General features: G+C 45.9%; 1 protein-coding gene and 1 non-coding gene across 4 annotated transcripts; one reads left to right on the top strand and one right to left on the bottom strand.

Moving 5' to 3' along the window:
* Positions 1 to 22,919: 22,919 nt before the first annotated feature.
* On the top strand, positions 22,920 to 23,043 carry LOC135054292 (U6atac minor spliceosomal RNA). The gene has a single exon (XR_010243489.1). It is a non-coding gene; the product is annotated as a U6atac minor spliceosomal RNA (small nuclear RNA).
* An 85,006-nt stretch (positions 23,044 to 108,049) lies between these two features.
* Positions 108,050 to 485,043, bottom strand: SMS (spermine synthase). Of its 3 annotated transcripts, none has more exons than XM_063955770.1 (11): positions 484,812 to 485,042; positions 413,345 to 413,465; positions 324,589 to 324,679; positions 308,010 to 308,074; positions 298,383 to 298,558; positions 272,317 to 272,471; positions 260,513 to 260,602; positions 258,161 to 258,275; positions 246,400 to 246,479; positions 150,743 to 150,858; positions 108,050 to 112,252 (listed from the first exon to the last, which is right to left on the bottom strand). In XM_063955770.1, exons 1-11 carry the CDS (start codon positions 484,858 to 484,860, stop codon positions 112,213 to 112,215), a joined length of 1,098 nt encoding a protein of 365 aa, XP_063811840.1. In that variant the 5' UTR covers positions 484,861 to 485,042; the 3' UTR covers positions 108,050 to 112,212. The 3 variants fall into 3 exon arrangements, with proteins under 3 accessions (XP_063811840.1, XP_063811841.1, XP_063811842.1); XM_063955771.1 differs by lacking the exon at positions 108,050 to 112,252 and adding an exon at positions 147,068 to 147,208 and having other exon boundaries at positions 484,812 to 485,043; XM_063955772.1 differs by lacking the exon at positions 108,050 to 112,252 and adding an exon at positions 147,069 to 147,205 and having other exon boundaries at positions 484,812 to 485,043.
* Positions 485,044 to 489,642: the final 4,599 nt, after the last annotated feature.

Genomic DNA, 489,642 nt, shown 5'->3' with positions numbered 1-489,642 from the left:
TTTACCCTCTTCAACATTTATTCAATGCAGAATCATTGTACCCATCCCACATTGCCATGGGGGGCTTCTGGCAGCTTTGCCAGTTGGGGGAGGATAGCTAATTAAAAAGAAAAAGTTTGCTTTGTGGTTTTTTTTTTAATGCTGTTACGATTTCACAGAGCAGTATATATTGTACATGCACAGTACATTGCTGCCTACTGTATCACAGTACAGTCTATGAAACTGAGAATGCATCTTTTCATTTTATGGGACAAGCATAACATTGACTTATTCCGCCTGAAGTCAATTTACATCATAGTAGTCATCTCATATGCCTTTGCTACAGTAGTTACGCCCTTGCATGCCCAAAAGTGTATATCCCCCGGAAACGTGTATTTCAGCACAACTCTGTGCTTTTTCTGTCTTAGCTAATACTTGGCTAATGTCTTCCATTTAACTCTAAATGATGTTTAGAGTAAAAATACTGTATTGGCTGGCAATTTAAATCCCACCTAAACACTGAGGTTCTTTCAATGTGGGGAGCCCTCAGCCCACATACACTCTATACACGGAAAACCACATAAAGTCCTGTAGTGTTGTGTAATTGAGACCAAATGTTTGCCTTTTTCAACACTAGACAGACAAACTTATAATTAAAGTACTAAATATAATGGTTTCAGTAAACTAAATTACTATGTTCTTCCCTACTCCTAACCTTAACTTCTCAACCTGAATGTTTTTTTTCCAAGCAAATAGTTATATTCTATGTCAGTCACAGTTACAAACAGAAAGGTCATGATCCTAAGGGATGACAATCTGAGAATGGAGAGAAAAACAAATACAGCAACTAAATAAAGTGCCATAGACCACCAATGGAGAGTACAATTTCAGTGTATTGCAGAGCCATGGCCCTGTATACCACATCCGTGTCACCATAGATCACGTACCACACAATTTATTATCAGTGCCCTAAGCAGTCAATGGTGAAAGCCCAAAGTGAGAGCAGAGCAGGGACTTCTAAAGCTTATAGTCTGGCATCATTAACACACACACCCTCCATCCCCCTCCCACACACACTCCCTGTCTTTATTTCTTTTTGTCTGCTGTTTAAGCTGTAATATTCTTTTAATTCTTTTTTCTATGCAAACCTGATGGTTTACATACAAATACGATGTTTGAGAGTCTGCACAAGACCTGTTCTGCGCATGTGCAGAAAGGGGTCTTGTGGAGTAGCTTGCAGTCCCCTGTCAGCCGCAGGGAAGCAGTCATGGCATACCTCCCAACTGTCCCGATTTTCACGTTCGGGACTGTCCCGCTACCCCACTAGCAGACCGCAGTGTCCCGCGGTGGAGGGGGACAGTTGGGAGGCTCCTGTCATCGCTGCCCTGCTTCAGTGAAGACAGGGAGACAGGGCATGCAAGCAACTCACAGATATTGGGAGGTATACGTTATGGTAACCTTGCACCTTCGTCAAAACGAGGTCATGTCGACCCCATTTTGAAGGTGTGATGGGTCCAAGGTCTGCATTGGCGAACGCAGACTTCCTGGACCCCGTTGGCAGGATCCTACAGCCAGCCTGAGTAAGTTTCAGCTTACACAGGCTGGCCAGTGCCTGTAATCATCATGAATAATTAGCGATGGTCGCAATTGTCTCTACAGATGCCTCCTGCTGCATTAGATTAATGACACAGAACTGCACAGTTACTTCCTTGTGGCTGTGCAATTCCATACAAACATGAATCAGGCCTTATGTAGGAACCCATCCACAGAATATATTTAAGTCCCTAACATATGCCCTCTCTCCTACCTAGATCATTGGTGAATCTCAGGCATGAGGAGTCATGCAGCATGACCATACTTACAACAGTGTAAGAAATCAACCTTCACAAGGCATCTGTGTCATTTAATATTTGATAATGATTTTTTTCACACCCACTAACAAGCATGTCTGGCCCATCATGGAACCCCAAGCTGTTGGGAAGTGATAAATCAGTTGTCAGGGCAATACTAATACTATTACCATTAAAGAATCCATGAGAACTTTGAAAGGTGAGTGCAATATATAAATGTTTGGTTATGTGTATGCATAGCATTGCAGCCAAGATTAGCGCTGATCTAAACCACTTTTGTAGGTACAATCTCTATTTCCATTTTTCAAGAACAACATTAAAAATATATATTTAAAGATATAATAAAATGGTGTATTAGTGGTAGTGTGACAAGGACTCTGAGTTGGTAATGGCTGGGATGTGCTGGCACATATAGAGTCTAAGCATTGGGTTACAGGGACTGGAAATATGAAGGTACTCAAAGCACTTGCCTAAGACACTGATGGGCCACAGGTAGCCCTGGGCCCACATGCAGTCCTCCAAGCCTTCACTAGCAGCCTCAGGATTCTTACTGCTTTGCTGTTATAACTCATAATGCTTGTTTAGAAGACCAACTAACAGCTGGTTGTCTCTTACAGTGATTAAGGGGCCGACTTCGCACCATTGGCCATGCGGATGTCATGTGATAAAATCGCACAAACTTACATTGTATACATTGCATGGATACCCCGTGCGTGCTGAGACTGCTTCCACACGGTAATTATACTTACGAGTCACAGGAGCTGGTGATCGGTTCACCACAAGGGCTGCCAGGCATTGGCTCCTGTACGCTGCTGTGACCACCAGAGCTGTAAAGTGAGCTGCCATTTTGCAGCATCTCTTCACTGTACCGGGGGTCACAGCAGCGTACAGGAGGAGGCAGTCTTCACCGGAGCACTGGTAAGTATTTTTTGTTTTTTTAAATGTTTTATTTTTTGTTAACTGTGATCAGCTTGTGTGGACACACCATCGGACACACATAGCTGATCACCGAAGCCAGGACACTGCACAGCTTTATCACTCTTTTAGTAAATATAATGTTAATAAATAAATATAATGTTAATAAATAAGCCAATAATGTATTAATGAGATTAAGAGTAATGTGTTGCCCATATGAAGGTTAGGGTGACCAGCTATCGAGTTACCTATCAGTGGACCCTGGCACTATTCTCTATTGGTCAGCACTTCCACTGTTTCTGAGCTAGGCAGTTTTCTTTATTTTTTAATATTGTTTTTTTTTTTTTTTTTGGGAGGGGGGATTTAATTGTTTTCCCCAGTGGCTATGTTACCATATAGGTAGTTATTTAAATAAAATATACTGTAGCAAATGTCAGAATTACAGGAAAGTTGTTTGAATTAAAATATCATAGGTAATAGTAAAGATGATTTTAACCATAGTCACTGAATTGTTTGTATATGTATATCTATATATATATATCTATATATATATATATATATATATAATATATTGTAGTAAAGAGTAAATTAAATAGTTTTCAATATATAAGTTATATGTTTAGATAATTTAGTAAACTAGATTTGTCTGCCGTGTATATGTGTACATTTGTTTTTGAGCCATTGTAGTACCATTTGTATATTTTTTTTGAGCCAGACCATTGTGTATTGTCTTTGCGTAGACTAGTAGGTATTGAGATTTGGAACTAAATTCAGAATAGGAATGCTAATCAGAACTGGTTTTCCTTTGTTCCACATTGGGGTCAAGCAATAGATTAATTGCCAACAAAATGTACTTTTTATCAAGTCACCTAGATATGTGGAAGTACAAATATGCTAAGGCTTTGGTAAGGCCTCATTACAATGGGGGTTAAACTCCACATTTTTTGCAAGACCAAAACACAAGACATTCATACCTATGTAACAAAACAAGATAAACACCTTCCTAAAAGAGAATGCTCCATTGTTCACGAACTAATTAAAATTAGCCTGGAAAGAAATAAAACTCACTTGAGGGAGCTTGAATAGGTCAATTAAAATATACCAGTTAATGATTAAGTTAGGGAGTTGTTAGGCTAGAGAAAAAGATATGTTGGAGGAAGAAAGTCAGAACAGATGAATATATACAAATAGATGGATCCTATGATAAAGGTAGCTATGAATGTACCCTCATATATTCTTGCAAGTGTATGTCTCTTAATTGTTGTCTGTAGTATTTCTGTTTGTGTTTATGTTATGTAAGTAGCTAAGGAAGCAAAAATATAATTAGTATATATACTGTGTGTGTGTGTATATATATATATATATATATATATATATGTATATCTTACAACTGTGTAATATCTATTCTGTCTAATTAGATTTGCTTGTAAATAACTGATTGGATAATAAATTAAGACTTACAAAAGGGAGAGAACAGAAGGCTCTTGTGTGGGCGCACTCTTAGGAAAAAAGGTTGATAATTTGTAACAATTCCGAAAGTTTTAAGACATAACTTTTATTGACATTGGTAAAACGAAGATACCCTTCCCAACGATCTATGCGACAAATAATACATTTGAGAAAATATTAAAAATGTTCTGGTCTCTTTATTTCAAAGAGTATGTGGAAAGGTTGTAGACATTGGATAGTCATACCCCCATTTCCCCTGACCAGTACAGGGTTTCTGTATTGATGGAACCAGGGATTGGTCAAGACACAGTTTCTATAAACTGCAGTGGTGATACTGCTGTTGGTGTTTTTTATCACACAAAGGCGACTACCTGCGAATACCTGGTGTTGTAGATCAGGAATTAATTTCCTCCCTTGTGTGATAAAAAACACCAACAGCAGTATCACCACTAATTCTAATCTGTAACGCTTCATCATAGTGTTTTCAATAATTAACAGTTTTTTGACTGACTTGTGATGTCTACAAAAAAATATTTTGCCTGAAAATATGGCTTTTGTATACAATGCAGGTGTACAATCTTTAGAGTGGTGACAGATGATTACCACTCTAGTTACTTACAGCCTATTTAGACTTTCTTTATAGAAACTGTGTCTTGACCAATCCCTGGTTCCATCAATACAGAAACCCTGTACTGGTCAGGGGAAATGGGGGTATGACTATCCAATGTCTACAACCTTTCCACATACTCTTTGAAATAAAGAGACCAGAACATTTTTAATATTTTCTCAAATGTATTATTTGTCGCATAGATCGTTGGGAAGGGTATCTTCGTTTTACCAATGTCAATAAAAGTTATGTCTTAAAACTTTCGGAATTGTTACAAATTATCAACCTTTTTTCCTAAGAGTGCGCCCACACAAGAGCCTTCTGTTCTCTCCCTTTTGTAAGTTTACGTACTTTCTGGCTCTGGGTGCACCACCAACCAGGACAGCATACCTAATGAAAAAACGACAACATACGCCGTTTGCTCCCTATTAAGGGCAATACACTGTCCAATTTTGGTCCTTTTTCTCTGAATTTCTAAACTATCATATTTATATAAACCCTGTGCCAGATCGCCCTTTGTCTTTCTGGATAATAAATTAAGACAGATCATCATGTCTGAACTTACTTTAAGGACTCAAACTTCCACGCTCTCTATGTACCCCATCTGTGTCACTCCTGTCTGTCTACCCCTCCCCTTGGAATGTAAGCTCTCACGAGTAGGGCCCTCTTCCCTCATGTGTTTATCCTTTACTTACTTTAATAATCCTCAACTGCCCAAATCCCGCAGTTTTTTGGCCACCTTGGAACTTATCTCTATGTCGTTTACTGGTGTAGTTATGCTTAGTTACCCTGTACTTGTCCTATATTGTCTTCAACTGTAAGTCTCTGTTTTCCAGTTTTGATTATGTGCATATGTACTCTGTAATTGGGCGCTGCGGAACTCTTGTGGCGCCATATAAATAAAGGATAATAATAATAATGTGTATGAGAACTGCATTTATGTTTAGAGATGTGCAGCGGGCAACTTTTCGTGTTTTGTGTTTTGGTTCTAATTTCCCGCTCGTGTTTTGGTTTTGGATTGGTTTTGCCAAAACCACCCTTTTGGTTTTGGTTTTAGTTTTGTATCTGGATGATTTTTGGAAAAAAAAACATAAAAACAGCTAAAATCACAGAATTTGTGGTTAATTTTGCTCCTACGGTATTATTAATCTCAATAACATTAATTTCCACTAATTTCCAGTCTGTTCTGAACACCTCACACCACACAGTATTGTTTTTAGGCCAAAAGGTTGCACCAAGGTGGCTGTATGACTTAGCTAAGCGACACAAGTGGGCGACACAAACACCTGGCCCATCTAGGAGTGGCACTGCAGTGGCAAACAGGATGGCAGATTTAAAAAATAGGCCCCAAACAGCACATGATGCAAAGAATAAAAAGAGGTGCAATGAGGTAGCTGTATGACTAAGCTACGCGACACAAGTGTGCGGCACAAACACCTGGCCCATCTAGGAGTGGCACTGCAGTTGCAGACAGGATGGCACTTAAAAAAACTAGGCCCCAAACAGCACATGATGCAAAGAAGAAAAAGAGGTGTAAGATGGAATTGTCCTTGTGCCCTCCCACCCACCCTTATGTTGTATAAACAGGACATGCACACTTTAACAAACCAATCATTTTAGCGACAGGGTCTGCCACACGACTGTGGCTGAAATGACTGGTTTGTTTGGGCCCCCACCAAAAAAGAAGCAATCAATCTCTCCTTGCACAAACTGGCTCTACAGAGGCAAGATGTCGATCTCATCCTCATCCTCCGATTCCTCCCCCCCTTTAGTGTGTACATCCTCCTCCTCACAGAGTATTAATTCATCCCCACTGGAATCCAATTGCTGGAGGCAATTGCTGGTAAATGTCTCCATGGAGGAATTTATAATTCATTTTGATGAACGTCATCTTCTCCACATTTTGTGGAAGTAACATCTTACGCTGATCGCTGACAAGGTTACCAGCTGCACTAAACACTCTTTTGGAGTACGTACTGGAGGGGGGGCAACTTTGATAAAATAAAGCCAGTTTGTGCAAGGGCATCCAAATTGCCTCTTTTTCCTGCCAGTATACTGTATGTACGGACTGTCTGACATGCCTACTTTGATGCTGTCACTCATATAAGCCTCCACCATTCTGTCAATGGTGACGGAATCATGTGCAGTGACAGTAGAGATGTCAGTAATCGTTGGCAGGTCCTTCAGTCCGGACAAGATTTCAGCAATCGCTCCTGACTGCCCTGCATAACCGTCAGCGGGTGGGCTAGGAAATCTTATCCTTTTCATCACAGCCCCAGTTGCGTGAGAAAATGAAGGAGAAGCTGTTGACGGGTCACGTTCCGCTTCAGTTGACAATTTACTTACCAGCAGGTCTTTGAACCTCTGCAGACTTGTGACTGCCAGAAATAGAGATATAACGTAGGCTTTAAACCTAGGATCGAGCACGGTGGCCAAAATGTAGTGCTCTGATTTCAACATATTGACCACCCTTGAATCCTGGCAAAGCGAATGAAGGGCTCCATCCACAAGTCCCACAAACTGTGCGGAATCGCTCCGTCTTAGCTCCTCCTTCAATTTCTCCAGCTGCTTCTGCAAAAGCCTGATGAGGGGAATGATATGACTCAAGCTGGCAGTGTCTGAACTGACTTCACGTGTGGTAAGTTCAAAGGGTTGGAGAACCTTGCACAAAACGGAAATCATTCTCCACTGCACTTGAGTCAGGTGCATTCCCCCTGCTTTGCCTATATTGTAGGTGGATGTATAGGCTTGAATGGCCTTTTGCTGCTCCTACATCCTCTGAAGCATATAGAGTGTTGAATTCCACCTCGTTAGCACCTCTTGCTTCAGGTGATGGCAGGGCAGGTTCAGAAGTGTTTGATGGCGCTCCAGTCTTCGGCACGTGGTGGCTGAATGCCGAAAGTGGCCCACAATTTCTCAGGCCACTGACAGTATCTCCTGCACGCCCCTGTCATTTTAAAAAAAATTCTGCACCACCAAATGAATTGTATGTGCAAAACATGGGACGTGCTGGAATTTGCCTAGATGTAATGCACGCACAATATTGGTTGCATTGTCCGATATCACAAATCCCCAGGAGAGTCTAATTAGGGCAAGCCATTGGGCAATGATGTCCCTCAGTTTCCATAAGAGGTTGTCAGCGGTGTGCCTCTTACAGAAAGCGGTGATATATAGCGTAGCCTGCCTGGGAACGAGTTGGCGTTTGTGAGATGCTGCTACTGGTGCCGCTGCAGTTGTTTCTGCGGGAGGCCATACATCTACCCAGTGGGCTGTCACAGTCATATAGTCCTTAGTCTGCCCTGTTCCACTTGTCCACATGTCGGTAGTTAAGTGGACAGTGGGTACAACTGCATTTTGTAGGACACCGAGGACACTTTTTCTGACGTCTCTGTACATTCTTGGTATCGCCTGCCAAGTGAATTGAAACCTAGATGGAATTTGATACCGGGGACACAGTACCTCAAACAATTCTCTAAGTCCCACTGAACTAATGGCGGATACCGGACGCACGTCTAACACCAACATAGCTGTCAAGGCCTCAGTTATCCGCTTTGCAAAAAATGACTGCTGTCATATTTCATCTTCCTCACAAAGGACTGTTGGAGAGTCAATTGCTTAGTTGAAGTAGTACAAGTGGTCTTCCGACTTGCCCTCTGGGATGATGATCGACTTCCAGCGGAAACAACAGCAGTGGCAGCAACAGCAGCAGTAGGCATTCCACTCAAGAATCCTCTGGAGCAGAGGCGTCACTAGGGTTGGTGTCACCCGGTGTGGTAACTCATGGTGTCACCCCCCCATGAACCTCCTCCCATATCACACCACACACATCCTTAGTAATGTTTTTGTACTAGTTTTACTTGTAAATCATAATTCCTGTATATCACTGAATGCGATGGCAATAGTAGTGACATAGGACCCTAATCAGGTTGGTTTGCATATTCTGCTAAAAAGCAGTATCTGCAATCGTTTCTGCAGCATGCTGGGGGCTGTCCAGCATGCTAATTGGCATCCAGCGATGCGATCGCAAATTAATTGAGATCCCATCGCTGAAGCAGAAACTAAGGATGACCCCCTGCAGACGTAGCTAGGCTGCGTATTCAGGCAGCCAATTTTTGGGTTGTAGTGGGCGCGTGTGATGTCACGTAGCCGCCTCAAAAAAGCTCTGACCCCCTTTCGCAGCTACGCCTGCCCCCAATGCCCGCCGCCAGTGGCGTAATTAGACATTTTAGTGCTGTGTGCAAAATAGGGCATTGGTGCCAACCTGCATGCAAAACAGTGACAGGGCGCGCCGTAGGCGCGTGCAAAAAATATAGGGGCGTGGCTTCATGGGAAGGGGTGTGGCCACAAAATAATAACGATTCATATTACACGGCACAGTAGTCTCCATTATTCAAATTACGCCGCACAGTAGCGCCACTACACCAGGTAGAGACCCTTTTTACACATTACGGCAGACAGAATAGATTATACTTACCATTTCTCCGCTGGCTCAGTCAGGCTCCTCGTTGCTGGCAGCTCCGGGTGCAGGGGAGAAGGAAGAGGAGGGAGGGGGAGGAGGGAGGGAGCCGCAGCAGTGCACTGTAATTGCTGGCGGTGCCGCTGCAGCTGTCCCTATCCTTCCGCATTGGCTGGCCGCCACTGCTGTGCATGCTGGGATGAGGGAAGCGCATCCCAACATTCACAGCAGCGGCAGCCAGCCTATGTGGAATGAGAGGGACAGCTGCAGCAGCGCTGCCACCAATTACATAGCGCTGCTGCGGCTCCTTCCCTCCACCCCCTCCCTCCTCTTCCTTCTCCGCTGCTCCCGCTGCTGCTCCTCTCCTCCTCAGGCACAGGCGGCTTGTAATGAGTCAACTTGACTCATTACAAGCTGCTGACTTTAGGGAATCGGGGCCGTTGCGCCCTCAGGGCGACTGCGCTGTGTGCCAGGCACACCTGACACACACATAGTTACGGCACTGCCCGCCGCTGTCAATGAAAGTGCAGTCGCATCCTTCAGGGATGCAAACGCGCTTTGATTGCATGCACACTGTTACCGTGGCATATTTTTGCAAAAATCACTCTATTGCGATTATTGCTAAAATGAAATGCGACCAGAATTAGGTCCATAAACAGCTAATGGGCCCTACACATTAGGCGATATAACTGCACGATATGAACGTTCTCGTACGTAGGCACCAGCGATGAACGATGTGCGGCCCCGCACTCGTTCATCATTGGTGCTGGGTCACTTATGCATGCAGGCCAATATGGACAATCTCGTCCATATTAGCATGCACTGCTATGGAGACGGGTGACGTTATACCACACAGTATGAGCCGAAAATCACATGATAGCACACGGTATGAGCAGAAATTCACATTATAGCACACAGAATGAGCCGAAATTCACATTATAGCACACGGTATGAGCAGAAATTCACATTATAGCACACAGAATGAGCCGAAATTCACATTATAGCACACGGTATGAGCAGAAATTCACATTATAGCACACAGAATGAGCCGAAAATCACATGATAGCACACAGAATGAGCCGAAATTCACATTATAGCACACGGTATGAGCCGAAATTCACATTATACAACATACAGTAGATTTAGACAAAATTCACATATGCCACACAGTATGATCCACAACTCAGGGCCAGGGAGATTGGCAGCAGGGACAGTGACAGGGAGAGGGACACAGGGAAGCAGGGTAAGAGTACCTAAGATGAGCAGCGGAGGACGTGGGCGGCGGCAGTGTGCAAAATGTGGCTGGCGCGGGTGAGGAGAATAGCAAGCCGCAAGAGCATCCTCACACTTCTCCCTCCTAGAATCCCGGCGGCGTGATGACGTTCAGACCCGGCCGCGGCGGAGTCCTCCTCTTCCAGCAGGGGGGGGGGGGGGGATGGGATGCGATCAAAACTGAGCCGCAGCGGAGTCTTCTTGTTGCAGGCGGGGGTATATGATTTTGAGTCGGCGGGGGTGCGATCGTAATGCAAATAGAGCACTGCAGTTACGATCGCACCCTCGCCGAATCAAAATCATATACCCCCGCCTGCAACAAAAAGACTCCGCCGCGGCTCAGTTTTGATCGCATCCCCCCCTAGCAGGTGCGAGTGCGGCTCTTGTTTGGTGTCACCCCATTGAAGGGTGACACCGGGGTGCGGGCGGCACCCCCCGCACCCGCCACTGCCGGTAGCAGAGGTACAGATGGGGAAAGGAGCAGAGACAGACAGGCACACATGGAGGGGGAGAGGAGCACACGGCGCATGGGGGCAGAGTCACAGAGGGGGGGAAGGGGGGGGGAGTATCAGAGACACAGATGGGGAAAGTACCAAAGATATACAGACTGTACAGATATAGGAAAGTGAGCGAGGCACTTATGGGAAAGGGAACTGCGGCATAGAAGGGTTGAGGGGCAGAGGCACAGACGGAGGGGTGACAAAAACACAGCTGATATAGGTGAAAGGTTCACTTGGGTAAGTAGGAGCAGAGGCACACATGGGGATATAGGGAAAGAGTAACACATGGGTATACAGGGGAAGGAGGCACACATGGGGATACAGGGGAAAGAGGCACACATGGAGATACAGGGGAAAGAGGCACACTTGGAGATACAGGGGAACACCTGGGGATTCAGGGGAAAGAGGCACACCTGGGGATACAGGGGAAAGAGGCACACATGTGGATACAGGGGAAAGAGGCACACCTGCGGATACAGGGGAAAGAGGCACACCTGGGAATGTAGGGGAAGGAAGCATACCTGGGAAACTTGTGAGAGCTAGAAGAAGCAGGAGAAGGAGGAGAACAGAGGAGCAGCAGGAGACCTGGGGGCGGGGCAACATGCAGTGCAGTAAATATAACTGAAGAGAGGAAACTACTGAGCTAGTCGGGACTCAGGAGAGATTTAAGTGAATGCCCTGAGAGGCTGCTGCGACTGGAGAGCGGGGGAGGGGGGCACACAACCCCCATGCTGGTAACTACAACCTGCATGTAAAGATAAAATGCTGCCAGTGGGGGCCACTGGCACTGATGATCCCAGCCCTGGGCTGCTTCCTCCTCACAGACATCTGCCTGCCTGCAGCTGCGATCATCAGCACCAGCATGGCCCCTGTACACAGTGACACTGTACTTCCTGTAACCCCCACACTTCTCAGCTGTACCTGCCGCCGGCCACTTCAATCAATCCTGCCCCTCAGCAATGCCAGCATTCGCCAGCTTGTAAATAGCTGTCCTCCGCCTTGCCTCACATAGCGCTGATGGGAGCCGCGCCTCTGAGGGGAGGGGACTCGGAGTGAAGAGTCTGAAGTTCCGGCCAGGGGGATCGTGCTGACAGTCAGTGCCCCGTCCTGTGCTGTCATCTAGCTTGCCGCTGCCTGTCAGCTGTTGAGAGGCGCAGAAAGCAGCGGAGCGCGGGGTGAGCTCCTATTGAGCCTGCAGCGCTTAGTGCCGGGGAAGAGGAGGTGTGGACATCGCTGCTGACATGTCTATGTCAGTTCTTTTGATGGGATTAGGGTGCGGCTGGGAGTGCAGGGCTCTATTTGGTGTCACCCTATTGAAGGGTTACACCCGGGTGCGGGCCGCACCCCCCGCACCCCCCTCATGATGCCACTGCTCTGGAGGAATCCTGGTTAGGAGAGGACTCCTCAGTCTTGCGATTGACATGGCCTGCAGGACTACTGACATTCCTCACTGTGGAGTAAGTTGACGTTGAGGGAGTTGGTGGTGTGGAATGCAGGAGCTTGGGTGCAAGAGGAAGAATGGATTCAGGTGTCAGTGGACTGCTTATGCTCTTACCCAAAGTTTTACGACTTGACACTGACTTCCGATGAATGCGCAGCAGGTGACGTATAAGGGAGGATGTTCCTAGGTGCTTAACATCCTTACCCCTACTTATTACAGATTGACAGAGGCAACACATGGCTTGCCACCTGTTGTCCGGATTTGTGGAGAAATTATTATTATTATTATTATTATTATTATCCTTTATTTATATGGTGCCACAAGGGTTCCACATCGCCCAAATACAGAGTACATAAACAAATAATCAAAAACAGGAAAACCAACTTACAGTTGATGACAATATAGGACAAGTACAGGGTAAATAAACATAGCTACATTAGCAGATGACACTGGAATAATTCTCAGGTGGCAGAAGACTGCTGGACTTGGTGCCGTTGAAGATTATTAAAGTAAGAAAAAGGATAAGCACGTGAGGGAATAATTCCACACGAAGAGGTGGCTTTTTTGGTATTTTGCCCAGGCATCACAATGGGTTTATTAATCCCACGGACAACAGGTGTCTCCCCCGGTGCCCGATTTAAACAAACAACATCACCATCAGAATCCTCATTGTCAACTTCCTCCTCAGCACCAGAAACACCCATATCCTCATCCTGGTGTACTTCAACAGTAACATATTCAATTTTAATATCAGAAACTGGACTGTGGGTGCTACTTCCGGCACTTGCAGGGGGCGTGCAAATGGTGGAAGGAGCCACCTCTTCCCGTCCAGTGTTGGGAAGATCAGGTATCGAAACCGCGACACACTTGGATGCTCTTTGGGGATTTGTGATACCATATTAGAATGCACAGTTCTTTGCTGTGCTTTTTCCAGCTTAACTCTTATCATTTTTCTAGCAGGAGGATGAGGGCTTCCATCGTCATGTGAAGCTGAACCATTAGTCATAAACATACAGCTGATGTCTGATGCATGCCCCAAAATGGCCATGACACACCTGCATTTTCCCAACAGTTCCCCAAAATGCCATGTTGCCTCCCACAAACGGTCACTTCCTGTCAATCACTTTGCGGTCACATTTCACTGGGACTGCAATTGCAAAATGATAGCACTTTGGTCTTTGCGCATGTGCAATGCGTTTGCAGTGCATGCACAGTCTGACAATAATCGCTCAATTTGCGATTTTGCAATGTAGCGATCCTTACTGACTTAGGCCGTGAGCTTTAGGGATGGCCATCGACCTTCAAGGATTAAAAATCAAAAATGTTTTTTGGTCGATGTCGAATACATTTGGCTTCAATGGGGGAGAACCAAATGGTTTTCTTCCATCAATGCTACAGAATCACCTGATGGTTCTCTTTTCTCTTACGTCCTAGAGGATACTGGGGTTCCATTTATTACCCTGGGGTATAGACGGGTCCACTAGGAGCCATGGGCACTTTAAGGATTTGATAGTGTGGGCTGGCTCCTCCCTCTTTGCCCCTCCTACCAGACTCAGTTTAGAAAATGTGCTCGGAGGAGCCGGTCACGCTGAAGGAAGCTCCTGAAGAGTTTTCTGCATTTATTTTCTCTGTTTGTTGTTTTCAGGCAGGGCTGGTTGGCATCAGCCTGCCTGCTTGGTGGGACATGGGGGGGGGGGGGGGATGGCCCAACCTCTTGAAGGGTTAATGGTCCCATTTCCCGCTGACAGGACACTGAGCTCCTGAGGGAACTACTCGCAAGCCCCACCACGGCGAGCGTACATTCCTGCAGCATGCTGCCACCCCTAACAGAGCCAGAAGAATGAAGAGTGGTGAGTACTGAGCCGGCGTTCCGGTTAGCGGGGCGCCGTTTATTATGGTGTCACGAGGGTACGGAGACGCATGGCTTCTAAACGGGGTGGAATGCGTCTCCAGACACAGTACACAACTGCGTCTCAGTACACAGTACCCAGACTGGCAACACAGCCTTAAAACGGTTTCTCTCCATTTTAAGCACCAGATTTCTCAGCCAGTATAAAAAAAGCGGGAAGACCGTGCACCATTGAAGCTGCTGGATCCTCTCAACCACTATGAGAGGATCCAGCAGCTCACCAGCGCCCTTTTCCCTCTGCAGTGGACACAGACGCTGACAGAACAGGGGCACGCAGCTCCTCCGGTGTGACTCCAGATTACCTCAGCGGTACCAGGGGTTCATAGCACGGGGGGAGCGACTATTTGTGTACTAAGTCCCCTATCAGGGTACTTAGTCTGCAACCCGGCTAAGCTTGGCATTAGCGATAATGGGCGCGGTGGGGACAGGCTCCAAACAACTCTGTGTCTCCCTGAAGGGCTCTTTGTGGATTAATTGTGCTTATCCTTTTCCTGTGTGTGAGTGTGTGTGTGTGTGTGTGTGTGTGTCACATTTACATTATGTCAGGCAAAGAGTGTGTTTCTTGTACAGTGGAGTGTTCCTCTTCACCAGGGGCCTCACTGCTGGGTAATCAGGGTTCAAAAGCTATTGAGGCTGAACCGGAGTGGGTTAATTCTCTCAGAGGAATGCTTTCCACTCTTTCTACAAAATTATCCCACAATGAGAAAGCGACGCAATACTTAAAACAAATTGTTGATGAGATTATGAACAGAGACTCAGTCCCCAAAACTGCATCTCAGTACCCTCCCATTTGTAAGCAAAAGCGATCTCTGTCCCATATCCTACAATCTGACTCTGACGCTGATGGGTCAGACTGGATCACTAAAGCCATTGCTAAATGGTAACCTAATGGAGGGGTTAGATTCCTTATCTAGGGGGGATGTTGTATTACTCCTGCAGCATATACAGGACTCTGCAAACTTTATGGTGGAGGCCATAAAGGAAATAGGCGTGCTTAATGCACGCACCACCACTATGGCAGTGTCGGCACGCAGGGGCTTGTGGCTATGCCAGTGGACTGCGGACTCCAGGAAAGGTGTGGAAGGCCTACCATTCACAGGAGAGGCCTTGTTTGGAGATGAAATAGACAAATGGATCTCCACAGCTACTGCAGGTAAGTCTACGTATCTTTCTTCCGCAGCCCCCCCGACCAAGTAGACTTATTCAGCCTCTCAGATACAGTGCTTTCGGACGGCCAAGTTCAAGGGCAAATCCAGAGGTGCTTCTACGTCCTTCAGCGGAGCAAGAGGTAGACCACGCAAACCAGCAACTGCAGGTGCTCAGTACCAGAGCTCAGGCTCTGCTTCCTCAAAAACTTCAGCATGACGGAGGACCGCAATGCCTGGAAGGCTGTCAGGTGGGAGCCCGTCTACAATTCTTCAATCAGATCTGGTCAAATTCGTGCCAGGATCCCTGGGTCATAGATCTTATTTCCCAGGGTTACAGACTGGAGTTCCAAGAGCTTCCACCTCACAGATTCTTCAAATCAGGCTTGCCAGTTTCACAAGAGGCAAGTATAACTTTACAGCATGCCATCCAAAAATTGGTACAGACTCAGGTCATTGTTCCATTTCCACCTCATCTACTAAACAAGGGGTACTATTCCAACTTGTTCGTAGTACCAAAGCCAGACGGTTCGGTAAGATCAATTCTGAACCTCAACTCTTTGAACCCGTATTTACGAGTGTTCAAATTCAAGATGGAGTCTCTGAGAGCGGTGATCTCAGGTCTGGAGGAGGGGGAATTCCTAGTGTCTCATTAAGGATGCGTACCTTCATATTCCGATCTGGCCACCTCATCAGGCTTATCTATGGTTTGCACTGCAGGACTGTCACTACCAGTTTCAGGCCCTGCCATTTGGTCTCTCCACGGCACCAAGGTGATGGCAGAGATGATGTTTCTACTCTGCAAACAGGGAGTGAACATAATTCCGTACCTGGACGATCTCCTGATAAAAGCACCATCCAGGGAGATGTTGCTGGACAGCATTGGTCTCTCAACCAAACTCCTCCAGGATCACGGGTGGAATCTGAACCTTCTGAAATCTCACCTAGAGCCAACATGGAGGCTCCCATTCCTGGGAATGATGCTGGACACGGAGTCACAAAAGGTGTTCCTTTCGTTGGAAAAGGCATTGGTAATCCAGTCGATGGTTCGGGATGTCCTGAAGCCAACCCGGGTGTCGGTGCATCTGTGCATTCGCCTTCTGGGGAAAATGGTTGCCTCTTACGAGGCACTTCAATACGGAAGGTTTCACGCAAGACCCTTCCAGCTCGATCTGTTGGACAAATGGTCTGGATCGCATCTTCACATGCACCAGAGGATCCGTCTGTTACCAAAGGCCAGGATCTCCCTTCTGTGGTGGCTACAGCCTTCTCACCTCATCGCAGGACAGAGGTTCGAAATTCAGAACTGGATTCTGTTAAACACAGACGCAAGCCTCAAAGGTTGGGGAGCAGTCACTCAGGGGGTGCAGTTTCAGGGAAGATGGTCAAGTCAGGAAGTCATCCTTCCAATTAACATTCTGGAACTCAGGGCCATATACAATGCCCTTCTGCAGGCCTCAAATCTTCTTCAAGATAGGGCAATTCAAGTCCAGTCGAACATTGTGACGGCAGTAACGTACATAAACCGACAGGGCGGAATGAAAAGGAGAGCAGCAATGTCAGAGGTGTCAGAAATTCTCCTCTGGGCAGAAAAAAATGCTGTGGGGTTGTCAGCGGTCTTCATTCCGGGAGTATACAACTGGGAAGCAGACTTCCTCAGCAGACACGACCTGCACCCGGGGGAGTGGGGCCTTTATCTGGAAGTGTTCAAGTGCTTGATAAGTCGATGGGGATATCCACAGATCGACATGATGGCCTCTCGTCTCAAAAAGAAGCTCAGGCAGTATTGTTCCAGGTCGAGAGACCCACAGGCAGTGGTGATAGACGCCCTGACGACTCCATTGGTCTATCAGATGGTGTACGTGTTTCCTCCACTTCCTCTGATCCCAAGAATTCTAAAGCGAATAAAAAGGGAAAAGGTTCAAGCAATACTCTTTGCTCCAGACTGGCCAAGAAGGGCCTGGTATGCAGACCTTATGGAGATGCTCTTCGAAGATCTGTGGCCTCTACCTCTTCGCGAGGATCTTCTGCAACAGGACCCGTTCATCTATCAGGCTATGTTTGACGGCATGGAAGTTGAACGGCTGATTCTAGCCAGGAGTGGGATCCCTAAAAAGGTTATCCCAACTATGATCCAAGCCAGGAAGGGGGTAACGTCTAAGCATTACCATTGTATTTGGAAGAAATACGTCTCTGGTGTGAGAGCAGAAATTATTCTGCAGTGGAATTTCACCTGGGACGTTTCCTGCTTTTTCTGCAGGCAGGCATGGATGTGGGCCTGCGTCTGGGCTCCATAAAAGTCCAGATTTCGGCCTTGTTCATTTTCTTTCAGAAACAATTGGCTTCTCTGCCTGAGGTCCAGACGTTCTTGAAAGGTGTTCTGCACATCCAACCTCCCTTTGTGCCTCCCACGGCACCTTGGGATCTCAATGTGGTGCTGCAGTTCCTCCCGTCGGACTGGTTTGAACCGTTACAGGAGGTGGACGTAAAATATCTTATGTGGAAGACTGTCATACTGTTGGCCTTGGCTTCAGCAAGACGTATGTCGGAGCTGGGGGCTTTGCCTCACAAAAGTCCCTATTTAATTTTCCACGAGTACAGAGCTGAACTCAAAACTCATCAGCAATTTCTTCCTAAAGTGGTGTCCGCATTTCATATCAACCAACCTATTGTGGTTCCGGTTGTCAGAGTCTTTGGATGTTGTGAGGGCTTTGAAGTCTATGTGAAGAGAACAGCTCATCACAGAAAAATGGACTCGCTGTTTGTTCTTTATGATCCCAATAAGATTGCTTGTCCTGCTTCAAAGCAGACAATTGCACACTGGATCAGACTTACTATCCAGCATGCTAATTCCACGGCAGGTTTGCCATGTCCAAAATCTGTACAGGCCCACTCTACTAGGTCGGTGGGTTCTTCCTGGGTGGCTGCCCGGTGTGTCTCAGCTTTACAGCTCTGCAGAGCAGCTACTTGGTCAGGTTCGAACACTAAGTTCTACAAGTTTGATACTTTGGCCTCTGAGGACCTTAAATTTGGTCAGTCAGTTCTGTAGGAACCTCAGCACTCTCCCACCCAGTTTGGGAGCTTTAGTACATTCCCATGGTACTAAATGGAACTCCAGTATCCTCTAGGACAGGGGTCAGGGAACTTTTTTACCTTTTACCAGACAAATATATTTAGATATACGCCGACGTTACCCCCTTGATTTGAAAGGAACGAAATCATATATTATTGTGCATATACACTGGTTATCACTGTTTATATGGCATTTCTGAGATAGTGTGTGTGTGTGTGTGTGTGTGTGTGTGTGTGTGTGTGTGTGTGTGTGTGTGTGTGTGTGTGTGTGTGTGTGTGTGTGTGTGTATATATATATATTTATATATATATTTCTTTTTATTATTATCCCCAGTTATTTTTTGGCAATGAATGGGTTAATTAACACTTTCTTGCCAAAACACCAGAATGAATGTAAGAAAGATGCATGAGGGGGGACACACAAGTTTTAGAAGACAGATGGTCACATCCTCACCTCAGTAATGTCAGTGGGAATTTCCCAGTTATGTGGGCCACTGTCTGATCCTGCGGAACTCCATCAGCGGTCTGCCACAGAACACTTCAAGTTCTGTGTGTGGGTTGGTGGGCCGCAGGCGGGAGAACAGGACAGTGCAGGATGGGAGGGCGGGCGTGAGGGAGCGCGGTGTGACGTCAGCACATCACGCCGTGGCCAGGAACGCAGCACAGGATGGCCAGGAGCACAACGCAGGGCGGGCAGGAGGGAGTGCGGTGTAACGTCACCACATCACATCATGAGCCGGACGGGGCTGTGTCTCGGCAGCGCGACCGTCCATTACCCCCAGGAATTTAATTTTTACCCCATTTGGGGTAATTTACCCCTGTTCCCTGACCACTGCTCTAGGACGTAAGAGAAAATAGGATTTTAATTACCTACCGGTAAATCCTTTTCTCGTAGTCAATAGAGGATACTGGGCGCCCGCCCAGTGCTTCGTTCTTCCTGCACTGTTACTTGGTTAAGTAATGTTTGTCCAGCCATTGCTGTTCCTGTTTCAAGTTAGGTTAGCTCGGCTTTCCTCTTGTTGTGTGTGCTGGTTTGGAATCTCGCCACTATCCTTATCTATCCTCTCAATGTATGTCAGTCTCCTCGGGCACAGTTTCCTAGACTGAGTCTGGTAGGAGGGGCATAGAGGGAGGAGCCAGCCCACACTATCAAATTCTTAAAGTACCCATGGCTGCTAGTGGACTCGTCTATACCCTATGGTACTAAATGGAACCCCAGTATCATCTACGGACTACAAGAAAAGGATTTACTGGTAGGTAACTAAAATCCTATTTTTTTTAAACAAGGTGTTGGTACACAGAGCATAGCTCCGCCTCTGAGACCCATGAAGCCCCACCCCCTGGTTCTGATTGGCGCACGGACCAGTCATTGAAGGAATAAGGATGACCATCGGTTAGTGTAACCATCGATGGTCATCCATTAAATCGTTTGCTACCATCGATGGTTACTTACCATTTTGCCATCAATGGAGAACACACCGATAGCCATTCCTACTGAGATCTGACCATAGAGCACTTGCTGGTCACATGACACATAAAAGTGTCCATCAGTGCACAAGACACACCCCACACTCAGAGGCATGCCTTTATTAGCTCCCTTCTGTGCAGCCTTACTGCCCATGGTGTAGCATTTCCCCTTGCTCTGCAAAGCAGTGTCTGACTGTAGAACCAAGGCAGACCTCCTACTGCATCATCTCTCTTCTCCCTGCAGCTCATGGGATCTCCATAAAGCTGGTGAGTGTTAGCTATAAAAAGGATTATAATAAACAAAGAAGATGTTTATGTTATAAATATCTTCTTTTGATTATTCTAATTGTTTTTATATAAAATGTCAGGAGTTTGACAGGGAGTATGACTGGGGAGGTTCTGCCCTCCCCTGCCTACTCTGACTGCATGTCCCTGGTAATAACCATCAGACATGAGAGCAAAGCTATAGTGCTAGAGACTCTAACCTACTACTCTGGCAGCTACTGTATTTCCCCACAGAGAGGCTTAAATAGGCTGGCTTGATAGACGTTCTGACAGTCACATGAGCACCTGACCTAAAAGAGCGTGGCCACAGAATAGTACCAATTCACATTACACAACACAATAGTGTCCATTAGTCACATTACACCACACAGTAGTGTCTTATTCACATTACACCACATAGTAGTACCCCTTGTACAGATTATGCCACACAGTAGTACCCCTTGTTCATGTTACACCACACAACAGAGTCCCTTAAACACTTTGAGCCACAGCAGAGCTGCTTTATACATGTTACGCCACAGTAGTGCCCCTTATACATGTTACACTACAGCAGAGCTGATTATACATGTTGCACCACATCAGAGCTGCTTATAACATGTTATGCCACAGTTGAGCTGTTTATGTACATTATGCCATGGTGGAACTACTTATACACATTATTCCACAGTAGAGCCCCATGTACACATTGTGATCCGGTAGAGCACCTTATACACATTATGCCATGGTAGACCCCTCCTCATTTCTCCACTCCCCCCCCCCCCCGTCGCCTGGGAGCAGATGTGCTGCTTAACTTTGCTGTTATGCCCAGCAGCAGCCATAAAACAGCTCCATGGACAGGGAACCGGAACATTTCTCCCTTTCTTCCCTTCCTTACATATGTTATAATGTATGACTCATGGGAACACCACCAACTGAGCTATGCTAATGAACAAATTCTGATATTCTTCATATATCTTTGTCTAGTATAGTACTACCGGTTGGGTATGGTATGCCGGCGCCGGGACTTTGGCGGTTAGCATACCAATGCCAGGACCCCGGATGCCAGAATGCCAGTGGGGGGGCGAGCGCAATGAAGCACCTTGCACACTCCGTGGCTCGCCACAGGTTTTATCAGTCAGCCGGCTTTCAGCATTTCTAGAGGTCTGGATTCCGATGTATGAATGTCTCCACCCCCCTACAGTCACCAGTGTGTACTGTATGTCTCCAGCCTCCCCTGTCACCAGTGTGTATGTGTCCAGTCCCCCCTGTCACCAGTGTATATGTCCCCACTAGCCCCATTGTCTATGTCTCCATGTGCCCTCTCCGGTCGCAGTGTGTATGTCTCCATATGTCCCCATTCACTCCAGTCACCAGTGTGTACTGTATGTCTCCAGCCCCCCCATCTCAAGTGTGTATGTCTAGAGCCCCCCCATCACCAGTGTGTCTCCAGCCCCCCCATCTCCAGTGTGTATGTCTAGAGCCTCCCCATCACCAGTGTGTCTCCAGCCCCCCATCTCCAGTGTGTATGCCTAGAGACCCCCCATCACCAGTGTGTATGTCTCCAGTCCACCCTGTCACCAGTCCCCAGTGTGTACAGTATGTCTCCATGTGCCCTCTCTGGCCGCAGTGCATATGTCTCCATATGTCCCCCTCCCACCAGTCATCAATGTGTATGTCTCCAGCCCCTTGGTCACCACTGTATATGTTCCCCAAAGCCCCAGTTTGCATTTCTCCATATGTCCCCCTCCCCCCAGTCACCAGTGTATATGTCTCCAGCCCCTCTGTCACCAGTGTATATGTCCCCACAGGCCCCAGTGTATATGTCTCCATGTGCCCTCTCGGACTGAAAAGTGTATGTCTCATGTCCCCCTCCCAAGTGTGTATGCCTCCATGTCCCCCCTCTGATCAGTATGCATGTCACCATAACCCCCTCTCCCCAGTCACTAGTGATCTGAGCTGAGTCATGTTCCCTTCCCACATCTGTGCCAGCCTCTCTGCCCATCTTTCAGTGCCAGCCTTTCTGCCCATTCTTTCTGTGCCAACCTCTCTTCCCTTCTTCTTAAGTGCATCTCTGCCAATCCTGTCTGCTCCAGCCTTTCTGCCCATCCTGTGTGACAATCCCTCTGTCCAGCCACTGTCTGCACCAGCCTTTCTGCTAATCCTGTCTGTGCCAGCCTCTCTGCCTATCTTCTTTCTGCGCCAGCCTCTCTTCCCTTCCTCTTAACCAGCCATTTTGCTCATCCTCTGTCTGCGCCACCCTCTATACCCATCCTCTATCTGGGCCAGCCACTCTGCTCATTCTCTGTATGTGCCCCTGTCCCTGCCTGTGCTGGGTTATAAATGATCCCGATGTGATCACATTATTGCAAATGTGATTACTGGTGAATGGACTCCTTTATCTCCCTGGGCATCAAAGCTCACTACTGTTATGTCACAACTGTCTGTGGAGCTGTAAGCCTCTTCGTGAGGTTTCCAGATTTCAGAAATCTGACCCCTCAGCAGACCCAGAACTGGCCTGGCCCTAGCAAGGCTAGTGGAAGGGCTAACTAGGGCCATGGTCCCATCCCCGTCTGTGACGCAAGTCTCCAAAAAGGTGTTGTATGAAAGAGAGAAGGTTAGCACTCCCCTTGACAAGGATGGAAGAGGTCCTAGTGGCCTTTACAACACATATATATGGTTGAGGCACTGCCACCTACTTAGTGGCATCAGATAGTTGCCGCCCAGGGGGAATGAAAATTCGCTCCATGCAAGTGTGCGATTGCATGTGTACACTGCAAAAATTCCCATCAGTCAGCGGATAGCTGCAAAACTGTTCGCATCACACTCACCATCTAATGTTTTTTTCCCATTCTGTGTAGTGTGTACAGTGTGTGCGTAGCTCAATACTTACTCCTCCAGTGCAAAGAAATCAGGCTGATCGGGGCCCGAGCTGATGTCACACACCCTCCCTGAAAACGCTTAGGAATGCCTGCGTTTTTCCACACTCCCAGAAAACGGGCAGTTACCACCCACAAACGTCCTGTTCCTGTTAATCAACTTGTGAATGTCCGTGCAATCAAAATTTTGGCACCATCCTCTTGCTGTTTGGTGATGCACCTGTGCATTGTGGTGCATACGCACATAGTTCGATAATCGCCCGCTGTGCGAAAATGCACAGCTGCGGTCAGGTCTGAATCAGGCTCTAAGTTTTTAAGACCGTTACCCTCTGTCCTGCAGTCAGACGACTCAAAGGACGAGGATATGTCCCCATTAGTGGGGGTGAGTATCCACACACATGGAAGGAACATTGAGGCATTGATTGTAGCAATACGCCAAGTTTAAAGATGCACAACAGAGCGACCAGGAAACATCCGGATAAAATATTCCAGGTGCACTGTCGACTTTTGACTACATAGCCTTCCATGCTGACAACAAGAAGTTATGCAAGACTCCCCCTACAGTGTTTCGTCTGTCTAAAGAGACAGTGATGCCGGTCCCTACTTAAAGGAGGCATCGGACAGGAAATTTCAAATTAATGTCCATTAACACCGAAGCAGGCATAACACTGCATCCTGCACTGGTAGGCAGCCGGGTCAACAGGGCCATTGAAACCTGGGCGAAACAACTAGCTGAGGGTCTGTGAGCAGGACCCCCAGAGGAGGATCTTATCACCTATGCATAGCACAGTGAGGAGTCAGCCTTATCTAGGTGAGGCATCTAAGGAGGCATGTAATCTCATTTCTAGGTCCTCCGCCTTAGCGGTGTCGGCCACAGAGCTCTATGGTAGTAACAGTTGCAAGCAGACACAGAATCAAAGAGGGAGGTGGAAGCGTTACCATTTACTGGCGACGTCCTGTTCGGGCCCAACCTGGACAAATGGATTTCCCAGGTGACTGAGGGTAGTCTACTTTTCTCCCTTCAGCTGTTCTGGACACATGAATCTTATTCCAGACCTTCCTTTCAGTCCTTTCTGGCCTCTGGAAACTTCAGAGGTCATCCCAGAGGAGGATCAGCACTTTCTCGTGGTTCCAGAGAATGTGGCAGAGCCACGGCGACCTCTTCCCTCTTGGACACCATATCAAACATGAAACCCAGTGTATGACGGGTTTCTCTCTCACCTGAGGGACCCCAAGGTGGGAGCTCGTCTGCAGGACTTCGGAATGTCTGGGTAGAGGACCTCTTCACTTAAGTGTACAAGCTAGATTTCCGGTTTCAGCCTCCTAATCAGTTTTTCACCCCCGGGTTGCCAACTTCAGATGACAGGCATGTCGTTTTACAAGAGGCTATAGACAAACTCCTGACAGCACGCTCTCCACACATAAGCTAAAACTAGAGGTTCTACTCCAGTTTAATAGTGGTTTCAAAGCCGGACAACTTGGTCAGACCTATTCTGAACTTAAAGGATCTCTATCCTTTTTCTGACAGTTTTTCAAGTTCAGGATAGAATCCTTTCATTTAGTCATTGAGGGATTAGAGGACAAAGTGTTCCTAGTGTCCTTGGACATCAAGGACGCTAACCTGCACATACCCATCAGGCCCCCTCCCCAGATGTATTGGAGATTCACATATTCAGTTCCAGGCCTTAACCTTCAGCCTGCCATGGCCCCCAAGGGGGTTCACGAAGGTCATGGCGATAATGATGGCACTCCTAAGGACAAGGGGGATCACGGTAATTCCCTATCTAGAAGGCTTCTTCCAGAAACCAATTATTCCAGAACATAGGAGTGACTCGCAGGCTCCTCATATGACATGGGAGGATCCTGACTTTTCCAAAGTTCCATCCTCAACTGATACAGCGACTTCAGTTTCTGGGTATGATCCGGGACACAGTGAGACCTGATCTTCATCCCTCAGGACAAGGTGAAAGCCATTCAGGTTTGGTCCTACAACACAGGCGAGTGTTTGTGCATTTATGCATATGACTACTCTGGAGGATGGTGGTGGCATTAGATGCAATTCCTAACAACCGTTTCCACTCAAGACCTTTTGAGCTGGAACTCCTATCTCAGTGGTCGAGATCCCACTTGTACCTTCACCAGAGAGTGACATCGGCCCCCAGATCTTGGATATCTCTACTCTGGTGGTTAACCTAATCTCACCTACGGGACTAGAGGTTCGGAGTGTGGGATAGAACTCTCCTCACCACAGACGCAAGCCTGCGAGGGTGGGGGGAAGTGACTCAGTACTCCCACGTCCAAGGCCGCTGGACTCCACATGAAGTGTTACTGCCTATAAACAGATAGCACATCACCAGATACAAATTTTGAGTATGATTTTTAATGTAGAGGAAGCAGAATTTGGGTATGTGTTATTTAATTAGAGAGATGTTCAGATCTGTGGTATTATCTTTTCAATGAGGGAGGTGGATGTGTTTGGGGGGGCATGGTTTTGGTATGATTTTTATTAAAGTAGGTGGGAAATCTGATTTAAAAAAAAGGGGAGACAGATCTGTTATCTGATTTTTAATGAGTAAGGAAGGGCAGTCAGTTTTTGGCTCTGATTTTCAGTCTAATTACAGTATTGTATAGAGATCACTTTTGTGGTCTCTGTTTCTAGCTCTTTATAACAACTTTTTCTATATTTCTATGACTATATAAACCATCCACATTAGAAAAACAACTTTTCCGAAATATTTGTTATGCTAATTTTTCCAATGCAGTTATTTGGTAGAAAAGTTGTGTTCGCCCCCTAGGCAGAAAGTTGCCAGTCAGCCCCTCTCTGTGACCACCTCCTCCCATCATACTACCATCTTCCGTATCTGGCTGTTAGACTCTTGGTCTCCTCTGTGGTGGTGCATCCTCCTCTCGTAGCCCCTCCCCAGTGCTCCACCCCAAGGACTCCGTGAGGACTCCTCACAAGCCAGGCACCATAGTTTACAAGTCATAAAAAATTAGCAGCCCGTCTTAGGTGGCCAAAAACTAGGGGCGTCAAACTGAGATTATATCTTGGACCCCAACCTAAAAACATTCTGACGCCCCTGATGGAGACAAATACTGTATACTGGTGACTGGGGGAGACAGATATACAGTATGAAGTAAAGGGAGCAGGACAGGGGCAAACGTGCCCAGACAAGAACTGAGCACAGAGGGGAGGAGGAGCACAGGTCAGGTGTAATCTACTCTATCTAGCGTAGCGAGTTGTGGGGTCCAACTCTTTAATATGGAGGAGTCTCTTTATACTCCCCTGTCATGCCATCAGCACTGGTCCCTCTGCCGAAGCTGAGCCCCAACGGAGGTGCCCTAATTGAGTTGTTAAAAAAAATCTAGCTTCCTCTCTTGATGGACTGCTGCATGGATGGCGCCATACACTGCCACTTACTTGGCACAATGGTTGAGCTGGCCCTGAGTGCGGCAGCAGTATTTCACCTGACCACCCGCTGCTCTTCTGCTGCTCCAGTATTGGCAGCTCTCGCATGGAGGGAGCGAGCTTCCCCCTTGTCCCCCGCCATTCATTCCGATGTCCCTGGATGTTTATGTGAATCTTGTATTGCAGTCCTGACTATAAAAAAGGTGTGTTACACCAGAACAAATTTGTGAGTAAAAATTGAGAGGTGCAGGTGTCGCAATATATATTTACTGTATATTATAAAAATCAAACTCTTGTGTAAGACTTTACAATATTTTTTTACTAGTATATTGCTGATTTCTTAAAACAGGAATGTGTCTATTTAAAGCTAATATTCAGGGGCATACTGTGTTGGGTGAAGAACAAATACTTCTTTTGATTACTACAAGTTGTTATTAGAGTATAAAATGTTTTTCAAGTAATTAGGCAATCCAACCTAGAGGAACTCCAAACAAATGATCAATCAAATAAAACACTTGTAAAAACAGATGACTTATTTTATTACTTTTTGTAGTGGACATTTCAAAGTATCACAAAAACAGATGGCATAGAAAAGTTTTAAGTTTAACCAGCTATATAAGTAAGTGCTGCATAAGTCAGCACAGTGGTTAGCATTGCTCCGCCGCAGAGCTGGGATTATGGATAAAATTTCAACCTGGGCTTTTGTTTCTGTGGAGTTTATATGTTTTCCCAATGATAGTCCAGGTGTTCCAGTTTTCGCCTAAAATCCAAAGATATACTTGTAGGTTAAATTGGTTTCTGACAAAATCCAACTAGTGTGTGTCTGTGTGTGCAAAGCCTATGTAAAACATAGCAATGTTTTATCACTCACAATTCCCTGCCCAAGTAGATATTACAATGTTTATTGTCTAGAACAGTGGTTCCCAAACTAATCCTCAAGGCACCATAACAGTACAGGTTTTAAAGATACCAATGGTTCAGCAAAGATGGTTAAATCAAATTGACTGAGGCTCTAATTAAGTCACCTGTGCTCAAGCATGGATACCCCTAAAACCTGGACTGTGGGCCTAATTCAGCTTCAGTAGCAGTTTTGTATCGGGTGCATTTTCATGCAACTTTTTGAATCCATGGCCCTCATTCCGAGTTGTTCGCTCTGTATTTTTCATCGCATCGCAATGAAAATCCGCTTAGTACGCATGCGCAATGTTCGCACTGCGACTGCGCCAAGTAACTTTGCTATGTAGAAAGTAATTTTACTCACGGCTTTTTCATCGCTCCGGCGAACGTAATGTGATTGACAGGAAATGGGTGTTACTGGGCGGAAACACGGCGTTTCAGGGGCGTGTGGCTGAAAACGCTACCGTTTCCGGAAAAAACGCAGGAGTGGCCGGAGAAACGGTGGGAGTGCCTGGGCGAACGCTGGGTGTGTTTGTGACGTCAACCAGGAACGACAAGCACTGAACTGATCGCACAGGCAGAGTAAGTCTGAAGCTACTCTGAAACTGCTAAGTAGTTAGTAATCGCAATATTGCGAATACATCGGTCGCAATTTTAAGAAGCTAAGATTCACTCCCAGTAGGCGGCGGCTTAGCGTGTGTAACTCTGCTAAATTCGCCTTGCGACCGATCAACTCGGAATGAGGGCCCATATACGCCAAGTTACTAAGCATTCGAATTTATTGTTTTCGTGTTTTCCGATGTCGATGCCAGTCGGGTTTTTTTGGCACATTTGCGGCCGTCATTGTCGTTTGCGTACGTGTTTTTGTTGTTTTTGCTGGGTTCTTTTCTAAGTTAAACGCGGCAGGGTTTTTTTTTTCCCCGCGCCCGCATTTTTACTTTTAGTTTCGATTTTCATCCCCGTTCGTGATTGGTTGTGTTTCAGATGGTAGGAGTGTCTGTGCGCAACCATATAAATACGCCCCAAACCGTCCGCACCTCGTGGGTTTAGTTAGTGGTGAGGAGGGAGATTGTGCTGTGGAGGTTGGTGAGTAGTTGGTTTGGTGAGGAGTTTTTTGGGCGATTTCTGAGTGTAGTATTGTGTTTGAAAGTAGTCTTGTCATTCTTGTAGTCTTGTATTTTGTGGTTTTGTCTAATTTTTGGTCCAAGTAATTTTTTTATAGTCCCTTGTCACTGTGTGTGTGTGTGTGTGTGTGTGTGTGTGTGTGTGTGTGTGTGTGTGTGTGTGTGTGTGTGTGTGTGTGTGATTTGTGCAGTGGTAGTGGAGGAGTGTGTTGTTTGTCTTTTTCTTTTTCAGTGTTAAGTGTTTAGACACACAATTATGTGTGACTCAGAGGTGGGTGAGGTGGAGGATGTGAGTGAGGGGGAGGAGGTCGGTCAGGTGGAGGAGGTGAGTGTGAGTGAGGTTAGTGAGGTGGAGGAGGTGGGTGAGGTTGCTGCAGCAGCCTCAAGTGACAGTGATAGTGACAGTCAGAGAGCTCCGCAGCCACGCACCACTACTAAGACTGGGCGGAATGTAAAGTTTAGTTATGCAGAAAATGTGGCATTGGTGCGGGAGCTGATGAAGTATCAGCACCAGCTATTTGGGCCTGAGTCAGCCAAGGTGCCAACACGGAGGAAGACGGTGTTGTGGGCGAAAGTAGTTGCTGCTGTAAATAGTGAGGGGGTGGTCAAGCGGACGGAGGACACGTGCCGAAAACGGTACTATGACATAAAGCGACGTGTCAAGTCCAAAATGGCCAAGGAGGCGAAGTCGGCTCGCAAAACCGGTGGTGGTCCGCCCTTTATTGCCACATATCTGGACTATGAGGAGCCCATGCGGACTATAATCCCTCCAGAAGTAGTGTCTGCAACCCATGTCCGAGATTCCGATCGCCCCAGGAAGGATGGTGAGCATGTGTATTTGCCTTAACATTCTATGACATTACTTCTGGCTTACTGTATGTTTTAAATGTGTGTCATGTGACGTTGCATATTACTCCCATCTTCAAGTGTGCGTCATCAAATACATTGTTTTGGGTCATGTTTTATACAAAAGTCAATGTAACGTCTTACTTGCTTGTATGTCATGTGGTTTTTGGACAGTACATTTTCCATGTGTAGTTTGGACTTGGTGTGTCATTGAATTGTCCCGAAATAATGTTTTCCTTTTGCACATTGTACATTTTGAAAGTTGGAATATGTTTTTTATTTCAGTTATCCATGTGCAATGTTTCCAAATCAGTGGTTGATATGTTAGAGGCTGGAGTAGTGCAAAGTGTCTTTGAAGGCAGTACCATGTGTAATTTCATTAGTACTCAATGTAATATTGTTTAAGTCAAGGCCACTATTTGCTGGTTCATTTTGAGTCTGTATTTGTACACTGACACAACAACTGCAGGTTTTTTTGTTGTTGTTGTTGTTGTTGTTGGCCTCATATTGTGGTAATGTGTGTTTGGAGTGCCACATCACAGACCTATTTCTATATTGCATCTGTAATTTCTTTCCTTTTATTAGAAAATGAAGCTGTGTGTGTTTTGACTTGTTAGTGTATGTTTTTGGAATTGTGTCCTATGTCTGTGTCCTGTATATGATTCCCTGTGTTGCACTTTCCATAGTGCATATGGCTATTGGACGTTGTTTTGGGTTTGATGTTGTGCTTTTTGTGTTTAATGTCCTTATGTTTAAATTCATAATAAAACATCCATTTTTTAAAGATGTAATGTTTATAAGCATAATGGGTGGATGTATTAACAATAGCATGATTTTTTATTTTTTTGGATTTACAGTGTTGAAAAAAAGCAGTACTGGTCGTCCTACAGTCACTCCCATCACATCTGATGATGATGATGATGATGATGCTGCGGAAGCAGGTAAAGTGTCCATTGTAGTATAGGTTAGGTTTGTAAATGAATGGCCATAACAAAATGTCACTTTCAATACTAGGTCCATCCAAAGAAGTCTTAAGCAGCAGAAGGCGCACTTCTGGAACACACCACAAAAAACATCTGCCAGCAAAGAAAGCAAGGTCTGATGTCCAGGGCCAACCACAGCAGGTTACCCCGCCACGAAGATTATCTACTGTTTGTTCGGTGCCCCCACTCCAAATTTTGGACACACCTCCAAGACGCCAACCACACTCCCCTCATCTTGATTGTGAGTAACAAACTGTGATAACAATTAAAAATGTCAGATCTTTAAAAAACCATTTACTTAAACTCATTAAGTAAATACCCATCAAAATCTGCTATACTTACCCAAGTCAGTAAAACATGAAATGGAAACCTAACAAAATGGCCTTCACAACATCCAGTAAAGATATGTATGTCCACATCAGCCAAACAGTAGCACAATGTGTGGAAGATGCTGCAACAGAAACTCATGTGTAAGCTTTGCAAATAGTAAGGTTGTTAGAATCATTTACACATGTGTGTTTGTCCTAACATTGCCAACTGCATACAAAAACATTACTATGTTTTGGTTGGAGACACTAGAAGGCAACACATTATGGATTACAATGTGTTTTTAGTCAGGAATATGTCTGATGTACCATACAACTCATGTGTTTGCTTTCAGAATGAAGTAACCAGACACATTTGCCACAAACAGGCATACAGATGTGTCCACATACATCTTTGCTATATCCGGCCATGTATGGCTTGGTTTAACATACTATAGACTCAGAGATTTAGCCATGCCTTGTGATTTTTCTTAACTTGCTTCTTTAATATGTTACTTTATACATATTCTATTATGGAAAACATAAATTTAAAAATCCATCCACTCGTTACTCATGCAAAACACCTTAGCCGTGTTTTGCATGTTGTGCCAAATTTAGCAAATTAGCAAAGATGTAAGTGGACACATCTGTATGTATGTATTTAAGTAATGAGTGATGATGTTGCTAGGCCGGATATCTGAAAGCACCAGACCATTACATGTGTTCCATGTTTAGTGCTTTGTACCAATGTATTAAACATATGGATAAGTAACGGATAAATGTTTTTAATTTCAGCTTCTAGTCCTGGTACCAGCATCCCTCCGCAACAACAGCAACACAGTGACATGGATGACACACTCATGTTAGAAATGCATCCAGTAATCGAAGGAATCAGCCCCCCAGCACCTGTGAGTACTCCACCACAGCAAAGCACACCACCACCCCAACACAGCCCAACAACACCAGTAACACAAGGCCCTGATCAAGTGATCTGGACCATTTGGGCGTAGGCAGACCCAAATGTTTGCAAGCCTACCATCTCACCTCAGACGAATCAGCAGAAATCTGAGTAGACAAAATGAAACACAAGAATTGCAAATACCATAGAAATCATGCGTGCAGACATTACACATGTCATGGGCAACTTACAGCGCATAATGGAAGAACAGCACAGACAACAGCAAAGCTATATCAACATTTTAGAAAGCAATCAAATGATCAATGAATCCATGTCCAGAATTGTAGACAATCAAAATGCTGCAACACGTGAACTCAATGCCACCCTCACTAACCTCAATGAAACACTCAGATCCCTGCAGCAACAGCAAACAAGCAGCAGTTCTGGTACGACTACTCCAAATGTAACGCCAGTGTCATCACCACCAAGGCACTCCACCAGAGCACGCCAACACGACAGTGGTAAAGGCAAAGGCCAGGACAAGCAACCACCCAAATAAACATTAAAAAAAAACCACACCCATTTCTTTAAAGAGAAGAGAAACAAAACACTTACCAAGTGTATGATTAACAGAATATATATAACACTTAGCTCCTTGACAATTTGTACAACATCATTAATTATAACTGGTACAAACAGGAATTTTGTTTGCAAATTTCTTCTTTATCATCTTTGTATTTTTTGTTAGCAGGAAACTGTTGTTTGAGCTGCACATAGATGTTAGCATGCAGAAAGCAGACCACTTGATTTTTTTCTAATCATTACTCTTTCTAGATTCTAATCATTCTTTGAGCCAGAAGACAGACTAATTGGCAGCCAGGCAGATTGTCTTAAGCAGGCAAAAAGCAGACCACTTGATTTTTTTCTAATCATTACTCTTTCTAGATTCTAATCATTCTTTGAGCCAGTAGACAGACTAATTGGCAGCAAGGCAGATTGTCTTAAGCATGCAGAAAGCAGACCACTTGATTTTTTTCTAATCATTACTCTTTCTAGATTCTAATCACTCTTTGAGCCAGAAGACAGACTAATTGGCAGCCAGGCAGATTGTCTTAAGCAGGCAAAAAGCAGACCACTTGATTTTTTTCTAATCATTACTCTTTCTAGATTCTAATCATTCTTTGAGCCAGAAGACAGACTAATTGGCAGCCAGGCAGATTCATCCATGACCAATACAATTTACAATGTGAATTGTAACTGTTTAACATTTCTTCTCTAGATGAATTGACAAAAAAAACACAATTGAGTTGGCTAAAAGTGTCCTAATATGTTGGGGATAATATTTAGATAATTCAGTCCGAAAATGACTGACATTATTGTTGTGCCATGTTTGTGTGTGTTAAAAATAAGTAATCAGATTTAAAAACATGATGCAGAAACAACAACATTTGAAATATTTGAAGGTTGAACACAAATGTGTGTAATATCAATCGACAATCACTCGTAAGAAATCACAGTTCCTGTCAAATGAGATCACAGCAGCAAACAATAGGCCAGCTCAACTTTTCCGCACAGTGGAGATGCTTTGCAAGCCACCATGCCTGCAGACTGATGAGACCCTTTCCCAGGCAAGATGCAACGAGTTTGCAAACTTCTTTGCAGATAAAATATCCACCATCCGGGCTGGAATCTCCACAGTGCCATCAAAGGAGTGCCAAACTACAAAGCCTGCCAATATAAGCTACCTGCCTTCATGGACCAGCTTTGACCCAGTGGATGTAAAGGACACTGCTGAAATTGCTCGGATTTTGCGTCCCACCACCTGTGGTCTGGACCCAGCCTCAACAAAGCTTCTAATAGGTTGTATGGATATAATTGGTCCTGTCTTTGCAAAAATTGTTCAATGCTCTTTGCAGACAGGCATTTTTCCTGGACCCCTAAAGGAAGCAATTGTTAGACCGCTTCTTAAAAAACCTAATTTAGATCCCGACTGCATGACCAACTACAGACCGGTATCAAACCTTCCTTTCCTAGGAAAGGTTATTGAGAAAGTGGTGGCAAATCAACTGGAAACCCGCCTGACAACCCATGATATTTATGATCCATTTCAATCAGGATTCAGGAGAAGACATAGCACTGAAACAGCCCTGGTGTGTGTGTTAAATGATCTTCTGATGGCAAAAGACAGAGGTGACTGTTCAATATTAATCCTTCTGGATCTCTCGGCAGCATTTGATACCGTGGACCATGGGCTTCTGATTGAGCGACTGATACATTTCTGTGGTTTGGATGGCACAGTCCTAAGCTGGTTCAAATCATTTCTCACAGGCAGGTCACAAAGAGTATCATCTGGATTATACTCATCACCACCAGTGCCATTGCCATGTGGTGTCCCACAAGGTTCTATACTATCCCCCATGCTTTTTGCAGTATACATGCTCCCATTGGGCGAAATAATCAGGCGCCATGGCCTGGTCTACCACTGCTATGCAGATGATACACAATTGTACTTGTCCTTTGCTCCGGGCACTGATAACCCAATAGCAACCCTAAATGGCTGTCTAGCTGAACTACAGGAGTGGATGAGCGCCAGCTGGCTACGACTGAACCCGGATAAAACAGAGGTCCTTATAATACGACCGCAACATCAAAGGACAGGACTGCAGCATAGCCAACCAACTGGACTTACACTCGGGGATTCAGAATTACAGACCAGTGATCGTGTGCGGAATCTTGGCGTTGTCCTGGATGGTGGCTTGACACTTAAACATCAGATATCAGCCACAATCAAATCCTCATTCTTTCACCTGAGGAACATAGCCAGAATCAAGCACTTAATTCCCTCAGATGATCTGCCAAAAGTCATACATGCATTTGTATCATCTCGATTAGACTACTGTAATGCCCTCTACCTTGGTCTACCAGCAAAAGAATTGCAACGCTTACAGCTGGTGCAAAACACAGCTGCCAGGCTGTTAACCAACCAGCCCCGTTCTAGCCACATAACACCCATCCTCTACTCCCTTCACTGGCTGCCTGTAAGATGGCGAATCATCTTCAAGATTGGCTTACTGAGTTTCAAAGCATTACATGACCAAGGCCCAAGGTACCTGAAACAGCTTCTGACCCCATACTGCCCCACTCGATTACTGCGATCTGTAGATGAAGGACTTTTAGCTGTACCTAGAATCTACCGTAATTCATCTGGGGGTCGAGCTTTTAGTCATGCGGCTCCGACTCTATGGAACTCACTTCCCCGCACAGTGCGAGAGGCCCCAACTATAGAATCCTTCAAAAGTAGACTCAAGACTTTCCTGTTTACTCAAGCATTTCCATAGTGTCCCTTTTAGTATCTTCGTGCTTCTGTATTTTATGAAAATGTACTTCATTATTTTCTGCATTATATCATGCTATATATCTGTTAAGCGCCTTGAGTCCTATTGGAGAAAGAGCGCTATATAAATAAAATTATTATTATTATTATTATTATTAATAATGGATATATGTTGAAAAATGTGTATTGCCTTACAAATCTACAAGTTTTGGGCTGCAAACATAAGGAAATAAATAATTTTGCATGAGAGAAGTTTGTGTCCATTTTATAAGCATCCTAATTCAGGTTAGAATGATTTGTAAGTGTCAACACATGTAAACACGGATGAAAAAAGCAGGTCTATTTTTTTGCCGCTTTTTTTACCGATTCGCAAAAAAATCCGACCGCAATTGAGCACTCAGAAACTAACACCCAAATACGAATGAATAGTGAATTCCCGTATTCTATGAAATAACAGCCGTGTTTGACCGATGGTCTATTCATTCGTATTTCTGAACGTTGTCATTCAAACCATTACGAATAGTCCAAACACTGCCGAGATTGTTGCTTCGTGAATTCCCGGATTGGGACTTAGAAAAAAAAACACAAATCGGACAAACTCGAATTTTTAGTAAATACTGGCACTGATCGCAGCACCAAATTTGTTAGCTAATGGGCAAAACCATGGGGGTAATTCTGAGTTGATCGCAGCAGGATCTTTGGCCCTCATTCCGAGTTGTTCGCTTGTTATTTTCCTTCGCATCGGTGTGATTTTCCGCTAACTGCGCATGCGCAATGTTCGCACTGCGGCTGCTCCAAGTAAATTTGCTAAGAAGTTAGGTATTTTACTCACGGCATTACGAGGTTTTTTCATCGTTCTGGTGATCGGAGTGTGATTGACAGGAAGTGGGTGTTTCTGGGCGGAAACTGTCCGTTTTATGTATGTGTGTGAAAAAACGCTGCCGTTTCAGGGAAAAACGCGGGAGTGGCTGGAGAAACGGGGGCGAACGCTGGGTGTGTTTGTGACGTCAAACCAGGAACGACAAGCACTGAACTGATCGCACTGGAAGAGTAAGTCTCGAGCTACTCAGAAACTGCAAAGAAAAGTCTTTTCGCAATATTGCGAATCTTTCGTTCGCAATTCTGCTAAGCTAAGATTCACTCCCAGAGGGCGGCGGCTTAGCGTGTGCACTGCTGCGAAAAGCGGCTAGCGAGCGAACAACTCGGAATGAGGGCCTTTGTTAGCAGTTGGGCAAAACCATGTGCACTGCAGGGGAGGCAGATATAACATATGCAGAGAGAGTTAGATTTGGGTGTAGTGAGTTCAATCTGCAATCTAAATTGCAGTGTAAAAATAAAGCAGCCAGTATTTACCCTGCATAGAAACAAAATAACCCACCCACATCTAACTCTCTCTGCAAATGTTATATCTGTCCCCGTGCAGTGCACATGGTTTTTCCCAACTGCTAAAAAATTTCCTGCTGCGATAAACTTGGAATTACCCCCCATGTGCACTGCAGGGGTGGCAGATGTAACATGTGCAGAGAGAGTTAGATTTGGGTGGGGTCTGTTCAAACTGAATCTAAATTGCAGTGTAAAAATAAGGCAGTCAGTATTTACCCTGCACAGAAACAATATAGCCCACCCAAATCTAACTCTCTCTGCCCATGTCACATCTGCCCCCCCCCCCCCTACAATGCACATGGTTTTGCCCATTAGCTAACAAATTTGCTGCTGTGATCAGGTCTGAATTAGGCCCCAAGCTCAATAATAATTCTACTGCCTACAATCGCATGCTGGAGGCCGCTCGGCACAAGGCATAGCCACCCGGCATGTTAAGTGCCGCCCAGCAATGCGTGGATGTCCAGGACACCATTGCCACAGCATGGCGAGCGCAGCGAGCCCGCAAGGGGCTTTCTAGCGCTCACCCTGATGCCGGCATACTGGTGGGCGGGATCCCGCTGTCGGTCTACTGACGGCCGGGATCTCACCCACCGGGATCTCATACTGATTCCCTCAATATGACTCTTGCAGTACTGCTACTGTATTTGGAGCAAGAAAATCTAATTTTCCACGGCTCTATTTTGCAAATAATCCAGTAAAATATTTGTCTTTAGAGTAAAACACAAATATGTGTGTGATGGAACTTGTTGTACACATTTGAAATAAAAATACATATTATGAAACAAAATGCCTATTGTTGTTTCATAAACTTAGTGAGAGGAGGCATTGTAGACAATCTCAAGGAACATTTAAACTAAATGATGAATAAACAACACAGCCATTTACTAGTTCTAAAGAAATGTATAAAATGTGCACATGATACAAGTTAAGCAATTTTTTTTTAAATTGGCAAGAAATATCCCTTAACTAAGCAGTTAAATGAAACAGTTTATGACCTGACTGAAAGCTACAAAGTGTATTGTGGGATTGCTGTCTCAGAGGCTGGCTCCTGGCGGTCAGTAAGAGTCATATATGAACACAGGGAATGGTGGAGGTGCATCACATACGTTTTTACTGAACTGCATTTTAAAGGGGATGCATTTGGCATCCCGCTGGCCTGGATGCCGGTGTTCATTTGACCGACGCCTAAGAATCACAGTGCTACTCATAAGACCTAAACCGGAAACACCAACAGCAGACTTCCCAAAGGTGAGTATTGGGGTACAAGTTAGGGTTAGGATCCGTGAAGGGGGAGGGTTAGGCACTAGGTGGGTTAGACACTCTGGGGTGGTTAGCCGTAGCCACCACACCCGGAGGGTTAGAGGTAGAGGACGGGGAGTAGTAGAATACTTACCCTGTCCGGTGTTGAGATCGTCGGTTTCGGTATACCGCTGTCGGTCATGTGACCGTAAGCATACCCAGGCTTTTAAAGTGCTCCTCTCAGATAATTAGATTGACAAAATGTTGGAATGGGATGTGACATAGAAATGTGCTCATTGGTCCCCACCTTAATAACAGGTTTTCCTCTAATGATTTAAGTACAATCTACTGGTTGGGTATCACTTGACTATTAGAAGTGCCTAGATAGTGCTACCGACACAGAATTATAACCATTATCTTTGGGTATTGTTACACCTGCCTCAGTAGCGGATCTTGCCACGGGCAAGCAGGGCTTTTGCCCGGGGCGCCGCCATCCGGAGGGCGCCGCACCATGGCAAGATCCGCTGCTGCTGTGGTGCCCCCCGCTGCCGCTGCCCGCTGTCCTGTGAAGGGAAACTAGACGCTACGCATCTAGTTTCCCTTCCTGGAGAGGACCTTAACTGTAATGATGTGCGGTGTGCGTTGACGTCATCGCGCACCGCACAGCAAAGGTCCTCTCCACGAAGGGAACTAGACTCTTAGCGTCTAGTTTTCCTTCGTGGAGAGGAGCTTTGCTGTGCGGTGCGCGATGACGTCATCGCGCACTGCACATCCTACTACAATACAGGGGGCGTAAACGACCACGCCCCCTGTATGAAGCCATGCCCCCTAATGCCGCCCGGGGCGCAAGAAGCCCCGGAACCGGCCCTGACCTGCCTCCATACTTGCCTACCTGACCCTCTCCATGAGGGAGAAAATGCTCTGTTCCTGGACTTTCCTGGTAATGTATGATTGCCATCACCTGTGGGGAAACACCTTTCTTATCAATTAACTAGCTCACCACAGGTGATGGCAATCATACATTACCAGGAAAGTCCAGGAACAGAGCATTTTCTCCCTCATGGAGAGGGTCAGGTAGGCAAGTATGCCTGCCTCCAGCCGCCACAAGAGATATGCCCCCCATATTGCATCCATATCTCATTGTGGCAGAATTATATGGACACACAGTTGTCATATTCATTATATAGTTAAACCTCTGTTATATACATTAGCATGCCAGGAAAGGCTCTGCTTCACCTTACCGCACCTCACTGGTATATATATATATATATACAGAAGATCTGGCACTCGCCTCATACTTTGTGGAGCAGGAAAAGGAAACTTGTTCGCATTGACAATAATCAATATTTTATCCTTTACCAATATTGACCAGTTCCCCCAATCTTGGTCACCTATTGGTCTCCTGGTTTGAAAATATTCTTAAAACTAGGAGACCCGACCATCAACCAGCAGTGTGTAGGCTGCTAAGGACGGAACTTGCGACTTGTCTCTGATCCCAGTAGCTCTGCACACTAATAGTATGGCAACATTGCCAGATCAAGAGGGATCCCAACACCCTCTGCAGATGCAGCGGCACCCAGCAGTGGCAGGACATGGATAGCCAATGGGAGGCAGCGGGTATCATTCCAAATGCGGAGGAGCAAGCAAGAGCTGCCGAAGATGTCTGAAGCCCTGGGGAGATGGCGGCCATGCAACAGACCTTAAAGTCCACCACACCCCAGGTGTAGGTGCTGTTCAAAAAATTATTTACAATATTCGGTTTCCTTGTTTTATTTTAATATTTTCTTTACAGGCAGACTACAGATGCCAGCAGGTCCTTAATGTCTGGGCATGCTGGCACTTGTGGTTCTCCAAGTGCCGGCATGCTGGGGCTGTCCTGCTGGGACCTGTAGGCCACCTGCAAAGAACAATGTTAACATACTGTACCATGAACCTTGCTCCCATTTATATTTTGGGGTCCCCATTTTCTGAGGAATTCCGGCCCTGGTCTGACCAGTTTTGCGGCTGGTTAATGTGATAGCAGTGGGTCCCCAAACTGAGTGTCCTCCTGCTATGGCATTATTCCCCTGAATTTGAGCCTAGTACTTGTTGTTGGAAATTAGTAGGAACCCCATGTTGGTTTTTCCCCCTAGTTTCCATTATCAGATCAGGCTCATGGGTCCAGGGCTTCAACAAACATTTGGGCTAATTCAGACCTGATCGCTGCTGTGCATTTTCGCACAGCGGGCGATTAGGTCTGAACTGCACATGCGCAGGCGCTGCAGTGCACCTGCGCATGCCAGAGATGCTATGAGCATCTCAGCCCAGCGATCACCTCTGCCTGATTGAGAGGCAGAGGCGTTCGCTGGGCAGGCCGGCGGCGTTGTACTGCCGTTTTGGGGGCGCACCCCGGGCAATGCAGGGGTGCCCGGACCGCGCAGGGGAGCGGGCAGCGGTGGCTGCATGACATCACACGCAACTGATGAGACCTGGAGAGTGATGGGTAGCTCCCTGCCAGCGTGCAGGAGCTGCGCTGGCAGGGAGCTACTCTTCAGTTACAAAAGCATCGCCGGCGTGTGATGCTTTTGTACATGTGCGGCGGTGGAAGGGCCAGACATGCGGGGCGGATTAGCCCTGTGCTGGGCGTCCCCCCACATGTCAGGGTGACTGATTGTAGCCGTGCAAAGTTTTGCACGGCTACGATCAGGTCTGAATTAGGCCCATTGTTAATATAATATATTCCTCCCTTTCCCCATACTTGCAATAAAGTTGTAATGATTGTATCTGTATGTAGAAATTTATTTGGAGAAATTTACTCCTTGGGATTGTGTATGTACTATGGAGACAAAAACTTTTTTTTTTTTTTTTGTTTGTTTGTCTGTTCATTACGGCATCCCGCAAAAAACTTTGTGACGAATTTGGATTGTGTTTTCAGTATTGTATAGCTTAGTCGCCTAGAAAGAAACTGAGGTATGTATTATCTCAAAGGGACATCAGGGAGAAGATCAATAATGGAAAATAATGAATGCTTGACACTCGGCATGTGCAGTGGAGTTTGGTATGAAATCCAAGTGTTCGGGATGCATGACCGACAGCGGCATCCCAACACTGAAGATTCAGACATCAGAGGGGGTAAGTATTTATACCCTCCCCTCCCCCTCTAGGGGTGGCAGCTAGGGCTAACCCTCAGGAGGAGGTGGCTAGGGCTAAACCCCCCCCCCTCTGGTGTCGATCACATCACTGCCGGCACCTCGACCACCGGGATGCCTAACGCATCCTGTCCAATATGCAAGCTCCTCAAGCCAAAAATTACTATATGTTTATAAATATCATTTTTTGGGACAAATACAGTATACTTATAGGGACTTTTTATGAACCATGGAGACAACAAAAAAAAATATTGTAATTTGCACAGGCTCCTCAAGTCCAAAATGACTATATCAATATACAGTAAATATTACTCATATATACAATATATACATAAAATATATTGCACACTCCAAATGCAAACAGTTGTATATGCACAGTATGCATATATGTGCAGTCAGATAATTCTAGGTTCCCTGCTTAAAATCAATCAGTGACAGGTGGTGAGGGGTGCTACTCTAGGCTGAAGGAGCTCAAACCGTCAAGTGTACATACACCCTAACTACAAGTAATGAGAGGTGCTGCCTTGCTGAGACCTGTACTGCCACACACAAAGAGAAAGAATATAAGTGCACTATTTAAACGTTACTAATTAGACTTGTAATACATTTTGCAATACATTTTGCAATATATTAAAGGTTTTTGGTATAATCCTAGCCAAATTATGGGCTAACCAACCAGGTCACATTAACCTCATAGCCGGGTAAGTCTTTAACATTCTAGGGGTTCAAGTCTAGTATGTGGGAAACACCCAAAACCAGCCCAGCCAAAATCACCCCAAGGCTTCACACTAGTGAGTAAAGTAAAGTGTGTAAGAAAGGGTTATGGATCAATGGGTCGACAAGGATTAAGTTGACAGTCAATAGGTCAACCACTATTTGTAGACATTGACATGGTCGACATAAGAAAAAGGATGGCACAGAAAAATGGTTGACAAGGAACAGGGCGACACATAAAGAGAAAAAACATGTCATTATTAGACTTTTTTGTGTCTTTTTTTGTGTAACATGACCAGGAACCCCAATTAGTGCACTGCATCCTCTTGCATGGCTTGCACTGCTGGAAAGGTTACTATTACCAGTCGTAAACCAGGCGGATGGTAAAGTATGAAAAAGTTAAACATCCAAATTAAAAAAAAAAGGTCATGTGTACATGTGTCGACCTATCCTGTGTCAACCATTTGAATGTGTCAATCTTTCCTGTGCCGACTATGGGGTTCATTCAGATCTGATCGTAGATGTGCTAAATTTAGCCCATCTATGATCAGTTACTCAGACATGTCTGGCCCTACCCCCCATGCACGGGTGCAAAAGCATCACACAGAGGCGATGCTTTTTGCACCCACCGAGTAGCTCCCTGCCTGCGCAGCCTAGTCGCCATGTCTCGGGTCGCAGACATCACCCCACCAACAGCGTTCTAACACCATTGGCACGCCCCGCGACCGCCTCTGCCTGCCAAACAGGCAGAGGCGATCGCAGCCCTGAGATGCGCACTCCACAAAAGGCATCAGCACTCCACAAAGGGCATCAGACTGCAATCGCAGCTGATCCAGTTTGAATTAGGCCCTATGTCAATGTCAACCAATAGTAGTCGACAGGCCCAGTGCTACTCGCTCAGCAAAGGGATGCAAAGCAGGTAGGCACCTGACTGGAGAGACGCTCTCCCTGCTCTGCATCCTCGCTGCTGCGCCTGCGCCCCATGCTGTTGCTGCCGGCTGCTGTGCCTGTCACACCGTTTGACAGGCAGTGGCGCCGGCAGCTTGAACCTGCCTACCCCCCTGCAGTGTCTGTCAGTGTCCTGGGCTCTGGCCAAAAAAGGGACCAGGCGGAAGAGGACAGGAATTGATACAAATCTAGCCAGCCAGATGGTATGTTGAAGGAGCGTGAGTGAGAAGTGTGTGTGTGTGTATATATGTTTGTGTATCTATCTTTGTGTATGTTTATCTACAGTATGTGTGTGTGTGTGTGTGTGTGTGTGTGTGTGTGTGTGTGTGTGTGTGTGTGTGTGTGTGTGTGTGTGTGTGTGTGTGTGTGTGTAAGGCATCGTATATGGCACTGTGGGGCAATGTGTATCTGGCACTGTAGGGTACTGTGTCTCTGGTACTGTGGGGCACTGTATATCTGGCACTGTGGGGCACTGTGTATCTGGCACTGTGGGGCACTGTGTATCTGGCACTGTGGAGCATATGTGTATCTGCCACAGTGGGGGCATATCTGGCGCTGTGGGGGCATATATGGCACTGCTGGGAGCATTTGTGTATCTGGCACTGTGGTGCATTTGTGTTTCTGGCACTGTGGGGCATTTGTTTATCTGGCACTGTGGGGCATTCATATATCTGGCACTGTGGGGGCATATCAGGCACTGTAGGAGCATACTGTATCTGGCACGGTGGGGGCATAAGTGTCTCTGGCACTATTGGGGTCATATGTGTATCTGGCCCCCCAAATGTGTATCAGGCCCCATTTTCACTGGCCACACCCATTTTTTGGCACGCGCGCCTGAGGGCATTATATATAACTGGCGCTACTACAGGGGCTATTATGTGTATAACTGGCGCCACTACAGGGGCTATTATGTGTACAACTGGTGCTACCACAGGGGCTATTATGTGTACAACTGGTGCTACCACAGGGGCTATTATGTGTATAACCAGCGCTACTACAGGGGCTATTATGTGTATAACCGGTACCACTACTGGGGACATTATGTGTATAAACAGCACTACTATGCGCAGGGTAATGTGAATAACATTGTGCTACTGTGTGGCGTAACTTGAAATGGGTGTACTATTGTGTGACCATGCCCCTTCCTTGTGAGACCACACCCCTTTCTGCCACACGCTGTCCCTTTGTAAAATATGGGAGGGAGCAAATGTATCGTTTGCAGGTGGGCGCCGAACGCACTAGCATCGGCCCTGGTGGTCGACCAATTGACTGTTGATCTAATCAATGTTGACCTACCATCTAGATACAGTAAGAAAGTTAAATAGTAATTGCATATGTTAAGAGTGTTACAGGGGTGAAAAATAAATGTTTAAAAATTGTTACATATATAAAAAACAAACAATAAAAGTGCTATAGAGTGCTAAAGTAAGTATTATATTGAGATGCCCTGGAGCAGCCCAGTTAAAGCAATTCAGGGGCTCCACGCCTCAAAACTCACCCCACAACCTTTCAGTATTACTGTAGTTTACAGGTGAAACTCAGAAAATTAGAATATCGTGCACAAGTTCATTTATATTTCAGTAATTCAACTTAATAGGTCAAACTAATATATTATATGGACTCATTACATGCAAAGTGGGATATTCCAAGCCTTTATTTGTTATAAGTTTGATGCTTACAGTTTTTTTTTTTCCAAACAATTTTTATTGAGACATCATGGATTTTACATTTCAAGAAAATGCAAGGACAATAAGATTAGCAATGAAGAGAAGTCACAATTGTGCATTTTACAGTAAATTCACATATGCATAGTAATAAAGAATTATACATGGTGTGTAGTCACTCATTTGGGTCACTCATGGTACTGTGAACTATACAGGTAACCCTGAGGGGAGCCGCCACAGTCGTCTGTCCTCAGACCAAAGATACAGGTTGGTCTTGTGCTGCTAATCTAGTTTGGTACCATGTGGTATTCTTTAGACTATTATGAATTTACAGCCGCGTGGTGAGGGGTAGAGTGGAAATATAATATTCCCAAAGATTGAAAAAACAATCTACTTGTTTACCTTTATCCACAATGGCTTCCACCCAGTCCATCCTGAATATGTGGTGCAGTTTATTCAAAAATAAAGGTATCTGTGGAGGCGTGCTGTCTATCCACCCCTGTAGTATCGTCTTTTCCCCCGCTGCACTGAGTAGATTTTTGCATTCCGATGGCATTCGGAGAGTGGGATCAATGATACCCAAAATTGACCATTCGGGGGTAAATGGTACATAAGTTATTAGTTTAGCCTCTGCATATCTCCTAATAAGGTGCCAGAAATATTGCACAATAGGACATGCCCATAAACAATGATAGGTATCTGCCTCACTCTGGTGGCATTTTGGACAGGAGTGTATTTCCGACATTCCCATATGGAAACGCCGTGGCGGGGATAAATAAGTATTATGATATACATTAAGAAATAATTCGGTATACATACTCGCTGACAGGACCTTTCAGGAATAAGATAATGCTTTTTCCATCACAGGTATAGTCAGACCAGGAAAGTGAGTCAACCATTTGGACATGCCGCCTGCTACAGTAGCATGATCTAATATTGTCCTTAAAAATGTATAGTGTATAGATATGGCTTTGTGACTTGGTACAGGGTGCAATAAGTGGCTGTATAGGGAGTTAGTCCAATCCCCTTCCGCAAAATGTGTAAGAACATGTCTAACATAAAATAGTGTTTGCAAAAATGGAAGGGGAGACGAAGCGACCACAACATGTCTCGTTGAAACCTCGGAGAAAGTGAGCAAACGGTGGTCTTCCACCAATACCAATGATTGAATCGATGCTATACCAGCCTCCCTCCACACTGTAAAGGGGCGAGCAGCCATGCCGTCCAAGAATTCTGGGTTTTTAATTAGGGGCAAGTGTAAAGAATGATATTGACTCAATTTCGCATTGTGGCGCTATATGTGCCATATTCTCCTGGTAGACCACAAAAGCGGGTTTGACTTAACATGATCTGGTATTTCCTGATCATGTTGGTGGAGAAAATACGTCAAATCTATGTTTGTTAGAAAATTTTGTTCTAGATAGGTATTCGTATATACAGAGCTATTTTGTAGCCAATCTCTCAAGTGTCACAAAAGTGCGGCCTGGTTATAAACTACCACATCTGGGAAATTGATTCCTCCATTGGACTTAGGTTGGACAAGTTTACGCAAAGCGATACGTGCACGGCCCCCCTTCCATATAAAAGTTCTGATAAGTTTGTTAATCATTTGCACGTCCTGTTTAGTCAGCAGTACAGGAAGCGTTTGTAATGGGTATAATATGAGTGGTATAGCCACCATTTTAAGCAGGTTAGCCCTGCCTAAATATGACAGCGGAAGACGTTCCCATCCCTTAATATCACCAGTTAGAGTACGTATGGCCTTGCTTACATTGAGTTTGTATAGTTCAGACATATACCGTGGCACCATAATTCCCAAATATGAGATGTACGTCGACACCCAGTGCAATGGGAAGTGTGAGGTCCAATGCGGACATGTCACATTACCATACAACAATAATGCTTTAGATTTGTCCATGTTAATACTAAAACCCGAAATGTGGATAACTTTACATTCACTGTACTTGGTACTCCTGGAACTGGGCGGATGAGCCCCAAGTACAGGAACGTAATGCTGGAGTGGGAATTGAGTTCAGCAGCAACCCCTACAGAACCCTGACTCAGTTGTTCCACCCGCGTGGTCAGTCTACGCGTGCGAGACTATGTTTGCTTGGGCCCACGGCAGCCGTGTTTGAAGGGCGGATTATGTCTGCCCAACTCCGATGCCCCCCAGTCTTAGTTGGAGACAAGGCGTAAACTGAGACGGGGCAAGAACAAGGGGAACCTCTAACTAAACAGAAACCCGAAATAGGGGCAACTACAGAACTCAAACAAAAGTATGTGCGGCTCAGCCGCCAAGACAAACAACAACAAAGGAAATGCTGTCCACACGCCGACACAATACTGTTGTGTACCCTCTGCAGAAAATACCAAAGGAAAATAACGGACAGATACGGCCAAGGCCGTAAGGTGCAGCAAAGCACTACTCACAACACCGGTGCTAATACAGGCAGGTGAATGGGAACCCCGAGACCGCAGGCACAGGCTCACAGGAATGGAAAGCTGGAAGAATTCCAACAACAGGACACAGGACACCAGGACTCAGGATTACAGGATCAAAGGTAGACTGTAACTCAGGATTCCAGGACAGGAAGCAGCTCACAAGAAGCTCCGGACTCTGACAGAGCTGAGTACACAGGATTCCAGTATCAGACAGAACACAGATGCAATACTGGACAAGACACTAGTCAGGAACATACAGGTATCTTAACAGAACGTCTATAACCAGCACAGAACTGCAGAGTTAGCTAGGTAATAAGGGAACACGCCCCAGTCAGGATGGCTGGAAGCCAGGCACAAGGTAATTGCACAAACACCTGCAGGTGGGAATTAACCCATAGAAAACAGGCTGCAATTACACAGACTCACCACCGGCGGCCAACAAGAGTCTTCTAAACAGGTACAGGGAAAATCCTGGCATGTAAAACAGAACTATAATACAAAATACATGAACAGAAAGTAACAGGAATGAACCACTGCTTGTGGTTCATAACAGTACCCTCTCTTTAAGGGTAAAACTCCGGACACCCCGTAAAAGCCAAGGGGAACAGAAACAGAAGAATAACATAAAATACATAACCAAAATGCAAAACAAGAATGAGCCACTACCGTGGCTCATAACAGCCAAATTATCTGATTTTTTCTAGAATCAGAGTAAGGGAATGCTCGGGGTCAGATATATAAAGAAGGATATTATCAGCAAAGGCTGATAATTTAATTTCCTGTCCACCCACTCTTAAACCCCGAAAGGCTGGCCAATCCTGTAATGTCCGAAGCAGTGGATCAAGAGCTAGATTAAATAATAGCGGTGATAAAGGGCATCCTTGACGGGTGCCCCTTTCTAAAAAGAACCGTTGACCCCTGATCCCGTTTATCAAAAGAGAAGCAGATGGTTTGTTGTAGATATAACGAATATAGTTAATAAAGTCCATGTCAAAGCCTCTTTTTTCCAACACAGTAAACAAATGTGTCCACAAGACCATATCAAAAGCCTTATTGGTGTCGAGGCTAAGAAGCATATTCGAGTCTGTACATGGAGATTAGGATGCTGCTACTGCCGCCAGTGCCATGCGAATTGCCTTAACCGCATTCCTGCCAGTCACAAAACCCATTTGTGTCGTGGTGAGGATATCTGGGAGGATGGATTGGAGCCGTAACGCCATTATTTTAGCCAATAATTTATAGTCGACATTTAATAGACTGAGTGGTCTGTTAGAAGAGAGAAAATTGGTGTCCCTACCGGGTTTAGGGATAAGGGTAATAAACGCTTCATTAAACAATGGGGATGGAGAACTTCTTTCATGTTTAGCTTGAAACAATTCTAATAAAGCAGGAACAATATGGGCTTGTAATTTGCGGTAATAATCTCCAGACAGGCCATCAGGACCCAGAGATTTACCATGGGGCAAGTTGGAAATGGCTATGTTAATTTCCTCCGCCGTTATATTACCCACAAGGGCTTCTCTCTGGTTACAAGTCAAAGGGGGCAGTACCTCATCTGTAAGCAATTGTGTTTGTATATCGGTATCTACTTGTGCAGAACTAAACAAGGACTGAAAGTAGGTTTGGAATTGTGCCACTAATTCCTGATATTTAGTAATAATACGACCTGACATGGGGTGGTGTATAGCAGTTATGGTATGTCGTTTTTTGGGAGGTCGGGAAATGACCACCAGTAACCTACCAGCCTTATTGCCCCATCTATAGAATTTATTTTTGGTAAAACCTAATGAGTGTTTCGCCTGGGTCGCTCAGTAAGTTTCAAGCAGGCGTCTGGCTTGTTTGTATTCAGTGAGAGCGGCATCCGTGGGCATGGAAATATAGGTTCGGAAAGCCATAGACATTGCTGCTTTTAGTGCAGTATATTCCATTTTGGATTCCCTTTTTTTCCGGGTGACATAGCTAATGATATGACCCCTCATCACTGCCTTAGAGGCATTCCAGAAAATGTCGGGTCTATCCCAGTAATCTATATTTTCATCAACATAGCTAGTCCAATGGTACGTGAGATATAATTTAAAGTCTTCCGAGTCAGCCAGGTATTGCAGGAATCGCCAGATATGGTCTGTTGAATGCATATGAGGATGGGTTAGAGCCAACGTGACAGGGGCATGATCAGAGATTAATATATCGAGTATATCCACCCCAGCAACCTGAGACATCAAGTCATCAGCAATTAGGAACTTGTCAATACGAGACAATGTCCCGTGGGCCAGTGACAGATGGGTGTGTGTTTTGTCGGTAGGGTGCAGCAATCTCCATGGATCAGAAAGGTTTAATGAGTCTCGAAATGCCAACAAGTGTTTACTATGGGGGTCAGTAGTTCTCAGTATAATCGGTGATCTATCAACTGTGGGATCGTCTACCATGTTATAATCCCCACCCACTATCAAGGAATAGTTAGTTCTACCTTGGAGAATGTGACTAAGGTCCTGAATAAATATGTGCGTGTTAACATTCGGGGCATAGAGGTTGACAAGGGTAAATTTAGAATGAAAAAGCTCTATATCCAATACTATATATCTGCCTTCGGGATCAATAACTTCTGCCAAAACAGTAACAGGAAGATTTTTTCGAAAAAGTATGGCTACCCCTCTGGCTTTCGTGCGAAAAGGAGCAGAGATACAGGAGCCAAGCCAAGGAGCCTTTAATATATTTTCTTCGCCTATCAGCCAATGAGTTTCCTGTAAGAAAATCACATCTGGGTGAGAGCGTTTGAGGTGCGTGGCCACACGGCGTCATTTGACTGGGGAGTTAAGACCTCCAGCATTCCAAGAAACAAATTGTATAGGTTTCGGGGGCAGTACCTCAGACGAGTAAGAAACTACAGACGGCATGGCTACCCAACCTCCATGGGGCAGTGAAATGTCTGACAGATAATCAGTAAATTCAAGTACACAATGGCGGCTCCCCCCCTAACCCAAGGTCTCCATTTCAGCATAGATTTTAACAGCATGAACACCAATGTGACATAAAATACAGTGCACAATTGTATTATTTGAAATGTTAGTAGTAAACCATAATGACTCATAACTCCATTTTCTAATATTTTCCTAACAACCATAACCATGGTGGGCACCAACTAGGTCTAGTGGTGCGCACACTGAACACTAACAAAAATAACTACAGAATTATCAAGAAGGGATGCTATATTTAAAGAGAAAAATAACAAAAAAATAAAAGGAACAAGAAATATAAGGTAGATTAACATAAATCCGCCCGAGGCGAAGGTACATGAACTGCTCAACCCATGGCGGTCCTACAACCGATACCCTAACTAATGGGCGATCTTGATGGGGATCTGAGTTAGAAAATGTGACCTCGCTATCTCTGGGTCTGTATAAAATACCTGATTTCCATTTTCTAAGACCCGCAATTTAGCTGGGTATAGCAGGGCAAATCGGATGTTTTTATTATGTAAGTAGGAACAAATGTCAGAGAATTCTTTTCTCTTCTGAGCCACGGCTACCGAGAAATCCTGGAATATCAAGATTTTGTGGCCCTTGACTAACAATTCCCTGGTTTTACGGTACGCAGCAAGAATTTGTTTATTAGCCCTATAATCTAAATAACGGGCAATGACTGGTCGAGAACGCTTCCGCGTTCCGTCCCGCACCGCGCCCAACCTATGGGCTCTTTCGATGTGTGGGACCTCAATGTCATCTTTGATTCCCAACGAGGTGGGGAGGTCTGTGCTAAGATAGGAGGAAAGGGCTGGGCCCGTCAAAGACTCTGGTATACCTATAAACCTAAGGTTGTTCCTACGGGATCTATTTTCCAGGTCCTCTACTTTGTCCTGCAGCTGTTGTATATATTTACCCTGGGTTGATACCTCCTCCTGACAAGACTGGACCAGGTCCTCAGTATCACTCATTCTTGTTTCTAACATGGAGATATGCATCGCATGTGAGTCTATGCGAGCCAATCCCGCGCCTAAGCAGGCTTGTAGATCATCAAATCGTTTGTCAAGCAAGGGCATAAGAAAATCTGAAATTTCTTTAGCTGTCGAGGGGGAGGTTTTATCACTAGATAAGCTAGATGATTCCGCCCCAGGACCAGCTGGGGAGGGCGGACCCAACTTAGTGGGAGTGTACTTCCCCTTCCCCGCTTTATAGGAGGTGTTTGATTGTTTTGGAGGCATGTTTTTGTCGAGGTATCTGTCCATACCCTAGGGAATGAGGTATAGAGCAATCAGTGTCTCCTAAAGGCACTGATCTAACAGTCATAAGCAGCAGTGTTAAAAAAGAATTAGATATACATGAGGCTCGGGCAGTAGTGCGAAATTAAACCAAATTATTCAGAACATATTTCAATTAATCAGCATCCCCACTAGGAGAAAAAGAAAGCTGCAGCTATATACACAGTGATATTACAGCTAGAGTTACGGAAAAGCCGCAGAGTAAATCAGCTCAGTGGTAGCCTATAGCCACTGAAAGAACACTCGGGAACGACTCCAGCAAGAAGCCACGGCAAACAGAGGCGGGGACAGAAACACGTGCTATAGAACAATTTGAAGTGTCAAGCAATATAGAATAGAAGTATCGGGTAAAAATAACAAACGTCACATATAATCCTCAGCAAGAGAAAAGTTAAAAAAATAACAAAATCCTTAGTGCGAGAAAAATAACAAACGTCATATAGAATTCTCAGCGAGAGAAAAATAAGAAATATCACATTCAATCCTTAGTGTGAGAAAAATAACAAACGTCACAGATAGCCTTCAGTGGGAACCAGCAGAGTGGAAGACATGGTTAAAATAATCAGAGCAATATGGAATGAATATATAACCACTCTGTGACTCTTCAACTAGAGAGCCACTAGATGGCACTGCTCCGTCAGTTTCAGCTCTAATTTAATCAGTGAAACCACTAACATTACCTCAAAGTGTAAGGAGATTATGTATTTAGATTACCTGGACCTAGATCTAGGAGCCCAAAAATAAATATAGCAATATTGCACACTGAGAGGTATAAACCCAAATATCCGGACAACAAAATATTTTAGAAAACTTCAAGAAACAATAAATAAGGTTTGAGCCCGGTAATCGAGCAGTTGATATATAAAATCCTCTTCTGATAGTGGGGCGTCCCGGTATAGCACTAGCCGGTGCTATGCGTTGCCTGCTGGTACGGTGGACACCCAAACAGGAGTAGGTGGGGGACTGCAGCAGGGGGCAGTGACACAGTCTATAAGGGGTGTTGATACACCCCTATTGTAACATAACGGATGAGTGGGGCCCTGTAAAAGTCCAAAGAAGGGGCCAATATGTCCCATATATTTATAAAGGCTCCCAAACACACTTTCGGTGCACAAAGAAAGTGTATAGTAGGGGGAGAGAAAGAGGGGAGTAAGCAAGGGTATCTTCGATCAGGGAGGGGAGGAATATACTGCAAGGGGGGGAAAGGATCACACAAGAGGGGGGACGGTACCAAGTATGGGGTAGTGTAAAAGAGGAAAAGGGGAGATTGTTAGTAAAAAGTGGTGGGGGAGACAGTGTTAGTACCTGGAGCGTTGGTAAGATCATAGAGTGTCAGCTAATCACCCAGCACACCAATCATCAGGCTCTCCTGCAGCTTGACTCTGCCCAAAGGAAAGTAGCAGCCGTAGCACCCTGCATGCAGAGAGTGGCGACAGGTATCAGAGTTTTCCCAGGATCACCAGCCAGCAAAAGGTCCCGGAAACTGCAACCTCGAGATCCCCTGGATGTCAGCAGCAGAGACGGGTGCACAGCTGCACCAGCCCCAGCGGTCACCCTCAGCGGCACGAATAGGGATGGGTCACTGTGATCCTAGGAGATCCAGCTGTCCCAGCGGGGAGGATGCCAGCGGCAGAGACGGGCGCTGTGCGCATCAAGTTCATAGCCTCGCTAGCTCCAGCGGTCACTCACAAAGGCACAGGTAGGGGCGGATCACAGCGGTTCCAGTGGATTCAGTAGTCTCTGCAGGGAAGGTGCCAGCAGCAGGGGTGGGCACACAACTGCGAGGAACATGCAGATCGGCAGCTCCAACAAGCAACAGGGACATCCCGCGCTACGCTCCAGCCTCCGTCGGAGAGAAGTGGTAAGGATTCTCACAGGGGGACTCCTCCGTCCGGCAAGCAGCAGCTCCGTAGACAGCAGTACATCCTGCTGTGGTATCGCAGTGGGGGGATCCTCCACCCGACAGCCTCCAGAGCACAACCCCGGGAACCCGCGAGCAGCGACTCGGGCACCCACGGCGGGGACATCGCCCCCTGAGATACTCAGAAAGGCACCCCGTACTCCGGTCACCCAGAGAGAATGGGTCAGTAGTGGGGGGGACAAGGGGAGACGTAGGGAGCCAGTTGTTCGGCGCTCCGTAGCTTCAGGTGCGTCCCTCCTGAGATTCACGCCAAAAGCAGGCGGCCATCCACGCCATCAGTATAAACGGCTTGACTTAGGTGGAGAATAGGTCCACAGGGGCGAGTAAAGTATCAAACAGTTCCTCTACACACGGGGGACACACTCCCATGAAGCATGTATCCCCATGGAGGCAGGAATAGGAGGATTGGGATGGATTACTCTAGCCCCTGTGCAGACAGAGATTAAAAAGCGGCCATGCTAGATGCCCCGCCCATCGGAAGTCCTGATGCTTACAGTTTAAGATAACCCCAAATCCAAAATCTCAGAAAATTACATAAAATCATTTTTAAAAAAAAGGATTTTAAATACAGAAATGTCGACTCTCTGAAAAGTATAATCATGCATATGTACTCAGTACTTGGTTTGGCCCCCTTTTGCATGAATTACTGCCTCAATACGGTGTGTCATGGATTCTATCAGCCTGTGGCACTGTTGAGGTGTTATGGAAGACCAGGATGCTTCAATAGCGGCCTTCAGCTCTTCTGCATTGTTCGGTCTCATGTCTGGCAACAAGAATTGAGGAAAAAATCTGCACTCTCTAATTTATAGACTAATCAAGTGAAATAAATCACTCACATAGACCCCAATATCATTTTGATTTAATATACATAAATTATTGGGGGTGCTACCTAAGACAACCAATTAGTAACACGTGTTAAAGAAAGAAGAGAATGGGGTTGTACTGGTAAGGTGCACAAAGGAGAATTATAATTAAAATATAACTTTTATTATATCATTAGGAGCCGTGAATCGGTCAGCAAGGCGAAATATATGGTTAAAATGACAGATAGAATTTAGAAAGATCAAGTGCTCTAAGATAGAAAAGTGATAAGATTTAAAATGTGTCCACTCCGATGAATACAGAAACTACCAATTAAATTTAATTAAAATACCATTGACAGATGAATCTGTTGTATGTACCTATAAATAGATAGTAGAGCCCCAGTTAGTGGCTAACTGCTAACTTTCAGCTCCCAGTGTCCTCTATAATGTAGATGTTATTATGTGATTCTTATACTGAGTCAAATACTCAACCATATGCTAACTTTCAGCTCCCAGTGTCCTCTATGCTGTAGATGTTGTTATAGAATTCTTATTCTGAGTCAAATACTCTAACGTACACAGCTTACATGTGTCCAAAAGAACATTTAGAGTACAAATTTATCTGGGTATTCACTCCCAGTGTCTAACCAGATATGTCAACAGCCACATAGAATCACCTAAAACATTTTAATCAATTAGTAATATTTATTTTTATTTTATTTATTTATTGTAACAGTCTCCTCAATTATAGGAACCAAATTTGCAGGGGATATCTTTAATGCATATTTGTCACTTGTTTAAAAAATACTATGTATACAGCTATTGCTGCCGCTACCCCACCTTATCAGAAATGGATTGTATCTGGATGGGGTTGATTAAGCCTATCTACTGATATTACAATATGAAAGCAAGAATGGGCACCTTCATTTGTGTCAAAAAATGGGATAATCTTTATTCCCTGACACAGATTATCGGTGATTCTGGAACAATGTCTAGTGTGCCTCACTTTGAAAAAATAATAAATTCACATATCACACTTGCTATATGTAACAATAGTGTATCCACTGGAATTCATTGATAGACTCCGGTCAACTAGTACGTTCTTGGGATTGAATATAACTGTCAATGGAGGGAGTGTTTGGTGTAGGTAGGCTTATTGTGCAGTTCTATTGAACATCATATTTTTGCTATCTAATACAGTACCCTCAATGTAACAGCCTCCCATGAACACCAATCAATGAATGGATGGAAACAGAGGACCCCTCAAGCTCTTATAGCAGCATGTGTTGATGTGATCTTGATCTAATTGTCAAGTATATTATCACTTGATGGTATAATCTCATTTGCTGTTATGGGTACATAAATAGTTAAATGATTCTAAAGGCATTAATGGCTTCTGAAATATAAAGTTAAATGGCACACATTCAATTTGCATTTATGTGTTTGTTGAAAAATGTGGAGCTGTGAGACACAATGGTAAGTGTGCTATGCCGGCATATATTAGCATCAATTCGGGTATTCCCGTGTTTGCCGTATAGCAAGATATCAACCTTCTGTGTATGTACTGGCAAGAAAATAATTCGGACACCAGAGACTATGAGAGTGAATATACTGCAGCGGCACCTAGTGAATCAGCATTTGTCCGATTAACGGGCATTCCCGTTTGCCGTGCAGTATTCCAACCCCCATACTCACTGAGAGGAAATGGGCTATGAGACACAGAGGTACATATGCTGCCACGGTATATGTTCAATTTGCATACATCAAGTCAGGCATTCCCGTATTGCCGTGTAGTAAGGTATCAACCTTCTGTGCATATGCTCAGAGAGAGAATAGTTCAGACACTGGAGACTATGAAGGTGAACATGCTGTAGCGGCACCTAGTGAATCGGCATTTGTCCGATTAACGGGCATTCCCATTTGCCGTGCAGCAGTCCAACCCCCGTGCCAATATCAAATAGGTAGTTAATGTAAGAACATCAGAGCGGAGAAGAAAGCCGATGCGCGCATTTCGCGTATAGCTTTGTTGAGATTCTAGATAAAGTGAGCTGTCTCTTCCCTGTTAAGGGTGCTACCCTCAGGGATTCTGCGCTTTACTATGCAGTTCATAATATGCTAGGATGATATGTGGTATGATATAGCATTATTCGTTGTTCCAGAATCCTGTACAGGGTAGTTTTTAGTCTTATTCATGTATTTGTATGGTTATCTTTATTTGTATGTTTATGCACTGAGCACTTTTGTACAATTATAATTCATGTTGATATGCACTGTCTAGCATGTAACATTAGTTATAGCATTGTTTTTTATTAAGTTTATGTATAATGCACTGCCAGTAGAGTTTTTGCTTTGATGTTGCTGTTTGGCGATTGCCATGGTAACTAGCCCTGTGTTTCCCCCTCCCAGCCCGTCAGCGACGCTGCTACGTGGATGACGCCGCATCTGGTACACGTGATAGGAAGATTGGCATGGCCCGTAGGCGGTTGGCGGTACTGTGCAGAGGACTACGTCACTTCCGTCAGACATCACCGGAAGTGCGGCGGAGTCCAGGAACGGCGTGCGGCAGCGGGCAGGTGTAGGCGGGAGTTTGTAAGTATAAATGTATTTACTGTTTTACACTTGTGTTATCCTGATGATGGGGTGTCATGCCCCGAAACGTTGACAACATGCACTGATTTTGTGCACTAAAAATTCACCTACGTAAAAGCCTTGTAGTGCCGCCTGTCTTTTCTTTGGTTGCATTTGGGGTTGCCATACCCCAGGAGGGCACACAAGCAAGTTGTACAAGTGGGGGTTGTTGCTGCCCTGCAGGAGTGCCAGGTTGAACATTTGTTTTATATATATATATATATATATATATATATATACATACATATGGGATGTAGTTGGCACGGAAATCCCAACACTGATACGAAAACTGGCACCAGAATCCCAACACCACTCAAAATGCTGATGCCTTTATACCGACTGTTGTCATCCCGCCCGTAAGTATGATGGTTAGGGTTAGGCTGTGGGGAGGGGGAGAGGTTAGGGGTAGGCATTGGGGGGTGGGTTAGGATTAGGCTGTGTGGTAAGGGAGAGTTACAATTGGGAACTAAGAAGAAACTGAATGCACATAATTTTTGGAGTAAAAAACCAACATAAATGTTAAGTCTCATCCAATTGTTTTGCATGGCCAACAACACCACTTCTAAACATAGGGCACCTTAAAACTTTTTCACCCATTGTTAATGTGTACATTTTCGGCCACTATATTTGTTAACGTTTTTTCCAGACCACTGACTGCCTTGAACAATGTATGAGTGTATTGGTCAACACATTTATTGTATTGTGTGTGTTGTTCCAAAGGAACCTTCATACCCAATATGTAAATGTAGTACTTTGTATTTGTTAGAGTTCTTCGTGTTTAATCAGTAATTATGGCTCTGAATCCTACTATTCCCAAAAATTATAAACAACTGAGTAGTGAACCTTAGAAGCCACATATTTTTACAAAAAGGTGAGCAGCATAGTTAAGTTTAGCCCACAATCTATATAGCAATTACAGCATTAATATTAAGAAGTAAGGCATGTTGACGTAAAGCTATAGTAAGACCAATGCTACATATTTACTAAATAGTGGCTGTCTTCAACCCCATACAGACCCAGCCATCATCACAGAGGATGACCAGCAGGAATGTGACCAGGAGACCTTCACACTCCACCTGCAGCCCATCGATCCGACTCAGCCAACCACGCCGCAGGACATACCCCAACCACCCCAAACATCCCACAGCCCCCAATTGAGCACAACACAAGGAGACACACAAATGGGCCCTGAGTTTTGGAGCCGTTGGTCGTCACAACAGGCGCAACACTACGCGTGCCTCACCACCCACAGCCAATACCTGTCAAGTCTGCCCCATCATTTGCCTAGACTGAGTCGCAACTCAGGCAGACTTATAGTGCAGGTGGGCCGAATCGCTAACTCCATGGAGCAGATGAGGGCAGACAACACCCAAATGCAGTCAAACCTCCAACGCATCTTGGATGAACAGCAGCGGCAGCAACAAACACTCATCCAGATCATCCAACATAATCAAATGATAAATGATAACCTATCAAGAATTATCTCAAACAACACTGCCGCTAATACGCAGCTCACAGCAAGCTTGAACAATCTTAGTCAAAGCCTAAGTGTGTTGGCATCACACCATGTGACATCGAGCTCGGGGACAACTACACCAAGCACCCCAGTTCAATCCCCAGTTCGACGCTCAAGTCGAACCCGCACCAATGAGCCTGCACAATCCTCGGCACCCAGCACACAAAGAAAAAAATAATAATAATGCATGCACAGAATATGGTGACCATTAATTTTTTTTCTGTTTTTTTGGGCATAAATTGGTGTGTTAAAAAAAAAAAATAGTTAACACGGAATATGTGTATTGCTTATTTCGCTACACAAACAACCTCCACATTAGTGTCTAGGGCCAGATGTGTATTGCTATAAATATATTGCCTACCCCTAGGTGTCCTCAGCTCAACGTGTGTCTAATCTATGGCACCCAGCACATTGGCCATGGCCGAAAGATCACATAAAGCTACCCTGACTGCATGCCACTGCGACTTCTGGGTAGGGAAGCAGAGAGAGGCATCTATGTAGCCATCCAAGACATCCAAAACTTGAGTGGCCATTCAAAAATTAAAGGTGAGTGTCATGACCTGTAATCAATACAATACTGTGTTCTATTACATTACAGAAGCACCACTTATACATAGACGTGTATGTATGTTTTAACTCACCTGAATTACATATTTTTAAAAGGTGGCCTGTGAGATACTAATTACATCGCCAGTCACAGCCTGGAAGCTGCCAGTAGCCATAAAGTGCAACACAGGCAGGAGTTTGTGCAGGCCTGAGACAGAGCGAGAGCGTACTGTCTCAGGGTCTAGGTTCAGTTTGACAAGGTCATACAGAGGGAAAATATTATTTACATTTAGTCTGAGCATCTGTACAACATGGTCATCAGCAAATTTGTTATCGTTTAAACGCCCACTAAAAAAACAAGCTATGGCCAGCCTACGCGGAACATGTACAACCTGCTGACCCTGTTGATTTTCATGGCCTGGGTTTATTGTAGCCTCATGGAGCAGTGTCAGGTATCCCCCAGCAAACAAGACAGCAGTACTACACACAGTAGCAGCCATTTCAGATTGAGAGTGGTGAAAAATGTGTTTGGGCCCCTTTTAAAGGTCCAAAAAGTCAGGTGTGACTAATGTAGAATTGACAACACATGTAAACACGCTTCTCAAAAGCAGCTTTACTTTTTTTTAGGCTTTTTGTACGATTAGTAATTTTTTGCGGCCGCAATTCCATTTTCATGGTAGAAATTTCAAATACGAATGCTTAGTAAATGACCGAGTTCTATATCTAAACAGCCGCGTTTGACCGATGGTGAATTCATTCGTATTTTTACTACACAGCCGTAATAAAAATACGAATGCCCTCATCACTGCCGAGATTTGTGCTTAGTAAATTCCCGAGATGACACTTTGAAGAAAAAACACCAAATCGGTCAAAATCGGGAGCTTAGTAAATATACCCCTCTGTGTCCAGTATCATTCCCAGGAAAGGAAGGATCTGCGTCGGTTCCAGGTGAGATTTTGGTAAGTTCAGAATTCACCCGTGATTCAGGAGTAGTCTGGTTGAAAAGCCAATGCTGTCTAACAACTGCTCCCTGGATGGTGCCTTTATAAGAAGATCATCTAGGTACGGAATTATGTTCACTCCCTGTTTGCGGAGTAGAAACATCATCTCTGCCATCACTTTGGTGAACACTCTCGGTGCCGTGGAGAGACCAAATGGCAGGGCCTGGAACTGGTAGTGACAGTCTTGCAGTGCAAACCGTGCCTGATGAGGCGGCCAGATCGGAATGTGAAGGTACGCATCCTTGACATCCAGAGATAGTAGGAATTCCCCCTCCTCCAGACCTGAGATCACCGCTCTCAGAGGCTCCATCTTGAATGTGAACACTCGTAAGTAAAGGTTCAACGACTTGAGGTTCAAAATCGGTCTTACCGAACCGTACGGTTTCGGCACTACAAATGAGTTGGAATAATACCCCTTGTTTTGCAGATGAGGTGGAACTGGAACAATGACCTGAGTCTGTGCCAGTTTGTGAATGGAGTCCTGTAAGGTCATACTTGCCTTTTGCGATACTGGTAAGCCTGATTTGAAGAATCTGTGAGGTGGGAGCTCCTGAAACTCCAGTCTGTAGCCCTGGGAAATAAGATCTATGACCAAGGGATCCTGGCACAAACCTGTCCAGATGTGACTGAAAAATTTTAGTCAGGTTCCCACCTGCCATCGTGATACACATCATGCTGAAGGCTTTGAGGAAGCAGAGCTTGAGCTCTGTTCTTGAGAACCGGCAGTTGCTGGTTTGCATGGTTTACCTCTAGTGCCTCTGGTGGCTGTAGAAGAACCTCTGGTTTTGCCCTTAAACTTGGCAGTCCGAAAGGACTGTAGATTAGGTCCTGAGTAGGCCTTCCTGTCTGGGGAGCTGCAGAAGGAAGATATGTGGACTTACCCGCAGTAGCTTTGGAGATACATTTGTCTAGTTCATCTCCAAATAAGGCCTCTTCTGTGAAGGGTATGCCTTACACGCCTTTCCTAGAGTCCACGTCAGCAGTCCACTGGCGTAGCCATAAGCCTCTGCGTGCTAACACTGCCATAACAGTGCTGCGTGCATTAAGCAAGCCTATTTCTTTTATGGCTTCCACCATAAAGTTTGCAGAGTCCTGTATATGTTACAGGAGTAAAATAATCTCCCCCTGAGGCAAGGTATCTAACCCCTCAAGTAGGTTACCCGACCATTTGGCGATGGCCTTAGTAATCCACCCACATGCTATAGTGGGTCTCTAGGCCACCCCAGCAGATGCATACAAGGATTTGAGTGTAGTCTCAATTCTACGATCAGCCATGTCTTCTAGGGAGGCTGCACCTGGGACAGGCAATACAATTTTCCGTGACAGCCTTGATACTGATGCATCCACTGTCAGTGGATTTTCCCATTTTTTCCTATCCTCAGGAGGAAACGGAAAAGATGATAGCAAGCTTTTAGGGATTTGAAATTTACTATCAGGATTAACCCACAGTTCTTCAAACAGGGTATTTAGTTCCTTTGACACAGGAAAAGTGGCTGAGAATTTATTTTTTATGTTAAAATAAGATTCTTCAGTCTCTTCAGTCACGTATCAGGAATATGCAGAACTTCTATGATAGCTTATATGAGAGCCTCTATTCCCTGTGAGCCTCCCCCACCTCTGTGTCCACCTCCGCCTCCTCCATGTCTGATCCTTCATCATCAGAGTCAGACTGCAGGATATGGGCCAAAGTACGTTTTTGCGGACAAATGGCGGGGGACTGACTGACTTGAGTCTCTTTTCATAAACTCAGTCATCGATTGTCTTAAATATTGCGTCTCTTTCTCATTGCGGGAAAATTTAGTAGAAATATTGGAAATCATTCCCTTAATGGAGTCCAGCCAAGCTGTCTCTGCCCCTCTAGCCTGGGAAGGTCCACTGCACTGAGTACACAGTAGTGAACCCCCTGGAGAAGAAGAACACTGTGCCTTACATGAAACACACTCTTTGTCTGGCATATTGTGAGTTACAGAACACACACACACACACACAGAAACAGGCTAAATGCACAATTAACCCACAAAGAGCTATTCCAGGGAGTCACAGAGATAATATGGAGCAAGCACACGGCACCCTTACTGCTAATGTCAAGCTTAGCCGGATCGCAGACTAAGTACAGTACATAGAGTAGGGATTCAGGCCCTCATTCCGAGTTGATCGCAGAGATTCATCGCATTGCAAACGGCCCGAAAACAAGTAAACGCGCATGCGCAAAAGCGTAAATACGCATGCGCGAGCAGACCGATACGACACTTGTGCAGAAATACAACAAAGAAAACTACTCGTAACACAGAAACGAAAACGGGGAGTGGCGAAGGCGTGACAGAGGCGCGACTTCGCATTCTGACAACATGGGCGTGAAAGTGGGCGTCTAGTGTGGGAGTATGCAACTAGCAGTAGGCGTGTTTTTCGCAAAAATGCTTTTTCGCAGTGAAACTTAACATAGCAAATCCTCGCTATCTTGCTGCAGCAGCCGAGTAGGTCTGCAGTTACTCTGCATTTGCGAACTAGTGTTACAAGTGTGTATGCACTAATTAGCAGTTAATTGGAGAGCACATTAATCTGTTGTCCAATTACTTGCTAAACACTGTTCTGCTGAAGTACTTCAAACAGCAATTCTAAGCACCTATAAATCTGTCACGCAGCCAAATATGGCTTTTATTTTTGTGCAAGTTTTGTTTGTTAAAAATGATGTTAAGTGCATTCTTTAATGTTTGAAATACTACCAAATGCAAACAAGTGAAATTAACCAAACTTCTAAACTACATCAGCAACATCTAAACTACATAAAATGTTACCTTTGTATATCCCAAATATCAGGACCAACATAATGCAGCATAGACTTAACATAAAACTTGTATCTTTGTTTTGAATATCTGTCAAGGTTTAAATTTCTGTCCTGTTGCCTATAGTAATACCAAACCTGAGTTGTGTCTTTTTTTGTAATATGGCAATTAAAGTGTGGTACAAGTCAGACCTGTTGCATTTTTCAAGATGCAATGCTTGTTTTTTGTAAAAAAAATTTCCCTTGTTCCCCAAGTGTCTATATGCTTTGATAAACTTTCAAGGACTAAGATTAACATAATGCATTAAATTAAATAAAGGACACACATTTTTGTTTTTAAAAAAATTATTACTACTGTAATATATTTCGTGATCAAAACAACATGGCTACAGGTGAGTATCACAGGCAAAGATGGACCAAGCAGCAAGCAGATGGCATTGACACAAATGACATAGCAGAACTCAGTACTAGGGAAACTCCAGCTTCTGACAAAATAATATTTTTTAAAAAATTAAATAATATGGTGTAAACACCCTGCCAGACAAATATATTTGGGGAACTGAGAAAGATTCATGAGCCACCACACACACACAACAATACACAGCACACTAGGAAGAGGAAGATGGCTCTGGTGTACTTGGAAAAAAGCTCACAGGCTACAAATATCTCAAAAAAGAAATAATACATTTCACTAAGAGGGAGTTAGCCATTCTGGCCACACAAGCCTACACAAAAAATACATAGAGACAACATGTAAAACATGGGTGCTGCCCATCTGGAGAGACATCACTTTCTTCTTTTTTTCCCCGCCTGATGCTGTTCTTCTTGGCTTGGTCTGCGGAACGACCTTCGTGGGCCCTGCCCAGTGGGATCTTCTTCCTGGGCAGGGGCAGGGGAGGGAGCCGATGTGGCTGGCTCTCTGCCACTGTGGGCAAGGGAGACAGCATTGGCCTGGAGCCCTTGCAAGATGTTATTTGCAAGGCTTTGGAATGAGGAGGCAAGTTGATCTTGTCCCTGCCTGATCTCTGCCAGACCTTGGCAGAGTTGAGCAACACCTTGCTCAACACTGATTCGGTGCTCAGTGAGCCGGACAGCTATCTGGCTTACCTCCCGGATGACCCCGTCTTGAAAAGCATTTAGGCTCTCACCATACCTAGCTATTTCAAGCAGGATCTCCGGGATAGCAGAGGGTTGGGTGGGGGGGCCAGTTGGAACCTGGATAGGTGGGATTTGTGGTCCCACACTGGCAGACCCACTAGGTCCCTCCACCTCAGCCACATAACCCTCCTGTGACTCTACCTGCTCACCCCCCTGTGCTGTGTTATGTGGAAAGCAAATAGAAGAATGTGTGGAAAAAGTGAAGAAAAAAACAATATATGAGACTTTTGTTACCAAAAAAAAAAGGAACTAAAAAATATGTGTGTAAACTTACCTGGCAAGTCATGTCCCGTCAGTATTTCAGGCAGGTCAGTGTCCATATGAGACACCCCTGTCCCCTCCTCATAACTGACACAGTCCATCGCTATCTCCTCCAACTCGGTATACTCCACAGCGACAGATGGTTCTCCCCCTGTAGCCCTTGAGGCATTCCACTCCGCAGCCCTCTTGCCCTTCAGGCGGGATTTGAAATCGGCCCAACTACATATGTTAGGGTAAATAGGGGCAAGGTATATTTTTAGTTAAAAATCTTGCTTTAATATATAGGACACATGTTCTGCATTTGGTTGCTATAGACAACATCACATGTAACTAGCTTTTTAACAATACTTTGCACAGATAATGGACTGCCAATATACACTTACCGTCGTCTAACTTCCTGGGATGTTCGGCCTATAGAGCCAACTTCATTCACAGAATGAGTGATGTCCCTCCAGATTCGATCTTTCGTAGCAGCCCCCATGTTTTTGGGTCCTCTATGTATTTTTGACATGGCCTGTGTGACCAAAACACGCAACTCCCTCTTAGTGAATGCGGGCTGCCTTTTTTTGCGCCTTGAAGTAGCCTGTGAGCTTTGTTCGCGTTCCTCATCACCATCTTCCTCATCACTAGCTGCTTGTGTATGTTGTGGTTGTGCGGCTAATGCTGAATCTTCCTCAGTTTCCCCAGTCTGTCTGTCTGTCAGGGTAACCCCTCCTAACTGCTGGGTTTCAGAAGCTGTATTTTCTCTAGTACTGAGTCCTGCTTTTCCAATGCGAATTGTCTTTGCGTCAATGCGACCTGCTGCAGCCGCACGCGCTCCATCTCTGCCGACAATTCCTCACGAGTAGCCATGTTGCTAATGACATGTCTGTACGCCCAGGTGTGTAGCTATTTATAGGTACGTGCGCAGCGAAAAGTCACACAGGTGTAAATTATGCAAATTGTGTGAATGATTGTACTGCTTATATAAGAGCCTTGTTTGCAGCCTGTCAGTGGGTGTATGATGTTAACAACTGCTGTGTTCTCATCGAAGGTGGTCGTCTTTGTTGCTTTGCAGAGTGAATAATTTTAGCATTAACTTGCAGACAGATGTCCGTTTATCCGTTTATGATTTTTTTGGACTAAGTGTATTTTGTGAGTATTCCTACATTAGTCAATTATCAAGCAAAGTATGTATGGTGGTGCAATGGAACTGGCTTTATGTTTTTTTGAGAATATCTGTTTTTTTTTTTTTTTAAATTTGAATTTTTTAAAAATTGTAGCTGTACTTTACAGTCTGTATGTTATATTGTTCACACAGTTATTTGTTTTTCTCTTGTAGGTGTCTCTTTTTTTGTGGGGCCAAGGGCCAGTTTCTTTTCTGCCAAGTGGGCTTATTTTGTGTTTATTATATTTGGCCAATTTCCACCACATTTATTGAGCAGGTAAGTAGCCTATACCTGTGTGTCCTGCTGTTTTTTGTATTTGTCTATATGATCTTAGACTCCTTTGTTTTTCTCTTGTAGGTGTCTCTTTTTTGTGGGGCCAAGGGCCAGTTTCTTTTCTGCCAAGTGGGCTTATTTTGTGTTTATTATATTTGGCCAATTTCCACAACATTTATTGAGCAGGTAAGTAGCCTATACCTGTGTGTCCTGCTGTTTTTTGTATTTGTCTATATGATCTCTTAGACTCCTTTGTTTTTCTCTTGTAGGTGTCTCTTTTTTGTGGGGCCAAGGGCCAGTTTCTTTTTTGCCAAGTGGGCTTATTTTGTGTTTATTATATTTGGCCAATTTCCACCACATTTATTGAGCAGGTAAGTAGCCTATACCTGTGTGTCCTGCTGTTTTTTGTATTTGTCTATATGATCTCTTAGACTCCTTTGTTTTTCTCTTGTAGGTGTCTCTTTTTTGTGGGGTCAAGGGCCAGTTTCTTTTCTGCCAAGTGGTCTTATTTTGTGTTTATTATATTTGGCCAATTTTCAACACATTTATTGAGCAGGTAAGTAGCCTATACCTGTGTGTACTGGAGTGTATTTTTTGTTTTTTGTTTTAATTTTTGAGCGATTAATCGATGTAGTAGGTTTTTTGTTGGGTTTACTACGCATTTTTTATAATCTAAGTAATGCTGTTATTTGCTGTATTAGGTTTGAAAGTTTTTTTATTTTTGTTAAGATTTTGAAAAGGCTTTTACATTATTCATACTTAGTTGTTTGAATGTATTTTGGGGGTAATTCCAAGTTGATCGCAGCAGGATTTTTGATAGCAATTGGGCAAAGCCATGTGCACTGCAGGGGGGGCAGATGTAACATGTGCAGAAAGAGTTAGATTTGGGTGGGTTATATTGTTTCTGTGCAGGCTAAATACTGGCTGCTTTATTTTTACACTGCAAATTAGATTGCAGATTGAACACACCCCACCCAAATCTAACTCTCTCTGCACATGTTATACCTGCCTCCCCTGCACTGCACATGGTTTTGCCCAGTTGCTATCAAAAATCCTGCTGCGATCAACTTGGAATTACCCCCTTTGTGTCAGTTATTATATGGGTATGTTTGAAATTTCAAAAAAAATTAGATTTGTGATGTTAACCTATGTTCGAAATAATTAGCCAAAGTGTTTTTTTTTTGTTTTTTTTTCCCCTTTTTTTGTCTTTTATCTCTTATTTTATTCGTGAAGAAATGTCGTATGCTCCTGCAGTAAGTTAACACCCATACACTTTGAATTTGATTATGGCTGACAATGTGTGTTTCTATTTTAATTATTTAATTACATATTCTTACCTTCATTTTAAGTTGGTGATGTCCATTTATGTGGCTGCTGAAGCCCTCCCACCCCAACCCACGGAACCACTCCCACCCCAACCGCTGCATGCCCTCCAACCGCAACCGGCTCCTCATCAACCAAGGCAACGGAGGCGTGCTAGGCCACCAATTTACCGTACCCGTGTCCTCCTTTTTGGGATGCCTGATGATGTGGTTTTGCGAAGATACAGGCTGCCACCTCATCTAATCCTAGACACTCTCTCCATAATAGAGAGTGATCTAGAACATTCCATTCGGTATCCTACAGCAATACCAGCATTGACACAATTCCTTGCTGTGTTTCATTTTGTTGCCACAGGTTCATACCAGCATGTTGTGGGAGATCTGGTTGGCATGTCGCAGGGCCAGTTCAGTAAGGTCCTGCGGCGTGTCAGCCAGGCTTTCATCAAGCGTGTGAAGCAATTTATTGCTATGCCTTTGGATGTTGGTGCCCTAGATGTGGTGAAGCGACAATTTGAGGAAGGTGGTAGTCGCTTCCCACATGTTATTGGGGTTGTGGATGGCACACATGTAGCTATTGTACCACCAAGACATAATGAAGAAATTTATAGAAACAGGAAACTGTTTCATTCTCTGAATGTAATGCTTGTTTGTGGGCCATCCCTCCAGATCCTGTCCCTGAATGCGAAGTTCCCTGGGAACTCCCATGATGCCTATGTAATTAGACAATCAGGGATATGGCAGAGATTAAGATCGAGGCAAGGACAAGACATGTGGTTATTGGGGAAGTGTTTTTATTTATTTACTTACAATAACATTTATAATATTTACATTCTAATGATTTTCTTGTCTTCTCATCAAACAGGAGACCGTGGATATCCTTGCACCCCCTGGCTCATGACTCCTTACAGTAAGCCCAGGCCAGGACCACAGACGGCATTTAACTCCGCGCTTACTGCCACTAGACAGCTGGTGGAGCGCACAATTGGTGTCCTTAAAGGACGCTTTCGTGTGCTCCACCGCACTGGTGGCGACATCATGTAGTCGCCGGAGATGGTAAGTAAAATAGTGGTCCTGTGCGCTATCCTACATAACATCGCTGTAAGGAGTCGCGTGGAGCTTCCTCAAACAGAGGAATTGCCTGATGAGGAGCCAGGGGTTGGGCGGAGATACGGTGGGGGGAGTGTTTCCCGGAGGGGCAGCGAAGTAAGGGCACGCATTGTGCAAGAATATTTCAGGTATAGTTTTTTTTATATATTTTTTGTTACAGTTAGAAAACACACTTTCAGTTTATGTTAATTTTGCTATGATGTCATTAAGGTAGCTATTTAAAGGTCATTGTGTAATTGTTTTTGTGTGTGTGAATATATTATTATTTGTTTATGTAAATATTCAAACATGTTAACCTTACAATGTTTGTTTTAATTGAAAATTGAAATTAAGTTGCAAATTTTTTTAATTTTTTTTTCCTATTCCTGTTTTCTTTAAATTACTAAACAACATATGAGACTAAATGTTGTACACTTTGTGACTGTGCAGCTGATTGTTCATACAAAATGTGGTGAGTACACAGATTTATAATTATTTGAAAGTAAAAGTGTGTGTGTGTGTGTGTGGAATTGTGCGAATCGGTTCGTTTATTATCATACACTTCCGCGACTGCGTATTTCCGCTATCGCGAACACCCCTCTACTCTTCACAGCACTGCAGCCAGCAATAAAGTTTCTGCAATGCACACATCAATAAAGTTTATTTAGATGACAGCATAGATTTTAGACCAATCACATGCCAACACACACACACTATAAATATATGCCCAAATATTGAAAACGCCATTACCATGATGCGTGCAGCACCCTTCACCCGGCGTGAGCTCCGCATGCTGGTGGCGGTAATGGACCACCGCGTAGGCCGCTTTGTCCCAAATAGGGTAAAGCGCGAGGTCTACGCGGAGGTCCGCCGCCTGCTAAGGATCCGCATCCGTAGCCGGAGGACAATAATCCAGCTCGAAAGGCGCTGGAGCGACCTTAGAAGGCGTACGCCTGACTTGTTGGTGGAGTTACGCCAACAGATCCGGACCCTACGTGCCCGCAGTAAGTTACATTTTGGTATCTGACGGATTTTACACATAACCTTTGCATACTTTCACTTAAGGGGGAAATTCCAAGTTGATCGCAGCAGGACATTTTTTAACAGTTGGCCAAAACCATCTGCACTGCACTGCAGGGGAGGCAGATATAACATGTGCAGAGAGAGATAGATTTGGGTGTGGTGAGTTCAATTTGCAATCTATATTGCAGTGTTAAAAAAAACAGACAGTATTTACCTTGCACAGAAACAAAATAACCCACCCAAATCTAACTCTCTTGGCAAATGTTATATCTGCCCCCCCTGTAGTGCACATGGTTTTGCCCAACTGCTAAAAAATGTCCTGCTGCGATCAACTTGGAATAAGAATGGGTAAGTGACAGTGTGACAATGACAGTGTGAAAATTAGCACACTTACAATAAGCATGAGTGTGTGTGGGTAGGGCAAGCAGTACTGCATACCTCCCAACATGACCCTCTCCAGGAGGGACAGAATAGTCTGCTTCTGGACTTGTCACTTTATTTTTTTTAAAAAGGTGTTTCAGCACAGGTGATGGGAAACATACATTAAGAGGGAAGTGACGGAGCACAACATTCTGTCCCTCCTAGAGAGGGTCATGTTGGGAGGTATGGTACTGACTGTATGTTGTTGTGCATAATTACAACACAGGCTCACAACTGAACACAATAACCTGCTCAGTGGTTTATTATTAAAAATGTTGGTGGTTTTGAGAACTGGTGATGTTGGCTATAACAAACATTCTGATTATATATATTATCGGATAGATGGTGCTGCAGAAAGTGACATTATGTTATGATTGGTTGCTAAGGACAATATCACCAGTATAAACATTTTACTAACTTAGTAATGTTACCCCTGTCTCTTTAACATGGGACAGAACAGAGTAATATGAATATGCTGATGTTCTAAATGTATAAGATTACACACTAAAAATTACATATGTCATTCTAGGGCGAGCACAACGGCAAGGTGCATATGCTGCTGCAGGGAGGCCACAACAGGCTCACCAACAACTTCCATCCCCTTCTGGCTCCCCCTCCACCTCTCCTGCACAATCCCCCTCTCCTGCCCAATCCCACTCTCAAGCCACCTCACCCTCTCCTGCCCAATCCCCCTCTCCTGCCCAATCCAACTCTCCTGCCCAATCCCACTCTCAAGCCACCTCACCCTCTCCTGCCCAATCCCCCTCTCCTGCCCAATCCCCCTCTACTGCCCAATCCCACTCTCCTGCCCAATCCCCCTCTCCTGCCCAATCCCCCTCTCCTGCCCAAACCCACTCTCCAGCCACCTCACCCTCTCCAGCCAACTCAGCCTCATTTTCCCACTCACCCTCTCCAGCCCAAGGCCACTCTCTGACCAAATTCCCCTCTCTGCCACCCTCCCCCTCTGTGTCCCCCAAAAAAACACCACCACCCTCACCCTATCATTCCCAAACCCCCTCTGAAATTACCTCCCCCTTCCATTCTCTCACCCAATTGGACCCTCCTTCCCCCATCCTGCCTCCTTCCCCCATCCAGTACTCATCCCCCATCCAACCAACCTCACCCATCCAGCCTACATCCCCCAGCCAGCACCCATCCCCATCCAGCCTCCATCCCCCAGCCAGCCGACGTCGCTGACAGAATGGGCAGCAGAGGCCCCGGAGCCACTAGAGGGAAGTGGCCTAGTGGCAGAGGATAGTAAGTTCGCACCCATTAATTATTTATAAATTTAAAAAAAAAAAACATTTTTAAAAATGCACTGTTGTACTGTGGCCAATCTTTTGTCTAGGTTAAATGCTTGTCTTCTTCATCATGGTATGGATGATGCATTCACATTTGTGTGCGGGACATTATATGTACAGTGTGTACATCTGGTTGTTAATCACTATGTTGACAGGTTTGCCTGCACAACAAGGTTTGTATGTGAAACATTTTAGGCAACACATTTAGACCTGAGTGTTTTTTTTTGTTGTGTTTTTACTTTTACAATTGAGCTTGGGTATTGCAATATTTTAATACAAAAGTCGCAGGAGTCACTTTGTTAGCCAGCCTAACGACACAATGATTTGTGTTGTGAAAGTTACACACACAAAATACTTATTTGATTTTTCAAAACCTGTTTGACCTTATTTTTGTTGTAAGGCAGGCTTACAGGGAGTGTGGGCATGCTAGGATATGTTGTCCTTCTGAAGATGTTGATATGCAGTGTGATGATGCAGATGAAAACTGAAAATAAAAAAAAAAACTGCTTCACTACAGATGTGAATGAAGACCAGTATGAGGTTATATGTACTAATTTGGGGGTCTGATTCAAGATTGGATGTTTAACATAGCAAACAAACAATAACAAAATTACTGTAATTTTCCACCTTCTAGAAGAGAAGTTTAATGTGATTGGTTGCTATGGGCAACATCACATCTTAAATATAACTCCCATCTTATGAAATGTACATCATGGTGTGTTAAACTTTTACACATTGTCATTTTGGAATGACAAACATTGCTGAGTATGCTTGTGTGTTGGTATGCTACTGTTTTGTCACTTATACATCCATGATGTATATAATTTTATATTAAAGTGTGCTTTGTGGAATTGTGATGTAATAGGTAATGTGAGTTATTTTTAACATAACATTTATACTCTGCATTTCAGATGTTGCCATTGGAGATCCCTCAAGCCTGGCAGGCATCATTGGGCGAATGCAACAAAATTTGGAGGCCATGTTGGGCGAAATCCAAAATTTAAAAGATTGTATTTTGTACCAATAATTATTTTTATTTGAAAAACTTTACAAAAAAAAAAAAATACAAAACCTGTTTCCAAAATAAAAAACACATTTGAACCGTTATGCGCTTGTGATGTTTTGATTGTCCAAAAATTATAGCATATAGCAAATCAGAAATAGGTTAACTACCAAAACCCCCCCCCCCCCCCCCAAAAAAAAAAGAGTATTAGTCTTATTTATTACATTCAAATTAGGTTACTTAGTAGCTTATTTATTTTAAAAACATGTAAACACATACATTCACACACTAAACATCCACACCAAATTAAACTATTTACATTTCGGCCAGGCACAGTTTACACATCTCTTGCACTTCTTTAAAAAAAAACATGGTAATGTCCAATTATGCCTACAAAGTGTTCTTGAGGTATTCTTTGCAGACTTAATTGGTCATGCACACAATCAATTATTACACTAATTGGAATTTTAATTGAGGGACGCTTGCTGAGTTTGAATTGCAATGTGTCATCTAAATTAGGGGAAAAAACCCATTGCTGTGCGTTTGTCTGCACAAACCTTAGCATATTTAAGATGAATGCGTAAATCTACGATGACATCGTATTTTTGCAAAGATGTTTGTGCGTATGCGTTGGATTCGCAATAATGCGATGTATTTTGGCATACGCCTACCATGTTTAGTACTGCGTGCGAAATTGCGCAATTTTACAACATAATCGCAATTGTGCGATTATGTTGTGCGAACGAAAAATATAGCGAACAACTCGGAATGACCCCCTCAGTACACCAATAATCGCTCCCCCACTGCTATGACCCCCTGGTACCGCTGAGCTAATATGGAGTCTCTCCGGAGGAGCTGCGTGTCCCTGTCAGCGTCTGTGTCCACTGCAGAGGGAAAATGGCGCCGGTGAGCTGCTGGATCTGCTCATAGTGAAGCCCCACCCCTTCCATGGTGCGCGGAATTCCCGCTCTTTTTAATACTGGCTGAAGTAATTTTGTGCCTAAAAAGGAGTCAGCCCCCTTTTAAGTCTGTAATGCCAGTCTGGGTACTGTGTACACATATAGTGTACTGAGACTCAGTTCGCCCCCTCAGAAGCTGTGCATCTCCACTGTGTACTAAGTCTGGAGACCCAGCTGCCCCATGTAGTAGCCATGCGTCTCCGTACCCTCATGCCGCCATAATGGCTGGCGACCCACTAACCGGGACGCCGGCTTAGTATTCGCCACTCTTCTTTCTTCTGGCTCTGTTAGGGGTGGCGGCGTGCTGCGGGAATATATGCTTGCCGTGGTGGGGCTTGTGAATAAGTCCCTCAGTGTCCTGTCAGCGGGGAACAGGACCATTAACCCTTCAAGAGGTTTGGCCGTTCCCCCCCTAAGTCCAACAAAGCAGGCAGGCTGGTGCCATCCAGTCCTGCCTGAAAATAACAAACAGATAAAATAAATGCAGAAAACTCTTCAGGAGCTTCCAGCGACGTGACCGGCTCCTCCAGGCACATTTTCTAAACTGAGTCTGGTAGGAGGGGCATAGAGGGAGGAGCCAGCGCACACTAACAAATTCTTAAAGTACCCAAGGCTCCTATTGGACCCATCTATACCTCATGGTACTGAATGGATTCCCAGTATCCCCAAGGACGTAAGAGAAATATAATACACAAAACAGTAGCCTTAGAATATATGTGGCTATGGTAAAAATATTCTAAATATGATCTATGCGCATAGAATAAAATATCCACTAGTTTAGTGGTAAGTATAAAATTGCAAATTGCTCTCTGTTAAAGCTTATGGATGTGACTAAAGTAATAAAGTCAGGCCGTAGACATAGCTTATCTAGAATTTAGCAAGGCTTTTGACACTGTTCCACATCGCAGACTACTAAATAAACTTGGAAGCTTGGGATTGGATACTAAGATGGTTAAATGGATAAGATTTGGTTGCGAGATAGAAAATAGAGAGTTGTAGTAAATGGAGTGCATTCACAGGCAGGAAATGTTACCAGTGGAGTACCCATAGGGATCTGTACTTGGACCAGTGCTTTTTAATATCTTTATTTGTGACATTTCAAATGATATTAAAGGGAAAGTATGCCTTTTTGCAGATGACACAAAGGTATGTAACGGGGTAGACACACCAGGACGGATAAAACAAATGATTGATCTAGGTAGCCTAGAGGAATGGTCAAGAGTGTGGAAATTACAGTTTAATGCCAAAAAATGCAAATTCATGCACTTGGGTCTCAAAAATTCAAACGCTAAATATAGTAGTAAGGACACTATACTGGAAACTACTGAGGAAGAAAGGGTTCTAGGAGTCACTATTTCAGGTGAATTAAAGACAGGTAAGCAATGTAACAAAGCGATGAGGAAGGCTAGTCAGATGCTTGACTGTATTGGGAGAGAAATCAGCAGCAGAAAGAAAGTAGTAATAAGGCTACTGTATAGGTCATTGGTACAGCCTCATCTAGAATACTGTGTTCAATTCTGGAAGCCATACAGTATCTTCAGAAGAATATTAATACATTAGAGACTGTACAAACAAGGTAAACTAAAATGGTGCATGACTTACATCACAAAACGTACCCGGAAAGACTAAAAAATCTCAATATGTATAGTTTGGAGCCGAGAAGGGAAAGGGGGGAGATGATAGAAACTTTCAAGGGTTTTAACAAAGTCCTGTAGGGAAACAGTCTTCAAATGAAGAGAAGTATTAGAACACAAGGACATGCGGTGAGACTGGAGGAAGGTAGGTAGGTTCAAGGGGAATTTGAGGAAAAATTACTTCACAGAAAGGGTAGTGGACAAGTGTAATAGCCTCCCATCAGAGGTGGTAGAGGGTAAGACAGTAGAGCAATCGAAAAATGCATGATATAGACATAAGGATATCCTTATAAGGAAAACAGGATCAAATAAGGTTTGATGTCAAAATATGGTAAAAACGGTGCAGTTTCTAAGTAGCTGCAGATCCATACATCCAAATTTGTATCTGGCATTGCTATTGCTACTAGTAAAAAATAAAGAAAACCAGCGCAGCATTCACTCAATTACGCTGAACTAAAAAAAAGAGATAATGCTTTGACCATATATAATTAACAATTAATTACATCTATATATATATATATATATATATATATATAAATGCGAAAGCCCTCACTCACTGACTCATCACTAATTCTCTTACTTCCCAATATGTTAGGAAGCTGAAATTTAACATAGGTATTCTGCAGGTAGGGAATAGGAAAACTATGTAATTAGAATTTTAAAAAAAACCTCCCCTAAGAGAATGAAAAGGGTGTTGACATAATGACGTCATTACCGATGCGTGGCTTGCATTGCGGGAACGATAATGCCCAAACGGACAATCGGATCAAAATTTGGATTGCACCTTCAGTGTGTAGAATTTAATAAAATACAAAAATAGTCCTGTCACTTTCTACCGTATCTGCTACGGGTGCTCCTCAGGTAATGCCAAGAACCATGGATTAATATTTACTTACATTAAGATGTCTCAAATTGACAGCTCTATAGATTTGCCAAATTTTTAACAATCATTTATATTTACAACCGTGAAAATCAGAAACTCCCGTGTAAAGAATGGGTAGAACAGCTAGTATGCAATAAGTACACAATAATAGGAATAATACATACAAAAAGTAAAAATACAATTTTCAAGCAGCTCTCAACAGGAAAAATGTATATAAAAGAATTCTCGCTTAGTAAGAGACAGGTACCAGCGTCCCTTTAATCCCCCGCATGCTAGTACTTGTGGTTTGACAAGTACCAGCATGCGAGGGAGGCTTGCTGGGAACTATAATTCCACTGCAAAAGACAATATTTTATCTGAATGTAACTTAATGGCTATCAGCCCATCTCCCGCCGGCAATGGGTGCTGGGGACAGCCCCAGCCCTTGGGTGCCTGGAGGGACAGACTGCCTTATTGGGGGCTCCCCATTCTCCCTGGGATCCATCGCCAGGGCTGACTAGTTGGTGGGGTAATGCCATGGTCGCAGGGACCTGTATAAGTGTCCCACGGCTGTAGCATTACCTTCTTGACTAGTGGAGCCCAGTGTTGGTTTTGAAAATACGGGGGACCCCTACTCCTCCCCCCCCCATAATTTTGGAACCAGGACCGGTCCAAGAGCCCTATGCTGGCTATTAAAATACTGGGGGACCTTTACGCATTTTCCCTCCGGAACCCCAAGCAATTCTTTTTCTGATTTTTAACTCTTTCACACACTTTATGCAATTGGCAGTGTTTTGCAAATCTCCCCCGTAAAATACTGCTCTGGACTACGAATGACATCGACATCGGAAAACTCGAATTGAACAAACATGGTAGTTTAGTAAATTACAGAATTTGTTTTCAAAAACTTGCAATTTTAAATGGCTGATGTCAGCCGAGATTGATCTTGGCAGAAATTGGCTCAAAATTGAATATTAGTAAATTTACACCAATGTCTGCAAAATGTCAACATGTTCACAATGTTGACATGTGAAATGTACACATTCTGCCTGGACTAGTGGGTTAGGCTGTGCCAGTGGAAGGTGAGGATTAGACCGGGGGAGGGAAGTTTACTGTAGTAATAGACATTAGGGGAGGGTTAGCGATACTAAATGCTGGAACCCAGTGACGTGCGGTGGGGTGAGGCAGAGCCTTTCCTGTCATACTAAAGTTTAAACCAGAGTTTTGACTGAATAAAATATATGAAAAAAAAATGATAATTTGTTTTAAATATCTTCTTTGCATTATTCTAATAATTTTTATAGCCCAAACAGTAAAAAGTCTATGGCAGGTGAGGCAGTGTCTCACCTGTGTATCCTTTCCACACATCTCTAATCAAAACTCACCAGATTTCCAGGAGTTTATAATGCTGCACCTGTGTATAATGCCCAGATGTACCCTTTGGCTCATATATTGCATGTAAATCTGGCTCTGGGGTTAGCCAGTGCCTCCAGAGCCATTTAGCTCACCGCACGTCCCTGATGGAACCGCTACATGAACAGCCAAAAGTCACTGTCAGCAGACACAGAGGACAGTCCATGAGCCGCTGGACAACATAAGCCAAAGCAAGACCACCTAAAAAGAGTATAATATGAATCGAGAGCACTGTGACTCTAAAGCTGCCATAAGTGTCAACATGAATGTCGATGTGATTAATTTCAACATGTTGACATTACAACCATATTTATATTTTCATGTTGCCACTATGAATTTGCGGAAAACGTACAGAGCATTTGATGCATGAGTATAATAGGATTTTAATACCTACCGGTAAATCCTTTTCTTAGTCCGTAGAGGATGCTGGGGACACTTAAAGAACCATGGGGTATAGATGGGATCCGCAGGAGACATGGGCACTTTAAGACTTTCAAATGGTGTGACCTGGCTCCTCCCTCTATACACCTCCTCCAGACTCCAGTTTAAGGAACTGTGCCCAGGAAGACGGACATTTCGAGGAAAGGATTTATTGTTAAACTACGGTGAGCATTTTACCAGCTCACACCTTAAGCATGCCGCAGAACGTGGCATTCAACAGAACACAAGCCAACAGCATGAAGAATATGCAGCAATATGCTGACAAAAATCGTAACACAACCTGTGTGTAACCACAACCCATAACTGCAGATACAGTACGCACTGGGACGGGCGCCCAGCATCCTCTACGGACTAAGAGAAAAGGATTTACCGGTAGGTATTAAAATCCTATTTTCTCATACGTCCTAGAGGATGCTGGGGACACGTCAAGAACCATGGGGATATACTAAAGCTCTAAAATGGGCGGGAGAGTGCGGATGACTCTGCAGAACCGAATGACCAACGTGAGGTCAATCTCGGCCAAGGTATTAAAACTGCAAAACTTAGCCCAATTGTTTGCTAAATAGCTGCTCGGCAAAGATGCATTGCCGAAACTCTCCGGTCAACCGCCCCGGACAAGCCCACCTTTCTAGTAGAATGGGCCTTCGTAACGGCAATCCTGCCGTGAGATGAGCATGCTGAATCGTACCTCAGATCCAACGCGCAACGGTCTGCTTGGAAGCAGGACACCCAATCTTGGGGGTCATTCCGAGTTGGTCGCTATGTGTTTTGTTCGCACAACATATTCGCAGTATTGCGATCATGATGTAAAATTGCGAACGTACACCCCCAACGTATTTCTGCTATTTCGTATGCAGTATTACACAAGGTAGGCGTATGCCATATTACAACGCAATTATGCGAATCCAACGCATACGCACAAACCTCATCGCAAAAATACGATGTCATCATAGATTTACACATTCCTCTTAAATGTGCTAAGGCTTTAGCAAACAAACGCACACCAATGGTATTTATCTACTAATTTAGATGATACCTTGCAATTCTAACTCAGCAAGCGTCCCTCAATTAAAATTCCAATTAGTGTAATTGATTGTGCGCATGACCAATTAAGTCTGCAAAGAATACCTCAAGAACACTTTGTATGCATATTTGGACATTACCATGTTTATTTTTAAAGAAGTGCAAGAGATGTGTAAGCCGTGCCTGGCCGAAATGTAAATAGTTTAATTTGTTGTGGATGTTTAGTGTGTGAATGTATGTGCTTACATGTTTTTAAAATAAATTAGCTACTAACTAACCTAATTGGTATGTATTAAATATGCCTTTTTCTGGTTTGTTTTTTTGTTAGTTAACCAATTTCTGAATTGTAATATGCTCTTTTTTTTGGCCAATCAAAACATCACAAGCGCATAATGGCACAAAATATGTTTTTATTTTTAAAACAAATGTTTTTTTTTTATATTCTAAAAATTATTTTTAAACAATTTTAAAAACAAATCTTTTTTTTGTTTTTTTACACCATTTCTTTTAAATTTTTTTAGTTCAGCAAACATGGCCTCCAAATTCGCCTGCATTCTAGAAATGATGGCTGCCAGGCTTGAGGGATCTCCAATGGCAACATCTGAAATGCAGAGTAAAAATGTTTTTTTTTTTTTTTAAATCATTACCAATTACATTACAATTCCACAAAGCACACTTTAAGATAAAATGATATGCATCATGGATGTATAAATTTCAAAACAGTAGCATAGCAACACACAAGCATACTCAGCAATGTTTTTAAAAAAAAAAATGTCTATGTGTAAAAGTTTAACACACCATGATGTACATTTCCTAAGATGGGAGTTATATTTAAGATGTGATGTTGCCATAGCAACCAATCACATTAAACTTATCTTCTAGAAGGTGGTAAATTACAGAGAAGTTGTTATTGTTTGTTTGCTATGGTAAACATACAAGCTACAATCACACCCCCAAATTAGTACATGTAACCCCATACTGGTCAGCAGTCACATCTGTAGTGAAGCAGACATTTTTTTGTGCTGTTTTCACCTGCATCATCATACTGCATATTATCATCTTCAGAAGGACAACATATCCTAGCATGCCCACACTCCCTGTAAGGTTGCCTTACATCAAATATCAGGTCAAACATGTTTTGAAAATGCAAATAAGTATTTTGTGAGTGTAACTTTCATAACACATATCATTGTGTCGTTAGTCTGGCTAACCAAGTGACTCCTGCGACTTTTGTTTGTAAATTTTGCAATAGCCAAGCTCAATTGTAAAAGTAAAAACACACCCAATAAATAACTCGGGTCTAAATGTGTAGCATAAAATTTTTCACATACAAACCTTGTTGTGCAGGCAAACCTGTCAACATAGTGATTAACAACCAGATGTACACACTGTACATATAATGTCACGCACACAAATGTGAATGCATCATCCATACCATGCTGAAGAAGACAAGCATTTAACCTAGACAAAAGATTGGCCACAGTACAACACTGCATTTTTAATAATGTTTATATATATATTTTTTTTTTTAAAATAAGGAATGTGTGGGAACTTACTCTCCTCTGCCACTTGCCCACTTCCCTGTAGTGGCTCCGGGGCCTCTGCTGCCCATTAGGTCAGCAACGTTGGCTGGCTGGGTGATGGAGGCTGGATGGGGGGTGGTTGCTGGCTGGGGGATGGAGGCTGGAGGGGTGAGGTTGGCTGGATGGGGGATGGGTGCTGGATGGGGGAAGGAGGCAGGATGGGGGAAGGAGGGTCAAATTGTGTGAGAGGATGGAAGGGGGAGGTAGTTTCAGAGTGGGTTTTTGAATTATAGGGTGAGGGTGTGGTTGAGTTATTTTGGGACACAGCGGGTGAGGGGGGCAGAGAGGGGAATTTATCCAAACAGTGGGCTTGGGCTGGAGAGGGGGTGTGGGCTGCAGAGGGGGTTTGTGCAGGAGAGGCAGAGGTGGCAGGAGAGGGGGATTGGGCAGGAGAGGGGGATTGGGCCGGAGAGGGGGATTGGGCAGGAGAGGGAGAGGTGGCAGCAGAGGGGGTTTGGGCCGGAGAGGGGGATTGGGTCGGAGAGGGGGATTGGGCCGGAGAGGGGGATTGGGCCGGAGAGGGGGTGGTGGCAGGAGAGGGGGATTGGGCAGGAGAGGGAGAGGTGGCAGCAGAGGGGGATTGGGCCGGAGAGGGGGTGGTGGCAGGAGAGGGGGATTGGGCAGGAGAGGGAGAGGTGGCAGCAGAGGGGGTTTGGGCCGGAGAGGGGGATTGGGCCGGAGAGGGGGTGTGGGCAGGAGAGGGGGATTGGTCCGGAGAGGGGGAGGGTGATGGTGAAGGGGATGGGGAAACTTACTGGTGTTGCCTTCCAGCACCAGCACCTTGCCGTTGTGCTCGCCCTATAATGACATATGTTTAATTTTACCACAAACATAATTATTTTGAACCACAGCATATTCCTATTACTCTGTTCTGTACCATGTTAAAGAGACAGGGTTAACATTACTAAGTTATTAAAATATATGTTATGGTGATGTTGGCCTTATCAAACAAACCTATTCTAAGGAAACTATATTAAATACCTTCTATCCATTATAAACTATATTCACATTTTTCAAACTAAACAACATCCCCAGTGTATTAAAAAAGCCACATTTTGTTAAATTGGAGAACCACTGGGCAGTTTATTTTGTTCGGTTTTCTGCCTGTGTAGTAATTATGCACAACAACATACAGTCAGTACCATACCTCCCAACAGGAGTCTCTCCAGGAGGGACAGAATGTTCTGCTCCGTCACTTCACTCTTAATGTATGATTGCCATCACTTGTGCAGAGAAAACTTGACACTAAAAATTAAGTGACAAATCCCTAAGCAGAGTATTCTGTTCCTCTTGCAAAAGGTCATATTGGGAGGTATGCATCACTGCATAACCTACCTACACACACTCATGCTAATTTTATTTGTGCACATTTTTGCACTGACACTTAACGAAAGTATGCAAAGGTTATGCGTAAAACCCGTCAGGGCACGAAATGTTACTTACTGCGGACACGTAAGGTCCTGATGTGTTGGCGGAGCTCCGCCAAGAGGTCTGGCGTGCGCCTCCGCAGGTCGCTCCAGCGCCTCTCTAACTGGATTATGCTCCTGTGGCTGCGGAGGCGGCTCCGTAGCAGGCGGCGGACCTCCGCGTAGGCCTCGCGTTTAACCCTATTTGGGACAAAACGCCCTACGCGACCTACACGTCGGTCCATCACCGCCACTAGTAAGCGGAGTTCCCGCCGTGTGAATGGTGCTGCACGCATCATGGCAATGGCGTTTTCCTTATTTGGGCATATATTTATAGTGTGTGTTAGCATGTGATTGGTCTAAAATCTATGCTGTCATTAACATAAACTTTATTGATGTCTGCAATGCTGTGAAGAGCAGAGGGGTTAGTTCGCTAGAGCGGAAATACGCAGTCGCGGAAGAGCATGCAAAAAAAAAATATTTTCACAAAACCCCCAACACAAACACCCAAACAAACACGCACACACACACACACACACACACACACACACACACACACACACACACACACACACACACACACACACACACACTTTGTATTAAATTAACACAAAACTCTGTGTACTCACCACATTTTGTGTGATAAATCAGCTGCACAGTCACAAAGTGGCCAACATTTAGTAACATTTGTTGGTGTTTAATTTATTAAAAAACAGGATTAGATAAAAAAAAGAACACTATTTAGCAACGTCACATTATTATATTCAATGAAAAAACATTGTAAGCTTAACATGTTTTTTGATATTTTTAAACAACATAATAAGATATTCCCACATACCCTAACAATTACACAATGACCTTACACTAGCAACCTAAATGACATCTGAGCAAAATGAGCATAAGCATACAGTGTTTTTTAGTAATTTATAAAAGTAAATCCAAATACACTATACCTGAAATATTCTTGCACAATGCTTGCCCTTACTTCTCTTCCCCTCCGTGAAACACTCCCCCCACCGAATCTACGGCCAACCCCTGGCTCCTCATCTGACAATTCCTCTGTGTCAGGAAGCTCAACGCGACTCCTTACCGCGATGTTATGGAGTATAGCGCACAGGACCACTATTTTACTTGCCATCTCCGGCGAAAACATGATGTCGCCACCAGTGCGGTGGAGCACACGAAAACGTCCTTTAAGGACCCCAATTGTGCGCTCCACCAGCTGTCTAGTGGCAGTAAGCGCGGAGTTAAATGCCGTCTGTGGTCCTGGCCTGGGCTTACGGTAAGGAGTCATGAGCCAGGGGGTGCAAGGATATCCACGGTCTCCTGTTTGATGAGAAGATCAAATTAGAATGAGAATATTCTTTATTTAATAACAATTTGCACAAAATTATGTTTGCCAACTCACCCAATAACCACATGTCTTGTCGTTGACTTGATCTTAATCTCTGCCATATCCCTGATTGTCTAATGACATACGCATCATGTGAGTTTCCGGGAAACTTGGCATTCAGGGAAAGGATCTGGAGGGATGGCCCACAAACAACCATTACATTCAGAGAATGAAACAGTTTCCTGTTTCTATAAATTTCTTCATTATGTCTTGGTGGCACAATAGCTACATGTGTGCCATCCACAAACCCAATAACATGTGGGAAGCGACTACCACCTTCCTCAAATTTCCGCTTCACCACATCTAGGGCACCAGCATCCAAAGGCATAGCAATAAATTGCTTCACACGCTTTATGAAAGCCTGGCTGACACGCCGCAGGACCTTACTGAACTGGCCCTGCGACATGCCAACCAGGTCTCCCACAACATGTTGGAATGACCCTGTGGCCACAAAATGTAACACAGCAAGGAATTGTGTCAATGGTGGTATTGCTGTAGGATACCGAATTGAAGACTCCAGATCACTCTCTATTATGGAGAGAGTGTCTAGGATTAGATGTGGTGGCAGCCTGTAGCTTTGCACAACCACATCATCTGGCATCCCAAAAAGGAGGACACGGGTGCGGAAAATTGGTGGCCTAGCACGCCTCCGTTGCCTTGGTTGATGAAGAGCCGGTTGTGGTTGGCGGGCTGGCGGTTGGGGTGGGAGTGCTTCCGTGGGTTGGGGTGGGAGGGCTTCAGCAGCCACAAATACCGACATCACCAACTTAAAATTAAGGGAATAATATTGAGAATAAGACAATTTTAAAACACACATTGACAACCATAATCAAAGTAACATTGTCTGGGTGTTAACTTACTGCTGGAGCATACGACATTTATTCTGGATTCAATTACGGACCAAGTATAAATTGTGTAAAAAAAGGGAAAGCACAAATTTTAATTTTTGAACAAGCATAGGTTAACCAAACAAATTCACAATGTGTAAACAAACCAAACATACAAATATAATAAGAGCATAAAAAATAAATAAAACAACTAAGTATAACTAATGAAAATTATGTAAAAACTTTAAAATACATTCTAGACAAAATGGATCCCTTTAGTAGCTATTACAGGCAAGAACAGCACTACTTTGCAGATCAATCCTGAAAACAAAAAAAACAAAAAAAAATTGTGATGACAAACATAATCTAAACACTTTGAACACACACATACTCCACAACACACAGGCCTAGGGGACTTACCTGCTCCAGAAAGCTACAGAGATGACTTTCTGCTTCAGCACGGACAAAGAAAAATGGCTAACTTGCCTTCAAAATAAAGTAGGATAAAGTCTCCTCCACAAAAATACTACAAGAGACACAAAATGAGGGTAAGAGCACATATAGACAATTAGCACAAACAGACACAAACACAGGCCTAGGGGACTTACCTGCTCCAGAAAGCTACAGAGATGACTTTCTGCTTCAGCACGGACAAAGAAAAATGGCTAACTTGCCTTCAAAATAAAGTAGGATAAAGTCTCCTCCACAAAAATACTACAAGAGACACAAAATGAGGGTAAGAGCACATATAGACAATTAGCACAAACAGACACAAACACAGGCCTAGGGGACTTACCTGCTCCAGAAAGCTACAGAGATGACTTTCTGCTTCAGCACCGACAAAGAAAAATGGCTAACTTGCCTTCAAAATAAATTAGGATAAAGTCTCCTCCACAAAAATACTACAACAAGGGTAAGAGCAACATTAAAAAAACAAACAAATATAACAGAAACAGTAAAGTACAGGTTAGGCAAAATAAAAATAAAATAAATAAGAAAAACATAAATTACAAACAGATATTCTACCAAATTCATAAACACACCTGCATTGCACCTACAAACATACTTGCATTTAACAAAAAGACTATTGCAGGAATACACACAAACGAAACTTTGCAAAAAATCCGCAATACGGTGTACATACTATAAGCTAATAAACGGACAACTGTATGCTTGACAATGCTAAAATTACTCACTCTGCTAAGTACAAAAGAGCACCTTATCGCACGACACAGAAACTCCATTCATCACCCACACACTCGCAGCGTGCAAACCAGGCCCTTAAATAAGCAGTACAATCAGTAACAGTATTAGCATACTGTACACCTGTGTGAATGAACGCGGCGCACGTAGGTATAAATAGCCACACACCTGGGCGTACAGACATCTCCAACATGGCTACTCGTGAGGAATTAGCAGCAGAGATGGACTGCATTATGCAGCAGCAGATCGCTTTGACAAAGAAACGCATACAATGCCAGAAACGAATGCTGGAATCCGCCTCTGCGGATTTGGAAGAGGCAGGACCCAGTGCTCAGGAAATTCCAGCTTCTGAGCCCCAACAATTAAGTGGGGATACCCTGGCAGACACAGATACTGGGCAAACTGAGGGAGAATCATCATTAGCCACACAAGCACAACATACAGAAACTGCTAGTGACGAGGAAGGTGGTGAGGAGCAACAGGAGCAAAGCTCACAGGCTACCTCCAGACGTAAAAAAAGACAGCCAGCATTCACTAAGAGGGAGTTGCGTGTTTTGGTCACGCAGGCCATGTCCAAAATACATAGAGGACCGAAAAACATGGGTGCTGCTACGAAAGATCGCATCTGGAGGGACATCACACATTCTGTGAATGAAGTCGGCTCTATCGTCAGAACATCACAGGAAGTTAGACGACGGTAAGTGCATCTTGGCAGTCCATTCTCTGTGCTAAGTAGTCTTCAAAATGTAGTTACATGTGATGTTGTGTATAGCAAACAAAAGCAGAACATGTGTCCTATATATTTATTACCTTAAATAATAATACTCTACCTTGCCCCTATTTTACCAAACATATGTAGTTGGGCCGACTTCAAATCCCGCCTGAAGGCCAAGAGGTCTGCGGAGTGGAATGCCTCAAGGGCTACAGGTGGAGGACCAGCTGTCGCTGTGGAGTTTACAGACTTGGAGGAGATGGCGATGGACTGTGTCAGTTATGAGGAGGGCCAAGGGGTGTCTCATATGGACACGGACCTGCCTGAGATCCTGACGGAACATGACTTGCCAGGTAAGTTTACACACTTATTTGTGTGGTATTTAAACTGTATTTCTAAAACAATACCTAATTCTTTTTTGTACTCTTTTCCCACACATTCTTCTATTTGCTTGCAACATAACACAGCACAGGGGGGTGAGCAGTTGGAGTCACAGGAGGGTTATGTGGCTGAGGCTGAGGTGGAGGGACCTAGTGGGTCTGGCAGTGTGGGACGACAAATCCCACCTCTCCAGGTTCCAACTGGCCCCCCCACCCAACCCTCTGCTATCCCGGAGATCCTGCTTGAAATAGCTAGGTATGGTGAGAGCCTAAATGCTTTTCAAGACGGGGTCATCCGGGAGGTAAGCCAGATAGCGGTCCGGCTCAGTGAGCACCGAACCAGTGTTGAGCAAGGTGTTGCTCAACTCTGCCAAGGTCTGGCAGAGATCAGGCAGGGACAAGAACAACTTGCCTCCTCATTCCAAAGCCTTGCAACTAACATCTTGCAAGGCCTCCAGGCCATCGCTGTCTCCCTTGCCCACAGTGGCAAGGAGCCACCCACATCGGCTCCCTCCCCTGCCCCTGCCCAGGAAGAACAGCCCACTGGGCAGGGCCAACGAAGGTCGCTCCGCAGACCAAGCAAAGAAGAACAGCCTCAGGCGGGGAGAAAAAGAAGAAAGTGATGTCTCTCCAGATGTGCAGCACCCATGTTTTTCATGTTGTCTCTATGTTATTTTGGAGTTGGCTTGTGTGGCCAGAATGGCTAACTCCCTCTTAGTGAAATGTATGAATAATGTTTGGAGGTATTGTAGCCTGTGAGCTTTTTTTCTGAAACACCAGAGCCATCTTCCTCTTACTAGTGTGCTATGTATTACTGTGTTTGTGTGGTGGATCCTAATTCTTTCTCAGTTGGCCCAATATTGTTGTCTGGCAGGGTTTTTTTTTTATTTTCTTTACTTCAAATTATCATTTGGTCAGAAGCTGGAGTTTTCCGAGTACTGAGTTCTGCTATATCATTTTTGTCAGTGCCATCTGCTTGCTGCTTGGTCCATCTCTGCCTGTGAGACTCACCTGTAGCCATGTTGTTTTGATGTAAAAATATATTACTACAGTAATAAATTTTTTTTTTTTTTAACAAACTGTGTACTTTATTCAAGGTAATGCATTAGGTAAATCTTAGTGCCAGGAAGATTAGGTAAGCATATAGACACTTGGGAAACAAGGGAACAATCTGCAAATTCCTAAAACAATTGCATCTTTTAAAATCCTACAGGTATGCCTTGCACCACACTTTAAGGTCCATGTTAATAAAAATGACACAACTCGTTTTATTATTTACTATGGGCAACAGGACATCATTTAAAACATTGACAGATATTAAAAACAAAGATTAAAGTATCATTTATGCAGAAATGTAAGCGTATGCTGCATTATGGTGGTGTCTGTTTATTTATGTAAAATGTTGCAGCTTTTAAATTACATTTTGGATAATTTTACTTGTTTGGATTTGGTAGTCTTACACACATTAAAACCTGCCCTTTAAAAAAATGTTTACACACCAACTTGAACACAAATAACAACCTTATTAGGCAGTGTGACAGATTTATATGTGATTAGAATAAACATGTAATGTGGGTTCAGACAAATGCTGTTTGCTGACTTTCATCTGAGCAGTATTTAACAAGTAATTGGCCAACAGATGAATGTGCTCTCCAATTAACTGCTAATTAGTGCATACACACTTGTAACAGTACTTCGCAAATGCAGAGTAACTTCAGACCTACTCGGCTGCTGTGTGAAGATTGCAACGGATTCCTATGTTAGTTTTAACAGCGACAATGTTTTTATGCGAAAAACACGCCTATTGCCAGTTGCATACTCCCACACTGTACGCCCACTTTCACGCCCATGTCGGACCATTGCGAAGTCTCGCCTCCGCCACTCCCCGTTTTCGTTTGTGAGTAACGTGTGTTTTTTTTTAAGTATTTTTGCACATTTGTCGTATCGTTGTGCTCGCGCATGCGTATTTACGCTTTTGCGCATGCGCGGTTAGTTAGGTTTTGTACATTTGCGATGCGATGAATCTCTGCGAACAACTCGGAATGAGGGCCCTTGTTGGGAAAAAACAGAACAAACAGAGCCTGTGTTCCTAAACGGAGCCGTCCTGGCGACATAAATTTTCAAAACTCTGACCACATGCAGAGACTTCGATTCAACGAAGGCGATCGTAGCCACCGGCACCACAAAATTTTGGTACATGTGGAAAGAAGAAACCACCTTTGGTAGAAAATGTTGACCTGCTTCCAACTCTGCTCTATCTTCATGAAAGATCAAATAAGGTCTCTTGTGAGACCAGACCGCTCAGACACTCGCCTTGCGTATGCCAAGGCCAACCTGACAACCACTTTACAAGTGAGGAATTTCACTCTGCTCTTACATAAAGGTTCAAACCAACGTGATTGAAGGAACTGCAACACCCCATTAGATTACCTGGTGCCACTGGGGCACAAAAAGAGGTTGGATGTGCAACACTCCCTTCACGACAGTCTGAACTTCTGACAAGGAGTCCAATTGATTCCGAAAGAAAACCGATAAGGCCGTTTTTAATAGATGAAAACTCTGCCGTAGGAATCTTCTTGGATTCACACCAAGAAACCTATTTTCTCCAAAACCGGTAGTAATGTTTAGACATTATCCCTTTTCTAGTCCGAATAAGTGTGGGAACTACTTCCGTGGGAATACCCTTACGGACTAGGATCAGGCGTTGTCATCAAACGTAGCCGCGGTAAGTCCTAATACACGCATGGCCCCTGTCGCAACAGGTCCTCGCGCAAAGGAAAAGGCCAAGGATCTCCTATGAGTAATTCCTGAGCTCTGGATACCAAGCTCTCCTTGGCCAGTCTGGGACCATGAGGCTCGCCGAATTTTCTTTGTATGAACCCAGAACTTTTGGAACGAGAAAAACTGTAGGGAATACATATACCGACTGAAAACACAGTGTCACCAGTGTATTTACTGTTCCTGTTTGAGGGTCCCTTGACCTGGAACTCTGAAGCATCTTGCTGAGACGAGATGCCATCATTCCTACTTGAGGAAATCCCAACGACATGTCACCCCTTCGAAGACTACTTGAAGGAGGTCTCACCACTACTGGATGGAAAACGTCTGCTGAGGAGGTCTGCTTCTCAGTTGTCCACTCCCGGAATGAACATCGCTGACAAAGCGCTTGTATGTTTCTCCGTTCAGCGGAAAATCCTTGTGGCTTTTGCCATTGCTGTTCTGCTTTTCGTTTGTAGAAAATCGTTGTAAACAGCCTTTTTAATTCTAGACCGGTTATGTGGTGACAAGTTTCCTAACTTGACCAACTTCCTTGGAAGTTTTCCCCTTGAGTGACCGCCCTCCAGCCTCGGATGCTTGCATCCGTGGTCACCAGGATCCAGTCCTGTATCTCGAACCTGCGCCCGTCTAGGTGAGAACTGCGCAGCCACCACAGCAGTGAGATTCCGGTCTTGGAACACAGGATTATTCTCCGGTGTATGTGTAGGTGGAAACCGGACCACCTGTCCAACCATTCCCTCTGGAACACCCTGGCATGGAAACTGCCCAATCGAGTGGCCTCGTAGGCTGCCACCATCTTTTCCAGCAACTGAATGTATTGATGAAATGACACTCTTGCTGGACTCGGAATTTGTTTGACCAGACTTTGGATCTCCAGAGCCTTTTCCACTGGAAGAAAACAAAAATTCTTTCTCGATTATTATTCCCAAAACAGACAACCGCGTCGTTGGGACCAACAGTGATTCTGGCAAGTTTAGGAGCTAACCCTGTTGTTGAAGAACTGACAGGTAGAGTGCAATGTTTTGCACCAACTGGTTCCTTGAACACGCCGTTATCAGGGGATCGTCCCAGTACGGGATAATATAACCATCATTACCACTATCACCCTGGTGAAAACCTTTGGAGCCGTGGACAGCCCAACGGCAACGTCAATTGGTAATGACACCCCTGAATTGCAAACTTCAGGCAAGCCTAATGCGGAGGAAAATGTAATTAGGCCTTCTTTGTGTCTACTGAGACCATGAAAAAAAAACTCCTTTTCCAGATTGGAGATCACTGCCCTGAGAGATTCCATCTTGGATTTTGAATTTCTTTAAGTAGAAAATGAGGGATTTCAGATTTAGGATCGGCCTGACCGAGCCGTCTGGCTTCGGGACCACGAAGAGGCTTGAATAAAAACCTTCTCCCTGTTGTGCCAGGGGAAAACCAGGTCAATGACCTGATCCTGATACAACCTTTGTATTGTGTCGCATACTACCTCCCCGTCCGCAGGAGAATCGGTAATTTGAAAAATTTTGTGAGGGGAAACATCTGGAAACTCCAATATGCACCCTTGGAACACTATTCGGAAAACTCACGGATCCAGGTCCGTTCCAGGACTTACCGAAGAGTTTTTAGACGTAGTCCCAACCGGTGTGGGCTCCCGCAAGAGAGTCCCAGCGTCATGCGGTGGATGTGACAGAACAGAGGATGATGTCTGCTCCTGTAATCTTGAAGAGGCTGCTGACCTCTTCCCTTTCCTCCTTCCTCTACCTGCAAAGAAAAGGGGGATCTGTATCTATTATGCCGAAATGACTGCATCTGACAATGATGCGTCATCATCCGTTGTGATGGAACATATGGCAAGAAGGTAGACTTACCAGCGTCATCTGCCGAGATCAACCTACTGAGGCCACCACCAAACCAGGCTTTACCTTCATAGGAAAGAAAACTAAATTTCTTCTCGGAGTCAGCACCAGCATTCCATTGGTGACTCCACAACGCCCTCCTAGCTGAGACCTCCATGGAATTGGCCCGAAAACCCAAGAGTCCTATATCCCTTGTAGTCGCACGGCAGTACGCTGCAGTGTCCTAGATATGACCCAACTTAAGGAGTATCCCATCTCTCCCCAGGGTATCTATATCGGATGACAAGGTAACCGACCATTTCTGACTACTACTCCCCCATGCACACATAACTGGAATATAACGTAGCTTCCTGCATATGACCCTTTGTGACAGGGCCCCCTGCAGAACAGGGGGTAACACCCATTTTATCCTCTCCACGGCGGGAAAAGAATAAACACTCAGAATTTTTTTGAGGATTTGAAACTATCTTGTCAGGGCTGACCCCGACTTTTTTCAACAGAGCGGTCAGCACCTGAGAAGGAGGAACTTAACCTCAGCATTCATTATAAATTTCTATAAATATATATATATATATATATCCAAACCCTTACACACATATACATATATCCATATACACATATATATATATTTTTGTCAGGGACAGCAGGGTCCCTAGTGACGTTAATACGTTCTTAATGTGTATGAAACATGTACTGAATGCTGTATAGTATTTTGTGGATCTAATCAGGAAACATTACGGTCGACAGAAGAACAATATTCGTGTCGATATCCGAGAGTAGTAACTGGACAAAACAACCATTTTTGCGACCCCAAGAGGTCTGAGGGAAATATATTCTATGAATATGACACCCTCCATAAATGTTACTACTTCTGTGTCTGGTTCACAGCTTTATGCAACCTTACTATACATATATACATATAGGTATAGTCCCTTTTTCCTTTTCAGTCAGATATTGATGGTCCCGACAGGCCCGCGCTTCAGCCCCGCTAGTTCTTTAATATATTTACACTGGCAGTGGTTGGATATAGTGCCTAGGCACTCATATTAGTGTTTGCCAGTCTTTATTTGAGGATTTTTATGCTGCCCAGGGCACCCTGCAGTGCCTCTGTATGTGGGAGCATGACGCGCAGCGCGGCCGCTGTATGGTACCTCAAAAGCTGTCACTGAAGTCTTCTGATCTTCTTCTACTCACCTGTCTTCTGGCTCTGCAAGGGGGGTGACGGCGGGCTCTGGAAGTGAACCCCTAGGCGTACCTAGTGTTCCAAACCCTCAGGAGCTAATGGTGTCCTGTAGCCAAGAAGCAGAGCCTTTAAACTCATCAGAAGTAGGTCTGACTTCTCTCCCATAAGTCCCACGATGCAGGGAGACTGTTGTCAGCAGTTCTCCCTGAAAATAACAAACCTAACATAAGTCTTTTCGGAGTAACTCAGTAGAGCTCCTCAGTGTGCATCCAGTCTGCCTGGGCACAGATCTAAACTGGAGTCTGGAGGAGGGGCATAGAGGGAGGAGCCAGGTCACACCATTTGAAAGTCTTAAAGTGCCAATGTCTCCTGCGGATCCTGTCTATACCCCATGGTTCTTGAAGTGTCCCCAGCATCCTCTAGGACGTATGAGAAAAGGGTATGAGCATGAGAATACGTTGCAAATCCGTCCAACCAGATTGCAGACGATCTTGGTGGACACAGTAATGTCAGCCTAGAGTCATTGGAGTGTGCGTGTAGAAAGAGAAAATCTGAAAACTTATGTGTGGACTGTGTAGGGAGGGGAGGGGGGTTAGCAGAACATTTTAAAGAGGTTATGTGGGTGGTTCTAGAATGTGCTACGCTTGCATGCAGGGGTGAGTTGGATGTATGCTTCACTTTATATACCTTTTAGCAATAGTTGTGGTAGAAATGGTCAAACACACTATTTAGAAAGGGTATTTAATATTTATATACATTAGGCCATTTAGTGTTTGAATGTTTTATACATTTGTCTGTATAGTATTTGAAGATCGCATTTTAACTTGTGTATACTCGTTTATTATACTGTTACAGTTTAAGTTTCTGCACTAGTGCTTGTTCATTTTACACAGACTGGCGTCTTTGGTGTTTTATGATTTTATTGAATATAAAGCTCTGATTCAGCATGAGTGGAATTAATCCTGATCATTGATCCCACACACTCCCGAAGGTTTCATATATATTAGCATCGATTTCTCCTGCTGTTCATTCTGAGGTAATTTTGTTAACCACAATAAAGAAGCCAATACTTTACATCAACATATTTATTGATTATATTCTGAGCAGCAGTATTTCACACCTTTATTCTCATAACTGCCCTTTTAATATGTTTATAAATGTATCTCTAGGTTAGTTATAAGCACAAATTCACAGTGATTCTGAAATGTGCTTTCCTTTCAAATATTGGCAGTATTGCATATGCTTATAGGTAGGGATAGCAGGGAGAGTTAGTTCGGGACTCTTTTATGAAGAGAAAATAACCACCTAAACCCGGACAACATTATTGGAACCCTCACACTCAAAAAAGAGCTGTAGACATTTCATTTAACTTTTTTTTTATTACAGGTATGAGCGGCTAATATCAATTAAAGCGCTTCTATATTAGACACAAAAAGCTGCTGAAATGCTGTTTTCTGCCATTAGCATGGTGCAAGCAGCATAGCGGCAGGCTCTTAAGTTGGAGAACGGCCATTCTTGCGACTAAACACTCGATTAAGGTGCAAGTAATGACATTCTCTGACAAAACAGTATGCTGAATTGAATAGCATTGGGACCTCCTTCCCTGTGCTATTCACATAGCGTTTCATTGAAACAATCTCAATTGGCTGGAGTTCAATAACATTATAACCAGCCAAAACATAACAAGAGCTGTGAGTAATTACTCAGAATGAACCCATCACCACAAAATCTAGCTCAGGTTCCAGCAAGTCAAATCTAGAATACAACTCAGAAATTGCAGGAGCTATCTTTCCGAGTTTCCTCTCAGGAAGAGAGCAATAGGTTGGCCTTTTTGGTCAGGGGTCCGCAAAGGAACCTAAGAACAACCTTCCAGATGGGTTCTCAGGAGAATGAAAGAAGTTGTTTAACTTTTGTGAAAGTTGCAAACCGTATTTCAAACTCAGGCCGCAGTCTAGGGTTCTGATATCCAGCGAGTGGGGACTGTCATCTATCTCCTGCAAGGAGACTCACAGACCTGGGACTTTGGCCTGAAGCCTGACCATCCAGCTTTACAGTCAATTTACACCTTATTTGCTGCTCTGGGAATACTGTACAACTACCCTGATATGGCAGCATCAGCAGAGCCCATTTGTGCTCCCTCAGGCAAGGGGAGAACTCAGCCAAAGTTTAATGTACTGAGTTTAGATGATGGACCAATGATAGTGGCTGGAACAATCCTGCATTTTGGAGCCAATTCCATTTGGCCATCACAGAGAAGATTAAAGTATTTGTTCTTCAATATCCTTCCCCTGGAGTCCTTAGACAGCCTTAGGCTATTCAGATGGATTGGCAGAAGCATCAGAGAGTAAAGAATGGAAAGGGAGATACTGACATTGGCCCTCCGGGAAGTAGCATCCAAACCTGCTGAGGACCTGGTTGAGCCCATGCAGATAGGGGCATTTCAGTTGCAAACCGAGGAGAAAATCAGGAGATGAACTCTCGGGTTATGCCTCTACTGCGGTGGCAAGGGATCACCTGGCTAACTCTCATCCTCAGAAAGCAGGACGACAACGACAAGTCCTGAATGAAAAAGGAGGGATCCATTTGGGCTTAGCTACAATCTGTCCCAGCAATTCAGTTTTGTTTATAATAAGGAGGTTCAGGAAAAGACAAGTCCTGAATGAAAAAGGAGGGATCCATTTGGGCTTAGCTACAATCTGTCCCAGCAATTCAGTTTTGTTTATAATAAGGAGGTTCAAGCTTCGGCCTTCTTGGACAGAAGAGCAGCTGGAAACTTCTCTTTGTATTCCAGCAGAGGAGTTGCAGTGGAATATTTCTGGTCTTGGCGGAGGCCCTTTTTTGAATGGACAAGTGAACTCTCTGATACCGCCTCTTCAGTTGGCTATAGGCGCATTATATTCAGAGGTCCTGTCTTTCTTTTTGGTCCAATATGCCATGTCCCAAATAGTTCTGAGTCTACCATGGCTTAGAAGCCACAATCCAATCCTGAATTAGAAGACTGGCGAAGCTGCTCGTTGAGCAGCTGAATGTTCTGCCAAATGTCTATCTCTGACGGTTTGGGTCCTACAGTCTTTTCCAGAGAAACTACTGCATCTATTTCAGGCCTATTTGGATGTTTTCTCTAAGTAGAAAGTGGACTCTCTCCCACTACATCATCAATACGATTGCACCATCAAGCTTATCCCAGGTGCCAAGCTTCCCAAAGGGAGATTATATGCTATATTCTTGCCAGAGACTAAGGCTATGGAGGAGTACATCCACGAAAACCTATGTAAAGGCTTTATTCTTAATTCCAAGCCTCCCGTAGGAGCGTCATTTTTCTTTGTGGCGATGAAGGATGACTCGCTTAAGCCTTGCATAGACTATACCTGTTTGACCAATTTAGAGAAGCAACCATAGTCTCAAAAATCGATTTACGGGGAGCAAATAAACAAATACAGATTACAGGAGACAAGTGGAAGATGGCTTTCAACACTCTGTGTGGGCACTATGAATATGTAGTCATGCCCTTTGAGTTATCCAATACCCCTGAAGTCTTTTAAGACCTTATTAATGATGTCCTCCAGGAAATTTATGAGAAAACTCGTGGTCGTGTGTCTTGATGATATCTTGATTTATTTGCAGTCCCTGGAGCTGCACATCAATCACATTAGACAGGTACTATAAAAGCTTCGGAAACACCATCTTTATGGGAAATTAGAGAAATGCGAATTCGAAATAGAGAACATTTCTTTCGTGGGCTATATCATTACCCCTCAGGGATTTACCATTGACCCGGGTAAACTGCAAGCTGTTCTGGACTGGGTACATACAACTACTTTGAAAGGGGCTGATACCTCCCACTGGTCATTTCAGGCTGTTCAGGCTTTTGAAGCTCGTCTTTGTGTCTGCGCCAGTCCATAGCCATCCTAATCCAGATCTGCCAGTTGTCGTGGAAGTTCATGCAATCCTTTCCCAGAGGAATCCCATGGACAACAAATTACAACCATGTGCCTTCTTTTCTCGGAAGTTCTTTCCTGTGGAGGTCAATTATGATGTTGGAAATCTGGACTGTCTGGCCTTTGAGGACTGGAGACACTGGTTGGAAGGGGAAAGCATGCCATTACAGGCTAAATTGACCATAAGAAAAGTATCACAAATGTATCATACAGTAACTCCGCTAAAAGGTTAAACTCAAGACAGGCATGGTGGGCATTGTTCTTTACTTGCTTTAATTTCAAAATCACTTATAGGCCTGGTTCCAAGAATGTGAAGGCTGATGCCCTTTCTCATAGTTTCCTACCGGTAGAAGAGTCCATATCCCCAAAAAGTTCTGATTATTCCAGCTACATGTATTAATGCCATTCTTGCTCAGGACTTCGCTGTCCAGATTCAGACCCTGCAGGCACAAGCACCTCCAGGACTTCTGTTTGTTGCTGAAAATTTAGAGGGGCAGTACTGACCAACTTTCATACCAATAAAGTCTCTGGGCATCCAGGCATCTCCAGAACTCTTGAAATGTTATCTGGCTTGTTTGGTGGCCTTCCATTTCTCAATATGTTCAGGTCTTCATACAGGCGTGTGAGACCTGTGCCAAGAACAAGACACCTCGGGTATCACCAACCGGACATCTGTTAGTTACTAGTGCCTTCCAAACCATGGTATTATATCTCAATGGATCGGGGACCTTCCATTAGCCTCCTATGGTGTTACTAAAAAATGGCTGATAAAATCGCATACTGGGAGCCGCCCAGCACAGGGCAAGGCCTCCCAGTATGTGTAGCATTGCCCAGCTACTGTATGTGATTGCAATTCAATTGCAATCGCAGAAAGCGGCAAATAGAGGTCGACCCTTGTATATGCAGCCATGCTGCATATGCAAGCGCACCGCCACCATGTTTCCTGTCGCAGGAAACATCATACGGCCATCCTGAAAATGGCTATGACACACCTGCGTTTCCTGTACCACTCCCCCAAATACCACATTGCCGCCCCCGACTGCCTGTCAATAACTAGGCAATCGCCTTCTGGGGTGCGCTATGCAAGCGATGTGCATGCGCAGACGTCTGAAATGCAGCCATTTGAGATTTGCTTCATTATGATAAACTCTAAATATCCCCCCAAACGCTGTACAATCTGTGTGGTAGTTGACCGTTTTAGCAAGATGGCTCATTTTGTCCTTCTAACTAAACTTCCCCGTGCGAAGGATCAGGTGACATTTATTCAACTCATCTTCAGACTGCAGTCTACCACAGGACATTGTTTCTGATGTGGGTACACAATTCACCACTCGATTCTGCAGATCCTTCTGCTCAAAGTTGGGTATCAATCTCAGTCTTTCCTCTGGTTACCACCCACAATCAAACGGGCAGACTGAATGTGCTAATATCTGAACAGGTTAATATCTCTGCTGCTACGTCTCCAAATTTTCTTAACGATTGTTAAGAACATCTGCCTTTAGCGGAATCTGCCTAGAATAAATCCTGTCACTCGTATGCTATGTCTCCTTTTATTATTATTTATTCTTTATATGACGCCACAAGGGATCCGCTGCGCCCATTACAGAGAACAAATGAGATAAACAAGAAAACAGCACTTACATTTCAAGACAAAATAGGACAAGTACGGAAAACCAAGGGTTAGGTGCCATCAAAGCGAGTATGGAGTATTAGGTAGTGTAAGCAGGAGCAGGGACCTGTCCGATGAGGTCACCGTGACAATGGTGGACATCTGCTCTCTTGTTCCTATATTATAGTACTAAGTCCCAGCAAGGTAGCACATCCCATTATAAGAAGCTAGGGTGTGCAGTCCAGGCCCCCTCCCCCCAATATATGGAAAAGGCATATAGCGTGGACTAAAAAAGTACATAATGTAAGGGACAATTCTGGGGGTATGAGTAGCTAGAGGGTAGTAGGACCCCAACACCACCACCATGGCGACCCTTGGGTTGGGGTGTGAATGCTAGTTCCCCAGCTAGCATGAAAATGCTAGTTCCCCAGCAGAGAGCAGTGGAGAATCTGTGTCAGAGGAGGTAATCCTGGTTTCAGTGATGACTAGGAGATGCAGGAATAGGAGATGAAAGTCATGGATGGGGACCAGTTTATTACAGACAGATCTGGCATTCCAGAGGCCACAGGAGAGAGGGAGAGTTTGAGAGAGTGATGCGAATGAGATGATCAGGGTTGCTGTAGTGATGACTTGAGATGAATTTAGAAGGCATGGATACAGAGGGTGTAGTGACGGTGCTGGCACCTGAGCTAGGAAGGGACATTGCAGGAGTTGAGCATGGAGGGAGTTAAGTGTAATACTGAGGAAGGTGAGGTTGCACGGAGAAGAGTGAGGAAGCAGGGCTGAGCTGTGGAGTGGGCCAAAGGTGGGGTAGAGGTGAATGACAGTGGGGTGACAGAGGAGGAGTGAAAGGGATGCAGTGGGGTGGACGGGAGACAGGAGATGTAGGAGACTAGGAGAGGATAGAGGTGGGAAAAGGGGACAGAATAGAGTATACGGCAGACAAGAAGTCTTGGGGGACATTAGCGACAGGTTGGACATACTGTAGTGTAGGTAAGGTAAATAGGAGTGGTGGATGTATGATAAACAGAGCAGTAGAATTGCATAAATGCAGGTGAAACTACAGTGTTGGAAGCGTTCAGTGGCAGTAATTTGGTTTCAAGCTGAAAGTTTATGCAGTTGCAGGGATTGAAGTTGAAGGAGGTGTTAGAAATAAGACAATATGAGGGTATGAAAAAAAAGAAAAAGAAAAATAAGACTGGATTTGCAAGTGTAAAAAGACAAAATTACATAGGTTCAGCATGCGCATGAAGATGTTTGTGAATACTGAAAACAAACATACAGTACAAGTTATTGGAAAGCTGTTATTGGAAAGTTGTACTGTAGCTGCGTCAAAAACAGGGAAATACAGTGCTGATTGTCCAGGTTACAAAGACAGGAGTTTTTTTTTGGTGTGGTGAGAAGGAGAATTCACAATTGTGTCAAAAAAATAAGAATTTACTTACCGATAATTCTATTTCTCATAGTCCGTAGTGGATGCTGGGGACTCCGAAAGGACCATGGGGAATAGCGGCTCCACAGGAGACTGGGCACAAAAGTAAAAAGCTTTAGGACTACCTGGTGTGCACTGGCTCCTCCCCCTATGACCCTCCTCCAAGCCTCAGTTAGGATACTGTGCCCGGACGAGCGTACACAATAAGGAAGGATTTTGAATCCCGGGTAAGACTCTTACCAGCCACACCAATCACACCGTACAACTTGTGATCTGAACCCAGTTAACAGCATGATAACAGAAGGAGCCTCTGAAAAGATGGCTCACAACAACAATAACCCGATTTTTGTAACAATAACTAAGTAATGCAGACAATCCGCACTTGGGATGGGCGCCCAGCATCCACTACGGACTATGAGAAATAGAATTATCGGTAAGTAAATTCTTATTTTCTCTAACGTCCTAGTGGATGCTGGGGACTCCGAAAGGACCATGGGGATTATACCAAAGCTCCCAAACGGGCGGGAGAGTGCGGATGACTCTGCAGCACCGAATGAGAGAACTCCAGGTCCTCCTCAGCCAGGGTATCAAATTTGTAGAATTTAGCAAATGTGTTTGCCCCTGACCAAGTAGCTGCTCGGCAAAGTTGTAAAGCCGAGACCCCTCGGGCAGCCGCCCAAGATGAGCCCACTTTCCTTGTGGAATGGGCTTTTACAGATTTTGGCTGTGGCAGGCCTGCCGCAGAATGTGCAAGCTGAATTGTACTACAAATCCAACGAGCAATAGTCTGCTTAGAAGCAGGAGCACCCAACTTGTTGGGTGCATACAGGATAAACAGCGAGTCAGATTTTCTGACTCCAGCCGTCCTGGAAACATATATTTTCAGGGCCCTGACTACGTCCAGTAACTTGGAATCCTCCAAGTCCCTAGTAGCCGCAGGCACCACAATAGGCTGGTTTAAGTGAAATGCTGAAACCACCTTAGGGAGAAATTGAGGACGAGTCCTCAATTCTGCCCTGTCCGTATGAAAAATTAGGTAAGGGCTTTTATAGGATAAAGCCGCCAATTCTGAAACACGCCTGGCTGAAGCCAGGGCTAACAGCATTACCACTTTCCATGTGAGATATTTTAAGTCCACAGTGGTGAGTGGTTCAAACCAATGTGATTTTAGGAACCCCAAAACTACATTGAGATCCCAAGGTGCCACTGGAGGCACAAAAGGAGGCTGTATATGCAGTACTCCCTTGACAAACGTCTGAACTTCAGGAACAGAAGCTAGTTCTTTTTGGAAGAATATTGACAGGGCCGAAATTTGAACCTTAATGGACCCTAATTTTAGGCCCATAGACAGTCCTGTTTGCAGGAAATGCAGGAATCGACCCAGTTGAAATTCCTCTGTAGGGGCCTTCCTGGCCTCGCACCACGCAACATATTTTCGCCAAATACGGTGATAATGTTGTACGGTCACATCCTTCCTGGCTTTGATCAGGGTAGGGATGACTTCATCCGGAATGCCTTTTTCCTTCAGGATCCGGCGTTCAACCGCCATGCCGTCAAACGCAGCCGCGGTAAGTCTTGGAACAGACATGGTCCCTGCTGGAGCAGGTCCTTTCTTAGAGGTAGAGGCCACGGGTCTTCCGTGAGCATCTCTTGAATTTCCGGGTACCAAGTCCTTCTTGGCCAATCCGGAGCCACGAGTATAGTCTTTACTCCTCTCCTTCTTATGATTCTCAGTACTTTTGGTATGAGAGGAAGAGGAGGGAACACATACACTGACTGGTACACCCACGGTGTTACCAGAGCGTCCACAGCTATTGCCTGAGGGTCCCTTGACCTGGCGCAATATCTGTCCAGTTTTTTGTTGAGGCGGGACGCCATCATGTCCACCTTTGGTTTTTCCCAACGGTTCACAATCATGTGGAAGACTTCTGGGTGAAGTCCCCACTCCTCCGGGTGAAGATCGTGTCTGCTGAGGAAGTCTGCTTCCCAGTTGTCCACTCCCGGAATGAACACTGCTGACAGTGCTATCACATGATTTTCCGCCCAGCGAAGAATCCTTGCCACTTCCGTCATTGCCCTCCTGCTTCTTGTGCCGCCCTGTCTGTTTACGTGGGCGACTGCCGTGATGTTGTCCGACTGGATCAACACCGGCTGACCCTGAAGCAGAGGTCTTGCCTGACTTAGGGCATTGTAAATGGCCCTGAGTTCCAGGATATTTATGTGAAGTGACGTTTCCATGCTTGACCACAAGCCCTGGAAATTTCTTCCCTGTGTGACTGCTCCCCAGCCCCTCAGGCTGGCATCCGTGGTCACCAGGACCCAATCCTGAATGCCGAATCTGCGGCCCTCTAGGAGATGAGCACTCTGTAACCACCACAGGAGAGACACCCTTGTCCTTGGAGACAGGGTTATCCGCTGATGCATTTGAAGATGCGATCCGGACCATTTGTCCAGCAGATCCCACTGAAAAGTTCTTGCGTGGAATCTGCCGAATGGAATCGCTTCGTAAGAAGCCACCATCTTTCCCAGGACCCTTGTGTATTGATGTAATTTGGCCTGGTCTTAGGAGGTTCCTGACTAGGTCGGATAACTCCCTGGCTTTCTCTTCCGGGAGAAACACCTTTTTCTGTACTGTGTCCAGAATCATTCCTAGGAACAGCACACGTGTCGTCGGAATCAGCTGCGATTTTGGAATATTTAGAATCCATCCGTGCTGTCGTAGTACTACTTGAGATAGTGCTACTCCGACCTCTAACTGTTCTCTGGACCTTGCCCTTATCAGGAGATCGTCCAAGTAAGGGATAATTAAGACGCCTTTTCTTCGAAGAAGAATCATCATTTCGGCCATTACCTTGGTAAAGACCCGGGGTGCCGTGGACAATCCAAACGGCAGCGTCTGAAACTGATAGTGACAGTTCTGTACCACAAACCTGAGGTACCCTTGGTGAGAAGGGCAAATTGGGACATGGAGGTAAGCATCCTTGATGTCCAGAGACACCATATAGTCCCCTTCTTCCAGGTTCGCTATCACTGCTCTGAGTGACTCCATCTTGAACTTGAACCTTTTTATGTAAGTGTTCAAGGATTTCAGATTTAAAATGGGTCTCACCGAGCCGTCCGGCTTCGGTACCACAAACAGCGTGGAATAATACCCCTTTCCCTGTTGTAGGAAGGGTACCTTGATTATCACTTGCTGGGAATACAGCTTGTGAATGGCTTCCAATACCGCCTCCCTTTCGGGGGGAGACGTTGGTAAAGCAGACTTCAGGAACCGGCGAGGGGGAGACGTCTCGAATTCCAATTTGTACCCCTGAGATACTACCTGCAGGATCCAGGGGTCCACTTGCGAGTGAGCCCACTGCGCGCTGAAATTCTTGAGACGGGCCCCCACCGTCTTGCCTGAGTCCGCTTGTAAGGCCCCAGCGTCATGCTGAGGACTTGGCAGAAGCGGGGGAGGGCTTCTGTTCGTGGGAAGAGGCTGTCTGCTGCAGTCTTTTTCCCCTTCCTCTGCCCCGGGGCAGATATGAGTGGCCTTTTGCCCGCTTGCCCTTATGGGGACGAAAGGACTGAGCCTGAAAAGACGGTATCTTTTTCTGCTGTGAGGTGACTTGGGGTAAAAAGGTGGATTTCCCAGCCGTTGCCGTGGCCACCAGGTCCGATAGACCGACCCCAAATAACTCCTCCCCTTTATACGGCAATACTTCCATATGCCGTTTGGAATCCGCATCACCTGACCACTGTCGCGTCCATAACCCTCTTCTGGCAGAAATGGACATCGCACTTACTCTTGATGCCAGAGTGTAAATATCCCTCTGTGCATCACGCATATATAGAAATGCATCCTTTAAATGCTCTATAGTCAATAATATATTGTCCCTGTCCAGGGTATCAATATTTTCAGTCAGGGAATCCGACCAAGCCACCCCAGCACTGCACATCCAGGCTGAGGCGATTGCTGGTCGCAGTATAATACCAGTATGTGTGTATATACTTTTTAGGATATTTTCCAACTTCCTATCAGCTGGTTCCTTGAGGGCGGCCGTTTCAGGAGACGGTAACGCCACTTGTTTTGATAAGCGTGTGAGCGCCTTATCCACTCTAGGGGGTGTTTCCCAACGCGCCCTAACCTCTGGCGGGAAAGGGTATAATGCCAATAATTTTTTAGAAATTAGCAGTTTTTTATCGGGGGAAACCCACGCTTCACCACACACCTCATTTAATTCATCTGATTCAGGAAAAACTACGGGTAGTTTTTTCACACCCCACATAATACCCTTTTTTGTGGTACTTGTAGTATCAGAAATGTTCAAAACCTCCTTCATTGCCGTGATCATGTAACGTGTGGCCCTACTGGAAAATACGTTTGTTTCCTCACCGTCGACACTGGAGTCAGTGTCCGTGTCAGTGTCTGTATCGACCTGAGGTAACGGGCGTTTTATAGCCCCTGACGGTGTTTGAGACGCCTGTACAGGTATTAACTGATTTGCCGGCTGTCTCATGTCGTCAACAGTCTTTTGTAAAGTGCCGACACTATCACGTAATTCTTTCCATAAGACCATCCAGTCAGGTGTCGACTCCCTAGGGGGTGACATCACTAACACAGGCAATTGCTCCACCTCCACACCATTTTCCTCCTCATACATGTCGACACAGCGTACCGACACAGCACACACAGGGAATGCTCTGATAGAGGACAGGACCCCACTAGCCCTTTGGGGAGACAGAGGGAGAGTTTGCCAGCACACACCAGAGCGCTATTTATATACAGGGATAACCTTATATAAGTGTTTTTCCCTAATATAGCTGCTGTATATATTAATATGCCAATTTAGTGCCCCCCCTCTCTTGTTTTACCCTGTTTCTGTAGTGCAGGACTGCAGGGGAGAGTCAGGGAGCCTTCCTCCAACGGAGCTGTGAGGAAAAAATGGCGCCAGTGTGCTGAGGAGATAGGCTCCGCCCCCTTCACGGCGGCCTTTCTCCCGCTTTTTAATGGAAAATTTGGCAGGGGTTAAATGCATCCATATAGCCCAGGAGCTATATGTGATGTATTTTTTGCCAAAAAAAAGGTTTTTTATTGCGTCTCAGGGCGCCCCCCCCCCAGCGCCCTGCACCCTCAGTGACCGGAGTGTGAAGTGTGCTGAGAGCAATGGCGCACAGCTGCGGTGCTGTGCGCTACCTTATTGAAGACAGGACGTCTTCTGCCGCCGATTTTCCGGACCTCTTCACTCTTCTGGCTCTGTAAGGGGGCCGGCGGCGCGGCTCCGGGACCCATCCATGGCTGGGCCTGTGATCGTCCCTCTGGAGCTAATGTCCAGTAGCCTAAGAAGCCCAATCCACTCTGCACGCAGGTGAGTTCGCTTCTTCTCCCCTTAGTCCCTCGGTGCAGTGAGCCTGTTGCCAGCAGGTCTCACTGAAAATAAAAAACCTACTTTAAACTTTTACACTAAGCAGCTCAGGAGAGCCCCTTAGCCTGCACCCGTCTCGTTCGGGCACAAAAATCTAACTGAGGCTTGGAGGAGGGTCATAGGGGGAGGAGCCAGTGCACACCAGGTAGTCCTAAAGCTTTTTACTTTTGTGCCCAGTCTCCTGCGGAGCCGCTATTCCCCATGGTCCTTTCGGAGTCCCCAGCATCCACTAGGACGTTAGAGAAAGATCTTTTAGGATCCTGGACGGGGGTGTTTTCAGGGTGGCTGCGAGACACCATATGCAGCTGCTCCGAGGGTAAAAATGGCGGCTGACCGCCTGCATATGCAGCCTAACTGCGGCTGCAGGAGGTTGTTTACAATTGCTGCAACCGCAATGTAAATTGCGGCAGCAGCTGGTGGCCGCAAGTTAGCATACTGGGCGGCTTTGCCCTGCAATGGACGGCCCCTAGCAAGCTACAGAAGGGACTGCAAATTCAGCTTTTTAGCAGAATCTGCAATCTGTGCTGAATAACCCCCAGAATCTTGATCTTACAAAATGCTCCCTAGTGCATATGTGTTGCATTGTATTCACAGAGTGAGAATTTCAGGGTGATAAATATGTACATGCAATTGAAGTTGTAAAGAAGTATGAGTTTTGTATATTTTTTTATATTTTCAGTTTGAGTCTAGTTTAAGTCCATGCTAAGTCCAGCTTTGGTAATACATTTTAAATCTACACCTTTAGAATTCTCACAGCCTACTAACCTCTAATAAGAACTACAAACATTCGTAAGTTGTAAGTTAACTGATTTAAACCTCATCCCATTGCCGAACAACCACTACGGAGGTGAGCAATAAAATCTAAAAAAAAGAGTGAGAGGGGAGGATGCCATCACAGATTCCCAAAATCTCCAACAATAAAACAGGCTTAAGGCTGTTGATAAAAATAATTAAACATTGTCTAATGCAAGCAGCTATGTTATTCAAAGCTGTGCTAATGTAACAAATGCAATAAAGTCTGCTGGGTTCAGTAAATCCACATTACTTATGCATTAAAGACAGCGCTATGCAATAGTATCCTAGTTCACTGTGCAGCTGATGGTAATAGTAGTTCAGTTTACCTGTAGGTGAAAGAACAATATGACATTAGGGTAACATTGCAGTAATTTGTATTTATTTCTCATCCCGGTTAAGTCCAACTTTGGTATTAAATTTGAAATCTTTAAAATTTTAAATGTTTACTTATTTCTCTATATCCGGATATCATCTCCGGGTGAATGCTTTTGACTCCATACAAGGTGCTCTTACTTCTAGCCCTGATTCTCGTCTTAGGGTGATCTGGAAAAAGGTGCACCATGCTCTTAACAAGGTCTCGTTTCACTGAAAAATTTTGCTGACCAGTGTCATAGAACTTCTACATTCAAAATTGGTAACATGATATGGCTGTCTGCTTGGAATATTATGTGTTGGGAGAAGAGGGTGTGATTCTATACAGGACTTAACTACATGGGTAAGTATCTCAGAAAAATATTAATACCATATTTTGAAAACCAACCATACGGAATGCATATTTTGTTATATTTCAACAGTATCACTTTTGTTGGTGTTGCTCCTCTAAGTCCAAAATGTACAGTTTTGTATGTGGTAGGTTTCTCTTACCTAGGTAGTAGAAAAACCTAAAGAGTAAGATTCTTTTGGGGGGCACACTTTGTTTCAATATAGACATTTTAAAATTGAGCGTTTATTATGAATGAAGACTAAAATATGAACAAGTCTCAATAGCCACTGACTCGTCGTTATTCAAATACCTAAATAGAAAACGTGTTCTTCGTCAAGTGTATGTTAAATAAATAAAATTCATATGGATAGGTACATAAAGAGAACCATCATAGCCCTATACATCAGCTATGAGTCACTTCCACATATAACACAAATTGTTAGAGGGTGAAAAAAATAATAATAATAATAATATATATATATATATATATATATTTCAATCCTAACCCAAGCATTATTTTTTAGCAGAATTTGCTGTGGTGTGTATATATTATTTGAAAAATTCTTAAGACACAGTTTCATAAATCACCTGTCAAGGAAAAAAAGAGTACAGTACCACTGTTAAAATACAGAAAAGGCATCTATCGTCTCCCAAGATAAGAATATCTATAATGGTGTTGGCACTTCCTTCAAATTTAGTAATTACTCTGAAAAAATTATTAATCTTACTTTTGATGGGTCAGGAAATATGCCAAAAAAAAAGGTCTAAGATTATCCCGTACAAATGCAAACAAATGTTTTCCCAAAGTTTGCTCAAGCAACACCAAGCAAAAAACAGAAGACAAAATTGGCAATGTAAGTTTCTCTGCTAGCATATATCTCTGTATAACCTAATTGTTGCAATATACATGTCAAATGAAAAGGATTTAGAGAAATGGTAACATCAAACAGTGCACATTCACAATGTTACTCTAAACACTTGTGCAGATTATGATATAGTAGCAATACCAAGAGGTAACATTGAAAAACCGCCAACAATTTTGCCTGTACAGTTGTATAGAGTTATTATTCTGGTGTGTACTCCAATAGTATTAACACCTATAATGAAAACTGGAAATGCCAGTATGAGTTGATCTCTATTCCATATATTGTTGAAGAAAACACATTTTCTTAAAAATAATAAATACTTTAATCAAGTGAAAATGTAGATCCAGAGAGGGGCACTTTGGCATCTGACCACTTCTGCTGTCCACCGTCGTCCTAAGAATTGGACAGAGGATGAGAGAATGGAGAGAAAGTGTCCCTGAAATAAGGTAAGTGAATGATCACTGGTCGAACCTACAGGGATCAAATGACCCGATACCATTTCGGGGATTGCAGGAGTACACTTATTACCCTGGTCTCCTATGCCCCACTCTGAAAACAGAACAGAGGGGGGGAAGGGGGGTGTTAACTTAAAGTACAGACTTTTTATTTATTACCCAAGATACATAAGAAAGGTACAATACCACCAGGACATCCAATAGTATCTAGGATCAATGGGCTGTGATTAAAACCTAGTATCTTTATTGATGCACATCTAAGAAAAAAACGTCACCAGGACACTACTGATGTCCTTAGAAAAATAAATTAGATGCAATTGGAAGAAACACTCCTAGTAAGCCTAGATGTTGAATCACTGTACGCAAGTATACAACATGAGCTAGGAATAAAGGCTGAGGATTTTGGTTTTGCTTTAAAATACAATTCTTCATCTGGTTCTGCCTCCGTATCAGGTATGTTGAGAACCTCCCTCACAGCATAAATGAGGGCCTCCACCCCGGGGGACAGAGAGCTGTCCTCCTCCATATCATCTGTTTGATCTAAATCAGGAAGCTCAGAATCAGACTGGAGCACCTGTGGAAGTGAGCGTTTATGTGAAACTAACAGAGGGGGCTGAAGAGCCTTCCTGTTGTCTGCAGTCTTAGCCATACAATCAACAGACTGTCTTAACACCTGTCGTTCTTTTCTAGCTCCAGCCAGTTCTGTATTAACATTATGAATCATGCTCTTAAAGAGTCTAACCAGTCAGGTGCCTGTGTACAGTTTCCCTGTGAGGATAATGAACACTGTTCACACATGAGAAAACCCTTAGAAGAAGGAGAAAAATTACAAGTACACATAACTCTGTCAGCAGACATGTTTGCACAGTGTGACACAATGATAATGTAGTGAAAACCAACTTAACACCCCCACACAGACCCTAGAGAGCCCTTGGAATGACACAGAGATAGTGGAGACCAGCACACAAACACAGCAGCGCTCCACTGTGTATACAGATTACACTTGTTACGCCTTGGAGCAGCGGCGCTACCGCTGATATGCTCCCCCCCGCTATAAACCCCCTGGTACCAGTACAGAGTCTGAACAGCCTGGGTCCGTGGGGGAGCAACGCGTATGCAGCCTTGTGATCCGCAGCAGCAGGAAATGGCGCTTTTCCCGCCTCTGGTCCCGGTCTCTGGGAAGCCCCGCCCCTGTAATGGCGCGTGGTCCCTAATGAGATTATACTGGCGTTAAGTTACAGATTACCCTTGTTAAACAAACGTCTTTTTAAAGATGCTGTGCACCTATGTGGAGTATAATACACCTGTATATCCAGTGTGGTCCGCGGCGGGCACCGCAGCTCGTGGCCCGTGACATGCCGCCAATCGTCACCGGGGACCCGCTAATCGGGACCCCGGTGTTAACATTCACCGCACCTGCGTCTCTTCGGCATCTGTTAGAGGGTGGCGGCGTGCTGCTGGCGTGTGCACACACAGTGTGGTATGTGAAACAGCGCCTCAGGAGCTAAGTGTGCTGTCAGCCGGGATAGCGAACCATTAACCCTCAGGAGGTATGTTCGGTCCCCCCTCTAAGTCCCATGAGGCAAGTAGATGGTTGCCAACCAGTACTACCTGAAAATAATAAACTAAAATAAAAATTTAAGAAAAACTTTCTGGAGCTCCAGAGGAATGTACCCGGCTCCTTGGGCACATGTATCTAAACTGAGTCTGGTAGGAGGGGCATAGAGGGAGGAGCCAGCACACACATACACACACTAAAGGTTTTAAAGTGCCAGGCTACAGTGGACCTGATCTATACCCCACGGTACTAAAGTACAGTTCCCCAGTATCCACTAGGATGTAAGAGAAATTTTGATTAGCATTTACCATGCCTTTTTTTGTTAACCTTTAAAATCTGGAAAGTTTTTTACCTCACCCTGTAAAATGCACGTAATTTAGAGGCATGAAGTGCACATAACCTATAGATTGTAAGCTTGCGAGCAGGGCCCGCCTATCTCTATGACTGTTTGTTTTTACCCAGTTTTGTCTTCTAATTGTGTTAAGTTGTGAAGCACAATGGAATTTGCTGCGCTATATAAGAAACTGTTAATAAGTAAATAATAATAACCCATTTCTGCAGATGTGCACTGTACACACTAACTTATACTACTTGTTCTATGCTTATATATGTTGCCAAGTTTTATTGAGGTTTAACAATAATTTTAGACACAGGAGCAATAAGATGACAAGGACGCAAGTAATAAGTGTGTACCTTTATTTAAACATAGGTACTACATGGTGCAGCAGATGCAAGGCAAGCAATCTTCTTGCAAAAGTTAAATAATTAACAATCAAGTTTTCTGAATGCATCACATTTTCCAGATGGAGCAGGGTAGTAGTGCAAACAATGAAAGAAAGCATATCAGTCAGTATTGTAGATCAGTTTGTGCACAAGGTGATCTAATATGCCCTGCATAACCTAACAAAGGTTTGTGAATAGATCCCAGTGTAAATGGATTATAAAATCCCCTATCCATGCATCTGTAATTTATATTGAATAAAATATCTACGCTCATAAATTAGACTGTTGTTCTCCTCTACAACAGTGACTTATTGTGACAGAAAGTGTGGACTCCCAAAGTTCTATCGAAGGAATGATTTCACACAAAACCAATATCCAATGACTAGTGTGTCGATTAAAAAGGTTCCCGTGTTTGGATAAGGTGCACATCTGCATTACACTAGTTCATCCAGAGATGTTACAGGTTTTGTGGAACCACACTTAAAAAAAAAAAATCTACAACTAATTCTAAAAGCAAATCAGTAACTTTTGAAAATATAAAACAAAAACAAAATACAGTGACACACGCTAAACAAACAGGACGCTTGAATTTTCTAGATCTGTCTTCTTTAAACACACAACTGGTAGTTCATATACTGTTGCTGCATTCCCTTCACTTTCAGGAGCATCTAAACAAATTATAGCCTGCCTCACCCAATTGGTATAAGACTGAACTGAAATGCTCAAGTATGCGATTTGGGATACTTAAGATTTTTTAATTAGAAACACTCGCTTAGTGACTTAATTAAAAATATACTTCCAGTGTGCTTTTCTCACCAGTAGTTTATAACAACTAAAATTTACACTTCAGGATAAATTTTTTTACTTCAGTAAAATCTTAGTTTGCAACAAAAAATAAAAATGATTGTATTAATGAAATTCATCTTAATTTCAAAGTCAATTTAGTGCAAAATAAAAGTAAAATTATCACTACATCTAATGAACACTTTAGGTCACATGTTCAACTGCCAGTATATTTTTTAAGCAAAATGCATTGCTGCTACTATGCTTCTAGAATGTGGAAATGGACAGTACAATATATACAGTATATTTTGCAATAAACCATGGTTCTAGTGTAAGCAACTGTTTTTCCATGGTTTCAGGCACAGACTCATGCCTGCAAGGAAGCACTACATTATAAGAACATTTGGTAACTATTTTAACAGCATATGTCTTGGATGTTGTTGAATCAATACTAAAGGGAACATACGCATTTCATACATAAATAATTTTACATTTTTCAAAATAACAAAATGAAGGAAATAGCAAAAATGTGTTGTAACCAATGGCAACCAACCAAATACAAGCTTTGATCAGTCTAGTGCAAGTCAGACTAAATACAGAAAATGTCTGATTGATTGCAGCATAATTGTGCTTTTAGCTCCATTTTAGAAAATAAACATGTAAGGGAAGAAAAAGGCACACAGCACAAAATGTACCTTCCTGATAGCAGAGCTGTAGTGACAAGACTATTGACTCTTAAAGGTATATATGTCTGAACAAGACTGCACATACTGTACTTCTAGTAGCCCAGTATACTGAAATGTCCCCAAAGATTACACTGCAAGCAATCAGGAGCTGCTCTTATAACCTAAATTTGGTCTGGCCATCAAAAGCCCTCGGTCAGCATCAATCTTCGTGAACACTGACTTTTTGCAGAAACTCAGTGTGTTCTAGTATCGGCTGTCATTAAAGAACCTTTTCTTAAATCTGAAATGGAAGCACTGAATGATAAGACATTTATAGAGCCAAACAATACAATGAAGATGGAAATATAAGCGATAGAAGAATGTAAAGAATTTTGCATTTGTTTCACTACAGATAAATAACACAATTACTGTGAATTATTGCTTAGAACTGTATACAGATTGTAGCATAAAATGAACTCTTAAAAGAATCACCCCATCACACACACACACATTAAATGTCCACTTTTATATATTTGTTTCTACATGTCATTTTACTTTTGTTATTTTTTTTTTTCTTACTGAGGACTACATATATTATTTAGTCAGAGATTGCTTCTTTCATTACTCTGGGATATGCCAAAAACTGCTTTATGTATACAGTTGTAATCAAAGCACACAGTAGTGCTGAACTGTGCCATATGCAAAGGTAACAAAATATTGAGACCTTGGTCAAATATAGAGAAGGAATCAAGTACAGTAAAAAGTTATACAGATCTATGGGCCTTCTTTTGTTGGCTCGTGTTAATTTCAAAACATGTGCACCCTCTAACTTAATATAAATGTAAAACATTGGCTGTTCCCACAATTTGTATAGCAGTCCAAATTTTTCCATATGTCTGACTGTTTACTGTATGAATTTATTTCCTTCATATTTGGAAAGAGTTAAAGCACACCCCTTTTTGTTGTATGTAACCATTTTTAAATGTCTATACAGGTTGAGGCTTCCATATACAAAATGCTTGGGACCAGAAGTATTTTAAATATGAGATATTTGGGTATTTTAGAATATTTGCATACCATAATGAGATATCTTGGGGATGAAACCCAAGTCTAAACATAGAGGGGCAGATGTATTAACCCCGGAGATGTGATAAAGAAGTGATAAGTGGAAGGTGATAATGAACCAGCCAATCAGCTCCTGTAATTATTCAAACCTGTAATGATTGGCTGATGCGTTATCACCTACCAATTATCACTTCTTTCCACTGCTTTATCACTTCTCCAGGTTTAATACATCTGCCCCACCATGCTTTTATGTTTCATATACACCTTGTACACACAGCCTGAAGGTAATATACAATATTTTTAATAATTTTGTGCATGAAACAAAAATTGTGTATATACTGTACACAACATTTATTTATACTCAAAGCCTAAAAGTAATTTTATATAATATTTTTAAATAATTTTGTGCATTTTAAACAAAATCTGTGTACACTGAATCATCAAAAAGAAAAGGTGTCACTTTCTCAGTCACGCTGATAAAAAATCTGTATTTAAGTTTTGGATTTAGAAAACTCAACCTGTATACTATGCATTTACCCATCGATCTGAATTCTTTATGACTTTCCAAAAAATTAATAAATGGAAGGGGTTGTAGAAAGCAGTAAGATTTGGGGGGTACCAGATACACATTACACTGCTAATTAAACATCTGGTCACTTCATTTTTGACTTACCACAAATACACTGACACTGTTCACATGATATTTTAAAATGTAAGGGCTATGAACCAAGTTCCTAGAGAGAATTTGAGTGAGAGTGGGTACAGAGAACTTAAATATGTTTGTTCAGTATATGTATCTATCGAATATATATATTTATATATATTTTTTAAAGACCCGCTGAAAATTCTATCTATTAACACATAAATCATAACAATAAATCACATTCTTTAGGTTCAGTGCATTGAGCAGCTTATAGCATGCTGACAATCTCCATGTTGACTTTCAAAAAGAAGGGATCCGGTCTATAGGTCGACAGTAACTAGGTCGACACTATGTAGGTTGACCACTATTGGTCGACAGTAACTAGGTCGACAGGGTCTCTAGGTCGACAGGGTCTCTAGGTCGACATGTTCTAGGTCGACAGGTCAAAAGGTCGGCATGAGTTTTTCACAATTTTTTTCTTTTTTTTTACCGTTTTATACTTAACAATCCACGTGGACTACAATTGGGAGCGATAACTGAGCGAAGCGGTCACTCTACGAAGAAAACGACACAAACCCCCCATAAAAAACTCATGTCGACCGTTTGACCTGTCGACCTAGAACATGTCGACCTAGAAACCCTGTCGGCCTAGTATCCCTTTCGACCTAGTTACTGTCGACCAATAGTGGTTGACCTAGACACTGTCAACCTAGTTACTATCTACCTTCCATACCACACCCCAAAAAGAAAAGGAAAAATTAAATAACATGGAACAAAATACAATATTAAAGTAACAACATACTAGTTCATTAAAAAAAACCTCAATTCACTCTTTTTATGTCAAACTTAAATAATATCATAAACCACCACTTACACTTCTACTAATCTTTTTTAAGATTATCTATAGAATTTAAGGTTTTCAAAATGCCGACATGCAGAGTGGAAGAGTATGATGTTTTGGATGCTCAGGAACAATTTTTCTTCCATATTCTGTAAAACACCCATCTGGAGAAGAACATTCATTAAGGACAATAAGAGGAGTATATTGAACAGACACAGAAAGCTTGCTCAGGATCGTGTGTTCTACTGCAGCCACATTCCAATGGATAATAATAGACATTTTTGGTTAACATATAAAGGAAATTGCCTACTCAACTACAGTTAAGAAAATGACTTGTATTTATTAACTTTTTGTACATGACCCTGGAAATCCCATTATGCAGACGTCTATGGATAAAACCGACTGCCGTGTATCCGCCAGACTGAGCGTTAAACTTAGGGAGAATTTGATGAAAAGCAGAACATATAAAAAAATATTTTAAAAAACTACAAACATACCTAATATGTGCTGTTGTATTTCATAGGTCTATGGCAGTGCTGCTAGTCATTATTAAAAATATTATAAAGGCCATTTAGATACAGGAGGCAATAGCATGAAAAAAGTGTATCTTGTACTATTTTTTTCAAAATGGAAATTGGATTTGTCTAGAACCCTCACTGAGACCATAATGTGTACATGTGTTACCTTATCTAAGTTTATCTCCCATAGTGAAATGCTGTATAAACTCATTCATCAAATGTATTTGACTCCCCATTAGGTTAACACAATACGGTCATCAGTCTCCAGTCAATGCTGGTGCAACTGTGGTCAGGTTCATATATTTTGGGCATGTCCAAACATTCGCCCTTTGTGTCATCAGGACTTTGTATTAATATACAAGGCACCAGGGATAGCTGCACCCCCAATCGCCTTATAGCTTTCATCTCTATTATGGGCTGAACACCACCATCTCTAATGTGGCATATACTTTTTTTTTTACATGGGCGATGGGAGTGGAACAGAACCTCACAAAAACAACACTATACATTTTTATGATAAATGATTTATATAATTTTAATAATATTTGGAACTTTTTGGAAAGACAGTATTAATAGGAGAGCGTATGGTGATATTTTTGGGGTGGGTGACACAGCTTTGCCCTGAACTGACAAGCACCGGTGTGAAGGGTAAAATTAGCTGCGCCGAGCTGCGTATAGTCGCACCTGCGATTATACACCTACAAAGTCCTATCATCACAAAGTACATCTCTCCCAACAAGAGCTGTCCTTTACGACATTAATAAATGCAGTTATTCTTGCAGAGTGGCGGGATGCATCGCAAAGCTAAATGTGATGTTTATGCATCCCATCTTGTTTGAGAATAATGTTCGTAATAAAAAAAATGGTGTTTCTCATTTTCCATAGTAAATATTTGTACAACTGGAACACATGGCCTTGATGTGGACTGTAAATAAATATTACAAAGAGAACAGCACAAACATGTATGAAGGAACAAGGCTCTTATAAGAGATAAGAAAGGCTTGTGTCTATCACAATCACAAGAAAATAGACATGATGAACAGGCTACGTCCTTGACATTCAATATTATCTATTTCCCTGTCACTCTGCACTACTTACTGTCTAGTCAGGGTCATTTGTTTTCATGCTGAACAGGATTAGTCTAATGTTACAATTTCTTAATACTAGGTGAGCAAGTCCTTCAAATATAAACATTAAACCTTGCAGATCCGGGAGGGGAAAGCAAAGTAAAATGAAAACAAACAAGCAATAGAATTCTGCTGGAGTAGACTTATCACCAATAATTCTTAATTCTGAATAGGTATTTGAAAAGTTTAATAGTAGCTAAGTCAACCAAATGGTTGGTGTCTATGGCTTTGGGCACAACTTTATACATGTGCGCTGGAGCATATTAAGCCTGCTAGAGACAGACATTGTAGAAGTCAAATAGAAGAGGACAACTATATATTTTGCATGTAGCCCATGCAGATTTTGAAAAGCATAACAATGCTAAAATATTACACCATTGCTGTAAGACAGAAAGATGTAAAATGTTGTTACTAGTTCACCCCAAGCATACCAAACTGCTCGATTTCTGTTGCAAACATATGACAGAGCTCTTGATTTGTGAGTGTGGTCATCCATGGATTTGGCATGTAGGACTTGCATAAAGTGTTACAATATAGTACTTTGTATTGGGAAGTATGTCTAAAGTTCTAATACTGTATGTCCAGTAACCAGTTCATCTAGCTCTCTAAGTCCAACAATTTGGCACTATCCTTCCAGACTAACACAGGAGAAGGAATCAACCAAAATAGTCACTGTTTGCATAATTGTGGAGTCTATTTTTTGGAGATGTCAACAGAAGTCAAGGACAACAATTGCTAAAGACTCTAATTAAGTATCCTTGCAAAATTGTGCATAATTGTATATGTTTAAAAAGAGGCCGCGACATTTAGTGAGAACCATTAAACCTGGTAAGATTCTCCACTTGCCATTTACAGTACAAGTTTTCTCTTACATCCTAGAGGATACTGGGGTTCCATTTAATACCATGGGGTATAGACAGGTCCACTAGGAGCCATGGGCACTTTAAGAGTTTAATAGTGTGGGCTGGCTCCTCCCTTCTACCAGACTCAGTTTAAAAAAATGTGCCCGGAGGAGCCGGTCACAGCTAAGGTTGCTCTTGAGGAGTTTTCTTAGGTTTTTTTTTTTTAATTTGTTATTTTACAGGAGGCTGTTTGGCAACAGTCTGCCTGCTTCGTGGGACTTAGGGGGGAGAACGACCCAACTTCCTAAAGAGTTAATGGTCCCGTTGCTCCGCTGACAGGACACTGAGCTCCTGAGGGAGTCATTTGCAAGCCCCACCATGGCGAGCGTACCCTCCTGCAGCATGCCGCCACCCCTAGCAGAGCTAGAAGATATGAAGAGTGGTGAGTACAGTGCCAGCGTCCCGGTTAGCGGGTCGCCGGCGGGTATGGCAGCACAAGGGTAGGAGAGCAGCTCTAGATGCAGGCTGTGCTCCAGGAGGCTCAGACAGCATATATATGTGTATGTGGACGCTGCTGAGGGGCGCGCTGAGCCACCGCTGAACCCTGCACTGGAATACAAAGTCTGACAGGGGTTCTAACCCACTGTCAGACATAAATCACCTCAGGCCAGTATAATGAAAGTGCGGGAAGCTGCGCGCCATTACGGGGGATGGGGCTTCACTCAGAGCGGACCCAGCGGCTCACCAGCGCCATTTTCTCCCTGCAGATCTCTACTACAGGACGCTGACAGGGAAGCGATGCCCCTCCAGACAAATCCAGCATACCTCTGCGGTACCTGGGGTTTACATGGGGGGGGGGGGAGCAAGTAAATGGTACTGAATACCCTATTAAGGGTAGTTAGTCTGCGCCTGGCTTTTATTACTATATTAGCTATATAAGGCGCTGTGTGGCTGGTTTCCTCATACTCTGTGGCTCTCTGAAGGACTCTGTGGGACATTTTCCTGTGTGTGTGTGTGTGTGTGTGTGTATGTGCATATATCTCAAATGACCATGTCAAAGGACTGTGTGTCTTGTACAGCGGAGTGTTTCTCTTTACCTGGAGAGTCTATACAATGTACTCAGAACAGTACACATTCTCAGGCTTCTGGGTCCGAACCCCATTGGGTGGACTCCATAAGGGGGATGATTTGAAAATACCAAATTATTCCATACTGAGAAGGAGACGCAGTTTTAAAGAAAATCTGTGGAGGATCTGATGAATAAAGATTCAGCTCTCACAACTGCGCCTCTCACCCCACCCACGTATGTACAGAAGCGTACACTGGCCCAGAAATTGCAGGCTGACACTGATGACAATGCTTCAGATACAGGGGATGGTGAGGTGGATCTGGGGGGGGGGAGGGGGGACACAGCTCTCGCCCAAGGGGCGTAAGCTATGATTGAGGCCATTAGGGATGTATTGCAAATCACAGAGAATGTACCTGTTGAAGACGAGGAGTCTTATTTTAATGTAAAAATGAATTCCTTGGTTACTTTTCCTGCATCAAAGGAGTTAAACTCCTTACTTGAAGGAACCTGGGAAAATCCAGAGAAAAAATTCCAGATCCCTAAAAGATTACTCGTTTCCTTCCCTTTCCCTCAGGAAGATAGGAAGAAGTGAGAAAACCCACCTATTGTGGATGCCTCTGTGTCTAGATTATCTAAAAAGGTTGTTCTACTTGTTCCTGGCACAGCCTCCTTAAAGGATACGTCTGACCGCAAAATTGAGACTACGCTCATTTCACTGTACACAGCTGCAGGCGTGGCCCAGAGGCCTACTATTGCTTGTGCGTGGATCTCTAGGGCCCTTGTAAAGTGGTCAGGCACCTTAATTGATGATTTAGATTCCATTATTAGGAGTGAAATTGACTTGCTTTTGCGTCACATACAGGATTCTGCAAGCTTCATGGTGGAGGCCATGAAGGAAATTGGCCTGCTTAATGCACGGGTTACAGCTATGGCAGTTTCGTCACGCAGAGGACTGTGGCTACGCCAATGGACTGCGGATGCAGACTCCAGGAGAAGCGTGGAGAGCCTGCCCTTCACAGGTGAGGCCCTGTTTGGGGACGCACTGGATACGTGGATATCCAAGGCAATTGCGGGTAAGTTGACATATCCTCCTTCCGCAGCTACACCGGCTAGGAAATCATATCCTGCACCTACACCGCAGTTCTTTCGGTTTGAAAAATGTAAAAACAAATCCAAAGGTCCCTCCACTTCCTTTAGAGGAGGTCGAGGGAAATCCAGAAAACCTGCAGCGACAGGTTCCTGGGAACATAGCTCAGGTTCTGCTTCCTCAAAACCTTCGGCATGACGGTGGACCACACTGCCTGAGAGTCAGGCAGATGGGAGCAAGATTAAAAGATTTAAGTCACATCTGGGCGATATCATGCCTAGACCCCTGGGTCAAAGATATTATTGCCCAGGGGTATAGACTGGAATTTCGAGAACTCCCACCTCACAGATTTTTCAAATCAGGCTTACCAGCTTCTCAGGAAGATAGTACAATCCTGCAGGAGGCTATTAAAAAATTGGTTCTGACACAGGTTATTGTTCCAGTTCCACCTCAACTACAGAACAAGAGTTATTACTCCAACCTGTTCGTGGTACCGAAACCGGACAGTTCGGTAAGACCGATATTGAACCTAAAATCCTTGAACCCCTACTTGCGGGTATTCAAGTTCAAGATGGAGTCTCTGAGAGACTCAGGTCTGGAAGAGGGGGAATTCCTGGTATCTCTGCATATCAAAGATACGTACCTTCACATTCCGTTCTGGCCGCCTCACCAGGCCTATCTAATGTTTGCACTACAGGACTGTCACTATCAGTTCCAGGCACTACCATTTGGCCTTTCCACTGCACTGAGGGTGTTCACCAAGGTCATGGAAGAGATTATGCTCCTCCTCCGCAACCAGGGAGTGAATATAATTCCATACCTGGACGATCTACTGATAAAGGCATCTTCCAGGGAGAGGTTGTTGCAGAGTATTGCTCTCTCAACTTAACTACTACAGGATCATGGATGGATTCTGAATCTTCCAAAATCACATTTGGAAATGACAAGGAGACTTTCCTTCTTGGAGATGATACTCGACACGGAGAAACAGAGGGTGTTTCTCCAACTGGAAAAAGCGTTGATCCAGTCAATGGTCCGGGATGTCCTGAAGCCAGCCCGGGTATCGGTTCATTAGTGCTTTCGACTTCTGGGGAAGATGGTAGCCTCCCACAAGGCACTGCAGTATGGAAGATTCCATGCAAGATTCTTCCAGCTGGATCTCCTGGACAAGTTGTCCGGATCACATCTTCACATGCACCAGCGGATACGCCTGTCGCCGAAAGCCGGAATTTCGCTTCTCTGGTGGCTGCAGACTTCTCACCTGATCGAAGGCCACAGGTTCGGGTTTCAAAATTGGATTCTTCTAACCACAGATGCAAGCCTCAGAGTTTGGGGAGCAGTCACCCCAGGGATTCCAAGGAAAGCGGTCAAGTCAGGAAGCCATCCTTCTAATAAATATTCTGGAACTAAGGACCATATACAATGCCCTTCTAAAAGTGGCACATCTTCTGTCAGTGTACGTGTTTCCTCCACTTCCACTCATCCCAGGGATTCTCAAAACAATCAAAAGAACAAGGGTTCAGGCGATCCTCATTGCTCCAGACTGGCCAAGAAGGGCTTGGTACGCGGATCTTCTGGAATTACTGATAGAGGATCCGAGGCCTTTTCCTCTTCGCGAGGACCTTCTACAGCAGGGGCCGTTTGTCTATCAAGACTTACCATGGCTACGTTTGACGGCATGGAAGTTGAGCGTCAGATTTTAGCTCGGAAGGGGATTCTGAACGGGATGATTCCTACTCTGATGCAAACTAGGAAGGGAGTAACGTCTAAGCATTACCATCGTATTTGGAAAAAATATGTATCTTGGTGTGAGGCCAAGAAGTTTCCTCCTCTTTCTGCAAGCAGGTGTGGATGTGGGCATACGCCTGGGATCCATAAAGGTCCAGATTTCGGAATTGTCCATTTTCTTCCAGAAACAATTGGCTGCCCTCCCTGAGGTTCAGACTTTCTTGAAGGGGGTTCTGCACATTCAACCGCCCTTTGTGCCTCCTACAGCTACTTGGGACCTTAACGTGGTGTTGCAGTTCCTGCAATCGGATTGGTTTGAGCCCTTACAGGAGGTAGATGTAAAGTTTATAACGTGGAAGGCTATCACACTGTTGGCCTAGGCATCAGCAAGACGTGTGTCAGAGTTGGGGGCGTGGTCTCACAAGAGCCCATATCTAATGTTCCATGAGGATCAGAATGCGTCAGCAATTTCTTCCTAAGGTTGTCGGCTTTTCATATCAACCAACCTATTGTGGTGCCAGTGGCTACTGACACCTCGGCTACTTCGAAGTCCTTGGATATTGTGAGGGCCTTGAAGGTATATGTGAAGCGGACAGCTCGCCACAGGAAATCGGACGCGCTGTTTGTGCTTTTTGATTCCAACAAGATTGGGTGTCCTGCTTCAAAGTAGACAATTGCTTGCTGTATCAGGCTAACTATCCAGCACGCTTATTCCACGGCAGGATTACCGAATACAAGATCTGTACAGGCACACTCTACTAGTTCAGTGGGTTCTTCCTGGGCGGCTGCCTGGGGTGTCTCGGCTTTACAGCTTTGCCGAGCGCCTATTGGTCTGGTTCGAACACGTTTGGTAAGTTCTACAAGTTCGATACTTTGGCCACTGGGGACCTAAAGTTTGGTAAATCAGTTCTGAAGGAACCTCAGCACTCTCCCTCCCGTATTGGGAGCTTTGGTACGTCCCCAAATACTAAACGGAACCCCAATATCCTCTAGGACGTAAGAGAAAATAGGATTTTAACTACCTACAGGTAAATCCTTTTCTCATAGTCCGTAGAGGATACTGGTACTTTGTGTTTCCTGCATAGTTACTTGGTTAAGTATTGGTTCAGCTGTTGCTGTTAATGTTTCTTGTTTGGTTAGTATGGTTTTCCTTTGGTTATGTGTGTGCTAGTTCGAATTTCACCACTGTCTGTGTATATCCTTCTCTCGAAGTATGTCCGTCTCCTCGGGCACAGTTTCTAGACTGAGTCTGGTAGCAGGGGCATAGAGGGAGGAGCCAGCCCACACTATTAAACTCTTAAAGTGCCCATGGCTCCTAGTGGACCTGTCTATACCCCATGGTACTAAATGTAACCCCAGTATCCTCTACGGACTACGAGAAAAGGATTTTTCCAGTAGGTAATTAAAAATAAGAATTTACTTACCGATAATTCTATTTCTCGGAGTCCGTAGTGGATGCTGGGGTTCCTGAAAGGACCATGGGGAATAGCGGCTCCGCAGGAGACAGGGCACAAAAGTAAAGCTTTTACAGGTCAGGTGGTGTGTACTGGCTCCTCCCCCTATGACCCTCCTCCAGACTCCAGTTAGGTACTGTGCCCGGACGAGCGTACACAATAAGGGAGGATTTTGAATCCCGGGTAAGACTCATACCAGCCACACCAATCACACCGTACAACTTGTGATCTAAACCCAGTTAACAGTATGATAACAGAGGAGCCTCTGAAAGATGGCTTCCTAAACAATAACCCGAATTAGTTAACAATAACTATGTACAAGTATTGCAGATAATCCGCACTTGGGATGGGCGCCCAGCATCCACTACGGACTCCGAGAAATAGAATTATCGGTAAGTAAATTCTTATTTTCTCTATCGTCCTAAGTGGATGCTGGGGTTCCTGAAAGGACCATGGGGATTATACCAAAGCTCCCAAACGGGCGGGAGAGTGCGGATGACTCTGCAGCACCGAATGAGAGAACTCCAGGTCCTCCTTTGCCAGGGTATCAAATTTGTAAAAATTTACAAACGTGTTCTCCCCTGACCACGTAGCTGCTCGGCAGAGTTGTAATGCCGAGACCCCTCGGGCAGCCGCCCAAGATGAGCCCACCTTCCTTGCGGAATGGGCCTTAACAGATTTAGGCTGTGGCAGGCCTGCCACAGAATGTACAAGTTGAATTTTGTTACAAAACCAACGAGCAATCGACTGCTTAGAAGCAGGTGCACCCAACTTGTTGGGTGCATACAGTATAAACAGCGAGTCAGATTTTCTGACTCCAGCCGTCCTTTAAATGTATATTTTTAAGGCTCTGACAACGTCCAACAACTTGGAGTCCTTCAAGTCGTCTGTAGCCGCAGGCACTACAATAGGCTGGTTCAGGTGAAACGCTGATACCACCTTAGGGAGAAAATGCGGACGCGTCCGCAGCTCTGCCCTATGTCGAATGGAAAATTAAATAAGGGCTTTTATAAGACAAAGCCGCCAGTTCAGATACTCTCCCGGCCGAAGCCAGGGCCAGTAACATAGTCACTTTCCATGTGAGATATTTCAAATCCACATTCTTTAGTGGTTCAAACCAATTGGATTTGAGGAAATCTAAAACTACATTTAGATCCCACGGTGCCACCTTAGGCACCACAGGAGGCTGTATATGCAGTACTCCTTTGATAAAAATCTGGACCTCAGGGACTGAGGCCAATTCTTTTTGGAAGAATATTGATAGGGCCGAAATTTGAACCTTAATAGATCCCAATTTGAGACCCATAGACAATCCTGATTGCAGGAAATGTAGGAAAACGACCCAGTTGAAATTCCTCCATCGGAGCACTCCGCTGCTCGCACCACGCAACATATTTTCGCCAAATACGGCGATAATGCTTCGCGGTGACTTCCTTCCTTGCCTTTATCAAGGTAGGAATGACTTCTTCTGGAATGCCTTTTCCTTTTAGGATCTGGCATTCAACGCCATGCCGTCAAACGCAGCCGCGGTAAGTCTTGAAAAAGACAAGGACCCTGCTGAAGCAGGTCCCTTCTCAGAAGTAGAGGCCACGGATCGTCCGTGACCATCTCTTGAAGTTCCGGGTACCAAGTCCTTCTTGGCCAATCCGGAGCCACTAGTCTTACTCCTCTTTGCCGTATAATCCTCAATACCTTTGGTATGAGAGGCAGAGGAGGAAACACATATACCGACTGGTACACCCAAGGTGTTACCAGCGCGTCCACAGCTATTGCCTGCGGATCTCTTGACCTGGCGCAATACCTGTCCAGTGTTTTGTTGAGGCGAGACGCCATCATGTCCACCATTGGTTTTACCCAACGGTTTAATAGCATGTGGAAAACTTCTGGATGAAGTCCCCACTCTCCCGGGTGAAGGTCGTGTCTGCTGAGGAAGTCTGCTTCCCAGTTGTCCACGCCCGGGATGAATACTGCTGACAGTGCTATCACGTGATTCTCCGCCCAGCGAAGGATCCTGGCAGCTTCTGCCATTGCCCTCCTGCTTCTTGTGCCGCCCTGTCTGTTTACATGGGCGACTGCCGTGATGTTGTCCGACTGGATCAACACCGGTCTTCCTTGAAGCAGAGGTTCCGCCTGGCTTAGAGCATTGTAGATTGCTCTTAGTTCCAGAATGCTTATGTGAAGAGACTTTTTCAGGCTCGACCACACTCCCTGGAAATTTCTTCCCTGTGTGACTGCTCCCCAGCCTCTCAGGCTGGCATCCGTGGTCACCAGGATCCAATCCTGTATGCCGAATCTGCGGCCCTCCAATAGATGAGCCTCCTGCAACCACCACAGAAGGGATACCCTTGTCCTCGGCGACAGGGTTATCCGCAGGTGCATCTGAAGATGCGACCCTGACCATTTGTCCAACAGATCCCTTTGCATGGAATCTGCCGAAAGGGATTGCTTCGTAAGAAGCTACCATTTTTTCCCAGGACTCTTGTGCATTGATGTACAGACACCTTTCCTGGTTTTAGGAGGTTCCTGACCAGGTCAGATAACTCCTTGGCTTTTTCTTCGGGAAGAAAAACCTTTTTCTGAACTGTTCCAGAATCATCCCCAGGAACAGCAGACGAGTTGTCGGCATTAATTGGGATTTTGGAATATTCAGAATCCATCCGTGCTGCTTTAGCACCTCTTGAGATAGTGCTAAACCCATCTCTAGCTGTTCTCTGGACCTTGCCCTTATTAGGAGATCGTCCAAGTATGGGATAATTAATACGCCTTTTCTTCGAAGAAGAAATATTATCTCGGCCATTACCTTTGTAAAGACCCGAGGTGCCGTGGACAAACCAAACGGCAGCGTCTGAAACTGATAGTGACAGTTTTGTACAACGAACCTGAGGTACCCCTGGTGTGAGGGGTAATTGGAACGTGGAGATACGCATCCTTGATGTCCAAGGATACCATAAAGTCCCCTTCTTCCAGGTTCGCTATCACTGCTCTGAGTGACTCCATCTTGAACTTGAACTTCTTTATGTATAGGTTCAAGGACTTCAGATTTAGAATAGGCCTTACCGAGCCATCCGGCTTCGGTACCACAAATAGAGTGGAATAATACCCCTTCCCTTGTTGTAGAAGAGGTACCTTGACTATCACCTGCTGAGAATACAGCTTGTGAATGGCTTCCAAAACCGTCTCCCTTTCTGAGGGGGACGTTGGTAAAGCAGACTTCAGGAAACGGCGAGGTGGCTCTGTCTCTAATTTCAACCTGTACCCCTGAGATATTATCTGCAGGATCCAGGGATTTACCTGCGAGTGAGCCCACTGCGCGCTGTAATTTTTGAGACGACCGCCTACCGCCCCCGAGTCCGCTTGCGAAGCCCCAGCGTCATGCTGAGGCTTTTGTAGAAACCGGGGAGGGCTTCTGTTCCTGGGAAGGAGCTGCCTGTTGCTGTCTCTTCCCTCGTCCTCTGCCTCGTGGCAGATATGAATAGCCCTTTGCTCTCTTATTTTTAAAGGAACGAAAGGGCTGCGGTTGAAAGGTCGGTGCCTTTTTCTGTTGGGGAGTGACTTGAGGTAGAAAGGTGGATTTCCCGGCCGTAGCCGTGGCCACCAAATCCGATAGACCGACCTCAAATAACTCCTCTACGCATCGCCTGTCCACTGTCGTGTCCATAAAGCTCTTCTGGCCGAAATGGACATAGCACTTACCCGTGATGCCAGTGTGCAGATATCTCTCTGTGCATCACGCATATAAAGAAATGCATCCTTTATTTGTTCTAACGACAGTAAAATATTGTCCCTGTCCAGGGTATCAATATTTTCGATCAGGGACTCTGACCAAACTACCCCAGCACTGCACATCCAGGCAGTCGCAATAGCTGGTCGTAGTATAACACCTGCATGTGTGTATATACCTTTTTGGATATTTTCCATCCTCCTATCTGATGGATCTTTAAGTGCGTCCGTCTCAGGAGAGGGTAACGCCACTTGTTTTGATAAGCGTGTTAGCGCTTTGTCCACCCTAGGAGGTGTTTCCCAGCGCTCCCTAACCTCTGGCGGGAAAGGGTATAAAGCCAATAACTTCTTTGAAATTAGCAGTTTTTTATCGGGGCACCCCAAGCTTCATCACACACGTCATTTAATTCTTCTGATTCGGTAAAAACTACTGGTAGTTTTTTCACACCCCACATAATACCCTGTTTAGTGGTACCTGTAGTATCAGCTAAATGTAACATCTCCTTTATTGCCAAAATCATATAACGTGTGGCCCTACTGGAAAATACGGTTGATTCGTCACCTTCACCACCGGAATCAGTGCCTGTGTCTGGGTCTGTGTCGACCGACTGAGGCAAGGGACGTTTTACAGCCCCTGACGGTGTTTGAGGCGCCTGGACAGACACTAATTGAGTGTCCGGCCGCCTCATGTCGGCAAACGACTGCTTAAGCGAGTTGACGCTATCCCGTAATTCCACAAATAAAGGCATCCATTCTGGTGTCGACCCCCTAGGAGGTGACATCCTCATATTTGGCAATTGCTCCGCCTCCACACCAATAACGTCCTCATACATGTCGACACACACGTACCGACACACAGCAGACACACAGGGAATGCTCTATACGAAGACAGGACCCACTAGCCCTTTGGGGAGACAGAGGGAGAGTCTGCCAGCACACACCAAAAAGCGCTATATATGACAGGGATAGCCTTATGATTAAGTGCTCCCTTATAGCTGCTTTTATATTAATATATTGCCATTTATTCTGCCCCCCCTCTCTGTTATACCCTGTTTCTGTAGTGCAGTGCAGGGGAGAGACCTGGGAGCCTTCCTGACCAGCGGAGCTGTGACAGAAAATGGCGCCGTGTGCTGAGGAGATAGGCCCCGCCCCTTTTTCGGCGGGCTCGTCTCCCGCTATTTAGTACATTTAGGCAGGGGTAAATATCTCCATATAGCCTCTGGGGCTATATGTGAGGTATTTTTAGCCTTTTTAAAGGTTTTCATTTGCCTCCCAGGGCGCCCCCCCCCAGCGCCCTGCACCCTCAGTGACTGCCGTGTGAAGTGTGCTGAGAGGAAAATGGCGCACAGCTGCAGTGCTGTGCGCTACCTTAAGAAGACTGCAGGAGTCTTCAGCCGCCGATTCTGGACCTCTTCTTGCTTCAGCATCTGTGAGGGGGCCGGCGGCGTGGCTCCGGTGACCATCCAGGCTGTACCTGTGATCGTCCCTCTGGAGCTTCATGTCCAGTAGCCAAGAAGCCAATCCATCCTGCACGCAGGTGAGTTCACTTCTTCTCCCCTCTGTCCCTCGTTGCAGTGATCCTGTTGCCAGCAGGAATCACTGTAAAATAAAAAACCTAAGCTAAACTCTCTAAGCAGCTCTTTATGAGAGCCACCTAGAATTGCACCCTTCTCGGCCGGGCACAAAAATCTAACTGGAGTCTGGAGGAGGGTCATAGGGGGAGGAGCCAGTACACACCACCTGACCTGTAAAAGCTTTACTTTTGTGCCCTGTCTCCTGCGGAGCCGCTATTCCCCATGGTCCTTTCAGGAACCCCAGCATCCACTTAGGACGATAGAGAAATCCTATTATCAAAGCTAGTGTCACACATTTGACCACAATAGAAATATATTATTGGACTATCCTTCGTCCATTAAAAGCATATTATGTGCATAGAGCTGAAACAAAAATAGCTATGACAACAGTTACAGATAGAGCCGCGCTCATCTGAGGCGGCTCCATCGCAAGGCATGCACTCCCGGCGTGACTAGGCGATCCGACCGCCTAGTCAGGCTGGGAGTGCACAAAGACGCTCCCATTCTGAGCGTCTCCGTCCGGACGCGCAACGGAAACGCTCTGCCATTCTAGTGAATGGGGTGCGTCTCTGTCACCAATGCGCGCCCCCGGGTGGGTGGAGACACTCTCGGCGTTAGGCGCGCCCAGGCACAGATGGAGCCACGACTAGCCTGGCTCCATCTGTAGTTACGCTGGATACACTCTATAAGGGGTAAATTTACTAAGATGGGAGTTCTATTTAGGATGGGATGTTGCCCAAAGCAACCAAATTCCAGATATCTTCTAGAAGGTGCTATATAAATGAGAAGTAGAATCTGATTGGTTGCTATGGGCAACATCTCATCTTAAATAGAACTCCCATCTTAGTAAATTTACCCCTAAGACTTGCCCAACAATGTCAACTACTAAAATGATTCAGACAGACCAAAATGATCCAGAAAATTGCAGATATTCACTGTACACACCATCATTAAGTTCAAACAATCAGGAGGCGATCTAACAGGTTTTAGATCGACCAGTGGGCCCTTGTGCTGCATACACTACACAATTATAGACCCTATCTGGCATATATAGTCATATCAGGCAGATCTTTATTGCTAAATCTGCAAGATAAATCCAGACTGTCCTTACCAGCAGGTCTACAGTGAGATCTATGTGATCAGTGAGATCTGTACAATGTTTCTGTGTTCAAATGTGTAAAAAAAGGTTAAAAATAGAAAAGAAAAGCATGGGATACCCACCCATACGCATAACCAGCCCTGGTCTCTTTGAAGCAGTCCTGGTTCTAAAAATACAGGGGGGAAATGTGTGAGGTCCCCCTGTATTTAAAGAACAAGTACAGGGCTCTCGAACTGGTCCTGGTTCCAAAAATACGAGGAAGGGGGGGGGGAAACCTAGGGGTGCTCCGTATTTTTGAAACCAGCACCAGGCTCCACTAGCCAGGGAGGTAATGCCACAGCCGGGGCACATGTTTATTAGAAATGAGCGGGTTCGGTTCGTCGAGATCCGAACCCCCCCGAACTTTACGTGGCCTCGGTTATTCCCGCCTAACATGCAAAACCCAAACGGGGGAAAACTTCATCATCCCGCTGTCGGATTCTCGCGAGATTCGGATTCCATATAAAGAGCCGCGCGTCACCGCCATTTTCACTTGTGATTGTTGATTGAGCAGAGAGGACGTGGCTACGTTCTATGCCTGAAAAGCTCAATATCTGTGTTCAGTGTGCTGCATTGTGGGGACCAGTAATACTATATAGTAGTACAGTGCTGCATTGTGGTGACCACCAGTATATAGTAGTACAGTAGTTATCCATTGCTGTATCTTGCAGCTCCGTGTCAGACTCCGTTCTATTCTCCAGATCAGTGCTCAATATCTGTGCTGCATTGTGGGGACCAGCATTATATAGTAGTACAGTGCTGCATTGTGACCACCAGTATATAGCAGTACAGTAGTTGTCCATTGCTGTATCTTGCAGCTCTGTGTCAGACTCCGTTCTATTCTCCAGATCAGTGCTCAATATCTGTGCTACATTGTGGGGACCAGTATATAGAAGTACAGTGCTGCATTGTGGTGACCACCAGTATACAGTAGTACAGTACAGTAGGCCATAGCGTTATCTTGCAGCTCCGTATCAGACTCAGTTCTATTCTCCGGATCAGTGCTCAATATCTGTGCTGCATTGTGGGGACCAGCATTATATAGTAGTACAGTGCAGCATTGTGACAACCAGTATATAGTAGTACAGTACAGTTGTCCATTGCTGTATCTTGCAGCTCCGTGTCAGACTCCGTTCTATTCTCCAGATCAGTGCTCAATATCTGTGCTGCATTGTGGGGACCAGTATATAGTAGTAAGTGCTGCACTGTGGTGACCACCAGTATATAGTAGTACAGTACAGAAGGCCATAGCGTTATCTTGCAGCTCCGTGTCAGACTCAGTTCTATTCTCCGGATCAGTGCTCAAAATCTGTGCTGCATTGTGGGAACCAGTATATAGTAGTACAGTGCTGCACTGTGGTGATCACCAGTATATAGTAGTACAGTATAGTAGGCCATAGCGTTATCTTGCAGCTCCGTGTCAGACTCAGTTCTATTCTCCGGATCAGTGCTCAATATCTTTGCTGCATTGTGGGGACCAGTATACTACAGTACAATAGCCTAGTGCTGTTCTCACTGCTCAGTGTCAGTTCTCCGTAGTATCCTCAGGGATCAGTATAATCTGTGCGCTGTTAGACGTGCGCCTGTTTTCCGCCATTAGTGCATTGGGATTTAGAGAATTTATGAAGTTATTGTGTCCTCGGTACAAAATCCCATCTAGATTCCACTTCGCTAGGCAGGCGATAGTGAGATTTTACCAATTAATATCAGTGATTTATAATTATTACAGTGATCTTGCCAAACAATTCCAGTGATTTTGTCATTTTCTTCCAGTGATTTGGACCAATAATACCATTGATTAGAACGAATAATTCCTGTGATTTTGTAATTTTCTTCCAGTGATATGGACCAATAATACCATTGATTAGAACGAATAATTCCTGTGATTTTGTCATTTTCTTCCAGTGATTTGGACCAATAATACCATTGATTAGAACGAATAATTCCTGTGATTTTGTCACTTTCTTCCAGTGATTTGGACCAATAATACCATTGAATAGAACAAATAATTCCTGTGATATTGAGGTGTTTGCGTCGCTTAGCTTAGCCATCCAGCGACCACAGTGCACCTCTTTTTCTCTTTTCTTTGCATCATGTGCTGTTAGGGGACTATTTTTTTAAGTGCCATCCTGTCTGACACTTCCGTATATGTCCAGTGGTACTGCCATTTGATATAATTCCCGACAAGACTGCCATTTAATTACAGTGATTTTGTCATATTCTTCCAGTGATTTGGACCAATAATACCATTGATTAGAACGAATAATTCCTGTGATTTTGTCATTTTCTTCCAGTAATTTGGACCAATAATACCATTGATTAGAACAAATAATTCCTGTGATATTGAGGTGTTTGTGTCGCTTAGCTTAGCCATCCAGTGACCACAGTGCACCTCTTTTTCTCTTTTCTTTGCATCATGTGTTGTTTGGGGCCAATTTTTTTTAAGTGCCATCCTGTCTGACACTGCATTGCCACTCCTAGATGGGCCAGGTGTTTGTGCCGGCCACTTGGGTCGCTTAGCTTAGTCATCCAGCGACCTCGGAACAAATTTTAGGACTAAAAATAAGATTTTACTCACCGGTAAATCTATTTCTCGTAGTCCGTAGTGGATGCTGGGTACTCCGTAAGGACCATGGGGAATAGCGGCTCCGCAGGAGACTGGGCACAACTAAAGAAAGCTTTAGGACTACCTGGTGTGCACTGGCTCCTCCCTCTATGACCCTCCTCCAGACCTCAGTTAGGATACTGTGCCCGGAAGAGCTGACACAATAAGGAAAGGATTTGGAATCCCGGGTAAGACTCATACCAGCCACACCAATCACACCGTATAACTCGTGATAGTATACCCAGTTAACAGTATGAAATATAACTGAGCCTCTCAACAGATGGCTCAACAATAACCCTTTAGTTAAACAATAACTATATACAAGTATTGCAGACAATCCGCACTTGGGACGGGCGCCCAGCATCCACTACGGACTACGAGAAATAGATTTACCGGTGAGTAAAATCTTATTTTCTCTAACGTCCTAAGTGGATGCTGGGAACTCCGTAAGGACCATGGGGATTATACCAAAGCTCCCAAACGGGCGGGAGAGTGCGGATGACTCTGCAGCACCGAATGAGCGAACTCTAGGTCCTCCTCAGCCAGGGTATCAAACTTGTAGACTTTAGCAAATGTGTTTGACCCCGACCAAGTAGCTGCTCGGCAAAGTTGTAAAGCCGAGACCCCTCGGGCAGCCGCCCAAGAAGAGCCCACCTTCCTCGTGGAATGGGCTTTTACAGATTTAGGAAGCGGCAGTCCAGCCGCAGAATGTGCAAGTTGAATCGTGCTACAGATCAAGCGAGCAATAGTCTGCTTTGAAGCAGGCGCACCCAACTTGTTGGGTGCATGCAGGATAAATAGCGAGTCAGTCTTTCTGACTCCAGCTGTCCTGGAAACATAGATTTTTAGGGCCCGGACTACGTCCAGCAACTTGGAATCCTCCAAGTCACGAGTAGCAGCAGGCACCACAATAGGCTGGTTCAAATGAAAAGCTGAAACCACCTTTGGGAGAAATTGGGAACGAGTCCTCAATTCCGCCCTATCCTTCTGAAAAATCAGATAAGGGCATTTGCATGACAAAGCCGAATATTCTGATACACGCCTGGCCGACGCCAAGGCCAACAGCATGACCACTGTCCACGTGAGGTATTTTAGCTCCACGGATTTAAGTGGTTCAAACCAATGCGACTTCAGGAAATCCAACACCACGTTGTGATCCCACTGTGCCACTGGAGGCACAAACGGGGCTGAATATGCAGCCCTCCCTTAACAAAAGTCTGAACTTCAGGCAATGAAGCCAGTTCTTTTTGGAAGAAAATGGACAGAGCCGAAAACTGGACCTTAATGGAACCCAATTTTAGGCCCATAGTCACTCCTGACTGTAGGTGCAGAAATCGACCCAGTTGAAATTCCTCCGTTGGGGCCTTCCTGGCCTCACACCAAGCAACATATTTTCGCCATATGCGGTGATAATATTTTGCGGTCACATCTTTCCTAGCCTTAATCAGCGTAGGAATGACTTTATCCGGAATGCCCTTTTCTTTTAGGATCCGGTGTTCAACCGCCATGCCGTCAACGCAGCGGCGGTAAGTCTTGGAACAGACAGGGCCCCTGCTGCAGCAGGTCCTGTCTGAGCGGCAGAGGCCATGGGTCCTCTGAGATCATTTCTTGAAGTTCTGGGTACCAAGATCTTCTTGGCCAATCCGGAACCACGAGTATAGCTCTTACTCCTCTCCTTCTTATTATTCTCAGTACCTTGGGTATGAGAGGCAGAGGAAGGAACACATACACCGACTGGTACACCCACGGTGTTACCAGAGCGTCCACAGCTATCGCCTGCGGGTCCCTTGACCTGGCGCAATAACATTTTAGCTTTTTGTTGAGGCGGGACGCCATCATGTCCACCTGTGGCCCTTCCCAATGGTGTACAATCATTTGGAAAACTTCTGGATGAAGTCCCCACTCTCCCGGGTGGAGGTTGTCCACTCCGGGAATGAACACTGCTGACAGTGCTAACACATGATTTTCCGCCCATCGGAGAATCCTTGTGGCTTCTGCCATTGCCATCCTGCTTCTTGTGCCGCCCTGTCGGTTTACATGGGCGACCGCCGTGATGTTGTCTGACTAGATCAGCACCGGCTGGTTTTGAAGCAGGGGTCTTGCCTGACTTAGGGCATTGCAAATGGCCCTTAGTTCCAGAATATTTATGTGTAGGGAAGTCTCCTGACTTGATCATTGTCCTTGGGAGTTTCTTCCCTGTGTGACTGCCCCCCAACCTCGAAGGCTGGCGTCCGTGGTCACCAGGACCCAGTCCTGTATGCCGAATCTGCGGCCCCCTGGAAGATGAGCACTCTGCAGCCATCACAACAGCGACACCCTGGCCCTTGGAGACAGGGTTATCAGCCGATGCATCTGAAAATGCGATCCGGACCACTTGTCCAACAGATCCCACTGAAAGATCCTTGCATGGAACCCTCCGAATGGAATTGCTTCGTAAGAAGCCACCATCTTTCCCAGGACTCGCGTGCAATGGTGCACCGACACCTGTTTTGGTTTTAGGAGGTCTCTGACTAGAGATGACAACTCCTTGGCCTTCTCCTCCGGGAGAAACACTTTTTTCTGTTCTGTGTCGAGAACCATCCCCAGGAACAGTAGACGCGTTGTAGGAACCAGCTGCGACTTCGGAATGTTCAGGATCCAGCCGTGCTGTTGTAGCACTGCCCCAGCTAGTGCTACTCCGATCAACAACTGTTCCCTGGACCTCGCCTTTATAAGGAGATCGTCCAAGTACGGGATAATTATAAATCCCTTCCTTCGAAGGAGTATCATCATCTCTGCCATTACCTTGGTAAATACCCTCGGTGCCATGGACAGACCAAACGGCAACGTCTGGAATTGGTAATGACAGTCCTGTACCCCAAATCTGAGGTACTCCTGGTGAGGAGGGTAAATGGGGACATGCAGGTAAGCATCCTTGATGTCCAGTGATACCATGTAATCCCCTTCGTCCAGGCTTGCAATAACCGCCCTGAGCGATTCCATTTTGAACTTGAACCTTCGTATATAAGTGTTCAAGGATTTCAAATTTAAAATGGGTCTCACCGAACCGTCCGGTTTCGGTACCACAAACATTGTGGAATAGTAACCCCGTCCCTGTTGAAGAAGGGGTACCATGACTATCACCTGCTGCGAATACAGCTTGTGAATTGCCTCCAGCACTGCCTCCCTGTCTGAGGGAGCTGTCGGCAAGGCAGATTTGAGGAAACGGCGAGGGGGAGACGTCTCGAATTCCAGCTTGTACCCCTGAGATACTACCTGTAGAATCCAGGGATCCACCCGTGAGCAAGCCCACTGGTCGCTGAAATTCTTGAGACGGGCCCCCACCGTACCTGGCTCCGCCTGTGGAGCCCCAGCGTCATGCGGTGGACTTAGAGGAAGCGGGGGAGGACTTTTGTTCCTGGGAACTGGCTGTATGCTGCAGCTTTTTCCCTCTACCTCTGCCTATGGGCAGAAAGGACGCGCCTTTAACCCGCTTGCCTTTCTGGGGCCGAAAGGACTGTACCTGATAATACGGTGCTTTCTTTGGCTGTGAGGGAACATGGGGCAAAATGTTGATTTCCCAGCTGTAGCTGTGGAAACGAGGTCCGAAAGACCATCCCCAAACAACTCCTCACCCTTGTAAGGCAAAACTTCCATGTGCCTTTTAGAATCAGCATCACCTGTCCACTGCCGAGTTCCTGGCGGAAATGGACATTGCGTTTATTTTAGATGCCAGTCGGCAATTATCCCTCTGTGCATCTCTCATGTATAAGACTGCGTCTTTAATATGCTCTATGGTTAGCCATATAGTGTCCCTGTCTAAGATACAGAGAATCTGACCACGCAGCTGCAGCACTGCACATTCATGCTGAAGCAATTGCTGGTCTCAGTATAATGCCTGAGTGTGTATATACAGACTTCAGGATAGCCTCCTGCATTCTATCTGCAGGCTCCTTTAGGGCGGCCGTGTCCTGAGACGGTAGTGCCACCTTCTTTGACAGACGTGTGAGCGCTTTATCCACCCTAGGGGATGTCTCCCAACGTGACCTATCCTCTGGCGGGAAAGGGTACGCCATTAGTAACCTTTTAGAAATTACCAGTTTCTTATCGGGGGAAACTCACGCTTCTTCACACATTTAGTTCATCTAATGGGGGAAAAACCACTGGAAGCTTTTTTCTCCCCAAACATAATACCCTTTTTTGTGGTACCTGGGGTAATATCAGAAATGTGCAACACATTTTTCATTGCCGTAATCATGTAACGGGTGGCTCTATTGGAATGTACAGTAGTCTCATCGTCTTCGACACTGGAGTCAGTATCCGTGTCGACATCTGTGTCTGCCATCTGAGGTAGTGGGCGTTTTAGGGCCCCTGATGGCTTTTGAGACGCCTGGGCAGGCACGGGCTGAGAAGCCGGCTGTCCCACATCTGCTATGTCGTCAAACCTTTTATGTAAGGAGTTGACACTGTCACGTAATTCCTTCCACATGTCCATCCACTCAGGTGTCGACCCCGCAGGGGGTGACATCACATTTATCGGCATCTGCTCCGCCTCCACATAAGCCTCATCAAACATGTCGACACAGCCGTACCGACACACCGCACACAGACAGGGAATGCTCTGACTGAGGACAGGACCCCACAAAGTCCTTTGGGGAGACAGAGAGAGAGTATGCCAGCACACACCAGAGCGCTATATAATGCAGGGATTCACACTACCCACAGTGATTTTTCCCTTATAGCTGCTATAATACACAGATTTGCGCCTAAATTTAGTGCCCCCCCTCTCTTTTTAACCCTTTGAGCCTGAAAACTACAGGGGAGAGCCTGGGGAGCTGTCTTCCAGCTGCACTGTGAAGAGAAAATGGCGCCAGTGTGCTGAGGGAGACAGCCCCGCCCCTTTTTCGGCGGACTTCTCCCGCTCTTATAATCATAATGTGGCAGGGGTATTTTACACATATATAGCTTATTAGGCTATATTATGTGTGATTTGCCACTCTTAAGGTACTCTAATTGCTGCCCAGGGCGCCCCCCCCCCCCCCCCCCCCAGCGCCCTGCACCCATCAGTGACCGGAGTATGTGGTGTGCACAGGGAGCAATGGCGCACAGCTGCAGTGCTGTGCGCTACCTTAATGAAGACCGGAGTCTTCTGCCGCCGATTTCCTGGACGTTCTTCTTGCTTCTGGCTCTGCAAGGGGGACGGCGGCGCGGCTCCGGGACCGGACGACCGAGGCTGGGCCTGTGTTCGATCCCTCTGGAGCTAATGGTGTCCAGTAGCCTGAGAAGCCCAAGCTAGCTGCAAGCAGGTAGGTCCGCTTCTCTCCCCTAAGTCCCTCGTAGCAGTGAGTCTGTCGGCCGGGCACAAAATTCTAACTGAGGTCTGGAGGAGGGTCATAGAGGGAGGAGCCAGTGCACACCAGGTAGTCCTAAAGCTTTCTTTAGTTGTGCCCAGTCTCCTGCGGAGCCGCTATTCCCCATGGTCCTTACGGAGTTCCCAGCATCCACTTAGGACGTTAGAGAAAATAATATTGTGAGGTGTTTAGAATAGACTGGAAATGAGTGGAAATTATGGTTATTGAGGTTAATAATACTATAGGATCAAAATTACCCCCAAATTCTATGATTTAAGCTGTTTTTGAGGGGGTTTTGAAAAAAAAAAAACCCCACCCGAATCCGACAAAAAATTTTCAGGGAGGTTTTGCCAAAACGCGACCGAATCCAAAACACGGCCGCGGAACCGAATCCAAAACCAAAACACAAAACCCGAAAAATTTCTGCTACACATCACTATTGTTTATATTGGCCCTGGCGGCTGTAGCATTACCCCAAAACCAGTCTGCCCTGGCCGCTGTACTGAGGATAGTCTCGGGCTTCATCTCTGGCCTTGTGTGCCCCCTTTTTCTCTGACGTCCTAGTGGATGCTGGGAACTCCGTAAGGACCATGGGGAATAGCGGGCTCCGAAGGAGGCTGGGCACTCTAGAAAGATTTATGACTACCTGGTGTGCACTGGCTCCTCCCACTATGACCCTCCTCCAAGCCTCAGTTAGATCTTGTGCCCGGCCGAGGTTGGATGCACACTAGGGGCTCTCCTGAGCCCTTAGAAAGAAAGTATAGATTTAGGTTTTTTATTTTCAGTGAGACCTGCTGGCAACAGGCTCACTGCAGCGAGGGATTAAGGGGAGAAGAAGCGAACTCGCCTGCTTGCAGCCGGATTGGGCTTCTTAGGCTACTGGACACCATTAGCTCCAAAGGGATCGACCGCAGGCCCAGTCCTTGGTGTTCGGTCCCGGAGCCGCCCCGCCGTCCCCCTTACAGAGCCAGAAGCAAGAAGAGGTCCGGAAAAACGGCGGCAGAAGACATCAGTCTTCACCAAGGTAGCGCACAGCACTGCAGCTGTGCGCCATTGCTCCTCATACACACTTCACACTCCGGTCACTGAGGGTGCAGGGCGCTTGGGGGGGGCGCCCTGAGCAGCAATAAAAACACCTTGGCTGGCAAAAATACCACAATATATAGCCCCAGAGGCTATATATGTGGTAAATACCCCTGCCAGAATCCAGAAAAAAGCGGGAGAATAGGCCGCGGAAAAGGGGCGGAGCTATCTCCCTCAGACACACTGGCGCCATTTTCTCTTCACAGTGCAACTGGAAGAAAGCTCCCCAGGCTCTCCCCTGTAGTTTTCAGGCTCAAAGGGTAAAAAAGAGAGGGGGGGCACTAAATTTAGGCGCAATATGGTATATACAAGCAGCTATTGGGGAAAATTCACTCAGTTATAGTGTTAATCCCCTCATTATATAGCGCTCTGGTGTGTGCTGGCATACTCTCTCTCTGTCTCCCCAAAGGGCTTTGTGGGTCCTGTCCTCAGTCAGAGCATTCCCTGTGTGTGTGCGGTGTGTCGGTACAGCTGTGTCGACATGTTTGAGGAGGAGGCTTATATAGTGACAGAGCAGATGCCGATAAATGTGATGTCGCCCCCTGTGGGGCCGACACCAGAGTGGATGGTTAGGTAAAAGGTATTAACCGACAGTGTCAACTCCTTACATAAAAGGGTGGATGACGTAACAGCTGTGGGACAGCCGGCTTCTCAGCCCGTGCCTACCCAGGTGTCTCAAAGGCCATCAGGGGCTCAAAAACGCCCGCTCATTCAGATGGCAGACACAGATGTCGACACGGAGTCTGACTCCAGTGTCGACAAGGTTGAGACATATACACAATCCACTAGGAACATCCGTGACTTGATCCCGGCAATAAAAATAATGTGTTACACATTTCTGACATTAACCTCTAAAAATGGGGTTTTTATGTTTGGGGAGAAAAAGCAGGCAGTGTTTTGTTCCCCCATCAGATGAATGAATGAAGTGTGTGAAAAGCGTGGGTTCCCCCTGATAAGAAACTGGTAATTTCTAAAAAGTTACTGATGGCGTACCTTTTCCCGCCAGAGGATAAGTTACGCTGGGAGATATCCCCTAAGGTGGATAAGGCGCTCACACGGTTGTCAAAATAGGTGGCACTGCCGTTTTAGGAACGGCCACTTTGAAGGTACCTGTTGATAAAAAGCAGGAGGCTATCCTGAAGTCTGTATTTACACACTCAGGTACTAGACTGAAACCTGCAGAGCGTGCTGCTGCAGCGTGGTCGGTGATCCTGTCAAACATACTAGTGTGCTAACATGAGAACATATTAAAGACGTCGTCTTATATATGAGGGATGCACAGAGGGATATTTTGCCGGCTGGCATCCAAAATGAATGTAATGTCCATTCTGTCAGGAGGGTATTAGAGACCTGTCACTGGACAGGTGATGCTGACCTTAAAAGGCCCATAGAGATTCTGCCTTATAAGGGTGAGGAATTATTTGGGGATGGTCTCTGGGACCTCGTATCCGCAGCAACAGCTGGGAAGAAATATTTTTACCTCAGTTTTCCTCACAGACTAAGAAAGCACTGTATTATCAGGTACAGTCCTTTCGGCTTCAGAAAAGCAAGCGGGTCAAAGGCGCTTCCTTTCTGTACAAAGACAAGGGAAGAGGGAAAAAGCTGCACCAGTCAGCCTGTTCCCAGAATCATAATTCTTCTCTCGCTTCCTCTGAGTCCACAGCATGACGCGGGGGCTCCACAGGTGTAGCCAGGTACGGTGGGGGGCCGTCTCAAAAGTTTCAGCGATCAGTGGGCTCGCTCACAGGTGGATCCCTGTTTCATTCAAGTAGTATTTCAGGGGTACAAGCTGGAATTCGAGATGTCTTCCCCCCGCCGTTTCCTCAAATATGCCTTGCCGACAACTCCCTCAGGCAGGGAGGCTGTGCTAGAGGCAATTAATAAGCTGTATTCCCAGCAGGTAATACTTAAGGTGCCCCTACTTCAACAAGGACGGGGTTACTATTCCACACGGTTGGGGTACCGAAACCGCATGGTTCGGTGTGACCCTTCTTTATATTTAAAATCCTTGAACACATGCATAAAAAATTCAAGTTCAAGATGGAATCGCTCAGGGCGGTTATTGCAAGCCTGGACGAGGGGGATTACATGGTATCCCGGGACATCAAGGATGCTTACCTGCATGTCCCTATTTACTATCCTCGTCAGGAGTACCTCAGATTTGTGGTACAGGATTACCATTACCAAGTCCAGACTCTGCCGTTTGGACTGTACATGGCACAGAGGGTGTTACCAAGGTAATGGCCGGAATGATGATACTCCTTCGAAAAAGGGGAGTTTTAATTATCCCGTACTTGGACAATCTCCTTATAAGGGCGAGGTCCAAGGAGCAGTTGCTAGTCGGGGTAGCACTATTTTGGAAAGTGCTACAACAGCACGGTTGGATTCTAAACAGTCCAGAGTCACAGCTGGTTCCTACGACACGTCTACTGTTCCTGGGGATGGTTCTGGACACAGACCAGAAATAAGTGTTTCTCCCGATGGAGAAAGCCAAGGAGCTGTCATCTCTAGTCAGAGACCTCCTGAAGCCAAAACAGTTATCGGTGCATCATTGCACGCGAGTCCTGGGAAAAATGTTAGCTTCCTAAGAAGCAATCCCATTCGGCAGGTTCCATGCAAGAACTTTTCAGGGGGACCTGTTGGACAAGTGGTCCAGGTCGCATCTTCAGATGCATTAGGCTGATAACCCTGTCTCCAAGGACCAGGGTATCTCTACTGTAGTGGCTGCAGAGTGCCCATCTTTAAGAGGGCCGCAGGTTTGACATACAGGACTAGGTCCTAGTGACCATGGATGCCAGCCTTTGAGGCTGGAGGGCAGTCACACAGGGAAGAAACTTCCAGGGACTTTGGTCAAGTCAGGTGACTTCCCTACATAAATATTCTGGAACAGAGGGCCATTTACAATGCCCTGAGTCAGGCAAGGCCTCTGCTTCAAAACCAGCCGGTCCTGATCCAATCAGGCAACATCACGGCAGTCGCCCATGTAAACCAACAGGGCGGCACAGGAAGCAGGATGGCGATGGCAGAAGCCACAAGGATTCTCCGATGGGCGGAAAATCATGTGTTAGCACTGTCAGCAGTGTTCATTCCCGGAGTGGACAACTGGGAAGCAGATCTTCTCAGCAGACACGACTTCCACCCGAGAGTGTGGGGACTTCATCCAGAAGTCTTCCAAAGAATTGTACACCATTGGGAAAGGCCACAGGTGGACATGAAGGCGTCCCGCCTCAACAAAAAGCTATAAAAGATATTGCGCCAGGTCAAGGGACCTTCAGGCGATAGCTGTGGACGCTCTGGTAACACCGTGGGTGTACCAGTTGTTTTATGTGTTCCCCCCTCTGCCTCTCATACCAAAGGTACTGAGAATAATAAGAAGGCGAGGAGTAAGAACGATACTCGTGGTTCCGGATTGGCCAAGAAGAGCCTGGTACCCAGAACTTCAAGAAAATGTATCAGAGGACCCATGGCCTCTGCCGCTCAGACAGGACCTGCTGCAGCAGGGGCCCTGTCTGTTCCAAGACTTACCGCGGCTACGTTTTGATGGCATGGCGGTTGAACGCCGGATCCTAAAGGAAAAGGGCATTCCGGAGGAAGTCATTCCTACGCTGATTCAAGCCAGGAAAGATGTAACTGCAAAACATTATCACCGCATATGGCGGAAATATGTTTGCTTGGTGTGAGGCCAAAAAAGGCCCCAACAGAGGAATTTCAACTAGGTCGATTTCTGCATTTCCTACAAGCAGGAGTGTCTATGGGCCTAAAATTAGGCTCCATTAAGATACAGATCTCGGCTCTGTCGATTTTCTTCCAGAAAGCATTAGCTTCAGTACCTGAAGTTCAGACATTGTAAAAGGAGTGCTGCATATTCAGCCCCCGGTTGTGCCTCCAGTGGCACCTTGGGATCTCAACGTGGTGTTGAGTTTCTTAAAATCACATTGGTTTGAACCACTAAAAACCGTGGATCTAAAATATCTCACGTTGAAAGTGGTCATGTTATTGGCCTTGGTTTCGGCCAGGCGTGTATCAGAATTGGCGGCTTTGTCATATAAAAGTCCTTATCTGATTTTCCATATGGATAGGGCAGAATTGAGGACCTGTCCCCAGTTTCTCCCTAAGGTGGTATCAGCTTTTCACTTGAACCAACCTATTGTGGTGCCTGCGGCTACTAGGGACTTGGAGGATTCCAAGTTACTGGACGTAGTCAGGGCCTTGAAAAATTATGTTTCCAGGACGGCTAGAGTCAGAAAAATTGACTCGCTATTTATCCTGTATGCACCCAACAGGCTGGGTGCTCCTGCTTCTAAGCAGACTATCGCTCGCTGGATCTGTGACACGATTCAGCAGGCGCATTCTGCGGCTGGACTGCCGCATCTTAAATCAGTGAAAGCCCATTCCACAGGGAAGGTGGGCTCATCTTGGGCGGCTGCCCGAGGGGTCTCGGCTTTACAACTTTGCCGAGCTGTTACTTGGTCAGGGGCAAACACATTTGCAAAATTCTACAAAATTGATACCCTGGCTGAGGAGGACCTGGAGTTCTCTCATTCGGTGCTGCAGAGTCACCCGCACTCTCCCGCCCGTTTGGGAGCTTTGGTATAATCCCCATGGTCCTTACGGAGTTCCCAGCATCCACTAGGACGTCAGAGAAAATAAGATTTTACTCACCGGTAAATCTATTTCTCGTAGTCCGTAGTGGATGCTGGGCGCCCATCCCAAGTGCGGATTGTCTGCAATACTTGTATATAGTTATTGCCTAACTAAAGGGTTATTGTTGAGCCATCTGTTGAGAGGCTCAGTTATATTCATACTGTTAACTGGGTATAGTATCACGAGTTATACGGTGTGACTGGTGTGGCTGGTATGAGTCTTACCCGGGATTCAAAATCCTTCCTTATTATGTCAGCTCGTCCGGGCACAGTGTCCTAACTGAGGCTTGGAGGAGGGTCATAGTGGGAGGAGCCAGTGCACACCAGGTAGTCATAAATCTTTCTAGAGTGCCCAGCCTCCTTCGGAGCCCGCTATTCCCCATGGTCCTTACGGAGTTCCCAGCATCCACTACGGACTACGAGAAATACATTTACCGGTGAGTAAAATCTTATTATTGCCAGGAATCCCTGGCCAGGGCTGACTAATAAGCGTGGGGTGGGGAGGGGGTGTAATGCTATGGTCGCTGGGATCAACATGACCCTGGCTGTGGACGGTGCTGGTTTCAAAAATACAGAGAAACCCTACGTCTTTTCCCCCACATATTTTTGGAACCAGGACCAGTCCCAGAGCCCGGTGCTGGTTCTTTGAATACAGGGGCACCTCACGCATTTTATCCCCTGTATTTTTAGAACCAGGACCGGCTCAAAAAGACAGTCCTGCTTATGGAAGGGACCCCATACATTTTCTTTCTCTATTTGTTAACGATTTCAACACATTTTAACAAAGAAGCACTGCACAGATCTCACTGAGATGGGCAGGCTTCGCTAAACATGCTGCTGAGAGGGATGTCTATTTGAAAAATGCATCTGAATCCGAGTTTGCTCAATTCATGGGTGTGCTTTCAGAAACAATTCTAGGTAAATTCCTGTGTTTCAGTGTTGTCTCTGGAAGTTACATCCAAGTTTGGCAGATGGTGTATTTGGTCGTTTGTACCTGTCATAAATTCTATTTCACCTACCACTCCAGTATTTGGATTTTGGTAAGTAAGCTGCTAGGATGGCGTAGATAAGGCAATTTCTCCCCCACATCCCATAGGAGTACACCAGTGGCAGGCTGGGCCGTGGTGGGTGGGAGGGGGGGGGGGGGGGGGGGGCAGGGTGCCATGTGCACTCTGGCCCAGAACAATTCTGCAGCATTAGGGCAGCTGCAGCGCTGTGCGTGCATATACCTGACAGCTGGGAAGGATTCTCTGCTTGCCAGTGTCAGGCTGTGGCTGCTGCACACTGCTAACTGCTGTGTCTCGCTCATCCACGGGCATCTAGCATGATTGAGAAGGGGCTCTGTGAGGGGGTGTGGCTTACTGTGACTCAAACGAGAGGGGGGGGGGGGGGTCGAACAGGGATTGCGCTGCTCAGCATGATTTCGATCACTGTCTGGCTGTTGGATACAAGCAGCAGCCTTAGCGCAGTTCACTTCCCTCTCCTCCCCTTCCTTCCCACTCAGTCATAACTCATGCAGAGATAAGCTCTGCCCCCACCAGACGAGGAGCAAATTAAGTTAATGCCGTTTAACAATGCTGCAGCTGCCCTGGAGAGGAGCTTTCAGCGACAAGGAGAGCATGCAGCTGTACACCTGCAGCTGCTACCCATGGTAAGCTATTTTTATTTTCCATTTAAAGTTCCAAATACTATATAATAAGGTTGGGAACTAGTCCTGGTATAAGTACATAAGGATTCCCTATATACTACAGTATATATACTTTATAAGGGGTCCTTTTACAATAAAAATAGTATATTAAGTATATAGGGAACCCACCTTATAATCTTATGTTTTTGAATTTTATTATATCTTTTTTTGAATGGGGGGTTGTATGGAAAGGGGGGTGGGGGGGGGGGGGGTGATGAGGTCTTGGTCAGGGGGTGCCTATAAAAGTGTAGGGAGCCTAAACTAATTTGGAATGGTCCTCACAATTTCGACGGACAGTCCTGGGGCTCAAACAGTCTTTTAGATTAACTAAAGCTCGACCTGGCAGTTGCCAACACTAGGGGGTCATTCAAGTGTTGTTGCACTTGAAACCATCGGTGCAAAGTACCGATGCTCGGTACTTTGTGCATGCGCAGAACCCATTTTGCATGTACTCGAACAGGTCCTGCTGCATAGGATGCAGGACATCATCAGACTGTCATAAATTGACAGTCTGATGCCGTTTTGGGTGCGGGGATGGGCTCCGTTTGGAAAAATGGAGGCCTATCGCGGACGTTTAAGGGGTGGAAAGAGGCCAGGAATCTCCGTCGGCCTCTGGCCACTGTGACGGGCGGCTTGCGCAGCTAAGATCACTAGTGCAGCAAAAGGCATCATGTAATAGACGCCTCCTACTGCATTAACTTACAGTGATATCACTGCTCCTTCAAAGGAAGCAGAAGTGATAGCACCTTCAACTGCACCTGACTCACCCCCCACATGATGCCACTTCTCAGTGGTGCAGACCTTCTCCCTATTTAAATTGATGGGGCAAGAACTCGCCCACCCCAGCATTGGAGACTGCCCTTCTGACCCCTCAGTACAAGACCAAATTATGGTCCTGACTCTGAATTGGGCACAGTGGCAATGTCAGATTCAGGGAGAAATGTTTTTTGTGTGTGTATACGTCTGATTCGCACTGCGCATGTGCCGCATTTTTTCTTGTACAGAGCCACAATATGAATTTAGAAACACAGTAGCAGAAATGTATGGGGCATCCCTGGGTGCTGACTGGGAGGTAATATGGTGGTGGCTATATAGACGTACGGAGATGTGCGTTATGGGAGTGTCGCTGATAGTGGTTGTATTCAGAAACACTGTTCACATAGGAGGTTATATTCAGATGGATAAACGGCATCTGCCATACTGTAGTTCTGGTGAAAGTTTTGATAGTGTGACGATGGTGCATCCAAATGTGCCATACTATATTATCACCCTGACTACATAAACCTTTATATTTGAAGTTCCCACCAGGACCATTGACCCATTTCAGGTTTTATATTGTGATCATATATTCTACTTTGAAGGTTAAATATCTTTGTTGCTATAGCTGAAATGTTACTGATATTAGTAAAAGTTATGCTTTTAATTTCTCTTCACTGTTATGAAAATGTATTATTTAAGAGTGCCCCCACAAAGGAATCTTTTCATCTGCACTCTTGCAGAGAACCCCCAGTGTATAGCTGTTCAGTATTGTTGGTATATACTGTATTATATATATACTGTATATAGTATGCGGTTAGCATACCGCTCGTCGGGATCCCAGCTGTCACAATACCGATGCCGGTTTCCTGACGGGGCACCATACTGCCGGCGAGGTAGGTGATTCCCCCTCTATGGGTGTTCACAAAACCCATAGAGGGAGAATAGAACTTGTGGCGACTGTAGCTCGCCAACGAACCTGCAAGGGGCTTCATTGCACTCGCCCCCTTGTCGGCATTCTACCACTTAGGATGCCGATATACTGACATTCAGCATCCCGTGTGGCTGTAAATCATACCAAACCCATATACGTGACGTTCGGTGGGATGAGGCAGGTAAGGCAGAGTCTTTCATGTCATACTAACGTTTGTGCCAGAGTTTTTACCAGATAAAGTATATAAAAAATACAAAGAATATGTTCGAAATATCTTATTTGTATTATTCTAATCATTTCTATAGCAGAGGTGTGGAGTAAAAAAGTCTATGACAGTGCCTATCTTTTCCGCACTTCTCTGATCAAAACTCACCAAATTTCCAGGAGTTTATTCCTCTGCACCTTTTCATAAAGCCCACATGAACCCTTTGGCTCATATATTATGTGTAAATTTTGCTCTAGTACTAGCCAGTGCCTTCTGAACCAATTACAGTGCATCCGGAAAGTATTCACAGCGCTTCACTTTTTCCACATTTTGTTATGTTACAGCCTTATTCCAAAATGGAATAAATTAATTTTTGCCCTCAAAATTCTACACACTTAATTAGAGTCCACCTGTGGTAAATTCAGTTGATTTGACACGATTTGGAAAGGCACACACCTGTCTATATATGGTCCCACACTTGACAGTGCATGTCTGAGCCCAAACCAAGCATGAAGTCAAATTGTCTGTAGACCTCCGAGACAGAATTGTCTCGAGGCACAAATCTGGGGAAGTGGACATAAAAATATCTGCTGATTTGAAGGTCCCAATGAGCACAGTGGCATCCATCATCTGTAAATGGAAAAAGTTCGGAACCACCAGGGCTCTTCCTAGAGCTCGCTGGCCGTCTAAACTGAGCAATCGGGGGAGAAAGGCCCTAGTCAGGGAGGTGACCAAGAACCCGATGGTCTCTCTGTCAGAGCTACAGCATTCCTCTGTGGAAAGAGGAGAACTTTCCAGAAGGACAACCATCTCTGCAGCAATCCACCAATCAGGCCTGTATGGTAGTGTGGCCAGACGGAAGCCACTCCTTAGTATAAATCACAAGGCAGCCTGCCTGGAGTTTGCCAAAATGCACCTGAAGGACTCTCAGACCATGAGAAACAGAATTCTCTGGTCTGTTCATACAAAGATTGAACTCTTTGGCGTGAATGCCAGGCGTCATGTATGGAGGAAACCAAGCACCGCTCATCACCAGGCCAATACCATCCCTGCAGTGAAGCAGGGTGGTGGCAGCATCATGCTGTGGGGATGTTTTTCAGTGGCAGAACTGGGAGACTAGTCAGGATAGAGGGAAAGATGAATGCAGCAATGTACATAGACATCTTTGATGAAAACCTGCTCCAGAGCGTTCTTGACCTCAGACTGGGGCGACGGTTCATCTTTCAACAGGATAACGGACCCAAGCACACAGCCAAGATATCAAAAGAGTGGCTTCAGGACAACTCTGTGAATGTCCTTGAGTGGCCCAGCCAGAGCCAAGACTTGAATCCGACTGAACATCTCTGGAGAGATCTGAAGATGGATGTGCACCGATGCTTCCCATCCAACCTGATAGAGCTTGAGAGGTGCTGCAAAGAGGAATGAGCGAAACTGCCCAAAGATAGGTGTGCCAAGCTTGTGGCATCATATTCAAAAAGACTTGAGGCTGTAATTGCTGCCAAACGTGCATCAACAAAGTACTGAGCAAAGGCTGTGAATACTTATGTACATGTGATTTCTTCGTTTTTTATTTTTAATACATTTGCAAAAATCTCAAAAAAAACTTTTTTAACGTTGTCATTATGGGGTATCATGTGTAGAATTTTGAGGAAAAAAATGAATTTATTCCAGTTTGGAATAAGGCTGTAACATAACAAAGTTTGGAAAAAGTTAAGCGCTGTGAATACTTTCCGGATGCACTATATACCATAATAATGATGAGTCCCAGTTTTTCTTGCCAGAAGTATGTTACTCTGAATTCCATCTTTCTAGATTGCAGAATACAATTCCTGGGAATATGTACCCATTACTATGTCTTTTTTACAGCCAAAATGGGGGTGACTTTTGTTACTAAATCCACAGGTCAGAAGAGTGTTTGGTTTAAATAAATCATGGGAGCTCAAAAGTATTAGATCCTTTAATACAACTACATAGACTCTGAAGGCAGGGTGAAAGCACATTATTTATCATGAACTGTATCTCTAAGCGATGCATTGCCAGACACATGTTAATCAGGCTGCAGCTGTATGTAGGGCACTGGCAATTTGATAAACTTACAGTTAATGATCATTTTAAGGAAATGTTCTCAGTAAGATGGATGTGGATTTGTTTTCTCTGACTGCAGGGAAAGGATTATATAAATTTCCTTTAGCTAAATGTGTTTAATCCCATGTGTGTGTATGCTTGTGCGGTACAGAATTTAGACTGTAAGCTCCACTGGGGGAGGGACTGATGCGGATGATTAAACTTTCTCTGTAAAGTGCTGAGTAATATGCTGGTGCTATATAAATAAATAAAGAAATAGGGATGTTGTGTAAAAACATAATTGATTAATTATTTCACTGATACATTATTTTCCTTTCAAGTTAGTTATATTTGTCTATTGCCTTTTATATAACCACACAAAGAAGATGATACATTTTCCCATTTCTCTAATTACTTATGTGCATTCACCCTCTGTGTGGGACTATGATTTGTGTACAGTTTTCCACAAATGTACCATGTCTACTACTGGTGCCTGTACCATACTCTTCTTGTACACATGAGCTGGTTTGTTGGTAATTTATGTGTAAATACAGATCACACAGTTAAGGCTACTTTGATTAATACAAATGAATCTATAAACTGGCAATGACTTTATACAGCACTAACATTGGGGGTAATTCCAAGTTGTTTGCAGCAGGAATTTAGTTAGCAATTGGGCAAAACCATGTGCACTGCAGGGGAGGCAGATTTAACATGTGCAGAGAGAGTTAGATTTGGGTGGGTTATTTTATTTATGTGCAGGGTAAATACTGGCTGCTTTATTTTTACACTGCAAATTAGATTGCAGATTGAACACACCCCACCCAAATCTAACTCTCTCTGCACATGTTAAATCTGCCTCCCCTGCAGTGCACATGGTTTTGCCCAATTGCTAACTAAATTCCTGCTGCGATCAACTTGGAATTACCCCCATTACACACTTGTAGTGTTACTCATAAACCCTTGGCACTGCTGCTGTAATATGCTAATAGCTTAGGGCATTGTTATTACAGATTTTTATGAGCTGCAGTAAACTATAAATGTGATTTTAATGAGTATTTAAAAAAAACATGAAAACTTATTCAGTGCACCCCTTTATTTAGTGGGAACGTATGTGGCATTTCCTGAGGAAAATGTGTAAGTGGTCTAATAAGGTCATCCCCCCTCCTGAAAATGTAAAAAATGTCAGGTGTTGATCTGCAGTTAATGCATATACTGTATGTGAATGGTTCCAAAATCAACAATGGTGGGAAACAAAATGGTTCTGCAAACCAAAGTCTAAAACACTACCCAGTGCCGTTATGAGAAGCTGGATGGGCAGAGGAGACCCGTGAAGGAGAATTGGGAGCAAAGGCTGTTTTTTAATTTATATTTCACTCTCTTTATTTTAAGATTTGTTTTTTTAATTAACATTATGTTGAAACAATAACAGAATATGAGAAGAAAAGGCTCTGACTCTTGCTTGTACAGCAGGACTGGCCTACCAAGGGTCCAGGGAAATATTCAGTTGAACAACGGCTCTGTCTTCTTCTTACCATATTCTCCCCATTTATCTGCTGGAGATGGTCAGAAAATCAGTCAAAAACGTGTGATCTGCTCCCTGACTCCACGTCCACTGATGCCGTGTCTGAGATGAAGCTCACTTCTTTCCGCAACATTTGGATCGTGTACTCAAAAACAAACAAGTCTCCCGGTCCCTTTTTCTTCCATTCTCCCCTGTCTGTGACAATCTGCTCTTCTTCTGTCAGTGGCATAGACTCTGCCCTGCATCTGCCTGCACCAGCCTCTTTGTCTTTCCCGTCTGTGCCAGCCTCTCTCCTTACTCAGTCTGTGACAGTCTCATGCCTTCCCTGTCAGCGCCAGCCTCTATGCCCTTCGTCTGCCTAAATCAACCTCAATGCCTTCCGGGGCAACACTGCAATAGAGCCCTATCATTACATTCTCCTTGTGATCCCTTTATACCCCAGTCAGACACTGCGCTTACATAACCTTGTCCCAACAGACAAGAACTTGTCAGTTTCAAATGAAAAGGTTTTAACGGATATATGGGTCGTCTTAATTGGCTGGGTGGTACATATTGTGGGTTCAATTCGAAGTATGATCAACAGCTTGACTGGCTAATATAGAAACTGGTTAATTAATCAAATTATAAAAACTGCTAATTCTATTCTATTATTATTTTTAAATGCAATAACTTTTCTTTTTGTGCAGTATCACAGCATTAAGCTCCATATTGATTTACTCTTTTTCAGCAGTATACACCTTCACTGTGAGGGTATGGGATCTTCACTGTTAGGCCACTTAGGGTGAGCGCAGTTAATAAAAACAAATCGTTATGGTAGACTTACTATAGTTAACTCTTTTTCTTTGAGGTCCATAGAATCCGCAGGGAAGACACTGGGGTGTAGATGGTTGGAGAGGACCGGGCACCAAACAGATAAAGCTTTTGAAGTCCCAGGATGCGCTGGTCCTTCCTCCAATATACCCCGCCACCAGCCAAAACAAGCCAGTTTTGTGAACAAGTCCAAGGCAGGAGCAGGATAAGAGAGAAGGAAAACTGGTACACACAAGAAGCACTCTCTCACCCAACAGAGAAAGGAACCGGTGACCAAAAGGAAAAACCCAGAGGTGCATCAGGGTGGGCGCCCTGTGGATCCTAAAGACCTCAAAGAAAAAGAGATAACTATGGTAAGGCTACCATAACTCTCATTTTCTCCCACAGAGCCACCAGAGGATAAATGGAGGTTGAATGTGAAGGACTCCCTGAAGGAAAGTTCAAACATTAGGCAGGGGAGCGATTCTATGCTGGAACCAGACTGACAGAGCAGAGACATGCACTTTGAGGGATGCCAGGCGGAGTCCGAGATCTAACCAAGCTTGGAGAAAGGCAAGCACTCTGGAAACTCCAGAGGGTCATAGTGTCTTGCATCACACCACTGAAAGCATGACAAACATGTCAATATGCAGGCTGAGGCAGGCTTCCATGCCTTGATCATTGTTTTAATCAGAGAGTGGAAGAAACCCTTGGATCTTAGAAGGGATGACTCAAGAGCCACACCGTCAAAGACAGATGAGCTAGGTTTGGATGCAGACAAGGGCCTTGAGACAACAGGTCTGGTCGCAGAGGAAGTGGTAAGGGCGTGTGTACGGATAGACTCTGTAGATCAGTGAACCAATGGCACCTGGGCCAGACCAGAGCTATCAACAGCACGGTGCCTCGTTCCTGCTTGAATTTGTGAAAAACCCTGGAAAGGAAGGAGACTGGACCCGTATACGGGAACTTTGTGGTTGTGTTATGCGGCCATGAGGCCCACGCCGGTAGGCCCCATTTGTCCACCAGGAGCTGGAAAACTTATGGGTGTGGAGCCCACACTCCGGATTGTATGTCATGACGGCTGGGGAAGTCCACCTCCCAGTTGAGGATTCCCAGGATGAACACCATTGAGATGGCCGGCAGATGACGTTAGGCCCATATGAGAATATGTGCCACTTCCTGCGAGTGCTCCCCTGATGACTGAGGTAAGCTACTGCAGTGGCGTTGTCGGACTGGACTTGGACAGGCCTGTCCTGGAGAATGTTCCATGCCAGAGTGAGCGCTCTGTATACAGCTCAAAGCTCCACGATGTTGATTGGTAGGCAACTCTTGATGGGAGTCCAACAGCCCTGAAAGGAGTGTTGACCAGTTACTGCGCCCCATCTACAGAGGCTGGCATCCGTGGAGAGGAGCACCCAATCCAGAATCCAGAAGGGGCGACCCTTCTCCAAGTGATACGTCTGTAACCACAAGCAGAGGGACAGGCAAACCTGTCATTCCACTTGGAGAGGATCAGATGTTGAAGGGGCCTGAAGTGGAATTTAGCGTATTCCATCATGTCGAAGGTGGAAACCAGGGACCCCAGGGCCTGCCTTTCTGAGTGAACAGACACATGGCGACTGTGAAGTAACTTGCATACTTGCGTTTGCAGTGCAGAAATTTTGTCTGCTGGCAGGAAAATGCCCTGGTGGACTAGTGGGGTCGCAGATGGACAGAGGCCCACATCAACGCCTCCTGTCTGTCCCCACGACCTGAGGAAAGGCTGCACAAAGACGCGGTTCCCGGCGAGTGTTGAACTGCCTTACCTGTCCCCCCTATTCTCTGACTGCAGCCTGGGTCCCCATGGAGCTTGCTAGCTGGGCTACGTGGTGCTCACTGAAATCACTGGTCCACTCACCAGTTTTGCAGCACCGGCAGGAGGTTGGAGAAACAGCAGCACTGGCATCCTTAGGACTGCCTAGCGCTGACTGCTCTGAGTAGTAAATAAGAAAATAAAAGAAAACAGAAAAGAAAAAGCTTGCGGCTGCTTAAAAATCAACTATTAAAAGGTGCATCTGGCTCGTGCCGGCACCAAAGCGAAACTGGCTTGCCTTGGCTGGGGGCTGGGTATAGGGCATACCTCCCAACTGAGGAGGGACAATAACTTCGGCGTGCAACCAAAACTGTGGACGTGGCACCATGGTAATGGGGCGTGGCCTTGTGACAAGCGGTTTTGTGACTATGGGGGCATGGACAGAGCTCAGTGAGCTGCTGGCCATGCCCCCTGTCCCTCTCTTGTCTGGGAATAGCGCTGTGCGCATAGCATTTACTCACCGCTGCTCTGCTCAGAGCAGCGAGAGACAGAGTGGGTCTCTGGGACAACTAGACTGACCGTGAAAAAAGGGACTGTCCCACCGAAATCAGGACAGTTGGGAGGAGGGACTGGAGCATCCTGGGACTTCAAAGGCTTTAACTATTTAGTGCCCGATCCTCTCCTACACCGCAATGTCTTCCCTGTGGATGCCTATGGATCCTGAAGAAGAAATACAAAGAACTGAACTACTGGAGTAGTACTTTAAATGCACAGTACATTTTACAAGGAAAAGCTGCATATTTAATTGTGTGCATTTCTGTGCCATTTCTATTTTATCTTAGAGTAGACAATGTTTATAATATTACTTATGTTTTTAACCATAAAAACAGAAAAGAAAACAAAAACGTACATTTTTATCTAATAAGTATTTTCAAAGAACGTGTCTGTGTGGAGTATTCATAAAGCTGAGTGTACAAAGGATACAGCTCCATGTAGGAGGGAACGCACACTATCTCCTTTGAGAATTCCACAGGGCAATAAAGCATGTTCAGCTGTTCTTCATAGAGTGTCAGAGTCTCAGTCAGGTTTACACAGTTTCCCTGTGGGAGGAAGTAGAAGAGGAAAGTAAAGGTGAATTATAAGCTTATTGACAGGTATTATAAATAATTGTCTTGCAAAGGTTTCTAAAGCAAAACTGAGGCTTGCCATTTATCACAAGAACTGTCTGGAAGTCTAGGTAAGTAATAAACAAATTGCTCCGATGGCAATATTATTACTGTAAGACCGGAAAGTAAGCACAGTTAACCCATGCTGCATAATGACAGTGACAGGCACAGAAACATATTTTCCTTTCCTGGTCACTCAGACTTGAGTACAGTCAATGGCATGCCTCCCATAATTATTTGTTTGTGTATGTCATTAATCTGTCCTGAAATCTCTCCTTTTTTTTTATAAATAGCTATTTCCTTAGATTTTTCAATAATTTCTCTGTAGACAGATGACAAACTGTACACTATCCACGCAGTGGCGGAACTAGCGAGCGGTGGGCCCAGGTGCAACAAAATGCTTTGGGCCCCCATCCCATCCAAGTCCACCCCCTCACCCCTGGAGAGGATCTGGTGAGGGGGACCTGCTCAGGGCCAGAGAAATGGATACCTAGCAACAGTGCCGTAACTAGACATTTTAGCACTGTGTGCAAGAAACGGCATCAGAGCCCCACCCCTGCATGCAAAACAGGGGCAGTGCGCGCCGTAGGCGCGTGCAAAAATACATAGTGGCGTGGCTTTGTGGGGAAGGGGTGTGGCCACAAAATAATACCAATTCATAAAACGGTGCACAGTAGTCTCCATTATTCAAATTACGCCGCACAGTAGCACCACTACACCAGGTAGAGACCCTTTTACACCTTACGGCGGACAGATTCCTCTTTTTACACATTACAGCAGACAGCGTCCCCTTTTTACACATTACGGCAGACAGCGTCCCCCTTTTTACACATAACGGCAGACAGCGTGCCCTTTTTACACATAGCGGCAGACAGTGTGCACTTTTTACACATGACGGCAGACAGCGTCCCCTTTTTACACATAACGGCAGACAGCGTGCACTTTTTACACATAACGGCAGACAGCCTCCCCTTTTTACACATAACGGCAGACAGCGTGCCCTTGTCACACATAGCGGCAGACAGCGTACACTTTTTACACATAACAGCAGACAGCGTGCCCTTGTTAAACATAGCGGCAGACAGCGTACGCTTTTTACACATAACGGCAGACAGCGTGCCCTTTTTACACATTACGGCAGACAGCGTGCCCTTGTTACACATTACGGCAGACAGCATCCCCCTTTTTACACATTACGGCAGGCAGATTCCCCCTTTTTACACATTGCGTCAGGCAGATTCCCCCTTTTTACACATTACGGCAGACAGCATCCCCCTTTTTACACATTACGGCATACAGATTCCCCCTTTTTACACATCACGTCAGGCAGATTCCACCTTTTTACACATCACGTCAGGCAGATTCCCCCTTTTTACACATTGCGGCAAAGATTCCCCCTTTTTACACATTACGGCAGGCAGATTCCCCCTTTTTACACATTGCGGCAAAGATTCCCCCTTTTTACACATTACGGCAGGCAGATTCCCCATTTTTACACATTGCGGCAGGCAGATTCCCCCTTTTTACACATTACGGCAGGCAGATTCCCCCTTTTTACACATTGCGTCAGGCAGATTCACCCTTTTTACACATTACGGCAGGCAGATTCCCCCTTTTAACACATTGCGGCAGACAGTCCCCCTTTTTGTACATGGAAAGAAAGAAAGAAAGAAAGAAAGAAAGAAAGAAAGAAAGAAAGAAAGAAAGAAAGAAAGAATAAAAGAAAGAAAGAAATAATTATACTTACCCTCTCCGCTGGCTCAGGCTCCTCGGTGCAGCTTCTGGTCACGATTCCCGGGCAGGAGAGAAGGAGGAGGAGGGAGGTGGAGGAGGGAGCCGCAGCAGCGCTGTGTTCTTGGTGGAGGCGCTGCAGCTGCTGCCCCTCTGCTTCACTATAGGCTGTTCTCGGAAGACAGCCTATAGTGAAGCAGAGGGACAGCAGCAGCAGCGCCTCAACCAGTAGTAAAGCGCTGCTGCGGCTCCCTCTTCCACCTCCCTCCTCCTCCTTCTCCCCCGTACCGCTCCTCTCCTCTCTGTCCGGGCGGCTGTGTGCTGCGGGCAGCAGTTGCCCGCAGCACACAGCGGCATGTAATGAGTCAGTTTGACTTATTACATGCTTTGGGCCCCTGGATAGTGGCGGGCCCCAGTGCAACGCACTGGTTGCACTGGCGGTAGTTCCACCTCTGTAACCACGCCCACTGTAACATAGTGTCATATTTCCCATTAAAAGGTCTTGACCCATTTTTTTCATTATACCCCTAGTTTGTGATTTGCTAACCAATTATATTATTTTATAGTTCAAAAACATATCATCAGGTGTAGACCTTTGTCCTGTTTAGCCAGTTTCCATTTGGTAATGAACATAATGCAAAGTTTGGATAAGCAACTAAACTTACAGGCCCTACACACTGGCCGATATTCCTCAAGATATGAACGATCTCGTTCATTATTGAACGAGATAACGTTCATATCTTTGAGTGTGGAGTCACCAGCGAAGAACGATGCGCGGCCCCGCGCTCGTTCATCGCTGGTGCCCCGTCGGCTGTACATGCAGGCCAATATGGACGATCTCGTCCATATTTGCCTGCACTTCAATGGAGCCGGGTGACGGGTAAATCCTTTTCTCGTAGTCCGTAGGGGATACTGGGAATCCATTTAGTACCATGGGGTATAGGGGGTCATTCCGAGTTGATCGCTCGCTGACGATTTTCGCAGCGCAGCGATCAGGTGAAAAAACGTAATTTCTGCGCATGCGTATGCCCCGCAATGCGCACGCGCGACGTACGGGTACAAAGGTCCTCATTCCGAGTTGATCGCTCGCTAGCTGCTTTTAGCAGCAGTGCACACGCTAAGCCGCCGCCCTCTGGGAGTGTATCTTAGCTTAGCAGAAGTGCGAACGAAAGATTAGCAGAATTGCTCGAAAATCTTTTCCTGCAGTTTCTGAGTAGCTCCAGACCTACTCCTAGATTGCGATCACTGCAGACTGTTTAGTTCCTAGTTTGACGTCACAAACACGCCCTGCGTTCGGCCAGTCACTCCCCCGTTTCTCCAGCCACTCCTGCGTTTTAGCATGACATGCCTGCGTTTTTTAGCACACTCCCGGAAAACGTTCAGGTTCCGCCCAGAAACACCCACTTCCTGTCAATCACTCACCGATCAGCAGAGCGACTGAAAAGCGTCGCTCGGCCCTGTGTAAAATTGCATAGTTTTGTGTGAAATTACTTCGCACGTGCGCCCTGTGGCCCATACGCATGCGCAGCTCAGCCGATTTATAGCCTGATCACTGTGCTGCGAAAAACGGCAGCGAGCGATCAACTCGGAATGAGGGTCAAAGCTCTTTGTGGTTGTGCTCAGGTTCTAGCGAAGTTTCCCTTCGTACTGGCTGCAAGAAGATTGACAGGAAAGGGGCGTTTCTGGGTGTCAACTGACCGTTATCAGGGAGTGTTTGCAAAAACGCAGTCGTGTCTGAAAAAACGCAGGCGTGGCTGGGCGTTCGCTGGGCGGGTGTATGACGTCAAATCCGGACATGAATAGGCTGAAGTGATCGCAAGCGCTGAGTAGGTTCAGAGCTACTCTGAAACTTCACAAACTGTTTTTGCACAGCTCGGCTGCACATGGGTTCGCACTTCTGCTAAGCTAAAATACACTCCCCAGTGGGCGGCAGCATAGCGTTTGCACGGCTGCTAAAACTAGCTAGCGAGCGATCAACTCGGAATGACCCTCCATAGACGGGTCCACTAGGAGCCATGGGCACTATAGAAGTTTGATTAGGTGTGCTGGCTCCTCCCTCTATGCCCCTCCTACCAGACAGTCTAGGAAACTGTGCCCGAGGAGACAGACATACTTTGAGAGAAGGTTATAGAAAAGGAAAGAGGTGAGATTTCGAACCAGCACAGCCATAACAAGAGAAAAGACATGCTAACCAAAACTTGTAAACAGGAACAGCAACAGCTGAACCAAACAACATAACTAAATCAAGTAACAGTGCAGGAAGAACGAAGCACCGGGCGGGCGCCCAGTATCCCCTACGGACAACGAGAAAAGGATTTACCGGTAGGTAATTAAAATCCTATTTTCTCTTGCAACCTAGGGGATACTGTGAGTCAATTTAGTGCCATGGGGAAGTACCAAAGCTCCCAAACCGGGTGGGAGAGTGCTGAGGTTCATGCAGAACTGACTGACCAAACTGAAGGTCCTCAGAGGACAAGGTATCGAACTTGTAAAATTTTGCAAACTTGTTCGAACCCGACCAAGTAGCTGCTCGGCAGAGCTGTAATGCCGAGACACCCCGGGTAGCCGCCCAAGAGGAACCCAATGACCTAGTAGAGTGGGCTTGTACAGATTTTGGAATTGGCAAGCCTGTTGTGGAATAAGCATGCTGGATAAGGAGCCTGATCCAGCAAGCAATTGACTGCTTTGAAGCAGGACACCCAATCTTGTTGGCATAATATAAAACGACCAGCGAGTCCGATTTCCTGTGACGAGCAGTTCGCTTTACATATACCTTCAAAGCCCTTACAACGTCCAAGAACTTTGAAATAGCAGAGGCGTCTGTAACAACCGGAACCACAATAGGTTGGTTGATGTGAAACGCGGACACCACCTTAAGAAGAAATTGCTGACGAGTCCTGAGTTCAGCTCTGTCCTCATGGAAAATCAAGTAGGGGCTCTTGTAAGACAACACCCCCAGTTCAGACACACGTCTTGCTGAAGCCAAGGCCAATAATGTGACGGTCTTCCACGTAAGGTACTTTACGTCTACCTCCTGTAATGGTTCAAACCAGTCTGATTGGAGGAACTGCAGCACCAAATCGAGATCCCAAGGTGCCGTGGGAGGCACAAAGGGAGGTTGGATGTGCAGAACACCTTTTAAAAATGGTCTGGACCTCCGGGAGAGAAGCCAAGTGTTTCTGAAAGAAAATAGACAAGGCCAAAATCTCGACTTTTATGGAGCCTAGACGTAGGCAGAAAAAGCAGGAAATATCCCAAACGAAATTCCACCGCAGAATATTGCCAGCTCTCACATCAAGAGACATATTTCTTCAAGATATGATGGTAATGTTTAGACGTTACCCCCTTTCTGGCTTGGATCATAGGGTGTCATTCCAACCCGTTCGCACGCTGCTGGTTGTCGCAGCGGTGCGAACAAGTCAGGACTGCGCCTGTGTGGCATCCGCAATGCACACGCGTGTCGTTGCCCAGCGACAGCCGTCGCCGGGCAACGACCAGAATAAAAGAAGAAAGTGATCGCTAGCGCGATCACAAGAAAATTGACAACTGGGAGGCGTTCCAGGGCGGATACTCACCGTTTTCTGGGAGTGGTGAGTCCAACGCAGGCGTGTCCAGGCGTTTGGAGGGCAGATGTCTGATGTCAATTCCGGGACCTGCATCGCTGGATCGATCGCACAGGGTAAGTAACTCTTACCCTGGTCTTGTTTTATAGGAATCTTTTTTTGCATAGCTGGGCTGCACAAGCGTTCGCAGCCCTGTTATGCAGAAATACACTCCCCCCATAGCCGGTGTCTAGTTGATTGCATGGGCATCAAAAAGTTGTTACGTGCGATCAACTCGGAATGACCCTCATAGTCAGAAATGATGAAGCCGCTGAACCCGGAGGGAGGCGGGGAAACACGTTAAAGGACTCACGTATCTTTGCTCCATACAGCTGTCAACTGCACTGCCTACCGCCAGCAGTAGCTTCAGATCTACACGGATGTTATCCTCCAGAGAAGACTGCCTTTAAAGGTTGAAAGCACCAGCAGCCGGGAGGAGTTCACTGTAATCTTAATGCTGGAAGGTAGCGGTGAGCGCATATATAATCTGTCTGGCCAGACGTTCTAAAGAATTAACTCCTTCAGCTTTAACGGATCCTAATTGCTGAATGGACTATCTGTCACTTTGTTGCTACTGAAATATAAAATTGCAGCTATTAGTGACTCTCGTTAGCTGGATTAATCAGCGTGCAGCGTGTTACGTTGCCACACAATTTTTACAGTGATACAGTGTTTCTAAGTATTTGAATGGACTGTTACATTGTTAAATGGACTGTTTTATCCAGTATAGCAGTTAAGACATACACTGTAGAGAATAATTGTTGAATGAGCTTTTACTTATTTTGTCTGTTTATATTAGATGGGAGTATCTTTTCAGAATAGTTTATAACAGTGTCCAGACAGAAAAGAGCATATTTTATGTTTTTAAAATAATATATTGATGTATTTAAATCACCGGCCGGTGGCTATGGATGTTTGATTTATTAAATTTTATTGTTATTTTTATTGGAATGAAGTAATAAATCTTTGCCCAATCTATATGCGCTGCAATATTTTTGCTTTATATCTGATTTTTTCTTCTGATAAGGTTGAGTAGCCTTATTTTTCTGGCAGCACATAGATTGGTGTGTATCGAGCGCTTGGCTATATTTAATTGTTTTTGTCTTGTCTACTGCCACCGCCTGTGGGTCTCTCGACCTGGAACAATACTGCTTGAGCTTTTTGTAGAGTCGAGAGGCCATCATGTTGATTTGTGGATATCCCCACTGACACGTCAACCACCGGAACACCTCCATGTGAAGGCCCCATTCCCCCGGGTGCAGGTCGTGTCTGCTGAGGAAGTCTGCTTCCCAGTTGTTTACTCCCGGAATGAAGACTGCTGACAACGCCACGGCGTGTTTTTCCGCCCAGAGGAGAATTCTTGACACCTCTGACATTGTTGCTCTGCTTTTCGTTCCGCCCTGTTGGTTTATGTACGTTACCGCCGTTACATTGTCCGACTGGACTTGAATGGCCTGATTCCGAAGCAGAGATGAGGCCTGCAGAAGGGCGTTGTATATAGCCCTGAATTCCATGATGTTTATTGGAAGGATGACTTCCTGACTTGACCATCTTCCCTGAAACTGAACCCCCTGGGTGACTGCGTCCCAACCTCTGAGGCTTGCGTCTGTGGTTAGCAGAATCCAATTCTGAATCCTGAACCTTCAACCCTCGACTAGGTGAGAAGTTTGTAGCCACCACAGGAGGGAGATCCTAGCTTTTGGGGACGACGAATCCTCTAGTGCATGTGAAGATGCGGTTTCCGGTCCATTTGTCCAACAGATCCAGCTGGAAGGGCCTCGCATGAAACCTTCCATACTTAATCGCCTCTTAAGAGGCCACCATTTTCCCCAGAAGGCGTATACAGAGATGCACTGAGATCCTGGCTGGCTTTAGGACAGCCCAACCATCGACTGGATTATAATTGCCTTTTCCAAGGGAAGGAATACTTTCTGAGACTCTGTGTCCAGTATCATTCCCAGGAAATGAAGCCTCTGCGTTGGTTCTACGTGAGATTTTGGTAGGTTCAGAATCCACCCATGATCCAGGATTAGTCTGGTTGAGAGACCAATGTTCTCCAACAACTGCTCCCTGGACGGTGCCTTTATCAGAAGATCATCCAGGTACGGAATTATGTTCACTCCCTGTTTGTGGAGCAGTAACATCATCTCTGCCACCACCTTGGTGAAAACCCTCAGTGCCGTGGAGAGACCAAATGGCAGGGCCTGGAACTGGTAGTGACAGTTCTGCAGTGCAAACCATAGATAAGCCTGATGAGGTGGCCAGATCGGAATATGAAGGTATGCATCCTTGATATCCAGAGACACTAGGAATTCCCCCTCCTCCAGACCTGAGACTCCATCTTCAATATGAACACTCGTAAGTACGGGTTCAATGACTTGAGGTTCAGAATTGGTCTTGCCGAACCATCCGGCTTAGGTACTACAAACAAGCTGGAATATTAACCTTTGTTTTGTAGATGAGGTGGAACTGGAACAATGACCTGGGTCTGTAACAGTTTTTGAATGGCATCCTGTAAGGTTATTCTTCCCTCTTGTGGAACTGGTAAGCCTGATTTGAAGAATCTGTGAGGTGAGAGCTCCTGGAACTCCAGTCTGTAGCCCTGGGATATAAGGTCTATAACCCAGGGATCCTGGCACGATCTTGTCCAGATGTGACTGAAGGATTTTAGCCGGGCTCCCACCTGCCTGTCTTCCAGGCACCGCGGCCCACCATCATGCAGAAGGTTTCGAGGAAGCAGAGCCTGAGCGCTGTTCCTGTGATCCGGCAGTAGCTGGTTTTTGTGGTTTACCTCTAGCACCTCTGGTGGCGGTAGAAGAACCTCTGGTCTTGACCCTAAACTTGGCAGTCCGAAAGGACTATAAATTGGAGCCTGAATAGGCCTTTCTAGCTGGGGGAGCTGCAGAAGGTAGGTATGTGGACTTACCCACAGTAGCTTTGGAGATCCATTTGTCTAGTTCATCTCCAAATAAGGCCTCACCTGTGAAAGGTAGGCCCTCCACGCCTTTTCTGGAGTCCGCATCCGCAGTCCACTGGCATAGCCATAAGCCCCTGCGTGCCAACACTGCCATAGCTGTAGTGCGTGCATTAAGCAAGCCTACCTCTTTTATGGCTTCCACCATAAAGTTCGCAGAGTCCTTTATATGTTGCAGGAGCAAAATAATCTCCTCTTGAGGTAAGGTGACTAACCCTTTAATTAGGTTACCCGACCATTTAGCAATGGTTCGCGTAATATACCCACATGCTATAGTGGGTCTCTGGGCCACCCCAGCAACTGTATACAAAGATTTGAGCATAGTCTCAATTTTGCGATCAGCCGAGTCTTTTGGAGAGGCTGCACCCGGGACAGGCAATACAATTTTCTGTGAGAGCCTGGAGACTGATGCATTCACTATCGGTGGATTTCCCCATTTTTTCCTATCCTCAGGAGGAAAAGGAAAAGATGATAACAACCTTTTAGGGATTTGAAATTTCTTATCTGGATTAACCCACGGTTCTTCAAACAGGGTATTGAGTTCCTTTGACACAGGTAAAGTGGCTGAGGATTTTTCTTTATATTAAAGTAAGATTCCTCACCTTATCAGGGATATTGAGGGCTTCCCTGATAGCATCTATGAGAGCCTCTATTCCCAGCGACAGAGTACCCTCCCCACCTCACCCTCCTCCATTTCTGACTCCTCATTATCAGAGTTAGAGTGCAGGATACGGGCCAAAGAACATTTTGCGTACAATTGGCAGGGGACTGAGACGCTGGTCTGGGTACGGAGTCCTTTTTCATAAACTCAGCCACAGACTGTCTTAAGTATTGTGTCTCTTTCTCAGTCTGAGATAATTTAGTAGAAATGGTGGAAATCATTCCCCTAATGGAGTCCAGCCACACTGGTTCTGCACCACTAGCCTGGGAAGGGATACTACACTGAGTACACACCAGTGAACCCCCTGGAGAAGAGGTACACTGTGCCTTACATGAAACTCACTCTTTGCCTGACATACTGTAGCAGTGACAGCACACACACACACACACACACAGGAATAGGTTAAATACACAATTAACCCACAAAGAGCCCTTCCATGGAGACACAGAGAGATTATGGAACCAGCACACGGCGCCCTTATCGCTAATGCCAAGCTTAGCCGGGTCACAGACTAAGTACCTAGATTAGGGACTTAGAGCACTAATAAGTCGCTATACCCCCCCCCCCCCCCCAATATGACACCCTGGTACCGCTGAGGTAATCTGGAGTATCTCTGTCAGTCAGTGTCTGTGTCAGCTGCAGTAGGGAAAATGGCGCTTGTGAGCTGCTGGATCCGCTCATAGTGAAGCCCCGCCCCTTCCGTGACGCGCGGTCTTCCAGCTCTTCCTTATACTGGCTGTGTGTGTCTATGTGCATAAAATGGAGTAAATCTCCTTTTATGGCTGTTGTGCCAGTCTGGGTACTGTGTACGCTGCAGTGTAAACAGTCAGGAGACTCAGTCCGCCCTGTTTAGAAGCCATGCGTCTCTGTACCCTCATGCCGTCATAATGGCCAGCGACCCGCTAACCAGGACGCTGGCTTAGTACTCACCACTCTTCATTCTTCTGGCTCTGTTAGGGGTGGCGGCATGCCGCGGGAATGTACGCTCGCCGTGGTGGGGCTTGCGAATAGTGTCCTGTCAGCGGGGGAACGGGACCATTAAGCCTGAGAGAGGTTGGGCCGTTCCCCTCCCCCCCCCCCCCCCCCTAAGTCCAACAAAGTAGGCAGGCTGGTGCCATCCAGTCCTGCCTGAAAATAACAAACTTAGAAAATAAATGCAGAAAACTCTTCAGGCGCTTCCAGAGACGTGATCGGCTCCTCCAGGCACATTTTCTAAACTGAGTCTGGTAGGAGGGACATAGGGGGAAATTTACTAAGCTCCCGATTTTGACCGAGATGCCGTTTTTTCATCAAAGTGTCATCTCGGTAATTTACTAAGCACTAATCACGGCAGTGATGAGGGTATTCGTAATTTTTTGCAAGTTCAGGTAAAAAATTACGAATGAATACACCATCGGTCAAAACGCGGCTGTTTAAGTATGAATCTCGGTCATTTACTAAGAAGTGCAAAGCAAAAAAAGAACAAACACTGCCGTGAAAAATTACAACTCGTAAAAAAGTGCTAAAAAAAAACAGACCTTTTTTTTTTATTCGTGATTGGATAGGCATGCACGGATCCATGAGATCCGTGCATGTATATCAGTGGGAAGGGGTGGGAAAGTGCTTATTTTGTCAAAAAAAATTGCGTGGGGTCCCCCCTCCTAAGCATAACCAGCCTCGGGCTCTTTGAGCCGATCCTGGTTGCAGAAATATGGGGAAAAAAATGACAGGGGTTCCCCCATATTTAAGCAACCAGCATCGGGCTCTGCGCCTGGTCCTGGTCCCAAAAATACGGGGGACAAAAAGAGTAGGGGTCCCCCGTATTTTTAAAACCAGCACCGGGCTCCACTAGCTGGACAGATAATGCCACAGCCGGGGGTCACTTTTATATAGTGCCCTGCGGCCGTGGCATCAAAAATCCAACTAGTCACTCCTGGCCGGGGTACCCTGGGGGAGTGGGGACCCCTTCAATCAAGGGGTCCCCCCCCCCCCAGCCACCCAAGGGCCAGGGGTGAAGCCCGAGGCTGTCCCCCCCCCATCCAATGGGCTGCGGATGGGGAGGCTGATAGCCTTTGTTGTAAAAGAAAAGATATTGTTTTTAGTAGCAGTACTACAAGGCCCAGCAAGCCTCCCCCGCATGCTGGTACTTGGAGAACCACAAGTACCAGCATGCGACGGAAAAACGGGCCCGCTGGTACCTGTAGTACTGCTACTAAAAAAATACCCAAAAAAAGACAAGACACACACACCGTGAAAGTATAATTTTATTACATACATACACACATACATACATACTTACCTTAAGTTCCCACGCAGGTCGGTCCTCTTCTCCAGTAGAATCCAAGGGGTACCTGTTGAAGAAATTATACTCACGAGATCCAGGGGTCCAGGCTCCTCGGGAAATCCAGGGGTAATCCACGTACTTGACAAAAAAAACAAAACGGTGTCCCGACCACGAACTGAAAGGGGACCCATGTTTGCACATGGGTCACCTTTCCACGAATGCCAGAAAGCCACTCTGACTTCTGTCTAAGTGGGTTTCTTCAGCCAATCAGGGAGCGCCACGTTGTAGCACTCTCCTGATCAGCTGTGTGGTCCTGTCCTCACTGACAGGCAGCACACGGCAGTGTTACAATGTAGCGCCTATGCGCTACATTGTAACCAATGATGGGAACTTTCTGCCCTGCGGTTGACCTAAAGTGACGTCACCGCTGAGCAGAAAGTTCCCATCATTGGTTACAATGTAGCGCATAGGCGCTACATTGTAACACTGCCGTGTGCTGCCTGTCAGTGAGGACAGGACCACACAGCTGATCAGGAGAGTGCTACAACGTGGCGCTCCCTGATTGGCTGAAGAAACCCACTTAGACAGAAGTCAGAGTGGCTTTCTGGCATTCGTGGAAAGGTGACCCATGTGCAAACATGGGTCCCCTTTCAGTTCGTGGTCGGGACACCGTTTTTTTTTTTTTGTCAAGTACGTGGATTACCCCTGGATTTCCCGAGGAGCCTGGACCCCTGGATCTCGTGAGTATAATTTCTTCAACAGGTACCCCTTGGATTCTACTGGAGAAGAGGACCGACCTGCGTGGGAACTTAAGGTAAGTATGTATGTATGTGTGTATGTATGTAATAAAATTATACTTTCACGGTGTGTGTGTCTTGTCTTTTTTTGGGTATTTTTTTAGTAGCAGTACTACAGGTACCAGCGGGCCCGTTTTTCCGTCGCATGCTGGTACTTGTGGTTCTCCAAGTACCAGCATGCGGGGGAGGCTTGCTGGGCCTTGTAGTACTGCTACTAAAAACAATATCTTTTCTTTTACAACAAAGGCTATCAGCCTCCCCATCCGCAGCCCATTGGATGGGGGGGGACAGCCTCGGGCTTCACCCCTGGCCCTTGGGTGGCTGGGGGGGGGGGACCCCTTGATTGAAGGGGTCCCCACTCCCCCAGGGTACCCCGGCCAGGAGTGACTAGTTGGATTTTTGATGCCACGGCCGCAGGGCACTATATAAAAGTGACCCCCGGCTGTGGCATTATCTGTCCAGCTAGTGGAGCCCGGTGCTGGTTTTAAAAATACGGGGGACCCCTACTCTTTTTGTCCCCCGTATTTTTGGGACCAGGACCAGGCGCAGAGCCCGATGCTGGTTGCTTAAATATGGGGGAACCCCTGTCATTTTTTTCCCCATATTTTTGCAACCAGGATCGGCTCAAAGAGCCCGAGGCTGGTTATGCTTAGGAGGGGGGACCCCACGCATTTTTTTTTATTATTTTACAGTGTTTAATTAAAAAAAATAAAAAAAATAAACCCCAGCACGGATCACACAGATCCGGCCGAGATTGATTGTAAAAAAAGTCGGCAGTGTTTTGCTAATCACTGCCGTAAAAATAGAAAAAAAACCACGAATGACATCGACATCAGAACAAAAGAAAAACCCGAATACGACAGCTTAGTAAATTAGTCGTAATCAATTCAAAAAGTTGCAGTTTTACACTTTCGATGTCATTCGTGATTGAACTTTGACTTGAAACGGGAAAATACGAATCTTAGTAAATTTACCCCACAGAGAGAGGAGCCAGCACACCTAATCAAACTTCTATAGTGCCCATGGCTCCTAGTGGACTCGTCTATACCCCATGGTTCTAAATAGATTCCCAGTATCCCCTAGGACGTAAGAGAAATGGTTGTTTCTGGGTGCTAATGGGGTGTATGCAAACAGAACCATCTAGTGGAAGTATCATGGATGTGTAGCCCAAGTAACACCATATTCTGCCGAGAGGACACCTATGTCTGCTGTAACTATTGTACCTAGTTTGGGTAGGTATAAGTAGCAACAGTAATAATGACTGCTGCTCTTGTGTAAGGTAACAGTGTGATGGCGCAATGTGTACGCATTTGGGCATACATATAGTGCATTAGCATTCTTTAGTATAGTCTACAGTCAGTGCTCAGTCTTCCTAGTTAGTACATATAATAATGAATGGTGTAAAAAGTAGGAGGACACAGTGAAACATATGGATGCTGGATAATCAAAACAAGTTTTCTCTAGCATCCATAAGGGATATTGGGGAGACTTATATACCCTACACACTGGCCGATTTGTTAGAAAGATATGAACGATCTCGTTCATAAATGAACGAGAACTCGTTCATATCTTTCAGTGTGGAGGCTCCAGCGATGAACGATGCGCGGCCCCGCGCTCGTTCATCGCTGGTCCCCCGTCGGCTGTGCATGCAGGCCAATATGGACGATCTCGTCCATATTTGCCTGCACTTCAATGTAGCCGGGTGACGGGGGGAGTGAAGAAACTTCACTCCCCCCATCACTGCCCCCCCGCCGCCGGGTCGCTCGTCGGCCGTATCCGCCGTCGAGCAGCTTGGCGGCGGGTCGGCCAGTGTGTAGGGCCCATTAGTATGATGGGTTATAGAGCCGGTGCACTTTAAATTTCTTCACTGGGTGTGCTGGCTCCTCCCCTCTATGCCCCCTTCCAGAAAAAAGTGCCCTCAGGAGAGGATGCACATCTCTGCAGCTCCAGAGAGTTTTCTTCAATTTCTTTTAAACTTTTATTATTTTCGGTATGCTGTTTGGGCAACAGCATACCAGCACCGTGGGAGTTAGGGGATGGGGTGGTCACCAGCCTTGCGAGGTGTCAGAGCCACTTCCCTGCTGCAGGACCACCGTTCTGAGAGGTTGTATGTTCAGCGGGGCACTGCGCCTTAGCTGTCGCAATCGCAGCATGCCGCATACCCCTAACATATGCCTGAAGGTGACGACTGTGGTGAGTACCGCTAGGGGGGTCCCCTGGTTCACGGTATGGAAAAAAGTGGGCGCGGTATACAGGACCCTCCTGGGGGGGACCCGCTAGAGCCCCCGTGTAAACTGGCTAGTGGTGGCTTAAACTAGCACTTGTGTGATGCTTTTAAGCAACATAGGAGACATGACCAGTATAAAAATCTATGTAGCTCCGGTGCCATTGGGGGGCGGAGCTACCTCAGAGCGGGACCAGCGGCATTTTGGCGCCTTCCTCTGCTTAATGCAGCAGCAGCAAGCACACACAGCTCCTACTGACTCACAAGACACGCTGGAAAACTGGTACAGGGTGTGGCAAAAGGGGGAGAGCCGCTATTGTACACAATCTGTGTCCTCTAAGGACAAAAATCATTAGTGTTTCACTGTGATTTAGTAAGCTGACAGCCTCACTGGAGCTGTATAGCTGGGGTGTGCTGGTCTGTCTCTCTGTGTCTCCTCTCACATACAGTAAGGGCAGGCTTGATCAGTGTTACTGTCTGTGTTTATGTGTATGTCATTGTGATTACTGTACACATGGGTAAACACAAACTATGCAGTGTCTGCCACACCAGATTCTCTCCCTTATCATCCGATTCTGTTTCATGTGAACAATGCAGCTTATCTTCACAACTCAGTGAGTGGGCTGGGGGAGAGGGTCCAGAGCACTCCTGGTTAGGGGCTCTTAAGATTATATGTCATCACAACTCATTGCTAATGTTCAGAAAACTCAGCTCCTACAACAGGCTGATGCAGAATTAGCTGCTAGGTCAGGTTACACCAGGGCCGTAACTAGGTGTGTGCCGATGGTGCCTTGTCCACAGCGCACATGCGCTGAAGGCGCACCATCGGCAGCACACCCCCACCCATACACGGCCGCAGCCACTGTTCTCACTATAGAGTCCAGCGCTGCCGCCTGTCTCCCGCCGCGCGTCAGAGCCTCCGCCTCTGCAGGGACTCTGAGCGCGGCATTCCCCCACACTGCCGCCTGTCTTCCACCGCCCGGAGCCGCCCGCTCTGCATGCACTCAGAGCGCGGCATTCCCCCGCACTGCTGCCTGTCTCCCGCCGCCTGGAGCCGCCCGCTCTGCACGGACACAGAGCGCGGCATTCACCTGCACTGCTGCCTGTCTCCCGCCGCCTGGAGCCGCCCGCTCTGCACGGACACAGAGCGCGGCATTCCCCCGCACTGCTGCCTGTCTCCCGCCGCCCCCTCTGCATGGACTCAGAGCGCGGCATTCCCCCGCACTGCCGCCTGTCTCCCGCTGCCCAGAGCCACAGCCTCTGAAGGTACCAGGGGACAGCCTGGAGGAGGATGCCATTAGGGTTATCAGATAGGGTTAGTGATATCTGATAGGGTTAGTGATATCTGATAGGGTCAGTGATAGGGTTAGTGATATCTGATAGGGTTAGTGATAGGGTTAGTGATATCTGATAGGGTTAGTGATATCTGATAGGGTTAGTGATATCTGCCTGACAAAGAGGAGGTGAGGGCAGAGCCATAACTAGGGGGCTCTGTCTGCCGTAATGTGTAAAAATGGGGACGCTGTCTGCTGTAATGTGTAAAAAAAAGGGGGCGCTGTCTGCCGTAATGTGTAAAAAAGGGGGGCGCTGTCTGCCGCAACGTGTAAAAAGGGGACGCTGTCTGCCGCAATGTGTATAAAGGGGGCTCTGTCTGCCGTAATGTGTAAAAAGGGGGACTGTCTGCCGTAATGTGGAAGGGACGCTGTCTGCCGTAATGTGTAAAAAAGGGGGACGCTGTCTGCCGTAATATGTAAAAAAGAAGGACGCTGTCTGCCGTAATGTGTAAAAAAGGGGGGCGCTGTCTGCCGCAATGTGTAAAAAGGGGACGCTGTCTGCCGCAATGTGTATAAAGGGGGCTCTGTCTGCCGTAATGTGTAAAAAGGGGGACTGTCTGCCGTAATGTGGAAGGGACGCTGTCTGCCATAATGTGTAAAAAAGGGGGACGCTGTCTGCCGTAATATGTAAAAAAGAAGGACGCTGTCTGCCGTAATGTGTAAAAAGGGGACGCTGTCTGCCGCAATGTGTATCAAGGGGGCTCTGTCTGCCGTAATGTGTAAAAAGGGGGACTGTCTGCCGTAATGTGTAAAAAAGGGGATTCTGTCTGCCGTAATGTGTAAAAAGGGGATGCTGTCTGCCGCAATGTGTATAAAGGGGGCTCTGTCTGCCGTAATGTGTAAAAAGGGGGACTGTCTGAAGTAATGTGTAAAAAAAGGGGACGCTGTCTGCCGTAATATGTAAAAAAGAAGGACGCTGTCTGCCGTAATGTGTAAAAAGAGGACGCTGTCTGCCGTAAGGTGTAAAAGGGGCTCTGCCTGGTGTAGTGGTGCTATTGTGCGGCGTAATCTGAATAATGGAGACTACTGTGCACCATTATATGAATTGGTATTATTTTGTGGCCACACCCCTTTCCCGTGAAGCCACGCCCCTATATTTCTTGCACACAGCGCTAAAATGTCTAGTTACGGCACTGTGTTACACAGCCCCCCTCTCTAGCTCAGGACCACAAAAGCGTGGTTTATCTGCTCTACTCTCTGATTCAGATGAGGAAATACAGGAGGATGGGGATGACTTGGATCCCGATAGTGGGGATTCCGCTTCTGCTCAGGGTATTGAACCCCTCATTCTGGCTATACGAGACGTGTTAAAGCTCCCTCTAGAGGATGCTGCGTCAAAGCATTCGTTTTTCTTTACATAAAACAAGCCTAATGTCACTTTTCCTGACTCTGCAGAGTTAGATGACCTGTTTACGTTAGCCTGGAAAAATCCAGACAAAAAATACCAAGTGTCAAAAAGATTTTTGCACACTTTCCCATTTGCTCCTGAAGGTAGAAAATTCTGGGAATAACCCCCGGGTGCTGACGTATCAGTCTCTCGACTGTCAAAAAAGGCGGTGCTGCCTGCCCCAGGTTTCTTTGCCATAAAGGACCTTGGGGACGGAAAAAATAAGATTTTAAACCTACCGGTAAATCTTTTTCTCCTAGTCCGTAGAGGATGCTGGGGACTCCATAAAGACCATGGGGTATAGACGGGCTCCGCAGGAGACATGGGCACTCTAAAGACTTTAGATGGGTGTGCACTGGCTCCTCCCTCTATGCCCCTCCTCCAGACCTCAGTTAAAGAACTGTGCCCAGAGGAGACGGACAGTACGAGGAAAGGATTTTTGTTAATCTAACGGCAAGATACATACCAGCCCACACCATCCACACCGTACAACATGGAATATACGAACCAGTTAACAGTATGAACAAAACAGCATCAGCCAAAGACTGATCTAAGCTGTAACATAACCCTTATGTAAGCAACAACTATATACAAGCCTTGCAGAAAATTAGTCCGCACTGGGACGGGCGCCCAGCATCCTCTACGGACTAGGAGAAAAAGATTTACCAGTAGGTTTGAAATCTTATTTTCTCTTATGTCCTAGAGGATACTGGGGACTCCGTAAGGACCATGGGGATTATACAAAAGCTCCAGATCGGGCGGGAGAGTGCGGATGACTCTGCAGCACCGATTGAGCAAACATGAGGTCCTCATCAGCTAGGGTATCAAACTTGTAGAATTTTGCAAAAGTGTTTGAACCCGACCAAGTAGCTGCTCGGCAAAGCTGTAAAGCCGAGACGCCTCGGGCAGCCGCCCAAGAAGAGCCCACCTTCCTATTGGAATGGGCCGTTACCGAATTAGGTAACGGCAATCCAGCCGTAGAATGAGCCTGCTGAATTGTGTTACAGATCCAGCGAGCAATTGTCTGCTTAGAAGCAGAAGCGCCAACTTTGTTGGCCGCATACAGGACAAACAGTGCCTCTGTTTTTCGAACTCGAGCCGTCCTGGCTACATACATTTTTAAGGCCCTGACTACATCAAGGGACTTGGAATCCTCCAAGTCCCCCGTAGCCACCGGTACCACAATAGGTTGGTTCATATGAAACAACGAAACCACCTTAGGCAGAAATTGAGGACATTGAAAATCAGATAGGGGCTCTTGTGAGACAAAGCCGCTAATTCGGACACCCGCCTTGCAGATGCCAAGGCCAGCAACATGACTACTTTCCAAGTGAGAAACTTTAATTCAACCGTTTGAAGAGGTTCAAATCAGTGTGATTTAAGGAACTGTAACACCACGTTAAGGTCCCATGGTGCCACTGGGGGCAGAAAAGGAGGCTGGATGTGCAGCACTCCCTTTAAAAAAGTCTGGACTTCTGGGAGAGAAGCCAATTCCTTCTGAAAGAATATTGATAGGGCCGAAATCTGCACCTTAATGGAGCCTAACTTTAGGCCCATATCCACTCCTGTCTGTAAAAAGTGGAGAAAACGGACCAGGTGGAAATCTTCCATAGGAGCATTCTTGGCATCACACCAAGATACATATTTCCTCCAGATACGGTGATAGTGTTTCGCCGTTACCTCCTTCCTAGCTTTGATTAGAGTAGGGATGACTTCTCCCGGAATACCTTTCCTAGCTAGGATTTGGTGTTCAACCGCCATGCCGGCAAACGTAACCGCAGTCCTGGAACACGCAGGGCCCCTGCTGCAACAGGTCCTCCCTGAGAGGAAGAGGCCACGGATCTTCTGTGAGCATTTCCTGAAGATCTGAATACCAGGCCCTTCGGGGCCAATCCAGAACAATGAGTATTGTCTGCACTCTTTTTCGTCTTATGATTCTCAATATTTTTGAGATGAGCGGAAGAGTAGGGAACACATAGACCGACTGAAACACCCATGGTGTCACCAGGGCGTCCATCGCTACTGCCTGAGGGTCCCTTGACCTGGAACAATACCTCCGAAGCTTCTTGATGAGGCGTGACGCCATCATGTTTATTTGAGGAAGTCCCCAACGACTTGTTATCTCTGCAAAAACTTCTTGATGAAGACCCCACTCTCCTGGATGGAGAGCGTGTCTGCTGAGGAAGTCTGCTTCCCAGTTGTCCAATCCCGGAATGAAGACTGCTGACAGAGCGCTTACATGATTTTCCGCCCAGCGAAGAATCCTGGTGTCTTCCGCCATCGCCACTCTGCTCCTTGTCCCGCCTTGGCGGTTTACATGAGCCACGGCTGTGACGTTGTCTGACTGAATCAGAACGGGTAGGTCGCGAAGAAGATTCTCCGCTTGTCGGAGGCCGTTGTATATGGCCCTTAATTCCAGCAAATTGATGCGTAGACAAGCCTCCTGGCTTGACCACAGGCCCTGAAAATTTCTTCCTTGTGTGACTACTCCCCATCCTCGGAGGCTCGCGTCTGTGTTCACTAGAACCCAGTCTTGAATGCCGAACCTGCGACCCTCTAGAAGGTGAGCACTCTGCAACCACCACAGGAGAGACACCCTGGCCCTTGGGGACAGGCTTATTTTCTGATGCATTTGTAGATGTGACCCCGACCACTTGTCCAGAAGGTCCCACTGAAATGTCCTCGTATGGAACTTGCCGAAGGGGATAGCCTCGTAGGCCGCCACCATTTTTCCCAGTACACGAGTGCATTCATGAACGGACACTCTTTCTGGCTTTAGCAGGTCTCTGACCATGTTCTGGAGTTCCTGGGCTTTCCCTCTTCTTTTCCGTGTCCAGAATCATGCTTAAAAATGATAGCTGAGTCGTTGGAATCAACTGCGACTTTGGTAGATTTAGAATCCAGCCGTGTTGCTGCAGCACTCTCAGGGATAGCGACACGCTTTTCAGCAATTGATCTCTCGATCTCGCTTTTATCAGGAGATCGTCCAAGTATGGGATAATTGTGACTCCTTGCCTGCGCAGGAGCACCATCATTTCCACCAATACCTTGGTGAAAATCCTCGGGGCCGTGGAAAGCCCAAACGGTAACGTCTGAAACTGGTAATGACAGTCCTGTACAGCGAATCTCAGGTACACCTGATGAGGGGGATAAATGGGGACATGAAGGTATGCATCCTTTATGTCTAGTGATACCATAAAATTCCCCCCTTCCAGGCTGGAGACCACTGCCCGGAGAGATTCCATCTTGAATTTGAACTTTTTTAAATACAGGTTCAGGGATTTTAGATTCAGAATGGGTCTTACCGAGCCATCCGGCTTCGGGACCACAAATAGGGTTGACTAGTACCCTTTCCCCTGTTGCATCAGGGGAACCCTGATAATCACTTGTTGTTGACACAGCTTTTGTATGGCAGCTGAAACTATTTCCCTCTCTGGGGGAGAAGCTGGCAAAGCCGATTTGAAAAATCGTCGAGGAGGCACTTCTTCGAATTCCAGTTTTTAGCCTTGGGACACAATTTCGATCGCCCAAGGATCCACATCCGACTGAACCCAGACCTGGCTGAAGAGTCGAAGACGTGCCCCCACCGGCGCGGACTCCCTCAGTGGAGCCCCAGCGTCATGCGGTGGATTTTGTAGAAGCCGGAGAGGACTTTTGTTCCTGGGAACTAGCCGTAGCAGGCGTTCTTTTCCCTCTACCCTTACCTCTGGCGAGGAAGGAAGAGCCCGACCCCTTCTGGACTTATGCGACCGAAAGGACTGCATCTGATATTGAGGTGTTTTCTTTTGCTGTGGGGGAACATAAGGCCAAAAAGAAGACTTACCCGCGGTAGCTTTGGAAACCAGGTCCGCGAGGCCCTCCCCAAATAAAACCTCACCCTTGTAAGGTAAAGTTTCCATATGTCTCTTTGAATCGGCATCATCCGTCCATTGGCGGGTCCACAGGGACCGCCTAGCAGAAATTGCCATGGCATTGGCTCTTGAACCTAACAGCCCAATGTCTCTCGCAGCCTCTCTCATATATAACGCTGCGTCTTTAATGTGACCCAAGGTCAATAAAATGCTATCCTTATCTAGGGTGTCAATGTCAGATGACAAGTTATCTGCCCATGCTGCAATTGCGCTACCCACCCATGCCGACGCTACTGCCGGTCTGAGCAAGGCACCCGTATGTGTATAAATCGATTTCAAGGTAGTTTCCTGTCTGCGATCAGCAGGATCCTTGAGGGCTGCCGTGTCTGGAGACGGTAGCACCACCTTTTTGGACAAGCGCGTCAAAGCCTTGTCCACCGTGGGCGAGGATTGCCACCGTAACCTGTCCTGTGGGAATCTGCAGTTTCTTGTCTGGAGTTTCCCAAGCTTTTTCAAATAAGGCGTCCAGCTCATGAGATGGGGGAAACGTTACCTCAGGTTTCTTTTCCTTAAACATGCATACCCTCGTGTCAGGCACAGAGGGGTCCTCTGTGATATGCAAAACATATTTTATAGCCATAATCATATAATGAATACTCTTGGCCACCCGTGGGTGTAACCGTGCATCCTCATAGTCGACACGAGTCCGAATCTGTGTCGGTATCAGTGTCTGCTACCTGGGAAAGGGGACGTTTTTGAGACCCCGAAGGGCCTTGTGACACAGTCAAAGCCATGGATTGACTCCCTGCTTTTTCCCTGGACTCTGCTTTGTCCAATCTTTTATGTAATAAAGTCACATTTGCATTTAAAACATTCCACATATCCAACCAATCAGGTGTCGGCGGTGCCGACGGAGACACCACAATCATCTGCTCCACCTCCTCCCTAGACGAGCCTTCCGCTTCAGACATGCCGACACACATGTACCGACACCCCCACACACACTGGGATAAATAAATATGGGGATAGTCCCCCAATAAGGCCCTTTGGAGAGACAGAGTGTTAGGCACCGGGGTCCGCTTGTCTGCGCGGCCCGGCGCCTAGCAACTAGAGACGCCGTGCGCGTACAGCCGCCGGCTCCCTAGCAACGCTAGACGCCGGGCGCGCTGAGCCGCACGGACCCTAGCAACGGGGACGCCACTGGCGGACCGCGTTCCCCGTTGCTAGGCTTTAGGAAATTAAGATATTCACCTGCTCTCTGGCCGTGCAGCAAGGCAGCTGCACGGCATTTATTCTAATCAGCCTTTAGCAGCTGATTGGAGGACTCCTTGTTAAATACACTCCCAGGGCTTCTCACAGACGCCGGTAATAGCTTCCTGCATGCTGCCTTTGTTTGCTGAGAGTCTGTTTCCAGTCCTGCTGTATCCGGTCATTCCAGTCCTCAGAAGTCCGGTATTCGGGAGTTGTCATCTCATCCCAAGAGGTCGTTTGGTTCCATGGAGTCCTGACTGATCACCGTTTTATATCCAGTGGTGTTCGTGAGTTGCGGCTCTGCCGTGTGTTGCGGCTCAGCCGCTTTACCTTTTATATTTTGTGTTTGGAGCATTTGCGGAGGGTTCCGCTTCCACAAGTCCTCTCTGGTACTCGGCGGTGCCGGGTAGGAGAATTGGACAAGTGGATATTTTGGTTGTCCTTTTCCCTGGCGGTTTCTCCGCACATATTATAGTTTTGAGTTTGCTTAGCCCCTGGCCTGGTTGTTTAGTTAGAGGGCCTCTTGTTATCACCCTGACTCGGGTTTCCCTTTGTCTCTCATTAAGACCGGGGGGCATCGAAGTTGGGCAGACATAATCCGTCCTTCAAACGCGGCTGCCAAGGGCTCAAGAAACCATAGTCTCGCAGGGGATTTCTGACAACACGGGTGAGACAACAGAGTTAGGGCGCCAGGGGCTATTTTCCTGTCCTGCTCCCTTCCCCAGCATTCCGTTCCAGTGCTCCGGTCCTTGCCATAAGATCTCCTCTGACCAGAGTGCTGGAATCATAACACAGAGAGGGAGTATGCCAGCACACACCCAGCGCCACTGGACACTGGAACAAAATCCCAGTCTGTACAGTGCTTTTATAGATCAATAATACACTCACTGCGCCAATTAAATGTGCCCCCCCCCCCTCGTTTTTGCCCTCTGTACTTGCTCAGCAGGGGAGAGTCCGGGGAGCAGCTTCTCTGCAGCGTGCTGTGGAGAAAATGTCGCTGGTTAGTGCTGGAGGATCAAGCTCCGCCCCCTCAACGGCGGACTTCGGTCCCGCTCAAATTCTTTATACTGGCGGGGTTTTTTAATATACTGCCTCCGCAGTATATAATGTCAGCCAGTGTCCCTTGAGGTTATTCTTGCTGCCCAGGGCGCCCCCCCTGCGCCCTGCACCATTACAGTGCCGTCAGTGTGTGTGAATGTGGGAGCAATGGCGCGCAGCGTTACTGCTGCGCGGTACCTCAGTGAAGATCTGAAGTCTTCTGCCGCCTGTGATGTCTTCTTTCTTCTTATACTCACCCGGCTTCTATCTTCCGACTCTGTGAGGAGGACGGCGGCGCGGCTCCGGGACGAACAGCGAGGATGAGACCTGTGTTCCGACCCTCTGGAGCTAATGGTGTCCAGTTAAGTAGGTCTGCTTCTCTCCCCTCAGTCCCACGATGCAGGGAGCCTGTTGCCAGCAGTGCTCCCTGAAAATAAAAAACCTAACAAAAGTCTTTTCAGAGAAACTCAGTAGAGCTCCCCTGCAGTGCATCCAGTCTCCTCTGGGCACAGGATCTAACTGAGGTCTGGAGGAGGGGCATAGAGGGAGGAGCCAGTGCACACCCATCTAAAGTCTTTAGAGTGCCCACGTCTCCTGCGGAGCCTGTCTATACCCCATGGTCCTTACAGAGTCCCCAGCATCCTCTAGGACATAAGAGAAACAGAGACTACACTAAAGTCTATCTACACGGCAGCTGGTGTATCGCAGATCATAGCAGGACATAGCAGGTTGCTGGATGACCCATGCCATTCACACGTGGGCATCTCAAATTCAGGAGGGCCTCTCCGGGGATATGCCTCTGGTCACTACGGTGACTCTCCTGAAGCATATTCAGGACACTGCACACGTTCTGTGTGACTCGCTCAAGGAGATGGGCAAAATTAATGCTAGGACTTCTGCCATGGCAGTGTCGGCGCGCAGGGCTTTGTGGTTGCGTCAGTGGATAGCGGATGCAGAATCCAAGCGCAGTGTGGAATCTCTCCCCTTTTCTGGGGAATGGCTCTTTGGGGTAGAGTTGGATGCGTGGATTTCCAAAGTCCCTGCTGTGAAATCCACGTTTCTCCCCCCTGGGGCCCTGCCGGCTAGGCGTCATCCAGCGTATGGATGCTGGATAATCAAAACAAGGTATTTTATCATCTAGGAGTTGCTTCTATTGTATATGCAGTATTCTCAGGAAACATGAAATGAAAACAGTGGTGTATTTGAGGGAAATTGAATCACCAACATCTGCGCATACTGTATAAAGGCATAAATTTTGTTCTTAGAATCTCCTAAACTCCAGAGAGGGGTACTCCCCCAAGAAATGGAATAGTCAAAATAGTGAAGCCAGTATATCAACATGATGGTTACATCAAATAGCAAGGGTTCGGTATATAAAGGTCTCTTTCATCACCCCCCCCCCCCATCTGGAGGCTCATATAAATGATAATTCCAGAAACCTGGTTATTAGGTACCCCAGATAGCCTTGGAATGCTATGATGATTCCAGGTACCCCAGATAGCCTGGAAAAACCTGGCTATCAGGTACCCCAGATAGCTTGGGAATCGTATTGGTACGCCATTCCTGTCACTAACCACGCAGGAGAAGAGGCTGGGGGACTGCTTTCAAGATGGAGCCGTCAACAGTCCCAATATGTTCTGCTTAGTATAATCCACACTTAAAGCATGATTCAGAGCAAAGTGTAAAATTGCAACTTTTGCATTGATGCAAAACTGCATCTGTGTACTTCCATCTCTGCAACATTTATGTAGCATGTACTGTTTACTCTGATTTTCAGTTACAGCAGGTATCTTAACAAAAGATATGTACAAATAATGAAGCGCTGTCCAAATCAATGTGTATTTAAAACATATAACATTTATTTAACAAATACATGACAAACATAGATCACACGGCCGGTGTTATTCTATTATCACTTAAAACATATATAATATATATATAATGTAGCCACTCCGGGGTTAATAAGCTTAATTAGTGCACTAGATGTTAGTAGCCATTAATCATGCCATAATGGAAAACTTAGAATCATCAAGGAAAATTCAAAGCATGAAACTCTTTCAGCTGATGAAGATTTTGATTAAAATTCAAAGCATGGAATTTGTTAGTAACAAGCGTATTAATGCAGGAATCCCTTTGCTCCAATGTATCCACTGCAAACAGCTTTTGGTAATAATTAAGTACTTATCAATCCAGCGTGGCCACGCTTAGCAAGCAGCAACTCGGCGTGTCTTCAGACCTGGATGGTGATTATCCGGGGTGACGTCTCACTCCTTATGCTCCTAGCCGGTCCTCACGCTTGTGGTGCTGGTTGTGAAAGACAATTGATCCCAGCCGAGGATAGCACTCCTCTAACGCATTTCCCCGCCTATGTGCGACTCGGCGGCTTCCTCAGAGAGAATGAATGAATGGTGTTGTCTTACACCGCTCTGTATTTAACGGAAACCGTTAGAGGAGTGCTATCCTCGGCTGGGATCAATTGTCTTTCACAACCAGCACCACAAGCGTCATCAATTTTCCTTGATGATTCTAAGTTTTCCATTATGGCATGATTAATGGCTACTAACATCTAGTGCACTAATTAAGCTTATTAACCCCGGAGTGGCTACATTATATATATTATATATGTTTTAAGTGATAATAGAATAACACCGGCCGTGTGATCTATGTTTGTCATGTATTTGTTAAATAAATGTTATATGTTTTAAATACACATTGATTTGGACAGCGCTTCATTATTTGTACATATCTTTTGGAACTTTTTGTGAGGTTGGCAGTGACCTCTTGGTGAAGCAGCAGTCTCAAATCAGTGATATTCAATATCATATTAATTATTGTCAGCGCCCAGTTATTTGTTATATTAGGTATCTTAACAGACATGAAAATTTAAATCTAGCGTAATAATGTAAGGCAAAACCAAAACATACATTTGACAACATCATCATTAACTTTGAAAGTTACACCAGGCCTATGGATGTGTAATGTATAACTTCCTGCAAAATATTATCTTTTATATACTGCATGTGTAACTTAAAACAGGTCACATCTCTAAGAGACGTGAATATATATCTCCTACATTTCCAAACACATTTGGTGCAAGTATATGATCAGTATGGCAAATTATACAGTGGTCATATTTTTATGTGATGCAAGTCCAACTCTATCTAAAACAGTGCTCTAATATTAAGCAGATGGTTATGGTGGTGTTCTAGTACAGTATTTGTTTTTGCAAACACAAGGTTGCATACACATCATTACTCTGGATTAAAAATGACTGGACCCAGTCCTTTAATTGCAACACTGGTTTCTGCCTAGGATAATCACATGTTTACTTTAGAATACAGCATTGAACTATGCAAAGCATTTCCCATACAATCACGTAAAAGGTTGGTATTCCTGAGTAAGCATTTAAAAGCACTTTACTGAATATGAAAGAACAACAAGCCCATTAACTAGGATGTAAGTACTGTAAATAAAAGGAATTAGGTTTTCTTACAGAAATAAACCAAGCAATGGTATTGCGCAAGTGTCTGATGTGGCATTTAAGTACAAATATAGCAGAATAATGTTGACAATTGTTTGGTAATTCTAGCTAATGTATATATTTGCTGGATTGTTTTCTGTTTGTATCCAGAATGTTTGTAAAATCTCATAAACAATCTGTGCTGCACTGCTTCAGTAATGACATCCATTGATAGCGTCATGGAAACTAGATGAAACAGTTATAATTTATATTGTGTCACCGAAGATCATATGGAGCCAATTATGCAGCATGCACAGTCTACTCTTATTGAGAATCTAACTGTACTACAGTTCAACCTGAAGCACTTTAAACACATGGCAAGAATCACTTTTTAATTGTATAAGAGCAAAAAATTTAGCAAAAAGACATTTAGGGGGTCATTCCGAGTTGATCGCTCGCTAGCTAGTTTAAGCAGCCGTGCAAACGCTATGCCGCCGCCCACTGGGGAGCGTATTTTAGCTTAGCAGAAGTGCGAACGCATGTGCAGCCGACCTCTGCAAAAACAGTTTGTGCAGTTTCTTAGTAGCTCTGAACCTACTCAGCGCTTGCGATCACCTCTTCCTGTCAATTTTCTTACGGCCGTCAGTGCGACTGAAAACTTCGCTAGAATCTGTGCAAAACAACAAATGCCTTTGTACCCGTACATCGCACGTGCGCATTGCGGTGCATATGCATGCGCAGTAATGCCGATTTTTAGCCTGATCGCTGTGCTGTGAACAACCGCAGCTAGCGATCAACTTGGAATGACCCCCTTAGTTCTCATGATATTAAGTACAAGGACCAGTGCCTTATAGCAGATACATTCAGCATCGGGGTCGGGGTGCCGGCGGTCTTGTGACCGACTCCGGAATCCTGACACCACTCAGGAGACCAGCTCCAGATTACAGACAGCCGGCATCCCGAAGGGGAGTATCGGGGTTCAGGGTTAGGGCTGGGATCAGGGGAGAGGGTTAGGCACTAGGGGGGGGGGGGGGGGGGGGTTAGCCATAGCTGCCACCCCCAAGGGTTAGGGTAGGGGACAGGGTAGGGTAATAATACTTACCCTGTCCTATGTTGGGATTTTCTGTGTCGCGATGCCGCTGTTTGTCATGTGACCACCGGCATCCCAACCGCCGGTATTTAGTATGTATTCCCCTTATAGATGTAGTTACATTACACCTAGGAGCTGATTCTGAGTAGCAGTGATCTCTCTTTTTGGATGCAAATGGCAAGTTTTTTGCATACAGCGCATGCGCAGAGTTTACTTTGCATATTTCTGCATCTATTCGTCCTATTCTCATGCTACTCGGACAGATTTGTCTTTTCTTGAAAGAGGGTGTTTTGGGGTATGAAATGAGTGGTGGCAAAGCAATTGCACAGAACCACCATGTCTTCTGGCAGTGTCAAGGAGTGTCGTGGGCATATTTATACGAACTTCCATGTAATTCTAAATTTTACATACGGTGAAGGGAGGCCTGTTTCTGGTGGATCTGTTGTACCTAGCATGGGGCGATGACACAACAAACAGGATGAGATATTGGTTGGCTGTACACACTGCATGAATGTGCACTATATTGTTCATAGCCACATTCAGCAGCATAATGTCAGCCGTTGGGTCGTTCCACCTGCCATGCAACACAGCAGACGGGACAACCGACATGTCAGCTAGCGGGAGCGCGGTAGTGGGTACACACTACCCAATGTGCACAATATGTCATAACATATCGCCTAGTGTGTACCCAGCCTAACTCTGGATATTGCAATTGGTACTTACAAACTACAACGTTCCTAAGGAGCTTTGAATCTAGGGGTATCTGGATAGTAGGTTGACAGTACTTAGCAGTGACGTGCGGTGTGATGAGGCACAGCCTTTCCTGACATATTTACCTTTAAACCAGAGTTTTGACTGAATAAAACATATGAATAATACTGATAATTTGTTTGAAATATCTTCTTTGCATTATTCTTATAATTTTTATAGCCCAAACTCTGGAGTAAAAAGTCTATGGCAGATGAGGCAGTGCCTCACCTATGTATCCTTTCCACACATCTCTAATCAAAACTCACCAGATTTCCGGGAGTTTATACTGCTACACCTGTGTATAATGCCCAGATGTACCCTTTAGCTCATATATTGCATGTAAATCTGTCTTTGGGATTAGCCAGTGTCTCCTGAGCCATTTAGCTCACCACACGTCCCTGGTACTTAGGTTGACAGTCAATAGGTCGACCACTATTGGTTGACTTGGACATGGTCTACATGGGTAGATGTCACACATAAATGGTCGACACAGGACAGATTGAGGCATGAAAAGGTCGACATGACTTTCTTACTTTTATCTTTTTCATACCATCCACGTGGACTACAATCGGGAATAGTAATATGCAAGGGGATGCGGGGCACAAATTTGGGTTCCTAGTCATGTTATGCAAAAAACTACACCAAAAACATTCCAAAAATCTCATGCCGACCTTTTCATGTGTTGACCTTTTGCCCAGGCTGACTATGTTACTGTTGACCAATCCTTTTGGGGAAAGCCGAAGAATCCGTTACTCAGGGGGAAGCTTCGGCCAAGCCTGAGCCTTGAGGCAGAGGGAAGCCTGAAAACCCTTGCCTCTAAGGGGCCTTTTGGCCCTTGGGATTCAATGTGTCCCTCTGACCTTTGGCAAGATTCTTTCCCCCCCCTCATTGGATTTGGCTCTGAGGGGATGAGGAGTAACAGGGCCCTTCTCTTTTTGAAGAGGGTCCCATGTCCCATGCCCTCAGCATGGTTTTTGCACTGCACTGGGTGTTTTGTAGCACACACACATTGGGCTTCATATAAAAAAAAAATCAATTTGTACTGTACTAGCCTACAAAATAAGCTGCACACACCTGAAGGGCAGAATGAGGGAGAGAAGTGGTGGACTGACCTACAGTAGGCCGAGTTTAGCAAGGTAATCTTCATGTAAATGTGTACAAATGCAGGTCCGCACTGAGAAGCAGATATGCTGTCAGTAGCCATATCTATTGAAGGTGACTGAGAACTTGATACTTGCCAGCACAAGCTTGCTACCTGATTGGATTATTGCAAATTTACTTCGGAAGCTGATAGGTGCTTCTGCATTGATTATAGGATTCATTGGTGATCTTGTGTATCTATTTCTTGCATTCTGTAGCGCAGTATTAATTCTTGATTATTATTTAAATAAATATAGTAAACCTGATAGAAATTACCAGAAAATCAAGAGATGAAGACAATATTTTATATAATAACATGCATTACATTAACAGCAAGGGATGCGGTCAAGATCCCACCGGACGGAATCCCGGCAGTCGAAATACCGACACCGGTATCCCAACCGGCACAATCCCGACATATTCTCCCTCTGTGGGTGTCCACGATACCCATAGAGGGAGAATAAATTAGTGTGCCGAGCGTAGCGAGGCACCATGCCCGCAGCATGGCGAGCGCAGCGAGCACGCAAGGGGCTGCGTTGCGCTTGCCCCCCTGTCGGGATTGTGCCAGTCGGGATCCCGGTGTCGGTATTCCGACCGCCGTAATTCCGTCCGGCGGTATTACGTACTGATCCCCCCAGCAAATAGGTTCAAGAAATGCACAAACTACATGACTCAGCAGGTGAAATATTTCTACTATGAACTACAATCTACATATATTGCTCAGTATGAAGGAACTGCTAAAGTACAGCTTTCCTGCAAACCTCAAAACACAAACTTGGCATGTTTTCAGCTGCCAGTAATGTGTACTATTTCAATAGCATTTTATTTCTGGACAGTTTGTTTTTCTTGTACAGCTCGATATAGAGCATGTGTTAAACGTAGACCTATTATGCAGCTTCCGTGCATCAAAGTGGGCAAAAAACATTTTCTGTAGGATGCTACCGGTTCCGGATGAGGCATAGATGTTTATTCAGGTATTTTTTTCCATAAAAAGCATAAGGGGAAGAAGCATATAATTTACTAAAACACAGTAGAACATGAAAAATCTATATTGCTATTCATCATTGTATCATCATTTCATTCACACTAGTGTACAGTAGTTACCCGCCAGCATTAAAGAAATGCAAGCAGGGCTGCTTTATCACAGGTGAACAGTGCTGGACTCAGGCTAGTGGGGGCCCCCACCAATAAAATTGAAACTGCACCCCGCTGCTGTTACTATTATGCCCAATAACAGAGTAGGAGAAAGAGTGAGGGGAGTGAGAGACACAGAGGGTGTAAGTGAGAGAGGGAGAGTGAGGGAGACAGAGAGGGAAGTACGAGAGGAGGGGTCAGGAAGAGAGAGGGCGTCGGAGTGAGAGTCAGGGAAAGAGAGAGAATGAGAGAAAGGAACAAGAGAAAGAGAGAGAGAGATGGTTGTCAGGAACAGAGAGGGTGTCAGGGAGAGAGAGGGGAGTAAGAGATAGCGTGTCAGGGAAAGAGAGGGGGGAGAGACAGAGAGAGGGCGTGTCAGTGAGAGAAACAAAGGGAGAGAGACAGAGAGGGGAGAGAGTGAGAGAGGGTGTCAGGGAGGGAGAGACAATAGCGAGAGAGGGGAGCAAGGGAGAGAGGGTGTCAGGGAGGGAAAGAGACAGAGGGGGGGAAAGAGGGAGAGAATGTCAGGGAGTGAGAAAGAGAAGGGTGCAAGAGAGAGAGGGAGAGAAAGAGGATGTCAAGGAAAGAGAGGGGGGCCAAGCGGGAGAGAGAGAGAGAGAGAGGGGGGGGGAGAGGAATAGAGTAGAAGAAACGCTACCTGTTGGTCTACAGCAGCATCAGGTCTCTGATGGAAGCGGGCACTTCATGGCATTAGGCCATGCCCTCTTCCCCATACACCCTCAAATTGTGGCATCATGGCTGTGAGAGGGAGAGAAAAGTGTTTTTTGTCTCAAAAATAAAAACAATCCTGTGCTGCCGGGATTCGGTGCCAGCCAGGATGGGTGGAGGAGGGCTGGACGGGGTACTGTTAGCTGGAGTGTGGGGGCCCCTGGACGACCGCCAACTTTTGCACTGCCTATAATCTGGCTCTGCAGGTGAATGTTTAACATGTGCTTTATAACTAACTGAGACACTACATTCAGGCGATCAAACAAAACAGGAAGTTATCAAAATACAGAACCTCAGGAGCTCATGACCCAAGGAGCAACAGAAGTGGGTAACGGGGAGCACTGATACTTGTAGGCTCTATCCCAATACCCATTTACATTATTAAGGTCCTTTATAAGCATATTTTTAATGTTCGAGAGTAACTCTTAAATCTAATGATTTCCTAATAAAAGAGGGATTATCTGCTTTTTTATAAATCCTTTTCTTTTAGTCAATTAGGGACACTGGGAACATGCTGGAGTACAGTAGGTGCAGGAGTTCAAGTAGTTTAAATTTATAACACTAATCTGTAGATCTTCTGCCCTATTTCTCATGCCTGCCAGGAGCACTACCGTGGCTTTTATTTACAAAGTGACAGCTTTTGCAAGTTACCACTTCCCGGCAGGCTGGGTGTGAAAATTTTATATGACAATCAGTGTAAAGCCCAGCGTATTGTGATTGCCGTTTTAAATTTTCACCTCCAACCTTCTGGGAAGTTGCTGCTTACAAATGTCACAGCTTTTTAAATAAAGACCAGTACATCAAAATTAACAAAGAACAAGGGTATATTTACTAAAGTGAGGGTTTATAGAAGTGGAGATGTTGCCCACAGTAACCAATCAGATTCTACTTATTTATCTAGCACCTTCTAGAAGTTAATAGGTAAAATCGGATTGGTTGCTATGGGTAACATCTCCACTTCTATAAACCTGCACTTCAGTAAATACTGTATACACCCAATTCCTCTTTTCTTATTCCTCCAACTGCGGGGCACTGGAAACATGCTAAAGAATCACAGCTGTTTCTAAGGGGGAGTATGAACAGTGGAAGCTGTGCAAAGCACCTTACTCCAATACTGACCTGCCTAGGAGACACTCATCCAACTGGTAGGATGTGAATTTGAGAATTTCAGGAAGAGGCTGTCCAATTGTAAGTCTGACAAATGGTCAAAGTAACCCAGCTAACAATGGACTACATGGAGGCAGACAAGACCCTTTTCTGAGCATTTTAGAGGATCCTTTGCTTTATGGATACCACTCATTCTCCAAACATAAGATAGCAAAGCTCTAACCACATTTAATGAACATGATATACCTCTTCATCTATAGACCTCTGATGGTCCATACCCAGAATGACAATGTTAAACCGGGAGACCACTGTTGGCTGAAAAGAAGGATTGATCTAAAGTACACCCAGGTCCTAATGGAAAATGGGAAAGGTAAATCGACATTACTGAACTGGCTGATGAAATAGCCAAAAGGAAAACTGTCTTACAGGTGAGGAACTTTAAGGCCACTGAAATTATCAGCTCAAAAAGAGGATGCAGTAAGGAAATCAACACCAGATCAAGATCCCACAGCATTATAGAGGCAGTATATGCAATGTGTCCTGTAACAATATCTAAAAAAAATAAAACTAAAAATAGCAGGATAATGAATTCAAATGTCAAAGCACCCTCTTCATTGACATGCTAATAATGTACATTAAAGTACAATGTTCAAGAAATATTGAATTAACCATTTGCCTGGCATGGTCGCATCAGATGCGGCCACACCAGGCAGTGCTTTAACTGACCTGCTCTCACAGGATGCGACCAGTCAGATAGAGAGTGTTAGCAGCAGCAGGGAAGAGAAACTTCCCTCCACTGCTGCTCTCAGAGGTACCGGAAAGTCCCTCTGCCTCCCTGCATCCTCCGCTCAGTCAGCACGGCAGGACCCCCCACCCAGCGGCTGCAGACAATGGCAGCCGCTGGGAAAGTGTAAAACAACCCCTCCACAGGAGGGCTGTGTACCTGGCAGCTGTTTTGGGAGTAAAAAGTAACATTGCGATGGTCACGATGTTACTGATGTTACCGATCTTCCTGACCGATGTTCCGATGTTTGAGAAAAATTATTTTCTTTTTTCTTTCTTTCTTTTTTTTTATAAAAACATTTTGGATAAGGTTAAATTCATGTTCTTTACCTAATTCACTAATTTAAAAAAACAACAACAATTTCGGAGCGGTTTTTGGGGAAAAAAATTGTCAGTTAAGTGGTTAAGTAACTAAATGTAGAATACTAAAATATTTTATTTATCATTAGGTAAAAACCCCAGCATCATGGCAATACACAGTAGTTGACAAACCATCTAAAGGTGTCTTGTTAATTAAAAACACTGATACTGTAGATTACTGTGACATATCTCTATTGTTTAAAATAAAACTTCCAAATGCAAATATCAAAATAATCCATATTCCAAAAAGTTAATATTTACCCACAACCTTATCTAAATTTTTTTGCAAACTTAACTACAGCTATGTTTTTAAAGCATACATACGGGATGTATATGAATAAACCTACTTAAGCCATTATAAACTATGATTGATGGAGCAACAGCTTAACTAAATAAAGAGCTACCTGTACCTGTGGCCAGAGACCCATCCCACATGATAAACTCGTGGACAATGGAGAAATCAGCGATAGGCGCCATATACTGTAAATGTATAGGTAGTAATGTGTTTTAACACAGTTGTAGAATTGCATGTATAGATTATGCACTTAAAAGAAATGTAGAAGGTGCACTGTTTCCAAAAGGCTTTGGCATTTGGAAACAAATTGCCCTTTGGACATTCTCATATAGGAATTGATATGTTAATAACCCTGACACCAGAAAAGGGGTCTCTGGACAAGCAATTTTATTTGAGGTGCAGTACAGAGAAGTATTTTTGTGTGTCTCTATGTAAAACAGAGACACAAAGGTGAGAAGACAGTATTGTTGGATTTCAGAGTATCATGTTGTTCCTGAGAAGGCGTTAAGATTCTGAATAAGCCAAACTGATTTTAGTCTAGATATGTGAAAGGAGGGGTGCAATTGATATTCGAGTTATATTTACATTTGAAAGAAACAGGTATATGTTGGGGGCAGTACGGATGGTGTAATGGTTAGCATTACTGCCTCACAGCACTGAGGTCATGGGTTCGATTCCCACCATGGCCCAACTGTGTGGAGTTTGTATATTCTCCCCGTACTTGCGTGGGTTTCCTCCGGGTACTCCGGTTTCCTCCCACAATCCAAAAATATACTGGTAGGTTAATTGGATCCCAACAAAAATTAACCCTAGCGTGAAAGTGTGTGTGTGTACATGTGATATAGATTGTAAGCTCCACTGGGGCAGGGACTGATGTGAATGTCCAAAATATTCTCTGGAAAGCGCTGCGGAATATGTGTGCGCTATATAAATAACTGGTAATAAATAATAAATAAATAAATAATGTTAAACAGGTTGCGCTTGGGAAAGCAAACTGGTTTGGGTTAAATACATACTGTATAAGGAGCAGAAAATTGTTTTATCCAGTTATTTAACTCAAAAGAAAAAAACAAAAAAACAGCACTTCAAATCAATAGTGCAGCAATCAAGTCTTGAGATGGTCACCCCCACCTCCAAAAGTCCACAATTTCAATCCACAATTAGACTCTGTGCGCACCCTCTACGGTATCAGGGATTTAATAATGTCTTCTCAAAGTCCCAAAAAAGCCTTTCACAGGTAACTTTAATTCATCCGACGACTTTGGATATAAACCTAATTTCTCCCGTACTCCCTCTAGCGGTGATGGAAATCTCTGTTCCTTCGTGGGAGCTCACCAAAACAAAAGGAGAATGTATATAGTGTAACACTATTTATTTATTCAACAAGACTTAAAACATTTAATCAGCACCAGGCTGAACCAGCCAGGGGGGATAATGCCATAGCAAGGGGACACTCAGTGTGGGGTCCCCCTGCCATCACATTAAACACCCCCCCAAACCAGTCAGCCCAGGGCGGGAATTCCTCAGAAAGTGGGGGGCCCAAAAATATAAAAATGGGATACCCCCTCCCGAGCAACAGCCAGCCGCTATGCCCCGCACCCCTGGTGGTAGTAGGTGCGGGGTTTATGGTATGATATTGTTTTTTATAGGCAGCTTACAGGTTCCAGAGATTTTCCAGCGTGTTCCTGTAGTTGGCATGCGAGTACAAGCAGAGAGATACTGAACGCCTGCTGAGTACAAAGCATGTTTCCTGAAACCAGATAAAAGTAAGACTTGTTCTGCTCATTCGTAAAAGTATAAAATACTGAACATCAGCTGATCAGTGAGTGAATGCATTGATTATAATAACATGCAGCCTTCTATATGAAGATACATCCAACCATAGCTTGAGGCTGGAGCTGTCACACACTGCAATATAATCACAGATTCCTAGAACAGAAATAATGATGGATTTGTCATTGAAGCAGTCTACATTTTCACAGCCAAATGAATTCATAAGATGGAGCTGAGCCACAAGCATGCGTGCAAAATAATTTACAAAGATTTTCCTGTTTGATTCTGCTATGCAAATGTATGAAATATGTATTGTTTCAATGTTTATCTGTATTCATTTCAACATTAGGGGCTAGATTTAATTAGTTGTGATAATTTACTGCACAGGGGAAAAGGTGGTATCCTTGAATGTTATTATTATTATTATTATTAACAGTTTCTTATATAGCGCAGCACATTCCATTGCGCTTTACAATTGGGGCAACAGTATTAGAACAAAACTGGGTAATAACAGACAGACATAGAGGTAGGAAGGCCCTGTTTGCAAGTTTACAATCTATAGGGTGATAAAGATGGAAGCCATCTTTGCTCAGACTCCATGCTTTAATATGTTCCATTGACATTTGATAAGCTGTTTAACATTGTTTTTCAGCTCAGAGCTGATATTGGAACAAGTGGAAGGTTTTGTACTTTGTATGACCTTTTATGTGAAAAACACAGTTGTGTGTTTTGGTACTTTTTTGCTTGAAATGTAACTCTCAGCAGCTAGACATGTAGGATTCACAAAGGTATCTGTCCCGATAGTGGTATAGCAGGTGTGAAAACGTAACTAGACAAATGTATGTCTCGAATTATAGACGTTAGATATATGACGTATAAGATAGAGTTTTATTAGCCAATAAGATTGAGATTTGTGTCAGAAAACTATGACATTGTATGCAGATTTGAACTACTTTATAATGTACTGTTTTTTTAAATTAAACGCTCCGCTACTTCCTTCATCGCACACGTGGCTAGTTATTACAAAGATTTCATTGTTTTCTGGTCACTGGCTGCAACCATTAATGAACCTGATGCTGACTGATTGAGTGTGTACCTGAACTGGGATCAGCAAGGGTTTCCCTTTCCAGGGGTAGCCTTTATCAAGGGAATTAGGCATTGATACACAAGGATAGGTGCTATCTATTGCATAATGGTACTGCCAGATTGCAAAGGTTCTTAATGGGCTGTATGATAGGATCACCCAGCAATGTTGGCCAAGGGTTAGGAGGATGTGAAAGTGATGAAAGAAAAAATATGTGAGGTTCTGTGTGGACTGTACACAGAGGATGTAATTAGATAGGAGACATTGAAGGTTACATGGGTGGACCCGGAATTTGATAAGCTTGTCTGAATCGGTGAGTTTTCAGGGAACGCTTGAACGTGAGTCTTACTGTGTGTGGGAGGGCATTCCACAGAGTAATTTTGAGTACGAGCAAGTAATGCATGTGGATGAGAGACATAGAACTTGTGCAGAGCGGAGAGATCGGGTAGGGAGATATGCTGAGATGAGTGGAGAGATGTATGTAGGGGCAGTTTGGTCAATAGCCTTGTATGTAAGTAAAAGTACTTTTTATTGAATACGGTAAAATACCGGTAACCAATGGAGGGACTGACAGAGTGGATCTGCAGTAGATCAACGTCTAGCGAGGAAGATCAGCCTCGCAGCTGCATTCAAAATGGATTGTAGCGGTGAGAGCCAATTTTTGGGAAGACCAGTAAGGAGCCTATTACAATAATCAATGCAGGAGGTAATGAGTGTGTGGATTAGAGGTTTTGCAGTGTCTTGTGTAAGATATGATCGCATTTTAGATATATTTCTTAGATGTATGTAACATGATTTTTGAGACAGATTGAATGTGGGGAACAAAGGACAGTTTACAGTCAAGAATGACACCTAGGCAGCGAGCTTGTGGGGTAGGGTTGATTGTTGATTTTCTAACAGTGATAGAGATATCAGGTCAGTAACTTTTATTTGCCGGTGGAAATATAATTAATCTGTTTTAGAAATATTAAGTTTTAGGTGGGAAATTATATCCAAGTTGAAATGGCAGAAAGGCATTCAGTGACACAGCCCAATACAGATGGTGACAAATCTGGGGAGGATAGATAGATTTGATATCATCTGCATACAGATGATACTGAAAACCGAAAGGGTTGAATAGTTTGTAGAGATGTTGTATAGATTGAGAAAAGGGGAGGATCTAAGACTGAGAATTGCGGTACTCCAACTGATAGAGGTACCGAAGAGGTGGAATCAGAAAAACTAACACTGAAAGAGCGATTAGATAGGTATGTTGAGAACCAAGAAAGGGTTGTGCCATGGAGACCTAGGGATTGTAGTGTTTGTATGAGAAGAGAGTGGTCAACAGTGTCAAAGACAGCAGAGAGATCAAGGAGAATAAGTAGTGAGTAATGGCCTTAAGATTTAGCAATGACCAAATCATTCACTACCTTAGTCAGTGCTGTTTCTGTGGAATGTAAATTGGGCCCTATACATTGATAGATCCGCTGCCGAGCTGCCCGACGGCGGATACGGCCGAGGGGCAACCCGGCGGCGGGCGGCAGTGATGGGGGGAGTGAAGTTTCTTCACTCCTTCCGTCACCCGGCTCCATAGCAGTGCAGGCAAATATGGACGATCTCGTCCATATTGGCCTGCATGCACAAGCGACGGGGCACCAGCGATGAACGAGCCCGGGGCCGCGCATCGTTCATCGCTGGTGCCTCCACACTGAAAGATATGAACGAGGTCGTTCATATCTTTCAGTATTATCTGCCAGTGTGTAGAGTTCATTACACATGAAAGCCTGATGGAAGTTGCGTGAGTTAAGAAAGTGTGTGAGGCAAGTGTAGGCAAGTTTCTCAAGTAGCTTGGAGAGACATAGGAGCTGAGAAATGGGATGGTACTTTGAGAGATAAAGTCAGAATTTAGTTTTTTTTCAGAATGGGAGTTATCACTGCATGTTTGAACATGGATGGAAAGATACCAGTAGACAGAGAGAGATTACAGACTTTAGTTAAGATGGAGATGAGTACAGGAGACAGAGCTTTACCTATTTGTAAGTGTAAAGGATCAAGAGGAGAGGTAGTACAGTAGGCAGATGAGAAGAGTGTAGATACTTCGGAGGATATCCATTATCCCCGGTAATACATCGGGTCATTTTTCTGACTTTTTCCGATGTTTCCCCGATTTTTTTTTTTACAGGCTATCCAGATGGATCGCCTGTAAAAAAAAAAAAAAAAAAAAAACCCCTTCTCCCAAAACACACAGGTTCAGTGAAACCTGTGTGTTTTCGTCTGAAACAGCCCTGTTTTCGGACAAAAACTGGGCTGTTTACGGGGATTCTGCTTCACCTGCTGGAGGCAGGTGAAACAAAATCCCCGATAAGCTGGCGCGTGCCGCGGCTTACCGGGGATAATTGGATATCCCCCTTCATCTTCATTTGTGGGATCAAATTAAGAGAAGGTGCCAGAGGGTTCAGGAAGGGAATTGAGCAGGTCACTGGCTGTGGAAGAGCATACCATTTCATTTCAATTTGATAAATCTTGTCCTTAAAATAGGAAGCAAGGTCTTGTGCACTAATAGTAGCTAGTGGGATTGGTGAGGGAGGGATAAGAAGTGAATTAAATGAATTGAAAAGTTGCTTGGGGTTAGAGGCTGGAGCAGAGATGAGAGACTGGAAATATGTTTGTTTGGGAGTGTCCAGGGCATTACAATAAGAGTGGTAAATGGTAAGTGGTTCAATTACAGCCCAACTGTCTTGTGCAGTATGATGCGAACACACATTAAGCCAGGGGTTCCGGGAAAAGTACCCAGAGCTGTGGGTTATCGCACCTGAGATAAGGGCACTTACTGCAGATTTCGATGTTAAATGAAGCCTCCAAGCTCAACACGGGCTGTAATTGAATAGACCCGGCAGACCAATTAGCTGCAGCTAATTGACCCTTTATTATTTTCTATGTATTTACCAAATGAAGAGCTTTGGCATTTGTCCACACTAAAAAAGAATTTAGGTTCATCCATGTACTTATGCTCCTTGGTGCAGTGATCTCTGTTACATCTTATAAAAACAAGATTTTAGTATTTAGGACAATTGGCTTAATTTAAATATGAAAATTATGGTAAAGATTTAGGGCCTAATTCAGACCTGATCGCAGCAGAAAAATTTCTCTCTAATGGGCAAAACCATGTGCACTGCAGGGTGGGCAAATATAACATGTGCAGAAAAAGTTATAGGCCCTACACACTGGCCGACATCAGTCAAAGATATGAACAATCTCGTTCATAAATGAACGAGATACCGTTCATATCTTTGAGTGTGGAGGCTTCAGCGATGAACGATGCGCGGCCCCGCGTTCGTTCATCGCTGATTCCCCGTCGGCTGTACATGCAGGCCAATATGGACGATTTCGTCCATATTTGCCTGCACTTCAATGCAGCCGGGTGACGGGGGGAGTGAAGAAACTTCACTCCCCCCGTCACTGCCCCTCCACCGCCGGGTCGCCCGTCGGCCGTATCCGCCGTCGGGCAGCTCGGCGGCGGATCGGCCAATGTGTAGGGCCCTTTAGATTTGGGTGGGGTGTGTTCAAACTGAAATCTAAATTGCTGTGTAAAAATAAAGGAGCCAGTATTTACCCTTCACAGAAATAAAATAACCCACCCAAATCTAACTCTCTGCACATGTTATATCTGCCCCACCTGCAGTGCACATGGTTTTGCCCATTAGAGAAAGATTTTGCTGCTACGATCAGGTCTGAATTAGGCCCTTAGTTCATTATTTGTCGGAATCTCTTACCAGATAATACTGCATCAGTCACTTCAATCCAATGCCCTTTTGGAGGTTAAAGTTTAAATATGCTTTTTGTTGTATTTGGACTGTGGGAGGAAACCTGATAACGCAATAAAACATAGCAATAACATACAAACGTGACACGTGTAGACGCCAAGGTCACAGTGTTATGAGACAGCAAAGCTAACCACTATGAGGTCCAAGTTAAAGGACAGCAGCAATGGATATCAAGTTTCAGATCTTACCACAGATTTTTGATAAGATTAAAGTCAGGACTTTCATTGAGCCACTCAAGGAAATCTGTTTCCATTACTTTCGGAAGATACAGTGCCCTGTTTGAAAAACATCTCCCTTACAACTATCTGAGCTGTTCAGCAAAGAGTAGCAAGTTTTTGTCTGGGATATTTCTGTAATGTGCACTGTTTTCTCTCTAAAAGTGTATAGTGTCATCAGACCACAAGACTTTCTACCACATTTCTGCAAAATACTGTCTAAATGACACTGCAGGCAATAGGCAGAGGATGTTCCCTGACTGTTACTATTGTTTTGTTAGCAGCCTTCCATTTCTCAGAAAACAGTGAGTGATCAGCTTTGAAAATCAGATGCATTCTAATAAAAACTAATGTGTAGTGTCTTTAGGGTTTGTAAATATTATTTAAACACGTTTTTATGTTGGCTGTGAACAAGGTATCCGCGATGCGTTTAGCATTCCGGCTGCCAATGTGACCGACGCCAGAATCCCAACATCACTCGGGGACCAGAGGCGGATTTATACCTCATGGGGACATAAGCGAGACACCAATTTGGGGCCCTCTTCCTCAGAGTGCCTCCCCTCCCCCCACCAATTGTAGAAGACAGGTCCCTGCTCATTTTGCCACCTCCCAGTCAGTGTAGTCTCCCCCACCTGCTCCCAGACGATTATAGCAGGCGGATGGTAGTGTGCTAGTGTATTATTGTTTATTACGTTATTTATGTAGCGCACACATATTCTGCAGTGCTTTACAGAGAACATTTGGCCATTCACATCAGTCCCTTCCCCAGTGGAGCTTACAATCTATATTCCCTACCACATGTACACATTCACGCTAGGGTTAATTTTGTTGGGAGCCAATTAACCTAATCACAGTTAGGGCCATGGTGGGAATTGAACCCATGACCTGAGTATTGTGAGGCAGTAATGCTAACCATTACACCACCTGTGCTGCCCTTAAAATCGCACCTGCCAGCTATCTAGTCACAGACAGCCTGCTGGGAGTATTCAGCCAGCACAGCACTTGCGACATTTTCGGCAGAAATCAGAAATGCCCTCCCGACTCCATGATCTGTCGGCAAGCTCCCTGCAACCCGCCAGGCCCTTGTGGCTGCTTTGGTTGCAGTGGTAAATCCACTACTGCATGGTGGAGAGTTAGCTAACTAATAGGCCCTACACACTGGGCGATTTTTTGAAAGATATGAACGATCTCGTTCATAAATGAACCAGAACTCGTTCATATCTTTCAGTGTGGAGACTCCAGCGATGAACGATGCACGTCCCCGCGCTCGTTCATCGCTGGTCTCCCGTCGGCTGTGCATGCAGGCCAATATGGACGATCTCGTCCATATTTGCCTGCACTTCAATGCAGCCGCGTGACGGGGGGAGTGAAGAAACTTCACTCCCCCCGTCACTGCCCCCCCGCCACCGGGTCGCTCGTCGGTCGTATCCGCCGTCGGGCAGCTCGGCGGCGGGTCGGCCAGTGAGTAGGGTCCTTTAATTGTCAGACCTCATATAATAGAGTCACACTAAAGGCACAGATATATAGTCAATGCAGTCACTGAGGGGTGCAGTAATGGATGTTATAAGGGACGGGGGACCTGCTAATAGGGGACAGGGTTGGACTGGCCCACAGGGGTACAGGGGAAACCACCGGTGGGCCCCAATGCCTGGGGTCCACCTCCTCCTCTATGGATCAGGTCCCGACTGTGCACTTGAATTGTACATTATACATATTATCTACAGTTATTAATCTGGTACATTATCATGCATGCACTATATTTATCATGGGTCCCATACCATGTTCGCCAAGCCGCTGTGGCAGCTGGCCACACCCCTAAGCATGGGCCTTTACCTCGGCATTCCCCCGGTGGGCCCTCCATGCCTCAGTCCGACACTGATAGGGGATAGGCGATGTGTTACAATCAGTGCGTATGTGTGTGTGTGGGAAAGGGGGGGGGGGGGGGGGCGCTGATATATAATGCAGGCACCCATACCTTATAATACTTATTATTACACTCAATTATATTAGTGTTGACTACATTATATATGAGTTCCTCTCCTCTCCTGCGTGTAGGAGCCTAGCAGGTCCACAATCCCTTATAATACCCATTACTCCACCCCACAGTTAGTGTGACTGTATTGATTTTATATCAGCGTCCCACTGATTGTAGCAGGCAACTCCCATACACGGTAGTACTTAAAATAGAGTATTATAGCATATTGGTATATCACCAGTCAGTGTGTGCATCACCCCAGCCATGATTGTAGCAGGCAGATGCTAGAGACTATACTTAAAATAACACTGTCCACCGCCCCCATCTCCCACTCCCGCCTGAATGGAAACTGAAGTAGGTGGATGTTATATAAATTAAAAAAATACTGCAATAAAGTACACTGGAACATGTATGTCATGACTGGTCACACGCACAGTACTGCAGGACTGGAGACACAGGCATGTGCTGGAGCAGGCATTAAAACAGCTGTCTCATCACTGACAGCCTGCTAGGAGTATTCAGCCAGCCAAGCTTTTAGACAATTTCGGTGAAGCTCGTGGTCCACCAAAAATGCCCTTTATACAGCCTTGTTGGCGGGTCCCCTGGGACCAGCAGGGCACCCCGAGACATATAGGGCCCTAAGCAGGCGCTTTGGTTGCCTTGTGGTAAATCCTTCTCTGCTCAGGACACCGGATCACCAAAAGCTAGGGCATGGAGGGGGGAGAAATGCAAGAAATATTTACCTATTTACCCCCTCCGATGTCGGGATCTTCACTGTTGGGATGCCATGGTCGGTCATGCGACAGCCGGCATGCCAACAGCCGGGATAAAGTACTACACGTATTCAAGGTAACCAACCTTTGGCAGGGCTCTAGCCTTATAGTCATGAATAGTTATTGCTTGCCCTATGCCTGGTTCAACAATAGGTGAATGAAATGTTTGCAGGCTTCAGTCCCATTTTTGCATATTTTAAAGGTACACTAATGTTGTGTGTGTAGACTAACCCAGACAACAGTAGAATCTTTAGGCTACCTTTTCACAGGCAGCTATAATCTTACCATATACTGTATTACTGTACATCTGATTTTAATTGTCAGAAAAATGAGAGATGCTGATGCACTATGGATGGCAATACAGAAATGTCCTCATACTTTGCTGCAGTCCAGCCAAATAGCCCACCTTGGCACGCCAGGTCGCGTGAGAACTTTCTAGCATCAGTCATTCTTTTTTTGCTGAAAACAATGCAACTAAGATGCACAAGGAGACTGTGCTGATTAATTTAATATACAATACTTGTATATCTGTGTGGCGGAACTTGTGAGTGGTAGGCCCAGGTTTAAAAATATAATTAGGGCAGCAGTGGGCCCTTAGTCTTCAGGGTCCCCGGTAAAATGCACTTGCTACACCAATGGTAGTTTGGCCTCTGGTGCGACTGAGTTTCAGAATCTGTACATGAAGTATCCCCACTCTCCTTCCCTCCTACCAACTCTGACATCTTTCTTCCCTATATCTGGAGAGGAAGTCATGTTCCTTTATCCAGTCCTCACCCCCCTCCACCTCTCCACTTGACCCTATTTCCTCCCGCCTTTTCCGCTTCCTCTCTTCTTCTGCCTGTTCCCATCTTGCCCATCTACTCAATCTCTCACTCTCATCAGGCACTGTCCCTTCTGCCTTCAAGCATGCACTTGTCTCCCCTAGTCTTAAAAAACCTACCCTTGATCCAACCAATCTCTCCAACTACCGACCCATCTCTCTTCTCCCTTTTACCTCCAAACTTCTTGAGCGTATTGTCTACAACCGCCTCATTGTCTTTCTTTCTTCCCACTCGCTGCTTTCCAGTCTGGTTTCCATCCTGAGCACTCCAATAAAACTGCCCTCACGAAAGTCTGCAATGACCTCCTTGCTGTGAAATCCAGAGGCCACCACTCTCTGCTTATTCTCCTTGGCCTCTCTGCTGCTTTTGACACTGTAGACCACCCTCTCCTCCTGCAAATCCTTTACTCCCTTGGTTTGCATGATACTGATCTCTCCTGGCTGTCCTCCTACCTTTCTGACCGTTCCTTCTCTGTCTCCTCCCATGACTCCACCTCCCACCCACTTCCTGTACCAGTAGGTGTCCCCCAAGGTTCTGTTCTTGGGTCTCTCCTTTTCTCTCTCTCTACACATCCTCATTAGGTGAGCTCATTAGCTCTTTTGACTTAAAATATCATCTCTACGCTGATGATACTCAAATCTATTTTTCCTCCCGACCTCTCCCCTGCTCTCCTCACTCGTATCTCCAACTGTCTCTCTGCTATCTCCTCCCGGATGTACCAGTGCTTTCTTAAACTTAACATGTCTTAGACTGAGCTGATCATCTTCCCTCCCTCCCGCATAACCTCACCTCCCACAATTTAATTATCCATGGATAGCACAACTAACTCCTCTAGCCCCCAAGTGTGATGTCTTGGAGTAATCCTTGACTCCGCCCTCTCCTTCAACCACACATTCAGTACCTCTCAAAAACCTGCCATTTCCACCTCAAAAACACCTCCAGGATCAGACCCTTTCTCACCCAGGATGCTACTAAGACCCTCATTCTCTCACTGGTCATCTCCAGATTAGACCACTGCAGTCTCCTCCTATCTGGCCTCCCTCAAAAATGCCTCTCTCCACTTCAATCTATACTCAATGCTGCTGCCCATCTCATCTTCCTCACCAAACGTACTACATCCACATCCCCTCTCTTGCAGGACCTTCACTGGCTACCCTTCCCATTCAGAATCCAATTCAAGCTTCCCACACTCACCTACAAGGCCCTCACCCACTCTTCTCCCTCTTACATCTCTGACCTTATCTCTCTTTACATTCCCACCCGTCATCTTCGGTCTGCTAATGCACGCTGTCTCTCCTGCCAACTAATCCTCCCACTCCTACCTACAAGATTTTGCACGTGCTGCTCCCTATCTTTGGAATGCTCTACCTCTCCGCATCCGACTCTCCACCTCTCTACAAAACTTCAAACGGGCTCTCAAGACCCACTTCTTCACTAAACCCAGTCAACTCTCCTCCTAACCCTCTTGTCTGTGCTCACTGTCTACCCCGTCTGTGTCACTCTGGTCTGTTAGCCCCTTACCTTTTAGATTGTAAGCTCGCAAGAGCAGGGACTTCTTTCCTCATGTGCCTTTCATTTTCTTACTTACACTATCTTATACTCCATACTCCCTTTGATGGCACCTAACCCCGGGTTTTCTATACCTGCCCTATTTTGTCCTGTACTGTAAGTGCAGTTTTCTTGGTTGCTCATTTTATTATGTACTGTGTAATGGGCGCTGCGGATCCCTTGTGGCGCCATATAAATAAAGGAAAATAATAAATAATAATAATAAGTGCAACAATGTAGCAGTCACAGCTATTTTCCAATACAAGTTTGTTTTGCTCCGTATACAGACTCAGTCACACACAATATGTAAGTGTCATATATCAAAATAATCTATTCCAGCTTTTACCAACTCCAGTCCTCCGGAACCCCTAACAATGCATGTTTTACAGATCTCCTAGTTGGTGCACCAGTGTATTTATTGCTGGCTGACACATTTTAAAAGATCCACAGGTGGAGCTAATTATTTCAGTTGCGATACTGAGTAGATCTGTAAAACGTGTACTCTTCGAGGTCCCTGAGGACTGGAGTTGGGAAACACTGATTTACTCCCTTGTATATCAGTTTGTTAAATCTCTTATTTCTGTATATCCTCTGAACTACCAGTATGTGCTACCTATACACAGTGTCGGACTGGGACATAAAGGGCCCACCAGGGAAATGCAGTGGTAGGGGTCATGCTTAGGGGTTTGGGCAGCCTCCAGGGGGATGTGGCCAGCCAACACAGAGGATTGGCTAACCACTTAAGCATGCATGGTTTGGACCCCTTGATAAATATAGTCCATGAATTATAACATGGTTTGGACCCCTTGATACATGTAGTCCATGAATTATAAAGTACCGGATTGATAACAAAGTAAGGTAGAAAATATACCATGTAGTCCTGTGCAGTATATTGTAACATATGTATAATTCAAGTGCATAGTCTGGAACCTGATCCCCAGAGGAGGGGGTGGGCTCTCAAGCAATGGGGCCGACCAGGGGGTTTCCCCTGTACTCCGGTTGGCCAGTCCAACCCTGCCTATACACTATAATTTGACTAATACAGTAAAAACTTCAATAGTAGGGGCACAGATCAGCCCGAAGTCCATTTTATATTGCAAAAGGTCCACAAGGATTCCCTCCAGAAATGTTACACGTAATACCACATACAAATGTTAAAAACTCCTATACAAAGCAATACATAAATGACAGGCCATTGAGCACACAACCAGATTTCTTTGTACCACACAATGACAAAGCTCAGGTACGCACTGCAATGTAGAAACACAGATTGGATACCAAGATAGAACAAGAGGATTTACAAAATATTCTTTCCAAAATACTGTATCTTTATTGTAGGGATCAGAATGGGTATGGATCGTTGGGTCGACACAACTTAGGTCGACAGTCATTAGGTCAACATGGGCATTAGGTCGACATGTACTAGGTCGACAGGTGAAAAGGTCGACATGAGTTTTTGGACTTTTTTTGGTGTCGTTTTCTCCATAAAGTGACCGGGAACCCCAATTAGTGCACCGCGTCCACTTGCATGGCTCGCATAACGCTGCGCTCGGCACAGGATACCGTTCCTAATCATAGTCTACGTTGATCGTAAAAATAGGATTTTAATTACCTACCGGTAAATCCTTTTCTCGTAGTCCGTAGAGGATACTGGGGTCCATTTAGTACCATGGGGTATAGACGGGTCAACTAGGAGCCATGGGCACTTTAAGAATTTGATAATGTGGGCTCCTACCAGACTCAGTCTAGGAAACTGTGCCCGAGGAGACGGACATACTTCGAGAAAGGATAGATAAGGATAGTGGTGAGATTCCGAACCAGCACACACAACAAGAGAAAAGCCAAGCTAACCAAACTTGAAACAGGAACAGCAACGGCTGAACCAACATTACTTAACCAAGTAACAGTGCAGGAAGAACGAAGCACTGGGCGGGCGCCCAAGTATCCTCTACGGACTACGAGAAAAGGATTTACCGGTAGGTAATTAAAATCCTATTTTCTCTTACGTCCTAGAGGATACTGGGGTCCATTTAGTACCATGGGGATGTACCAAAGCTCCCAAACAGGGTGGGAGAGTGCTGAGGTTCCTGCAGAACTGATTGACCAAACTGAAGGTCCTCAGAGGCCATAGTATCGAACTTGTAGAACTTAGCAAACGTGTTCGAACCTGACCAAGTAGCTGCTCGGCAGAGATGTAAAGCCGAGACACCCCGGGCAGCCGCCTAAGAAGAACCCACCGACCTAATAGAGTGGGCCTGTACAGATTTTGGACATGGCAAACTTGCCATGGAATAAGCATGCTGGATAGTAAGTCTGATCCAGGGTGCAATAGTCTGCTTTGAAGCAGGACACCCAATCTTATTGGATCATACAGCACAAACAGTGAGTCCGTCTTTTTGTGACGAGCTGTTCATTTCAGATACACCTTCAAAGCCTTCACAACATCCAAAGACTTTGAAGTAGCAGAGGTGTCGATGACAACCGTGACCACAATAAGTTGGTTGATGTGAAACGCAGACACCACCTTTGGAAGAAATTGCCGACGAGTTCTGAGTTCAGCTCTGTCCTCATGAAAAATTAAATAGGAACTTTTGGGAGATAAAGCCTCCAATTCCGACACACGTCTTGCTGAAGCCAAGGCAAACAGTGTGACGGTCTTCCACGTAAGATATTTTATGTCCACCTCCTGTAATGGCTCAAACCAGTCCGATTGGGGGAAATGCAGCACCACATCGAGATCCCAAGGTGCCGTTGGAGGCACAAAGGGAGGTTGGATGTGCAGAACACCTTTTAATAACGTCTGGACCTCAGAGAGAGAAGCCAGTTGTTTCTGAAAGAAAATGGACAAGGCCGAAATCTGGACTTTTATGGAGCCCAGACGTAGGCCCACATCTACTCCTGCTTGTAGAAAAAGCAGGAAACGTACTGGATGGAATTCCACCGCATAAAATTTTCTGCTTTCACACCAAGAGACGTATTTCTTCCACATATGATGGTAATGTTTAAACGTTACCCCCTTCCTGGCTTGGATCATAGTCGGGATAACCTTGTTAGGGATCCCTCTCCTGGCTAGAATCAGCTGTTCAACTTCCATGTCGTCAAACGTAGCCGCGGTAAGTCCTGATAGACGAACGGGCCCTGTTACAGAAGATCCTTGCGAAGAGGTAGAGGCCACGGATCTTCGAGGAGCATCTCCAGAAGGTCCACGTACCAGGCCCTTCTTGGCCAGTACAGAGCGATAAGGATTGCTTGAACCTTTTCCCTTTTTATTCTCTTTAGAATTATTGGGATCAGAGGAAGTGGAGGAAACACGTACACCATCTGATAGACCCATGGAGTCGTCAGGGCGTCTACCGCCACTGCCTGTGGGTCTCTCGACCTGGAACAATACTGCTTGAGCTTCTTGTTGAGACGAGAGGCCATAATGTCGATTTGTGGACATCCCCATCGACTTGTCAAGCACCTGAACACTTCCGAGTGAAGTCCCCACTCCCCCAGGTGCCAGTTGTCTACCCCCGGAATGAAGACCGCTGACAACGCCACAGCGTTTCTCTCTGCCCAGAGGAGAATTCTTGACACCTCTGACATTGCTGCTCTGCTTTTTGTTCCGCCCTGTCGGTTTATGTATGTCACTGGCGTCACATTGTCCGACTGGACCTGAATGGCCCGATCTTGAAGATGTGAGGCCTGCACAAAGGCATTGTATATGGCCCTGAGTTCCAGAATGTTGATTGGAAGAATGACTTCCTGACTTGACCATCTTCCTTGAAACTGCACCCCCAGGGTAACTGCTCCCCAACCTCTGAGGCTTGCATCTGTGGTTAGCAGAATCCAGTTCTGAATTCCGAACTGCCGACCCTCGACGAGGTGAGAAGTCTGTAGCCACCACAGAAGGGAGATCCTGGCTTTTGGCGACAGACGGATCCTCTGGTGCATGTGAAGATGCGATCCGGACCATTAGTCCAACTGATCGAGCTGGAAGGGTCTTGCGTGAAACCTTCCGTATTGAAGTGCCTTGTAAGAGACTCACCATTTTCCCCAGAAGGCGAATACATAGATGCACCGATATACGGGTTGGTTTCAGGACATCCCGAACCATCAACTGGATTACTAATGCTTTTTCCAATGGAAGGAGCACCTTCCCAGGAATGGGAGCACCTTCCCAGGAATAGGAGCCTCCGTGTTGGCTCTAGGTGAAATTTCGGAATATTCAGAATCCGCCGATGATCCTGGAGAAGTTTGGTTAAGAGAGCAATGCTATCCAGCAACCTTTCCCTGGACGGTGCTTTTATCAGGATATCGTCCAGGTACGGAATTATGTTCACTACGTTTGCAGAGTAGAAACATCATCTCTGCCATCACCTTGGTGAACACCCTCGGTGCCGTGGAGAGGCCAAATGGCAGGGCCTGGAACTGGTAGTGACAGTCCTGCAGTGCAAACCGTAGATAAGCCTGATGAGGCGGCCAGATCGGGATGTGAAGGTACGAATCCTTGAAATCCAGAGGCACTAGGCATTCCCCCTCCTCCAGACCTGAGATCACTGCTCAAGAGACTCCATCTTGAATTTGAACACTCGCAAGTATGGGTTCAATGACTTAAGGTTCAAAATTGGTCTTACGGATCCATCTGGTTTCGGTACCACAAACAAGTTGCAATAGTACCCCTTGTTTTGCTGATGAGGTGGAACTGGAACAATGACGTCAGTTTGTACCAGTTTGTGGATGGCATGTTGTAAAGTAATACTTGCCTCTTGTGATACTGGCAAGCCTGATTTGAAGAACCTGTGAGGTGGGAGCTCTTGGAACTTCAGTCTGTAGCCCTGGGAAACAAGATTTATGACCAAGGGATCCTGGCACGAATTTGACCAGATTGGACTGAAGAATTGTAGGCGAGCTCCCACCTGACAGCCTTCCAGGCATTGCGGTCCACCGTCATGCTGAAGTCTTTGAGGAAGCAGAGCCTGAGCTCTGTTCCTGAGCACCTGCAGTTGCTAGTTTGCGTGGTTTACCTCTTGTGCCACTGGAGGACGTAGAAGCACCTCTGGATTTGCCCTTGAACTTGGCCGTCCGCAAGGACTGTAACTTAGAAGCTGAATAAGTCTTCTTGGTTCGGGAAGCTGCGGAAGGAAGATACGTAGACTTACCTGCAGTAGCTGTGGAGATCGATTTCTCTAATTAATCTCCGAACAAGGCCTCTCCTGTGAATGGTAGTCCTTCCACGCCTTTCCTGGAATCCTCATCAGCAGTCCACTTGGGTAGCCACAAGCCTCTGCATGCCGACACTGCCATAGCGGTGGTGCGTGCATTAAGCACTCCTATTTCCTTTATGGCTTCCACCATAAAGTTCGCAGAGTCCTGTATATGCTGTAGGAGTAAGACAACATCCCCCCTGGATAAGGAATCTAACCCCTCAATTAGGTTACCTGACCATTTTGCAATGGCTTTAGTGATCCACGCACATGCAATAGTGGGTCTCTGGGCCACCCCAGCAGCTGTGTACACTGATTTGAGTGTAGTCTCAATTTTACGATCAGCCTTGTCTTTCAGGGAGGCTGCACCAGGAACAGGCAATACGATTTTATGTGACAGCCTAGAGACTGATGCGTCCACTATTGTTGGATTTTCCCATTTTTTCTTATCCTCCAGAGGAAAAGGAAAAGATGTGATCAACCTTTTAGGGATCTAAAACTTCTTATCAGGATTAACCCAAGGTTCTTCAAACAGGGTATTCAATTCCTTTGACGCAGGAAATTTACATTAAAATAAGATTCCTCACACTCCTCTGACACCTTATCAGGAATATGCAGAACAACTCTGATAGTCTCTATAAGAGCCTCTATTCCCTGTGACAGAGCTGCACCCCCCCCCCCCCTTCCTCCCTCTGAGTCCACCTCTCCCTCCTCCATGTCTGACCTGTCAGAGTCAGACTGCAGGATATGGGCCAGAGATCGCTTTTGCGGACAAATGGGAGGGGATTGAGACGCTGTCTCGGGGACTGAGTCTCTGTTCATAAACTCATCCACAGTCTGTTTTAAGTATTGCGTCTCTTTCTCATTGCGGGACAATTTTGTAGAAAGATTTGAAATCATTCTCTTTAGAGAATTAACCCATTCTGGTTTAGCCCCGCCAGTCTGTGAACCCTGAGTACCCAGTAGTGAGCCCCCTGGTGAAGAGGAGCACTCTGCGGTACAAGACACACACTCTTTGCCTGACATAATGTTATGTGACAGCACACACACAGAGGAAAGGTTAAGCACAATTAACCCACAAAGAGCCCTTCAGGGAGACAAGAGATGTTTGGAGCCAGCCCACACCGCATCCTTATCGCTAATGCCAAGCTTAGCCGGGTCGCAGATTAAGTACCCTGATAGGGGACTTAGAACACTAGTAATCGCTCCCCCACTGCTAATACCCCCTGGTACCGCTGAGGTTGTTTGGAGTCACACTGGAGGAGCTGCGCGTCCCTGTCCTGTCAGCGTCTGTGTCCACTGCAGAGGAACAATGGCGCTGGTGAGCTGCTGGATCCTCTCACAGTGAAGCCCCGCCCCTTCAATGGCGCGCGGTCTTCCGGCTTTTTTTATACTGGCTGAGGAATCTGGTACTTAAAATGGGGAGAACCGTTTTAAGGCTGTTGTGCCAGTATGGGTACTGTGTACAGTGTACGGGGACGCAGTTTTGTACTGTGTCCGGAGACACACTCCGACCCGTTTAGAAGCCGTGTGTCTCCATACCCTCATGCCGCCATAATGGCCGGCGTCCCGCTAGCCGAGACTCCGGCTCAGTACTCACCACTGTTCATTCTTCTGGCTCTGTTAGGGATGGCTGCGTGCTGCGGGACTGTATGCTCGCCGCGATGGGCTTGCGAATAGTTCCCTCAGGAGCTCAGTGTCCTGTTAGCGGGGAGCGGGACCATTAACCCTTTAAGAGGTTGGGCCTTTCCCCCCCCTAAGTCCCACGAAGCAGGCAGTCTGGTGCCATCCAGCCCTGCCTGAAAACAACAAACATATAAAACAAATGTAGAAAACTCTTCAGGAGCTTCCTTCTGTGAGACCGGCTCCTCCGGGCACATTTTTTAAACTGAGTCTGGTAGGAGGGGCATAGAGGGAGGAGTCAGCCCACAGTATCAAATTCTTAAAGTGCCCATGGCTCCTAGTGGACCCGTCTATACCCCATGGTACTAAATGGACCCCAGTATCCCCTAGGACGTAAGTGACATATGAGAAAGTAAAGAAAAAACCTTTAAAGACCCAAGTCGACCTTTATGTCGACATTGTTCATGTCAACCTAATGGGCGTGTCAACCTATTTCTAGTGGCGACCTAGCCACTGTCGACCAATGGGTGTCGACCCTGGGTCTGGATCCCATTTCTAATACAACACAGCTGCAGCAGTACATACTGAAATGCTGTAATCTAACACCCTGTAGTTTAGAAATGTATCTAATCTGATATAATTTTAAAAAGCAATTTACTACTAGTCATATGCAAACCATCTGGTTTGCGTACGACACAGATTCAGACCCTATGTACTATAAATTTAGTTGCACAAACGCAAGGAAAGAAGTGATTAAATGGTGCTGTTTGGAATGACAGAGGGCCTGATTCAGAGATAGACGGAAATTCAATGCTGCATGAATTTCTGTCTGATCTCTAGGAGGGGCACGCAGGTGACTCCTCCTGCATGTAACTGCGATCCCAGCATCGCGACCGACATCGCTAGTATACTAATATATCACTTTATAAAGAAGACCAAGGAAGCTACTGGAATTATTTACTTTCAGTGTTCTCTAATAAAGGGGAACATTCCATGATGTGCTAAATAAAAGGCCACACACATTAATTGTAATAAAGTAAATGAAAACAAAAATAATATTATAAAGCCTGGTGTTATTTTATTTATATTTTTATCTTTGGTTTAATATCGGTGTCCTTTCCATGATTCATTGTGAAAAGCACATACAGCTTTTCTTCTACAGATTTTTCATTACATTGCAAACTTTCCATTAGCTGGAATGCGTCTAGTAGCAAAGAAACTCCAGACTCCCACAAAGTGGCTGTAAATCCATGAAGCCTTCTCTGCTGCAGTGACATACAAAATTGCCAAAGCAATTAATATGACTTATTTTATGATGCAATTGATTAAACACTGTTGTCCGCTATAGTATAGCTATTAAAGGGGAAAACTCTCCAGAGATTGCATTGTTTCCTGGCTGCCAATGTGTAATAGATTTTGCTAAACTAAATTACGGTTGTGATCTATAATCCTGGTTACAAGCTCATCTAGACTGCTGGAATCATTACCTGCCCATATTCTAGAAATGTCAGTAATTATCTTGGTTGAGAATATGCTAGCAATCATGTACAAAAATATGTAAAACACAGTGTTATATTTATGGACTACAAAGGAACAAGTTCTTGTGTCTAATGCTCTCGAGTAATACCCCTTTCACATTCGCAGTCCCGGGTCGTACCCAGGATTGTGTTCCCAGAATCACCAGGGATACTCCTGGACATAACCTGGGAAATGTCCCCATTTATGCTGTCCTCAGACCCTGGATCTTCCTGGAACAGCCCCGTTTACATTAAACCCGGGTCATCCCTGCAAGATAATATTAGATTGACTTTTCCAGGCTCACAAAGATGAGGTCACAATAGGGGAGCACAGGAAGGGGTGGGGCCTGCTCACAGCATTGCAGCAGTCATGGCCGACAGAGTACCAGTGTGTAGCCCGGAGATTGTGACTGTTTGTGCTTTACTGCTGATACAGCCAGTGATAGTTATTTCTTCTTCCCCCATATGGTGAGGAGTTCTCTGACAGTCATGCTGCCTGTCTCCTCTATGTTCTCCCGGGTTCAGTAATGCAGGGTAGGGGCCGTACACATTGCAGTGCATGCCGGGTCGATTCCGGCTTCAACCCAGGTCACGACATGGGACGAAATGCTGGGGCGCTCGACCCAGGATATTCCTTCAGGACCCTTTCAAACTAAGCAAAATCCCGGGTTGATGCACGTTCTTGTGCAATAACCCGGGAAATGTATGCAATCTGAAAGGGGTATTATTTGTATTTGTACACAGCACCCAGCTTGGAAACCACTGCTATATACGTATTGTAGTGAGTAAGGCATAAATGTATGAATTGGGACTTTTTATGTAGAATTATACATTGGGAACTAGGAAAGGTCAGAAAACATGACAATGCCAGACAAAGAACTGCTCACAGCCCTCTCTGTTTTCTTACAATTTTCCAATATGTTTATGTCAACAAATAATTATCAACTGTGCTTTAAAATGTGCAGAAACATGTCATGTTTAAATTTGTACTCTAATGGGCCCTACACACTGGCAGATCTGCCGCCGAGCTGCCCGACGGTGGATACGGCCGACTGGCGACCCGGCGGTGGGGGGAGTGAAGTCTCTTCACTCCCCCCGTCACCCGGCTCCATAGCAGTGCATGCCAATATGGACGAGATCGTCCATATTGGCCTGCATGCACAAGCGACGGGCACCAATGATGAATGAGCGCGGGGCCGCACATCGTTCCATCGTTGCTGCCTCCACACTGAAAGATATGAATGGTATCTCGTTCATTAATGAACGAGATGGTTCATATCTTTCAATAATATAGCTCAGTGTGTAGGGCCCTTAAGGTTAAGTTTTATCGTATTTTCCGCTAAGGACGCAGGCAGCCACGCAATTTCTCCAGGGGTGACCATCTTTTGCATACAACTGTCTGTACAGTAAAATGTTAACTTCATGGGAGAAAAAACATAACTTATATTTATACAAGCACAGATATGCAGTTGTGTATGTTATTTTGCATTATAAGACAAATTACTGTAGCGAACACTAAACGCCAAATTCAATTAGCAGCGGTAATTTACCACACCAGTAAAAGGAGCAGTAGCCTTGGCCTTTTTATGTCTGGACCTATTCAATTACAGCCCCTTTTCCTCACACGGTAAATTACCTGCTAACATGTGTTAAACCATAGACTCTGGGATTAGTTCCAGAGCTATGGGTTAACAGGTCTGCAGCACCCACAATCAGGGCATTTAACGTGGATTTCTGGTAGAGTCTTCTCAGACTCAAAATAGAAATCTGCGTTACCTGGCTGATCGTTGGCTATAGTTGAATAGCCCGGCAGATCAATTAGACTGTGGTAATTAAGCGCTGCTATTTAAATTCGGGCCTAAAACACACACACAAAAAAAATAAAAATGTTGAACTGCATAATATCACAATACAGGATTTGGATAAACCTAGTAGCACGTAATACCATATATGGTAATTTAAAATATTGGAAATGAACACAAAGAAATGTATAAGGCAATGAGGGGAAAAAAGGTGCTCATTCTGGGAAAACGTCAAAGCTTCTCTACAAAGGAGCTTCACTCAATCATTCCATTAGGACCAGATTCACTGAGTTTACAAATCTACATCTACTTGCTGTGTGATTAACACCCATTCTTATTAGGCCAGGTTTCCCATAATTTTACATTATGAAGCTAACTCAGTCCTGCTCGTATCATTAACCCCATTAAAATCAATTCATACAAAATATGGAAATATGTCACTTTAGTTGGTGCTATGGTAATTAATCACAGACATAAGTCCATGCACTGAAGACAGAAATGATTCCTCATTGAAGCTCTGTTTCAGCAAAGTCCTCTTTTTTTCATTAATGGAATAAGTAAAGACATTAATCAGCGGTAGCTTTACAGGACTCTAGAGAGACTACAGGTATGGGAGACTTAACAAAATAATTCAGAAGTAACCAACAACTGCTGGTACCTGGACCTGTGCAATTAATGTAATGGTTCGACTCAATTATTAGTGAATTACTTGTGGCCCCGAGTAAATGCGGCTATATGCCATACTTACAGTACAGTCAGATTATTTTTTTCAATCTGTCACACGTTATTTCTGAGACTGCAGATTCTACTCGAATAAGCAAAGCCACTGTATACTCTGATTAATTAAAGGAAAACAAAACGGCTACAGTGTTGGTGGTGGGCCGGCCCCCTCAACGTCACTAATAGGGGCGTGCCCCAGCCGATGGCGCTACTGATGGGGGAGTGTCCAGCTGGGCTTCCCCCAAGTTCTCCATTTAATGAGAATAGATGATGTGCATGTGAGCATGGCATCTATTCATGTGGTGGTAGCACGGAGCAGACAGGCTGTTTTAGCAGGGCCCTGTTAAAGTGGCAAGTCGCATTTTGCCCTTTAAAAATCTGGTAGGGTGTGGCACCCAGCTAGAACAGCATAGCGTGAACACTATGATGTACTTCACTTCATAAAATATGTTAAAGGCAACAGAAGCTTTCATTTAAAAAAAAATAAAAAAAATCCTGCAATGGCTATGATAGAGCAGTGAAAGATCAACTGTAGAATTTATCACAAGAATAAAAGCTTTAGCCTATGCGAGAAATGTTCTTTGTTTTATGATATTTCAGATTGGTTGAGACTATGGTTGGTCATGCTGTGCCGCCATCCTGGGTGAAGGACATGCAGGGGGGAGGGGTCCCGTTGCCACCCGGACCATCCTTGGTATGCTGCGGATGCTCAGCCACTCTTTAACCCGAATTAAGGACATTCCGGGCATTCTCATGGTGTCATCTACTAGGGGGCAGGGCCGGAGCAGTGTGCATTACAACCATGCTACAGCCCTAGGACATGGATGTAAGAGAGGCAGATATTTGCCAAATGATGGCTTAGCACAGAGGTTCCCAAACGCAGTCCTCAAGGCACCCCAATGGTCCAGGTTTTAAGTAAAGCCATGCTTGGACACAGGTGACTTAATTATTACTGCAAACAATTTGATTTAACAGTCTCTGCTGAGTCATTGATATACTGTCCTTAAAAGCTAGACCGCTATGGTGCCTTGAGGACCGTGTTTGGGAACATCTGACTTAGCAGTAACTATCTAAAGAGTGGCACACAAAACAATGGAGCTTATTCCCTGGTCTTGAGCGTCCAAATGTGCAAGGAGTGAGACACCCACTCTCCAAAGACGGTAAAATACCTCTTGGTGCATCTTAAGAAGCACCACTGAAATTTAAACCAGCCCTGTGACAGGTGCAGTTAGGACTCCTATGTGACTGGTGAGTGCCTTTGTACACAGCACCATTCACTGATATGCACGCAACACGCATCTGACACTCCCATAAAACCTCTCCATATGTCTTTCTAGCCACTTCCGTTACCTCCTAATCAACATCCACGAGCACCCCCCAGATTTCTGCTCCCGTGCATTAAAACTCGATGAAAAGATGAAAGCATTGCTAAGCTACAGTGCATCCGGAAAGAATTCACAGCGCTTTACTTTTTTGCACATTTTGTTATGTTACAGCCTTATTCCAAAATGGAATAAATTCATTTTTTTCCTCAAAATACTACACACAATTCCCCATAATGACAATGTGAAAAAAGTTTTTTTGAGATTTTTGCAAATTTATTGAAAATAAAAAGCTAAGAAATCACAATACATAAGTATTCACAGCCTTTGCCAAAATTGAGCTCAGGTGCATCCTGTTTCCACTGATCATCCTTGAGATGTTCCTACAGCTTAATTGGAGTCCACCTGTGGTAAATCCAGTTGATTGGACATGATTTGGAAGGGCACACACCTGTCTATATAAGGTCCCACACTTGACAGTGCATGTCTGAGCACAAAACAAGGATGAAATCAAAGGAATTGTCTGTAGACCTCCAAAACAGGTTTGTCTCGAGGCACAAATCTGGGGAAGGGTACAAAAAAATATCTGCTGCTTTGAAGGTCCAAATGAGCACAGCAGTCATCATCATCCGTAAATGGAAGAAGTTTGGAACCACCAGGACTCTTCCTAGAGCTGGCCGGCCATCTAAACTGAGCGATCAGCAAAGAAGGGCCCTAGTCAGGGAGGTGACCAAGAACCCGATAGTCACTCTGTCAGAGCTACGGGTGTGGTATGGAAGGTAGATAGTAACTAGGTCGACAGTGTCTAGGTTGACCACTATTGGTCGACAGTAACTAGGTCGACAGGGTGTTAAGGTCGACAGGGTGTAGGTCGACAGGTCAAAAGGTCGACATGAGTTTTTTAATGTTTTTTTTATTGTCGTTTTTCTTCGTAGAGTGACCGGGAACCCCAATTAGTGCACCGTGTTCGCTCGCCATGCTTCGAGCAAGGGCAATTGTATTCCACGTGGATCGTTACGTATGAAAAGGTTCAAAAAAGAAAAAAATTGTGAAAAACTCATGTCAACCTTTTGACCTGTCAACCTAGAGACCCTGTCGACCTAGAAACCCTGTCAATCTATTTACTGTCAACCAATAGTGGGCAACCTAGATAGTGTCGACCTAGTTACTGTCGACCTATAAACTGGATCCCCAGAACTACAGCATTCCTCTGTTGAGAGAGGAGAACCTTCCAAAAGGACAGCCATCTCTCTAGCAATCCACCAATCAGGCCTGTATGGTAGAGTGGCCAGACGGAAGTCAATCCTTAGTAAACAGCACATGGCAGCCCACCTGGAGTTTGCCAAAATGCACCTGAAGGACTCTCAGACCACGCAAAACAAAATTCTCTGGTCTGATGAGACAAAGATTGAACTCTTTGGCGTGAATGCCAGGTGTCATGTTTGGAGGAAACAAGGCAACGCTCATCACCAGGCCAATACCATCCCTACAGTGAAGCATGGTTGTGGCAGTGTCATGCTGTGGGGATGTTTTCCAGCGGCAGGAACTGGGAGACTAGTCAGGATAGAGATAAGATGAATGCAACAATGTACAGACATATCTTTGATGAAAACCTGCTCCAGAGCGCTCTTGACCTCAGACTGGGGTGACGGTTCATCTTTTAGCAGGACAACGGACCTAAGCACACAGCCAAGATATCAAAGGAGTGGCTTCAGGAAAACTCTGTGAATGTCCTTGAGTGGCCTAGCCAGAGCCCAACCTTGATTCCTATTGAACATCTCTGGAGAGATCTGAAAATGGCTGTGCACCGACGCTTCACATCCAACCTGATACAGCATGAGGTGCTGCAAAGAGGAATGGGCGAAACTGCCCAAAGATAGGAGTGCCAAGCTTGTGGCATCATATTCAAAAAGACTTGATGCTGTAATTGCTGCCAAAGGTGCATCAACAAAGTATTGAGCAAAGGTTGTGAATACTTATCTACATGTGAATTCTTCGTTTTTATTTTTAATAAATTTGCTAAAATCTCAATAAAAACTTTTTTTCACGTTGTCATTATGGGGTATTGTGTGTAGAATTTTGAGGGAAAAAATGTATTTATGCCATGTTGGAATAAGGATGTAACATAACAAAATGTGGAAAAAGTGAAGCGATGTGAACACTTTTTGGAGGCACTGTAAGTCTGATATCGCTGCTGTGTCAGCCTCAGAATCAGTCCCAATTACACACAAAAGAGGTCATAATTTGTATTTGCCAGCAATATACTGTATGGCAGTAAGGCCTGATATGGAGTTCAAAGCAACTGGGCCATAGATGTACCTGCATTGCATGTATCTCTGTGAGCGGACGGCTCATACCCATACACTTGGTTCGATACAGGCCACTATTGCCAGTTCCAATATGCACCACCCTGTACTTGCAAACTTGCATATTTATGCTCCTGGTTAACTCTGCTTAGTCGAAATGATGCATCAACCTCGGACCCCCAAACACACATCCCCTCCCCCCGCCACCCCACCCCTGTGCTCTGCCTATATAAAATCATCCAGTTACATCTATTCTAGTAATTGTGTATACTTGGTTTCAGAGCATGAGCAACAAGGAAAGTTAAAAGATACACTCTGCAAATGGGCGTATGTTCCACTCTGCTTTAGTCCCAAATTCGCTACTAGGCAACAATCAGACATACATGAAATATGTTCCAGGAATCCCAAGAAAAATGTACTTAGACTTGAGCTGTTTAGCATGCCAACCTTCCTAATGTAAAGGAGTTACAGATTTTATGTTTAGCATGCCAACCTTCCTAATGTAAAGGAGTTACAGATTTTATGTTTAGCATGCCAACCTTCCTAATGTAAAGGAGTTACAGATTTTATGTTTAGCATGCCAACCTTCCTAATGTAAAGGAGTTACAGATTTTATGTTTAGCATGCCAACCTTCCTAATGTAATGGAATCACAGATTTTATGTTTTGCATGCCAACCTTCCTAATGTAAAGCAGTTACAGATTTTATGTTTAGCATGCCAACCTTCCTAATGTAAAGGAGTTACAGATTTTATGTTTAGCATGCCAACCTTCCTAATGTAAAGGAGTTACAGATTTTATGTTTAGCATGCCAACCTTCCTAATGTAAAGGAATCACAGATTTTATGTTTAGCATGCCAACCTTCCTAATGTAAAGCAGTTACAGATTTTATTTTTAGCATGCCAACCTTCCTAATGTAAAGGAGTTACAGATTTTATGTTTAGCATGCCAACCTTCCTAATGTAATGGAATCACAGATTTTATGTTTAGCATGCCAACCTTCCTAATGTAAAGGAGTTACAGATTTTATGTTTAGCATGCCAACCTTCCTAATGTAAAGGAGTTACAGATTTTATGTTTAGCATGCCAACCTTCCTAATGTAAAGGAGTTACAGATTTTATGTTTAGCATGCCAACCTTCCTAATGTAAAGGAGTTACAGATTTTATGTTTAGCATGCCAACCTTCCTAATGTAAAGGAGTTACAGATTTTATGTTTAGCATGCCAACCTTCCTAATGTAAAGCAGTTACAGATTTTCTGTTGAGCATGCCAACCTTCCTAATGTAAAGGAGTTACAGATTTTATGTTTAGCATGCCAACCTTCCTAATGTAAAGGAGTTACAGATTTTATGTTTAGCATGCCAACCTTCCTAATGTAAAGGAGTTACAGATTTTATGTTTAGCATGCCAACCTTCCTAATGTAAAGCAGTTACAGATTTTCTGTTTAGCATGCCAACCTTCCTAATGTAAAGGAATCACAGATTTTGCTTAGCATGCCAACCTTCCTAATGCAAAGGAGTTACAGATGTTATGTTTAGCATGCCAACCTTCCTAATGTAAAGGAGTTACATCCCCTGAATGCATTCCACACTTGGATGACAATGTCCCCAACCCAAACAGGTCTTGCTATATACCTCCTTACAGTTTAAATGTCTCGGCCAAAAGCACACTTCATACAACCTAAAATGTATCTACCTACAAACCCACATTTATTCAATTATGAATGTGTCCCAGCTGTATTATGAATGTGTCCTACCCAGGTGTATTTTGATGGGTGCCCCAGCCGGCATTTATCTCATACTGCCCAGGGTCTGCCTGGCTAGCAGAGTGCGCTGGCCAGTCGGGGCTGCCCCCTCAACCTCGGCCCACCGTGTACTGGACAAGGGCTGCAGACAATGGGTGGATGCCGGGTAAGAGGGTGCGTGTCTGTATATGTTTATGCTGGCTGCTCCCTTTAAGATATCAGGAGTCTAATGCCACTGATGATCACACTCACTTAGGCTGCTTTCTACCCCCAGAAGTCCCTTCAGGAAAATCCTTAACTTGTATGTGCCAAGCATATTCTAAGTGAAAGTGTAATGCTGAGGAATGTAAACACAGCTGTGAAGCCTGTTATTATTTTATATATTAGTGTGCTTGAAGAAGTATTACTTGGAATGTTGTAACAGCGTTTCAAGCTGATTGTGTTGGTTAATTGATACAATTTGGCAAATAACTAATGAGCAAGTCTGATTATGTATTCACAAACAAGTGTACTGTACACCAAGTGTAAGAAATGTGGCAAACGCTCATTCAAACAAGTGGGTGCAGATTCCAGACAAATAAATAGCTTTAGAAAGATGAAGACTTGGCTCCTTTATCACAGCATCTTTTGGTCATTAGCTTTGTTAATTTGCACACATCACTCGGTATATTCTGTGTCTTATCTTTCTGGGTGACTTTACATCTCCCTGGGGTATAGCCTCGATTCAGGGAACAAAGCAGAAGGTAACTGGTGGGTGGATTACTGTGAGCTCTAATGTGCAAACTGTTCTATCTCTGATCAGAACTTGTATCTATCAGCCTGTATCTCCTGGGCAGACCTGTCTGTGCTTGTTGGAAATTACAGAAAAAGCCACAAGCAACATGCCCTTTTGATGCTATACTCATGTGCTTTGAATCTGTATGAGCAATGTGCCAATGTGTGCAATGTGAGATGAGATGGGTTCGTATTAAAGACAGATGCCCTGGTAATAAGCCTTATCTAATCCCCTGGCATGATGGAAGGTGATCGGCTGTAATAGAGGGTGGTGTTGCACTCAGACTTAAGTCCTCAGCCATCTTCCAGTCTTTTCTCATTCATGACAAAGATAAATAATTATTCTAGAGATATGTAGGTCATGATCTTTTTCTGCTGTAGGTGGGATACCTATTTCCTGCTGGAAGTGGGTCGGTGTACAGCAGTATGATGTACAGATGTGTCATTATACACCTAGATCAGTGGTTCTCAAACTGTGTGCCATGGAACCCTGAGGTGCCTCGGGACACTTACAGGAGCGCCCAGGGGCGGATTGGGAGCAAAAAGCGGCCCCGGAAAAATTTGTACTTGTGACCCCACATGGGCAGCACCAGAGGTGTAAGATCTAGACATGGGCCATGGCAGCAGCACCCTCCCCCCAAGACTTTCCAGATAGTGGGCATGTCCAGCATCAGGGGAAAGTTAAAAGGAAATAAAATGAAATGTTATGAGCACATTATATGGTACACCTTTAGAATTTAGGAAACTATATAATTCTTTAGAAAGATATATTTTCTTGCTTATTACACCAACCGTATCCCAATCACTATTCCCTTAATCTTATATGTCAGCCAAGCAGGCAGATAGAGCATACACTAGATCATCTGCAATCACAGGCTAAGTGGCAAAGTAATTTTCATATGTGCAAATTGTTTGGCATCTTATTCATTAAGTCTATAAATAGGACCACATGTCCTCAAACAAAACAGGCCCCACGGGTTTGTCGGCCCACCGGGAATCTTCCCTGTAGACCCTATGCCCAATCCGCCTCTGGGAGTGCCCTAGGTTGGTGGTCCTAGACCAATTAAAATTATTTCTGGTCAGTATAATAGGAAAAACTACTGCTGGTGGCTGCCAGTCATAACATATGTGGACAAACAGAAGCCAATCGTGTCCCTCGCTACACAATTGACCCTAAGGATAACATAAAAACCCAATTTACTTAATTTTAGATTTCTTTCTAAATTTCTCAGTAAGAAACCTTTGGTCTAGGGGTGCTGTGAAAAAAATTCTGATACTCTCGGCCCCGTGACTCAAAAAAGTTTTGGAACCACTGACCTAGACTCAATATGCCATACGGCACAAGGCTCTTGGTGCGAGTGAGCTGCTCTGAGAGATATAGCATAACATGTTTTTTTTTCTTTAAATTTAGCATCTTATTCGCATTGCAGATACAGCAATGCGACTTTATTAGTTTTAAACATTTACAAAGTCGCAGATGAAGCATAATGAAACTTGGTTGCCAATTGCCAGAATGAAGGGTCAGGGAATCGGGAATATTAACCATGTTTAAATATCCTTATTCTTTAAATCAGGGATTTTTAAAATGTATAATTTCAGCGATTCCCTAACAGATGACCAGTCATCGATGGACGCCGATCAGCAGAACTGGTCGGCAGATCAGGGAATCAGGGCTGCTGATGTATGAGGGCCATAAGAAGCACATTTTGAGCGAAAAAGATGAATATGGTGGAATGTTCTCAGCTTTTCTGTGTGTGTATAGGTTGTCACTCAGGGTGGAAGACTGTGGTGAATGATCGTCGTGAGTAAGGAAAAGTGCCGGGGTTTAGTTAGAGACTGGGAGTAGGTCTGGGATCTGTTGTTGGCTGGAGCCCCAATCAATGGCACTAATGTGGATAGAATAACAGCACTACACCAGCAATCCTATTATCGGGCAGCCCTGCTTTACCCTCTAGAAAGCTGGAGTCTTTCAGTAAACAGCTGTACTATGGGGGTAATTCCAAGTTGATCGCAGCAGGAAATTTTTTAGCAGTTGGGCAAAACCATGTGCACTGCAGGTGGGGCAGATATAACATGTGCAGAGAGAGTTAGATTTGGGTGTGGTGAGTTCAATCTGCAATCTAAATTGCAGTGTAAAAATAAAGCAGCCAGTATTTACCCTGCACAGAAACAAAATAACCCACCCAAATCTAACTCTCTCTGCAAATGTTATATCTGCCCCCCCCCCCCCCCCCTGCAGTGCACATGGTTTTGCCCAACTGCTAAAAAATTTCCTGCTGCGATCAACTTGGAATTACCCCCTATATTCTCTAATACAAACGGGATCTCCATCTCCATTCAGCAATGCATTGGTGGACATTCCACCAAAGGTACTATTAATACACAAGAGATTCTCCAACAACATGATTTTGTTCCCAGTTATACAGAAGTTAGCATTTTTACTGCGTATTTATGCTGACTGAATAGAATAAATATAAAAAAACTGATACAGGTATTCCATTTATTTTTTTCTTTTTCCATCTATCAAATTACCAAAGCTTTAAGGTCCTAGGTGGTGCCCTGACCCCCAGCTGTTCATTTGAACTTTCTGTAACCCTACTATCTAAATTTCCACTTAGTTATAACTAGATAAATGCAGTCTTAGGGACACGTTTTTATTTTTGCCAAAAAACAATTATTGCATCTGCAAGTATTTTACAACATATATGTAGTATGGGAGGTTTCTTTGGTAGAAGGATTTCAGTCCTTGCCGCACTGAACCTGCAATTCCTTTGCAGCTTGCGCACAGTCACCTGGGCCAGGCCTGACGTGGAATGCTGCAGCAACAGAGCTACTGTACAAACTGGGCTGTTACAGCCAAAGCTCAAGAAGGCTAGTCAGGAGAAGTGTGTGAGAGAGAGGACCGAGGACCGTTTTCTCTTCATGGGACAGCCTCTTCATCACTACTGGTCTGAAAAATCTACTGATAACAAAGTGTGCCGCAGACACTTCCTACTAGATGGACTCTCACTCTCTCTCTTACTCTTCAGTAGCCAAAATATACACAGTAGAGTCACATTATTATGACCATCTGCTAATAGCCCAAGTAACTGCTGCGTGCAGCATGGACTGCAGCTAGATGGGCTGGGAGTGACTTAATAAGGTGTTGGTAGGTTGGCACAGGTATCTGAAGCCATGCTGACTGCAGTGAATTCCACAGCTACTGGAGGGTGCATCAAGGAGGATCCATAAAGCAAACACAGCAATCGAGGTGGTCCCACAGATGCTGGATTGGGCTCAAGTCTGGTAAATTAGGGGGCCAAATCAGTTGAGAGTGCTTTCCACGTGATTGAGTGGGTCCAGAGAATGCCACAAAAACTTTCCCCATACCATAACGCTGCCACCACCAGCTTGTGTTCTTCAGCAATGGCTGCAGGGTCATTGTTCACTGATGTTTCTTGCCTGACATACCAACTATGGTCGGTATTCAATTACCCACGATCATTGATGACTGTCCACAAATTGTAAGTGCTGAGAGTAATTGATTAGATGGATCCATCGTCACAAAGTCCTGATCAAATTCTGGCTAACCAGATCCAGAATTTAATCCAGAAAGTGCAGTACATACTCTATGGGTCTCCTCTCAGGAAGAGAGTCATAGACCTGTTCGTGGAGCCTTAAAGGAACCTAAACTCAACCTTCCAGATCGGTTCTCCGGTAATCGCAAAATGTTTTTTAACTTCTGTGAATGTTGCAAATTGTACTTTAAACTCAGGTCTCAATGATCTGGGTCAGAGGCTCAGCACGTGGGAGTTGCCATCTCTCTTCAGATTAAGGCCTGACCACGCAGTTCTACAATCCGTCAACGCCTTTTTCTTTGCCCTCAGAATTCTGTACGATGACTCTGACAGGGCTGCGTTAGCAGAGGCTCTTTAGCAATCACTCAAGCAAGGATGGAACTCTGCCGACGTATACTGCACTGAGTTCAGACGATAGGCTAATGATAGTGGCTGGAGTGATCCTGCTCTATGGAAACAATTCTGTAGAGGGCTCTCAAAACTGATAAAGGACTTCCTTATCCAATATCCTGCTCCACAGACCCTGGATAGCTTAATCCAACTAGCCACCAAGATCGATAGGCGATTTCGGGAGCGGAGGATGGAGAGGGAGCTACTGCCATTGCCCTAGTGTGCAGTAGTTTCAGAATCAGTGGAAGATCCTGTAGTGCTGTAGTGCCTATGAAGATAGGTGCATTTCAACTTCCAGCCGAAGAGAAAACTAGGAGGCAGACTCTAGGGTCGTGTCTCTATTGTAGTGGCTACGGTCACCTTGCTAATTCATGTACCTTGAAAGCAGCAAAAGACAAGGCCTAAATGGAAAGGAAGAGATTCATTTTGGCCTATTTCTATATTAATTCCAGTTCAACTTGTTGTCAACAATCAACAAACTGAGACTCCGTACTTCTTGGATAGCGGAGCAGCCGGGAACTTTATGGACATAGTTTTTGCTCAATCCCTGGGTATACTGGCAGAAAAATTGGAATCGACAATTACTATTTGTGGCCTTGATGGAATATTCAGACACCACCTCTCCGTCTTGCCATTGGTGCCTTCATTCAGAGGTTCTGACTTTTTATTTGATCCACTGTCCAGTGGCCTCTATTATGCTTGACCTACTGTGGTTAAGAAATCCCAACCCAGTTATAGACTGTAAGACTGGTGAAATTACCCGATGGGGAGCCGAGTGTACCACCAAGTGTCTTTCTTTGTCAGTCCGGATCCTGCAGTCTGTTCTAGAGGGGTTACCACCTCAATAAAACGTGTTTCTATATGTTTTTTATTTGTTTGTTTTTTAAAAGGGAGATTATACTCTCTGTCCATCCCTTGAAACCAAGGTCATAGAAGAATACAATCAAGAAAACCTCAGTAAAGGTTTCATTCATCTTTGGAAGTCACCTGTATGGGCAGGGTTTTTCTTTGAGGCCAAAAAGATGGGTCACTCTGACACTGCATTGATTACAGGAGTCTTAATAAAGTCACTGTCTAGAATACATACCCACTACCCATGATTAACATCCTTTTTGATCAGCTCAGAGAAGCAACCATTTTTTTTAAATTGATCTGCGGGGTGGATATAATCTTAAACGAATAAAGGAGGGAGATGAGTGAAATACTGCATGTAACACCCTTTCTGGGCATTTACGAGTATCTGGTCATGCCCTTTGGTTTGACTTATGCCCTCGTGGTGTTCCAAGAGTTGCTCAATGATGTCCTTCGAGAATATCTGGGAAAGTTTATGGTGGGTATCTTGATAACATCTTTATTTACTCGCAATCATTAGAAATGCATCACCATCATGTCAGACAGATTCTTCAAAAACCTAGTGATTATAATCTTTATGCCAAATTGATGAAGTGCAAATTTGAAGTGAAGATATCTTTTTTAGGATATATCACCCCAAATGGAGTTCTCCATGGATCCCAGTATACTCCAGACCATCCATGACTGGGTTTGTCCTATCAGCCTTAAAGCCATAAAACATTTCTCAGGCTTCACAAATTATTATTGTAGGTTCATCCGCTCATTCTCTGCTAAAGTCGCACCATTCATCGGATTGCCAAAAACAGGGTCTGACACTTCTTACTGGTCACCTCAAGCAGTTTAGGCCTTTAAAGCTTTGAAGAAAGTCTGTGTGTCTGCTTCAGTTCTTAGCCATCCTAACTCAGATCTGCCTTTTTTACTTGTGGAAGTGGATACCTCTGAGGCGTGTGTGGGGGCAATACTTTTTCTCAGAAACATCCCAATGACTATAAAATACATCCATGTGCCTTCTTGTCTCTGAAGTTTTCTTCTGCGCAAGTCAACTATGATGTTGGAAATTGGGACATTCTTGCCATCAAGTTGGACTTTAAAGATTGGAGACACTGGTTGGAGGGAGCAAAGCATACTATCACAGTATTCACTGACCATACACCAAGTCAGCCAAAAGGCTGAACTCTAGACAGGCATGCTGGGCATTATTCTTCATCATTTGTATTAATTTTAGTATCACTTATAGGTCTGGTTTCAAGAACATTGAGGCCGATGTCTAATCTTTTCACTTCCTGCATGTTCAAGATTCCTTGACCCCGAAAATACCTATTATTCCAGCCACTTATACCTATGCTGGTCTTGCTCAAGATCTTGCTTCCACAGTATGGTCCATACAGGCACAAGAACCTCCGGAAACCTGTCCAGTACTCATTCCTGAAAAACTCAAGGTTAGTTTTGGCCGATTTCTATGCCAGTAATGCTTCAGGTCATCCAGGCATCTCCAGAACTCTCAAGTTACTCCTTTACTCAGGATGTCTGAGAGTTCATGCAATCCTGCGAAATCCGTGCCAAAAATAAAATTCCTTGTGTGTCACCTACTAGACATCTCTTACCTTTTCCTGTGCATTCTAAACCATGATCATATATCTCCATGGATTTTATTGTGGCTCTTCTATTATCTTCCAATGTAACACTAGCTGGGTAGTAACTGGTCGTTTTAGTAAGATGGCTCATTTTATTCCTTTGACCTAACTCACCAGTGCTAAAGATTTGGCATTATTGTTCATCTAACATGTCCTTAGAATGCATGGTTTGCCACAGGATAAAGCCTCAGATAGAGGCACCCAGTTCATTACGGTTCTGGAGGTCATTCTGCTCCGCTTTAGGTATCAACTTCAGTCTTTCTTCAGGATATCATTCGCAATTTAATGGTCAGACTGAACATGTCAACCAATCTGTTGAACAATATCTCCATTGCTGCATCTGTAAGTGTCACAATAACTGGGCTGAATATTTACCCTTAGCAGAATTCGCTTATAACAATTCTTGTCACTCATCTACTATGATGTCTTCTTTTGTTTGCATATTTGGATATAACCCCAGAGCTAATTCATTTGATCCCTTGCAAAATATGCCTCCTACGCCAAACCCAGTCTCTCAAGTCAAGATGATCTGAATAAAAGTACACCATATGCTCATTATAGCTTAACTCTGCTTAAACATTTTTGGCAGTATGAATTGAAGACCCTGCAAATTCAAAGTGGGTGACAAGGTGTGGTTGTCCGCCCAGAATAATAAACTTCGCCAGCCTTCACAGAAGTTAGGACCAAGATAGTGGTGGTGGTGGTGGTACTGTTACAAGCTACAGGATTGTCTCCGCAATGGGTCCTAGTTGCTGCTGGGCAACCAGGTCTCAACTTCATCCAGGCACAATTCCCAACAATCCTACTGGTTGCTAAGCAACCGGGACACCGGACAGATAACGCACCTTTGGTTGTCTAGTGCTCAGGACAGCAGAAGTACATGCTGCACTGCAGCTGCAATACATTATTAATTGTTGTGGGCCTTCCCGTTCCTGCCACTCTGATTGGTTCCATACCCTGTTATAAGGCAGTCAGGCCTGTTCCACCCTGCCGGTTATAGCAGATGCTTCAGAGTAAGTTGCTGGTTTGTGTCCTGGATTCCTGCTCTCTGTACTATTCTTGTGGATACTCTGTCCATTCTTGTGGATACTCTGCCTGTCAGAACTCCAGTCTGCCAGTCCTGCCTGAATTTTGAACATTGAACCTGTCACTAGTTACTCCTGGCCTTGTTTCCTATCATTCTCTCCTACAGCTCAGCCTGCAATTGTATTTACCAACTGCACTGTGTTCTGTATTACCAACTCACACACATAGGCGTGCGCACGGGGGTTGCCTGGTGCGCACAGGTACCCCCTAATGTCCGGCACCCCCCACACGCCACGCTTACTGTAGCACAGTGATCGCTCATCGCTCATCATTCCCGTTCCTCCCCTCACTGCTGTGCCCAGCCCCCGCTGCCTGCTGATAATACTGTATGCTGAGTGCACTTTACTGGTCGGCGCTGGCGGCCTCACATCACCTTGCGATGTGACGTGATGATGTCTGCTTGCACTCAACCCCCGCCCACCCGCGTTTAGCTTCAGCCGAGGTCTCTTTCTCAGTCCTAGTGTGCCGCCGCACCACGGGCAGCGTTCCTCTAGGGGGGACTGGGAGCCGCCACCATTCTGCTGAGATTTACTTATGGGCAGACTGGGAGCAGGTGTCACAAGGAGTGTGCGGGTAATACTTCCGCTCAACGTGGTGCTGCTGGTCCTTCATCTCCCGTGTCTCTTCACCAGGCGGGCGGAGGCCCGGGGATTGAGTGATGTTTGATGCAGCAGTCAGTGTGAAGTAACTCTGTAAGTAACACTGGTGGTGCTGCTGCTGCAGAATCAAGCAATTGAATCACAAATACAGTATAATGTACCCTATCAGTGTATTATATATACATGTACATATACATACATGTATTTGTGTGTGTGTGTGTGTGCATGTATATATATATATATATATATATAATATTTATCTATCCCTTCCCATATATATTTTTCTGTCGATCTGTGATTGTCACGATCCGGGTATCTGGACGCCATTTCTTACCCATCAGATGCCTCCTAAGGCTGGCTCAGCGCTCCAGGACCGGATCCCATCTGTTATCCTGATGTGTACATTCCTGTATCCTCTCCTGTCACTCTGGGACGCTGTCACAGTAAACGCCATATTACACCTGGCATGGCGTCTCCCGCGGCCTCCGCCGCCGTCCCTGAACTTCTGCATGCAGAGTGTCTGAGTGGCGATTACGTCAGCCGCGGCCTCCGCTGTGTCCGCGTGGTTGGATGTGCATCTGTCAGCCTGGCGCCTCCTGTCTCCGGTGGCCGGCGCCGCCATTACTGTTTTCATTACCACATGGATTACAAACCAAACTTCCCTCCAAGTGTCTGCATGGGCGCAGCCATCTTGGATTCTGTCAGCTGATCATTTCCACCAATCTGTTCTCAGTATTGATAATCTGCATAATTGCCTAGCCAATCCCTTCCTTGCTGCAGGTATAAATACACTGTGCCTGAGCAAGGAAGGCGTCAGTGCTTTGGTTGTCAAACCTAGTTCCTGTTTGTCTCTCTCCTGTGATTGTCTTCCAGGTTCCAGCTCCTGTCTCGAGACTTCCACCATAGAGACCCGCACCAGCATTCCACCTGCGGTGTAGCCTGACTCTCCAATCCATTGTGGATTCATCTGTTTCCAGCTACAACATTACCTGCTTCCAGCTCAGCTTCCAGCAGAGTACAGCTTCCCTTAAAGGGCCGGTGTCCTTTCTACACTTTACCACTCTCCACCGGTATTATTATTTCTCCACTCTCAAGTTCTACATTTCAGTTCATATTTCATCGCTCCCAAGTTCATTTATTATTTAACTGGTTCCAGCCAGTATCCACTCCGTGCTAACAACAGTCTGGTTCCAGCCAGTATCCACAGCAGCTGTTTTATCTTCAGCAACCCAGCTTTTCCTGGAACACCAGCTGGCACAATCCTGGGTTATCTCCATTGCTACAGTCGGGCCTGGTAAGGACTTTCCATCTAGAAGATCATAAGAACTATCTCACACTACCAGTGCCCTGTGGCTCCTGCCATCCTGTAGTACCCAGGAACTGTATTTATTCTTTGCTGACTTTTACGTTTTCTTTTACTGCTGCTGTGTTGCGGAGTTGTCATAATAAACATCATTGACTTTTATCCAAGTTGTCGTGGTCACGCCTTCGGGCAGTTATTATTTATGTTACTTACATGTCCAGGGGTCTGATACAACCTCCCAGGTTCCGGTACATCTCAGCCCCTACAACTGAGGCTGCCTCCCGTCAGCTCAGGCCCTCAGTTGTGACAGTAAGCACTGACCTAATGAATCCAGCCGGAGACCAGGATCAAGCGGCCAGGCCGATGCAAGAACTGGCAGCCCGACTAGAACATCAGGAGGCTGCACAGGGCCACATCATCCGCTGTCTCCAGGATCTCTCTACTCGGCTGGATGGGATTCAGACAACTCTCCGTGGATCAGGCGCGTCTGGTGCGTCAACCACAGTGACTCCAGCTATAACCCCACCCACCTTACCCATTTCTGCTCCACGTCTTCATCTTCCAACGCCAGCAAAATTTGACGGATCTCCAAGATTCTGCAGGGGATTTCTCAACCAGTGTGAGATTCAGTTTGAGCTACAACCTGGCAATTTTCCCAGTGACCGTACAAAAATTGCCTACATTATTTCTCTTCTCAGTGGCTCAGCCCTTGATTGGGCATCACCGTTATGGGAGAGGTCCGACACCCTGCTATCTTCCTACACTGCCTTCGTGTCAACATTCAGGCGCATCTTCGACGAGCCAGGCCGGGTAACCTCAGCTTCATCCGAGATTCTCCGTTTACGCCAGGGGTCACGTACTGTAGGACAATATCTGATACAGTTCCAGATCCTGGCGTCCGAACTGGCATGGAACGACGAGGCCCTGTATGCTGCATTCTGGCATGGCTTATCTGAGTGTATTAAAGATGAGTTAGCTACCAGAGACTTACCTTCTAAGTTAGATGAGCTAATCTCACTCTGCACGAAAGTTGATTTACGTTTCAGAGAGAGAGCAACTGAGCGTGGAAGATCATCTGCTCCAAAATCTTCTGCTCCTCCTCCTCGTCAACTGTCACCATCTAAAGATGAGCCCATGCAACTTGGCCGTTCCCGTTTAACTCCTGCTGAGCGCCGAAGACGTCTCTCCGAGTTTCTCTGTCTCTATTGTGCAGCTCCGTCTCACACCATTAATGCCTGTCCCAAACGTCCGGGAAACTCCAAATCCTAGCTCGCCAAGGAGAGGGCCGGCTAGGAGTAATGATCTCCTCTCCATCTTCTCAAGATTGTAATCTCCCAGTCTCGCTTCAAGTTGCTCAACGTTATCGGAACGTCATTGCCCTCCTTGATTCCGGAGCAGCTGGGAACTTTATTACCGAAGCCTATGTTAAACGGTGGTCCCTACCCACCGAGAGACTTCCTTCGTCCATTTCTTTAACTGCCGTGGATGGCAGCAAAATTTTTGATGCAGTTATTTCTTTAAGGACTCTACCAGTTCGTCTGAGAGTGGGAGTTCTTCATTCCGAACTTATTTCTTTTTTAGTGATTCCAAGAGCCACACATCCTGTGGTCCTGGGCCTTCCATGGCTCCGTCTTCACAATCCTACAATTGATTGGACGACTACGCAAATCCTGGCATGGGGTTCCTCCTGTGCTGAGACATGTTTGTTTAAAGTATTGCCTGTCTGTTCTTCCTCCCCCAGGTCGTCTGATGTTCCACCTCCTCCATATCAAGATTTCACGGATGTGTTCAGTAAAGCTTCTGCTGATATCCTTCCTCCTCATAGAGAATGGGACTGTCCGATTGATCTCGTTCCAGGGAAGGTTCCACCTCGAGGCCGAACTTATCCGTTGTCTCTGCCTGAGACGCATTCTATGGAGGAATATATTAAAGAGAACCTAGCAAAGGGGTTCATTCGACCTTCTTCTTCTCCAGCCGGCGCAGGCTTCTTTTTTGTAAAAAAGAAAGATGGTGGTCTGCGGCCGTGCATCGACTACAGAGGTTTGAACGACATTACCATCAAGAACCGTTATCCTTTACCCCTGATTACTGAGCTCTTTGACAGAGTTAGCGGAGCTACCATCTTTACAAAGCTGGACTTGCGAGGTGCATACAATCTCATCCGGATCCGTGAGGGTGACGAGTGGAAGACCGCATTTAACACCCGTGACGGACATTATGAGTACCTCGTCATGCCCTTCGGATTGAGCAATGCTCCAGCTGTCTTCCAGCATTTCGTCAATGAGATCTTCAGAGACATTCTATACCGTCATGTCGTGGTCTATCTAGATGATATCCTCATTTTTGCCAACAATTTAGAGGAACATCGTTTTTGGGTAAAGGAGGTTCTGTCCCGTCTCCGTGTCAATCATCTCTATTGCAAATTAGAGAAATGCGTCTTTGAAGTCAAGTCCATTCCGTTTCTAGGGTACATTGTGTCCGGTTCCGGACTAGAGATGGATCCTGAGAAACTACAAGCAATTCAGAATTGGCCGGTACCCTTAACCCTCAAAGGGGTCCAGAGGTTCTTAGGGTTCGCCAATTATTACCGAAAGTTTATACGAGACTTTTCCACCATTGTGGCGCCTATTACTGCTTTCACCAAGAAGGGTGCTAACCCGTCCAAGTGGTCTGAAGAAGCCATGCAAGCTTTTCATCTTTTAAAACAGAGGTTCATCTCTGCGCCTGTCCTGAAACAGCCTGACATCGACTCTCCTTTCATCCTAGAGGTGGATGCCTCCTCCGTTGGAGTAGGAGCGGTTATCTCAGAGGGCTAAAGATGGCCATTTACATCCTTGCAGTTTCTTCTCACGGAAGTTCTCCCCAGCGGAGCGCAACTATGCCATTGGCGACCAGGAGTTGCTAGCCATCAAGCTCGCTCTAGAGGAGTGGAGATATCTGTTGGAGGGAGCTTCTCATTCAATCACCATCCTTACAGACCACAAGAACCTTCTATATTTGAAAGGCGCACAATGTCTCAACCCTCGTCAGGCCAGATGGGCACTTTTCTTTTCCAGGTTCGACTTTAAACTCCAGTTCTGTCCGGGCTCTCAGAATCGCAAGGCCGATGCCCTTTCCCGCTCATGGGAGCAAGAAAATGAGTCAGAGTCTTCAGACAAGCATCCTATTATAAGTCCGTTGGCATTCTCCACGGTAGGGATGGACTCTACGCCCCCATCTGGGAAAAGTTTTGTGAAGCCGATGCTAAGGAAGAAGCTCATGCATTGGGCCCATGCTTCCCGTTTTGCCGGACATACAGGTATCCAAAAAACCCTGGAGTTTATCTCTAGGTCCTATTGGTGGCCAACTCTGAAAAAGGACGTCTTGGAGTTTATTGCATCTTGCCCAAAGTGTGCCCAACATAAAGTATCCCGCCAGTCGCCTGCGGGGCAACTGGTTCCACTATCCGTTCCCCGTCGACCATGGACCCACTTGTCGGACCCACTTGTCGATGGATTTCATTACAGACTTACCCATGTGCAACAAGTTCAATACCATCTGGGTGGTAGTTGACCGGTTCACCAAGATGGCACACTTCATTCCTCTCACCGGTCTTCCGTCAGCTTCCAAGTTGGCTCAAGTATTCATACAAGAGATCTTCCGACTCCACGGTCTTCCTGAAGAAATTATCTCTGATCGAGGAGTTCAATTCACAGCCAAATTCTGGCGAAGTTTATGTCAAGTCCTCCAAGTCAAGCTAAAGTTTTCCACGGCTTACCATCCTCAGACCAATGGTCAAACCGAGAGGGTGAATCAGGACTTGGAGGCCTTCCTCCGCATCTATGTGTCCTCCTCTCAAGATGACTGGGTTCAATTACTTCCCTGGGCCGAGTTCTGTCATAACAACCAGTATCATTCTTCATCTGCTTCAACACCATTCTTCACTAACTTTGGATTCCACCCTAAAGTCCCTGAGTTCCAACCGCTTCCAGCAACTTCTGTTCCCGCAGTGGATATCACCTTGCATCAGTTTGCCAATATCTGGAAGAGCGTACGATCAGCTCTGCTCAAGGCATCGTTCAGGTACAAGAAGTTTGCGGATAAGAAGCGTCGAGCAGTTCCTGCTCTCAAGGTGGGTGATCGGGTATGGTTATCCACGAAGAATTTGAGGTTAAGAGTTCCCAGTATGAAGTTTGCACCTCGCTATATCGGTCCTTTCAAGATTGAACAAGTCATCAATCCTGTTGCTTACAGACTCCAGTTGCCTCCCTTCTTAAAAATACCCAGGACATTCCATGTTTCCCTGTTGAAACCGCTGATCTTGAATCGGTTTCATTCCTCACTTCCTCCAACTCCGAAAGTCCAAACTCAACGAGGCGTTGAGTATGAAGTGGCCAAGATCCTGGACTCACGTCACCGTTACGGTCAACTACAATATCTTATTGACTGGAAGGGTTATGGTCCTGAGGAACGTTCATGGACCAATGCTTCTGATGTCCATGCTCCTGCCTTGGTCCGGAGATTCCATTCCAAGTTTCCTCAAAAGCCAAAGAAGTGTCCTGGGGCCACTCCTAAAGGGGGGGGTGCAGTCACGATCCGGGTATCTGGACGCCATTTCTTACCCATCAGATGCCTCCTAAGGCTGGCTCAGCGCTCCAGGACCGGATCCCATCTGTTATCCTGATGTGTACATTCCTGTATCCTCTCCTGTCACTCTGGGACGCTGTCACAGTAAACGCCATATTACACCTGGCATGGCGTCTCCCGCGGCCTCCGCCGCCGTCCCTGAACTTCTGCATGCAGAGTGTCTGAGTGGCGATTACGTCAGCCGCGGCCTCCGCTGTGTCCGCGTGGTTGGATGTGCATCTGTCAGCCTGGCGCCTCCTGTCTCCGGTGGCCGGCGCCGCCATTACTGTTTTCATTACCACATGGATTACAAACCAAACTTCCCTCCAAGTGTCTGCATGGGCGCAGCCATCTTGGATTCTGTCAGCTGATCATTTCCACCAATCTGTTCTCAGTATTGATAATCTGCATAATTGCCTAGCCAATCCCTTCCTTGCTGCAGGTATAAATACACTGTGCCTGAGCAAGGAAGGCGTCAGTGCTTTGGTTGTCAAACCTAGTTCCTGTTTGTCTCTCTCCTTTGATTGTCTTCCAGGTTCCAGCTCCTGTCTCAAGACTTCCACCATAGAGACCCGCACCAGCATTCCACCTGCGGTGTAGCCTGACTCTCCAATCCATTGTGGATTCATCTGTTTCCAGCTACAACATTACCTGCTTCCAGCTCAGCTTCCAGCAGAGTACAGCTTCCCTTAAAGGGCCGGTGTCCTTTCTACACTTTACCACTCTCCACCGGTATTATTATTTCTCCGCTCTCAAGTTCTACATTTCAGTTCATATTTCATCGCTCCCAAGTTCATTTATTATTTAACTGGTCCCAGCCAGTATCCACTCCGTGCTAACAACAGTCTGGTTCCAGCCAGTATCCACAGCAGCTGTTTTATCTTCAGCAACCCAGCTTTTCCTGGAACACCAGCTGGCACAATCCTGGGTTATCTCCATTGCTACAGTCGGGCCTGGTAAGGACTTTCCATCTAGAAGATCATAAGAACTATCTCACACTACCAGTGCCCTGTGGCTCCTGCCATCCTGTAGTACCCAGGAACTGTATTTATTCTTTGCTGACTTTTACGTTTTCTTTTACTGCTGCTGTGTTGCGGAGTTGTCATAATAAACATCATTGACTTTTATCCAAGTTGTCGTGGTCACGCCTTCGGGCAGTTATTATTTATGTTACTTACATGTCCAGGGGTCTGATACAACCTCCCAGGTTCCGGTACATCTCAGCCCCTACAACTGAGGCTGCCTCCCGTCAGCTCAGGCCCTCAGTTGTGACAGTGATATACACAGTATATATATATTTATACTGTATATACTGTGTACGTGTGTGTGTATTATAAATAAAAATATATGTGCCTTTCAATCTATTAATTTTTATGTATAGCAGTGAACCGCATATGTACAGCACATATTGTCCAGTAGGTATTGTATAATTACACAATTGGTGACTATGGATTATGGAAGGTGCTTGCTTGCACAGTGATCACAGAGCTTCGGATTTGCAGCTTGTCTAAGATGATAATACTTATAGGGTCACTTAAGGGTCTATTCATGTACAGAACGTACTGTGTGGCGTAATGTGAATTTCGGCTCTTACTGTGTGGCGTAATGTGAATTTCGGCTCATACTCTGTGGCATAATATGAGTTTGGCTCATACTGTGTGGTGTAATATGAATTCGGCTCATACTGTGTGGCGTAATGTGAATTTGACTCATACTGTGTGGGGCAGTGTGAATGTGGCTTATACTGTGTTGCGTAATGTGAATTTGACTCATACTGTGTGTCGTAATGTGAATTTGACTCATACCGCGTGGCGTAATGTGAATTTCGGCTCATACTGTGTGGCATCATGTGAATTTGCCTTAAACTGTGTGGCATAATGTGAATTCGGCTCATACTGTGGCATAATGTAAATGTGGCTCATACTGTGTGTTGTAATGTGACTTTGGCTCATACTGTGTGGCGTAATGTGAAAGTGGCTCATACTGTGTGGTGTAATGTGAATTTGGCTCACTATGTGTGGCATAATGTGAATGTGGCTCATACTGTGTGGCATAATGTAAATATTGTCTTATACAGTGTGGCACAATGTGAATAAGGGGCACTACTGTCAGTAGCTGGTGAGCATGGGGACATGTGTGACAACTGCTGGTGTCCTGCAGAGGAGGGGTCTGATGGCATAGAAAGAGGCAAATGTGGCTCTGACACGTGTCAATTTGAAACTTTATGTTATGTTAAAACTGAAATGTTCGTCCCCCTAAATCTCCTGTATTTTTCAGAGTGGTCTACTCAAAATCAGGGTGTAGGTGTCGGGAGGGTGCAAAGTGTGTGGGGGGGGGGGGGGGGGAATGCATATGCAATTAGGTCCACCACTCTCTAGTTCCGCCACTGGGTCAGGGATAGGTTGCGGAAGTGTAAGCAGCGATACGGTACAGCGGCAGCTAGGACTCAGGGATATGCCGTAGTGAAAACTCAGTACAGGCCGGTGGTCACAGCATAATGTTTCATTTTATTTCTCTGGGGTGTATTATATCTATTTGTATTATTAGGAATTAGGGAGAAAATAAGAATTTACTTACCGATAATTCTATTTCTCATAGTCCGTAGTGGATGCTGGGGACTCCGAAAGGACCATGGGGAATAGCGGCTCCGCAGGAGACTGGGCACAAAGTAAAAGCTTTAGGACTAGCTGGTGTGCACTGGCTCCTCCCCCTATGACCCTCCTCCAAGCCTCAGTTAGGATACTGTGCCCGGACGAGCGTACACAATAAGGAAGGATTTTGAATCCCGGGTAAGACTCATTACCAGCCACACCAATCACACCATACAACTTGTGATCTGAACCCAGTTAACAGCATGATAACAGAAGGAGCCTCTGAAAAGATGGCTCACAACAACAATAACCCGATTTTTGTAACAATAACTATGTACAAGTAATGCAGACAATCCGCACTTGGGATGGGCGCCCAGCATCCACTACGGACTATAAGAAATAGAATTATCGGTAAGTAAATTCTTATTTTCTCTAACGTCCTAGTGGATGCTGGGGACTCCGAAAGGACCATGGGGATTATACCAAAGCTCCCAAACGGGCGGGAGAGTGCGGATGACTCTGCAGCACCGAATGAGAGAACTCCAGGTCCTCCTCAGCCAGGGTATCAAATTTGTAGAATTTAGCAAACGTGTTTGCCCCTGACCAAGTAGCTGCTCGGCAAAGTTGTAAAGCCGAGACCCCTCGGGCAGCCGCCCAAGATGAGCCCGCTTTCCGTGTGGAATGGGCTTTTACAGATTTTGGCTGTGGCAGGCCTGCCACAGAATGTGCAAGCTGAATTGTACTGCAAATCCAACGAGCAATCGTCTGCTTAGAAGCAGGAGCACCCAGCTTGTTGGGTGCATACAGGATAAACAGCGAGTCAGATTTTCTGACTCCAGCCGTCCTGGAAACATATATTTTCAGGGCCCTGACTACGTCCAGCAACTTGGAATCCTCCAAGTCCCTAGTAGCCGCAGGCACCACAATAGGTTGGTTTAAGTTAAATGCTGAAAACACCTTAGGGAGAAATTGAGGACGAGTCCTCAATTCCGCCCTGTCCGAATGGAAAATCAGATAAGGGCTTTTACAGGATAAAGCCGCCAATTCTGACACGCGCCTGGCCCAGGCCAGGGCCAACAGCATGACCACTTTCCCTGTGAGATATTTTAACTCCACAGATTTAAGTGGTTCAAACCAATGTGACTTTTGGAATCCAAAAAAAAAAAACTACATTGAGATCCCAAGTGCCACTGGAGGCACAAAAGGAGGCTGTATATGCAGTACCCCTTTTACAAACGTCTGAACTTCAGGGACTGAAGCTAGTTCTTTTTGGAAGAAAATTGACAGGGCCGAAATTTGAACCTTAATGGACCCCAATTTCAGGCCCATAGACACTCCTGTTTGCAGGAAATGTAGGAATCGACCCAGTCGAATTTCCACCGTCGGGCCTTACTGGCCTCGCACCACGCAACATATTTTCGCCAATTGCGGTGATAATGTTTTTGCGGTTACATCCTTCCTGGCTTTGATCAGGATAGGGATGACTTCATCCGGAATGCCCTTTTTCCTTCAGGATCCGGCGTTCAACCGCCATGCCGTCAAACGCAGCCGCGGTAAGTCTTGGAACAGACAGGGTCCTTGCTGGAGCAGGTCCCTTCTTAGAGGTAGAGGCCACGGATCCTCCGTGAGCATCTCTTGAAGTTCCGGTTACCAAGTCCTTCTTGGCCAATCCGGAGCCACGAATATAGTGCTTACTCCTCACCATCTTATCAATCTCAGTACCTTGGGTATGAGAGGCAGAGGAGGAAACACATACCCTGACTGGTACACCCACGGTGTTACCAGATCGTCTACAGCTATTGCCTGAGGGTCCCTGGACCTGGCGCAATACCTGTCGAGTTTTTCCCAACGGTTTATAATCCTGTGGAAGACTTCTGGGTGAAGTCCCCACTCTGCCCGGGTGGAGGTCGTGCTGAGGAAGTCTGCTTCCCAGTTGTCCACTCCCGGAATGAATACTGCTGACAGTGCTATCCCATGATTTTCCGCCCAGCGAAGAATCCTTGCAGCTTCTGTCATTGCCCTTCTGCTTCTTGTGCCACCCTGTCTGTTTACGTGGGTGACTGCCGTGATGTTGTCCGACTGGATCAACACCGGCTGTCCTTGAAGCAAAGGTCTTGCTAAGCTTAGAGCATTGTAAATGTCCCTTAGCTTCAGGATATTTATGTGAAGTGATGTCTCCAGGCTTGACCATAAGTCCTGGATATTCCTTCCCTGTGTGACTGCTCCCCAGCCTCGCAGGCTGGCATCCGTGGTTACCAGGACCCAGTCCTGAATGCCGAATCTGCGGCCCTCTAGAAGATGAGAACTCTGCAACCACCACAGGAGGGACACCCTTGTCCTTGGTGACAGGGTTATCCGCTGATGCATCTGAAGATGCGACCCGGACCATTTGTCCAGCAGGTCCCACTGGAAAGTTCTTGCGTGGAATCTGCCAAATGGGATTGCTTCGTAGGAAGCCCCCATTTTACCCAGAACCCTTGTGCATTGATGCACTGAGACTTGGCTCGGTTTGAGGAGGTTCCTGACTAGCTCGGATAACTCCCTGGCTTTCTCCTCCGGGAGAAACACCTTTTTCTGGACTGTGTCCAGGATCATCCCTAGGAACAGAAGACACGTCGACGGAACCAGCTGCGATTTTGGAATATTGAGAATCCAATCGTGCTGCCGCAACACTATCTGAGATAGTGCTACACCGACCTCCAACTGTTCCCTGGATCTTACCCTTATCAGGGAATCGTCCAAGTAAGGGATAACTAAAATTCCCTTCCTTCGAAGGAACATCATCATTTCGGCCATTACCTTGGTAAAGACCCGGGGTGCCGTGGACCATCCCTACGGCAGCGTCTGAACTGATAGTGACAGTTCTGTACCATAAACCTGAGGTACCCTTGGTGAGAAGGGTAAATTTTGACATGAAGGTAAGCATCCTTGATGTCCCGAGACATCATGTAGTCCCCTTCTTCCAGGTTCGCAATCACTGCTCTGAGTGACTCAATCTTGAATTTGAACCTCTGTATGTAAGTGTTCAAAGATTTTAGATTTTAGAATCGGTCTCACCGAGCCGTCTGGCTTCGGTACCACAATAGTGTGGAATAATACCCCGTTCCCTGTTGCAGGAGGGGTACCTTGATTATCACCTGCTGGGAATACAGCTTGTGAATGGCTTCCAAAACTGCCTCCCTGTCCGAGGGAGACGTCGGTAAAGTCGACTTTTGGAAGCGGCGAGGGTGAGACGTCTCGAATTCCAATATGTACCCCTGAGATATTACCTGAAGGATCCAGGGGTCTACTTGCGAGTGAGCCCACTGCGCACTGAAATTCATTGAGAACGGGCCCCCACCGTGCCCGAGCTTGTAAAGCCCTAGCGTCATACTGAGGGCTTGGCAGAGGCTGGAAAGGGTTTCTGTTCCTGGGAACTGGCTGATCTCTGCAGCCTTTTTCCTCTCCCTCTGTCACGAGCAGAAAAGAGGAACCTTTTGTCCGCTTGCCAACAAAGGACTGCGCCTGATAATACGGCGTCTTATTTTGAGAGGCGACCTGGGGTACAAACGTGGAATTCCCAGCTGTTGCCGTGGCCACCAGGTCTAAAAGACCGACCCCAAATGTCCCCTTTCAAAGGCAATACTTCCAAATGACGTTTGGAATCCGCATCACCTGACCATTTTACTGGTAGAATTGGACAACGCACTTATACTTGATGCCAGTCGGCAATTATTCCGCTGTGCATCATGCATATATAGAAATGCATCTTTTAAATGCTCTATAGGCAATAATATACTATCCTTATCTAGGATATCAATATTTCCAGTCAGGGAATCCGACCATGCCAACCCAGCACTGCACCTCCAGGCTGAGGCGATAGCTGGTCGCAGTATAACACCAGTATGTGTGTAAATACCTTTTTTTGGATACCCTCCTGCTTTCTATCAGCAGGATCCTTAAGGGCGGCCATCTCATGAGAGGGTAGAGCCCTTGTTCTTACAAGCGTGTGAGCGCCTTATCCCCCCTAGGGGGTGTTTCCCAATGCATCCTAACCTCTGGCGGGAAAGGGTATGCAGCCAATACTTTTTAAGAAATTATTAATTGTTATCGGGGGGAAACCCACGCATCATCACACATTTTATTTCTCAGATTCAGGAAAACTACAGGTAGTTTTTCCCTCACCGAACATAATACCCCTTTTTTGGTGGTACTCGTATTATCAGAAATGTATAAAACATTTTCCATTGTCTCAATCATGTAACGTGTGGCCCTACTGGAAATCACGGTTGTCTCTTCACCGTCGACACAGGAGTCAGTATCCGTGTCGGTGTCTGTATCTGCCATCTGCCTGACGGCCTATGAGACGTCTGGACAGGCACAAGCTGAGTAGCCGGCTGTCTCATGTCAACCACTGTTTTTTTATATAGAGCTGACACTGTCACGTAATTTTCAACAGTACATCCACTCAGGTGTCGACCCCCTAGGGGGTGACATCACTGTTACAGACACTCTGCTCCGCCTCCACATCATTTTCCTCCTCATACATGTCGACACACACGTACCGACACCCAGCACACACACAGGGAATGCTCTGATAGAGGACAGGACCCACTTAGCCCTTTGGGGAGACAGAGGGAGAGTTTGCCAGCACACACCAGAGCACTATATATGTATAGGGACAACCTTACAATAAGTGTCTATCCCTTATAGCTGCTTATATCTGTTATTTTGCCAAATAAGTGCCCCCCTCTCTTTTTTACCCTGTTTCTGTAGTTGCAGGATGCAGGGGAGATTCTGGGAGCCTTCCTACCAGCGGAGCTGTGTGGGAAAAATGGCGCTGTGTGCTGAGGAGATAGGCCCCGCCCCCTTCACGGCGGGCTCTTCTCCCGCTTTTTACTGGAAAACTGGCAGGGGTTAAATACATCCATATAGCCCAGGAGCTATATGTGATGTATTTTTCGCCAACTAAGGTAAATTCATTGCTTCCCAGGACGCCCCCCCCCAGCGTCCTGCACCCTCAGTGACCGGAGTGTGAAGTGTGCTGAGAGCAATGGCGCACAGCTGCAGTGCTGTGCGCTACCTTATGAAGACAGGAAAGTCTTCTGCCGCCGATTTATGGACCTCTTCTTGCTTCAGCATCTGTAAGGGGGCCGGCGGCGCGGCTCCGGGACCCATCCATGGCTGGGCCTGTGATCGTCCCTCTGGAGCTAATGTCCAGTAGCCTAAGAAACCAAATCCACTCTGCACGCAGGTGAGTTCGTTTCTCTCCCCTAAGTCCCTCGATGCAGTGAGCCTGTTGCCAGCAGGTCTCACTGAAAATAAAAAACCTATTTAAACTTTTACTCTAAGCAGCTCAGGAGAGCCACCTAGATTGCACCCTTCTCGTTCGGGCACAAAATCTAACTGAGGCTTGGAGGAGGGTCATAGGGGGAGGAGCCAGTGCACACCAGCTAGTCCTAAAGCTTTTACTTTGTGCCCAGTCTCCTGTGGAGCCGCTATTCCCCATGGTCCTTTCGGAGTCCCCAGCATCCACTAGGACGTTAGAGAAATTAGAATTAAGCCATGTGATTTTACTGAGAGAATGTAAAATAGTGCTAGACATATTCCTGGGTGGTGCTAGACACGCCCAAAAGGCGGTGCTAAACACACCCTTCCGGTGGTGCACCCCCTAATAAAATGAGCTGCGCACGCCTATGCTCACACAGAGTCCCTTTTGCTCCTGCTGAGATCTGACCCTGCCCTGCCTGCTAACCTTCTGTGCTCCAGATCTTGTCTGTATTGTTTGTTGTATATTACTCCAGCCAATTATCCTGCAGTCTCCAGTCAATTATGTAAGTCTCTACTGCTGGAGGTTTAAGACCCTGTGGCACCCTAAGAACTAGTGTATGCATAATACACTAAGGGAACAACGGGTGGCTGTTGTAGGCAGAAGACCCTCTCTGTGGCTCTAGAGATTTTACACAGTTGTGCTGGAGTTCCATAACACTATGCTATGCAGTACATTGAAAACATCTCAAGATGATATATCCTCATAAAAGAACATTTTATCTACCTTAACTTCACTTTGATCCTATCTACCTACTTCTTTTTTGCACTTTATATTTTCTATATATATTTTTAGTTTTAAGTTTTATTTTATACAAAGTAGTATATATTTAGATTCCTGTATTACTATTGACACTCCAGAAGACCTTTTTGTTCATTTAATAAGGCCATCATTAAACAGCTAATGGGAGGTGTGGTGGTGGTGGTAACACTCCCCCTGCTGTCCATTCTGTGATGCTTTTTCATTATTATTCTGGTTTAAGACATGGCCATAAAACAAGATTCCCTTAACAAGATTTACTTAATTTAATGAACACCCAACATATACACATACATGCATTTACAAAGTTTGGTATTTCTATGTATAAACAACAGTTTGTGAAAACATGATAGTGTTCATTCAGGTGCAAAGCAAGATAATCAAGAGCCCCCTTTATTGCCAATATGTCTACAGCAGTGGTTCCCAAACTGTGTGCATTGGCACGCTGGGGTGCCTCGGGACACTTGTAGGGGTGCCTTGGATTGGTGGTCCAGGACCAATTAAAATTATTTATGGTCAATGTAATAGGCAAAACCAGTGCGGGTGGATGCTAATCATAAAATATGTGGACAAACAGAAGCAAATCCTGTCCGTCACCACACAATTAAACTTATGGATGACAAAAACACAATTTACTTTATTTCATATTTCCTTCTAAATGTCTCAATAAGATGCTTTTGTCCTGGAGGTGCTGTGAAAAAAATTCTGATGCTCTAGGGCACCGTGATTCCAAAAAGTTTGGGAACCACTGGTCTAGAGTAAGATTATAAAAATTAGATAAAAGAGAGTGCAGAGGACACATTTTGGAAAGGTGTTGCTTGTTATGCGCAGGGTTACACAGCTATTTCAACTCTGCAAACTTCATTCTTGCAAAAGCTTTGAGCTAGTGGAGTCTCATCATGTACAATCCAATATATAGCCAGTTTAATTTTGAGAAGTGCATTAGGCAGAAAGTATCACGTGATAAACGGGATCCGGTCTTTAGGTCGACAAGACTTAGGCAGACACTGTCTAGGTCGACCAATATTGGTCGACATGGTTTCTAGGTCGACTGGGACTCTAGGTCGACATGTACTAGGTCGACATGACAAAAGGTCGACATGAGTTTTTTCTAAAATTTTTAACTTTTTCATACTTTACGATCCATCTGTGCCGAGCGCAGCAGCAGTGGACCTTGTCCGCAGCATGGCGAATGAGCCATGCGAGGGGACACGGTGCACTAATTGGGGTTCCCGGTCACTCTACGAAGAAAACAACACCAAAAACTATTAAAAACCTCATGTCAACCTTTTTTCATATCGACCTAGTACATGTCGACCTAGAGTCCTTCTCGACCTAGAAACCATGTCGACCTACTTACTGTTGACCAATAGTGGTCGACCTAGACACTGTCGACCTACGTGTAGTCTATCTAACATACCACACCCTTGATAAACACAGTCCTTGTGTCCCCTCATTCTCATGCAGAGTTTAAGCTGCAGTACTAAAGCTAAACCAATGGAAGGGGTGGTTCTTGTGGAAGGAGATTGGACTTTTCATGCAACATTTCCACTATGACACAGTGCACCTCTCCAGATTTTGCCGCCTGTGCACATAGTTACACCTTGAAAATTCTGAGATATCTTTTAAAACTTGTGTGCCATGCAGTCCATTTAGGAACACAGATGGAAATCAAAGCCTTTGGGCTGTGCATCCAGTGCACGTTGTAAATGAGGCACAGTGTGTTGTTACCTATATACAGGAAAGCTGGTATGTTCCATTCCATGTCATGAACTGTTAAATATTGTTGAAACTATTACATGTTATTGTGTTGCAATCCTAATGTTATTGTTTGTTTGTTTGTTTGTTTGTTTTTATTATCTTGTTTTATTAGTGTTTAAAAAATATGTGAAAAAGGAAATGAAGATGAAACAAGCTAGCTTGGTTTGGAAACAATATGACGCACTTTCCAGGCCAACAATTCTGTTTATTGTGGAATGCATATTGTTTTGATTTAATTGCTGTTTACAAACACTGTGGCTGTTTTCCTTACCGAAAATCAGTCCTTAGTGTGGTTACTGTGGATTAAGTCTGTAATTATCACTCTGTCTATAGGAATAGAAGAGTAAAGCAGACTTACTGTGCATGTATAAATGAGAGCAAACTACTATTTCCCTTGGGGCTTGCTAAGGCTGACATCTAAAAACTAGACATCATTTGGGATGCTGTACAGGACAGCACGTATGTGGAAATAGCAATCAATTGATATATACTAACTTGCTCACTAAAGGTAATACTACATTACCACCATGGAATAATTCATTCAAACATTCAGAGAAAACAAAAAAATGTTCTTTGTGCAGAATGAACTATGGGCCTTATTCAGGTTTCTTAGCAAACCACAAGAGCACACTAATGGGCAAAACCATGTGCACTGCAGAGGGGCAGATATAACATGTGCAGAGAGAGACAGATTTGGGTGGGGTATGTTTAAACTGAAATCTAAATTGCAGTGTAAAAATAAAGCAGCCAGTATTTACCATGCACAGAAACAATATAACATACCCAACTCTAGGGACCAACAGATTCGGCGACCCGTCACTGAGCTGTCTGACCGCCGATATGGCAGGCGGGCGACCCGGCGGGGGGGGGGGGGGGGGGGGCTAGTGAAGTTTCTTCACTCCCCTCGTCACCCGGCTCCATAGCAATGCATGCTAATATGGAGCACATTGTCCATATTCGCCTGCATGTTTAAACGAGCTGGCACCAGCGATGAATGAGCGCCGGGCCGGGCATCGTTCAGCGCTGGTGCCTATACACTGAAAGATATGAACGGTATCATTCATATCTTTCACTTGTATCGACCAGTGTGTAGGGCTCTTAACTCTCTCTGCACGTTACATCTGCCCCACCGGCAGTGCAACATGGTTTTGCCCATTAGTGTGCTTTTTAATTTGCTAACAAACTTGAATAACCCCCTAGGCCCATATATCTGACTAAGGAGTAACAGAAACATAATGAGCCAGAGTTATCAGCTATCGGGTAAGGATGACATTAAGAGAAAGGAAGCATAAACAAGGACAACCATTTACAGGGTATTTGTACAGCTCAAAATTCAGTCCTATACATAAAAACAATCGAAAAGAAAAGTCAGAAACATTAAGGCCAAACTTTAATTAAAATAAAAAGATATGTTACACTTTTTTTTATTGTTTTTATCTACGGATGCACGTCTCCAGGATGAGCTAATGCTGGCATGCCCCTGTCTTGGTTAGTAAAATATTCTTTAGGATCAGATCTATCAAGCAGCTAGTTTTATCATGGCCATGTCATGCTATAGTGTGTGCAGTCATTGTCCCACTGGATTTTACAACCATCCAGATTGTCATCTGAATAATCCCATCCAAAAAACTGATTATAAACCAGGAGAATGACTTTCCTAGCTGTTACACTTGCAATTTAGCTCTATCTCTGAAGTTGTACAAAGGTAAAGGGGAAGATAAAGGGTCAGTTTCCAGCTAATATCTACCTGAGAACAATACATTTTTGCCTGATCTTATGATCAAAGAGATGTTTTGCCACTGCTACATTTAAACTTGACATCCCACCACCTCCTGATCGCATTTTACCCATTGTCAGTGATATCACCTGTTCGTAGCTCAGCCACACAAAATGACTGCCTCAACCGCCTATAGGTAACAGGTGCACTTCCAAATTTATTGTAATTTTAAAACCATAATGACCATAATAATTTGTGATACCTATTCTGTTTCTTTAGCATATCTATGACTGCAAACAGTGATTTCTACCCGGTAGAACAATTCCGACACAATAGACCTCAGGACGAGAGCTCCTGAATTTCAACTCTTCCTTTTCTGTTTTGATTAGGGATTTGATGGAAAAAATGCCAAGTAAATGTCAGTGGAAGCCGCAGAGTGCATAGGAACAATTTGTCATCTGAGCGGTGGGTGCAGGCAGCAGGGAATCCTTTGTAGAAAGCCAAGTTATCTACATGGCAACTGTCCCTGCAGCTGTGATATCCTGGATCTGCAATCTAATTGGGTTCACAGAACCATTTGAAAATAAATGTATTATTAGAAGACTTTACAGGTAACTGTAAAACTGCTGTGATAAATATAATGCACTAGTTATTTCAGCAATAAAAGGACCTTTGATCCACACAAACCTCATCAACGCCTGTCTATTACATATTATGCCAGAAATAAATGACACTTTTCTGAATAGATCTGGCTCTCACGGGCATTGGTATTCCCAAGGCAGTCCTGAATTTTGCTACTGGAAACTGTTATTTGAAAATGCTTACTTTCATGCAGTGAACATTTCTGGGGCTACATAGATATAGCTGGGTTACTGAATTAAGCACTGAGAAGAAAGACATTTATAAACTGAGGAGACTCCATGGCTATTACATCTTTCTAGATGATGTCAATCCTATATGTAGCAGTGTCCTGGATCACCTAAGGAGGACAATTACATATGGAACTATGGAGGTGATTCAGAGACGGACACAGTTGCATCTTTGAACGCAGAGACAATGTGAAAATGTTAATGCTACAGAAAGTGTCTGAAGAAAAAAAAAAGACGCCTCCTACCAGCATTGCAGATCCAGGTGTTGGACCTGAAGACACAGCATCGGATAACCATCACGACCACTGGCGGTCGCACCAATCAGTCATCTTAGTACGCCTAAGCTTACTCAGAATGACTGCTGTAACTCCTCTGCAGGAACCAGGAAATCTGCATAGAAAGACGCAGACCCCGGCCTCGGCACGCTTACAAAATGGGGTAGCCTTCCACTCTCCGCCACCCCAACGGCCGCAGCATGTAAATCATGCTGCAGCTTGGGGGCACTGTGAGTTCTACGCATGCACAAGCCACCTACCATCGGAGTAGTATGAAAATCATTGGGTTTGCATAATAATCTGAAACACGTCCTATATGTGTTCTTACATACTAACATTTCAAGTAAGGGTTATTTGGACAAACGCGAACAAGAGAATCGGGTGTGGTCAAGCACCTCCGAAATGTGGGCCTTAGCCAGTCCCTTTCCCTTCTCCTAAAACCACCTTCTGAATGTTGTGCACACAATAGCAGGACCTGCTCACCACTGATCTGCCCATTCAGGACAAAGCGGAGCCCCCACATAGAAACTGATCTACCTATAGCATGACAATGGGAGGAATATGTGTTCTATATGATTGATCATTATTGGTTGAAAAAAGGTATATGAGAAACTATTATAATGAAATCACCAAACCAATGATGTGAAATATAACTAGTTGTGCAAAGCCTTCCACTCTCAAACATATGTCATTACCTACCATCATAATGTAAATAAACATCCTTTAGCAACTACCAGAACTACTATAGATATTTCAGATACATTGATTTGCGATGGAAGCAAATTTTACATAGGAAACAAAACTATATATATTAAGGCCCAATTAAAGCACATTTCCATTTACACTAAGAAAATTTCTATATTTAATTTAAATTGTGATCGTCATGTGTGCCATATTGTAAAACCATGTCGAGAAAACATATAAAACGCACCAAAATATTATTTTTGTAAAGAATCTTTATGCTGGGTATCTTTCTAAATCAATTCTCTACTGTGACTCCTATCAAGACATGGCACAATGCACAAAAACCTACCCTATATCATCAATGACTAACTGTAACACTGACACATTTCTCTTCTGAGCGGCATATTTTATTCAAAGCAAACATGCCAATCAGTAATATTTGCTGTCGCCCAAAGCTATTAAAATGGTTGATTTGGTACCCACCGAATACATGATTTCCTAAAAATGCTTACTGCATGTTAAATCCTTCAGTAACATAGAATGCATTTTAAGTATCTCTAGGTATTTGAATGTGGAAAGTATGGTAATGTCATAAATGTAAACAATTATCTAGGAACTTTACTAAATCCTTACATGATTAAAAGAATATATAACTGATGTGTAACCAAGCAGGCCTAGCTCGTAATTACTATAAATGAGGGCTTAAAAACACATCATTTACTTTGCTTCTAAGACCCAACACACTGTGCTTACACTGCCACCTGGTGGATAAGGTAAGGATCATACAGTTTGGTTTCTTCACCTCAAGTCTCACTGAACAGAATATTATATTTATTATATATACATGCACCATTTGTATTATAAAGGGATACATTTTGATTTTAAGAAACACATTTCCCTGAGTACAGTATTTTTTTTTTTTTTATTAATGAAAAAACTGTACGCCTGCACTGATAAGGATGGTTTTTATTTTTATTTTTTCACTCAAGATTTAATTTTATTATATAAATGTTTCTTTTGTTTTATATGTAATATCTTGAGCAGATGTTTTACAAACTGAAACAAAATAATCCAATTTAGGCAGCTGCCAGTTACTTTGTGTGTGTGGGGTTTGGGTGTTTTTTTTTTTTTTGCAACAATTTTTCCTGGTACTTGATAGATCACAGATTTATTTCAACTGACCTTCACGTCATCTAACAAAAAATAAACAAATCTCCTAGAATTATAGACAAGCCATTTGCACAGTTGCCCTTACACAGGATGCCTTGTATTTCTGCATATCCCAAGGCAAGGATATTTCACTGGGTTAATATGAAGTGATGCTGCCCTTTTAAAGAGAAGAGAAATACAGTCTGATATATGTACATACCAGGAGAAGCTGGTGACCTTTTATTTCCAGGCTGCAGAGGCACATTGTAAGTCATCACTGTGAGAAGGACTCTGCTATCAACCATCCTATTGTCTAGAACTGCACTTGTCATATCATAGGACAGAAATATACCAATCATTACATTCACACTGGTAAAAACAAGAAACTATTCAAGTTCACAATTGTTGTGACCATTGAGGAAAACTGACCCACTGGCCTATAGACCTGATTCAGAGATGTATGATATTACACAGCCGCAAGGAAGCTGCTGTGCAATACCGTACAGCTAATATGCTAATGCAGCAGGAGGCATCTGGTGTAAATAGACGCCTCTTGCCTGTTTCCGTGATCCGCTGTTGCGTCCCAAGACGCACCATGGGATCACTCTGCCATTACTCAGATTTCCATCTGAGATCCACAGCCAAGGTCAGTAAATCTGCATTGCAAGACGCAGACACTGACTTCAGCACTCCCACAAAATGGAGGTGACACGTCTCCGTTTTAAGTAATGGACGTGGTCACTGCCTTGTCCTGCATATACGCAGTGTTCCCATCATCGGACTTGTACACTAACCACCAGGTTAGTGTGGAAGTCTGAATCAGGCCCTGTATTCCATATTTACTGTAGTTGGTTAATTAAGATGAGTGCCATATGCAAAAGATGCAAATCCTATGTAGTTCAATGCTGTGGTCATATATCAATAAGAAAATGTCTGTAAATTGAAGGCACCATTTTGCTTATTCTCTCTGCTGGTGCAATTCAAGGTAAGCAGCATAACCAAAGATCAGTATGGTCCTTGTCAAAAACTCTGGATATTTACTGCATAGTGCAAATGTACTGTAACCAATAGCAACCAGTCCACAACTGGATTTGCTCTCTATAGTGTTAGATTGGATAGGTAATAAAAGTAAATATTCAATTCATTGACCCAGATTAGTGCACAAGTTTAGTGTATTTGCTATAAACAACCACTGCCCCCTTACTTGTTTCAGTAAGTCATAAACAAAAGATGATTTAAATGTTTAATCAGCGAAAAACCCAATCTCTGCCAATCATGCCACAAACCTGAGAAACACATTGTGTATTCATCAGAAAATTTTCCATAGCATAATCCATTTAACAAATTATAAAGGCGATCTATTAGGAAAATTTATAGCACAATCTTAACAGTGCAACTGGCAAAAGAAATAAACAAGCTGGCAAAATAATTATACAGGTTGAGTATCCCTTATCCAAAATGCTTGGTACCAGAGGTATTTTGGATATCGGATTTTTCCGTATTTTGGAATAATTACATACCATAATGAGATATCATGGCGATGAGACCCAAGTCTAAGCACAGAATGCATTTATGTTACATATACACCTTATACACACAGCCTGAATGTCATTTTAGCCAATATTTTTTGTGACTTTGTGCATTAAACAAAGTGTATCTACATTCACACAATTCATTTATGTTTCATATACACCTTATACACACAGCCTGAAGGTCATTTAATACAATATTTGTAATAACTTTGTGTATTAAACAAAGTTTGTGTACATTGAGCCATCAAAAAACAAAGGTTTCACTATCTCACTCTCACTCAAAAAAGTCTGTATTTCGGAATATTCCGTATTTCGGAATATTTGGATATGGGATACTCAACCTGCAATAGAAGATTATAGGCAAACTAAAACACGTTGGATATGTGGATTCCATTTGATAGAGGTGTATTCGACACCCAAGTTTTCCTGCACCAGTTTGATAGGAACCTCACATCACTAATCTGTGCTCTTAAGTTAATTGGCTCCGTCAATTATCACCCCCCCCCCCCCCCCACTTCATATTCTAATGCTTATTAACACAGTGAACTGGTCACTGCCTCTAACAAGATCAGCACTTATTACCAGTTGCTGTGATCATTCTGCACAATGAGCCCATACCACAAGAACAGTTGATAGTGATACTTGGGAAGGCTGGGTTGGGCCGCTCATTGCCAACTTCTGTTCTGTCATGACCAACTTCAAAAGTGAAGACATTGGGGACTAGCAGCAGATAGAGAATGAATGCACTAAGGTGCTCGGTCTGCCTTATTCTGACACACAAAGCAGCATTTGTCATTTCTAGACAATAAAGAAGTTTTTCTAGTACTTTATTGTTTTTCTCATGCCCCAAGTGAAAGAAAAGGATGGCAAAACAAACTAACGTGAAGTGCAGACACGGACAGTTTCCTATCGGCCCTCCTGCTCCCACCTATCTCAGCAGACATTTTAAAACATTGACCAATAAACTTTTTCTAGTGCTACTGTATATAACAAACGCTTCAAAGATACCTACCATGCGCCACTAAGGACAGACAGCTTGCTTACAACAGCATTGCTTAATTCTCTGCCTACAGTCTTCCTTACACTGTTCTTTATTCCTGTGTCACAGACAGGTATAAGAATCAATTGAGAGAGTAAGGTGAGGAAGCCTGTTGTGGGGAGTCGGGTAGGGGGGGGGGGGGATTGAGCAGCTCTGCGGCCTTAACAGAAATATAGCAGCTGCTGTATCCAGTGAGATAGTGGGAAGCTGTAAAGTAACATTACGTTCTAGCATTTCTTGAGCACTGATGCCAATGATGGATTTAAATAAATGCCAATGCATTGTTATTTCAGTTGTATCTTGAAGTAGTGCTTAGGAGATCATTTTAAATAAAAATGGGGCTAGAAACAGAGAAAACATGGTGGGGGATGGCAGACAATAAAGAATAATAGAGCGGGTAACAATAATGGGACAAAGGACAGTGAAAACATCAGTACTAGAGGGTCTGATTATTGGGAGGTTTATTTATTCACGATATATGTCAAATCAGCATTAACTTTTATATCCCTCACTGCCTGTCAGCACTGATTGTCAGGATATCCCTTGTGGCTCGAGCTGGAGTACAAGGTGAGAGCTTTCACTGGTCCTAGGCAGTGAGCAATGTTCATTTGTAACTTTTGAATAATCAAAATAGATTGGGAATTAGATTATTCATACACAACTTTAGAATTATGGAACTCCATAGCACTCCACCCCCAGTTAATTTTTTTTAGGGAATCTTTTTTAATACAGATGTAGTTATCATAATCAGTTTGACAGTTGAAGCATTATGGAATATCTGGTACAAAACCACAATGAAATTTCCAAATTTACCTGAGTAAAGTATATTCCATCCTGTTTCAAAACTTTCATGCAAAGGTCCAAAATTAACCGCAAAAATTCCCAAGTAGACTCTAGATCACAAAGAAACAATGACAATATGATTAGCGACACAGGAAAGTCAACTTGCTATGATGGTCACTGCTAACACTCATTTGCTGGGATTCATTCATTATTGTGAAATATACAAATGTGTTTTACACATGTGGAGAATCTATGTAATATGCATCAGAGTCACATTAGAAAGCAAGTTGTGCAATATAGTATGCAAGTGTACATATTGGGATGATATCCACACAATAAACACAAGAACAGTTTGAACATTTTTAATCATTTATTCATGCATGTATATGTTATATGTTTTAAATGAGGACAACCTCATATATAGTAATAAAGGAACCAAACCATAAAGTCAGCAAGGTCTGAATACTCGCATTATACATTTCATTGTTGGAAGTGTTGTAACATAATAGGGAACAATGGCACACACATTTAAAACAATACATATAAATAGTGTGGAAAGTAATGTGCTTTTAGTAATAAGGTTATTAATAAGGCACAGTCTACTGCCACATGAATGTTGAGTGAGTTACAGAATGACATCCATGGACCCCAAATAAGAATTGTTAGAGATTGAATTCACTGCATCAGCAATTTATTTACTTCCTTCTACACTACAGTGCAGTCTGCCAAGGGGATCAGTATGATTTACCGACAGCAGCATCCTGGTCGCCAGTATGCCGGCAACGGGGCGAGTGCAAAGAGTCCCCTTGCAGGTTCTATTCACACTCTATGGGTGTCGTGGACAACCACGAGTGGGAATAGCCCCTGTGTGCCGGGATTTCGGCGTCGGTATCCTGACCGCCGGGATCCCGACAGCCGACAAATTAATTGCGTCCCCTGCCAACATAGATCAGGAATGAACAACAGGTGGCCTGCAAGCCTATATCTTATGGTTGAAGCTCTGGAACACGAAGTCTCCCTCCACGCTGACTCACAAATGCTTTATTAATTCCAAGTTAAGGAAATGTAATCATTTATTATACGCATCCAGAGGGATTTAGTAATTAGAACAGTACTTGTTGGTCACTGCTACTCTAAGTAAGGGGTGAGTGAAAGCATGTGCAGAGTCTGTGGCATGTGGGCATACTGTAAATAGGGGATTGGAGTAATATGTAAGAAGTCTAAAAGGGTTTTTTTTAGAAAACATGTGTGATCTGAGGGCATGTGCAGCATTCTGAGTTTAGTTTATGCAATTTACTACTGTTATTAAGGGTTGTGAGAGGCCCTTGAAGTGTACCAGGTTGGCCATAACTAAAATCTTGTGATTGGCAGTGGATAAACTTGATTGGTTTGTTTATTGACTCCAAGATGTTCTGATGCTTGCAAGAGGCACTAAACCCATGTTGTGCTACTGCTCCTGGACCAACAAGTATAATCTTTTGGACTACCCACGTTCCTAGGGATTGAAACCCTATTTTATGCATTCACTCAGGGAGATGGTCTACACGTTCCTGGCTATAGGTAGCTATTGGTGATGTCACTTGTCAAGTTGAGCGAAGCTTTGCTAAACTGTTTGGAAGCCCAAGTTTGTCACTCACCAATCTGGTAGCGGGAAGATGGTATTACATATGGTAAGCTCTCCTCTTAGAAAACAATTACAATACGATTAGAGTTTTTATATTTTTAATACAGGTTGAGTATCCCATATCCAAATATTCTGAAATACTAAGGGGTATATGTAATTAGCGGCGAATCGCGGCAAATTATCGCCGTTTTTAAATTCGACACAATTCGACCGTCCAATTTCGGCAAGTGGTTGCCGAAATTCACCATATTCAATGGAAAACGGATTCGACAGTCCCGCGGGCGAAAAACGGCCGATTTGACGGATTTTGCCGCGATATAAAAAAAACGTGAAGAAACGGGAAAAACCCGAAAAAAAATGGCGTGGGGTCCCCCCTCCAAAGCATAACCAGCCTCGGGCTCTTCGAGCTGGTCCTGGTTCTAAAAATCCGGGGAAAAATTGGACAGGGGATCCCCCGTATTTTTAAAACCAGCACCGGGCTCTGCGCCTGGTGCTGGTGCAAAAAAAACGGGGGACAAAAAGAGTAGGGGTCCCCCGTTTTTTTACACCAGCATCGGGCTCCACTAGCTGGACAGATAATGCCACAGCCGGGGGTCACTTTTATACAGTGCCTTGCGGCCGTGGCATTAAATATCCAACTAGTCACCCCTGGCCGGGGTACCCTGGGGGAGTGGGGACCCCTTCAATCAAGGGGTCCCCCCCCCCAGCCACTCAAGGGCCAGGGGTGAAGCCCGAGGCTGTCCCCCCCATCCAAGGGCTGCGGATGGGGGGCTGATAGCCTTGTCAAAATTGAAAGAATATTGTTTTTTCCAGTAGTACTACAAGTCCCAGCAAGCCTCCCCAGCAAGCTGGTACTTGGAGAACCACAAGTACCAGCATGCAGGAGAGAAAAAACGGGCCCGCTGGTACCTGTAGTACTACAGGAAAAAAATACCCAAATAAAAACAGGAGACACACACCGTGACAAGTACAACTTTATTACACACTGCCGACACACACATACTTACCTATGTTGACACGCCGACTGCCACGTCTCGACTCCGACGATCCGGGGTACCTGTGAAAAAAAAACCACTCACCTGATCCAGTGTCCAGAGATAAATCCACGTCCAGAGATAAAATCCTCGTACTTGGCAAAAAAAAACACGACCACCGGACCGAAAGGGGTCCCATGTTGACACATGAGACCCCTTTCCCCGAATGCCGGGACCCCACGTGACTGCTGTCACTGAGGTCCCTTCAGCCAATCAGGAAGTGCCACGTCGTAGCGCTCACCTGATTGGCTGTGCGCGTCTGAGCTCAGACAGCGCATCGCACAGCTTCCTCCATTACTTTCAATGGTGGGAACTTTGCCGTCAGCGGCGGGGTTACCCGCGGTCAGCCGCTGACCGCGGGTGACCCCACCACTAACCGCAAAGTTCCCACCATTGAATATAATGGAGAGGCTTTGCGATGCGCTGTCTGACAGCTCAGACGCGCACAGAGCCAATCAGCAGAGTGCAAGGACGTTGCACTCGCTGATTGGCTGAAGAGACACTTCTGTGACAGCTGTCACGGGGGTGACTGCATTCGTGGAAAGGGGTCTCATGTGTCAACATGGGACCCCTTTCAGTCCGCTGGTCGGGTGTTCGTTTTGTTGTTTTGACAAGTACGAGGATTTATCTCTGGACCCTGGATCAGGTGAGTATAATTATCTTTTATTTTCAGGTACCCGTGGATTCTACTTGGAGAAGAGGACCGACTGCTTCGTGTCAACATAGGTAAGTATGTGTGTGTCGGCAGATGTGCAATAAAGTTTTACTATCAAGGTGTGTGTCTCCTGTTTTTATTTGGGTATTTTTTCCCCAGTAGTACTACAGGTACCAGCGGGCCCGTTTTTCTCCCGCATGCTGGTACTTGTGGTTCTCCAAGTACCAGCTTGCGGGGGAGGCTTGCTGGGACTTGTAGTACTACTGGGAAAAACAATATTCATGTCATTTTCTCAAGGCTATCAGCCCCCCATCCGCAGCCCTTGGATGGGGGGGACAGCCTCGGGTTTCACCCCTGGCCCTTGGGCGGCTGGGGGGGGACCCCTTGATTGAAGGGGTCCCCACTCCCCCAGGGTACCCCGGCCAGGGGTGACTAGTTGGATATTTAATGCCACGGCCGCAGGGCACTGTATAAAAGTGACCACCGGCTGTGGCATTATCTGTCCAGCTAGTGGAGCCCGATGCTGGTGTATAAAATACGGGGGACCCCTACTCTTTTTGTCCCCTGTATTTTTTGCACCAGCACCAGGCGCAGAGCCCGGTGCTGGTTTTAAAAATACGGGGGATCCCCTGTCCATTTTTCCCCCGGATTTTTAGAACCAGGACCGGCTCGAAAAGCCCGAGGCTGGTTATGCTTTGGAGGGGGGACCCCACGCCATTTTTTTCTGGGATTTTACCATTCCATCTAAAAAAATAAAAAAAATAAAAAATATTATTTTTAAAAATATATAAATAATACTTGTGCCTCCAAAAAAGACAAACCAAGTACCTAATCCCTTCTAATATAAATAGATATGCTATTACCAAGAAAAAAACCACAAAAAAAACATGTTTTAAATTTTTTTTATTAGTTTCACCCACCAAAGTGTGGCGGATTGAAAATGACGAATTTACTGTCTAAAAGCACTGTTGTCGAATTTCCAAACTTCAATTGAATATACTTTGGTCGAATTGCAGCACTTGTATCATTGCAGAAAAGTCGAATTTGACAAAAGTCGAATTTCAAAAAGTCGAATTTTGAAAGTCAATTTTTTTGACGGAAAGTACTGAATTGCATTGTCGATTTTTTTTTTTTGGCGAAAAAGTCAGAAATTCGACAATTTCGGAAATTCGACCGCAATTGCATATACCCCTAAATATTCCGAAAATAAGATTTTACTTACCGATAAATCTATTTCTCGTAGTCCGTAGTGGATGCTGGGACTCCGTCAGGACCATGGGGAATAGCGGCTCCGCAGGAGACAGGGCACAAAATTTAAAAGTTTGACCACTAGGTGGTGTGTACTGGCTCCTCCCCCTATGACCCTCCTCCAAGCCTCAGTTAGGATACTGTGCCCGGACGAGCGTACACAATAAGGAAGGATTTTGAATCCCGGGTAAGACTCATACCAGCCACACCAATCACACCGTACAACTTGTGATCTGAACCCAGTTAACAGTATGACAAACGTAGGAGCCTCTGAACAGACGGCTCACAACAATAACAACCCAATTTTTTTGTAACAATAACTATGTACAAGTATTGCAGACAATCCGCACTTGGGATGGGCGCCCAGCATCCACTACGGACTACGAGAAATAGATTTATCGGTAAGTAAAATCTTATTTTCTCTGACGTCCTAGTGGATGCTGGGACTCCGTCAGGACCATGGGGATTATACCAAAGCTCCCAAACGGGCGGGAGAGTGCGGATGACTCTGCAGCACCGAATGAGAGAACTCCAGGTCCTCCTTAGCCAGGGTATCAAATTTGTAGAATTTTACAAACGTGTTCTCCCCTGACCACGTAGCTGCTCGGCAGAGTTGTAATGCTGAGACCCCTCGGGCAGCCGCCCAAGATGAGCCCACCTTCCTTGTGGAATGGGCCTTGACAGATTTAGGCTGTGGCAGGCCTGCCACAGAATGTGCAAGTTGAATTGTGCTACAAATCCAACGAGCAATCGTCTGCTTAGAAGCAGGAGCACCCAGCTTGTTGGGTGCATACAGTATAAACAGCGAGTCAGATTTTCTGACTCCAGCCGTCCTTGAAATATATATTTTCAATGCTCTGACAACGTCCAGCAACTTGGAATCCTCCAAATCGCTAGTAGCCGCAGGCACCCCAATAGGCTGGTACAGGTGAAACGCTGAAACCACCTTAGGCAGAAAGTGAGGACGCGTCCGCAGTTCTGCCCTGTCCGAATGGAAAATCAGATATGGGCTTTTATACGATAAAGCCGCCAATTCTGACACTCTCCTGGCTGAAGCCAGGGCCAGTAGCATGGTTACTTTCCATGTAAGGTATTTCAAATCCACCGATTTGAGTGGCTCAAACCAATGGGATTTGATAAAATCCAAAACTACATTAAGATCCCACGGTGCCACTGGGGGCACAACCGGGGGCTGTATATGTAGTACTCCTTTTACAAAAGTCTGGACTTCAGGAACTGAAGCCAATTCTTTCTGGAAGAAAATCGACAGGGCCGAAATTTGAACCTTAATGGACCCTAATTTGAGGCCCATAGACAATCCTGTTTGCAGGAAATGTAGGAATCGACCCAGTTGAAATTCCTCCGTCGGGGCCTTCCTGGCCTCACACCACGCAACATATTTTCTCCAAATGCGGTGATAATGTTGTGCAGTCACCTCCTTCCTGGCTTTTACCAGGGTAGGGATGACCTCTTCCGGAATGCCTTTTTCCCTTAGGATTCGGCGTTCAACCGCCATGCCGTCAAACGCAGCCGCGGTAAGTCTTGGAATAGACACGGTCCCTGCTGAAGCAGGTCCCGTCTTAGAGGTAGAGGCCACGGATCTTCCGTGAGCATCTCCTGAAGTTCCGGGTACCAAGTTCTTCTTGGCCAATCCGGAGCCACGAGTATCGTTCTTACTCCCCTTTGCCGTATAATTCTCAGTACTTTTGGTATGAGAGGCAGAGGAGGAAACACATACACTGACTGGTACACCCATGGTGTTACCAGAGCGTCTACAGCTATTGCCTGAGGGTCTCTTGACCTGGCGCAATACCTGTCCAGTTTTTTGTTGAGGCGGGACGCCATCATGTCCACCATTGGTCTTTCCCAATGGACCACAATCATATGGAAGACTTCTGGATGAAGTCCCCACTCTCCCGGGTGCAGATCGTGTCTGCTGAGGAAGTCTGCTTCCCAGTTGTCCACTCCCGGGATGAACACAGCTGACAGTGCTAACACATGATTTTCTGCCCAGCGGAGAATCCTTGCAGCTTCTGCCATTGCCCTCCTGCTTCTTGTGCCGCCCTGTCTGTTTACGTGGGCGACTGCCGTGATGTTGTCCGACTGAATCAACACCGGCTGACCCTGAAGCAGAGGTTTTGCCAGTCTTAGAGCATTGTAGATTGCTCTTAGCTCCAGTATATTTATGTGAAGAGACGTCTCCAGGCTTGACCACACGCCCTGGAAGTTTCTTCCCTGTGTGACCGCTCCCCAGCCTCTCAGGCTGGCATCCGTGGTCACTAGGACCCAGTTCTGTATGCCGAATCTGCGGCCCTCTAACAGATGAGCACTCTGCAACCACCATAGCAGAGACACTCTTGTCCTTGTGGACAATTTTATCCGCTGATGCATCTGCAGATGCGATCCGGACCATTTGTCCAGCAGATCCCACTGAAAAGTTCGTGCATGGAATCTGCCGAATGGAATCGCTTCGTAAGAAGCTACCATTTTTCCCAGGACTCTTGTGCATTGATGCACAGATACTTTTCCTGGTTTTAGGAGGTTCCTGACTAGATCGGATAACTCCCTGGCTTTCTCCTCCGGAAGAAATACCTTTTTCTGAACAGTGTCCAGAATCATCCCTAGGAACAACAGACGTGTCGTCGGGATCAGTTGGGATTTTGGAAAATTCAGAATCCACCCGTGTTGTTGGAGCACTACTTGGGTTAGTGCTACTCCGACCTCCAGCTGTTCTCTGGATCTTGCCCTTATCAGGAGATCGTCCAAGTAAGGGATAATTAAGACGCCTTCTCTTCGAAGAAGGATCATCATTTCGGCCATTACCTTGGTAAAGACCCGGGGTGCCGTGGACAATCCAAACGGCAGCGTCTGAAACTGATAATTACAGTTTTGGACCACGAACCTGAGGTACCCTTGGTGTGAAGGACAAATTGGAACATGAAGGTAAGCATCCTTGATGTCCAAGGACACCATAAAATCCCCTTCTTCCAGATTCGCTATCACTGCTCTGAGTGACTCCATCTTGAACTTGAATTTTTGTATGTACAGGTTCAGAGATTTTTAGATTTAGAATCGGTCTTACCGAGCCGTCCGGCTTCGGTACCACAAATAGCGTGGAGTAATACCCCTGTCCCTGTTGTAGGAGGGGTACCTTGACTATCACCTGCTGAGAATACAGCTTGTGAATGGCCTCCAATACCGTCGCCCTGTCGGAGGGAGACGTTGGCAAAGCAGACTTTAGGAAACGGCGAGGAGGGGACTTCTCGAATTCCAACCTGTAACCCTGAGATACTACCTGCAGGATCCAGGGGTCCACCTGCGAGTGAGCCCACTGTGCGCTGAAATGTTTGAGGCGACCCCCCACCGCCCCTGAGTCTGCTTGTAAGGTCCCAGCGTCATGCTGACGCCTTTGTAGAAGCCGGGGAGGGCTTCTGCTCCTGGGAAGGAGCTGCTTGTTGCAGTCTCTTACCCTTTCCTTTGCCTCGGGGCAAATAGGAATGTCCTTTTGCTTGTTTGTTCTTATAGGAACGAAAGGACTGCGGCTGAAAAGCCTGCGGCTTTTTCTGCTGGGAGGTGACCTGGGGTAAAAAGGTGGATTTTCCGGCCGTTGCCGTGGCCACCCGATCCGATAGACCGACCCCAAATAATTCCTCCCCCTTATACGGCAATACTTCCATATGTCGTTTGGAATCCGCATCACCTGACCACTGGCGCGTCCATAAACTTCTTCTGGCAGATATGGACATCGCACTTACTCTTGATGCCAGAGTGCAAATATCTCTCTGTGCATCTCGCATATAAAGAAATGCATCCTTTAACTGCTCTATAGTCAGTAAAATACTGTCCCTATCCAGGGTATCAATATTTTCAGACAGTGACTCCGACCAAGCCGCGCCAGCACTGCACATCCAGGCTGAGGCGATTGCTGGTCTCAGTATAACACCCGTATGTGTGTATATACTTTTTAATGTATTCTCCAGCCTCCTATCAGCTGGATCCTTGAGGGCGGCCGTATCAGGAGACGGTAACGCCACTTGCTTTGATAAGCGTGTGAGCGCCTTATCCACCCTAGGAGGTGTTTCCCAGCGCGCCCTAACCTCTGGCGGGAAAGAGTATAATGCCAATAACTTCTTTGAAATTAGCAGTTTTCTATCTGGGGTAACCCACGCTTCATCACACACTTCATTCAGTTCCTCTGATTCAGGAAAAACTATCGGTAGTTTTTTCACACCCCACATAATACCCCTTTTTGTGGTACTTGCAGTATCAGAGATATGCAAAGCCTCCTTCATTGCCGTGATCATATAACGTGTGGCCCTACTGGAAAATACGTTTGTTTCTTCACCGTCGACACTGGATTCAGTGTCAGTGTCTGGGTCTGTGTCGACCGACTGAGGTAAAGGGCGTTTTACAGCCCCTGACGGTGTCTGAGACGCCTGGACAGGTACTAACTGGTTTGCCGGCTGTCTCATGTCGTCAACCGACTTTTGTAGCGTGCTGACACTATCCCGTAATTCCATAAACAAAGCCATCCATTCTGGTGTCGACTCCCTAGGGGGTGACATCACCATTACAGGCAATTGCTCCGCCTCCACGCCAACATCGTCCTCATACATGTCGACACACACGTACCGACACACAGCAGACACACAGGGAATGCTCTGATAGAAGACAGGACCCCACTAGCCCTTTGGGGAGACAGAGGGAGAGTTTGCCAGCACACACCCAAGCGCTATAAATATATATAGGGACAACCTTAATAAGTGTGTTCCCTTTATAGCAGCTCAAATATTATAAATATCGCCAATAAGTGCCCCCCTCTCTGTTTTTACCCTGTTTCTGTAGTGCAGTGCAGGGGAGAGTCCTGGGAGCCTTCCTCGCAGCGGAGCTGGGCAGGAAAATGGCGCTGTGTGCTGAGGAGAATAGGCCCCGCCCCCTTTTCGGCGGGCTTCTTCTCCCGGTTTTTTTGGAACCTGGCAGGGGTTAAATACATCCATATAGCCCCAGGGGCTATATGTGATATATTTTAGCCAGAATAGGTATATTACATTGCTGCCCAGGGCGCCCCCCCCCAGCGCCCTGCACCCTCAGTGACCGCTGGTGTGAAGTGTGCGGAGAGCAATGGCGCACAGCTGCAGTGCTGTGCGCTACCTCATGAAGACTGAGACGTCTTCTGCCGCCGGTTTCTGAACCTCTTCTCTATTCGGCATCTGCAAGGGGGTCGGCGGCGCGGCTCCGGTGACCCATCCAGGCTGTACCTGTGATCGTCCCTCTGGAGCTAGTGTCCAGTAGCCTAAGAAGCAAATCCATCCTGCACGCAGGTGAGTTCACTTCTTCTCCCCTAAGTCCCTCGTTGCAGTGAGCCTGTTGCCAGCAGGACTCACTGAAAATAAAAAACCTAACAAACTTTTTCTAAGCAGCTCTTTAGGAGAGCCACCTAGATTGCACCCTGCTCGGACGGGCACAAAAACCTAACTGAGGCTTGGAGGAGGGCCATAGGGGGAGGAGCCAGTACACACCACCTAGTGGTCAAACTTTTAAATTTTGTGCCCTGTCTCCTGCGGAGCCGCTATTCCCCATGGTCCTGACGGAGTCCCAGCATCCACTAGGACGTCAGAGAAATACGGAATTTTTGTAGTAGGACTGAGATAGTGAAAACTTTGTTTTATGATGGCTCATTGTACACACACTTTGTTTAATACACAAAGTTATTAAAAATATTGTATTAAATGACCTTCAGGCTGTGTGTATAAGGTGTATATGAAACTTAAATGAATTGCGTGAATGTACACACACTTTGTTTAATACACAAAGTTATTAAAAATATTGGCTAAAATGACCTTCAGGCTGTGTGTATAAGGTGTATATGAAACTTAAATGAATTGCGTGAATGTAGACACACTTTGTTTAATACACAAAGTTATTAAAAATATTGACTAAAATGACCTTCAGGCTGTGTGTATAAGGTGTACATGAAATATAAATGCATTCTATGCTTAGACTTAGGTCCCATCACCATGATATCTCATTATGGTATGCAATTATTACAAAATACGAAAAAATCCGATATCCAAAATACGTCTGGTCCCAAGCATTCTGGATATGGGATACTCAACCTGTATACTGTAATATATAAAATAATGAACATATAGTTGTGTCCTCATACATTGTTGTTGCAGTCTCGTCAAACAGCCCTTCTCCATGTGCCAGTTCCCATGCAGCTCGGCTTGTGCCGAGAGTCTTTTTGCTCAAATGTGTGTTTTAGCCACAATGTAATGTGACAATACTGCTTCACGAGAATGCACTGATTCGTTTTATATGCAACACTTGTTCATCTGTGTGCGAATGAGTTGTGCTGCAGCGGCGACCTTGTGCACATTTAAAACAAATTCTTTTTTTGCAGTAAGAATGGCCGCCCGGTGTCTCTGGTACAGATTAAGGGTGTTTTGCTGCATCTGCTTTGCATTCAAATTTAAAGAAAAAGCTGCCACGCTATCCCGCTCAGTGTGGCTCAGTCGTGACAGGCTAGGTGTATTAGGACACATCTGTATGTAGCTCTAGAACGTACAGGGGCTCAGGCAGAGCTGGAAGTAAAATAGACTTACATTATTTCAAATAACAGTGCAAAGAAAAATAGCATATCTCCGCACATATACTGATCTAATGATGCATATATCTCTGCATGGGCAGCATATGCATCTGGTTTACATCTGTATGCACTTCTTGCACCTTCTGTATACTACTGCAGTGCAAGAGATATGCATCTTAACAGGGAAATATGTATGCTTACATACTGGTCTTACATACTGGTCTTGCATGTATGCGCCCATACTGAATTTTGGCTTTGTGAGAACACTCCCTGTTCCACCTCTCTAGTCATAAATACAGGTACATCTCAAAGGTATTCAACTCTGCATTCTCACATTTGTATGCACTCATTTTTGGAGCATGCAACAAAAGAGCTACCAATTAATGATTTTTTTTTCTTCAAAGTATGTAATAGTTATAAATCAGAAACATGGGGGTAAAATTACTAAGGTGGGAGATTTTTAGAACTGGTGATGTTGCCCATGGCAACCAATCAGATACTACTTACCATTTATCTAGCTGCTTCTAGCAGATAATAGATATAATCTGATTAGTTGCTATGGGCAACATCACTAGTTCTAAAAATCTCCCACCTTAGTAAATTTCCCCCGTGGTATCAAACAAAAATAATAATAAAACCACCTTCTTCTGGAGATGTGGAGATTGGGACTGCAGTGAGGTCATTAATCACGTAGTCAAACATTCGTCCTTCTTTGGCATACATCTTCAATACAGGAATACAATCTTCAACCAACACCTGATGAAGGCACACAGACACAACCATGATTATTCTAGGCCTGGTAACATAAACACACTGTAAGGGAATATGATAAACACCATAATGAGATTTCTCCTAGCAGCCACTTAGCAGCCACTTTATTAACCACTTGCATGGCTTAGTCGCAGGTGAGGCGACCGGAGCCAGAAGTATGTTACCTGGCCAGGTCGCGTCACATGTGAAACGCAACCCCGCTGTGTCCCCTGTCTTGTAGATGAAGAGATCCATTCTGCACAAGTCGGTATCTGACTACAGGCGCATCTTAGCACTGGCGCCTGTGCTGTACATCGCGCTGCCGGTAAGAGACTATAAATATAGAATCTAGCAAAAAAGCCTTAAAAGTACGGACACTGTGAACTTGCACACCGCCATTATGCCCCACCCGCTCTAGATAAACGTAAGCCTGTTTATCATTTACACAGAATTCTCTATATTTAACTAGAACTTTCAACTCTACAAACTTTTATTCTCTACATCAACTGCGAGTGAAACATACTGACTCATTCACATTAAGCACCAAAAGGAGGTGCTATAAAGGAACTGGTCATCTCTATGATTTTATTCTATATACTGTAAGTTTACTGCACATGCCACCATAGGAAAACGTATGTTTTACCAGCAGCCGGGATCCTGGCTGTTGTGATCCCAACAGCGGGATACTGGCCACCAATATGCCGGCAGCGGGGCGAGCGCTAGAAAGAGCAGCTGCACAGGTGGACGCGCATTGTGTCCACCTGTGCAGCTGCTCCCACTGTCTGATCCAGAGAGGTTTCCCGACGAGTCACAGCTACACCTTAGCCAGCGGCGCGGTGTGTGGTCCCAGATGGCGGCCAGCGGGTATGCAGTTTGTGCCAGTGGAATTTTCTTGAATCGTGTGGTAACCAGCCCACAGCGTGTGCTATATGGTACGAGTCCTTTATAATTTGTCCGTGGACCTGTTACTGTTTTCAAATTGAATAAACAGTCTGCACTAAGGGGGTAATTCCAAGTTGATCGCAGCAGGAATTTTTTTTAGCAGTTGGGCAAAACCATGTGCACTGCAGGGGAGGCAGATATAACGTGCAGAGAGAGTTAGATTTGGGTGTGGTGTGTTCAATCTGCAATCTAATTTGCAGTGTAAAAATAAAGCAGCCAGTATTTACCCTGCACAGAAATAAAATAACCCACCCAAATCTAACTCTCTCTGCACGGTGCTGCAGGTGTTTGTTGTTGCATCCTTTCTCAGATTCTGTATATGTTTTTTAATATTACTGATTTAGTTGCATGTTTTGTTATGTATCTATGCACTGTTGTATAGAGGCATAGTAGTTGCACTGTTGTCTGATGCGGGCGCCTCCGATCCCTTTTTTCTCCCCTCGCAGATCCCTCCCTGACTGAGCTCCCCACGCCTGCTAGCCGTGGAACGCAGCGCTGGCCTGTGGTGGAACGCATGCCCGCGTTCCCCTGGTAACCGCTAGCCCTGTGCACGGAAATGACGCGGCGGATGCAGCAGGGTGAAGGAGACGCGACGGCGGAAGTGAAGGATTGCGACGCCGGCTGTGTGGGGTTCTATTTAAATGGGTAAGTATATGCACTTGTTTTTCTGCTGTGTTCATTCTGAGGACGGGGCTTGCTGCCCCGAAACGTTAATGACGTGAAATAAATTTTCCACTTTTCATGGTCTCCGAGTGCCGTTCCATCTGGATCGATATTATGCTGTTTAAACAGGCACCGGAGCAAGCTGATCCCTGGTTGTGAGTGCCGGCTAACACTGGAAGTATATATATATATATATATATATATATATATATGCCTTTGCACTGGTTGAGAAACTTCCCTTGGGAGTTGTTGTCTGTGTGTGGTGCTCCCCAGCAGTAGCATGGTCAGACTGCTGAGTAGTGAGTAGCGAAACCAAATATACTGTTTCTTTTTTTTTTTCTAAGAGACTGATATATTTGACTTTGCATGTTGATTTTAAATATTGATCTTTGTTATGAGCCAATCTGGGGTCTGTTGTATGGAAAATTCTTCTGTAAGTCTCTTTTGAACATAACAAATATCTTCCACTTCAACTGAAAGATCTTATTACAAATATTAACAGATTATCAGTAATATATACAATGTAAATGTCATATATGTATTAGTACTCTAGATAAACATTAATGATAGATAGATAGATAGATAGATAGATAGATAGATAGATAGATAGATAGATAGATAGATAGATAGATAGATACCTGATAGCAGTCGCCTTTGAGATTGTCTAACACATCACCACACGTTCTCCGCATATGCTGTCTACATCCGTCGATCACCATTTGGTCTATGTTTGAAAGATGTTAAGGTGTGAATATTTGTTTGTGACACATGACAATATAATGGGAATCCCTGACAGTCTGGCTCCAATGGTGATGTAATTTATTTTGTGGATCACAGTTACAGCTGAGTATGGGAATCACATCTACGCTGAATGACAGGGAGCAGCGGTTTTACTGACTCAATCACTAAACCTGTCAACTGCTACTCTCTCTTCCTCTTTAGATTTGTGTAGTGGTGATCGGGAACAATAGATCAGCTTCTCTTGAAATATAAAAGTCATGAAATATCAATGCTTTATATGGAGTTAAAGCAGTAAATCTCGCTCCTTATCATTCTAAACACACACATTTTGTGTCTGTGTGTGTGTGTGTGTGTGGGGGGGGGGGGGGGGCGGGTTCCAACAAAGGTATGTTACATCCACTGTTTACAATCAGTTTAGGGTATCTCCTCAACAAATCTATTGCCTGTGCCCAGGCCTTTAAATATAAGCAATACAATGCATTAGGAAAACATTTAAGGGGCAGATTCAATTAAGTCCAGCAGCCTGCCAGAACAGGGGTTATAAAGAGATAAAGGGGTCTATTCAATGACTGTCAGATCCTCTCCAACGGAGAAGATCCGATAGTTCAGTATTCAATTAGCGGGCAATTCTGACATTTCTGCTCAGACTTTTTTTTTTTTTAAGTCAAATCAGCATTGTCGAAAACGGGCCAAAATCCTGTCGGAATTGGCCGCTAATTCGACAAAACACGTGAATCCACAGCTAATTCGCCTAATTCACATAGGTAGGATTGGGGAAATATCTCCTCCCTGGGGGCGGAGGACCGATATCAGGTGACTTACACTGTGAGAGATCTTACTGTGTATGTGCCAGATATCTGGTCAGATTCTGGGGGAATGTAAGAATCGGGAAAACAGAAATTTTGTGAGCGTTCTCTTTGTTCTTTTATTTAAGTGGCAATCATTTACATGGCAAAATCAACCTTTTAAAAAAACAAGAGAACTCTCACAAAATCTCTCACTTCCTGATTCTCACACCCTATTATATGCCCCCCAAAATGTCTGTTGGTATGACAGGCATGTTATTTTACTGTGTATGCCCAGGATTAGCCTTGATAAATTCTCCTAGCTGGTTTCTGTTTGCAGCCTATTGAGGTGTTGGAAAATGCAGAACGAGAGCTGCCCCTAAATTGAACCTTTTTCTACAGCTGTTGTGCAAAATACTTTAGCTTCTTTTTTAACGATAGGTCATTCTATTTTATTTTAAGAATGTGTAAAAATATATTATTAATGTGAAGTCAACTCGATATAATATTTTTGTGAAACTGTATTAATAAACTATTTTCTTTTAATGGGGGTATTTAATCATCAGCAGGAGACACAATGTGCTGTTGTTCTGCCTGTTTCTAAGGACCTAATTCAGAGTGGATCGCAGTCTGAAGCCCTTTGCGGAGTGCGCTTGCACAGCAGGTGCACTGCGCATGCGCACCCCGGGAGCCTAGTGAGATGCTAAAAGCATCTCAGGGCTGCGATCGCCTCTGCCTGGTTGACAGGCAGAGGCGTTCGCGGGACGGGAGGGGGCATGCCAACGGCGTTAGAACGCCGTTGGCGGGGCACGGTCCGGACAACGCAGGCGTGTCTGGACCGCTGCGGGAGCAGGCTGCGGCGGCTGTGTGATGTCACGTGCAGACGCTGCAACACGGGACGTGGCGGGTAGCCACCTGCCAGCACGCAGGTGGCTGCGCTGGCAGGGAGCTGCTCAGCAGGTGCAAAGGCATCACCGCTGTGCGATGCTTTTTCACCCGTGTGTGTGGGGGGGGGGGGAGGGGGGGTCAGAGCCAAACATGCGGGGCGGACTAGCCCTGTGCTGGGCGTCCACCCGCATGTCTGAGAAACTGATCGTAGATGTGTTAAATTTAGACATTTACGATCAGATCTGAATTACCCCCTAAGGCAACTGGCAAACTCCACCATTGTAGATTTTTCTGCATACCCCATAAAGGTATGAAGGAATGTATGCGATTTTGGGGTACCTTAATTTTACAGATAATGGAATACCCCCTCTTTAAATGCTAAGAAATTGTGATTTTCTATATATCACTGCAACTCAATCTTACAATCACTGCTATAAAATAATAACTGAAGCTGATTGGTACTCCATATCAAGTTTACAACTGAAAACAAAAATGACATTATCCAGTTTGGGTCTAAATTATATAGAAAGCTACGTAAATAATGTGATTAGAATTAAGTATCCATTGCTTATGGTTCTTGCAACTTAAATTGATAGTGTAAAATCCTTCAGAGCCACGGGCGTTGAAATCCATTGCCACACTGCTGCACATAATCACTACTTAGCTATGATTCTCAGGAAAGCCAGAGGCACTTTCTGCAAACCTGCAGCAGTAATACTGGCACAGACATCTAGAACGTAAAATAATATTTTGCTATTAACTGCTTTTACAGTAGTCGATTTTACATCTAATACATAACAGTAATATGTGATGAATGATAATAATGCACCTAGAATTTTATCACATTACAGTAGTGCTGTAAAGATGGCAGGCAGAGTTAAGTGCTGGCCGTGAATTCACAATTGGAACTTTTTTGTGCTAATTACTAAATATTTAGTTGTGTGTCTCTCTTTGTATGGTGCTTAACAGTCGCTATTTTGCTTATCCCTGAGTACACGATGGTACAACGGGGCAGATGTACATTATTAACCTGGAGAAGCGATAAAGAAGTGATAAAGTAGTGATAAGTGTAAGGTGATAACGCACCAGCCAATCATTACGGATTTGAAAAATTAGTTAGGAGCTGACTGGCTGGTGCGTGCGTTATCACCTTCCACTTATCACTGCTTTATCACTTCTAAAGGCTTAATACATCTGCCCCATGGGTAGATATGGTCAACAGATGTTTGCTTGCCAACTTTTGAGTGGAATATACAGATGTGTCCTCATACATCTAGCCTCAATACACCATGCACTGCGAGATGCCTGGCGTGAGTCGGCAGCTCCCATGCATCTCTTCTAACTTTGGGTGTCTTTTATTTTTGCCATAACAATGTGTCATATTCACATCACTATACAAATAAAACGCACAAGAAACAAACAAACATAGAAACATAGAATTTGACGGGAGATAAGAACCACTTAGCCCATCTAGTCTGCCCCCTTTTTGTATCCTTTAGGTAATCTCAACCCTTTTTGATCCTTAGATCTTTGTAAGAATATTCATATGACTATCTCAAGCATGTTTAAATTGCTCTATTGTCTTAGGGGTATATTCATTTGAAGTCGGATCCATTCTGATATTCATTTGTCGGAATGGATCCGACCTAGGCTATTCAATGCAATCTCAATTCGACTTTAAAAAAGTAGAATTGATATGCGGGAGCCGAGACGGGGGAGAGCCGCGGGTAGACGGGGGAGAGCAGCGTTACAGCAGCCTATCCACCGTTCCTGCATTACAGCCGCCGCTCACAGCAGCGTCCACCCAGCTCCAGCAAGCGAGGTCTCGCTTGCTGGAGCAGGGTGGACGCTGCTGTGAGCGGTGGCTGTGACACATCCTTCCACGCTGTTCTCCCCGTCTGCCCGCGTCTCTCCCCGCCTCTGATCCCGCATCTCACTTCGACTTTTTTTAACGTTGAATTGAGATGGTCAAAAAGGGGGCCATAACCTGTCGGTTTGGGCCACATTTTCGACACAAGCACGCAGATCTGCAGCTATCCCACCAATCCACAAGCCAAGTCGAATTCCTGAACTTGTCGAATAATTTGGGGTTAGATTGAATAGGTCGGAACCCCTTCCGACCTAAAAAAGTTGAACACTGACATCTTATCGACAGACGGCAGCTTTCGACTTCAATTGAATATACCCCTTAGCCTCTACCACCTCTGACGGAAGACTAATCCACGTATCCGCTACCCGTGCTGTGAATAAATTTTTTGCTTAAATTTCCCCTGAACCTCCTCCCTACAGTTTCAGTGCGTATCCTCGAGTTCTAATACTTCTCCTCCTTCGAAAAATGTTTCAGTCCTCTACTTTTTTTAAACCCTTGGTATAAGCCTCCAGGAAAACACTGTAACGTAGCATTTCGGATGCAGATACAGCCCCAGCCGTGCACAGAGTATAGGCATGCCTCATATAATTTTAATCAACAGTCTGTTGTGCATACTATTCACCGCCCCAAGTTAGTAAACGCACTCACGACTAGGCGTGACTAGAAAGGCTGTTTAACGTGACTTCAGCAACAATGAGAAAAGACACAAGACACATCTGTACTTTTATTAACATAACCAATAAATTTGGTAATACACTCATGCTGCACATGAAGCCTAATTTCTCAGTGTGCCTTGGTTATTATTCTGCAAGCTTGGACTGATGGAGATATATATATATATATATATATATGTATGTATGTGTGTACATACATACATATACATACATATAGACATGTATGTATATGGGGAGTGGGAGAGTCACATATATATCATTCGATGGGGTGTAGTACGTCTGACCGGCAGTCGGGATCCCGGCGGCCAGCATAACGGTGCCAGTATCCCGACCGACAGAATGCCGGGCAGCAGGGCGAGTGCAAAAGAGCCCATTGCGGGCTCACTACGCTTGCCACGCGTGCCACGCTATTTATTCTCCCTCCAGGGGGTCGTGGACACCCCAAGTGGGAGAATAGTTGTCGGTATACCAGCTGTCGAGATCCCCATTCTACATGCGTATGTACAGTACCCTGAAAAAGATAATCACCTGATTTCTAAAATGTACTGCTTTGCATGCATAGTATTGTCACGAAAACGTTAAAAATAGGATTTGAATTACCTACCGGTAAATCCTTTTCTCGTAGTCCGTTGAGGATGCTGGGGTCCATATTAGTACCACGGGGTATAGACGGGTCCACCAGGAGCCATTGGCACTTTAAGAGTTTAACAGTGTGGGCAGGCTCCTCCCTCTATGACCTTCCTACCAGACCCAGTCTAGAAACTGTGCCAGAGGAGACGATATACTTCGAGAGAAGGACTTACACAGATAGTGGCGAGATTCACACCAGCTCACACAAACAAGGCAAACCTGGCAACCAAGCCGGAAAACTCAGCAACAGCTGAATAACATTACTGAACCAAGTTATAACTCAGTACTTAAGTAAGAACAAAGCAGTACTGACCAAGTAACCACAGCAGGAAAACGAAGCGCTGGGCGGGCGCCCAGCATCCTCTACGGACTACGAGAAAAGGATTTACCGGTAGGTAATTAAAATCCTATTTTCTCTTATGTCCTAGAGGATGCTGGGGTCCATATTAGTACCATGGGGATGTACCAAAGCTCCCAGAATGGGAGGGAGAGCTCGGAGGCTCCTGCAGAACTGATTGACCAAACTTGAGGTCCTCAGAGGCCAAAGTATCGAACTTGTAAAACTTAGCGAACGTGTTCGACCCAGACCAAGTAGCCGCTCAGCAAAGCTGTAAAGCCGAGACACCCCGGGCAGCCGCCCAGGAAGAATCCACCTTACAAACAGAGTGGGCCTTAACAGATTTCGGACACGGCAATCCTGCCGTAGAATAAGCATGCTGGATAGGGAACCTGATCCAGCGAGAAATCGTCTGATTAGAAGCAGGACACCCAATTTTCTTGGGATCATACAGGACAAACAGAGAGTCCGATTTTCTTTGATGAGCAGTCCTCTTCACATAGATCTTCAAAGCCCTCACAACATCCAAGGCCTTTGAAGCAATTGAGGAGTCAGTAGCCACTGGCACCACAATAGCTTGGTTGATATGAAAAGCCGACACAACCTTTGGAAGAAACTGTTTACGCGTCCTGAGTTCCGCAGAATCTTCATGGAAGACCAAATAGAGACTTTGGTGGTCATTCCGAGTTGTTCGCTCGTTGCCGCTTTTCGCAATGGAGCGATTAGGTGGAAAATGCATATGCGCATGGTACGCAGTGCGCATGCGTTCAGTAATTTAACACAAAACTTTGGAGAAAACAAAACAAGCTCGAGCGACGTTTTTTCATCGCTCGAGTGATCGTAGTGTGATTGACAGGAAGTGGGTGTTTCTGGGCGGAAACTGGACGTTTTCAGGGAGTGTGCTAAAAAACGCAGGCATTCCAGGTAAAAACGCAGGAGTGGCTGGAGACCAGGGGAGTGGCTGGCCGAACGCAGGGCGTGTTTGTGACGTCAAACCAGGAACTAAACAGACCGAGGTGATCGCAATCTAGGAGTAGGTCTGGAGCTACTCAGAAACTGCAAGGAATTATTTAGTAGCAGTTCTGCTAATCTTTCGTTCGCTATTCTGCTAAGCTAAGATACACTCCCAGAGAGCAGCGGCCTAGCGTTTGCAATGCTGCTAAAAGCAGCTAGCAAGCGAACAACTCTGAATGAACACCTTTTACAGGACAAAGCCCCCAATTCCGACACACGTCGTGCAGAAGCCAAGGCCAACAAAGTTACAGCCTTCCATGTGAGAAACTTGACCTCAGCCTCCTGTAAAGGCTCAAACCAATCCGATTGCAGGAAATGCAACACCATGTCAAGGTCCCAGGGAGCTGTCAGCAACACAAAGGGAGGCTGGATGTGCAGAACCCCTTTCAAAAAAGTCTGAACCTCAGGGAGGGCAGCGAATTGTTTCTGGAAGAAAATGGATAACGCAGAAATTTGGACCTTTAGTGACCCCAATCTCAGGCCCATATCCACACCTGCTTGCAGGAACAGGAGAAACCGTCCAAGTTGAAACTCCACTGCAGGAAACTTCTTGGATTCACACCAGGACACATATTTTTTCCAAATTCAATGGTAATGTTTAGACATTACTCCCTTCCTAGTCTGTATCAAGGTAGTAATAACCGCGCTCGGAATACCCTTCCGAGCTAAGATCTGGCGCTCAACCGCCATACCGTCAAATGTAGCCGTGGTAAGTCTTGATAAGCGAACGCCCCCTGTTGTAGAAGATCCTCCCGAAGAGGTAGAGGCCGTGGATCTTCCAGTAGTAGATCCAGCAGATCCGCGTATCAAGCCCTCCTTGGCCAGTCCGGAGCAATGAGGATTGCCTGAACCCTTGTTCTTTTTACAAGCTGTAGAACTCTTGGAATGAGAGGAAGTGGAGGGAACACATACACTCACTGGAATACCCACGGGGTCACCAGTGCGTCCACCGCCACTGCTTGTGGGTCTCTCGACCTGGAACAGTACCTCCGAAGCTTCTTGTTGAGGCGGGAGGCCATCATGTCTATGTGAGGTACATCCCACCAACCGGTTACCTCCTCGAACACTTCTGGGTGGAGGCCCCACTCTCCTGGATGGAGATCATCCTGCTGAGGAAGTCCGCTTCCCAGTTGTCTACTCCCGGAATGAAGATTGCTGACATCGCCACTGCGTGTCTTTCCGCCCAGAGGAGCATTCTTGCCACCTCTGACATTGCAGCTCTGCTCTTCGTTCCGCTTTGTCAGTTTATGTAGGCCACCGTGGTCACGTTGTCCGACTGCACCTGAACAGCCTGACCCTGTAGAAGGTGTACTGCTTGAAGAAGACCGTTGTACACAGCTCTTAGCTCCAGGATGTTTATAAGAAGAAAGGATTCCTGACATGACCACCTTCCTTGGAAGAGTCCCCTCGAGTGACTGCTCCTCAACCTCTGAGACTTGCATCCATGGTTAGAAGGATCCAGTCCTGAACCCCGAACCTGCGGTCCTCCACAAGGTGCGGCAGTTGTAGCCACCAGAGAAGTGCAATCCTTGCTTTCGGCGACAGACGTATGCTCTGATGCATGTGTAGGTGAGATCCCGACCACTGGTCCAGGAGATCCAGCTGAAAGGACCGAGCATGAAACCTTGCGTACTACAGAGCCTCATAGGAGGCCACCATCTTCCTCAAAAGACGGATGCACTGATGAACCGATACCCGGGCAGGCTTTAAGACATCCCGGACCATTGACTGTATCACCAACGCTTTCTCCACCGGGAGAAACACCCTCTGCACCTCAGTGTCGAGGATCATCCCCAGGAAAGACAGCCTCCTTGTCGGCTTCAGATGAGACTTTGGAAGGTTCAGGATCCAACCGTGCTCCCTGAGCAGATGCGTCGTGAGGGCAATGGACTGTAACAACTTCTCCCTGGACGGTGCCTTGATCAGCAGGTCGTCCAGATATGGAATTATGTTCACCCCCTGCTTACGGAGAACCATCATCTCCGCCATCACCTTGGTGAAGATCCTTGGTGCTGTGGAGAGACCGAATGGTAGTGCTTGAAACTGATAGTGATTGTCTAACAGTGCAAACCTGAGATAAGCCTGATGCGACGACCAAATGAGAATGTGGAGGTACGCATCCTTGATGTCCAGGGACACCAGAAACTCCCCCTCATCCAGACCTGAGATCACCGCCCTCAGAGATTGCATTTTGAATTTGAACTCCCTTAGATAAGGGTTTAATGATTTCAAGTTCAAAATTGGCCTGACTGAACCATCCGGCTTCGGTACCACAAAAAGGTTCGAATAGTAACCCCTGTTTTGTTGATGAGGTGGAACTGGAACAATGACTTCCGACAGTTCCAATTTTCGGACAGCTTCCTGTAGAATAGCTCTGTCTTCCAGCAAAGCTGGCAAGCCTGATTTGAAGAATCGGTGAGGTGGAAGAGTTTGAAACTCCAGCCTGTATCCCCGGGACACAATATCCTGCACCCAGAGATCCAGGCCGGACGACACCCAGACGTGGCTGAAATGCCGGAGTCTTGCTCCCACCTGACCGACCTCCAGGCTGTGCGGTCCACCATCATGCTGAGGATTTTGAGGCACCAGAGTAGACTTCTGGTCCTGGGAACCTGCAGGTGCAGGTTTTTTGGATTTAGTCCTACCTCCTCTAAAGAAGGTGTTAGAGGGCTTGTTCTTTCTAGTCCTAGCGGGCCGAAAGGACTGTGACGTATTGGGAGAAAAAGGTTTCTTCGTAGCCGGTGCATCTGAGGGAAGAAAAGGAGACTTACCTGCGGTTGCTGTGGAAATCCACGCATTCAGTGCCTCCCCAAAGAGAGCCTGACCTGCGTAGGGTAGGTTCTCCACACTTCTCCTGGATTCCGCATCCGCAGACAATTGGCGCAGCCAGAGACCCCTGCGAGCCGAGACGGACATGGAGGAGATCCCTGCAGCCATGGAACCCAGGTGCTTCATGGATTCTACCATAAATCCCGCAGAATCCTGTATGTTACGTAAAAACAATTCAACGTCACCCTTATCCATCATAGCCAAGTCTTCCAGTAGTGTGCCTGACCACTTTGCTATAGCTTTAGAAATTCATGCACAGGCAATAGTAGGCCGCAGTATCGCCCCTGAAGCCGTCTATATGGACTTGAGCGTAGTGTCAACCTTGCAATCTGCCGGTTCTTTCAATGCGGTAGATCATGGGACAGGTAAGACCACCTTCTTTGACAGTCTGGAGACAGATGCGTCAACTATAGGCGGGATTTCCCATTTTTTCTTATCTTCCTCAGGAAAGGGAAAAGCGACCAGAACCCTTTTTGGGATCTGGTATTTTTTCTCTGGGTTTTCCCAGGATTTTTCAAAAATAGCATTTAAATCTTTAGATGCAGGGAAGGTTAGCGAGGCTTACTTAGTATTATTAAAGTAAGCCTCCTCAACCTGCTCAGGAGTTGCGTCAACAACATTCAACACATCTCTCATGGCCGCAATCATCAACTGCACCCACTTAGCAAGTGATGCAGCCCCCCTCAACACATCTCCATCACCGTCTGCAGTGTCAGAATCGGTATCCGTGTCATCCTGCGTAATTTGGGCAAGAGCATGTTTTTGAGGGTGTACCGCAGAAGGGCCCGAGGGAACAGAACCGGACCATACTGCCATAGTGGACTGTAAAGCCTGAGTAACATTCTCAGTCTGTGCAACACTTTCAGAAATCTGAGAAATAACCCCCTTAAGAGAGGCTAACCACTCCGGTTTCCTAGCCGAGATATGCGCTACAACAGTGCAATCCTGATTACATGGAATGGGATCTTCCTCAGAAGATATATCATCTGCAGCATATGATACAGAGTCTCTGGACATGGCTGCTTGCAATCCCCACACACCCCACATACACACATGGCGGCAATGGCAGACAGAGTTTCCCCCCCCAAGAATGGCAGAGAGACACAGAGATTGGAGCCAACCCACACACAGCGCTTCTGAGGAACAGGGGAATCCCCACCTCACGCTGACTGTGCTCCTTAATAGGTAGACACAGTAAACACACTGCCTCCCCTCCCCTTCTACAACCTCCTGGTACCGTACAGATAGCTGGAGTTGATGTGGAGGGACAGCGCTGTAGACTGCAGGCAGAGAAAATGGCGCTGAACGCTGCTGGGTCCGCTCTGAGGAGAAGCTCCACCCCCTGGAGATTGCGCATCTTCCCGCTCTTCACAAGGATTATACTGGCCTGAGGTATATGCTGGCTGAGATCCAGGGACCCTGACAGGCTTGCTGACCAGTGCAGGGTGTAGGCGCTGGCTCAGGGTACCCCTCACAGCGCCGCACAGTGTGCCTCTGAGCTCCGGAGCGCGGTTAATACCGCGCTCCCTACCCTGTTGCCGCCATCATCACACTGGCTCCCCGCTTGTCAGGGGGGCCGGTGACGAACTCACGACGATCTTCTGGCTCTGTAGGGGGTTGCGGCATGCTGCTGGGGTGAGCGATCCCCTGTGGCGGCGATAGTTCTATCCCCTCCGGAGCTCAGTGTCAGCGGAGTAAGTGGCTCAGACCCCGCAGGGTGGACACTACTCCCCCCCCCCCCCCCTTAGTCCCACGAAGCAGGGAGGCTGTTGCCAGCAGCCTCCCTGTGCCTAAACTCTATTAAAAATAATAAAACTAAAAGAACTCCTATGGAGCTCCCTTAGCTGTGACCGGCTCCTCTGGGTACATTTTCTAACTTGGGTCTGGTAGGAGGGGCATAGAGGGAGGAGCCAGCCCACACTGTTAAACTCTTAAAGTGCCAATGGCTCCTGGTGGACCCATCTATACCCCATGGTACTAATATGGACCCCAGCATCCTCTAGGACGTAAGAGAAATAGCCTTCTTTGCTTTTGGAATTTATTGTTAGTAACTTCACATATTGTGGGGGAAATGTATCTAACCTTTGGGAGAGATAAAGTGAAGTCATTAATATTCTGAAGCTACAAATTAAGAGAAAATGTTAATTGTCACGTTGTTTTAACAACACTGGTGCACCATATAAAGGAGAATATGCCTTGTACACAGTACATATGGACACTAATCACAATTTTCTTTTTTGCCCAATACCATAACTACTATTTAAGGTTTTCCTGGTCCTTGTACCACACAAAAAATCATCACGCACTGCTCTAGGCATTACTCTATTATGTTAATTTTTTTAAATAAATGGGCAATGTAGTGGTGGCTGTCCAACTACTTCAGTGTTTGGATGTATTGCAAGCGCCAAAGACAGAAAGTGAAGTAACTAGAATGTATAGAACAAAACAAAGGGGCTAGATAGGGGTTTTCACAGGAAACATGACACTGCTTAGGTAACATCTTTACAACAGATGGGCCTACTAATAATACCTTTTTTTTTAGACAATAAGAAATAATGTTTGTATATCTAGGTTTATCTTTGAATACCTGGAAAACCTATTATGAATTCTTTGTAGCTACAAGACACAAGCCCATTGACATTACTACAGTTCAACGCAAGACAGCAAAGGATATCTCCACCATGGTAACCATCTTTGGTTTCAGTTTGACGAGTTCATACAGAATCCCACCATCACCTCCTCCTAGAATTAACACTTCCTTCCCGCAGTAGTCTTCTTTGCCACTACCCATAATAGCATGGGTGTATGCTAGGTCACTCTCTGCCAAGTCTATAACAACGATACACAGCAAAATGGTACAAGGTGAGTCACTCTTTAAATAGAAACAAAAGATAATATTATTATTATTTATTATTACTCTATTATATATTATTACTCTGTTACAAATACATATAGCAAGTCTACGTATGTGAAAACAGGAAATACATAGTAATATCATCAGGTCTGTCTTTGCTACATAGTATCTTTTAAACTAGAATAAACTTTACATTGGTTTGACTGGTGCTTTTGTAAAATGATGCACTTTTCAAGCTGAACAGAGAGCAGGAGAGTAATACTTGTCCATGCTGCCAAAGAACAGTACGGGTGTGGTTCATTGGGTCAACAGTCATTAGGTCGAGCACTATTGGTCGACAGTGACTAGGTCGACACCTGAAATAGGTTGACACGGTCAATAGGTCGACATGACAAAAGGTCGACATGGGGTTTTATTTTTCTTTTTGGGGGTGTAGTATTCCTCGTAAAGTGACCGGGAACCGCAATTAATGCACCGTGTCCCCTCACTTGGCTCGCTTCGCTCGCCATGCTTCAAGCTACGCTCGGCACAGGTTTCTATTCCCAATCGTAGTCCACATGGATCGTAAAGTATGAAATAGTTAAAAAAAATGAAAAAAATGTGAAAAACTCATGTCGACCTTCTCATGTGTCGACCTTTGCAATGTCGACATAGTGACCATGTTGACCTAAGTGCTGTCGACCTAAAGACCGGATATCCTGAAGCACATACAATATTTCATAATATTTTATTATGTGTTACTGTTTAGAAGGAAGCTTCATTAACTGCACTGTTATACAGCAATTTCTCACTTTCCCAACACTAGCAAAATTGGGATGATTTCATGGTATGGCTCCATTTACAGACAGGGTGAACTTAAAGTAGAATTCCGGTTTGTTAGAAATTGGATAGCAGCTGTAAAAATCTGTGCAAATAAAATTCACATGTCACAGAAGGCGATGGTAGGAGATAGAGGTGCGAAATGCAAGCGCTGCATCTAAGGTCGCACCACAGATCACCATTTATAGGCAGCGCTCAGTCTGATGCTGAACCTTTCTCAGACTTGCCTCAGGATTTGGACGCTTGGGTCCAGGAAGCTTGAGTCTGACGTCGCAGGCCCTGGATCTGGCATACCTACAAAACGGGGGAAAGGGGTGACAAGCCCTCATTTTGAATAAGGGTGCCGATTGCCAACTCCCCTCTGCTCCCCCCAAATGTTGCAGCATGTCAATCATGCTGTGGCTGACAGGGGCCTGTGAGCGATATATCTCCAGACCGTTATGCACGTGTGCAGAACAGGTCTTGCGTCTGCGCAGACTCCCAAACATTGGTTTTGTACGTAAACATTCGGGTTTACATACAAATCTGAATTAGTTCCTTAGTCCTATCCTTGCAACAGATATGGATCAGCAGATCTACATGGAAAAGGCTTACAGTAATTAGGTCGACCACTACTTGTCAACATACATTAGGTCGACAGGGTCAAAAGGCTGACACATGAAAAGGGCGACCTGATAAAAGTTCCACAGTAAGAAAGGTCTACAGACTTAAAAGGTTGACACATAAAAAGGTTGACAGAAGAAAAGGCTGATACACAAAAAGTCGACACATTTGACAGTTTTTTGGTTGTCCCAATTAGTGTACCGTGTCCCCTCGTATGGCACTGCGCTCGCCACAGGTTACTATTCCCAATCATAGTCCACGTGGATGGCAAAGTATGTAAAAAGTTCAATAAAATACTAAAACCCGCCAAAAAGTTGTCGACCATATGTGTGTCAACCATCTGAACGTGTCGACCTTTTGTACCTGTCAACCATAAGCACTGTCAACTATTTACATATCGACCTTTTGTCTATGTCGAACTAATGCATGTCGACCATCAATGGTCGACTAAAGCCCGTGAGACACATTCAACTCAAAGCACACTGTGGGCCTAATTCAGATGTGGTTGGAGGTGATATAACTGCTGCTTACATAGACGCAACAGCGATAGCACTAATATGGTAATGCAGTAGGAAGTGTCACGCCTCCTGCATGCATTACTGATCCAAATGGCATCCAAGGGTGCAGTATCGGATCATCTGCGACCGCAGGAGCTGCCAGGAGGCCAGGAAATCTACGTCCTCGGACGTAGCAGTATAGGCGACACTCACAGCATAATGACACTTCCTCTTTCCTGTGATTCTTCATTTGCATTATGCTGTGAGTGCAGCCTTGTCCTATACTGCTGCATTATTATATTGGAAGGTAATCAGCAAGCTGTACAAAGGAGAGTGCCAAGTGATTTTAAATTTATTGTGTAAATAAATAGATAGATAGATAGATAGATAGATAGATAGATAGATAGATAGATATACACAATCTATTTCGCATGAAAATCTGACTATACTGTATATCAACTTCAGTCATGAAGTTTCAGCTTACACGTCAATCCAGTAGATGGCGCACCAAGACAAATACTACACACTTTGGTTACACACGATGCAAGTTGATATATATCTTAGAGTCCTGGTCATATTACTTGCAACCTTTCCGTGTTAGGTTAACTAGCAGTGGATTGGCACTACTGTCTTTCTATAATTCGTTCTGCTGAGCAATAACTGACATCCGCACACCTCACGGGCAAACGCTAGTAAAAAATACAACTAATATCACAAATTATCTTAAAATTCTACAAGAACCATAGTTCAAACTTTTCATATTAAATATCCAGAATTGAAATACACAAATTTATACAGTGGTCTTTCTTCACATCACACGTTTTTGTTCACTTTTTCTTGACGAATATAATTAAAACTATTGAAACAAGTTTCTTGAAGTACCACAAGTTATCTATTTGTGAGATACGATACCAGTATCTTACTTCCTGAAGGGATTAATTAAGTGCTCTTAATGTTATCTACATCATCATTCTAGTGCTAATTTTTTTATTTTACATTTTGGTCAATAACATTGCTTGATTGATGAGAGCTTCTATTTCTACTGTTGATCAAGCCTCCTGACTACGCACAAAAGTATCACGTGTGTGAAGTAAACTACCCAGGAATCCCAACATGATAGGTGGGTACAGCTGTCAAGACAACTACAGATGGAGCCTCCCTTATCATTGCAGTTTCTCCGCCTAAACGTAGGATTAGTCGCACCTAGGCGATAGCTTAGGATGTTGAGTTTATGCAAGGACAGGCGCGTTGAGGCACGACGAGGGATGACTACATACGCAGCTCCAATACACATCTACACCACTAGGTGGCTAATGCTCCACTAATCCAGTACGGTAGAGCGAATAGCGGCGGATTGATCTACAAGCTCTGGCAAATGGTCAGTGATGACTGTAATGTTACTGTATACTGTACACACAGACCATTGGTCAGAAGGAGAGCGTCAATAAAAAAAGAAAATAAACCAATACATCCATTAATTAAAATAGTTTATATAGACGCAAACAAACATGTTAAAGCAATGGTCCATTGCCGTGTTACTGTATGTGAGCGTCCAAGTCCTGTAGACAAATCAATATATAAAAATAGTGTATACAGACGCAACTAACATGTTAAAGCAATACTGTAGTTCATTGACGTTGACAAATCAATGAATAAAAATAGTGTATATAGTCGCAACTAATGTGCGTCTGTATACACTATTTTTATTTATTGGTTTGTCTACAGGACCTCATTGCCGGTGTGTATTTGAAATAGCGTAAAATGATGCTCCTACAGCATTGCCCTGATTCATGCAAAACTTATGCCGTCGCTCGCTCTATAGTTGTGGGTTTCCACGAATCGCTGGATCACGAGCAGTAGCCATTTTATAAACCAGCTGTGCAGTCGAGTCTGGCCTGATACAGTACTGTATGTGTACCATACAATGATAAGAGCTTGCTTATCCCCATAGCCGCTGTGTATTTTAGATAGCGGAATGAGAAGCTCCTACTGCATTTCTATTGAATGTGAAGGTATATTACAATACAAAAAAAAGACATGTAATAAAGTGTCAGAAAAAAAAGTCATTCGCACTTTGGGAATTGAACTCGGGACTCTGAGCATGGGGAGCGACACACTTCACCACTCTGACACGACGCCTCATGACAGATACACAAGCTCATGTGTAAATGTAAGCAGTCATCCCCTCCAATTGGTTTTGATGATGCCACAATGGCTACGGGATTTGGATGCTTACATATCCCTAACATCAATGGACCATAGCTGTAACATGTTCGCTTGTGCCTGTATACACTACTAATTTTATTTGTTGGTTTGTCTGCGGGACTTAGACGCTCACATATCCCTAACGTCAATGGACTATAGCTTTATCATATTAGTTTGCGTCTGTATACTGTACTACTTTTATTTATTGGTTTGTCTACGGGACCTCATTGCCGCAGTGTATTTGAATTACTGTATCATAATGAGATGCTCCAGTAAAGTAGTTCTTGCACTGTAGTGTACAGTACTGTATTTCAATGTAAATCACTCGAATGCGCAATGGTGATTTTAAAAAGCGACAGCAGGTATTACACTCACCGGTAACGTCAAACACCATGCTAAGCTCTGTGCGCCTCCCTATGAATCCATGATCATGACTAACACCACAGACAGCATAGATGAGCGAGGCTCCATCTGTATAATGTGAATGGTGAACTGATTTTATGAAAGAATTGTAAGTTGCGAATCGGTGATGTGTTAATTTGTGTGGTGCTAAATGTTTTTGGTCCTTTGAAACTTTGACACTTGTTATATCTGTAGTTACACATAATTTCTGATATTTTACTTGCACCCTGTGTTGAGAGACCGGACAGGTAGCATAACCTAGGGTTGATAGGAGGTGATTCAGGAATTTGATAAATTTGCCTAACGAGGAGAGCTTCAGCTTAAAGTTTTATAGCACAAGGTAAAGTCTTTTACAAGGTTACATGGGAAGGAATTCTACAAAACCTGTGTCATTCATGTGTCCCTTTTTACAGGGAAGATCTGGATACCATAAATGGGACACCATAAGCTGCACACACATGGTGCACTGTGCGATTTTGACTATGCTATCTCCCTTGAACTGCCCGGTGCCGATACTGACTATGTGTGCTTGCGATATTGACTTATGTGAGATTTTGGCTATCTCATTTGCATACTGTGAGGCTTGTTCTGGGGGGGGGGGGTGATGACGTAGATCGGTATTGCAAGCCAATATTGCAAGCTACAGGAAACACTTGCGATATTGGCTAACTAGACATGCAACTTAGTCAAAATTGACTTGCCTGCAGTGTCTATTTTTTCTTGCGATACAAAGGCCACGGGACCGCGCATCGGTAACACAAGCTGTATACACACGGTGCGATATGCACTAACTTTCCTTGTGATTTTGACTATACAGTCAAAATCACATTGTGATATTGCACCGTGTATATGCACCTTAAGAGCTTTCTATTGTAAGCTCTAAAGAGCAGGGCACCCATCACTCTCAGTCTAATGTTTGCACATTCCTGATCAACCTCATAGAATTGTGACCAAAAATATCGGCAGCCTTGAACTTTTTTGAAATAACTCAAAATTTCCTCTAAACATATATTAACAGCAGTATTTGGTCTTCTTTCTTTCTTAATATTACAAATTCTTTGTTTGCTAGACTGCACATCATTTTAAATCAGAAATGGATAAGAAATGGCACTGACAAAATGACTGACACCTTGGATAGGGGCCTAATTCAGACCTGGTCGCAAGCAAGCGTTTTTTGCACTGCTGCGACCAAGTAGTCGCTGCCTACAGCGGGAGGGTGTAATCGCTGTGCAGGGGTACGAATGCATGTGCAGAGAGCTGCACAAACAAAAGTTTGTGCAGTCTCTGCACACCTCAGGACTTACTCAGCCGCTGCGATGATCCAGCCTGGAGCCGACATCAGGAACCCTCCCTTAAAACAGCTGGACACGCCTGTGTTCTCTGGACACTCCTTAAAAACGGTCAGTTGCCACCCACAAACAGCCTCTTCCTGTCAATCTTGTTGCGATCACCGGTGCGATTGGTTTCTTCGTAAAATCTGTAGATGTCCGGCGTAGCCCTTCACCGGCATACGCATGCGCAGTTCAGACCCGATCACACCGCTGCAAAAAAAGCTAGCGTGCGATTGGGTCTGAATGATCCCCTGGGTTAAATCTGAACTCACTGTAGATAACTTCAATACAGTCTAGCATCTCATTTTAACCATATACTGTATTGGCGCTTTTTAAGTTTATTTAGGGTCATTCTTCTGCTGGAAATACTAGGGATTTTCATGGAGACCTAGGGGTCTATTTACTAAGCCTTGGATGGAGATAAAGTGCATGGAGATAAAGTACCAAATAATGAGCTCCTAACTGTCATTCTTCAAACACAGCCTGTGGCATGGCAGTTTGGAGCTGATTGACTGGTACTTTATCTCCATCCAAGGCTTACTAAATAGACCCCTCAGCCCTCTACACTCCAAAATAACCTAGTAATCTCCATGTAGATGATCAAGGCACCCACTGCCAGATGCAGCACTGCAACCACATAACATCATTGAACCTCCTTCATTTTTGACTATAGTGTCATTTTATTTGTACAGTATGCCTTATTTTGTTTCTGTAAATATAGGCATGATGTGATTTATCCAAAAGCTCTACTTTGGTATGATCTATCCAAAACATATTCTCCTTTAAGGACTTTGGATTGCTCCAATCTGGCTTTCTAACTCATCATTGGGGACATCATAGATTTCCAAACGTAAAACTCCTTATAATTCAGTTAACAACATATAGGGGTATATGCAATTGCGGTCGAATTCCCGAAATTGTCGAATTTCGGGTCATTTTCGACCAAAAAAAAAAATTGCCTATGCAATTCAGTGCTTTCCAACCAAAAAACGGACTTTCAAAATTCGACTTTTTGAAATTCGACTTTTTGCAAATCCGACTTTTCTGCAATGATACAAGTGCTGCAATTCGACCAAAGCATATTCAATTCAAGTTTGGAAATTCGACAGCAGTGCTTTTAGACAGCAAATTCGTCATTTTCAATCCGCCACACTTTGGAGGGTGAAAACAAATAAAAAAATTTTAAACATGTTTTTTTTTGTGTTTTTTTTGGGGGGAATAGCAGATCTATTTATATTAGAAGGGAATTAGGTACTTTTTTTTTTTTTTTTGGAGGCACAAATATTTATATATTTTTTAAAATATTATTATTATTTTTTTTTTTATGCTGGAACGGTGAAATCATAAAAAAAAATGGCGTGGGGTCCCCCCTCCAAAGCATAACCAGCCTCGGGCTCTTCGAGCTGGTCCTGGTTCTAAAAATGCGGGGGAAAAATTGACAGGGGATCCCCCGTATTTTTAAAACCAGCACAGGGCTCTGCGCCTGGTGCTGGTGCCAAAAATACGGGGGACAAAAAGAGTAGGGGTCCCCCGTATTTTTAACACCAGCATCGGGCTCCACTAGCTGGACAGATAATGCCACAGCCGGGGGTCACTTTTATGCCGTGCCCTGCGGCCGTGGCATTAAATATCCAACTAGTCACCCCTGGCCGGGGTACCCTGGGGGAGTGGGGACCCCTTCAATCAAGGGGTCCCCCCCCCCAGCCACCCAAGGGCCAGGGGTGAAGCCCGAGGCTGTCCCCCCCCATCCAATGGGCTGCGGATGGGGGGGCTGATAGCCTTTTGTGATAATAAAAAGATATTGTTTTTTCCAGTAGTACTACAAGTCCCAGCAAGCCTCCCCCGCAAGCTGGTACTTGGAGAACCACAAGTACCAGCATGCGGGAGAAAAACGGGCCCGCTGGTACCTGTAGTACTACTGGGGAAAAAATACCCAAATAAAAACAGGACACACACACCGTCGACAGTAAAACTTTATTTCATACGTCGACACACACATACTTACCTATGTTCACACGCCGACATCGGTCCTCTTCTCCATGTAGAATCCACGGATACCTGAAAAGAAAAGATCAATATACTCACCTCAGCCATGGTCCAGAGATAAATCCACGTACTTGGCAAAAAAACAAACCGAACACCCGCTCCATGCCGGACTGAAAGGGGTCCCATGCTGACACATGGGACACCTTTCCACGAATGAGACCTGTCAGTGACAGCTGTCACAGAAAGGTCTCTAAGCCAATCAGGAAGCGCAACTTCGTTGCGCTCACCTGATTGGCTGTGCGCTGTCTGTACTGTGACAGCACATCGCAAAGCCGCTCCATTACTTTCAATGGTGGGAACTTAGCGGCTAGCGGTAAGGTCACCCGCCGGTCAGCGGCTGACCGGCGGGTGACCCCACCGCTACCCGCAAAGTTCCCACCATTGAAAGTAATGGAGCGGCTTTGCGATGTGCTGTCACAGTACAGACAGCGCACAGCCAATCAGGTGAGCGCCACGGAAGTAGCGCTTCCTGATTGGCTGAAGGGACGTCAGTGACAGGAGTCACGTGATGTCCCGGCATTCGGGAGAAAGGGGTCTGATGTGAAAGCATTGGACCCCTTTCTAGTCCGGTATGGAGCGGGTTTTTGCGTGTTTTTTTTTTTAAACAAGTACGTGGATTTTACTCTCTGGACGTGGATTTATCTCTGGACGCTGGAAGGTGAGTATAATTTTTTCACAGGTACCCTCGGATCGTCGGAGACCGTGGCAGTCGGCGTGTCAACATAGGTAAGTATGTGTGTGTCGGTAGTGTGTAATAAAGTTTTACTATCAAGGTGTGTGTGTCCTGTTTTTATTTGGGTATTTTTTTCCCAGTAGTACTACAGGTACCAGCGGACCCGTTTTTCTCCCGCATGCTGGTACTTGTGGTTCTCCAAGTACCAGCTTGCGGGGGAGGCTTGCTGGGACTTGTAGTACTGCTGGAAAAAACAATATCTTTTTATTATCACAAAAGGCTATCAGCCCCCCCATCAGCAGCCCATTGGATGGGGGGGGACAGCCTCGGGCTTCACCCCTGGCACTTGGGTGGCTGGGGGGGTTACCCCTTGATTGAAGGGGTCCCCACTCCCCCAGGGTACCCCGGCCAGGGGTGACTAGTTGGATATTTAATGCCACGGCCGCAGGGCACGGCATAAAAGTGACCCCCGGCTGTGGCATTATCTGTCCAGCTAGTGGAGCCCGATGCTGGTGTTAAAAATACGGGGGACCCCTACTCTTTTTGTCCCCCGTATTTTTGGCACCAGCACCAGGCGCAGAGCCCGGTGCTGGTTTTAAAAATACGGGGGATCCCTGGCCAATTTTTCCCCTGCATTTTTAGAACCAGGACCAGCTCGATGAGCCCGAGGCTGGTTATGCTTTGGAGGGGGGACCCCACGCCATTTTTTTTCCGGGTTTTTCACGTTTTTTTACCGTTTTTTAAAATCGCGGCAAAATCCGCCAAATCGGCCGATTTTCGCCCGCGACTCTGGCGAATCCGTTTTTCATTGAATATGGTGAATTCCGGAAGCCACCTTCCGGGATTCACCTGTCGAATTGAGTCGAATTAAAAAACGGCGAAAATTGCCGCGAATTCGACCGCAATTGCATATACCCCATAGGAGTATATTCAATTAAAGTCGAAAGCTGCCATCTGTCGAAAAGACGGCAGTTTTCAACTTTTTTAGGTCGGAAGGGGTTCCGACCTATTCAGTCTAACCCCTAATTATTCGACAAGTCAAGGAATTCGACTTGACGAAAAGCACAAGGATCGGCGACATAGCTGCCGATCCGCGTGCTTGTGTTGAAAACAGGGCCAAAACAGACAGGTTTTGGCCCCCTTTTTCGAACATCTCAATTCGACATTAAAAAAAGTTGAAGTGAGATGCGAGAGCAGAGACGGGGGAGAGTAGTGCCGGAGGATGCGTCACAGCCGCCGCTCGCAGTAGCGTCCACCCGGCTCCAGCAAGTGAGACCTCGCTTGCTGGAGCCGGGTGGACGCTGCCGTGAGCGTCGGCTGTGATGTGGGAGCAGAGACGGGGGAGAGGAGGAGATGGGGGGGGGGGGCTCTTTGTAGGGCTTGTATTTTCAAGTGCTGCTTGTATTTGTAAGTGTGAGTTGGTAACAGCAAAAGGTGAGTTCTGATTATTCTCTGTCTATCCATATAGGGATAGTAATACTGTGAGAGAAAGTCAATCTGAATCTGATTGTTTGTATCTATACTTTGTTTTTTTGTGTTTGTATCTGTACTGGGGGTTTTTTTGGAGGGGGGAAAAAAGTGTGAGGTGAAAAGCCAGAGGGAGGGGGTTGAATCGGGTGTGAGTAATCAGGAGGAGGAGGGGCTGACTAAAGCAGCTGGCTGAGCCTATATAATCAGTGATTAGACTCTTTGGAGCTTGCTCTTTGTAAGGGCTTGTATTTTAAAATGCTGCTTGGATTTGTAAGCGTGAGTTGGTAGCAGCAAAAGGTGAGTTAGAATACAGAAAAAGGTGAGTTTTATAATACACAATCAGGAACACACATATTTGCAGAACCATTAAACTTCTGGTGAGGCTGCAAGGGGCTGAACTTGTGAGTGAGTGAGAGACTCTCTTACTTGTAGTAGCAGAGGGGCTGTGATTGTGTGTGTGTGTGTGTGTGTGTGTGTGTGTGTGTGTGTGTGTGTGTGTGTGTGTGTGTGTGTGTGGATTTTTTTTTTTTTTTAGCAGGAGCTGGAAGCCGAGTGAAAAGGAGGTGCAGTGAGCTGGAACAACTGCAACTGCTAAGGGGAGTATAGGTTCCGCAGGAGAGAGTACTACGGCTGCATAAAAGTGAAGGACCAAGAACCGCACAAGGATAGATAAGTATAAGCCAGCTTAATTATTGTATAAGTGAGATTGTTTGTCTTCTACTTTTTATTTTTGCTGCTTTTTCTTTGAGAGTAACAAGAAGTTAGACCTTACAAACAATATGGGAGGGGCTGTGATTGGGGACCTCACTCAGTGCATGTCGTGCAAGATGTATGCACACCTGGAGCTACCGGCCCAGTGTGATTACATCTGCACGAGGTGTGTGCGAACGGTTGCCCTGGAAGCCCAGGTAACTGATCTAGAGCAAACCGTTACGCGACTGAGGGAGATTCACAATCTCGAGCGAAGTTTAGACAGAACGGTGGAGGAGTTGCGGGAGGGGTCACTGGTAGAAGAGGATGATGATCAGGTAGCCAGCTGGGTCACAGTTAGAAGGAAGAAAAAGAGGGGGAGGCTCGACATCTCCGAACTATCAAACCCGAACAAATTTGCCAGACTGGACGAGGAATCGGAGGATGATAGAAAAGAAATGACGGTGCTGGAGGAGACTGCTCCCTCTAGCATCCAGAGGAGCGGTCCCTCTGGCGCGGTTGGGATAAAAGATAGTGAGGTACCTAGTCAGATGGTGGTGGTAGGGGATTCTCTCATCAGGAAGGCAGATAGGGCAATCTGCTAACGGGACCGTGATCGCCGTACAGTCTGTTGTCTCCCGGGTGCTCGGGTACGGCACATCGCGGACCGGGTAGATAGATTGTTGGGAGGGGCTGGGAAAGACCCGGCGGTCTTGGTGCACGTTGGCACCAATGACAAAGTTAGCGGAAGGTGGGATGTAATTAAGAAAGACTATAGGGACTTAGGAAAGAAACTGAAGGCAAGGACATCTAAGGTAATATTCTCGGAATTATTACCCGTGCCACGCGCTAGTCCAGGGAGGCAGAGGGAGATTAGGGAGGTAAATGTGTGCCTTAGGGATTGGTGCAGGAAAGAGGGGTTTGTGTTCCTGGAACACTGGGTGGACTTCTCAGTCAGGCGCCATCTCTTTTGTCGTGACGGATTGCACCTGACTGAGGAGGGGGCAGCGGTGCTGGGGGGAAGGATGGTTAGAAGGTTGGAGGAGATTTTAAACTAGGAGCCTGGGGGGAGGGTTTAGCTAGAAACTACGGGTCATGCAGTGAGAATAGTGGGGATGGCGGTAGTAAACGAAATGGGGGAGAAGTTGGGGAGAGGGTAAGGTTACTAACATGGGTACTAAAAGAGATTTTACCAAAGCACTAACCAATGACGATTACAGGTCATCATTGCTACATAAGGTGAAAGATGTCCCTAACGCAAGGGAAAATACTTATCTTAGTTGTATGTATTTAAACGCCAGAAGCATTACTGGTAAAAAGGGTGAACTAGAAATACTTGCAGCAAGCAAACAGTATGATATTATAGGCATTACTGAAACTTGATGGGACGAATCTCATGATTGGACAGTCAATCTAGAGGGCTATACACTGTTTAGGAGAAACAGACTAAATAAAAAGGGTGGAGGGGTGTGTCTTTACGTAAAGCCGTTTTTAAAACCTGATATACGGGAAGATATTCAGGAGGGGACTGTAGACACTGTCGAGACATTATGGGTATAAATTGCATGCAGGGAAAAAGGAATAAAAAAGTTAGTATTGGGTGTATGCTATAGGCCGCCTGGTATCAACGCATCTGATGAGGAATTGTTACTAAAGCAAATTGAAAGAGCAGCAGGAGTAGGAGACATAGTAGTGATGGGAGATTTTAACTATCCAGAGATAAATTGGAAAAACGATTCATGTGATACTGCTAGGGGCAATATTTTTTTAAACACACTTAATGATAACTACTTAGTTCAACTAATTGAGGAACCAACTAGGTACAATGCAATCTTAGACCTGGTATTAACAAACAATGGGGATTTGGTATCAGGTATTATAGTAGGGGAACCCATAGGAAACAGCGACCACAATATGGTCACATTCAATATCAGTTTCCATAAACAGCTTTATACTGGCTCAACTAGGACTCTAAACTTTAGCAAAGCAAATTTTGATAAATTGAGGGTATTTTTCAGGGATATTGAATGGGAAGGTTTGTTTTTAGGAAAAAATACTACGGAGAAATGGGAGGTACTAAAATTCCTGCTAGCTAAAAATACACTAAAATTTATTCCTACAAGCAGCAAAAAAAGGAATAAAAATCATAAACCGATGTGGCTTAACAAAAAGATTAAGGAACTTATGGGCAAGAATAGGCGAGCACTTAAAAAATCCCAAAAAATTCTAGAAATACATTAATAGCAAGAGATTAAAGGAGAGAATAGGCCCTATAAAAGACAAGTTGGGAGTCTTAAGCAAAAATGATAATGACATAGCCGACACACTAAATTAGTTTTTTTCAACAGTATTTACTAGAGAAGACCCAATTCAGGTACTAACATAATCTCAATAATGAGAATATCCCACTGATAGGTACTTATTTAAGCGAGGAAGTAGTCTGTGACCGATTAAAACATTTAAAGATTAATAAGTCACCAGGTCCCGATATGGTATTCACTGTTATGCACACCAGTGCCTGCAGGAATGTACTGGTGTCTGAACTGTTATGCACACCAGTGCCTGCAGGAATGTACTGGTGTCTGAACGGATAGGGATGCAAAACAAATGAACTCACAGACAGACTGGGGAATATGACATTACGTACACAGAAGGTGATAGGGTAACAAAATAAACACAAAGTGAACAGAGAAGCCCAGAGGCTAAGAAACTGGGTGTCTCCCTAGTATTAGTAATGCTCAGATGGAAAAAGCAAGATGTTGTGTTTTAATACGTAGAGAACCCGAAATGCTGTTGCTAAGGGCAACAGCAAAACCCTAAAGGGTTACCAACGGGTGTGGCAGTAAACTCCTTGGTCAGAGATGGAATGATAGACACAAGGAGAGCCTCCACAATCCTGATTCTCACTTGCAGTGCACAGGTTCAGCTTACTGCCACTAAACTGACACCTGAACACCTTGCACAGTGAGACAGGATTTAGGCAGGCAAGTCTGAGAATACAGCCGCAAACTTGCTAAGTTCACAGAGTAGCAAAAGAACCCCAGCAAGTTAAACGACTGACTCCAGTCTTACTGCTAGGTCTGGATTGGCAGAGTGTAGTACCAAATCCCCAGGCCTATTTGCAGTAAGCAACAACAAATACAAAGCTACACAGTACTGGCTAACTTTCAGGAACTGACTAACCAACAAAGATTCAGCAGCATCTGCTTAACCTGAGAAGAGGCCTTATATAGCAGGTGCTGTCCACGCCCCACTCAGACCTCACAGACTGTGAGCACAAAAACCAGCACCGGATCCCCTGCCGTGCACAGAGCCTGTAACCACTGCACAGCAAAAGACCCGAACCGGAGTATCAGCTGCGCTCAGGTTACTCCGCTAGCACTTGTCTCCCGGTTGCCATGACGACGTGGCAGCACAGGGCAGGAGACCCTAACATTCACCCAAGGGTTCTAATGGAGCTTCATTCTGAACTTGCAAAACCGCTATTTTTGATCTTTAAGGATTCAGTAATATCAGATATGGTTCCCAAAGACTGGCGTATAGCGGAAGTAGTGCCTATATTCAAAAAGGAAAGTAAAGCTGAACCAGGTAATTATAGACCAGTTAGTCTTACATTTATAGTGGGGAAAGTATTGGAAGGTATTCTAAGAGATAGTATTCAGAAGTTCCTTGAAGTCAATAAGGTCATTAAAAGGAATCAACATGGGTTTATGAAGGACAGATCCTGTCAAACCAACTTACTTGGCTTTTATGAAACAGTAAGCGCAAACGTAGATCAGGGTAAAGAGGTGGATGTAATCTTTTTAAATTTGGCCAAAGCGTTCAATACTGTACCACACATGAGACTTATCTACAAGCTACAAGAATCAGGGCTAGGAAGCACAATATGCACTTGGGTCAAAAACTGGTTAGATAATAGGGAGCAGCGCGTTGTGGTTAATGGATCTTTTTCAACTTGGACTGAAGTGTTAAGTGGTGTGCCGCAAGGCTCAGTATTAGGACCGCTATTGTTCAATATTTTCATTAACGACCTAACAGAAGGTCTAGAGAGCATGGTGTCAATTTTTGCAGATGATACCAAATTGTGTAAAGTTATAAATGCGGAGGGGGATGCTGAGTCGCTTCAGAATGACTTAGTTAAATTAGAAGCTTGGGCAGCGAAATTGAGAATGCGCTTCAATACAGACAAGTGTAAGGTAATGCACTGTGGTAACAAGAACAAAAATAACACCTACCTACTAAATGGGGTAAAATTAGGGGATTCTGTACTGGAAAAGGACTTAGGTGTCCTCATAGATAGCAAACTAAGCAGTAGTTCCCAAAGTAGGACTGCAGCAAAGAAGGCTAATAAGATATTAGCATGCATAAAACGGGGAATTGATGCTAGGGACGAGAGTATTATACTCCCGTTATATAAATCACTTGTGAGGCCACACCTTGAATACTGTGTACAATTCTGGGCACCTAACTACAAAAAGGATATCCTGGAGCTAGAAAAGGTTCAAAGGTGGGCAACCAAACTAATTAAGGGTATGGAGACGCTGGAATACGAGGAAAGGCTTGCAAGACTAGGCATGTTTACACTGGAAAAGAGATTAAGAGGGGACATGATCAACATTTACAAATATATAAGGGGACAATATACTGATCTTGCGCAGGACCTGTTTTTGGTTAGATCAACACAGAGAACTCGTGGACACTCGCTCAGGTTAGAGGAGATTCCACACAATACGGCGTAAAGGCTTTTTTACGGTAAGGGCGATACGTGTTTGGAATTCCCTGCCTGAGGGAGTTGTAATGGCCAACTCAGTCAACACCTTTAAGAATGGGTTAGATAAATTCCTAATGGATAAGGAAATCCAGGGTTACGGGGCATAGTCACGCACTATGGTTATTATAAAAAAGAGGGGTTAATCGGAACGGCAGTCAGCAACTTCAGTCAAAATTTTATACAAAATAATCATGCATAGGAGACCACAAATAGGTTGAACCCGATGGACAATTGTCTTTTTTCAACCTTAGATACTATGTTACTATGACCCACGGGCAGACGGGGGAGAGCAGCGCTACAGCAGCGGGCAGCATAGCCGGAGGATGTCACAGCTGACGCTCACAGCAGCGTCCACCCGGCTCCAGCAAGCGAGACCTCACTTTCTGGAGCTGGGTGGACGCTGCCGTGAGCGGCGGCTGTAACATCCTCCGGCTACACTGCAGTAGCCGCTGCTGTGGCGCTGCTCTTCCCCGTCTCAGCGCCTGCATCTCATGATAACAGCACAAGACTTCAAAAAGGTGCAATAATGCACATTGAAAAAGAGTCAAATGCAGATCTCCATACCCCTTTCAGACTGACAGAGCCGGGTCACACCCGGGAATGTGTTCCGGGACGCATCCCGGGATTGACCCCTTTCAGACTGCACTTAGACCTGGGATCGACCCGGGACAGCCCCATTCACACTGATCCCGGGATATCCCTGCAAATACATATGTATGTCATTAGAAATGGACATTTTTCTGGCCTGGCTCACATAGATGAGGTCACAATAGGAAAGCAAAGGGAGGGGTGGGGCCTGCTCACAGCATTGCTGCAGTCATGGCCAACAGAGTACCAGTGTGTATGCCGGAGCTCGTGATTCTTTCTGCTTTACAGATGTTTAATGCAGCCAGTGAGAGCATGATTTGCACAGGAGAGGCCTCATATCATCCAGAATTAGTACCATCCTGAGACTGAACATGGGAACCAACCGATCATTGTGATCCAGAGATCGCCAGCACGGAAAAGCCTTTATGAGGACCGTGGAAGCTTACCAGGATGAAGAGTGGATGGCTAACTTCCGCATGTCTCGTGCAACCTTTGATTAAATCCTGGACTTACTTCCCAGCACTTGACATGCAGACCACCAGGCTTAAGAGACCCATCGGGGCACGCAGGAGGCTAGCCATTGCATTTTGGTGGTATGCTACCCCGGGAGAGTACCGCACAATCTCGTGCTTGTTGGGTGTTGGGATCTCCACAGTCTGTGTTATAGTCCACCAGGTGACTCAGGCAATGGTGTGTACCTTATACAAGCGCTTCATATCTCTACCACAAGGACAGCGCTTACAGGATACCATCAAAGGATTTGTGAAGCGAGGCTACCCGCAGTGTGCAGGAGCTATTGATGGGACACACATCCCCATTACTGCCCCACGTGACAACCCTGCAGACTATTTTAACAGGAAAGGATGGCACTCAATCATATTACAGGCTATTGTGGACCACAAATATGTCGAAAGCACGTGGATCGTCGAAATAGCTGCCGATCCGCGTGCTTGTGTCGGTTTTGGCCCCCTTTTCGAACATCTCAATTCGACTTTAAAAAAAGTTGAAGTGAGATGCGGGAGCAGAGACAGGGGAGAGCCGCGCTGGAGGATGTGTCGCAGCCGCCGCTCACAGCAGCGTCCACCCAGCTCCAGCAAGTGAGACCTCGCTTGCTGGAGCCAGGTGGATGCTGCCTTGAGCGTCGGCTGTGATGCGGGAGCAGAGACGGGGGAGAGGAGGAGATGGGAGGGGGAGACAGGGGAGACCCGCGGGCAGACGGGGGAGAGCAGCGCTACAGCAGCGGGCAGCGTAGCCAGAGGATGTCACAGCCGACGCTCACAGCAGGGTCCACCCGGCTCCAGCAAGCGAGACCTCACTTGCTGGAGCCGGGTGGACGCTGCCGTGAGCGGCGGCTGTGACATTCTCCGGCAACACTGCTGTAGCCGCTGCTGTAGTGCTGCTCTCCCCCATCTCAGCTCCCGCATCTCAATTCGACTTTTTTGAGATTGCATTGAAAAGTCCAGGTCGGATCCAGTCCGACAAATGAATGTCACAATGGATCCGACTTCAATTGAAATCTGCTGATTTTCGCAGCGCAGCAATAAGTTAATAAAACGGCAAAACTGCGCATGCGTATGCTCTGCAATGCCCACGCGCGGGCACAAAGAGCATCGTTGCTGTGCAATGCTTCTAGCGACGAATCCATTCACACAGCCGATCGCAAGGAGATTGACAGGAAGAGGGCGTTTATGGGTGTCAACTGACCGTTTTCTGGGAGTGGTAGGGAAAACACAGGCGTGTCCAGGCGTTTGCAGGGCGGGTGTCTGCTGTCAACTCCGGGACCTCCATCGCTAGGATCATCGCACAGGATAAGTAACTTCAGGGCTGGTTTTGTTTTGCACAAAATGTTTTTGTATCGTTCGGCTGCACATGCGATCACACACTTGCAAAGCGAAAATACACTTCCCCGTGGGCAGCGGCTATGCGTTTGCACGGCTGCAAAAAGTAGCTAGCGAGCAATCAAATCGGAATGAGGGCCTATATCCCATAGGGTGGTACCCAGTTTTTCCTAATGTTTCACCTATTTTTTTTTATAGGCTATCCAAATAGATCGCCTGTAAAAAAAAAATGCATTTTCTCCAGATAACACACTGGTTCAGTGAATCTTGTGTGTTTTCGTGAGAAAGAAGCCCGTTTTTTCGCTTGAAAGCGGGGCTGTTTCCGGGGATTTGGTGTCACCTTCCGTGGCAGGTGTAACAAAATCCTCAATAAGCCACGGCTCCCACCGGCTTATCAGGGCTAATAGGACAGCCCCCGGTCAAGACCTTTAGCCGTGGTAATTTACTGCGTTAATAGGATAGACATAGTGTGACATAGTGTGACATAGACAATAGACATAGTGTGTGTTGAAATTGTCATACCCTAAGTATGATCAACATAAATCTGCTCGGATGTTGAACTCAATGTTTTCCCAAATATTCAAACAATCCTGCGTTGCAATCTTCAGTTATGTTTCCTCTTGTGGCCACATCCACATAGGTTGTTTACAGTGCAATGGGCCTTCCTGCTAACATTACGTATGATGGAAATAGAAACATTAAGGTCTCTGGAGATTGACATGAAGCTTTGAGGCTGTACTTGCTTGTCTACAATCTCCTGTCTGATCTGTGTGGACAAATTTCTGGCTTTCTTTCTTTTGTCCATCCTCATTTTCTCCTTTTGAAACAAGTAGTTGCCCGAGTGCCTAACATGGTGGACGCTCTTTGCTGGAGCTCCACATCGGCACAACTTTATTAGCTGGGTGCTGCTCATCTACGTGACCAGAAAAAACCACTGCTACCTCGCATGGTGATCGAGTTCTGTCTCGTTCCCTCCCCTTGTGCCTGCCAACGACAACTAGGGAGTCCCTGGCAGCCACTTGAGGTGACCCCGAGATCTTCTGTTGCCATCTGAGTGTGGCAGTGTCCATTATGCCTCTCCATTTTGCGCTGGGTCATTCCCTCCCAGGGACGGAGCTCTACTTGAATGTCATCCGGTATCCAGTCAGCCAGCTCCTTCACCGAGGCAAGCCCCCGATGCTTTGGATACCCTTTCCAGTGGCACGGGTGCAAAATCACTGAGAGACCCATCCTACAAAGTCAGATTTTCCAGAGTTTGGAGGAGAGATTTAGATCTTGCCTATCCCTTCTTCACAAATATGTCACCCATGTTACAGGATGGGTTATGGTCCTGGAGGGTGCAGCATAGTGGACTAGTGAGAACCCAATCCACTGAGCAACTTCTGTGTAAACCCATCATAAGGAATTGAACTACAGCGGACATCACAACAACTACCTGAAATGATTCCGTAGCAAGGCACTGTTGAGATTAAACTTGATGAATGAGTGATTTTTATACTGCAGACACCTGCAACTTACCACATGTCAGTTCAGTTCCAAGCAGAAGCACCTGCTTGAAATCGACTTCTAATAGGTGTCAATACTTTTGTCAGGGCCCTTTACTTTTTATGTAAGGAATAAGCAAACGTACATGCTTAGTGTTTAATTGCACTGCAAACCATAAAAACAATTTCAGAGAACGAACTGTGTATTATTAGAAAAAAGCTGCAAGTGTGCCAATACTTTTGCCCACAACTGTATTTACTGTTACTATTAACAAATTAGATTTGTTTTCTTGGCTGATGTGCTATGCCAACCATCCACTGCAGAGTTTTTTGGAGCCTTGGAAATAAATAAGTGATGATGATAACAGCACAAGACTTCAAAAAGGTGCAATAATGTACACTGAAAAGAGTCAAATGCAGATCTCCATATAAGAGTAAAATGACCCCAAGGAACATCTACATACACTTTTAGAGCTATGCATTGGCACAGCCTTTATAATGACAGTTTATGTTGCAGATACAGAGTAAATATCAGGCTGCATGTTTCAAAATGCACTAAATGTATCAAGCATTAACATGTTAATGATATTTTAGGGTGATTCGATGACAGAGGACACACAGGTGCCATCTGCCCGATTCTTGTTTAGTATTACTTTCTCATTGCTGTTTATTTTCCCTACCCTTCATTCACACACCCTTTTTTCTTCTATCCCTCACCCTATTGCTTTTCCTCCATTTTTTCCCCTTTCTTTGATCATAATGAAAAGCAAAAGAGAGTAAAACATCCTGATGTGTCCTCATACACTGCGGCTTCAGTCATACCAAACAGCCGTTTTCTGTGTGCCAAGTCCTGGACCACTCAGCTGCATCTTTTTCACTCAAAAGTGCGTTTTATTTGAACATTTGTACATCTGTGTGCGAGTGAGTTTGAATCTGTATACAAAGTGTTACATTGCACAGTCACAGCTTTTTCTCACGCCATATTCCATTGTTCTTCACCTGCGGCTTTGGGTGGAATTCAATTGTTTGAAATGTCGGTTGGGCGTCTGTTTTTTCCTGTCAATTAGGTAGGAAAAAACAGACACCCAATTGACTTTTCCAACAATTGAATACCCCTCTGTGTTTAAAATGAAGTCCTGGGCAGTTAAAGTTCGCAGTCCAGCTTCTCTAGTACTCTGTTTTTTACTGCGTCTGTTGTTGAAAGTTGTTTTTTCAATTTCTTCATTTTTTTATTTAGTTATGATTAAGGGGGATTCGTCACATATGTCCTATACCTTCTTCATTTGTAATCTGGTAGCTGTTTTCATTAGTTGTAAACAACTACACACAATATGTTTATTATAAAATATATAAATCAATTGGGGGAACAAACATGATCACATTAAGGACCTGATTCTGATATGTACGCAAAAGCCTACATAGATACGATTTTTCAGGCTGGGGACTTGCTAAGCTTTATGTGAGGCAAGTGAAGAAGCCGCCCTGAAATGAATAGAGATGATCATCACAGACAACGCAAGCACATGTACACATACACGGCATTGACACAAAAACGAGGAACGTCAACTGCCCGAGTGAGTCTATGGTCACGCAGACTGGCCACAGGAACTGAGAGCTAGGCTGTTTTAGCAGGGCGCAGCACCCTGCCCGATTTTAAAGTGGCAAAATGAGCCCTACACTAATCATGGCGCAACACTAGAACAGCCAGTCTGGTGCCGTCCCCACCCGGGGCTGCACTGTCCCGTATGTGGGTAAAAGTTGCTGTTTAAGATCGCTCACAGAATACAGGGTTAGGGTAATTGCATAGGTGGTCATTCCGAGTTGTTCGCTCTGTAATTTTCTTCGCATCGCAGCGATTTTCCGCTAATTGCGCATGCGCAATGTTCGCACTGCGATTGCGCCAAGTAAATTTGCTATGAAGATTGGTATTTTACTCACGGCATTACGAGGTTTTTTCTTCGTTCTGGAGATCGGTTTGTGATTGACAGGAAGTTGGTGTTTCTGGGCGGAAACTGGCCGTTTTATGGGAGTGTTTGAAAAAACACTACCGTTTCTGGGAAAAACGCGGGAGTGGCTGGAGAAACGGAGGAGTGTCTGGGCGAACGCTGGGTGTGTTTGTGACGTCAAACCAGGAACGACAAGCACTGAACTGATCGCACTGGAAGAGTAAGTCTCGAGCTACTCTGAAACTGCACAGAGAAGTCTTTTCGCAATATTGCGAATCTTTCATTCGCAATTTTGATAAGCTAAGATTCACTCCCAGTAGGCGGCGGCTTAGCGTGTACAAAGCTGCTAAAAGCAGCTTGCGAGCGAACAACTCGGAATGAGGGACATAGTGCGCAATTAATCCCAAAGTTCAGCCACTGAAAAACAGAGAGGAAGTTTCACCTTTTTTCCTTATAATAAACGGATTCTGAGAAAAGGTTATGTCTTCACGTAAGTGCTCTCAGGGTTTACCATATAAGATCCAAATAGGCACAACGGATAATGGGGGTAATTCAGAGTTGATTGCAGCAGCAAATTTGTTAGCAGTTGGGCAAAACCATGTGCACTGCAGTGGGGGCAGATGTAACATGTGCAGAGAGAGTTAGATTTGGGTGGGTTGTATTGTTTCTGTGCAGGGTAAATACTGGATGCTTTATTTTTACACTGCAATTTAGATTTCAGTTTGAACACACCCCGCCCAAATCTAACTCTCTCTGCACATGATATAACTGCCCCACTCCCTGCAGTGCACATGGTTTTGCCCAACTGCTAACAAATTTTCTGCTGCGATCAACTCTGAATTACCCCCATTAAACAGTAGATTTTTCATATGGTCCACATGCTTCTTTTATCCCTTCAGTACCTAAAAGATATGCGTCTTTCTGCTTAGATACACTCATGCAGAGTGAACGCAGTTTTAGGACACAAAAGTGCCGAGATCCTTTTAAAAGATCACAAATTTAATTTACATAAAATTTACTCACAAAGTTAAAAAATATACAAGCATATAATTAATCTGCTACTTCATTACTGTGGCACAGGTTCTTCCCCCAACATGCTGAGATGGTGAATACAGCAAGAAAGATTCCGGATACCCGGTCTGCTTTTAAAAAAGGATCTGTATCCGAAACACGTTAAGTGGAGGCTATGGACTGCAACTTTCAGGCACTGTGGCTTTATCCATCCTTGATATCCCCCTGTGGGTAAGATGGGTATCCGGTCTCTTTCTTGCCGTGATGAACTCATGAAACGGGACATTAAAATTTTGTTGGGGCTATCAACTCAACATCCACATGACCCATGACAGGAAACGCCATGTAATTTGAAACTTTGAAGAGGTTCCACAGTTCTGTGCCTCCCTGGGCTTGCCTTCTATATCTGTTTCTAATTGGATGAACATACTGGGGCCCTCTGCCCCGCCCTCTTACCACATAGAGAGTTCTGGCAACAGGCACGGTGATCTCCTCGTGGAGATTCAGTGGCAGACGATTCTGCGGTCACCTGGAGTGGGACTTTCTCAGTTCCATGGGTATCCTTACGACCAGATTCCTCAAATAATGTTCTTTTTTCCTTTCAGCTCTATGATGTCCTGTCGATGTTTTAGAGGGACGGCAACAGCTCCTGACTGTTAAGTTATTCTTCAAAATGGAAATTTGGCATGTGTTTTCTGGTTTCACCTGTTTGGTTAATTTTGTTTATAGAAGAGTTTATTCTCTCCAAAACTATTTTCTACACAGCAGTATGTTGATAGAAGGTCTATGTCTTTAGGCAACTATCATTTGGTTTATATTGTACTGTTTTACTCTTATTTAGGTATTACATCTCTTAGTCATTGGTATTGGAAGTTAGATTTAGGTCTACCTCCAGATGCTTCACTTTATATCTTCATATGGGGCACTTCATATGTTTGGTAGTGAGCTGACCCCTATTGAATCTATACATTCTCAAACAACCCAACCCTAGTCATACGATCTCATGTGTTTATAAAATTTTACATTGTTTGCTATGAACCCTCTCCCCCCTTCATAGAGAAGTGAGACACAGATCTTATACTCAAGGGTATTTAGGTAAATTGGGAGAAAGACTGTCAAGCTGTTAATGTCTGCTCCTCTAGCTCGGATGTCTTAGAAACCAAATACAAGGTGATGACAGCGGTGTTGCAAGCGGTATCATATTCCTACTGTTCTACACATTTTTTTCCTACAGTGTCCCCTCTCTGCTGGGGGTGTCACGGGGAAGCTGGTATAATGATTCACATACGGTGGGACTTTTCCCTCATTATTCTATTTTGGTTGAGAGTTAAAGCCTTAGCCTCAGAGATTCTGGGCACTCCAGTTTCCATGGACCCTGATATTTGGCTCCTATCTCACTTTGATATCCCTATTTCCAGTTATAAGAAATCATTACTTAAGCACTTAAATAACGCAGCTATGGCAGTGATTCCAGTCAATAGGGGATTGGTGACAATGTTTCGATTTCTATAATACTATGGAGGACATTTTTTTCTCTGCGACTAATAAACATTCTGAGTTTCTGGAGACGTGATTTACCTGGATTGACTTTATGTCAGCACCTAAGTATGCAGCATTGTTTCCAAGGTCATCAAAGTTTATTAGTCACCCTGGGGGTGGACTTTACCACCATAGATCCCCTGGTGTATGTATGGATCTACATCTCACAAATATGTACCTGCATTGTGTCTCTCCTCCCACTCTTTCTTCTTTGCTTTCTTTCTCTTCTGTCGTTTGCTCCTTTACTTTTCTTCATGATCTCTTTATTTTCAATATGCTTACTACAACACGTGTGACTGACCACTTAGTTTTGGCCTTTTGACATTGCTTTCCTTTCTTTGTATTGTGCTTTCAGCGTTGTAATTTATTTTTATTTTTTTATTTCTTTCAAAAAGAAGGATCTATATTATGTGTATCTAACATAGCGGTGGTATGTACATTGATAGGTATAACTTATTGGTAACAAAATATAAACTGGTATTAAGGTGAAATAGATTTAGGAACTGATGTGATTTTTACAAGCTTCAGGACAAATACATTTATTCAAATATTCTAAGATTCTACACAATTAGCATGCTAGATCCAGGAAAAAGATGTTCAACACATTTAATATATTTGGAATATCAGAGTCAACGTGCTCTTTTTAAGTACACAGTTGAAAATTAATGAACTGACAAAGCTAGTAACTTTAAAAGGAAGGCAGCACAAATGTTATGATGTCATTTGCATTGAAACGCATTGAGCAGCCACACACGGAACTGGTGCTTGCTAATTTGGGATATACCCTTACATCACTGCTCACAAGATCAATACATTCCAGCTGCGATTTCACTCGAGTGAGCCGCATCGCTCTATATAAATGTACTATATAATAGAGCCCTATCGGTGGGTAGCACAATAGAGACATTGGGACACTGCACTTCCTGGAGCCGGCACCTGCAGTATTGGGCTTCACAGTTGCCAGGTAACACAATTCTTGCATGCGTGAACTGAAGCTTTGTGTCTACAAAACTGGGCTGAGATACACTGGCCTGTATAACTACACACAGGGGGCCAATCTGCACCCTTTACAGCATACCAGTCCATTTGATCTGCATATGGACTACTTCTCCACAGGTCAGTACAACTTCTATAGTATGCACATCTTTTATTATAGAGATGACAAGCCATCAGCCACACAAATGGATAAACCAATTACTTCTTTAAGGACCAGTATTTATTTTATTTATTTTTTATCAGTTATTTACATATTCTGCAGTGCTTTTACAGAGAATATTTGGCCATTCACATCAGTCCCTGCCCCAGTAGAGCATACAATCTATATTCACTACCACATGTACACGCACACATTCACGCTAGGGTTAATTTTGTTTGGAGCCAATTAACCTACCAGTATATTTGTGGATTGTGGGAGGAAACCGAAGTACCCGGAGGAAACCCACAGAAGTACGGGGAGAGTGTACAAACTCCACACAGTTAGAGCCATGGTGGGAAAGGAACCCATGACCTCAGTGCTGTGAGGCAGTAATGCTAACCATTACACCGTCCGTGCTTCCCATACTGCACATTAATGCAATTTAGTGACATTAGGTTAGATACGCATCAGAACTAATACCTATGCAATTAATCAGGGTATTGAGATGTGTTCAATTACCTTTCTTCCATTTTTAATGTGTATATCTACTAGTTTATCTAAAATATAATAAACATAGTAATGCTTGAGACTTTGTAGTTCATTTGGAACTGGGTGCGCAGCCTGCTATTTCCTTTGTATTGACACGAATGTACACCACTCTTATATTGGACAGCTGCACCAGTCCAAGCTTTTATTTTAGTTTGAACATACTGGCAGTGTATGGCTTCATTTTTCTCTACTTCAGTCTTTGTTGCTGATAGATCTGTGATTGCACAGCAAAACTTTCTTGCCATTTACTAACCTGTAATCATAAAGTGTTAGGCGTTGCATTACTTACTGACATCTCCATTGAGGATGAGAACATTTCCAAACTGTTTTGAGTGAAGAATTTTGATGTTCTGATAAGGCGAATCTTTACTGTAAACTATTTCATCTATGTCGTACTCTACTAAGCGTCCGTCAGCCGTGGGCCAGTATCTATCAATCTTTGCTCCACGAACAATGGCTGGCAATCTAAGATGGATAGAGAAAAGCAAGCAAGCATTTCTTTATTACTGGAGCAATCATATAATAGCTGACGAAGGAAGTCATTGTAAAAGAAAGATAAATAAATAAAATCAATTTAGAACGGAGTACCATCACATTGCTGGATTAAAGCAGCTATGAAATCCTGTTAAAAGAAAATAAATAAGAATTTACTTACCGATAATTCTATTTCTCATAGTCCGTAGTGGATGCTGGGACTCCGTCAGGACCATGGGGGGGTAGCGGGCTCCGAAGGAGACAGGGCACATCTAAATAAAGCTTTTAGGATCACATGGTGCGTACTGGCTCCTCCCCCTATGACCCTCCTCCAAGCCTCAGTTAGGTACTGTGCCCGGACGAGCGTACACAATAAGGAAGGATCTTGAATCCCGGGTAAGACTCATACCAGCCACACCAATCACACCGTACAACTTGTGATCTGAACCCAGTTAACAGTATGATAACAAAAAACGAAGTAGCCTCTGAAAAGATGGCTCACAACAATAGTAATAACCCGATCTTTGTAACAATAACTATGTACAAGTATTGCAGACAATCCGCACTTGGGATGGGCGCCCAGCATCCACTACGGACTATGAGAAATAGAATTATCGGTAAGTAAATTCTTATTTTCTCTAACGTCCTAGTGGATGCTGGGACTCCGTCAGGACCATGGGGATTATACCAAAGCTCCCAAACGGGCGGGAGAGTGCGGATGACTCTGCAGCACCGAATGAGAGAACTCCAGGTCCTCCTTAGCCAGAGTATCAAATTTGTAAAATTTTACAAACGTGTTCTCCCCTGACCACGTAGCTGCTCGGCAAAGTTGTAATGCCGAGACCCCTCGGGCAGCCGCCCAAGATGAGCCCACTTTCCTTGTGGAGTGGGCCTTTACAGATTTAGGCTGTGGCAGGCCTGCCACAGAATGTGCAAGTTGGATTGTGCTACAGATCCAACGTGCAATCGTCTGTTTAGACGCAGGAGCACCCATCTTGTTGGGTGCATACAATATAAACAACGAGTCAGATTTTCTGACTCCAGCTGTCCTTGAAATATATATTTTTAATGCTCTGACAACGTCCAGTAACTTGGAGTCCTCCAAGTCGCTAGTAGCCGCAGGCACCACAATAGGCTGGTTCAAGTGAAAAGCCGAAACCACCTTAGGGAGAAAATGAGGACGTGTCCGCAGTTCTGCCCTGTCCGAATGGAAAATCAGATATGGGCTTTTGTATGATAAAGCCGCCAACTCTGAAACTCTCCTGGCTGAAGCCAGGGCCAATAGCATGGTTACCTTCCATGTAAGGTATTTTAAATCTACCGATTTTAGAGGCTCAAACCAATGAGATTTGAGAAAATTCAAAACTACGTTCAAATCCCACGGTGCCACTGGAGGCACTATTGGGGGTTGTATATGTAGTACACCTTTGACAAAAGTTTGTACTTCAGGCACTGATGCCAATTCCTTCTGGAAGAAGATTGATAAGGCCGAAATTTGAACTTTAATGGACCCCAATTTTAGGCCCATAGACAATCCTGCTTGCAGGAAATGTAAGAATCGACCCAATTGAAATTCTTCCGTTGGAGCCTTCTTGGCCTCACACCACGCAACATATTTCCGCCAAATGCGGTGATAATGTTGTACAGTCACTTCCTTTCTAGCCTTAATCAAGGTAGGAATGACTTCCTCTGGAATGCCCTTTTCTTTTAGAATCCGGCGTTCAACCGCCATGCCGTCAAACGCAGACGCGGTAAGTCTTGGAACATACAAGGTCCCTGCTGAAGCAGATCCCTTCTTAGAGGTAGAGGCCACGGATCCTCCGTGAGCATCTCTTGAAGTTCCGGATACCAAGTTCTTCTTGGCCAGTCCGGAGCCACCAGTATTGTTCTTACTCCTCTTTTCCGTATAATTCTCAGTACCTTTGGTATGAGAGGCAGAGGAGGGAACACATACACTGACTGGTACACCCACGGTGTTACCAGAGCGTCCACAGCTATTGCCTGAGGGTCTCTTGACCTGGCGCAATATCTGTCCAATTTTTTGTTGAGGCGAGACGCCATCATGTCCACCTTTGGTTTTTCCCAACGGTTCACAATCATGTGGAAGACTTCTGGATGAAGTCCCCACTCTCCCGGGTGAAGGTCGTGTCTGCTGAGGAAGTCTGCTTCCCAGTTGTCCACTCCCGGGATGAACACTGCTGACAGTGCTATGACATGATTCTCCGCCCAGCGCAGAATCCTTGCAGCTTCTGTCATTGCTCTTCTGCTTCTCGTGCCGCCTTGTCGGTTTACGTGGGCGACTGCCGTGATGTTGTCCGACTGGATCAACACCGGCTGACCCTGAAGCAGCGATTTTGCCAGGCTTAGAGCATTGTAGATCGCTCTTAGCTCCAGTATATTTATGTGAAGGGACGTCTCCAGGTTTGACCACACGCCCTGGAAGTTTCTTCCCTGTGTGACTGCTCCCCAGCCTCGTAGGCTGGCATCCGTAGTCACCAGGACCCAGTCCTGTATGCCGAATCTGCGGCCCTCTAACAGATGGGCACTCTGCAACCACCACAGGAGAGACAACCTTGTTCTTGGTGACAGTGTTATCCGCTGATGCATGTGCAGATGCGATCCGGACCATTTGTCCAGCAGATCCCACTGAAATGTCCGTGCATGGAATCTGCCGAATGGAATCGCTTCGTAAGAAGCCACCATCTTTCCCAGGACTCTTGTGCATTGATGTACTGACACAGTTCCTGGTTTTAGGAGGTTCCTGACAAGTTCGGATAACTCCCTTGCTTTCTCCTCCGGGAGGAACACCTTTTTCTGAACCGTGTCCAGAATCATTCCCAGGAACAGCAGACGAGTTGTCGGGGTCAATTGAGATTTTGGAAGATTCAGAATCCACCCGTGTTGCTGAAGCACTACCTGGGTTAGTGCTACACCGACTTCCAGCTGTTCTCTGGACTTTGCCCTTATCAGGAGATCGTCCAAGTAAGGGATAATTAATACGCCTTTTCTTCGTAGAAGAACCATCATTTCGGTCATTACCTTGGTAAAGACCCGAGGGGCCGTGGACAAACCAAACGGCAGCGTTTGAAACTGATAATGACAGTCTTGTATCATGAACCTGAGATACCCTTGGTGTGAGGGGTAAATTGGGACATGCAGATAAGCATCTTTTATGTCCAGGGACACCATGAAGTCCCCTTCTTCCAGATTCGCTATCACTGCTCTGAGTGACTCCATCTTGAACTTGAATTTCTGTATGTACAGGTTCAAGGATTTCAGGTTTAGAATAGGTCTTACCGAACCGTCCGGCTTCGGTACCACAAATAGTGTGGAATAATACCCCTTTCCCTGTTGTAGGAGGGGTACCTTGACTATCACCTGCTGAGAATACAGCTTGTGAATGGCTTCCAAAACCGACGTCCTTTCTGAGGGAGACGTTGGTAAAGCAGACTTTAGGAACCGGCGAGGGGGAGACCTTTCGAACTCCAACATGTAACCCTGAGATATTATCTGCAGGATCCACGGGTCCACTTGTGAGCGAGCCCACTGATTGCTGAAAATCTTGAGTCGACCCCCCACCGCTCCTGAGTCCGCTTGTAAAGCCCCAGCGTCATGCTGATGGCTTTGTAGAACCCGGGGCGGGCTTCTGGTCCTGGGCAGGGGCTGCTTGCTGCCCTCTCTTACCTTTTCCTCTGCCTCGCGGCAGATAAGACTGTCCTTTTGGTCGCTTGTTTTTATAAGAGCGAAAGGACTGCGGCTGAAAAGACGGTGTCTTTTTCTGTTGGGAGGGGGTCTGAGGTAAAAAAGTGGATTTGCCGGCAGTTGCCGTGGCCACCAGGTCCGAAAGACCGACCCCAAATAATTCCTCTCCTTTATATGGCAATACTTCCATATGCCTTTTGGAATCCGCATCATCTGACCACTGTCGCGTCCATAAACTTCTTCTGGCAGATATGGACATCGCGCTTACTCTTGATGCTAGAGTACAAATATCCCTCTGAGCATCTCGCATATAAAGAAAAGCATCCTTTAATTGCTCTAGAGTCAATAAAATACTGTCCCTATCCAGGGTATCAATATTTTCAGTCAGAGAATCCAACCACACTACCCCAGCACTGCACATCCAGGCTGAGGCTATTGCCGGTCGCAGTATAACACCAGTATGTGTGTATATACTCTTCAGTGTAGTTTCCAGCCTCCTATCTGCTGGATCCTTGAGGGCGGCCGTATCAGGAGACGGCAACGCCACTTGCTTTGATAAACGTGTGAGCGCCTTATCCACCCTAGGGGGTGTTTCCCAGCGCGCCCTAACCTCTGGTGGGAAAGGGTATAATGCCAATAACTTCTTGGAAATTAGCAGTTTTCTATCTGGGTTAACCCACGCTTCGTCACACACGTCATTCAATTCCTCTGATTCTGGAAAAGCTACAGGTAGTTTTTTCACCCCCCACATAATACCCCTTTTTGAGGTACCAGCAGTATCAGAGATCTGCAAAGCCTCCTTCATTGCCGTGATCATATAACGTGTGGCCCTATTGGAAAATACGTTTGTTTCTTCACCGTCGACACTAGATTCATCTGTGTCGGTACCCGTGTCGACTGACTGAGGTAAGGGACGTTTTACAGCCCCTGACGGTGTCTGAGACGCCTGAGCCGGTACTAACTGGTTTTCCGGCCGTCTCATTTCGTCAACTGACTTTTGTAATGTGCTAACATTATCACGTAATTCCATAACTAAAGCCATCCATTCCGGTGTCGACTCCCTAGGGGGTGACATCACCATTACCGGCAATTGCTCTGCCTCCACACCAACATCGTCCTCATACATGTCGACACACACGTACCGACACACAGCAGCCACACAGGGAATGCTCTAATCGAAGACAGGACCCTCTTAGCCCTTTGGGGAGACAGAGGGAGAGTTTGCCAGCACACACCAAAAACGCTATAAATGTATATAAACAACCCTAGAAGGTGTTGTTTTTGATATAAGCGCTTTTAATATATCAATATCGCCAAATTATGCCCCCCTTCTCTTTGTTACCCTGTTTCTGTAGTGCAGTGCAGGGGAGAGTCCTGGGAGCCTTCCTCACCAGCGGAGCTGAGCAGGAAAATGGCGCTGAGTGCTGAGGAGAATAAGCCCCGCCCCTTTTTCGGCAGGCTTTCCTCCCGGGTTTTAAGAAAACTGGCCTGGGTTAAATACATACATATAGCCTTAATGGCTATATGTGATGTATTTATTTTGCCACTAAAGGTATTTAATATTGCTGCCCAGGGCGCCCCCAGCAGCGCCCTGCACCCTCCGTGACTGAATCAGTGAGACGTGTAGCAACAATGGCGCACAGCTGCAGTGCTGTGCGCTACCTTCATGAAGACTGAGGAGTCTTCTGCCGCCTGCTTTCCGGACCTCCGTCTTCAGCGTCTCTAAGGGGGATCGGCGGCGCGGCTCCGGGACGAACCCCAGGAGGACCTGTGTTCCGACTCCCTCTGGAGCTAAGTGTCCAGTAGCCTAAGACTCCAATCCATCCTACACGCAGGTGAGTTGGAAATCTCTCCCCTAAGTCCCTCGATGCAGTGATCCTGTTGCCAGCAGGATTCACTGAGATTTAAACCTAAAAAAACTTTTTCTAAGCAGCTCTTTAGGAGAGCCACCTAGATTGCACCCTTCTCGGACGGGCACAAAAACCTAACTGAGGCTTGGAGGAGGGTCATAGGGGGAGGAGCCAGTACGCACCATGTGATCCTAAAAGCTTTATTTAGATGTGCCCTGTCTCCTGCGGAGCCCGCTACCCCCCCATGGTCCTGACGGAGTCCCAGCATCCACTAGGACGTTAGAGAAAATATATAATAATAACTTACTAAGGACATGCATACACAGTGAAACCGGGGTGTGCACCGCCCATCCAACAGGGGCTGTTTGGAGCGACTGCAGCAATGATGTATGAGGATACATCTGTAGTTTACCTTGGGAGTCCGTTCAACTTTGTTTTGATTAGCCAGCATAGCATCCGGTGATGCAGGAGGGAAGTGCGGGAAACCGCAAGCTCCTCCCCTTGCTCTGCTGATTGGCCAGAGAATGTCCTGCAGCAGGAGGAGATCAGGAAAACACACTTTCCTCCCTTTTATTCTGCTGACCGGCCAAAGTGCGCCCTGGGGGAGCTATACCACTATTATTGTGTGTGACCCACCAGTGATCAACTCATGGCACACTAAGATGTCATGACACACACTTTGCTACAAAGAGTTATTGTGCAAAGGTAATGTGGATGAGGATTTTGCAAACAATGGTCTGGTCATCGATTTGGGGCCAGGAAACTTGACATCACATATTACCTTCAAGTGTACATTTGTTTTAAAAACAGTATTATTGAAAAAAATATATGCATGTGCCAATATAGATTTTAATAGTACACTTTTTCAAGAAAATAAATAATAAGAGACAACTATGTGAGGAACAGTGACTGCGTTCAGATTGTTTGTTCATGATAAGCTTTAGTATTGTTCAGTAGCCATGCATCCCGGGCACTTTCAGTCACATGCTTTTATGCACTCTTCGTTCATCTGGAAACTGGTCTCATACTGTGCACTGATTGGCGCTTACTTCTTTAGATTGCAAATTCAGCGAAAGATCCTCGCCAGGTATAGTGTTTCATACTACTGTTCTCACACTCATCAGGTCTACTCATACTTGCCTACCCTCCCGGAATGGCCGGGAGGCTCCCGAAAATCAGGTGACCCTCCCGGCCCCCTGGAAAGGTGGGCAAGCCTCCCGCTTTCCCCCTCAGCCGCCCGCAGCAGTGAACAAGTAGGCGGGCCGAGGGGGTCCGATGACGCGATTTGCGCTGAATCGCGTCATCGTAGCTCCGCCCCCCGCTATGCAGCGCCTTGTTTCTCGGCACAGCACAGCGGGGGGTGGAGTCACGATGACGCGACCCTGATGCAACGCCCCCGGACCGCCCATCCTGCTGCCGGCCACACCCCCGAACCACCCGTCCTGCTGCCGGCCACGCCCCCCATTCACCTACAACGCTGCCTCCTCCCGGAGGAGGAGGCAGCAAAGTAGGTAAGCCTGGGTCTACTGTTATGCCTTCAATCCTAACCACTGCCTGTTCCCCTATTCTACTATTAACTTGACACCTGCACTGACCACTGTTTTTGTTCCCCGCTGAATAAATTACCCTGATCACTTGAGCATCCATCATTTCTCACATGGATTTTCCACTACTTTTATTATTGTTACCAGTTATTTATATAGTGCTTTATGATTACATTTAGCACATCAGTCCATGCCCCAGTGGAGATTACAGTCTAGTTCCCTACCACATGTACACGCACCGTAGGATATATATTTTTTGTGTGTCAGAGGCCAATTAACCTAATAGTATATTTTTAGAGTGTGGGAGGATATCGGAGTACTGGAGGAAACCCACAAGCACAAGGAGGATATACAAACAGAGCTGTAATTAAGGGTGTGTGAAAGGTGCCACCGGACAGAGGACAGGGCTCTGTGGGCAGCACCATCCCTTACCCATGTTCCCTGTATCTGGTTAGCAGGGTGCATCCTGCAGCTAGTATCACTGCTGAAGTACCTGTACAGCCTCCTGGAGCATCCTGAGGATGATGTGGGCAATGCTGTTCTTCCTGGTGGCCCCGCCTCCTTGGCATGACATCATGCACGCATGGGGCGTGGCCATCACAGGGCCTATTACACCACTGTCTAATAGCTCCACACAGTCAGTGCTATGAGGCAGTAATGCTAACCATTACACCATCCTTGCTGCCCTACTAGTTATACTTGGTACTACATCCTGCTGCTACAGTATCATCTGGTGCTTTGGTGTGGTAACTGCAGGTTAGTCACTAGTGATGCATAGTCTCCTACCTGTAGTGAAACTGCATTTGACATGTTATTATCACTACTTTGAGAATAAGACCTGGGACAATCAAGTATCATCAAAGACATAGCATTCCACTGGACTGAGGGCAGCTATGGGTGAAGGTCTCGCAAAGTTTACTTCTGAATTCATCAAGTATATGAGTTTTGAGACTTTTCATTTAATGCAGTATGGGCCATCATAGTATATAATGACTTTCCTATTCTTTGCTGTGCTGTATATTAAATGAAGTGCCCAGGGAGATGATAGCTGTCTATGGAAGATAACTATGATAATTAATTAGCTTCCACAACAAATTTTGTTTCCCAACACTATTGTACAGCTAAATCACAACCATGCAAACCTCAAACTGCAACATCCTATGGGAAGCAGTTAGTTTCCCGCCTGTCGGGAACCCGGCGGTCAGGATACCGACGCCAGAATCCTAACAGCCAAGGAAACCCGGCGGTCGGAATCTCGACCGGGGCCCGGAATCCCCACTCGGAGGGTGCTCCACACTAATAAAATTGTGTGGTGAGCGAAGCTCGCCACCGGGCACGAAGTGTGTGCACACGCCGCGATCGCCATTGGGATCCCGCCTGTTGGGATTCTGGCATCGGTCTTATGATCACCGGGATCCCGACCGTCGGGTTCCCAAACTAAATCCAATCATATAACTCACGAAAGACTTGCACAACCACATAAGACTAAATAAATAAAACACATGCAGATAAAACCCTGTCAGACCAACAGACATTTTATCGGACAGCCTGTAACCCAGCAGATATCATGGGCATGAGCTGTGAGATATCACAGTGTATATGGTCATGATATCTGTGTTCCTGCACAGGAGAGGAGACATTTCCCTGTTCCTCCCAGGAACAGGGAACAGGAAAACTCCAACAAAACACTGCATCAGACGAACATGCTGGACAGTTCGGCATGCCCGGCCAACCAATATTTTTAGATTGGTCATGCAAATACACAGTACAATCAGTCCCTGCCCCAGTGGAGATGACAATCTAGTTCCCTACCACATGTACACACACACAAGGATACACTTTTATTTGTCCGACTACCAGATAATTGTATAATGTATTCCTAGAGAACACAGACAAATACGATATTAAGTTTTTCTCAGTCAGGAAGAGACAGCTTGCCTGATTTTGGGTGCTATTCCCTGATAAAATAATCTGAAATAATGATTTCCCGTGCCAAAAAATACTAAAGCTCTGGCAAAAGTGATTAACCTACATATTATTTTTGTCTAACTATTAATTATCCATTGCAAGGAACACAGGAATCCAAAAAGTCTTCTTATAATTCCGTTTAATTATGCTACCACTAGAGGGTGGTAGAGATGAATTTTCAAAACACAAAATCATGTTAATTTATATATTGTAGCTCTAGATACAGTCTATTATGAAACAAAACATGCTTACATAATATTATAGTATTTGAGGTAATCCACTAACACCAATTAGGCATGTCCTGCAAAAGTTAATTAATTAACTCTAAAGTTTTTATTATAACATAAACTTAATTTGTTAGAAAAAAAAAACACTTACCGCTTCACTTGTGTGACACTGTTGTGCAATATTTCTTTCATTCTTTCTTCTATCTTGTTTAGCAGCTGAGAAAAGACAGGAGACATTTTCTTACAGAAGTAAGAATACTGTTAACACAAAAACGAGTTTTATGGTAAGAACTTACCTTTGTTAAAACTCTTTCTGCGAGGTACACTGGGCTCCACAAGGAATGGACAATGGGGTGTAGAGTAGGATCTTGATCCGAGGCACCAACAGGCTCAAAGCTTTGACTGTTCCCAGAAGCATAGCGCCGACTCCTATATCACCCCGCCTCCCTGCAAAGGATCTCAGTTTTTAGTTAAACCAGTCCAATGCAGTAGCAGGAAAAGAGACGACAACGGTTAGTAACCACAACACCGACAGGAGACGTGTCAGCGGCTAATGCCATACCAACCCAAAGAAGCTAAGTGCGTCAGGGTGGGCGCCTTGTGGAGCCCAGTGTACCTCGCAGAAAGAGTTTTAACAAAGGTAAGTTCTTACCATAAAACTCGTTTTCTGCTGCGGGGTACACTGGGCTCCACAAGGAATGGACAATGGGGATGTCCTAAAGCAGTTTCTTATGGGAGGGGACGCACTGTAGCGGGCACAAGAACCCGGCGTCCAAAGGAAGCATCCTGGGAAGCGGCAGTATCGAAGGCATAGAACCTTATGAACGTGTTCCCGGAGGACCACGTAGCCGCCTTGGAGAGGCCAGCCTTCACATAAGCATGTACAATCACCATTCTAATCCATCTGGCCAGAGTTTGCTTGTGAGCAGGCCAGCCCCGTTTGTGAAACCCAAACACAACAAAAAGAGAATCAGATTTCCAAATATGAGCAGTTCTCTTCACATAGATACGGAGAGCCCGTACCACAACCAAAGACTGCTCTTTGGGAGACAGATCAGGAGAAACAAGTGCCGGAACTAAAATCTCCTCATTAAGGTGGAACGAAGAAACCACCTTAGGTAGATAGCCGGGACGAGTCCTAAGAACCGCCCGGTCACGGTAAAATATCAGATATGGGGAACTACAGGACAAGGCACCCAAATCCGACACTCTTCTAGCTGAAGCAATAGCCAGCAGAAACACCACCTTAAGGGAAAGCCACATAAGGTCAGCTGAACCAAGAGTTTCAAACGGAGACTTTTGTAACGCCTCCAAAACCACCGACAAGTCCCAAGGAGCCACAGGCGGGACATAGGGAGGTTGGATACGCAACACGCCCTGAGTAAAGGTATGCACATCAGGTAAGGTCGCAATTTTTCTCTGAAACCACACCGACAAGGCAGATATTTGAACCTTGAGGGAGGCCAGACGCAGGCCTAAGTCCAGGCCCTGCTGAAGAAAAGCCAACAACTTGGCTATACTAAAATTGGAAGCGTCATATTTGTTAGAGGCGCACCAAACAAAGTAAGAATGCCAGACCCTATAGTAAATCCGAGCAGAAGCCGGTTTCCGGGCCCGCAACATAGTTTGAATGACCGCCTCAGAAAACCCTTTAGCCCTTAAGACGGAAGCTTCAAGAGCCACGCCGTCAAAGACAGTCGGGCTAGGTCCTGGTAGACACAGGGGCCCTGAACGAGAAGGTCTGGACATTGTGGAAGTAACATAGAAAATAAGATTTTACTCACCGGTAAATCTATTTCTCGTAGTCCGTAGTGGATGCTGGGGACTCCGTAAGGACCATGGGGAATAGCGGCTCCGCAGGAGACTGGGCACAGCTAAGAAAGATTTAGGACTACCTGGTGTGCACTGGCTCCTCCCACTATGACCCTCCTCCAGACTTCAGTAAGGATACTGTGCCCGGAAGAGCTGACACAATAAGGAAGGATTTTGAATCCCGGGTAAGACTCATACCAGCCACACCAATCACACCGTATAACTCGTGATAATATACCCAGTTAACAGTATGAACACAACAGAGCCTCTCAAAAGATGGCTCAACAATAACCCTTGTAGTTAACAATAACTATATACAAGTATTGCAGACAGTCCGCACTTGGGACGGGCGCCCAGCATCCACTACGAACTACGAGAAATAGATTTACCGGTGAGTAAAATCTTATTTTCTCTGACGTCCTAGTGGATGCTGGGGACTCCGTAAGGACCATGGGGATTATACCAAAGCACCCAAACGGGCGGGAGAGTGCGGATGACTCTGCAGCACCGAATGAGAGAACTCAAGGTCCTCCTCAGCCAGGGTATCAAACTTGTAGAATTTTGCAAACGTGTTTGCCCCTGACCAAGTAGCAGCTCGGCAAAGTTGTAAAGCCGAGACCCCTCGGGCAGCCGCCCAAGAAGAGCCCACTTTTCTCGTGGAATGGGCTTTTACAGATTTAGGCTGCGGCAGGCCAGCCACAGAATGCGCAAGCTGAATTGTGCTACAAATCCAGCGAGCAATAGTCTGCTTTGAAGCAGGAGCACCCATCTTGTTTGGTGCATACAGGATAAATAGCGAGTCAGTCTTCCTGACTCCAGCCGTCCTGGAAACATACATTTTCAAGGCCCTGACTACGTCCAGTAACTTGGAGTCCTCCAAGTCCCTAGTAGCCGCAGGCACCACGATAGGTTGGTTCAAGTGAAAAGCTGATACCACCTTAGGAAGAAACTGGGGACGAGTCATCAATTCTGCCCTATCCATATGGAAAATCAAATAGGGGCTTTTACATGACAAAGCCGCCAATTCTGACACCCGCCTTGCCGAAGCCAAGGCCAAAAGCATGACCACTTTCCACGTGAGATATTTTAAATCCACGGTTTTGAGTGGCTCAAACCAATGTGACTTTAGGAAACCCAACACCACGTTGAGATCCCACGGTGCCACTGGAGGCACAAAAGGAGGCTGAATATGTAGCACTCTCTTGACAAATGTCTGAACTTCAGGCAGTGAAGCCAGTTCCATTTTGGAAGAAAATCGATAGAGCCGAAATCTGGACCTTAATGGAACCCAATTGTAGGCCCATAGTCACCTCTGACTGTAGGAAGTGCAGAAATCGACCTAGCTGAAATTTCTCCTTTGGGGCCTTCCTGGCCTCACAGTACGCAACATATTTTCGCCATATGCGGTGATAATGGTTAGCGTTCACTTCTTTCCTAGCTTTAAATAGCGTAGGGATAACTTCCTCCGGAATTCCCTTTTCCTTCAGGATCCGGCGTTCAACCGCCATGCCGTCAACGCAGCCGCGGTACGTCTTGAAACAGACAGGCCCCCTGCTGCAGCAGGTCCTGTCTGAGCAGCAGAGGCCATAGGTCCTCTGAGATCATTTCTTGGAGTTCTGGTTACCAAGCTCTTCTTGGCCAACCCGGAACAATGAGTATAGTTCTTACTCCTCTCCTTCTTATTATTCTCATTACCCTGGGTAAGAGAGGCAGAGAAGGGAACACATACACCGACTGGTACACCCACGGTGTTACCAGAGCGTCCACAGCTATCGCCTGAGGGTCCTTGACCTGGCGCAATATCTTTGTAACTTTTAGTTGAGGCGGGACGCCATCATGTCCACCTGTGGCTTTTCCCAACGGTGTACAATCATTTGGAAGACTTCTGGATGAAGTCCCCACTCTCCCGGGTGGAGGTCGTGTCTTCTGAGAAAGTCTGCTTCTCAGTTGTCCACTCCGGGAATGAACACTGCTGACAGTGCTAACACATGATTTTCCGCCCATCGGAGAATCCTTGTGGCTTCTGCCATCGCCATCCTGCTTCTTGTGCCGCCCTGTCGTGTACATGAGCGACCGCCGTGATGTTGTCTGACTGGATCAGCACCGGCCGGTGTTGAAGCAGGGGTCTAGCCTGACTTAGGGCATTGTAAATGGCCCTTAGTTCCAGAATATTTATGTGTAGGGAAGTCTCCTGACTTTTCCATAGCCTTGGAAGTTTCTTCCTTGTGTGACTGCCCCCCAGCCTCGAAGGCTGGCATCCGTGGTCACCAGGACCCAGTCCTGTATGCCGAATCTGCGGCCCCCTTGAAGATGAGCACTCTGCAGCCACCACAACAATGACACCCTGGCCCTTGGAGACAGGGTTATCCGCCGATGCATCTGAAGATGCGACCCGGACCACATGTCCAACAGATCCCACTGGAAAATCCTTAGATGGGACCTGGCGAATGGAATTTCTTCGTAAGAAGCTACCATCCTTCCCAGGGCTCGCGTGCATTGATGCACCGACACCTGTATACGTATTAGGAGGTCTCTGTCTAGAGACGACAACTCCTTGGACTTCTCCTCCGGGAGAAACCCTTTTTATCCTGTTCTGTGTCCAGAACCATACTCAGGAACAGTAGACGCGTCGTAGGAACCAGCTGCGACTTTGGAATATTCAGAATTCAGCCGTGCTGTTGTAGCACTTCCCGAGATAGTGCTACTTCGCCCGAACAACTGCTCCCTGGACCTCGCCTTTATAAGGAGATCGTCCAAGTACGGGATAATTATTTCGGCCATTACCTTGGTAAATACCTCGGTGCCGGGGACAGACCAACGGCAACGTCTGGAATTGGTAATGACAATCCTGTACCACAATTTTGAGGTAGTCCTGGTGAAGAGGGTAAATAGGGACATGCAGGTAAGCATCCTTGATGTCCAGTGATACCATGAAATTCTCCAGGCTTGCAATAATCGCCCTGAGCGATTCCATTTCGAACTTGAACCTTCGTATATAAGTGTTCAAGGCTTTCAATTTTAGAATGGGTCTCACCGAACCGTCTGGTTTCGGTACCACAACATTTTGGAATAGTAACCCTGGCCTTGTTGAAGGAGGGGTACCTTGATTTCACCTGCTGGAAGTGCAGCTTGTGAATTGCCGCCAGTACTACCTTTCTCCGAGGGCAGCAGGCAAGGCTGAGGTGAGGTAACGGCGAGGGGGAGTCGCCTCGAACTCCAGCCTGTATCCCTGTGATACTATTTGCAGAACCTAGGGATCCACCTGTGGGCAAACCCACTGGTCCCTGAAGTTTCCGAGACGCGCCCCCACCGCACCTGTCTCCACCTGTGGAGCCCCAACGTCAAGCGGTGGACTCAGAGGAAGCGGGGGAAGATCTTTGATCCTAGGAACTGGCTGCTGGTGCAGCTTTTTCCTTCTTCCCTTGTCTCTGTGCAGAAAGGAAGCGCCTTTGACCCGCTTGCTTTTCTGAAGCCGAAAGGACTGTACCTGAAAATACGGTGCTTTCTTAGGCTGTGAGGAAACCTGAGGTAAAAAATTTTTTTTTTCTTCCCAGCTGTTGCTGTGGATACGAGGTCCCAGAGACCATCCCCAAACAATTCCTCACCCTTATAAGGCAGAATCTCCATGTGCCTTTTATAGGCAGCATCACCTGTCCACTGCCGGGTTTCTAATACCCTCCTGATAGAATGGACATTGCATTAATTCTGGATGCCAGCCGGCAAATATCCCTCTGTGCATCCTTTATATATAAGACAACGTCTTTAATATGCTCTATGTTAGCAAACTATTTTCCCTGTCTTAGAGTATTAATATTATCTGACAGGGTATCAGACCACGCTGCAGCAGCACTATTTATGCTGAGGCGATTGCAGGTCTCAGTATATAACCTGAGTGTGTATATACAGACTTCAGGATAGCCTCCTGCTTTTTATCAGCAGGCTCCTTCAAGGTGGCCGTATCCTAAGACGGCAGTGCCACCTTTTTTGACAAACGTGTGAGCGCCTTATCCACCCTAAGGGATATCTCCCAACGTGACCTATACTCTGGCGGGAAAGGGTACGCCATCAGTAACTTTTTAGAAATTACCAGTTTCTTATTGGGGGAACTCACGCTACTTTACACACTTCATTCATTCATCTGATGGGGGAACAAAACACTGGCTGCTTTTTCTCCCCAAAAATAAAACCCCTTTTATGTGGTACTTAGGTTCATGTCAGAAATGCGTAACACATTTTTTATTGCCGAGATCATGTAACGGATGTTTCTAGTGGATTGTGTATATGTCTCAACCTCGTCGACACTGGAGTCAGACTCCGTGTCGACATCTGTGTCTGCCATCTGAGGTAATGGGCGCTTTTTTGAGCCCCTGATGGCCTTTGAGACGCCTGGGCAGGCGCGGGCTGAGAAGCCGGCTGTCCCACAGCTGTTTTACATCATCCAGCCTTGTAAGGAGTTGACATTGTCGTTTAATACCTTCCACCTATCCATCCACTCTGGTGTTGGCCCCACAGGGGACGACATCCCATTTATCGGCCTCTGCTCCACCTCCACGTAACCTTCCTCATCCCACATGTCGACACAGCCGTACCGACACACAGCACACACACAGGGAATGCTCTGACTGAGGACAGGACCCCACAAAGTCCTTTGGGGAGACAGAGAGAGAGTATGCCAGCACACACCAGAGCGCTATATAATGCAGGGATTAACACTATAACTGAGTGATTTTTCCCCCAATAGCTGCTTGTATAAACAATATTGTGCCTAAATTTAGTGCACCCCCTCTCTTTTTAACCCTTTGAGCCTGAAAACTACAGGGGAGAGCCTGGGGAGCTGTCTTCCAGCTGCACTGTGAAGAGAAAATGGCGCCAGTGTGCTGAGGGAGATACCGCCGCCCCTTTTTCGCGGACTTTTCTCACGCTTTTTTATGGATTCTGGCAGGGGTATTTATCACATATATAGCCTCTGGGGCTATATATTGTGATATATTTGCCAGCCAAGGTGTATTTATTGCTTCTCAGGGCGCCCCCCCCCCCCCAGCGCCCTGCACCCTCAGTGACCGGAGTGTGAAGTGTGTATGAGGAGCAATGGCGCACAGCTGCAGTGCTGTGCGCTACCTTGGTGAAGACTGATGTCTTCTGCTGCCGATTTTCCGGATTCTTCTTGCTTCTGGCTCTGTAAGGGGGCTGGCGGCGCGGCTCCGGGACCGAACACCAATGGCCGGTTCCATGCGGTCGATCCCTCTGGAGCTAATGGTGTCCAGTAGCCTAAGAAGCCCAAGCTACCACCAGTTAGGTAGGTTCGCTTCTTCTCCCCTTAGTCCCTCGCTGCAGTGAGTCTGTTGCCAGCAGATCTCACTGTAAAATAAAAAACCTAAAATATACTTTCTCTCTAGGAGCTCAGGAGAGCCCCTAGTGTGCATCCAGCTCAGCCGGGCACAGGATTCTAACTGAAGTCTGGAGGAGGGTCATAGTGGGAGGAGCCAGTGCACACCAGGTAGTCCTAAATCTTTCTTAGCTGTGCCCAGTCTCCTGCGGAGCCGCTATTCCCCATGGTCCTTACGGAGTCCCCAGCATCCACTAGGACGTCAGAGAAACATAGAATTTGACGGCAGATAAGAACCACTTGGCCCATCTAGTCTGCCCCTTTTTTTGATCCTTTAGGTTATCTCAACCCTTTTTGAACCTTAATTCTTTGTAAGGATATTCATATGCCTATCCCAAGCATGTTTAAATTGCTCTAGTCTTAGCCTCTACCACCTCTGATGGGAGGCTATTCCACTTATCCACTACCCTTTCTGTATAGTAATTTTTCCTTAAATTTCCCCTGAACCTGCCTCCCTCCAGTTTCAGTGTATGTCCTCGAGTTCTATTACTTCTCTTCCTTTGAAGAATGTTTTCCTCCTGAACTTTACCTTTGGTATATTTGAAAGTTTCTATCATGTCTCCCCTTTCCCTTCTCTCCTCCATACTATACATGTTAAGATCTTTTAGCCTTTCCGGGTAAGTTTTGTGATGTAGGCCATGCACCATTTTAGTTGCCCTTCTTTGTACACTCTCTAATGTATTTATATCCTTCTGGAGATATGGTCTCCAGAACTGGACACAGTATTCCAGATGAGGCCGCACCAATGACCTATACAGTGGCATTATTACTTCTCTTTTCCTGCTACTGATTCCTCTTCCTATGCAACCAAGCATCTGACTTGCCTTTCTCATTGCTTTGTTGCATTGCTTTCCTGCCTTTAAGTCACTTGAAATAGTGACTCCTAAATCCCTTTCCTCCTCAGTAGTTTCCATTATAGTACCCTTGATACTATATTTAGCCTTTGGGTTTTTGAGACCCAAGTGCATGATTTTGCATTTTTTAGCATTAAACTGTAGTTGTCATGTTCTTGACCATTTTTCAAGTCTAGCTAGGTCATCAATCATTTGTTTTACCCCTCCTGGTGTGTCTACCCTGTTGCATATCTTTGTATCATCTGCAAAAAGGCATACTTTCCCTTCAATATCATTTGCAATGTCACCAACAAAGATATTAAAGAGAACTGGTCCGAGTACAGATCCCTGGGGTACTTCACTGGTAACATTTCCCTCCATAGATTGCACTCCATATACTACAACTGTCTGTTTCCTATCCTGCAACCAGTTTCTTATTCATTTAACTATTTTATAATCCACCCCCACACTTTGAAGTTTATTTATCAGTCTGCGATGTGGGACAGTGTCAAATGCCTTACTAAAGTCTATATATGCTACATCTACAGCTCCCCCTTGATCTATTATTTTCATCACAGAGTCAAAAAAGTCAATAAGATTTGTTTGGTATGATCTCCCACCAGTAAATCCATGCTGTTTTGGATCCTGTAAGTTTTAAGTAGAATTGGACGCTCTGACGATAGGCCTTGCAGGTCTGAGAAACAGTGCCGTCTGGGCCATGCTGGAGCTATGAGAAGCAGAATTCCTTTTTCTTGATTGAACTTCTGAATTACCCTGGGCAGGCATGACACCGGAGGGAACACTTACGGCAGCCTAAACCTCCACGGTACCGCCAGCCCATCCACGAATGCTGCTCGAGGATCCCTTGCCCTTACTTCGAAGACCGGAACTTTGTGATTGTGTCGAGACGCCATCAGATCTACGTCTGGAAGGCCCCACCTTTCCACTAGGAGTTGAAACACTTCTGGATGGAGGCCCTACTCGCCAGCATGCATGTCCTGACGACTGAGAAAGTCCGCTTCCCAATTCAGGACTCCCGGAATGAATATTGCCGATATGGCCGGTAGATGGCGTTCTGCCCACTATAGAATCCGTGAGACTTCCTTCATTGCTAGGTGGCTTCGAGTGCCACCTTGATGATTTATGTTAGCCACTGTGGTGGCGTTGTGCGACTGTACTTGAACAGGACGGTTCTGAATTAAATGCTGGGCTAGGTTCAAGGCATTGAAGACCGCCCGCAACTCCAGAATATTGATCGAGAGGAGGGACTCCTCCTTGGTCCACCGCCCCTGAAGGGAGTGTTGCTCCAGCACCGCGCCCCAACCTCTTAGACTGGCATCTGTCGTCAACAGGACCCAGTCGGATATCCAGAACAGACAGCCCCTGCACAGTTGTTGGTCCCGGAGCCACCAGAGCAGCGACAGATGGACCTCCGGAGTCAATGAGATCATTTGAGACCTGATCCGGTGAGGCAGGCCGTCCCATTTGGCTAGAATCAGCCTCTGGAGAGGGTGAGAGTGAAATTGAGCGTACTTCACCATGTTGAATGCTGACACCATGAGGCCCAGCACCTGCATCGCCGAATGTATCGACGCTTGCGGACGAGATAGGAAGCAACGAATCCTGTTCTGAAGTTTCAGGACTTTCTCCTGAGACAGGAACAACCGCTGGTTTTGAGTGTCCAATAGTGCTCCCAGTTGCACAATGCTCTGACTTTTGTAAAGACTCGTGGAGCCGTTGTTAAACCAATAGGTAACGCCCGAAACTGGCAATGGCAGTTGCCAATCGCAAATCTCAGGTATTGCTGATGAGACACTGCTATAGGAATATGCAGGTAAGCATCCTGTATATCCAGGGAGACCATGAAGTCCCCAGGTTCCAAGGCCAGAACTATAGAGCGAAGGGTTTCCATCCGGAACTTGGAAACCTTCACAAACCTGTTCAATACTTGAGGTTGAGAATGGGCCGGGAGGACCCATTCGGTTTCGGGACTAGAAACAGCGGAGAATAGTACCCCCAGACCCTCTGCGCAAGAGGCACCTGTACTACGACTCCTGTATCCAGGAGGGTCTGTACCACCGAATGTAGAGTGTTTGCCTTTGTCTTGTCCAACGGGACATCTGTCTGGCAAAATCGATGAGGGGGTCGGTTTTTGAAGGCTATGGCGTAACCTCAAGTGACGACTTCCCGTACCCAGGCATCTGAAGTGGTCTTCAACCATTCCTGGGTATACCCTAGAAGCCGGCCCCCCACCCTGGGATCCCCCAGAGGGAGGCCCGCCCCGTCATGCGGCAGGCATATCTGTCTTGGAAGCTGGCTGACGGGCCGCCCAGGCTCTTTTGGGCTTAGGCTTACCAGGTTTGGAAGTGCAGGCCTGCTTGTTGTACGTCTGACCTTTTGCTTTACCTGAAGGACGAAAGGGGCGAAAGGAAGTACCTTTAGCCTTCGACACAGAAGGAGCAGTACTTGGCAGACAGGCAGTTTTGGCAGTAGCCAAGTCAGCCACAATCTTATTTAAATCCTCCCCAAACAGAATATCTCCCTTAAAAGGGAGTACCTCCAGGGTTTTTCTAGAGTCCAGATCCACAGACCAGGATCTTAGCCACAATATCCAGCGAGCCAGGACTGACGTAGTAGAGGCCTTGGCTGCCAGGATACCGGCATCAGAAGCTGCCTCTTTAATATAACGAGAAGCTGTGACAATATAAGACAAGCATTGTCTAGCATGGTCAGAGGAGATATCAGCATCTAACTCCAAGGCCCATGCTTCAATGGCCTCTGCAGCCCAAGTAGCTGCAATAGTTGGCCTTTGTGCAGCACCCGTGAGGGTATAAATCGCTTTCAGACAACCCTCCACACGTTTATCCGTAGGCTCTTTTAGAGATGTGACGGTGATGACCGGTAGAGCTGAGGAAACCACCATCCTAGCCACATGTGAGTCCACTGGAGGAGGCGTTTCCCAATTCTTACACAGCTCCGGCGCGAGGGGATAGCGAGCCAGCATCTTCTTTTGAGGCACAAATTTCGTACCCGGGTTTTCCCAGGGTTCCTGACGTATATCAATTAGGTGGTCAGAGTGAGGTAAAACTTGTTTAATCACCTTCTGACGCTTGAACCTATCTGGTTTCTTAGGAGGAACGGATGGCTCGGGATCATCCGTAATCTGTAAAATTAATTTAATAGCCTTCAAAAGATCAGGAACATCCACATGTGAACCACCCTCCCCATCAGCCGTATCTGAGTCAGAACCTGTGGGGTCAGTGTAAGTGCCGTCTTCATCCGACGAGGTGTCAGTGACAGCAGTGGATTGTGAGGAGACAAGCATTTGCTTAGAGGACCCCTTGGATGTAGGCAAGCGACGGTCAGACTTTTTAGTAGTCAGGGACTGGTTCAACTTCTTTAGTTGAGTAGATAAATCGTCCGCCCACGGCGGGTTAGCTGCAGAGACCACAAACGGTTGCACCGGCATTGGGGGTCCCATAGGGGGTGTTAGTTTATGAACTAGCGTATGCAGAAGCGTGGAAAAAGCGGCCCACGGCGGGTCATTATTTGCCCCCGTTGCCACCGTCCCACTGGGGGGCAAGGAGCCCCCAGAACCAGAGCCCAAAGCTGCTATATTCCCCTCATAGGCATCTGCGGCTTCAGCGACACCGGCAGTGTGTTCAGCCCCAGAACCGTTACCCTTAGATGCAGACATGATAGAACTTGCAGTATCAGGTAACACAGTACAATTTGTCAGCAGCACAATACCTCTAGCCCAAACCCCTGTGCAGTGTAGTCAGCACCAGAGATAAAGGAGAGATATGGTGACTAAATCACAGAGAAAAATACGTAATACAGTATATCTTTGTGAAAATCCTATATTAGATAAAACCTGACACACCAAGCCCCCTCAGGTTATAGAATATAGGGATAGCAGGTTGAGTGAAAGACACGAAATGGACACCACTCAGCTATCAAATGCACACACAAATAGTCACAGTCTGTACAATGCAGAGGTTATTACTAACAATAATACTGCACTGGACTAGCTTACACAGCTATATAACAATAGATATAACAGTACACAGTAAGAACTGGATGTATATCACAGGGTAATTGTACTAGGAAACCCTAACTCTTTCTTAACTAACACTGACTAAAAAAAGGCAGGTAGAATACTTAAGTGTCTTGTAAAGTCACAGCACTGACAACCAGGCGGCTTTTGCCCAAGCATTCCCAGAAACAGTGACACCCCAGGGAGTGAGGAAGAGACAGATATGCAGCTCCAGGGCGGGAACATTTGCAGAAAATGGCGCCCTGGGGCTGGGGGGAGAGGCTTCAGGTCCAAGCTCTATCCCCCTGCTGGCAAAACCACCGGTTACTGCGGGCTCTAATAAAACGGTTTATAGAGAAAACCTGACCTGTCTTATGCCCTGGTGATCTAGTGGGATCGCCTGTACTGCCACAGTGTTCACCGCCAGTGCGCGCGGCCCGCCTCCCACTGAACGCGCCGGATCGCGATAAAGACCGGGTCCCGCAAGTGGGACCCACTTACCACCTCCCGAAGCGCGGCCACATGATCCCGGAGAGCCCCCGTCGTGTGTGCCTGACAAGAAGAAAACCGGAGCCTCCTGCTGTAGTTACCCGGCAACCAGGGCTCTGGAGTGTATAGCGCCGCTGGGGAGAGCCGGAGCTGCAGTCGTGAATGTCCACTGACATGTAACACTGCTGCTGCCCTTGAAGTCTTCACTTTTTTCCTCAGAAAAAAAGCTCTTCTTAGAGCACTCCTGTTAAGTGCCTGCTACTGCAGCACCAACTACAAAAACTGAGATCCTGTGCAGGGAGGCGGGGTGATATAGGAGGCGGCGCTATGCATTCTGGGAACAGTCAAAGCTTTGAGCCTGTTGGTGCCTCGGATCAAGATCCTACTCTACACCCCATTTTCCATTCCTTGTGGAGCCCAGTGTAACCCGCAGCAGAAATTATCACCACTGAAAGAAAATTGTTGGCTGCTAGCACAATATGCTCCGAATAGGCAGCAAAATGCGTCTCTCTTCCTATGCATACAATTCATACACATTAAAGGAAATAGCCAGGAAGTGTAGATTTTAGGGGCCTATTTATCATCAAGGATGGGAACCGGCCAAACTCGCACTGCGATAATTGATTACATCGCAGGGATGTATAAATCATCGCATGCAGGGACAGAGCTTGTGAGCAAGCTCTGTCCCTGTGATGACACTCCGCAGCATTATCAGGGTTTTTTTCGTAAAACCCAGATGTCCTGCTGCGCATGCGCCGCCCCCCCACCAGGGTTGCAGCACAGCATATGGGGGACATGGCGCCCCTCAGCACTGTCCAGAGTACCGATCACTGGCTCCCTGGACTGGTAAATATGGGGGGGGGGTTTAAACTTTTTTTTGTTTTTTTTTGAACACTTTGATCAGCTTGTGTGTCCAGATTTCTCTGCCAGGAACAGAGATTATCACAGGGCGAGGTTATCACAGGGAACACTGGAGTGTTTTTTCACGTGTTTTTTTTTTGCTGTTTTTTAGTAAATTTGGCCACATCGCATTTCCCATTATAAGTATGGGGAATGCGATGTGGATTACTAAAAAAAAAAAAAAGTGAATTAAAGGGTTTGGAGCAGTTTTTCATGAAAATTGTTCCAAATGCCCTTTAATACATTGGAGTGATACAAAAATAATGTGAAAAGGGTGTGGAAACACACTTTTTCACATTATTTTAGAAAACGAATGTTAATAAATGGGTCCCTTAGTTTCACCTGGTTGTACTAAACAGGAATTGGAGGATAATTCGTAAAATTCTCCTCCAAAACCTAATAATCACATTTGTTTAGAAAGCAGATCGCATTTCCCAGAATTGTAATATGAAATGTGATCTACTCAAATTTACTAACATTCAATTGTAACAAAAAATCAGAAGTGAGCCTAGTGAGAATAACGCTATTCCAGAACAGAGTTATCCAGGCTCACTCCTGTCTGTAATTGCAAAAGGGTGCTTTTACTTCAGGGAGAGAGCTCTGCCGCTCCCTCCCCCCTCTCCCCCTCCTTCCTCCCGTCTGTGGGGGTCATTCAGATCTGATTGTAGATGTGCTAAATTTAGCACATCTACGATCAGTTACTCAGACATGCAGGGGAACGCCCAGCACAGGGCTAGTCCGCCCCGCATGTCTGGCCCTACCCCGTCCCCATGCACGGGTGCGAAAGCATCGCACGACGGCGATGCTTTTGCACCCACCGAGTAGCTCCCTGCGCTTGTAGGCGGCTACCTACCGCACCCTGGGTCGCAGCAGCTGCGTTGTCCGGACTGCGCCCCACCAACTGCGTTCTAATGCCTTTGGCACACCCCCTCCCGCCCTGCGACCACCTCTGCCTGTCAATCAGGCAGAGGCGATCACATCTCACTTCACGGGGTGCGCACGCACTGGTGCGATCCAGTCTGAATGACCCCCTGTGTTTCCTCAGCAGCGGCAGCAGGACAGCAAGGATTCCTCAAAGGACTGCTGCAATAAAGAAAGGTTAATGATCCTTTTAAAATAAATCAATAAATAAAATCCTTTAACTCCTGCTGTTTTCTCCGGCCGTGCTGCCTGTTCCCAGTCCCCTCACTTTAGTGCAGCAGCATATAAGGATGCATGAGGGGTGTGAGCGGCTTCCGAGGACCCGTCTGCCTGCGCAAGCCTGTGCCTGCTGTGTTTGGACCTCTCAGTCTCCAACATAGGCATATCGAACATTAAAGAAGAAAGCCGCGTCAGCTGAATACTTTGATGTTCTTTGAAGCAGCGCATGTGCAGTAGCAGACTGTATATCGCAATGCGATATACACACGTTACAGCCACGGAAGGGGTTCGCCGGGTCAGGGCTGTAACGCAAGCTCTGTCCCTGCACCCCAATTTTTATACATTCATGCAATATATTGTGTTATCTCTTTGCAAGTTTTATCATTATTTGCACTTGCTATCTGCAATTAAATTGCGGATCTTGATAAAAGCACTCCCATGTCTCTTGGATCCTGTTAAATGCAAATAATAATATATATATATATATATATATATATATATATATATATATATATAACATTTTATCTCTTTAAACGCCCACACTAAAAATATCAGCAGCCTTCCATTCCTAAACAGAATAGGGAACACGCTTTTGTTTTAAAAAAAAAAACCAACAAGTGTACAATAAACTGTCATCCTGCTACAAAACTGCAGCTGATTTACTACATTTGCATAGCTGGATTGTGTCTAAGATGCATTTGGCGAATCAGATGTGGCCCTCGATCACCATGATCAACTCACAACTTGCACCAGGCTTTGAGTATCTGTAAATCATATCCATCCAAGCAGGTGCAATTCAAATTGAATTGAAAGTCCAAGTGGAACTGTAAGGGCATGTTCCCTGACACAGGCCTAAGTCTTTCTATGCACCTTCGACTCAAGAGAGCATAGAAAACAAAAGTGCACGGTGTGCAAAACTCAGAAGCTCTGCCAACAGTGGTTCCAAATTGTGCACTCGCCACACCCCTGGACGCATCATCTCTTCAGTTTCCCTGCCTTGTCAGTGTTCACCAGAAAGAGAAGCTGCTAGACCTGAAGGCAGGGAGATTTTTATTTCTATGGTCTCGTAAGTAGAGGGAACATAGAAACACTGAGGTTTTGTACACTTCATAGTGAAGAAGATTACTTTTAAAGACACAATAATTATGGTCTATGATCAACATTCAGGCCCCAGATGCCTTAAAAACATGAAAGTGTATGTAAAAAAGAATATTTACTTAAGGCATACATTGACTTATAATAATGAACTGATGAAAAGTAAATGTGTTGAAATTACTTAACTGTAATGGCATCATTAAGCACGGTATATAGAGACAAGTGCATATCATTTAATAAATACAATTGGGAATTCAATTGTTAGCACCGGCAGCTGTCTCTCTTGCGCACCTGACGGAGCTATTCAATTGTAGCTCCTGTCTGGTGCAAACAGCTGCCAGCGCCGGCATTTCTGCCTGCACCCCCTGGGGGTGACGAGCTGAAATGTAAGAACAGTGATCTGTTTGGTCGCCCAAACAGCACTTTTTCGCGGTTGCACCTATTCGTTTAAAGCAGCTAAACCGGATATTAACGGGCGCAACAAGCAGAATCAATTGAATATCACTCCTGCGATCTCCCGTTACTTTAGACGGGAGATCGGGCGGCGAAAACAAATTAATTCCTCCCATTGTGCCTAAGTCTGAATTGTATGTAATGTGAATGCAACTTTGGATGTTCACTGTGAAAATAAATGCTAATAGGACCGCCCCATCCTTCTGTACATGAGAGCAGCAACCATCAACACTTACACATACCCCATGCTAGGGGCCAGAGAAGCGACTGAATTTGGAGTCCTCTATAAATAAGCTCGACAAGTACATCTGGCTACACACCCACGACACACCCAAAAAACTGTTCCTTTGCATGCGTTTGCATCATTGGTGCCCAGCTGCCACCCAGAAATGATTATTTAGTGTCCACAAAGTCTGAATTATAGGAATAAAGATGAGTATAAAGTATAAAGTTAAAGATGAGTATGCTGCCTACATCTTATGCTCAGTACGTAGAATATTGATAGATGTGGCCGCATTCAAAGTTGCACCTCACTCAGAATCAGGCCATAAATGTCAGACCATGTTTGAGCACATTATATACGTACGTTTTGAACTGAATCATTCTCCTCTTGTTCATCATGACTTTGCAGATCGAACAGCACTAAGCCATGCGGGTAGATTCTTAGAGTAGCAAAGCTGGAAAATAAGTAGAAAATAAATAAAATGGGGCAACTGTTCCCTTTCAACAAATCGGAAATAACATATTGTACACATTTTGTATTATAACATCTGAACTGGGCATAAATAGATATGATCAAAATACTAACAATTTACCGTAATCAAGTTTCTAGCATTAAGAAATATGTAAATGGCTAATGCAACTTTCCAGATGGCTTGTTCAGTCACTTACTGCAGAACAGAACATGATAAATGTACGTAGAAAAAAAACACTGTCGCCTAAAATGAGTCAGTCTCAACATTTGAATCAGAGAATGGGCCAAGGTTATTTCTAGTAGTGTAATTTAATGGGTTAGCACATACAGCAATCGATGCACTAACAAGAGTGAAGGTGCCGTGTGTTGGGCTCCATATGAACAGATAGCTTGTTACATGAAAATCTAGGTGTTTCTCCAGTGCATTACAGCATTTACTCAAAATAGCTAGCAGTGTGTTTAGTAGGAATACATACGATTTACCGTCGGTCAGGATGCCAGTGGTCACATGACCGACAACGGCATCCCGACACTGAAAATGACGACAGGTACCTAATTTGAAAATTCCACAGTTTACCTCAAACTCCTTCAAGTTCTTATCCTGGAAAGTTGCTGGCCTGAATTCAGCTGTCAAAAGACGTAAAGTCCACACACACTTAAAACGTGCACATCCAGACATCATCTTTTTACAAGAGACTCACTGGCTAAAAAAATTAACTTCCACTTTAAAAAGTCCTTGGTTAGGGGAATGTTTTTCGGCCTCTTATTGTAAGTAAACACGAGGGGTGGCAATCTTATTTGCTAGGAACCTTGATTACGAAGTAACTAAGACTATAGCTGACTCAGAGGGCAGATACCCAGTGGCGGAACTAGCAAGCGGTGGCCCAAGTGCAACAAAATGCTTTGGGCCCCCTCCCTCTCATCACGTCCAAGTCCACCCCCTGCGGCCTGCTTACATGCACATGTTGGAGTGGCCTGGACCTAGTGCCCAGTACCATCCTTATTCACTGGGGGGCACTTATTATCTGGGCCTAGCGCCCCCTAACTGCGCACAGGCCAGAGGCATGACATCACCCATAGGCATAGCGCCCACCTAACATAGGGGCAAGATGGGTGACCTGGGACTAATGCTCAGGGTCACCTTATTTACCTAAGTGGCTGCACTTTTACTAGGGCCTAATGCCCTCTACATAGGGACAGGCCTAATGCCTGGGATTAGCCACGGGCCTATTGCCCGCCTACTGACTATGCCCACGGGCCTAATGCCCACGGGCCTAATGCCTGGTGGCCTAGGGAGGATATGCGTAGGTCCTTACAAGGGCCTACCTTACGGTGGAGAAGGCAGCAGTGGGGAGCTTCACAGCTCTGTTGCTTTTCACCACTGCAGCACTTCCCAGTCTCTGGAGGTGCTCTTCTGCTGCTGGCCCATCCTGGCCAGCGGCGCTTCCTCTTCTTTTCTTCCTCCAGACGACGCCGGACACCTTCTTTCTTGATCCCAATGTCTTCAGGCCTCTTCCGCGGCCACCGGATCTTTTCACGCATCTTCCATCTTCTTCTTGCGCCGCCCATCTTCTTCTGGCGCTCCACGACGGCGTCTGATGTCACCCGCAGGCTGGGCCTATGACGCGGCAAGCACTGATTGGCTCGCCGCGGCCGCCGTGATAGGCCGGTGCTCCACGAGCCGTGATTGGGATTGGCTCACGGAGGGCGCCAGCCTTTGAATCCCGCCACCAGCGCTTCTGATTGGCTGAGGGACCGGCACCATACAAACGGTGCCGCTCCCACACCTCTCCCAGCCACTGTACTCGGACAGGTGCGGAGGACAGACACACTGCCCCAGCGTTGTCCACCGCTGCTCCCTGCAGCACCAGCGCTTGGATCAGACACCCGATCCCAGCGCTATCCGCCACATCCCGCTGGGGACACAGCCTGCTGCACTGATGTGCCCTGTGATACAGGGCACATCACTACATAATGAGTCAGTTTGACTCATTACATGCCGCTGGCTTTGGGCCCCTTGACAGCGGTGGACCCCAGTGCAAGGCACTGCTTGCACTGCTGGTAGTTCCGCCACTGCAGATACATCATGCTTAATGTGACGATACATGGCGAACAATTCACTTTGCTAAACCTATATGCCCCTAACTCACCCAATTTCACATTCTATCAATCCATTTCCAACTTGTTAATGTAACATGCTACACCTAACTTAATTGTTGGAGGTGATATGAACTCACTACATGATTCTCACTTGGATCATTCCAATTCTCCAGTGCTCCCATCTTCTAATAACAGAGAATAAATAGCTTTTTTATGCTCTCAACATGCACTACTGGATGTCTGGAGACTTCAGAATGGTTCTAGCAGAGAATACACTTATCATTCGAGAGTATATGATACCTTTACAAGACGTGACTATATTCTATTGGAAGAATCCTTCTTCACACAGGTTTCTCTTACCTTCATAGATAACATTATAATCTCGGACCATGCCCCTATAATGTGTGACATAGAAAGGAGGAATCCCGTTCGCACCTCTAAATTATGGCAATTTCCGATGTATTTATCTCAAAATGAAGATTTCCAAAAGTATCTTAAAGCCAATTGGCAGGCATATGTAGATGATAACATACAGCATTGGGACAATACAGTCTTATTCTGAGAGGCCTTGAAAGCAGTGATGCGCGGGCACATCATATGTTACATGGCTAAGCGTAACAAAGATAGAAAAGAACAATTGCACTCTTTAACCAGCAGATTACGTCATTTGCAACACCAGTACTTAACTTCAGCTACAGAGGAAAACAAAACCACATATCTACAAGAGAAAGGTTTACTAGAAGCCTTGCTTTTACAAAAGGCAAAACTCAGGACTGACTATATGAAAAAACAATATTATCGTTCGGGTGGCAAGTCAGGTCGACTTCTAGCCCTTATATTCAAACAGCAAAAGAAAAAATGTTACATTACTAAACTACAGGAACGCAGTTCTGGTTCGATCCTCACCTCTCACCCTGATATTTTAAATCTGCTAGAGTCATATTTTACTTATTTATATAAATCTAGTAATTCTAATCAAAAAGACATTATTGATTTCTTAGAAAATGTGGGGTTACCCAAACTGCCAACAGAACAGAGAGACTGGCTCAATAGTTCGATAACAGAACAAGAAATTCTTACAGCCATAGGGGTATATTCAATAAGAGTCGGAACCATTCCGACATGCAGTTGTCGGAATGGAACCGACAACCCCTATTCAATTGACGGCCAAATCAGACTGTCGAATTTGGCCGTACACAGGGTCCTGTTCTGCCGCTACGGTCAGCGACAGCGGATGCTCTGACAGCAACGGCCAGGAGTGTAGATGGCGGCGGCCGTGAGCGGGACGGCGGTAAGCTGGGCAGTGGGAGAGCAGAGACCTGCGGTCGGAGCTGGCTGTGGGGGGACATGTCTGGGGCGGCGGGTGGAGGCGCTGCAGGGAAAGAGGTGCCTGCAGGCCGCTGGGGTAGCTACGATCGGGGGCCGGCGAGGGGAGCTGGTTGCGGGGAGACATGTCTGCGGCGGCGGGGGAAGGCGCGGCAGGGAGAGACCCCCACTGCCGCAGACATGTCTCCCCGCAGCCAGCTCCCCCCGCCGGCCGCCGATCTCAGCTCCCCCATCCGCCAGCAGCACCGCTTGTCTCCTCACCTCAATCAGACTTGTTTTCAAGTCGGATTGAGTTTGTCGGAAAGGGGGCCAAAACCCCGGATTTGGCCCCATTTCTGGCAGCTGCACGTGGATCGGAATACCCGACCTGTCGGAAAAAATCAGCCCCTATTGAATAGGTCAGAGCCCCTTTCGACCAATTTCTGTCGGAAGCTGCTATCTTTCCGACAAGACGGCAGCTTCCGACAGTTATTGAATACATCCCATAGACTCCCTCAAACTAAATAAAGCACCGGGCCCAGACGGCTTTAATGCAAATTATTACAAAATCCTAAAAACTGATATTTGCCCGACACTTCTCGCTTTATTCCAACAAATATTTGATGAAAAAAATTGCTTACCCTTCGTTTAATGAAGCCCTAGCGCTTTTATTACCTAAACCAGATAAGGATACTTCTTTTGTGGAGTTTTATAGGCCAATTGCACTGTTGAATCAAGACTACAAAATCTTAGCCAGAATATTACCTACCAGACTACAAGATTTAATGCCAACTCTCTTAACACCGCACCAATTGGGCTTTACAACGGGTCGCCATTCTGTCCTAAGAATTCGCTCAGCTATAGCAGTACTAACCTCTACACCAGCAAATATTGCTTCGTCAACTGTGATATTAAGTTTAGACCCCGAGAAGGCTTTTGACAAAATCTTATGGGAATATCTGTTCAAAGTCCTGGACTTTAGAGACTTTGGTACTACTTTTGTAGAGATGTTTAAATATTTTTACTTAGAACTTAGCACCAGATTATTGGTCAACGGCCTTCTTGGCAAGTCATTACTGATGCAGCGAGGAACAAAACAGGGTTGTCCATTGTCACCTTTGCTGTTCAACCTAGCATTGGAACCTCTCTTGCATTACCTACAACAATGGACAACCTTTCAAGGAGCAAAGAGTGGGAATCAGGAATTAAAACTGCAGGCCTTTGCTGACGATCTATTGCTCATCGTCTCTAATCCAAAGGATAGCCTGGAACCCCTGTTTAAAAAACTCAATTATTATGGCTACCAAGGGTATAAGATAAATTTATCTAAATCGACAGAAATGGCCTTAGGTAATCGTCCCTATAAACCTAGCACCCCTCAAGGAGGAATGCAGTGGGCCTCTTCCCAGTACTTGGAGATAAAACTAACCAAAAACATACATAACTTGTATTATGCAAATTTAACCCCGCTTATTGCAAAACTTGGGACAGAACTAGAAGGGTGGCAACACCTCCAGTGTTCGTATTTGGGAAGAGCCTAATCAAACGTACAGTATTACTTTTCCAAAATTACTATACCCACTGCAAGTTCTCCCACTTATACTTACTTTATCAGACGAAAAGAAAATAGTGGAATTATTCCAGAACTTTATATGGTCTAAGAAAAGACTGAAAATCAGTTTAAAAATATTACAAAAAACCAGAGGAGGGTGGAATACATTTCCCCAATGTAAAACTATATAATCAAGAAGCTACCTCTAGGTACATCAAAGACTGGCTCCACAAGGCAGACCAATATGCCAAACATACCCTTGAACAACAATTTCTCGCAAACCTTGATATGACCTGCTTTTCGCATTTATATAAACACGACATTCCTACACATTTATTGGAAAACTAATGTCGACATGTTACACAATACATATTAAAGCTAAACTTTACACTCTACTCTATATCTTCCTTTTTTAACACAGTATGGCAACATAACCATTTAGAAAATGGCATGATCAGGGAATACGCTCAGTTAGACACCTCGCACATTTTGACACAAAAAAACCTCTTACTTACACACTATGCACAGGCACAATCTTGTTATGACTTAGCCTTTCTCCAGGCACAACATTACACTAATAAGGTAATAACTTTTTTAAGCGAGGAAGACTGGCGTAATCAACTGGATGATGCCTTCCTAAATGTGAGTTACTCCAAGAAAGCCATAACTTATTTTTACTAAATATTGAGACAGCCCCATCATACAGGTCAATTTCAAACGGGTATTACTAAATGACAGTCGCAATTTCCCAGCGTAGAAGAGAAGGATATTTTGAAAACTTTATTGTACTCTATTAAAACAATAACGGCCACATCAAACAGAGATGTTTTTCAAAGTATTCTATAGAGGTTACTTACTGGATCTCCACACCGTTGTAATCTCATTGGTATGACCAATATGTCCAAATGTCATAAATGTAACTGCCTTGAAGCAACTTTGTACCATTGCTTATGGGACTGTCCCACAATTCAGGATTTTGTTTAATAATAAGGCAGTTTGTAGTGGACTACTTGGTGAATTTTCTTTCATTGACCCCAGCATGGGCTATACTCAGTTTCTTGCCAAACACCCCCAAAATTTCAGCAGGATGTAAAAAACTACTAATAGTAAAACAAGTGGATTATAGAAAATTACTTAGTGCGCAAAACAGCAGCTAAAGAAAGTGTTTTTCTCCTATGAGGTTCCTTTTACCCTCACCACAAGTGCAAAAAAAATAGAGTATGGAGATTTCCACTTAACTTGCGCTGTGTGTGGATTCTTCTTTGTTCCAAATCATTCCATCGTATTTATCCAGATCAATTTGACATATGAAATAAAAAAGTTATGTATAGTGTAATACCATTTTAATTACAATGACACATTTACATAACATACATAAAACATGGATAGAATAGATGAGCTTTACAAAAAATGTGGGATCAAATATTCAGCCAAATCCCCTGGAGAGGCAAGTGAGGCAATGTGTAATTACCAGAATTTTAGGGAACTGTGGTTTAGACAGTCCCTAACAGCGCGTGTGTCCCGCAATGGGTGTTCCGGATCAGCCCATCCACCACACAGATTGTCACTGCTGGATCCTGGATAAGTGCACTTTCCTCACAGGCGTCTTTAGTGGGAAACCAACGCGTTTCAACTCTTAACTAGAGTCTTTTTCAAGGTTTTTCAGATTCATCCCAAACCTTGAAAAAGACTCTAGTTAAGAGTTGAAACGCGTTGGTTTCCCACTAAAGACGCCTGTGAGGAGAGTGCACTTATCCAGGATCCAGCAGTGACAATCTGTGTGGTGGATGGGCTGATCCGGAACACCCATTACGGGACACACGCGCTGTTAGGGACTGTCTAAACCACAGTTCCCTAAAATTCTGGTAATTACACATTGCCTCACTTGCCTCTCCAGGGGATTTGGCTGAATATTTGATCCCACATTTTTTGTAAAGCTCATCTATTTTATCCATGTTTTATGTATGTTATGTAAATGTGTCATTGTAATTAAAATGGTATTACACTATACATAACTTTTTTATTTCATATGTCAAATTGATCTGGATAAATACGATGGAATGATTTGGAACAAAGAAGAATCCACACATAGCGCTAGTTAAGTGGAAATCTCCATACTCAATTTTTTTTTAAAAACTACTAATGTTTATCTCCTCGGTAGCCCAAAAAATAGGATTTTACTTACCGGTAAATCTATTTCTCGTAGTCCGTAGAGGATGCTGGGGACTCTGTAAGGACCATGGGGAATAGACGGGCTCCGCAGGAGATAGGGAACTTTAAGAAAGCTTTGGATTCTGTGTGTGCACTGGCTCCTCCCTCTATGTCCCTCCTCCAGACCTTGTGATAAACTACCCAGTTAACAGTATGAACAAGTAACATAGCCTCGGTTCAAGACCGACCAACTATAACATAACCCTTATGTAAGCAATAACTATATACAAGTCTTGCAGAAGAAGTCCGCACTTGGGACGGGCGCCCAGCATCCTCTACGGACTACGAGAAATAGACTTACCGGTAAGTAAAATCCTATTTTCTCTAACGTCCTAGAGGATGCTGGGGACTCCGTAAGGACCATGTGGATTATACCAAAGCTCCCAAACGGGCGGGAGAGTGCGGATGACTCTGCAGCACCGATTGAGCAAACAGGAGGTCCTCCTCAGCCAGGGTATCAAACTTATAGAACTTTGCAAAGGCGTTTGACCCCGACCAAGTAGCAGCTCGGCACAGTTGTAGTGCCGAGACCCCTCGGGCAGCCGCCCAAGAAGAGCCCACCTTCCTAGTGGAATGGGCCTTAACCGATTTAGGCAATGGCAATCCTGCCATAGAATGCGCCTGCTGACTCGTGTTACAGATCCAGCGAGCAATTGTCTGCTTTGAAGCAGGAGCGCCAACCTTGTTGGCCGCATACAGAACAAACAGAGCTTCAGTCTTCCTGATCCTAGCTGTTCTGGTCATGTAAATCTTCAAAGCCCTGACCACATCCAGGGACTCGGAGTCCTCCAAGTCCCGTGTAGCCACAGGCACGACAATAGGTTGGTTCATATGAAAAGATGAGACCACCTTGGGCAGAAATTGAGGACGAGTCCTCAACTCTGCCCTATCCACGTGAAAAATCAGGTATGGGCTTTTATATGATAAAGCCGCTAATTCCGAAACACGCCTTGCAGAAGCTAAGGCCAACAACATGACCACTTTCCAAGTGAGGTATTTCAACTCCACTGTTTTGAGTGGTTCAAACCAAGGTGACTTGAGGAAACTTAATACCACGTTAAGATCCCAAGGCGCCACCGGAGGTACAAAGGGAGGCTGAATATGCAGCACTCCCTTCACAAAAGTCTGTACTTCAGGAAGAGAAGCCAATTCTCTTTGAAAGAAAATGGATAAGGCCGAAATTTGGACCTTTATGGACCCTAATTTTAGGCCCAAATTCACTCCCGTTTGAAGGAAGTGAAGCAGACGGCCCAAATGGTACTCCTCCGTAGCAGCAGCTCTGGCCTCACACCAAGAAACATATTTCCGCCATATACGGTGATAATGTTTCGATGTCACATCCTTCCTAGCCTTGATCAGGGTAGGAATGACCTCCTCCGTAATCCCTTTTTCAGCTAGGATCCGGCGTTCAACCACCATGCCGTCAAACGCAGCCGCGGTAAGTCTTGGAACAGACAGGGCCCCTGCTGCAGCAGGTCCTGCCTTAGAGGAAGAGGCCACGGATCTTCTGTGAGCAACTCTTGCAGATCCGGATACCAAGTCCTCCTTGGCCAATTTGGAACAATGAGAATTGTTCTGACCCTTCTTAGTCTTATTAATCTCAACACCTTGGGTATGAGAGGCAGAGGAGGAAACACAAAGACCGATCTGAACACCCATGGTGTCACCAGAGCGTCTACCGCTACCGCCTGAGGGTCTCTTGACCTGGCGCAATACCTCTTTAGCTTTTTGTTGAGACGGGATGCCATCATGTCTATTTGAGGCAGTCCCCACAGATCCACGATCTGTGTGAAGACTTCTTGATGAAGTCCCCACTCTCCTGGATGCAGGTCGTGCCTGCTGAGGAAGTCCGCCTCCCAGTTGTCCACCCCCAGGATAAACACTGCTGATAGTGCGCTTACATGGCCTTCCGCCCAGCGCAGAATCCTGGTCGCCTCTGCCATGGCCACTCTGCTCCTTGTTCCGCCTTGGCGGTTTACATGAGCCACTGCCGTGATATTGTCCGACTGATTTAGAACCGGTTTGTTCTGAAGCCACTCCTCCGCCTGGCGTAGGGCGTTGTAAATGGCCCTTAACTCCAGGACATTGATGTGGAGACAAGTCTCTAGGTTTGACCAGAGACCTTGGAAATTTCTTCCCAGTGCGACAGCCCCCCAACCTCGGAGGCTCGCATCCGTGGTCACCAGGATCCAGTCCTGAATGCCGAACCTGCGACCCTCTAGGAGGTGAGCACTGTGCAGCCACCACAGGAGAGATACCCTGGCCCTGGGAGACAGGGTGATCCGTTTCTGCATATGTAGATGGGACCCTGACCATTTGTCCAATAGGTCCCATTGGAAAGTCCTCGCATGGAACCTGCCGAAGGGGATGGCCTCGTATGAAGCCACCATCTTCCGAGAGGCCTTCTCCAAACAACTCCTCCCCCTTGTAAGGCAATGACTCCATATGCCGCTTTGAGTCGGCGTCTCCCGTCCACTGTCGGGTCCACAAGAGCCGCCTAGCAGAAATAGACATAGCGTTTATTCTAGAGCTTAGTAAACAAATGTCTCTCTGAGCATCCCTCATATACAAGGCAGCATCTCTGATATGCTCCATGGTCATTAGAATGGTATCCCTATCTAAGGTGTCCATCTCCGTAGATAAGGAGTCTGCCCATGCCACGACACCACTACAAACCCAGGCCGACGCCATGGCCGGCCTAACTATAGTTCCTGAATGTGTGTAAATGTGCTTCATGGTAATTTCCTGCTTGCGATCAGCAGGATCCTTGAGGGAAGCAGTATCCGGAGAAGGCAGTGCCACCTTCCTGGATAAGCATGTCAGCGCCTTGTCTACTTTAGGCGCAGATTCCCATCGTATCCGATCCTTCTGTGGAAAAGGATATGCCATGAGAATCCTTTTGGGAACATGGAGTCTCCTATCCGGAGATTCCCAAGCCTTTTCGCATAATTCGCTTAGCTCAAATGAGGACGGAAACGTGACCTCAGGCTTTTTCCCTTTATACATGTGAACCCTCGTGTCAGGGACAGGGGGTTCCTCCGTGATATACAAAACCTCTTTTATGGCAATATTCATGTACCTAATACCTTTTGCCACCTTCGGCTGTAATTTTGCATCCTCATAGTCGACACTAGAGTCAGTATCTGTGTCGGTATCTGTGTCAGCGAACTGGGATATGGGGCGCTTTTGAGACCCTGAAGGTCCTGGCACCACAGGGACAGGCACGGACTGGCTACCTGACTGATCCCTAGCTTCAGCCTTGTCTAATCTTTTATGCTGGAGATTTACATTTGCATTCAAGACATTCAGCATATCCACCCAGACGGCGACCTGACATTCAAGCACTCCCCCTCCACATTAAGCGAGCCTTCCTCATCAAACATGTAGACACGCACGTACCGACACACTGCACACACCCAGGGAAACTTTTTCTGAAGACAGTATCCCCTGAAAGGCCCTTTGGAGAGACAGAGAGAGAGAGTATGCCAGCACACACCCCAGCGCAACAACCTGGAGACCAACACAGAATGCTTTTCCCCAGCAGCGCTGTATTATACTTTATCCGCCAATTATGTGCCCCCCCCCCCCTCTCTTTTTAAACTCCCTTCACCGTGTGTAAGCAGGGGAGAGTCCGGGGAGCTTCCTCTCAGCGTTCTGTGGAGAGAGAAATGGCGCTGGTGAGTGCTGAGGGAGAAGCCCCGCCCCCTCGGCGGCAGGCTTCTGTCCCACTCAAAATCGTGTAAAATGTCGGGGGCTCAATTATATACATGTACAGTGCCCAGCTGTACATGTAAATACCTATTTGCCATCTAAGAGGTGTTATTATTGCTGCCAGGGCGCCCCCCCCTGCGCCCTGCACCCATACAGTGACCGGAGTGTGTGAGGTGATGTGGAGCAATGACGCACAGCTGCAGTGCTGTGCGTTACCTCTGTGAAGCTGAAGGCTTCTGCTGCCTGAGACGTCTTCTTGCTTCTGTTCTTCTGGCTCTGTGAGGAGAACGGCGGCGTGGCTCCGGGGGTGGACGCCCAGGACGAACCTGTGTTCACCCCCTCTGAAGCTAATGGTGTCCAGTAGCCGAGGAAGCAGATGCTATCAGTTAAGTAGGTCTGCCCCTCTCTCCTCAGTCCCTTGATGCAGGGAGCCTGTTGCCAGCAGTGCTCCCTGTGAAAAAGTAAAAATCCAAACAAAAATGCTTTCTGTAGCAAAGAACTCAAGAGAGCTCCCTGCAGTGCGCCCTTCATCCTCTGGGCACAGTGTAAAACTGAGGTCTGGAGGAGGGACATAGAGGGAGGAGCCAGTGCACACCCAGAATCCAAAGCTTTCTTAAAGTGCCCTATCTCCTGCGGAGCCCGTCTATTCCCCATGGTCCTTACGGAGTCCCCAGCATCCTCTAGGACGTTAGAGAAATGCATGTTACAACAATGGATTTCTTCCACACCTCCAACACTTAATATGTTTAAGGAAAAATTATTTCAAATGTTTAAACTTGAATGGACTGAGACTACACTTCACAAGGACTCCCAAACTGAAAAATTCTTTTCAATATGGGAAAGTTATATAGACACCTTACCCATAGAAACCAGACAGCAAATACATAAATGTTTCCATATGACCCTTGGGTATGAAACTAGAATATTCCACATATCTCTCTAAATTAGACCATCGAGGATGACTTGGACATGTATGGCTTTCACTCTTTCTCTCCCCTACCTTTCCATTCCCCTTCTCTTTCTCTCATTCTTTACTCCCTATAGCCTTAATCTTCTCATGACCTTTTTTTATTATTTCTTTCTTACCCCCTTATTCTCTTCTTCCTCCTTCTTAGCTTTATCTAACAATTTGTCTTTTGAATGTAACCAAAGATCCATAATATCTGGTATTTTTTATTTTACTTTTTTCAAATCTGTAATGTGGATTAAAACATTCATAAGAGATTTTTTAATTGATCAACACTCAGATATACAATAACTACAGTATGTTCAAAAGAAATCTCTAATATATTTTTGTTTAAAAATATACTAATTAACCACAAAAAATCACTATGACACTGTATTTGGAAACATAATATTGTCATTTAATGGTTATCTCAATGTTATTTTTCTGTTTTGTTTATTTTACAATATAAAAACCGACACGTGTATCTATTTTGGTATACCTGGAGGAAGAAAATGACATAAAATGTATGCAATAATTCTTTTCTGTATTGTTCAATTGTTGAAATTTATTGTTCAATTTGCAATAAAAACAAAAAAGAAAATGCCAACATCGGAAGGGGTAAGTATCTCTACCCCCGCCCCCTATCCTTACCCTCGGGCAGTGGCAGCTGCAGCTGTCCCCGGGGTGTGGCTGCTAGGGCTAAACACCCCCCCCCCCCGTGCCGAACGCTAATGCCCCCCCTCTTCCGGGCCCTAACCCTAAACCCCGATACTCACCATCAGGATGACGGCTGTCGGTGATCTGGCACCAGTTTCAAGTGTGGTGTCGGGATTCTGGTATCAGTCACATGACCGCTGGCATCCCAACAGACGGGATGCTAAACGTACCCATTTAGTGGATTCGGTATAAAATAATATTCTAATAAACCAACACCCTTTAAAGTATGCCAGGCCCACTGAAGTTTGGCCACTCCTCATGATATTGGGAGAGATGTATCAAGAGAGAAGTGGACCAAAGCAGACGTTATCCATAGTAAACAATTAACTTTGGGGTAACATTTAACAAGTAGATTCTGTAAAAATAGGATTTTAAATACCTACCGGTAAATCCTTTTCTCGTAGTCCATAAGGCAGGCATGTCCAAACTGCGGCCCTCCAGCTGTTGTGAAACTACATAACTCAGCATTCCCTGACACAGTTTTGCTGTCAGAGAATGCTCAAGCTGTGTCAGGGCATGCTGGGATGTGTAGTTTCTCAACAGCTGGAGGGCCGCAGTTTGGACATGCCTGCCATATGGGATATTGGTGTACAGATTAGTATAATGGGGTGTAGACGGGTCCAAAGGAGCCAGTGCACTTTAGCTTTCTTCAACTGGGTGTGCTGGCTCCTCCCCTCTATGCCTCCTCCTACAGGTCAGTTATAGGTAAACAGTGCCTGAAAGAGAATGACATACTTGAGAGAAGGAACATAACAAAAAGCGTGGTGAGATTTTCACACCAGCACACCAATATATAACTTAGCCAGCAACATCTGGCAACATTAACAGCAACAGCTGAACAGGAACACATAACAGAGAACCTGCAGAAAGTCACCGCCCAATATCCCTTATGGACTACGAGGAAAGGATTTACCGGTAAGTATTTAAAAACCTATTTTCTCTAGCATCCATAAGGAATATTGGGGACAGATAAATATGATTGGGAATGTCCCAAAGCTTCCAGAACAGGTGAGAACGTGCTGAGACATCTGCAGCACGACCTGCCCAAACTAGGTATCCTCTTTGGTCAGGGTATCAAACTTGTAGAACTTCACAAAGGTGTTCTTCCCCGAACAGGCAGCAGCTCGGCATAGTTGCAGGGCCGAGACTCCATGTGCAGCCGACCAGGAAGAGCCCACCAATATTGTAGAGTGGGCTTAGAAGCAGGGCAACCATTTTTCTGCGCATCATAGAGCACAAACAAGGAAGCAGTCTTTCTGATCCGAGCCGTCCTTTTGATATAAATTTTCAAGGCACGCACAGCATCCAATGCCTCCGGAGGAGCAAAAGTGTCAGAACTGGATGGAATCACGATAGGTTGATTTAAGTGAAACGTGGAGACTACCTTCAGCAGGAACTGCTGTCTAGTCCTGAGCTCCGCTCTGTTCTCGTAAAAGACCAAGTATGGACTTTTGCACGACAAAGCCCCCAATTCTGAGACACGCCTAGCAGAAGCCAGGGCCAGTAATATCACCGTTTTCCATGTGAGGAACTTATCTTCTACTGTCGTCAGAGGTTCAAACCAGGAGGACTGTAGAAAATGTAACACTACATCCAGATCCCAAGGTGCCGTCGGCGGCACGAATGGAGGTTGTATGTGAAGCACCCCTTGCAAGAAGGTCTGAACTTCTTCTGGAAGATGGAAAGAGCTGAAATCTGGACCTTAATGGATCCTAGACGTAAGCCTTTATGCACTCCGGCCTGCAAGAATCGTAGGAAACTTCCCAAGTTGAATTCTGCAGAGGAATATGTGCGTTCCTCATGCTCCAGGGGGAGCTTTAACACATCCCAAATAGCCAATAATAAGATTTTACTTACCGATAAATCTATTTCTCGTAGTCCGTAGTGGATGCTGGGGACTCCGTCAGGACCATGGGGATTAGCGGCTCCGCAGGAGACAGGGCACAAAACTAAAGCTTTAGGATCAGGTGGTGTGTACTGGCTCCTCCCCCTATGACCCTCCTCCAAGCCTCAGTTAGGATACTGTGCCCGGACGAGCGTACACAATAAGGAAGGATATTGAATCCCGGGTAAGACTCATACCAGCCACACCAATCACACCGTATAACTTGTGATCTAAACCCAGTTAACAGTATGACAAACGTAGGAGCCTCTGAACAGACGGCTCACAACAATAACAACCCGATTTTTTTGTAACAATAACTATGTACAAGTATTGCAGACAATCCGCACTTGGGATGGGCGCCCAGCATCCACTACGGACTACGAGAAATAGATTTATCGGTAAGTAAAATCTTATTTTCTCTGACGTCCTAAGTGGATGCTGGGGACTCCGTCAGGACCATGGGGATTATACCAAAGCTCCCAAACGGGCGGGAGAGTGCGGATGACTCTGCAGCACCGAGTGAGAGAACTCCAGGTCCTCCTCAGCCAGGGTGTGCCCCTGACCAAGTAGCAGCTCGGCAAAGTTGTAAAGCCGAGACCCCTCGGGCAGTCGCCCAAGATGAGCCCACCTTCCTTGTGGAATGGGCATTTATATATTTTGGCTGTGGCAGTCCTGCCACAGAATGTGCAAGCTGAATTGTACTACACATTCAACTAGCAATCGTCTGCTTAGAAGCAAGAGCACCCAGTTTTTTGGGTGCATACAGGATAACAGCAAGTCAGTTTTCCTGACTCCAGCCGTCCTGGAAATCTATATTTTCAGGGCCCTGACAACATCTAGCAACTTGGAGTCCTCCAAGTCTCTAGTAGCCGCAGGTACCACAATAAGCTGGTTCAGATGAAACGCTGACACCACCTTAGGGAGAAACTGGGGACGAGTCCGCAGCTCTGCCCTGTCCGAATGGACAATCAGATATGGGCTTTTATGAGACAAAGCCGCCAATTCTGACAGTCGCCTGGCCGAGGCCAGGGCCAACATCATGGTCACTTTCCATGTGAGATATTTCAAATCCACAGATTTGAGCGGTTTAAACCAACGTGATTTGAGGAATCCCAGGACTACGTTGAGATCCCACAGTGCCACTGGAGGCACAAAAGGGGGTTGTATATGCAGTACTCTCTTGTCAAATTTCTGGACTTCAGGAACTGAAGCCAATTCTTTCTGGAAGAAAATCGACAGGGCCGAAATTTGAACCTTAATGGACCCCAATTTGAGGCCCATAGACACTCCTGTTTGCAGGAAATGCAGGAATCGACCGAGTTGAAATTTCTTCGTGGGGCCTTCCTGGCCTCACACCACGCAACATATTTTCGCCACATGTGGTGATAATGTTGTGCGGTCACCTCCTTCCTGGCTTTGACCAGGGTAGGAATGACCTCTTCCGGAATGCCTTTTTTTCCTTAGGATCCGGCGTTCAACCGCCATGCCGTCAAACGCACCCGCGGTAAGTCTTGGAACAGACATGGTACTTGCTGAAGCAAGTCCCTTCTTATCGGCAGAGGCCCTGAGTCCTCTGTGAGCATCTCATGAAGTTCCGGGTACCAAGTCCTTCTTGGCCCATCCGGAGCCACGAGTATAGTTCTTACTCCTCTACGTCTTATAATTCTCGGTACCTTTGGTATGAGAAGCAGAGGAGGGAACACATACACCGACTGGTACACCCATGGTGTTACCAGAACGTCCACAGCTATTTCCTGAGGGTCTCTTGACCTGGCGCAATACCTGTCCAGTTTTTTGTTCAGGCGGGACGCCATCATGTCCACCTTTGGTCTTTCCCAACGGTGCACAATCATGTGGAAACAACTTCTCGATGAAGTCCCCACTCTCCCGGGTGGAGGTTGTGCTGAGGAAGTCTGCTTCCCAGTTGTCCACTCCCGGAATGAAAACTGCTGACAGTGCTATCACATGATTTTCCGCCCAGCGAAGAATCCTTGCAGTTTCTGCCATTGTCCTCCTGCTTCTTGTGCCGCCCTGTCTGTTTACGTGGGCGACTGCCGTGATGTTGTCCCACTGGATCAATACCGGCTGACCTTGAAGCAGAGGTCTTGCTAAGCTTAGAGCATTGTAAATTGCTCTTAGCTCCAGTATATTTATGCGGAGAGAAGTCCCCAGACTTGATCACACTCCCTGGAAATTTTTTCCCTGTGTGACTGCTCCCCAGCCTTTCAAGCTGGAATCCGTGGTCACCAGGACCCAGTCCTGAATGCATAACTGTGGCACTTTAGTAGATGAGCACTCTGCAGCCACCACAGAAGAGACACCCTTGTCCTTGGAGACAGGGTTATCCGCTGATGCATCTGAAGATGCGATCCGGACCATTTGTCCAGCAGATCCCACTGAAAAGTTCTTGCGTGAAATCTGCCGAATGGAATCGCTTCGTAAGAAGCCACCATTTTTCCCAGGACCCTTGTGCAATGATGCACTGACACTTTTCCTGGTTTTTGGAGGTTCCTGACTAGCTCGGATAACTCCCTGGCATTCTCCTCCGGGAGAAACACCTTTTTCTGGACTGTGTCCAGAATCATCCCTAGGGACAGCAGACGTGTCGTCGGAGACAGCTGCGATTTTGGAATATTTAGAATCCACCCGTGCTGTCGTAGAACTACTTGAGATAGTGCTACTCCGACCTCCAACTGTTCTCTGGACCTTGCCCTTATCAGGAGATCGTCCAAGTAAGGGATAATTAAGACGCCTTTTCTTTGAAGAAGAATCATCATTTCGGCCATTACCTTGGTAAAGACCCGGGGTGCCGTGGACAATCCAAACGGCAGCGTCTGAAACTGATAGTGACAGTTTTGTACCACGAACCTGAGGTACCCTTTGTGAGAAGGGCAAATTTGGACATGGAGGTAAGCATCCTTGATGTCCAGGGACACCATATAGTCCCCTTCTTCCTGGTTCGCTATCACTGCTCTGAGTGACTCCATTTTAGAATAGGTCTCACCGAGCCGTCTGGCTTCAGTACCACAATATAGTGTGGAATAATACCCCTTTACTTGTTGTAGGAGGGGTACTTTGATTATCACCTGCTGGGAATACAGCTTGTGAATTGTTTCCAATACTGCCTCCCTGTCGGAGGTAGACGTTGGTAAAGCAAACTTCAGGAACCTGCGAGGGGGAGACGTCTCGAACTTCCAATCTGTACCCCTGGGATACTACTTGTAGGATCCAGGGGTCCACTTGCGAGTGAGCCAACTGCGTGCTGAAACTCTTGAGACGACCCCCCACCGCACCTGTTTGTACGGCCCCAGCGTCATGCTGAGGACTTGGCAGAAGCGGTGGAAGGCTTCTGTTCCTGGGAATGGGCTGCCTGCTGCAGTCTTCTTCCCTTACCTCTATCCCTGGGCAGATATTATGGGGACGAAAGGACTGAGGCTGAAAAGACTATGTCTTTTTCTGCTGAGATGTGACTTGGGGTAAAAAAGGTGGATTTTCTAGCTGTTGCCGTGGCCACCAGGTCCGATGGACCGACCCCAAATAACTCCTCCCCTTTATACGGCAATACTTCCATGTGCCGTTTGGAATCTGCATCACCTGACCACTGTCGTGTCCAGAAACATCGTCTGGCAGATATGGACATCGCACTTACTCTTGATGCCAGAGTTTCGCATATATAGAAATGCATCTTTTAAATGCTCTATAGTCAATAAAATACTGTCCCTGTCAAGGGTATCAATATTTCCAGTCAGGGAATCCGACCAAGCCACCCCAGCGCTGTCCATCCAGGCTGAGGCGATCGCTGGTCGCAGTATAACACCAGTATGTGTGTGTATATACTTTTTAGGATATTTTCCAACCTCCTATCAGTTGGCTCCTTGAGGGCGTCCGTATCTGGAGACGGTAACGCCACTTGTTTTTATAAGCGTGTGAGCGCCTTATCCACCCTAAGGTGTGTTTCCCAACGCGCCATAACTTCTGGCGGGAAAAGGTATACCGCCAATAATTTTCTATCGGGGGGAACCCACGCATCATCACACACTTCATTTAATTTATCTGATTCAGGAAAAACCACATGTAGTTTTTTCACACTCCACATAATACCCTTTTTTGTGGTACTTGTAGTACCAGAAATATGTAACATCTCCTTCATTGCCCTTAACAAGTAACGTGTGGCCCTAAAGGAAAATACGTTTGTTTCTTCACCGTCGACACTGGAGTCAGTGTCCGTGTCTGTGTCGACCGACTGAGGTAAAAGGACGTTTTAATGCCCCTGACGGTGTTTTAGACGCCTGGACAGGTACTAATTGGTTTGCCGGCCGTCTCATGTCGTCAACCGACCTTGCAGCGTGTTGACATTATCACGTAATTCCTTAAATAAGCCATCCATTCCGGTGTCGACTCCCTAGAGAGTGACATCACCATTACCGGCAATTGCTCCGCCTCCTCACCAACATCGTCCTCATACATGTCGACACACAAGTACCGACACACAGCAGACACACAGGGAATGCTCTGATAGAGGACAGGACCCCACTAGCCCTTTGGGGAGACAGAGGGAGAGTTTGCCAGCAAACACCAAAAACGCTATATTATACAGGGACAACCTTTATATAAGTGTTTTTCCCTTATAGCATTTTAATATATATATATACATATCGCCAAATAAGTGCCCCCCCTCTCTGTTTTAACCCTGTTTCTGTAGTGCAGTGCAGGGGAGAGCCTGGGAGCCTTCCCACCAGCCTTTCTGTGAGGGAAAATGGCGCTGTGTGCTGAGGAGAATAGGCCCCGCCCCCTTTTCGGCGGGCTTCTTCTCCCGTTTTTCTGAGACCTGGCAGGGGTTAAATACATCCATATAGCCTCCAGGGGCTATATGTGATGTATTTTTAGCCAGAATAAGGTATTATACATTGCTGCCCAGGGCGCCCCCAGCAACGCCCTGCACCCTCCGTGACCATTGGTGTGAAGTGTGTGACAACAATGGCGCACAGCTGCAGTGCTGTGCGCTACCTTCATGAAGACTGAAAAGCCTTCTGCCGCCGGTTTCTGGACCTTCAATCTTCAGCATCTGCAAGGGGGGTCGGCGGCGCGGCTCCGGGACGAACCCCAGGGTGAGACCTGTGTTCCGACTCCCTCTGGAGCTAATGGTGTCCAGTAGCCTAAGAAGCCAATCCATCCTGCACGCAGGTGAGTTGAACTTCTCTCCCCTAAGTCCCTCGATGCAGTGAGCCTGTTGCCAGCAGGACTCACTGAAAATAAGAAACCTAAAAACTTTTTCTAAGCAGCTCCTTAAGAGAGCCACCTAGATTGCATCCTGCTCGGACGGGCACAAAAACCTAACTGAGGCTTGGAGGAGGGTCATAGGGGGAGGAGCCAGTACACACCACCTGATCCTAAAGCTTTAGTTTTGTGCCCTGTCTCCTGCGGAGCCGCTAATCCCCATGGTCCTGACGGAGTCCCCAGCATCCACTTAGGACGTCAGAGAAATGAGGGGTTCAATATCCTGGGTAGGGGTGGAATCCCCGCTTATGGGGTCCACATCATCCTGTATATCATCAGCAATATCTGATAGGAGTGCAGGTAAAGCACGTTTTTGTGCACCTGTAGTGGACAGGGGGGGATGTTTAGCAGCTAGACTTGCCACTGCTTGTTGCAGTTCCTGAGTCTTATTTGCATTTGCAGTGAGCAGAGATGACATATCAGACATCATAGTTTTGATAGCATTCAACCAGGAGTGCTGTGGACTCTCCCCCACATTGAAATCAGCATTCTGAGATGACTGACTACACTGCTCACATGATATTGAGCCAGGTGAACTAGGAGAGAATCTAGCATTACATACACTACATGACTTCTGTTTTACCATTGTGAATCATAAAAAACAGGTATAATACACATACAACACAGCCTGATATTGATATATTGCAAGCCTGTCCTATTGCATGTGAGAGCAGACACAGGAGAGAGAACCCAACCCAGCGCTGTAAAACCCAGTGAGGCTGTCAGCGTTTTATGTGTAATCACAGTGAGACTGTAATATGATAAAATCCCTCAGAGGGATGTTATTGTGTCCACCACTGCTTCATACATCACCCCCAATATCTTTATTTTTCCTACCCAACAGTGCACTACATGCAGCTTTCTGGATGGAGGTTACACCAAATAGGTGTTAGAGCTGAACACACAATGCATCTGGTTTCAACATTCATGTTTAGGAAGTCACCTGTTAAGTTTTGTGACAAACCAGTCTAATGATATTGTTGTAATAGAAATGAATAATATTTCTATTGATATATGAGGAATCCGCTACTGAAGAGATAATTCCTGAACTGATAAAAAGAGGATGTAAAGTCTAGCCAGCAATGTCATTCTAAGAGATAGGTGGCTGCAGACCAGAACACATAAGGGGCTTATTTACATCTGTTTTTTGTGACTGTCTGCCAGAGCGCTTTGTTCACCTTTGTATTAATGACCTTCTCTCCTTTTGCATGTCTCTGCTGTTACATATTGGAAAAGGACCCTCCTTGCAAAATGTACAGTATATCTACCTCTTTCTCTTTCGCATCTCGCAGGATACTTTATCAAGATGCTACATCTATATTAACTACTTTCTCTTTGACTCCATTAATCCACAGATATATTGCAGTGGAGGTACACTTTCGGCCGAGAACATATTGCCAGAATTCCCAGGAAAACAGTGCACCAAGTATCTGTAAGTCCAGATACTAACATGACCATGGGGCCTATTCAACAATACAAAAAATATATTGTGCTAATAAAGTTTAGCACTCACATCAAAATCAGTGGGTTGCGGGGGAGGTTTGCGAACGGCTGGGTGTGGTGGGGGAGGGTTGGCTGCTGCAGGCGTCGGGGTATGGGGCACTATACAGTTTAGGGGAGTTTTCAGAACCACGGAAAGACGGACAGAGGTGGAAATGGGAGGCGCAGGGAGAGAGGACACTGTAGGGAGGGATCTGAAAATGTAAATAGAAAATGCATGAAAATGCATGAAAACAGCAGCTTCTGAAGGGTATCGGGGCATACAGTATCACAAGTTCTGGGGGGGGAATGCTTTATCAGATTTTAATGAATCGTATCAATAACAAAATGTTAATTTTCACCTACTTTTGTAGAAATATAGAGATGATGAATAGACCTCTATCTATAACCAAAATGGCACAATAGTGACATGACTAATATCTTTAACCTCCTTTTGAGACTACATTGTTGCGGATTGATCCTACTGCACTTCATGTGGAACTATACAGATTCTAATACTGTGTCTTATTTATTAGCCCTTAACCCCGTGCATGCCTCGTATTGTGTGATTTATTTACAATGTGTGTTCATAATTTGTTTTATATGATTTATAGTGTATTTCCTTTTTACTGGCGTCACGTGTGTGCGTTTTTTTGGAAGGGTTGGGTACGGGATCCCGGCGGTCAGAATACCGGCGCCGGGATCCCGACCGCCAGAATGCCAGCAGTGGGGTGAAAGCAACGCTCACCACAAGTGCTATTTCCACTTCATGGGTGACGTGGACACCCAGGAGTGGGAATAGCTGTGGCGGCGCTGCCGGCATTCTGGTGGCCCGACCGCCTGGATCCTGACTACATCCCATTTGGACAACTCTACAGACATACAGTACAATTAGAGCCAACACTTCATAGGTTTTTATGGGGTTTTCATATGTTCACATGAAACACGGAACCAACTGGTCATGTGTGCTGCACAAGGAGCTGTATTTTGAGAATGAAGCTTGATCTCTTACAGCATGTTTATTTATTTATTAACAGTTTCTTATATAGCCTAGCAAATTCCGTTTTGCTTTACAATTGGAAATAACAATGATATAACAAAACTGGGTCACAACCTTACAATCTATAGGGTAATAGGCATGGGTACATAAGGATAGGTGCTATCTATTGCATAGTTGTCCACCAGATTGCAAAGGTTCTTGGTGGGCTGTATGATATGGTCATACAGCAATGATGTACCGGGGTCGAGAGGAAGGGAAAGTGAAGAATGAGAAGATATGTGTGGACTGTGCAGAGTGGATGCAATTTGATAGGAAGGTTTATGAAAGTTATGTGGGCGGCTCTGGAATTTAATATGCTTGCCTGAAGAGGTGAGTTTTCAGGGAACGCTTGAAGGTTTGGAGACTAGAGGAGAGTCTTATTGTGCGTGGTAGGGCACTCCACAGAGTGGGTGCAGCCCGATGAAAGTCCTGCGATCGTGAGTGGGAGCGAGTAATGAGTGTGGATGAGAGACGCAGGTCTTGTGAAGAGCGAAGAGGTCGGGTTGGGAGTTATTTTGAGATAAGCAAAGTGATGTACGTTGGTGTAGGTTGGATAATGGCCTTGGGTGTGAGTAAAAGTATTTTATATTGAATACGGTAGAATACAGGTAACCAATGGAGGGACTGACAGAGTGGATCTGCAGACGATGAACGTCTAGCGAGGAAGATTAGCCTCGCAGCAGCATTCAGCATGGATTGTAGTGGTGAGAGTCTTGTTTTGAGAAGACCAGTTAGGAGACTATTGCAATAATCAATGCGGGAGATAATGAGAGCATGGATTAGAGTTTCAGCAGTGTCTTGTGTAAGGTACTGTATGGTCGTATTTTGGATATGTTTTTTAGATGCATGTAACATGATTTTGAGACTGACTGAATGTGGGGAACAAAGGACAGATCTGAGTCAAGGACGACACCTAGGCAGCGAGTGGGGTAGGGTAGATTGTCGAGTTTTCAACAGTGATAGAGATATCAGGTTGGTACCTACTATTAGCCGGTGAAAATATAATTAACTGTTTTTGAAATATTAAGTTTGAGGTGGTGAGATGTCATCCAAGATGAAATGGCAGAAAGGCATTCAGTGACACGGTCCAGTACAGATAGGGACAAATCAGGGGAGGATAGGTAGATTTGAGTATCATCTGTGTACAGATGATACTGAAATCCAAAAGAGCTGATAAGTTTATCAAGAGATGAGGTATAGATAGAGAAAAGCAGAGGACCCAAGACTGAGCCTTGCAGTACTCCAACTGAAAGAGGTAGCGAAGAGGAGGTAGATTCAGAGAAACGAACACTTAAGGAGCGATTAGACAGGTAGGATAGGAACCAAGAAAGGGCTGTGTCTTTAAGACCTAGGGATTGTAGTGTTTGTATGAGAAGAGACTGGTCAACAGTGTCAAAGGCAGCAGAGAGATCTAGAAGAATCAGTAGTGAGTAATGGACTTTAGACTTCGTAGTGACCAAATCATTAACCACTTTAGTCAGTGCTGTCTCTGTGGAGTGTTGGGAATGGAAGCCTGACTGAAGTGGGTCCAATAAATTGTGAGAGTGTGTGAGTCGAGTGTAGGCAAGTCTCTCAAGTAGCTTAGAGAGACAAGGGAGCTGAGAGATAGGGCGGTAGTTTGAGAGAGAGTTAGGGTCAGAATTTAGTTTTTTTTCAAAATGGGAGTAATCACTGCATGCTTGAAGAGTGAAGGAAAAATACCAGTAGAGAGAGAGAGAGATTACAGATGTTAGTTCAGGTAGGGATGAGCACCGGAGACAGAGCTTTACATATTTGTGACGGATCAAGAGAAGGGGTAGTAGAGAAGCATGATGAGACGAGTCATGATACTTCATCTTCATTTGTGGGATCAAATGAAGAGAGAGTGCCAGAGGGTTCAGGTAAAGAACTGAGCAGGTCACTGGCTGCCGAAGAGCATACCATTTCATCCCAGATCTTATCAATCTTCTTGAAGTAGGAAGCAAGATCCTGAGCTTTACGAGATTTACGCCACTGACGTTCAAGTTTACATGTGAGTTTTTGTAGTTGTCTTGTTAATTTAGAGTGCCATGGTTGACATCTAGGCCTACGTGGAGTGTGATGGGTAGCTGGAGCCACTTAATCAAGGGCTAGTTCTAGAGTCTGGTTCAGGTGTGATTGTCACGAACCGGTCTCTTACCTTTGCGGGTTCTGGGGTTCATCCGTTGCCAGTGCGGTTGCTTGCGGTGCTGTGCGCCCGTGTGGGGACGCTGTGTGATCGGTGGCACAGGTAATGCAGAATCTGGGAACTGTGAGTGCGGGGACCAAATGGCCTAAGGCACTGTGGTGTGTCTGCTGTATAGGAGGTGGCCATGTTGGAGACCAAATAGGTAATACAGAGCACTTGTGAAAACACCTGTGGGCAGGTGTAAGCCAATCCCGTGCTTGTGCTGCTTTTAAGTAGGCTGGGATTATGTTACTCTGGGCCAGTGCTTTGTTGTATCAACGCTGTGCTCTAGCTCTGAGCTCTCTCCGTGCATTCCTGTGTGATTCCCGTGGTCCAGATATCGCCTCCGTTCCCAGAGGTCCGTCTGCAGCCTTCACTGCTAAAAGATCCACCAGCTCCCCGCTGTGCTGTCAGTTAATTGCACACCTACTGGAAGCAGTTGGATTCCCAGAGTCTTGCATGAGGTTACCTTGTCTGCCTACCATACAAAGTTTGGAGGATTCCACTACCCTCAGCTGTTCGTTTGTTCTACTCAGCATTTAACCCATTCATCACCTTGTCATCTGCTACAGTTTCACAGTGATCTCCGGAATCTGCAAGTAACCCAATTCAGTACTTTTATTTTCTATGTTGCCATAACAAAGATAATTCTTCACAGCCTCTCAGTTAACTCTCAAAACTTCATTGCAAATCCTTACAGTTATTTCTTCATGTCTGCATTATCCAGTTAAACACATTCTACAGTTCTGCATCAAAGCTTATTTATATTTGGACAATTCAACATTTATTCATCAGCTTGTTTTGCATACGTTTCCATGAACATTTCTTTTATTTATCTTTGAGCTTTATCCTGCATATTATTTCTGCCATTCCTGCAAATACTTCAGTATAATATGATGATTAACAACTTGTCATTTAACTCTTTACTGAATTGTTATTTTTAATAAATATATGAAACGGAACTTTCTTCGTCCTCCCTACTATCTTCATACCCCAGCACCTACACCTGTGGTTGGTCCCGGGTTAACGGATTCACAAAAACACCCGGACCTGACGGTAAGCACTGGCCACATGGATCCGTCAAGTGACCAATTCGCAGGAGGCGGTGCTACGTCAAATATCCTTTCCCGTCTGGAAAACCAGGAGTCTATACAGACACAAATAGTTCAGTTTATGCAAACTGTGGCAGACCGTTTGGAGATTCTTCATACAGCTATTAAAACGTCTCAAGTCCAGATTCCAACTCCGGTTGTCCCAGTTACCACTACAGCTTCTCCTGTGACGCTGCCTACGTCCCGCTTGCAGTTACCCTCTCCGACTAAGTTTGACGGAACCCCAAAACTTTGCAGAGGATTCCTGAATCAATGCGAGATCCAGTTCGAACTGTTGTCCTTCAGTTTCCCATCAGCTCGTTCTAAGGTTGCATATATTATTGCCCTCCTTTCCGGTCAGGCTCTGGAGTGGGCATCACCATTATGGGAGAGAGGTGATCCTATCCTCTCTAATTACAAGGAGTTCGTATCATCCTTCCGGAGAATCTTTGACGAACCAGGCAGGACCACCTCAGCATCTTTGGAGATTCTCCGTCTACATCAAGGTTTACGTCCTGTCAGTCAATATATTATTCAGTTTCGCACGTTGTCTTCAGAGTTAAACTGGAATGAGGAGGCCCTGATCGCCGCGTTCTGGAATGGACTTTCAGAGAAAATCAAGGATGATTTAACTATCCGGGATGTGCCAACTAAACTGGATGAATTGATTTCTCTCTGTAACAAACTTGACCTACGCTACAGGGAGCGATGTTTAGAGAAATCCAGGGCAGAGCGATCCAGTCCACGTTATCATCTTAGGCCTCGACAAGATTCTTCATCACAGTCTCCGGTAACGACAGAAGAACCTATGCAGATTGGGCGCTCTCGCCTCACAGAGGAGGAACGACTTCGTCGTCGACAGGGTAACCTCTGCATGTACTGTGGGTCCTCCGAACATTTAGTTAAATTCTGCAAACTCCGACCGGGAAACTCTCGCTCCTAGCTTATTCAAGAGAGGTTAAGCTAGGAGTTACTTTAGAATCACGTTCTGGGAAAGAGCCGACCTTGTCTATTCAATTAGAAGTTCCAAGTTCTACAGTGAAAGTTTCAGCTCTCCTAGATTCCGGGGCAGCCGAGAACTTCATCTCCTCAGCCTTTGTCTTACGGTCTAAAGTTCAAACCATGCCTCTGGAAGCAGCAGTTGCTGTTACAGCAGTGGATGGAAGTCGAATTCCAGATGGTATAATTACTCATCGAACCGTATGTCTCAAGATGAAAGTTGGTGTGCTCCATTCCGAATACGTCTCCTTCTACGTGATTCTCAAAGCCTCTCAAGATGTGATACTTGGTTTACCTTGGCTGCAGAAGCATAATCCTCAACTTAATTGGCAAACCATGGAAGTCCTTTCGTGGGGTAAATCTTGTATCAAGGACTGTTTAGCCTCAATTGTACCTCTCCGGTCAATTAGCCTTCCCGACCTACCTCCGGTGTATCAATCCTTTGCGGATGTTTTCAGTAAACAAGCAGCAGACTCTCTACCTCCTCATCGCGAATGGGACTGCCCAATCGTCCTGGTTCCGGGTAAAACACCTCCTAGGGGACGAATTTATCCGCTATCCATCCCAGAGACGCAAGCTATGTCTGATTATATACAGGAAAATCTAACCAAAGGATTTATCAGACCATCTTCTTCACCTGCAGGAGCCGGATTCTTCTTTGTTAAGAAGAAGGACGGTGGGTTACGACCATGCATAGATTACCGTGGACTCAATGAGATCAGTGTGAAAAACAAGTATCCATTACCCTTAATTCCAGAATTATTTGACCGGGTAAAGGGAGCTACTGTGTTTACAAAATTGGATCTCCGAGGGGCCTACAATTTAATCCGCATCCGGGCAGGGGACGAGTGGAAGACTGCTTTTAATACCCGGGATGGGCATTACGAATACCTTGTAATGCCTTTTGGTCTTTGTAATGCACCTGCAGTTTTTCAAAGCTATGTGAATGAACTTTTTCGTGATCTTCTCTACAAGTGTCTAGTAGTGTACTTGGATGATATCCTAATATTCTCTACGGATCTAAAGTCTCACCGTCACCAAGTTAAAGAGGTACTGACACGTCTGAGGAAAAATGAACTCTATTGTAAGTTAGAGAAGTGCACTTTTGAAGTATCTTCCATACCGTTCCTTGGTTACATCATTTCTGGATCAGAGCTATGTATGGATCCCGGTAAGGTACAAGCTATCCGAGATTGGTCCACTCCTACAACTCTCAAGGGGATTCAGCGATTTCTTGGCTTTGCTAATTTCTATAGGAGATTCATTAAGAATTATTCTTCGTTAGCTGCTCCCATCACAGCCCTAACTCGCAAGGGAGCAAATCCTACGAACTGGTCTTCTGAAGCAATCAAAGCCTTCTCTGATTTAAAGCAAGCCTTTGGGTCAGCCCCCATTCTTCGACAGCCTGATTTGAATCGTCCCTTTCTACTAGAGGTGGATGCATCTACAGAAGCAGTAGGAGCTGTGTTATCACAAGTCTTTGAAGATAAAAAGGTCCATCCCTGCGGATATTTCTCCCGTAAGTTCCTCCCGGCAGAACGTAATTATGCAATCGGTGAGCAAGAGTTACTTGCCATCAAGTTGGCATTTGAGGAGTGGAGATACCTTCTAGAAGGAGCACAACATCGCATTACAGTTTATACTGATCATAAGAATCTTCTGTATCTGCAGTCAGCTCAGTGTTTGAATCCACGACAAGCTCGATGGGCGCTTTTCTTCACACGATTCAATTTCAAGCTCACCTATCGACCAGGGTCTCAGAACAAAAAGGCAGATGCCCTTTCTCGGTCCTTTGCTTCTTCTGAATCAAATGATGCTACCACGAATCAAGCCATTGTGAATCCTACGTCCTTTTTAATGACTCGAACTTCTCCAGTTCCTCCTTTGTCGCCACAAATCTTCGTAAACGGCTGCTTACCTGGGCTCACTCCTCTTCCTTCATGGGTCATCCTGGGGTTCTAAAGACTCTCAAATTTATTCAACAGTCTTATTGGTGGCCACGTCTCAAAGCCGATGTCCAAGAGTTTATAGCAGCATGTCCTAAATGTGCCCAACATAAGAGTCCAAGAAGTTCTCCACCAGGTTTATTACATCCATTATCCATACCCAAACAACCATGGACTCATATCTCAATGGATTTCGTGACCGATCTACCTCCATCAAAAGGACGAAATACCATTTTGGTGATAGTGGATCGATTTTCGAAAATAGCACATTTCATTCCATTAACTGGGTTACCATCAGCCCCTTTACTAGCCAGATTGTTCATCTCTGAAATCTTCAAGTTGCATGGCCTTCCTCGAGAGATCATCTCTGATCGGGGAACACAGTTTGTGGCCAAGTTTTGGAGGTCGCTTTGTTCATCTTTAAATGTCAAGTTGAATTTTTCTTCTGCATATCATCCTCAGACAGATGGACAAACTGAGAGAGTCAACCAAGACCTTGAAACATTTCTCCGGCTATATATATCGTCCTCACAGGATGACTGGGTTGACTACCTTCCATTGGCAGAATTTGCTCATAATAATCTCTTCCATTCATCTTCAGAATCTACGCCCTTTTATATTAACTTCGGCTTTCATCCTCGTGTGCCAGAGTTCCATCCATTGTCAGCCCTAGAGGTTCCAGCAGCAGATCAAGAACTTCAACGTCTATCTAGAATCTGGAGTTGTGTGCGTAAGTCGTTGGTCAAAACTTCCACTCGTTATAAATCTTTTGCAGATAGAAAACGTAAAGCTGTACCGAATTACAAAGTGGGAGACCAAGTTTGGATTTCTACGCGCAATCTCAGGTTCAAAGTTCCTTCTAAGAAATTTGTTCCCAAGTTTATTGGTCCATTTCCCATTGTAAAGGTACTCAACCCTGTGTCATACAAAGTCAAGTTGCCACCGTCTTTGAGAATTCCTAACGCCTTTCATACATCTTTACTGAAGCCTTTGATTCTCAATAAGTTCCGTACTACCCAGTCCAAATCTCCTAAAGTTCACTCTTTGCAGAATGAGGAATTTGAAGTTAAAGAGATTGTGGACTCACTTTCCCGATATGGACGTTTACAGTTTTTGGTCGACTGGAAGGGTTACGGTCCGGAGGAGAGATCCTGGGTTTTCTCTGAAGATGTTCATGCTCCAAGACTGGTACAGAAATACTTCTCAAAAAATCCTGACAAGGTTCAAAGGTGTTCGGAGACCACCCGTAGAAGAGGGGGTACTGTCACGAACCGGTCTCTTACCTTTGCGGGTTCTGGGGTTCATCCGTTGCCAGTGCGGTTGCTTGCGGTGCTGTGCGCCCGTGTGGGGACGCTGTGTGATCGGTGGCACAGGTAATGCAGAATCTGGGAACTGTGAGTGCGGGGACCAAATGGCCTAAGGCACTGTGGTGTGTCTGCTGTATAGGAGGTGGCCATGTTGGAGACCAAATAGGTAATACAGAGCACTTGTGAAAACACCTGTGGGCAGGTGTAAGCCAATCCCGTGCTTGTGCTGCCTTTAAGTAGGCTGGGATTATGTTACTCTGGGCCAGAGCTTTGTTGTATCACCGCTGTGCTCTAGCTCTGAGCTCTCTCCGTGCATTCCTGTGTGATTCCCGTGGTCCAGATATCGCCTCTGTTCCCAGAGGTCCGTCTGCAGCCTTCACTGCTAAAAGATCCACCAGCTCCCCGCTGTGCTGTCAGTTAATTGCACACCTACTGGAAGCAGTTGGATTCCCAGAGTCTTGCATGAGGTTACCTTGTCTGCCTACCATACAAAGTTTGGAGGATTCCACTACCCTCAGCTGTTCGATTGTTCTACTCAGCATTTAACCCATTCATCACCTTGTCATCTGCTACAGTTTCACAGTGATCTCCGGAATCTGCAAGTAACCCAATTCAGTACTTTTATTTTCTATGTTGCCATAACAAAGATAATTCTTCACAGCCTCTCAGTTAACTCTCAAAACTTCATTGCAAATCCTTACAGTTATTTCTTCATGTCTGCATTATCCAGTTAAACACATTCTACAGTTCTGCATCAAAGCTTATTTATATTTGGACAATTCAACATTTATTCATCAGCTTGTTTTGCATACGTTTCCATGAACATTTCTTTTATTTATCTTTGAGCTTTATCCTGCATATTATCTCTGCCATTCCTGCAATACTTCAGTATAATATGATGATTAACAACTTGTCATTTAACTCTTTACTGAATTGTTATTTTTAATAAATATATGAAACGGAACTTTCTTCGTCCTCCCTACTTTCTTCATACCCCAGCACCTACACCTGTGGTTGGTCCCGGGTTAACGGATTCACAAAAACACCCGGACCTGACAGTGATACAGCCATCTCAGGAGAGGTGAATGCAGAAATAGGTAAAAGCAGTTGTTGGAGTGAGGTGGAATGTTCTTGAAGATTAATGGGCTGTGTCCTCTCACCCCTGCTCTTCTCCCTGTACACAAATGACTGTACCTCAGAGGCGCAATCAGTAAGGATCATCAAATTTGCCGATGACACCACCGTCATCGGCCTCATCAAGGATGGGGACGAATCGGCCTATAGACGGGAAGTAGACCGGCTGGCCCAGTGGTGCATCCGCAACAACCTTGACCTCAACCCCCTCAAAACTGTCGAGATGATAGTGGACTTCAGGAAGAAGTCATCTAGTGCACCTCCGCTAACGATTGCTGACAGTGTGGTATCGCTAGTGGACTCCTTCAAGTTTCTAGGGACCACAATCTCCAGGAACCTTAAATGGGGGTCCAACACTGACGCCACTGTTGGGAAAGCGCAGCAGAGGTTGTTCTTCCTCAGGCAACTAAGGAAGTTCAACATCCCACAGAAGCTCCTGCTCCTCTTCTACTCCGCGATTGTGGAGTCGGTACTGTGCTCCTCGATACTCGTATTGTACAGCTCCGCCAGCTCCAAAAGGTGGTCAGAACCGCAGAGAAGATCATCGGGGCCGACCTTCCCTCAGTCCAGGACCTGTACTTGTCCAGAGCTAAAAAGCGGGCAATGAAGATAGTAAAAGACCAGCTACACCCCGGCCACAGCATGTTTAACTTGCTTCCTTCAGGCAGGCGTTACAGGGCTGTCCCCGCCAGATCCACCAGAAGCCTCAAAAGTTTCTTTCCCCAAGCTGTCCGCCTGCTGAACTCCTGAACATTGACTGACTAGACGTACATGTAACTCACTTGTGTCCCTACAGTATACCTATCTGTGTAACTTTACTTGCCCCCTCCCCCCCCACACACACACACACATACCTGCTTACCTGTCACCTACTTGGCTGTTGTATAGCAAACCGAAGACAAATTCCTAGTATACGTAAGTATACCTGGCCAATAAAGCTGATTCTGATTCTGATTCTGATTCTGATTGTGTTAATATTTCTGCGGGTTTGAGGAGGGTTGGAGGACTTCAGCAACACAGAGTTTGAATTAACGGAGGAGAGCATGTTGGTGATAAGGTTGTGATCTGAGAGGGGGAAAGGAGTGTTAGTGAGTTCAGAAACGGAGCATAGTCTGGTGAATACTAGATCAAGGCAGTGGCCCTCCTGATGAGTAGAGGAGTCAGTCCATTGGGAAAGGCCAAGAGAGGAGGTTAGAGAGAGTAGTTTGGAGGCATGAGCAGCAGATTTTGGACAATCAATAGCAATACTGAAATCACCCATGATAATGGTGGAGATGTCAGAGGATAGGAAGTGAGGGAGCCAGGCAGAAAAATCTTCCAGAAATTGTTTGGGATGCCTAGGTGGGAGATAGATAGCTGCAACGCGCAGAGAAATAGGAGAGTAAACCCTGATGGAATGTACTTCAAATAATGTAAATGTGAGTGATGGAACCTGTGGTAGAACAGTGTATGCGAAAGATTGGGAAAGTAATAGTCTAACTCCTCCTCCTTTATAGTTATCAGGCCTGGAGGTGTGTGTAAAGTGGAGACCACCATGTGCCAGTGCTGCAGGGGAGGCTGTGTCTGATTGTGTGAGCCAGGTTTCTGTTATAGCCAGCAGATTGAAGTTGCTAGATATGAAGAGATCATGGATGGATGTTCATTTGTTACAAACAGAGCGTGTATTCCATAAGGCACATTTTAGTGATCTGGAGGGTGATGGAAGGCATGTGATGTTTATGAGGTTAGCTGGATTTCTATGTTGCTGTGAATCAGGTGAATGTGAGCAATGCAAGTGGCTGGGTCCTGGATTTGGTGAAGGGTAGCTGTTTTGTTGCAATGTTGGTGGGATGTTTTTTCGTCCTGGTAAGTCCTGGGTAAGTCTATATTGAAATATTTACACGTAATATTTGCATGTGAGACAAGTTTACACTTGGCTGTTATGTTCAGTGACTGATCAGGGATTAATTACATCCTTGAATACAGATACCTAATTATGGTGCAACTGCTGCTGTAAAAACCTTATCTCATTGTCAGATAAAGGTCTAAAGCACTTTTGGCTGTTCATACAGGTCAAGGATCAAAGTGAGTGATCATGTGAAAATTCATTGATAATGGTAGCATTTTGCTGTAACAATATTATGACTAAAGCTGGCCATACATCAGGACGATATCTTTCCAACCAGCCAACTAGTTGGCTGGTTGGAAAGATAATGTGGCAGTGTGTGGGAGCAAACAATTATCAGCTGTTTGCTCCCACACGCTGAAAAACGGACAGAAACGGTCTGTCCAACTAGTTGGGAAAATCAAACCTGTTTGATTTTCCCAACCAATCGTTCAGGTGTAGGGGAAACTTTCCCCCCAACTGAACGATAAGTAGGCGGACACTGCCTGCTAGTGTCCGCCTACTGTGCCGGCAGCATGAAAAGCCCCCCCACCCCCCCAATCACCTGTGACAGCGGGCTGTGCAGTGCGGGGTCTGAAAAGGGGGTGGAGCTACGGCGGCACGAGGGGGCGGAGCTACACAGAATAGAGGGGCGGAGCTACACGGGACCAGACAGCTTTGCAGTGACGGCCAGCCAGACTTGGTAAGTGGAGGGTGAGAGAGAAGTGAGTGTGTGTGTGTGTGTGTGTGTGTATATATGTGAAGTGTGTGTGTGTGTGTGTGTGTGTGTGTGTGTGTGTGTGTGTTTGTATATATGTGAAGTGTGTGTGTGTGTGTGTGTGTGTGTGTGTGTGTGTGTGTGTGTGTGTGTGTGTGTGTGTGTCTGTGTGTGTATGGTGGAGATGTGTGTATGGTGGAGATGTGTGTGTGTGCAAGGTGGGGTGTGTGTGTGTGTCTGTATATATGTGTGAATTGTGTGTGTGTGAGGTATGTCTGTGTGTGCGCGCTTTATGGACGCCACTGCTAGGGGGGGCCATTACATGCAAGGACGCTACTACTATAGGAGGGGCATTACGTATAAGGATGCTACTACTATAGGGGGGGCATTACGTATAAGGACGCTACTATTGCTGGGGGGGGGGCATTACATATAACGATACTACTGCTGGGGGTGCATTATGTATAAGGATGCTACTATTACTGGGGGGGCATTACCTATAACAATGCTACTACTACTGGGGGGCATTATGTATAAGAACGCTACTACTACATGGGGGCATTACATATAACGATGCTACTACTACTACTGGGGGGGCATTATGTATAAGAACGCTACTACTACAGGGGGGCATTACATATAACGATGCTACTACTACTGGGGGGGCATTATGTATAAGGAGGCTACTAATACTGGGGGGGCATTACATATAAGGACACTACTACTGGGGGGGCATTATGTATAAGGACTCTTACTACTGGGGGGCATTATGTATAAGGACGGTGCTACTACTACTGGGAGGGCATTACATGTAAGGATGCTACTACTACTGGGGGGGCATTATGTATAAGGGCGGTATTACTACTGGGGGAACATTACGTATAAGGATGCTACTACTACAGGGGTGGCATTACGTATAAGGACGCTGGATCAGATGAGTATAATTATCTTTTATTTTCAGGTACCCGTGGATTCTACTTGGAGAAGAGGACCGACTGCTTCGTGTCAACATAGGTAAGTATGTGTGTGTCGACATGTGTGAAATAAAGTTTTACTGTCACGGTGTGTGTCTCCTGTTTTTATTTGGGTATTTTTTTTCCATTAGAACTGCAGGTACCAGCGGGCCCGTTTTTCTCCCGCATGCTGGTACTTGTGGTTCTCCAAGTACCAGCTTGCGGGGGAGGCTTGCTGGGACTTGTAGTACTACTGGAAAAAACAATATTCTTTACATTTTCTCAAGGCTATCAGCCCCCCATCCGCAGCCTTTGGATGGGGGGGGACAGCCTCGGGCTTCACCCCTGGCCCTTGGGTGGCTGGGGGGGGGGGGGACCCCTTGATTGAAGTGGTCCCCACTCCCCCAGGGTACCCCGGCCAGGGGTGACTAGTTGGATATTTAATGCCATGGCCGCAGGGCACTGTATAAAAGTGACCCCCGGCTGTGGCATTATCTGTCCAGCTAGTGGAGCCTGATGCTGGTGTAAAAAATATGGGGGACCCTTACTCTTTTTGTCCCCCGTATTTTTTGCACCAGCACCAGGCGCAGAGCCCGGTGCTGGTTTTAAAAATACGGGGGATCCCCTGTCCGTTTTTCCCCCGGATTTTTAGAACCAGGACCGGCTCGAAGAGCCCGAGGCTGGTTATGCGTTGGAGGGGGGACCCCACGCAATTTTTTTTAGGGTTTTTCCCATTCCATTTAAAAAAAAAATATATATATATATATATATATATAATAATAATCTTTTTAAAAATATATAAATAATACTTGTGCCTCCAAAAAAGAGGGCACCAGGCAAGCTGTACATTTTACTACATTGGGAGTGCCGAATATCTACATCTTATATATATATATATATATATATATATATATATATATATTTGCCTTGGCAGCCCAACCATGCTGGTATCCATAGTTCAGTATAAAAATAAGTAAATCTAATAAATGTATGGTGGTGAAAGAAAAGCCCAGTTTCACTGAAAAAAAGACACTTCTGCATGTTTTGAAATTAAAAAACAAAACAAAACTGAAGAACTGTAGGCAGGCACTGTCCGCCTACTTCGGTGACATCACAAGTTGGACAGAAGTTGGAAGGTTGGTTGGTCTGATGAAAAGTTGGTTAGATGTGTGGAGCACTGGTAAAAAGTTGGTGAGATGTGTGGGGCACTGTTTTAGTTGAACAGACAAGTTGGATGGTTGGAAGTTTGGAGTGTTGGAGAAAAGTTGGTCTGATGTATGGCTAGCATAACTATGATCAGACACAATGGAAAGTTACAATAGTTTTCAGCATAATAAAGTGAGTGGATTATTATTTCCAGAGTAAATTTAGCTGTTTCGAAAAAACAATTTACAGCTACAATAAGATCTGCACCTACTGTATGGAAACAGACCTCATAAACACATTTAGAAAACAAACATCTAATTATTGTGGGTGCCGTCCCTTTGCCCCATTGTGTTGTTTTGTCTAAAAAAAGAAATTCAATAAACATTCATTTTCTTCAAAACAATGTAACATGTAAACTTTGTATCTGATTGTTGCATTCTGCAGAGTCCATACCTATTTTCAGCTCTACCGGAACAATTCAACAATAGATATAAATGCCATTCCCAGAGTGTGGACATTAGCCCACGTTGAAACATAAGGAAAATAAGTCTGATTTATACAGATAGACCTTAATATACATTGGTGCTGATTTATAAATACAAAGTGATAGACACTTCTGAAATGTAATAGGCTACATTTTAAGGTGTGTTTGAATATTTGAATTCAATCTTTATATTTTGTTCATCTGTATATAGCCTATTTATTAGCCAACCAAATTGTTAGATTGTTCATTGTTGGGTAGCCATTGAGGGTGGTAGTGTCCCTGATGAGCTCCAGTTTCTATGGAACTTTTATAGGCAAATTTTAAAGTCTCCCTTACCCCTTGGTCTGTGATCCAGCTCTACGTTTCCTGTGAAACCTGCAGTACAGCTTGCTGGACCCGTCGCCCAAGTTTCAAGCTCGTACAAACATCTCCTAAGTCTCCGACCCCGCAGAAGCCAGCTCACTGCCAGGACTCAGACGTCCACTGCTCTGCTGTATGGCGGGGGGGGTAATCCTTGGCTTACCTGCTCACGGGGGACCTCTCTCACTGCTGCCTAGGATACTGGCCGTCAGGATACTCTGCTCTTCTGCTGATCCACGGAGACTGCCACACCATGTGTGCCCACTCCAATGCTGCCACTGACCACCTGTGCATTTCCCTCTTCTTCCCTAAACATATTCTTTGTGATTACTGACAGGCCCCTTGCTTGATTTAGACCACTGTCCATCGCTGCTATAGCAATAGTGGCTGCTGTGGTCTGGAGAGTCCACCGCTGCTACGGTCTTGGGAGCCCACTGCTGCTACAGCCCTGTGGATGAGAGGAACACTGGAGGTTACAAACTCCTCCAGCTTTGCCAGGGCTGTGGGAGGCTCTTCATTGTCAAGTACTGATCCGTTCCCTTTCCTTGGCTGGGGAACCTTGGCATCGTGTTTACAGGTCAATAAAGAAGTTGCGGCGGCTGTCAGACCCTAACTCACCTGACGTAACCTGAATTTTTCCTGTAATGACCAATATTGGTAAAATTGTTCCTGTTTACTATTCTCAGCTACAACATAGACTCACAGAGTTGTATCTAACTTGTCTACCACGTTGTATTTTCACGGTTAAGCCTTAGTTCCTTACATTTAGCATTAGCAATGTTTTTCCCTATAATTGTTTTCCAAGTTTTCCATTTTCGCTAGTCTGACGTCTTATGTACTATTCTTATATATTCTACCTGGCTTCTCTTATGGGTGGTTACTTTCACTGTCCTCATGTGCCCCCATACTGTATCTTTTGTTATCCTAGACATGGAGTTGACCAGCCTCTCCATGTTTCCAAGTGCAGTTTTCACTAATAGCTCACTTTCTTACCTCAGTTAAGTTGGTATATTTAGTACTGTCTATTTAACCTGTTGTTTATTTACCTTTATGTTTTGTTTTTTTATCCTGTGTCCCCTTTTCCTATTCCCGTGTCGTTGTCCCCCACTTCCACCTCTTGGGAGTGTATTCCTGGTTCATGTCCTCACGTGGATTTAGCAGCTTAGCTTTGACCTCTAAATCCTATACGTGATACTTCATATGGAGATTTCTGCAGGCCCATTAAAGATTATAGGCAATATGGGCAAAAAGCTCCAGGTTTGACTACTGGAGCTTTTAAATAAAATTGCCTTGTCCGGCGCAGAAAACCTTGAGTTAATGCATACTAACCCATTGATTCTGTGTAAAATGCAGTATCAATGGGTTTTCCTGCGCATTAAACTCTGCTAATTGAATCGGCCAGCGCGTGGGATTTACAGGACCTTATCCTTTTTGAAATTCTCTGTTTTCCCTCAATCACCTTCTCACTCCATTTCCATACTAAATATTTTACTTTAGAAGGGTCAATTGCTACATGGGTATGGTCCATATTATCCCCTACTCTTTGGGCAAACACATCGACTTCCTATTCTCCTGGTTACCTGACTGGAATTCACAGGGTCTTCTCCTTACATCACTTTCTTAGCGCAATTGTAGTACCCCCTTTCTCCCCCTATTCAAGCCTCTAATAAGTAACCTAATTGCCTGTCAACAGGTACCCTGTCCTCCTTTTAATTAGGCTGTAGGTTTGTTCTATCTTCCCTCCATTCCAAATCCTTTTCTCTATCCCCTCTGCCTTTACTCATCCCCTGTTTCCTCCAACTAACATCCTCCAAGTTCCCATTTGTGTTGTACCATTCTTTCAAATTTTTCTTTATTTTATGCAATGTTCATTTTTTCTTGATCAATACTATTTACATTAAATAAAAGAAAATGATCTGCGCTGCAGCTCGATATGGATGTGATAATTACCAATCTGTGGCCTTTGTTAGCAATGGATAAAGATCTCATGAGGACTGATATATCTAAAATGGGCAAACATTTGAGTACACCTTTTTTTAGTAAGCCCAGAAATGGGTGTTTCAAATGCCCTAACTGCACTACGTGCAGTTTTTTTTCAGAGAGGCTCTAATTTTTTTTAATCTCTACTCAGGAGTCAAATTTAACATAAAATGTAGACTGTCAGGATTCCGGCGTCGGTATCCTGAGAGCCGGCATTTTGACTGTATCCCAACAATAACCCTACTGAAGTTAGAGAGATGGTGGTAACATTCTTATGTCAATCAGACATTGTATATAACACTCCATGCATGATGAAATGACTATGTGGGAATACGGTATGAAAACGTGTGTTCACAAATACTATCTTGCAAAGATGAGGTTCTATGGAAAAAAAACTCACACACAGAAAAAACCCCACTTAATGTCATAAGCAAAATGTTTATCATACAGTATATCACAAACAGTAAACAGAAAAGAACGCACATAAAATAAATCCACAGGAAAATTGCACAAGGAAAAAAACCTCACTATCATAATGCAATTTCCCAGTGGGCTTTTTTAAGAGTAGTTTTTTTTTTCTGGTTACCGAAAGATGCCGTGCCATCTTAACGTACAGGCACACTGAGCAGCTGCCAAGGGCCCCACGATTCTAGGGGTCTTCGAGCAAAGGCGGGCTTGGCCGGGATGGTGCTTCCGAAGCTTCTTGGCAAGTACAGAATGCTGCCCGGCTGTTCTGATGAATTACGCACAAACAGGGCAGCCAGGCAGCATGCTCTACCTGCCTTCCAGCCTGCAGCGAATGGCTGTTAGCATGCTGATTGGTGAATAGCTGGAGCTAACCACCAATCAAAGTGCTGACAGCCATTCACTGTATGGAAGCTCATGGAAAAACAGCACAGGACCGCAGGAAGGATAATTTATGATCTTTTGTTTTATTTATTCCTGTGAAGGGGTGGGTAGGGTCCACAGTGCATGCTTTGCCGAAAGTCTACATTGCTGTTAAGACACCCCTGAAGAGGCACAGGCTTTGTTTAAAGCAGAGAACCCAGAAATACTGTAGTGTAATCATTGTATTCAACGTTTTGTAGTCTTAGAGCCAGATTCAGATGTATGTAATGTCAATGTTGTACGCAGTGGAGTGATTATTTGATTAGCGATAAATTGATTAGCAATAGAGCAGATACTGAGGATTTATTTGCAAAGTGAGCGACAGTCAGTGTCTGCATGGATGTGTTGGGTTGGCTAGAAAAATTCAGACATGTCGGGACCCTTTTTTTTGGCGTGCCAAAGTCAGCCACTGCGAATTCGCTAGCAGCTGGATATTGCTCTGCATCTTAGGAGAGCCAATCAGTCTAAGACATCAAAGACTTACTCAGATGGCCGACAGATATGCATCCGATGTTTACGCTTTTGTAAGTAATTGATGGATGTGAGAGGTCAGCAGTGGGAGTCTCTATGCACAAGGCATCTGAACCATTCACATATTTTCACAGCGAGTGAAATCCCATCTGCGAATGTATTTGCGTACATCCAAATGTTCTTCTCATTAAGGTGCTCCTAGATAATCACTGAGGTGCGGTTGTTCTTGCTGCTGCCGTTGCTATCTTTTGCCGTATGCAACTGTGATTATAAAGTATTATGGGCAGAAACATATGGGCGTCCAGTGTATAATTGCTAATAAATTGGAACCATCATCGCAAATCGAGTCATGTCGGAGAGTCTTGAGTGCCTCTGAGGATGCGCAGGGTGAGCTGCTCTCCCGGGATGTAGAGTGCTCTCCAGGAACAAGTAAGATTGCAATTGCTGATTTATGTACACCCACAAAACGGCATGTGAACGGACATGACATACCTGCATTTTCAACAACCATTTTGGGGAGTGTCTCTTCCATCAACTGCGTTCTCGTATGCAGAAACATGGCGCCAGTGTCTCAGTTCCAGCGCCCATTCTGCCTAACCATAGAGATATTCAGAATCGGTAAATTATCGAGTGATCTGCGACCACCGCTGCCTGTTTGCATGCAGTAACCTGGATCTGTCAGTGGGTATATCAATACATTTCAAGGTGGCTACAGCATTCGCATATTTTCACAGGCCCACTGCGTACAAATATGCAGCTGCACATGCATTACCATATATCTCTGAATTAGGCCCTTTGGCCCAGACAGGGCTAACTTCCCCACCACCTCTTTTGTAAATTTCTAATTTTTGGGATCCTCCTGGGATTGATCTATAGGTGTTGGTAAGAGGCAGCAGGATTTCACATCTGGGTGCGGCACACATTTCCCCTAAAATACACTTTACGTATTTCCACACGCCCACTGCGTACAAATTTGCAGCTGCACATGCATTACCGTACATCTCTGAATCAGGCCTTTTGGCCCAGACAGGGAAAAAACATACATAATAGCAACAACAAGAAAAAACAAAACACATTGGCCTCCACAGGTAAGAAACACACACACACACACACACTTGTTTCAACATGCAAAAAATACAAAAACTGTCCATTACAGGAAAAAAAACTACACAGACTGGCCCCTACAGGGTAATAAAAGACACACATTGGCCTCCACATGAAAAACAAACACACAGATGATACTCAGATCTACCTATCCTCCCCAGATTTGTCACCATCTGTATTGGTCCGTGTCACTGAATGTCTTTCTGCCGTTTCATTCTGGATGTCATCACGCCACCTCAAACTTAATATTTCCAAAACAGTGTTAATTATATTTTCCGTTGGCCAATAGTAGTTACCAAACGGATACTTCTACCACTGTTGAGAACTCAACTATCAATCCTACCCCATAAGCTCGCTGCCTATGTGTCATCTTCGACTCTGAACTGTCCTTTGTTCCCTACATTTAATCTGTCTCAAAATCATGTTACATGCATCTAAAAAACATATAAAAAATATGACCATACTTTACATAAGACACTGAAAAAACTCAAATCCATGCTCTCATTATCTCCTGCATTAGTTATTGCAATAGTCTTCTTACTGGTCTTACCATAAAGTGACTCTCACCACTACAATCCATTCTGAATGCAGCTGCAAGGCTAATCTTCCTTGCTAGACGTTCATTGACTGCAGATTCACTCTGTCAGTCCCTCCATTGGTTACCTGAATTCTACCATTTTTAATATAAAAAACTATCACACAAGACCATTAATCTAGCTACACCAATGTACATCTCTTCGCTTATCTCGAAATATCACCCAACCCGACTACTTCACTCTTCACAAGATCTACGTCTCTCATCCACTCTCATTACTTGCTCACATTCATGATTGCTGGACTCTCATCGGGCTGCACCCACTCTGTGGAATGCCCTCCAAACCTTCAAGCGTTCCCTGTATACTTACCTCTTTAGGCTATCTTATCACATTCCGGAACCGCTCACACAACGGTGGTCATTCCGAGTTGTTCGCTCGCTGCTATTTTTAGCAGAATTGCTAATAGACTCAAATCCGGCAGTTCTGCGCATGCGTATGCACAGCAGGGCGCACGCGCCAAGGAAATTTACACAAAACTATGCTATTTTACTCATGGGCGAACAAAGCTTTCCAACCGCTCTGCTGATCGTAGTGTGATTGACAGGAAGTGGGTGTTTCTGGGCGGAAACTGGCCGTTTTCAGGGAGTGTGCTAAAAAACGCAGGCGTGCCAGGTAAAAACGCAGGAGTGGCTGGCGAAACGGAGGAGTGGCTGGCCAGACGCAGGGCGTGTTTGTGACGTCAAACCAGGAACTAAACGGACTGAGGTGATCGCAATCTAGGAGTAGGTCTGGAGCTACTCAGAAACTGCAAGGAAATACTTAATAGCAGAATTGCTAATCTTTCGTTAGCAATTCTGCTATGCTAAGATACACTCCCAGAGGGCAGCGGCCTAGCGTGTGCAATGCTGCTAAAAGTAGCTAGCGAGCGAACAACTCGGAATGAGGGCCAACCTTCATAAGCTTTCCTATCCAGTAATATCCACTCTGTACAGTCCACACTTATCCTAACATATTTTCTCTTTCTTCACTTTCACATCCTCAACGTCACTGTGGCCTGACCCCTGCCCTCCAAGAACCTTTGCAATCTGGTGGACAATTATTCAATAGATAATACCTATCCTTGTACTGTATATCAATGCCTATTTCCCTATAGATTGTAACCTTGCGAGCAGGGCCTTCCTACCTCTGTGACTGTTATTACACAGTTTTGTTTTATCATTGTTGTTTTCAATTGTAAAGTGCAACGGAATGTGCTGCGCTATATAAGAAACGGTTAATAAACAAATAAATGGATATATAAATAAATAAATAAATAATTGGCATTAAAAAAATGGAAAAAAATAAAACATACTGGACGGAATGTAATTATTGTGCCCTTATCTCCCATTCTAAAGTGACAGGAGATTTTATATTCTCGCTGTTCGCACCCAGACAGCCCGGGCTTATGCACGTAAAAACAGGATTTTAATTAACGAGCGGTAAATCCTTTTCTCGTAGTCCGCAGAGGATGCTGGGGTCCACATTAGTACCATGGGGTATAGACGGGTCCACTAGGAGCCACTGACACTTTAAGAGTTTGAGAGTGTGGACTGGCTCCTCCCTCTATGCCTTTCCTACCAGACCTAGCCTATAAACTGTGCCCGAGGAGACGGATATCTTCGAGAGAAGGATTATACACAGATAGTGGCGAAATTCATACCAGTTCACACACAAGGCAACCCAAGCTAACTAGCTTGAAACATCAGCAACGGCTGAACAGGATTACTTACCAAGTAAATGGACAGTACTTACCCATAGCTAAGCAGTACTGACCTAAAAAACCACTGCAGGATAACAAAGCTCTGGGTGGGCGCCCAGCATCCTCTACGGACTACGAGAAAAGGATTTACCAGTAGGTAATTAAAAATAAGAATTTACTTACCGATAATTCTATTTCTCGTAGTCCGTAGTGGATGCTGGGGACTCCGTCAGGACCATGGGGTTTAGCGGCTCCGCAGGAGACAGGGCACAATAATAAAAGCTTTAGGATCAGGTGGTGTGCACTGGCTCCTCCCCCCATGACCCTCCTCCAAGCCTCAGTTAGGATACTGTGCCCGGACGAGCGTGCATAATAAGGAAGGATATTGAATCCCGGGTAAGACTCATACCAGCCACACCAATCACACCGTACAACCTGTGATCTGAACCCAGTTAACAGTATGATAACAACGAAGGAGCCTCTGAAAAGATGGCTCACAACAAGAATAACCCGATTTTTGTAACAATAACTATGTACAAGTATTGCAGACAATCCGCACTTGGGATGGGCGCCCAGCATCCACTACGGACTACGAGAAATAGAATTATCGGTAAGTAAATTCTTATTTTCTCTAACGTCCTAAGTGGATGCTGGGGACTCCGTCAGGACCATGGGGATTATACCAAAGCTCCCAAACGGGCGGGAGAGTGCGGATGACTCTGCAGCACCGAATGAGAGAACTCCAGGTCCTCCTCAGTCAGGGTGTGCCCCTGACCAAGTAGCAGCTCGGCAAAGTTGTAAAGCCGAGACCCCTCGGGCAGCCGCCCAAGATGAGCCCACTTCCTTGTGGAATGGGCTTTTACTGATTTTGGCTGTGGCAAGCCTGCCACAGAATGTGCAAGCTGAATTGTACTACAACTCCAGCGAGCAATCGTCTGCTTAGAAGCAGGAACACCCATCTTGTTGGGTGCATACAGGCTAAACAGCGAGTCAGATTTTCTGACTCCAGTCGTCCTGGAAACATATATTTTCAGGGCCCTGACAACGTCAAGTAACTTGGAGTCCTCCAAGTCCCTAGTAGCCGCAGGTACCACAATAGGTTGGTTCATGTGAAAAACAGAAAACACCTTAAGGAGAAATTGAGGACGAGTCCTCAATTCTGCCCTGTCAGAATGAAAAATTAAGTAAGGGCTTTTATATGATAAAGCCGCCCATTCTGACACACGCCTGGCTGAAGCCAGGGCTAATAGAATCTTCACCTTCCATGTGAAATATTTTAATTCCACAGTGGTGAGTGGATCAAACCAATGTGACTTTAGGAAACTCAAAACAACATTGAGATCCCAAGGTGCCACTGGGGGCACAAAAGGAGGCTGTATATGCAGTACCCCTTTTACAAACGTCTGAACTTCAGGCACTGAAGCCAGTTCTTTCTGGAAGAAATTCGGCAGGGTCGAAATTTGAACCTTAATGGACCCTAATTTTAGGCCCATAGACAGTCCTGTTTTCAGGAAATGTAGGAAACGACCCAGTTGGAATTCCTCTGTAGGGACCTTCTTGGCCTCACACCACGCAACATATTTTCGCCAAATGCGGTGAAAATGTTTTGCGGTTACATCCTTCCTGGCTTCGACCAGGGTAGGGAAGACTTCATCTGGAATGCCCTTTCAGGATCCGGCGTTCAACTGCCATGCCGTCAAACGCAGCCGCGGCAAGTCTTGGAAAAGACAAGGCCCCTGCTGGAGCAGGTCCTCTCTTAAAGGTAGAGGCCACGGTTCTTCCGTGAGCATCTCTTGAAGTTCCGGGTACCAAGTCCTTCTTGACCCATCCGGAACCACGAGTATCGTTCTTACTCATCTCCTTCTTATGATTCTCAGTACTTTTGGTATGAGATGCATAGGAGGGAACACATACCCTGACTGGTACACCCACAGTGTTACCAGAGCGTCCACCGCTATTGCCTGAGGGTCCCTTGACCTGGCGCAATATCTGTCTAGTTTTTTGTTCAGGCGGGACGCCATCATGTCCACCTTTGGTTTTTCCCAACGGTTTACAATCATGTGGAAGACTTCCCGCTGAAGTCCCCACTCTCTCGGGTGGAGGTTATGCCTGCTGAGGAAGTCTGCTTCCCAGTTTTCCACTCCCGGAATTAACACTGCTGAGAGTGTTATCACATGATTTTTCGCCCAGCGAAGAATCCTTGCAGTTTCTGCCATTTCCCTCCTGCTTCATGTGCCGCCCTGTCTGTTTACGTGGGCGACTGCCGTGATGTTGTCCCACTGGATCAATACCGGCTGACCTTGAAGCAGAGGTTTGCTAAGCCCAGAGCCTTGTAAATTGCCCTTAGCTCCAGTATATTTATGTGGAGAGAAGTCTCCAGACTTGATCACACTCCCTGGAAATTTTTTCCTTGTGTGACTGCTCCCCAGCCACTCAGGCTGGCATCCGTGGTCACCAGGACCCAGTCCTGAATGTCGAATCTGCGGCCCTTTCATAGATGAGCACTCTGCAGCCACCGCAGAAGAAAACACCCTTGTCCTTGGAGACAGGGTTATCCGCTGATGCATCTGAAGATGCGATCCGGACCATTTTCCCAGCAGATTCCACTGAAAGGTTCTTGCGTGAAATCTACCGAATGGGATCGCTTTGTAAGAAACCACCATTTTTCACAGGACCCTTGTGCAATGATGCACTGATACTTTTCCTGGTTTTAGGAGGTTCCTGACTAGCTCGGATAACTCCCTGGTCTTCTCCGGGAGAAAACATCCTTTTCTGGACTGTGTCCAGAATCATTCCTAGGAACATTAGACGTGTCGTCGGAAAAAGCTGCGATTTTGGAATATTTAGAATCCACTCGTGCTGTCGTAGAACTACTTGAGATAGTGCTACTCCGACCGCCAACTGTTCTCTGGACCTTGCCCTTATCAGGAAAGCGTCCATATTTCTTTTAGGAAGAATCATCATTTCGGCCATTACCATGGTAAAGACCCGGGGTGCCGTGGACAATCCAAACGGCAGCGTCTGAACTGATAGTGACAGTTCTGTACCACGAACCTGAGATACCCTTGGTGAGAAGGGCAAAATTTGGACATGTAGGTAAGCGTCCCTGATATCCAGTGACACCATATCGTCCTGGTTCGCTATCACTGCTCTGAGTGACTCCATCTTGATTTGAACCCTTGTATGTAATTGTTCAAATCTTTTAGATCTCACCGAGCCGTTTGGCTTCAGTACCACAATATAGTGTGGAATAATACCCCTTCCCTTGTTGTAGGAGGGGTACTTTGATTATCACCTGCTGGGAATACAGCCTGTGAATTTTTTTCCAATACTGCCTCCCTGTCGGAGGGAGACGTTGGTAAAGCAGACTTCAGGAACTTGTGAGGGGAAGACGTCTCGAATTTCCAATGTACACCTGGGATACTACGTGTAGGATCCAGGAGTCCACTTGCGAGTGAGCCCACTGCGTGCTGAAACTCTTGAGATGACCCCCCACCGCACCTGAGTCCGCTTGTATGGCCCCAGCGTCATGCTGCGGACTTGGCAGAAGCTGTGGAGGACTTCTGTTCCTGGGAATGGGCTGCCTGCTGCAGTCTTCTTCCCTTTCCTCTAACCCTGGGCAGATATGACTGGCCTTTTGCCCGCCTGCCTTTATGGGTACGAAAGGACTGAGACTGAAAAGACTGTGTCCTTTTCTGCTGAGATGTGACTTGGGGTAACAAAAGTGGATTTTCCAGCTGTTGCCATGGCCACCAGGTCCGATGGACCGCCCCTTTATACGGCAATACTTCCATGTGCCGTCTGGAATCTGCATCACCTGACCACTGTCGTGTCTATAAACATCGTCTGGCAGATATGGACATCACATCTACTCTTGATGTCAGAATGCAAATATCCCTCTGCGCATCTCGCATATATAGAAATGCATCCTTAAAATGCTCTATAGTCAATAAAATATTGTTCCTGTCAAGGGTATCAATATTTTCAGTCAGGAAATCCGACCAAGCCCCCCCCCCAGCGCTGCACATCCAGGCTGAGGCGATTGCTGGTCGTAGTATAACACCAGTATGTGTGTATATACTTTTTAGGATATTTTTCAGCTTCCTATCAGCTGGCTCCTTGAGGGCGGCCGTATCTGGAGACGGTAACGCCACTTGTTTTTATAAGCGTGTGAGCGCCTTATCCACCCTAAGGTGTGTTTCCCAACTCGCCCTCACTTCTGGCGGGAAAAGGTATACCTCCAATAATTTTCTATCGGAGGAAACCCACGTATCATCACACCCTTTAATTTATCTGATTCAGGAAAAACTACAAGTAGATTATTCCCACCCTACATAATACCCTTATTTGTGGTACTTGTAGTATCAGAAATATGTAACACCTCCTTCATTGCCCTTAACATGTAACGTGTGGCCCTAAAGGAAAATACGTTTGTTTCTTCACCGTCGACACTGAAGTCAGTGTCCGTGTCTGTGTCTGTGTCGACCAACTGAGGTAAATGGGCGTTTTTACAAGCCCCTGACGGTGTCTGAGACGCCTGGACAGGTACTAATTTGTTTGCCGGCCGTCTCATGTCGTCAACCGACCTTGCATCGTGTTGACATTATCACGTAATTCCTAAATAAGCCATCCATTCCGGTGTCGACTCCCTAGAGAGTGACATCACCAATACAGGCAATTTGCTCCGCCTCCTCACCAACATCGTCCTTCTACATGTCGACACACACGTACCGACACACAGCACACACACAGGGAATGCTCTGATAGAGGACAGGACCCCACTAGCCCTTTGGGGAGACAGAGGGAGAGTTTGCCAGCACACACCAAAAAACGCTATAATTATACAGGGACAACCCCTTATACAAGTGTTTTCCCTTATAGCATTTTCACATATGTAATCATATCGCCAAATAAGTGCCCCCCCTCTCTGTTTTAACCCTGTTTCTGTAGTGCAGTGCAGGGGAGAGCCTGGGAGCCTTCCTCACAGCAGAGCTGAGCAGGAAAATGGCGCCGTGTGCTGAGGAGAATAGGCCCCGCCCCCTAAAACGGCGGGCTCTTCTCCCGGAGTTTGTGAGATCTGGCAGGGGTTAAATACATCCATATAGCCTCAAGGGCTATATGTGATGTATTTTAGCCATAAAAAAGGTATAATACATTGCTGCCCAGGGCGCCCCCCCCAGCGCCCTGCACCCTCAGTGACCGCTGGTATGAAGTGTGCTGACAACAATGGCGCACAGCTGCAGTGCTGTGCGCTACCTTATGAAGACTGAAAGTCTTCTGCCGCCTGTTTCTGGACCTCTGGACCTCTTCAACTTCGGCATCTGCAAGGGGGGTCGGCGGCACGGCTCCGGGACGAACCCCAGGGTGAGACCTGTGTTCCGACTCCCTCTGGAGCTAATGGTGTCCAGTAGCCTAAGAAGCAAATCCATCCTGCACGCAGGTGAGTTTACTTCTCTCCCCTAAGTCCCTCGTAGCAGTGAGCCTGTTGCCAGCAGGACTCACTGAAAATAAAAAACCTAACTTAAACTTTTATTCTAAGCAGCTCAGGAGAGCCACCTAGATTGCACCCTTCTCGGCCGGGCACAAAAATCTAACTGAGGCTTGGAGGAGGGTCATGGGGGGAGGAGCCAGTGCACACCACCTGATCCTAAAGCTTTTATTATTGTGCCCTGTCTCCTGCGGAGCCGCTAAACCCCATGGTCCTGACGGAGTCCCCAGCATCCACTTAGGACGTTAGAGAAATCATATTTTCTCTTACGTCCTAGAGGATGCTGGGGTCCACATTAGTACCACGGGGATGTACCAAAGCTCCCAAAACGGGAGGGAGAGCGCGGAGGCTCCTGCAGAACCAATTGACCAAACTTAAGGTCCTCAGAGGCCAAAGTATTGAACTCGTGGAACTTAACGTACGTGTTCGACCCTGACCAAGAAGCTGCTCGGCAGAGTTGTAATGCCGAGACACCCCAGGCAGCCGCCCAGGAAGAAACCACTCTACGAGTAGAGAGGGCCTTAACAGACGTAGGACATGACAAGCCTGCCGTAGAGTACGCATGCTGGATAGTGAACCTGATCCAGCGAGAGATCGTCTGCTTAGGTGCAGGACACCCAATTTTCTTGGGATCATATAGGACAAACAGAAAGTCCGATTTTCTGTGACGAGCAGTTCTCCTCACATAGATTTTGAGAGCTCTTACAACATCTAAGGACTTTGATGAAATTGAGGAGTCAGTCGCAACTGGCACCACAATAGGTTGCTTGATATGAAATGTCGACCCAACCTTCGAAAGAAACTGCTGACGTGTCCGAAGCTCAGCTCTATCTTCATGGAAGATCAAGTATGGGCTTATACATGACAATGCCCCCAACTCCGACACACGTCTAGCAGAAGCTAAGGCCAACAAAGTGACAGTCCGACCAGAGGAACTGCCACACCACGTTAAGATCCCAGGGCGCCGTAGGAGGTACAAAGTGAGGTTGGATGTGCAGAACTTCCTTCAAAAAAGTCTGAACCTCAGGGAGGGCAACTAACTGTTTATGGATAGTACTTGAATGGCCCAATTTCTCAGAAGATGGGCCGCTTGGAGAAGACCGTTGTAGACGGCTTATTTCCAGAATGATTATCAGCAGGCCGGCTTCCAGACTTGACCATCTTCCTTGAAAGGTTTCCCCTTGAGGGACTGCGCCCCAGCCCCGGAGACTTGCATCCATGGTTAGAAGGATCCAGTCCTGAATCCCGAACTTGCGCCCCCCCAGAAGGAAAGGTAATTGCAGCCACCAGAGGAGTGAAATCCTGGCCTTTGGCGACAGACGTATTCTCTGGTGCATGTATAGATGGGATCTCGACCACTTGTTCAGGAGATCCAGTTGGAAGGACCGAGCGTGAAACCTCCCATACTGCAGAGCCTCGTAAGAGGCCACCATCTTCCCAGAAGGTGAATGCACTGATGAACCGACACCCGGGCTGGCTTCAGGACATCCCGGACCATTGTTTGCATCACCAACGCTTTTTCCTCTGGAAGAAATACCCTCTGCAACTCCGTGTCGAGGATCATTCCCAGAAAGGATAACCTCCTGGTTGGTTCCCGATGAGATTTTGGGATATTCAGGATCCAACCCTGTTCCTTGAGAAGCAGGGTCGTGAGAGCTATTAACTGAAAAGGCTTCTCCTTTATCAGCAGATCGTCCAGATATGGAATTATGTTCACCCCTTGCCTGCGGAGGAGAACCATCATTTCCGCCATCACCTTGGTAAAAACCCTTGGTGCTTTGGAGAGGCCGAATGGTAGGGCCTGGAACTGAAATTGATAGTCCAACAGAGCAAATCGGAGATAAGCCTGATGCGGCAGCCAAATCGGAATGTGGAGGTACGCATCCTTGATATCCAGGGATACCAGGAATTCCTCCTCTTCCAGACCTGATATCACTGCCCTTAGATACTCCATTTTGAACTTGCACTCCCTCAGAAAGGGGTTTACTGATTTTAAGTTCAGAATGGGCCTGACCGAACCATCCGCTTTCGTGACCTGTGCCTCCACCAACTTCTGGATGGCTCCCTGCAGGGTAGCCCTGTCTGCCGGCAAAGCTGGCAAGTCCGATGTGAAGAACCGATCAGGCACATTTTCTAAACTTAGTCTGGTAGGAGGGGCATAGAGGGAGAAGCCAGCCCACACTCTCTAACTCTTAAAGTGTCAGTGGCTCCTAGTGGACCCGTCTATACCCAATGGTACTAATGTGGACCCCAGCATCCTCTAGGACGTAAGAGAAAGTGATGTTTGGGTGCCCAAACGGGTCACTTTTCACTCATTACTGCTAACCACCTCAAGGGGGTGCGAGCTGAAATGCAGGCACCGGCAGCTGTTCACGTCTGAATGAACTAACAATTGAACTGATCCATCGGGAACCAGCAGCTGCCACGCACAACAAATGAATTCCGCCCACTGAGTAAATGATTGCCCCCACAGAAAATATATATTATATAAAACACACAATGATTCAATGCCCCCACAGCCAGGAAAAAAACACACACATATTGATTCATTTTCAGTTGAGACTCTTAGCACCTCAATCTCACTCATTGAGTCACTGCATCACTGTGTGTGTGCAGGGACAATGTGCGGCTATGTGACCTATGACATCAGGTCATGCCACCGCATCGCCATCTGTAGGGTCATGCCTGCGCCACGTCTGGGCCTCTTGGAAGAGCCGAGCCAGGCTACAAGGAATCGTTATGCAGCATGGTGGTGCCTTTATGCGGCAGCTCCCCTGGAATCTGTCTCAAGTGAATCAAATATTACAAATATATCACATATTGTCTGCTAATATTTATTGTAATATCCTTCTATTATACTTTATAAAGTACAGTTTTGCCTCAGTTTCTACCTTTACTTAATTATATATGTATGCAAATTATGTTTGTCACATACAGTACATGAAGAGCCCTGCATCTTTAAAATATACTTTTAAATAAATCATAAGGTAATATAAATTAACTGAGAATATAAAAATTATAATAATAATTTACTGTAGTAAGATATTTTGATATATTCCTAAATCACGATTCAGGAAAATAACATCATCCCATGTAGACAATCTCAAAATTCAGTTCTGCTAAAATGTGCAAAATAATCACATTCCTCTCATTTTTGACTGTGTGCCACAGTGAAGTTTAATTAAGACCAAGTCCAATAAAATCACAGCAGTATTAAATCTAGAGCCTCGGGCGTGATTAAATAAACAAAAAAGTCAACTGAACAGTCCCAGAAAGCATTACGGTCATACTAACAATTTACATAAGAGAAACTTGTTTTTGTGTAACATATTTGATTCCAGACATTCAAAAAACAGGTATTTTCCATTAAAATGTATTAACTAAGAAAAGCATTTTTAGCATTGTTTAATTACTGCTTAGATTAGATGTTTTTTTGTATTACTGTAGCAAGGTAGCAGAAGGTATTAAATACATATTTGACATGATTATACCACCAAGTGAAAGCATTTATTATCCACCTTGGATTAGTTTGGTTCTATGGAAAATGCAATATTTGTCCAAATCCATCATCATAAATGATACTACCTCTATTAATATTAATAATTAAAACTACACTTACTTATTCACTGCAAGTTAATAATATAATCAGAATCACTACTGTGGTGTAAGTGCTAATAATAATGGCAGTAAAGTACTACTAATAATTTTCGCCTATTTGCACACAGATGCCCCTTTAGATTATGCTACAGTATAACTGGTACATAGAAAAAAGTAGTATGGCCCTCTGGGACAGCTATCACCACTATGTACTTTATATCCTGTGGAGATGCATTTGTATATAATTCAACATTTTTAAAACAGCGTTGTCATCATCCTCCTCATCACTTTACAATTCTGAACGTTTACATATACTATAATACTATAAGAGTTGTGTCTGTACATAGCTTTATTTAATTTTTCTTCAGAAATATACTTCTAGGGAATTTATGAACTATGGAGATGGAAAAATGTTTTTTGTCTGTTTGTTCCGGCATCACGCAAAAACTACTGGATGAATTTGGATGGTGTTTTCACTATTGTATAGCTCAATGACCCAGAAAGAAACTGAGGTATGTATGATCTCGATTGACACTCGACGCACTGAAAGTTGGTGTTCCGATCATGCTTCTGTGGAACTTGACTCCGCCTAAGCTATGACTTAGAGTGACTATTCTGCAGGGGAACCTAATTGGAGGAGAGATTCTAACGGGATGTGGCACAGTTAAGGCTGTGTTTATACCACATATACCCCTGATTCCCAACAATTTTCTTTTTCAATTCAGTTTCCTGCAAGCCTTTGCTTCGTTATGATGATCAACAAGTTGCAGGGGTAAACACTCAGGGCTGCAGGCCTAAATCCCAGTGGCTTCTTCCATGGGCAGCTTTACATGGCTTGCTCACAAGTTAGTACCCCAAGCATCTTTTTGTGTTAATCCCTGAAAGAAAAACTACAAATATTGTTTACACAAAAAAGGAGATTTATGGTAAGACTTACCATTGTTAAATCTCTTTCTGCGAGGTACACTGGATTCCACAGGGAATAACATTGGTGTGTAGAGTAGAGATGAGCGGGTTCGGTTCGTCGAGTTCCGAACCCCCCCCCCCCCCCCCCCGAACTTCACGTGGTTTACACGGGTCCAAGGCAGCCTCGGTTCTTCCCGCCTTACACGCAAAGCCCAAACGGGGGAAAACGTCATCATCCCGCTGTCGGATTCTTGCAAGATTCGGATTCCATATAAAGAGCCGCGCGTCGCCGCCGCCATTTTCACTCGTGCATTGTCGAGATAGCGAGAGGACGTGGCTACGTTCTCTGCCTGAATAGCCCAATATCATCTAAATCTCAGCTCAATATCTGTGCTCAGTATCAGTGCTGCATTGTGGTGACCAGTATATATATATATATATATATATATAGTAGTACAGTACAGTAGTCCATTGCTGTATTTTGCTGCCCAGTGTCAGTTCTATTATCCTGAACAGTGCTCAGTATCTGTGCTCACTATTATCATTGCTGCATTGTGGTGACCAGTATATGGTATTACAGTACAGTAGTCCATTGCTGTATTTTGCTGCCCAGTGTCAGTTCTATTATCCTGAATAGTGCTCAGTAACTGTGCTCATTATTATCATTGCTGCATTGTGGTGACCACTGACCAGTATATAGTAGTACAGTACAGTTGTCCATTGCTGTATTTTGCTGCCCAGTGTCAGTTCTATTATCCTGAATAGTGCTCAGTATCCGTGCTCATTATTATCATTGCTGCATTGTGGTGACCACTGACCAGTATATAGTAGTACAGTACAGTAGTCCATTGCTGTATTTTGCTGCCCAGTGTCAGTTCTATTATCCTGAATAGTGCTCAGTATCTGTGCTCATTATTATCATTGCTGCATTGTGGTGACCACTGACCAGTATATAGTAGTACAGTACAGTAGTTCACTGCTGTATTTTGCTGCCCAGTGTCAGTTCTATTATCCTGAATAGTGCTCAGTATCTGTGCTCATTATTATCATTGCTGCATTGTGGTGACCACTGACCAGTATATAGTAGTACAGTACAGTAATCCATTGCTGTATTTTGCTGCCCAGCGTCAGTTCTATTATCCTGAACAGTGCTCAGTATCTGTGCTCACTATTATCATTGCTGCATTGTGGTGACCAGTATATGGTATTACAGTACAGTAGTCCATTGCTGTATTTTGCTCCCCAGTGTCAGTTCTATTATCCTGAATAGTGCTCAGTAACTGTGCTCATTATTATCATTGCTGCATTGTGGTGACCACTGACCAGTATATAGTAGTACAGTACAGTAGTCCATTGCTGTATTTTGCTGCCCAGTGTCAGTTCTATTATCCTGAACAGTGCTCAATATCTGTACTCATTATCAGTGCTGCATTGTGGTGACTAAACGTTCAGTGTTTTGTGCTGCATCTTGCTGCTGTAGGGTGCTGTGGAAGTGTCCTGTCAGTGTGCATAGGTCATCATCGTTCCAGTCACAGTGGTATCTGGTATCTATCTAGTGGTATCTAATTCCAGAAATTACTGCCGTCTAATTCCAGATATATTACTGGCATATAATTCCACACATTAAAAAATGGAGAACAAGAGGGGCGTGGCCAGGATGGGCATGGAGTAGCACACACGCCGTGTAGCTCTCCAGCCAAAATATCCTGTACCTTTTCTCCTGTTTCTCCCCCTGGGGCTGCATATACGATCACGGCTGCCTGAATAGTTGGTGCCCCCCCTGGACCCCGCTGGAGCTGACCTGAGGCCGGACACTGCTGAAAAAAGGGCTGTTTGGTGTGTGGGCTCCGGGACGCGCTCTGCCTACATGAGCCGCTGCAGCCTTGCGCTCTTCCTCGCGCCGGAAGTTCGGGTCTCCCGCATCGCGCCACCGCCTGCTGCCGCCGGCCGGGATACGAGTGAGAAGATACTGCTGCTGCACACCAGTGTCTGAACGCCTGGTGCGGCTCGCGGACAGTCACTTCTCCTGTCCTGCTGCCTCTGCCTGTCTATCCCTGCTTCCTGGACCTTCTACCACTGTCCATACCCCATACAGCCTGCTACATATTAACCCATCCAGGGGGCGCTTGAAGTGGTCGGGGGCTACACTGCTGATGCGGAGGGTTAGGGCAGTGGGGACTTGTGATATCGGGGTGCCTGCTGATACCCATACTGTACTGGGGTCCCTACCCATGTTTTGGAATTTAGACAGCGGTGATCGGCCCTGCATGCCTTCTTAAAGTGTCTACAGCTGTGCATGTGTGCTACTGCTCAGTCCCCTGCTCAGTGTATATTGTTGTACAGTCCGCTCCATCAACACTAAGAGATACAGCCAGAGGCTGTCTATATATGTATATATATATATATATATCCGCTGCACCTATTGGAACTTTACTATTGTGCTGGTGCTTACGCCCTTCTGTTTTGCCTGCATTTGCTTTGATACTTGTTACTGGCCTGGTGTTCCGGCATCGTGTTATCCAAAATGGTGAAAGGCCGCCAGCAAAACGCCGCAGCGGGTACTATGGAGAAGTTTATCCGAAATCCTGCTCCTCAATGGCAGAGGGGCGGGGATGGGCGATCTGAGGCCTCACCCCCATCTCCCACAAATAGTTCTGCTTCTTCTGAGCTGCCTGATACGGCCCTACAAAGAGTATTGGATGCCGTAACTGCTAGCGAGGCTCGCTTGGCTGATAAGATTGGGCAGGTGCAGGCTGACCTTTCTATTATTAATCAAGACCTTCAGCAGGTAAGGGAGAGGGTGGGTGAGGTTGAGACCCGTATCGCCACTGTCGAAGATTCTGTTACTCCACTGGGGAGACGCACTGATGCCTTGGAATCTCAGATGACTGATGTGCTCAAAAAACTGACGGATATGGAGGGGCGCTTACGGCGCAATAATATTCGTTTTCGTTGGCCTACCTGAAAAAGAGGAAGGCTCATCTGAAGAATTTCTTGAAAAATGGCTTAGAGATGCATTTGGTTCTGAGGAGTTTTCGCCCTACTTTACAGTGGAACGAGCCCATAGGGTGCCGATGCGCCCGTTGCCACCGGGGGCCCTGCCCCGTACCTTTATTGCCAGGTTTCTTCACTTCCGTAACCGATACACTGTTCTGAAACTTGCTCGTACAAAAGGCCCTCTCAAATGGAATGGGTCACCAATATCGATCTTTCCGGACTTTGCAGTGGATGTACAAAAGGATATGGCTCAATTCCTACCTATCAAAAGGAGGCTCCGTGAGCTGGATTTGCCTTACGCTATGCTCTTTCCTTCAAGACTGCGGGTAGTGGCTGATGGCAAGACTAAATTCTTTGCAATTCCCCGTGAGGCTTCGATGTGGCTGGATAGATGTTTTCCGGCGAGGCGGGCTCTTGCTGATCCCTGATTGTATCCTGGGGTTCTGGAGGCAGGAATTATGACTTATGCTGTGATTGGAGCAGATCTGCATATATCTGTTGCTTTGCTCTCTGGCTAGATCACCGCTTCCCGGAGAGGCGGGCCCTCGCAGATCCTTGATTATTTCCTGAAGCTTATGGATATGAGACTTTTGCTATGTATGCTGCGAATGTGTGTGTATTTGCTTCATGGCTGTGGGGGTGGGAGGAAGGATAATTTTTGGCTATTGTTTCCTTTTCCAGTTTAGGCCAATTATATTTCTGCTGTTTATGCTGTTGTGCGGGGGTGGGAGGGGGGATTTCTGTGGTCCTACTATATCTGATTGTATTATGTTCTTAAGCCCTGGGGGGAGATTTTATATGTTTCACCCCTTTCCCCCTTTTTTTTTTTTTTTTTTTTTTTAGGGGTGATCTGGTTTAGTGGCTGAGAGTGCTTTATTTTTATTCCTCTCTTTTCTCAGGGCCATTATATTCTTGGCTCCACCCAGAATATAGCTTGCTGTGTGTTTGGGTTTGATTTAGTGTTCTGTTTCGGGATCCAAGTATGCTGCAAGTTGGGAGTGGTGTACAGGGTGGGGGGGGGAGGGGATGTTCTAGGCTGCGGTTGTTTTTTGTATGGATGTTTTGGGTTTGTTTATGTGTGGATTACCAATTTACTCATTGAGCGATGGTGCCTTGCGATTGCGTGCCACGAGGATAACGTGGTGCGAAGTGTTAAGTATATCGTACTGCTATGTCACCAGTGCTCTACTAATGTCTGACTCTGACTGGGATCCATATCCTCATGTTCCACTGTGCTCTTTATTTATGTACTACCGTAAGCCTGTTGTTGTATCTGCTGTTTTTATTTTTATTTGCTTTATTTTGTTTTGTGTTGCCTTTTGCACTATTTAATTGTAAAACTGTCTAAAAACCAATAAAAATTTATTGAATTTATAAAAAAAAAAAATGGAGAACAAAAATGTGGAGGGTAAAATAGGGAAAGATCAAGATCCACTTCCACCTAGTGCTGAAGCTGCTGCCACTAGTCATGGCAGAGACAATGAAATGCCATCAACGTCGTCTGCCAAGGCCGATGCCCAATGTCATAGTAGAGAGCATGTAAAATCCAAAAAACAAAAGTTCAGTAAAATGACCCAAAAATCTAAATTAAAAGCATCTGAAGAGAAGCGTAAACTTGACAATATGCCAGTTACGACACGGAGTGGCAAGGAACGGCTGAGGCCATGGCCTATGTTCATGGCTAGTGGTTCAGCTTCACATGAGGATGGAAGCACTCATCCTCAAGCTAGAAAAATTAAAAGAGTTAAGCTGGCAAAAGCCCAGCAAAGAACTGTGCGTTCTTCTAAATCACAAATCCCCAAGGAGAGTCCAATTGTGTCGGTTGCGATGCCTGACCTTACCAACTCTGGATGGGAAGAGGTGGCTCCTTCCACCATTTGCACGCCCCCTGCAAGTGCTGGAAGGAGCACCCACAGTCCAGTTCCTGATATTCAAATTTAAGATGTCACTGTTGAAGTACACCAGGATGTGGATATGGGTGTTGCTGGCGCTGAGGAGGAAATTGACAAGGTTTGTTTAAGTCAGGCACCCGGGTAGACACCTGTTGTCCGTGGGATGAATAAGGCCTTTGACATGCCTGGTCAAAATACAAAAAAAATCACCTCTTCGGTGTGGAATTATTTCAACAGAAATGCGGACAACTGGTGTCAAGTCGTGTGTTGCCATTGTCAAGCTGTAATAAGTAGGGGTAAGGACGTTAACCACCTAGGAACATCCTCCCTTATACGTCACCTGGAGCGCATTCATCAGAAGTCATTGACAAGTTAAAAAACTCTGGGTGACAGCGGAAGCAGTCCACTGACAAGTAAATCCCTTCTTCCTCTTGTACCCAAGCACCTGCAAACCACACCACCAACTCCCTCAGTGTCAATTTCCTCCTTAGACAGGAAAGCCAATAGTCCTGCAAGCCATGTCACTGGCAAGTCTGAAGAGTCCTCTCCTAACTGGGATTCCTCGATGGATCCTTGAGTGTAACGCCTACTGCTGCTGGCGCTGCTGTTGTATCTGCTGGGAGTCGATAGTCATCCCAGAGGGGAAGTCGGAAGACCACTTGTACTACTTCCAGTAAGCAATTGACTGTCCAACAGTCCTTTGCGAGGAAGATGAAATATCACAGCAGCCATCCTGTTGCAAAGCGGATAACTCAGGCCTTGACAACTATGTTGGTGTTAGACGTGTGTCCGGTATCCGCCGTTAGTTCACAGGGACTTAGAGAATTGCTTGAGGTAGTGTGTCCCCGGTACCAAGTACCATCTAGGTTCCACTTCTCTAGGCAGGCGATACCGAGAATGTACACAGACGTCAGAAAAAGAGTCACCAGTGTCCTAAAAAATGCAGTTGTACCCAATGTCCACTTAACCACGGACATGTGGACAAGTGGAGCAGGGCAGACTAAGGACTATATGACTGTGACAGCCCACTGGGTAGATGTATTGCCTCCCGCAGCAACAGCAGCAGCGGCGGCACCAGTAGCAGCATAACGCAAACGCCAACTCGTTCCTAGGCAGGCTACGCTTTGTATCACCGCTTTCCATAAGAGGCACACAGCTGACAACCTCTTACGGAAACTGTGGAACATCATCGCAGATTGGCTTACCCCAATTGGACTCTCCTGGGGATTTGTGATATCAGACAACGTCACCAATATTGTGCGTGCATTATATGTGGGCAAATTCCAGCACGTCCCATGTTTTGCACATACAATAAATTTGGTGGTGCAGAATTTTTTAAAAAACGACAGGGGCGTGCAAGAGATGCTGTCAGTGGCCCGAAGAATTGCGGGCCACTTTCGGCATTCAGCCGCCGCGTGCCGAAGACTGGAGCACCAGCAAACACTCCTGAACATGCCCTGCCATCAGCTGAAGCAAGAGGTGGTAACGTGGTGGAATTCTACCCTCTATATGCTTTAGAGGATGGAGGAGCAGCCAAAGGCCATTCAGGCCTATATATCTGCCTACGATATAGGCAAAGGAGGGGGAATGCACCTGACTCAAGCGCAGTGGAGAATGATTTCAACATTGTGCAAGGTTCTGCAACCCTTTGACCTTGCCACACGTCTAGTCAGTTCAGACACTGCCAGCCTGAGTCAGGTCATTCCCCTCATCAGGCTTTTGCAGAAGCAGCTGGAGAGATTAAAGGAGGAGCTAAAATGGAGCGATTCCGCTAGGCATGTGGGACTTGTGGATGGAGCCCTCCATTCTCTTAACCAGGATTCACGGGTGGTCAATCTGTTGAAATCAGTGCACTACATTTTGGCCACCGTGCTCGATCCTATGTTTAAAACCTACGTTGTATCTCTCTTTCCGGCAGACAGAAGTCTGCAGATGTTCAAAGACCTGCTGGTGAGACAATTGTCAAGTCAAGCGGAACGTGACCCGCCAACAGCTCCTCCTTCATTTTCTCACGCCACTGGAGCTGCCAGGAAAAGGATAAAATTTCAAAAACCACACACTGGCGGTGATGCAGGGCAGTCAGGAGTGATAGCTGACATCTGGTCCGGACTGAAGGACCTGCCAACGATTACTGACATGTCGTCTACTGTCACTGCATATGATTCTGTCACCAATGAAAGAATGGTGGAGGATTATATGAGTGACAGCATCCAAGTAGGCATGTCAGTACGTATACTGGCAGGAAAAAGAGGCAATTTGGAGGCCCTTGCACAAACTGGCTTTATTTTACCTAAGTTGCACCCCCTCCAGTGTGTACTCCGAAAGTGTTTAGTGCAGCCGGTAACCTTGTCAGCGATCGGCATACGAGGTTACTTCCTGAAAATGTGGAGAAGATGATGTTCATCAAAATGAATTATAATCAATTCCTCCGTGGAGACATTTACCAGCAATTGCCTCCAGAAAGTACACAGGGACCTGTGATGGTGGATTCCAGTGGGGACGAATTAATACTCTGTGAGGAGGGGGATGTACACAGTGAAAGGGGTGAGGAATCAGATGATGAGGAGGTGGACATCTTGCCTCTGTAGAGCCAGTTTGTGCAAGGTGAGATTGATTGCTTCTTTTTTGGTGGGGGCCCAAACCAACCAGTAATTTCATCCACAGTCGTGTGGCAGACCCTGTCGCTGAAATGATGGGTTTGTTAAAGTGTGCATGTCCTGTTTATACAACATAAGGGTGGGTGGGAGAGCCCAAGGAGAATTTCATCTTGCACCTCTTTTCTCTTACGTCCTAGAGGATGCTAGGGACTCCGTAAGGACCATGGGGATAGATGGGCTCCGCAGGAGACATGGGCACTTTAAGAAAGACTTTAGGTCTGGGTGTGCACTGGCTCCTCCCTCTATGCCCCTCCTCCAGACCTCAGTTTGATACTGTGCCCAGAGGAGACTGGGTGCATTACAGGGAGCTCTCCTGAGTTTCCTATCAGAAAGTAGTTTGTTAGGTTTTTTATTTTCAGGGAGCCTGCTGGAAACAGACTCCCTGCATCGAGGGACTGAGGAGAGAGAAGCAGACCTACTTCTGTGAGTTTCAAGGCTCTGCTTCTTAGGCTACTGGAAACCATTAGCTCCAGAGGGAGTTGGAACACAGGCCTCACCCTGGAGTTCGTCCCGGAGCCGCGCCCCCGTCCTCCTCACAAGGCCGGAAGATAGAAGCCGGGTGAGTATGAGAAGAAAGAAGACTTCAGAGGCGGCAGAAGACTTCAGATCTTCACTGAGGTAACGCACAGCAGTAAAGCTGTGCGCCATTTCTCCCATACACCTCACACACGGCAGTCACTGTAAGGGCGCAGGGGGGGCGCCATGGGCAGCATATGAACCTCTCTTTGGCAAAAGTATATATATATACAGCTGGCCACTGTATATATATATATAAGAGCCCCCGACAATTTTTAATGTATTTGAGCGGGACAGAAGCCCACCGCCGAGGTAGCGGGGCTTCTCGCTCAGCACTCACCAGCGCCATTTTCTCCACAGCACAGCTGAGAGGAAGCTCCCCGGACTCTCCCCTGCTTATACCACAGTGAAAGAGGGTTTTAAAGAAGAGGGGGGGTACATAATTAGGCGCATATATACATATATACACAGCGCTACTGGGTAAACATATATTTATTGTGTTTTTTCCTGGGTCATATAGCGCTGGGGTGTGTGCTGGCATACTTTCTCTCTGTCTCTCCAAAGGGCCTTGTGGGGGAACTGTCTTCAGATAAGAGGATTCCCTGAGTGTGTGGTGTGTCGGTACGCGTGTGTCGACATGTCTGAGGTAAAAGGCTCTCCTAGAGAAGACGGGGAGCAAATGAATGTGGTGTCTCCGTCGACAACGCCGACACCTGACTGGATGGATATGTGGAATGTTTTATGTGCTAATGTAAATTTATTGCACAAAAGATTAGAGCTGAAGCTAGGGTACATCCAGGGAGTCAACCCATGTCTGTCCCTATGTCGCAGGGACCTTCGGGGTCTCAAAAGCGCCCACTATCCCAAATAATAGATACAGATACAGACACGGATTCGGACTCCAGTGTCGACTACGATGATGCAAAATTACAGCCAAAATTGGCTAAATGTATATGATTATTGCAATAAAAGATGTTTTGCATATCACAGAGGAACCCCCTGTCCCTGACACGAGGGTACACATGTATAAGGGAAAGAAACCTGAGGTAACCTTTCCCCCCTCACATGAGTTGAACGAATTATGTGAAAAAGCTGGGGAATCTCCAGACAAAAAACTGCAGATTCCCAAAAGGATTCTTATGGCGTATCCTTTCCCGCCAATGGACAGGATACGGTGAGAATCCTCCCCTAGGGTGGAAAAAGCATTGACACGCTTATCCAAAAAGGTAGCGCGGCCATCCCAAGATACGGCTACCCTCAGGGATCCTGCTGACCGCAAGCATGAGATTAACTTAAAGTCCATTTGCACACATTCTGGTACCTTACTCAGACCGACAATTGCGTTGGCCTGGGTTTTTAGCGCTGTAGCAGCATGGACAGATACCTTATCAGCGGAAATTGAGACCCTAGATAAGGATACCATTTTATTGACCCTAGGGCATATAAAAGATGCGGTCTTATATATGAGAGATGCTCAAAGACGCTATGTCGACTTCTGCTAGACGAGTCCTATGGACCAGGCAATGGACAGGTGATGCCGACTCAAAGAGGCATATGGAGGTTTTACCTTACAGAGGTGAGGAATTGTTTGGGCAAGGTCTCTCGGACCTGGTCTCCACAGCTACAGCTGGTAAATCTAATTTTTTTGCCTTATATTCCCTCACAGCCTAAGAAAGCACCACATTCCCAATGCAGTCCTTTCGATCACAAAGAAACAAGAAAGTACGAGGTGCGTCCTTTCTTGTCAGAGGTAAGGGCAGAGGAAAAAAGCTGCACAACACAGCTAGTTCCCAGGAACAGAAGTCCTCCCTGGCCTCTGCAAAATCCACCGCATGACGCTGGGGCTCCGCTAAAGGAGTCCGCCCCAGCGGGGGCACGTCTTCGAATTTTCAGCCACATCTGGGTTCACTCGCAGGTGAATCTCTGGGCAATAGAAATTGTTTCTCAGGGTTACAAGCTGGAATTCAAAGAGGTGCCTCCTCGCCGGTTTTTCAAATCGGCCCTGCCAGCTTCTCCCCAGGAAGGGGAGATAGTGTTGAATGCAATTCACAAATAGTATCTTAAACAGGTGGTGGTCAAGGTTCCCCTGCTTTAACAAGGAAGGCGATATTACTCAACCCTGTTTGTAGTCCCGAAACTGGACGGTTCGGTCAGACCCATATTAAATGTAAAAATCCCTGAACCTATATTTGAAAAGGTTCAAGTTCAAGATGGAATCGCTAAGAGCGATCATCGCCAGCCTGGAAGGGGGGGATTTTATGGTATCTCTGGACATAAAGGATGCATACCTTCATGTTCCCATTTATCCACCTCATCGGGCATACCTGAGATTTGTGGTACAGCTTTGTCACTACCAATTTCAGACATTGCCGCTTGGGCTTTCCACGGCCCCGAGGATTTTCACCAGGTTAATGGCGGAAATGATGGTGCTCCTGCGCAAGCAAGGGGTCACAATTATCCTATACTTAGACGATCTCCTCATAAAAACGAGATCAAGAGAGCAGCTACTGAACAGCGTATCACTTTCACTGAAGGTGTTACAGAAACACGGCTGGATTCTCAATATCCCGAAGTCGCAGTTGGTCCTGACGACTCGTCTGACTTTCTTGGGCATGATTCTGGATACAGACCAGAAAAGAGTTTATCTTCCGATAGAAAAAGCTCAGAAACTCATGACTCTAGTCAGGAACCTATTGAAACCAAAACAGGTGTCAGTGCATCACTGCATTCGAGTCCTGGGTAAGATGGTGGCATCATACGAGGCCATTCCCTTCGGCAAACTCAATGCGTGGACTTTCCAGTGGGACCTGCTGGACAAGTGGTCCGGGTCACATCTACAGATTCATCAGTTGATCTCCCTGTTCCCCAGGGCCAGGGTATCTCTCCTGTGGTGGCTGCAGGGTGCGCACCTTCTAGAAGGCTGCAGGTTCGACATTCAGGACTGGATCCCGGTGACCACGGACGCGAGCCTCAGAGGTTGGGGAGCAGTCACACAGGGAAGAAACTTCCAAGGTCTTTGGTCAAGTCAAGAGACTTGTCTTCACATCAACATCCTGGAACTCAGCGCCCTACGTCAAGCAGAGACATTACTGCGCGACCAACCAATTCTGATCCAGTCAGACAACATCACCGCAGTGGCTCATGTAAACCGCCAAGGTGGCACATGGAGCAGAGTGGCAATGGCGGAAGCCACCAGAATTCTTCGCTGGGCGGAAATTCATGTAAGCGCACTGTCAGCAGTGTTCATTCCGGGAGTGGACAACTGGGAAGCAGACTTCCTCAGCAGACACGACCTGCATCCAGGAAAGTGGGGACTTCATCCGGAAGTCTTCGCACAGATTGCAAGTCAGTGGGAATTACCCCAGATAGACATGAGGGCGTCCCGCCTCAACTAAAAGCTACAGAGGTATTGCACCAGATCAAAAGATCCTCAGGCGGTAGCTGTAAACGCCCTAGGGACACCGTGGATGTCCCAGTCGGTCTATGTATTTCCTCCTCTTCCTCTCATACCCAAGGTGTTGAAAATAATAAGAAAGAGAGGAGTGAGAACAATTCTCATTGTTCCAGATTGGCCACGAAGGACCTGGTATCCGAATCTGCAGGAAATGCTCACAGAAGATCCGTGGCCTCTTCCTCTAGGACAGGACCTGTTGCAACAGGGGCCCTGTCTGTTCCAAAACTTGCCGCGGCTGCGTTTGACGGCATGGCGGTTGAACGCCGGATCCTAGCGGAGAAGGCATCTCGGATGAGGTAATTTCTACGCTGATAAAGGCTAGGAAGGACGTGACTTCTAAACATTATCACCGTATATGGCGAAAATATGTTTCTTGGGAGGCCAGGAATGCTCCTACGGAAGAATTCCATCTGGGCCGCTTCCTTCACTTCCTACAAACTGGAGTGAATTTGTACCTAAAATTAGGCTCCATTAAGGTTCAGATTTCGGCCTTATCCATTTTTCTTTGAAAAAGAATTGGCTTCTCTCCAAGAAGTACAGGCTTTTGTGAAGGGAGTGCTGCATATTCAGCCTCCTTTTGTACCTCCAGTGGCGCCTTGGGACCTTAACGTGGTGTTAAGTTTCCTTAAGTCGCATTGGTTTGAACCACTTAAAACGGTGGAGCTAAAATATCTCACTTGAAAGGTGGTCATGTTATTAGCCTTGGCTTCGGCTAGGCAAATGTCGGAATTGGCGGCTTTGTCTCATAAAAGCCCCTATCTGGTTTTTCCATATGGATAGAGTGGAATTGCGGACTCGTCCTCAATTCTTGCCTAAGGTGGGGTCATCTTTTCATATGAACCAACCTATTATGGTGCCTGTGACTACACGTGACTTGGAGGATTCAGAGTCCCTTGCTGTGGTCAGGGCTTTGAAAATTTACGTGGCCAGAACGGCTAGAGTCAGAAAAACAGAAGCACTGTTTGTCCTGTATGCAGCCAACAAGGTTGGTGCCCTGCTTCAAAGCAGACTATTGCTCGCTGGATCTGTAACACGATTCAGCAGGCACATTCTACGGCAGAATTGCCGTTACTAAAATCAAGGCCCATTCCACTAGGAAGGTGGGCTCTTCTTGGGCGGCTGCCCGAGGGGTCTCGGCACTACAGCTGTGCCGAGCTGCTACTTGGTCGGGTGCAAACATCTTTGCAAAGTTCTATAAGTTTGAGACCCTGGCTGAGGAGGACCTCCTGTTTGCTCAATCGGTGCTGCAGAGTCATCCGCACTCTCCCGCCCGTTTGGGAGCTTTGGTATAATCCCCATGGTCCTTACGGAGTCCCCAGCATCCTCTAGGACGTAAGAGAAAATAAGATTTTAAACCTACCGGTAAATCTTCTTCTCGTAGTCCGTAGAGGATGCTGGGCGCCCGTCCCAAGTGCGGACTAAATTCTGCAAGACTTGTATATAGTTTTGCTTACATAAGGGTTATGTTATAGTTTTCATCAGTCTTGGACTGATGCTATGTTGTTTTCATACTGTTAACTGGTTAGTATATCACAAGTTATATGGTGTGATTGGTGTGGCTGGTACGAATCTTGCCCTTGGATTAACAAAAATCCTTTCCTCGTACTGTCCGTCTCCTCTGGGCACAGTTTCTCTAACTGAGGTCTGGAGGAGGGGCATAGAGGGAGGAGCCAGTGCACACCCAGACCTGAAGTCTTTCTTAAAGTGCCCATGTCTCCTGCGGAGCCCGTCTATCCCCATGGTCCTTACGAAGTCTCCAGCATCCTCTACGGACTACGAGAAAAAGATTTACCGGTAGGTTTAAAATCTTATTTTTTTTTATTTATCTTTGCATCATGTGCTGTTTGGGGCCAATTTTTTTTAAGTGCCATCATCTCTGACTCTGCAGTGCCACTCCTAGATGGGCCAGGTGTTTGTGCCGCACAATTTGGTCACTTAGCTTAGTCATCCAGCGACCTCGGTGCAAATTTTAGGACTAAAAATAATATTGTGAGGTGTGAAGTGTTCAGAATAGACTGGAAATGAGTGGAAATTATGATTATTGAAGTTAATAATACTATAGGATCAAAATTACCCCCAAATTCTAAGATTTAAGTTGTTTTTGAAAAAAAAACACCCGAATCCGACAAAAATTCTTAAGGGAGGTTTTGCCAAAACGCCTCCGAATCCATAACACGGCCGCGGAACCGAATCCAAAACCAAACCACAAAACCCGAAAAATGTCCGGTGCACATCTCTAGTGTAGAGTTGTATCTTGATCCGAGGCACCAACAGGCTATAGCTTTGACTGTTCCCAGGATGCACTGCACCACCTCCTCTATATCCCCACCTCCAAGCACTGGAGCTCAGTTTTGTATAGCAGGTAAAAGAGACGATAGTAGTTAGCCACATAGAACCACATTCTCACGACAGGAGAAGGTACCAGCGGCTAATGCCATACAAACCCAAAGCAGCTAAGTGCATCAGGGCAGGAGGGTAAGCGCCCTGTGGAATCCACTGTACCTCGCAGAAAGAGATTAACAATGGTAAGTCAAACCATAAATCTCCTTTTCTGCAGTGGGGTACACTGGTATTCCACAGGGAATAACATCGGGGATGTCCTAAAGCAGTTCCTCATAGGAAGGGAGGCACTGTAGTGAGCACAAGAACCCGGCGTCAAAAGGAAGCATCCCGGGAGGCGGAAGTATCAAAGGCATAGAACCTAATGAACGTGTTCACTGAGGACCACGTAGCCGCCTTGCACAATTGTTCGAGGGACGTGCCACGGCAGGACACCCAAGAAGGTCCAACAGACCGAGTAGAATGGGCCTTGATAGCAGGAGGAGCTGGGAGTCAAGCCTGAGCATAAGCTTGTGCAATCACCATTCTAATCCATCTGGCCAAAGTATGCTTATTCGCAGGCCAGCCACGCTTGTGAAAACCAATAAGGATAACAAGAGAATCAGATCTCCTACGAGAGGCGGTTCTCTTCACATAGATACGGAGAGCCCGTACCACATCCAAAGACGGCTCTTTGGAAGACAAACCAGGAGAGATAAAGGCCGGAACCACAACCTATTGGTTAAGGTGGAAAGATGACACCACCTTAGGTAGATAACCAGGGCGAGTTCTAAGAACCGCACAGTCACAGTGAAAAATCAGAAAGGGTTACCGACAGGATAAGGCGCCAAGTCTGAAACCCGTCGAGCAGAGGCAATAGCCAGCAAAAATAAGACCTTAAGCGTAAGCCATGTAAGGTCCACAGACTCAAGAGGTTCAACTGGAGACTCTTGCAAGGCATTCAGAACAACGGACAAATCCCAAGGAGCCACAGGACGGACATAGGGAGGCTTAATGCGTAAAACACCCTGAGTGAAAGTATGAACGTCAGGCAGAGACGCAATTTTTCTCTGAAACCACACCGACAAGGCTGATATATGAACCTTGAGGGAGGACAGACAAAGGACTAAGCCCAGGTCCTGTTGCAGAAAAGCCAAAAGTTTGGCAGTACTGAACTTGTATGCATCGTAATTCTTAGCCACACACCAGGTGAAGTAAGAATTCCAGACCCTATAATAAATCCGAGCCGAAGCTGGTTTACTGGCTTTCAACATAGTTTGAATGACCGCCTCAGAAAATCCTTTGGCCCTCCGGAGTGAAGCTTCAAGAGCCACGCAATCAAAGCTAGTCGGGCCAGATCCTAGTAGACACAAGGGCCCTGAACGAGAAGGTCTGGGCGTTGTGGAAGCAGAAGAAGATGCTCTATCGAGAGACCCTGTAGGTCTGAGAACCAATGCAGTCTTGGCTACGCTGGAGTGATTAGAAGTAGTATTCCTCCTTCTTGCTTGAACTTCCTTATTACCCTGAGCAGGAGTGACACCGGAGTGAACACATACGGCAGCCGAAAGTTCCATGGAATTGCCAGAGCGTCCACGAACGCTGCTTGCGGATCCCTTATCCTTTCTCCGAAGACCGTATTGTGATTGTGTGGAGACGCCATCAGGTCCACATCTGGTAGGCCCCACTTGTCCACTAGGAGTTGAAATACTTCTGGATGAAGGCTCCACTCTCCGGCGTGTACATCCTGATGACTGAGGAAGTCCGCTTTCCAGTTGAGGACCGCCGGAATGAACACTGCCGATATGGCTGTCAGATGGCATTCTGCCCATTGAAGAATCTTCGACACTTCCAAAATTGCCATGCGGCTTCGCGTGTCGCCTTGATGATTTATGTACGCCACCGTGGTGGCATTGTCCAACTGTACTTGAACAGGCCTGTTCTGTACCAGAGGCAGGGCAAGTTTCAGAGCATTGCCCGCAACTACAGAATATTTATCGGGAGGAGAGATTCCTCCATTGTCCACCAACCCTGAAGAGAATGCTGCTCAACACCGCGCCCCAATCCTGCAGACTGGCAGTTTGGAGGACCCAGTTGGAGATCCAAAAGGGATGACCCCTGCTCAATTATTGGTCCTGTAGCCACCAGCTCAGTGACAGAAGAACCTCTGGAGTCAAGGAGATCATGTGAGAGCTGATCCGGTGAGGCAGGCCATCCCACTTGGAAAGGATTAACCTCTGCAGATGGCGGGAATGGAATTGAACGTACTCTACCAGGTTGAAAGCCGACACCATGAGGCCTAGTACTTGCATCGCCAAGTGTATCGACACTCTCGGGCGAGAGAGGAATCATCTTATCCTGTTCTGAAGTTTCAGGACCTTCTCTGGAGACAAGAACAAATGTTGGTTGTGTGTGTCCAAGAGTTCCCCCAGGTGCACCATGTTCTGAGCAGGGACCAGCGACGATTTCTTCCAATTGATGAACCATCCGTGGGCTTGTAGGAATTGGACCGTCAGTTCTAGATGATGGAGGAGAACCTCTGGGGAGTTCGCCAGGATCAGCAAGTCGTCCAGATACGGCAGGATCCTGATGCCTTGATGACAAAGAACGGCCGTCATAACTGCCATGATCTTGGTGAAGATCCGAGGAGCTTTGGTCAGTACAAAAGGCAAGGCTTGGAATGGATAATGTAGGTTGCCAATAGCAAACCGCAGATACCGTTGATGCGACATGGCAATAGGTATGTGTAGGTAAGCATTCTGTATGTCCAGGGATACCATATAGTCCCTGGGCTCCAAAGCCAGAACAATAGAGCGAAGAGTTTCCATACGGAATTTTGATACCTTCACAAATTTGTTCAAAGACTTGAGGTTGAGAATGGGCCGAGATTATCCATTAAGCTTCGGAACTAGGAACAGCATTGAATAGTACCCCCTGCCCCTCTGAGACAGAGGCACCGGCGCTATCACTCTTGTGTCCAGGAAGGATTGTACCACCAAATGTAGAGTTTTTGCTTTCAACGGATCCGAAGGGATAACTGTCGAGCAAAACTGGTGAGGGGGACGTGTCTTGAAAGAGATGTCGTATCCGCAAGTGACGACTTCCCTCACCTAGGCATCTGAAGTGGTCTGTAACCATACCTGGGTGAACCGCAGTAGTCAGCCTCCCACCCTGGGATCCCCCAGGGGGAGGCACCCCCAGTCATGCAGCAGGCTTGTCTGGTTTGGAAGCAGGCTGACGGGCATCCCAAGAACGTTTAGGCTTGGGTTTAGAGGTTTTGGAAGTGCGAACCTGTTTCGGGTACGCCTGACCCTTTGCTTTACTTGGAGGTCGAAAGGAACGAAAGGAGGTACTTTTAGCCTTCGGAGCCAAAGGATTAGTACTTGGTAGACATGCAGTCTTAGCAGACACTAAGTCAGCAACAATCTTGTTCAAATTTTCCTCGAATAGTATGTCTACCTTAAAAGGGATCACCTCCAAGGTCTTTTCAGAGTCCAGGTCCACCGACCAGGAGCGCAACCACAGAATCCGGCGAGCCAGAATGGACGTAGTAGACGCTTTGGCCGCCAGAACACCAGCATCAGAGGCCGCCTCCTGAATGTAATGAGAGGCTGTGGTAATGTATGAAAGACACTGTCTGGCATTATCAGAAAAATTCAGAGGTAGCTCTGCCTCAACATCTTGAACCCAGGCTTAAAAACCTTTTGCAGCCCAAGAAGCTGATATAGTGGGTCTATGTACGGCACCCGCAAGAGTGTAAATAGACTTCAAGTAACCCTCAACATGCTTATCCGTTGGTTCCTTCAGAGAGGAGACAGTAGTGACAGGCACAGTAGAAGACACCACAAGATGCGCTACATGTGAGTCCACCGGTGGTGGTGTTTCCCAATTCTTATTTAACTCTGCAGAGAGGGGATAACGAGCTAGCATCTTTTTAGACAGAGAGAATTTCTTTCCTGGAGACTCCCAGGATTCCTGACATATGTCAACTAAGTGGTCAGAATGTGGCAAAACTAATTTAGTAATCTTCTGACGTTTGAACTTATCAGGTTTCTTAGATGTATCTGGAGGTTCAGTTTCATTATCAATCTGAAGAATCAATTTGATCGCCTCCAAGAGGTCAGGAACATCAACATGCGTTGTAGATGTCTAATCAGAAGCATCTGCATCAGTGTCTGATGGGTCAGTATATACCCCATCTTCATCGGATGAAGTATCCGAAACATAAGTGGATTGTGAGGAAGAAATGGCCCGCTTAGATAACCCTTTGGTCCTAGGAGGGCGAGGGTTAGGTTATTGTTTAACCAAAGACTGCTTTAACTGCTGTAATTGAGTTGACAGAGTATCCGCCCATGGCGGATTAACTACAGGGACAATATGTGGCTGTAGTGGCACAGGAGGTCCCACAGGGGGCGTAAGTCTCGTTACAAGCGTAGTCAGTAAATTAGAAAAAGCAGCCCAAGGTGGGTCTTGGTGTGCCACCGGTGCTACAAACTGACTGAGGGGTACGGAACCCCCGATACCTGGACCCTCAGCTGGAATATTTTCCTCAGATAAATCCACGGCGTCAGCACTGCATGATGCAGGATCAGCCACGGATCTCCCGCCCTGTGTAGCAGACATTATATGGAAACGTAGCCTTAGGGCAAAACAGTACAATATAGCCAGACACAGTACCTGACAAAAACCCCCGTGGAGTGTGACTGCCAATGCAGAACACAAACAGAGGATTCAAGTGGTATATGGTGACTGAAATACACAGAGAAAAATACAGCAACAGTATATCCTGTGAAACACTAATAAATATATATATATATATATATATATATATATATATATATATATATATATGGGACCCTGATCACTTAGCCCTCTCAGGGTACAGAATATAGTGATAGCAATATGTGATACACGGAATGAAAACCGCACAGCAGCTATAGGCACACACAGTCACATGTACAATGCAGAAATTACTGGACTAGTAATACTACATAAAACTATGTATGTATACAGATATAACAATGCACAGTAAACACTGGATGTACATATGGGTCCACGTTTATCTTGACCTTTAATAGGATTAACTGAGACTGGCCAGTCAGATTTAATCCCCTGCTGTAATGACTTAATCCCCTGCTGTATTGTTCTCTGTATTGTATTGCAGCTGAGAATAGATGAAGGGTTTATGCTAATAAATCATGCTGTGCCTAGGCGCAGACAACTAGTCAAGATAACCGTGGACCCATCTGTATATCACAGAATACTTGTACTAAATATTCCTGTAGGTATGCACTTGTTCTTAACTAACACTATCTAAACGACATGTAGAATACTTAAGTGTCCTGTAAATACACAGCGCTGATGAGACAGGCGGCTTTACATAGGAGACAGTGGCCAGCAGTCCCAGAATCAGCACAGCTCTGTGTAATGGTGCCCAAACGCTGACAGGGAGTGAGGGAGAGAGATGCAGCTCCAGGGCGGGAACATCTGCTGTAGATGGCGCCTGGGGCTGGGGGAGGGGCAACAGGTCAGCGACTTATCCCCTCTGCTGGACTTCACCACCGGGTACTATGGAGCCTGTAATAAACAGATTTTAGTAAATACGACCAGTTCTCCCTGCCCTGGTGGATATAGTGGGGTCCCTGCACGGCCACAGTGTCCATGCCAGCGGTGCGGTCCGTCTCCGGAGACCGCGTCCCGGATCGCGATTTCAGCGGGTCCCGCCTGGGGGACCCACTTACCTATCGTGTGGCCACGCGATCCTGGAGAGCAGCGGCGGTGTGTGTGCCTGAGAAGACCGGAGCGCCTCCGCTGTAAGTACCCGGCAACCAGGGTGCGGGAGTATACAGCGCCGCTGGGGGAGGTGAGGGAGCCACAGCATGATATATAAGTATGACATATAGCATCAGGTGCCTATGCTGCGGCCCTTGATGTCTTCTTTCTTCTTAGAAAAGCTCTTTTCAGGGCTGCCTAACGCAGGGCTCCCTGTTAGCTGCCTGCACTGCAGGCACCAACTTACAAACTGAGCTCCAGTGCCAGGAGGCGGGGATATAGAGGAGGCGGTGCAGTGCATCCTGGGAACAGTCAAAGCTTTAGCCTGTTGGTGCCTCGGATCAAGATCCAACTGTACACCCTGATGTTATTCCCTGTGGAATACCAGTGTACCCCGCTGCAGACATTTTGTGACCAATGGGCCTAATTTAGTTAGGATTGCAATTGCAAAGATGCTTGCAGCAGCTCTGCAAATACAATCCTTCGCAATGTAAACGCAGAAGGAGGTGCATACCACCTTCCGATGTGGTCGCGATGTTCTTCTTCCACGGCAGGCTGAGTAAGCCTGAGCTTTCAAGGTCAAGGAAACTGCATACGTGACGCAGTCCTTGGCCTCTGCTCCCGTACCTACCTCCGAATACCTCTGCCTGTCAATCAGGCAGAGGCGTTTAGGCCCAATGTGTACAATATAAAATATACATCACTTCAAGTACACTTTAAAAAAAATACTTCTAATAAAAAAACTCGACACAGCCAAATGGCTATATACAGGCTAGGGCGTTCTCCTTAAGAATGGTTACTACGCGTGTGTGTTCACTACAAAGCCTGCAATAAAACTCCACACTAAACAAACATTGAGATTACCAATACTTTAAGTAAAAATAGTCCCTCTTAGTACATACTAATAACTGCTGATAATGTTTGCAAATAATCAATATTCAGCAGTGCAGAGGTGCAATGTAATTAGCTGCAAATGAAATGAGAAGGATAAATCAATGTCACATCAGTCTTTCAATGCCTGCTTTTCTAGCTTCATAAAAAGACAAATGCATCCGTACATAATTAGGCATTTACATTTTCTTCTGTATATTGGGCTCGATTCAGCTTGGAATGCACCTGAGATGCGTTTGCATTTCCCCGGTCACCGCTGCAGTGCGCACTCGCAGGACCTGCGCTATGCCCGTGCGAGCAGGGGAGATGCGATCGCATCTAACTGAACACCTCTGCCTGATTGACAAGCAGAGGCATTCGCGGGGCGGCGATGTGTCTTTGCGGGAGCGGTGACACTGCATTCGACCGGCGTGGAGTTGGAAACAGGGGCGGGTTAAATTGTGATCGCATTGCTGCAAGGTATTTGCATGCTGGCCGGCCCCCAGCATGCGATCGCAGACAGTTGCAGTTTTGCTAAAATAGCAAAACTGCAACTGAAGCTGAATAAGGTCCATTGTCTGAAAGCTTTGCTTTGGCTATAACACACTGAACAGACTGAATCTGGCGCTTTGCTGAGTATTTCTTATACTGTATATAGGGGTCTTTGTGATTGCCTCTTGTGATATTTCCAAACAGGACATACAGCTCTCAGAACCCATTCCAGCTAATTCTAATCATCAATAGATTTATTTTTGGTATATAGAGCATTTGGTAGCCACAGGGGCAGTGCTAAAAGCACATTATATAATGCAATCTGTTAAATGGTTCATTGACAGATGTATTCAAGAAAATTGTTCAGAAATGGAAAACAACCAAACAAAGTGAGAAAATACCCCCAAGCTTTTCATGACCTAGAAAACGGATGAAGGCCATCCTACTGAAGGGCTATAGCAAAGCAACAAATAACACTTTTATTAGAGCTTGCTAATCCCTTCATTATTTCTAGTGTCACCATGCCATGTACTGTAGCTAGAAAATAAAATTTTATTTGTTAGATGGTGCAGTAAAAAAAACCAACACAATTTAAGATAATTATATATAATTAATTATTACTATTAAAATCATTAATAATAAGATTTTACTTACCGATAAATCTATTTCTCGTAGTCCGTAGTGGATGCTGGGGACTCCGTCAGGACCATGGGGATTAGCGGCTCCGCAGGAGACAGGGCACAAAAATAAAGCTTTAGGATCAGGTGGTGTGCACTGGCTCCTCCCCCTATGACCCTCCTCCAAGCCTCAGTTAGGATACTGTGCCCGGACGAGCGTACACAATAAGGAAGGATTTTGAATCCCGGGTAAGACTCATACCAGCCACACCAATCACACCGTACAACTTGTGATCTGAACCCAGTTAACAGTATGACAAACGTAGGAGCCTCTGAACAGACGGCTCACAACAATAACAACCCGATTTTTTTGTAACAATAACTATGTACAAGTATTGCAGACAATCCGCACTTGGGATGGGCGCCCAGCATCCACTACGGACTACGAGAAATAGATTTATCGGTAAGTAAAATCTTATTTTCTATGACGTCCTAGTGGATGCTGGGGACTCCGTCAGGACCATGGGGATTATACCAAAGCTCCCTAACGGGCGGGAGAGTGCGGATGACTCTGCAGCACCGAATGAGAGAACTCCAGGTCCTCTTTAGCCAGGGTATCAAATTTGTAGAATTTTACAAACGTGTTCTCCCCCGGCCACGTAGCTGCTCGGCAGAGTTGTAATGCCGAGACCCCTCGGGCAGCCGCCCAGGATGAGCCCACCTTCCTTGTGGAATGGGCCTTGACAGATTTAGGCTGTGGCGGGTCTGCCACAGAATGTGCAAGTTGAAATGTGCTACAAATCCAATGAGCAATCGTCTGCTTAGAAGCAAGAGCACCCAGTTTGTTGGGTGCATACAGGATAACAGCAAGTCAGTTTTCCTGACTCCAGCCGTCCTGGAAACCTATATTTTCAGGGCCCTGACAACATCTAGCAACTTGGAGTCCTCCAAGTCCCTAGTAGCCGCAGGTACCACAATAAGCTGGTTCAGGTGAAACGCTGACACCACCTTAGGAAGAAACTGGGGACGAGTCCGCAGCTCTGCCCTATCCGAATGGACAATCAGATATGGCTTTTGTGAGACAAAGCCGCCAATTCTGACACTCGCCTGGCCGAGGCCAGGGCCAACAGCATGGTCACTTTTCATGTGAGATATTTCAAATCCACAGATTTGAGCGGTTTAAAATGTGATTTGAGGAATCCCAGAACTACGTTGAGATCCCACAGTGCCACTGGAGGCACAAAAAGGGGGTTGTATATGCAATACTCCCTTGACAAACTTCTGGACTTCAGGAACTGAAGCCAATTCTTTCTGGAAGAAAATTGACAGGGCCGAAATTTGAACCTTAATGGACCCCAATTTGAGGCCCATAGACACTCCTGTTTGCAGGAAATGTAGGAATCGACCGAGTTGAAATTTCTTCGTGGGGCCTTCCTGGCCTCACACCCCGCAACATATTTTCGCCACATGTGGTGATAATGTTGTGCGGTCACCTCCTTCCTGGCTTTGACCAGGGTAGGAATGACCTCTTCCGGAATGCCTTTTTCCCTTAGGATCCGGCGTTCCACCGCCATGCCGTCAAACGCAGCCGCGTTAAGTCTTGGAACAGACCTGGTACTTGCTGAAGCAAGTCCCTTCTTAGCGGCAGAGGCCATGAGTCCTCTGTGAGCATTTCTTGAAGTTCCGGGTGCCACGTCCGTCTTGGCCAATCCGGAGCCACGAGTATAGTTCTTACTCCTCTACGTCTTATAATTCTCAGTACCTTGGGTATGAGAATCAGAGGAGGGAACACATACACCGACTGGTACACCCACGGTGTTACCAGAACGTCCACAGCTATTGCTTGAGGGTCTCTTGACCTGGCGCAATACCTGTCCAGTTTTTTGTCCACCTTTGGTCTTTCCCAACGGTTCACAATCATGTGGAATACTTCCCGATGAAGTCCCCACTCTCCCGGGTGGAGGTCGTGCCTGCTGAGGAAGTCTGCTTCCCAGTTGTCCACTCCCGGAATGAACACTGCTGACAGTGCTATCACATGATTTTTCGCCCAGCGAAGAATCCTTGCAGTTTCTGCCATTGCCCTCCTGCTTCTTGTGCCGCCCTGTCTGTTTACGTGGGCGACTGCCGTAATGTTGTCCCACTGGATCAATACCGGCTGACCTTGAAGCAGAGGTCTTGCTAAGCTTAGAACATTGTAAATTTCCCTTAGCTCCAGTATATTTATGTGGAGAGAAGTCTCCAGACTTGATCACACTCCCTGGAAATTTTTTCCCTGTGTGACTGCTCCCCAGCCTCTCAGGCTGGCATCCGTGGTCACCAGGACCCAGTCCTGAATGCCGAATCTGCGGTCCCTTAGTAGATGAGCACTCTGCAGCCACCGCAGAAGAAACACCCTTGTCCTTGGAGACAGGGTTATCCGCTGATGCATCTGAAGATGCGATCCGGACCATTTTTCCAGCAGATCCCACTGAAAAGTTCTTGCGTGAAATCTGCCGAATGGAATCGCTTCGTAAGAAGCCACCATTTTTCCCAGGACCCTTGTGCAATGATGCACTGACACTTTTCCTGGTTTTAGGAGGTTCCTGACTAGCTCGGATAACTCCCTGGCTTTCTTCTCCGGGAGAAACACCTTTTTCTGGACTGTGTCCAGAATCATCCCTAGGAACAGCAGACGTGTCGTCGGAAACAGCTGCGGTTTTGGAATATTTAGAATCCACCCGTGCTGTCGTAGAACTACTTGAGATAGTGCTACTCCGACCTCCAACTGTTCTCTGGACCTTGCCCTTATCAGGAGATCGTCCATTTTCTTTGAAGAAGAATCATCATTTCGGCCATTACCTTGGTAAGGACCCGGGGTGCCGTGGACAATCCAACCGGCAGCGTCTGAAACTGATAGTGACAGTTCTGTACCACGAACCTGAGGTACCCTTGGTGAGAAGGGCAAATTGGGACATGGAGGTAAGCATCCCTGATGTCCCGGGACACCATATAGTCCCCTTCTTCCTGGTTCGCTATCACTGCTCTGAGTGACTCCATCTTGATTTGAACCTTTGTATGTAAGTGTTCAAATATTTCAGATTTAGAATAGGTCTCACCGAGCCGTCTGGCTTCAGTACCACAATATAGTGTGGAATAATACCCCTTTCCTTGTTATAGGAGGGGTACTTTGATTATCACCTGCTGGGAATACAGCTTGTGAATTGTTTCCACTACTGCCTCCCTGTCGGAGGGAGACGATGGTAAAGCAGACTTCAGGAACCTGCGAGGGGGAGACGTCTCGAATTTCCAATCTGTACCCCTGGGATACTACTTGTAGGATCCAGGGGTCCACTTGCGAGTGAGCCCACTGCGTGCTGAAACTCTTGAGACGACCCCCCCACCGCACCTGAGTCCGCTTGTACGGCCCCAGCGTCATGCTGAGGACTTGGCAGAAGCGGTGGAGGGCTTCTGTTCCTGGGAATGGGCTGCCTGCTGCAGTCTTCTTCCCTTTCCTCTATCCCATGGCAGATATGACTGGCCTTTTGCCCGCTTGCCCTTATGGGGATGAAAGGACTGAGGCTGAAAAGACGTTGTCTTTTTCTCCTTTATACGGCAATACTTCCATGTGCCGTTTGGAATCTGCATCACCTGACCACTGTCGTGTCCATAAACAACATCTGGCAGATATGGACATCGCACTTACTCTTGATGCCAGAGTGCAAATATCCCTCTGTGCATCTCGCATATATAGAAATGCATCCTTTAAATGCTCTATAGTCAATAAAATACTGTCCCTGTCAAGGGTATCAATATTTTCAGTCAGGGAATCCGACCAAGCCACCCCAGCGCTGCACATCCAGGCTGAGGCGATCGCTGGTCGCAGTATAACACCAGTATGTGTGTATATACTTTTTAGGATATTTTCCAGCCTCCTATCAGCTGGCTCCTTGAGGGCGGCCCTATCTGGAGACGGTACCGCCACTTGTTTTGATAAGCGTGTGAGCGCCTTATCCACCCTAAGGGGTGTTTCCCAACGCGCCCTAACTTCTGGCGGGAAAGGGTATACCGCCAATAATTTTCTATCGGGGGAAACCCACGCATCATCACACACTTCATTTAATTTATCTGATTCAGGAAAAACTACAGGTAGTTTTTTCACACTCCACATAATACCCTTTTTTGTGGTACTTGTAGTATCAGAAATATGTAACACCTCCTTCATTGCCCTTAACAAGTAACGTGTGGCCCTAAAGGAAAATACGTTTTGTTTCTTCACCGTCGACACTGGAGTCAGTGTCCGTGTCTGTGTCTGTGTCGACCGACTGAGGTAAAAGGACGTTTTAACGGCCCTGACGGTGTTTGAGACGCCTGGACAGGTACTAATTGGTTTGCCGGCCGTCTCATGTCGTCAACCGACCTTGCAGCGTGTTGACATTATCACGTAATTCCTTAAATAAGCCATCCATTCCGGTGTCGACTCCCTAGAGAGTGACATCACCATTACAGGCAATTGCTCTGCCTCCTCACCAACATCGTCCTCATACATGTCGACACACACGTACCGACACACAGCACACACACAGGGAATGCTCTGATAGAGGACAGGACCCCACTAGCCCTTTGGAGAGACAGAGGGAGAGTTTGCCAGCACACACCAAAACGCTATAATTATACAGGGACAACCTTTATATAAGTGTTTTTCCCTTATAGCATCTTAATATATATAATCATATCGCCAAATAAGTGCCCCCCCTCTCTGTTTTAACCCTGTTTCTGTAGTGCAGTGCAGGGGAGAGCCTGGGAGCCTTCCCACCAGCATTTCTGTGAGGGAAAATGGCGCTGTGTGCTGAGGAGAATAGGCCCCGCCCCCTTTTCGGCGGGCTTCTTCTCCCGTTTTTCTGAGACCTGGCAGGGGTTAAATACATCCATATAGCCCCAGGGGCTATATGTGATGTATTTTTTAGCCAGAACAAGGCCCCCTGCAGCGCCCTGCACCCTCCGTGACCGCTGGTGTGAAGTGTGTGACAACAATGGCGCACAGCTGCAGTGCTGTGCGCTACCTCATGAAGACTGAAAAGTCTTCTGCCGCCGGTTTCTGGACCTCTTCACTTTTCGGCATCTGCAAGGGGGTCGGCGGCGCGGCTCCGGGACCGGACTCCATGGCTGGGCCTGTGTTCGATCCCTCTGGAGCTAATGGTGTCCAGTAGCCTAAGAAGCCAATCCATCCTGCACGCAGGTGAGTTCACTTCTTCTCCCCTAAGTCCCTCGTTGCAGTGAGCCTGTTGCCAGCAGGACTCACTGTAAAATAAAAAACCTAAAAACTTTTTCTAAGCAGCTCTTTAGGAGAGCCACCTAGATTGCACCCTTCTCGGACGGGCACAAAAACCTAACTGAGGCTTGGAGGAGGGTCATAGGGGGAGGAGCCAGTGCACACCACCTGATCCTAAAGCTTTATTTTTGTGCCCTGTCTCCTGCGGAGCCGCTAATCCCCATGGTCCTGACGGAGTCCCCAGCATCCACTAGGACGTCAGAGAAAAATAAAATATAATTTTTAATGATAAAACTCAAAAGGCTGAGCTAAAAATTGCAATATGGTGCTACTCATGTGTGGCATTACATTTACCCTTCTTAGCTGTGAATGATTATGATGTCATGCATTTTAGTTTTATTGTAGTGCTATAACAAACGTTTTAGTAGATGTAAGCAATTTTACAGTGCTGTGGACAAAGATGGAATCACTAGATTTAGAATGCTGTGGTCGCAGCCTTGTGCTTTCTTACAGGTCATGGAGATCTGTTTTACAGTCGTTATTTATTTTAAATGAATAAGCCACACCACTACCACAACATTTTCCCACCTGCTGCCCATATTACTGATTGTACAGCTGACCTCTGGTTCACTGGGACTTCTGCATTTTCTGTGAGCTGCTTGCTGACCCGGCAGCATGTGAACATATTGCATACCCCAGAGCTGAAATACTCTGACAGTTCGTTCTTCGGGAACATGAAACTCTCCCGGAGACAGCAAAGAGCTCACAGAAGAAAGCAGACTCAAAGCGTGCCACATGATCCACACGTTCTGATGTCAGAGTATGTCATTTAACCAATATGATTCACAAAGAAAATCAATCAATGAAGTCCATCACTGAGTATTATAATATCATTATTTTATGAGGGAAAACTGCAATAAAATAACATTCACAAATGTCAAGGGTTTGCTGGAGAGGGTATAGAGTACCTACACAGCTCTCTGGTTGCTGCACAACCCTGCCGTTTCAATTACAGACTCTGCTTGGAAAGATTGGTTCCTGACCCACAGCGTTCTGAGTGTGATAGCATAAAGGGAAGCCCCATGATGTCACCACAGGTTTCCATAAGGAGAGGTAGGTTTGGGTTTCAGAAAGGCCTGCTATACAGAATGATTATGTGAACAGTGAACTGGACCTATAAATATCTGCATATCAGCTCATTTTAAACCCAGTTTACACGGAATGCTTGTAATAGAGAAGACCTGGATTATAAAGGATTTTAATTCTATCCCTTGGGTTTACTGGAGAAAAAAATAAGAATTTACTCACTGGTAATTCTATTTCTCGTAGTCCGTAGTGGATGCTGGGGACTCCGTAAGGACCATGGGGAATAGACGGGCTCCGCAGGAGACTGGGCACTCTATAAGAAAGATTTGGTACTATCTGGTGTGCACTGGCTTCTCCCTCTATGCCCCTCCTCCAGACCTCAGTTAGGAAACTGTGCCCGGAAGAGCTGACACAATAAGGAAGGATTTTGAATCCCGGGTAAGACTCATACCAGCCACACCAATCACACCGTATAACTCGTGATACTATACCCAGTTAACAGTATGAAATATAACTGAGCCTCTCAACAGATGGCTCAACAATAACCCTTTAGTTAGGCAATAACTATATACAAGTATTGCAGACAATCCACACTTGGGATGGGCGCCCAGCATCCACTACGGACTACGAGAAATAGAATTACCGGTGAGTAAATTCTTATTTTCTCTGACGTCCTAGTGGATGCTGGGGACTCCGTAAGGACCATGGGGATTATTCCAAAGCTCCCAAACGGGCGGGAGAGTGCGGATGACTCTGCAGCACCGAATGAGAGAACTCAAGTTCCTCCTCAGCCAGGGTATCAAATTTGTAGAATTTTGCAAACGTGTTTGCCCCTGACCAAGTAGCAGCTCGGCAAAGTTGTAAAGCCGAGACCCCTCGGGCAGCCGCACAAGATGAGCCCACCTTCCTTGTGGAATGGGCTTTTACTGATTTAGGATGCGGCAATCCAGCCGCAGAATGCGCCAGCTGAATTGTGCTACAAATCCAGCGAGCAATAGTCTGCTTAGAAGCAGGAGCACCTATTTTGTTGGGTGCATACAGGATAAAAAGCGAGTCAGTTTTTCTGACTCCCGCTGTCCTGGAAATATAAATTTTCAAGGCCCTGACTACGTCCAGTAACTTGGAATCTTCCAAGTCCCTAGTAGCCGCAGGCACTACAATAGGTTTGTTCAAGTGAAAAGCTGATACCACCTTAGGGAGAAACTGGGGACGAGTCCTCAATTCTGCCCTATCCATATGGAAAATCAGATAAGGGCTTTAACATGACAAAGCCGCCAATTCTGACACCCGCCTGGCCGAAGCCAAGGCCAATAACATGACCACTTTCCACGTGAGATATTTCAAATCCACAGTTTTAAGTGGCTCAAACCAATGTGATTTCAGGAAACTCAACACCACATTGAGATCCCAAGGTGCCACAGGAGGCACAAAAGGGGGCTGAATATGAAACACTCCCTTTACAAAAGTCTGAACTTCAGGCAGTGAAGCCAGTTCTTTCTGGAAGAAAATCGACAGAGCCGAAATCTGGACCTTAATGGAACCCAATTTTAGGCCCATAGTCACTCCCGACTGTAGGAAGTGCAGAAAACGACCCAGCTGAAATTCCTCTGTAGGGGCCTTCCTGGCCTCACACCACGCAACATATTTTCGCCAAATACGGTGATAATGGTTTGCGGTAACTTCTTTCCTGGCTTTTATCAGCGTAGGAATGACTTCCTCCGGAATGCCCTTTTCCTTCAGGATCCGGAATTCAACCGCCATGCCGTCAAACGCAGCCGCGGTAAGTCTTGGAACAGACAGGGCCCCTGCTGTAGCAGATCCTGTCTGAGCGGTAGAGGCCATGGGTCCTCTGATATCATTTCTTGAAGTTCTGGGTACCAAGCTCTTCTTGGCCAATCCGGAACCACGAGTATCGTTCTTACTCCTCGCCTTCTTATTATTCTCAGTACCTTTGGTATGAGAGGCAGAGGAGGGAACACATAAACCGACTGGTACACCCACGGTGTCACTAGAGCGTCCACAGCTATCGCCTGAGGGTCCCTTGACCTGGCGCAATATCTCTTTAGCTTTTTGTTGAGGCGGGACGCCATCATGTCCACCTGTGGCCTTTCCCAACGGTTTTCCAACAGTTGGAAGACTTCTGGATGAAGTCCCCACTCTCCCAGGTGTAGGTCGTGTCTGCTGAGGAAGTCTGCTTCCCAGTTGTCCACTCCCGGAATGAACACTGCTGACAGTGCTAGTACGTGATCTTCCGCCCATCGGAGAATCCTTGTGGCTTCTGCCATCGCCATCCTGCTTCTTGTGCCGCCCTGTCGGTTTACATGGGCGACTGCCATGATGTTGTCTGATTGGATCAGTACCGGCTGGTTTTGAAGCAGGGGCCTTGCCTGACTTAGGGCATTGTAAATGGGCCTCAGTTCCAGAATATTTATGTGTAGGGACGACTCCTGACTTGACCAAAGTCCCTGGAAATTTCTTCCCTGTGTGACTGCCCCCCAGCCTCGAAAGCTGGCATCCGTGGTCACCAGGACCCAGTCCTGTATGCCGAATCTACGGCCCTCTAGAAGATGAGCACTCAGCAGCCACCACAGTAGAGACACCCTGGTCCTTGGAGACAGGGTTATCAGTCGATGCATCTGAAGATCCGATCCCGACCACTTGTCCAAGAGGTCCCACTGGAAGGTCCTTGCATGGAACCTGCCGAATGGAATTGCTTCGTATGAAGCCACCATTTTTCCCAGGACTCGTGTGCAGTGATGCACTGATACCCGTTTTGGTTTCAGGAGGTCTCTGACTAGAGATGACAGCTCCTTGGCTTTCTCCTGCGGGAGAAACACTTTTTTCTGTTCTGTGTCCAGAATCATCCCCAGGAACAGTAAGCGTGTGGAAGGAACCAGTTGTGACTTTGGAATGTTTAGAATCCAGCCATGCTGTTGTAGCACTTCCCGAGATAGTGCTACTCCGACCAGCAACTGCTCCTTGGACCTCGCCTTTATTAGGAGATCGTCCAAGTATGGGATAATTAAAACTCCCTTTTTTCGAAGGAGTATCATCATTTCTGCCATTACCTTGGTAAACACCCTCGGTGCCGTGGACAGTCCAAACGGTAGTGTCTGGAATTGGTAATGGCAATCCTGTACCACAAATCTGAGGTACTCCTGGTGAGGAAGGTAAATGGGGACATGCAGGTATGCATCCTTGATGTTCAGGGATACCATGTAATCCCCCTCGTCCAGGCTTGCAATAACCGCCCTGAGCGATTCCATCTTGTACTTGAATCTTTTTATGTATGTGTTCAAGGATTTCAAATTTAAAATGGGTCTCAACGAACCGTCCGGTTTCGGTACCACAAACAGTGTGGAATAGTAACCCCGTCCTTGTTGAAGTAGGGGTACCTTGACTATCACCTGCTGGGAATACAGCTTGTGAATTGCCTCTAGCACAGCCTCCCTGCCCGAGGGAGTTGTCGGTAAGGCCGATTTGAGGAAACGGCGGGGGGGAGACGCCTCGAATTCCAGCTTGTACCCCTGAGATACTACTTGAAGGATCCAGGAATCCACCCGTGAGCGAACCCACTGATCGCTGAATTTTTTGAGGCGGCCCCCCACCGTACCTGGCTCCGCCTGTGGAGCCCCACCGTCATGCGGCGGATTTGGAAGAAGCGGGGGAGGACTTTTGTTCCTGGGAACCTGCTGTGTGTTGCAGCTTTTTTCCCCTTCCTCTGCCTCTAGACAGAAAGGACCCGCCTTTTCCCCGCCTGTTTTTCTGGGGTCGAAAGGACTGTACCTGATAATACGGCGCTTTCTTAGGCTGTGAGGGGACATGGGGCAAAAATGCTGACTTCCCAGCTGTTGCTGTGGAAACAAGGTCTGAGAGACCATCCCCGAATAACTCCTCACCCTTATAAGGCAAAACTTCCATGTGCCTTTTCGAATCTGCATCCCCTGTCCACTGCCGAGTCCATAAGCCTCTTCTAGCAGAAATGGACAATGCACTTATTCTAGATGCCAGCCGGCAGATTTCCCTCTGTGCATCTCTCATGTATAAGACTGAGTCTTTTATATGCTCTACGGTTAGCAATATAGTGTCCCTGTCTAGGGTGTCAATATTTTCCGACAGGGAATCTGACCAAGCAGCTGCAGCACTGCACATCCACGCTGAAGCAATAGCTGGTCTCAGTATAACACCAGTGTGTGTATATATAGACTTTAGGACAGCCTCCTGCTTTCTATCAGCAGGTTCCTTTAGGGCGGCCGTATCCGGAGACAGTAGTGCCACCTTTTTTGACAAACGTGTGAGCGCTTTATCCACCCTCGGGGGAGTTTCCCAACGTGACCTATCCTCTGGCGAGAAAGGGAACGCCATTAGTAATTTTTTTGAAATCACCAATTTTTTATCGGGGAAAGCCCACGCTTCTTCACACACTTCATTTAATTCTTCAGATGGGGAAAAAACTATTGGTAGTTTTTTCTCCCCAAACATAATACCCTTTTTTGAGGTACCTGGGTTTATATCAGAAATGTGTAATACCTCTTTCATTGCCTCAATCATGCAACGAATGGCCCTAGTGGACATTAAATTTGACTCATCGTCGTCGACACTGGTATCAGTATCCGTGTCGACATCTGTGTCTGCCATCTGAGGTAGTGGGCGTATCAGAGCCCCTGATGGTCTTTGAATTATCTGGGCAGGCACGAGCTGAGAAGCCGGCTGTCCCGCGTTTGGCATGTCGTCAAATTTTTTATGTAAGGAGTCGACACTTGCACGTAATTCCTTCCATAAGTCCATCCACTCCGGTGTCTGCCCCGCAGGGGGTGACATCACATTTACAGGCATCTGCTCCGCCTCCACATAAGCCTCCTCATCAAACATGTCGACACAGCCGTACCGACACACCGCACACACACAGGGAATGCTCTTAAAGGAGACAGGACCCCACAAAAGCCCTTTGAGGAGACAGAGAGAGAGTATGCCAGCACACACCAGAGCGCTATATAATGCAGGGACTAACTGAATTATGTCCCCTTATAGCTGCTATAAGTTATACTGCGCCTAAATTTAGTGCCCCCCCTCTCTTTTTTACCCTTTCTGTAGTGCAGACTGCAGGGGAGAGTCAGGGAGCTTCCTTCCAGCGGAACTGTGAGGGAGAAATGGCGCCAGTGTGCTGAGGGAGATGGCTCCGCCCCTTTTTCTGCTGACTTTTCTCCCGCTTTTTTATGGATTCTGGCAGGGGTAATTACCACATATATAGCCTCTGGGGCTATATATTGTGGTTATTTTGCCAGCCAAGGTGTTTTTATTGCTGCTCAGGGCGCCCCCCCCCCAGCGCCCTGCACCCTCAGTGACCGGAGTGTGAAGTGTGTATGAGGAGCAATGGCGCACAGCTGCAGTGCTGTGCGCTACCTTGGTGAAGACTGAAGTCTTCTGCCGCCGATTTTCCGGACCATCTTCATGCTTCTGGCTCTGTAAGGGGGACGGCGGCGCGGCTCCGGGAACGAACACCAAGGACGGGTCCTGCGGTCGATCCCTCTGGAGCTAATGGTGTCCAGTAGCCTAAGAAGCCCAAGCTAGCTGCAAGCAGGTAGGTTCGCTTCTTCTCCCCTTAGTCCCTCGTTGCAGTGAGCCTGTTGCCATCAGGTCTCACTGTAAAATAAAAAACCTAACATATACTTTCTTTCTAGGGGCTCAGGAGAGCCCCTAGTGTGCATCCAGCTCGGCCGGGCACAGAAATCGAACTGAGGTCTGGAGGAGGGGCATAGAGGGAGGAGCCAGTGCACACCAGATAGTACCAAATCTTTCTTATAGAGTGCCCAGTCTCCTGCGGAGCCCGTCTATTCCCCATGGTCCTTACGGAGTCCCCAGCATCCACTAGGACGTCAGAGAAAAATAAAAGGAAGGCAAAGCTTTTTCTGCTATTTAGTTCCAATATCATATGTTGGCAACATTGAGAGGCTATAGAATAGGCAACTGTTTGGTACAATGTACTAGAGCGCGTACCTAAGCTCCTCGCAAATGTGAATATATTTTCAATATAAATTTATTGGGCCTCTTTTACTAATTTATTATATTTTCAATATAGGCTTGTTAGGCCTTTTGTAATCATTTATTATATAAACTTGTTGTGCTTCTTTTACTAATATACTTGCACGAGCTTGGTTTCCTGTGCAGTGAAAAGGGAAGTTGTGTGAAATATGCACAAGAAAATTCTAATAGCAAACAAATCAGCGAACGAACCTATGAAATATGAATACCCTGGATATTCCTTATAAATATAGTACATGCGGTTGGAAGCGCAGCAGTGAGAAATAAAATATACACTTTGCTGTGATGAAGGGCTGTAGGATCAACCCAAACCAAGAGAAGCTCACTTTTTGGTGCACTTTGTGTATAATTTATGAAGTCCAATAATACTTAACTCTTATTTTATATATATATATATATATATATATATATATATAAACCAAAAACACCTTTATCCTGCGCTGTAAAATTGCTGCCCTCTGAAACGATCCTACTGTTAGCCAGGACCAAAACAAAACACCTCCAAACAATGAATCAGATGGCGCTAATAATTACTTCATTGCTTGACCAGCGATGCAATTGACCACATCAATGAATGAATAATATCAATTTATTAAAAGCACATATTGCTAAAAGAGATAACCCTTTCACAAACATATAGCAATGATTAGTGTCAGATGATGAAATGAAGGGTATATGTTCTCTCTGGAATGCATACCTTTACATTCTATTAACACTTTTCACTTTTTAATTTCGTAACACTATTTCTCTTTTTTAATTGCATTTCATTTTTGTATCACTTTCTCAATAGCTTCGGCTTCCTAAATACTAATTTATTAACACTATCGTTTTTTCACTGGTATGCTACGCTGGGCTTTCTGGCTTATGCTGGTGTTTTGGGGTGCCACACCCTGCACCTAGATATAGCGCTAGGGACCCCAAATATACAGAGACGCCTTGATGCGGCTTTGGGGCTTATTCACACATTTGCGCAAATATGTGTAACGAAGATCTCTGAATTCTATTATCATGTGGGATTTATATCTGGTTACGGTTATCATTCAGGGTGCTGGGGGAAACCAATTGCCTTTTTTCTTGCTCAGAAATGCCCCTCCCTTTCGAGCACCTGAATGATATCACTAAGCTAATTGAGCATCTACCAATATATATGTTTGTTAATTGAACCTCAAAGGGGTTAATAATACATAAATTATAATGAAACTATAATCTATTTTCAGGACCTGCTTATCTCTGCACTGGAGAGTCCTGCTAAAATGATGTGGACCTAAAAGTGATATGACATTAAAATCGGGTTCACTATGATTTACAGCCATTGGCCTACAGTCAAAATATCGACACAGTCAAAATACCAACATCTACTATGCCGACATGTTCAAAATGTTGACATAGCCCGAATACCAATATTTGAAATGCCGACATGTCAAATTGCCGACATGGGTTTTTAAGGTTTATTTGCCCAAAAACATACTTCTTCATAGTTGAACATCCCAGTGGTAAAGATAATTTAAATTTAAAATAACAATGATCAAGTTATTGAAAGTGATACTTTCTGCTAGTCTTCTGCTCCCTTACCTGCCATTTTTCATTATGTACGTGGCCAGGTAGCCATGGTCTGCCCAGCTGTGCACTGTCTCTGTCATTCCATGCTCTTGAAATACGGGCTGTAGCTCTTTGATAATGGCATTGCCGTCAGCTAAAGGCAAGGAAAATGGAAAACAATGACATTAAAAACCAATGGTTTCATATTTAGGAAAACTTATCACTTATCATTTCCCCTCCAATTTTTAATTGACAACCTTTCTCTACCTTAGCTAGGGCCATTCCATTACATGTAATATTCGTAACAGTGTATTTATACAAAAATACTTCCTTTTCCAGCATCTATATAAACAGCTACTAGTCTGTCCTGTCTTGAACATACATGCGCAGTAGGAGCTGAGACATGCGTTGCCCCTCCAAAACTCCCAATGCTAGGGACGCAGAACAGACCCTGGTGCACTGTGCCAAATAATCTTCATGACAAGTTTGCATTTATCGTATAGTCAGATTTTTCCCAACCTAAATATACTCTGAGTGTAACATACTGTAAGTAACCATGAGAGTGGTGCATTGTGGTTAATAGTAAATAGGTGATTCAGCCACTGATTCAGGGTTGTGTCTATGTTACCTTCGTGCTAAGGACCTGGACGTGACAAAACGAGAGGGCAGGAGAGAACTTCCGCCCTTACAGCACCTAAATGTCTTCTTCGTTCTCTATTCGTTTGGGGTAAAAAAAAAAATTCTATGCAGCATTGGACCCTCGCAGGATCGCTTTGCTCGCCACGCTTCGCTCGCCATGCTTCAGGCTCGGTGTCTCGCTTCGCTCGCCACACTTTACTATTCCAAATAGATTGTGACATGGACCCAGGGGGTTATGGGACAGATCCTCTCCACGAAGGTAAACTAGACGCTACCCTGATTCAGTCACTGGGCCTGAGCACAGAAGGTACAAATCTCAGAACTTATAGGAGAGTGGGACTGTATCACTAATTTTAACTAGTTTCTAGTAAATGGACAGGCTGCATTATTGTTCTGGATGCCAGGTATAATAAGACCTTCTTTCAATTCATTCCATACCTTTCAGTGCATTTAAGATAGACATTCCAATTTCTACTTTACAAACACAAAAAAATCTTAAGAGTATAATCTTTGCAATGGATCATTTACTAAAGAATAAGGAGGTATCTGAGCATTTCTGTTCAAATGAAAAAGAAAAAGTTGGCCCTCGTAAGTCATTTAGACTTTGAATAAAATTACGCATGTGGTTCTTTATGGGAAGGATTTAATATTTTTCTGTTTTCCCTTATTAACCGACATAAAATAAAAGCGGTTTAAAATGTACTGTCACGTCTGAGGATTCTTGTGGATCCGGATTTGGGGAAGATGATTCTGGTGCACTTGGATCTCTGAATAACAATCGAGCAGGACGGATGAAGGTCTTGCGCATTTATTACTTGGAATAGTTTAACAGAGTTCGCCAAAGACAGTTGAATAGAGATTCTACTGTAGGTTAGCGGGTGGCTGAGGATACCGGAACCGTGACCCAGTACTTTAAGGAGAAATTCCGAAGGGCTGGTTACTGCGGCGTCCAGAACAGGTAGCTGGGTAGGACACGGGAACAGAGTCGGCAGTCTGCGTAAGGCTATATCAGGAGGCTTGGGTAATTTGCTGTAACAAGAACCTGACACTGGAGATGCTGCGGGAGCACAGAGAACTAGCTTCACAGATACTGTGAAAGACGTTGCACTGTCAAATTCCCTCCTCCAGGCCTTCCTGTCTTATAGCAGTTGCTCGGAGCTAATTGCCCACAGGGAAGTGATAAATTGGTGAAGATGGCCACCGGGAACACAGCCCAGCCTGTTCACAGAAGCCCTGCTCCACAGCAGCACTGCTAACCCCTGCCGGAGGAACATGCTGCCAGTCTGCTGAGCTGCCAACCAGTGCCCCTGCCTGTCCTCCCAGCACACCCTGCCCGACGCCAGCAGCCCGCACCTCCGCCAGCTGGACCTCTCTAAAGGGACCGGACAGGTAAGAGCCGGCTCCTCTGCACAGTCTCCCGCCGGACCGTGACATTACCCCCCCCCCTCTTTAGAGTGGCCCCTGGACACAATTTAGGCTTCTCTGGATATTCAGAATTAAATTTGCGAACTAATGCTGGGGCATGAACATCTGTTGCATACTCCCAGGACCGTTCCTCCGGACCATATCCTTTCCAGTTCAATAGGTACTGTAACCGACCATAACGAATTCGGGAGTCAAGTACCTTTTTAACCTCAAACTCTATTCCACTCTGGGTCAGTACTTTGGGTGGTCGTGGTAACAGTCTCCGAAATCGGTTCAAAACTAAAGGTTTTAGCCAGGAAACATGGAAAGAAGAAGGAATTTTGAGGTAAGCGGGTAGTTTGAGTTTATAAATCACTGGATTAATTATTCCCACAATTGGAAAAGGACCTATAAAGCGGGGGGCAAACTTCATTGAAGGTACTCGTAAGCATAAGTTCCTTGTAGAAAGCCAAACTTGGTCTCCTACCTTGAGACTTGGAACTGTTCTTTGTTTTCTATCAGCCCATTTGTTGTAACGAAGAGAAGCCTTTTGAAGATTGGTATGAACCTGATTCCAAATGTTCAAAAAATGCTTAAGGGAAGTTTCCACTGCTGGTAAGTCGAGTGCCGGTAGACTTTGAAATGCTGGAACTTTAGGATGGGCTCCGTAAACAATGAGGAAGGGCGTAAGCCCAGTAAAAGAATGGTAAGTATTGTTGTGGGCGAACTCAGCCCAAGGTAAATGTTCTACCCAATCATCCTGAGAAGAGGAAAGGTGAATGCGTAGAAAGGTCTCCAAATCTTGATTAACTCGTTCCGTGAAACCGTTGGACTGTGGATGATAGGCTGTGGAATACTGCAATTTGATTTGTAAGGCTGTGCAAAGGGATTTCCAGAACTTTGCTACAAATTGCACCCCTCGATCAGACACTATTTCGGTGGGAAGACCGTGAAGCCTGAAAATCTCGGAAATGAAATGATGGGCCAATTCAGACGCTGTTGGTAATTTCTTCAATGGTACAAAGTGGGCCATTTTGGAGAATCGGTCTATCACCACCAGAGTCGGCAGTCTGCGTAAGGCTGTATCAGGAGGCTTGGGTAATTTGCTATAAAAAGAACCTGACACTGGAGATGCTGCGGGAGCACAGAGAACTAGCTTCACAGATACTGTGAAAGACGTTGCACTAGCAAATTCCCTCCTCCAGGCCTTCCTGTCTTATAGCAGTTGCTCAGAGCTAATTGCCCACAGGGAGTGATAAATTAATGAAGTGTGGGCAAGACAGGCTTTTTGCCCACATCCAAGATGGCCACCGGGAACACAGCCCAGCCTGTTCACAGAAGCCCTGCTCCACAGCAGCACTGCTAACCCCTGCCGGAGGTACATGCTGCCAGTCTGCTGAGCTGCCAACCAGTGCCCTTGCCTGTCCTCCCAGCACACCCTGCCCGACGCCAGCAGCCCGCACCTCCGTGTTATGCACACCAGTGCCTGCAGGAAAGTACTGGTGTCAGAACTGTTATGCACTCCAGTGCCTGCAGGAATGTACTGGTGTTTGAACTGTTATGCAAAACAAATGGACTCACAGACAGACTGGGGAATATGACATAACGTACACAGAAGGTGATAGGGTAACAAAATACACACAAGGTGAACAGAGAAGCCCAGAGGCTAAGGAACTGGGTATCTCCCTTGTATTAGAACTGCTCAGATGGGAAAAGCAAGATGTTGTGTTTTAATACGTAGAGAACTCGAAATGCTGTTGCTAAGGGCAACAGCAAAACCCTAAAGGGTTACCAACGGGTGTGGCAGTAAACTCCTTGGTCAGAGATGGAATGATAGACACAAGGAGAGTCTCCACAATCCTAATTCTCACTTGCAGTGCACAGGTTCAGCTTACTGCCACTAAACTGACCCCTGACACCTAGCACAGTGAGACAGGATTAGACAGGCAAGTCTTAGAATACAGCCGCAAACTTGCTAAATTCACAGAGTAGTAACAGAACCCCAGCAAGCTAAATGACTGACTCCAGTCTTACTGCTAGGTCTGGATTGGCAGAGTGTAATACCAAATCCCCAGGCCTATTTGCAGTAAGCAACAAACAAATACAAAGCTACACAGTACTGGTTAACTTTCAGGAACTGACTAACCAACAAAGATTCAGCAGCATCTGCTTACCCTGAGAAGAGGCCTTATAAAGCAGGTGCTGTCCACGCCCCACTCAGACCTCACAGACTGTGAGCACAAAAACCAGCACCGGATCCCCTGCCGTGCACAGAGCCTATAACCACTGCACAGCAAAAGACCCGAACCGGAGTATCAGCTGCGCTCAGGTTACTCCGCTAGCACTTGTCTCCCGGTTGCCATGACGACGTGGCAGCACAGGGCAGGAGACCCTAACAGTACCCCCCCTCTGACGAGGGGTCAAAGAACCCCTACCACCGGGTTTATCGGGGAACTGCGAGAAGAAAGAGCGTATCAGTCTGGGGGCATGAAGATCACAACTGCGCACCCACGACCGCTCCTCCGGGCCATACCCCTTCCAGTGCACCAAAAATGACAGCCGACCCCGAACCACCTTGGAGTCAAGAATCCTTTCAACAACAAACTCCCTCTGGCCACGTATCAGAAGAGGGGAAGGTCTTCCACTGGAAGAAGGATTACTAATCGCCCGTTTTAAAAGGGAACAATGAAATGTTTTATTGATACCCAAAGAACGGGGCAGATCTAACTGAAATGCCACCGGATTGATAACCCTGGTGATCTTATAAGGGCCGATGAACCGGGGGCCTAACTTATGAGATGGCTGTCTCAACTTCAAATTCTTGGTAGACAACCAGATGAAGTCTCCTAATTTGAAGCTGCAGGGTCTTTTCCGCTTATCAAAAACCCTTTTGGTCACTAATGACACAGACACAAGGGCTTTCTTCACTTTCCGCCAAATACCTCTAAGGACCGAAACCACAGAGGAACCACCAGGCGTGGAGTCCAGGGGGTCAAAAGAATTGGCCTTAGGATGATGCCCATACACACAAAGGAAGGTAGAGATCCCTGTAGCAGAGTGAGCCGCGTTGTTATAGGCAAACTCCGCCATGGACAGATGAGCAACCCAGTCAGTCTGACACTTGGAGACATAACACCTGAGGAACTGCTCCAAGGACTGGTTCACCCTTTCAGTCTGCCCATTAGACTGCGGATGGTAGCCTGACGACAAGCTGACAGAAATCTGGAGATCGGAACAAAATGCCCTCCAGAATTTGGCCACAAACTGGGATCCGCGGTCAGAGACCACATCAAGTGGCAACCCGTGGAGACGCACAACATGCAGCATAAATAATTCAGACAGGCGTCTGGCCGATGGCAGCCCAACCAGAGGAACGAAGTGCGCCATCTTCGAAAACCTGTCAACGACAACCCAGATGGCTGTCATCCCCGAGGATTTGGGCAAGTCCACCACAAAATCCATTGAAATGTGGGTCCATGGCTTAGATGGGATAGAGAGTGGATGTAATGGGCCAACAGGAACCCCTCTAGGAGTCTTATTTCGGGCACAGATGTCACATGCCCGAACCCACTGATCCACATCCTTAGCCACCGAGGGCCACCACACCGCCCTAGATAGCAACTCCCGAGTTCTGGCAATACCCGGGTGACCTGCCGACTTCTTGGCATGGAATTCCAGGAACACTCGCTGTCTTAACCTAGGAGGCACAAACAAAAGACCTACCGGAAGGTCTGGAGGAGCCTGCTCCTGTGCTCTAAGGACTAATGATAAGAGGTCCTGGGTAATGCCCACTTTAATACATGATGGGGAAACAATGGGCAACGGCTCCTCGGTGGTCTCCTGGATTGGAGCAAAACTCCGCGAGAGCGCATCAGCCTTGATGTTTTTTGACCCAGGGCGATATGTTATCAAAAAATTAAAGCGAGCAAAAAACAAAGCCCATCGTGCCTGCCTGGCATTGAGACGCTTTGCTGACTCTAAATATGCCAGATTCTTATGGTCAGTGAGAATTGAGACCACAAACTTAGCCCCCTCAAGCCAGTGTCTCCACTCCTCGAGTGCATCCTTAATAGCCAACAATTCCCGGTTACCCACGTCATAATTCATCTCGGCAGGCGAAAATTTACGGGAAAAGTAAGCACAGGGATGAAGGCGATTATCAGACACTCCCATCTGAGAAAGCACTGCCCCAATACCCATCTCAGAGGCATCCACCTCCACCACAAAAGGACGCTCTGGATCTGGGTGTTGCAGCACCTTGGCCGAAACAAATGCCCTTTTGAGACGGGCAAAAGCCGCTTTAGCCTCACAAGACCAGTGAGCAACATCCGCCCCTTTCTTAGTGAGTGCCACAAAGGGCGCCACTATAGACGAAAATCCAGCGATAAATCGTCTATAAAAATTCGCAAAGCCCAGGAAACGCTGAAGCGCCTTCAAACTAGTGGGCTGCACCCAATCCAGGACTGCCTGTACCTTGGAACCCTCCATTTGGAAACCTTCTGGGGAGATAATATATCCTAGAAATGCGATTTGCTGAACTTCAAATTCGCACTTCTCCAGCTTCGCCCCAAGCCGGTGGTCTCTGAGTTTCTGGAGGACTAAGCGTACATGCTTCCGATGTTCCTCCAGGGAATGGGAGAAGATTAGGATGTCATCTAAGTATACAACTAAGAATCTATTCAAATATTCCCTGAGCACATCATTCATGAAATCCTGGAAGACTGCCGGGGCATTACAGAGCCCAAAAGGCATCACCAAATATTCATAATGCCCTGAGTGGGTATTAAAGGCAGTCTTCCATTCATCCCCCTCTCTTATTCGGATTAGATTGTACGCACCGCGTAGGTCAATCTTAGAAAAAATGGTGGCAGTACGAAGCTGGTCAAACAAGACCGAAATGAGAGGCAGTGGGTATGAGTTTTTAATCGTGATACGGTTCAATTCCCTGAAGTCGATGCAGGGTCGCAACGAACCGTCCTTTTTACCCACGAAGAAGAACCCCGACCCAACTGGAGACTGTGAAGGTCTGATAAATCCCTTAGCCAAGTTCTCCTGAATGTACTCTGCCATAGCCTGAGTCTCAGGACGTGACAGGGAGTACAACCTGCTCTTGGGAAGCTTAGCATTTGGCAACAAATCAATGGCACAGTCATAGGGGCGATGGGGAGGTAGTACCTCTGCAACTTTTTTGGAGAACACGTCCGCAAAATCTGCATAACACCCTGGCAATCCTGGCAAACTTAGCTGCGAGAGCCTGACTGGAAGGCTCAAGCAACTCCTGAAACAATCAGTACCCCAACTAAGAATCTCCCCAGAGACCCAGTCAAATTGAGGATTGTGGGCCCTTAACCAGGGTAACCCCAACACCAATGGGGCAAAAGTACAGACAGTCACATAAAAGGACAATTTTTCAGAGTGTGTGGCTCCAATAAACAAAGAAATCTGGCTAGTGCAAGAGGTAATTTTACCTTGGGATAATGGTTCCCCGTTTAACCCACAAATCTCAATTTCCGATGCCAAGGGTACTAAGGGAACAGAGTGTTTCAGGGCGAATTGGCGGTCCATAAAAACCCCGTCGGCCCCACTGTCCACAAAGGCCTCAGTCTTGACAGTTTGACCGAGGATCTTCAAGGTCACCGGAATGATTAAAGTCTTCTTGGGAAATTCTGACTTCTGGCCTGACAGGATATTTCCCATCACCCTCAGGCCCTGAAGTTTTCCGGCTTTTCTGGGCATGATACTACCACATGACCTTTATTCCCACAGTACAAACACAACCCCTGCTGTCTCCTCCGCGTCTTCTCACGCGAGGAGAGGCGGGTAGCCCCAATCTGCATAGGCTCCTCGGAAAATTCCTCAGAGTCTGAGGTTCCCTTGGGAAGGAAGGAAATCTCAGTCTCCCTTTCAAGCCTACGCTCTCTCAGCCGTCTATCCACCCAGATGGATAACTGCATGAGCTGATCCAAGCTATCAGGCAAGGGATATTGTACCAGTTGGTCCTTTATCTGGTTAGAAAGACCTCTTCGGTACAGGTGTCTCAGGGCTGGGTCATTCCACTGGGTATCATGGGCCAACCTCCGAAACTCCGTACAGTAAACCTCAACTGGCCTTCGCCCTTGCTTAAGGATCGAAATCTGAGCCTCGGCTGAGGCCGTCTTGTCAGGGTCATCATACAACATGCCCAGTGCCGTAAAAAAAGCATCAACACTTTTAAGCGACGGACAGTCAGGCTGCAACCCATATGCCCAGACCTGTGGGTCTCCTTGTAGCAAGGAAATCACTATGCCCACCCGCTGAATCTCCGACCCAGAAGACTGAGGCCTAAGCCGGAAGTATAGCTTGCAGCTCTCCTTGAAACAAAAGAACTGCGAGCGATCTCCAGAAAAACGATCCGGGAGATTTACTTTCGGCTCCTTAACCCCTGCAGGTGCTGCTGCTGCGGGAGCTCCGCCAGCAGCCTGGGAGGTGTGCATTTTAATGGACAAATCATTAAATTGTCGAGTCAGGACCTGCACCTGATCGACCACCTGTTGCAACGTATTTTGAGGGGTATGCTCCATATTCCCACAAAATTTCAACAGGAGTATTAGGCTGCTGAATATGTTATGCACACCAGTGCCTGCAGGAAAGTACTGGTGTCAGAACTGTTATGCACTCCAGTGCCTGCAGGAATGTACTGGTGTTTGAACTGTTATGCAAAACAAATGGACTCACAGACAGACTGGGGAATATGACATAACGTACACAGAAGGTGATAGGGTAACAAAATACACACAAGGTGAACAGAGAAGCCCAGAGGCTAAGGAACTGGGTATCTCCCTTGTATTAGAACTGCTCAGATGGGAAAAGCAAGATGTTGTGTTTTAATACGTAGAGAACCTGAAATGCTGTTGCTAAGGGCAACAGCAAAACCCTAAAGGGTTACCAACGGGTGTGGCAGTAAACTCCTTGGTCAGAGATGGAATGATAGACACAAGGAGAGTCTCCACAATCCTAATTCTCACTTGCAGTGCACAGGTTCAGCTTACTGCCACTAAACTGACCCCTGACACCTAGCACAGTGAGACAGGATTAGACAGGCAAGTCTTAGAATACAGCCGCAAACTTGCTAAATTCACAAAGTAGTAACAGAACCCCAGCAAGCTAAACGACTGACTCCAGTCTTACTGCTAGGTCTGGATTGGCAGAGTGTAATACCAAATCCCCAGGCCTATTTGCAGTAAGCAACAAACAAATACAAAGCTACACAGTACTGGTTAACTTTCAGGAACTGACTAACCAACAAAGATTCAGCAGCATCTGCTTACCCTGAGAAGAGGCCTTATAAAGCAGGTGCTGTCCACGCCCCACTCAGACCTCACAGACTGTGAGCACAAAAACCAGCACCGGATCCCCTGCCGTGCACAGAGCCTATAACCACTGCACAGCAAAAGACCCGAACCGGAGTATCAGCTGCGCTCAGGTTACTCCGCTAGCACTTGTCTCCCGGTTGCCATGACGACGTGGCAGCACAGGGCAGGAGACCCTAACACTCCGCCAGTTGGACCTCTCCAAAGGGACCGGACAGGTAAGAGCCGGCACCTCTGCACAGTCTCCCGCCGGACCGTGACATGTACTGCCAAAAGAAACCCCTAGATGTCTAAAATATTACCACAGACGTATAACCACCAAACATTACACGTGCCACCGTCTTTTATCTCCACTTTTATACATACAACTAACAGTGCATACACACTTACCGAGAAAATTAGCAACGTCGCTCATTTTCACCCTTCCTGAGCGACGTCACTGACTTTCTCGGCAAGTGTGTATGCCGCCATCCAGCAATGCGCGGCCCCTCAGGTCATTGACGACCCTCGCTGTCGGTCATGCAGCAGCTCATTTTGTACTGTCATCCAAGAGCTGCCTACACGGCCCGGCCATGGCGTGACGCCACTGAGCGATATGAACATCATATCGCTCAGTGTGTACGCCCGGCCACCGATGACCCCGGCCGGGAGGCGAAACACCAGGCAACGTTGCTCATAGAGCACGTCGCTTAGTGTGTATCCACCTTAAATCATTCTGCAGATAATTATTTTTCATATCTATAAGTTGAGGAATGGCATTTACAGGACAATCCACATATCTCCAAACCCAGTAATTAAAATAGTCAAACAATCATTCCTTAGCTTTCATTACGATACACATAACTTCACATTTGTCACCAGGCAACAGCGGGTCACCTTTGCTAGCATTTTAGATACACTTTCTGAAAGTATATATTATAATTAAAGTGTGGGAATTCAAGGAAGGAAAACTTTAGATTAAAATAGATCAACACTGAACTAAAAACATTTATAGCATCCAAATGATTACTCCTTGCCAGCATTGTTCTGTGTTAATGTTTGGCTGGCTGCTATCCAGCAGAAAGAACTGACAAGGAATAATTAGAATTCTCATCATTAGCACGCCAAATAAGGTAAAAAATAATCACAACTACATATATTGTATACACAAGAGCCTAAAAATTCCCAAATCAAAATAACATTTACATTACAGGACTATAAATGTTTCTGATCACGCTAATTTGAATTAAATGTTATTAAAAACAGCTGATGTGTTCACCGTAAGAATGTAAGGTCACCTTTATGACCAGTAACTGGTATTAACATACTTGTCTATAACCTAATCTAGGACTATGTGCGTACTACTGGCCTCAATGGGGACGATTTACGAAAATGTCACGCTCTGCACTTTACCACTGAACAAACATGCCAACCCCTTTTCTGCACCACTCTCCTGCTTTCCTGCAAAATGTACTAAATCTCCCGGATTCCTCCAGCGTCGTCTTAGATCTGTACTTCACATGCAGGTGTCCGGAGGAGGCGGGTCCGGCGCTTAACATCTGTATGCAAAAATAGGATTTTAGTACCTACCGGTAAATCCTTTTCTCCTAGTCCGTAGAGGATGCTGGGGACTCCAAAAGGACCATGGGGTATAGACGGGATCCGCAGGAGCTTGGGCACACTGAAAAGACTTTAACTGGGTGTGAACTGGCTCCTCCCTTTATGCCCCTCCTCCAGACTTCAGTTATAGGAACTGTGCCCAGGAGAGACGGGCATTTCGAGGAAAGGATTTTTGTTTAAACTAAGGGCTACAAATATACCAGCCCACACCACAAACATACCGTACAACCGGAGTAACAGTAAACCAGATAACAGCAGATGCCAGAGCCAACAGCATAACCACCTTCCAAGTGAGAAACTTTAACTCAACCTTATGCAAAGGTTCAAACCAGGAAGACATAAGAAACTGTAAGACCACGTCAAGATCCCATGGTGCCACCGGGGGCACAAACGGAGGATGGATATGCATCACTCCCTTCACAAAAGTCTGAACCTCAGGGAGAACAGCCAATTCCTTCTGAAAGAAGATAGATAAAGCCGAAATCTGCACCTTGATGGAACCCAATTTCAGGCCGGCATCGACGCCTGCCTGCAAAAAATGGAGAAACCGACCCAAGTGAAATTCTTCCGCAGGAGCAGCTTTAGTCTCACACCACGAAACATACTTTCTCCAAATCCGGTGATAATATTTCGCCGTAACTTCCTTCCTCACCTTAAGGAGAGTGGGAATGACCTCCCCGGGAATACCTTTCCGAGCTAAGATTTGGCGCTCAACTTCCATGCCGTCAAACGCAGCCGCGGTAAGTCTGGAAACACGCATGGTCCCTAAAATAACAGGTCCTCTCTTAGAGGGAGTGGCCAAGGATCTTCCACAAGTAATTCCCGAAGATCTGGATACCAGGCCTTTCTTGGCCAATCTGGAACGACAAGAATTGCTTGCACTCTTGCTCGTCGAATGATTCCCAGCACCTTTGGAATGAGAGGAAGCGGAGGGAACACATACATCGACTGAAAGACCCACGGAGTTACCAGGGCGTCCACTGCACTGGCTTGGGGGTCCCTTGACCTGGAAAAATACCTCGGAAGCTTCTTGTTGAGGCGAGACGCCATCATGTCGATCAGCGGAGTTCCCCAATGCTTCGTCAGTTCTGCAAATACCTCTTGATGAAGAGCCCACTCCCTGGATGGAGATCGTGTCTGCTGAGGAAGTCTGCTTCCCAGTTGTCCACTCCCGGAAATAAGACTGCTGACAGGGCGCTCACGTGCTGTTCCGCCCAGCGAAGGATTCTTGTGGCCTCCGCCACAGCCGCCCTGCTCCTTGTTCCGCCTTGACGGTTTATATGCGCCACCGCAGTTATGTTGTCTGATTGTATCAGGACAGGCCGACCCTGAAGAAGGCTTCTTGCTTGTAGCAGGCCATTGTAAATGGCTCTTAACTCGAGAACATTTATGTGGAGACAAGATTCCTGGAGCGACCATTTCCCCTGGAAATTTCTTCCCTGGATGACTGCACCCCAGCCTTGGAGACTTGCATTTGTTGTCAACAGGACCCAATCCAGGATACCGAATCGGCGCCCTCCTAGGAGGTGAGAACTTTGTAGCCACCACAGGAGAGAAATCCTGGCCCTGGGAGATAGACTCATCTTCCGGTGCATGTGCAGGTGAGACCCGGACCACTTGCTCAGCAGATCCCACTGAAACGCCCGGGCATGAAACCTGCCAAACGGAATGGCTTCGTACGCCGCAACCATCTTCCCCAGAACCCGAGTACATTGATGAACCGACACACTTTTTGGCCTCAGAAGCTCCCTGACCATCGTCTGGAGTTCCAGAGCTTTGTCTTCCGGAAGAATCACCTTCCGTAAGCCCGTGTCCAGAATCATGCCCAGAAAAGGCAACCGAGTGGTCGGAATCAAGTGAGACTTTGGCAAATTTAGCAGCCAACCGTGTTGTCGCAGAACGGACAGAGACAAATCCACATTTCTTAGCAACCGTTCCCTGGACCTCGCCTTTATCAGGAGATCGTCCAAGTACGGGATAATGGTAACCCCTTGCTTGCGAAGGAGAACCATCATTTCTGCCATGACTGGTGAAAATCCTCGGGGCCGTGGAAAGCCCAAACAGCAACGTCTGAAACTGGTAATGAGAATCCTGTACCGCAAACCTTAGGAAAGCTTGATGCGGAGGATATATCGGGACGTGTAAGTAGGCATCCTTTATGTCGACTGACGCCATAAAGTCCCCCCCTTCTAGGCTGGCAATCACAGCTCGAAGAGATTCCATCTTGAACTTGAAAACCTTCAAGTATGGATTGAGGGACTTTAGGTTCAGAATCGGTCTGACCGAACAGTCTGGTTTCGGTACCACGAAGAGGCTCGAGTAGAACCCCTCCCCCCGTTGTGACGGGGGAACGGGAATAATGACCCTCTGTTGACACAACTTTTGTATTGCTGCAAGCACCAGCTCCCTGTCCGGAAGAGACACTGGCAAGGCCGAAATGAAAAACCGGTGAGGGGGTGCCTCCTGAAACTCCAGCTTGTATCCCTGAGATACAATCTCTAGGACCCAAGGATCCAGGCCTGATTGACTCCAGACCTGACTGAAGATCCACAGACGGCCCCCGACCGGTCCGGACTCCCCCAGGGAAGCCCCAGCGTCATGCGGTGGACTTGGTAGAGGCAGGGGAGGACTTCTGGTCCTGGGCGCCTGACACTGCAGGCGACTTCCTTCCCCTCCTCTACCCTTTGAAGAGAGGAAGGACGAACCTTTTCCCCGCCTGTATTTATTCGGACGAAAGGACTGCATCTGCTGATGTGGTGCCTTTTTCTGTTGTGTGGGAACATAGGGAAGAAAAGACGACTTACCCGCAGTTGCGGTAGAAACCAGGTCAGCCAAGCCATCCCCAAACAAGACATTACCTTTGAAGGGTAAAGCTTCCATAGCTCTCTTGGAATCGGCATCAGCATTCCATTGAAGGATCCACAGCGCCCTCCTGGCCGAAATCGACATAGCATTGGCTCTTGATCCCAAGAGACCAACATCCCTCGCCGCATCCTTCAGGTAATCTGCAGCGTCCTTGATATAACTAAGAGTCAAAAGAACAGTATCTTTATCAAGGGTATCCATTTCAGCAGCTAAATTCTCAGCCCATTTAGCAATAGCACTACTCACCCATACCGACGCCACAGCATGTCTGAGCAATGCACCCAAATTAGCGAAAATGGACTTCAGAGACGTCTCCAGCTTGCGATCCGCCGGATCCTTGAGAGCTGCCGTGTCAGGAGACGGAAGCGCCACCTTCTTAGACAAACGAGATAGAGCTTTGTCAACATTTGGAGACGCCTCCCATTTTTCCCTGTCATCAGAGGGTAAAGGATACGCCATGTAAATTCCCTTGGGAATCTGCCACCTCTTGTCCTCTTGTCCGGCGACTCCCAAGCCTTTTCACAAAGAGTATTCATTTCATGAGAGGGGGGAAACTTCACCTCAGGTTTTTTCTCTTTGAACAAGCAAATCCTTGTTTCCTGCACCGCAGGTTCATCAGAAATGCGTAAAACATCTTTTATAGCCACAATCATGTACTGAATACTCTTAACCAATCGTGGATGTAAAGCAGCCTCAGTGAAATCGACCTCGGAATCAGAATCCGTGTCGGTATCAGTATCTACCACCTGGGTAAACGGCCACTTTTTCGACCCCGATGGGGTCTGCACCTGAGACAAAGCATCCTCCATGGATTTTTTCCACACCTGTGTCTGTGACTCAGATTTATCTAACCTCTTTGACAAAGAAGCCACATTTGTATTAATTGTATTTAACAATGTGAGTAAATCAGGTGTCGAGCCAATTCCAGGCCCGCATCATGTTGCGTAGGGTATAGAGGGGTCCATGATGTAATGAAGGGTATAGAGAGGTCCGTGATGTAGTTTAGAGTATAGAGGGGTCCGTGATGTAGTGTAGGGTATAAAGCGATCTGTGATGTAGTGTAGGGTATAGAGCGATCCATGATGTAGTGTAGGGTTTTGAGGTCTCTGTAATGTAGCATAGGGTACAGAGGGGTTAGTAATGTAGTGTAGGGTATACGCTACTGCAAAACATACCCGAGTGGCAATAGATATGCCCATTGTTGGAGCATGACACGGTCCATCATCAATGTGCAACGTATTCTACCTCTAACTATAATGAAACTAGGTTTTCCTATGCAGCTTTATGGAGTACAAAGCAAAATCTGCAAAAATGGACGGTCGCATGGTGCTCATCACAACCACTCCAGAGGCACTACATGCACATCACCTGAAATTGCATAACTTTGCATATTCCCCAATATGTCATGTCCTCACTGGCTGAAGGGACCCTATTTGACAGGAGTCACGGGGGGTCCCGGCATTCGGGGAAAGGGGTCCCATGTGTAAACATGGGACCGCTTTCAGTGCGTGGATCGGGTTTTGCGTTTTATTATTTTGCCAAGTACGTGGATTACAAACAAGAAGAGGACCGATCTACACTGGATTTTTGTGAGTATAATTTTATTTACAGGTACCCCGTGGATTCTACGTGGACAAGGGGACTGAGCCTCGTGTCAACATAGGTTAAGTATGTGTGTGTCGGTGTGCATGTATGTAATAAAGTTTTACTATCACGGTGTGTGTGTGTGTACTGTTTTTATTTGGGTACTTTTTTTGCAGTAGAACTACAGGTACCAGCGGGCCCGTTTTTCCCCCCGCATGCTGGTACTTGTGGTTCTCTAAGTACCAGCTTGAGGGGGAGGCTTGCTGGGACTTGTAGTTCTGCTACAAAAAATATATTCTTTATTTTGTCACTTGGCTATCAGCCTCCCATCCGCTGCCCTTGGATGGGGGGGACAGCTTCGGGCTTCACCCCTGGCCCTTGGGTGGCTGGAGGGGGGGGACCCCTTGATTTAAGGGTCCCCACTCCTCCAGGGTACCCCGGCCAGGGGTGACTAGTTGGGGATTTAATGCCACGGCCGCAGGGACCGGTATAAAAGTGTCCCCCGGCTGTGGCATTATCTCTCCAGCTAGTGGAGCCCGGTGCTGGTGTGAAAAATACAGGGGACCCCTACGTCTTTTGTCCCCCGTATTTTTTGCATCAGGACCGGACGCAGAGCCCGGTGCTGGTTGTTAAAATACGGGGGATCCTCTGTAAAAAATGTTCCCGTATTTTTACAACCAGGACCGGCTCAAAGAGCCCCAGGCTGGTTATGCTTAGGAGGGGGGACCCCACGCATTTTTTTTCAGGATTTTTTAAACACTTTTGTGCCGTCCATAAAGTCGAATCCAGGACGCACACTATCATCAATTGGTCCGTTTTTTCGACAGCGGGACAGTCGAATCCGTTTTTTATTGAATATGTCGAATTCGGGTCCCGGCGGGAGGGTGTCTGACTGTCGGATTGTGTCGAATTTAAAAACGGTCGAATTCCAGCCGGTATTCGACCGCAATTGCATATACCCCTTAAGCTGTTGAAAACTTAAAATCATTCAAAAGTCATTAACACGAAAAACTTTTCTATGTAGGAAATGGTGGGCACATAAAATGAAAATTCCTGTTTGTATGTCTCTTTGTCTACCAGAAATGTGCCTTTATACAAAAGGAAAGCACATAGTTAATGTTGGAAATTATAATGCACATTTTCAAGACCTTTTTTATTTATTTTTTGCTTCTAACGAAAGGGTCCTTTTGAATTCTCGCTACAGATTTTGTTTAAAAGCCTCCTGCTACATGGAAGGACACAATTTGTTCAAGAAAAAAAAAATTCATCCTAGTTCCAAGCGCCAAACTTAATTAGGGTATGAATGGATATCTCACAAGAAGCTAGAAAAATAGCACAGCCAGCCTGTGGTTCTTACTGCCTTTCCAAATTAATTCTGTTCCTCCAGTTCAAACTACTACTGGACATCAATATCAGTTCTGCCACAGCCCGACGCTGACGATAGCTTTAAGTGTAGGTAAAATACACTGATGTTACATTACATTACAATACTGTAAGAACACAAACCTTATCAAACTAACTTCTGAGGTGACTAGGTTTATTGAGAATTATTTTCTTAAGAGACAAAGCTATTTCTATCTTACAAATCTGAACACTGATTGTCTGTAGCATACTATTACAAGAAAGTGTGCCAGCCTTCCATGGGGTACCACTAATAACCTTGTTTCCGACAGGATTCACATCCTGAACTGTGGTGATCGAATGGAGACAGAAACAAGACATCCACTATGAGCTATCTACTGTATGTCATTGATGTGTAATAGCTAGTATGGGAAAAGCTAGTCATACTCAGTGATCGCAAAATACGCGCTATATCGCATTTTTACGCGCTACAGGCAGTAAGGGACTGTTTTTTTTTAAATGAGCAGGTCCCGCAGGACGCACTGTTTTTCACCCACATGTGCGTCTCAGCCAATCAAATTCCTCAGTGCAAGTATCTCCTCATCCACTCGCTGCAAGCAGCGTCTCACCATCCAAGCCCGCCTGAGACGTCCATCTTCCCTGCCCGCCTGCATGCCGCTCCAGAGACTACACCAGGGTGGTTCTACAGATAAGATGTTACGGTAGTTACGCAGCAGAGTATGGCACAATTTCTGCTAAATCACTGAACTCTAGTATACATGAATATAACTGAAGTCTGTTCATTGTGCACTGTTAGTGTTGGTCAGTGGGGTTATCTGGATAAGATTTACCATTATATATATTTTAACTATATTTGTATATGCATTTTAATTTATGTGGAAATTACATTTTCATTAAATCGTTATATAGTATATTTGCGCTCTCATTGTACATTATATATCTTGTTTATTGCTTGTAAGTGATGCAAATTAATTGTTGGGAGCAGCATACTGATTGAGAGTGATCAATATATTTAAATAATTTATGGTTTGCGTCTGATAATTTATTACACTTAATACTTGCTTGGTGTGGTTGCATCAGATGCAACCAAGCTGGACTTTCCCTGACATGGTCGCACCTGATGTAACCAGTCAAAAATGTACACTGTGCGGCTGCTGGAATATAATCTTCCAGCAGCTGCCACTGTAAGAGACACCTCCGAGCCCCTCTGTTTCCTTGCTCCCTCCACCATTGCCTTGCGTGCAACCAATCACTGCTGATCGGACAGTCCGGCTGCACCCCCACCTCGTGGCTGCAGAGAGGAGCAGCCGCCGGGGTAATCGTAATCTCTCGCCTTCCCCTTGTACACCCAGCGACCGCAGAGAGAAGCAGCTGCCGGGGGATGGGGGGGCAAAATGCTTTGATGATCTGATGATCGGTGGCCCGATTTCAATTGAAATTGTTTTCGATAATCAGAAAAAACCCTACAATTTCTGAGCGGTTAAGACACAAACAGTTTTTCATTTTCCCTTACAGTTTTTATTCAATATGAAATATTGCACAGGGAGTTTTTGGAACATACAACTTGTTCCTCTGCATGACCAACAAGCAGTTTCCTTAAATCTCACAGAACCATTTAGCAAAGGAAACAGTGAGTAACAGGAGGAAGGGCCTCCTGGAAAAAAATCACCTTCATATTAAAGAGGTACACAACTTGCTGTTTGTTTTCTTTTAAAATGTATGTGGGATTGCACCTTTAAATTTCATATTTAATTATTCATGAAGAGATTGGTTCCTCTTCAGGACACTCCTCTTCAGATATAAGATCTAAAGGTGCCCACACACGTAGCCATGTGTCACCCAGCGACACATCACTAGCGACGGAACCCTGAAGAGTACTGACTGAGGGGAGGGGCGGTGAAGCAGAGCCATGCTGCATTCGGCAACATGGCATCATTCACCATTTCCTCAAATCTTTCTGAATGTTGAAGAGATTTGAGTAGGCGACGAACTAGCCACAGGTGAGCACATTGCATCGTTGATATACCCACACGTCAACGATGTGCCATTCCAATCGGCCGGAAACACCCACATCATTTAAAAATATTTCCGTGTGAGGGCACCTTTCGTTTTCTGTATATATGACATGTTCGCATGAAAGAATACGCGACTTTTCAAATGATAAATAATCATTACTGATACCAGTCCTCCCGTACAGAAAGGTCCACTTTAAAATAAGTACTACTTATAGGTATACACATCTACTATCTATGCGCACCAGTGCACATAGATAGTAGAAGGAATACAGGCTGGAGGATTCTATGTATTACAACCCTATACAGAATGATGAGGTAAACTGACCTGCACGACATATAACAGGCTATGGGATCTTTACAAACAAATCGATATGCGGCACAAATATCTTCTGAAGTGCCGTGACAGCCTTTGTGGTAAAGAAGGTTTCAAACATCTTTTGCATTTGCAAAAACGAGATTTATGGTAAGAACTTACCGTTGTTAAATCTCTTTCTGCAAGGTACACTGGGCTCCACAAGGATTAACATCGGGGTGTAGAGTAGGATCTTGATCCGAGGCACCAACAGGCTCAAAGCTTTTGACTGTTCCCAAGATGCACAGCACCGCCTTCTCTATAACACCGCCCTCATGCACAGGAGCCCAATGCAGTAGCAGGTACCAGAGACGACAATCGCTCGTAGCCAATTATACCACACACTCACCACAGGAGACAGTGGCCTATTTAATCCTCTGCCTACAAGAAAGACTTCCAAATTATTCATTCTCACCATGATTCTAGCATTGCAACAGTTTATCTATTCTACTGGCAGTTACCATCTGAGCATTTTCTGCTCTGTATTACCAATGGCATACTACTCACTACAGAGACAACAAATGTATTTACATTAATTTTAATAGCTGATGAAGATGGTAGACATTTTATAAAGAAATGTAAGAATGAGACATAACCCATTTAGCACTTGCTAAACGGGTTATGTCCTCCTTTCAGTATTCAACAAACACCTGTAATCTAAAATTACCGCTGTTTGTCTCTATATCTCTAATTCCATCAATGACAGCCTTTCAGGTTCAGCAAAGCCTTCTGGGCATTACTCCGCCGGGTGAATGAGACATGCATGTGAATAACACAGAAGCCTGTCGTGAAGGACTCACTGAAGAATGGAATGTCACTGTACCTCACCGGCGAGGTAAGTAATGTTGAATACCAGTGGCAAATTTGTTAGTATCACTGTCACTGGTAATAAGATCCATTGGTAAATGGGGCCCTAAGATTCAACAAAGTTTACTTTTACCTAAAGAAACATGGAAAAAGCCAAGAACAGGAGTTAATATGGCTAAAAACAATAAAAAAAAATAATTAGATTTATGGTTGTTAAATCTCTTTCTGCGAGGTACACTGGGCTCCACAAGGATTCACATCGGGGTATAGAGTAGGATCTTTATCCGAGGCACCAACAGGCTCAAAGCTTTTGACTGTGCCCAGATGCTCAGCGCCGCCTCCTCTATAACCCCGCCTCCATGCACAGGGAGCTCAGTTTCGTTAACCAGCCCAATGCAGTAGCAGGTACCAGAGAAGACAACCGCTCGTAGCCAAATACACCATACACTCACCACAGGAGAGGGTGTCAGCGGCTATGCCATACCAACCCAAAGAAGCTAAGTGCGTCAGGGTGGGCGCCTTGTGGAGCCAGTGTACCTCGCAGAAAGAGATTTAACAACGGTAAGTTCTTACAATAAATCTCGTTTTCTGCTGCGGGGTACACTGGGCTCCACAAAGATTAACATCGCGGATGTCCTAAAGCAGTTCCTTATGGGAGGGGATGCACTGTAGCGGGTACAAGAACCCAGCGTCCAAAGGAAGCATCCTGGGAAGCGGCGGTGTCGAAGGCATAGAACCTTATAAACGTGTACCCTGAGGACCAAGTTGCCGCCATGCACAATTGTTCAAGGGTCGCACCCCGGTGGGCCGCCCAAGAAGGTCCAACCGACCGAGTAGAATGGGCTTTACTGGTAGCAGGAACTGCACGACCAGCCTGTACATAAGCATGTAATCACCATTCTAATCTGTACATAAGCATGCAATCACCATTCTAATCCATCTGGCCAAAGTCTGCTTGGAAGCAGGCCAGCCACGTTTGTGAAAATCAAACAATACAAAAAAGAGAATGAGATTTCCTAATGGAGTAAGTTCTCTTCACATAGCTACAGAGAGCCCGTACCACATCCAAAGACCGCTCTTTGGAAGACAACTTAGGAGACTTAAAGGCCGGAACCACAATCTCCTGGTTAAGGTCGAAGGAAGACATCACCTTAGGTAAATAACCCGGCCGCGTTCTAAGAACCGCCCGGTCACGGTGAAAAATCAAATAGGGAGACTTACAGGACACGGCACTCAAGTCCGAGACCCTTCTGGCCGAAGCAATCGCCAGCAAGAATAGGACCTTAAGGGAAAGCCACTTAAGGTCAGCAGAGGAAAGAGGCTCAAACGGAGATTCTTGCAAGGCCTCCAAAACCACAGACAAGTCCCAAGGGGCCACAGGTGGCACATAAGGAGGCTGAATCCGCAACACACCCTGAGTGAATGTATGGACATCAGGTAAGGTATCAATTTTCCTCTGAAACCAAACCGACAAGGCAGAGATGTGAACCTTGAGGGAGGCCAGTCGGAGGCCTAAGTCCAGGCCCTGTTGTAGGAAGGCCAAAAGTTTGGCCGTACTAAACTTGAAAACGTCATGATTGTGAGACGCACACCAAATAAAGCAAGCATTCCAGACCCTATGATAGATCCGAGCAGAAGCCGGCTTACGGGCCTTCAACATAGTTTGAACAACTGCCTCAGAAAAACCCTTGGCCCTCAGGACGGAAGCTTCAAGAGCCATGCCGTCAAAGCCAGACGGGCCAAATCCTGGTAAACACAAGGGCCCCGAACGAGGAGGTCTGGTCGTTGTGGAAGTAGAAGGGGACGATTGCACGAGAGACCCAACAGATCGGAGAACCAGTGCCGTCTGGGCCAAGCTGGGGCGACCAGACGCAGGTTTCCTTCATCTTGCTTGAACTTCCGTATTACTCTGGGCAGGAGAGACACCGGAGGGAACACATACGGCAGCTGAAAGTTCCATGGAATTGCCAGAGCGTCCACGAACGCAGCCTGAGGATCCCTTGTTCTTGTTCCGAAGACCGGAACCTTGTGATTGTGTCGAGACGCCATCAGATCCACATCTGGAAGGCCCCACGTGTCAACCAGAAGTTGAAACACCTCCGGATGGAGGCTCCACTCTCCGGCGTGTACGTCCTGACGACTGAGTTAGTCCGCTTCCCAGTTCAGAACGCCCGGAATGAACACTGCGGATATGGCCGGCAGATGGCATTCTGCCCACTGAAGAATCCGTGATACTTCCCTTAGTGCCATGCGGCTTTGAGTGCCGCCTTGATGATTTATGTACGCCACCGTGGTGGCGTTGTCAGACTGTACTTGAACAGGTCTGTTCTGTATTAGATGCTGGGCCATTGTCAACACATTGAACACTGCCCGCAGTTCCAGAATATTGATCAGGAGCAGAGACTCCTCCTTGGTCCACCGACCCTGAAGAGAGTGTTGTTGCAACACCGCGGCCCAACCTCTCAGACTGTCATCCGTCATCAGAAGAACCCAATTGGATATCCAGAAGGGACGGCCCCTGCTCAATTGTTGGTCCTGTAACCACCAGCTCAGTGACAGACGGACCTCCGTAGACAATGAGATCATGTGAGATCTGATCCGGTGAGGCAGGCCGTCCCACTTGGTCAGAATTAATTTCTAGAGAGGGCGAGAGTGGAACTGAGCATACTCCACCATGTCGAAAGCCGACACCATGAGACCCAGCACTTGCATTGCCGAATGAATCGACACTTGCGGACGAGATAGGAAGCATCGAATCCTGTCCTGAAGCTTCAGGACCTTCTCCTGAGACAGGAACAACCGTTGGTTGTGAGTGTCCAATAACGCTCCCAGATGTAACATGCTCCGATCATGAACCAGGGAGGACTTTTTCCAGTAGATCAGCCACCCGTGGGCTTTCATGCACTGGACCGCCAGATCGAGATGACACAGGAGAAGTTCTGGGGAATTTGCCAGGATAACAAATCGTCCAAGTACGGTAGGATCCTGACCCCTTGTAGCCGTCATGACCGCCATAACTTTGGTGAAAACTAGGGGAGCCGTTGTCAAACCAAAGGGTAACGCCCGAAATTGGTAATGAAGGTTGCCCACCGCAAACCTCAGGTACTGCTGATGAGATACCGCAATAGGATTATGTAGGTAGGCATCCTGTATGTCTAGGGAGACCATATAGTCCCCAGGCTCCGAGGCCAGAACAATAGAGCGCAGTGTTTCCATACAAAACTTGGAGATCCGCACGTGCTTCTTCAAGGACTTCAGATTGAGAATGGGCCGCGAGGACCCGTTCGGTTTCGGGACTAGGACCAGCGGTGAATACTACCCCTTGCCTCTCTGAGCCAGAGGCACCTGTACTACCACTCCTGTGGTCAGGAGGGAATGTACCACTGAGTGCAACGTGTTTGCTTTTGCCGGATCCAGAGGCACATCTGTCAGGCAAAATCGATGAGGGGGGCGATTCTTGAAGGGCATGGCGTAACCTCGAGCGACGACTTCCCTCACCCAGGTATCTGAAGTGGTCTTCAACCATTCCTGGGCAAAACCTAGAAGTCGGCCCCCCACCCTGGGATCCCCCAGAGGGAGGCCCGCCCCGTCATGTGGCAGGCTTGTCAGTTTTGGAAGCTGGCCGACAGGCGGCCCAGGTACGCTTCGGTCTGGGCTTGGCAGGTCTGGAAGCACGAGTTTGCTTTGGGTACGCCTGACCTTTTGCTTTTCCTGGAGGACGAAAGGGCCAAGGGAAAGTACTTTTAGCCTTCTGTGTGGAAGGAGCTGTACTAGGTAGGCAAGCTGTTTTAGCAGTAGCCAGATCAGCCACAATCTTTTTGAGGTCTTCTCCAAAGAGAATGTCTCCCTTGAAAGGAAGCACCTCCAGGGTTTTCTTGGAATCCATATCCACCGACCAGGATCTCAACCAAAGGATACTTCTGGCCAAGATGGACGTAGTAGCAGCCTTGGCCGCGAGCAACCCGACATCGGAGGCCGCCTCCTTAAGGTACAGAGAAACAGTGGTAATATACGAGAGACACTGTCGAGCATGCTCAGATGCATTCGAAGGCAGCTCCGCCTCAAGCTCCTGAGCCCACGCCTCAACAGCTTCAGCAGCCCAAGTTGCTGCAATGGTTGGCCTATGCACAGCCCCCGTTAGGGTGTAAATCGCTTTCAAACAACCCTCCACACGTCTATCCATCGGTTCCTTCAGAGAGGTGACGGTAGTTACTGGTAGAGCAGAGGAAACTACCATACGCGCCAATTCCCAATTTTTACATTCCTCCGCAGCGAGAGGATAGCGAGCCAACAGTCTCTTATTCGGTGTGAATTTTGTCACCGGATTTTCCCAGGATTCCTGACGTATGTCAACCAGGTGTTCAGAATGAGGTAAAACTTGTTTAACCACCTTCTTGTGTTTAAACCTATCCGGTTTCTTAGAGACAGTCTCAGGCACAGGATCATCAGACACCTGAAGAACGAGCCTAATTGCCTCAATCAAATCCGGGACATCCACCAATGACTTCCCTTCCCCATCAGAAACATCTGTGTCAGTGCCTGTGGGGTCAGTATATGCACCATCCTCGTCAGAGGACGTGTCTGGAATAGCAGTGGATTGGGAGGAGGTAATGGCCCATTTAGAAGACGACTTAGTCTTAGGCGGGCGAGAGTGACACTTAGATTTAGTCATAGACCGGTTCAAATGCTGTAACTGAGTGGAAAGTTGATCCGCCCATGGCGGATTAATAGCAGGGACCATAAACTGCTGCAGTGGCACAGGTGGTCCCACAGGGGGCGTCAATTTAGTTACAAGCGTATTTAACAACGTGGAAAACGTAGCCCAAGGTGGGTCCTGTGATGCCCCAGGTGCTACCGACACACTGGGGGGTAAGGAACCCCCTGAACCTGAACTCTCAGCTGCCATATTATCCTCCGTCACATCCGCGCCATTACTGCCACGCAGTGTGGGAGAGGCCCCAGCGTCGTTGCCACGTGTAGCAGACATCACTATATGCACAATATTGGGCAACCCGGTACAAAGTGTAGCAGCAATATACCTAGCAAAAACACTCATGAAATGTGCCTATGATAGCACAGACCGGGAGTTCAAGAGATATAAACTATAGGGTCACTATAAATCACAAGTAAAAAATACACTGCAAGTATATCTTGTGATACAATCCTATATTAAACAGAAATAAACCTGATACACTTGGCCCCCTCAGGTATAGCAATATAGGAATAGCCCACTGAGTGAAATACCCTGCAATAAGGTAACTACGCAGCAGCTACATGCACACACACATATATAGTCACAAGCGTACCATGCAGAAATTATGTACCATAAAACTGCACTGGACTAGCAATACAAAGTAATACTCAGTATGGCTATATGTGTTAACAATAGATATAACAAAGCACAGATAATACTGGATGTATATCACAGGGTGTTTGTACCACACAGCCCTGAATGTATGCACTCTTTCTTAACTAACACTGTCCCAGTGACAGGTAGAATACATAAGTGTCCTGTAAGAAGCACAGCACTGGCAATCAGGCAGTTCTACAGAGGAGGATTTACTCCAGCAGTCCTAGAAACAGCTCAGCTTAATCTGTGATGGCCGCTGGTCAGGAGTGAGGGAGAGATATGCAGCTCCAGGGCGGGAACATTTGCAGAAATGGCACCCTGGGGCTGGGGGGGGAGGGGCCTCAGGTCCAGCCTGTTCCCCCTGCTGGCATCCCCACCGGGCGCTGCGGGCAGTGTAAAAGCGAGGTTTATACAGTAAAAAAAACTCAGACCTGTGCCCCTTATATGTCCCTGGTGGTTAGTGGAGTGGCTGCCCAGTAATCAGTGTCCACGCCAGCGTGCGCGGCCCGCCTCCTACGGCCGTGCTGGATCGCAGTAAAGTGGGGGCACAGAAGCCCCTTACCTCCCCCGTACCTGCGGCCCCACGATCCGGGAGGACGGCGGCATGTGTGTGTGGCTGACCGTGAACAAACCGGAGCCTCCGCTGCAGTGACCTGGCAACCGGGGCGCGGGAGTATACAGCGCCGCTGGGGGTGACGGAGCTGCAGCCAGAGAAGTCTGTGAAACTTTGCCTGCTGCAGCCCTTGTAGTTCTGTATAAGAGTCTTCATTTCTTCAAAATAAAGCTATCAATAGGCTGCCTGAGGCAGCCCCCTGTTAAGTGCCTGCTTACTGCATGGCACCAACTAACAAACTGGGCTCCTGTGCATGAGGGCGGAATTATAGAGGAGGCGGCGCTGTACATCTTGGGAACAGTCAAAAGCTTTGAGCCTGTTGGTGCCTCGGATCAAGATCCTATCTACACCCCAATGTTAATCCTTGTGGAGCCCAGTGTACCCCGCAGCAGAAATATTTTGTAATGCTCCAAGCATGCGTCAATCAGCATTGGTGACCAGCGCTGATCGCAGAAGCAGCCAGGAGGTAGAAGAGAAGAGGAGCCAGTAAAGGAGTGCCAACTGGCAGGGGAGAAAAGAACAAGGATCCTTCTAGGGCATCGTAGGAAAGCAGGGAAAGAATGCCTCTTCCCTGCTTTCCTCCATTTCTGCAGGTAAGAGGACACATAACGTTTCTCAGGGGGAAAAAATGAGAGAGGCTTTGCTTATGCTACCTATGTAAATACCATTCCTGCACAGCCCCCATTATATACAACAGGGGGCTGCAGGAATGTAACATGAGAAATGAAAAGGCGGAGAAATTAGGGATTTCACTTTTCATGTAATTAGAGAGAAAAAACAAAAGTATAGCTTTCTCCAGCTAAATGCTGGAGAATAGTCAGATTTTTGTTTCGTAAATAGAAAAATTAACCAAACCACTCTCCCTCAAATGTTGCTTCAGTCAACAAAATGGCTGCCTCCACTTCATGTACAACTAAAATGAAACTAATTTTCTATCTGAATCTGTCTGGATCTTTACCTAAAAATGGTCACTCTTGAAATACAAACAGCTATTTGCAGAAGAATTAAAGTAAACACAAACCCTGCAAAAAAAAAAAATTTAAAAAGAGTTTTTACTAACTTGTAATACTGTGATAATTATAAATGTACAAAACAGCCATTTCTACACTGTTGTCAGCCTGTATATATGTATAACATATATCTGGCACCCTCACTGAGGGCATCGCTGCCTTATAAATAGCTTGTTACATCATATACACAGTATCCAAGCAACTGAAACCAAAATTAACAAGTCACTGCAACTGCATTTATTTGGAATACTTAAACATATTTAGTATGGAAAGGTTTTCGTATCTTTACAGAGCAATGTGGTAAGCGGTTTAACCTTTTCGGGGAAGTAAAGGTACATACACACGCGGCGTTTTTGCCCAGCGTGTATTAACAGCGATGATCGCTGACATCGCTGGACTGAAAAGCGCTCAGTGCATACAGACTGAGCGCTTTTCCCCGCTGCCCAGCGATGTCAGCAGGGGTGAGCGGCTTTCCATAGCAGGACGCTATGGAAAGCCGCTCACCCCGCCGTTAATCTACTGGTGATACCAGTAGATGAACGGCGGCCGCCAGCGATGAAGCAGGAGCGCGCATCACCGCTCACCGCTCATCGCTTGTCAGGGCCAGCCCTAACCAATACGATGCCCTAGGCAAGATTTTGGCTGATGCCCCCTAGCACCACCGCTAGTTCCGCCTCTGACCATGAACCCCTTTCCCAGCACCATCACCCATAGCAGTCCTTTTTTGTTTTCCTATCCCCTGTAATTTAAATAAGAATAGAGTGCACATTCAACGCACAGCCCAAAAAGGTATGTGTTTTTGCTGGCAAGGGGCACGGCCACACAATAGTACCCCCAATTCAAATTATGCCTCACAGTAGTGCAATTTTATTCACAAAGTATCATACGATAGTGTCCCTTGTTCACATTACATCACACAGTAGTACCACTTTACCTTATATATGTTACTCCTCACAGTAGTGCCCCTCATTCACATACCGTAACATCATACTGGGATGCTCCTTATTCACTTTACACCACACCATTTTGCTCTTTATTCTCATTACACCACATGATATTGCTCCTTATTCACATTACACCACACCATATTGCTCTTTATTCACATTAGACCACACAGTAGTGCCCTTTCTATATGTTATGCCACACAGTAGAGCACCTTATACACATAATGCCACACATTGGTAATGCATTTATACACATAATACCACATATAATTTCCCTTACACATATGTCACACATGTTAATGCCCTTATACACATAATGACACACATAATGTCCCTTACACATATGTTACACATTATTAATGCCCTTATACACATAATGACACATATAGTTCCTGGCGTGAGTCAACTGGCAGCTCTGCTAATGTCAGGCGCCTATTTTTTATGAAAATGCATCTTATTTGCATTGCTATGTGGCTAGGATGCACACGCAGCTTCTGTTGATTAAAATGATATGCAGCATGCCTATATACTGTATGCGACTGTATCTGTATACGAAATGCTACACAGAATATAGGCATGCCGCATATCATTTTAATCAGCAGAAGCTGCTTGTGCCCCTAGGCATACCAGATGCCATAGGCAATTGCCTAGTTTGCCTATGCCTAGGGCCGGCTCTGTCGCTTGTCCATACACACTGGGCGGCTTTGAGCTGAAAGCAGCTCAACACACCAAAAGTGATCTGCTTTCAGCTTAAAAACTCCCAGGGTGTATGGGCCTTAAGTGGGGTGTGACATATTAAACTACTATAACTTTCTTAAAAGTAAAGCGCGCAAGTTGCTGTTTTGTGTAGCTGGAGTTGCAACGTTGCCAGTTTGCATAGTGACAGTAGTTTAGTGTGGCGAGTGCAAGCACAGCGAGTACATGTGCATAAAGTGCATCTGGGCACGTTATACTCCACCTGTTTCGGCACGTAGCCATAAAAGGGCCTAATTCAGACCTGATCGCTAGCAAACGATTTTTGCACTGCTGCGATCAGATAGTCGCCGCCTACAGTGGGTGGGTATTTTAGCTGTGCAAGTGTGCGAACGCATGCGTAGCAGAGCTGTACAAACAGATTTTGAGCAGTCTCTGCGCAGCCCAGGATTTACTCAGCTACTGCAATCACATCAGCCTGTTCAGGACAGGAACTGACATCAGGAACTCTCCCTGCTAACGCATGGACATGCCTGCGTTTTTCCAGACACTTCCTAAAAACGGTCAGTTGACACCCACAAATGTCTTCCTGTCAATCACCTTGCGATCTCCCGTGCGAACGGATTCGTCGCACGAACCCATCACTGAGGTGATCCGCTTTGTACCTGTGCGATGCGCCAGTGCATTGCGGTGCATACGCATGTGCAGTTTGTGCCTGATCGCCCACTGTGCGAAAACGCACAGCAGTGATCCGGTCTGAATTATCCCCAAAGAGAGATACAATATTTTGTTATTTCTACTGTTTCATGCTTGGTTTTGGGTATATATAATACTGTGCAGTAATTTTAAGCAGGTGTGGAAAAAATGCTGCAAAGAATGCTTTCAAAAATAGAAGTGTTAATATTTTATTTTTATCAATTAATAAATGCAAAGTGAATGAACAGAAGAGAAATCAAAATCAAATCAATATTTGGGATGACCACCCTTTGCAAATCAAAAAGGCGTCAATTCTTCTAGGTACACTTGCAGACAGTTTTTGCAGGAATTCGGCAGGGAGGTTGTTCCAAGAATCTTGAAGAACTAACTACATATCTTATGTGGATGTAGGTTTGCTCAAATCCTTCTGTCCAGTCATGTAATCCCAGACAGACTCGATGTTCAGGGCTTCATGGAAGAATTGCAACCAAAAAGCCAAACCGTCGACGTGGAAACAAGGCCAAGTGACTCAACTATGCACGAAAAAATAGGAATTGGGGTGCAGAAAAATGGCAGCAGGTGCTGTAGACTGATGAGTCAACATGTGAAATATTTGGCTGTAACAGAAGACAGTTTGTTCGCCAAAGTGCTGGAGCAGTACAATAATGAGTGTCTGCAAGCAACAGATAACTGTGGTGGAGATTCCTTGCAAGTTTGGAGCTACATTTCAACAAATTGAGCTGGGGATTTGGTGTGGATTAATGATGTCCTTAGTGCTGAGAGATACAGGCAGGTACTTATCCATCATGCAATACCATCATGGAGGCGTCTGATTGGCTCCAAATTTAATCTGCAGCAGGACAACGACCCCAATATCATTAAGGACTATTTTCAACGTAAAGAAGAACAAAGAGTGCTGGAAGTGATGATATGGCTAGCAGTACTGCCTCACAGCACTGAGGTCATGGGTTTGATTACCACCATGGCCCTAACTGTGCGGAGTTTGTATATTCTCCCCGTACTTGCGTGGGTTTTCTCCGGGTACTCCGGTTTCCTCCCACAATCCAAAAATATACTGGTAGATTAATTGGCTCCTAACAAAATTAACCCTTGTGCAAGTGTGTGTGTGTGTGTGTGTGTGTGTGTGTGTGTGTGTGTGTGTGTGTGTGTGTGTGTGTACATGTGGTAGGGAATGTAAGCTCCACTGGGGCAGGGACTGATGTGAATGGCTGAATATTCTCTGTAAAGCGCTGCAGAATATGTGTGCACTCTATAAATAACTGCTAATAATAATAATAATAATAATAATAATAATATGGACCCCACAAAGCCCTGATCTCAACATCATCAAATCTATTTGGGTTTACATGAAGAGACAGAAGGATTTGAGCAAGCCTACATCCACATAAAATCTGTGGTTAGGTCTCCAAAATGTTTGGAACAACATCCCTGTCGAGTTGCTTCAAAAACTGTGCGCAAGAGCACCTAGAAGAATTTTGAAGGTGGTCACACCTAATTATTCTTTATTACAAAAAGATTTGGACATAGATGTGTATTATGCTAGTTTATTATCTTTCATATTTAATTTATTTTGGTGGGTTTGCTACCTTTAATAAATCCAGTACTTTATAAACTACAGGAAAAGCATAAAAAATGCAATTTATCAAAATAGTATGTTCTGACATGTGTTTACTTACATTTCACTTTAGATACTCAATAAATCCCATCCTGCAGCTGGCTAATCTTGTTGTACCTACTGTACATATACCCTATTAATAACACTTATAAATCAACATGTCGGCCAACTATTTTTGGATAAGGGACATAAACATAGTGAAGAGCTTCATCATTGATGTCTACACAATTCTGACATTTTATTTTTATATTATATTTTATAATTTGTTGAGACTGCTTATAAGGGGGCCTTTTCTGTTTGTGTTTTTTGGTGTCACATGTATAATATTTTCTATGTAATAAAAGTAAGGATAAGTTCTTAATGTCTTAAAACAGCTTAATGTCAATTAACTTATTATATATCTTACTTCTTGCATTTGTTAATCCCCAAGTCAAATTTCTCTACTGATAAACCGATTTACAGTCTTCTTCACATTGTTTACATCCCAAACATCATAAACATTGCATTGCAATCCTAATAACAAATGATTGCCAAGAAATGGGTAACAAGTTGATTTTCTGAAGCTGGCCATACACCTAAAGATTGGTTGTCCAATCTGGCTGGTTGGAGCGAAGGTAATTCCAGTGACCAGTGTGCGTAGTATTGCATGCACACTGGGCAGTAGGGATTACATTTCTTTCTCTTTCTTTTAAAAATAAACTCTAATAAATGTTACATTTGAAATATAGCTAAATAAACAAAATACAGATTTTCTACTAATGAGTGCGCCAGAAAAGGGTCTTTTTCTTTCCTGTCTTACGTGGATGGAACGAAAATCTGGTAATGTATGGAAGCAAATGACAATTGACCATTTGCTGCCAAACACTGAAAAGCAGACAAAAATGGTCAGACAAATTGGTTAAATCCATTTGATTTAAGCAATTTGTCTGAACGACCGGATTTGGCACTTTTCCGGCATTTAGTAGCAAATGGTCAATTGTCTTTTGCTCTTTGCTCCCATACATTACCAGATTTTTGTTCCAACCATCCAAATTGGACAATCTTTAGGTGTATGGCCAGCTTTACGCAGTCTAAAGAACCTACATCTCATTACAGACATAGGTTATCCTAGTAAATGCATCTGCAAAGCACACACAAAGTACTCTTTTAGTAGCAAAAATAAAAAGTTTGATTGACCATCCAGCAAGACTACTCAGTCAATAAACAAAGGTTAGATGTATATCATAAAGTAGTTTCTACAAGACCCTCCCTAACAGTAAGGAGTAATAACCTTAATGATGTTTGGTAACTTAATTTTGTACATCCAGCCAAGAGAGCTTCTAAGTCAAACAAAAAATTAATTCTAACATACATTTACAGATTCTTTCCTCCTTTTCATAAAGTATATGTTGGGGAAAGTTGCAACAAATTAATGAAAACAAGAAAAGAAATGTATCTACATTTGTTAGAAGGTACAATGAACCTCTAATTTTTCTCAAGCAGTCTCCCATTCTATTGATTTTCATAAGGCTCCCCTGGATGGATTGAAAACAGTTGACCTAAAAATTGCCATTAACATTTATGTGATGACATTCATTAGCATTTTCATCATCAGTAATTCAGATTGATTTCTGCTTGAACGTTAATATTGTTAACTGTTTTATGGATAAAATATTGCCTTTTGTGAATATTGCTTATAGCCGCTCGTATGACTTTCTTTACTATTTTACTTCTAATTGGAGTCTTGCACTTTTCTTTTAGTTTCTCTCCAAATAATAGCATTTTGATAGTTTTCATTGGCATTATACCATTCTCTTCACTACAACAGGCATTATACCATTCAAGGGGCCGATTCAATTCTGTGCGATGTACAGATATGCCTCCTGACGTAGAATATTTGCATGCATCACGGGAGTTTAAGTGCCTTGTTTGACTTGTTTTCTAGCTAATTTAATTTGGGCGTGATATGTAAAATAGGTTGCCCTATATTTGGTTCCCAGGAAGGGGTAGGTGGAGATTTTTTCCACTATTGTCTTTCCGCTCACTGCGATCTTATAAAAAGGCTCAATCGGTGCTGCAGTCTTCAATAGGGTCCACCGGCACTGCAGACTTCAATAGGGTCCACCGGCACTGCAGACTTCAATAAGGTCCACCGGTGCTGCATTCTCTTATCGGGTCCTCCGCCGCTGCAGTCTTCCATCGGGTCCTCTGGCGCTACAGTCCCCCATCATCAGGTCCACCGGTGATGGTTGTGAGAAGAGGCTGAGAGGAAAATGGATGAATGTGGGAAGGGGGTGGGGAGGAGAAAGGGTGCATGTGAGTGGGGGAACAAAGTGGAGAAGGCGTTGATGTGAGTGGTGGTGTCAGGGAGGAGAAGGGGTGGAAGTGAGTCGGGTAGTTTACTGTGTGGGTAGTGTAGGGTAGCGATGGTAGTGTAGTTTGCGTGGGAAGAGGGGTGCAGTGTAGTAGCAGTAGTGTAGTATGTCCAGGGAGCAAGGGAGCAGTGCTGGTCGGGGTGGTTTGGGGCAACAAATAAATCCCCAGTGGGCCAGTCTCATATTCCCTCTGCAGGGCCGCAGACATTAGCCCAAACCAACACTGCCGGGCGGCTGCCATACTTCTGGGATTTGCATTGTGGAATGCAAACCAGAAAAGGCAGGCTACCTGTACTATCCCACTTTGCGGTGTCTCTAGGTCCTCTCTCAGCCACCCCCGTGTCTTTGTTTCGGGCTTTCCTCCAGGGGTTCCTGAAGGAGAGGGGTGTATGCTGACCCAGGGCAATGCAATGGGATGGAGTAGCACAGTGTCAGTGCCAGCTACGGGACCGGAAGTACAGCTGGTCCCAACGTTCCCTGCTGGTGGAAGCTCAGGATGGTGCGTGGGAAAGAGAGTGAGGGGGTCAATTCAAATCAACGCAAGGTGAACAGCACTGTCTGAGGGCCTCCCGCAGCTATTCAAATCAGCTCGCTGTAAGTCGGAGAATGCTGGTTTTCACAACTTAAACCTGCTGTTTTATCGGGAGAAGCTGCATTCTCTGACATAACTGCCCTGCTGAAAACAAGGGGAAAGGAGCGCTAAAACAAATAAAATGTAAGATTGCAAACACCTGTGAAAAAAAAGGGGTTAGTAAATAATGTTTACAGCACTTTTGTGCTGATGTGGAAGTCCTGTAACGTGGGTTCCTTTCCAATTGCCAGAGCTGCGATCCATGTTGCGGCTGCAGTGGGGAAACCTGACTGTCCCTCCCTAACGCTGCCTACCTTGAGTCACGCTCAAACTTCGGCTCTCCTGTGTGGATCGCGTCCTGCCGGCTGGTTCCCGATGATGATGCTTGTATTTTCGTCCCCTCACCCGTCTGGCGCAGGCAGAGTGACGTCAGGGCTTCACTTGCTAATTGTGAACAATTAGCAAGTGAAGCCCTGACATCACTCTGCAAGAAGAAATCCTCTTGTCGGGGAAAGTAATGCGCTGAATTGAATAGCTACGGGGGAGGGGCGTTGGTAGGTTAGGGTTATGCACTAGGTGGGGTACTAGGGTTAGGCACTAGGGAGTTGGCTTAGCCGTAGCTGCTAACACTCCGCAGGTTAGCCAAAGCTGTCACCCCCAAAATTTTGAACATTGCGTATGTTATATTCTGTCAAGGGGGCACACAAAAAATTGAGTATCGCACATTGGGGGTAATTCAGAGTTGATCACAGCAGGAAATTTTTTAGCAGTTGGGCAAAACCATGTGCACTGCAGGTGTGGCAGATATAACATTTGCAGAGAGAGTTAGATTTGGGTGGGTTATATGGTTTCTGTGCAGGGTAAATACTGGCTGCTTTATTTTTACACTGCAATTTAGATTTCAGTTTGAACACGCCCCACCCAAATCTAACTCTCTCTGCACATGTTATATCTGCCCATGGTTATGCCCAACTACTAACAAATTTGCTGCTACGATCAACTCTGAATTACCGCCATTGTGATAATATACAAATTTTAGTCATTTCTGATGGTTTAAGATGAAATTCAGCAAGAGGAAAAAAAGGAGCGTTTTATTATTAAATTGTCAGGAATTGAAACTCTTATCTAAGCCACGTTACTTGAATAGGTCTGCCCCTTATAAGCATTAGAGAATAGTTCAGTCACGAGTTTTAGCAACATCACCAACTAAAAGAGTGTACTAAATTAGTGATAATTTGTATTTTCGACAAAACTTCAATAAGCTCCCGTATTGGAAACATCCCGCTGAATTGGATTGACCCCATAGGGCACTATAGCATTCTCACCACTAAAAGGCATATACCATTCTCCCCACTACATGAGGCATTATACCATTCGAGGCATGATACTATTCTATCCACTACATGACGCTTTATACCATTCTCTCTACTATATGAGACATTCCCAGAGAATACAACCTATGGTGAGCGCACCGAGCCACCGAGCCCGCAAGGGGCACCGTTGCCCAAAACTCCCGCCGGCATCCCGGGGTCGTTATGCTGACCTCCAGGATCCCAACCACCGGCATATCAGCCCCAACCCATTTGGAGAGCATACTTGTTCCTAAAGTGCCATTTGGCGGGACCTATGGGTGACTCCTGCATGGTAAGCTGGCTCTCAATTTAGATATATTTTCGTATGTGCTATATCATGTAGCCTTATAGTAGGAAATTATATGGCCTAGAGTGGGTACTGTTACCATACAGTGTAGGGACCTCCTGATCACACACTAGAAGTAGCTGGGCGAGCAGCAGGGACTGTGTGTAGACTGTGTGTAGACTGTGTGTGACGAGGAGGGGGGGGGGGGGTCACGGTATCCAGCTAAACCTGACCGCAGAGTGGTGCGACCCCGGTACAGCCAATCACCGCTCTGATAATAACACAAACAAGCAGCGCCTGGAGAGTTAACAGAGGAGGCCCGAGTGGAGAGACCAATGCCGGCGGAGGGGCCGCCCCAGTCTCGGACAGGCTGCATTGGTGAGGACTAGTTCGGCTCTGGCTGAGAAGCTGCTCCTGTCTGAAGAAGAGAGGGCATATGGGTCACCCTACCACCCACTCCCTCTTCCCAGCCCCCAGACATGGAGCAGTGTGTGACAGTAGAGGCGGAGCTGGTGCAGCAGAAGTTCTGGGGGTATGGGCAGAACTGCAAGCAGAGTCTGGAAGACATGATCGAGTACATGGGGGGCTAAGGAGGGAGATCATGCAGGAAGCCAGTAAGGGTCTGGGCCCAATGGTAACGTGGTATGGTCGGGGGGAGGGGTGAGCAGTATAACAGACTGATGGTTGGTTAAGAGACTGATGGGTGGGAGAGGAGCACTGTCAGAGCAGTATGACAGATGGCAGGAATGCTGTCAGAGTAGTATGACAGACCTCATTGGGGGTGGAGGTGCTGTCAGAACATCCAAAAGTTTCACCGCACTGACATCAGCATGGCGTCACTTTTGAACACAGCATGGCGTCACTTTTGGAGAGTGTTTGTTAATGGGGGGCATTCTGTGTATCCAGCAAGTGGAGTAGTATCGGGGCTGGTTATCAGTCAAGACAAAAAGTGGGGACAGTATCTGGGAGCTGCTATAAAAATATTTGCATCCACAAAGCAACTGGGCAGTATCTGGGAGCTCTTTAAGAATGCATATATGTCCACAGAGTAATGGGCACTCCTCCTCCCCCCCCCCCCCCTCCTACCCATGCTGCCCCAACTGCTACCTACCATTACCCCTCCCTACCCACAGTACTCACTGCCCCTTGCCTCATCCGAGCCCCTCAGTTCTGCCTCAACTGCTTGTTGTATTCTGATGTACCTTTCATTATAGCAATGAATCATCAAGTATGTTGATTATTTATTTTATTTTTTAATGGTAATATTGCATCGTCTTCTCATGGCTGTTCTTCTTCTCCTTCCTTTCTCTCTATTTCAACTTCCTGGTCACAAGTACTTCTGTGCTGCAAGATTCTTAAAGATACACTACCTCATCTTACTGTTACTTGACAATGCACAAAATCTATATACATAAGATACTACATCTCCCCCTTCTTTTCATATATTTTCTTTAAGACACATACAATTGAATGTACATTCAACCAAGCAGTGCATTTATGAAATTATACAATATATTAACTGTACCGGAACAGGAACATTAACCCAATACACTTGTAAAGCGCAAGGGAATTTGGTGCGCTATATAAGAAACTGTTAATAATAAATACACATGAAACTGGAATACCTTCTAGAACAACAAGTTACGAGTTATAAAGTAAGAGTCATATCTGCTCAATAAGCCTGGCAGGAGATTTAATGACTATCTCTTTTAGTCTGGATATGTGATCCTTCACTCAAAAAAGTAGACTCCATAATAGGATCACTTGGTGCTGAGGATGCTAAAGGTACTGTAATGACATCCTCTTGACTTGGTCCACTGGAAGATAAAGATGGAAATATCTTCTTGAAATATAGATGGAGCCGCGCTCATCTGAAGCGGCTCCATCGCAGGCGTGCACTCCTGGCGTGACTAGGCGATCCGTCTGCCTTGTCACGCCAGGAGTGCACAGAGACGCTCATATTGGAAGCATCTCCGTCCGGGCGCGAACTTAAGAATTAATTTGAGCATGTTAGCCACGGTGAATGTGAGTGATGTAGCTGAGTGTGGGTAATGAAAAATGTATCCTCGTCGCCCGTTTTTTTTGGGACTGTCCCTCCAGCGGCCCACAGTGTCCCGCGGTGGGGGGGGGGGGGGGGGCTGTTGGGAGGCTCGGTGAATAGACGCTGTGCGTCAAAGGGAGACAGAGGGAGAGGGGGCATGACAGGAGCTCACAGAGCGCTGGGCATGCCCCCTCAGTGACGGTAAAAGTGGTCGTGACTCGCGATCGCTTCGCTGTTCTTCTCTTTCCTTTCTCTCTATCTCCACTTCCTGATCACATGTCCTTCTGTGCTGCAGGATTCTTAAAGATACACTACCTCATCTTACTGTTACTTGACAATGCACATAAACTATCTATATACATAAGACACTACACTACTATCTTCGCTTATTCCTCCCTACCCCCTAGTACTGCCTGCCCCTAACCCCCATCCTTCCCCCAACCGCTTCTCTAACTGCTGTCTGCACTTACCCCACCAAACCCCCAGCACTGACTGCCCTTAGTCCCCAATAACCCAAATTCTCCCTGCCTCTACCCTCAGCAGCTACCAATTGTTGCTTGCACTTAACCCCCTCTACCCCAACTACAACCTGCCCCTAGCACTGCCCAAGCTGCCACCTGACACCAGCACTGTGCCAACTGCCCTCACCCCCCATAATATGTGATAAGACCCAAAAATGGTGGAGTAGGACCCCAATTTTTGAATGTGAGGGGTCCCTGGGACCCACAATTTTTTCACCCAGCGCGATCACTGCCATATCTTTACAAATAAGATCTCTGTAACAAAGATCTCTGAATTATCTACTACCATGTAGTTTTTCAAATCTTATTGCTAATGCCTCTTGGTGTGCTAGGGAAAATCTGTTTTGTGTATGTTTCCAGCATCAGGGAATGAGCAGGACATGATTATGTCATAGTGGCAGTGCTAGTACTGGGATTATTGTTGTTCCTGTCTCTGTCTGACAATACTCTTGGTGGCAAAAGGTTTTGGGACATATACCCGTGAGCATTCTCTTAAGATATTCTACAGACACATCTCTGATATTTAGCCAGGACTTTTCTTCAGGATCATATCCGTTTCAATGCACTAAAGATTGAAATAGTCCTCCCACACTTTCAATTTCTCACAAACTTTCATGTATAAGGAATACTACTGTCTGGTGTAACGTGTATAAGGACTACTACTTGTGGCGTAACGTGTATAAGGAACACTACTGTGTGATGTAACGTGTGTAAGGAGTATTACTGTGTAGTGTAACATGAATAAGGAGTACTACTGTGTGGCATAACGTGTGTAAAGAATACTACTCTGTGGCTAAACGTGTATAAGAAGTACTAACTTGTATAAAGGACGCTACTGTGTTGCGTAATGTGTGTAAGGAGTACTACTGCGTGGCGTAATATGAGTAAGGAGCTCTACTGTGTGATGTAATGTGAATGATGTTGCACTACTGTGTGGCATAATTTGAATTGGGGGGTACTATTGTGTGGTCATGCCCCTTTTCAATGAGACCATGCCCATTTTTTGGGGTGTGATACAGAAGAAATTAGGTAGACAGCCATTAGATCGACAGGTACAAAAGGTCGACATGAAAAAGGCTGACACAAAAAAGTAGACTTTTTGTGTTATTTTGTGTTTTTAAACACATTTCACCCAAATTAGTGAAATGCCTTCCCTCACTGACACACTTCGCTCGCCATGCTTCCGGCTCAGTGGCTCGCTTTGCTCGTCACAAGGTTACTAAGGGTAATAGTTTGTGACATGGATAGTAAATGTAGCAAAAGTTGTAAAACATGAAAAAAAAATGAAAAAAAATGTGTTGACTATATGTGTCGACCTTTTGACCCTGTCGACCTTATGACTGTTGACCTTTTGACTGTCAACCTTTTTTACCCTGTTGATCTATTGATTGTCAACCTTGCAACTGTCTATTAACCAACTCCCTATTTTTTGCTGTCCCTATTTGGAATATGTGGTGGGGCCCAAAGCATACTGTTGCACCAGCAGAGGCAGAACTCTTGGAGGCAATGGAGTCAGCTGCCGCCGGGCTCCTGCTCTGAAGGGGGCACTTCTCCTCTGGTTCTGTGTGTTCAGCGACATTAATCAATTAAGTTAATTGACAGTAGCCGGTATCTCTTCCGTAGCCGACTTCCCCACTAGTCACTGCACCTTACAAATCACACTCTCTTTATTATAAACACTGGAAGCAGACACCTTACTGATGAAGCTATTTGCTCCTATAAAGGAAGCATGAGAATTCTAACTATGTGCAGTTATTTCTCTGACAATTACAAGTAACTTCATATAGTTAGAATTCTCATACTTCCTATGCAATAGCAGATATCTCCACCAGTAAGGTGCATGCTACCAGTGTAAAAGGTTGTGGGTTCTATTGGATATGACACTTGCAAATTAATTGTCAGAGAAATAATCAGCATTGTGAGTGACTGAGCAGATCTATGTAGTGTGTGGTTGGACCCCTACATAGGGGTGTCGCACGGTATGCCGGCGCTCGGGCTCCCGGCGCCCAGCATACCGGCGCCGGGAGCCCGACCGCCGGCATACCGACAGCGTGGCGAGCGCAAAGGAGCGATCTGCCTAGTTGCAACGGGCTTTGTAGTAGCTTCATATAGTTAAAATTAGGGCTGAGCGGGTTCGGTTTTACTCGGATCTCAAAACAGCATCTTATTGGCTCACGGATGATATATAGGGAGGGGGGGCACCAATATTTTTCTTGCCTCCGGGCAACTGGGGCAAACTTACGCCACTGTGCACCAGGGCCCACCAGTGTTCGCAAATACGCGCTATAGTGCGTATTTTACCCAGGTCTGTGGTCCGGGGACTCACTTTTGTAAACTATGTGGGTCCCCGGGGACGCGCTCCGCTGAAGCTGGTTGTGTTTAGCTTCCTGTAATAGAGGACGGAGGCAGAGCCTTACCAGTCCTCTTGCGGCGGCGGCGTGCTCCCCCTCTCTCTCCTCCTCCCTCTCCTCCGCCGGACTGACCACGGACTGTAAGTGCCGTGACACTGAGGAAGGGTGAGCTGGACTTGCGGTGGCGGCTGGGCGCTGCTCATATCGGTGAGAAGGCGGAGATGGGGGCTGCATGGCGCCGGCAAACAGGTGTAAAACACCACAAAAATGTTGCATGGGGTGGGGGTGAGATGCTGCTGGCCTGTGCAGCATAGAGGACACTGGGTACAACCACTAGATTCGAGTCATGCTGTCTGTAATTAATGTGCTGAGTGATCAACTTCAGTGACACTTACTGTGCTGGCTGTCTTTGTTGGTTGCTGCTGGTTACTGTAAAGACAGCCAGCACAGTGAGTGTCACTGAAGTTGATCACTCAGCACATTAATTACCGGCAGCATGACTCGAATCCAGTGGTTGTACCAAGTGTCCGAAGTCGGCGGTCAGGATGCCGGCAGTCAGTATACCGACACCAGCATCCCGATCACAGCAATGCCGACAGGGGTGCAGAGGGTGCCCTAACCTCCCACCCCTAACCCTCCGTTTCCCGCAGCCTAAACATCCTTAGTGCCTAACACTTATCCCCCTCTCTGCAGCCTAACCCTAAGCTCCCCAACACCATATCCTAACACCCCCCCCCCCCTCCCGCACGCTAAACCTGTGGCGGCAGTGCATACTTAACTTCAGGATCCTGACTGTCAGGATATCGTTGCCGGGATCCTGATCTCCTCGGGATGCCAGCGTCTGTATTCTGGCGGCTGTCAGGATTCCGGCGTCGGTATTACGGCTGCTGGGATCCTGACAGCCGGGATCCTGAACGCATACTTCCGATATGATAACAGCCCAGCAGCATTGTCACCCTCTCACCCCTCCCTCCCCCACAACACTGTAGTGTCTAAATCCAGTCCGGGGCTCCTATTATAGCGGCACCATAAACCCATTACATATAGAAAATGTATTATTTCATAATGTTGTCCTGTTTTTTTATCATATAACTGTTTAGTGCTCTGCCTGGTGCAATGTGTATAACGTGCTCTGCCTGGCGCAATGTGTGGCGCAATGTGTATAACGTGCTCTGCCTGGCGCAATGTGTGGCGCAATGTGTATAACGTGCTCTGCCTGGCTCAGTGTGTATAACGTGCTCTACCTGGCGCGGTGTGTATAACGTGCTCTACCTGGCGCAGTATGTATAACGTGCTCTACCTGGCTCAGTGTGTATAACGTGCTCTACCTGGCGCGGTGTGTATAACGTGCTCTACCTGGCGCAGTGTGTATAACGTGCTCTGACTGGCTCAGTGTGTATAACGTGCTCTACCTGGCGCAATGTGTATAACGTGCTCTGCCTGGCTCAGTGTGTATAACGCGCTCTACCTGGCGCGGTGTGTATAACGTGCTCTACCTGGCGCAGTATGTATAACGTGCTCTACCTGGCTCAGTGTGTATAACGTGCTCTACCTGGCTCAGTGTGTATAACGTGCTCTACCTGGCGCGGTGTGTATAACGTGCTCTACCTGGCGCAGTGTGTATAACGTGCTCTGACTGGCTCAGTGTGTATAACGTGCTCTACCTGGCGCAGTGTGTATAACGTGCTCTACCTGGCGCAGTGTGTATAACGTGCTCTGCCTGGCTCAGTGTGTACAACGTGCTCTACCTGGCGCAGTGTGTATAATGTGCTCTGACTGGCTCAGTGTGTATAACGTGCTCTACCTGGCGCAGTGTGTATAACGTGCTCTACCTGGCGTAGTGTGTATAACGTGCTCTGCCTGGCTCAGTGTGTATAACGTGCTCTGCCTGGCGCAGTGTGTATAACGTGCTCTGCCTGGCTCAGTGTGTATAACGTGCTCTACCTGGCTCAGTGTGTATAACGTGCTCTGACTGGCTCAGTGTGTGTAATGTGCTCTACCTGGCGCAGTGTGTGAAACGTGCTCTACCTGGCTCAGTGTGTATAACGTGCTCTACCTGGCGCAGTGTGTGTAACGTGCACTACCTGGCACAGTGTGTGTAACGTGCTCTACCTGGCTCAGCGTGTATAACGTGCTCTACCTGGTGCAATGTGTATATTGTCAGCTACCTGGTGCAATATGTATAATATGCTCTGCCTGGCGCTAAGTATATAACGTGCTCTGCCTTGCGCTAATAACGTGCTGTACCTGGAGCAATATGTATAACGTGCTCTACCTGGTGCAGTGTGTATAGGAGGTTCTACCTGGTGCAATGTGTATAAGCGGCAAAACTGTGTGGTATAATGTGAATTGGTACTATTATGTGGCCACGCCCCTTCTCCATTAAGCCATGCCCCTAATTTTTTGCGCGCGCCTTCGGCGCGCACTCCCTATACTTCAGGTTCTGGAAGATGGAGAACCGATTCACTTTCTGCCAAGGGGCACCAAAATGTCTAGTTACAGCTCTGGTGCAGGGTGTCCTGCATGCTACACAGCCCAGCAGCACTGTCACCCCCCATCCCACCACCTTGCAACAAGATTAAGATTAATAAAAACCTTAATTCCGATGGGACCCAGAAAAGGACCGGTAGGACCCCAATTTTTAAAAGTGTGGGGTCCCTGGGACCCACTTTTTTTTGGCCTCAGCGCGATCACTGCCCACCACTCGCTAGAGTTCTGCCGCTGATCGCCTTGATAATTGGATAGCGTACGTAGTTCAACTGTTAATATCAACCGATATCAGTTGAACCTAATTTATAATTTGATACAGTGGTAATATAGTGTTGGGAATTCCTAGGCTTTAAAGTCGATCAGAAACCTCGGTATGCAAAGCATATTACAAGAGATCAAAATGAGTTTAAAAACAATGCACAGCACTAAGAAAAAAACTGACCAAAAAAAAAGAAAGAAATGAGATTGTGTATCTAATAAATATATAGTTATTTATTATGGTGTAGTAAAATTGAAAGGTACTGCTCTTTATAGGTGACCCACATTGCACGTAATTTATTCTTGTTTATTTATAGAACATCACCGTATTATACAGACCTGTATAAAGAAAATGTAATCTTAAACATCTACTCTTGTCAGATTGGAGTTTCCAATCTAAACTCTCCCCAGAACATAGAAAAGCAGATTTTGGTAGCAAGTATACCAGAAACTCCTTTCAGGTGGTTAATATGTAAAACAGACTCCTGAATAATATAGAAAGCAGAGTGTACAAAGTATAGACTAAAATAAGTAGAGCCGAACCTTCTGGTCAAAAGAATAAAAAAACATACCCTGTAATATTGACTAACATGCAAATACTATAATACTGGTATACAGAAAACAAGTCTTTGTATATATTATGTGGCTAGCATACAGAGCATATCCACATCTGGTGCCAAGCTTAACATCCTAAAACACATCTGTTACCAAGTACAGTACTTCAGCGCTGAGCCATATCGGATGATATGTATAATAGGTTAAGCCGTATCTGGAGGAAGGCCAGTGTTCAGATTTGCAATGTTAAATAAAAAATACAAAAAACAAATATACCGATTTAACACAAAAATACTTCACCTGTACATGCATAGGAATGGCAACAATGAAAAAAGTGTCGCTACAAAATAGAAAACTACTGTACATAATAAAAGACAAATAATGATTAAACAATATAATATAATGTAAAGGAATATGGCGGCATTCTATAAATGTTAATAAATAAATATGAGGAATGTCCAATGAGATACATAGGATAAAAATATATAAATATACAAATAAAATAGGTTTATTTTTATATAAACCTAACATATTGATAGAAGTGCTAGTGTGTCATTCACAACTGGCTGGTTATTTTTTCCAAAGGAGAGGAGGATCCCTTCCAGGATTTAAGCTGGGTACACACTGTGCGATTCTGGCTAAAGGGTTGAATCGCACAGAGCCCAGAACCACCCATATGGACTATATACACTGTGACTTTTGGGTAGGTACAATTTTGACCAGATACAATTTTGACTATACTATGTACTCAATTTTACACTTTTTAGTCAAAATTGAGCTGCCTGCACAGTCTATTTTTTTCTTGCGACCCCGCGGGAGCGTGCATCGCAAACTGTATACACATGGTGCCATATGTACTATGTCTTCTACCGATATGGAGTTCATATCGCACAGTGTGTAGGCCCCTTTAGATCAGTAGTAAAGAAGTGTCTGAAGCTATGTGGGTAATTTTTATTTTGCATTAAGTATTTTCCTGGTGCACCACGGGTCCCAGCACACTCAAGCAGTTTATGCTTGCTGATATCAGTAGTGTTGCAGCAAACATATATAGATTTTTGCACATATCAACCATTTACTACCATAACACCCACTAGTAGAAGGAGCCTACGGTTTTCCCTAGATGGGGAAGGAGGCGCAGATTGTTTAGTACGGCACAATTACCTTACGGAAAACGAAACTGTCTGTCTGTATTTATAATAAAGCTATGTCCAGACGTCCCGACTTATTTCATGGTCCGAGATCTAACTTCCACTGGGTTTTAGCAGTGAATGGTGTGCTGTGTTGATATACATAGAGACGTAGTATAATTAGTATACTATACCTCCCAACATGACCCATTTCAGAAGGGACAAAATACTCTCTTCCTGGACTTCTCTCTAATACCCCTTTTCCACTAGCTCAAAAAAAACGGGTTTTTGCAGGGAGGCGCGCATTCCACCCGGGTTTTATGGTAGTAAAAACGGCTCCCTCTGAAACAACCCAGGGGGGAATCCCACCTGGGTAAGGGTGTAGTGTAAACGGGTTACCCGGGTCATCCGACCCAGAACCCATTTATAGCATGTTTAGAGCCCATTCCTCTCTGACCGCAGTGTCTTGCGGGTGGTCGAGAGGTTGGGGGGACAGCGCATGCTGTCAGCGCTGCTGTCTCTCCTGCTATGCAGACAGCAACGCTGGCATGGAAAGTGTGTGCCGGAGGCTAGGGGCAGGCCAGCAGCTTCCAGCGTGCTGGGATTGCCCCCAGCGTGATAGTGGGTAGCATAGAATTGGCGGCGTGGCCTAACAAGACCGAGGCCATGCCCCGAGTGTCCGGATCTACCGGTTTTCCCGGTGCTTGGAGATTACGTCATCTCCAAGCGCCGTCCAGAAGACACTGCACCAGGGTGCAGTGTAAACAGTGCCAACCCGAGATATTCACATCTGTGCCGTTGTGGAAATGGGGTCCGTCTCGGGTCTGACCTGGCTTGGAAACGTGTTCCAAATCCCGGGTCAGACACGAGACTTCTAGTGGAAAAGGGGTATTAATGTATGATTGCCATTACCTGTTGTAAAATACCTTTTTTTTTTTTTTTTTTTTTAATCAGTTAACTAGTTCACCACAGGTGATGGCAATCATACATTAGGAGGGAACAGTAAGTTAATATTACATTCGTTATAATAAAATATAGAAATGCAGTGATAACACTCATGTTGAGTTTAAATCAATGCAAGTGTAAAGCAAAGTAGTACTGTATAAGCTTTAAGAAAAAATACTACGTAGACAATAGCAAAACTTGCCATTAAAGTGGTAATGCATCTTCATCAATATGTTTTTGCTGATGAGTGCCGCCTAGACTCAAGTTTAAGATAAGCAATGTCTTATATGAAACTAGTGACTATGCAGTCAAACACAAAAGACGGACTCTTTTTTTTTTTATTATTATTCATTTATATTGGGAACAAACACTGTAATTAATCAAGACCGGGTAAACAAAGAGGCAAAAATTCCCTGCTTGCAAAATGACAGTGTATAGGAAAATGTCAGTTGGAAACAGAGGTTATTGTGCTGCATATTGAACACTGGTCCAGACAGGAACACAAAAAGTGCTTGGTGGGACTATATGATCCAGTTTCCCAACAATGCTGATTTGAGGGTCAATAAATTGAGTAATAGGAAACAAATGAATATGAATGTATTCTTTAGAAGGGATGTATCATCGCCTATGGAGGATATGACTATGGTTCAGAATTTTTATAAGCCTGCCTAAAAAGGTGGCTTTTTCAGTTAAGGTTTAAAGATTTGGGACTAGCAGAAAGTCTTGTTGGAGAGTATTACACAAAGCCTAAAACCATACTTGCCGACCTGGCTGCCCCCTGTTCCGGGAGGTGGCAGCCCGGTACGCGTATAGGGGGCGTAACTGACAGGGCGGAGGGCTGCAGGGGGTGGAGAATTGATGATGCATCATTGTGACACCGCCCCCCCGCACTATGGTGCCAAGGAAACAGGCACTGTAGAGCGTGGGGGGGGGGAGACTACGATGATGCGATTCGTGTCATCAGCCCCCGCAATGTCCACTTCCACTAGCAGCAGAAGGAGAGTGCTGGGGTTGCATCTAAATCCAGGACACTTGCCTGCCTTTCCAGGGGGCCAGGAGGGTCACACAATTTTCGGAAGCCTCCCGGCCGTTCCGTGAGGGTAGACAAGACTGCCTAAAACTGGGAATGCAGCCTTTGGGCGGGATGTACTAAAGCCGAAAATGCGGTCAAAACACAGTTTTGGGAGTTTTGCCTGCATTTACATATGTACCAAGTTCTGGAATACAATACATTCCAGAGCTTGGACCTGGTGGGTAAAACCATCTTCATGTGGCGTTACCCTAAAGAAACCTATGGGCTTCTTTTTGCATTTTTGCCTGAGACAGCACACCCCACAGCGGCCGCTTCTCTTTGCACACGCTCAGATGGACTCCTAAGTCGTAAACCTGGATGCCCTTCTTTCGCAAAGGACAGCTCTTATCGGGAGAGCTGTCCTTTGCAATTTTAATCATATTTTTAAGCACATACCTGCGTTATTAACACTGGTATGTACCCAAAAAGTGTTGGGATGTATCGCACGGTGAGTGTGATCCTTAGTACATCTCGGCCCTTTGTACATTATGATAAATGAGCGGTCGACAGTGTCAAATACACAAAACTGGACATTAGTCAGATGCCCACAAGTTCGCACTGCAAACAGATCTCTCGATTTTTAGCAACCGATTTTCAGAGTTTGCATACACAACAATCAGCAAATATGCGTTATTAAGAGTTGAAAACATCTCAGCTACAGCTCCACTTACAGCTTTGTGGATGTAACTGGAAAGCAAGAGTTGTGCATACGCAGAGATCTGGCTGGATCTATTGCACCAAGCATAGCGCTGGTGCAAATGTGTCCTAATAGTGATGGCTTCTAACTGCACAAGAGGATAAATCAGGCTTTTTCAACCAGTGTGCCGTGGCACACTAGTGTGCCGCGACCAGTTGCAAGGTGTTCCGCGGAGCCAGAGCAGCTTCCTGCACCTTCAGAGTGAACTGTTGTCCCAGGCTCTTCTTAGACGATTATTCATGCTCCGGCTGTGACCTGTGCCTTGATGATACAGCGGTGTGATATCATAGGTCACAGCCGCCGCATCTCACCACCCAGCCAGCCCACCCGCCTACATACACATCTTCCAGTTCCCACCTGCGTCCACAGCTTTCCTTGCCCACCCACATCCACACCTGCCCGATCGCCCGCTGCTCAGTATTCACAGCGCTCTACTATGAACAATCCCCGCCACTGGGGGACAGGGAGGAGAACAGCTGACCGGTAGGGGCTAATATTTGTTATGTTATTTCCTCTGTGGGGAGCAGTAGGATTTATGGATTTATGGGGGGGAACAATGTGAATAATTCATGTGGGGAGAAATGTGATTGATTTATGTGTGAGCAACATGATTTACAGTATGTGGGGAGCAATGTGATTGATTTATGAGGGGAGCAATAGGATTTATGTGGGGAGCAACATGATTTATGTGGGGAGCAATGTGATTGTTTCTTCTGTGCAGGCCAATGTATGTGTGGATTTTTTATTACTGTGAGGCCCAATGTGTGTTTTTGGGGGTTTTTTCTGTGGGGAACGGATGGTGTGCCTTGGCAATTTTAAAATATTGTTTGGTGTGCCGTGAGTATAAAAAGGTAGAAAATCACTGGGATAGATACAGGGGATGTATTGTCTGCACAACCAGATAGCGGCAGCCACCTCTGAATACAGGCTGAGGTCTTTATTTATTTCTAAGCACACAAAGCGGCCACAGATCTTAAACATCAATCATACAAAGGCATGTTACCCAATATTATTGCAATTCTAAATTCTGTGGGCATAATCGCATACAATCGGAAGCTGTGTAAAATCATCGTTTAGTAAATATACCTCTTCATCTTCATTTGTGGGATCAAATACTAACATGTTGTCAGTGGGTGCTGGAAAGCAATTGAATAGTTTCTCTGGGAAAGGTATACCAGTCTCAGGAGACATAAGTCACCAGCTGACATTTGGTCGTCAACAGAACTTTGTTGCAGCTTTTGTCCTGCACCAAGTTTCTAAAAAAAAAAAAAATAAGATTTTACTTACCGGTAAATCTATTTCTCGTAGTCCGTAGTGGATGCTGGGGACTCCGTAAGGACCGTGGGGAATAGACGGGCTCCGCAGGAGACAGGGCACTTTAAGAAAGAATTAGGACTACTGGTGTGCACTGGCTCCTCCTTCTATGCCCCTCCTCCAGACCTCAGTTAAGGAAGCTGTGCCCGGAAGAGCTGACAGTACAAGGAAAGGATTTTGGAATCCAGGGTAAGACTCATACCAGCCACACCACTCACACCGTATAACTTGTGATAACATACCCAGTTAACAGTATGAACAACAACAGAGCATCAGACAAACCTGATGCAACCATAACATAACCCTTATTTAAGCAATAACTATATACAAGTATTGCAGAAGAAGTCCGCACTTGGGACGGGTGCCCAGCATCCACTACGGACTACGAGAAATAGATTTACCGGTAAGTAAAATCTTATATTCTCTAACGTCCTAGTGGATGCTGGGTACTCCGTAAGGACCATGGGGATTATACCAAAGCACCCAAACGGGCGGGAGAGTGCGGATGACTCTGCAGCACCGAATGAGCTAACTCAAGGTCCTCCTCAGCCAGGGTATCAAACTTGTAGAACTTTGCAAAGGTGTTTGAACCCGACCAAGTAGCTGCTCGGCAAAGCTGTAATGCCGAGACCCCTCGGGCAGCCGCCCAAGAAGAGCCCACCTTCCTTGTGGAATGGGCTTTTACTGTTTTTGGATGCCGCAATCCAGCCGCAGAATGAGCCTGCTGAATCGTGTTACAGATCCAGCGAGCAATAGTTTGCTTTGAAGCAGGAGCACCCAGCTTGTTGGATGCATACAGGGTAAACAGCGAGTCAGTTTTCCTGACGCCAGCCGTTCTGGCTACATAAATCTTCAAAGCCCTGACTACATCTAGTAACTTGGAATCCTCCAAGTCACGAGTAGCCGCAGGCACCACAATAGGTTGGTTCAAATGAAAGGATGACACCACCTTCGGCAGAAATTGCGGACGAGTCCGTAACTCTGCCCTGTAGATATGGAAAACCAGATAGGGGCTTTTACATGACAAAGCCGCCAATTCAGACACACACCTAGACCTAGCCGAAGCCAAGGCCAATAGCATGACCACTTTCCACGTGAGATATTTTAACTCCACGGTCTTAAGTGGCTCAAACCAGTGAGATTTCAGGAAACTCAACACCACGTTAAGATCCCAAGGTGCCACTGGTGGCACAAAAGGGGCTGAATATGCAGCACTCCCTTTACAAACGTCTGAACTTCAGGAAGAGTAGCCAGTTCCTTTTGAAAGAAAATGGATAGGGCCGAAATCTGGACCTTAATGGACCCTAATTTTAAGCCCATAGTCACTCCCGCCTGTAGGAAGTGAAGGAAACGGCCCAGTTGGAATTCATCTGTAGGGGCCTTCCTGGCCTCACACCAAGCAACATATTTTCGCCATATACGGTGATAATGTTTTGCTGTCACGTCCTTCCTAGCCTTTATCAGCGTAGGAATAACCTCATCCGGAATGCCTTTTTCCGCTAGGATCCGGCGTTCAACCGCCATGCCGTCAAACGCAGCCGCGGTAAGTCTTGGAACAGACAGGGCCCCTGTTGCAACAGATCCTGTCTGAGAGGCAGAGGCCATGGGTCCTCTGTGAGCATTTCTAGCAGTTCCGGATACCAAGCCCTTCTTGGCCAATCCGGAAACAATGAGTATTGTTCTCACTCCTCTTTTTCTTACGATTCTCAGCACCTTGTGTATGAGAGGAAGAGGAGGAAACACATAAACCGACTGGAACACCCACGGTGTCACTAGTGCGTCCACAGCTATCGCCTGAGGGTCTCTTGACCTGGCGCAATACCTTTGTAGCTTTTTGTTGAGGCGGGAATTCTGGTGGCTTCTGCCATTGCCACCCTGCTTCTTGTGCCGCCCTGGCGGTTTACATGAGCCACTGCGGTGATGTTGTCTGACTGAATCAGCACCGGTTGGTTGCGAAGCAGAGGCTCCGCTTGACTCAGGGCGTTGTATATGGCCCTTAGTTCCAGGATATTGATGTGCAGACAAGTCTCTTGACTTGACCACAGCCCCTGGAAGTTTCTTCCCTGAGTGACTGCCCCCCACCCTCGGAGGCTTGCATCCGTGGTCACCAGGACCCAGTCCTGTATGCCGAACCTGCGGCCCTCGAGAAGGTGAGCACTCTGCAGCCACCACAGAAGAGACACCCTGGCCCTGGGGGATAGGGTGATCAGCCGATGCATCTGAAGATGCAATCCGGACCACTTGTCCAACAGATCCCACTGAAAGGTCCTCGCATGGAACCTGCCGAAGGGAATGGCTTCGTATGATGCCACCATCTTTCCCAGGACTCGCGTGCATAGATGCACCGACACCTGTTTTGGTTTTAAGAGGTCTCTGACCAGAGTCACGAGCTCCTGGGCCTTCTCCTCCGGGAGAAACACCTTCTTCTGGTCTGTGTCCAGAATCATGCCCAGGAAGGGCAGACTCGTCGTAGGAATCAGCTGCGACTTTGGAATATTCAGAATCCAGCCGTGCTGTTGTAACACCTCCCGAGAGTGTGCTACGCTGATCAGCAACTGCTCTCTGGACCTCGCCTTTATGAGGAGATCGTCCAAGTATGGGATAATTGTAACTCCTTGCTTTCGCAGAAGCACCATCATTTCTGCTATTACCTTGGTAAATATTCTCGGTGCCGTGGACAGACCAAACGGCAACGTCTCGAATTGGTAATGACAGTCCTGTACCACAAATCTGAGGTACTCCTGATGAGGTGGATAAATGGGGACATGCAGGTAAGCATCCTTTATGTCCAGAGACACCATAAAATCCCCCTCTTCCAGGCTTGCAATGACCGCTCTGAGCGATTCCATTTTGAACTTGAATCTTTTCAGATAAATGTTCAGGGACTTTAAATTCAATATGGGTCTGACCGAACCGTCCGGTTTCGGTACCACAAACATTGTGGAATAGTATCCCCTTCCCTGTTGAGAGAGGGGAAACTTTACCACCACCTGCTGGAGATATAATTTGTGAATTGCCGCTAACACTACTTCCCTTTCTATGGGGGAAGCTGGCAGGGCCGATTTGAGGTAACGGTAAGGGGGCATCACTTCGAATTCCAGCTTGTATCCCTGAGACACAATCTGTATAGCCCAGGGATCCACCCGTGAGCGAACCCACTGGTGGCTGAAATTTCGGAGACGCGCCCCCACCGCTCCTGGCTCCACCTGTGGAGCCCCAGCGTCATGCGGTGGATTTAGTGGAAGCCGGGGAGGACTTCTGTTCCTGGGAACTAGCTGTATTGTGCAGCTTCTTTCCTCTACCCCTGCCTCTGGCAAGAAAGGACGCACCTCTGACTTTCTTGCCTCTTTGTGATCGAAAGGACTGCATTTGGTAATACGGTGCTTTCTTAGGCTGTGAGGGAATATATGGCAAAAAATTTGACTTCCCAGCCGTAGCTGTGGAAACTAGGTCCGAGAGACCGTCCCCAAACAATTCCTCACCCTTATAAGGTAAAACCTCCATGTGCTTTTTTGAGTCGGTATCACCTGTCCATTGCTGAGTCCACAGGACCCTTCTGGCAGAAATTGACATTGCATTTATTCTAGAGCCCAGTAGGCAAATGTCTCTCTGGGCATCCCTCATGTATAGGACAGCGTCTTTTATATGCCCCAGGGTCAGCAATATAGTATCCTTGTCCAAGGTATCAAGCTCCTCAGACAGAGTATCTGTCCATGCTGCTACAGCACTACACATCCAGGCCGACGCAATTGCCAGCCTTAAGTAGGGTACCTGAATGTGTATAAACGGACTTCAGGATACCTTGCTGCTTTCTATCTGCAGGATCTTTTAGGGCGGCCGTATCCTGTGACGGCAGGGCTACCTTCTTAGATAAGCGTGTCAAAGCTTTGTCTACTCTAGGGGAGGATTCCCAGCGTAACCTGTCCGTTGGCTGGAAAGGATACGCCATAAGTAACCGTTTGGAAATCTGCATTTTCCTATCAGGAGAATCCCAAGCTTTTTCACATAACTCATTTAACTCATGTGAAGGGGGAAAATTCACTTCTTGCCTTTTCTCCCCAAACATATAAACCCTCTTGGCAGGGACAGGGTTTTCCTCTGAGATGTGCAATACATCCTTCATTGCTATAATCATGTAGCGGATGGCTTTAGCCATTTTAGGCTGCAACTTTGCATCATCGCCATCGACACTGGAGTCAGAATCCGTGTCGATATCCGTGTCAACAATTTGGGATAGTGGGCGCTTCTGAGACCCTGACGGCCTCTGCGCTGTAGGATCAGGCATGGGTTGGGACCCTGACTGTCCCAAGGCATCAGCTTTATCCAACCTTTTATGCAAGGAGTTTACATTATCATTTAACACCTTCCACATATCCATCCAATCAGGTGTCGGCGCCGTCGGCGGAGACACCACATTCATCTGCACCTGCTCTGCTTCCACATAGCCTTCCTCGTCAAACATGTCGACACAAGCGTACCGACACACCACACACACAGGGGATGCTCTATTTGAGGACAGAACCCCCACAAGGCCTTTTGGAGAGACAGAGAGAGAGTATGCCAGCACACACCCCAGCGCTATATGACCCAGGAATTACACAGTAACTTAGTGTTTACCCAGTAGCTGCTGTATATACTGATATTGCGCTAAATTTATGTGCCCCCCCTCTCTTTTTACCCTCTTTCTACCGTGAATCTGCAGGGGAGAGCCTGGGGAGCTTCCTCTCAGCGGAGCTGTGGAGAGAAAATGACGCTGGTGCGTGCTGAGGAAGAAGCCCCGCCCCCTCAGCGGCGGGCTTCTGTCCCGCGATTTTGTGTAAAATAATGGCGGGGGCTCATGCATATATACAGTGCCCAACTGTATATATGCCCTTTTATGCCAAGAGGTACTTAATTGCTGCCCAGGGCGCCCCCCCCCTGCGCCCTGCACCCTACAGTGACCGGAGAGTGTGGGTTTGATGTGGGAGCAATGGCGCACAGCTGCAGTGCTGTGCGCTACCTCATATGAAGACTGGAGTCTTCTGCCGCCGCTTTTGACGTCTTCTTGCTTCACACGCCGGCTTCTGGCTCTGCGAGGGGGACGGCGGCGCGGCTCCGGGATCGGACGACCAAGGGTGCGTTCCTGTGTTCGATCCCTCTGGAGCTAATGGTGTCCAGTAGCCTAAGAAGCATGACCTATCCGCAGTTAGTAGGTCTGCTTCTCTCCCCTCAGTCCCACGTAGCAGAGAGCCTGTTGCCAGCAGATCTCTCTGAAAAATAAGAATTTACTCACCGGTAATTCTATTTCTCGTAGTCCGTAGTGGATGCTGGGACTCCGTAAGGACCATGGGGAATAGCGGCTCTGCAGGAGACTGGGCACAACTAAAAGAAAGCTTTAGACTACTGGTGTGCACTGGCTCCTCCCACCATGACCCTCCTCCAGACTTCAGTTAGGATACTGTGCCCGGAAGAGCTGACACAATAAGGAAGGATTTTGAATCCCGGGTAAGACTCATACCAGCCACACCAATCACACCGTATAACTCGTGATACAATACCCAGTTAACAGTATGATAACAACTGAGCCTCTCAACAGATGGCTCAACAATAACCCTTTAGTTAGGCAATAACTATATACAAGTATTGCAGACAATCCGCACTTGGGATGGGCGCCCAGCATCCACTACGGACTACGAGAAATAGAATTACCGGTGAGTAAATTCTTATTTTCTCTAACGTCCTAAGTGGATGCTGGGACTCCGTAAGGACCATGGGGATTATACCAAAGCTCCCAAACGGGCGGGAGAGTGCGGATGACTCTGCAGCACCGAATGGGCAAACTCTAGGTCCTCCTCAGCCAGGGTGTCAAACTTGTAGAATTTAGCAAACGTGTTTGCCGAGCAGCTACTTGGTCGGGGTCAAAGTTGTAGAACCGAGACCCCTCGGGCAGCCGCCCAAGAAGAGCCCACCTTCCTCGTGGAATGGGCTTTTACTGATTTAGGATGCGGCAGTCCAGCCGCAGAATGTGCAAGCTGAATCGTACTACAGATCCAGCGAGCAATAGTCTGCTTTGAAGCAGGTGCACCCAACTTGTTGGGCGCATACAGGATAAATAACGAGTCAGTCTTTCTGACTCCAGCTGTCCTGGAACATAGATTTTCAGGGCCCTGACTACGTCCAACAACTTGGAAGCCTCCAAGTCTATAGTAGCCGCAGGCACCACGATAGGTTGGTTCAGATGAAAAGCTGATACCACTTTAGGAAGAAACTGGGGACGAGTCCTCAATTCTGCCCTATCCATATGGAAAATCAGATAAGGGCTTTTACATGACAAAGCCGCCAATTCTGATACACGCCTGGCCGAAGCCAAGGCCAACAACATGACCACTTTCCACGTGAGATACTTCAATTCCACGGTTTTAAGTGGCTCAAACCAATGTGACTTTAGGAAATCCAACACCACGTTGAGATCCCAAGGTGCCACTGGAGGCACAAAAGGGGGCTGAATATGCAGCACTCCCTTAACAAAAGTCTGAACTTCAGGTAGTGAAGCCAGTTCCCTCTGGAAGAAAATCGATAGAGCCGAATTCTGGACCTTAATGGAACCCAATTTTAGGCCCATGGTCACCCCTGACTGTAGGAAGTGCAGGAAACGGCCCAGCTGAAATTCCTCCGTTGGGGCCTTCCTGGCCTCACACCACGCAACATATTTTCGCCATATGCGGTGATAATGATTTGCGGTTACTTCTTTCCTAGCTTTAATCAGCGTAGGAATAACTTCCTCCAGAATGCCCTTTTCCTTCAGGATCCGGTGTTCAACCGCCATGCCGTCAAACGCAGCCGCGGTAAGTCTTGGAACAGACAGGGCCCCTGCTGCAGCAGGTCCTGTCTGAGCGGCAGAGGCCATGGGTCCTCTGACATCATTTCTTGAAGTTCCGGGTACCAAGCTCTTCTTGGCCAATCCGGAACAATGAGTATAGTTCTTACTCCTCTTCTCCTTATTATCCTCAGTACCTTTGGTATGAGAGGAAGAGGAGGGAACACATAAACCGACCGGTACACCCACGGTGTCACTAGAGCGTCCACAGCTATCGCCTGCGGGTCTCTTGACCTGGCGCAATATCTTTCTAGCTTTTTGTTTAGGCGGGACGCCATCATGTCCACCTGTGGCCTTTCCCAACAGTTTACAATCAGTTGGAAGACTTCTGGACGAAGTCCCCACTCTCCCGGGTGGAGGTCGTGCCTGCTGAGGAAGTCTGCTTCCCAGTTGTCCACTCCCGGAATGAACACTGCTGACAGTGCTAACACGTGATTTTCCGCCCATCGGAGAATCCTTGTGGCTTCTGCCATCGCCGTCCTGCTTCTCGTGCCGCCCTGTCGGTTTACATGGGCGACCGCCGTGATGTTGTCTGACTGGATCAGTACCGGCTGGTTTTAAAGCAGGGGCTTTGCCTGACTTAGGGCATTGTAAATGGCCCTCAGCTCCAGAATATTTATGTGCAGGGAAGTCTCCTGACTTGCCCATAGTCCTTGGAAGTTTCTTCCCTGTGTGACTGCCCCCTAGCCTCGAAGGCTGGCATCCGTTGTCACCAGGACCCAGTCCTGTATGCCGAATCTGCGGCCCTCTTGAAGATGAGCACTCTGCAGCCACCACAGCAGAGACACCCTGGTCCTTGGAGACAGGGTTATCAGCCGATGCATCTGAAGATGCGATCCGGACCACTTGTCCAACAGGTCCCACTGAAAGGTTCTTGCATGGAACCTGCCGAATGGAATTGCTTCGTAGGAAGCTACCATCTTTCCCAGGATCCGCGTGCAGTGATGCACCGACACCTGTTTTGGTTTTAGAAGGCCTCTGACTAGAGATGACAGCTCCTTGGCCTTCTCCTCCGGGAGAAACACTTTTTTCTGTTCTGTGTCCAGAACCATCCCCAGGAACAGTAGACGTGTCGTAGGGACCAGCTGTGACTTTGGAATATTTAGAATCCAGCCGTGCTGTTGTAGCACCTTCCGAGATAGTGCTACCCCGACCAACAACTGCTTCCTGGACCTCGCCTTTATCAGGAGATCGTCCAAGTACGGGATAATTAATACTCCCTTCTTTCGAAGGAGTATCATCATTTCGGCCATTACCTTGGTAAAGACCCTCGGAGCCGTGGATAGACCGAACGGCAACGTCTGGAATTGGTAATGACAATCCTGTACCACAAATCTGAGGTACTCCTGGTGAGGATGGTAAATGGGGACATGCAGGTAAGCATCCTTGATGTCGAGTGATACCATGTAATCCCCCTCGTCCAGGCTTGCAATAACCGCCCTGAGCGATTCCATCTTGAACTTGAATTTTTTTATATATGTGTTCAAGGATTTCAAATTTAAAATGGGTCTCACCGAACCGTCCGGTTTCGGTACCACAAACATTGTGGAATAGTAACCCCGTCCTTGTTGAAGTAGGGGCACCTTTACTATCACCTGTTGTGAATACAGCTTGTGAATTGCCTGTAACACTGCCTCCCTGCCTGAGGGAGTGGTTGGTAAAGCAGATTTGAGGAAACGGCGGGGGGGGAGACGTCTCGAATTCCAGCTTGTACCCCTGAGATACCACTTGAAGGATCCAGGGATCCACCTGTGAGCAAGCCCACTGATTGCTGAAATATTTGAGACGGGCCCCCCGTCTGGCTCTGTAAGGGGGCCGGCGGCGCGGCTCCGGGAACGAACACCAAGGTCGGGTCCTGCGTTCGATCCCTCTGGAGCGAATGGTGTCCAGTAGCCTAAGAAGCCCAAACTACCACCTGTTAGGTAGGTTCGCTTCTTCTCCCCTTAGTCCCTCGCTGCAGTGAGTCTGTTGCTAGCAGATCTCACTGTAAAATAAAAAACCTAAATATACTTTCTTTCTAGGAGCTCAGGAGAGCCCCTAGTGTGCATCCAGCTCAGCCGGGCACAAAAATCTAACTGAAGTCTGGAGGAGGGTCATAGTGGGAGGAGCCAGTGCACACCAGTAGTCTAAAGCTTTCTTTTAGTTGTGCCCAGTCTCCTGCGGAGCCGCTATTCCCCATGGTCCTTACGGAGTCCCAGCATCCACTTAGGACGTTAGAGAAATAAAAAATCCTAACAAAATACTTTCTTATTAGCAAGCTCAGGAGAGCTCACTAAAGTGCACCCAGCTCGGCCGGGCACAGATTCTAACTGAGGTCTGGAGGAGGGGCATAGAGGGAGGAGCCAGTGCACACCAGTAGTCCTAATTCTTTCTTAAAGTGCCCTGTCTCCTGCGGAGCCCGTCTATTCCCCATGGTCCTTACGGAGTCCCCAGCATCCACTAGGACGTTAGAGAAAAAATAAGAATTTACTTACCGATAATTCTATTTCTCGGAGTCCGTAGTGGATGCTGGGGTTCCTGAAAGGACCATGGGAATAGCGGCTCCGCAGGAGACAGGGCACAAAAAGTAAAGCTTTAGGATCAGGTGGTGTGCACTGGCTCCTCCCCCTATGACCCTCCTCCAAGCCTCAGTTAGGATACTGTGCCCGGACGAGCGTACACAATAAGGAAGGATTTATGAATCCCGGGTAAGACTCATACCAGCCACACCAATCACACTGTACAACCTGTGATCTGAACCCAGTTAACAGTATGATAACAGCGGAGCCTCTGAAAAGATGGCTCACAACAAATAATAACCCGATTTTTGTAACTATGTACAAGTAATGCAGATAATCCGCACTTGGGATGGGCGCCCAGCATCCACTACGGACTCCGAGAAATAGAATTATCGGTAAGTAAATTCTTATTTTCTCTATCGTCCTAGTGGATGCTGGGGTTCCTGAAAGGACCATGGGGATTATACCAAAGCTCCCAAACGGGCGGGAGAGTGCGGATGACTCTGCAGCACCGAATGAGAGAACTCCAGGTCCTCCTTAGCCAGGGTATCAAATTTGTAGGATTTTACAAACGTGTTTGCCCCTGACTAAATAGCCGCTCGGCAAAGTTGTAAAGCCGAGACCCCTCGGGCAGCCGCCCAAGATGAGCCCACCTTCCTTGTGGAATGGGCATTTACATATTTTGGCTGTGGCAGGCCTGCCACAGAATGTGCAAGCTGAATTGTATTACACATCCAACTAGCAAAAGTCTGCTTAAAAGCAAGAGCACCCAGTTTGTTGGGTGCATACAGGATAACAGCAAGTCAGTTTTCCTGACTCCAGCCGTCCTGGAACCTATATTTTCAGGGCCCTGACCACATCTAGCAACTTGGAGTCCTCCAAGTCCCTAGTAGGCGCAAGACACCACAATAAGCTGGTTCAGGTGAAACACTGACACCACCTTAGGGAGAGAACTGGGGACGAGTCCGCAGCTCTGCCCTGTCCGAATGGACAAACAGATATGGGCTTTTTTGAGAGAAAAAAACCCACCAATTTGACACTCGCCTGGTCCAGGCCAGGTCCAAGAGCATGTTCACTTTTCATGTGAGATGCTTCAAATCCACAGATTTGACTGGTTTTAAACCAATGTGTTTTGAGGAATCCCAGAACTACGTTGAGATCCCACAGTGCCACTGGAGGCACAAAAGGGGGTTGTATATGCAATACTCCCTTGACAAACTTCTGGACTTCAGGAACTGAAGCCAATTCTTTCTGGAAGAAAAATCGACAGGGCCGAAATTTGAACCTTAATGGACCCCAATTTGAGGCCCATAGACACTCCTGTTTGCAGGAAATGCAGGAATCGACCGAGTTGAAATTTCTTCGTGGGGCCTTCCTGGCCTCACACCACGCAACATATTTTCGCCACATGTGGTGATAATGTTGTGCGGTCACCTCCTTTCTGGCTTTGACCAGGGTAGGAATGACCTCTTCCTGAATGCCTTTTCCCTTAGGATCCGGCGTTCCACCGCCATGCCGTCAAACGCAGCTGCGGTAAGTCTTGGAACAGACATGGTACTTGCTGAAACAAGTCCCTTCTTAGCGGCAGAGGCCATAAGTCCTCTGTGAGCATCTCTTGAAGTTCCGGGTACCAAGTCCTTCTTGGCCAATCCGGAGCCATGAGTATAGTTCTTACTCCTCTACGTCTTATAATTCTCAGTACCTTAGGTATGAAAAGCAGAGGATGGAACACATACACCGACTGGTACACCCACGGTGTTACCAGAACGTCCACAGCTATTGCCTGAGGGTCTCTTAACCTGGCGCAATACCTGTCCCGTTTTTTGTTCAGACGGGACGCCATCATGTCCACCTTTGGTAATTCCCAACGGTTTACAATTATGTGGAAAACTTCCCCATGAAGTTCCCACTCTGCCGGGTGGAGGTCGTGCCTACTGAGGAAGTCTGCTTCCCAGTTTCCATTCCCGGAATGAAACACTGCTGACAGTGCTATCACATGATTTTCCGCCCAGCGAAAAGTCCTTGCAGTTTTTGCCACTGCCCTCCTGCTTCTTGTGCCGCCCTGTCTATTTACGTGGGCGACTGCCGTGATGTTTTATCCCACTGGATCAATACCGGCTGACCTTGAAGCAGAGGTCTTGCTAAGCTTAGAGCATTATAAATTTACCCTTAGCTATATTTATGTGGAGAAAAGTCTCCAGACTTGATCACACTCCCTGGAAATTTTTTCCTTGTGTGACTGCTCCCCAGCCTCTCGGGCTGGCCTCCGTGGTCACCAACATCCAAAACTGAATGCCGAATCTGCGGCCCTCTAGAAGATGAGCACTCTGTAACCACCACAGGAGAGACACCCTTGTCCTTGGATATAGGGTTATCCGCTGATGCATCTGAAGATGCGATCCGGACCATTTGTCCAGCAGATCCCACTGAAATGTTCTTGCATGAAATCTGCCGACTGGAATTGCTTCGAAGGAAGTCACCATTTTTTTACCATGGCCCTTGTGCAATGATGCACTGATTTTAGGAGGTTCCTGACTAGCTCGGATAACTCCCTGGCTTTCTCTTCCGGGAGAAACACCTTTTTCTGGACTGTGTCCAGAATCATCCCTAAGCACAGGAGACTTGTTGTCGGGATCAGCTGCGATTTTGGAATATTTAGAATCCACCCCTGCTGTTGTAACAGTATCCGAGATAGTGCTACTCCGACCTCCAACTGTTCCCTGGACTTTGCCCTTATCAGGAGATCGTCCAAGTAAGGGATAATTAAGACGCCTTTTATTCGAAGAAGAACCATCATTTCGGCCATTACCTTGGTAAAGACCCGGGGTGCCGTGGACAATCCAAACGGCAGCGTCTGAAACTGATAGTGACAGTTCTGTACCACGAACCTGAGGTACCCTTAGTGATAAGGGCAAATTTGGGACATGGAGGTAAGCATCCCTGATGTCTCGGGACACCAGATAGTCCCCTTCTTCCCGGTTCGTTATCACTGCTCTGAGTGACTCCATCTTGATTTGAACCTTTGTAAGTGTTCAAATTTTTTTAGATTTAGAATAGGTCTCACCTAGCCTTCTGGCTTCAGTACCACAATATAGTGTGGAATAATACCCCTTTTCTTGTTGTAGGAGGGGTAATTTAATTATCACCTGCTGGGAATACAGCTCGTGAATTGTTTCCCATACTGCCTCCTTGTCGGAGGGAGACCTTGGTAAAGCAGACTTCAGGAGCCTGCGCAGGGGAAACGTCTCGACATTCCAATCTGTACCCCTGGGATACTACTTGTAGGATCCAGGGGTCCTGTACGGTCTCAGCGTCATGCTGAGAGCTTGTCAGAAGCGGTGGAACGCTTCTGTTCCTGGGAATGGGCTGCCTGCTGCAGTCTTCTTCCCTTTCCTCTATCCCTGGGCAGATATGACTCTTATAGGGACGAAAGGACTGAAGCTGAAAAGACGGTGTCTTTTTCTGCAGAGATGTGACTTAGGGTAAAAACTGTGGATTTTCCAGCAGTTGCCGTGGCCACCAGGTCCGATGGACCGACCCCAAATAACTCCTCTTCCTTTATACGGCAATACACCTTTGTGCCGTTTGGAATCTGCATCACCTGACCACTGTCGTGTCCATAAACATCTTCTGGCAGATATGGACATCGCACTTACTCTTGATGCCAGAGTGCAAATATCCCTCTGTGCATCTCGCATATATAGAAATGCATCCTTTAAATGCTCTATAGTCAATAAAATACTGTCCCTGTCAAGGGTATCAATATTTTTAGTCAGGGAATCCGACCAAGCCACCCCAGCTCTGCACATCCAGGCTGAGGCGATCGCTGGTCGCAGTATAACACCAGTATGTGTGTATATACTTTTTATGATATTTTTCCAGCCTCCTGTCAGCTGGCTCCTTGAGGACGGCCCTATCTATAGACGGTACCGCCACTTGTTCTGATAAGCGTGTGAGCGCCTTATCCACCCTAAGGGGTGTTTCCCAACGCGCCCTAACTTCTGGCGGGAAAGGGTATACCGCCCATATTTTCTATCGGGGGGAACCCACGCATCATCACACACTTCATTTAATTTATCTGATTCAGGAAAAACTACGGTAGTTTTTTCACATCCCACATAATACCCTCTTTTGTGGTACTTGTAGTATCAGAAATATGTAACACCTCCTTCATTGCCCTTAACGTGTGGCCCTAATAAGGAATACGTTTGTTTATTCACCGTCGACACTGGATTCAGTGTCCCTGTCTGTGTCTGTGTCGACCGACTAAAGTAAACGGGCGTTTTAAAACCCCTGACGGTGTTTTTGAGACGTCTGGACCGGTACTAATTGTTTGTCGGTCGTCTCATGTCGTCAACCGACCTTGGCGCGTGTTGACATTATCACGTAATTCCCTAAATAAGCCATCCATTCCGGTGTCGACTCCCTAGAGAGTGACATCACCATTACAGGCAATTGCTCCGCCTCCTCACCAACATCGTCCTCATACATGTCGACACACACGTACCGACACACAGCACACACACAGGGAATGCTCTGATAGAGGACAGGACCTACTAGCCCTTTGGAGAGACAGAGGGAGAGTTTGCCAGCACACACCAAAAACGCTATAATTATATAGGGACAACCTTATATAAGTGTTTTCCCTTATAGCATCTTTTTTATATATTTCTAACGCCAAATTAGTGCCCCCCCTCTCTGTTTTAACCCTGTTTCTGTAGTGCAGTGCAGGGGAGAGCCTGGGAGCCTTCCCTCCAGCCTTTCTGTGAGGGAAAATGGCGGTGTGCTGAGGAGATAGGCCCCGCCCCTTTTTCGGCGGCCTCGTCTCCCGCTCTTAACGGATTCTGGCAGGGGTTAAATATCTCCATATAGCCCCCGGAGGCTATATGTGAGGTATTTTTAGCCAAAAATAGGTTTTCATTGCCTCCCAGGGCGCCCCCCTCCCAGCGCCCTGCACCCTCAGTGACTGCCGTGTGAAGTGTGCTGAGAGGAAATGGCGCACAGCTGCAGTGCTGTGCGCTACCTTAAGAAGACTGAGGAGTCTTCATGCCGCCGATTCTGGACCTTCTTCTTGTTTCAGCATCTGCAAGGGGGCCGGCGGCGAGGCTCCGGTGACCATCCAGGCTGTACCTGTGATCGTCCCTCTGGAGCTAATGTCCAGTAGCCAAAGAAGCCAATCCATCCTGCACGCAGGTGAGTTCACTTCTTCTCCCCTAAGTCCCTCGTTGCAGTGATCCTGTTGCCAGCAGGACTCACTGTAAAATAAAAAACCTAAGCTAAACTTTTCTAAGCAGCTCTTTAGGAGAGCCACCTAGATTGCACCCTTCTCGGCCGGGCACAAAAATCTAACTGAGGCTTGGAGGAGGGTCATAGGGGGAGGAGCCAGTGCACACCACCTGATCCTAAAGCTTTACTTTTTGTGCCCTGTCTCCTGCGGAGCCGCTATTCCCATGGTCCTTTCAGGAACCCCAGCATCCACTAGGACGATAGAGAAAAGGACTTGTGGCGATAGCCTAAAGCCGCATACACACTACACGATATGCCTAAAGCCGCATACACACTACACGATAGCATACACACTACACGATATGCCTAAAGCCGCATACACACTACACGATATGCCTAAAGCCGCATACACACTACACGATATGCCTAAAGCCGCATACACACTACACCAGTGATCGCAAAAACGCGCCATGGCGCGTATTTTACCCAGAAACAGCCGCCCGGGACTCACATTTAGAAGATGAGCGGGTCCCACAGGACGCGCTCATCTGAATATGTGTTTGCATGTGTTAAGCCTGTCAGCGGAATGCAGGAGGTGACTGGCTGTTTCCTCGGCCAATCACCTCCTGTAGTCTCCATCCAATCACAGCCTGCAGCATCTCCCGCTTTGAATCCTGCTCCCCGCCAGCACATGAATCTGTGCTGCAGGGCTGACAGACTGGCCCCGCTCATCCGGCTCCACTGCCGCTCTGCCGCCAGCACCCTCCTCTGCGACTGGGAGTACAGCTCCGGATCTGCCCGCCGCCACCCCCCTACCCGGGACCCGCTCAACGCCCCACCGAGACCCGACAACTACCTTCCAGCAGGAGCCTTCCGGGCTGCGCAGCTCCCGCTGTAGGTAAGCAGTAGACAGTGCTGCATCGCCCCGCTTCACCTGGAGTAGCTGGTGCAGATGCGGGATGTCCGGGGGCTGCAAGCTCCGTGTGTGCAATGTGAGGCCGCTCAGAGTGTTAGGGCCTCACTGACACCATTTTTCTGACAGCACAGTGCAGTGAGTGCACTGGCACAAGTAGCCAGCCGGCGCCGCAGCATGAAGGAGCTATCTGTGAAATCGCAAGCAGAGGCTGGCAAGAAGGAGCTCCTCCGATCGCTTCCCCTGACGGGCTGGCCACTGCTAAATATACCAGTATATCAGTACAACTGTGCAGTGACACTGACTTTCCCATTGCACCTGGGGCTCCACTACTTTGACACAGTTGGAACTGATTATCGGTATATTTAGCAGTGGCCAGCCCGTCAGGGGAAGCGATTGGACGAGCTCCTTCTTGCCAGAGAACAGCCTCTGCTTGCGATTTCACATAGAGCTCCTCCAGGCTGCGGCTACTACAGGCGCAGGCTGGCTACTTGTGCCAGTGCACTCACTGCACTGTGCTGTCAGAAAAAATGGTGAGTGTCAGTGAGTTGCTGCTGGGGGCGGAACCACTTGTGTCAAACGGCCCCTTCGTGCAACTGGAGGTGATAAGTGAGTGGTTACTGCAATGTGCCTCAGTGCTCTACCAGGCGCATTGTGTATAATAACGTGTTCTACCTGACGCAATGTGTATAATAACGTGTTCTACCTGGCGCAATGTGTATGATAACGTGTTCTACCTGGCGCAATGTGTATGATAACGTGTTCTACCTGGCGCAATGTGTATAATAACGTGTTCTACCTGACGCAATGTGTATGATAACTTGCTCTACCTAGCGGCAATGTGTATGATAACTTGCTCTACCTAGCGGCAATGTGTATGATAACTTGCTCTACCTAGCGGCAATGTGTATGAGAACATGCTCTACCTGATGCAATGTGTATGATAACTTGCTCTACCTAGCGGCAATGTGTATGATAACATGCTCTACCTGGCGCTATGTGTATGATAACGTGCTCTACCTGGCGCAGTGTGTATAACGTGTTCTACCTAGCGGCAATGTGTATGATAACGTGCTCTACCTGGTGCAAAGTGTATGACGTGCTGTACCTGGTGCAAAGTGTATGACGTGCTGTACCTGGTGCAAAGTGTATGACGTGCTGTACCTGGAGCAAAGTGTATGACGTGATCTACCTGGATCAGTGTGCATAGGAGGTTCTACCTGGTGCAATGTGTATAAGCGCCACTACTGTGTGGTGTAATGTGAATTGACACTATTATGTGGCCACGCCCCTTCCCTATGAAGCCACGCCCCTAAAATTTTGCGGCGCGCCTACGGCGCGCACTACCTGTTCTTTGTGGTCTAACACCAATTCACTTTCTGCCTAAGGGCACCAAAATGTCTAGTTACAGCTCTGGTGCAGGGTGTCCTGCATGCTACAGAGCCCAGCAGCATTGTCACCCCATCCCCCCCATCTTGCAACACTTTTGTAGTGTCCAAACAAGATTAAAATTAATAAGAACCTTCATTCCGATGGGACCCAGAAAAAGACCGGTAGGACCCCAATTTTTAAAAGTGAAGGGTCCCTGGGACCCACTTTTTTTTTGGCTCAGCGCGATCACTGTACACGATATGCCTAAAGCCGCATACACACTACACGATATGCCTAAAGCTGCATACACACTACACGATAGCATACACACTACACGATATGCCTAAAGCTGCATACACACTACACAATAGCATACACACTACACGATATGCCTAAAGCCGCATACACACTACACGATATGCCTAAAGCCGCATACACACTACACGATATGCCTAAAGCCGCATACACACTACACGATATGCCTAAAGCCGCATACACACTACACGATATGCCTAAAGCTGCATACACACTACACGATAGCATACACACTACACGATATGCCTAAAGCTGCATACACACTACACAATAGCATACACACTACACGATATGCCTAAAGCCGCATACACACTACACGATATGCCTAAAGCCGCATACACACTACACGATATGCCTAAAGCCGCATACACACTACACGATATGCCTAAAGCCGCATACACACTACACGATATGCCTAAAGCCGCATACACACTACACGATATGCCTAAAGCTGCATACACACTACACAATAGCATACACACTACACGATATGCCTAAAGCCGCATACACACTACACGATATGCCTAAAGCCGCATACACACTACACGATATGCCTAAAGCCGCATACACACTACACGATATGCCTAAAGCTGCATACACACTACACGATAGCATACACACTACACGATATGCCTAAAGCTGCATACACACTACACAATAGCATACACACTACACGATATGCCTAAAGCTGCATACACACTACACAATAGCATACACACTACACGATATGCCTAAAGCCGCATACACACTACACGATATGCCTAAAGCTGCATACACACTACACAATAGCATACACACTACACGATATGCCTAAAGCCGCATACACACTACACGATATGCCTAAAGCCGCATACACACTACACGATATGCCTAAAGCCGCATACACACTACACGATATGCCTAAAGCCGCATACACACTACACGATATGCCTAAAGCCGCATACACACTACACGATATGCCTAAAGCTGCATACACACTACACGATAGCATACACACTACACGATATGCCTAAAGCTGCATACACACTACACAATAGCATACACACTACACGATATGCCTAAAGCCGCATACACACTACACGATATGCCTAAAGCCGCATACACACTACACGATATGCCTAAAGCCGCATACACACTACACGATATGCCTAAAGCCGCATACACACTACACGATATGCCTAAAGCCGCATACACACTACACGATATGCCTAAAGCTGCATACACACTACACAATAGCATACACACTACACGATATGCCTAAAGCCGCATACACACTACACGATATGCCTAAAGCCGCATACACACTACACGATATGCCTAAAGCCGCATACACACTACACGATATGCCTAAAGCTGCATACACACTACACGATAGCATACACACTACACGATATGCCTAAAGCTGCATACACACTACACAATAGCATACACACTACACGATATGCCTAAAGCCGCATACACACTACACGATATGCCTAAAGCTGCATACACACTACACGATAGCATACACACTACACGATATGCCTAAAGCCGCATACACACTACACGATATGCCTACAGCCGCATACACACTACACGATATGCCTAAAGCCGCATACACACTACACGATATGCCTAAAGCCGCATACACACTACACGATATGCCTAAAGCCGCATACACACTACACGATATGCCTAAAGCCGCATACACACTACACGATATGCCTAAAGCCGCATACACACTACACGATATGCCCAAAGCTGCATACACACTACACGATAGCATACACACTACACGATATGCCTAAAGCTGCATACACACTACACAATAGCATACACACTACACGATATGCCTAAAGCCGCATACACACTACACGATACGCTCCATGAGCAATATCGTCCATGATTTCCCTTGAACTCCCAGACAAATGATATAGTGCATACATACTAAACGATATTCAGTGACATCACCCGCCCCAGCCCCGAACATGCAGTTGTCAACGACATAGTCAAAACTGATCTGCATGAACAGATGGCAAACCACCTTGTGAACTACCTGCAGGAGTGCGCATTGTTAATGACATAGTACATACACTAGACAATATTACAATCTATATGACTCAGAAGGGTGAAAATGAGCGATATCGTTTAATATATTGCCTAGTGTGTATGGGGTTTAAGGAAAGCTACAGCCAGGATTGATTGTTTCCAGCTGTGTCAGGTTTGGGTGGCTTACCGCTCTGGGGTGCATTTTCCTGGCATAGTGTGGGTACACTAGCTCAATGTTATCGTTTATTTTTAAGCAGAAATCGCCTACTGTGTACCCGCCTGTTCTCTTGTACTGGCTATTTACCAGATAGGTAACTATAACTAATTGTAATGTAAAAAAAAAAAAAAATGGTGTTTTCATGTTGTCCTCTGATATTTTTAATGAAACATGTTGTGTTAAATATAGTATATCAGTATACACTGTATACAGTCTGGTACAGGCTGAGTATCCCTTATCCAAAATTCAAAATCACACATTTTTGGTTCCCCTACTGAGACTGTAGTATATAGTGGAACACACTATATACTACCATCCATCCAGGGAAGAAACAAGAGACCAAATTTACAAATTTTATCTGAATTCTAGGTTATGGCCTAAATATATTCTGTAAAAATTATGCATTCCTTATAGCTTCAACATTAAGAGGGACATCACGTGTGGTTGTGCCACTTATACACGCTGCACTATACATGTAGCTATACTGTACAACTGGCATGGTATTGCAGTGTATAGCATCAATCTTATCTCGATAATAAACAAACAAACATGGACGTTGAAGGTAAAACTGCTGCATATTAAAGGCCCATACACACTGGGCAATTTTGAGCTGAAAGCAGATCACTTTTGGTGTGTTGAGCTGCTTTCAACTCAAATCCGCCCAGGGTGTATGGACAAGCGATGAGCGGTGATGCGCACTCCTGCTTCATCGCTGGCGGCCGCCGTTCATCTACTGGTATTACCAGTAGATGAACGGCAGGGTGAGCGGCTTTCCATAGCGTCCTGCTATGGAAAGCCGCTCACCCCCGCTGACATCGCTGGGCAGGGGAGAAAAGCGCTCAGTGTGTATGCACTGAGCACTTTTCAGCCCAGCGATGTCAGCGATCATCACTATGCATATACGCTGGGCAAAAATGCCCAGTGTGTATGCACCTTTAAGAGAAATATACTGGGCGGGATGTACTAATGTACATCGCCGCCCTGCGCCACGATGCTGATCGCATATGTGCTTACATATGCGATCAGCATTGCGGAGGACAGCTCTTCCAATAAGAGCTGTCCTCCGCGATGCACAGCAGCAGCCTGACTTCCGGGATTCGGCCCCAGGAGTCAGTCTGCGCATGCACAGGGTGACGGAGGTGGCCGCAAGGCATGCTGGGAGGGATCTGATCGGATCCCTCACACAGCGCCGCAGAGAGAAGCCCATAGGCTTCTATGGACTATCGCCAGCTAAAGCTGGCGAACCCCGCCGCGGCGCTGACCTGCCGGCCAGAGGATAGTACATCAGGAAAATGCGGTAAACAGGGGGTTTACCGTATTTTCCGCTTAGTACATCCCGCCCACTGTATTTTGCAATGGCTAATACTTTGTCACGTGTTACAATACTTACATTATATGCAGCACGTGGTAAGGTTATACACATCACTAATCAATAACCATCTTTCTGGTAAGTACTGTTGATATGAATGGTTTGGCTAGGAATGCACTATCTAACTTTGCCAACATTTGAAAACAGGTTAGAAGGGACACCTTGCTGCATATCCTATGCATCCTAGCATGTCTATATGGACCCTAACACACTATAAACCCCAAAATGTCTGATATATTGAATTTCTTAATATATGTATTCCCAAAACATTGAAATAAAGCACTAATATTTTCACCACAACACACTCCGAGGGCCGCTGACTGTGCATGTTGGAGGTTTATCCTCTTGCAGGAGCGCACCGGAGAAGGTTATAGGCATTACTTGAGCAGAGTGCTTGACCCTCAGACAGTATATATTTTATTATTCACCTTAAAGTCTAGGAGTGCCGCCTCTGCTGATTTTCTTTTATATATATATATATATATATATATATAAATAAATAAATAAAAGCAGAGGTGCCACTCCTGGATTCAGTTTATGGTGAAGAATAAAGTGCTTTACTTCAACGTTTCGGGGTACTCCCCCCGTCATCAGGACACACTTAGTGTGCCCTGATGACGGGAGGGGAGGCGGGGAGTACCCCAAAACGTTGAAGTAAAACACTCTATTCTTCACCTTAAACTGAGACCAGGAGTGCCGCCTCTATTGATTGCCATAGTGCCCTAGGGGGGCACCATGGCAGGTAATCTGTTGTGGCTTACAAAAGGAGTGCCGGATTGTGGGATTTGTGTGTGTGTGTGTGTGTGTGTGTGTGTGTGTGTGTGTGTGTGTGTGTGTGTGTAACGGCACTCCCCACTGTAGGGTAAATGGGCAAAAGTCTCTGTGGCTGGGCAGTGTGTGACCTCCCACGTCTTGTGATTTACATGCCATATTTAGGCTTTTTGAAGGCAGATTTTGCATGAGATTATTATTTATTGATTGATATAGTGCACTACGAGCATCTTTGTAGGATGCGTGTGTGTAAATATGATTCATTCATAAAGCCCATACACTAAGGAATGCTAACTATGGCTTGCATATATAATATGTAAAGAAAACGGATTCTGACTGATGGATTATTTTAATACTATCAAATAGTGACATTCCCGGATACCGTATAACCTGGGGCTGTCCCTTGGAATTAGGAACATTGGAAAACATGCCTAGTTGCCTACCACACTGTGCACCTTGGGAACTCCTCGCTGTCCCCTGAGTGTGTCAGCAGCAGCAGCAGGCTGGGGAAGGCACACAAAGGTCAGGCGGGCGGCAGACACAACATACAGCTGCCCATAATAACAGCGCTGCAGCCCATAATAAAGCAGCTCTCTGCACTCCTGCACCTACAGGCAGCGCCGAGGCCTGGCGTGCCCATGTCTGCTCCATACACACTGCCAAGGTGAAAATAGATGCAAACCCCGAGACAGGCTGCAGAATAGTGACAGTGAGGCCCCGCTGAAGGCACAGAATCGAACCCATGTCCTCGGCCGCCTCTGCCACTTCTCCGGTGTCAGAGCATTGATACATAGTATACACACATGCATGCTCCGCTAGGTCCCTCACACACGTAGCAGTGACTGCATCATGCATTGCACACAGAAACGTAATCAGCATAAGTGGTGTAAGGCATAACTTCCTGTGCGCCTGTCACCTTCAGGGGAACCTCCATGGGTCTGCACAGAATACCAGTCTCTGTAATGATGCCGCCTGCAGCGTACTGTACAGCGGGCGCCTCCTGCAGAATGGAGACCCGGTGCCCTCCCCCTCTGCTACAGGACGCATTGTTCCATATAGACCCCCACCCACCCGTGCACTGTACCTGTGCCACTGAGCTGGAAGTCGAGGGTGTTTTGTCGCACTGCTGCCATAGTGAGCTAGAGCCCTGTGCCATGCCTGGGGGAGGCGGCCGCTGCTGCACTGCCTGCTGCTGCTGTGTCAGAGACAGGGACTGAGACGAGATTGCTGGGCTGCTGCTTCTGCTGCTGCTGGGGAGTCACTGCTGCGCCCGGGCTCAGACCTGAGGGGAGGAACTGCAGCCTGTGTCTGCTAATGCAACACAATACATACACACACAGCAAGGGAGGAGCAGGCAATAAGGCTCATCTTACCAGGCATGCTTCGTTAGGCACACATTCATGTCAATCATTAAGTATATGGCATTAGCCCAGTGCATCAACAGTTCCTACATACATCTGCAGTACATGCCAATCAGGTGGGTGTGGTACGGAGGGTCGACAGTAACTATGTCAACAGTGTGTAGGTCGACCACTATTGGTCGACAGGGTTTCTAGGTCGACAGGTCAAAAGGTCGACATGAGTTTTTTTATGTTTTCTTGGTGTCGTTTTCTCTGTGACCGGGAACCCCAATTAGTGCACCGTGTCCCCTCGCATGCTTCGGGCAAGGTTTACTATTCCCAGTCGTAGTCCGCGTGGATCGTGATCGTTAAGTATGAAAAAGTCCAAAAAAAGAAAAAAATTTGGAAAACTTATGTCGACTTTTTGACCTAGAACATGTCAACCTAGAAACCCTGTCGACCTAGAGACCGGATACCCAGTCGGGTGCAGGGGTGTTTACATGGTATCCGGTCCTTAGGTCGACAGTACTTTGGTCGACCACTATTGGTCAACATGGCTTAGGCCGACATGGACAAGGTCGACGTGGGAAAAAGTTGACATGCCTTTTTCACTTTTTTTCATTTTTCATACTTTACAATCCATGTGGACTACATTCGGGAACGGTAACCTGTGCCGAGCGCAGCAAGGCACCTTGCCCGAAGCATGGCGAGCCATGCGAGTGGACACGGTGCACTAATTGGGGTTCCCGGGCACTTTACAAAGAAAACAACACCAAAAAAAAACTTTAAAAACTCATGTTGACCCTGTCCATGTCGACCTAGTGACCATGTCGACCTATTTTAGGTGTCGACAATAGTAGTCAACCTAGAGACTGTCGACCTAGTTACTGTCTATGCTATGATCCACACCCGTTTACAATACATACAGTAGGTTTACAGTTCATTTTCTAGAGAGTGACATGTAGAAAGGGTGGCATGCGGCAGCTTGGTGGTCCTTCACTGATTCTGGTGGCCACACCAATAGGGAATCACTTTTACATGACTTGGGGATTTATACCTCTCTAGGCTATATAAAAAAGGGGACTAAGCAACACTTTCTTATGAATTTAACGACATCAATTCATTATAGAGTGAACGTACTAGGGGGGCCATTCCGAGTTGATCGCTAGCTGCCGTTGTTCGCAGCCCAGCGATATGGCTAAAAATCGGCATTTCTGCACATGCGTATGCACCGTAATGCGCAGGCGCGTCGTACGGGTACAATGAGCATCGTGGGTTTGCACAGTCTAACGAAGATTCCAGTCGCACAGCCGAACGCAGGAAGATTGACATGAAGTGGGCGTTTTTGGGTGTCAACTGACCGTTTTCAGGGATTGTTTAGAAAAACACAGGCGTGCCGGGAAAAACGCAGGCGTGGCTGGGCGAACTCTGGGCGAGTGTGTGACGTCAAATGCCGTCCCTCCGTCGTTAGGATCAACGCACACGAAGAGTAACTACAGGGCTGGTCTTGTTTTGCACAAAATTATTTTGCAGGTGCTCTGCTGCACAAGCGTTCGCACTTCTGCAAAGCGAAAATACACTCCCTGGTGGGCGGCGACAATGCGTTTGCACGGAAACTAAAAGTAGCCAGCGAGCGATCAACTCGGAATGACCCCCTATATCAGTACTTTGTAAGCTGTTACCAAATATTTTGTAAGACAGAGGCTAAGTTAGTGGTCAGGCTGCCTCTGGGCACAACATTAGCTATTGCAATCTACCATCATGTCACTGCCCCCTTCATTTTGGGACCTTCCGACTGCTAAAGCAGCACCAACCTCACTTCCCCTCCACCACCACAATTTACTGACCATTTGTCTGTCCTCCCTCACCAGTTACATAGGGGTCTATTCATGTAGCAGAGAAAACCCCTGTTTTGCGTTGAACGGGTCTTTTCTCTGCATAGTGCAATTCACAGAGCGGGTTACCATGGAGAAGTCACTGACTTCCCCAGCGGCACCCTCGCTCTGTCCCTGAATCGCATCACCATACTTTTGTATGGTGAGTGCGATTCATGAGCTTTCCGCTTCTCCATGGAGTTCAGATTCGCCATCTCAGAATGGTGTACCCTGAACTGCGGTGTGGAGGCGGCAGGGAAGCTCAATGCTTCCCTACTCTGTCCGGCACTGGCTCTGCCCCCTGACCTCCCAGCAGGCACTGTGGCCTGCTGGTAGGTCAACAGGCGGCGCATGCTCAGAGGGACCCGCCGGCTAACTCCGAGCATCAGAGAGAGGACTGCCTGGAAAAGATGTAACCGCTGGACCCCTGGATTCCGCAGCGCTTCATCAGAAGGGTGAGTATACATGAAGTGCTACTTATTACTAGAGATGTGCTCCGGAAATTTTTCGGGTTTTGTGTTTTGGTTTTGGATTCGGTTCCGCGGCCGTGTTTTGGATTCGGACGCGTTTTGGCAAAACCTCCCTGAAATTTTTTTGTCGGATTCGGGTGTGTTTTGGATTCGGGTGTTTTTTTTCAAAAACAGCTTAATCATAGAATTTGGGGGTAATTTTGATCCTATAGTATTATTAACCTCAAAAACCATAATTTCCACTCATTTCCAGTCTATTCTGAATACCTCACACCTCACAATCTTATTTTTAGTCCTAAAATTTGCACCGAGGTCGCTGGATGACTAAGCTAAGCGACCTAAGTGGGCGGCACAAACACCTGGCCCATCTAGGAGTGGCACTGCAGTGTCAGACAGGATGGCACTTAAAAAAATTGGCCCCAAACATCACATGATGCAAAGATAAATAAATAAAAAAAGAGGTGCAAGATGGAATTGTCCTTGGGCCCTCCCACCCACTCTTATGTTGTATAAACAGGACATGCACACTTTAACAAACCCATCATTTCAGCCACAGGGTCTGCCACACGGCTGTGGCTGAAATGACTGGTTGGTATGGGCCCCCACCAAAAAAAGAAGCAATCAATCTCTCCTTGCTCACACTGGCTCTACAGAGGCAAAATGTCCACCTCATCAAAATCCTCCGATTCCTCACCCCTTTCACTGTGTACATCCCCCTCCTCACAGAGTATTAATTCGTCCCCACTGGAATCCACCATCTCGGGTCCCTGTGTACTTTCTGGAGGCAATTGATGGTGAATGTCTCCACGGAGGAATTGATTATAATTCATTTTGATGAACATCATTTTCCCCACATTTTGTGGAAGTAACCTCCTACGCCTATCGCTGACAAGGTGACCGGCTTCACTAAACACTCTTTCGGAGTACACACTGGAGAAGGGTGCAACTTAGGTAAAATAAAGCCAGTTTGTGCAAGGGCCTCCATATTGCCTCTTTTTCCTGCCAGTATACGTACGGACTGTCTGACGTGCCTCCTTGGATGCTGTCACTCATATAATCCTCCACCATTCTTTCAATGGTGACAGATTCATATGCAGTGACAGTAGACGACATGTCAGTAATCGTTGGCAGGTCCTTCAGTACGGACCAGATGTCAGCACTCGCTCCAGACTGCCCTGCATCACCGCCAGCGGGTGGGCTCGGAATTCTTAGCCTTTTCCTCGCAGCCCCAGTTGCGGGAGAATGTGAAGGAAGAGCTGTTGATGGGTCACGTTCCGCTTGAGTTGACAAGTGTCTCACCAGCAGGTCTTTGAACATCTGCAGACTTGTGTCTGCCGGAAAGAGAGATACAACGTAGGCTTTAAACCTAGGATCGAGCACGGTGGCCAAAATGTAGTGCTCTGATTTCAACAGATTGACCACCCGTAAATCCTGGTTAAGCAAATGAAGGGCTCCATCCACAAGTCCCACATGCCTAGCAGAAACGCTCCGTTTTAGCTCCTCCTTCAATCTCTCCAGCTGCTTCTGCAAAAGCCTGATGAGGGGAATGACCTGACTCAGGCTGGCAGTGTCTGAACTGACTTCACGTGTGGCAAGTTCAAAGGGTTGCAGAACCTTGCACAATGTTGAAATCATTCTCCACTGCGCTTGAGTCAGGTGCATTCCCCCTCCTTTGCCTATATCGTAGGCAGATGTATAGGCTTGAATGGCCTTTTGCTGCTCCTCCATCCTCAGAAGCATATAGAGGGTTGAATTCCACCTCGTTACCACCTCTTGCTTCAGTTGATGGCGGGACAGGTTCAGGAGTGTTTGCTGGTGCTCCAGTCTTTGGCACACGGTGGCTGAATGCCGAAAATGGCCCGCAATTCTTCGGGCCACCGACAGCCTCTCTTGCACGCCCCTGTCGTTGTTTAAAAAATTCTGCACCACCAAATTCAATGTATGTGCAAAACATGGGACGTGCTGGAATTTGCCCACATGTAATGCACGCACTATATTGGTGGCGTTGTCCGATATCACAAATCCCCAGGAGAGTCCAATTGGGGTAAGCCAAGCTGCGATGATGTTCCTCAGTTTCCGTAAGAGGTTGTCAGCTGTGTGCCTCTTATGGAAAGCGGTGATACAAAGCGTAGCCTGCCTAGGAACGAGTTGGCGTTTGCGAGATGCTGCTATTGGTGCCGCCGCTGCTGTTCTTGCTGCAGGAGGCAATACATATACCCAGTGGGCTGTCA

The sequence above is a fragment of the Pseudophryne corroboree genome, chromosome 2 (genome assembly GCF_028390025.1).
Source record: "Pseudophryne corroboree isolate aPseCor3 chromosome 2, aPseCor3.hap2, whole genome shotgun sequence".
Taxonomy (NCBI): Eukaryota; Metazoa; Chordata; class Amphibia; order Anura; family Myobatrachidae; genus Pseudophryne; species Pseudophryne corroboree.
The sequence above is the reverse complement of the archived record's forward strand: the minus strand, read 5'-3'. Positions and strand labels throughout refer to the sequence as shown.

What these genes read in the sequence shown, in the direction of transcription:
- SMS (XM_063955770.1), bottom strand. Translation starts at nt 484,860, where the DNA reads ATGGCAGCAGTGCGACAAAACACCCTCGACTTCCAGCTCAGTGGCACA. An exon ending in CTTCCAGCTCAGTGGCACAG is followed by an intron (nt 413,466 to 484,811) that starts GTACAGTGCACG and finishes CCTTGCCTTTAG; the next exon opens with CTGACGGCAATGCCATTATC. An exon ending in GTTCCCTCCTACATGGAGCT is followed by an intron (nt 112,253 to 150,742) that starts GTATCCTTTGTA and finishes GTTCTTCTCCAG; the next exon opens with ATGGGTGTTTTACAGAATAT.